This window comes from Harpia harpyja, chromosome 8 (assembly GCF_026419915.1).
Source record: "Harpia harpyja isolate bHarHar1 chromosome 8, bHarHar1 primary haplotype, whole genome shotgun sequence".
NCBI lineage: Eukaryota > Metazoa > Chordata > Aves > Accipitriformes > Accipitridae > Harpia > Harpia harpyja.
The window spans coordinates 49,960,036-50,519,871 of record NC_068947.1 but is presented as its reverse complement, the minus strand read 5'-3'; the positions used below and the strand labels follow the sequence as shown (position 1 = coordinate 50,519,871).

Sequence of the window (559,836 nt, the reverse complement as noted above, 5' to 3'; positions counted from 1 at the left end):
TGAAGTTCAACAAGGCCGAGTAGGAGGTCCTGCACATGGGTCAGGGCAATCCCAAGCACAGATGCAGGCTGGGCTATGAGTGGATTGAGAGCAGCCCTGTGGAGAAGGACTTGGGGGTGTTGGTTGATGAGAAGCTCAACATGACCTAGCAATGTGCACTCACAGCCCTGAAAAATCTGGCAGTGTTCAAGGCCAGGTTGGATGGGGCTTTGAGCAGCCTGGTCTAGTGGAAGGTGTCCCTGCCCATGATGAGGGGGTGGAACTAGATGATCTTTAAGGTCCCTTCCAACCCAAACCATTCTATGATATAGACCAGAGTTATGCACCACTTTATCTGGATATGTAACACTACATAATCCACAAGAAACATAAACTGATAATGAAGTATCTAAATAATGCATGGCAGGTGCTGTCCCTACCCAGATGACAGTGATCACTGTGTTAAGATACAACATCAGCTTTATAAAATACTTCTCATCACGCACTGCCGTAGTGGTTGTAAAGTGCTCTACGATAGTTCTTTTGTCACAGTTTGAATCTAAAGGATGTGGTTTGAATGAGATGGGTGCAGAGAGGCTGCAAGGTAAGTAAAGGCTTTGTGGGAGGCTGCATAATACAGGAGGAGTTGACAGAATTGCTAGGAAACAATTGCTTTCAGGGGCTCCACAATGCCTTGCTTGTAAACCTCAAAATTCTGGTGGACAGGGAAGATGCCCTCATGGAATTTTCTTTTTTTTTAATTAAAATTTAGTATTAAGACAAATGAGCTGCTATTTTGTTACTTCAGTGACAGCCAGTATCTATAGTTTAATGAGGAGGCTGTGTTCAGAGATCACTGTAGTTCAGAACATCAAGACAACATGTGCAGGACTAAGGATGGTCTCTGAGCAGTCATAGTAACCTACTCTGAGCCCAGTTTCCCTGCCTTGAGAGGGCAGCTCAGGCCCGAGAGCTGGCAGGCAGGGCTAGTTAACTGCACCGAACACTACCCATGAGCAACAGCCCCAGCTTCAGTGTCAGAGTTGTGCCAGCACACTGCATAAAGGTGGAATTTCCTGCTGTAGAGACCTGCTATCATAGTAGAGAGGAGGAGAAACAGGACACAAGGCATCTGAATACCTTCCGATGCCCTCACCACTGGCTAACTAAACTACAACAGACTCGGGTGCGGTGCTTACCTGTGGGAGATGGAGCAGGGCTGCTGGCGCAGTTTCCGCCAAGGCCCCAGCAGCGCACTGGGGGAGCGAGGGTCCCGCTTGTCAGCCCTCCACGCTGAAAGCTGCTGGGGGCCCTCAGGTCTGCTGGGCTCATACAAACTCTTGGTGCGGCCACAGGCGTGTGTACGTGAGGGAAACCACATACAAAAAAACCACAAGTGAAACTGGCTTAAAGTGTTTTTCCCCCATCTTAAGCTAGAGGTGGAGCATACCCACAGGCAGCATACCTCAGTCTCAAATACAGCCTGTTCGTGTCATGGATAAACTCAGTATCTCCCTGTTGCTGTCATTGTTTGCTTCCCCCCACCAAAGACCCTTTTGCTCAGTGTAGATACTGCTGTTTTAATAGGCACGAAATCTACATTTAGCTGTGGACAAGTTAACATTTCTCCTAAAACCGTGCTGTCACATTTCAAAATACAACACACTCCCCCTGCCTTGGCTGCTTTTCTACCATCCCAGAGGTTCTCATGGTAGCTGTAACACTGTCAGCTCACAAGATCCTAATAGCTTCCCTAAACCGTGAGGGGGTTTTGTTATCGTTATACAAAAGCTTGATTTGTACTGGACAGAACAATTTTACCTATGTTTCCTGACACCTTCGGGTGCCCGGGCGCTGTGTGAAGAGAACAGCACCGCAGAGGCAAGAGGCAGGTCACGTTGCAACCAGGGAAGGTAGAGCAGAGCCTGCCTGGCAGCAGCTTTCTGGCCCTGCAGAATTGCTTGACCCAGCCACAGCCCTGCACCAGCTTTTACTTGGGAAAAATGTTAGAGGCCTAGGCTGGTGTGGGAATGGGGAGGGCATTGCAGGAGTTGTAACACAACAATTATACAAGGCCAAGTGTTGGTAGCTCTTTTGCTTATAAAAACAGCAAATATCTCATGACAGGGCAAATAAGCCTGAGTATTTAATGACCAACTGCGGAGAGCTTAGGGCAGATATTCCCGGGCAGGTACAGCTTCCACAACATACGGAGAGTTGCTCTGGCAGCTGCCACTTCCAGCCAGGCCAGTTCCTGCTTCCTTCAACCCCTCAACCCCTGCAGCGAGCCACTTAAACCCACTGAGGGGGTTCACCAGAAAACTGAACCGTTTGCTTCCCTTTCAAGAGTTGTTACAGCAGTTTGTGCTGAGCGTAGGAGGGATGAGCACATGATGGGGGAAGCAGGGACCCCGCTACTGGCCTATGGGCAGCAGAAGGGCCCCCACCTCCTAACACAACCCACACATCAGCTGCTTTGCTCTTCTCCCTCCACACCTCTGACTAACACTGTGACACCTGCAGATCAGGGAACATCGGTCCCCCACCTACCCAGGGAGCCCTTCTTCCTTCCCTGAGCGCAGTCACCCAGCGAAGGGCAGTGGGACTAAAGGCATAAGCCACATTTCAGGTGCGGAGGTGCTGCACAGCCAAGCTTGATGAGGACAGCTGGGCAATGCAGAGCTGCCCAGGTGCCCAGCCAGACATCTCACCAGCCAGAACCATCGAGACACCCCTGCAGCCATGGCATCAGGCTGAGCCACGCGGCCACTGGGTGGGAGAATTGAAGTACGAACAGAAACCAGCAGGCAGAGCAAAGCTAAAAGGAACTTTTAAAAATTGATGCATCAAGCTGGAGGCACAGAAGCAGCAGGGAAACGATTCCAACCCTTCCTCCCACCTCTTAGGCTTGAGGTGCCTTTCCTTGTATTTAATTTAATTCTCATGTTTTTCTGCTTGTTCTGTGCTGTTCTCCAGCCTCTCTCTCCCGCACTGCTACCACCTTGCCATTTGCATATTGTGCTTATCTCTGCTTAGCTCAGCAAGCGCATATGTTGCTCTCCTACCTCCAGTCTTCCAACTGCTGTTCAACATTAGTTTTTTTTCCTCACATTCCTATTTAGAGGAGATAACCCCCTTCCAGGCTAGAAACAAATACAAGCTTGGAACAAGGTCTGAAACTACAGACTATGGAAGACACAGGGAGAAGGAATATCTTTTATGAAAACGTGTGTCCAAAACTGGACAAATTTGAGGGCACACAAGCCCTTCTTCAGTCTGCCACAGAAGCGATATTCCTACTACCCCAACACCTCGTCCTATGTCCTTGACTTCTGTGCACCACAAAATACATCAAAAGCAGAACATACTTGTACAAGAGGAAAAGCTGCTCACCTTCCTCCACACCTAAACACAGGGTAAGGGCAGTCCTGCAAGGCGAAAGCCCATCCTGCACCTGACTAAGCAGGGGTGTGAAGGCAGCACAGTGAGCAAAGAGGACTTTGGGTTAGACTCACAAATGGCAGGATCCAACACTGGATCCTCCAAGTCTCACACACACACACACCCCAAATACCTGCTTGTACACCAGTTCTGATGATCTGCCAAGATCAACAGGTTTTTGAACTAGCGTCCGTCTTCTCCCTATCTCTCTGGCTCAAGGGGACTGAGGGAGGCAGTATTTGCTAATTCTAGTAAGAAACCACACTGGAGTCTCTGGCCAGACTTGCCCACTTCATATAAAAACATTCAGTGGGCTCTGGAATGCTTTACATGGTGCAATTGCAGCTGCAAGGTGTGATTGCAGCATGGACACCAGAGAAGCCGGGCAGTTGAAAGACTAAAGGCTAGTGAAGTTCCTACAGCATGCAGATGCTGCAACTGTTGAGCCTCGGGCAACAGCAGGGCAGTATCTCCACTTCAAGCACCTTTAATCACCCCAGCATAGCCTCCCACCTTAGACAAGATTTACACAGCTCCCTCCAGGTCCCAGAGGAGCAAGGCTCAAGTAGAGGTTTCTTTCAGTTTAGCACTGCATGGGAGTTCGTGCTCAACCTGCTGGTGCTGGCAGGCTGTGTTCAAACCCCACATGTCCCCAGCACCCAGGGATTTATCCTGCCCACTGCAGCACTGCTGTCCTGTGAGCATGTCCCCGCACAAAGCCTTGTAACCCACCCTGAAGGCACACGCAGGGCTCAACCTGAACTTTTCCAGGCACTTGCTAGAGCAAGATACTGTACATGCAAGGCCCATGATGAGGACTCCATCAGGAAATTTTCTCCCCTTCTTCTGCTGCTGCCTCCCCCAGTCCTGGCCCCAAAGCACTGCCCCACTTGCTCCCTAGCTCACCCAGCAGCAAATGATGTGACCATTACACAAGCACATCACCTCCCAACAGATCTACTGCTGCAGCTCTTCATACAGCTTCCAGGTGCCACCATGCAGCAGGGCTCTGTGCAGCCGTGCCCCAGACCTCAGCTCCTGCTGCCAGGGCCAGGACTAGAGAGGCAGAGAGAAGGGAGGGAATGGATGGTGCTGGCAGCAGGGCTGTCACTGCATGTTACCACCTGCCCTCCAAGTAGAGCTCTCTGGAAAGAGCACATCCCGCACGCCCTAGGTATTATTACAACAAATTTTGGTTTCACTGATCAGAGAAATGGAAGTGCAGCACCTGGGGACCTACAGTAGCCCTTGCATTTGCAGGGAGGGGGACAGGGCAGCACAGAGTACGTGTTGCAAAAAAAGCTCTCAGGTCAAACATTCATACACCTCTGGGTACAGAAACCCAGGCGACTCCATCTGCACAGCATGTTTATAACCATGCTGGGCAAGACAAAGCACCACAGCCCCACCAGGAGTCCCTGACAGGGGTGGTTCAGTCTTGCTGCACTCGGCAGTAAGGATTTGGGGAGGTTTTTTGCACCTCAGACTTCCTGGCAGTCTTTCCTTATGAGAAGAAAAAGGAAGCTGCAGGCAAGCCTATGTCACTAATATTGGAATCTGCCATTTTAGACACACCAAGAACATATGGCAAGGCTGCAGGGTGGCTGAATGGAAAACATGGACTATCCTCAGCTTGATACTCCTCTGCTGGTGCTACTCAGACAAAAGCAAGTGTCATCTCCTTCCCTGCAGCCCATGGTGACGCTGTTAAGGAAGAGAAGCTCATGCTTCGCAACAAGCCTGAGAAACCTACCCCTAATTCAAACACAAAACATTCACAACTCCATCTGCATGGCAAACCTGCAAGTCAAGCCCAAAGCGCTGTAATACAACACAGCACAGAGACCACCGCCACCTTCTGCGTGTTCTGGCACACCCTGCCTGAAACGCAGCTACATCTCCGGAGCAGTGCAGCTCTGCTCAGGAAGATAGCAGCTGGCAGCCTCTTGTGTCATTCCTCCTCCACTCTGCCAAAGGGGCTACAGTGACAAACAATAGCGTCTGTTCTTTACTCTATTTAGCCTCACAAAGGCAATTTGGTTAAGAGAACAAGGAAGTCATCTGCACCTATGCTCAGGAAACTGTTTGCAAGGGTCCTAAGGATGACAGCAGCTGACACCCCTCTGCCCAGAGTGCTCTCTGCTGCTGCTGAGAGCTGGAGCAAGAAGAATTCCAATCAACCTGCAGGAGCAGGGAACTAGGAACATTCATTTTATTGACCATCTTGACAAACTCCAACTTAGAAAAAAATAAAACCCAGCTAGTTTAAAACCTTAAAAGCTAGGAGATACAGGCTTCTTGGAGTAGAAAATTACCATAGTCATCTGCTTTGGTAAGCACAAGTGGAATGGAGCCTTTGCATCACTGAGTACATGCACATACATCAAAGGAAAAGTGCTCAGACAGTGACAAGAATAAGGACAGCAGGCCTCAAAGAATACTTTTTAATTCAAAATTAGCAAAACAGGTCACATTTTAGATGCAAGGCCTGAAATAATTCACACCTTATTCTTGTTTTTTAAATAACTAAGAATTCAGGAAGAATGCAGAAGCCATTTAAAAACTTGTTTCAGATGCAGAAAAGTTGGAGAGGAAAAAAGTTTGGTCCAGATCTTTAGCTAAAGAGCTCAACCCCAACCGCCCCAAAACCTCCTCCACACTCCCAGCCCATAAGGAAACCGTTTTGCCAAGTTTCCCCAAAGCAAGCTTATGGGAGGAGAAAGTCTGAGGCTGCTGGACAGCCTCCCCATTCCACCTTGCCCCTTTAGCAAGGCCACGCAGCAGGAGCCAAGGAGCTGCCAAGGAGCTGCCAAGGAGCTGCCAAGGAGCTGCCAAGGAGCTGCCAAGGAGCTGCCAAGGAGCTGCCAAGGAGCTGCCAAGGAGCTGCCAAGGAGCTGCCAAGGAGCTGCCAAGGAGCTGCCAAGGAGCTGCCCAGCATGCAAGACTGCGGCTTTGCCGCACCGTCTCTCTTACGGTCACTTGAGGACAGCACTTCTGGTGCTGTGAAAGAGACCATCACACTGACAAGTGCCTGTGTAGGAGTCACCAGAGTGAAGTGAGGCTGTTCAATATGAGTAAGTGAGAGAGGCTGCAAGAGCAAGGCGGGAGGTTCTGCCTCTGGTAGAGCACTCATGGGCAGCTCTAGTCCACCATTTCCCCTCCGACACCGAAGTCTCTTGTTACCATGGCTCCCCACCAGCTACAGGAAGAGGGAGCCTCTCCAACGAAAAAGAGAAAACAGTCCCCCACTGCCACCTCAGTTTGGAGTCCTTTGCTCCCTCGGCGGCTGCAGGACAGGAACCAAATTCTCTCCCCGTGCTGCCAAAGGGACTCTCTGAGGGCAGCAGCCTGCCAGGTACAGGTGCCAGTTGCAGATGCAGGAGGAGCTGCATTACACTTGTCAAGCCTGCTCACTGGAGAGGAAGCAGAGCACATCAGCAGGGAGGAGGGGAAGCAAAGGTCTCAAACACACCTCCTGCTTCCTCCCTCTTCACTGGCTCCAGCACCCACTGCACCTACAAGCTGGAGGGCTGGGCACTGTCCTCGGCCCCTGGGTTGTGCCTGCCCCAGAGGATGCGGTAGGAAAGCAGCAAGTGTTGTCTTCCCTCCCAGTCCCGCCTCAGTTACCGCAGCACCCCTTCGTGCTTGCTGTGGGATCTGGTTCCCCTGCTCCCACGGGGTTGTTGGCCATGGAAGCAGGCTCATTCCCCACAGACACCAGTTGGCCCGGTGCCTTTGGCTGAGCAGTTTGGGACGTCCCTGCGCCCCTGTCCCCTGAGGACTCAGAACACTGGGATCTTGTCCCTGCGCACCACGTCCAGGTCATCATCCAGGGTCAGCAGAACCTGAGGAGGAAAGTGCGAGGCAGCTTCAGGTCTTGCTGGCCAGCCCATGGCTGGGCAGAACGACCAGCTCCTGATGGCATCGCATCACAGGGGGGCTCCACCTGGGCCGCATCTCCAGCACGTACAGAAGTCACGACAGGAACCCATGTAGATGTGCCATATTAACTTTGTTTCTGTAATGCTCCCAGCAAGTCACTCTGGCAGCGCAGCTGACAGGCAGCTCTGCCTACAGTGCTGCAAGGACCTGAGCAGGTAATCCTGCCCCAACCATGATGGAGACGCTGCTTGTAAACTGGTCCCTCATCACTAGCCTCTGAAGAGCCATCCAGGAGGCAGCAGGGTGGGAGTTGCTTGACCACAGCTCAGGCATTGCAAGCGGCCAGGCAGCTCCTTCACAAACAGTTTGCACCTTGCACAGCTAGGGTTAAGGCCTGCCTTTCCACTTCCCCAAAATACTATGCTCTGACCCCATCACAGGGGATGCCTCCACCTTTTCCACCACACAGACCATCAGATCTGAAAAGCAGTACCAAGTAGAGAAGCACAGGAGTCAATTTATGGAAGTGACAGAAAGTCCAGGAGCAAGCTAAGCTCCACACCAGTGACCCTACTGCCTGGGTCAAAGGAAGTAGAGTCCCTTCCTCAGAGGTCCTCACAAACCCATGAGAGGGCTGGTCATACCAGCAGCCCCTCAGCTTCCCCACAACAGCTGTGTGACCCACAGCCCCAGAGGGAATTTGTGGCCAGGAGGCACAGGGAGCAACAAGCCAAAGGAGAAAGCCTGATTCCTGATCCCACTGACAAGGAGCATCCCACTGTGAAGGATGTCTGGAGGCAGAGCCAAGCAGAGGAGTTGGGGCACTTCTGTAGCATCCTGGGACAGCTGCAGCTCCATGCAGATAGAGAGGGACAAGGAGGGTGAGGCTCAGCAGGACTTACCAGAAAGGAGAAGAACAAGGCAGCTGCAGAGAGGAAGTGCCAGACATCATGGTCATCGAAGAAGCCCAGCAGGATGCATGGACGGTTCTTTTCCCGGGACTCTGCTGGAGTCTCCTAGGGGAGTGGGCAGGCGGTCAGGCCCTGATATCCACTCACACAGGGCCCTGGCTGGCCACATTGCACCCCCTGGAGATCACCCTGTCTTAACCCTCCATGCAGGAGCCAGGAAAAAGCACTGTGCTGGCTGGACATGTGGTGAGAGCAGGGCAGGAACACAATGTCATACTTAGACCTGGAGATGGATCTGGGGCCACAACCCACAGCTGGGGGGAACCCTCTGGTCTCCACATCCGAGGTCCTGCATAGCACAAGCTGCACAGCCTCCACCAGACCACCCTGCAGCAAGCCTGTCACTTCCATGGAGATGGACATGGTATCTTGTTAGAAGGCATTCAGTCAGGATTTAAAGAGCCTCCCAGGCCATGGAAAGCCCCCACAACCTCAGGCAGATTATTCCCCATTGGCCATCTGCTCCAGGAAGAAGTCTTCCAATCCAGCACTGGTCAGGATTTACTCAGTTTTGCTTTCAGATCCCCAGCTCCTCCTCTGTCCCCTGGTGAGGACCAGTCATCTCTGGATCACCTGGGTCATAGCCTCTCCATAGCTGCACGCATACAGTCATTTTTTACTCAGCACAGCTTCCCATGCTCCCTTCCAAGTCTTCTGAAGGAGTTAAACCCTTTCAGCTCTCCATGAGCAGCCCAAGACTCTTCCCCAGAGTATTTTTTGTGTAAAACGAACAACGGGAAGGAAAGATGAGAGATGGACAGGACAGTAAAAGGGGAACTTTACCTCCCAGCTGCTGAGGTTCTGGAAGAAGAAGTAGAGGGCAGCTGCCCACACCACCGCCGTGGCCACAATGCAGAACATGGGGATGGGCAGGAGCTTCTCAGAGCTGCGGAGCTGCAGACAGGGACATAGCCTCACAACACACCCCGAGTTCTTCCCAGGGGCCGAAGCCATGCATAGGGCTGAAACGCCAGCCTGGACCGTCTGCATCTGCAAAGGGCTGCCCACCCCAGGGAGACACAGCCCAGCCACCCCTGAGATGGCTACACAGCATCCCTCCCCAACACCAATACCTTGTCCCACCCTGAGCCCCACAAAGGCCCCTCCACATCCCTCTGCAGCACCACAGGAACCCAAACTGCAGCCAGAAAAGAGGCCCATCCCTTCCCCTTTGGAGACAGGCACCCCAGGGACAGCTACAGCTGCTTCCCTTTACCTTCATGATGATGTAGAAAGCCAGATACAGCAACAGGTTACAGATAAAGATCCCCAGTATGTAGGAGGCGAAGTCTCTGGGCCGATACAGCAGCCCAAAAATAGCACTGAGAGAGGGGGAAGAAGGGGCATTAGACAGCCTCTTTCACTGGGGACATGGTACATTCCCAAACCAACAGCCACCCACTGCCCCACCAGACCACAGGACACAGCAACATTGCCACAGCCTCCCAATTCCCTGGAGGAAACGCACCATTTGCCTCTGCTCTCTGCTGAGCAAACTCAGCCATAGTCAGCTGCTGAGCACAACTGGAGACCCCAGGAGACAGGCAAGGGCCCTGAGTTGCTTCCAACCCACAGCCAATGCATCTCACTTGGTAGGAGTTGGCCCCAGACCTGTACGTTTAGCAGAAGGCACATCCCTGAGAAGCAGCTTTAGTGAAAAGCAAGAGCTTGGGGCAATCATTTTAAGTCTCATCCAACAGCTGATCCCTCCCATCCATGCAGTTACTGCTGAGCCAGGCTCTGTGACTGTGACTAACAAGTGTCTGTCAAGTCTCCTCCACCTTGGCTGTGCCAGAGACCTCCCAGCTATGTGGGAAGCATGTGTACAGAACAACACAGCACCACAGTACCAGGCCAGCCCTATACAAGCTCGCTCAGACACAAGCCATGAGACGGCACCAGCTGAAGTGCTTAGGGATGCCTCACATAGCTCTGTAGTGCTGCACTGCATCCTATGGATCTGCCTACTATTAGCGCTCATCAGATCAAGCTCCTTGCCAAAACCTGTCAGAAGGGCCCCAGCACAGGATTATTGCACAGACTCTGCTGCATTTCCCCATCACTTCAGGCCACGCATGTGTCAATACTGAATCCTGCTGCCCACGAGCACAAGTATGCAAGACACAAACACTCCACTACTTACAAGGACCAGTTGACCAGGTTTCCAACAATGAGCAGCACCATCCTGTCCTGAAGAGAAGACACTGATGATCATACGAAAGCAGAAGGAAATGCAAAAAGAGGCCTTTGCCTTAGAAATTCAGGGTATCATTATGTGAGGATTTGGAGTCTGGTTCCTGCAAACACACACGCACCTGGCTCTGAAGTTTGCACTGCACGAGCTTTTGCCACATGGAAACTGCTCTGGCCCTTACAAATTTGAGGAAAGCGTTGCAAGAAGGAGACTAAACATCTAAAAAAGGATAAGCCCAGGACTTAAGAATCAGACTCAGGAGGTTCTGCAAATTCTTTGACCATTTCCACTGCTTTTCTAGTTAGATTCATTCTCTCCCACCATTTTACAGAAAAATTGTTGCACAGAGCAAGGATGTGCTTGAAAGAGGCAGCAGGGGAAGCTTCGGATAGCATCCCGCACATATCCACAGAGCCTTTTTTCACCCATCTCACCATTAGCTAGGGAAGCACTATAACTACAGCAGGCAGAAGGGTTACATCTGTGGGGCATGTGCATTTACGCTTACAGCTGCTTTCATGATGAAGCTATTTCAGGCCAGCCAGGCTTACTTTATGCGTGAGTGCACTGAGTTTGCTTGGAAAACTCAGTCTGACACTTATTCAGAGACGGGAGAGTGGAAAAAAAAAAAAAAAAAGGGATGCTCATGGATAATAACTTCATTTGACTTCAAGCCGTAATTGGCACTCTGTGCCAAGAAAAAAGTACCAGGGGGACACAAGGTAACAGCTACCATTTCTTACTTTTTTGCTCTCTGCCCTGAGGTGCTGTAGAAATAGCAATAGCTGTTGGTTAAGCCACAGAGCCAAAATAGTCACTGCCTTCCCCAGAGAGACTGTGCTGCACAGAGCCTCATACACACTCCTTTGGACGGATGCCCGCAGAGAGCAAGAGCAAAGGCAAATCCTACCATGCTTGTATCACCTTTGCTCTGATGTTTTATTCACTAAGCCTGATATCAGGGGAGGCCTGAAGGTGGGGGTAAACCACTCCACAGAGATCTACACTTACCCAAACATGTTGGGGGAGGGCATAGAAGGGAGGCAGGGAGCATCACTTTTTCAAATAGCCACACCTCTTCCCTCTGCACATTGCCTAGGAAGTGAGCAATTGCTGAGGGAGGTGCTGACATGAGAAGTCACCTACCATGTACATTGGTCGACTGCACTGCTGGATACAGTCCGTGTACAGCACCATTGCTGCCCGTCGAAATATCCCCAAGTCTGTCAAAGAAGAGGATAAAAAGCCAGAACAGCCAGCAGATTAAGCTCCAAAATGCCTACAGGGGAAAGATGTGGACAGCCACCAGCTAACAACAGAGGACCCAGCCTGCGGATGGTCAGGGTGTCAACAGATTCATTTCTTGCTCTTTGGGAGCAGTCTGAGCAGAAGGGCAGCCACCACAGGATGTGGATGGCATTTGGCCAGAACAACAGGTAAAAAAGAAAATAAGAAAAAACCCTCCACGCTAGCGCTACCCAGAAGTCAAATAGGCCCTCTCTGTACACATAAACAGACTGGCTTTGCAACCACATCTCTGGAAGAGATGTGTGTGCAGGAAGGGGGAAAAGCACCTTCCATGAAACAAGCTGCCAGAGCAGAGAAACACCAGAAACAGATCCCACAGCCCTTAGAAGGTCCTAGAGGGGCAGAGCACACTCAAGACAAGACACACCTGCTCTCAAAATCATTGCAGAAGCTTCACTGGAGAGCCTTCAGTGGCAGTGGGCATGGACAGACATGCACACACAAACATGCCCCTCTTCAACCACAAACACAGAGCTTGAAAAGGCTCCTGCGCCAAGGGCAGAGCTCTCCTGTGCTATATCACCCCCTTCCTGTCAAGAAACGGGACTGGCGGTGGTGCTGGCAAACTGACTTCACTTCTCAAGAGCCGACCCCAGGTGGCACGCAAGCCTGCCTCCCCACACACATCCATGCATCCCCACCTGCTATGCCACTGCTCAATCAGTTCAACAGAGAAAAATGAGAGCTGCTGACAGTTACCTGAGTCAGGGCCATCTGAGGCAGACAGAAGCAGAAGAGGAAGGAGAAATATGGTTGTAAGCAGAGAACAAGAGCCAGGTTCCCCACCAGACCCTCTCCCCCCTCACCCCATGACGGGGTTTTACCTAGCTCACCGCTCTGAGCACAGCATTAGGGAGAGCTGTAGCTGAAGGGCAGGCTCCCTCAGAGCCCAGCTCTTCTGCCACCACAGAGCAGACAGGTCCTGCTGATTCCCATAGGTCTGGGAAGCAGCAGCGCAAGGAATTCAGAGGCCAGGAAGAGCATCAGATGGATGAGAGGACAGGATAACCCAGAACACAAACACAGGCCACGGGACTGTGCTCACAGATGCACTGCATCGGTGACTCGCTCAGGCGAGGACAGGAGGCACCTGCACACCCTAGAGCAAGATAGTTCAGTCACAGCACTTACCGATCTTGAAGCGGCCCATGTAGTAGATCTGGGTGCTGAGAGCCAGAGAGGCCAAAACATGGATCATTGAGAAAATGACCCAAAACCACATGTCATTTTTCCCAAACACCTGAAAGCAGACATATTAAAAGCAAACTGAGCTCTGTTATCAGCAGGTTCATCTTTTTCTCTCCTGTGTCACCATGCGGCATTAGACAACCTCACTGAACATGGAAGAGAAACCCCCAAATCTTCTAACCCGAAACCAGATCTATAAATCCAGACAAAGTCCAGAGAAGCAAGAGGAGCTCAGTGCTTCTGGAGAGGAGACCATTCTTTCTGAACACCCCTTCAGACAAGGATGACAGCTTGGAAGGACTGCAGCTGGCCCAGGGAGCAGAAATGCAAGGAAACCCAGGCAGGCAAGCTCTCCCTGCTGAGGTGGGCAGCAGGTCTCTGGCCAGGAGCTGGATTTTTACAAAGGCAGTCAGGGAACCAACCATTACTTTAACGAGTGCATCATAGTAGACAAAAAAGGACAAAGCTGCTCTGCAGGCAATTGCACCTATTTTACACTTTCACTTTATTTAAGGCCTGGAAGTGACCTACAAAGGCAGGTTAACGCTATATTAAAACTTTAATTTTTCAGTTATACATTAAGAAGTCCAGAAACTCTAGTCTGCCATCAGGCTGTAACCACACACTCCCCTCCCCTGGGGCACAGCGCATGCCTGAACATTTCATTTTGTGTGGGGAAAAAAAAAAAAGCAAGCAGAAAAGCCACCTCTGCATGAATGCAGCAAAGGAGACATGCAGTTTATAAGCTCTACTCTACAGCTTCAAAACATCCCACAAGAAAAAAAATACAGCATCCCATAATAAAACTCCAGTGTTTTGAACCTGGGTGTGCAGATCTACCACAGCTATCAAGAGATTCTTGGAAAGTACCAAGTTCACCAGCTGCTACTGCATGTCTTAACCCATAGTCTCCTACACAGAGACATTTGCAGAATCAATTGTTATTCTGCATTATGTCAGGTAGTGAGGGGCTGACAGCCTGCTGGGACCCAGCTGCTAGTTCAGAGGAAGAATTCAATGGACTTTGCCTGGTTACTGCCAAATGAAACCGAGCCCTCTTAAAAAAGAGAAGCAGAGACCTCCAAGGTAAAGCACAGGCTAGGGATTCAGGCAAGCCCAGCTCAACACCTGCAATGCTATGAGCAAATGGGCAAAGCCTGACCTGTCAGTGACTGCTGCACAAGAGCGATCCTCTGCTCCAAATTCCTTCTGCTCCAATGCCCTTCTATAGGCAGGTGCTCCAGAAACTTGCCCAGGAGCCCCTCAGCCATTATTCTAGCCCTCCACCTCTCCAAAGATAGCAAAGCCAATTTGCAGGAGCTGTACCCAGCAACAGAGTTTTCCGAAGGGGAGAAAGAAGCAGAAGCAATTAGGTAGAGGACACCTGCCTTGGAAGATCACCCCTCTCCTCCAAGGTGAGCAACCCTACAAAAAACCAGCTGCATGCTTAGTCACAGACATCTGGATGCATGAATTTCTCCTCTTGAGGGCATGTGGTGGGCAAAGCCCAAAAAGGAGCCCACCTAGAGAAAACTGCTCTTCCCCTCCCTGCAAGGCCAGGGGAAGGGAGGAGGAAAACGCAAGAGTACTATGAATTCAAATGCTAGCAGCTGCTTAACACTCTTATCCTACCCTGCTGCTCTCCCCAGTCATTTGCCCACTTAAGCTATGTTCCCAGCCACACCATCTCCTTCCCAGAGAAGCAGGTATGTAAGAGGGAGCCATACCACTCCAAGGACAGCCAGACAGATCACCACAGCAAACGAGGCATATGCAGAGTAGGCGCTGGCATTGATGTCTGGGTGGCGGGTCTGGTAGAGCTTGAGCATGCACAGTCCTGCGATCATGTACATGAAGGAGGTGTCTATGGAGGGAGCACAACAGAAACAGTGAAAACAGGTACTGTCAGTAGGCTGAGAAAGCTGCTCCGAGTGCATAGGAAGAAGTGCAGCAGCAGGGCCAAACCCAAGGCTGGCAGGCACAAATCCCTGACACTGCACTACACTCTACAGCATTTTGTGCTTTGCCATCTTGCAGCACATCTATCATGCTCTAGGGCAACAAAAACTAAAGGGGCTCAGAAAATAAGTGCCCACAGTGCTGCACAGAAACAGGCAGGGAATCACAGAATGGTTGAGGTTAGAAGGGACCTCTGGAGGTTGTCTGGTCCAACACCCTCTGCTCAAGCAGGGTCAGCTATGAGAGGGTTGTCCAGGACCATGTCCAGTCAGGCTTTGAATACCTCCATAGAAGACTTCACAACCTCTCTGGATAATCTGTTCAGTCTTTGATCACCCTTAGAGAAAAAAAAAAAAAATTCCTGTGTTCAGATGGAGTTTCCTGTGTTTTAGTTTGTGCCCATTGCCTCTTGTTCTGTCACTGGGAACCACTGTAAAGAGCCCGGATCACTCATCTTCATTCCCTCTCATTAGGTATTTACACACATAGACAAGATCCTGCCTGAGTCTTCTCTTCCCTAGGAAGGCAAAGGAGCCCACAGAGGAAAGTTTCCACTGAGACGGCAGACAGAGACTTCCTATGCTTGAGCACTCTGCCACTCGGGCTGTGCACTTACTATCTTCAAACACTGAGCTGCACAAGCAAAGGGAGATCTTGCCAGCAGTGCAATTCCAGAGTCCCAAGGTCTGGAGAGGAGGCTGAAATGCATTAGTCCCCAGCATCCAAAGACCCACTGCCTCTTAACTGAGCCCTGGAACAGGCAGACTCCAGGGAGGTTTGCAAGGGTAGAGGGATGGGAAATGCCAGCAACTCAGTAGGAGATAGAGCATGGCAAATCCTACCTCCAGCTCAAAAGGAAGAAGGAAGCTCAGCTTACCAAACTGGAAATTGGAGTAATTAGGGCAGACGTGATAACAGGCACTGAGCACCCCTTCCATCATCAGAGCAATGCCCATAGCATAAAAGAGACCAAAATGCTTTGGGATCCCATAGTCCTGGAAGAGAGCAGAGCTGTATAGTAAGTACCCTCACTGTCCTGATGACAAGCAAGCTTCCACTCTCCATCACTTCATCCCTCCTAACCCCTACACGTGTCCTTCAGTCACCAGTGCAGCACAGCATACTGTGTGCAACCATAGGCTCTGCATTTAGCCACACTGCATAGCCAGGTGAATCCACAGGTAGCAAACCCAAGCTTATCACACAGAAGCTTCTGGTCTGAAGACCTCAGTGTCATGGTACTGACATCTTGAGATTAAAATCTGTCCTGTACCTTGTGCCATACTACATCCTGCCCAAAACTGAGAGCACTAGGGACCCAGAATAGCAGCCTTGCTCTTGTGGTCAGTAGGGGGTTAAAAGCACTTGAGGAGCAGAGCCCATCAGCCCAGGTGAGAAGGCATCTCCATCACAATCTGGCTGAGGTCTCATCTGAAAACCATAAGCAGCAGACCCTTAAAACTGCTAAGGTCTTTACTTGCTACCAAGCCAGTGAAAACAGAGCTGTTTGTCTCTGGAAAGCACCAGCACCACTGCCCACAGGGCTGCGGATTTCTCCATCATCTCCCAGAAGATACTGAAGAGACTGCAGAAGCTCTGACTACAAGCAGCTCTGCTTCAGAGCTAGAGGCAGCTGAATTCTTCTGGGTTGTTGTAGGCAGCTCTATTCCCTCTTGTTAACAAGAGTGCCAAGAAGGAACTTTTGATTGTTTAAGACAAATCAAACCTCACTGTAAACAAAAGCATCCTGGGACACTCCTACTGCCCCAGTTCCTCCACAGTGAGCGCTGGAGGAAAAGCCACAGCCACAGGAGTCATTCCTCTACTCATCTCCTTGTCTTCACAAGCCCAGGCTGGGTCACCACGGCTTACATACCATAAGCAGCAAAGTACTGGGGTGCACAAGAACATAAGCATCCCACCTAGACCCTTTTTCAGGGGAGGAAAAAAGAGGAAGATTCAATACTCCAGCAAGGAAGGCAAGTGGAAACCCACTGTGTATCACTCTGGTTTTCAAGTTTTCCCTGTCTTTCCTCCCTCCGCCCAGCCCCATGCAACCATACTTCCTACCTACCAGGGTATAGACATCTTTTATCTCCATGGCCCGACGGTGGAGAATGTCCCTGCGCAACACAATGAGGAGGAAAAGAAAGCCCAGCAGCATGTGGCCCACATTGCTGAGGATGTTGTTGAAGGCACTGCAGGGAAAAAGAAGGTTTAAGACAAAGGCAGCACAGCAGCAGGAGGATGAACCCCAGGCCATGATAAGCTGAATCCATTTTGCTCCCCCACCACCATCCTCCACCTCAGCAGCTGCCAAACACCTGCCAGTTTTACACCCTGGATGACAATTTTAGGTTGAATAGTGCACCTGCCCCAGTAGATTTAACACTTCCTGTGTGAGATTCTCAACTTTGGGCTTTCTTTGCACTCCCACATTAGTTCAGAGAAATGCTGCACTGAGAGGACTGAGCTGAACTTCTTTCCAGAGCTGCTGCTCCTTGGATACAAGTGAAAGTGTCCAAAAGAGCATGGGAGCACCTCATTGCTGTGCCATAGGCTTGCTAGGAGAACCCAGGTACCATACGTTCCTGGGTGCATGTGTCTCACTGCAACAGAAAGCCACTGCTGAGCAAAACAGAAAGCTCAGAGTCCTAAACTCTCAGTGATATTATCAACACAGTTACTATGAGCCCAGCAAGGATAAAATCCTGACCTGGGCACAGCACAAACACTCAGGAGGCACGAGACAATAACACAGTGACCACAGGGCTCACTCACCTCAGCACCCCAAGGGGATGGGCACACAGAAAGTTGTAGTAGCAGATGTCCTGATTGCCCGTCACATTCAGTACCTAGACAAGAGGGGAGGTGGGAGACCTGATATTAGCAAATCCTCCCTGTTCTGGAGGTTTGCTTCATGCAAACACTGCATGTACACAAGGTGTACCAGGACACAGCCTTGCTCTAGCACTGGCACAGGGGAGTACTGACATCTGCAGGTGAAGCTTTTAGCAGGGGACAAGATGTTGCCACAGGCCACAAACCTGAGAACAGTCTTCAGAGGAAACGTTGTATGCTCTCAACCCCACTGCTAATAGATCTGCTTGCAGATATCTGAATAACAGCAGGATAGCAAGGGTAGGGAGAAGGGAGGAGAAATCACTCATATCACAGCAAACTCTACTTGATTTCGTTGTCTTTTAGAGATAACAGCAGATTCCTACTCCCTCTAAAATGAAACAGGCCCCAAATGAGACATCAGATGAGCAGGAAACCAGCTGCACTCCCGCTTTGCAAGCAAAAATAGCAGAACTGCAAGCTCAAGGAGCCAAGCCAGCAGCAACACTCAACACAGTGCAGAGACCAGCTAAGGTAAACTGCCCCTCAGACAGAGCAGGATTCCTGGGTGATCCCAGTTTCACTGTGACTGTCATCCTTACACCATGCAACCACAGAGCAAGTTTAAAGGCAAGAGGACCCAAGCACATGGGACAGTCACAGAGCCCAACGCACCGTCTGGTAAGTGATGACGAGCTGGATGACTGGCAGGGCATAAAACACTGCAATGGTGATGATGTTCCTGCAGAGGAGACAGTAGCAGCAGTTACACACACCAAAACAATTGGTGCACACCCAGGACAGAGCCCCGCAGTGCTTGTGGAGGAATGTGTACACCTCAATGCCTAAGGGCCCAGACCCTGCTCTCCCAGCTGGAGCTTTTACTTCTGGTTATGATCTCCTGAAGCAGGAGAGCAAATGTGCTAATGCAAACAGGAGGCAAACGCTATGGGCACAAGAAAAGACAGCATGTGGACCACAAGTTCATGTGTTTGAGTGTCAATTTCTCCCCTTCCCCAGTATGTTCCAGCATGCTGGTTGTTACCACACTTTAAAGCAATTATGCAAACCAGAATCTGTTGCCAGGATCATGTGTGCACTGGCCCACAAATATCCTTATTTGAGGTAAATGGGATCTGCAGTTACTGGTTGGAACAGGCTCAGAATGTGTAACAGGATGGCTCAAAGAACATCCTCAGGTGTGAAGTGTGGTTCAGAAGAAGGGCATGTGGACCGACTCTACAACCAGAGACTGGGCCTAGAGTTTGAGCCTCACCAGTTTGTCTTCTCCTTACCAGAAATAGATTTTGTATTTTTTGCTGACAATCCTTCGGTCCTTCCTGGACAAGTCTGATAGATAAAGGAACACCTAAAACATTAGTGGGTGGGGAAAGAGGGAAGAAAACAGAAAAAAAAACTATTGAAGACTGCAGAATACAGTAGAAGATCTTGACGTATTTGGATTTTTGTTTGTTTGGGTTTTTTTGTTTGGTTGGTTTTGGGGGTTGGTGGTTTGGGGTTTTTTTGTTGTTTTTTTTGTTTGTTTGTTTGTTTTTTACACAGCAAGCTTCTTGTGTCCCTTGATTCTATGGCAAATGAGTTCTGCAAAACCCTCTGACATCCAGGAATGGCTCTGACCACAAGGAGCAGTGTGGGGCAACAAACGGAGGCAGTTTGAGAGCTGCTAGCTTAAAGCCCCTCTGTACATCCACTGTAGTCACACTAGTTGTACCACATAACTACCTACTACTGTACATTAATTTCTCCCTATGCTGTCGCACCTCCTAGGACTTTCTGGGACACTCCAGGCTTCTTCCTCCTTTCTCAATAGTCCCCAATACATTCTGATTTTCCATATTAAATCCCTCATTTCAGCAACACAGTTAGCGCAGCAGGAAAACTTTCTAGACTCTGAAAAAACACTAAGCAGCACATTTGGCTTTATTAGACTAAATCCACCTAAAAGGGAAGCGGAAGCTTAAAAATCCTGGCAAGTCACTACTGCTAGTCCTAGCCCAGATGTGTCCATGGCCCAGCATCATGGCCACAGCTGTAACACCAGCTGTACCTTAGTGCGGATGACGTTCTTATCACTTTCGATTTCTGGCATGGTGTCAAAGTCGCTCTCCTCCTCTACAGAACTGTCTGTGTCAGAACCAGCAGGCGGCCCACGCTCAGGGGAAGACAACTGATGTCCACCACTGGAGCTTGACTCATCTGGAACAGAGCAGGGAGAAGGAAACAGGCAGGGTAAAGGCTAAAGCCCTCCATGCACAGCAAGAAGAAAGCTGCCCCAGATACCAGACACAATCTGCTGGGACAAGTTGATATGGCCATTTCAGGGAACAAGTTTTTCCACGATCACAAGCCTTCCTGAAAGTCTCAAATTATCAGTTAAGAGCACTTTCAAGGACCATCTGCCCACCTCTGCAGCATTTTGGTTTTTCCTCTGCTTTTATTCTATTACTTTTCATCTCTAACATTTTCTATGCTTTACTAGCCTGGGCTCTGAAATCTGGAAGTCTGAGAAGTCAGAAAGCTCTAGTGAAAGCATCAGACTGTTCAGGGATCAGAAATAGGCTGACCTAGTTAATCTCCAGATTTTATATAAGCTTTATATCTAAGCTTTTCTAAAAATATTGTAGAACAAAAGACAAAGAGGAAGAAAGTTGATTTTTCAAGGCAGGAAGAACATCAGCTTTGCTCCCATTTCATCCACAGTATTGGTCACCTGCAGGTCAACACGACCTGCCTGCACTTTCCACCGGCTGGCCAAGCTCCCAGCCAGCACATTGCCCATACTGGCATGAGCAGAACACAAGTTTCTTCCTCATTTCCCAAATGCTTTTAAAGCGTTTCCTTGGGAATTGGGAAAGGGGGGTAGGGTGGTACTGAAACCCTCAACTCTATTCCAGGACTCAAATCCTCCTGAATTTTTCCCAAACCTCACAAAATCTCAGTTCTGTGTTTCTTTGTCAGGCGTTCAGAGATACCACACCTTCACAGTCCAACAACTGGGTGACATCTGGAGTGTCGGGGTTGTCTTTACACCACAGTGAGCAAATGTGTCCTAAGCAGGGACTAAAAATTAGACAAAGTTGCTCTGCTCTCTCATTTGAGCAACTGCCTGACACTGCCCTGCACCCGCACCACCTCACCCTGCAATCTGGGTCCCCAAACTGTCAAATTCAAGGATTATGCCCAGAAGTCCACAGCACTGAGCTATTCAGTACCAATCCCTCGACAGGAGGGAAAACTGTTGTAAGGAGACTGAGAAACTCTGGCAAAGGAAGGCATTTCCCATCACCTCAGATTAGCAGGATCCTTGGGAGTTTGGGTTTTTTCCTCCTCTGCTGCCAGGGCATGGTTCACCTGTTGACAGCATGACATTATTTCTCCCCTAATGAAACCTCTGGACTGCAAGAAGCTCTGATTCTCTCTTGCCTTACAGCACACAACCCTTCAGTCCTCCAGTGAAAGGCATGCTTTAGTGTAAAGGCAGGCTTGATAAGCTAATGACAGACCCCTAGAGGTTTGGTTGGAAGGGACTTTTGTTGGTCCCTAGTCAACCTCCTGCCTGAAGCAGCATTGTCACCAACACTTATCAGGTGACCATGGCTTTGTCTGGCCAAGACAAACATTTCCAATGACAGAGTCTCTCTGGGCACCTCTTCCAGAGATTCGCCATCTTTTTGACGTAGATGTTTTGCCCAAAAGTGCAACCTGAACCTCCCAAGCTGCAATTATTTTTTTCAAGTAGTTGCAAGCCACTCTTAAAGCAACTTGCAGCTTTATTCCCTTCTGGCTTTAAAGGACCTTAAAGTGCCTCTCCTTGCCCCAGGCAGAACCCTCCCTGTGCTCCCAGTTCTGGAAGACACTGTACCAATAGCACCATAGCTGCTTCCCTCAGGGGTGCTGGCTGTGATGGGGTGCGAAGATGCCATAATTCCAGATCCTGCAATAGAAACAGACCCAAAAAGGACAGTTAGTTTCACATCAGTGCTTTGAAACACATCTCTGAGGTGAATACAAACAGCTTGAAGAGCTGGAAGGACTTGGGAAAAGCAGCATTTCTCCAAACAGATGGCAGTCTCCCTCTAGAGCACACCGTGCAAAAGGAAACCCTTGCTTTGCAATGTGAAGCAAACCCATTCCCTTCAGCCTCCCCACACAGGCTGCCAGTTTGACTCACAAAAGCACAAGCCTCCCTCCAGCACCCTGTAGGGATCACATTATGGGACTGCAAGACTTAACAAATTCTAGAGCAAGTCTCACAACATTCAGAGCACCCTTCTGAACTTCTAATTCTTCTCCTTCCCCTCCTCACGCATTGATCTATTCAAATATTGCTACCTCCAATTACCCCTGGAAGAGTCATAGGCAGCCTTTGGCAAGATAGCTGGTACATAGTTTTAACCAAGCAAGGAGAAAGCAAAAAATGCTCCATGCAAAAAGTGGTCACGATCTTGTGCTGATGACAAGAAGAGCAAGCTTTTGAGGGCTAGGAAGTCCCTGCCTCCCACCCACACATCTGAAGCAAGGACAACTGCACCTCCCACTCAGGTTGCACTGGGACTTTCCCCTCCTGCCTCCACATTCCCTCTTTTTGCCTCCTGTGGTGGGGCTCAGTTGCTCAACTGGCAGCAGACAAACATGGCAGGAAACACAGCCAGCTGAATCCCCTTACTGAGGGGTCAAACACCCATCTCCCCAAAAGGGAGGGAAGCAAGAGCAGCAGGAGCAGGACCATGTCTTCCCATGGTGGCAAACAGCGAGACAGGTCCAGCTGCTTATAAAGCTTCACCCTTGCAACAACATTGTGTGGCCAGTCAGCAGCAAAGGGACACAGGACATGGGATAATATTTAAAGCCAAGCAACCTTACTGCAGCCTGGCAATGGCCTGGCTTCCCAAGCTGCACCTCTGGCTTCCCAGTACGTGATCGGTCCCAAACTGACAGGCACAAGCAGACTCCTCTTTCCAGCTGGCAATTCTGGACACTTCTGTAACACCTTGCACAGGTTTTTATACCATTTCCATTAGCCACATACCTAAAGAGCCTCCAAACTTTTCCCTGCCTGAGCCCAATTTCTAGGCAGGGGAGCACCCATACTGCAATGACATTTGATGTTTCAAGTACAAATTACTGCTTTCCTTTGACACGTTCACTGTGCTTGCTGGGCTGTGGACTAAGACTTGGTCTCCATTTCAGCTTCTCTACCCTTCTGCCCCATCCCTCTAACAGGGCAACAAACAGCTCAAAGGAGCATCAGAAGTGGACAACATGGCATGGACTGAGCACCAGAGGGAAGGCTCTGGCACACCACAGTCCCCCCACATGGCACCCCTTGAGCCCCGAGCTGTTATTAGCAGGATGTTGTTGTAGGTTTCTGCAGGAGCAAGATCCACCCTCTATCATCACCCGCTGTGCAACCCTCCCTCTCTCATGGCATTTTATTGTTGCTTTAAAGTCATTTGGAAATTCAGATCACTGGGAAGAGAGTGAAAGCAGCACTGCCCCATGTTCATGGCACCAAGGCACACACAGAATTCCTACTACCATCAGTCCTGTCCCACAGGGATGCTCCCTCCTTATTTTAGACCAGGCTTTATGCTCTCAAGTGACCTGTCAACCTTGTCTCCCAAGTAACCAAGGAAAGATTTAAATCTGGACAAAGCAGGGACGCCAGGGAGAAGAGGCACTCTGTCCTGTCTCTAACAGCTGCTTTGGACCCAGCCTACCCACTAATTTCAGTCGCACTTCCCAGTGTGCGAGTGAGTCAGCAAAGTAAATGTACCACACTAGGTGTGGTTCCTCCAGCTATCACCTCCACCAAATAGTGATCATGTGGAACGGGAGGTGTGCCACAGGATTAAAAAAAAAAGTTAACCACAGAAACCAGGCATAAGATGGATGACAGGAGCTTGGTGGGGAAGGGGAAAGAAAAGGGAAATGATGAAGAAGGCAAGACCCAGAGGTACTTTGGAGGAAGAGAAATTCCAGTAGGTAGGAAGAAGGGAAAAAAATTGAGAGAAAGCCAGCATGCCCTGGGTGATCTGGAGGACAGGGAAGATGCTAGTTTCCATTTTACAGGATCAGTCAGACACACACCCTGAAGAGACATAATAAAGAAACAACATGTGGGTAAGACATGGTTCTTCCCCAGAGGAAAGGATGTGGCTATGACATGCAGTGCCAGGCGTGTGGAGGTGGCATAGAGTGCAAGGGAGAGGACAGGTCACAGAAGGAGAAGGTACCTCTGGGAGGAAACCTGTAAACTGTGAAGGAACTCTGTTCCTCTGTCCTTTCACAGGGATGCTGTTCAGCAATCCCCCCTGACCAGGAACCCAGTTCTCTGCCCTCCAGGTCCATGTTAAGCACAGCATCTATGCCCTGCAGCCCCTTTGGGAACTTCCCAAGCACTAGAATTTAACTTCCACCTCTTGCCAGGGCAGCTTGGAAAGCAGCTTCTAAGCTGCCTTCAGCACATGAACCCTCAGCTACAGCACCAGCAGCACTCCCTGGAGCTTCTGGTCTCACCCAGCTGAGACTGTGGCTCCACGCCTTAAACAGTGATCCCTTGTCACCACCCTGGAGCTCTTCCAGGGCCTTGGCCAGGTTCCTTCAGCTTCCCCAAAGTCCCCATTGGGAGTTTGACCCTTCCCATTTCTCCAGTGCGCTAAGACCTGCTATTGTCTCACAGCAGGATCCATCCCAAATGACTTAAAATTAGAATATTTTTAAGCACATTTTTACAGTCCCCTGCTTATTTGGTTGTGAAGAAAACCTTTCACATACATTCCACATACAGAGATGCAGATGAGGATTTCAGTAGCTGAAGAAGCCACTCCTGAGAATCCAAATGCCCCCAAGTCCTTAGCAAAAATATTAACCCAAGTAATGCCAGGTCAGAGTGAAGTTCCACTGCTGATCCTGTAAGCACAGCTCAGTTATACTTGTATGTTTATCTGGTGGTATGTAGCAGACCAGAGGGACTGAAGAAGCTAAGGATTAAAAAAGGGAACACACCAAGAACCTTTCAGTGCTGCCAAAACATAACGTCCTCCCTTTCCCCAGGAGAGAGGTACAAATGACGATGCCTTTATCCTCAGACCAATGCTTTGAACTACTTTGCAGGCACTAAATATTTAAACAAATGAAATGGCCAGCTTCCCACACTTCTCCAGAAAGCAGAAAATCCCAGTGCCCTGCCCCCTGCCCCCCCCATCCACACAGCAAAAATTTCCATCTTTTACTGGTAGCATCTTACATGCACCTATGTTTTTACAACACAGAAATCTGCAGTATGTTGAAATGTGGGTGCAGCATAAAGTAAACTGAATCCAATACCAAAGTAAATAACACAAACACCACTACCTAACTGTATTAGTCATTCATTCATTTGGTTGTCTGCAACTCCCAGTTAAAAACAAATTAAAATTTAAATTAAATTAAAAAATTAGAGACCCCATGCTTAAACCAGTCAGAGGAAATCTTAAAGCATAGGAGCTGATAAACTCAAAGTGCCTTGCTTAAAAATGAACAGATGACATCAGGAACATTAGCCTGTAGCCAGGTCTAGGCAAGGCTTGCTCTTCCTCCACCCCTCTAAAAGCCAGCACCTCAGGGTAGGTTCAGGGGAGCCTGCTTCAAACACCCTCTCTTGTGAGGGCAGAGAGGAAGCTCTAACATCTTTCACCAGCACCAGAGACTATGTGGTACATGTACAGGGACAAAGGCTTGAAAGGACAGAAGGTACTTGACTGACAGCCTGTCCCTTGCCTGGCCTGGGACCTGTGCTGTTCACTTAAAGCTGTCACACAACAGAAAAGAGACCTTACCATCCTCAGGACTCAATCTCCCAGCTGAAGCCTTCCTCCGAACCCTGAAAAAGAACAGGCAGCACTCATGAGACAGACACAAACCCCAGCACCTGCCAGCCATGGCAGGATTATCTAGGACACCAATAGGTAAATATGGTGCAAGCTCTAAAAAACAAACAAAAAATTCCCAACAAAAATAAACCACAAAAGAAAAACAAAAACAACAACAAAAAAAGAAAAATAGTGTTTGGACTAGACATGGCTCAGCCATGACTGCTTGCTGTATACCTTTCTGATTTCCAAAGCAACAGAGGGGTTTTTTTAACCCCTCAACTATCCACCAGAGGCAGGACAACCAGTTACACGATCCTGGGGCAGCTAGGAAGTTTTCCCTTTTTTTTTTTTTGTGCCATAGAACAACCTGTTATGGTAGCTATGCTCAAGTTCACCTTGGATGCAGATATCCTCCTCAGCACAAGCCCAGGCACCAAGTTCTGGGGCAGAAGAGACAGGTCAGGAGGGAAACCAGCACACTTGAGGCTCCAAGGCCCTATCTGGGTCGCTGCCACTTACTGCAGTACTCGGTCCAGCACTCTGAGAAGCATCTTGGTTCCCCAGTACTCTGGCACCCCATATCCCAGACTGGTCCCATCACAATTCCCACCTACCACTCAGTGTCCTCATATAAGGAAACCCAGGGGTGGGGCACTACAAAAGCTAGAGGGCAGAGCCTTAGGTTTTCATCATTGCCATGATCTGCACAGCAGAGGAAGAAAAGTTTTCTGGCTGGTCATCAGTAGGAGCCCACTGAGTAGTCATAGACTTCTTCAGCTGCTCTGTTCAGATGCTTGCTGCCCCACTCGCCCCAAATGTACTCCAGGGTGAGGAATCTCTGAGGACAATGAGAAACAGAAAGGTTGTTCTTGTAAACCCCCTTGACTCACCTGATATAGTGCACAAAGGCAACAACCACCGAGCCCAGGTAAAAGGAGAGGAAACTCAGGAAGCTGAAGAACATGGCCTGGACATAAACAGACTCTGAGGAAAGAGAAGGCATCAGTCAGGGCAGGAACAGCCCCTCTCACAGCCAGCACTCCTGTCCTGCTCTTCCTGACACCACCTGGTGACAACACCCAGCCCCAAACAACCCTTCAAAACCCATCTCCTTTCTCTATGCCAGCCAAAATCAGGACAAAGAGGAATCGCCAGAACCCGTTGCAAGGTCTCCCCCCAATTTCTTCACCCCCAGTGCTAGCTGGTGTGCCCATGGGAATCTCCTGGAAGGTACCCAGGCTCCAATTGGTTTTGACTCCTTTGCTGGTGCTTTCTGCACCATTCCATCAGAGGGCTGCCAGCCCAGCCATACCCTTCTAGGCAGAAGTGCCAAGTCCCCCTGTAAAGTTGCATTGCTCTGCCCAGAGACACTGACTTTTTATAGAGGGCACAATCGTCACTTGAAGGTTCTTTGTCCGCTGCAGGTTCCAGGTACGGTTGACATTCCCTGTGAGATGCAAGGTGTACAGCAAATATAAAAACAATCAAACATTTATGATCTCTGGCCCTGATGTTAGTTCTCTGCACTTGCAAAAACACCAGGGTCTGGCTTTTCACTATAATCTGTGTGTGGTTTTGCTATAAACCTCTCTCAGACTTGTCAATATACAGCCTTTTCCATACACTTCCCCCCTCCTCCCTATCCACAACCTGTTTTTCAGACTAGAAATCCCTGCTTGAGCCTTCCATACATTGCTCAAGTCTGGATGCCTGAATCCCAAGGGCATCTCTAGTCCCCAAAGCGCAGTTTCTCTCACTACAGATACTGGGACACCATTTTTGCCTTTGGCCAAAGCTCTTCTGGCAAAACACTTCTGTGCAGGATGCTATGCTAGTGACTTGCTATGTTTCAGCAGGGCTTAGCACACCCTGTCAGTACAGCTCTGCTGACAGCTTTAGGATAAGAGAAAGACACCCAGAAGGCAACAATTCTTTTTTTAGGGGAGAAATGGGGGGGGGGGGGGGGCAGGGGGAGTGCAGGGCTGTTGGGGGAGCCCAGTATATCTGTTGGTTGCAGTCTTGCTTCTCCTATAGGGAGGAAGCCATCTGGCTTTGAGAATAGGAATGTCCCCACTCCGGTTACAGCCACTACATGACTGGTGGAGGCTTTGCTTTTACCACTGCCCAGGAAGTGGACACAGTGTTTTCTGCCCAGGAAAGGCACTAGAACAAGTCTCTTGTAAAATTATTCTCCCAAAATTACTAATTTTTCTGGTTACCCCAAGTCCAGGACTGTCATAGAACCGAAGATAGCAGTGGGAGAAGATGCTCTCTGCAGGAACTGCCATCTGGGCCTCCATGCAGGCAGGAGAATAATACAGCAGGGGCAGGGTACGGGAACAAAAAAACAACACACCAACCAAAAAGCTGTAAGCAGCATTGCCGGGTGTATCCAGTATCTCCCAAGACACCAGCAACTCCTCTGAAAAGCACATAAACCCAGCAAGCCAGGCGCTGTACTAGCCAGCCACCTCCTGAATTGATCAAGACTTTTAATCTACCTGACAATATCAAATTTATACTTCACTTTTCCTCACAGCTACCTGGTAAGACAGAGCTATATGACCATCCCGTGTCATCCCACGGGAAGGTCCCAAAGGACTCCTGCTGCTCTGTCACCCAGATGCACCAATCAAATCGACCTCCCAGCAAAACTTACCATGAATGGAAGAAGGCACAGAACCCCCACAGGCATAATCCTCTGGCTTGATGACAAACACAACGAAGAACTGCTCACCTGGGAAGTCCTTTCTCTGCATGGGAGGGTGGAAGACGACAGAATCCATGAGATGTGAAGGAGCCTCTCCCTCCAAAGCAAAACAGAAGTGGTGCTCCAAAAGGCCACAGATCAGGTTTTAGTTGCTACACAGGCACCAGCCTGTTCTGGACAGAGCTTGACTTCTGGGGATGCTCCCTTTATCCTTGCTGACAATAAGCTGACTGAGTTCACCAGTATGAAGTACAGCAGTGCCCCAGTACAAGCAAACTAATACTAATGCATGTATTTATTTACTTTAATTAGTGCAAACCACCTACCTAAGCTTTGCTTATTAAAAAGGCCCTACCACCACCACTCAGTGGTAGAAGAGCCAGGGTTCAAACAGAAGACACGTGGCTGCAGCCACTCTGATCTAGAGCCTCAGCACACGTAACACGCCTATCTAAGCAAACATAAGCAAGGTTTTGTAGTAAAAGGTAACATTGCTTCTTCCACTTATATGAGCCAATCTAATAAAAGCAAAGGCTCACAGCAGAATCAACAAAAGAAAACTAGGAATGCATAGGACAAACCACTGAAAAAAACCAACACTGGAACAAAAATCAGAATCTCACCTGCACAGTTATGGCTGCCTGCTTAGTCATAGACTGGTAAACACCGTTGAACTCCACATTATGGTCCAGGTCATACACTGGGCACTAAAACAGACACAACTAAGGGTTAAACCAGAGACAATATCCGAACGCAGGGAGCCAGCAGGAGAACAGACAGTGTAGAACAGCAGAAAAAGGCCCCCACTGGGGTGACAAAGGGAACAAAACAACCAGAATCCATTCAGAAGTTAGAAAAGCTGCTCTGAAGACACCAGCTGTGGCCTGCACTCACCGATCTCTGCATTCTAAGAGGGCTGCAGTTCAATCCCAGAAGAGGATTCAGCCAGACTGATCACTCCACCATTCCCACAGGGCAGTGCATACACTCAGCTGTACACTGGTTGTGTCACACACTTTGCAGTCTGTACTATATGCCAAGTGCTTGCCCTCATTTTACTCTTTCCCACTACTCTTAATACCCAGTAGGTTGAAAATCACCTGTCACAGTCTCCCCTCCTGCCCTTCCACCATTCAAACACAGAGATGTGGGCAGGAATTGGTGTTACCCATTTCTTTCCTCACCCCAGGTATTAAAGGCAACTACCAGGACTTCAGAACCAGCAGCCAAGGTATCTTGCACCTCTATCACCATCTTGCTGCTCCCACACTGCAGGTCCCTGCATCATTCAGGGACGTGGGGAAGGAGGATAAATATGGGGCTATTTCCCAGCTGCAAGCAACAGCCAACCTCCATGGCAGGGAACAGCTGTTCTCCTGTTCCCAGGAAAAGGGAACAGTAATTGCATACAGAGGAAATTGAATTGGAAAGGAGGAGACACCTCATGTCTGGAAATCAGAAGCTCCCCACGCTGCCTTGAGCCAGGGGAGACTCAAGGGAACAGCACTGCCACCAGCATCCCATTCAACACCACTCCATGGAGAGATAGACCCATGTCACAAGGCAGCAGGATATTAAACCTCACAAGGGGAACATAACAAATGCCCTATGGACAGGCTGGAGAGGAACAGCTTGTTCACCTATTTGCAGCAAAAATCTCTGTATAAGCTGCTTGAACTCAGCATCTCTGTCTTTGCCTCCTTCCCACAGGATTTTCATTCCTTTCAGGGGCTCCCTTTACCACCACCACCACCACATGAGGGTGAAGGCCTTCCTAGGGCTCTTCTCTCTATTGGGGCACAGACCCCCTTACAGCAGGACACAGAGCTCCAGCAGGCAGCTCCTTACCCTTCTCTGCTCAGACTTACCACAATATCCTGGACGGAGACAACCGAGCATGGGTAGACTGCATCAGACACCACTTTAATAATGACTGAATCGACATCCTGAGGAAATTTGTACAGAAAATACTGAGGAGAAAGCAGAGTGCTGAGAGTTACGGTCCAAAAATCACCACTGCCAGTAGCTTCAGAGCCTCCCTAAGGTACCTCCACAGCCCAAGCTGGGCTTTGGAGTTGGATGTGGAAAGCTTTCACAAAAATTAAGATTTCAAACATTAGAACCTTACCTAGAGAAGAGCAGATTAAATACGTACAAGACAACTCTCCCCCTTGCACAGCATGCTGTTAGACACAGCCATCATCAACATGCAAGATATGGCATAGCTTCTGCTCCCCTTAAGCTCTTTTCCACCTGATCAAGCTAAAGTGACTTCATTTTATACCCTACTCCATTTTATGTTGCTATGAGCAATTTCCAGATGTTTCCATACTGCTGGCTGTACTTTATATATGGAACTTATCATGGAGTTTATCTCGGATGGGTTGCCTCAAAGACAGACTGTGAAAAGTATTAGGTCAAATGGTTGTAACTCTGTCAAGAGTTTCATAAATAAATGCCTGATATTAGTTGTAGGATTTAGGGGGTTTGGGTTTTTTTGGTTTTGAGGGCAAAGGGTAAACGGTTTTTCTATTCTCACTTCAGCTTTGAAAATAATTCAGCTATAGCTCCAAAAAGATTTGGGAGAGACTAACATCTGCCGATATTCCTACTTTTCCTCTGGGGGCAAGGAATGGCATTTGTTATGCTTCCATACTTTGAGCAGGACCACAAGACAGTCTGTGGGGTCAGGAAATGCCCTGCCCTGTCCCAGCAAGGGCCTTTTCAGATTTGGGCAAAAGATGTCCCAGGCAACATCATTATTTGCATATTTTTCCAGTAAAAGTTTGATGTACTACACCAGTCAGCTGCTGGAGAAGCAGGGTTTCTGTGCCCACCCCAGCAGGCAGGCTTGTTGCAAGGGTTCCCATTGTCCTGCTTGGATCCCAGACCCTGAGAGCTCAGGCTCACAGTCACAGCTACCGCAAGGGGCTGGTGGGCACCTCACCCCACCTCAGAGTGGACACAAGGCTGAGGACTGCCACCAGCCACCTTCCTCCCTTCCTTATGGTCACCTGGCAGCCACTGCTGCCACCTCAGAAGCTACCACATCTCCTGCTCCAAAACCATAACCTGAGACATTCCCAACTGGCGAGCTCCCTTTACATCACATAAACCTTAGTGCTGAGCAAGGGCCAGCCGTTTCCTATTTCCCTTCCCCCATCCCCTTCTCAGGAAGTAGGGCCCCCAACTGGAAGGGCAGCAATAAGCAATAAATCACCCAGGCTTTTTCCAAGTTTCCCCATTTCTACTAAAGCATTTACTCCCATCACCCCTCTCCAAGCAGGGTCCCTTCACTGCTGAGGGAGCGCTGGCTCCAACCACAAGTCCTTAGAAACTGAAAACTCACCAAGCCGGTTTCTTCAGCGGACTGCGTTTTATCTCCACCAAGCAAGGAACTGGCGGTCTGAGCTCCTTGGTTTCCCAGGTGCACTACCCTTGGAAAGCTTTAGGTCCTTGAGGAAGTCACCCATGAGGACCCTTGTATAATTTTCTTTAAGCCACACTTATACCAGAGCATGGAATTAACATAAGGGGCATTGAGACCTACAGTTCTCTGCTGCACAGACTGCGAATGGTAGAAACATATCCAGACAACACTCCTGACCTATACAAGCATATCTAATTTCCCCTTCTGCCCTCAGGCATGAGCTAGGTTCCAGACAACTCCTTCAGTTGCTATGCTTGTCTTTTTCCAGTCTTAGGGCTATTCCAACACCCATTTAGATTTTGAATTGCCTTTTTTGCCTTTTTTTTCTCCCCATCCCCTGACTACTTAATACTTTGATTTACAAAAACCTCAGCATTATAGCAATTAAAAAGCACTCATCTTCTACTCTCTACTTCTGGTCTATAATTAAAAGTCACCAACCTCACGTTATTAATTGTGAAAAAGAACATACCAAAGTTACAAAGTTAATTCCAGGCCAGATCCTAAACACCCTACCTTCAAATTACAACATCCTAAGTAATGAGGGTTTATAAAGAGCCACCACCATTCCCTATGCTTCTATAGTATAAAATACTGCATGTATCTGCAAACCAGCTTAAGGCATTTGACAGCAAAACAGATTAGCTGGGATGCCTGGTAACAGGAAACCTAAAATTAAGTGGTGTTACTAACCGTGATAGCAACAACAAAAATGGAGTACCAGACAGCCTGGGTAAATTACATACTTCCCCAGCTCTATGAGCTCCTGTATCACTATAGTTACTGCCAACAGCATTTTCATTCAAGAAAGGACTTGTAGTGTCTGCAGGGCTCTAAACAAGGCCGCTCAGTTGGATGTGTTGTACATGTGTGCTCTCTTCTGAACTAATAACCAGACTTATCAGGCATTTCATTTATCACCTCGCAACTTGACTTGCTGCCCTGAGCAAGGAATAGTAATCTGTGTTCTGCTGTACCTTTACAGCTTATTTATTTATGTATTTATTTTTCTCCAGTAGAGACTGCATCTTGGCAAGTCACACTCAGGCAACTGAACCAGCGCTGGCTGGAACAAGACACTGGTGCACACCATCTCACTTCCCATAAAGTGTAGCAGTCCAATGGCCTCTGGACTTCAGTACATTTCTGGAATTTCCTGAACTGCAGATACCATTCATTTGCTCTGGTCATGGGTTTTGGTTCTATTAATTGCTTTGCAAGAGGACCCAGATGTACCCCTAGAGGGGGTACTGCTACCTCTCCATCATATCCACAGAAAATTCAACAGTAAGGAAGTTTCCCTGCATCCTAAGAGGGAAACGACCTAGTCATATAAGGCTTTTGCTATCTCTAACAAAGGATCACATCAACTATTTGGATGTGGTAAGACATACAAGCAATGCCACACAGGACCCCTCCTTACCTGGGGCTGGGAAGGGCTGGCAGTGAAGTTAAAGGCTTTGTCGGTCCTAGAAAAGAAATGCCAGCATGTTAAAATCTAAAACTTTCAGAGCTGGAATACATACAAAGTACCTTCAGATTAAGCAGAAGAAAAAATAATCTTTTTTTTTTTTTCTGGGAAGGAAAAAAGAAGGGAAAAGGAGGCAGATGGACCAAATCCCTGTATAACAGATACATGAAGAAATTACATTTGTATTCTCACATCCCAGCTTACTCAAGTTGGAAGTTCTCGAGCCTGGTGACTAGCAGCTCATATGCAATATTAAATGGTGCCATGGAAGCAACGTCCACAAATATAATCTGGTCAGAAGGTCCCGTCTCGGGTGTTGGCTCAGAAGGACAGAGGGTCCGACTCACTTCTTGGTAATTGTAGGTCCTCTGATAGCTACAATGGCCAGGGGAAGGAGGGAAGGGAAAGTTCAATGGAAAAGAGAGATAGCAGTTAAAAAGTTGTTTGGCAGTTCCAAGAATGACATAATATTTCCCCTGTCTGCATAACTGAAATACTAATCTGAAAGGCCAAGACCATTCAGCCTTTTATTCAGAGCTCAAACTCCACCTCTGTTGCCTCTTGCGGCCTGCACAAGGGACTGGCCATCCCCAACATTTCACTTCCCTCGAGGCTGCCTGTGCCATCTGCAGATCTAGCACATCTGCCATTTGCTGAAGGCAGAGAGAGCAATGACAGCCCAGAACAGCCGCTGCTGTAACCATCCCCTGCATCAGGCAAGACACTGCAGGGTATCTGCTGCCTGGCACGAAGATTTCAGTCACAGGATGAAGCTTCACATCTCAGATGGTCTAAGGTGCCTGCAAAGTCTCGGTACTTGCAGCCTAACTAGCTCCGAGGTTGCTGAAGATACATAGCAGCATCACTTTCACAAAGAAAACACCCCCTAAACAACCACCACCCCCCAGAAGAGACTCAATGTAGGTGTACCTGGGGTGAGAAAGAGAAGAGAGCCCTTATTTTGCAAATGCACTGTAACACAGCAGTTAAAGTGCTCTTTCGAGTGCTTGTTCAAACCCTGCTCCAAACTAGAGCCCAAGAACTACTTGCACACACCATTACTGTGGTTATGGCCACTGACTAGAGACACAGGCAGATCCCCAGCAGAGAAGCCTCCTGGCACTCCGTGTACATATTTGAGAAACTAAGAGACAAGAGCAGGCTACAAGTAAGAGGTTACCTACCAAATCCTGGTCTTCCTACATTCAGCTGACAGTGAGCCAGCATGATTTGCAACCAAGCCCTGCAGTCTACACAAGTAGCAAGATCTAGCACTTGAGGAAGGCCAATAATGGATATAGCTGGCAAACAAGTGTGTTACAAGGAAGAGACTCCAGTACTTACAGGCCTCGAAAAATTAGTGGGACCTGCCACGACAGCACTCCCTTCTGTTGGCGAACTACAAACAGGACAGGATATTGGAGGTTCTCAGAGCTGCTGTTCACATACACCCGCACTGCATCTACCTGTGAGAAGAGAAAGGAGAGTACAGATGTCGTTAGCCGAAGGCAAAGAACAAAACAGCTCCAAATCTAGGTGGGAGAAGGCTGTCCCCCTTCTTCAGTCTGACCTAGATGCTGACAATATCCACAGGGAGATCAACAGCATTTGTCACTGGACTGGTTATTCAGATCCAGAGGTCAGTTACAGAAGTGCCTGCTGCTCTAATCAGCCTCCTTGCTGCTACTCTAATCCAGAATCACAGCTCTGTCTCCAGGTCAGAGGTGACTGTCAGACAAGACACAGTGGACAAATGCAGCAGATGTAAGAGGAAGAGAGTTCAGTAGCTTCCACTTACCCAATTGGGAGCAACATGAATAACTTGTGTTATAAAATTAAGCAAACACACACAAAACATAGATCCAAGGCTACAACTGAGAATTTTCTTGCTTGGACTTTTATGTACCCAACTCAATCAACATTACTGGGAAAGATGACTGAAGACAACATTAATAGTTAGTGATGAAAAAAGCAGGTTATCAGCTAGCACCTGGCTCTGCTGTAAATGATACCAAGATGACCATAACCCATACATACCCCACCTAACAAAACAGGAATACACTGCTGACTGCCCTCAACTGGACAAGGAAGGCTGCTTTGGTTTGTGAGCAAGGGTTTTAATGCAGCCCACTGCATCAGCAACTGAAATTTCTCCTTACATTACCTGGCCACCACACAGTTGCAGAGGTAGGACAGCTGTGGAGTAGAATGCCCTCAGTTTACTATTTGCTTTGAGAAGCAAGCAAGCAGTTTGTCTGCACCAAATGGAAATGGCACCATTTCCATTTGAAAGGAACATCTCTTCAGCTCCCTCTTCAGAGCTGTACAAATTGCTCAAAAAAACAGGGTATGAGATGCATAACTCATCAGAAGAGACAGTACATATCAGTTAGAGACCTTTAATTGATGAAAGCATATTAGGTAGATAAGATGTACACATTTTAAGCCTACCACATCTTGAAAGATTAGAATGGACTCTCGCTAGATCAGTTAAAGACTTTTCATAGATATCTCAACTTTATACCCTCCAAGAAGAGTAAAGGTAGAAGGGGGGTGCCACCTTCTGAGAAAAACCATACAGAATTAGCAAGGTAGCAGAAGGGCAGCTACCTGAGATGGCAGCTTATACTTACACTGATGACACCAGGTTCAGAGAAAGGGCTTGCATCTGCAATCATAAGTCTAAAAGAAAATTCCCTGTTTATTCTTGTTTAGTGATTCTAGGCTCACATAGGGGTTTAGTTTACTGGAACAAAACACCTTCCTGCAAGCCAAAATCATTATCAATTTTCCTGCCATCATCACCATAATACAGAGGCTACAGCTACCAATTCCTAAAAAATGAAAGTCTTCAAGAAAAGACATCATAAATAATTTAATTAAAAACCCCTTGAGATAGAAGGGCAAACACTGGGATCTTTGTCCATTGCCTTCTGGTTTCTAAACCTTTGTAATACTCTTTCAGCATGTCTTCCAGCTTTTCCTTCTGACCACAAAAACTACATACGCAATTTTGTTTCCAAGTAAATTTCACCATAGGGTGCTAAAACCAAGTTAGGAAAAACACCATCACAAAGCAAGGCTCACAGGTAACACCTGAAGGGTATCAACACAGTAGGCCAGCACCATCAGACAACTGGAAGGTTACTCTGTGGCTTCCCAAGTCTCTGTGACTGCCCTGCTCGGCTGGGGAAGCCAAGCCAACACATTTGGCTATACACACGTTGGTATAACTGGGAAACGCAGGGACTGGGCTGAACAAGCCACTGCTTGTTGAAGGTGTTTGCTGTAGTCACTGTGACAAGAAACAGGGACCCAAATGAAGCAACACTGGAACTGAACAAGAAAACAAATCTAAGGAGCATGAAGACACGATGGCCAAGGCAGAGTCCCGCAAGTACACAGAGCCATTCTCCATCCATGGGGAAACCAACTATCATTGCAGAAAGGACACATTCCAGCTACCCGTCCCGCAGCTTTTTGCCCATGAAACAGTTAAAGCAAGCCCACCTCCACAGGTGAAGTGATTCACACTACCTCTGGTTGGACACCACTCTGTGAACCCTCCAGGGCTCAGCACATCAGCACAATGCAATGGGGAGCTCACATCAGACTCACAGCAAATAGCACTACTGGGTTATGCACCCTCAAGTACTCATAAATACAAGCTAGACTGGGAAATTCTCTTCTGCACTGACTTCACAAATACAGAACATTACCCACTACATGGGTTATATGTATGTTGCAGATAGTCAGGTTTACTTTAAATTAATACAATTATTTTGTATTCTTTGGAAGACTTAAAGTTGCATCCGTACTTCTTCTAAATTCTCAATTTACGAAATGTATTGGCTATTTGAAGTATATGCTAACGCTGAGCGGTATTAAAAAAAAAAAAAAGTACTACTTTTACAGTGTTCCCAGGTTTTGGACAGAGAAGTGAAAGTTGCATACATGTGAGAGTGCCTCTTCTTCCCACCTCGGATCTTCCCTTTCAGCAAACTAAGTATTTTCAATATTGATTCTAACAGGAAAGACACATAAACAGAAATTCACAGACTGTCTACAAGAAGTCAGCCAAAAGAAAAAACCTGCCCTGAGGTATCCTACAAAACACAGGAGAGAGCCGTATCTTTCTATCATAAAAAAAAAAAGTACGGATTTTGATATCTATTAAGATACAGTAAGATTAATTCCATGATTTAATCTTAAACCCTTTGGAAATCCCAGCTCTTCCCACCATCACATTACAGTGCATACACAGCAAGCCATTTATCTCCAGTGGCACAGTGTATTTTCCAGTTTTATTAGCTTCTTGTGCCGTTTGGCTTATGCAAGTAAGAATACACACCACCTGTGTTCTACAGTGTATTATTTGAGAAGCCACTGCCATGTAATCAAATATTGTTTCATAAGCAGACAAGCACAACACTGCCAACACAAGGCTGAAGGACTATTTTTAATACCAGTATTCCATAGTCTGAGACCTTCACTAGACATTTTCTGTGATCTTAAATGTCTGTTGGGCCAGTTTGTGAAGAGAGGGGAATACCACACCAAGACCATATTCCTGAACACTTCTACATATGATGATGCAAGGAAGTGTTCTCTTAATATTCACCAAACAAAGCAAAGCCCTCCGAGTCCTGTCCAAAAAGGAAGGATTTGCTACCCTAATGCAGTTTGCAAAGTATTGAGATCTGCCATTGCATCCTTCCTCCCAAAGGAGCTTCGCAAGACCCTTGGCTACCTCGTGGAGCTCTGCATCGGATGTGGAAAGTGCGCTCTGCTTCACAAATGAGCAAAGTATCACATGGGCAGACAAGAATGACTCCCGCCTACCTCTTTCGTATAGCTCGTACCCAAATGGAAAGATGAGAAAACAGCCCTCACCTACTTCAGGAGTCAGGAGTACATAGCAGTAGAGGCTGGAGCCTTTTGGAAATGTAATCCCAAGCATGCCTTTGGGTGAACAAGATCACCCAGCCGGCGAGGCTGCTCATGGGGACAGCAGCTGGGAGCTTGTGGCTGGAATTAGGCTGGCTTACAGATGTACCCATGCTGCAAATGCTGTGGCACTATTAACTCAACTTCCCTCCCCACTAAACCAGACTGGAGAAAGGGAGCAGGGCAACAGCTGAAAGATTTACACCCAGACACCACCTCAGGCACTGTAAATCCCAGCAGAGGACAAACCTTCATAACTGTGCTATGCCTCTATCTTGGCCTCAACTCCTACATTGTGTTCTGCCAACCCAGCCCGGAACTGGGGAGCACCAAGTACCTGCACAGCGTAGCTCACCACTGGACAAGGCAGGCCCTTAAATCCAAAGAGGACAGGCAAGTCTTGGAGCCTATTTCCTTTGGGAGCCTCTATTAAGAACGCAATTTGAAATGGCAATTCCTGCCCTTGCATGAGACAGTAACTCGCAGTGCCTAACAGGACATAAGAATCCCATCCTCACCCTTTGTAACCCTACCATATCCGGCTCAGGGCTCAGTCAGGTTCTGGATATCTCTGCAGATGTAAACTCCACAACCTCTAAAGCAACCTGTTCCAGTCTTTGACTGCCCTCACAATTAGAGGGGGAAAAAAAAGTTCAGATGGAATTTCCAGTGTTTCAGCTTGTGCCCATTGCCTCTTGTTCTGTCACTCTTGCCCAAGCACCCACTGAGAAGAACCCAGCTCCCCCTTCTTCATTCCCTCCCACCAGGTTTTTAAACACATTGATGAGATCCGCCTGAGCATCCTTCTCTGTTGCAGGCTGAAGAGTCCCAGCCCCCTCAGCTTCTCCTCATAGGAGAGATGCTCCAGTCCCTTCATCATCTTTGTGGCTCTGCGCTGGACTCGCTCCAGTAAGTTCATACCTTTCTTGTACTGGGGAGACCAGAACTGGACACAGTAGTCCAGGTGTGAAAGCTTTGCAGCTTTGTAACTGCCCAAGGCAAATCCGTAGAGCATTACTCCCCCATCCTTTACAAGACAAAGCCACCTCTGTAAGAGCTTCCTGGACAAGCCCAACAGTTAAACTTCTCATACAGTGACTCATTAGCGCTCCATTCACACACATTTTTACCCTGACACCCTCCTGCTAGCCTTAATGTCCATTGCTGAATCTAGCCAAAAGATTTAGCATTTTCATTTCCTGTGAAAGAAAAGCTAATTAAGACCATGGCTGCAGGTGCAATAACGCAGCTGAAGAATTTTGCAAGCTGGACCCAGTCAACAACCTACTCAGCACAGACCTGCTGCTGCTACTCCACATCCCAGTTTGAGCTCCTGCTGCTCCTCACCCAGGGTGGCTGGAATGTCCCTGAGCAAGAGCTACTGCCCTTACATGCACAGGGTTACAAATTGCCTCCTCTTTGCTGTCAACACTGATACTGGCTTTTCTCTCCTTAACCTATAGGTGAATACACTGAGCATATCTTTTTTGATATCTCAAGGCTTTTCCAGATTAGATGTTTTACTAGTCTGAGCAGTCAAGTTTCCTTTAAGGAGGGGGGGGCAGAGGGGGGAAGAAAAAAAAAAAAGAGAAAAAGAGACACCTGCTTATGAATACAAAGCTATTGGATGTTTACTTTACTAACAATAAGCAATGCCAAGATTAATTCATTCTGTTAAGGACTGATCATCTATTTGCAGGCAGCCCTGCTGTTGTGGCAACTGCCACTCCGGATGCCTGCAGGGCCTGCTCAGGTAACCAAAGACTTTTGCGAGTTCTAGCTTCCCCCATATAGTTAATATACAACTACTGAAAGGTCTTTTGATTTTGCAATTGCATCCTATGTGACCACAGCAGTAATCATCTCCATTTTACAGATGCTGAAACTCAAGTGTGCAAAAAGAGGCAGAGGGGTGCAAGCAACATGTTTGGAGCTTAACTGGGGACAAACAGCAACTTAGACATTCAAAGCCTGAGATCTCCCCCCCCGTACAGTTTCTAGTGCATGACCTTCAGAAACATCAGGTTAAGAGGGACGGTGTCATAAAGCCTACAGCACACAGCTGTCACTCTCCTGCTGCAGTACTGAATGGCCAAGAAGCTGCCTCATTTGCAGGTACTTGGGGTGCATACCTCTACTCTTCCTCCATTTGCACATAGCCCAGATCAACCAGGAGCATCACACCACCTAACCCCATCAAAATCTTTATAATAAAAGCCCAGGAAAAAAACAGAGTGATTAAGAAGTTGGACAGATGGCAATTGAGGTTCCAGTCCGTCTAGTTATTTACCCTGTCACCATCACCACAGTAACACAGGGCCTCTTGTGGGCAGATCCTGCACTTCAGTGGAGCGGCCAGATCCCAGCCCCAGGATACAGCTCCACTCTCCCCCTCACAGGTCTCAGGGATACAGCAGCAGCTCCCAGCAGCACAAAGCTTTGGTTGATGGGCCTCTGCCTGACATAACAGCTATTCCTCCAAAACACAGCAATAAAACAGGTGGGATTTGCCTGTGGGCCAAACCTGCCCAACTAACAGTCCCTCCAGATCCTCCCCACCACTTGCAAATGAACTTGGGGATATCAGAGCAACTATGTTCAGCAGAACCTAGGTACAATTATAAGGAAGCTTGGGAAAGTGGAGGAAGGATTAACATTTAACTGCAAGCAGGGCTTCTCTCATTTGCTGTCAATCACTCTCTGATTTTGTGCTACAGAGTGGAAGGAACCCTAATTAGTGTCTTGGAGAAAGACGTTTTGCCTGGCAGGGTGAACTGTCTAGGAGAAGCATCACAAGGGACAGTGATAACAATGTAGCACCTATGAATTGATGTTTGTGCTTTTTCAGGCCTTCTTCCAATTAACCTACCTTAAACTTTTCATCCATGTTTTGCTTCTAGATTCTGTTGTCTATATAAAAGACAATACACACATTTTCACGCAACAGATTTAACAAATCCACCACTGAGCCAGTGCTAGTAGTACCATCCTTCCCTTTGAAAGTCAGCATTTGGCATTTGCCTCAAGGGCATCATCTCCAGCAAAATATTTTTAGAAGAGTGGAAAAAAAAGCGGGAGGTAAAGGAGAAAAGGGTGATTTATTTAGTTCAAACTTCATTCTTCCTCCACACCTTTCCAAAGATTATTTAAGAACAAGCAGTTCTGACATGAGAACCCCTCCCTGCTACAGAACCACTGCTCCCATCACATGCACCCCTCCCTTCCAACACAGAAATAAGATCCTAACTATGTTGCATGCAGAGACAAGAGGAACTCCAGCTAAAAAGCACAGCTTTTATTTAAAATAATAATAATCACACACACTAGAACAAAAGACTGAGAGACTCCTCTGAGAGGGAGGTGAGATGAGGAGGGAGTTTTGCCTGGGCAGTAAGAGGGTCAAGCAGGCTGCCACCACTCCTGCACCACCACCACTTGCTGAGGGACTTCACTTGGGAAATCCATACCTCCTGCAGATACTCACAGTTAGGTTTGAGGTAGGACACTCCAGGCTGGATCTTGGAAAACAACCTCGTGTACCAAATGCTCCCTTTGACAGCCAGGCCCTGCACTAATGTTTGTCAGCAATAACCATACTGCTGCCTTTTGCATTGCAGGGCTGAGGCAGGGTCAGGACTGCTTTAGAGACTTCTGCTCCTCACATTCCTTCCCATTGCCAGGCCTCTGCCATGTGCATCTCTATTCACCAGCCAAGCTCATAACAGTTTTGTTTCTCAGATGACTGACCTTGAGCTTTTTTCCGTATTTTAAGGTGGACACAGCAGTTACACAGCTGAATAAAGAGAGAGCTCTCAGCACTATATAAAAACGTGTTAGACCAGGAAAGACAAATATTTGTCCTTCAGTTCACCACCCTGGAGAAAGGGGGAGAAAAAAAAAAAAAGACAGACAAAAAAGTGCATCTGAATTCCATTCTCTAGACAGAAACAGGCAGAAGGAGCCAGTCCCAAATTCAAGCTGAACAGGACCAACATGGCTGCAAACATTAAGCAAAATAAACCAGGCTCTTGTTGACACGAAAGAGTCCTTCGACTGATTATTAAGTCTGCATTTCCCACAGGGATTACATATCAGCTTAAGACTGCAGGGATGTGAATTTAAGGGCAGGCAGGAGGTTGCAACAACAGTTTCTGCTGCAAGCAAAGATTTTCAAGAGCTTTACTGTGGATTCCTTTCCACCACCTCACACTAAGCAAAACCTTCGAATCACACTGGGGCTTCACCACGTTCCCCACCACACCCACACACAAGCGGCTCCTTTCAAGACCGTTTGGGATTATCAGTCCACGCTGTGACAGCACTTGGTCGTGGGCCTGACAAGGCACCAAGCCAAGCCAGTGGGCAGGGAACACATCCGGCAAGCAAACACACAGGCTGCTAGTTACAATGGAAGGTATCAGCACAGGATGCATCTACAAAAGCCACTTAATTGCTGCTATCTGCTGTTGCACAAGAAAAAGGTGCTTCATTTTTATATGAACCCTGATATTAAGTGAAATAGGATTCAGCTGGATGGGCTAAAGCAATTGAGGCAGAGAATGAAGCACATAACCCACCAGCACCAAACTCAGCTGCTGTTCCCACTGACAACACAACAGGGGGAAGCTGAGACCCTGAAGGAAAATAGTTGAGACAGTGACAGGCGTTACAGAACCCCTTTCCTGCCCTCTTATGAGATATGAGCACCACTCCTGTCTGACAACAAAACAAGCAGAGCTCAGAGGAGCATTTCCTTTCAGCCTTTCTCTATCTGACTTTGTGCCCTAATGTCAATAAGTCTTAAATGCCAAAAGCAATCTGTCAAATAACCTTGGCCCACAGTTTTCTTCCAGCATTTCTGCCAGGAGTATTAAATATCCAAAGCAGCATAAACTAAGCAACAGACTCTGGGTATGTCAAGCACAGCCTCAGTCACATTAACGTAATTGTTCCAGGATTAATATTTTTCATTTAGAAGTTCCACTTTGCACAAATATGCTGTGTGGACTTACAGTCTGCCATGGACGTTCCCATGAGTCCACTTGCTTGCAACAGTATCTGTGCAGCATAAATGCAAGAAAGACAAATAGAAAGCATGTTAATATTTACCTTTTTAGAAATTTTGTCCTCTAACCAGCATCACTAGGGAGTCTCCAGGACAGCCAGAAAGAAAAACTAAGAGTTGCCATGCTGGATAAGTAGGTACCTGTTTCTGACCACCCTCAGACCTCAGGAAGACATTAAAATTAAACAAACAAATCCTTTTTTTAACAGCCAGTCAAGGAACAAACTACCCTCTAATAAACAGCATCTTCCTAACCTACAGCAGCTGGAACTCTGGGCTAGAGCAACCCTTGAAACAAAAGGGTTTATAACCTTTCCAAATTTGCCACCACTCCAAGCTCACAGCAATAACTCCAGGGTTTACTGTCACAACACAAATATCTGGTTCTTTCTTGGCTCCCAAGTTCTTCACCTCAGTGACACTTCAGATGTGGATTGAATTACATATCCTACATGCTGTCTTTTTTATAAAAACAAAACAAAACAAAACAAAACATTGTTTGTTTGTTTTAAACCACACTGAAGTAGCTATTTCTATGCCCAAAGAAAAACATCAGCATAAAGAAAGTAACGAAGGCTGTTTCTGAAATCATCTGGGTTTCTCTAAGTATACACAGCAGGAAATAACTGTACTAAACTGTATTCTCGAACCGAGCAGATGGCACACCCTTGCAATACAGCTTTTACAGCCTGCACTTTCATTCCCTAAATATCCCATGAAATAGCAGATGAGGTCTGTATAGGAAAAGCATACCTTCCTACCCAGCAACTTCTGCACAGGTTATTTAAGGACATTTCAGCCTCCACTTACAATGCAAATGTTTGTATTATAAATTGCTGCACTGTTCTTGGAAAGAGTTCAAACTGAGGAGAGACATTTTGATGAAGTTACTCTTCTTCAGAAAATTTTTCTTTTTTAATCTAAACATCTTGAGGGGTCAGGAGGGAGCGGCAGGGGGAACAAGAAAACCTGATCAGCTTTGATTTTAAACAACAGGACAGCCCAACAAGAAGAGAGCAATTTTAAGATTTAGAATGGCATCCAAATTCAAAAGATATGCTTTAGTTCAATGACAAGTTATTGGGCTTGACAGCATTAGCTTACACATTAGAAATAAAAATAAAAATTCTTGCCAGCACCAAAGTCACCATCCGAAGGTCTGCAGGCCACCCTGCAAGAAACCAGAGCAGGCCTCTCAGGCTTTTTTCCTAAAGCCTGCAAACTGATAGCCTCCTTCAAGTTGTACTCCCTTTTGCCCCTCTAGGTAGGGAAACCCACAAAGAACAACATCCTAGAAAGCCAAAGAATAATTTAAGTTTGAAGGAATCTCAGGTGGGCACATGATCCCATCCCCAGCTCAAAGCAAAGCCACCTCCCACACCATTCTTTCATTTAGGATATCCTATTTTTGCCAGAGCCAAATTTTTCAACACTATATTTTCTGCTGCAGAAAACAACAGTCATGCTCATGTTTTCAGCAGATCCCCACACCATTTCTCCCACAGTTGACTTTTGCTTTCTCCTGTAAGCAAGAGCTTTTCACGAGCTTTTCACGTGACTCTGGGCAGGGTAAGGATTGACCAAGAGACCCCACTGAGAAACAGCAAGAGCATTCCAAGTGCTGTGTGCTCTACAGTGCCTACATGTCACCTCCTAGGGTTGGTTGTTTTCTTTAAAAAAAGATAAATTATATATACAAAAGTTATTCCAAATGGATTCTGTTGAACCGCGCTTGGCTTCAGACATCATATACTATACCTTGCTTTGATTTTTCTGGATTTGACATTTTGCCTACCTTTCTGCCTCATAAGGAATTTAATATTAGGCTCCAGAAATGGTGTGCTGAGGCCCTTCCAGTGTCCTGTGGTGAGCACACTAGAGCCAGCAACCAAAAACTAACAGTGTTCAGGCCCCAGAGATCCTGCAATAACAGGACCTCTACTGACCTTAGGAGATCTTCTCGTTCACACATTTGTAGTCTTCCCAATTTATTTGTTTTTTACCTGCATTTTTGTGGCTAAAATGGTGGGCTTCCACTTAAGACAGAACCTAACCTGTTCCCCCCATCATAACTCAGGTTTGCCTGTCTCCAAACAGGAGACTAAAGTTTTATTGCATGCATGGTATAGCTGTGGGCTGAAACTTGGGCTGGAGCCAGGACTAACATTATGGGGAAGACGAGCAAGATAGCAAGGAAATACTTTGAGGTAGTTTAGTTCCAGCCTGAAGAGTCCTACACATGAAGGCCAAAACCAGCTCAGAAACAAGTGGTGAAAAAATTGCTCCTAGAGTTGTTAAAACAGACATGGGTGCTGCTGGAGTGGGACCTACATTCACATGTGAAACAGCAGAGAACAGTAAACACAGATTCGATCACTGCCACTTATTAAACCAGGCTGCCCTGTGTAGCAGGCCAAGGAGTTTCCCTGCAGCTACAACAGATGGCTTTGGTCTGAGCAACTGACTCATCACACTATCCCAGAGGAACGTATTGGTGAATTCCAGTTCTGGCTCCTTGCCTAGAGCAAAGCATGTGCAACTGCCATCCACACCTAGGATATGAGACCCATTCGGTAGAGGACTGAGGAACCCAAATGCATCATGCAATTTGGGTTGGAAAAGGCACTTGGTCTCTACTAGAGGGTCACAAAGTTTAAGGCATCCAACTGAAAGACTTCTGTTTTTCTTACTAGTATTGATTCCCCTCTTCCCTTAGGTCAATCAACTTTTTCCCTATCTGCAATGTTGTTAGCAACCCTCCACGGTGGCACACAGCCTCTCACTCATTCACTGAGGGTAATTTTTTTCTCATCACCCCTCAGATAGACTCCACATCGGAAACAGTCACTCCAGGGCTACACATCCTCACATGGCACAACTGCTCAGCAGAGAAGGCACAGCTTAATCTGCTGCCAATCACGGCTTACAGTAAGGCTGGGCCATATGGGATCTGAGACTGGGGCTCTGTTCCCAGTCCCGGCAAGGGAGGAGGAGGAAAATATCACCCACTCTTTCTCTTAAAATAGGTGCAGCCCACTGCTCAGCTTTTGAGCTCATCATATAGGTGCGGCCCACTGCTCAGCTTTTGGGTTCACTGCAACCAAGATGCACTGCATGAATGTCCAAGAGCTGTGTCTGGATTACAGCAGCTTTGCCTACAAATGGAAAGTTGGAAACTTGTTCTCCTGAGAGATACTTGGTTTTCTAAATATAGTCCAGGTATCTCCCAAATCATGCATTCAGGTGACCTGAACTCCGATTAGGAAGAAGAATTTTTGTTGTCTCCAACAGTCTTCTTCCTCATGATACTCTCCTGCACCACTTAGGACCTGATACAGGAAATACCCACAGGCACCATTAGTGGCATACGTATTTTCAGCAAATTAACCATTAGCAACTGCCAGAGCTTACAGTGGTGGAAAGAGTCATTCACTTTCTATTACCTCTGTACTCGCACACACCCCCCTTTTTTTTCTTTTTGGAAGCCCTCATATTATTGCAATCATGGAACCAAGCAGGTTCTCTCACTGATCACATAAAGCCTTCTCCAGTCAATGGTAAATCAAGCAGAAACATTTTACAACTCTTGTTCAGTCTTCTGGGCAGGAGCACATGGCACAGGCAGCTCCAGCAAGTCAGTTCTCCTTCCTTCCTCCCTCCCAAGTAGGGACATGTTGAATATGTGGAATTGGAGATGCTCATGAGTGTGCTCATTTTTTTCCCCCATCCTGGATGTCTCCAGATTAAAAAAATCCTAAAATAAGATAATCCTGTTTGCCCAACTAATTGTTCACCAGACTTCTAATGGTGCACATCTGTCTTTGCTGTTAGAACATGGGTGCATAGTGACAGGTGCAACAGCTGGTTTTATTATTGTATTTTTTACACTCACAGTTAAACATTAAACAAACATCTGTGCAGAGGGTAAAATTTCAAAGTGCAGCTAGGAGGAGGAAAAGGTAACTAGAAAAGCAGTAAGACTACCACATAACAAATGAAGACTTTCCACCATGAAGGAGTTTGTCATGTCCCTCTGTTCACAGGCCAACTCTAGAAGACCCTTGCAGCAGAGATGGCTGTGCTTCTCCTCAGCACAGCTTTACTTTTACAGCTCCACCTCAGGAATTAAGGCCTAAATCCTAGTTGCCAAGTACAAAAAAGCCTGACAGCTCTCCTGCCTCAAGACACAAAGTGAAGCGTTTCTGCACAGCACATAGGAGGGTTTTTCTCCCTCCACACACACAGAGAAGAGACATGGTAATGTATACATGCGTAAGAGTTTCAGCTAGGTGACTTGGTCAGCATATAAGCACCCTTATTTTCATTTTACACTCCCAGGAGCTGCACAGAAGGGAAGTCACTTGCCTGTCTCAAAGCAGCTCTGCTCCAGAGCCCCGAGTTGTGCTTTCTTCACCTTGTATACATCTGCTCATGAATAATGGCATAGGACTTGCTTTTCCCCTTCCCTTGTGCATGCATACTTATATCCCAAGGAGTAAGGAAGATTATGTGGATGAAGAATACCCTCTGAGATCAGGCAAGCACAACACTTTTCAGAAAGTGGTAAGTCTCTAAAGCACCAAACACAAGTAACGGTCTCATTCCCTCCTTTCTCTCATCCATCATTCAAGCATTGCTCTATTCAGCTGCATTTTCAGATGTGCCCTGGCACCCATGGCACGTGAGCAAACAGAACATTTACAGAGGACTGATGTGTCACAAGCCAGCCCTCATACCTTGTCTTTGGCTCCAATTTGTCCCTTGCTTTGTAGGCCTGTCCTCATGAGAGAGAGCAGCAGAGAGGGGAAAACAGCAGAATTCACAGCACCAGGAAAAAAAAATCCCTGTTTCAGAGCCAGACCGCTCCAGACCTGGCTTTGCTTCAGAGGGAAAGCCATTAAAGTCACCCACTGCAGCCCTTCCACATGGAAAATGCTCTTTTTATTCAATTAAATTTCCTATAACTAAGGTTAATGGTCCACATGGTATCTGCCTCAAGGTATCAGAGGCTCCTGGCTGACCTGCCATCAGCAGAGAGACAGGAGGAGACTGAAAAGACCAGAAAGAGCAGAGGAGCTTGCAAGTGGCAGGCAACTGGCAAACACTGGCTGACTCTCCACTCCCTAAGAGTTCAAGACTAAACATTACCATGAAAGGTAAGGACTAGTACACTGAATTTTTGCAGAACTTGCGTTCCTTCAGAAGATCCAACAACTACCCAGAGGACAGCATGCCCCTAAGTATCTTCACAACTCTTGCACAAGAAAAACCTGCCCACAAGAGCGCAGTCCCAGATTAAAGTCAATATTTCCACTACCAAGCTTCTAAACCTTGAGCAATCCTCATCAACAGGGAGATGCAGGACCACCAGAACACATCAACTTCTGCCTCTGACCAGGCTGGCAAGAGGAGACCCAGCCAGGTTTGCCTCTCATCAGTTCAGGGCTGCAGCTGGGGAGGGGGCTGCGCACACTCACAACCAATTATCCCAATTAGGCCAGACACCTTACAGGCTTCTGTTGGTTCAGCTCAGGAATGGCATCTGTAGGGCTTCTCAGTGAGGAATCATAGAATGGTTTGAGTTGGGAGGGACCTTTAAAGATCATCTAGTCCAAATCCCCTGCCATGGGCAGGGGGACATCTTCAACTAGATCAGGTTGCTCAAACCCCCATCCACCCTGACTTTGAATGCTCCCAGGGATGGGGGATCCACAACTTCTCTGGGCAACCTGTTCCAGTGTCTCACCACCCTCATCATAAAAAAATTTCTTCCTTTTATCCAACACAAATCTACCCTCTTTCAGTTTAAAACTGTTGCCCCTTCTCCTGTCACTATAGACCATTGCAAAAAAGCTTCTTTTTATCTTTCTTGTAAGTCCCCCTTTATATATTGAAAGGCCACCATAAGGTCTCCCTGGAGCTTTCTCTTCTCTAGTACCTTCTCTATTCTCAGAATCTGTTCTGGGCATCCCTCACCAGAAAGCTTCCTAGGACAGTCCATCTTTATGTGGTTTTTCTCTTCCAAATTAGTTTTCATAGCAGGAGCTGGTTGCATGGCCCTCTTTAAGCACATTCATGGCAGTGCTTGAAAAGTTCTGTGTTAAAAAAAGTATTAAGCCTCAAACCTGAAGTTTCCCTTCTTGGATATGCTCTTGACCAGCTCAGTATCTGCAGAGATTTCATGTTCCAGCATACAGGAACATGGAGATTAGTCCACTAAAGCTTTCACTTAAATGAAATGCAGCAGTAGTCTAGACCAGGTGGCTCTTCACAGCTGTGGGAATGGGCTAGTGTCTGAAAGTAGCCATTGAGCAGAAGATGCATTTAGATACCTGCAAACACCACTGAGCAACCCTGTACTCCCTCCCCACCTCCACCCACTCCACTATCACCCTAGTTATCCAGGAGAGAAAACTTCTTTGTGGAAGGTGCCCATCAAAACACACAGCTTCAAAGAGCACATTAAATTGAAGGAACTAGATCCATTTTAACTGAAGTCAGTATGCATGCTGTCTTCACTAACAAGCCCCAGACAACATCTGGTCTGTCAACAGGCCCTCATCATAATACCCGATATCTTTAACACCTGAAGAAGCCTAACTTACATCACCACCAGCTTCTACAAGGAGGCTCAGGCCCAAAGCATGCTTTTGACCTCCTGGGTTCAGTGGTGACACCCAACAGCTAAGTATTGCTGGGCTCAGTTGCATCATAGTTCCCACACAGAACTCCTGCCCCATAAATACAAGGTGCATTTTATTACATAGTAACACACATAATAGAACAAAGACAAGTCTTTAAAGGGTTGGATCTTTTTGGAATTTCAGAGTAAAGCAAAGGATGATTAACACCACCTCCCCCTGCTTCCCCCCCTTCATCATGCTCTTTAGCAACTCCCTTCATAGTGAAGCATTAGAAATATAGTGTGGAAAAAGCATTGTGTTCCATTTTCTCATCCCGTGCAACTGAGGACAGGAAGGAAGATTCCTTAGCCCAGTTCACCATCTTTTGGTACATCAGAACATCTTACCCAGCAATTAACGCTCAATCTAAACAACGGGGGGCAGAGTTTCCAAGGTACCACTTAGCTACTTGAGATAAACACGACGTTAAACAGGGGGGAGGGGGGAAACTAGCAATAGCTAGGCATACGCAAATGACAGGTTTCCTTCACACATCAAACAGCCACGGCTTTAGCAGTGCTGCCCCGCAGCCTCCTCACATCACACCTCACCCGCGCAGCCCTGTCTCACCTCCCGGGCTCCCAGGGGAGAGCACCCTGATCCTACAGAAGCGCTCAAGTGTGAAAAATGGTATTTAAAAAGGCTTATAAAGTGCATACATACCTCTTTTTTTTTTTTTTTTTAAGGTATTATCCTCGTAATTCCCTTCTAGACTTTTAAGCCCATTTTGCTGCTAGAAGCACTGGATACCAAGCCCCCGTCTGGGGGGGTGCACCAAACCTCCAGCCCACCCCGTGCCCTCCGGGACACCGCTACCCTCTCTCCCCGCAGCCCCGGGGTGCCCTGGCCGTACCGGGGAAGCCCGCAGGTGCACCGCGGTTCCCGGCCCCCGGATGCGGACAGGACCGCGGGCGCGGAGGGGGGAGCCCGGCCCGCTCCCGCACAGCAGCGGAGCCGCAGCGGCGCCGGCGCCCGCCCCCCCTCCTTCTCCTCCTCCTCCTCCCCGGCCACACCGGGCCGGGGAAGCCGGTGCTCCGGGGGACGCTCCTACCTGCCCGGGCTCGCTGCTGTAAGCGAAGGCGTAGACCCGCTCCGCGTTGATGTTCACGGTGCCCCGGTAGACGCGGCCGAAGGCGCCGGGCAAGGGGCTGCCCCCGGGGCCGTCCCCCGCCGCCGCCACAGCCCAGAGCAAGGCGCAGAGCAGAGCCCCGGGGGCCGGGGCCCCCCCCGAGGCCATGAGCTCGTCCCTGCCGCTGAACCGGCCCCGCGGGGCAGCCTTCACGCCCGCCGGCCGGCCGGTGCGGCACCCGGACTGTCTCTCCGCGGTAGGGCGGGCGCCCAGGCGCTTTATTTGCAATTTAAATAAATAGCTCGGCGACACGCACAGGAGGCGGGGAGGCAGCCCCGGACACCCCCGCCCCTCGACCGGGGGGCGTCGAGCAACTTTCCCGAGGGAAAGACCGGCCGGCGGGGAGGGGAAAGGGAGGCCGGCGGGCTGGCCGGCCGGCCCCGGGGAGGAGGGTCTCCTTACTGTGCCCGGCCCCAAATTCTGAGCCGGCCTTGGCAGAGCGTTGTCAGGGAGCTTTATCCCTTGGGGAGCTGTGCTGGGAACTTAGGGGCACGCCGGCATCGTCAGGGCCACGGCAGCGGCATCCGCAGGGCTTCAACAGCCCCGGCCCATCGAGTCAGGGGTGTCCTCGCCCGGTGCTCTGCCGGCTTGTGGGAGCGGCGGCTTGCACCTGCAATGCATCTTCCATAGCGCCATCCCCAACCTTTATTTTTGGCTGCTTGTAACTTTGGGATAAACGCCCTCGTCTTTTAGTTCAGTCCAAAGGTGTGGAAGGCAATGTCACATTTTGTTAATTCAAGCATGGCTCGGTGCATCTTATATTCTTTGAGTCGTTCATGAAACTGCTACAATCAATACTGTGATACTCTCAACCTTTTCAGCAAGATGAGGGTGATGCTGTTGGGCTGTGAAAGGGCCAGGGGTCTCTCTCAGATGGCTTAACCCTCCTACGTTCTTCTGTTGAAAACACGTCTGGGAAATGTGTCAGATCCTGTGGTGGAGGGATGCACTTTCAAGGCAGAGAACATAGAGCGTTACTAGAAAGCAACGGGAAAGGTTTTTCAGACTGAGGATGAACTTGTAGGAGCTGCGGTTTTACAAAGCCAGCCTGCAGCCTCCAGCTGCGGTGACTCTGGCCACAGAAGCTTTCCAGGTTGTGGGGTTTGTTTTCAAGACTGAGAGATTTCCTGGGGAGTCACTCATTATCTTTGGAGGAAAAATTGCAAAGCTCAGCAAAACGAGCCAGCGTGCATTATGCCGTCATTTTGATCTTCAGACCTTTGTGTGATCTCTGCCAAAAGAGAAAAACAAAACAATTGTCAGTGATTTCTGTGTTTGTCTTGATGCAGGCTGCCATTCAAGTCACCCTGCCTTTTGTCAGAGTCCCAAGAAGTGGCATTAAAGGCAAAAAAACCCCATTTGAGATCTGCTGGAAGATGGACACTCCAACACAAAGAGTTTGCCTTTCAGCCTGGAGTATCACGCTGTGGAGACCAGGAGACCTGTGCACTGTCACCTCTGAGCTCTTGTGCCTCTGTCTTGCCTCTTACCAGGACACCGTGTGACCTGTCCTGGGGGACTTCAAGCAGTGGTGGCACTGGGAGACTTGTGGCTTCCCCTCCCCAGCCTGTAGAGCCCACGGCTCCTGAACCCTACAGCTCCCTTTTCACCCACTACCCTCTGCAGACCCACAGATCCCTTTAGCATGTGCCAGAGGGAGGAGACTGGGGAGCACATCTTCTCCCAGAGAGGAGAGGCTTCAGGCAACAGCAGGAGTACGGCAAAGCAAAAGCATGTCAGGGCCTGTGACGGTCTAACAAATTATAGCCAATGTCTCAAACATTTGCTAAAGAACTTTGGTGGAGAAGATGGCCTCTGTAAAAGCACTGGAGTGGTATTAACAGGAAAATGTGGCTGGAGGAGAAGGCCCCACGGAGGGTGGGACCGCGCTTCTCCAAAGCCACAATTCCTTATCTTAAGCGACCATGAGAAGAAGCACAACGTATGCGCCTGAAGGGAAGGCCAGATAGCAGTCATGCCTGCAGGGAGGGAGAAGCAACTCCCCGATGACCACCCAAGCCCACCAACCCATTTCCAGAGAGTCCAGGGAATGTGAACTGCACATGTCAAGACCACCAACTCTTTTCTGGAACATTCCTGAGCTCACACTGCACTTGCTCAATGATGGCAAATCCCCACCTGCAGGGGCGGATGCTTTATGTATAAAAGAAGGGAGGACGAGTTCTCGGGGCACGCTCCGGAACTAGATCTCTAGACTGGCTGGACCAACGCTGGACCCAGGACTGGTGAAATCCCTTTCTTCTCTCTTTCTTCCTCCTTTCTCTCTGCCCCCCACCCAGTCCCTACACCTCGTCCCTTTAGACATAAACCATTGACCAAGTCTGGGACTAGGAGTGGATCTAGCCACCCCTGGGCTCCTCTTTGAGAAGGAGTCTAGAAAGCAAGGGGGTCCACTCTGAACCTTGTAACTCAATGGGAGGGCTCTCCTTATTGTCTTCCCTGAACTGATCCCCAAATAAGTAAGGCTTATATACGGTTAGCACACGTTGTACAGTTTACTGACATAGTTTCATGTTCCTTTTTCTGTTTCTTTTTCTATACCTCCCTTCTCCTTTCAAACAGCGGCTTAATGACATGATGCAAGGTTCACATTGATAAGTTCACTTGTACTTGGGCAAGGTTAGCTTGGTTGAATAAATGTTGGTTGTTGTTTAAACTCCCCCGGTGTTGTTTCACCTTAATTCTGACAAAGGAAATCCACGAACCTGAGTCGCTCCAGCCTTGGGATGCGACAGGGCCATGCCAGGTTGCTCAGAGCAATGTGACAGATGGCACAAGTCCAGTATTCTGCAAACCAAGGTAGCTCTGGCAGCTGCAAATAATTTTTGTGTCATTTGGTGCTGTACATATTTCAAATCGGGAGATCAGTGTGGTGTCAGTGCGTTGTCCCTCCCTAGTTGTGTTGTCTTCATGACGAAGAAGTGGCTCTTCATATAATCCACACTTTCCAATGCAGAATTATGGATTTCTTAAAGTACTTTCCCTGAGTGGACGTACGTTTTGGTGTCTTACCAAAGACTACATGTTTTTTCTTCGTTTTGAATTTGAGAATTCAAGTTTTCTTTTCAAAGTGTAATTCTTTGTTCTTGTCTTCATTGAATTTCACCTCACTGTTTTGAGGCTATTTCTGTGATTTAGCAAAGTTAAACCTCTGTTCAAATCTTTGCCTCCGAAGTGTGGTACTGCCCAACTTGGTGTTATTTGCAGAAGTTTGAAGACAAAGGTCAATTCCACCATTCAAGTCACTAATTAAAGTAATCAATCCTAGCAGACAGATCAGATCTCTTAATTTGGTATAACTTCCTATTGACAGGAAAATATCCACAGCTACAGTTTGGGAATTGCTTTCGATCCCCCCTCTCATGTTAATACAAGCTGAGACTTATTTGCCTTTATGAGAGTGTTCAAGGCAATGTCAAAAGCCCTACCAAAGTCAAAATATGTTTCGTCTATTCCTTTCAGCACCTACTAAGTCTGTTATCTCTGCAAGGAGATAAATTAGGTTACTTTGACATGATTTGTTCTGGACAAATGCACACTGCCTGTTTCTCATCACTTTATTGTTATTTAGTTGCTTGCACACTGCCAAACAACTTGTTTCATTATCTTTCCAGATAACAAATGGAGGTTGGCTGATTTATAACTCATCACTCAGCCCCTTTGATAAAGAAGGGTGGCCCCTTTTCACTTCCACCTGGATCTGGTTCTTGAATAGCAGCATGTGTTTTGGAAGAAAGAATTAGTCCCTGTAAGAGACAAGATGCTGATCCAGACAGACCATGGGTCTGGGTCAGTGGAAGTAGTCTGATATTCTTGTATGTGCCACAGTACTCTGGCATCAGGGGCCAGTGAGGGCCAGCTGCTCCCTAAGGTTTTGGGGCTTTTTTTGGTTTTGGTTTTAGGTTTGGTTTTTGGTTGTTTTTTTTTTTTTGCTATAGCACAGAAGTAGAAAATCTCATTGCTATTGGGAAAAAACCACAGTAAAGAAATGACATTTCTCCTGGTAACCAGGGCTGCAAAAACATCTAGGATAGAGGAAAGATCTTAATTACAAAGGAATTCCCCAAATCATACTAGCTTGGAAGGGGAAAGAGTATAAATGTATAACAAACCAAATTGTTTGGAAACCTGATGGTTTTAAATCACTGCTGTTTGAATATGTAGTCTCCATCTTATATAAGCTCCACTGCGAGTTAATAGATGCTGTAGATGCTCAGCTGGCTTCTGCAGAGATAACGCAACATTTTCAGACTCTGCTGTAAACGCAGTGTGAAGAACAACAAGAACTGCAAGGCAGACAGGTTTTTAAGGCGTCTGATAGAACCTGCCCGCCATTTTCTTGTAGGGGGGTGAAGTGTTTGAGAATAGGCTGGTTGAATGAGAAGTGTCTCTGGCTTGTATTATATTTGCTTGTATTAGGTATTTAACACTTATATTTGATTGTAATTAATAACAGTAGAGAGGTTTAGGAGGTTTCACAGTGGATGACGTATTGATCTAATTGTGCCTTTATCTCTTTATTCTTCAGTAGACTGTGTTCTTCAAGACAATTTAAAGCCATGTTAGGAGAGAATTCCAGATGCACCCTTGATTTATACTTTTGGATTCAAAACTTGCCCATGTGCCTAGGATCAAGGATTTGTTTTACCACAGGCTGAAATTTGATGTTCAGTTTCAGGTTGCGTATGGTATCTATGTTTAGCGCCTAGATGGAAACTCAAATTCAGATGCAACCTCCAGTATGAAAAAAAAGACTTAGCCACATTTGCAGCACTTCAGCAGAGGCAATTGCTGATAGTATTTCTCTGTCATTTTTTTCCTCCCCTCATAATTTCAATCTTCTTTTTCTTTTTGTATCACATGCAACACAATTCCTTCCCTCAGCACATTAACCATTACCATCTGTACCTTCACATGAATCTTTTTACAGTGATGTTGGTAAAGCCAGAATTAGATTTGTGAGGACCTTAAGCACCAGGAAATCTTGGTGAATGGGAATTTTTCTCTTTAAGGAAGGAAGGAGTTTTGAATGAAAGGCTGATAAACCCTATGTCTTCACTTTCCAGCTCCCACTGACAAAATATTAAGCTCACACTGTAATACAAAATATTAACTCTAACCCTTCAGAGTAATTTACATCTTGCCTCTGCGTGTGTGACAGGGAAGTGGCATATTCGTGGGGCAAGTCTATAAGAAATATATTGCACTCCTGTGTAAGCTAAATGACTTGAGAACAGCCTGTTGCTTTGTGGAAGCTAGAAATTCCTAGTGGGTAGGGAAGTATACCCTTCCTCAGTGGCACAGCTAATGAGATCTGTTTGTTAAAACACAGTCAAGGGCCACTCTTTGATTTGATGTCGCCTTAATGTAATAATTAGCGTGACATTCTGCTCTTAATCACCCATAATAGGATCTGAAATACATTATTGCATGGGGAAATTTGCAAAGCTTCCTCAGAGGGACATTGAGACATGGCTTGGGACGGTATTTGCAGCGAGGACGGATATTAGTGAAATGAGCGAGTAGGAAAATTAAGGTGAGAGGTGGAAGACATGGTAGAGTGACATTGCTAGGGGCAGCTCGTGTGGATTTTCCCTGTGAAGTATAAAGAGCCCCCTCCACACAAGGCTGGAGCTGCCAAGGCACTGCCCTTCTTGGGGGGGGGGGGGGGGGTGGCTGTTGTTCTCTGCACCCCTGAGGTGCCACCCGGGGGTGGGCAGGGGCAGAGGCTGCACCCTGACAGAAAACCCAAGAGAGAGAAGGAGCCGCAGGCACCGGCGGTAACCTACCCGCGTGAAGGGGGAAGGCGGCGTGAGGTGCGGGTGAACGAGGCGGGGATGTTTCACCGCGGAGGGCGGCGGTGGTAATTTGGGGTGCCCTGAGGGGAAGCCAGGGCGGGAAGAGCCGTTACCGCCTGACTCCCCTCAGGGCGGGAAGGCGGGGGGGGGGGGGAGAAACGGCTCCGTCCCCATGGCAACGGCGGGTGGGCGGGGAGGCGCGCGCGGCCCGCTCGAGCTTCCGCCTTCTTCCCGCCGCCCCGCGGGGCCGGCCATGTCGCTGCTGAGGGGACCGCGGCCCCGCGGCCCCGGTAAGAAGGGCTCCAGAAAGGCGGCGACGGTTAAGCGGGACTGGGATGTAAGTGCTTCCCCTTCCCGGGTGCTGAGCTGGGTCCCCGAGCCTGCTTCGGCCTTGGCGGTTTTTCCCGCTCCTCCTCCGGTTTGCGGGCAGCAAGGCGGGCCCGGCGGCGGGGTTGCTTTTGCTGGGTGATACACAGATCGCGGTGTGGCCTTTTACCGGCTGGGGAAAGGCCGGGGAGTCTCTGCTGGCTGAGGTGTGGGGGGGAAGGCTCTCGAGGTCACCGTCCTCTGTGGGGGCTCGCGTTTGGAGATACCCGGTTTGTGTGTGGATTTGGGCGGGGAGGGATACCGTGACGGGGAGTTGAGTGTGCGTGGCGTGGGCATGACCCCTCTCGCTTCCTTGGTGCTGCTTGAGGTGAGGCCTCCCAGCTGGCAGCCCGCTCCTCAGGCTGAAGAGCCCACCCAGCCTTGATAGGGGTATCATTTTTACTGACTGGCTGCCTCGCTGAGGGTGGGATGCTTTATAGTACCATAAAAATGCACCGTTCTATAGTTTTATGCTAATTATATTGTAATTTAGAGGTGGTTTTTTTTAAAGAAACTTGAAAAAAATCCAGTTCGTCCTCAGTTCTGGCTTTTGATGTGTTCTCTGGCTCCTGTTTGCAGAGTACCGTCCATGATTTGACAGTCCACCGTGCAACTCCTGAGGATATTGTAAGTTTAATAGCAATCACTGCTCCTTTGCTGTAGCAAGGAGATGTAGCTGGTGATCTAGCATAAGTGTTTACTATACTTACGGGGGATATTTTCTGCCAATGTTTAATCTCCCTTTTTAAGCTTCTGAAGATACTGGCTCTTTATTGTTGGTTCTTTGTTAATGATATCATGCATCCTCAGCTCTGGCAGTTGGTGTTTTTCAGTTTTCTGTTTCCTTTGGGAAGCAGTAGCCATAGTTTTTATTTCAATAAACTGTATACCAGCTTAAAAACATAAATACATAAAAACTCGGTGGATTAGTTGAAGTCAAGTCTCATCTCTTCTGGAAGGACTGAAAGACATGCTTTATTTTAGGAATCTCTCTAATTCTGATGATACTCAATTTTCATTTAAACAATTTAACATTTCTTTATACTGAACGACCTGTTCGTTACAAAATATGTGAACTCCATATCATTTTACTTGGTAGCACTGCTTATCAGGATGGAATAGGCATTGTGAACTATTGTTGCTTATAAATTTTGACAGGTTAGTCAAGACAGATGGGCACAATAGCAGAGAGACACTTCATTCTATAAATGGTTGGCTTGATAGCTTCCAGACACTTTAGCAAGCACCTCACATTTACTTTGTTTAATTTGTATTTAAACTGAATCTCTCTCTCTCTGAAGAGAGAGAATATCTCTGGTGACTGACTGTTAAATCAGGAAAATTCATTATGTCTTTTTATGCATATTATCGGTGGTAGTGTTTGGTTTTTTCCTCCCTTTACAGCTGAGAAAACTCTTGCTGAGTCAGTGGTGTAGGGCAGATGGAAACTGTGAGACTTGCCCCATTCACCTTTGGAGCCGCTTTAAATTTGGATGGTACTGATGGCATTTTACACTTCTGGATGTTTGTGACACTGTCACTGGTACTACCATGAAGTTAACATAAATAGTATTCAGCGCACATGAATGAGAAAACCAAGAAGAGCTTGTTAGCGTTACCCTGCAAATTTTGCTTTAGATTGTCCCTCAATTTTGAAATGGTTTCCTTCATGTTTACGTAGCTGCGTCGCCATGAAATGCACAAATCAAAAAACAAAGCACTGGCCCATCTGGAACTGCAAGAGAAAGCACTGAAAAGAAAATGGAAGAAACAAAAACAACTGGCTGGTGATTCCTTGGAGAAAAGGAAGTTGACTCTGATGCGTGAGGTGAGAGCTAAATCTGCACTTTCAGCCTGCTGCAGATGGTTTGCAGCAGTAGTGGAAAACTGCTCTTGCACATAGGTCAACATTTGCTCCTCTTGTTGGATAATTTGACTTCATATATGCATGCACTCTCCTCTATGTGTTGAGTGCGTGCAATGATTGGAATAGGCTGTCTAACATATTAACTGATCTATACAGTTGTGGATTTGATCCTTGTTGCCTAGCTATGCCCTCTGTAATTCTGCAGGCCTCTTTGTGTCTGAACAGGAACTGTTTGCAGAGTTAAACTGTTTGTTGTGAAAAGTATGTGCATTCTTTGTGTTCTTATTGCTATCTTGCCTTTTCCTTTTCCTGTCTAGTATTTTTCTTTGATGGAAACGTGAACATTTCTCTTTCTGGGAGGGACATCCTTATCTGCCGTTGCTTATTTAAACAGAGGAAAATGCAGAGTCATAGGGGCTGAAAGGGTGAGGCAAGAAGTTGGTAAGGAAAAACTTGACTGGAAGGAAAATTGACCCAACAAAGGTTGAGGAGCTATGGCTGCTAGCAGACAAGCTTGTCAGCTGGGGACTGAAAAGCTGTAAGCATTCTGAAGCACGCTGACTGAAAATATGTTGTTTAATTAGCTTTTGAATATTGAACTGTAGCAGCAAACCTAGGCTTAGCTAACAGAGACAGTAGCTGTCAGTGTCTGAAAGGGGATTTCAGTGGTAGACATCCTTTTGTTTCACATGGCAGGCAGCTCCTTGCCATATGTTATGAAAACTAATCTCAAACTGTAGTCGTTAGCTTTCAGACCTCATCAGCACTTGGACAAACTGAGACTTGTTGGTAAGGAATGATGATGAACAATGTTCACCTAGCAGTTAAAATAAACATGATTTAGTAGTCCTGTAAATGTGCAGTGGATTAACTATCACAGACGTCCTCTCTCTTTCATCTTTTGTAAATTTTCAGAAGTCTTTTTCTGATCTCTGAGAACGTTCAAGCGTAGACAGAAACAAATGAAAGTACTTAGAATTGAAGTTCACCTTCTAGTTTCCTATTTGACACCTGTTTCTCTGCAATCACAGTAGAATTTTTGTATTAAGGATATTGTGCTAATCAAGCCTCAAGCTTTAATTTTGACCTTTGTTACTTTCATACTTTTCTGTCAAGTGCATTTTAGTGGAGTGGTCAAAAAAGCTGTGGACTTTTATACAAATTTCCCTAATGTAATAGCAGGCTAGTTTCAGTAAGACTTCCATGCAGAAATAAATTATGTACCACAAAGGTAGATTAGACTACCTGCTCTAAAATTAGGCTGGACTACCTATTACGTGACTTTGTTGTTTTGCAGATGTGAAACTCATGGTTAGGAAATAGTCTCCCATATTTGTTGCCATTTCTAATGACAGTGCACAAATTTCAATTCCTCCTGAGTGGCTTTCCCCTTCATATTTAGAGAGATGACTTTATTCAACATGCCCTATGTCTACTCCTGAATCAGAGAAAAGATGCTACCAGATAGGAAGACAAAAGGAGATTATGCCAGGCAAGATGAAACCCATCTGACTGTTGCCGTTTGAAATGTTGGCATCTTCTTGTGTGTAGAGAAAAAAAAAAAATAGAGGGAGGAGAGTCACCATTTTCACCTGTCCCTAGCTTAAATCTTGTTAATTGCTAGGTCCTGTTGTTCAGAGTAACTGGGGAGACTCTTCAGTCTGTGTCTCCCAGTACAGCACAACCACTGTGGATTATCTCCTTGTCTCTGTTATCTTGGTGACCTTTTTTTCTTATTTACTGCTGTGAGACTGTAGCTTCCTAGGCCCCTTGAATCCTCCTCAACTGCAAAGACTCAGAGACTAAAACTAGGAAGATGCTGCTACTAGTGTGTTTTTTCTTGTAGTTGTATGTTGAAGAGAGCAAAAGTTATAAGATGGATGCGCAAAATTTAAATCTCTTGGGGATTTGTCTGCCTAAAAAATCTGAGTGAAAAAATAATATGAGTGTGTCTCTGTAACTGTGGATTGTGAATGTGTAGGTACCACACTGATTGGTCCTGTAACAACTTATTTTTAAAATAATGTTAGTGTATTGCACTGAAGCGTAGGTGGTGAGTGAATTATTCTAATGGGGAGGTTTTAGGATTAGTCCTGTTTAATTATCTGTAGTGACAATCTGAATCAGGAGGGAAGTTGAATTTTAATGAAATTCGTAGGTGATACTAAACTGGGACAAGGTATAGCACTCGGTGAATTTGTTGAGGGCATGTAAATGAGCCTAGAGGGGTTAGAAGCTGGTATCACTTTGTTTTCTGGTGATCACAAGCAAATGTGAGCTGACCTACCTTGGGAACAAAGCTCTAAAAATGTTCATAACATGTTCAGCAGGAGGGCGAAGCTTAGGAACCTGCTGGTGCTGAAAGGGGTCTAGTAGGGAGGGTGAAAACAAATTAATCAGGATAATTTTTTGTCTGATTAAACACGTCACCTTCATTTTAATTGCCTTAGGGAAAGGAATCATGTTTTGGGACAGGTAAACTTATTTTTCTTTTTTCTTTTTTTTTTTTTGTTCTTCTGCAGATCTGGCATAGCTTTGTCTGAAAACCATTGTTTTGATGTCAGATGGCTAAATGGGAAGACTAGATTTAGTATCAAGAGTGAAAGCTGAATAGTGATTTGGAAAAGTAGATATGTGAGGTGATTGAAAAATGAATATTCACTGATTTGCTAAGTTGGTTATGAGGAGAAGTGTAATATACTGCAGTGTAATTCAGGCCCAAAAGACTAGAAAGACATGAAAACTAGGTATATGGGGAAACCTCTTGACATAACAAAGCATAGTAAAATCGGGTGTGGGGGCGAAACAGGTGAAATGCCACTGCCTAGAATTTTTTGAATGAGGCTGAATATAAACCAGCAAACTTATCAATGGACACTGAAAGAAACTCTCTGGAGATAATGGCATATAATGCTCTGAAACTTCTGCAAACCAGTCCCTCTTATGATTCCTGGGGGAGCAAAAATTGTCACTCAGTTCTCAAATTTTGAGTAGGAGAGCATACGTGAGCCCATCTTTTCTGTGGGATCTTCTGAAGTACTTGCAGTCTCTCTGGCTAAATTTGATTAACTACGATGAAGTGGAGGTCGCTTACATATCTAGTTGCCTCTCAGATGTTTAAGAATAACTAACTTCCCAGTTTGTGGGATAATTTTACTAGTTTCCCATTTCCACCTTTGTGAATGAAACCACAAGTCAGTGAGGAGTTTTGGATTGCCTTCTGCCCACAAAGCCATGTCTGCAGTCAGCTCCATTCAGCTCACAGTAGCTGAATTCCTCTTGGTTTGCTCTCCAAGATCTCCCTCCTTAGGAGGCAGCCATCGTGGTGCCAGTGATGGACTTCAAATACTGGGGGAGAGAGACCTTGAATACAGAAGCAGTGCCTTGTGAGAAATGTGTGGAGATTCCCAAAACGTCTTCTGGTGCCAGATGTAGTCAGCTGTATTTATGTCTGTTGAAACTTTTATGGTGGTAGGTGGCTTAATTTTTAGGCAAAATTTTCCATAGTCAAGGCTGAATGAAACAAGTTTGCCTGAATTGGTTTGGTGCAGTTTTTGGGTGTCTTGTCAGATTTAGATAAGTGTTCTTTGACTTGACAACATTGAGATCAAATGATTTGGGGATGCCTACTGACTTTTTTTATTGCCAGATGTGTGTCTTTGTTTTGATGAGTATGTCATAAACGCCCAGCTTCTTGTTTGTGTCAGGCTGGGAGGAGAAGGCAGTGAGAGGATTGGCTCTAAAGAGAAAAAAGTCAGTGCTGATGGGACCCCCAGAAGTAATAACTGTTTAATTTTTCAGAAAAACAAGATGAATTCTAGTCACTCAGAATGAAGTAGGTTTTCTGATCTACCTTAATTAGGATCTAATTGCACAGTACCAACTTTGCAAACATTGTCTTGTTGGCTGTTCTCTTGCTAACTGTTTAGAAGAACAATATGAAAAAAACAAAGGAAAAATCGGTCTGCTCAGTATGAAATATTTCCTCATACACTATACTTTCAGATTCTGTCTGATCAATACCATTTGCAAGATGTATTGGAACGATCTGATCAGGTTATGGCTGTGGCAAAAGACTTGTTTGGGGATGCTCCTCGCACGCGAACAGGTAGACCGTCTCATTTATGTGTGGTAGTACATTTAAGATTATCTCCTTGCTTTTCATAAATAGCCTCGCTTTGCAAAGTATTCTTTTTAACTGTTTTCATCTCATTATCTAACGCAGTATGATTGATCCTGTTCATGTTGGATGAAACACAAATGAGGATAACACCTCCCATGGCAGGGGAGAGAGACCCATGGCCAGTTATTCTACTGTATCTGTCCATTGTGGAATTTTGGGTTACTTACTGTGAAATACCTCACGCTTACCATTTCCACAGCCAAGCTGCTGGCTTATAGAGAGCACCAGTTCAAACCACTTCAGTAGTTCTGATTCCCATTGCTGCATGGGTTGACTGCTTGCTCTTGGATATTGTTGAAGATTTATCAGCGATTTGTGAACAAGGCTTTTCCATCTCTTACCCTGGTTTGTGGGTCCTTAACACTACTGGAAGGGAGGACTGGCTGTTTGCATGTGAAATCTTAAACTTAGGTTCTTTTCTCTGTAGGCTGCCATTCTCTTTTGCTTACAATGACTGTTTCATCCTACTTGCTTCTTCTCACCTGTTTAAATACACTTGTGCAGAAGGACAAAAGCCTGGTACATGGCCGAATGTATTAAGATAACTCTGTGGTTGGCCTTTGGCAGTTGTTTAAAGCGACATACGTCCCCATGATCCTTTTTGTGCAAAGTACGGGAACTTGCTTTTTGGTACAAAGCCCTGTGAACGTACTATAGACCGAGTCCTCTGTGTTCTTCCCTGTTGTGTCTGATTCCTCTAGGTTTCCCTAATGTAACAATGGCTCCTAACTGTGACCTAGAATCATCTCAAGGACCCATTGTACAAAAATGTGATCCTTCCACTCAGCTTTCCATCCTTAGTGAATCTGTCATGGATTCCCAGGTAATGTATGTTCTGTTCCATGCATGTCCTGTAGCTTTTTTGTTTGCACAAAATAAAAATATTCAGAGGTAGAGTTTCCAAGCAGACCTAACCCTGTCTTTTGTGTATTGTATACCATGTTGATAACATGCATAGAAAATGGTGTTAAATAAAGGTGGGTTTGTTTTGTGAGACTCTGGGAATCATGATTTTTTTGATTTCTTAACCTTTGAATATGAGAAACAAACATATCTCATAGAAGCGCTCTCATATTAGCATGCTCTCCCTTTTGAATTCTGGAATTATCAGCAAGAGAACAAAGTAATTACAGACTACGAAGACAACTCTTGTGTCACTTAAAAAATTGCTACATATTGAAATATGCCTCTGATTTTCTAATTATGTCTGCATATATGGGGACATAGCCAGTTGGGCTCCAATTTATTTCTGATAACACACATGTAAATATACCCCACTTAATGCCACAGCCTTGATTAGTCCTACAAGTTTAACTTTCAATACTTCACATTCTTTTACAATTATTTAGATTTGTTTAAAAGGTTTAAAAATTGTTTAAATTTGTTTAAAATTCCATTTAGATTGCCTTCGTGTTCTGTTTTCTTTGCATAACGTGGGTGGTACCAGGAATGCTCACTGTGGTTTGAGAACAGGCATATGACACTCCCAGAAAGCAGCTCACTGATGAAGACCAAAAGGGCTGTGGGAGTGAAAGTGATGGTGTCATATTCTCATGGTTCTCTAATCCTGTCTCCTACTATCTTGCACAAATATCTGCAATTTGAGTTGCAGTACTGCTCTGTCATGTATTTCAATGTGGTATTTGGTTTGGGTTTTTTTTTTACTATGAAGAGTTAACTATAGCATCTTCGTAAGCTGTATCACTGAATGCATGCTGCAGGATAGGCTTAAATTTTTAAAAGAAAGGTGTACTGATAGTTGTCTGCTGAGCTTCTGTGAGATTTTCTTTTCCTTATGTGCCTACGAAAATCATAGTTAAAGGCTATCTGGTGAAGCCTACCCAGAAATGCAGAAACCTGACAGTTTGAGGAACCCTAATTCCAAATTTGATTGCTTAAGTTTTGCTATGAATGTGGTACGTAGGATTGTATTTTGTTCTGATTGCGTTTTACACATAGAATAAAAATGTAGTTTTGCAGATCTCATTACAAGGTGGTTTAGCTTGTGATGTCAAATGACTGAAACTTTAAAAATGCTATAATTTAGATTGCTTTTTCTATCTTCTGCCTGCTATGTCTCTGTATTTGTTTTGGTACAGTCTTTAAAGCTTTTTTTTTTTATCCTACAGTGTGTGTCGTTTTTCTCATTTAATATAAATCATCCAAATAAAACATTGGATATTGAATTAATCACTTGCTGTGTTATTTTCAGAGACAATTGTCAGTATCAGTATTTCTTAGGTACTAAAGTCCCCCAAAACTCTTCCCACAGAGGTTTGTGGTTTTCTTTCTTTTTTAAATTTTGTTTTGGAGGTGGAGACTGAAACAAATGTTTTTGTTTTTTTCTTGAAACAATTTCAGAAAATTTATCTCTAACTTCTTCCTGAAGACAAATTGAAATTGCTCTGAAGTCCCTTTTGTTTTCTTTGTCTCCTAAACAGGCTCTTAATGAAGTGGAAGAGGAAGCATTATCAATCTATCAATCAGAAGATGGACACCAGGACTTTCTGAATTTCAAATCCAGTATCAGTTCTGACAGGTCAATACAAACATATGTGTTCATGTTTCCACTTTCTCAACACTGGAAATAGACAGAGTTAAAATTGTGTGTTGCATGGGAATAGTTAAGTTACTTTTTCTGTTTCCGCGCCCCCCTCCTTTCCTGACCTCAGAATTCTAGGGAAAGCCCTTGTTGTAACATTCAGACTGGGATTGAATGTGAGCAAGGAACTCACCTGAGCAGTTATAGATATTTTAAAAAGCTCTTTTTAGACTGTACAGATAATCTAGAATCATGCTATTATCCTATTGCAATTCACTGTTATGCTTGTTTTGAATGTAGGCTACTTCGGTTATTGAGAGAAGAAAATTCCTTGGTGAATTCTCAGTTGTGGGCTGAAAAGGATATGAGAAGAACTACCTTATCACAGGAATCAAATATGCCTTTGACTCCAACAACTGTTTCTCCATCATTGGATCAGTCAGGTTGGATTTGCCTAATCACAGCCTCTCAAGGGTCATTAGGCTGTTCACAGGATCCTGTCTGGAATTCCTTTTCTGGGTGGGGGTGAGAGGTGGAGACATGCTAATGTGGCTCAGATGAATTTCCAGACTAAAAAGCCAGCTCTTCTAATAAAATTACTTTAGAACAAATTACTATTTAGAACATACCTGAAATATTTCATGTGTGGGTTTTTTGTTTTGTTTTGTGTTTAAATCAGCCCTCAATGCTACAAATGTAGTCAAGAGAATCCATTCAAGACTTCAGAATGAAGACGAAGAAGAGACTGTAGACTCCACTTACACTGTGAGACAAGTGCTGAACCCAAACTCAAGGAAACAAAAGCAAATTGCAGCAAAAAGTTTAGTACTTTTAAAAATAACATACGTCCCTTTGACTAGGGTCCTTAATATCATAAGAAAATGTAGGTTAAAAGGGATCTTTGGATGTCATCGCAGGGCTAACTGCGAAGTTTGATTGAGGGGGCCTTGTCCAGCCAAGTCTTGAGCATCTCTATGGATGGACATTCCACAGCCCCTTGTGTAGTGTATTGCCCTGTATTCTGCATGTTTGTTGGCGAAGCAAAGTCCATAGTGGTCTAGGAACCACAAATATGGCCCTTTGATGCTACACATTACCTGGCTAGCTGTGGAGTTCTCTCCTGTGCAGGGCTTTTCTATGTCTGATATAGCTTTCTAGTCTATGCTGCACAATTACGATGCGTTTCAGTCCCCATATTCTGCACACATTTGTGTGAGGGGACTGACATCAGATACAAACTCTAACAGGAAAGGATTGTTGTAAAAGAGTTGCTCACTAAATGTGAGACCTGAAAGCAGCTGATATTTTTCACTGGCTGTTCACTGGCAAACTGTTTCCATGCTTTTAACTGAGAAGGAGGAAAGCAGGAACAGGTATCTAAGATAAAAGCACCAAACAATCATACCTGAGAGGTACTAATGTTGTGGTATAAAATGTGGTTTTTGATGATCTGAAAATAACTGGAATGACTGGGGACATTCTTTGATGGTCCTTTTCAGCTCAGGACAAGAGAGGGCCTCTCCTTTGATTTACGTCAATAAACAATGTAATTTCATTGCTACTGCAAAGCTTTCTATGCACCTTGAAATTCCAATGATGCTTTCTTTCCCCCCACTTCCAGTGAAAAGAAAACAAACTGCACAGAACTCTGCAAGACAGAGCAGAGATGATTCTCCAGCTAATTCAATCCCCACTGACCTTCGGAGGGACAACAAATCCAGCCTAGATATTCTCAACCACATGATACATGAAGTGGAGCATGAATTGGAGGAATATGAGCGATATACAGGTCGTGAGGTTCAAAAAACTGAGAGAAGTGAAGGCCTCACTGGGTTTACGTTGTCACTGGTTAATGCTCTATGTCGTTTGATGCGCTACCTCAAAGAGGTGAGAAGATTTTGATTTGCTTCTGTAGAGCGAATGAAAAAGGGTATAAAGTTACTTTACAGATGTGAACTTTGGTCTTTCCTGGCTCCCAATCAGTTTACTTTGAAGTCTGATTATCATTGCTTATTATTTGCATTGCATGCAATTAGGAGTTAAAACTTTTAGTTTGTTAGAAACAGGTACCCCTAGTGAAAAGGGAGGCGTTGATTGCGGTGAAAGTCTCTTGGTGACTATTAGCAGAAAATACCATTTGAAATAATTTTAAATGTGTTATTTAAATATGTTCAGAGATGTGGCAGCCTTGTTTACAAATTCTTTTTCTTCCTTTGCCTCCCAAAGGCAATGCTATTGTCACTAAAGCAGTGGACCCAAATCCCCTAATTTTCTTTGAGGGATTCCTTAGCTTTCTTTTTCTATCCGTAGCAGCAACTTCACCTTAAGCAAGAATGACCTGAAGTGCTCACTATAGCAGTGCACAGCTGGAGATCAATGGAATTCCATAGAGAAGGCTACCTGTAAGCCATGTAGAACTTCTTTTTAAAAAAAGAAAAAAAAGAAGCGTGTTTTATTTCATCTCTAACCCAGAGCTATTCAAGATGCAGCAGTGACTCACAGTTTCATTGGACCTATGTGAAATTTTGAACCAGATTATGGCAGTTCCTGCACTCTTAACAGATGCAGCAGAATACGTTATTTAAATCCCAATGCTCCATTTCATAGCAAAGGCAATAGATCCCTAATGAATGTGGAACTGTCCCATTTTGGTTCCTTTTCAGACTGTATAATAATTGGGGGGAGAAAAATGACCTTATTTTAAAATTTGAATTTTTTTTCTTTTTTCTGTCTGGATATATAGCAACTTATTCCTTGTATTACCCTGCATGTAATCTATATGGAAGAATTTACTTTAAGTCCTGTCTCGGAAACAAATGTTAAATAATCAGTTCAAGAGTGAAAAGCCACTACCATCAGAAGATGGACTTTGGCTGAGGGGATCTTATGTTTTAAAAGAAGTTAAGAATGCTTGTTTTCTGTTAAAGTTGTAATATCAAAGCAGGGTATTAAATTTGTGTCTTTTGCAGTTATGGGGGAGGATCTTCTGGACTTCCAATAGAATTGGAAAATTCTAAAAATCCAAAAATCAATTTAATAGCATCAAATTAATATTATAAATATAATTGCAATTATAACCCTATTTAGATTGTCTTTAATTTGTGTTCCACAGAAATGAGTTATTCTTGACTCTCAAGCTTCCTCAAAAACTACTCCAGATTTTCTTTGTCTTTTTTTTTTCTTTCTTAGTTGCTACTTACATTGAATGTTACATTCATAAAGAGAATCTTAAGAGTTTTAATCCTATTCAGACAGAAGGCCAAGGAGTCTGAGTGTTTAAGGAGAGTACTTATCTTGAAAGATGTATGCTGACTCTTACTTGTATTCCCAATTTTTACTGAGCACCTCTGTGATGTTGTTTCTACTTTACTAGATGTGTTATCATTCCTTCCTTCCAGGAGTTGATTGTTGCTTGCAAAATTGTCTGCAGCTTTTTTAGATTTACTACCTAAATTCATAAGTAGACATATGCAGAACTTGCTCAAGCTACAAAGTGTGGTTAATTGTATTCAGAGTTGCTTGAGATAGACAGTGTGCATCCATAACCTTCAGTGACTTTTCTGCTTTTCATGGAGCTTTATTCACAATTAGGATTTGAGCATTTGCCATGAAGAAACACAGCTTGTCTGAGTATTTCCTAAAACCTGGTCCCTGTGATGCTAGGAATAAATCAAGTGTGCTCATGTGCACCATCTGTTTTGCTTAGCCAGGAGAGTTAGCAAATTTCCAATGCCTGAATTATAGCTGGCAATGCATTTCAGGAAAGTGACTTTGCAGCAGATATTTAAAAAGCCTCTGATTTCAGGTAAACAACCAGTCTTCAAGAGGTTTTGAAGCTTCTAGAAAGATTTCCTTCCTCTTCTGGGAAGAAAAAAAATATTTTCCAGCTTTGCTGCAGAAAAGCTGAATGCAGAAGAATTACGATAAAGGATGTTGCTTAATTTATTCTCAAAGTTATATATAAAAAGTAGGAAGAGAAACTTGAATTACTGAATCTTTCATGAAAGTTGCAATAATAAGTAATTAAAAAAAACCAAATCCTACAAGAAGCAGCTAGTGAATATAAAAGAGGCTAGAGAGAAGGGGAAAAAGAAACTTCTGAAATGTTTTCCAAGCTATACGAAATTCTTAAAGGGAAGTGGATCAACCTGACTTGGTTCCTAAATGAATTTCAGTATCATCTGCCAGATGTTAGAATTGATTTTTTTTCCCCCATTCTACTAAGAATGCTATTTCTTTGCCAGACTCATAGGGTGAAAAAGTTAGAATATATGCATACTACATTAGTCTGTGTTGCTATGTTCTCTATCTCTGCTTCTGCGTATTCTGATGCAGTGTTAAAACAAAGCTTATGATATTAGAGGTACACCTGGCAATGGGCTGGAATGAAGATACTTCTTCCAGGGTATACCAGACCCAAATCCTACGGGATGGTAGGAATGGATGTATACAGCTGTTAACCCTGATGTTCTCCCCATGCATAAATGTAAGACACACAGCTGCTTGGAAGCTTTTCCTCCAAGACTAGGTTAACACTGTGTAGGATGAGTAGATACAATAGCTCATCCAGATGATCTAAGGCATCAATAGGCTTCACCACTGATACCAGGGTTATAGTTCTTATTTTGCCCTGTTTTCTGTTTCTAAAAAGATAGAACTGTCTACGTTTTCTCCATTTTCTGTGCCAGCCTGCTTCACTTGGATCAATACAGAAAAGCTGTTCTGTCTAGGTGAAAGAGAACCAGAAAAAGGATGGTTTGTTTCTGATATGCTTAAAGGAGGTTTATCTGTCTGTCTTTGTGTCTAGTGACAGTATCTGTGGTTTATTCTCAAAATCATTTATTTATTCATTCATTTTATGTGGCTGCAGAGCTGTTTTGTCTCAACACTTCTTCCTTGGTAGTTTTTCACTTCTGGTCCCAATGCCAGCAGAAAATAATCTACAGTATGTTATGGGCAGCTCATGCTCTAATTTTGGCTGGCAGCGGAAAAAGAGTCCCCCAATTGCTTTTCAGGATCTCTTGTGTTTTGGAGCTGGGATGTATTTCTCTTATTCAGGGATTGCCTTGAGTAAATGCAGGCGACCATCTGGGGAAGGGTTCCATCTCCTAATTCTGATGTGTTTATGGGACTTGGTAGCCTCTGCTCTTTCATCTACGATGGTCCAAAAAGTGGCAGTCATGTATTCCATTTACCCATTAGAGGTGGAAGGGACTCTTTTGCATCTTGTACAGCACGCCTGGCTTACTGCAGTGGTCTATCTTAAGATAACAGATTGATAATATCTTTTAAGGGCAAGAGGTTCTACAGTAAGGCCTTTTGCCTCATGCTTAAGTGGATTACTTAACAAATAAACCTTTTTGTCTTCTTTAAAAAAATAAAATAAATGAAACCCTCTAGAACTTTTTCTCTCTCTGGGGGAAAACATTAGAAAGCAACTGCTTTCTCCTTCATTTAGTCAAATTTGTCTTCATTAATGAATTAAGGCAACTAAAGAATAGACACAAGTAGCACAGGATACTGACAAGCACCAGCACAGCTGGAGTTATTTGATTACTGCATGAAGATACAGTGACTTACAAAACAGTATCCATGCAGAGAGACAACGCTTGCAGTTACAGCCTGTAAAAGTTGTAAAGGCAGAAGAACAAGGATGTATAGGATTCCCTACAGTGTTCTGGAGTAACAAAGAAGGAACAGTAAGCTTTCTGACAGTTCTCAAGCCTTGAAAATTGGATTTTGTCATGAAAGTAATGAAGTCAATTTAGCAAAAGGGGGAAGAGCTGTTACAGTATGATGTGGTATGGACCCGTTCCTGTTTCCAAATATGAATCTGTATTGGTTATAGTAGGTTTTTAACTTTTTCTCCCTCTTTAGAGTGAAATGCAGCTGCGTGAGAAAGAGGTGATGAGACAGCAGCATGAGGAGATGTTGAATGAACACAGAGAACTGATTGATGCTCTGACTGCAGAAATACTTCTAGTGAGGGAAGAAAACACTACTATCCAGGTACTGAGCCTCCATCCCCCTCAGAATGACTTGTTAGAATGCTGAGTTGTGTTGCAAATGTGTGCTGAGATGCGTTGTTGTATGTTCGGGAGATTTTAATAATAAACAGGAAGAAAATGACAAAATTGAATGAGGAGTCTGACAGTGACAATAGCAGGCACGGTGGGGGGGAAGGAATGTTTGGAAAGTCAACATTTTATCTTCCTGTTTCATGTTTAACTTTAAAGCCTGAGAAAATGCTAGTTCCATTAAACTGAGCTTTGCTTTATCAATGTAAAGGTTTAAGCATCTGCCTCCACACTTCTATACTGTTAACAGTACTGGAGCAACAGCGTAGACTAGATATAATACATTTTTCTTTTTTTCAGTTTGCAGTGGAGGTAGATTGTTCAGTGGTTACGTTTGGGAATGAAGGAATAAAGCTGCATTAGAGAGGAAGTGGGGTGATGAGTTGGGAAAAGGGAAAACCAAAGAATTTCTTTGAGGCAGGAGAGAAAATAAATGAGAAACGTGGAGACATCAATATTTAATACCTCACTGGAATCCCACAGATTCATGCAGTGGTAATAAGAGACCAAACTTCTTCTCAGAGCTGGCTGTGGTATATAATCTAATTCCTGTTGCTAGAATACAAATTTCTGTATCTCTTTCTGTTTTTCCTTCATCCTTTAGAAGAAGCTTCAGCAATACATGATGGTAACAGATGAACAGCTGATTTCTCTCACACAAGCATTTAAAGGCCTCCCTTTGGTAGAACCTAGAAGAGAACAAAGTCCAAACAATTTTGGAATTGCAAGCAAAGGCCCAGTGAACGGGCAAGGTGTGTGCATGCATGTGTGAAGGGTGAAATGGGAGTTGTGGGTAGTTTATCCCTGTAGTGGAAAATTTGGTGTTTAATAGATGTCTACTTGAATAAATACCTCTTGCGTGAGCATGAATCTCACTTCTGGAAATTGATAGGCCGTGGGTTCTGCTGTGAGCACAAGCAGTTTGCTACACATTATTTTTTAACAATATTATAGGTTGTATTCCATCCCCACTGGCATCATTCTATGTGAATCAGGCCTTCAAGATTAACCTTTTAGCCAAGTCCTGGGCTTGAGCTTTAAGTGATACAGAATACGTTATATTAAAAAAAAAAAAAAAAAAAAGGAAGGGGGGGAGTAGCCGTCACCCGTTAAGATGGCCTACAAAGTCAAGTTTATTCTGAGGGTCCTAAAAAAAAAACCAAACCACCAACTGAATCAGGATCTCACCTTCCTGTTGCTGAGGCAGCCTGACAGTATGAGACTGGTTCTTCCATGAGGCACTGGAGGTCGCTGCTGACCAGAAACAGCAGCTGGTGAGTCCTGGTAACTAACCAGGCAGAAGTCTGACACTTACGACTTTGTATCAGAGGTGAATGACCAGTTGAGTGATATATAACATAGCCGCAGACTAAGTTAAGCCAGTAGCATTGATGGCCAAACTAACCAAACACAATTCACATTGTACTTTTTACATTCTTTCACCATGGAGTTTTCCTGACCTGTCATCCCTGATTGGTTGCTTAAATGCATTGGTTTTGTTCTCAAGATCAGTAACTCCTTGTGAATCCCAAGATTCCTTGGAGCTATTTGCATTCCTTAGTTAATGTTGGTTTTCTGGACTTTTTTTTGGTCAAAAACTTTCTTCCTGACTGCTTCTGTGGGGTTCTCAGGAAGAAGCCACACACCAGATCCCTTTTTTGTGATTTACCCAGGCTTTGTAAAAGCAAACAAAAAATCCTACCCCAAAATATAAAACCCAAACAATCAGAAAAGCACCCCTCAAAAAAAAAAACAAAAACAAAACCCCAACCAAACAAAAAAAACCCCAAACCCTAAACCTTCTTGTACAACAATTCTGCAAGACTAGAATTTCCAGATCTTTTTTCCTTATTGGTCTCTGCTCTCAGGAAAAGGCATCTTCCTGAGAGGAAAGTTTCCTGAAGTTACAAAACTATTTCTTCCTCCTCCTTCAGAGGGAGATCTCTTGTACCCTTAAGGCACCTGACTGGATGTGAAACATCTGAGATAGCTAGTTTTAGCGCATCTGACTGGATGTGAAACATTTGAGATAGCTAGTTTTAGCACAGAAACCATGTATAAGTTAACACAGGACTTCCCTGGAGAGACAAGAGTGGCTGAGAGAGGAGTGGAGGGCATATCATAGTGACAAATAGCATGTGAGGAGGATACTTTAGAAATGCAGTTCTGTACAGTGAAACAGGGCAGGAAGATCTTTCTCATTTCTTGCCGTGGTCATTGAATAGTGGGTGGCAGGTTTTAAGTTCAATCTCAGAACCTCAGTAGTGTGAACCATAAGCAGTATCTTATGCAAATAGCCTCTTCTGGCTCTTTGCCTTTGAAGGGTGCTTTTTGTCTCTTGTATTTTGGGATCAGGTATGTTCTGCTTAATTTTCCACTAACCTTGCTTTTGGGAACAAATGTCCTGAACAAAATTGTGAGGAGAAAATTCAAAGATAGCAATGATGGAGCAGTGGATGTAGGCTTATTAAAATTACTGTGGTCTCACAGCTAGCTACAACTTTGATTTCACACTTTTCATTTTGTGCCTCCCTGGTATGTTCAAAATAGATGGCCACATAGACATACACTAGTTGAAGTTAAATACAGAAGAATAACTTTTTTTTTTTACTGAAGATGTCTGATTTGAATTAAGTCATAAAAAGATCATCAGAGAGCTCAAAGTTTTGAATTGTTTTCCACTCCACCATTATTGCCATCAAATTTATAATATAGGTTCATTAGGACAAGTGCGTAGGTCTGCTTTTCTCAAGAGAATATACCAAATGCAGCTCACTGAAATACCTGTTCCTCACAAGTCACTTGTCTGTAAGTCTTGTGCATGAGTTACAAACAGATCTCTTACTAGTATTCTGAAATTGTGAGGCTATATACAATAGCTCTTGTTCTTAAGGTCAGTGAAGATTTGTGTTATGCTCCATTGGAAGAGTTCTGTATCTAGGGATTAGAAGGAAGTTAACAGTGTGTGGGGAAGATACTCTAGTCTGTCTTTTCAGATACTTGAATGTAAGTGTTGTTACTGAGAATTTTCCCTATTGCACTAAAACTAATTTTTTTTCTCCCCCTTTTTTTCTAATTCTGTCTCTGCTTTGTCTATTTCTTTAGAAGAGCCTGATTTGAGCTATTTTGAGCCTAGTGCTGATGCATGCAAAAGGGAAGGTATGCTGAAATTCCCACAGGAAGAACTTCCTCTCAAGTTTCCCCTGAGGCCAGGTGCCTCAGGTGGTGGCGGAGCTGGTAGAAGCTTGCCAGCCCACATCTTCCAGCCAGCTGTGCTGTTGTCACCTCCCCGGCAGAAGAGCAGTCAGGAATTGTCTCTCCTGCAGAATGGTGAGATCTCTCTGGCTGTAGTAGACTTGGGTGTCTGTTTAGTGTGTTACTATTTCAATCTCCCAGGCTCGTATTACCTTTAGAGATGTATTTTCTATGAAAACTTTTAATGTGTATGCCTAGACATCTTGGCCCTATAGCTGGAATATCCAGCTTCTGCCCCCAGCTATGCATTTCTTTTCTTCCTATGCCTGTTGTTAGACTTCCTTTAGACTTTCTGTCCCCTGCAGTTCTCCATCTACTGTCTGAGTCCTGTCAGTGGCAATCCAGATAAGCATTTCCATCTTGTACTGGTTTTGATTGTCACTTCTGTATGATTTGCTGTAGCAGTTTGTGTATGACCTACAGCACATCATCTCAGATCTCCATCTGCTGATGTTGTAATCCAGCCTCCATCACCTTTCATGATGGGACCACTGAAGGCTGGAAATTTGTACCTCCACAGCCCATGCTGCAGACAAACCAGGATGTCTGTAGGCTGCATACTCTTGCTTTGAGACAATCTTCCCAGCAGAGATTTTTCTAAAAGCTTTGGGAGCAGGTTTCGGTGTGGATTTCATTCAATACACAGGAAGCGGCTGAAGAAGTTTTCGTTGAAATTATGGGGTGCTGGATAACTAGATTAACTCAGTCTTGTGTCAATATCCATAGGCTTCAGGAGTTTTATAGGTCAGTAGCTCAGCTGTGGTTGTTGGAAGGAAGAAAGTTCATCGGGGTGATCAGGGAAGGTATTTCTCATTTAAACGTAATGAAGTGAGCAGAAGGGAGGATCCTTTGTGACTCTCAAAATTAGCTGTTTCCTCCTGCAACTGTCATTGTAACCACATGCATCTTACTGAATGCCCCTGTAACCCTCTGTTGTTGAGAGGCGGGTAATTACATCTATGGCTAGCTTGATGGTTGCTGACAGGAAGCAGGGCACAGTGGTGGGGTTTTGTGCCTCCCCTCCTTTTTTCCCCCCTTTCAGCTGTGTTGCTTTGTAATTCTTTTCCGAGTCAGAAAACCTGAAAGTCTTTTTAATTTTTAAGGAGTTGGCAGGGCAATTGGAAGTTTATATCTAGTTCAACCTTTTGGTAGGCTGCTGTGCTGTGAGGAGGCACATAATAAATCAGGAGGAAAAGAGCAACATCTGGTTTCAGTCCCACTGAGAACTGTCAGATGTCTGTCATTTGAAACAAGAATATAAAACTGTGTGTTCCTAGACTTCACTACAGTTTAGCTGTGTGAGAAATGTATTGTTATTCTTTTAAAACCATTAAAGATGCTAAATGGCTCAACAAATGTTAAACTTCTTGAATGTTTCTTTATGAAAAGTGATTCCTAAACCAGATTTGGGTGTAAATTTTTAAATGTCATGCTCTGCTCAAGAGGCAAAAGCTAAAGCTTGGGATGGAATGGGCTATTTGGTATATAAAGCATAGAAAATCTGGTTTTGATCACAAAATCCAACTAGGACTTAACATGTAGCAGCTGACAGTGCCGTAACATATTTGGTCATGTGTATGTGGTGTGTTATCTGTTTGCTAATGATGACCACAAAAAGTACCTGACTACTTTTGTTGGCCAGAGTGCTTCCCCTTTCTTTGAGGCTGAGTAAATAGCTAGTTTATTATTGTGCCAAAAGTCTTGTATTGTTTTGTTTTATTATTCTAAAAGTTTTGTTATCAACCCAGTATAAATATCAGAGCTGTAATGCAAACTTACAGTTTATTAGGTAAGGTGACTGGATTTTGGAAAATGGAAGACTAACTAAAAAGTAGTGTTTGATCTATCAGCTAAGAAATTCAAAGCAATTTATATTCTTCTCTCTGACTTCTCTTTCAATCTCTAAATAAATCATTTAAATGTAAGACTGTTTGCAATAGGAAATATTAAACCTGGTGAGTTCTTGCAGCAGGGTCTTGCATAGAATGATTTTGATCAGTAACATAACATCATTCAGGCTAGGTGTTACAATTCAAGTTCCTGCTTGATTATTACTAGCCTGATGCAATAAAGTTACTGTTAATTTCCTTGACAAGGATCACATGTCCCTTTCCTTACTGTTCCTTTATTTCTTGTTTGTAGTGTTTACAGCCGTTTCTCAGTCTCCTGAAAACACTGAAAGAGAACCATGCAAGGAAAGGAGCTCACCTTCTGACCTGCAAACACAGAGCACAACTGAGGAAAACTGTCTCATCTCTCGAAGGCAACCAGTTCCTCCTGCAGACAAAGACTTGGAGAGTTCCCATGGGAAAATCAGTCTGTCCTGCCCAGGTGACGCTAGAAAAAACAACACAGCTAAAGAGTTATTTCAAAACGGTGATCTACTGGGACAGATAGCTGAGCTTACACGGCAGAACTCTCTAATTAAAGCTCAACTGAGCAAATTCAGAGGCTTCTCTGAAGACACAAGTGACTGCCTACATCAGCCAGACCCAATACAAAATGCAAATCCTAGTCCAGACTCTTCACAAGGACAGGTGAGAATTTAAGAGAAAAGGAAGGCTGGATTCCCCTTTCTGCTCATCTGCTTTCCCATAGCTTACTGATGTTTTAAGACTGTTTCTTTCCTGGTGTCAGTTGTTTTAAGGAAAAGAGTAGCAACCCAAATATTCTTTTCATTCATTTGCTTGGAGACTTGTGATTTTTATCATTCCCCAAGGAGCTCAACAGTAGCTTATGAGAGTATGAGCTCCCCAAGGAGCTCAACAGTTCTCATATTGCACCTATGTTGTATATGAGTGCTGAAAAGTGTGCAGCACATTTATAAGTTTAAGATAAGGTTATGCTGCAAAATGATGTGTGATTGCAACATGATCAGGTATACCTCTTGTAGCCTGGGTAATATTAACAGTGAAAGCACTGCACCAATCCACAGGTTCTTATCAAGCTTGTAAAATGTATATTTAAATCCATGCCATACATCTCTTCTGCTACTGTGACCCAAAAGCCCATAAGATTAAAGTTAGTGCAGGTACATCTCTTGCAATACTTGATTATAGTGTATGTACTAGTTGGATCTGTCTTGTCAGTCCTGCTGTGTGGTGAAAATCCCAAAATCTTTGGGAAAGAGAGAGCTTGAAGGCTTTGGTTCACATAGAAAACCTTTAATCTGCAACTAAGCAGCTATTCAGTGGCACCCCAGTGAGTGGAGTTAACACAGAAACGCCTAATCCCTGCCCTTGCTACTGTCTTTACTTCTGTTCCGTCACAGTGGCTGAATTACTGTTCAATTAAGGATCCCAAAGGTTTTAAATTTCCTCACGTAACTGTAGGCTTAGAGTGTTGTCACTTTGCCCATTGTATTATGTTGTATAACATTTAGTTGTACAAGATGATGGAAACTTTTTAAAGTGTTGGTTTTGTGGAAGCAATTAATGGAGGGGGAGGGGAAGAGGTCAAAGTGGGTGAAAACCTGGTTTAAAGATGAGTTCCAGGATACTTCTGCTAGAAATCTGCTTTTGCTTCCCCACACCCTCCTGAATATGTGTGTCTCTGATTAAATATTTTCTTAATTATGGTTAATTGTTGGATGGTTGGGGGTTTTCTTCTTTTTTTTTTCTTTTTTTTTTTTTTTTCCTTTCTCCTTAAATGGTAGAGACAATAGCTGTTTTATTTCTACTTGTAGGAAGACCAGTTTAAAATATTGTTGTGTTTAGTCAATTAAGGACCTAGATACAGGACAGTGAAAGGGACAAAATGAGATTTTTCACAGGAGGTGCTATATGATTATGTTTACTTTCAGTTTGAAAATTAAATTCATAGAAGTACTTGAAATATATTGCATGCTCTCCTTGAAGGTGCAAATTTTAAGTTTTTAATTTGAAGTGATTATCCAAGTAGACTCATCTCATGGTATCAAAGAGCTTGGAGGAAAGAATAGCAGAGCTGAATCGTCAGAGTACAGAAGCACGTGATAAACTGTTGCAGCTAATAGACCAACAGAAATTAGCTGCTGCTGATGTGGTCCCTCCAACGATATCTCCTGTTCTGTCCCCATCCCTAAATTATACTGGTAAGTACCCAGCTTCAGGAGAAACAAAAACTAGTAAGACAACATTTTTCCCCTTTTGGGAGTTCTCTGTCCTTAGCTGATTGGATCAGCAGTTGTGGTCAGCAGTACACTTGCTGTTAATGACTGTGTGGTACAAACACTCCTTGCTTCAGAGAGCCAAAAATACATCAGCTAAACTTCTCCTAAGGTTAGTTTCTTAGTAGTTAGTCTGCTGCAAATATCATGCTTCATGGTAAATCTATTCTTTGCTATGCCCTTGTCTGCAGAACAGTTCTGCTACACAGTCACTGATTGGCAGAAGTAGGCTTTTTAATCAGTCCTGTCTGCTGGAGAATCTTCTATAAAAAGGCTAAGTATTTACATCAGGCTTCTAAAAATCACGGCAGAGTGGTTATCCAATTCTCAACCACATTTTAGTTTTTGGTCTTCTGGGTGCTCTTTCCATCAGACTGCCTTGCTGAGTTACTGCCGGTGCTAATAGAAAGAAATAACTGGAGCTTCCAGTCATCTGAAGAGGTAAATTAGCAAAGGGAATGTTCTTGCTGATTCAAGATTCATAGATTAGCTGCCATGTGTAACTATGAACAAAAATACTTTCCAACAGGTGAGGGCTACTTTATCTCTTCATGGAGTCATTGTAATTACAGGCAGAACTGCATGTGAGCATGTACACATGCTCTGTCTAGGACACCTGCCCTTTCCCCTTTCCTGAACCACAGAGAATCTATGAAGGGAAGGACTTGAGGGGCAGAGGAAGGAGGGGGAGGAGAGGCCACGTATGTGTGTGTGCGTATGCATGTAGGTCCATATGTAATGACTCATGCAGTGGGATTATAACACTTCTAACACTTCTACAGCTGTTGTAACATAAATTCAGCATGCTAAGTAAAAACTTAAAGGAACAAAGTAGAGAAATCGGAAGTCTCTAAGCCTCTGATTGCCAAAACCCAGAAGGTTTATCTATGGAAGAATCATCCTATATATGTGCACGTTGTCCATAGTTGCTCTGATTATCTGCTTTCAATATCTGTCGTTTTCAGAGAGTGGGTACGGGGTTGATGTTTAGCCTGACATTTTATGTCTGATCTGTATATTCTATGCAATTGTGAAGAGTTATGTGATGCCCCTCAAAAAGTGGGAAAATGAAATGAATGTTGTGCAACGTTGCTGTGTTCTCATCGGAATCAAGCTATTATTTATTGCCTAGAAAATGCAAGGAGGACAATCGATGTGTCTATTCCCATGGCAGTTGCTATGGACAGCTCCAAAGAAGATAGTGTTTCCCCTGCCAGTATGACCAGTATAAGAAGGTAAAAGTTAACCCTTTACTATTTCATTTTTGTAGTGTCTTGATTACCCGTGCAGCAGAACTTGAACACAATGGAAAAAATTGCCATGTTTTTCTTTGGCTTCACAGACCTTCCCTGACTTCATCACACGTGACTCTGTGGAAATTGGACAAAGGTCCAATAGCTTTTTAAATACAAACAACGGAAGTTGTGAAAATGACAGATGACATGCGTTGTTGAAGACTATTGATGAGGGGTCCTAATGCAGGATCTGAGACATGATTCTAGTAGTCACTCCCATTTTTCACTTTTTCAATCTCATTTTGACTGTCTACAGGTCTGTAGGAGACTCTGGCAAACCTTGTTCACCCTTAAGTGCCTCATCAGAAAGTGTGAAATTAATTCCTGTCAGCCAAAGGCCAAAGGTAAGACTGAAAAATCTTCAGCCAGAAAGTTCGATCGTGGTGTCATATAAGGAAAAAGCAAGACAGATAAAGAAGGGGAGAGAGCTCTGTCCTACCTTAAATCTACCAAGGCTAATAGTAATTGATTCATGGCAGTTTGGATTCTGGACAATTGGTCAGGGGAGACCTGAGTGCTAGTGACATTAGTTGTTTGCTGCCACAGAGTTGTTATTTAGAAGCGAATAATCCTGTGAAGTATATCTTCTGCTGTGGCATCTTTGTGCATAAGAACTTGGAAGCTTTGGCAGTCTTTCACTGGTGGCTCCAGAGAATTTCAAGTAATCATTATGATGTACTGGTAGAGCCATGTGTAAGAGGCAAGTGAGCTCCTACCTTGCTGTCGCACAAGTCAGTTGCTGAAGGATAAATAAATCCAAATGCAAAGAAAATCCCCAGTCTATATTTTTGATTCCTGATGTGCAAAGAAAACAGACTACAGCTTTCATGGGGAACTCCAGGCAGTAGTAGAGTCTGGTAAGCCTGTCATAGATCTGTTTATATGCTTGAAGGCAACCATGAGGAGATACTAATACCATCTTTCCTGATGTCCAAAATAACCTTAATTAGGAGTGATAAAGAGAAAAAACAAAGTTAGGGTCCAAGACTCCCTATCAGGACAGCAAAGTATATGTCCCCAGAGGGGAAATTTGGAATACTTAAGGTAGATGTGGCTTTAACTAGGTGTCTAAAGTAGGTGGTGTGACTCCCTCCACGGTGCCGATGGCAGACAATTGCTACGTATCAGTGAACTGATACGTAGCAATCCTACGCAAGCCAGCACTAACTAGCAAGTCTGTGGGAAATTTATGATGTATGAATTTCAATTTCTTCTTTTGCAGGTGGAAAAGCAAAAAGAAGAAGGCTGGTTTGCATTGTCAATGCACGTCATGTAAAGGAAGCTGCACTCAAGTCCTGTATTTTTTTAAATTTTTTTTTTATGAACCACAATTAGATCACAGTAGTCCCCCTCACCAGATGTACAGTTTAACTCGGAAGTGCTTTCATGTCAGTGCCATTAGTATAAAGAGGTCCATATGCTTATTGTACTTGTGCCATACCAAGCACTATAGGAAGTCCTGGGAATGAGTTTCTGAACTGGACATGCTGCTATGACATTATACCTTTTCACCAAATAAATCTTTCACAAGACTGTAAACTGGGGCTGCTGTAGCAATACAAATGAGCATCTGGTATCTGATTTAGATATGCTGAAGACAGGAGGTTTTAGAAATCGCATGTGAAATTTTCTGGAGCCTGTATTCACACAAGATATGGGAATGAAAAAAATCAAGAAAAACCGAGATGAGGGAATGTACCTATGTTCAAAAGCAACCTGGAGATTAGGAAGCCAGTCTATTCCTGCTGGATAAGAACTTGCATCAGAAATAATTTTTTCCTTCTGTGGTTTACAGTTGCTCCCAAAAGTTGTGTTTTCTGTGCAGTTAACATATTACAGTTACATCTGGACTTCAGGATTGCTTTTTAAAAATCTCATTTAATATTTTTATAATAAATATAAAGTGGCTATTTGAAGTTGAAATCAGAATCTCTATTTGCTATGTACTAAAGTATGCTCTCTTAGATACAATAGAAAACTGTGATATGAGTACAGTTGTATTAAGCTGTTTTGTTATGTGTGTATATAATACTCTAATGACCGTGGTTTTATATTGTTTTTATTTGAGTTTTTAAAGTAGCCATAATTTTATTATTAACAATTAATAATAAAACCTAGGACCGTGAGGAAACGCTTATATATCTGTTTCTTACATTGCAGTAAACCTGGGCAAAAATCATTATAATGGAGATAAAAAATGAAAAAAATCTTCAAGTCTGGGGAAGAAAATATCTGCAAGTCTCAAAACCAGATTTTGCGTAAAGTTGGTTTAATGTTTTTCCTTTTTTAACTGTTAAATTTGCCCCTAAATATATTGATGGGGTGGGGCATTAAAAGGCGCCAGCCCATATCTTTTCAATTAGTTCAGTTTTAGGAGAATGAAGAAAAGATACTTCTCTTTTTTTCTTTTCCTTTTTTTTCCTTTTTTTTTTTTTTTTTTTTTTAGGGGGGTGTGTGTCTTTTAAACAGATTTAGAAAATCTAAAAAATAAGGGATTCAGAAGAGGACCCGTTCAAATATTCATTGACATTTCTGCAATTTATTTTTCTAGCGTTAACTTTCGGAAGCGAGGAAGGCTCATAGTCCTGTATTTTGTGAAGCGGCAGTTAAAATTGCTTGGAAGAAGTCCCCCAAATCATGCAGAGGCAGGAATGCCAAGGCTGGGATGGACAACATAACCATAGTGCCCACACATTAATACTGTTGCTTCTGACTTCCTCCAAGCTAATGGTTGTTACAAATGCTCTGTAACATCTGAGATTTCCTTTTGGAATATGGGATTGGAATTAATCTTTTGAGTCATCGTCTGGTTTCCTTAACTTGGAAGCTGCTCTATCAAATAACTATTTCTTTGTAAGTGGAGTCATCGAGCTGTATTCCAGTCTAAAAACATTCAGTGAGGTGAGAAATACTGCTGGTTTTCCTTTGCATTATTAGTGAAATCCACGTCTCCTTGAGATCAGTAGAATGACCGCAGGTCTGGCTTCCGAGTCAGGACCAGTGACTCCGTAAAACTGTTGCCCAATAAAACAGCATCTGTGGTGCAGAGCACCCAGCTTGTGGCCATCTGAAGTGGTAGGACCATGCAGAGCTCCACCCTGGCTCCCAAAAGCCTCATCGCCATGTTAGCAGAGCAGTGTATCCAAACAAGTAACTCTTTTCTCTCTAGCTCAGGTGCCACCTTGCACTGCTGTGGCTAGTCTGGTGCCAGAGCTCGCTTTCAATGTGGGCGAAGTGCCCTGTGCTCATCTCGGAAGGCAGGAGCACATTACTGGATGCCTCTAGTCACTCTCCCCCCAACTCCTCCGCAGCTTTTGACTGGGGGTAGGCAGCCTTCTGCGGCTCAGGCCTGGGGTCACACAGTGTTTCATGGCTAAAAACGAGCTGCGGCTGAATGTAGTGGAAGTGCGTTTGCTGGAACTCTGTAGGCTGGTACAGAGCTGAAGGCAGTTGCTGAGAAACTCTTTTCTGTTCTAGACCAAGCAACAAACTGCAGCTGTCACTAGCAGTAACACATCTGATTTTTCATATCAGATGAAGGAGAAAGTTTTAGCGCTTCATTTGATCTTTATTTTTCAATTGTGTTAAATCATAGAAAGGCTGGTATCATCTAGTCCCAGTGCTTTACCAGTGCAGTATGTTTTATTGCCAATGACTTCTGATTTTGCAAGATAAGCATTTTACTGCTTTGCTTCCTTTTTTTCCAGGCCTTTCACGTTCTTCCTTTTTGTCTTAAATGTCAGCAGAAGGACATTTGGCTACAGACCAGGGTAAGCACAATAGTAAAGAACGTGTAAAGAGAAGAGCTGCAGCCTTTGTTTTCTCTTGTCCTCTTTTATCAGGTGTACCATGTAGGAATTGGTTTCCCTTTGAAAATGTTTCCCTTGGAAGGCATGGGAAAGTTTCCTATACATATTTTGATTACAAAATTCTGAACTGAAAACTTCATTGCACAGAATAATTTTATTTTTTGGAAATGGGAAAACTCTAGGGGTTTTTCTTGGGTTTTCGATTGTTTCCTCTTTCATAGTCATTAATTCTTCTGCAGTTACATGAAGGAGACTGTGCAATGTGTTGCCTTGTTGGGGTTTTATTTTGGTTTTGGAATATTAAAGAGTTGATAAATAGCTGAGGGTAAGGAGCAGAGAGGTGAAGTCCAGAAACAGATCTTGCTTTCTGTTTTGAAGCTTACACTCACTTGTTCCAGTTTCTAGAGACAAACTGAAAGTTCTGTAGGTCTGACACTTTGATTTTTGTTTTACATTAGGCTTTAGGAGGGCATACAAAGTCCATAAGGTCTTTTTAAACAGAAAAATCTCAATTGAGACTATTTCCCCCTGAAACCTTTAGCTATTCAGAATTGCCAACTCCATTAAGAAGGTAATCTGGCACTGCGGATTCATGTTGTCATAGGTGGGTGTTAAGATGACCACCCCTAATGATAGTGATGTAGCCCTACAGGTCTGACGTGACGGGGACTGGTGCTGAGATGCCTTAGCCTTTTTAACTGTGGAAAGAAGGAGGCCTCTCTTACAGTCTGAAGAACCTCTGTGTTGTCATCACAGAGGGGGAGGCTGCTATGACAAAATAAGGTCTAATTTAAGGATGCTTTTAGAGCCACGCTTATACCAAAAGGGAGAGGAACGTGCAGAGTTTTATAGGTCCTGAATATTGGAATTTTTTACTACTGAGAGATGCTTGATCAGCTTAGTGCATTAATAAAAATTTGCTGCTTTATTCATCTTAACTTTTTTTCAGTACTTTTTCTGAGGCCGAAATTTTTCGTATAGTGCAATGAACTTAAATGCCCAAGGCTAATTAAACCCCATGGTATCTGAGTGCCTTGCTTTTGCCAAAGTTTGGGATGTTTTTATCTGCAACTTTTTTCTTTAAGAAAGCAAGATGTAAGGAGTTTTATGTAATAAGGGAAACTTCAGGCACACAGTTTTAGAGATGTTCCTCTTGAGAGCTGAAATACAGTGTCTGGTTATTCAGGCCAGCTGTGACATAACATATGTTGCTATGCACTGCCTATAGTATAAGATACAACTATTCCTTTGTAATACCTACGTGTGATCATACTGAGGGCTAACATGCTTCTTTTTCATGAGTGTGGTGTTCCCAGCATCTGGACAGACATAAGATTATTCTGTCTTATTAAAACAGCTGTTTTATTAAGCCGTTTGTTGTCAGGCCTTTCTTGCTGAGATCCAGAAACAGCCCTGCACTGTTTCTCTCGCCACACACACTCTCACACATTTACTTCCTACCTTTGATTTGCTGGGGCTGTGCTCCACTTCCACCACAGCCAGCAGCATTGCTTCTGCTAGGCAGAGCTCAGGGAAGTGCCTCAAAGCTGGAAGATCTCTGCTGTTCTGTGCATGGCACCTAGCTCGCTTCCCTAAGGTACCCATTCTGCAGTGCCTTTCTGGGTCTGCAAAACGCTAAATGTGGAATGAGATAAATTTCTCATAAAATTCTCTAAAAATGAGATTTCTACTCTTTAGGTGAGCATACCCCATCCTGACAGCTGCCTCGTATGTGGTCCCATGCCATGGCAGGATTCACAAGCCTCCTGTTCTTTCGTCTTCCCTTCTGTGGCCTTTGAATGCAGGGGTACTAATGGGAGGGAGGGCTTTGCATAATGAGGAAGAGGAACCCAGAAGTCTCTGAAGAGAATCTCCTTTCCTGTGCTAATAATGGACAGATAGAAGTATTAATATATATATTCCTTATATTTCAGTTCTTGGACATCTAAGTAAGCGCATTGCCTTGGGAGTGTTTCTTCTGAGCACAGAAAACATGGGTGATTCTCTCCCTTTGCTTCAAACCCACCAGTTCTGCAGGTGAGGAGTAAGATGGCATGGGGCAGGCAGGAAAAGGCAGCACACAGAACGAGTGCCTGGCTCCAGATTACAGCGAAGGTGCTTCTAACTCGCAGTAGCCTCCATTTGCTGCAGAGAACTGGACCTCCAGTTCTGGGTAGGTTGGAGCTGAACTGAAGAGCTGCCAGGACCAGGGTTTCTCCCCTGCCCCAGGCTGTGGAGTACAGTTACTTCACCATTAATAACAATTAGTCACAATCTCTGGTCTAGCCCCATCTTCTTGAGAACTGCTGGGTGCAACTGAGACGGCACCAAAGAGGAAAAGGGTGAGTGCCTCTTTTCAGCCCGGTGAGCTTGCCAGGCACAGATTCAGCAGAAGCTTCAAAAAAGCAAAAAGACCCTTGTCTCTGTGAGTGTCCGTCTGTGCCTCCCCTGTACTCTTCCGCACAGCACCGGGGTGAGCTTCTGTGGTAGGAGTAGGGAGTGAGGTGCTTAGGAGGAGCCATCTTGGAGTAGAGAGGTGATCAAAGGCAGCCTAAATTCTTGCTGGGACACCTGAGTAAAAACCTTAATACTCATCTTCCTTCCCCTGTCTTTTTTTTTTTTTTTTTTTTTTTTTCCAATTCAGCAGAAGGTCTCAATAGCAACAGAGTGAAGAAAATAGAGTTTGGGTTGCCCCTGCCCTATGCAGTTCTGCTTTCTGGCCAACAAACTAAACAGGAGCGGGTGCAGTGTGTTAGGCACAGGAAAAGAGCTGGGTGTATGAGGGAAGAGGAGCCTGGGGCAAGTCAAGCAAATAAGGAAGCAGGAGAGCTGTGCTGAATGCAGATGGGTGCTCCTCAGCTCAAGCTTTCCTGCCTGGGAACAAATGTGATAAGCAGGCTGGCCTGCTATGCACAACTGTGGCTGGCCTGTACCTGTCTGAAACAAATGCTGACTCATTAAATTGACATCTGCTCCTGCAGGGAGCTAGTCCTCCTGCAAACCTGTTGCAGTTTCCTTCAGGCAGTCAGATTTTATGGGGTTTTATATATGTATATACACAGACACACATATATATATACACATATGCATAAAAATATTGCTTGTCAGGTCCCATACTGACCACAAACCTTGTCTAAGTGAATTGCCTGCTGTCTGCCCCGCAGCGAGGCCAGATTTTTGTTTCTAGTGCTGCAGGAAAAGTCCTGTTCTGACACCCTTCCCCCTGTGCACACACGGAGGCAGTGTTTAGCCTGTGGTGCCGTGGGGCAGGGGAAACAGTGCTGCAGGTGGGTATGCCATGCTGGTGCTGGGATGCTGTCTCAGTAACCCCACCAGAAGGCACGTTCTGATACTACGTACTCGCCCCACAGACACTCTCTGCTGAAATATGGTGCAAGAGGAGGTAAAAAAAGTTACTGGCCTGGCAGATCACATAAAACTTGCTTCTTTTGAAAACCTGGCTTGAAAAAAAATCTAGTTTCATCTTCCCTTCAAAAAATGTAGGCAAGATTAAAGAGAGATTAAAAAAAATATATATATATAGCAGCAGAAAGCTGAAAGTGGCAGCAGGTGGCTGGAAAGCTGCAGGGAGGAGGGGAAAGCAAGAATGTCTGGTCAGAAGCCACAGCAAGGGCAAGTCTGCACAAAGCCAGCGTTGCTGGGTGGTTTAGCTGCAGCTGCTTTTGTCTTCAAAGCGCTGCTGCCGACTGAAAGGGATGTTGCTTGACTGCCTCGAGCTCTGTGTTTCCTGTCGCAAATCTGGAGGACAAGAGAGATCCACCCATCTCTTTTGCTGCTTTCTTTCCGTGTTTCACATGTTACCAGATCTCTGTACCCTATCCGCTTCCAGTTTGCAATTTCAGGTTTGCGCCCCTTCCATTAGTTGGTGAGCGACACAGCTTTAGTCTGCCAGGTGTGCTGGTTTGCTACCTGCTTCCTTCACCTCTCCCAGGTCACACTGAATGGCTTAAGTCCTTCTGCTGGAGTGTGGGTTTGATGTGTGACAGCAGCTTATGGAAACATACTTCAGCATCTGGCATAAAAATGAAGAGACTTGGGCCTTATGTTAAATGAGGTGTCTTGAGTTTCAGTTTAGTTTAGTCCCTTAAACTCAACACCAGCCTGGAAAGGAAAAAGCTACTAGCAAATTGAAAAGAGAGAGAGTGGATGAGTGTATTTGTGAAGGGAGATGTTTGGTAGCGAAGGTGTTTCTCCAAAGAGTGAGGAGTCCCAGAAATGCCTTGTAGAAGGTCTGTGAGAGATCCCTGGGCAGAAGTCCTCCCCTCTCCATCCCGAGTGGTGTCCCCAAGCAGGGGATCAGTGTTGTCCTTCTGCAGCAGCTGTCACATTCCCCCATGCTGTCAGCTTGCAGAAATTTTGTCATGTGAGCCTTGGCCTGGGGCAATTCACTCGTGTGCCCTCCGCGCCCAGCACAGGCAAAGCTCAACTGGCATCTCCTTTTCCAAAGGCGGACTTGCTCATTGCAGCTGACAGGAGTGACCTTTGCCACCTGATAGAGAAGAAAGAAAAAGCGACAGTTGTGTGGCCCCACAAGTTATATGGCACTGTCTAGTAGCTAGACTGCTGCAGGAGTCAAAGGAGATACAAACTCAAACCACAGGTTTGGGCTGAGATAGGGACACATGAACCCAACCGAAGGTGTTTTCTGTATAACTAGGCGCACGCAAAAACTGTGTCTGAGGCACTATACGTGCAAAACCTGGAGCCACGGGAGAGTCTCTTTCACAGAGAGCGCATTAATGACATCTATGTGACACTTTATACCCAACCATGAGCCTATTACCAGATCTAAGGCTGCGGCACACCTTGTGCTGAGGGGCAGGCTTGGATGAGCACCGGCGTACAGAGAGAGAGGTGCCTTCACCCGTAGGCATGGCTATGCCTATTCTGTCTGAGCCTGCAACCCTCCTGTCCCACCTATCCTCACAACTGCACCACGCAGCTAATGCAGGCAGGTGGGCTGGGCACGGCATCCTTCTCAGAAGGACCCTAGCATTGTGGGCAGCCCAGGCCCCCGGGAGGTGGGAAATGCCCAAGCTCTGGCTGGTGTCAAGTGGAGTAAGTGCAGGTGCTCACCCTCTGAGAGCCCTGGGGCATCAGGCTGGATGCAGAAAGTGAGGGCTGGGGACAATACCAGCCTCTGTGCCTCAGTAAATAGACTGATAATAATAGAGTCTTGGACCAGAAGCCGAAAGAACCGTACAGAAATGCTCCTCCTGCCAGTCAAATGCCATGTAATTTTAAATGCATGTTTAGCTGAATGAGGAAAAGATTCTGCCTAGGTTGGGAGATGTTTGTAAATCCTTTGTTGGATTTTCCAGGTGAAGTTAATGTAAATGGGAAGAGCTGGTGGCTGGGGAATAGATAAGACAAAACAGTTTGCGTGGAAACAAGTAATGACGTGTCAAGTACTCCCAGGAGACCAGCCTGGCGGCTCTGCCGTGTTCAGAGGAGACTCTGAAACACAGTAGTTCCCAGGGCTGACGAATCCACCATAAAACTGGACTTGCTGGTCAACTGGAAAGCAGCCAACTGTCTGTTCCACTTCTCTTTTCTTTGTAAACTCCCCAAATAAGCCATTTTCCACTTTCCTCTGGCTGCTGTTGACCCAGGCCATGGCACTTGGAGAGATTCTCCATTTTCTGTCAACAAGTTTGCTAATAATTTATTTCTGAATAACTTTCAGAGCTTCTTTTTTATCATCAGAGATCTTGTACTTTTCTGCAAGCCCAGAGATTGCAGGCCTGCTCCTTGCTGTCCTGTTCACTGATGACTTGGGCTTTACCACCTTTTCAGTTTGTTTCTTATGGCAGGATATCCAGAAACAGCTCCCTAAAATTAACAGAGTAGGGAGGGACAGGGAAGCGTGAGGCATCCCATCCCAAATGTAATGAATGGTTTATACCCATGCTACTCACAAAGAGTCTAGGAAGGAAATTATGCTTTCAAGATTTTTTGGTACGTGATATAAAACGTTTTACCAATATTCCTTCAGAAAAATATAAACAGCAAAGCAGCATAAAGCTCTCCCCCAGAATGGGCTAATGAGCAAATACAATAGAAATATTAGTCAGGAGTCCTTGAAGGGAAGGGGGAAGGAAACGATCAAATCTTTCTGTGTGATAATCCAGTGCTTACTGGTAGGAAGTGAGAAGCGGATAAACAGGAAAAAGAGGAAGGAGCTGGCAGGGAAAGTGTGGTAGGGAAAGAACAGGTCACCCAGGGGAAGTACTCTGAGAGGCTCTAATAGACGACTTTAACAATAGGAGCAGGAAAACTAGTTTGAAGAGGACTCCATTTCAAGTAAATCTTGGGTCAAATGAGGATAATTAGCAATCCATCAACTCTCGTGAAATGCGGCAAAAGGAAAACATTATTGCTTAGTGTAATTTTAATGACACATTTTCATTGTTTCATTTTTGTAACTATGCTCCTTTATTGCCCATGAGTGTTTATAAGTTAACACGTTCTTTTTTTCATCCTTACCTTTTGCCCAGTTACAAAGCAAACTCTGAGTAATCCGAGACGGGAGAGGGCCTCCCAATCCCTGCAGTGCTTTGCAGCCCAACGTGTTTTTTGAAGATATTCACAGGGCGCCAGCATATGTGTCCATTGAGTTGCCTTCGACAGTTTAGGACTTGGTGGCATAGGGGCTTCCTCCACTGACTGGCAATAGCCAAGAAAGCAGTATTATGGGGAGAGCAATCAAAACCGAAGCAAGAGTTTGTACTAATGCAGCTCCCATTTCGCAGGCCACTGGGTTAGGTTTGGGTTTGTGGGGTTTTTTTTGCGCATTTCTGCTTCTCTCTTCTTTCTCTGAGTCTCACGGGGCTCTCGTGACCATTCTCTCCAGCCCATTTCACTTAGACTTCCTCTAGTCATCTGGAGGTTGCTACTGCTTTGTGGCTGATGACTCATGGATACATTACTCAGCAGCGATCTGTCCTGTGCTCCAACCTGATCAGCCTCAGGGCAGATGATCAGATCAGATTGGCTGGGGTGGAACCTCAGATTTCCTCTCCAATTGCCAGCCATGGCTTATTTCACCACCTCTGCAGCAATGGAAGACGCTGCCATTCTCTAGGTAGCTTGCCTTTTCTGTGCAAGGGCAACGTTATGATTTTTCTCCCATTTTCTTCCCACACCCACGCTTACAGTGTCATTTGATATTCCTTACACCAGCATGATTAAAAGAACCAGTCTTTCCTCTCTGCCACGATATCTAATATCGTTATCAAGTCATCTTGTCTCACAATTACCACAACTTTTATCCTCTCTAACCTCTGCAGCAACCACTTCACTTGTTAATAGTTAATCCGAAGAAGGCTGCTAGAACACCTTTTTTTGATTGGCTTCAAGGTTGTAAACACTTGTGATCTAAAACCTTGATCTCATGTTACAACATAAAAGACATAGAAATGTTGGAGTGTATTGCACAAAGAAGACAATGTCTTTGTCAGGCCATTACGCATCAGAGGGATGTTAACGTCCATTACAGATTAAGTATTTAAAGATCAGTAGGTTTAGATAATTTGCACTCAGCAATCCTAAAAACACTTGACTGGAGATTTCCCTTGCTTGTTGATTTTTAATACAACTTAGGGAACTTGAAATCCCGAAGTCTCAAATGGTGTTCATGTCACATTGGTATTCAAAAGCAGGATAGGACAGGTAAGATGGCCGTGGTGCTAGGCAAACTAATAGAGAAGCTGGTACAACGTTCAGTCATTAAGGGCTAAATGCGGCACATTATATGAGTATCATTAGTGCTAGTCAACGTGATTTTATAGAAAGGAGCTTGCTTTAAAAAAAAATAATCTGATTTCATTCTTTGAGCAGCTTACAAATCAGACTGGTAAAAGCAATTGTGAAGATACCATCAAAGTCCAAGGAGCTTCATGTAGGACTTCAGTGACATTCTGGTTTCAAAGCCTGCCTTCTACAATATTCGTAATTCCCAGGTGCAGTGAATCAATCCAGTCATCAGCCAGTCTCCCACAGGGAAGCCTGGCGGTGTTGCACTGCTTCTATTCAAGTTTCACCCGTATCGCTTGGCTGTACAGCAAGTTCACCAGTGATGAGAAGAAAAAACTACGAACGCCCGGCATTGCGGCAAGGGGCCTGCACGGACCGACTGCAAAGGCCGGTCTGGGGCCGCCCGCTCTCTCCTTCGAGGTGGTGAACCTCCAAATTTTGAGCTGGAAGAACTGGAAACGCAAAACCTCCCCACGTCGGGGTGGGGGGCTGTTTCTCAGAGAATGCGGGAGGTGTCAGAGGCGGCAAACAGCGGGACGGGCCCTTCCGCAGGAGGACGAGGACTAAAGCCGCCTCTCGCGTCCCCTCAGCCCGCCTTTGCCCGTCCCGTCCGGGATGGAGAAGCCCCGAGGGGAGGCGGCGGGGTCCCCCCGACCGCAGCGGTACCCGGCGTCTCTCACAGAACCCGGCGGCGCCGGTTCGGGTACGCCATTCCCGCCTCAACCGCCGTCGCCCCTGGCAACGGGGCAGCCCGCGCCCAACGGCGGGGAGGGGAGGGGGGGGGGAAGAGGCGGCGCGAGGGGGCGGCTGCGCGGCAGAGCGTCCCTGACGAGCCGGGGGCCCGCGGTGGCGGCCGAGCTACCGGTATGTCGTCCGGTCAGCGCTGCCCGGTGTGCGCCGAACCTTGGGTTTCTCCTCGGTTGTTGCCCTGCCTCCATTCGCTGTGCGTTCCCTGCTTGCGGCGGCTCGGGACGTTGGGGGAAACGGGCCGGGCCGCCGCCGCCACCGCCGCCGCCGCCCGTAGCGTCCTCTGCCCGGTGTGCGACTCTGAGGTAACGCTGCCGCCCGGCGGCATCGGTCAGCTCACCCCCGACTACCTGGCGCTGAACCGAAGCCGGGAAGCGGCGGGCTGCGACCTCTGCGCCGACGGGGCGGCTGCCAGGCGGTGCCTGACCTGCGGGGCCGACCTCTGCCTCTTCTGCTGCCAGGCCCACAGGTGAGGGGGAGGCGAGGCCCGGCCCGGGTCATCTCCTCACGGGTTGCGAGGGGCTGCCTTCCCCTCTTGGGCTTCTGGAGGGCAGCGTGTGGGTGGGTGGCAGTGGGCAGGGAGCCACGGAGAGCTAGCGGGAGCGGTAAACCCATGTGTCTTCCAGTTTGGTCGATCCCTAGCGGGTTTTTATCCTCCCCGGAGGATGCTCTGTACTCGGGCGGGGAGCGGCGAGCTGCTAGCGGTAGGTCGGTCAGCCCTGTTCAGTCCAAAATCAGGCCGCCCTTTGCCCGTGGGGGTGCCCGCTTGCTGTTTTGCATCTCGGTCTGGGCAGGGAGACTGACAGCGGTCCAACAGGTGTAGGTGTGGGCAGAGTACTTGCAGGACAAGAGCCTCACGTGTCGTGCTGTCCCGCTTTGGAGAAGGCACGTCTCCCAAGGGAAAATGGGGAAGTGAAGCTGCTGGTCTGCCTCTCTCCACCTTCAGAAATGTTTACTGTGTGTATGTGCAAAGGCACCCTTAGGTGAAGTGAAAGGAGGTAAGTGGAAGTCCTGACGCTAGCCTGCCTACTGTGGTTGCTACCTCCTGATGATGGACCCGTGTGCTTGCCTGTTAACTCTTGTGTCCATGTATCTTGTGTGCATTTTCAGCATTTCTGTGAGGCTGGGAGCCTACAGCAGTAACGCTATTGCTTCACAGTGTGCCTGATGTTGCAGGGTTTAGTTCTGTTGGAATATAGGAAAACTGAAGAAGTGACAGCGGAAGAGAGCTGTGTACCTCAGAGAGGGTCATGTCAGTAAGGCAGGAAGAAGAGGTGACTGCAACAGAGGTAGGAACTGAAGAGGAGGCGGCCGCAGTGGCCAGCGAGCAGAGCAGAGGACAGGCAGCACCATGAAATAAAAGTGATAGGGAGTCTGAATGGCCTTCTGAAGCAAGGAGGTGACAGGCAGGGTCAGAAAAACACCCAGTAACACTAGCCAGGGAAGCCTCTTAGCCTGGGTTAATCAGCTCAGACTATTCCCTCCACGTCTGCTGCTCCTTTCCACTTGATTAGCAAATTCTTTCCCCAGAAAGAACTGAGGCATATTCCTCGCTGCCCTGCCCCCCTGCAGATACTGGTGCCTGTGGTAAAACGGCTTAGACTCTTAGTTACCTTTCTACTCCTAGCTGTAATTTTCAGCATACCATTCTGATTAGCTAATGCCTCGTGCCCCATGCAAGCTGCTGAAGAGTGATAAACTGAGACCTTGAATAGCAGCCTGCTGCACTGATAGAAATAGCTGCAGAAGGTATAAAGCAGTAGAAAATTTGTCCCGATGACCTGCTTCCTACCGTATTTACTGATATTTTTTTCACCCCACTGGCATCTGCAGACTTGCACCTGAGTTAGTTGATGGCAGAGCAGAACGAGGGCGAAGGAAAACCATTTTGAAATTATTTCCTGGTGTGTAGGGAAGACTTCTAAGGATCTGAGTGCCACTGTTGTGCCTCTTGGACTAAGTGAGAGGGGTTTTAGGCTGAAGTCAGGGAAGTGTGAATTTGAAGGCTGTTATGCAAATAATGCTAGAAGGCTTTGAAAAGGTGCTGGACCCAAGGGAGATTAGTGGGAAGTGAAAGGAGTGCAAGGGCCATGTCCTGCCCTGTGATGAGGTTGCTTTGTGTTGCCAGAGCAACTCTATAGAGCTTGGTCCTCAGAGTATTTCTTTGCTTATGGCTTGGAGCTCCCAGCGCAACTGCTAGAAGTCGTTGGTGCGGGAGACAAGGAAGGAGAGAAGGCTTTTACATCCTGCTCAATAACTAGATCCCAGTGTCCAAAATAGCATAAAATGGAAATATTCTAGTGCTGCCTTGTGACATGGTGGATTTCTGGGTGATAACAGGTTCTTTGTGTCCCATCCTTGGTCTCCCCCGAGCAGGACCTAACCTGGTGGCTAGAAGGCAATGGAGTTTGACGTTTGGAATATTAAATGTTTTACTACAGACTGTCTTCTGGCAGTGGCCTGAACTAGATTTTCCCCTAAGGGATATTAGAGCTCATTTGCCTCAGCAAATTTAAAGCTGGTGAAAATCACTGGGCTGATGGCTGAGGAGCTTGGCACCTCCCGTTCTTCTCCAGAAGTGACTGTTGGTGAACGATGCTGTTTTGAGACACCTCCTGCCAGCTCTCACTTTGCAGGGCTCACCGCCCTCCTGCTGCCTTTGTCACAGGGTCTCTGGGGGTAATTGCAACTATCCCACTTCTCTCAGCCTCCATGAAGGGGCTGCTGGCAGTAGCAGCCTGACAGCCCGTTCCCCAGTCTGTGTGTGGCCATGGTGGGGCATACGACTCTTCTGTCTGAAAATAGTGCTGACTGCATGCAGGGAGCCTGAGAGCAGCCTCTAATGAGCTGCTTGCAGATGCTGTCCTCTTTTGTGTGGAGCCTTGTCCTCAGGAGACCACAAGTCCCTTCATGCAGAGTGGATTTCAGTGGAAACAGGAGGGAGCAGTGCACACTGCGACTTGCAGTCTGTACAGACTGGCATTTGCAAGGAGTCTCGATGTTTGCATTTCATATCCAACATGCATAAAGTGACGTGTGGTTGCTCCCTTCTAGGAGACAGAAGAAGACGGCCTCTCACGCTGTGACGGAGCTGGAGAACACCAAGGATTGCAACCAGGCCGGGCAGCCTCTCTTCTGCCCTTCCCATCCCACAGAGGAGCTAAGGCTGTTCTGCGAGCAGTGTGACCAGCCTGTGTGCCGGGATTGCGTTGTAGACAGGCACCGGCAGCACCCCTATGACTTCATCAGCAATGTCATCCACAGGCATGGGGATGCCCTACGGGAGCTGCTGAAAAGCACCCAGCAGCACATGGGCACCCTAGAAGATGTGCTGGGCCAGATTGATGACATGGGCGGTGCCGTCTGCAGTCGCACAGAGGCCGTGGCCACAGAGATCTGTCTGTTTGCCAGTGGGTATGTGAAAGCGATTGAAGAGCACCGGGACCGGCTGCTGAAGCAGCTGGAGGACTTGAAGGTGCAGAAGGAAAACTTGCTGCACTTGCAGAAGGCCCAGCTGCAGCAGCTGCTGCTGGACATGAGGACAGGGGTGGAGTTCACGGAGCACTTGCTCATGAGCGGCTCGGACCTGGAGATCCTTATCACCAAAGGGGTGGTGGCAAGCCGGCTGGCAAAGCTGAACAGTGTTGCTTACAACACCCACCCCAGTGTGGACGACAGGATCCAGTTCTCTCCCCGGAAGAGAGCAGGGCAGTGTTGTGGCTATGAAGTTTTTGGGGCCATTCTCAATAAAGTGGTTGATCCAGCCAGATGTACCCTGCACGGGGAAGGTAATGGGGTGCTGTACAGCAGCTGAATGGGAACGTGCTGCTCCCTGAAGTCACCTTTCCATTCTCTGTGCCCACATGGTGTGCAGCTTAAGGCACTGTTGGCTCCCTGCTGTCCCAGCATTGACTAGGGGCAGAGGTAGAGCCCTGCCAGAGGTTGCATTGCTTTCTGAGGGCCTATGGGAGCCGTGCTGGGCAGGGAGCCAGAGAGCTATCCCCATCCAGATGTACAGAGCATACTGGAGCTGCCCTCTGCAACATCACTGACCTCAGGATGGGCCTGAGGTGTGAGGAGAGCAACCCTTAAGCCAGAAGACCACAGCTTACTCAGGGGATGGGAAAGACACCTGCAATGGCAGGACGTGATGCTCTCCTGGTGGCCCCAGCTGCCCTGCAGCACGGGCCCAGGCAGATCCCCTCTGTGGCTGAGCGAGTAGGTTCATTTCCCCTTACAGTTCTGCTGAGATTGATGCCAGTTATTCCCATGGCAATGGTTTCATGGGTATTTGCTTACTAAGGACTTGGAGCGGGGCCAGCAAACAGAGAAGGTTTAGACCAGCCCACAGACCGCAGCCAGCTCTAGTCAGTAATGGCCTGCGCAGGACAGATGAGAGAGACCCAGGGCTCGTTCAATCCCTTCCCTGCCAAGCTGTAAGTGCTGAGGTCTCTGGGGCTCCACACTGCACAGTGGGGGTGTTCTTTCTCCCTCCCAGCTGCGTAGTGCACCTTGAGGCCTTCTGGGAAGATGCCGTCTGGGCTCAGAGGGACAGGCAGGAAGACCACTCTGGTCCATACAGACCTCCAGGCTAAGCCTGTCCAATATCTCTCAGCGCCTATGGCTGTCCACTCTCCTGATCCCAGTCATGTATTTACTTTTCCCTGTGAGTGGAAGGAGCTGTACACCCTGGCAGCAAAGTCCTGGCTGTGCTCTGATGGCACAGCAACGCTGCAAAATAGGTGGGAGGTGGCAGTCATGGCTGGTGTGAATCCTTTCTGGTCCTGTTTCTCTGCCTTGCAGATCTCCACAGTGCCCGTCAGAACCAGCTGACTGGCTTTACCCTGCTCTGCAATGACACCATGGGGGAGCGGATGGGGCGAGGAGGAGAGGCCGTGCAGGTCACCATCACCCACAAGGACAAGAGGGACTGGTGGGTATTTCGTCTGAGAACTCCCTGGTCACTGGGTTTGCTTTTCTGCCTCCCTTACCCTGGCTCCCTCCTTGCTTGGGTAGGTGGGAGGATGTGCTTCAGCATGTGGGTCAGAATCTGTAGGGGAAAAGGCACTATTCTTCTTCCCACTGGTATAGCAGTGCTTCCTACAGGTTGTATTTGGCTGCGTGGAGGTTGACAGTGTTGGCTCAGGTTTGTATTGAGTCTTTGAGGATTTGGGACTTCTTAAAAGATTCAGCGCTTGGTGGGTGTTAGACATTTTCAGTGAGCTGTTGTTCCTTCCCACCCCTACCAGCAGACACCCAGGGCTCCTGCTTTTCTCAACACCTAATGAGTGTAAAACATCGTAGCCCCAGAATGACCGTCCCGAGTCAGACAGTCCACCAAGCCCAGGAGCCTCTGACAGTTGATCAAAGTGCCTAGTTCATGTTCTGGAGAAAGAATCTGTGTTGGGACTTTATCGTGCTTTCTCTTGTACTCGCAAGCGTTGAGCACTTTAGCGTGTTTGGAGGCTTTCTAGCAAAAGCAGGAAAGACCACACTTGAGCTCTTAAGTGTTTCCGCAATGAAAATGACCAACCAGAAAAAAATACTTTGTAACTGTTTGCAGGCTGTGCTGGTTACTATAAAGCAGCCAGGCACAAATGTAGAACCAATAGGGGGTCAGTTCTCAAGAAGAATGTCTGTTTTATAGTATGTACAACATAGCTGGAGCAAGATGCCAGCGTAACTTGTTCCAGGATCCGCTGTTGGTGGGATGACCTGATGAAAAAAGGGACAGGATGCTAAAACTCCTTGCTATGGGGGAGCGTTGACAAGTCGTACAGAAGCAGTGCTGGCTGCGCAGATGCTTATCAATAGAGCATCATTGTTCAAGAATATTGTTCCAATGTACCTTCCTTCCTTCCCTAGGTGCACATACGATGTAGGAAGGTGTGCACATGAGGGTTATGTGGATTTTGCTTGGTGGGGTAGAGGTCGCTGTGGCCACATTAACTCAATATCTTGTTCTTGTGCATATGCAGTTACTACATCCGTTGCTGAAAGCCATCTGGCTTTGGGTTGAGGCACAGCAGCTACAGAAGAGCGTGAAGTATCACCACACAGTTCACGGCAGGAAATGATGTAGGCAGCTGTATTGATGTGAAATGGTGGGGTGTGGGGAATACAGCCTGCAAATCTGGAAGATTATGAACTGTCATGTCATGGGGCACAAGAGACTAACTAGTGGGGGTTAGGAAGAACACCTTCCCCTATGCAGAGCTGCCTGATAATTGTCTGCAGAAAGTTCTTTCTATCCTTCTGTGAAGCAGGCAGTCAGTCCCGGAGTAACTAGCTGATGCTTTCTCCCTGGTACTCTGTCCACAAGGGTTCCTTGTGAAACCCAGTGAGCTTCACTTTGGAAAGGGAGAGTTCACCAGCAGGGAGCTAGAACTCCTCAGAGCATTGAAGAGTTGGGGTCAATAGAGTTGGGACAGTGGTTGATGTGATCCAAACCTGCCCCATTTATGTCCTGTCTTCTTTGTGGGCTTTTCTGGAGGTAATTGCTCTCTGAAGTTGTGAATTTACCCCATTTCTGAGGGCTCTTATCTGATGGGATGATCTGACCTGCAAGTGCACTGTCTGTCATCTTCTGCTCTTTCAGAGCTCAGGGTTGCTACAAATCCTTGCAGTGCAGCTAGCTTTGTGTGACTTCCTTTGTAAGGTTATTGCAGCTCCCAGTAGCAGGTGTGTGTGAAAGCCACTCAGTGCTTGAGCATTGCTGGTGCATCCTGTTAAGCTTGCTTGAGACCCACAGCTGCTGAACAAGGCTGAGGATAAGGAGCTGACCACAAATCTAGGCCAAACAGTGGTTCACATGTAGATAATTTTCTGCCAGTCACTGACCTCTTGGACTTCTCTCTGTTCGTAGTGCAGTCAAACCAACAGTGTGTGATAATGGTGATGGGACCTACCATATTTCCTACAGCCCTGAGGAGCCAGGCTTGTATGCTGTCTGCGTCTGTGTGAAAGGGCAACATGTACAGGTAGCATTTCTTGTTTCTCTTGCACTGCTTCTTCTTTACCTGCTTTTCTTTTCTAAGGACTTGCTTTAAATCTTTCTAAGGATTATCTCTACCACTTAGCAGTTTAAGACTGGGCTTAGTGATCTGTGACTGACAGGATTACCCGGCTGGTTTTTGAAAACGCAGACACAACATCTGATAGCATCCACTGCAGCAGCCTCTCTGCTTGCTTGTCCTCTGCAGGGCTCTCCATTTTCTCTGATGGTGAAAAACAAGTTCCGTGAGCACCAAGGTGTGTTTCACTGCTGCACGTTCTGCTCAAGCGGAGGGCAGAAAGCTGCTCGCTGTGCCTGTGGAGGTACCATGCCAGGTGAGTGCTCAGCCTTCCCCTTCCTGCTGGCATCAGAAAGGTTTGTTGCATTTGGTCCTCCCTAGTGTAGATAAGTGTGAGTAGATACTCCAGCCCAACTCCTGCCTTGCACATCCACCAGGCCTGTGATAAACTGTGTGTACATACCTTCTGGTAGGATGGGACTGCAGCAGTGAGAAATGCAGCAGGACACGCTAAGGGTCTTTGCAGCACACCCCATAGAGAGAGACCTGAGCCAGCTCTGCAGGAGGTGGGGCAGGGCAGCTCTGTCTTTCAGTCCTCCTCAGCGAGGCTGAGCAGCCCTGTGTCTGTATGGTTCCTGTTCCAGTGCTGGCAGGTTGGGAGCTTCTGGGCTGTGTCGCACGGTGCCCAATGTTGTCCTATGGAGAAGCCTCACTCCTCATTTAGGATGAGTTCAACTCCCTTGTTTGTTTAATCCCAACCAGCTTCCCCGTCCTTGACCTGCATGTGTCATTGTGTGGTTTGCCTGTTTTAGTACAGAATCAGCCTCTTCCTTTTTCTGTGCTTGGTCTGTATCTAGCTCTGGCCATAGCCACCAGTGGCTGGCATGGGGTTCTGCAGGCCTGTGTCTTGCATTACTCAACAGGCAGGGGGAAGGAAATCTTCAGCTTTCCCCAGTGTTTGGAATGGGGAGGTCCCTCTTGGTTGTTCTCCTTTCTTTATGGAGCCCTGGCAATTTTTGCCTCGAATATGCTGTGCTCTCATCAGCACGTGCCTCCCCATCTTAGAGAAGTCCTGGGGCTGAAGCAGTCTCTGAAAGCCTCTGACACACTGGGATTTTTGGGCCTGCTTTGGGTTGATCTGATGGTGCCTCTTCTCTTGCAGGTGGGTACCAAGGCTGTGGTCATGGACACAAAGGTCACCCTGGCTGCCCCCACTGGTCGTGCTGTGGACAAGTGAAGGAGAGCTCAGAGTGTTTGGGTGGGCCACCCAGCGACACCTCGCAGAGGAGTTTGCTCAGGACAGTGGCACTCTGAGCAGCCAGGTGAGCCCCTGCGAGCCCAGGGCACTGCTCCTTGCTGCTGCATGAGCATAAACCACGAGGATCCCCACGATCACCGCATAGCCTTGCTGCCGGAAAACAACATCGTGAGGGGTGTGAGCTGAGAAAGGGGGATGAGGGAAAATAAAATTGTGCCTTATATTCTACCCAGGGGTGTGTATGCAAAGTTGTTTCGTACCTGAACAGGAGCAAACTCTGGGAATTGTACTGCTGCCTACATTTTTGAGGACTTGAGGCCCGTGGGGTGAGGCTCTAAGGGGAAACTCAGTCTGAACAGTTACCTCACAGGAGGGTCAAGATGTGTCTCATTCTGCAGGATCAATAGTCTGTGCTGTCCTTCTTGAAGAGGCCAAAGCTGCTTGTTGGGGCACATTCCAAAGGGTTTGCATTCGTGCCTTGGAAAGGCTTGGCAGTCTGAATATGGCTTCTGCCTCCCTCTTAGATAGGCGGCTGGATTCCAGCCTTCTACATATGCATATAGCACAGTCACACTCCTGGGAGCTGCTGTTGTGCTTGCAACTCTTACAGTTTTTCCAAGTAAACTGTAGTCTCATTACACCCTCTCTGCAAAGTAGGAGCAGGGCAGATTAGTAATATATCCGAAGGAAATCCAAAGAAAACCCATGGTGCTGATGGGAACAGGAATTAGAATGTCATTCACCCAGTCTGTATGTTCTCCATGGCGATGGTGTGGGACATAGTGCTGCTGGTGGTGATGGGAGAGTGTGCTGGGTTTGGCTGGGATAATTTTCTGCCTAGTAGCTAGTATGGGGCTATGCTTTGGATTTGTGCTGAAAACAGTGGTGATGATGCAGAGATGTTACTGCTGAAGCAGTGCTTACACGGAGTCAAGGCCTTTGCTCCTTCTCACCCCAACCCACCAGCGAGGAGGCTGGGAGGCCACAAGAAGTTGGGAGGGGACACAGCCAGGACAGCTGACCCCAACTGACCAAAGGGATATTCCAGACCATATGATGTCATGCTCAGTATATAAAGCTGGGGGAAGAAGAAGGAAGGCGGGGATGTTCGGAGTTACAACGTTTTCTCTTCCCAAGTAACCGTTACGTGTGATGGAGCCCTGCTTTCCTGGAGATGGCTGAACACCTGCCTGCGGATGGGAAATGTGAATGAATTCCTGGGTTTGCTTTGCTTGCGTGCGCAGCTTTTGCTTTACCTATTAAACTGTCTTTATCTCAACCACGAGTTTCCTCAGTTTTACACTTCCGATTCTCTCCCCCATCCCACTGGTGGGGAGTGAGTGAGTGGGTGCGTGGGGCTTAGTTGCTGGCTGGGGTTAAACCACAACAAGGAGCCAGCAGAGCACCCAGCTCACCAAGGGAAGATCTGGGGACAGTTTGAGCATCCGTAGGAGCCATAGGCACAAGTTTACAGGTGTCTGTCCTGAACTGGGGCAACTAGGCAAGCGCAGCAGGAGACGGAATATAGCAAAACTCCTGGATTTGGCTTGTGCAGTCTTGGCAAGGCTCTGTTTTTAGAAGAGAGCTTGCTCCATTTTCCATAGTGTGTGTGTGGGTGTATCTCCTGGGCTTGTATGCCTGCTGCCAACCCAGAGTTGGGGAAACGGCACCTGTGATGAGGAGGAAGAGGCACTTTCCTGGAAGGGCAACTGCTAACCTGCCAATTGCTGCCTGCTGCTTGCCTGGGTGAAGGAGACACCCTGGATACCTTCCTTTACAAAACACCTTCGTGTCATTGAGGCTGGGAACGCTACTGCCCTGGGGGTAATCTTGCTAGTAGGTGTGTGTTGCTAGGGGCTCCTAATACTGCCTGGGGAGCTGGGGACAAAGGTCTGACTGTTGGTCACTTCAGGGAGAGGAATGCTGCTCCAGTGTCAACAGTCAGGACTGGTTCTTGCTTTCTGGCTGATGAGAGCTGGCTTGTAAATAGTAGAGACCTGTGCTGTCTGTTTGCTTGCTCAGAGCTAGACTCCTATTTGTTGCTTGTTCCTCTTACAAAGCCAGTTTTGGAACCTCTTCTCCCCAGCAAAGGAGACAGATAGCCTTATGCAAATGCTGTTTATAGCTTTCCATTAATCATCCAGAAAGGGCTGTCAAGCAAATGGGGAAAGAAAGGTTAGGCAGTTTAAATCTCCTAAGTTAGGCAATTTAAGTCTCCAAGTTGCTGACTCTGAAATTTCAAAGTGAAAGTTTAGAGTTAACCTTTAATGGAACAAACAGTAACTCATTCTTGTCCTTGTTATGTGCAGAGTCAGTGCTCAGTACAGAATGTGATGTAAAACAAAATGCCTCATTTTCTGTGTCTTTCTATTTCTTGCCCCGCACCTGCCATGTGTATTGTTTGTTCTCAGAGCTTCCATGCTGTATTGCAGAGGGAACACATAAGGACGGCACTACCTTCTAGGCACATAATTTCTGTCTAAAAACATCTTAGTCCTCTCAGACAGAGGAATGTGTTTTCTCTTTGTGTTAGGCATCCCTTACACACCCTGTTGCTGACATTTTCCAAGAAGCTGTTTGTGAGAATTACACCAGCGAACATGTAAACCCTTCAGGGAACTGCAGTCAGCTTGGGCTGAGCTCTACGTTTGACATGGGGAAAGCAGTTTTCAGACAGCATGGGGTACTAATCCTGCCAGGGTCAGGCCCTTGTGTTGATTTTTTCTTTTTGTTAGACTTGAGGGCTCAGTCAGTCCCAGGGATTATAAAGTATTGACCGGCTACCACTCTGTGTTTGGGCAGAGGGCTGTGCATGAGGATAGCTTGAAGAATCATGTGCAGAAAAGACATTTAATAACCTTAGTCACTTTGTGGGGGTTAGGTGTGAGTGTCCTCCCATTGTCTGCAAGCAGACTTTGTCCTCAGTGTCCATTATTCAGAATGCTTTGCCAAATGAATATATCCTACTGATCTGCTGGAGTCTCACCTTGGACGCCAACAGCCATTCCCCAGAATGGCTTCCAGTGCTCTGTTGGTAAACAGCCTTGGGCAGGTGGTGCATTAGAAGGTGTAGTTAATCTGCTATATATATATATATATAATGATGTTATTTCTGACCAGCTGGTCCTTGAGACAGTAAAGGCATTTTCAAGACAAGCACACATGCAGTGCTGACAGAACAGCACCGGTAAATATTGATATTTTTCCCAGGACAAAAGCTCTTGCTGATAAAACTGCCTGTCTCCAAGGTTTGGAAAAAAAAAAGGCGGGGGGGGAGCGGGATGAACATGTGGAGGGGCTTTGGGGGGCAAGAGAAGGAGGACTTACTCCCTAGATAGGGAAAACAGAGTGTAGCTGGAAGGAAAAACACAGCAAGAACAAGAGACTGTGGAAGACCTGGAAGGGACCCTGCAGCCTGGAAGATTCCACGTAGGATGCCTCTAGAGTCAGGTATCATGCCAGGGTATCTCTCCCTTCTCAGAGGAGGCAAACCACACAGGTGATGTGGCTGCGCTTGTAGCTCTGTGCATGACTGTCTAATTTGTCCCCAGAAGATCACGGGAGCAGTGCAGAAGCTGGCTCAGCAGGGCTTCTTGGCCTTCCCACGGCAGGAGGTGATTCAAAAGGGTGCACCAACCATCTGGAGTGCCATGTCAGGACAGATCCTGGCAGTGGCTCACAGGCAGCGTAGAGAAGTTTGTCTATTTCCAACTAAGGGTGGCTCACCACCTCCCTCTTTTGAGAGATGAGGGCTGGCTCTGAGTGCTGTTGCTTCCACCTTCCCTTCAAGGGCAGTCAAGGCTGAGGACAGGTAGAGCTGGTAAGGCAGTGCCAAGCTCTCCTCCTTCCAGACCACTCATGTTCCCATTTCTGGTGCTTCTCAAGCACCTCTTGACATCGTTGTTACCGATGTGGGATCACAAGGCTGGAAAGATGTCCAATGTTTTTGGCCAAATCCCAAGGATAGCTTTCATCTTTTCCAGCCTGCTGGCTGCCTTCCCCTCTCTGGAGTGCTCTGTCCAACTTGGCTGCTTGTCAGCTTGCCACGACTCCATCTTCTCCCGGTTCTCCTCTTTTACCGATAGCCCCTCCGGCATTCCAGTGACATTGAAATAAGGCATGAATTTCCCGTAAGTAAGGGGACTCTTTTGACAGAATTATTATTTGTGAAGAAAGAAACAAGTTGTATCATGAAGGGCAGAGCGACTGCAGTCTGGTTCTTGTGCCCGTGCCTCCCCCAGACCACAGAACATCTTCTTGGGCCCTGACCCACCTTCAGTTCTTCCTGCCCCCACTGTTCCCTCATGCAGGCAAAAGGCAGCACGTGCCATGGCCAGTTGTAGGGCACCAAATGGGGGGCCCAGAAAAACTGGTAATGCTTTGTGCCTGCTATCACCTTCTCCTCGCTGAAGACAGCTGATGTGTCTCTTCCCCAGGTGCTCACCAGCTTTCACAGACCGTGTGGGACCACATCCTGCTGTCACATTTGGTTGGATTTTGCTAATAGATTCAAAAGTGGTAAGAGCTGGGCCAACTGTGTGATCACAGATCCTTGATTTCTTTGGGAAATATCCTGAATACCTCTTGGTTTTTTTGCAGTGTAAACATACAGAGAGGAATAGGCTCCAGCATGAGAGCTGCTCAGAAATTCATGTGGTGTTGCTCTGGTGAATGGGACTTGCCCTGGTCCTGCTGGGGCTGCCTGTGCCTGAGAAACAGACCTGTTTTTCCAACATGGAAGTAACCCGACCGTTGGCTGTGTGGTGAGGTGTGCTGCGGCTACGACCCGGAGTTAACTGGTGCTGAAATGGGACACCTCGTCTGTGCACTGCACCAAAGGCAACTATAAATCAGGTGTCACCAAGTGCAACAGGATATTTCTTAATGTGCATTTCCCAGCAGGCCACTATGGCCTAGAGCTATTCTTAGCTTCTAGTAATGGTCTGCTAAATTACGAAAGGTTTAGTAATCAGTAGAATACTACAAAATAAATCAGAATTCTTTTTTTTCAGATTAAAAAGGGCTATTCTGTGCTAAAGCAGAGGGGAAGTGAAGACCATATAAAGTCTGCTTTACAAGTTTAAACCACTGCAACAACCAAAGAGCAACAGTGATTTTCAGGTGAAAGATTTTCACTCCTCAGTTTCATTCAGAGGCCAGAGGATGAAGGACATGCTTTCAGTAACAGCCAAGATTGGAGCGTTAGCAGTAGGTCCTGTTCACACCTCTGCCATAGACCTTGCACAGGGCATTCAGGTAGCTCCTTCACCTGGAGAGCGATTAGCTTTGTGGTTAAGCACTCACTGAAGTAGCACGTGAACGGCTGAGTAAACCCAATGCCTAGTCACTCTCGAAAGCAGAAGGTCCCACCCTGGCTCCTCTGTCCTTGCCACAGGCCATGCGGTCCTGTCCCACCAGAAGCGTCATTAGGTGCGACTCTCCTCTGAGCACGTGGGGAGCCAATTCAACTCCCAAACCTGGCTGGAAACCATTTACTTTCTAATTTTACTTTGTTTCCTAACAGGCGACTAGGCTTACTGGAGGCTCAGATCTGTGCTCTCATCAGTGGAAGGTGGTGGGACATGGGAGGAGGTTCAACACAAGTTGTGACATGTAACTTCATCCTAGCATGAGGAGGCTGGAGGTGGTGAGTCCTGAGTGCTAAGTGCATTGGAATACAGTTTGCTGACTTTGGTGCCTGTACAAGAGCCACAGCCCCTTCCAGCCCCCTCCCTGCCATCTAGAAAAGTCTGTTATGTGTCGTGCACCACATCTGGCTATGTTCATCCCTTGTGGAGGTGAACAGGCTCTTTTGGAGTAGAACTGTAGTCCAAAAGACTAAGCGTACACTTCTGAAATCTTGCACATGCACAGTTAGAAGGCTACTGTGCCCCTCAGGGCATCGTATGCCCTCCTGCAGCTAGTTTGGTCATCATGGACCAGTATTAATTGGTCTTGATTTTAACCTCTGGTTGTTGCAGAGAAAGTAATTTGGTTTTTCTTAGGTGCTGGACTGTTCCCAGTTCCTCTGGGCATCCTCAGTTCTGCAAGGGAAAGGGGTTCACTCCCACTAACCATCCAAACTTGCTGGAGATGGCTCTGGACTGTCAAAAATTCCTCTTTTCCCATCCTCCCTAGAACAGTCCAGACGTAGATGACAGGATGCACAGGTTCCCCTTCAGGAGACTGAACACGGTGGTGCAAGCTGCCTTCCCTTTTCTGCTCTTTTGCAAACTCTCTGCCCTTCTCGGCCTCTTATGCCCAAAAGCTACTCCTCCTGCCCCCAGCCTCGAGTGAGACCAAGCACAGAGGGAAAGGCTTGCAGGGTCTGTGCTGGTTTCTTCCCTTTATGTGCTCTGATGTCCACCATAATGGCAGACCTGTGAGCAGCAGGAGCTGGCCTCGGGGAGGAGAAGTAGTTTGGTCTGGAGGAGTTTAGTGAAAGAAAACAGCAGTCAGAAAAGAGGCCACTGCCGAATCTGTGTGGCTCTGACGGCACCGCTGAGCCTGGAGGAGCCTCTTAGCACAGCACAGAGAGGCAGGGGAAGATGCACATTGCGAATGGGGCCAGGAAGGGGACCCGCAGGTGGCACCACTCTGCCCAGTGCCAACAGCATGATTGGAGATTTTAACAAGGAGACCTGAGCTAGTCCTGGATATGATGAAACCCATCAGTGATGAGTAAGCTGTGGATCTACGTGGGAGACTGCTTCACTCTGACTGCGGCATTAGCTGGCTACCAAACCATGAGCTGTGTTATTTTTTGTTTTAAATCAGACATGTTTCTTTAATGGATGGTGTAGGAGGTCTCTCCTGTTGCCCCAGTGACTAACCAGGCCTCCCTGCTTTTGACTGCCCTGGTGAGGGGAGCAGAGATGCTTACTGCTTCCTCGTTCCTGAGAGTTCACTGCTTGGGCTCACCACTCCTTAGCCGAGTTCAGTTATTTAAGCAAGACAGCCTGGGAGGATATATCATGCAAAGGACAGGGGCTGTGCTGAACAGTGTGGGACCTTCAGGCACCTGGTGTTTGGCTTGTCTTCGTAGGTGCCGTGACCATGGCATCCCAAGGCCAGGTCATTTTCTGGAGGTACGGTATTATCTGCATCTGCTTTGAGAGAGGGGAGGGAGGGAACTGTGTTTTCTGGACTCCTTGGCTGTATCGCCCTGCTGCCAGGAGCTTTCAAGACAGCAGTTCTTTGCAGCTTAACTCTATACTGCACTCACCGAAGCTACTTAAATACCAGTACAGCTTCTTTTATACAATCAGTAAGGCCATGTAGCTGTCAGACACCCATGTGCAGGTCATTGACTGTAGCCAGGATGGAGATGCATGTCCTAGAAACTGTTCATGGCTAGAATACGCTACCTCAGGTTTGAATGCTGTGGTAGGTCAGGGTATCAATGGCTCAAGAAAGGCTCTGTGTTCCTGCTGTTATAGGTTGGGGTATCAATGGCTTGAGGAAGGCTCCCTGTTCCTTCTGTTGGCCCTCAGACAGTCGCTTATGTTTCCGTCACATCAGTGTGCTGTGGGGAGAAAGGCAGAAGCTGTCCTACAGCAAGTTTCCTTGCTGCATGGGTCAGGAGTAAGAGCTGGGAAGATGTGCAAGCTGGTTTGTACCTCTTGTTTCAATGATCCTGTTTCCTTTGGAGCTATTGATCAAGTCCTGGTGAACTACAGTCAGAAAAAAAAGTATTGTGGGAAAGGCCATAAAAATATCTACCTCGTATCCTTATCTTCTGATTACTTGAAAATAATGTCCACCTGATGGGTAAAGTGGCAAACTTGCTTCAGCCTCTGATGAATGTGGGCTGACTAAACCTGACTGCTTGAACAGAGCCACCAACAAGCTGTGTCTCTTCATCCCAGGTGTGGGCTTTTCCAGGTTGGATGGAGGCAGGGGCTGCAGCGAGGTGTCTGAGACATGCCTGCTTGCATTTATTCTGTCAAAAAGGTTTCAGCTGTTATGAGTATCCGTCCCACCGGAGCTGAACAGCAGTGGGGAGAAGGACAGTCTACATGTGAACAGAAGAGACCTCTCACACATGAGCTGTGCTCCAGCTTTCTCACATGGAGCATCAAGGAAGAACTAAATAGTAATATTATCGGCACAGAAGTGAGATCACTAGTAGACATAATGTAACATGGTGTAAATATTTGCCAGGCATCATATTCCTCATGTGTCTGGAATGCATGTAATAACTAGCTCTGTTATTCTCAAGAGGCAGCCCAGCTGGCTTTTGTCAGGGAAATGCAATATCTGATGGGTGTGAAAAAATGCACGCCTACCCCTTGCTGCTCCGAGAACTATCCTCCGGCTCCGCCAGCGCCTCTGCCTGCCCCGGGCAACTGCGCACAGTCAGATGGCAGCAGGTTACTGGAAGCAGCAAGCTTCTTCAAGGACACTGGCCTCTTCAGGCTGATCTTGAAATACAGAAATAGCCCAGAGAGAGGGGTGAATTTACCAGGAAGCTTCAGAGGAGCAGTGGGAGGCTTCTATTGATTTCAGGAAAAAACAAAACAAAACAAAAGCTCTAAAAAATAAAAAACTGAAGCACTGGGAAAAGTTGAGCCCTGCAATCATTAACTGCTCATTGGAATGGAAACCCCTTCCTTTTGGGTTACTCCTGCCATGCTATTTCTTTTCCACAGTAAGCTTTGATATAAGGAGGAAGGCAGGGGACCTTCAATCTCTTAATCTTCCGGGTTTTTTGATTCTCTCACCTCTAAGCCCATTCTCAAGGGAAAGCTTACTCTGAGCAGAGCTAGAGATCGGGAGGATTAAGCCCCTGCCGCCTGTCACAGCGGGGCTGCGAGCCTCTCTCTGTCCCTGGGCTGTGCTCGACAGCATTCAGGCTGGGAATGAATGAATTTCATGCCAAATTCCATTTGGCTGAGCAGGAACGGGACCATGGAAAAGAGGATGTGCTCGGAACGGCATCCCACAGGCTGCCAAAACGACGCCGGGAACCGAAAGTGGCATCAGGGCTCCGACTTGTGCAGCCCCAGACATCTGCATCAGTCTGTTTCCAAGCCTCTGAAATGCTGGGAGTACGAGGAGTGCTGATGCACAGAAAATTGCTGTTTGCTTGAACTGCTGGACTAGACTGTTGTGAAACACAGCTACCATCAGCATGTGGTCAGGTTGCCAGCTTCCTCTTGTTTGCCCTGTGCCCCAGATCTACTCAATACACACGGGGGGCTTGCAGGCAAATATTTTTAAGGTCTTTTGTGATTCTTGGATCTTGCAGTTTCTGCGGAGGAAACTCCAAAGAACCTGATTTCCCCTTGTCCCTGGCAAGGGGTGTTGAAGTGGGCAGTGGCATCCGTGTACCCAGAATTGCCATTCCCCTCCCCGTAACAAACGAGCGGCTTTTTCCGTCAGCCCTGCTGCTGCCTTGAACCAGGGGTGGGAAGCATCTCTCTGGATGCAAAGTTAGCAAGGCTTTGCAGCTTTGGGGGCACGTGGCACCAGTGGGGAACAAAAGCATTGGTGCTGGCCTGTTTGTGCTGGTTTGTGTTTGTCTGTGAGCGAGGTGAGGACGGTTTTGCCCGGTGGAGTGTTTGAGCAGAGGTGGTGTTCAGGCCAGAGGGTCCTTTCGAGGACCAGAGGCAAGTGTGGTGGCACCTGAAGCATTCAGGGTCTGCATAGGAGGGCATCCTGGCTGCTTGTCCCCTGCCATAGCACCTCCGGCATTTACTGATGAAATCCCCTGTAACCTGCAGGCAGCATCCCTCAGCTCCCAGCAATTTCTTCCCTGCCCACTCTTGGGAAGGAGGATTTTAAGCTAGAGGGGTGAAGGCGAGCCACAGCTGCTGTGCGACAGCATGGCTGCTGCTTGCTCCGTGCTTCCCAGGCGTGAGAGCTGAGGCTGGTCGTGGCAACCTTGGCTGAGTTTATAGCAACGATGTCATGCTGGGATCAGCTCCGTAGAAATTGGTGGAGCTCCTCAAAGAGATAGATGTTATTCAGCATACGCAAGAGGCTTGGTATCTACCCCAGAATAGGAAAACACAGGGTTGTCCCCCAGTGAGCCTGGCCGAGACCCTGCCCGAGCCCTGTGGAACATGACAAATCTTTGCTGGGAGCTGTCACTCTGCGGGATCCACATGAACCAACAAACAAAGTCCCCATCCCACAGGTCCCCAGGGGAAGCGGTGGCTGGTGATGGGTCCCCAGCTGCCCAGTGCCCGCGGCTGGAGGATATCCACCGCTTTCCTCCTCCATAGGGTCAGCTGTGACCGCAGCTGCAGGGCACTGGGAAGGGGGCAGGTGGAGAACTGCTGTTCACCCTGGTCATGAGTGAAAGCTGGTGAGAACAGGGGGGAAGCCAAATGTGACACCTCCCAGCTCTGAGGGCAGCTAGGCAGGGAGGGCTTGGTATGGATGTGAATGTATATATGGACTCATATGAACCTTTATATGGACTTACCGCATACTCGTGGTGAAACACACAGGTCTGATCCCTTCTCCTGAGCACACTGGCAAGTGCAGAAAGGGCTTCCTCAGACCACTTTCTACTGGCTTTAAGGATGATGATGGAAGGGAGGCGGCAGGAGGGCAAGCAAGCCTTCTGCAACATCTCCCCTCCTCTCCATCCCCTCTTTCAACTCATCTTCCCATTCTCCCTTCCCTGCTGCTCTCTGCAAGAGGGGCTTCTTCACGTGGTGCAACTCCCTAGAGCTCCGTACCAGCCCTGTGATCGTGGCATTTGCAGTGATTGAGGCACGATTGTGCAAACGACTGATGCAGCCACACATTAACGGGGGGAGGAGTTTGCAGTTGTACAGACACCGAAGGGCACTCGTGCAGGAGGCTCCCCGATGTTTTGGGAAAGAGTGTGCTGCAAGTCGGCAGACACTGCTGAAGCGGAACAGCTATTTTTGTGTGGGCAGAAGGGCCGTGACATCTCGGAGCCTGGTCCTGCCTGGGGATGAGATGGGAAGCAGCAGCTCAAGAGTTTCTGTTGTACAACGGAGCAAAACAAGCCTTGGGCTGGCAGCCCCGGTCGCTGGTGCGGAGTGGCCGCTGTTGGTGCCCATGCCTCCCGCAACACAGCTCCCTCCAGCGCCCTGCCGGGCTTGGGAATGGGGTAAAGTCCCCTGTGAGGACCTCCTGCAGCTCTCTGGGCTTCTCCTCTGACAATCCTGAGCAGAGCTGAGCCCAGCACTCCTGTGAGACTGTCAGGCATGAGCACAGGAGCTGCTTGCCCCGGGATGTACCTGTGGGTTTTTGTGGGGAGCTGCTTCAGGTCTTGCTCTGGTGGGGAGCCGAGGTCATTGCCACAATCCCCCAGTCCACATGAAAACGTGCCCAGAACCACGTGTGACAGCTCCGCCGGCTGCGGTGGGAGCCTCCACCCAGCCATACTTATGGGTTTGTCCAAGCCAGGCCTGTGCCGGAGATAGGTTGCGGTCAGCAAGGCTTGAGCTGTGCTGCTCCCTGTTTTCAGCCCCCTCCTTCCCGCTGTTTGGCTCATACTGGGTGTCTCCTGGGGTCAGGGGCCTGTCTCAGTGGTCTGCTCGCCTCCCTGGGCAACTGGTCCCTCCCAAGAGCCAGCAGGGACTGCCCCGCTCGCTTATGCCCCGGGGGATGCAGAGAGGAGCATCCTCCACTGGGACCTGCTGCCTCCTGCTAAAGGCAAAGCCCGGGTCTCCTTTCCTCCCGCCACACGGTCCCTCACCTTTGAAGACAAGTGTTGACCCGAATGTTCGTCACTGCTGTGGTCGTGTGTTTCACCGGTCCACCTTGCTCTAAGTCTGCGGCTTTTACCCGCCTCGACCTCTCCTTCCTGCCGGCAGCTCTGCAGACGTGCAGCGTAGGCGTAGGGTGTGAAGGAGGTGGGCTGTGCGGTAATGTTGTCCTTTCTTTTTTCCCCAAATAGCATGACTACGGTCATTATCATCCTGGCTGCGGTGATTGCCCTGATCATCGGGTTTGGTGTCTCAGGTATGTGGCTGCTCAGATTTCTTGCTGTTACCAGAGGGGCGACGAACTTCTGCCCTGCCTCTACCTCCGTGTCTCCATCCCATGCATGGGCTGACGTGTGATCTTGTGTGGAAGTGCCACCTACAACCCTTTAATGAAGGATCACTTTTTATAGATTTTATGTACCAGATGGCTGAATTAAGACTGCACAGGTGACTTCATTTCTGGCCTTTCTCAACAAGGTATGACTCCATGGCATTAAACCACAGGCTGTGCTCTCCTTGGAGACTGTAAGCTCTTGTTGGTTTTAAATAATGCAGGGGTTTACACACACACACACACTCACACACACATGTGCTCATAGTGGATTAGAAGACACCAGCACTTGGCATTCAGAGCTGAATGAGGATATCTGTGTTGGCTCTTAATTTCTGCGAAAACTTGTCAGCGGGCTGGCCCCAGGCTGCAGCGGTGGCTGTGCACTTGTGAGCCCTGCGGGGCGGCTCCATTTTGCCCTGGGAAGTGAGTTCCTGATCTGTGCTTTCACAGCAGAAATTAAGGCCTTTTTTTGTTTGGGTTTTTTTTTTTTAGTTATCTGCTATGTTAGCAACCGGAATGGGAAGCCAGCTGAGGCAAGGGGTCGATAAGTGTAGTGCAGCCTGTGCTGCTGGAGACGTAGTGTTGTGTTAGCTGAAATTTCCTTGGGCTTGGAGCTCTAAACCTCCACATACAGAAAGTCCTGCACATACCATGCTCCTTCTCCCAGATAGGAGGAGATGGTATTTATTGCGAACTCAGACAGCATCTGCCAGGATGGGGCACATTCCCCTGCTCCCTCAGGGACAACAAAAATGCGTTGCTTTGGTGTTGCCCAAAACGCAGCCTCCTCAGGGCATGCTGAGTGAGGACGTGTAGGGAAGGGCTGCACGGGAAAGCGGACCCGGTTCCAGGAAGGTGTTAATTCTCAAGCTCGCTGGTTAGGATTTGACTTGAGAAGCGATCTGTGTTCCCAGGGAAGGGAAATGCTGACTTTTCTTAAATGAAAGAAAACTGTTTGGATTCCAGTAAGAGTGAAAGACCAGCCTTTTATTTCTCTGCCAGCATTACGCCTTGCAATCATGTTTATATTGCATAAAGGGAGGTCCTGACTAAGAAAAGACACAAAAATCACGCTCTTCTGGCAGCAGAGAGAAAAAATCCCTGATACATATTAGCAAGCAAGAAAACACCACGTGAATTCTTCTCAAACAGATAAGAGGAGCTACTTTTTGAACCACGCTGCCTGCTAAAGAAAAGCTCCTATTCTTTGTTTTGGTATATAAGCCATGGGAGCTGACCTCTGCTAGCAGCACTCGTAGCTGGTACTGGTGTCCTTGCAATGTGCCGGTGCCCGTTCAGCCTCGGGGTTGGTGCACGGCAGCCGCAGGGTGGTCTGGCCTTTCTCTGTGCTCATTGTCTTGCCTTTCTCATGCCTCCTTGCTTTCCCCTTGCAGGAAAACGTTCCATCAGCGTGACGACGCTGACTTCTCCTGGGAACATCGGCCAGCGCGGCATCCTGGGCTGCACTTTCGAGCCCGACATCCGGATGGGCAGCATAGCGATCCGGTGGGCCAAGGCGGGAGTAGCCGGGCTGGTACATGAGTTTAAAGGTGGGAAGGACCACCTGCAAGAGCAAGACGCGTTGTTTCAGGGCCGCACGGCGGTGTTCGCGGACCAAGTGATCGGTGGCAACGCTTCCCTGGAGCTGAGGGACGTGCAGCTCTCCGATGCCGGCACTTACCGGTGCTCCGTCACCACGGCCAGAGGGAGCGGAGTGGCGGTGCTTCGGTACAGGACAGGAGGTGAGGGGTACGAGGAAGAAAATCCTGCTGCAAAACGCAGGCTAAGGTGACTTGGTCGGACCTACCCGCAGTTAAGCTGATGCTAGAGGCTGTGCGAGCGGCACCCGCTCCTCCAGCAGCCAATGTCAAGCCCTGCAGCCCTGAGTAGGACTGGGGTATTTTTGGCTTTTCCAGAGGTGTTTATGGCCTTACCCACTCTTTCCACATCCTTGTTCCAGAAAAGATGATTATTTTAATGCTCTCAGTTGTCTTTTTTCTTCTATTTACCACATGTAGTCTACCAGCTACTTAAGTGACTACAAAGACCCCCCTGAGAATGGGAGTAGCTAATTGATCTTATAAAGATCCAGATTTTACACCTGTTTGCAATAGGCTTTAAATGTCTCATTTAATCCAGGGATGTTGGCATAAATCCTACAGCTCAGGCGACACCTTAGTCTGCCCTCAGCTTCAGCAGGTACAGATGGAGCTTCCCTTGGCTGCAGCCCCATTTAGCATCAGAGTCACATCACGAAGCCATAGGTGTTGGTCAGGCGCCCTTCTCAGTCAGCGGAGAGGGTGAGTCATCTTCCCCTTCCCCCAGCCTCTGATAACAGCAATCATTTTTGGCATGCCTCTCCCTGCCCAGAATAGCAAGTGCCTCCTGTTCAGCCCCTAGCCTCCACCAGAGGCAAGCGGAGCTGTGCCAGCTGCAGTTCCTGCGTGGGGAAGCCGGGCCATTCGGGAGACACGGGCAGTCTCACGCCAGCCACAACCCGAGCCCGGTCTCCCCTGGGAGCCTGGATGTCCAGAAGCTCTTGGCAAAGGCTTAGTTTATGAGCCCAGGACCCAGCTCGTAACTGTGAAGCAGAATCACTTAAAGACACTAAAGCTGTGCCATGATCTCAGCAGATCTTGTCACACCGGACCGCCTTATCCTAGGAGTTTTAGCTCCCCTGTAGTCACCCTGCTGCAGCCCAAGCTGTACAGACCTCCCTCTGAGCCCCTGCGTTTGGTTTGACTACTTGTGGTGCTGCGATGCTAAGCAGCAAGTACCCTAGAAATACCTGGGACTGACCAGCAGCTGCGGTTGCGTGTTTCATGCCCAGTTCCTAGACATTTGCCTTTTCTTTTTGACTCTCTCCCCGTTTTTCCCTCCCAAAGCCTTCAGCACCCCCAGGGTGCACGTGGAGAACAGCAGCGGTGGGGACACGTTGCAGTGCGAAGCACCGCGCTGGTTCCCTCGACCCGCCGTGCACTGGACAGCCTACAGCGACGCCGGGGGGTACCTACCTCACGTTGCCAACACCAGCTACGAGCTGAACGCTGAAAACATCACTCTGAAAGTGGTTTCCTTTCTGCACAACATTACTGCTAATGCCACCTACACCTGCGTGATTGAAAACAACATTGCCAAGGCTACAGGCAACGTCAAAGTGACAGGTAGAGTTTACCACCACCCAGAGACCACAGGCGTGGGGGAAGAAGAGACCCTGTGTGGGTCAGGGGGTTCCTGCAGCATTGCCTCCCCTGTGTCAGTGAGTGGTTTCAGTCAAGGAAGGGACCGAAATCCATGGTTAATTCAAGCCTCTCCCTCTGTCCCTGGGATGAAGGAAAGGGTCTGTGTTTGGTCCTGCTATTTCAGATTGTTTTTATGGTAAGGATTGCTCCCTCAGCACGGGGACAGAACTGCCAGGGAATGGGAAGGAAGGAAGGAAGGACACGCTTCAGAAGAACGTATTCCTTTGAATGTTAACCCAAAGCAAACCAACCAACCAAAAATGCCAACTTTTGACACTTCTTTAGCCAGTTCAGCTTAGATCCCTTTTGTGTACCAAACCAGCAGGCTCCTTTAGCTGCTACTAATGACAAGCTCTCTGACTCCAGCCCACCTCCTTTATTTAAAAGGCCACCTTATTCACAGGAAAGCAAACTTTCCAAAAAGCCTGGATATCTTCTCCTGTTCTACGTGAGAAGAGTCATAGCCTTTCTACAGCGAGGGCTTTGTAGCGGTGGGTGTCCAGCACAAGCAGCAGGGTCTATCTTTATCAATATTCAGAAAAATGGGGAGGAATAAATATACACACTCATTTTGCCTTCCCTGCTGTGTTCCCCATTCTGGTAGCCTCTCACTATTCTTCTGCTACAGATTTCAGCATTACAAGAGGGACCAACTTGCAGCTGGTGAACCTGAACGCAGAGTCGGTGTCCTCCTCCCTTCCAGCCTGTCACTGGATGCTTCTGCTTCCCCTGTATCTGCTGTCGATCTAAAGCCTCTACAAAACGATCAGAAACACTGCTGGACCTGGAGGTAAGCTTGGAAAGGGAAACTCATACCCATATATGCTCGGTATATGTAGACCCTCTTGCTGAGTTTGGTTAGAGCAGCAGGTCTATCCCAAGCCTGCAAGAATGGGTGGATGTGTCTTTCCCCTGTGCCCATCTTCCTCCCCCCCAGGTTTAGGTGGGACGCATGGCTTGTCCCTCCCACAGGCTCCGTGGTGGCTTCTCCCATCGCTTTCTGCAACCTTAGAGATTCTTCTCTTACACCATCAACTGCCATCTCTTACTTGTCCCCTCGTTCTCTTTTCCTTCCCTCCTCAACCATCTCTCTGACCCAAAAGACAGACATCTTTCTTGCTTGCTGCTCCACGCACCCTCTGAACCTCGGCTACAGTTCAGAGCTGCAAGGCAGTGTGGGCTTTTTCCTCTCCCTTCCGATGAGGCTTGCTGCAGTACAAGCCTTGCTTGCACCCACTTTACTCCGACAACCCCACTACACAGTGCAGCATCTTCAGGAAATAGTATCTACTACAGACACCTTGAACGGGGCTAGAGGGAGCTGTCAGCCAGAGCAGTCCCACCTAGACCTGGAATAAGGAGGGCTGTGGACATTCAAAGCACAGGACAACCGCCTTTAGTATTCATCAGCTTTGGCTTTGGGTGGCAGGCTCTAGAGGTAAACCGGCGATGAAGTGGAGAGCTACAGAAGTTCAGCTAAAAGGAAAATCTCTGTCTTTCCACGCAGAACAGTTACTACAGCTACCCTGACGGCATTTCATGCTTTCCTCCCTCTTGGGCCGAGAACTTTAAGAGCTCCTCCCAGTTCCAGAGCACGTAGCAGCACAAACATGAAGCCAGCTGATTTCTCTCTTGTATTGTTATTTCTTACCCACACCAACAACAGGATACTTTGTTTGGCTTCAGAGAGTGAGGAATGCGATAAGGAGAGTTCCATAAATAAAGGAAAAACTCTGATCACAGGAACAAGATGTGTTCTCTTGTCTGAAGTAACCCAGTGACCAGAACTCTGATCATGGGCAGAAGCTCAGAGACAAACAGGAAAAGGGTTTCCTGCAGTACACCCAAGAACTGGTCCTTCAAACTCAGAGTACTAATAGCAAGCAAATCTTAATTCCCCCCAAACAGATTTGATTCGTCTGTCTCATGTCTTGTGATTCTCTGAATGTACTAATAAAACTGTAAATGAGAGAGCCAGTTAATCTATTCAGTCTTCTCAAAAGACTATAATCAAACTCCCCTTCTGAAAAAGATGTTGTGAATGGCAAAACACTGATGGATTAGAAAAAAGCCAACAGGCTTGGAATAAGCGTTGGGTCTTCAACCTGGCAAAGGTAAACAGCCTGTATGAGGATTGATGATTGCATTTGTAATGTGAAATAAAAAGAACAACAGGTGAGTAACAAGTGTGGCAGCAGAGAGAACAATAACATACATAATGAGGAGGAAAAGAGGGAGACTAGTAAGATACTACCCGAAAGTTCAAATTCAGAAGCAAAACCAGTTATTAAACTTAGTTACAACTACAAAGACAAATTTGCCTTTTTGGTTTTTAAGTAAGTCTCTGTTATCTGGCACTTCCTATCTATTTCTGTAGCACTGTCTGTTACTATGTTATTCATATTACAGGACTACTTTCAGTTGCACTTTTAAATCAGATTTGGATCTCTCAATTTACATCACTTACAGTCAACATCTTCTTCAGGCTGAGAGGGGGTTTTTTTGTTTGCTTTTTTTTGGTTTTGTTTTGTTTTGTTTTCTTTGGGGAGGGTGAGGGGTGAGCTTCAGCAAAATCGTTACCGTTTCACAGAAAGCACCTAGGGGAAAAAAAAACCTGTGACGGCAAAACATGTGTAGACCTTTGCTTTAGGCTGTTTTGGCAACCTTCTTCAGGAGGGAGTCTCAGAATTTTGTTGAATGGTGGCATCTGTCAGGTCATCTGCCACTCATGCTTTGGCCTTAGAAGTGGCCAGCAGGCCTTGAGAAGGAAAATACCTTTACACATGCTCAGTAAATCCACCACCTGAAGTTTAATATAAGGCTCAAACTAAGGGTGAAAGGGGAAGGCAGGGGGAAACACTGAACAAACAAAACCCAAAACAGTAGCGGTTCAAATACGCTGTCTGCACACAGAATAAGGCAAGGACGTAACCGCATGTGGAATGTACTAACCTATAGCACAAGATGAAGGATGTGGATATTATTTTGCCAAAAGCAAGTACAGAACACTTGGTCATCACTGCAAGCAGACAGGAGAGGAATCTCTTCAAAGGGTGATCTCCCACGTGTTGTATTGGTTAGTCTGCCGTGCCACCATGGATACTGGCACGTGGCATTGCAGTCATCCCCTTCCTAATCAGGAACAGATGGGCAAGCCTATAGCATGTTGTGAATTTGTATCACAGCTCACTGCCTTCCTCTTGCTACTAGCCCCACGTAATGTTTGGGCCACTGTTTAAGCTGCAAAACAATGCCCATATAGTCCTGTGATTTAGTACTATGATTTAGTTTCCAAACAGTAACTTATTCACTTCCCTTCTCTTCTTAGAGGAAGGAAATGCTTTAAAAACATGATCTTAATAATTTCAATTGGGTTAAGAAGACTATCCCTTGTGGCGACCGTACAGTTTCGCAAAATGATCTGCAAAATGCCCGGTTCTGGCTCATAAACCAAGGATCTACTTTCTGCCTCATTCCCCATATAGCAAGTAAACCCTAATACTAAATTAGATACGGTATTATTAAAACTGTATTTTAATAGCTTTATTTAGTAGATACTATCACATAAAATACACATCTGTGTATGTCGTAGGCCCAAAGCAACCGCTATCACGTCGGAAGTACTGAACATCTCTCTTCCAAAAAAACAGCCCAGTATCGCTGGTGGCAATGGTCCAGAACGACCATTCAGGAATTCCACAAGTCACAGCAGCTTCTTGATTGCACCTTTCACCCTGTGCTCACAGGCTCATGCTCCTACTGGAAAGGGGATTAAAAAAAGCTCCCAATCCCAGTAGGTACTTCCATAACTCCTCTCCAATTGGGACAGAGGTTAAGCAGTGGCTTCCACTTGGCAGTGACTAGACGTCCTCCTAATCCTCTCGCTGTTCAGATAGCTTAAGGCGTCTTGTTCCACTTCCTCCACATTCAGGCACAGCAGGTTCAGCCGAGGTCCCACTTGTGACACAAACTCCACTTCACCGCACCGAAAATTTCTCAGCTGCAGTGGAGCTGAAGGGGAAAGACACAACCTGTAACAGCTCAGTACAGGGCTCCCACTCTGTTCTAGCAGACAGCTGTAGAAGTTTCTGGGGGAGGGAAGGCCTTGCAGCAGCTGCTTGGCAACTGCTAAACCTCAAAGGACAGCATGATTAATGAATCCAGGATGTAAGCAGATGAATGCATTTGGCCAGCATCCCTCCAACTAGGAGGAAACAAACATTCTACACTGTGAAATGCTGTGAACTATGTGCTGCTCACATAGCTGATGAAGTGAGCTTTGTGTCTTCTATCACTACCAGCAGCCTGGCCTTACAGACAAGAGTTACATGAGAGCCAAAAGATAACGTCTCCACAGCAGAGCACCCTCTGGTGAGCTTAGCAAGTCAACCCGTGCAGCAGCAGGACTCATACTCAAGCGCTAGTGTTAGTGCAAGCAGCTAAGAATAACGTCCCCTTAACACAGCAGCTGCAGAGTTGTGGCAGCATGAGCACAGACATCAGCACCTATGAATTCAAAACTCTTCAGCACTTTAAATTCTGTGGCCATGGTGAGGATTTCCAGGCCTAGTCTTGACTCTACCTGCTGTCCTGTCTGAAGTCAAAACCCACTTGTTTTGAGAGGTCTGCACAGTAACTCTGGCTGGCCAGAATCCCATTCCCATCCAAGGACTGGGAACCTTGCTCTAAAACAGCTCTATGCTTCTGTGTAAGTAGAAAATATATAATATTGTAGGTAGTGAGTTTTATAATATTATTTCTGTATTTTTGTAACATCTTAGCTCTATACTACAGAATTCACAATTCCATGGAAATCCTCCAAAGAGCCTGCTTTGTGGGCAGCTCTCCTTCCCCAGCCTGGCGAGACGGCTCCTCCCTTCCTTCCCACGCTAAATATTACAAAAGCCAACAGTGCTGGCTTACCAGGCTGCAGAATCTTGGAGGGCTTCCTGTTTAGGCTGAAATCCAGCAGGATAGGGCGACAGATGAGAGGACTCCTGCACAGGCTCCTTAGGTAGCAAGCAATGAGATCCTCAGGTTCCTCTACACACTGACGAAGGAAAGGGTATGTTGCCAGTGAACGTGCACAGTAGGGAGGCAGGGAGCCACTGGAACACCCACACCAAAGGGAAACCCAGTCCGGCTGAGGCTCAAGCCCCGCACGCTGCAATCGCTACCGGAATAACCCACTCACCCCCGTGCCAGTAGCTTCCCCATGCTCAATGGACACTCTGCCCCTGCTCTGCACAGAGTTCTGCAGAGCTTCCCACTCGAGAAGGCTCAGGCCCAGCATTGCTGCCACATGCTGGTTCCTGCACAGCACCAAAGCTTCACCCGTTCCGTCCTCCACCAGCACCCTATGGAGAGAGCAGGCAGACTAAGATGCAGAGGGAGGTCAGGACAATGCTTGGCTCCCTCACAAGAGTCACGTCCCAGAAAACGGATCTCAGTAAAGAGAGAGAGGTTTGTTCGCATCTGGGAAGATATAACAACTCTAACTTCTGTCTTTGCTATTCTGTCCACATCCCACCCTTGATCTGATTTTCCCCTCCCCTCTGTGGTGTAATTTGTTCCCTCCTACACACCTCTTCCCATACCCCATCTCTACAGTGCTTACCATGCACTGGCTTGCCTCACTCCTGTGTGTGATGGACATGGTGGACTGTGTCGGGTGCACCTTCCCTGAAGAAAGAGTAAAGCTACAGCTATGTATGGGTGGGTATAAGAGAGAGAAGGGGAAGGGCCACTGCTTCTTTTAACCCTCCCCTAATTAAGTACACAAAGGATTAAAGAACTTCACTGCATTTCCAGTGAGTGTCCTGGGAAAAAGTTTGTGTGGAGAGAAAAATCACCTGCTGCAAGGTGCTGAACCCCAACAGCAGTGAACATGGGAAAAGCAGAGCATTAACAGAGTAGGATTCTCCCCATCAATATCCTCACTTCACCCCCAGTCCTAGCTGCCAGCCTGCCTGGTATTAGATACATACTTCTAATCAGTTGTCACTTTGGCCCCTTTCTAATATGCAAGTCCTTTTCAGACACTGGAAAAAGAGGTTTTGGAATTTCTTCTACACAGTAGCAAAGGATGTGTCAGAGTAGGAAATGTGCAAGGCTCCTCACAAATTATCTCTGTGGAAGCTTGAATACCTCTTTGAAGATGCTGCTGCAAAGCGAGCAAACCCATTGCAGGGACAGAGTCAGTACACAGGACAAGTGGCATAAAATCCGTGCCTGGGGCAGGTTTTGCAGGTGAGGTTGCAAGCTGGACAGAAACACTAGTGAGGGGGAGGAGGCTTCTCCTGCAGGACTAGAAGAAATGGGAATGTGAGAAGCTTGGTACATAGAAACCTTTCTTGGGACACTGTAAAGTGGGAGCAGACTCTGGACTCACTTGGAAGGAAAAGGTAGGTGAGAAGCTGGCAGAGATATGATGCTCACACAGCTGGAGGCAATGTATGTGCAGTAAACATTATGGAATCTGCAACATGAAAGAGTAGATGTCAGAAAGAGCTCGTAGAAACCAAACCGCTCAGTCTTTTTGGGATGTCTGGGCTGATCTTCATCTGTAACGCGGTAGGAAAATAACCTGCAGTAAGGGATTGGGAGACACAAGGGTATGGACAAGGGATAAAGAAAGTCCACACAAGAGGAGAGATTAAGAGCTGGTCAAAGACAGTAAGAGAGGTCAGAGCTGTGGCCTAGATCAGGGCTCTAAAGACAGGGGTACCTTGAGATTTTGCGTTCCAAGTTCTGGAAGAGGATCTTGGCTCCAGGTAGCAAACCCCAGAGATGCTGCAGATAGGTGGCAGCAATGTAAATGTCCACCATAACAGGGGAGCCTGGAGCAACTGAGACGCTGAGCTTCACGCTGTGACCACTGGCTAGCAGGCTCCCTGAGGAGGAACAGAACCCCACGCACCATGAGCTCACTCGCACGCAGGTAGCATAGTCTGTCACTGAGCTGACCTGCTAGAGGTGTTTTCCCTCCCATCACAATGAGGCTATCACTGTTCCACCTCACAGATTTTCCAGGTACGGTATTCCCATTCCCATCCCCAACACACATGCAGTGTACGGTTTCCCAGCCATCTGACATGCAATGGGATGCAACATCCTGGCCTACTTCCACTATTCTCAGATACAGGAGCACAGCTAGCCAAGTGCACTGTCTCTCTGAAACAGAAGGAAGCAAGAAACAACCTGTCGTTACCTTACAGGCTGTCACAATCTTACCTTTCTGCTTTTGAAGGCTGACAGTCACAGATGGCTTCTCATTCTTGGGAGAGGCACACAAGGTCCTCTCCATTATCTCACCAGAGAAAGAAACAAGGGAACCTGTGAAACTGAGAGCAGACCAGGATTTCTGTCCAGCCTGAAGACAAAGGGAGCAGAAGGCCTGACTTCAAGATTGCCACAAATGACAGGGTGAAGTGGAGCGCTGTTGCTTGAGCCTGGTTTCAGGGGAACCTGCCCTTGAGCACCTGAGCTACTGGATTGAGGGCAGCTTGCTGCAGCCTACCCCACCCAGGGACAAGAGGCCCCTTTAACTCACTTTCTGCTTCTTCAGGCTCAGCAGTGAAGAAGAAAAAGGGAGAGGCATTACAACCTTCCTATCTGCTTAACTCCTAATTGTTTTTCTTAATTAGGTGAGGAAGCCAAGCAAAAACCCAGTTTACCGTAAGGCACTGGTGAAGATTTCAGCGTGCATGCATATCACCCCAGATTAAACATGCTTTGAACAGAAAAGCTTCTAACCCTAGTATTTGTTTGAGCAAGTTACACTAAAACAATCAAAAAACAACAAAAACCATCACACATTCAGCCTCATTTCCCTGCTCCGCCTGTTTCCACTTCTGATAGGAATTTAGCAGAGACCTTTGGGACCTAGTCCACACCAGCAGCAGCTCAAACTTCTTCTGGACACCATTTTGCAGTCTTGTCACCTGCAATCCCTTTAGCTTTGAGAAACAGGATGAGGGCAGTCTGGACTACTTGAACACAGAAGATTTCCAAACCATATTCCTAGGGTGGATAATTCATTGCTGTTTAATGTAGTACTGTCTCCAATAAAGATGAACACGGACCCATTCCCTAAGACACGGTCATATGTCATTTGGGGCAGACCAACATACCTGCTGCTAAGTACTTCTGGAATGGAGGAAATTCTCTGGTCCATGCCTGTCTGCACCGACACGGCTGCCAGCTATAAGTGGGGGAGACACAGCCTCAGATGGATTGCAGTTTATAGCTATCCCCAGCCAGAGCAGTAAAGACAAGCTCTTAAAGACAAGTACGTTAGGCAACTGATGCTTCCTTCCCAGATTAATTCTGAGGCAGGAAAATGTGAAGCCCAGCAGCAGCCTCTGATGGTGCTTAGAGCAGAACGGTCTCATCAACAAGACATTCTGTATCAATAATTTTCTGAAGTAGTTCTGAAGAGATCTACAAGTTGCCTGTGAAAGCCCAGAGCAATAACGCACTGCGTACCTGGCGCTCAGTCAGACAGGAGATCCATGTCTCATGCTGTAAGTGCCAGGTATCTTGGACAGGCAGGCACAGGGGGCAGGATGACCTGCTCAGAAACTTTGCTGGCACAGGTGGAAAACAGAGCTTGTCAAACACTTCCAAGTCCTGAGAGAAGAGAGATAAGGCAAGAAAGAAGAGTATTAAAGGAAGGAGATGAAAGCTATATAGGAAAAAAAGGGCCACTGAAGAACAATGGTTTAAAGAAAAAAAAAAATCCACTGAACTCAGAGCACTGAGAATTTTAACTGAACACAGAACTGAAGCAGTTCCTTGGCAAGACAGATGGGAATTCCAAACCTCAAAAAGACCTTAGTCACCCTCTGACTCCTCAACTCCCACATGCAGTTCAGCAAAAGTCTCCAAGAGAAAACAGCAAGACAACCTCTCTCTTACCGAACAGCAGGGCACAATGAAGCGATACAGCCCATCCAGGTGCAGAAATGGAAACCATCGTAGAGACTTCCTCATAAAGAGCAGTAGTGCCTGGCGGGGGAAGGGAGGAGAGAGAGAGAAAAGGTGATGAGAAGAGTTAGGAAAAAGACAGGAAATGAAAAATACAGCAAGAAGAGAGCAAGCCCAGCAGAGAATGTCTTGATTGAGAAGTCAGGTTAGCACCATCAAGGGTAAGAGAAGGTGGATTCATTTACAGGAAGGTGAGACAGAGGAGATGGAACTCCCTTGGGTAGGCACAAAGAAGTTGCCTGCATAAACATACATCTGTACCCAACACAAAAATCACTTTCCCGCTGATTAGGAATCTAGATACTTAATTATCACACAGGCCCCCTGAGGAGCCAGCTCCCAGCCTTATCAAACCACACCCCAAAGCTGCCTCCTGCCTCACTTCTTGCCGTGTCACACTCTCTTCTCCATCACAGCCGCTCTCCTCCAGCTCCGGTAGATTCCCAGTTTCTCTGGGGTGGCTCCAGAGCTGAGGTCTGCCCAGCCACAGCACTGTGGCTTGGAAACTGCGCTGCAGCTCCCGTCCTTCTCCAACTTTTTCTCCGGGTAGTTGGTAATTGCGTAACATAAGACCCTCTTTCTGGGTAACCAAGAATAGGCGAGATACACAGCTGGTTCTTATAGTGCTGCTCTGGCCCCCCTGACAGTTCTCATCTCTGTGAGTATCTGGCTTGGGATCCTCCAGTTTCAGCATTTTTGCCTCTGGGGCTTCCAGCTCAGATGTCAAGCTGCCGTCATCCTTCTTCCTCAAAGAGGAGCTGTTCCCACTCCTAAGGCATTTCTGGATTTGTCCTTCAGCAGCATGGAGAACTTGAACATCCTCAAAGTAGAACTGCACATAGACACTGAAATGACAAATGGTAGCAGTGAAACTCCCTGTTCCTGACAGGTGGCTGTCCGAAACAAGCCGTTATCTGGGAAAAGCACTTCTGGTGAGCGCCCTGCAGGTATTCAGCAGGAGCAGCGGGAAAGGGTGAAGTAGAGGGCAGATACCAGGCTGGGTGTATTCTGAACAAAATGGAGATGGTGGGTTTGTTGCTGATAAAGATCTCCTTTTCTCCAAACAGCAAAAGACAGTTGCTTTGGCATTGAAATACTATGCTGATAAGCAGCTTCACCATAGTCCAAAATAATTGTGGAACTGGAGTGTAATGATTTTACTTGTGTACTGAATAAAGGGACTTACCTGTTTTTTTTCTCCCTCACATGCTCCAGATTTTCCAGGTGCTCCCAGGAGGGAAAATCAGTCTGAAGGAATCTCTCCACTATGAGCTGGTAGTTTTCCACCTGCAAGAGCGATCCTGGAAACACATCAGAGAAAGGAGCTGAGCTAGTGAAAAGAGAACATAAAAACAGCAAGCTCAATTTCCTCATTTTAAAGTCACAAGGCCAGGCAGTGACAGTTCAGCATCTCCATACCAAGTCTCCTCTTCCTTGTTTTGGAGCTGGATGGCAGAACAGCAAAAGCTCAGCACTCTCCAATTTAGCCTAGTGGGACATACCTAGGAGAGCTGTATGGGTGAAGGGGCTACCATCCTTACGGGCTATCACACAGGGAAGCGTGCTGCTCTTGTCCTGCAGCTGGAGGGAACTGCTCCTGGAGGAGACTCTCAGCACACCCAGTAGTATCTGCAACAGAAAGGAAGCTGCAAAGAGCATCAAACACTTCCCGTCTTTGAAGGCCATAAATCAAAGCGTGCATAGCAGCAGCCCGAATTCAGCCTGCGTTCAACATACCACAGCTGAGAAAAGCAGTGTCATTCTCTAAAAGGAGGAACAGGCATGCATCAGACAGAGTGCTGGAAAGCATGGGGAGAACCGGGAACTCTCAAGGCACAGACAGTAAAGGGAATAAGGCACTTACCAGTCGGGGCTGGAAACTTCCTGGTGAGACTGTGCAGTAGGACCAGGTCAGTCTGCGATTCAGCTCCTGGGTGCCCATGTGCTGTGCCTCCAAGGGGGAGAGCAGCTGTGATGGACTGAAGCCTTCCCAGCTCTTCTGTTCTGCCATGTGACAAACTGCAGACAGAGATGGGGCCTGGCATGGGGGGTGCAGGGTCATATACTAAGAAAAAAGAAAGAAAGAATGAACCAGCTGAGTTTCTTCCCATCAGACAAACAGGAAACAGCCCACAGAGCATCTACTCACCTTCTGCAGGGGACACTGGTGTACTTTTGCTAGAATTTCATTATAAATATCTCTTGCTTCCTCTCTATCTGGCACCACAGCTTGCAGAAGAGGGACAAGGAATTTCTCAGCAGCTCCAGCGTTTTGGTGTGTAGACCTAAGCAATGGTCGATGGCGCCCAAAGAAACAAGAAAACCTGAAAAAAGTTATGACAGAATCATTAGCAGTCCTTACTTTTTAGTGAGTTTTGCATGCAAGTCATGGATTCTTTCTGCTTGTTATGAGTGAATATGCTGTGTAGGACAAGAACTAAGGAGAGCACAAAAAGAACATGAAGTGATTAAAAAAGGGAACATTTAAGGGCAATGCAGATTTATGCCAGGCAAGCAGACAAGGAATAGGAAAATACACAGAAATGGACAGACTGGCAAAATCTTGAAACTCAAGTGGACAAAAAACCCAAACCACCTGAAAATAATCTCCCTCTGTCACACAAATGGATCTCCATGCATTTTGGCTAAGCTTGATATGATTACTCATGTTAGGTATACTTGGCTTTGTTTTACAGGATGCAAAAAATCACAAGACAGAAACAACCACAGACTGCTCTTGTTCCAGTATTTTCCTCACGTTGCATTCCTTTCAGAAGTTTAGCTCACTGCTTTTGAATGCCTGGAAGTGATCACACTGCCAGTCAAAATACAACTTAATAACAGAAAATGAACTCAAATCAAAAGAGATAGCAACTAACTCACTGGAACAATTTTCAAGCAGTAGCAGGACTTAGCAATCACATTTAAAGAAAGTGAAAAAGCTAATAAAAACTGAAACTTATAGCTAGCATCATTCCTGGGGCAAAACTGAAGCTGTTTTATTGGAAATCATGGTAAAAATTCCACAGTGCCAGTAAAGCACAGGAAAACTGAGCATTCTATAAACTGCTACTTGACTGCCCCAGATTAAATATATACATTTCAGTTTTTAGAGTCCAAGGCAGAAGTTACACTGATCAACCATAACTATTCCAGAACAAACACAAATATTTTCACTAACAGAACCCAGAAGTAAACCCAGAAACTGGCCCACGGCTGTCATGCAAACAGAGTGCAGCCATCAGGGATAGCAGGAAGCCATCTGGAAGACCCAGAGATAAGCATGTGTGGGAAAATCTGCTAAGACAGAGGTTCTCAAACAAATGCTCACGCTACTGGCAATACTCAGAATATCTCAAAGTGATATGTTGAGCAGCTGCTGCTACTTCTGTGAGCAGCCAGGACACCTGAGCCTTTTTATCGGTTGTGATCTGGTTGTAGCAGCCGTTTCCAGCTCCAGCCTCAGTGCCCACCTTGATTTGCCAAGCAAACCATGCTGGCAGGCAGACATCCCTACAGTGCTTCCATATTTCAGGAGAAAAACTTTGTAGGCAGGAGTATGTGAGCACATGCTCTGGAGTGCTGCAGCTTCCTAAGAGCAGTGGGCTTACTGCACATGCACTTGAAAAATGTAGAGAATTTTCTCATAAGAACAACAGCAAGGTACAAGCAACTGGACATGATGTGAAATCTAGATGAACAGCTTACTTAGGCCAGCAAATCAGAAGCATTTGCTGCTGCTCTTAGTATCGAAGCACAATAATTTTGTGAACCCTTGGTCTAGAACGCACCCAGGTAGCCTACAAAGCACATTTACGCATAGCCTGACTCCAGAAGAACTGTTCTCACCTCTCCTCAAACATCTCCAGGAGGCTCACCAGCCAGAGGTAGAGCGGCATACCAAGATTGTAGCGGAAGAGCAGCTGTAAGTAGAGATTTCCTGAAGAGGCCGGTGGCTGGTAGGGGGTGCTGAGCCTTGAAAAACTCTTCAGCACAACAGTGCTGCTCAGGCAAGCACCAAGTACAATGAAAGGGAAGGACACCAGAGGCTTCTGCAGGAGGTGGACATCGATGAGCTGAGATACACAGACATACAACTTAAGAGACAGCTAGTTTTCCACCAGTCCCCAAACCCATCACCCTACCCTAAATTCTTTGTCACTCTACTGGATTGTCTATAAACCCAATGGGCCTGAGAAACCAGCACTGCTTAGGGAGGAATCAGATAAAGGTAATTTTGACTCTCATGACCAAGCCTAGACAGTAAGATCCCCAATTTTCTTCCAGATACTTGCCAAAATAATTCCAGTCTTCCCATAGTCTTCTGTTGACCCACACACTTGTGAGCCGTCCGCAGGGCCTGAGTCTTTTCCACTGAATGCTTTAAGACTCATAAGTCTCAGCTTACCTCTACACATGCTCCTGGTCGGAGTCCACGGGCAGAGTTCAACAACTGCTGGTAAGCAAGGCACAAGCAGACTTTGTTATCCAGTAAAAAGAGACCAGCTTGGACATTGAGGATTTTGGTGACAGTTCCCTAAATAGAAAGCAAACAGAAAGTTACAGGAGTGTAGAGAGTCCCAGAACATAAAAGACTCATAGGCCTGAGCAATAAGGAAATAAATTCATGATGAAAATAAGACCTTGCAGGCCAGGAGCTGAAACCCTAGAGCACGAGTGGGTGAAGGTTAAGCCTACGAATCCTTACCACATACGAGATGATTTTGGACTCTTTGGTTGATCTTGGCCTCTCCTCTTCAACTCCCAGCTCCAAGGAGTCACTGAGCTGCTCAGCAGTCTCAAGGGAAGAAGATTCAGTGGATTCGCCTTGTAAAGCACTGTCCAGTGGCTGCTCCCTCACCTGCTCTGCACAGTAGGGCAGAAGGCAGGAAGAAACACCAGTGACAAACATCCTGTGTCCAGATTTCTTCAGGCTGGACATACTCAGGCCTGTTATTGTGTAACTGCGACCCAACTGGAGTATGTGATGCCATGCCAGCTGGTTGGGCTTCTAGACCAGAGAAACCAAAAGTGACATCAGCATCTCCTGCACTGGAAAAAGTTCTTCCCAACCCAGTAACCACATCCAAAAAACCTTTTCCTTTGAGATGACTGCCTCGCCCTCTTAGCAAAAGGGTGGTATCTCCAAGATGTTCAGGGACACTGCAACTGCATGAGGGAGGAGGGCTGTATTTCTGCAGGGCATAGGACTAGACTTCTTACATACAAGGACTATTGTAGGGTGCATGGAATAAAAAAAAAAAAAATAAAAAAAAAAAGAGAATTGCTAGTAAAAGAAAGAATAAATCAACCCGGAAAGTCAAGAGCAAGCTTCAAAGAATTAATCAACTAGCACATACACAGATACAGACGGTGACTTTGTGAGCAAAATTCCAAGGACTTACCTGCACCAGCACAGGGACCCAAACAGCAGAGGTGAAGCACTTCAGAAACAGAAAGAAGAATGTCTTGTGGCGAATACAAAGGAGAGGCCCGAGTCTGGCCAATTCACCTGCCACAGTGAGCTTTGATCTTTTCTTACATGGAATCCTAGAGGGCAATGGAGGAGGCAAAGGAAATCAGAGATGAAAGAAGAACTCAAAAGTATCTCAAAAGCAAAAGAAGCAAATATGCAGCTTGCACTTTCTGGAAATAAAGGATCCAACAAGGTTAATATGGTCCCTCTCAGAGAGGTTTTCAAGACAATATTTGGCTACAAGATTCTTACTTTAACTTTTATATACTAAATCCCTCTGACATTTTAAAAAAAGTTGATATTTGAAGACAGCAGGGTTGTGTTGAACAAATTCACATGTTTCATGACAACAGCCAGATTATAAAAAACTTTACCACAAACAAGAAGCTAATTATAGGTCAAAAGGGGGGGAAAAAAAAAAAGTCACAAGCAATTCTTCAGCAGAAAACAGAACTCAGCTTTGTAGATCCATGGAATGTGACACTGTGGAAGCTCCAAGCCTATAAACAAAAGAGGCCTTAAAGCAACAACGGAGTCTTCCTAACAAACTTAGCACAGGGTGAAAGAGCAGCAAAACTGAAAGCAGATGAGAGGAGAGAGGTGACATTTATTTAATCATTTCTGTTCATCATTTCAAACTTTCATTTCAAAAAATGAAAAAAAAAAATATTAATTTCAAACAAACAAATGTTTGTAATTTCATTTGTCATTTTCATTTCAACTCCTAAGGGACTTGAATATAACCATCCCACTTACTCTAAACAAACGCATTCTTGATTCTAAAACATTTAAACAATTATCTAACTTTATGACTTTTTTTAAAAAGAAATACCAGGACATCCACACACACTGGTACCAGCACTTTATTGGTAACATTTTTAAAGAAGGAACATGGAAAATTGGTCAGATACCATGGAATAGCAGAGGAACTTTATGTTAAAGCCTGAGAGTGTACACTGAAATATGGAAATAGTTTTCTTGTTTTAGAAAGGTCTGTTGAGCTAAATCAAACACTTAAGCTTAAAGTAAGTTTCTCACAAGCAGATAAACCCAACTAAAACAAAACTAAAAAGAAACTAAAGCAGCCTGACTAGTGACATTTTATTGTTATTATATTACACCAAGAATTCTCTACTCAAGAAGATAAAACATGATCAAGCGCAACCTGAAATTATCAGCTTCAGTAAGATTTGCAATTCCACTGGCTACATTTTCACATACTGTAAGTATTATTTCCACTAAAGAAAACGGGCACCTTTATGTCAGCAATCTGATAAGAACTTGACTGGTAGTGTACATTAATTTCATATTAGAATCTAGAATTACTTTCAATAATACTTTTGGTTCACTGTAGGTTCAAAAAAAAGAAAAAGTTGTGCTAATCCAAAGAGTGAATTTTAGCCTCAGTGAAAGTTGAATCATCACTTTGTTCTCATGTCCCTTCTGTAGTATCAAAATACATCTGGAAATAATTAAAATTTGTCTTACTTTGTCAAAATACAGAATAAAAACTTCCAGTAAAGTCCTGGAAAACAGCTGATTAATGAAAAGTGGCTTTATTGTATAACTTTTACTTCCACTGCTCACTGTTATGCTTCTACCTATGGCAGAAACAGAATTTGGCTCTTCCTAAAGCCAAGTGCTCTTCATAGTACCTGCCAAACCAGAGCAACAGTGCTATGATGGAGATAAGCACGCTGGGTGCTTACCTGGAGGTAAGCAGTAGCTCGGCTGATACCGGGTAGGTGACTGGAATGCTGTCAGGTACTTCCTTTGGGAGATTTACTGGCACTGGATCCACCAGGATTTCCACATACCCCGTTGCACTCTGGTCTGTTTGTGGTATATATGACCAGCTTGGGAAAAGGAACAGTGAATCCAGCCACTCAAGTTGAAAATACAGGAGCTAAGACAAAAGATAACGAGATAAAGGCTTGAGATGAGTTACAGTATGTTTTCTCAGCATTAATTACAATGTTCATTACTAATTTGCCCTTGCATGCACATCACAAACTCTTGCTCTACTGCTGGGCTTCATTACTAAATGAGAACAGTGTTTTCTGCCCACTCTCTTATCTTCCACGGAGAACTTCTGTCCTTCTAGATGCAAATCTGGATTTGCTGAGCTCTACAGCTAGCATTTCCTGGGCTATAGTCACACCTTCCTGGCAAGGTGATAATTAATTCGCTGCAAGGCTTAGTTATTTTCAGACTATTTTTCTAAAATACTCACCTGCTTTCTCTCCCCCTGTGTTTTCAGTTAGAAGTTCATACTAATATAACTTTTTCCTAGTCTGCACCTCCTTGGAAAGCACAACCTCCGTGCTCTTTCATCACCACTCTAGGGGCTACCTCTTATCTAGAGTCCCCTTGCAACGACCTTCAGAAAGCTTTTAATTCAATTGTCACACAAGTTATTATTTCCTGAAAGTATGTCATCAGTGCATCACTGAACACGCAGTACAACTCTCCAGAAAGTTATTTCTGCTCCACTAGTTGGAATTCAACAAATAGAGGGTTGTGCTATGACCTCCAGGTCTCCCAGGCTACCTCATACTGCTGAGAATTTAACAGAACTGTACATTAGGCTGTCTCTTTTTTCAAGACCACCGCATTCAATACTTGTTCTTCTGGTGTCCTGGCTGTGGCTGGGATAGAGTTAATTTTCTTCTTAGTAGCTGGTACAGTGTGTTTTGGACTTAGTGTGAAAATAATGTTGATAACACACTGATGTTTTAGTTGTTGCTAAGTAGCACTTATCCTAAGTTAAGGATTTTTCAGTTTCCCATGCTCTGCCAGCGAGGAGGTGCACAAGAATCTGGAAGGGAGCATAGCCAGGACAGCTGACCCAAACTAGCCAAAGGGATATTCCATACCATAGAACGTCACGCTCAGTATATAAACCGTGGGGAGTTGGCTGGGTGGGGCAGATCACTGCTCGGGCATCAGTCAGTGGGTGGTGAGCGACTGCATTGTGGATCACTTGTCTTTTCTTGGGTTTTCTTTCTTTTTTTTTAGTATATTTCTTTTCATTACTATTATTATTATATTTTATTATTGTTAATACTATATTTTATTTTACTTCAGTTATTAAACCGTTCTTATCTCAACCCATGAGTTTTACTTTCTTTTTTCAGTGCTCCTCCCCATCCCACTGAGAGGGGGGGAAGTGAGTGAGCGGCTGCGTGGTGCTTAGTTGCTGCCTGGGGTTAAACCACAACACCTAGCAATGACAAATTTGACATATTCTATCCTCTCCCCAGGATCTGAGCTTGCTGTTTTCCCACCTGTTACATAGATGTGTTATTCCCCTTGCTACAGACTTTGGCAGACTGTTTGAAGCCCCTGGTGGTCTGCAACACTGCCCCAGAAGTGGGAATAAACACAGAATCCCTCAGACTGAGGACATACCTCACACGGAATTATCCCAGTATTGTCTTTCACGTATAGGCAACCATCTACCAACTTCTCTTTGTCCTCTTGCCTTCCATCTGTTAAATAGCCAACCAATATCAGGTAAGTCCTTGGCAAAGCGCTCTGCATGGGTAAAGCACCTTGTCCTTGATGAGCCCATTCTTTAAATTCATTAGTACTCCAGGTCAGGTGGCTGCAGCATGGCATGCACTGCTGACGCTGTAGGTCAGAGATGGAGATGAAACTGGAAAGAAAAGAAAAGCAAGACTATAGAAAAACCTCAGTCTGCAAAGTTTGGGAATTACAGTGATTGCTGCAGTGGACAAAGCTTGGCTAAGTCAGAAAAGCCTTAGCTATTGGCACGGCCTGATGATACCACGTGGCAAGAATCAACCCATTCACTGGCATTTATCAAGGACCTCTCTCAGCTCAGTCAACCTGTTTTGCTTGAGCATCATCTCTGAAAACGGACATTCTTTGCTACTATGACCACCTGAGCAGGCATGTGGAAGACTTGGAAAAAAAAAAAAAAATTGAAAGTTGATAAAGTGGAACATGTTTTCAAGTACATGTGGGGGGAGGTGAGAGGGAGAACAGTTATTTTATCAGACATTTATCAGTTATATGATCAGACATTTTTAGCTTGAATGGGAGACTCTGTGAGGAAAACCCCAACAACTGCTCAACACAGTTTACATATCAGTAATGAACACAGCTAAATACAGACTAATTCCATCATCTGGTGCTAAAACGTGCTGAACTGTAGTGAAAGCAAGGCTGAACAACTTCTAGATGAAGATTGTGACAGTTCTGGAACAAATTCTCTCCTGTAGATAGCTTACACAATACAAAGCTGAGAGACAGCAAGCCAGTAATCTTAGACTGGGCCTTCATTTATAAGACCACAGCCAAGCTAGCCCTGAATCTTTCCACCTACCCTCCCGGCTTTGGGAAGAGGGGGGAGAAAGAGATGTAGCACCAAATCAACCCCATGTGAAGCCGTCTGCAGTTTAGCATCTATCATGCTTAGACTGACCACGGTACTGAATATGGGAGAACAAGGCAGCATCCTCACTAGATTCTAAGCCTTTTCAGTGTTTGTGTGGTCATGACAGCATTCATCATTGTTTACATCCTGGCTCTCTATGCTAGAGAATTAGCGAGAGTCCTCTGTCCATGCTAACATCAACAGTGAAAGAGCAAATACAAACTGGTCTCCAGCTAGTGATTTTGGTACTTGTTTCCAGTGAGGTTAGCTGACAATTTTAGGTTGTGAAACTGGAGCTCTATTCACAACACCCACTCGCTCAGTAGCGGGACATAATCAAATTCAGAGAGTACGAATTTGAAGAGTTTCACTTGATTAGTCAGATATCAAAGGTTCAAAGCCAGAAACCAGTCTAGACGAGTGATGGGTCTGAATCAGCTATAAATAGTATTTATATACAAAATTAATCAGAAGAGATAAACTTATGCAGGTAATGTTGTGCATTTGGCAGGAATCTGAAGAGCAGAAAGACTAGCTGAAAAGGACATAAGCAAACGTCTCCATCCTCAGAGACGGAGCAGCACCAGGAATAATTCTGGTATCTATGATCTACAAGGAGAACAGTGCTGCTCATGTTTTCATCACGTGCTGACTGCTTTTTGGGAGAAACCAAAACTACAGCAGTACCTGTAACAGATCCTGGTTATCCCAATACAGAGAACTAACTGGACCCTCTTCTGGTGCTCTAGAGCTTGATGGTTAGCCGTGGATGTACCATGCTGCTCACAAAGAGACCACTGGCCTCATACAAGCCAAATACCAACTACCTTCAACTCTTCTCTATGAATTCCCCTTAATATAAACCAAACTCTGGTCTAAACATTGTAAAATATAGTCTATAGAAAAAATATGGCTTAGATGAGAACAGTTTAGCTGATGTGAAAGACCTACCACCTACATTTATAAACTGTTAGTATAAAATTAAAGGCCACAAGTCCCTAATCAATTCCAGTTGACCTTTGTCCCAAAACCACCTGTGCCAGGGGTTTTAATCTCCCACCGTAAGTTGGAGCAAGAGAGGAATAGATCCAGACGAGCCAAACCTTCCAACCTGGCGCTCTCTCAGCAAGTTGCGTGTTTTTCATGACAGTAAGCACCCAAAAGCCTTTTACCAACTAAAATAGGGACAACACTACCCTAGATTCCCCCCCCTTTGTGAAGGTGCACACTCGAAGGCAGACCTCGGCTGGCCAACAGCCTTGGAGACCATGCCCAGGACCAGCCTCCCGAGCAGACTAGCAGGATCCAGCCGGGAAGCCGCCGTGCAAACGCTGTGCAGTACAGCAGCTTGTTCTCAGCGAGATGCCCTACTTTGGTTACACACTCTACCTACCGCAGACTAGCGGATACGGTGCTTAATCATACCGCAAGAGCGATCGGGGGCGCATCGAAGCCAAGAAAACGCATGCGGTTACCCCGTCTTCGACAACATCCCTCCCACACCCAGCATCCGGGGCAAGCATCGCACATGAACGAGCTGCGCTCGCCTGACGGCTGCTCCTGCTGCTGCTGCTCCAGCCGCCGTGCTGAGCTCCCGAGAAGACCCAGCCAGCTCCGCTCCACCGGCCCGGGGCTGCAGCCGGGCCCTGCAACGGGTGTGTGTGGGCCTTCCTCCGGCACCGGCCGCGTATGGACGATGGGAGAGCACCGGCACCGAGCCCAAAGGGATCCCCCCCCGGCTCCGTCCCCTCACCCCTCTCCGTCCTTCCCCTCCCCGCCCCGCCGTCACCTGTAGCCGAGCGGCAGGTCCCCGCCAACCGCGCTCCGCAGGCACCGCAGCACCGCGTCCAGCTGTGGCGGCTCCGGCCCGTCAGGCCCTTCGCAGGCAGGGAGCGCACGGCGGGCGAAGTCCCGAGCCGCCTGCAGCCAGCGCTGCTCCTAAGGAGAAGCAGAAAAAAGGGGCTTCAGCGCCGAGGCCGCGGGGAGACCCTGGAGCCTTCCCCCCGCCCCGGGTCACTCACCGCCGCGCTGGGCTCCGCCATGACAGCGCCAAGCCGGGCCGCGCGGCTCACGGCGTTACCATGGCGACGCGGAGGCGGGAAACGCGCAAGGCCCGCCGGGAGCGCCGTCGAGCCGCGAACCCGCCGGTCTCCGCCCCCTCCCTCCCCTCCGGCCAATCGCCGCCGCCCCCCGCTCGGCGCTCCCCCCCGCCCCCCCCCACCCGCGCGGCGGGAGGCGCGCGGGGGCGGTCGCAGCCCCTCGGCCCCCCGGTCGTTGCGCGGGCGGGCGGGCGAACTGCAGCGGCCCCTGAGGTAAAAAAGTCTCGCCACGGCGGCGAGAGCCTTTTCACTCACCGGGGCCGTCCCTCACGCAGAGGGCTGGCGAGAAACGGTAACCCGGGAGGGCTCCGCAGGCCGGGAGTAAAGGGGCCGCGCTGACAGACGAGCTGAAGTGCAGCGGCTGCGTGACAGAAGCGCGGCACATAGTCACGGAGCCTCGGGGAACGCTGAAGGGCTGGCAGGCCACAGGGAGACGGCGGGGTGGGAGGTTGGCGTGGGCTTGGGAGTTCTGGTGAAAGCTGGGAAGTGGATGTGCGCGGATGCGTTTGACGTTAACGTAAATGTCAAACGTGCGGCGGGCTGTGAGATCGCTCTTCCCCAACCCGAGCTGCGGGAAGAGTAAAACGTGAAGGTTTGTGGGGATTTCTCTTGTGTGACACTTGTGTGGTTCTGGAGAAATGCCTTTTCTTTTTTTGGAAGGCTGAAGCTCCGTGAAGTTTTAAGGGTGTGCCTCATCCCCTCATCTGACAGTATGGGATAAATCTGAAACAATCCATTAAAACCGTGATTTCCTCCTCCACAGAATATACTCATCATGGGTGCATGAGAATTTTTCCTTTAGGGGCTAATTTTGTATTGTCCTTGTTCAAGGCAAGGAAATGAACTAGGCAAAACTTGATAAACCTTTTCCATCTCGGGAGATGTCTGCAGCCTGGTAACAGGTTATTCTGCCATTTCCTTGCCTCCTGGAACCTGCAGCTGAAAAGTCAGAGCCGTTCCAAGCCTGAAGTGCGGAAGAGAGCTATGTAGCTGTGTGGCCCTCTATTTTGTTCTGTGCCCATGCCATTGCTGGCTTCCACACAGCAGATGAGGAACTCCGTGGTGGACATGGGAATTGCCGCAGCAATTCAGGCAGCGCATAGAGTGAATTGTACATGTGTTTTGGGCTTAACACACATGAAATGGGCATATTCTTCCAAAACAATGCTTAGGAGCTCAATTGAATGCCTTTGACAGTAGTACAGAGATGATTTCAGAAAATGGGGGGGAGCGCTCCCTGTCACAAACTGACAGCTGGAAGATGGGTGCTGCAGCCGTTTCCATTCACGGTCCCTTCCGTTGGTGATACCCGTCTCTTGCAGAAAAGAACGGCCAATTCCTGTCACCCCTAGCAGGCGAGGAGTCGAGACCGGCTAACTAACATGGGCAGCTCGTTATCTCAAGAATGGAAGTAGTTCTGAAACAGCACGAGGGCAAGGTCTTAACGGGCAACAAATAAAGGGGAGTTCTTTATCATTCAGCCACTTATTCCTTACTGTATTTTTTTTTCTAAACTCTATCGTTAAGAGCACACGTTAAATGAAGCAGAGCTCACGCAGAGTGTTACGTATGCTTTGCTGTTACGTTTGCACTGTCAATGCAGCTGGTTCATGGGAGCGTACAAGAAAATGGGTGTTTTAAGTTAAAAAAGTACAGGGCAGGCCCTAAATATGCTAGTTTTGGCTGATAAATACCTTTCTTCAAAATTATTTAGGTGCTGACAAGGCAGTTAAGATGCAGAGAGTCCTTTTTCTTACAACGACACGCTTAAGCTTCACACGAACTTAACGTGAAAAGCACGGCTGAGAGGTGAAACACTCCTACGTCAGGAAACTTTAAGGTTACGGTGACCCTCCTTTGACTCCCTTTTCCGGGTATTTTCTAGCAGTTTTAGCCACGCGATGCACCGCCGGCTCTTCCTTCTTCAGCTTGTCCATCTCGGGGTTGAAGGAGAACGGCCGCCGGCAGCCGGTTTGCGGAGGGCGGGGCGCGGCGGCGGGACGCCTCCCCGTTCGCCGCCCCTCTTTCCTGCCGCCGCTACCGCTGCCAGGAAGTTGGAGAACGGGGTAGTTTCGCTCCGAGCAGCTCCGGCCGGGGCTGGGCAGGGCTGGGGCGGCTTCCTCTGGACGCCGGGAGCCCTGCCATGGGGACGTAGCGGGCCGCGGAGCCATGCGCGGCCCGGCGCTGCCCTGCAGCTCGCTGGGGACGGTAAGTCACAGCGAGGGGGGGGAGGTTCGCCGCTCCCCGCGGGACGGGACCGTGCCCTAGCGGGGCACCGCCTCGGCCGGCGGCGGCTCCGGTTTGTTGGCTCTTCCCCCCCCTCCCCCCGGAGCTGCAGCCGGTTGCGGGGTTGCAGCGCGGTGTAGAGCCGCGGAGCTTTCGGGCCCGGGCTCCCTTCGTTTCTCCTCGCCGCTGTAGGGCTCCCCATCGCTCCGGGTGTGCGGACAGCCCGCTTTGTGCTCCCGCTCTGCGGGGGCTTTGCTTTCCCCGGCGGCAGCCCCGTGCCGGAGCGGGGGCGGGGGCAGCGCCGGCGGTGGGAGCCATTTTCTCCTGCGGAGGGGCGAGGTTGGGCTGTCCTGGTGGAGGGGGAGGCTGGAGCCTGTCGGGAAGCCGAGCCGCGCCAGGCTCGCCGTCACCTGGCCGCCGTGCGGTGTAACCGGGCTGCGGGGCCGGTGAGGCGAGGCCGGCGGTGCTTGCTCCTCCTTCCCTCCCTCCCTGCCCACCGCTGGGTTCGCCGACCCCGTTTCCGGGGTTGATCCCTGAGTTAGGGAAAAGGCGGCTGGATTTACGGGAACGGCGGAGGGTTTCCTGGAGTCCGCGGCGCGGCCGTTTAACTCGCGAGGCGCGGGGCTATCCCGGCACGGAGCCGTGCGGTGCTGGGCTCCCCGTCGCCGGTGTGCGGGGCTCGGCTGCCGGCGGGGGAGGACGAGCCGCCTCTGACTCAGCCGGCTCCGCTTTGCTGTACCGTCGGCCGCAGGTGCCTGCGGTCGTACCGCCGGGGACGAGGATGGGCGCGTTGCTGTTATTAAAGCAAGGGAAGCTTTATTGCCACTCTGCGGGCGTTTAAACAAAGATTAGTGGGCTGTACCTGCGCCCCAAACCATGGGATTTGTTTAAAAGCAAGTTTGCCTTCGCTGGTAAATCTTCTTTAGCCTTCTTGGGTATCTTAGGTCAAGATTTCTAAGCCGTCTGTTGTAATTTTGCAGGTGAAAAAGTTACTTGTAAAAGAAATCCGAGAGTTCTATGAATAACCTGACTGCTAGAGGTGAACGACCATTCAGTATCAGCAGATGTGTGATAAAGCAGTGACAGCTGGGGTGGTGTCACTTAGCATCATGACGTGGCTATGAATTCTGGTATAGAAGTTACAGGGTCAAACTGTTTATCCCTAAATACCTGAGCATCCTAGTAACAAACACTTGTGCTTGACTGCACTGGACTTGTAATGTTGGGTTAGTTGTTAATTTGCTGTCAAAAAGTTGTGACTACACTACTGAAAGTTACCTTCTTCCAAAAGCTTTATTCTTTTGCACTGGGAAGCTTTGGGAAACCAGGTAATGGAGTTACAACTAGCACTGGCAGGACAACAGGACTAAAACTATGGAGTAGGAGCGCTCTACGCCTTCACTCTAACTGTGGATCACTTACAGTCTTAGGGCCTAGGGTAGGATACATAAACCGTTGACTTAAATACAGATTTCAAAGCAGTTAGCAAACCTGGAAAAGTGTATTTCTCGCTTAAGTATAGTGGTGCACACATTTTGCTGTAATTCAGATACTATATGTGATATTATTCATACTGTTGGCAATAAAATGCACAAAAAAGTCATTGGATTCCCCAAATTAATTTTATTGTCTTCAGTTAAATAATATGCTGGAGGAAGAGTGTCCTTCAGTGGGATTTCTTTTTCTTTTTGAGGACATTTTCCCCCTCCTATTCTCATGTCATTTCAAGTTCTCAGTAACACCACACTCACTCATTACAGATAATGTTTATCTTTTCCATAAAATCATATTATTTTTTTCAGTGTTACAACTCTCACTCTCTTGCATGACCTTCCATCTTTCATTTACTTTCCATATCATCCCACGTTTGCCCTCATGGCCTTTCTTATTCCCCTGATGCCCCCCTTCTAGTTTCCTCATTCTTTTATGTTTCCTCTGATTCTTCAAAATTTCCTGTAGCTTGTTTCCATGCATTTTCTCTTTTTGTGTGTCCATAATCTCATTTCCAGGTCCTCTGTGTTTTCCCCATGCACTCCTAACTTTCACAGTGGAAAAAGTGGCAGCTGTCTTTGCTGAGGCCAGTGTGTTTTTGGTCTCATTTAAGAAAAAAAAAAATTATAATAGCAGTTTCATTTATTAAAGGCAGTTCAGTTTTATGAATAAAAAATAGCCACAAGGGTGCTTCTGGCATTGATTCCTTTTGAAGGTAAAGGGAGGAATTGCAATTTTGAAGTTAGAAGCTATGTTATATAAAAATTGAAAACCAAGCCACCAAGTGCATTGTAAGAAAGAACTGTTGGGCCTACCATTCTGTTTCCAGTAGTGGCCAACAGCAGGTATCTACCAAGGGGTTTGGAGCAGGGCAAGTGTACTACAATGAAAAATAAAAATACTTTCCCAGCTTCCAGTGATCTGTGACTGTAGGAATTCCCGAGTCAAAATGGTGTCTTCATATTTTGGACCCCTGAGTGTGTTTTTTCCTCTGCTGATGGGTGTGATGATTGCCAGGCAGGTTTCTGGCACCCCCAGCATTCTGGTAGGGAGTCCCACACCTCAGCTATGTGTTGGCTAAAAAAGTGGTGGGTTTTTTTTGTTGGTGTTTTTTTTTTTTTGAACCTGTCTCCTGCTTGTTTTATGTGATGCCTCTTCTTGCTTTGGAAGAGACAGAGAACAACTATCCCACTTCACCTTCTCCATGGCATTCATGACTTTAAGGCCTGCTATAGTACCCTCTGCTCAGTTTTCTCTTTTATAGACCAGTATTTTTAATCATTCCCTTTATGGCAGCCGGTCTGTACCACTGATTGTCCTTGTTACCTTTCTTTGTATAATATCTGGCTTAATTTATATTCTGAGGATTGGGGACCAGAACTACAGTCTGGATTTAATCCTTATGGATTTATATATTGGCATAACAATGCTTTCTGTTTTGTCCTCAAATCCTTTCCTAATAATTCATAGCATTTGATTGCATCTCTGATTGTTTTCTCCAGCCAGGTTCGTTCAACTTTTTATCTGCTTATTAATCTAATTTTAATTTCTATTTTTGATGACTGTCCACTTCCAGCCAAATGGAACGTGTTGATATCCAAGTCTGTGCTAATTTCAATTACGTGGTAATTTTAGTTCTCACAAGTAATTGGTATTGTCAGTTTGGATGCCTTTCCCTTACTTTTTATTAAGTAATCCGTTTTCTGCATTACCAGCGTTATTTGGGGTAAAACCAGTTTTGTCATTTTGTTCCTTCTTATCCATTTTCTTTAGTGATCACAAAGGGGCTTTGCTTTTATTTGGGGCACATGTCTTGTGTTCTCTTCCATAATCTTGTCCTCTTCCATGGATAACCGAGTGCTTCCTTTGAACCCTTGGTAACACAGATCTTTCTGTTGCGGTCTTGGGAACCTCACGGTAGAAAGCACATCTCAAAGCAATGTCGCTACGTTTCTCTATTCAAACAAACAGGAGTATGTCAGTTCCAATGAGTAGGACTCACCACGTGACAATTGCCCGACTCTTTAAAAAATTCACCTAGTGAGTCACTGACAAGAGGCAAGAGCATGGCTTCGGCACAGCGTGGGCAGGGGCCAAGGGCTTGTGCCTAGCTAAAAATCAGCTCGGGGTTGAAGGGGGAGGCCCTCGCTGAGCCTTTCCGCAGCTCTTGGCTCCAACCATGCTCTGATGCAAGGTTGTACAGCTGTGCTGTCAAACTCAGCCCTGAATACAGGCAGGCAAACTACTGGGGTGTCGCATGTCTGTGAACTCAGGGCTCTGACGTAGTGTTCACTGCTGGGTCCTCTAAGGAAAAATTAAAAAGTTATTGTCTTACGGTTGTGATCGCCTTCTGACTCTTCCACTCTTTAGCTCTGCTAATATGAAATAAAAACTTCTAACTTTATATACTGTATATATACACACACACATTTTATGATGTGAAGTCCATGATCTTTATAGATAAATCACAGGGTTTTTTTGTTTTTAAATTAAGATTTCTAAGGCTTTTCTTCATTGCGTGAAAGCTATTACCAGTCTCCTGATTTTAGACAAGGCTTGAAATACAGCATTCCTCCATCTGATCTTCATAAAATGGAGGATTATTTGTAATAATAGCTCTTGTATCCTTCTTTTGACATTTCCAGGTTTTAGTGAACAATGAGAAAAACTTCCTGTAAATGTTGCTTTAATCTACGTTTCTCAATGTGTAAAGCAGAAGTTCTGGTTTCCCATGTATCTTTGTAGAGCAAACTAAAAAAAAAAATGCAAACGTCGAAGAGCTTTTGGAAAAAGGCTGAAGCAGTCACAGAACATAAGGGTAATTTTGCACCTGATTTCTTTGGTAGCTCATTACTCTGAGCAGGATCTCTGTTTTCCTCCAAACTTCCAAGCTGGCTAATTTTTTATGGCTCATCAAAAAGGCTAACAGATAACTGATATGTAGAGTACTTGTGCATTGGTGTTTATCATGCTGAACTCTTGAGCAAAGGGAAGTTTCTATTAAGAAATATTTGAGAAATTCTAATGGCTTGTAATGCCTTTTATTTGCAGGTAGTTCTTTAGTTTAAAAATGGAATATGAAAAATGGAAGTCTTTTTTGAGAGAAGCAGTTGAATAAGTTGTCGGTGGAGAAACATTTTATTAAATGATGAATATGTTAGGTGTGTACAAAAAAGGGAGTAAGCCTCCTAATCTCTGGATTTTAACAGCACATCTGGATTTATAAAATTGTTTTATTCTGAAATTTTCAGCTTTGTGCTTTTGTATTAAGGAGATTGAAACTCTGGAAATTATTAATTTGGAACTATTTTAAACATTAACTTAGTGATGGGCAATATAATTTGAATTGTTTGGAATACTAGTACCTGAGCGTCTGCTCCAGCAAGTATTGCCTTCCTATTAGTTCCCGTGAACAGGCGTGGGGTCTTGAGGTGCTGCATGTGGGGCAGGAGTCACTTCCCACCTGTCTAATCTCTCCCTTCCCACTCAGTTTGCTTTCTGTGACTGGCCTTGGTCCACTCTGGACACCTCTAGGCATCCACTGGCTTTCTAGGAGAGGGGGGTCTCACTCCCACCACAACCCTCTCCATCCTCTCTTTCCTGTCCTACTGTCACGCCAGTGTGTCACTGTCCCTGCTTCCTCTGCTCTTCTCCCTGAGAGTGAGGAGCCTTGCAGGTAGCAGCAGGGCTACAGCTCTGCACAGGGAGGGCAGAGCGCATGATACAGAGCTACGGCATCCGTGCTGAGTAATTTGGTATTTCCTAGCCTCGTGGACATTGGCAGGTGATAATATGGTAGTCCTGATATGCTGCGCTTCCTTGCGCTGTCCCTCTGTTTCTGATACTGTGCCTTTTTTCTCCTTGGCCTGAGAACACTGGTCTCAAGTGTCCCTTCTTATTTCCATCGCCTCCACCCCCATCTTTCTTGACTCTTGCTGTGTTCTTCACTTTTATCTTTGCTGTTCCTTTCTTTCTTTGCTTTACTCTTTAGAGATGTCGCCGTACTTGCAGTTCTCTGTGCATGGTCTGTTGAGGCAGAAGCAGCAGCAAGGGTGTGAACTGTAGTCATGGCAGTAATTCAAGAGTATTTGAGGTTGAAGATGGTGCAGAGGCTCCTAACTCCTGTCTTAGCTGCTAAAACTTTGCATAGAAGAACTTTTGAGCTTGTGCAGTGGTTTTTTTTTTTTCACTGTAGCTGCCAGGCAGTAAGTGCTGGCATGAGACATGAGAAGGAACTAGGATTGCATCACATGTGAGGAGAATGTGCAGGGCACATAGCTGTTACCCAGAGGGGTGGAATGATTTAAGGAAGCAGCCTTCTAGTTTTCATCTGCCATATTTTGTTTCTTTCTGCAGCAGTTTCAGAAGTAAAACCTAGAGTTTCTGCTGACGCTTTTTTTTTTTTCCTGGGCAGTCCCCACTCACTAAAAACATGAATCACCGGTGTGCATGATGTGGTTTGGTGGTTTGAATTATCATTTGTCTTAGGTAATACATGCTGTCCACTTTTCTATGCAGCATTGGTTAGTAGGTACACATTCTTTCTCCTGGCGAGTAGAATCAGAGCATGTTGTAAATCTAACAATGAAAAATCACCTTATTTCAGTTGTAGAGGACCTCTAAACTTTGCCTTGGTGAGCTGTTATCAATGACTTGAGGCTTCAGTGCTTGGTAAATGGAGCTACATCTGGCTGGTGACCTGTCACCAGCAGTGTTGCTCAGGGTTCAATTCTAGGGCCAGTTCTGTTCAATGTATTTATCACCGATCTGGATGCAGGAGTTGAATGCACCATTAGCAAGTTTGCTGATGATACCAAACTGGGAGGTGCAGTTGACTCTCTGGAGGGATAAGAGGCCTCGCAGAGGGATTTAGATAGATTGGAGCATTGGGCTATCATTAACGGAATGAAATTCAACAAGTCCAAATGCCGGATTCTGCACCTGGGACGGTGTAACGCCGGGCACAAGTGTAAATTGGGAGAGGAGTGGCTGGAGAGCAGCTCTGCAGAAAGGGATCTGGGGGGGCTGGTCGACAGCAGGCTCAACGCGAGCCAGCAGCGTGTGCCCTGGGAGCCAAGAGGGCAACCTGCACCCTGGGGGGCATCAACCACAGCCTGACCAGCCGCTCAAGAGGGGATGATCCCGCTGTATGCGGCGTTGGTGCGGCCTCAGCTTGAGTGCTGTGCGCCGTTCTGGGCCGCGCAGTTTAAGAAGGACGTGAAGGTCCTTGAATGGGTCCAGAGGAAGGCAACAAAGCTGGTGACAGAGCTGGAAGGCATGTCCTCTAAGGAGCAGCTGAGGACTCTGGGCTTGTCTAGTTTGGAGAAGAGGAGGCTGAGGGGTGACCATGGCTCTCTACAGCTTCCCGGGGAGGGGAAGTGGAGAGGGAGGTGCCGAGCTCTTCTCCCTGGGATCCAGGGATAGGACTCGTGGGAATGGTTCAAAGCTGCGCCGGGGGAGGTTTGGACTGGACATCAGGAAGCATTTCTTTACCGAGAGGGTGGTCAGACACTGGAACAGGCTTCCTGGAGAGGTGGTCGATGCCCCGAGCCTGTCAGTGTTTAGGAGGCATTTGGACAATGTCCTTAACAACATGCTTTAACTTTTGGTGAGCCCTGAAGTGGTCAGGCAGTTGGATTAGATGATCGTTGTAGGTCTCTTCCAACTGAAAGAGTCTATTCTATTCTAATTTAATGTATTTCTTGAATTATATGAAGTCTGTCATTGGTATTCAGCAGTATACTGCTGAATTCCTTAGGGAGCTGCTTAAGATGGTGGTGGTGGTGGTTTTTTTTTTTCTGCCATGTGAATGATTTTTCTGGAAGGCCGAGTCATTGGTTTGTGAGTCACTTGTGGTCTGTGACTCCCTGTTCCTCAGATTTTGATTAATAATAATGTGTTAACTCTGGCTTGATTACACTTATAGACAACACTTTCACTTAATCTGAAAAATTGAAAACACTTTTCCTGTTTTCTTTTGGTTTTGAAGGTGTATCTGACCAATCTTCTATGTGTTTTTGGCTTGATCTTTGAAGTTTTCCTCTGTTGTTCCTGTTGCTGACTTGTCTGACTTACGGGCCGGCTGTATATATTCCCGTGTCAGGGGATTAATCATTAGGTAGAGAATCAGGATTTTTTATTGTTGCTGTCAGACCATCTGTGTGAATGATCTTTTACTTTTTTTCCTGCAAGCAATCAATCTTGGAAGATTGTCAGCTGCTGCAATGAGTTCTATTTCTTACTGAATTGTTGTTGGAGTGCTCGCGTTTATCCTGTGGTCAGCTAATTAAGTCTGAAAGGATAGCTATTTAAATATGTGGCTCTTTTTTTCCTGTTCACCATTTTAGCACCTGGTCTATTGAATATGTCTTTATATGACAGAGCTCTCTGAAAAATGGGTTTTTTGCTTTGTCAGAGTTGCAAAATCCTATCCTTCTTGAGGTTTTAAGTTGCTTTCATGTATGTACCTTTCTCCCCCAAGGCTTCAATTTTGAGAGAAACAGGACAGCATGGGGCTGTCAGAAGCCATCTCATTTTGCGTATCCGTTCTTAAGCTTTCAACCACAAAATTGGTATCAGCATTGTGGTTTACCCTTATTGGTTTACTTTGCTTTTGCTATAACTCTCCTAGGTGAAAAAGCAAAAAGAACTCTGAAGCTGTGCCTGTACAGCTAGGCATCTTCCCATTTTCAAAAAAGCAAGCTGGGAAAGAATTACAATGTAGGGAAGTTAGTGTAGTAAAACTCGGTGTGAGATTGTATGGATGGGGCAGGGTGGTATTTATTTGCAAAAAAATGAATTGATTTTCATACATTCACGCAATCATAGATGCAATCACAGATGCATAGGCTACATTGGCACACGCTCTCTGCGACATACTCGGAAGCACCAACACGCTTATGTCCACGTGGTGTGGCCAGGATCACTTGTTTGCAATGCAGATGACAAGGGACACTGGCTGTCAAGTCTTCATCGTGCCACTGGGGTTCTTCATAGCACTACAAACTAGTTTTTGGAGAAGTCCATCATACCCTTTGGGAGTCATCAACTTGTATGGGATGGGCCTTTGCAGTAGAAGCTTGCTGACTTCAAGCTCCATAAATTGTTGTTTCCTGGTTTTGTTTTTTATCTTTTTTTTTTTTTTAACTTTTTTGTTATTGTAAGTTTTTTCCTTGTCTGAATGCATGTTTGAAATACATGCCTAGGGTCTGTTTTTCTGTTGGGCCAACAGGCAAAAGAATCTTGTTTGTGATACGCTGCAACCGTCTTGTTACCATCCTCCTGGTGCAGGGTCTTTTGCTGATGAGTCATTTATGCTGTTTCTTACCACAGTGTAGACCTTTTGGCCATGACATAAACAGTACATTTCTCAATTTTGCTGCTGGGAATAGTGTCCTGAAAACAATGTCCAGGGAATGGTGTCCTTCATTATTGGTACAGGCTGTTCTCTTAACCCTTTGTTCTGCTGTTCCTTCCCGTGTGTGTACTTGTGTGTGTACACACGCTCACGTTCTCTTACAGTCATGCTGCAGTCATGCCAGTCTTAGTATTTCCATTAAAATTCTTGACAGCAGTGATCTTCAGAATGAAAATTAGCGACTAAATCTTACAGGAATTAAATAAGTGCACATTTTTGTGGCAGGCTGTTCAGACTGAGTGTTAACAGCTGCAGTTTAAAAGGAGGAATGTACATTTAACGGGGAGAAGTTGAAAACCAAACTTTCCCACGTTTCTAGGGCTGGCTTGCTCAGGAGGAGTTTTGGAAGCTTTTCTGTACTTTGCATCAGTGAGATCCTCCTCTGCCTTCTTATTCCAAACTTCCCATCTGGTTTATTTCTCATTGAGAACTGCAAGTACTGGATCCATTCTTCTCTCTGGAACTTTTTCTAGATGGGCAGTCTTACTGCCTTCCTTAATAGAAACATTCCTTTGCTCTTGAGTAACTTTCTTGCAAGCTGCAGCATTTTCAAGGCGTTCCATCTATAAATTGCACATCACAAAAAGTATTTGCTTTATATACAGCCAGTTTGTCATAGAGACCATTGTATGGCATATTAATAACACAGATGACAGGTGTGGGTATGTCGGGATTTTTTTTGGTAAATAATCTCCCCCCACACTTTTGTCAGTGGAAGGTCCTAATACCAGAATTGGTCAAGTCAACTGAACTCACTGTTATAATAAAATTTAATTGTAAGTGCTGAAGTCAGCTGTACAGTCTGCCAGGGGATATGATGTTTTCTCACCTTGTTTCTCTCCCTCTTTCTTTCCCTCTCTCTCCCTTTCCCTCTATTTGCAGGTTATCCTAACATTTGTCTGCGTGTTGACGAAGGAATCTGTAGAAATTGCTCCAGTGCCGTATACACTGCAAGTCCATCGGGTAGCTTTGGATGGAAGAGACCCCTCTAACTCCTTGAGGAGAGAAAAGAGGCTGGTGCAGTGTCAACTAGGACAATACCTACATCCCAGAGAGACCCACTGCTGCATGAGGTGCCATGCAGGTGTGTAAAATAAGTACAGTAATAGTGACCTTCACCTTAGAGGTATTTCCCTGTCCTGCACTCTGAAACTGTCTCTGTCCTCCAGCTACATCAGTGCTCCCTTTCCTTGGTAGCTATCACAGCCCAGATGAATTCTTATTCCTTGTCTCTTCTTTTGGGCTGTCACTGTCCTTCATGCTGGTGAGAGGAAGCATCCTCAGTCCTTACACAACCACCTCCAGAGTTTCTCTGAGGAATCAGTGACTCCCATCCTCCTTAAGACAACACGTTTGCTTTCCTGTCAGAGCTCTGTTAAGTGATTTTCTTGCAGGTACCTACAAGGCAAAAGACTGTGATCGGCCTGACCAGGCACCTGTCTGTCTTCCGTGTGCTAATGGCACATTCACAGCTGTTGATAACACCATGTCTAAATGCTTCCAGTGTACACGTTGCCGTACAGGTGAGTTATCTACAGGACTTGAGGAAAATGGGTGGTAGTTGTGGGTGGGGGGCTGGAAGGGATGGTAAGGTGAGTGAGGAAGCTTGGAAAAGTAAGCCATTGAATGGGCAGAAGGACAGTGTATGGGAAGGGATTGGGGACAGCAGGAATAAGAGTTACCAAATTACTACGGTCTGAGACACAGTTTGCAGGCCTTTTGGGCCTTTCTCTGGGAAGATTAGGGGGGTAACAGTATGTGTCATCATAACAGTGCCCTCAGCTGCAGGCGAGGGAAGAGGTTGGAATAATTGCTTCTCCTTTTTTTTTTTTTTTTTTCTCCTCAGAATTCCAGCAGATAGTAGAGACCCCTTGCAGCCCAAAGCAAGATACCGTATGTGGCTGTCGGAAGAATCAATATCAGATTGGCCTGTCCGATCTCTTCCAGTGTAGGAACTGCAGCTCGTGTGTCAATGGGATTATTGCCAACTGTGAGTAGGCATGGATATGGACATACTGTACTAGGGTAGACAATAACAGCCCTCTGCTCACTTTCTGACACACTGCAGCACCTTGCCCTGAAGTGATTGTAGTTTTGGAACAACTCTTGGTTTTGCCTGCCCCCTTTCCCCAGAAAGGCTGCCATTTTTTGCCTGCCTTGGCAACAATCCCTGTTTTCTATCACAGTTTCTACCTTCCTTTTGCCCTTGAATGGTTTCTCGGTTTTGGCTGTTGTGAGGAGGTATTTTCTACTTAACTTTGGTACCTCTGCCTTGCATGTACTGAAGCAAGTTCTTTATGCTCTAGAGCAGGTTTCCCCCTTACCTTCTTTTTTTGTCTTTGTGTGGATATTTCTCCTGATGCTCGTTGCATTTCCCTCACCAACTGCTGGAAGCACTTTGAGTACAATGGCTGAAAATACCGCTGGTTCCAGTGCCCAGCTGAACTGCTTGTCAGTCAGTTGCTGAACCACCACAGTGTACTGTGCAGTGTTTTAAAGTGAAGAGCTGCTCAGGTAATGCTGAACTGTACCCAGTGGCATTGGGTGGGACCTGGGGATGGTGCAGGTGTTTGGGAGAAGTACCCATCTTAGCTGTCCCAAGCTGCCTCATCTCTAGTCAGGAATCGGAGATTTTAACCAAATACTGCTTGCTGCCCTCCACTTTGTGCTGTAGGCTAATTCTGTTCATGTCCCTTAAATACTCCTTACCTTGTTGTCCTAAAGCTATCCCCTCTTCTTTGCAAATTCTGCTTCTCCTGATCCCTTTCCTTTCTCCTACCCTGCCTAGTGTGAGGTTTGCTGTCTTGCTGGTGAATGCTTTCCCTCTGGTGCTTGGTACTCTTTCTCTGTCACAGTTTCCATGCTTACACCTATCCTCAAGGGTCATCATCGTACACTGCCCTTGAGCAATTTCCTTCCCTCTTGGCCGACGTTGAACTGTTTTAGTCCTGTCCCTCATTTGCCACAGAATGCACGCTGCTTGTTCTAGTACCTATTTCCCTCCCCTCATGCAACTTTATGTCCTTCCATCACTATTCTTGTCTGCTCCTCCCCACACCTGTTTTACTCAGTCTCCATACTGTGACTTGCTTAGAAGCAATAGCTCTTTCATTTCTTACCCCTTCCACTCACAGCATAGCAGATCGTAAGAGTGGATGTGTGTCCCATGGCTTGAAGTGATTTCTCCCTGCCCTGAACTGACTTCCTCACCAGTCCCAGCTGCTCAGGGACCACTTCTCCCTCATCTTTGCCTGACTAATGTGATTTCCCCTTCCTCTCATGCTTGAACTTGAGTGACTTTCCCTGCTTTTGCACTGGAACTGTCATTATCCATTAGACCAATTTCAGCTGCACTGTAATTTTAGTCCCTTTCCAAGCCTCTACAGAGGTCCCTCACCTACCAGGACAGTGGTACCCTTATTTTTTATTATTTTTATCCTCCCTCAACCCTGTCCTCAAACGTAGACTGAATCCTTTTTCTCTTCTTCAGTAGCAGTTCTCCAGGCTCAAAGAGGGATAATCTCCCACCCATCTTGCAGTGGATTTTTCTCCTTTTGTTTTCTTCTCTGTCCAGTTTATGGCAACAGTTTCTTCTTTTCTTTACAGGCTCAAAGAACAGAGACACAATTTGCAGGTGTAAGCCTCGATTCTTCCTGACACTTAGTAATGTTTGCAAGCCGTGCAACAGGTGAGCTTTTTTTCTCTGTATGCCCCTCCACTGAGTAGGAGACACAGCAGACACAAGCCCCACAGGGGGAGGAAATTTTTTCTCAGGGCTCTGTCCATCTTGACATACCTTTACAACATTCTGCCTTTCTAGGGCAATTGAGTCTTCCCCTCTGCCACCCTCAGTCTTCTCCGTGTAGGCGTCAGCCCACTTAAGAACCCAAAGTCACTAGCCACACTGCATTGCTCTGCTTTGCAGGCTCATCTTGACTTGTCTGTTACTTAGGATTGTCACAAATGACTGGTGCTTCATTTCATGCGTGCTCTCCTCTCTGATTTGCTCTTTCAGCTGCATTGGAGAAGAATGCTTGCAGTGTCATAGCCCAGTGACTACCTCACCGACTCCATCTGGGCTGAGTGAGTACTGGGGGAACTGAGAGACAGTGGAATCTTTTCAGTGTGGGCTTTTGTTCTGTTAATGCCTTTTGTAAAGTGTTATTTTCTCCACTCTCTCAAACCATTATTCTTTTTCTCCCTACCATCTGCACGTCTTCACTTGCTGTTCTTCCTCTAGCACTTACCTCCTCCTTTCTCAGTCACTCACTCATTTGCCCTCTTCCTTTTGACTAGATGGGAGCCTTGTCCTTGGCATCTTCGTTGCAATATTTGGAGTTATTTCTGTCCTCTACATTGTAAATAAAGTAGTGAAGCTGGTTCAGGAAAATGGGATAGCGTCATCTTTCTACTCCTGTGGTGAGTACAGCAGCATATGCAGTGATATTAATGGGGATAGACATCATCCTCTGTGTGTTTGTGTATGCACACACATGTGAGGGGAAAAGTGGGATCCTGTTACTGGGCTTTGCTGCAAGGCCAGAGGAACATGAGAACTTGACAGCTAAGCTTATTGGTGCAGTTCTTAGAACTCTGCATCCACACCAGTAGCTGTGACTGGAAGTGCATGTGAGCTCATTGCTGGGAGATGTGCGTTTTGCTATAAAACCTTTTTGAGGGTAGGATTGTGAATAGCTGCTTTCCTGTTTTCTCTGGGATGTGAGGAAGTGAAAATAATTTCTGCTTTCTTTTTTCTTTTTTTTTCTTTAAAGTTTCTTTGCCACAGACAACCAAGGAGCCAGTACCTGAGGTAAGCAAGATAATGGGTGTAAGAGCTTTCTTTCCGCTTTCAACTGTGTTAGCCTGGGATCCAGAGTAACGTTTTTCCCCATGGGCTGTTTTTAGGCCTTGTATTTTCAAATGAGCTGAGTAATAGGGCTGTTTAATTCAGAAGTCTTTTCCTGTAGAGGGTGGAGCCATTAACATTTTACTTCCCCTCTTCTAGAGGATGCTTTTCAAACTCCTGGGTTTTTTCTTTTTTTCTTTCTGGATGCATTTTTTTCAGATAGCTGGTCCTTAATCCCTTTTTCTCCCTATATACCCCAAGCTTGGAGGATTTAACTAATTTTACTTCAGATCTTGACCGCACAAGCCTCTCGGTGCTGCTCCACAGTGTTGTCTAAGGTCCAATGTTGTTCTGCAGTTAAGAGGGCCCAAGCAGTAGCTGAGATGGGGTTTCCACAGCCTTACAGAGAAGGCTGATGAGAAAGGTGGCACGTGAAGCTTCTAGAATGGTGGTGATTTCGGGTCCCAGCCTTACTTGATTTTGTAAAGAAATATTTTTTCCAGACTACTGTTTTTTGATGCCAAAAGAGAGTTAAACTCCTTGGGTTCTGCTGGAAAGAAATGTTTGGTGCCTTCTGCTCAGACAAGGCATATAGGAAGAACTAAAACCTCAGCACCTGCTCCCCACCTATCTTGGATAAATTTTACTATTTAAAACTAGTGGTTCCTTGCAGGAGACAGGTGTATTGTGCTGCTGCGGGTGATTCAGGACTAAGAAAATGTGTCTTTCAGGTTGAGGTAAAAAGAAATGAAATTTCCATCCTTCTTCCTGAGTCCCAGAAGGAAACGGAATTGTCAGTGAATGCAACACCACCACCTGCACCTCTGCCGCAAAGTTCACATGAGCTACCAGACTGTGTCAGACCTGCCAGGAGGACACAGCTTCCAGACAGTAAGTGAAACTCCCCCATCCTTCCCTCCTTCCCCAGACAAATGAGAACCTGATTATGGAGATGCGGCTAGGAGGATGTTGGACAGACCTTACCCAGTGTGCATGACCTGTGTGTATACTTCATGCATGGCACAGTACAAAGGCAGAAGCATGCCCAAAGCCTGTGAGGCTGTACATGCTAACCATCTATGCAAGGCCTTTCTGTTGTCTCTTTTCCCTACCAGCAAAATGGATTGTCGTATGTGGTGACAGGCTGTCAGTCTTAATGCCTCTGGGATGACGACCCAGAGCATTCCTTTTGCAGGAATGTGTGGCAGCAAGGCCCTAAGCGTGCATGCTCAGCTCTGCTCATAACCTTACACAAGAGCATATGGAAGCATTCCCATTGCTTTTTGAGGGCTAAGAGCAAGTCTGGACATCACAGGAGTTTGTGTGACTACTCTGTAGAAGACCTGAACAGGAGGGGGCAATGCACGATCCCAGGGCACCATCAAGCCCTGCATTATTTGCATTCTCCTTGAGGCTGCAGAATCCTGGTTCTCACACTCTATTTCTTCTCTTTTCACAGACCCTGCTATTCTCTACACTGTGGTGGATCACGTACCACCATCTCGGTGGAAAGAGTTTGTGAGGCGTCTGGGTCTGAGTGACTATGATCTAGAGCGAATTGAGATGGAGCATCGGCGTTTACGAGATGCCCAGTATGAAATGCTTAGACTGTGGAAACTGCATATGGGCCATGCTGCAACTGTGGAGCATATCAGCTGTGTTCTCAACCAGATGGAGCTGAGTGGCTGCAGTGAAGCTATTCAAGAGGCTCTGCTACACCAGAACTCTCCTCAACCTTGCAGCCTCCACAGCCATCTTTAATCTATTTCTGCTTTAGTTGCCCTTACTATGACTCTCAAGAGAGGACCATAACTCCCTTCCTCTTCTGTCTTCCCTTTCCCCTACCTCCCTATCTTTCTAACACTCCTCAGCTGGGTTTGTTGGAGACAGCAGCAGATTTATGCTGGAGGAAGGCTGAGGTTTGCTTCTCAGCCACCATGTAGTTCAACACCTTTAAGCCGTGACAGACCTCTGCAACAACTCCTTTCCCAAGGAGGGAAAGCACCTTGTAAAGGAAGTGGTGTGTGGACTCTGACCAAGATGAAAACAGGAGCTCAGAGTGACTTGATAGATCAGCTGCTCTATGGACAAGTTGTTGCTGAAACAGGTGCTCCACCCACCATGCGGTGGGTAAACTTGTAGGGTGACTTGGTTAAGCAGGCTGTTGAGATGGTAAAGTACTCGCTTACTTTTTGCAGATCTGTTTTTCTGCAAGATCAGACAGTTGAACTGGCTCACATTGCAGCCCTTTGATTGCTTCATCTGATTTGAGGGAAGTGGTGGGAGGATGTGCCTGTTTCTGGGAGCAGGAGAGGATTGCCCCCTTTCGGTATCAACTAGTTATCGCTGTGGCAAAAGAGTCATGGAGATTCAGAAGCGGAAGCTCAGTGAGAAACGGGAGGACGTTATCCTTTCCACAGCCCCACTTCCCTCAGGTTCAAGAGGAATAAGGATTCTGAGCCAGTGAGTCAGATGAGAGGGTTGGTGCTTTTTTCTCAAGTTTTTATTTTCTGTGCCTAGAAACCATGTAAGATAGCATTAACAAAATACCTGCCTGTGTGTTTGTCCAAGTGCAGAGGGGAAAGGAATGCGTGCGTGTGTCTGGGTGAGAAGCGTGGTGCTCAGAGGGTGGTAGTGTGAGTGCCTCTGCAAATCTGTGCTCACACACAGGTCAGTAGGCTTGTGTCTACCTGCTTGTCTATCTGAACAATTTGCTGAACCTGATCTAACTGCAAATGGGACTGTGTATGTGTACATATATATATATATATGTATTTTAGCAACTGTTGAATAACTTCACACTACTTCCTGGACTGCATTCTGTGATTGCTACTTGGGTGTGAGAGCCATTTGGTACCGTCTCCAGGCTCCCACCATCACTTTCCCACAGGTAGTACCCTGGGTGAAGCAGAAGTAGCAAAAATCAATTAGCCTGCATCAGGTGCAGGTTGTCCACACATTTGTAACGTGGATTTTTTTTTTTTTTTTTAGTCTCTTGTCCCTTGACCGGAGAGAAACTTTCTATTGTAAATACACTAAATGCTCTGAATTAAAATTCATATTTTTACCTCTGCCTCTGATCTGGTTTTGTCCATATTGGCTTCTCTTCTGTGGGTGGGGGCAGAGAAAGGGGAATAACTTGCAGATGTGGCAAGAGTGGGCTGCAGGAATGAGTGGCTTGATGGTCTGATGAAATTTTTCTTAAAAATCAAGTTTTATGAACTTTTGTATGTAAAGCTTAGCTGCCCTCAAGTCACAGGAAGCTGGCTGAGGTCAGGAAGTAGGACTGAAATTAAATCCGGTTGCAGGTCTTCTCAGATATTCAAGAGTCAAAGGGCACGCTAGCATAGTTAAAGTGAATTTTTAAACAACATACCATGAGTCATTTTGATTTGTATGTGGCTTTTTAAAGAGGAAATTATCTTTAAATAAAAGAATAATAATAGGTTATACTTTAATGCTAATCTTACAGAAGCGTGTTTTTTGTCTGAGGAACCAAAGCACCGTGTTAAGGCAGTAAGGACGGTTCCTACTCCACCGCTGAGAAAACTCGAAACTTGGAAGTTCACGACAGTCAGTGGCAACGCCAGGAGCTGAAGTCAGTTTTAATTCCCAGCTTGAGGCTTTGTTTTGCTATCCCCACATACTATTTTAACTGAGGCTGATTTTTTTTTTTTTTTTTTATCAAGGGAGATGGTACAAAACTCATTGTAATACACTTTCATAATTTGTGTTCAAGAAGCACAGCAGTATGATTACTGTAGATGTGTAACTGCTTAAAGTGGGGAAATAATCAGAAATCCTTTCCAAGTGTGACACTTAAGAATTGGTTTTGGTGTTTGGTTTTTTTTACTGTGTAATTGCTCATTTAAAATCCAGGTGTTTTTAAAGTTCACCCTGCAAGGGAAGCCACAGGCAGGGGAGCAGGCGGCTACGGGCTGCTGCTCCATCACCGGTGACTTCATGCACCCCATTAATTACACAGAAATCCGCGACTACGAGGCGTTTCAGAGAATGTTGAAGATCTCGTCACGGTAACGAAGGTGACCTGGGCAGGTAATAAAAGCAGAGACTCCTCGTCCTGCGGAGCCTGAGCCTGGACTGAGCGGCCGCCAGAAAAACCGACCTTGGAGCTGTAGGTTTGGGGCTTTTTTTTATTATTATTTTTGGGGTCTTTATGACTCATTCAGTATCTAACTCGGAGGCGATGATGCCCGTATATAAAACATATTTTAAAATATAAATCTCTATTCGGCCGACTCCCACCGCAGCAGCCGCACCCCGCCGCTCCCCCGCCACCGCGCTGGGCGATGGTCTGAGCGGTCTGACACCCCCCCCCCGCTGTACTTTGGTACGCCCCAAGGCGCCGCGGTGCGCGCCGGGAGCTGGGCGGGCGGCGGGGACGGTGGTGAACGCGCCCCGCGCTCCCGGCGATTCCCCTCCGCCATGGCCCTCAACAAGTCCATGCACGCTCGCAACCGGTACAAGGACAAGCCTCCCGACTTCGCTTACCTGGCCGGCAAGTACCCCGAGTTCCAGCAGCACGTACAGACCACCCTCACCGGCAGGGTGAGGTAGGGCCCGTCGGCGGGAGGGCGGGCAGGGCCGGGCCGGGCCGCGTCCTGGGGCTGTGGAGCGGCTCCCGCCGGCTCCCGAGGGCCGTGCCCGTCCCGGGGGGGTGGCGAGGGAGAGGGCGCTGGCACCCGTAACCGCTGCTTGTACCTTTTCAGCCTGAATTTCAAGGACCCTGAGGCGGTGAGAGCTCTGACGTGTACCCTCCTGAAGGAGGATTTTGGGCTTACGATTGACATCCCTGTGGAAAGGCTTATTCCTACCGTTCCCTTGAGGCTGAACTACATCCACTGGGTAGAGGATCTCATTGGTCACCAGGATGCTGACAAGCAAGTCCTTAGGCGAGGCATCGACATAGGTACCTGGGAAGACAAAACATTGAATTCGCTATTTACCATCAATGAAACTAGCCGATAAAATGTGTTATGCGCCCATAGAGAAATGGGAAGTCTGAGAGGCAAAAATCTGAACCGTGCTCGCCATAGTGAAATGGGCAATCTGACTCCACTGGTATTTCGTTCGGCTTCTTGATGGGTAGGGTTTCTCTGCACAAACACAAGAATGGCCATAGCGGGCAATTATTTGGCTTTGTGTGGCCTTGAACTCTCTTGAGTGCAGCTCTGTGTGGTATACAAAAATTATGCTGCTAGTAATGCAGGCAAAAATGTCATTCTACAGGAATTAAAAAAAAAAAAGATGGCATTTCTTCTTAGTCTTCTAACTAGTGAATTATATTAGCAATCTGCTAATTTTGCACAAGAGAGTTTGTGAGTTGCATAACGATATTTTCTAGTGTTCCTTTTAATAAAATTTCTGTGCTTTCAGATGTATTTGACAGATGAATGATCTGTCTTTTTTAAACTTTGTTCTTTTTTTTGTTGGTTTTTTTTTTCAATGCAGCTATTTTCATGAGCTATATTGCAAAAAAAAAAAAAGCTTAATTAGAAACTGAGACAAATATTGCAAAGCTGTCTTTTGGTTGTAGATGGTCAAAGATTTCCTGTATGTTGTTGAAAACAAAATATTTTTTAAACTGGACTGAGCATCCACAGATGGATGATACTGATACGAGCCTTGGAGCATCGCAGCTTGCTCAGTTTCAGTATCCACGTTATTGGATGATATCTGGGCAATATCTGGATTAAGTAGTAGATTGAAGTAAATGGTTATTCAGTAAAGATGTGAATTTATAAGATGTACACTGATGCACATAACTTGGTGTTCATTAGAAATAAAAAAAAAGGCAAGCTCTGTAGGAGCAAGAAACTATATTTGACACACAGATAATAAAATTGGTTTGGATTCCAAATTTTTGGTGACTCTATATGAATTACTTAAAAGGCACCTGCATTGATACATTTTAATTTAGTTCACATCTTTTTAATTTTTTGTCAATAGAATCTTCCTTTACAATTTCAAAGGCTTGTTTTTGAAGATTGTTTTGTGTTGAAGTACTTGTAATGAAATAGACACTGGAATTTCCTTTCTAATTTGTGTTTTAATGCTTAAAACTTTAGTTTTTAAGATGTTACAACTTTAGTTATTGTCTTCAAAGCTTGAGTTCAGTAGTCTCAGTTACCATGCCAGTTTTTTCATTAGTGTTTTCTTGGTGTTCACTAGCATGATTTTTTTTTTTAATGGAATTTTTGTTCTCCTGATATTTACTGACTTGCATTTTTAGCTGGATTTGTGATGGATACAAGGGTTATATCATTACGTAGTGTGTGCACAGCTGCTTTCCTTTCATAACTTTTAACCTTGTTAGCCAGCTTCTATGTATTTGATATTAGGTTGCATTTTCAAAAACAGTTTCTGTGAACTTTGTCACAGTAGGTGGCTAGGTAGAAGAGACAGATCCTTTAAGTCCTCCAAATATTGAAAAAATCTTCAGTTTGAGTTGGCAGTGAACATTGATGTTCCAACTCTGGGAAAGCAGTAAGTCATCCAAGAGGAACGTTAACAGGAGTGCTGGAAATAACTGCATGCTTTTGTGTACTGACAGACATCGTTATTTATGTTTCAATAAGTCAGTATAACAGTAGACTCTCGATATATCTCTGAACTCAAGTTTTGTGGTGGTGAGATATCATTCCCTTTTCTTGTATCCATTCCCTTTAATCCTAAATTTGAATGTCATTGGTAATTCGATCATCTAGATATGCCATAATTATGAGAAGGAATTATTTTGTGCTAGCATATATTTCTCTTTGTTACCAAGTTGTCGTTTATATACTAGATGTGATGTCACACGGTATGGAATACCCCTTTGGCCAGTTTGGGTCAGCTGTGCTAGTTGTGTCCCCTCCCAGCTTCTTGTGCCCCTCCAGCCTTCTTGCTGGCTGGGCACGAGAAGCTGAAAAATCCATTACTTTAGACTAAACGCTACTTAGCAACAACTGAAAACATCAGTGTTATCAACATTCTTCTCATACCTAACTCAAAAACATAGCACTATACCAGCTACTATGAAGACAATTAACTTTATCCCAGCTGAAACCAGGACACAAGTTTTTATCTGTCTGGTGATCTTTTTAGATATCCTAACTGGCACCTCTGTTTCTCTCATTGTTTTGGGCATTAGGGCAAGACAGTGTGATGGAACAGATTTTTTTTTTTTTTGGTGGTTGCATCAAAGTAAGTTATTTGTGGTAGATAATAGAGAAACGTAGAAGAAAAACATGTTTGTGATAGGGTTTTTCATAGTAGAACCAGAATATATTTGGCTTTCACTGTATAAATTAATCACTGTCATATAGGAAAAAAAATAAAGTTCACTAAAGAACTGAGTAGTAAATGATCAGTAATCAATGTTTTCTTGAAGTTAGTTCTTTTTGTTGTAAAAAGCACATAGTTAACAGCCACACTGCGTATAATGCCAGAGACTCGTTTTGCCTTTCTCATGGCTTTTCACTTCTGCAGGGACAGGGGCATCTTGCATATACCCATTACTTGGGGCAACTTTGAATGGCTGGTATTTTCTTGCAACAGAAGTGGATGATATGTGCTTCAATTATGCCAAGAAGAATGTGGAACAAAATAACTTGTCTGATCTTATAAAAGGTATGATGTAATGAGGTATTTAGTAGCATACAAATGTTGTGGTGTATTTTTGCCATGTTCAGTGGCATATCAGAATCCGTATTCCTGCCAAATACATGCTCAATTGTTGTTATTGAAGCAGATTGTCTATTAAGGTCTGCTTATGCTTAAGCCAGGAAGTCACAGCTTCTCTAGAATGGGATGCGTGGATAGAGAACTACTCATCCTTACAAAAACCTGAAAGTTAAACTTCACCCTGGGGTGTTTTCCTCTCTCCATATTTTTTTGTCTGTTGCTGAAGTATTTCTTAGAGTTTGTGCTGTTTCTGCTGTTAGGAGACCTGGCGTGCTCCCCTCAGATAATTTGCATGACACTGCCATATATTCGCATCTTGTACAGAGACAGTCCTTCATCCTAATTTCTGAGTTAGGTCCTAACAGTGCCTGTGGTAGTAGCAGTATGTCAGACTTGGTCTGTGGATGACCTTGGAAAATTTTCTGTGGCAACTCAGTACACTAAAAAGCAGGTCTGTTATTCAGCTCTGAAATAAAATCTTCACTTCTGCTGGATTTTGGAAGTACCCTTTTTACCAAAACGTTGTCGTCTTGGTCTGTCCTCCTTGTCAGTCTTGAAGATCCAGAACTTGATGTGGAGAACAATGACAGTTTTCTGTTACTACTGCCATCATAGGAGTTTTAGTGCTATGGTGGTGTTTCACTACACTGGAAAAACGTCTGGCAAAGGAAAATGCCTCATGTGAGGCTGTAGTGCCAAAGGTGATAAGCTGGAGTAAATGACTGATTGCTGGTGGGTAGAGCCACGGGCAAGGGATTACCACTGGTGGTACCCGTACCCAGACGCTGCCTGGGAATGATCCGCCCTGCCACTTTTTAACTCCTGGGCCTGAATTGTTTAGCTAGAGCTGAGTATACTACTGTAGCTAGTAACTTGTTTAGCAAGGCATTTTGGAGTCAGATTAGACATCTTCCTGTAATTCTGTTTTTTTAAAAAAAAAAAACAAACAAAAAACAACGCAGAATTTTTGTCGTGTTCTAGAAGTCTGTCTTGAAATTTTTCCCAGATAGCTTCATTTGGAGATCGTGTTAGAATATAGCCTTTGTTCTTCTAACCTCAATGGAAAAAAAAATTCAGTGATAGTAAAAACAGCAGTAATGCAGGGATGATTATTAATTGCATCATAGCGTCTTTTTTCCCAGAGGAAAAAAAAGCAATGTGTTTTGGCTGAAAGTGAAATACTGCTTGCCGTAACTTTCTTCCAAAGGGAATCTCTCCTATATGTGCAAACCAGAAACTGATAAACCTGGGCATTGATGTAAATACTAAAAAAAAATTACATGGTGTTCTGAGTTGTGTATCTATTTTACTGGAATGGTATGATGGCCAGAATTTATCTGCTGGTATTTAAAAAAAAAAAAATTAAAAAAAAAAATATCAGTACCCTGTATGTAATGGTACATACCATTATAACAAGGTATTATTCTTGTTACATATAACCTGAACTTTGGTAATTGCCTGCTATCCTAACAATTTTGTATTCTTAAGGTGGTGATAAACTGTAGTAGTAAATGTTAGGAAGAGAGGCATGCCTTCTGCCTCCATTCTAAATATCTTTGTTCTATGTGCGTTATCCGTGAGTTGCAGGACTGGTAAAGTCTGCAAGAAGTCCTGCTTGTAATAATCTTTATACATACTTTAACTGGACTTCATCCATATTTAAATTCCTGCTCCTTGGGCTGGAGTTCCTGTGGTCTTCAGAAGATGTGTGGCAGGACTTCACCACAATTTCCAAGGGAATTATATAGCCTTTGGGGAAAGACAGTGGAGATCTATGTGGGATGTTTGCCTTCATCCTTGTGATGGGTAATAATAAGTTGGTGGACCCAGGTAAGCAGAAGATTTGTCCAGACAGGAAACTCTAATCTTTTTTTCTTTTGTTGTGATTCTTCTAAGTCGTGTAAGACTACAGTTCCTGTGCAGGATGCATAGTATTACTAACACAGTAATTCTGGTTTATTATAAGATTAGATTTAAAGCTGATCTTGGTACTGTGTAACTTCAGTGAAGACAGCTTTATCTTAGTCTCTCTCTTTCTTAGCTTTACACTCTAGAAAGACCAAACAGTACATTTCTTTGAGTACAATTCTAGAATTCTCTATCTTAAAAAAGCTGTTTAGACTGGGATTTATTTTATCTCTGAGGAGCCTATGGGGTGATTCACTGACACTTGTATTAATTTTTGGAAGGACTTAAAGGGAATTTGTAGTTGCGTCAGAGAACTCAGTATAACTCAAGCAGTTCCTATTGTTTTAAACAGACTCATGTAATTTTACTACTGTTGTATAAACACACAAGCTGTTTGTATGCTAATCCTTAACCTGAAGTCTTTATTTGCATGCTGATATTTGTTACATTTTTTTGTAGAAAATACTGTTTAGAAAGTATAGTTTTTATACAATATATTGTTTCAAGAAACACTGAAATATAAATGGCATGCTAGATAAAATACAAAGTTCCTTATTGACCAAATTCCTGTTTTCTGTTAGTGGTGAAGGTACCACAGAAGACTCTTCTAATGGATGCACTGAAAGAAGAATCTGAGATTGTTTATGATTTCTGCATGTGCAACCCCCCCTTTTTTGCCAACCAGTTGGAAGCGAAGGTAAGCTAACAAACTAAATGTATGTACTTCAGTGTTCAGTGAGTGGGAGGGGAGCAATAATTTAACCACTTCCCTTGGGAAAGGTGGAATGGAAAATCCCAAATCATTACGAAATAGCATTTAAGTCTTCTCTGTCCCCACCCACTGCCCCAAAGGAGTTTTGAAAAACTTAACTGTTACCCTTCCTAAAGTGGAGGATGACCTGTAGAATTTTTTCACAAGTTCTTACTGTCTTAGAGAATTAGTTTGGAAAGTAGACAGCTAGTAAATCTGAAATCAAGTTCCCGTTGCATAACAGTGGTACAGAGGAATTGGTTTCTGGCATTGTGCCTGTCTGTATTTTTTGTTTCCTTAGTGATTTAGGCAATATCATATAGCTCGGAACAGTTCTTGCAATACCCACTGAATATAGTCAGAAACTTAACTCTATAATATAGGGCAGTGGAAAAAAGATTTAAGTGTTGAAATTAAATTAAACACTATAGATTGTAATTGGGTAGATGTATGTAACCAGCACGTCTTACCTTGTATTTCATATTAGGAGGATACTGTTGTGTGACAAGTAACTTACCTAGGTTTGAGATTGTAGGGTATTCACTGTTATGCTTGTTTTGAATGTATCTTTGTCTATTATCCGTGGTTCTGATGAGGGGAGGATAACTACAGGTGGCGACACTTGCTACCCACTAAAGACTGAGGCAGGAAGCAGTGTACAAAGCAGCCTAACATATTAAATGTTCATCGCAAATGTTCTTTTTTTATCCAGGGAGTAAATTCTCGAAATCCGCGGCGTCCCCCTCCCAGCTCTGTAAATACAGGAGGGATCACAGAAATCATGGCTGAGGGCGGAGAACTAGAATTTGTCAAAAGAATTATTCATGACAGTCTACAACTTAAAAAGAGGTTAAGGTAAGTGCTTTGTTGCAGTTAAAAAACCCACACCTTTTGCGTGATGCTTTGGCAGAAATCACATGAAAGTGATATTTTAAGTAAGGAATGTAGCTGTGGTCCAGTGATACCGGTTTGGTTTGTTTAATGATACATACACATCAGTAATTAGTCTCAGTTTATGTGAAATTAGTTGTTCTTGAGCATCAATTACAACTCATCGTTTGAGGTATTTAAAGGCAGAAGGCAAAAAAAGCCAGTAACAGTGACACTTGTAGCTTGCAGCTAAATTAGCACGCGTACTTGCTAAAGACAGTCAAGGTCGAGTCTTTAGGGCTTCTGGGATGGGGAAGGATTTATGACATTGCCTAGTTATCTATTCATTACCTAAAAGTTTCTATCTTTTCCTGGCTGAATTTTGGTAACTTGCAGCTTTGCCTACTAAAGGGCACTGTTGTACTGAATGCTATCTTGGGTGAACATAAGCTGCAATAAAAAACATAGTGAGACCTTCTTTTGAACAGATGGCACATCTTCAGTTTTTTGACTATCAGACTTTCTCTCCCTCAGTGTTATATGTTATTCCTCTAGCTCTTCTGGAAGATTCCTTCAGGTTTTTTTTTTTTAATATCCCTCTAAAATACAGCTGCCAAAATTTTATGTGTTACCACAGCTTCATCAGTCTCCTAAGCAAAGGAAATACAGCCTGTGTTTTATACATTCAAGAAGTGTTTTGGTTTTGTTTTTTTAGACCCTTCTAGGCAGACCATTGCATTAGAATCTTTGTCTATGTAATACCAACATTTTTCTTTAGAATGTTTGTTTTCTAATAATGGGCCTGAAAAAATGAAGAATATATTCAGTTTTTGGAAAAACAAGGCAAAGTAAGACTGCATTTGGCTCTGTTAGAAGTGCTTTTTTCTGTCTTGTAGTGCTTTGAAGGAAAAAAAGGTTGAGAAGGTTTGCAGAGGTTGCAGTTTTGCAAACCTTGAAATGGGGGGGTGTTGGTTTTTTTTTTTTAATGTCCTTCCTTTCTCTGTCACCCACTAAATCTGACAAAATATAAAAAGGGGATAGATAGTATGTCAGAGTGATAAAATAGAGGTTTTGATGTTCAGAAGTGGTTACAAGCCAGAAGAATTAAACTCATGAGAATTTTTAGCAATCTTATTTGTGCCAGCAAGGACACTGGGAAATGACTGCTCATCCTGTCAAAGTTTGTAGGTAGAATGTTATTTTAGGCTAGTTGATGTAGACAAGCTTTTAGGTGTGTACGCTCTTACGTGTGTCTAAAATGTAGTGATTTTTTAAAACTAAATATAAACTGAAACAGTTCTGAGTTTAGTCAGTGATAACAATGGGTGAGGGGAGGCAGGTCAGAGAGGAAGTGATGGTGTAACATATATATATTTTAAATGTTCTTTCACGTATAGCTGGCTGTTTTTATGCTTTGTACGTGCTCTTTCTGATACGTAGTGGTTTTTTTCCACCAGTGTAGTTTCCACAGGAGCATGTGGTGTACTGTGTAAAATACTGTGATCTGGAAAGCACATGTATACAATTGAGGACTTAATTGGCCCTGTAAGGTGGGGGCAGGGGATGCATCTGTGATGACTTCTGGAAACACAATAGCAACATTGTTTCTAGTTCCATCTGGTGTGTGTACATCGTTGCTGTTTGACAACATTGAAAGGAGTGGCAAATGTGGTAGAGAACTGCCTGATGTTACTCTCAAGGCAAGCAGTCTTTGCCTTGAAAAGGTGATGTGGAATTATGAGAAAGGCATCGTTCCTGTATTGCCCCTCTTGGCAACACCACCCCTCTAGCAAAGAGGGTATCTCTTGATCTGATAAATTGATAGTGCAGGGCATAGAACATACTCACATGCTAACTGTGTATGCTGTTTAGGAAAAATAAGCACTGTGTGTTTGGATGGTAGGGATGGTTCAGTTCGTGGTTTTGAATAAATTACCTTGGAGAATCTGTTAAAGAAAGAACAGTTTACTTAAAATACTGTTTCCTATTTTGTTAGAGATAAGGTTTGGCAACTCTACCAAAGGGCATGAGCAATGAACTGTTAGTAGATAGAGATTCCCTTGGGCCAGGACATGATTTTGTTTATTTACCCCCATCCTCACTTCAGCTAGGAGTCGCAAGTTCAGTATTTTATAATTTTGGGAAAGATGTGTGTTTAAGTTTTGCTAGAAATTTTGGGGTTTAATTTAAGTATTGCTACATGAAATTCTGTGTATTGCATTATGCAGGAAGTAATTTTAAATAATTGTCCCTTAATACCACTGATCCTTTTTTTTTTTTTTTTTTTTTTTTTAGTTTACAGTGTATTTAATTTGTGTATGTGAGAAATTTAAACTGCTTGCCTTCAAGTTAGATGCATAGTCTTGAGGAAACTGTCCCCTGATAACCGGGAACTCCAATTTTCATTCTTTACTATGTTATATTTACGACAAACCTTTTTGGATCCAGTCACCAAAAAAAGTATGGAAGAGAGGGTTGTAGAGGTCCAATAGTAATTTAGATGAAGAACAAAGGTGTAGTGTTTGGAGATATTGAAGATGTGGAGCTGGGTGGAAGGATAAGCTCCACCAGAATTGGGAAAATAAATTTCTTTCCTTTTTTTTGCCCTGTTTGTTTCCTCATGAAACATGGGTTAGGTGATGGAAACCTGGATAATGAGTTAAGAGTGAGCAGAAGTAGTCAGTAGGCACACTTCTGCTTCTGAGGCTCAAATGCTTGTCAATAGTTGAATATTCCTTTTTATTCTGATTCATTCTCCAAAAAAAGTGGAGAAATTGAAACAAATTATTGTAAAGGATAACATCTCCCACATAACTAAAGTCACTCTCTGAAACAGGATTCTTGCTTGTTGAGGCACTGTTTCAATAATAGACTTACTGTATTTCCTAAAAACTCGAAAAGATTCCCCTGTCCACTCTGTCTTCTGTTCCCATTCATGTTGCACTATGTCCTAGTCTCTGTTTAAGAGTGTGATTATTTTGTTGTTGTTTTGTTTTTAAATCTCCTATTCTCCAGGTTTCTGATACAAGTAGTTCTTTCTGATAGTTGCCATTTTCAGTTGATCTGCATTTGTAAAACACTTTGTTAATGTACTGTTTCCAGATGGTACAGCTGCATGTTGGGGAAGAAATGCAGCTTAGCACCATTGAAAGAGGAACTTCGAATCCAGGGGGTGAGTTTCTGTATAGTTCATGTATGTGCTGTATATGTTCTATACAATATGCACTATGTTCCGATGCATGTGGGTAATTATTATTGAATTATTTTACTAAGTTTTTATTTACAAGAAGAAACTGCAATTCCTTGTTAGGGAAGCACTCAAAACAGTTGAGATTTAATTATTGTAGATTCAAAGCTGATAAATAAATAGCACATATAGTCTCTAGATTTTTGTCTTTATCACATGTAGAAGCATGTCTTCGTCCATTCTAGAACATACAGGGTTTCTACTTTAAAATAGCCTTAACAGGGCTGTTGGAAAAAAAAAAGTATTCTAGCTCTCTTTCCTCTTAGTTAACATGAAATCTAGCAATTTGGTTGATAAAAGAAATTGTAACATTATTTAAATGGCAGCATTGTTTTGTTTGCCTTCAGTTCTGGCACCAAGTAAAATTAAACCTTGTGCTACTATTCACATGCAAGAAGGCTGTGCAAAGGACTTTTTTATGGCTTTCTGGAGGAAGTAGTCTTCTCTAATTTCCATACAAAGTGATTGAGATCTGTCCTTGTATATGGTGGAGAGGTGAAGAAAAGAGAATGCATGGTGTGAAATCAATTCCCAGAAAGATGAACTACAGGCTATAGGGAATCTTTAAACTCAGTGCCAAAAGCAGATGCTGAGCTAGGCACCAAATTTCAAGTGTCTGACTTTATTCCCTATCCTTGAAGTGTTGCACCTCAGTAAAGTGAGAGAAATCCTTGCGAACTTTCAGTAGAAAAGCTGAGCTTTCCTTTTGTATTTGTCTTGAAATTACCAATTTAATTTTGTTCAGGTTTGTAATCTTTGTTGTAATAGACCTGGGAATATGTTCATCGTAACCATGAGCAGGCTGTGTTGTGGTTCGGGTTAGGATGGTGCATAAATGTTCCAAAAAGTCCACTCATTGTTCAAACTGTCTTGACATTTGCTGTCTTGATTTGAAATTTTGATAGAGTTAGGAATCCAAAGGCAGGAAAAGTTCTATGATAGAGATACCTTCTCTCTTTCTGAAGGCACTTCTCAAAAGTAACATTTTTTTTTTTTTTTTCTGTGCAGACCTGGGGCTTATGCTCTAGAGCTGATAATTCAGTGAGGTGGGATGGTTGATATTTATCCTTGGTAGTATTTAGCACATTCTCCATACCATACATAAATGGCTACAGCATCCATGTGTGGAAAGACTAGTTAACACTAGCATTGGATCCGAGTTTTATATTTAAAAGCAGTGTAAGTCCAGACTTGCTTTTTGGGGGCAAAGATAGAGAATTGTTTCTGGGCACATTTCTGCCATCTGCAGACAGGTGAGTGGCTTGGCTTCCCAGCCCTTCGTTGCCTTTCTTCTGTGTTCCTTTGCTACAGCAATGGGTTCGGTATTACAAAGCGCAACAGGAGCAGGTTCTGAACAAGGAGAATGTGCTTTTTGCAGAATCAGAATGCAGATGTGTGCTGTAGGTGTGCTGGATTGCTGCACAAAAAGGGTCATGTTGTGTGTTGCTGAACTTGAAGCTCTGAAAGGGCATAGATATGGCAGGGCAGAGATGGGAAATCCTGGGCACGGGTGCCAGGCTTGGCACTGACCAGTTTCAAGTGGCACTGACATCCATGAGCCATGTCAGAAAGAATCTCCGTTTCTGTTATGAGAAAATAACTCTATGCTAACTTTGTAATTTTTTAAAATTTGAAAATGTGTGCAGGAAACCAGTGTTTTTTATTAATATGAAATGAAGTTTTATATTGCTTCTTTGCATAGGTTCCTAAAGTTACTCATACTGAATTCTGTCAAGGACGCACCATGAGATGGGCACTGGCATGGAGTTTCTATGATGATGTACAAGTACCTGTAAGTAGCTCAATTCTGCTTTGTGATTGTCCATGCTTCTTATTTGAGGAAGGGCCTAATGAGCTATAACTGCTGTGGAACAAACTGTTCTCCTTCAGACTGGGACACTGGATGTGCTGGGCTGTATGGACAGTAGAATTTCTTAACTGGCTACCAGTCTGTTAGCAGTTGTTACATGTGATTCATGAATGACATATGTTTAGGGAAGAAAAAAGAAGCCTGTGTAGGAACTTCCTGTGGGTTTCAGTGTAAGTAAGGGTCATTTGTAATGAACTTCAAATAGCAATTTAGTAGTATTAAAAATACACTAAGTTTGGGGCTAGATTTGAACTTTCAGCTTCCCTCTGAGAACCTGGGTTTAATTTACTGTTACAGATTCTGTTACCAAGTAGATACGAACATGTCTAGCTTAGACTTGCCTACATGAATGTGAGTGGAGCTTGTTCACCATAACTAATGTACGCCAGCTGCTTTTTTGGATCCAGATGTGCATATACTGTAAGATAGGCATAGACAATAACCAACCTTATAGAAGATGCAAGTAAACCTTCAGTGAACTTGGATCAAAATGTGGATATTAGCACTTGACCTCTGTTCCCAAGAGCAGATGCACTTTCTCAGCTCACAGAGAACTAGTAGTTTGAAGGAAACAATGAAGCTTTTTGCCTAAGGTCTGAAAAACTCCCTCTGTCCATCAGGCTAGCATAAAGTACACGATCCTGTTAGCTGTTTTCAACCTAAAACTCTTTGGAGTGAAGTGAAGCTCAAGCCATGTCAATAACTGTTTAGTGGCTTACATTATACTCTTAATCCCCATGTCTACTGGGTACAAAAGTCATCCCACTAATACTGCATAGCTCTGTAATTTTTTTTTCTTTCTTTCTTCTAGTCACCTCCCTCTAAAAGAAGAAAATTAGAAAAACCCCGAAAACCAATTACATTTATGGTCTTGGCTTCTACAGTCAAAGAGTTATCCATCAAAGCTGCAGCTCTGGGCTGGGATGCTGTAGAAGCTATTGCTGTGGTTAGAGCCTGGGTAGAGAAGATTCTTACTGATCTGAAGGTACGGTATTAAGTCTTACACATTAAAACAACGTCCTACTTGAAAGCATAACTGTGAGAGGATAATATGAAGTTCCGCTGTTTTCTGCAATAGGTTCAGCATAAACGTGTTCCCTGTGGCAAGGATGAAGTTAGCCTGTTTGTGACTGCCATTGAAAACTCCTGGATTCATTTGAGGAGAAAGAAACGAGAGAGAATAAGGCAGTTACGAGAACTTCCTCGGGCTTCTGAAGATACTCTGCAAGCAATGGAAGAGGAAAAAACCAGCCAGAAGAGCGTGAGCAACAACTCAGACTGTGAAAACCCCAAGACTGAAGACTCTGAAACGGGGTTTGTGGCACCTGAGGAGGATGTTCACTTGACCACAAGTGACGAGCTAACGGAAGAATCTGCTGCCAAAGAAGAACACAGTGAACACATGAAGGAGGAGGAGACAGAAGCAAAGTGGGGAGAAATGTCACTTGGCAAAGGTTCCAGTAATGCAAAGAAGGAACCTTGCCCTTCAGAGGAAGCTAGCAATCTGACAGTTGAAAAAGAACAAAGTCCCAAAGAAACTAGTAGATGTTTTCTCTTTAAGTGTTTAATGAATGTGAAGAAAGAAGGAAATGATGTATTAGTAGAAATGCACTGGGTTGAAGGACAGAACAGAGACTTGATGAACCAGCTGTGCACATACTTACGGAACCAAATTCTTCGACTGGTTGCTAGTTAGCCCTTTTTCCTACTTTGGTAAAGTCAGTCAGTCCTCAGATTTTGTAAACTATTTTTAATGGTTTAAAGTTTTCAGTTAGCAAAACCTGTTTTTTCCCCTTGAAGAAATGAGTAAAGTGGAGATTAAAGTCCCCTTTAATATTTTAAATAGCTTTTTCAAAGCTGCAAGTAGTACATGAAGTGTACTTCATCAGACATGAAGTGATGGGGAAGTAATACATTTTGTGCTGCAGTTGTAAAACTACATGTTAAAGTGAAACATGTCTATGCTGTGAGCATTTCAAATATCAGCACTGTTTATTCTGGTCTTTTTTCTGGTGCAATAGAATTATATATTGTTACTAAGTAGAAATCTTTACTGAAATATTTTCTTCTATATTTTTTCAATACTAATGCAGGAAATGGTTAGTCTGCTGTGGGAATTGTTTTCTGCAGTGAGGAGTCTTCAACTAAGGATTCAAGTATGCCTCTCTTCCCTTTAATGCATTTAACCTTTGGTCTACAGAGTAGCAAGATGGATACATCCTTTTAAGTGTCAATTCATTAAAATAATGGCTTTAGAAAAACAGCCTGTTGTGCTTTTCTGGTGCTTGGGCTTTGAAACACAGAAGAGCCTACTATGAGCATCTGGTTTTGTAAACTTTAACAACAAAATAAGCTCTTGGAGCTGCTTGGTTTAAAGAGGATTTAATTATGTTGACTGTTCCATTAGACCATTCCTTACACTAATTCAGGTGTAATTGTCTGAAATAACAGCAGTATTCTTAAAGGATTTTGCTTCCATTTAATCCTAAGAGATTGCTTTAATGACAGGAATGAGAGCATGTGCTCATCTTCGTGGGCCAGAAATTCCTTAGGCAGGACAAAGATGGGTACAGAAGCTTTAGGCTGTTGTGAAGGAGGACAACTGGAAACAAGGCTCTTGCTTCCATGCCTGACTCTTGAATCCATTTTACCACCAGCTGTTTTCTGAGTGTTTCTGGGCCAATAACCTGTTCCTGTGAGAAGAGAGGCTGAGGGACATGGGTCTTGGGTGCCTCAGAGAGGGTGTGTGTATGTGTTTTGAGATTATGAGCACTGGCACTGCTTTGCATGAAGTCAGCCTCCCAAGCTGTGATCCATTTCTCTGTAGAGAGATCTGCAGAACACGGAGAGAAAGTTTTTCTGAGAGTGGAGTGTGCGTGTGTTACCCAAAATAAAAGATGCATTCCTGATGGACAGAAGGAGATACTACCTGCCTATGTTCGTGCTACTGGAACCACTTTGAATGTTCAGCCTTAGTTGTCAGTATTTCTGGAAAGATTAGTATGTTTTCTTAAGTTGAAATTAAAAGCAACTTAGAAAAGCCTTAATTTTCCCCTCTATTGTTAACTGTTGTGTATCGTGCTACTTAGCACTTCTGCAGGTGATGGACAGACACTTGCATTTTTTTGGGGTATTGCAGAATTTTCACAGTACTGCTTCTGATATTCATGTTGCTGGGGAGAGATGAAACTAGCCGTACTCTTTCAGAATCTGAAGAGGTTATTTTGGCTAGCTGAGCCGTTAAAAACAGCAAGGCTGTTTGTCCTTTGTGCTGTTCCCTCTTTATTGTTTCCATCTGTCTTTCTGCAAGGATGAAGAAGCTCTGCAAGGTAAGCCCGTGTACTTGTGGCATGTTTGTTTTGCTGAAGCAGACTGCATTATGTTGCTTCATTAATTACACCTGTCTTCCGCCTGGGCAACATGAGTAACGTGTGCTCCTGAGTGTTGCTGAAACAAAGCCAGATACGTTTACAAAGAAAACCAGTAGTCTGTGATTTGGATGACTGTTTTAGAAGTTCAAACGTTGCCTTGGCATTTTATTTAATACGATACGCTTTGACAAAGGTGAGTGTGGCACCTGGAAAGCTAAGAGTAGTGATTAAAACCTGTGTAATTAGTGCCCAAAGCAAATTAGCGTTATTGCGTGCAGCTGTAGCACCCCCACAAGACTTTCGGTCACAGGTGCGTGCCCGGGTGTCGTGGGTAGCCGTTTTGCTGTGGAATCATCCTCCCCAGCTGGAGCGCAGGCAGGCGGCACCGTTCCCGCCCTTTCCCTGCTGCGCCTCAGGCCGTTACCGCCCGGGAACCTGCCCCGAGCGCACCGAGCTCGCCGGCAGCCGCGGCGGGCGGGGAGAAGCGGAGAGCCGCCGCCGCCGCTCTGGGGCGGTGCTGGGGTTTGAATGGCTCGGCGGGAAGATGGCGGCGTCACCCCTAACGGTATCGCTAAGGCCTCGGGCGGCCCGGCCGCCTCCCGCGGGGCGGAGAAGGTTACCCCGCTCGGCCCCGCCGCTCCCTGCCGGCCTGTGCTGAGCCCCCCGCCCGGCCTCGACCTCTCCCTGCGCGGCAGCCCCGGCACCGGCTCGGCAGGTACCGGCCTTCCCTTCCCTTTCCTCGGTCCCTCAAGGCAGCGCCGGGGGCGGCGGGGGGGGTCGGAGCGGGGCTGCCGAGGGCGCGCTGGGCTGGCGGCCGCGGCCCCTGCCCGCCGCTGTCCCCTCAGGCAACAACATGGCGCCGAGGCGCGTCCCGCCAGGGCGGTGCGGGAAGGGGTCGGGGACCCTCTGAGGCTCTCCCGGCCCGGGGCCTCTGCCCCGGGGACGAGTGGCTTCGTGGGCAGCGGCCGTCGCTGAGGTAGGTGCTTATGTTAGTTAACAAGGGCGGTAGCGTACAAACGGGAATCGAAGGGTCTTCCAGCCCTGCTCGCTGTTTAGTTGAGGAAGGTAAGAGAGCGTGTGTTCTGTGCGCGGTTCTGAAGTCGGGCTCGTTTCGTTTTGTGCCAGTTAACGGTGGGCCTTATTCTTGACTCGGCCTCTAGGTGCTACCATAATACAACAATCGGTATAGTCTGTATTCTTTGGTATGTGAGGTGAGGTTTACCGATGTTACCAAATTGATTCGGGAATACAGTAAGCTGATAAAATGTATTGTATCTAGAGACGTCACTTTAAGTGGTCCTGGCTGGTGCCCTGATACCTGCAAATGCAGAGAAGTGTAGCAGTTTTTTTAATATGACATCTTGCCTATATGTACAAGATGTTATATAAACATCTTGTGGCAAGATGCCATATAAAGCGGTCCTGCCGCCAGCCAGGACCACTTAAAAGCAACGCTTCTAGATGCAATACATTTTACCAGCTTATTGCGCGCTCGAATTGAGAGAAATCAAGAGGTATATATATCTAAAATGGAGATGTTTATAGAACATATTGTCACTTCATCTCTTTTGCAATTTTTCTGTAACTCTTTGAAACATTTACATCTCTCAGCCTCTTCTCCAGTCATGTCGCATCTTCTCCCCATGTGATTATGTTCTGCAAGATACAATTTTGTCAATTTCTGCAAATGGAGCTGAGCAAGGCAATGTGCCTGTTTCCACAGGACAGCTCCTCAAAGACGATTCAGTAAGCAGCACTATTGTGTCCAACTGGCCTTGCTTTCTGGAAGAGTTTTCTTTCAGAGAAATCTAATGCCCAATGCTTTTAACCAGCAGTATGTATCTTCATCATTTTGACTATTTCTTAGCATTTTTCTAGTAGGTAAAAAAGAGGTTAGTGTCAGGGGTGTACTTTTGTACATAGATCTTTAAGAACACCTAAGGCACAAGTTTTCAAACTCACATTCAGTGCTAATCTACAGATACTCTTCAAACAGCAGAATCACATCATCCTTTACTGATTCCGTCTTTCACATGTAGTTCATTGGCTTTAATATTAGGAAAGAAGCTTGAGATCCCATCATGTAGGTTTTTTTTCTTTCTGTGTTTCCAAATCCTAATTCTGCCATATTAGTCACATTTTAGGATAGACAAATCTGGTCTCCTCTAAATTCCCCTTGGGAAGCCTGTTCTGCTTTATGGCATACTGCTATTCTCACCTGATGGTACTCATCTTCTTGTGTAGTATTTGTATGGTACTTTGATTACACAAAGTGAAACAAAGCTTTCAGAGCTAAGCAATATCAGCTTTTTTATATATTTGTGTAGCGGAGAATGATTATGCACTAGTGACAGCTAGGATGGGGTAAACCTCATGAAGGCAGTTGAAATTTTTAGTATGTAGAGAGCAAAAATACTGGCTGCTTATGCACGCTAGTGTTTCTGATCTAGCCTGCCCTTAATGCTGTCAACAATGGTGGGATATTTCTTTGAGAATTTTTTGAACGTGCCAGTAGAAGAATTGGTACAGTAGAGTCAATACACACAATTACTTGTTTTTGATCTCGATTTGACAAGGTCTTATAAAATGCCGTTATGGGAACTATACAGTCATGGGTGATAGGAGAGGCATTACTGTGGATCAGAAACCTGTTTTCTGTCTCAGATGAAGGAAGGGACAAAAAGTTTGAGTTTTCTTAATGATTTGGAAAAAGGGAGGAGGAAGGAGGCAGTATCTGTAGCCAGCACAAAATTATTTAGGGTTATAAAGACAAGAAGTAAGCAGCAAGGAACTTAATTAAGCTGGAGGAACTGGCAATGTGGTGAAGATACTAATCAGTGTTGATATACTGAATTAACACACATTGTAGAGAGTAGCTTGAGCTGCTTGTTTGGTTGATGTGGTTTTTTAATTCATCTGTAAAGCAAGAAAAAAGACTATGCAGTTCTGTAATCTGTGAGGATTACTGAAGTCTCTGTAGCAGTAATTTATAAAGGAAACAGTATGGATAAGGATGAGATGGCAAATACATTGTAATGCTGTTATATTAATCAGTGCTGAGACTCTCTGTTTGAGTATGTATTTGGTAATAGCTGCTCTGTCTCAAAAGCAAATACCAGAGTTTGGTGAAGAAATGATTTGAATGTAGAAAATCTTATAGGAGGAAAAATTGAAAAAAATTATGTCAGGAGATAAGAAGAATGGTGAAACGTCCATAGGAAATATTGGAAAATATAGGGAAGATAGTTTCTTGTTACCTTTTCTCTTAATACAGGAGCTTGTAGAGAAGTTTGACCTTTAAGTATATAACCTGAGTGACCTCAGATTCAAGGATGATACTTGACTTTTTAATTTTTTTATTTTCTCCTCCCAAAGGGCAATATCAGCGCGTAAATGTTCCTGAAGACCAAGCAGACAAGTTGCTCCTTGCAAGCTGGGGTCTTCCCAAAGCAGTTCTGGAGAAATACCACAGTCTGGGAGTGGTACAGATGTTTGAATGGCAAGCAGAATGCCTAATGCTCGGACAAGTTCTGGAAGGCAAGAACCTAGTTTACTCAGGTATGAAAACATCTGACAAAACTAGTCACCCCCGAACTTTCCCAGTGCCATTTACAAGAACATATTGGTGCTGAAGGGTTATGATCTGGCAGATAAAAAGGTCAAGATCCAATTTTTTCTGGAGAGACCCCATTAAGATCTGTCCCATTGCTGTACCTCAGACCTTGCTTGACGGACTCCTTTCCGGATGCGAGGAGAGACTTTTTTCCCCATTTTCTCTATTAATGTTCCTTTAGAAACTGATAATTAGGAGTCAGTTAATGATTACTCTCTCTCTCTCTTTTTTTTTTTTTTTTTTTTTTTATTACAGACTATGTCAGCTGGGAACTGAAGGATAACAGCAATGTTAGATATAAATACTTTTGAAAATGTTATTTGCTATCTATTTTTTTCAGTTCCTTTATCATTTCTCTTCACCTAGTGTATGGGGGGAGATGGGCACAGAAGTTGGACTGGTGGACTAGAAATCTGGGAAATGACAACTTGGGTGGTGTCTACTCTCCATGGGAAGAAGGTCCTAGAGCAGCACTAGGAGGATGAAACACTTAGAAGAGGGGTGGATGATTTTCTTTAGGATTGGATTTGAGTTTTATTTACTTGGTTCCAGAAGACTTTGGGCCTCATTGCCGTGTAATGGCTGTCCCCCAGTATGTGGCATCTCTTCCACAGTTTTCTGTGGATGATAGATGGCAAACAGCAATGCTTGCCAAGCAGGAGGGGTTAATATTAATTAAAAAACTCAACTTTTTTTTTTTTTTTTTTTTCCCCCCTAAGCTCCTACCAGTGCTGGAAAGACTCTTGTTGCAGAATTGCTTATTTTGAAGCGAGTCCTGGAGACTCGTAAGAAAGCTCTTCTCATCCTTCCCTTTGTCTCTGTGGCCAAGGAGAAAAAATGTTATCTGCAGGTAAGTAGCATTCAAGGAGGGTAAATTGATGGGTTGTAGTTGTTGGCTCACTTTTTTTAAACAGTTAGAAGTTTTTGCATGGATTTAAGGAAAAAAAAAATTTGCAGGTTGTTTCAGAATGGATTTATAGATAATTTAAAATTTGCTCTTGTTATAAGTTGAAGATAAAAAACCCGAAAGTTTTAGCCAAAGAGGGAAACTTGGAAAAATTTTAAGGAGTTGATTAAAACATTTTTATTTCAGCTTTGACTTTTAAAGCATTGTTACTTGCATTTATTCACAGATTTTATAATATACAAACTTTAAAGGAATTTTCTAATTAGACATTGTGTCTGCAAAACTACAAAGGGAAGGTGTCAATGTTATCTGAAAAGATAAAGGGATATTTTAGCTTTCCTTGGGGTGTTCGACCAGAATTTTATGCCTTTGGTTTCACTTTGACTCTGCTAAAAATTTGTTCTGCAGAATGTGGTTATGTTTTGGCTTCCTCACCCCAGCTATTTAAACATTGTTCCATTAGCTAATATGTCAAAGTAACAACAATTACTAAAACCAAATACAAAACCAGCAGGCATTTTTGTTATAGTTTCTGACATTTGAGACATTTTGGGTCTTAGTAAACTGAGACAGTATCTTAACCTTGCAAATTGCTACAAACTGAGTGCAAAAGCTACTTGTAGGGATTGCTAATGGAGACATGTTTTGCTTTAATCTTTTAAAGCTGGAGGTTTATCGATGCTGTGTTCTGCTTCTCCTGGCCTGGTTTGGCCGTAGCTGTACATACTTGAAATCATATGGTATCCTACCCATCTGGTTCAAACATTTGTACCTTTTGTTAATGCAGTGTGTAATGTGCCAAAGCTTTGGCACTGCAATAATAAGCTGTGGAAGAAAATAAGTTGTTGTTTCTTGACTTTCAGTGGGAGATGCGACATCTTTGTGTTTGGGGTCCCATGTTTGGCTTTTGTCCAGAATTTCTCAGGAGCAAGGCTTTTTTGTACATAACCCACTGGTATTATAAACTGTTGCGCTGTGTGTTGTCTAACCTTTTTAATAGTAAATGTTTTTATACAAAACAGTGGTCCCCATCTCGTACTCAGTTACGTATGCTTTATCTTGCAACGTGTACTGTGTGGCTTCTGCTCTGGAAATAAAAAATGTCAGTGGAAAAAGGTAGCAGTAACTGACTGAGCTATGGATTTAATGTGATTAGTTGGCATTATGAGTACTAGAGATTGTGGTTCTAGGATGCGGGCTTTTATGTGACTCCAGCAGGCATTGGTCAAAATTCAGAGTTGTAACCTTGGCATGACATTCTCTATCCTTGGAAAACAGGCCCTGTTTCAGGAGGTGGATGTGAGAGTTGAAGGCTACATGGGAAGCATGTCTCCTGCTGGACGTTTCTCTGCCCTGGATGTTGCTGTCTGCACCATCGAGAAAGCCAATGGTCTAATCAATAGACTAATAGAAGAAAACAAAATGGACTCACTGGGTAAAATACTAAGGCTTGACCATTGCGGGGATGAGGTTTATTACATACTCTGAGTACATGTGAAATCATGGGATACTTTGAATTTGCTCAGTTCTGTATGTGACAGACATGCCATATAGGAAAATTGAGCAATTTTTCTTCCTCCAGAGCAACTCTGATTTGGATTTAGGAAGGCAGTCAGGACTATTCTATGTAGCTCAGCGGCTGGGGTCAGTAGGTAGAAGCTGCAGGTTTTAGTTTGTCTCACATGGATGAAAATCCATGGACAGTGATTAGCTGCAGGAAGCAGTGATTCCCATAGCTAGAAAATGTCTTCTAATTAATGAAGTTGAATTAAAGGTCTGGGATATGTTTGAGTTCAAGAATGTATGTATGTTCATTTGTTTTGGACAGGGATTGTGGCATCCATGGTTTATCTTCACTTAGCTCAAGAAAGAGGAGGAATTGTGTTTGGTGCTCATCTGGGTCCAAATAAGTGGAATGAATACATGGAGCTCCTCTGGGTAGGCATGGTGACTAGGAGGGCTGTGACATTCATTTCTCTCTTGTAGTTTACTCAAAAGCCCTCTGTCCTTGTAATGTAGACTTCTGGGTCACCATGGCCCTGATGGCCACTAGATAATGGTAGTATTCAGTTAGTGTTTGGGAGGAGATATAAAACCTGAAGAAGCCCTGTGTTTCCAGTGCACACTTGGAGAGAGATGTTTTTTCCTAGTCCAGTCAGAAGTTTGTTCTCTTTGTTTCCCTGCTCAGTAAAGCTATACCAATTATATTTTATACAGTAATCCTTCCTATATTCACTCTGGCCTGTAACATAGCTGGTTGCTATTTTAAGAATATAAAAATTGGAAAACAAGATGAGTATCAAACTGCTCCAAGACCTCCACCTATGAAGGTGCTGTTCCATGTGCATCTGGTGTCATAATATTCTGCAGCATTGTAGACCAGAAGAGTTTTTTAAACGCAAGAGAGAATAAGGGAAATAAAGCCTTGCAGGTTTTTTCAGAGTGTGAGATCACGGGATAACACATTCATACCTGGGTCTATAGGGGCTGGATCACCATGAACGCTTTAGACTGCCAGTGGGCTGGAAGATGAGTGGATGAACGTGGTTGTGCAGCATTTTAAGCTCATTCATATTGAGTCTTCTGCAGACCAGCCCAATTCTTGAATGTACCTCTTCACCCCTTCCCTTGCAAGAGAACTGGTGATCATGCCGTTAGTTATTTCAATATATGGCTACTTCAGGGGTTTTTTTGTTTGTTTTAAATAGGGGTGGTTTGATCCTAGGTCAGCACACTGTACAAGCTGTACTGCCAACATAAGGCAGAGAGCAGGGTCATGTGTCCATATTTATGTTGGCTTGGGTGCCTTGGAAGCATACTTGGTATACTAAAATGTATTGTTTAATGATATCATCTTTCAGAAGCTAGAGATACGCCAAATCCCTTTGGTTGGTACCTCAATTCCATCCCTATATTTTGTTGTGCTATCCAAGATGAATGTACCTGAGAAGAGTCATATAAGTATAACCAGGCAAGCGATTACAAGATTTGAGTTTGAATATGTATCCTCAATTCCAATACCTCCTTAAAGCATCATGTTTTTCTCTCGCCATTTGAAAACACCTCTGCTGAAACCTTCCATTTCCCTTGTGCCCCAATATGACCATATAACTGAAAGAAGGGTAAAAATATCTTTTTTTCTTTATATGCTTATTTGAAATTAATTTTAAAATTAAATTAAATTTGAGTTTAAAAATCATCTTTAAAGTGAGAAATTGACAAAATTTCTATTTGGAGATGAATTTTCATAAAAGCTGCAAAACACGGGCATGAGCTGAAAATGCCAGTTTAACTGTCACCTAAAGCAAGCTTGTCTGAAACTGCAAGATTGTACCTCGTCTTCTAATTAATTCTAAATTTAGAGCAGTTCATAATGAGGGTGTTTTATCTTTTGAGATGAGTTATTGGGAGATGACTGCAATTCTGGCTGGATTCCATCTCAAGCTTGAGCTGTTCCTTTTGTTGATGTCAACCTCCTGCTGATAGCTCACATTGCTTTTGGAAATTGTTGAGAGAAACTCAAATCCTCTGCCTGGCAGAGCTCTCTTTGCTGTATGAAGCAGTTAAAAGCAATTTTGTGTTGCTAATTATTATATAATGTGTGTCAGTTTTGAACATCCAGGTACACAGAAGATGATGTTCCTCTTGTTCAGCCCCTTGTCACTGATGCTAAAGAAATTTTTGGGAAAGCAGATTAGAGAAGAATCTGACGCCTTCTCAATGTGTCAACTGGGAATGGATTTGTAATGTGCTGTTGTGATACTTGTTTCTTTTCTTAATTTAAACTTGAAATTAAAAAATTACTGGTTTAATTGTCTTTAAAAAAAAAAAATCAAATCCTCCTTGCCTGCCATTCAGAACTTTTTAGTTTTAAACAGGATGTGGACTGAAAGCAGCCTAATTATTCCAGAGTAAACATGTATGACAGCTCTCGGGTACTTTTTAGTAGGTTTTTTTCAGCAGTCTTCTATGGACATACCTAATTTGCAGACAGAAATAGGAGAATAAGGCTAGCCTCATTTTCAGTAGCAGTGCAGTATAACAAAATTCTGGCCCCACTTACACTGCCAAGCTTGTTGTTCAGTAGAAAATACGATTGCATGCTGGGACCTGTAGTCCTCCTTGGCTGCAATTCCATTTTAAGATGAGGATCGCATTGGGAAAGATACTGGTTGCCCGATTGCTCCTGCTGTGTTATCCCAGTGGGTGTGTTCTAAGTACTGCCTGAATAGAGGAGAGCACTGTGCATGTGTGACAGTCAGGTCTCACCAGCTTGCAGACTGCCAGGGCGATACAGTACACAGGTTTAGCGTGGGTTTGAATATGTATTATAGCTGAGTAGCAGCAGAAGGTATAGAACAGGTGGCCCGTACGACATACAGTGGCATTCCCTGTGCTTTGGCCTGTAGGTACCACTAGTGTTCTATTCTTCATTTCAGGAAGCAAAATGTGCTGCTGCTTGGCACAAAGACTGGAAAGGTAACTTGTATGAATTTTACTTTGGTAGATATCTGATTATACTGTCCTGTCTCAGCTGCTGGAAGAATTCAGACAGACTGTTGTATGGGAAAGTAGGAAGAAGCTTCTTCTGGTATATGTCTGAATAAATATGTATTTGGTGACCAACGAAATACCATTTTTTACAAGCCAGCACAGAATAGAGGAAGTACAGGAAGACAGAGGAGCTGGATGGGTGGGAGTTTGTAAAAGAGGCTTATGAAGCAGTGTAGCACTCTTTTCAAACTTAAGTGGCTTGAAAGAGAAGGGGGGAGAAAACAGACGGAGAAAGAAGGAACATACGTAGGAAGGAGAGAAAAAAAAAAAGAGAAGGAAAAATAGCATTGAAACAGATAATATAAGGTCACATTTGCCCTTAAGCTCCTGCTATTTTAGCTGTACCAGGAAGATATTACATAGCTGCACCAAAGAGGAAAAAAAATTCCACAGCAGCAGAACTAATGAAAGCTTGTGTCCCCTGTGCCCTGCTTTTTTTGTTTAACCTTCCTTCAGCCTCTTCCATGTCCCTGTGACACTGTCAGCTGGCCAGAAAGGGTACATACTGCTGCTAGTTGGGATGTGTGCAGGAGGTGCGCTGGGTGGCCAAGTTGTAGTGGCTCTGTTTTCTCCTCAGCAGAGACCCTAATCTGGTCTGTTGTCTCCAGCTGCTGATATTCAGAAAGCTGTTTAGACATTATTCTTTTCAGTATTTCTACACATCTTACAAATTTGATGGAGGTGGCTAATAGATTAAGAAATCATTTGCAGGAGGTAGGATGACAACAGAGCAGTCATGTAAGTTGGTTTTGTTTTTTTCATTAGGAAGCCAAAGTTAAATAGTAGAGGTCATTCCAGGTTTGGTTAGTGAGAAAAGATACAATAGGAAGCAGGGTATGCCAGTGAAATTGCATCTGCTCTAGGGTTTTTTTCTGACATTACTACATTAGTAAGGAGTGATGTTTTTAACTAAGACAGTGATGTCAACAGAGCTTTTGTCTAGCTCATCTGGGTGCTGGAATGTTCTTTTGCAGACACTCTGAAGCCTGGGTTTTTTTACTTGCAGAGAGGTTACAGTATAGATGCTGCAATGCTGTTTTGTGTGGTGGCCAGACTAACAAGTCAATCTATTTATTTTTTTTAAAAGCTGATTGTGTGTGTGTGTGTGTGATGTTGTGGGGGGTTTGAAATGTCATGACATTGGTCATGATTTGTGTCTCTCAGAAGCATCAGTGACAGAAGGAAGCCATAGTGGTGTTGGTAAGCGCAGCTGGATTTGCAAGTATAGATTTCCATTCATCATGTGGAATATGAAAGGATCAAGGCCATCTGTTCTCAGTTTGGAGTTTTGTCAGATATAACCTGAGTGCTTCTCTTTATCAGGAGTGGTGGTTGTGGATGAGTTGCACATGCTGGGAGACTCTCATCGAGGATATCTGCTGGAACTCCTTCTGACCAAAGTTAGATACATTACAAAGAAGGCTCCAAAACGGTGGGTAGACCAGGATGTTGATCTTTTAATGCTAATTATGGATGGCTCCAAATGTTTTGTTCTCTGCGTGATTGGAAATTTGGGTTAGCTCCAGGGTTTTTATGAGACTGATGACCTAGACTATTTTAGTTATTAAGGTCTCATCATACCACCTCTCAGGGGCCTGCTGTTGTAGTCAAAACCTCTTTTCCTCATGGTTTTCAATTTGTGTGCTACCATGAGATTCATTCTCTCAGGAAAAGAAATAAGGCTGAAGCTTTCATTTACTTTTTTAGCCTATTTAAATTTTTTTAAAACCTTTGGATTTCTTTTAATGTTTTTGCTAGCGGACTGGCCTTGCTTAATTTTTCAGTGTTTCATGGAATGGGCTGTTTATCCTACTGAAATGTTCAGGTATTGTGGAAGAGTGGGCATGCTGTTAACTTGTCAATGGTGAATTGATCAGAAGACGTAAGAGGATGTGCCAGTAGCCTGCTTAGTTAGCGCTGCTTAGGGTGATCTGTGGTTTTGCTTATAACATGTGACAGCCTAGTGGTTGCATGGTTTCTTGCCTTTAGCACAACTGATTGGACACTGGGGAACAGATTAGATGTTTCAGAAGAGCTTTAGAGGCTTCTAAGAATTCAGTATCTAGATCCACAGCACTAAGCTGTCCAGCAGCTCCATAGTGCCTGAACACAAAGGCAAATGGAGGAGATTGTGTATTGATATTCTTAATCTTTATTGGTGGTGCTGAGAGAAGAGTCAAAATCAACTGTTCCCTTAGCACCAAAGGCCAGATTTTGCCAGTTTTCTCTGCTGCTTCCCGTCTTGTGAGTCGTACCAGTGCTGGGCTAAGCACAGAATCTACCTATTTAGTTCTGGGGGAACTGCCATTTCTACATTGGCTCTCCGCCAGATGTTTTAGCCAGTATTTCCCATCCTGATTTCCAGGATCCAGCAGTGTTCTGCGTCTAATCACCTCTGACTTTTTCTCATATTCTCCCCATAAGTCCTGGAAGCCAGTACATTTCAGAGCAGTGTGAGTGGCTTTGCCACTCCTTTTACCTTGGCTGATTGTGTAGCTGCAGCACAGGTGCAGGTCTACTCTCTGCTTTCCTCCCTTGCATTGAAGAAGCAGGAAGGAGAAAACATTTGTCAGGGGGAAGAGGGGACAGATGCATCAAGGAATGTTCCTGGGAAGATGCAATACTTAAGCCTTCACCATATAGGCACTAGGGCCCAGATCCTCCATCTCTCCATCATGGTCAGGTTGACAGTGGCTCCCCGTACCACTTTCTGACAGGAAGGAAGTGGCTGCTATTTTTGTTTTGGAATCCGCTTGAGATGCCCGAAGACCACATTTTCTCTCAAATGTCCTTCCAAGTCTGTGGTGCTTTTTTTTCTGTTATTTAATGGGACCCCCTTTATCCAAATTCTTTAAACACTGTCCAGTTGGACTGCTTATCAGAATGACCAGTGCTTTTAAGAGCTTTTTAAGTGGTTAGCTGGACGTCCCACTGAAGTATAAGGCTGTGTCTTCACACCAAGAGAATGTTCTCTGATGGCTGTTGCCAGCATGGGTGCCCTTGCTTCTCTGCGACGCTTTTGCAGACGCAGACAAAATTCTGCAGCAGATTTTTCTCTTCCCCGGACAAAGAGTGTGCTGTGGAGCTGGAATGTTTTTAATCCTTGAAGGTCAAAAGCTGCTTTAGGGGGAGAAATCTGCAACCTAGATGGCGGAGCTGTACTAGCAAATGCTTGAAGAGCTTGGATAAGAGAAAATCTGCCTCTCCACATCTTCCTTATTTCTGTCTCGTCAGTGACTGGCCTTTTTTACTTTAGCTTCTGGGCAGTCTTGTTTCCTCTGTCTTGTCTTTGCCAGGATTACCAGGATTTTCTAAGAAGGTTCTGGCTGTTTCTGAGCTCACATTGATTTGTCAGACCTTTTTATTTTTTAAAGTCTCAATTTGTGGCTCAGTGCAATGCAAATGAGTAGTTTTTAAACATAGGCTTAGAAGCATAAAAATTCCCCTATTGTGTGGATGTAAAAGCCTGAATTAAAATATACATTTGGATATCTAAATTAATGGTTTGTGTTTTCAGGTCTGTTAAGAGTCCATTACTTCTCACTGCCTTTAGTGGAAGCTGCTGTTCAGCACTTTGAGAACTGAAGCTGCTTTCTTTGCTGAACTAAGGGCTTTGGTTCCCAGCTCTAGGAAGACCTTAGTCTAGTATTATTTGTCCTGAAATTGAGACGAATGGAAGTGTTTCAGTTAAGGCATTTAAGCTTTGAAAGACTGCAGTGGAGACTGGACCATTTCTTTATTTCCATGTTTTTGTTAATGGCAAGGAAATAGTTGATTTATTTATTTGTTTTCAGTTTCTCCAAATATGCAGTCAGTTTATGGCTGTTGTTACCTAAAGAAGCTTAAAGTTTATGTTCAAAATGATAAAAAGTTGAATTATCTTGTTATCAGTGCATAACCTGACATTGTGTTTGCTAAAAGTAGAGTATGGCTTGTTTCTTTTTCAAGAAGTTGAAAAAAAATACTTTTGCACTTTAGACTCCAGAAGGAAGTAGACTGAGTTAGTTTTTCTGAATCCTGTTTTCCAGAACAGTAGCCTGTCTTGTCACTAACCTTCATTTTCTTTTAACCGCTTCCAGACAGGTGAAGGTAACCAGTCCTGGTTTTGGTGGGATACAGATAGTAGGCATGAGTGCTACTCTCCCTAACTTGGGACTCCTAGCCTCATGGTTAGATGCAGAGCTATACTGTACGGATTTTCGTCCTGTGCCCCTCAAGGAATGGGTGAAAATTGGCAGCAACATTTATGACTCATCCATGAATTTAGTGCGAGAATTCCAGCCCAAGCTTCAACTAAAGGTAACAAAACTCTGAGCAGTGGCTTTGGGTTAAACCCTTTTGTACAGCTAAAGTTAAAAAGACAGCTACTGGTATGTTTTTAATAGATGACATTCCCGACTTCATTGTTTACTTCATAGATTATATGCTTAAAGTAAGGACAAACTTTTTTTTGTCTTCTACTGATTTAAACAAAAACCAAACCAAAACACACTCACGAAGTTCTTAAAGTTTCTTGAATCAGACTTGAAGACAAAGTTGACTTTGCAGCTGTCTTGTCTCTGAGCACTTGACAGGTATAAAGAGCTTGATTCTCTCCTTAGCCACTACTCTCTATCTTGTGTCCTGGAATCTAGTTGACTTTTCATAAATGAAGGTAAATATTTCCTAGTTATGCTAAGGAATTTGCATTAATCATTGGGAGAATATATTTGCATTAAAATGTGGTATTGAACCCGCTTATGTTAAACTGCTAAATGATCTAATTTTGTCACTGATTAGAAGGCAGATGTCCATCCTGATTCTTCTGAATCTGTTATCAGTATTTAGTACTTTCGTGCACTTGAAAAGGGTATGAAAAGTTAAGGGTAACGTACTATTATGATTTGGAAGAACCAAATGGGTAGCAGTGGGAAATTTGTACTTCCTACTTGTAGGTTCCTTTTTTGTGGAGTCTTTGAAGGGTCCAGTCCTTTCAACTGCTCTGTGTAATACTAGTGTAGTAGTTGGACAATATGGGCTGAATACCGTCAATATTTTGGAATACTTTGCAGCTAGTTCTCCTTGTGTGCAAACGTTCTGTTATCAGTAGCATGGTGGCACAGCAAAGAAAAAGGATTCTAGAAACAAAAGGAAATGTCTGTGACAAGAATATCTAGAAGCTTGCTTTTATGTGGTCATATTGAGAGGCTGATGTTGCATCTCCTTTTCTGGGTATTTTTTGAAGTAGTTGCTTTGGATAGGTAATAAATTAAGTGAGAGAAAGAACTAAAGTAGGCTTATGACTCAACAGTTTATGGGAGTTGGTTTATTTTGTAAGACCAGGTGATCCTCTTGGGCTTGAAATCTATCACTGGACTTTCAGACTTCTGTTCTGTACCTCAAACAGCACTAGGAAAGGGAACTTGATGACCTCACCACTTCTGCTGAATTTGGCTGAATCCTTACTGAGCTTTGGATGTGTATATGCAGTTCCTGACATTGCTCCCCTGTTTTCATTTGCATTTTAGTGCTTTTTATTTCTTACTGTATGCCTACCTTTTTTTCTCTTCCTCCTTTGGCCTGCTTGCTGGAAGAGAATCTGACTTAACCAAGCAAAACAGATCAGTTGCAGGAACTCTCTTGGGATCTTAAAACCAAAAAGGCAAGCTGTAAACAGTAGGGTTTTGCGTGCACACCTATATAAGCATCCATAAAAGCCTTCCACTGTGCTCTGAACACTTGCAGTCTTTGGTCAGCAGTGCTCGCTGGGTGCATCTTATTGGGGATGCTGATTACTACATCTCATGCTTTTAGTTCAGACATCCCAGCTGATAAGTCTTCGTTAGTTACTGTAGAGGCATGTTTTCCCTTGGGGCTCTTCCTAGTTCTTCCCCACTGCTGTTAGCCATGACGTGGAGGTTGCAGTGATTTTTTTTGTGCACTGTGTGGCCTTCATTCAGAAACAGATTTATGAAAACAAGATGTAAGGCCTTAGATTTATTCATGGTTAGGTCTAGGGCTGTCCTCAACAATGTGGTCATACTAGTGTTTGGACTTTCTAAAGCAAGACAGAAACGAAGATAACAGTGCTGCATCTTTGTTTGCTCCTCTTTCTGACTTGAAGTAGAAGATTCCTACTGTCACACAGAAGAATGACAGCATTTGCAAACCCCATTCAGTGTTGAGAGTGCATTGAAAATATTTTGTCTTAATTCAGGGAGATGAAGACCATGTTGTGAGCCTGTGTTATGAGACTGTTTGTGATGGCCACTCAGTCCTGCTTTTCTGTCCATCCAAGAACTGGTGTGAGAAGCTAGCAGACATCATTGCCAGGGAATTCTACAGTTTGCAACAGGCTGAGAGTAAGAGAAAAGTAGTTAATAGAAGACTGTAGTATGCACAGTGCCTTTAATGAAAATTAATTTTAGTAGAAGCTATAAAAATATTGTCTCTCTCAAGGTTCTGCAAAAAACTCAGCCCTTGCCCCTGTTGTTGTGGACAGAGAAGGGATCGATGAGGTTCTGGATCAGCTAAAGCGTTCTATCTCAGGCTTGGACTCTGTGCTCCAGCGTACTCTGCCATGGGGAGTGGCATTTCATCATGCAGGTATTCCTGAATATCTTGGTCTTGAATTCTGTAATGGTCAAGTCATATGGGTTCTTTTTGCTGTAGTTACCAGCAATTTACCAGTTACTTTTTGAAGGCTTCTGTAGCTTATGACTGAATTAAAATGCTTTGAGAATCTCACAGTTAGAGGTAAACTTGAAATTCTTTTATTGTGGCAGAAGATTTTAATTCACAAATTGTTATGATAAATCTTCTTTCTGTTCTGTTGGATAACACCAATTTTTTAAGTAAAACTTAAATTTTTTTTTTTGTGAAATGGCTGAAAAATCAGCTGATTTGCAGCCCAAGCATTTTCAAGTTGTCTCTAAAGCTGCCAGAGTATTTCAGAGCAATTTTCCTCAACTTAGTACTGAAATAGATGAGTAAATAGGAGAAGTATAATAATGAAAATAAAAATAAAAGGAGCATGTGCCACAAACGCTTCTGGCTAGATCTTTTATTTCTTCAAGCAGGTAATAGTGTATGTCACCTGTTGATCCACTGAGAGAAAGCATTGCCTCTGGAAGAGAGAACAGTAGCTATGGCATTGAATATGTAGGGGAAACAATTCCAAATGCTTATAGAGTGTGAATTTCTTTCTCAAGAATAAAATTGGCCCGAAGCCCTCAAGGAAACATAGAAAGATATGTATTAGACCTGTAACCTAGACTGGAAATAATGAAGAAGGATTCCAGGGTCAGGAATGTAAATGACTAAATCCCAGTTCCTTACTGTGTGTGTTACATCCAGTTTTCTTCTTTTTATTTTATTTCTTTCTTTACTTATTTACTTGCAGTACTTGTAGATATGTAGTACATAGTTGTTCATCTTGCTACAATGTGTACAAGCACCTTAGAAAAGGTAGTTTATAACTATTACTGTCAGTTGAATGATGAAAAATTAATGATGAAAGTTTGCTTCGCTTACGGTTTGAAAGAATTTAACTGAGGTAGAGTTGTGAGTCTAGTTCCTAACACTGAATACCGAATGTTCATTAAATTTGTTCTTCCTCTTGCTTGACAGTAACATTATTAGCTCTTAAATGCAGTCTCAGCATTACTAGGTTCGCTAAAAGTCATCTCTCCTCAGGTCTTACTTTTGAAGAACGGGACATCATTGAAGGAGCCTTTCGCCAGGGCTTGATTAGAGTCCTAGCAGCAACCTCCACGCTCTCATCTGGAGTGAATTTGCCTGCACGCCGGGTAATTATACGAACTCCCATGTTTGGTGGCAAACTGCTGGACATTCTTGCTTACAAGCAGATGGCTGGAAGGGCTGGCAGGAAAGGAGTAGACACAGAGGGTAAGCAGAGGCTTTATTAATATTCTCCAAGAACAGTGTTAACCTGATTAAATCCAGGGCAGTGCTTCGCAATTAGTGACTAATCATGATGAATTCCTTTGGTATTCAGTATGATTAAGTTAATCAAGATGAATTTGTTTGGTATTAATGGCGTAAAAATTGTAATTCCCAGGGGATTCTTTTCACTGCATGAGACTGACTTTGATATTTACATGTCAGTTACTTCAGGAAGGGGTTATTTACTCCTTTCAGTTATTGTTAGCTTCTAAGGCTGTGTTGTTCATTTGCCTTAATTCTGTGATCCATGGTCAGGTTACGAAAGTGTTTACACTTTCAGTGAGAAAATTTACAGTAAATTCTCACTGGACAGACCTAAAATGTAAGAAATGCATTTAAAGTCTACAACCATAATTTGATAAACTACTTCTGTTGTCTGAAGTTCTGATTTGGATTTATTAAACTTCCACTAAACTTAACCATAACTTTTATGGATCTTGAAAATAGGAATGTGACAGATATATGGGAAATATGAACAGTAGTTCTTAGATAATATGATGTCTTCATGCATACAGTGGCATTGATTTGATGTTCAACAAAATAATCCTGCCTGTTATTTTAATTTGCAATGGAAATTTATCTTCATGGATGATATTTGGAAAAATTGTATTATACAAGTATAAACACAGTAGAAAATAAGTTCAAGAGAAGTAGGAAGTGGGATTTGCCCTACTGATGGTTTGCTTGCTGCTTGCTGGAACCTGATGTAAGCAGACTGTTCTTACATTTAACTTTCTATTTTTGCCAGAGTAGCATAGCAACAGAGCGTTTTGCGACCTATATCTCTGTGAGCTATCCCTATGTGTTAAAGAAAAGGGCAGCTGCATGATGTATTTTGAAATTTTCCAGACTTTGTCATTTGAGTGTAGCTGGCAGGTGTAAAATTACATTATTCCTTGAAGTTTCTTTTTTTTTTCCCCTTCAAGTTACAATAATTAGTACCCTTTTTTTGACAGTTCTAATGTGACTGTGTTTTGCACAGTAAGCAGTTGATTTTATGCTGATGAGCTTCATGAATGTACCATTTTTTTTCCACTCCACAGAGTCTTTTGGATGAGAACATAAAGCTACATTACCAGCTGCTACTCTTTCACAGAGTAGGGAGACTGGAGGACAGCAACTTCAGCTGGAAAAAATGCCTTATGTGGGTATGAAATTCAGCTGACAGACAGAAGATAAATGCTGTTGGGTTGATTTTCTCCTTCCTTCCCAACATTGTAGTGTTTGATTGTCTCAGGTTTTGATTTTTTACATTTTTTTTTTCCTGATTTGATGGAAATTTAAAACCACCATTTTAGAAAATTAAATTGGATTATTTTTGCATTCATCAAAACTGTCATGTTCCCAGGGTGAAATAGGTAAAGCTGTTCAATATAGCTGAACAAAACCTAGAAATATAATAGGGCCTTTTTTGCTTTTAATGGAGTTTTATGCTTAGATAGCCAGAGTCTTCTGGTGTTTGTCTAGTCTGATGCTAACCTAGACTTCCTCTTTCATCTGAAATGTTCAATAAGGGATCTTGGAACAGCTTAGTTCCTTTTTTTTTTTTTTTTTTTTTTAATGTTTACTAGGTTGCAATTATTGGCTTTAGGTTCTCAGTGGCATCTTGGGAAAGGGTTTCCCCCAAGTCTTGAATGACTGTCAGACAATGTAGAGTCAAGTGGATGGATACCTATCTTCTGTTAGATTTATCACACTGAAAAGTCAAAGTTTTCAGAGGGAATTGTAGGTCACATCAGAACCCAAATACTAAATGAGTGAATGTTCTTGATTGCTAAAATCAAAATAAGCTTTGATTTCACAAAACAATGCTTATGGGCAGTTTATCTTCTGTACTCCCAGCTCTGGCAAAAGTACACAGTCAACAGATGTCAAAAGTTTCACCTGGCAGGATAAAAAAATCCCAGAGACACATCCTCTGAGCATGTCTTTCATCCTGTAATTCATTTATGTAATCATGTTTAATCTGTATTTCGTTACTTAAGTACACTGAATTTATGGTATTTATTCTGTTCATTAAATTTAAGTGGAGTTGTGTTTTCATTACCTCTGGATTTGCTAATTACCGTAGCATTACCACAGCTACGGTTTTATCATAACTTAACATTCCTAGGATCTTACTAAGATACCCACTACCAAAATTACCGTGGTGTCCAGATGATGTGCACTTAAATCTTAACAAGTTATCGTAAACCTATTATGATATTTACTGTATGGCTAATCCAAATCTAATGCTCTCTTCTTAGTCAAAGGCACGCTTGTCCTACCTATAATTCATTTATCCTGTGCCAATTGGCAAAGCTTCTAACTAGCGAGGTCTCCCAGGGACCTAGTTTCTCTGTAATGGCTTTGTTGAAAAAAATCTCCTTTATGTGACCACTGCATTTTCCGTGGCTAGTCTGTACTATTATCTCATTAAAGGAATTGGGCCATTATTTTTATTTTTGTTTCATTGCTCTAGGAACTTTTTTGTCACCCACAGAATTTCAGTAGTTAGGGATTAACTTAACAATGTCTGATAGAGAATTTTAGGGTAAGGTATGTTTAGATGTACTTTCAGTGTACCATTCAGGATACTTCAGATTTTATGTGTGTATATATATCTATGCATATAGGAAACTTCAGAGAATGCATAATTACTTAGATTAATAACTTTGGATTTCTGAATTAAGTTGGTATCTGTGTTATTTAATGTCGGCCGTGGAAGCTGGTTGACTTAAACGGTCAAAGTGCTGTGCAGCTTTTATGTTTTCTTCTTGCTTTTGAGAATCTTTTCAGTTTAATAATGTAGTGCAGAAGAAAAATTGACGCCACTGTATATTATAGTTCCAGTCAATTCCAGAAGAAGAAGCAGCGAGAGTGGTTCAGCAGCAAAGCAGATGCAAAGTGAGGCTATGGAAGCTCCTTAGCCGATTTGGCAAGACCCTGACCAGCCTAATGTAACTTTGAAGTTTGCTCTGCTTTTAGTTCTTGAGTATTATGCATCTGTGGGGTTCTTACATAGCAATGGATATACACTGTTCAAGGTTGCAAAGGTTTTTCTCTTTTTTTTTAATTCAGCTTTTTCAAAAATATCTACAGTTTTCCATTCCAATAATATGTCCTTGATGATCTGTATGTAAGGTTTTTTGTTTGTTTGTTTTCTTTTCCTATAGGTGAGAGCATTTTAGTTTGCAAGCCCTCAGAAAGATCAAAAGGAACTGCTCTACTTCAGGGATCTCTGAAGCCTGTTTGCAGTTGTTTGCTTAGAAGAGAAGGGGAAGGTGTTGCTTCTAGCATGAAGAGAGCAATACTTGAGGTACAGGACACCTGTTCATGGAGAGGGTTTAGAATGGTGCTTGTACTCTCGTAATTATAGGATGGTTTCTTTTGTGACACCATCAAATACTTTCTGTGCACTTTCTTTTTCTACTGTTTCCTCCCTTGTCAACCCAAGCATCTTCAGAAGACAATTACTTGGGTCTGCCAGCTTGCTTCAGTATTCAGCATTTTGCTTGGTATGTTTCAGTCTCTGCTTGCTGCAGATTAGGCCGTGAGCACACTCAAGCAAGGGTTACTAAGCTTTTTGATTAGATATAATCTAATCATTATAACTTTTGCATTTAGATATACTCAAACTGCAGGCAGAAATAAGTGTATTTCTTAAACTTCGTGTGTGACCTGACAGTCTTAACTGGGAGATACTTGTAAATTACTGATCCCAGAGGATTTGTAGACTGAATTGGGCCATAATGACATTTGTAGAACCTTGTAGGTTCCCTTACTTCCCTCCTCAACTTATCTACCTCTTTTGCACTGAAATGATAGAAATTTTTAAAATACTTTTTTGGTGAACAAATGGGTGTGGTACCCAATTCACTCCCTCTAGCCTGCCCTCCTTTGTAGGGTTCCTACAGGAGTAAAAAGGACCAAAAGGGTGTTATTCCACATAGGTGAGCTTATCTCCTTTTCCAAAGTTGCTTTTGGGCTTGAACTGAGCTTAGACTCTTTAAATACAGTTTGTTTGCTGTACTACTCTTACTGTCCTGTGAAAGCTGCTGTGGTACTTAGAACTTGGTTGTGATTCCATAGATTTTTTTAATTTTTAGCAGACCAATGGAATTTCTAAATGCATTTTTCTACATAAGGGCTATCTGAAAGATGGGGGTTCCTTGCTGGTGATGTTGCTTTATAACATGAAAAAAATCCATTGAAACCATGAAAGAAAGTTTTTAGCTAAACACCTTGCTATCTCAAGGACGACACAGGAATGGAAATGACTTGAAAAAGCAGTTATGTGAAAAACAAAATGAGAACAAAATCTAAGGGTAAAAAGAATCACTCTCAGGAAAAAAAAAGATGGGGTATAGCATTCACACTTACTAAGAGAAAGCTTTGTTATGCTGAAGAGCCTTAGGAGAGCTCCTCCTTCCTGGTTTGCTTTTTGTCTTCGGAAAATTGCAGTTTGTGTTCTAATATTTTAAAAGTATTTCACAATGTTGGCTAAGCAAAATGCCTAGGGTTAGTCTCAAATCTAAATTGCTACTATGTGTATGTCCAGTATCAGAATAAGATTTTATAATTCATTCTTTCCTGTAGCTTAGTCTTCTTACTTCTACCTAAGGTGTCTAACTTGTTGCCAAGAAAAATCCTTAAAGGTTGGCAGTTGCTTTGCCTCATGTTCCCCTCTTGTTCTGGTTCTTTAAAACTTAGATATCCGATGGATCAGTCTCTTTGATTCTCCAATCTGATGTTCCATCCTATTGCTTCTCTGGCAATATGAACAAGTAGTTTTCTTCAACAGATCATAGTAGGGGGACTGGCCGACACTCCAGATGATGTGCAGACCTACGCTTCTTGCACTCTTCTTGCATCCAGCTTGAAAGAAAGCAAGTGGGGAAATGAGAAAGCACAAGGCAAAGCACAGACTGGACCTATCGAGGCTTGTGTGGCATGGTTGCTGGAAAATGAATTCATTCAGGTTCTGGACTCTTGCAATGACGTGAAAGGTAATGTTGGTGTTCTTCCCAGTGACTGCAGTTAGCAGTTTTGAATCAGTAAATCTTCTGCAGCTGGGTACATGCTCAATGTAACTTTTTAATGAGGACTTCTGTGCATGTTTGTTTTTATTTTAAAGAATCATGTGTATCATGAATTTTTTTAGCTTTCTGGAGGGTGTCTTCATACCTGTTTTAACTTTTTTTTTTTTGCATGCATGTGTTCTTGGAAGGCCTCTCTCTGCATATCACCTCTAAGACTGATGCATCCTAGTCTACAAATTCCCAAAATATCTTTAAACAAGGCATACTTTTACTACAGGATTTGTGCACGTTAACTGTAGACTATGATTTTTGTCTTTCTGAAGAACCACCAGCACATTCTAAGTGACTGCAAGTCTCTTCTAGAACTGCTTGGTGTACATGGTTGCATTTTTTCCTGATTTTGGCTATTTTCTTAAAATGGCTAAGGATGAGACTCTTACAGTAATAGTAAGAATCCCCATTACAGGTTAATTTGTATCTCTCATTTAAGAAAAGATGATAGGAAATATTTGGTGTTCCTGAGAAAGAAATACTCAAAATGATAACTCCTAGGCAGGATGGCAGATGGGATTCCGGTGGTTTTTGTTCAAATAGCTATCACAACTGTTAGTCTGAATAGTTAGAGGGATCCAAGCTTGTGATCTGGCCTCTGAAAAAGGCTAGTTTAGGCTTAGGCAAGTCTAAACCTTTTATTGTTTCCATTTTCCTGTCTTCATAATGGAGAAGTATGCTATTTCTTCTTGAAAAAGCAGTTGGGAATAGTTAGTAGAATTGATATCTATAAAATACATTGCAACCTGGAAATGAGATAAAAATTTGCTCTTAAATGTTTCTCTGTGTGGTTTTTTTTTGTGTGTGTGTGTGTGTTTTGGTTTTTTTTTTTGTTCGTTTGTTTGTTTTTAAACAGCAAAGGTTTATCATCCAACACATCTTGGGTCAGCTACTCTTTCCTCTTCTCTTTCACCAACTGAAGCCATGGAAATCTTTGCTGACCTGCAGCGAGCTATGAAAAGCTTTGTTCTGGAGAATGATCTGCATATTGTCTATTTGGTAGGTTCCTCATTCTGTGTTTTGTATTTTGTACGGCCAAAACTAAGGAAAGGAGAGAAAGCACAATGCAGAGTTTTTGAGGGATCTATGTACGTAGGGGTTTTTTTTTGTGCTTTGCTTAGCTCATCGTTTATGAAGACAAGTTTCTAAATTGAATGTTTGTCAGAACTAGTCTGTTCCCATAGCGTCTATTGTGTCGGCAGGTGCTGTGTGTCCATCTAAGCCCATTGTTGTCACTCCTGACTTTGAAAGACTTCAGAACTTTGTAAGTTTGTGTTGTAGGATAATGGTAATTTTTCTGAGACACTTGATGAAACAAATTAGTTTTGTTGTGTGTTTGGGTTCAGCAGGTTGCATCTCAGATTTCTGACCCTCCAAAAGCAAACTTTTGGGGTTTTAGTATCGATTTTGCCTACAAAAAGCCTCAGAGAACTACACTGCTTTCTTCCTATGTGTGGGCCTTTCTTCAGTTCAGTAACAGCGAAATTCATCTCTGATTTAGTTTACTTGCCTGGTGATGCTGCCAGGGCTAAAGGAAAGAGTGTGATAAATCTTTTGAGGGGAAAGTGTCCCAAAGTTTGTCAAGATTTACGTGCGTGGACATTTAAAAAGCTAACCAATGCTATTTAAGACCGTTGGAGAGGAAGCCATGAACCTGTGAAGATTAGTGAGGAAACAAGATAGAGTTGTAGTGAACATCTTAGGATTCATGCCTGCCAGAGGCCTATCATGCAATTATCATCTGAAATTTGACAGTTGTCTTTAGCCTCCTTAAGTATAAAGTGTATTCTCTTTACCAGGCTGATAAATCAAAGGCAAAATTTGGGCATCTTGCTTGGAAAAAGAAGTTCACTCCAAGGAGAATATGCTTGTGGTTACGGAGGTGTTGAGCTAGGGGACAGGGAGAGGCAAGAGATTGAGGGTGCCTATCTCTGCTTGCTGTGTTCATTAACCTGGTTATTGGCTCGTACTGATAGGTATTTTTTTGGGGGTGGGGGTGGGGTGGGGGGTGTCTACTAGTGTCCCATATGTACCCACATCTCTGCTTTAGAGGACCACATTAAATTTTGTTTGATTTCTATTAGGCAAAGTGGACTGTTTTGTGTCATGCACCAGTGAATTTTTTCCCTGTTTGCATATCCAAAACAGAAAAACAAAGGATGAATTTTGTTCATGTTCTGGGTTAGAGACAGTGATGGCAATATATTTTTTTTACTCTGTACTTTTTAATTGTGGCAGCTTGTCTAATGTTATTTTAAATCAAAGACACTGTTGAACACAATGTTCTCAAGATTCTCTTCATTAAGCTAGACTTTCTTGCAAGTCTGTTCATTTTGAAGGCCGGAGGTTTGTTTAGTTTTGGTGGCTGGTTTGGTTTTGTTTGTTTGTTTTTAAGAATTGTTCTCCACGTGTTCCTTATGGGCTACAGGGAAATTATCTGCTATAATGCTTTTTAATTCTCTTAGGCTTGAATCTTTTACTTGTACAAATATGAGACTGAATTCCAAGACCTTGTATTTTAGGAAAGTTGATTAAAACAAATAAGTATTTGCTAGGCTAGGAAAAGAGTTTTCTTTAAAGAAAAAAACCCAACAAAAACCCAACAAACAACAAAAGACAATCTCCCACCTTAATAACTCTTGTTCTTCCTAGCAGATGAACAGGCATGGATGATTTTACAGCTATGTAGGCATCTGGTATTCTGTATATATATATATATATATAACTAACAACTGTTAGTTATTTCAAAATAATTTATCTTGCAGTATATCGATACAGATATGAAGACATTTTGTCTCCTCATACTGAAACTGACTGTGCTGATTGAACTATAACAGAATTGGTATTCTGTCTAAAAGTCTGTGAATGCTTCAGATGGCTTTTTTGTTAGTGTTGTTAAAAGCTGAGATTTCTTGTACTCCGGGTAAATGAAAGCTTCAGTGAGTTCTGCCAAAATCTATGTTCTGTCCTGCTTTATCAGATGATGTGGCAGTGGTTAGTGTGGTTGCTAGTGGTTTTAAGAGGTTGATAGATATCTGTCAGTTTTTTTTTTTAAAAAGAATAAAGTTTTGTTTTATTAAAGGAGAATAAAGATGCAGCTTATAAATCTTCTAGTGGCTCAGATTTAGGGAGCAATCTGACAAAGATTCCAAATTGTTTAATCATAAGAGTACCCGTATGAGTCAGATCACATCAGTACAAATATTAAAAAAACTAGGTTAGAAGAGCTTTTACTTTCTTCAGGGTACATGGTCATGACTCAGTGCCTCTCAGTAGTGCGTAGGATGCTCTAACTGCATTCCCTAGACTGTATTTTTGTTTACCCAGAGCTCTGTTCGGTTTGTTTCTTTGAAATAGTTTTTTGTATTGCCTTATTTTCTTTAGGTCACCCCAGTGTATGAGGAGTGGACCACAATTGATTGGTACCAGTTTTTCTGCTTATGGGAGAAGCTGCCTGCCTCAATGAAACGTGTGGCTGAGCTGGTGGGGATTGAAGAAGGCTTTCTGGCTCGCTCTGTAAAGGGCAAAATCATAGCTAAAACAGAGAAACAGCATAGACAAATGGCCATCCACAAAAGGTAGCCACAAATGGGTGTGAATGTGCAAAGACTAGAGGCTGTAACATGTGGACAGGCTCTGTGTCTGTTTTCAGGAACTGACTCTCTGGCTGAGTGAGCTGATAGCTCAGAGAACCTGGATCTGGTGTGCTCTGGACTGAGAACACTGCTGGCACAAGATGTTTGTGCTGATGTTTTTGATAGCCATCTTCTCTCTTTTTTTTGTGTGCTATGCTGTAGTACCATTCTGTCCTATGCTGTCACAGTGCATTTTGCCATGTACACTAATGTGCCCTGGGTGATGATTTTATTTCCATGTGTACTACTTCTACAGGTTTTTCACCAGTCTTGCCCTTTCGGATTTAATCAGTGAGGTTCCCTTAAAGGATATGACCAAGAAATACGGCTGTAGTCGTGGCCAGCTTCAATCCTTGCAGCAATCTGCTGCCACCTATGCAGGTGAGTTGTATGGGCAAAATACCCAAGGAGTCTTAGGCTAGTCTGTTTTTTTTCCTTCCAGATATGGCGATAAGATAGCCGCAGTGTGGTACTAACAACAATCAGTCTTGTATAACCACTTCCAGCTTTATAGCTAAATCTGTGGTTGTCCCTGCTTTGAGATGGAACCACAGAGTGTGCTGTGGGAAGGGGGCCAGATGAGTGGAATCAAGCAGTGCTGTAGCATGCTGAGGTTTGTGGAAATCAGCCGTGTACTGTGCAGGAATGTATTTTGTTCAATACTAAGTATGGAAATTAAGTACAAGTCTGTTCTGAAGTTTTGCTCTATCAGGAAAGAGTACCTTTCAGCATGGGTGAAGTTTGGGGTCTCTGAAACTTAGCATGGCTTTCTCCTGGTTGCAAAGTTAATTGGCCAGAAAGTATAAGTTTATAGTTTTCAAAACAGTTTGAGTAGTTTCCGGGCCATTTATCACCAGATAACAAGAGGTCGGATAGCTGTCACTTTTAACTTAACTTCCTTAAGAGGGCTGTGTAGGAGTAGAAGTAACAGCCCACCATGTGACTGAGATTTTTTTTTTTTTTTTTTTTTCCATTGCCTGTCCTCCATTATTCCATAAGCGGGTCTTCAATTTTTAAGATAGTTTTAGCTCAACTTGCGAAACCCTATGTGTGGGTTGCAGCATGAGTCAAAGCCCCAAAATGAAAAGGTCACGCCAACTGATGCAGAGTAGTTTAAATTAATTCTGGTAGTATAAATAACTTTTTGTTGTAGCAGTTTCATAATTCTCCATTCCAGTGTTAATAATTTTAACAAAAGTAATTTGGGAAGTAAAATGAACTGTTGACATGACATATAGTTAAGAGATATGATAAAAATCATATTCTCTAATCGCTGTAAAAATAGCGAGGGATGCTGTGTCTTTCAGTTATTTTCATAACTTGTAGATGCAATCTGTGAGTAAGAAACTGTCTTTTCCCTGCTCTTTTCCTCCTCCCATGTTCTGGGGACTGCAATTGTAAACTTTATCGCAGGCTTTGCTACCTCCTATGATGCTCTCAGTAACTGAAGTTTTGCGGGCCAAATTCTGCTCTTACAGACATCAGTGCTGGCTTTCCTCAAAAGATCTGTGGCTTCTCTTATTGCCACTCATCACTGCTTTTTCTGTTGTCTTTTTTCAGTGTGTTTGGTTCACAGGAATCCTGTTACAGGATATGCATGTGCTTCACACTTTCAAGATTAGCGTCTTTGAAAAAGCAGTGTCATTCAGAATTTCTACCTCACTGATAAACTAGTTAATTCTAGATTGAGTTCTGTGAGACCAGCTTCTAGTCATATTTGTAATAAATGGTTAGTTTCTGTAAGTAATGGGAAGGTGAGAGATGTAAAGTGAATGCCGATTCAGATGAGGGGGGAAAAATGGATCCAGCCTAGTAGAACTGGAGCTGGAGTGAAGACATTGATGTAACTTCTGTGTTCCAGGAATGGTAACAGTTTTCTGTAATCGACTGGGCTGGTACAACATGGAGCTGTTGCTCTCTCAGTTCCAGAGCCGCCTCACTTTTGGGGTTCATAGGGAGCTTTGTGACCTGGTACGAGTGTCTCTGCTGAATGCACAGCGTGCTAGGACGCTTTACAACGCTGGCTTTGTCACAGTGGCTGATCTTGCTAAAGCTCGTCCTGATGATGTGGCAATTGCTCTGAAGAATTCAGTACCATTCAAAAGGTGAGAAATCAGTAAGTCCAGAAGTCAAGTAAAGGAGTTTGTAAGGTGAAGGATTACAGGATGAAACCTGTAATAAAGTATGACAACCTTTTGGGACTTGGTGCCAAACATTAGTTAGAAATAACTTGTGGGTCTCTATGACTGATCACAGTCATTCCGTGATTATTTTGAAATTAATAGAAGCATCTTTTATTTGCAGTATAAGTTTGAGAGACCTAAATTTTCTTCTTGTTCCTCTTTTCAATGCACTGTTTAGTCCTAGGTGAATTGTTAATGCTTTCTGGAGACCTTTTGCTGCCTCTAAAAGGAAGCTCCACCTTGATTTATTACTGTATATCATTGGAGATCCTCTTGTGATTTTCGTGTTAGTGCAATGACAAGCTTCCTTGATCAAGTACCTGTTGGACTGTGCCATGACACCTGTCTGGTTCATGCTCCTGAAGTTTCCTTTCTTTGGAAACCAGTGCATGGGGGGGAGGATTGATTCAGACCTGGATCTTGCCCTACTAGGGGGTTGTGACTCATCTGGGGTACATGTTTGGATACAGAAACCTTGGAATGCTTCTGGGGTATGCAGCCAGTAATATCTTTCATCAACATCAATTCACATATAGACAACTGAAATAGTTATTTCCTATTAAGTGGATTATATCCTGGATATAGTGCTTCTGTGAAGCAAGGAAGCTGTGAAGCTAATTGAAATGGGAGCAGAGCTGAATAGTGCCATCTTCTTGTGTTGTTTGTCATTTTCTGCATGAATGTTTACATCTGTCTGTTACCTTTCCCATAGTGTTCGTAGGGCTGTGGATGAAGATGAGGAATCAGCAGAGGAGCGTCGGACTGTGCGCAGCATCTGGATGGCTGGAATGAAAGGCTTAACCGAAAGAGAAGCAGCTTCCCTCATTGTGGAGGAAGCCAGGGCACTTCTCCAGCAGGATTTGGCACTGATGGGAGTGCAGTGGAACCCAGAGTCTTTTCTTGAGACTGATACATCCTCTACAGTCATCAGTGAGTCAGCACTGGAAGACAGACTACATAGATCAAATGGACAGCAGTCTTCTGAATCTTTGAGGGTGTTAAACAACAAAGGGTGCAGAGTTCAAGATTGTAATGGCCTTGGTTCTCAGACTGGAAACTTATCAAATATTAAAAAGGGATATAAAAGGCGACTAAGCAGTAGTACAGAAAACTCCAGATTTGAGTGTGAAGTCCCATGCAGGAGACAGGCTCGAGCAGAGGAAGTCAATGATGCTATTGTGTACAGTGCTAGAAAATGGCCAGATATGTGCAGAGATAATGAAAACGTAGAAGGAATTTCTCTGGTCAAACCCAAGATGTATTCCAGGAGAGCAGTTCCAGAAGTCCCTACTGAACAAAGAAAAACACCAACATTGAGAACAAAGTCTTCAGCGTCTAGATTGATAAAAAGTACGGACATGCATTTAAACCGGACTAGGAACAAAAATACTGTTTCAAAACTGCACAGGTCATTTCATGAAGATTCAAATATGCTTAGCATAGACATACAAAAGCCACCTGCTTTCCATCCCACCATCTCTACAGATAATTTTTTTTCAGACCAAAATAATAAGGAATTTATGGGAACGGGGTCTGTAACTCATAAAGTCTCAAATTCTGTACAGATGGGGGAAATTAATCTTGAGAGGAAAGATAAAATGGAAGGATTATTTACAGAGCCTACCATCACGAAGGAAGGCATGCCTAAGGGGAGAGCATATTTTCAGGCACCTGTTACATTGCAGGGTACTCCACACAACACTGTGGAGACACATAATATTGTAGGAAGTCTAGTAATACCTGGTAGTGCTAGGATACAGAGAAATGAAAATACTGATGATAAGCAGAATAAAATGCAAACAGATGCGAGCTGTGCTGAGGCAGTGATTGGTAAGCAGCAGATGGCTTTAGACACAGATCATGGTAATGTAACTGCTAGCTGCTCTGGAAGTGGACGTGTCCATTATGGCAGCAGGATATGGAAGCCTGTGCATTTTTGTCCTGATGAGGATAAATCCTGCCATATTCAGATTCAGAATTGTGGCAAAAATGGGAGTGAAAAGCCCAATGGCATATTGTTACAAGCTGGAGCACTGCAGAAAGCTAACAGTCATCCTAAGGATTTTCTGAAAGACTCTCTAGTAAAATCCAGAGGTGTTTGCAATGCACATGATGTTCAGAATGGTTCATCCTCTGATCTGTTTTCTGACTCTAGAGACTTTGAAGACAGCTTCCCATTGGATTCTCAAACTGAGATGATAATAAAACAGGAGGGAGCAGCTGGAATCACAGGACAGCAGGGAATACAAGGTTCAGAGCTGGCAGCAATACCATGGCAGGAAATCTCCAAGAAACTAAGCACTTCACGGACTGAGAATGCTACTGATGAAAGGCTGGCTGCAACAGTTAGGAAACTGGGCTTATCAAGTCTTATCACAACAAATAACGTTGCAAAAAGCACAGCTCAGCACTGCAGTAATAAAGTTTTGGAGTCTAGAGGCCTTAGTTTACAACCTGTAGCAAAGGAAATAGAATCTGCACCTTGCCTTAAAGAAAGCAATTTGTCAGTGACTGACTCCCAGCTACACAGTTTTCTACAAGGTTACCAGACCCAAAATTCAGTGAAAGGGGAGAGTATGTCTAAAGACCTTAATAAAGCAAACTCCCCTTTTGGTAGTGAGCATATTGTACAAGTAGAATGCCACCCTGTCCCTGAAACAAGCCTGAATATGAGTGATATCTTGCTGTTTGATGATAGCTTCAGTAATGTCAGTGACCTTTCAGCTGTTCACATCATGGAAGCTGACAAAAAGGACCCTGTGGAGAAGCAAGAGGCTTTGCTTCCTCCAGATGATCTTTTGCAGAACCTAAGGACTGTTCAGAATAAATTTGATGTCAGAGGCAATCCGAAAGAGCATGAGGATCCTGTGCAGTGTAACAATGTGTCTCTAGCATCGTCTGATCTAATAGCTGAAGTTTTAGATCATGCAAACTCCCCGTCTTTTCTGGAGGATCTTCCTTCTACATTTCATGGTCAGTCAGGATTAAGAAACCCAGTGATTTGTAACAATGACCCCAGACCAAAGGTTTTAGTAGGAGATCACGGTGAAAAGCTCCAGAGAAACCAGCAAGCTTTAGACAAGAAAATCCATCCAATGGTGTGGACTGACCGCTCATTTGAACTAAGCCCAGGATTGCAGGATGTATTAGACAAATGGCCTAGTCCCTCAGGCATTGAACCAGTTTCAGTAAGCTCCTGTTTGAAAGGAAAGTTACTTGCTCCTGTTGTTAACCAAGAGCCAGATCCAGTTTTTGAATCTGACTGTTGTCAGCCAGAGCCTTTGCCCACATGCCAGGGTTTAAAAAGCTCTTTCAAGGTTAAAGAAAATGAAACGGAAAACTCAGATCTTCAGAAAACAGACTGCATAACACTTCGACTCAAGGAAAGCAACAGAACATCCTGTCTTCCACTAGATAGTAATAACGGGTTTATTCCTCCAACACCCCCCAAAGAGCTTTTTTCAAAGAGTTCTGTTTCTTTCTCTGTGAAATCTGTGAGAAAGAGACAAGTCACCTGCATGAATGAAGGGCAGCTGATTCAGCCACAGCAGAACAGCGAGGGCAATGCAGAGCAGCAGGTAAAAACACTCCAGATCAGTCTTGGGACTGTAGACCCAGTTGAGGCTGGTGAGATAAAAGATGATTCCACTATAGACCAAGGCTTTTCACTGCAGCTGTCTCAGGATGTTTCTCCACTTGTTCCCTTAAGTGCTGAAAGTTTCACTATTATTGACGTAGCAAGTGACAAAGAACTTTTCCAGACTTTTGTCACAGAATGGAAGGAGAAGAGCAGATTCTCCATCTCAGTGGCATGCGAAAGAACAAAATGTCTTTTGTCTCCCAAATCAACGATTGGCGGCAAATTCAAAAAAGGTCAGTTCTATGTTCCAATGCATTATTTTGTGAACAGCAGGATGGCATCTTCAGCTTAAGGCAGGAGTGGAGAAGGAAAGGGTTTGCAAAAAAGGAGAAAAATTACTGGTAATAATTAAGTATTGTCAGACTCAGTAAAGCAAAGGAGCTGAGTGTTAGTAGAAGATGGAGAATTGGTGTCAAGCATTTCATTGGTAGGTCTTTGGTGATAGTAATGAAGTGTTAGCAGCTTGTTTGTATGTGAGAGCATCTAAATATTCTTAATGTTTCATTGTGTGTCTAATTTTGAAATGGATCTGTGTTGTGCAGCCCCTTTATCGTGTGTATCTTTCCATGTCAAAAACAAGTTTTAGTATATTTTAAAATGAATAATATATTTAACAGTAAACTGTACAGATTGTTCAGGGTCTCCACTGAGCAGTGTTACTTGCAGGATTGCCTTTGAACCAAGGTTAAATATTTTTGAGTTTGCAAAAAGTAAACTTGGTTCGATATATGCACGTGTAAAATTCAGATCAGTCTCTGGGTTGTTGCAATATTGCTTCATTTTTTTTCCACAGAAGTATTCATATGCTGCAGTTCGCTGCTGCTGCTGTATAAACATACTCTTCCTTTAAAACAAGATTAAGCAGAGTTAGATTCTTCGCTGTCGTATTGCCATAACAACAGCAACAAAAATTCTTAACTATCGAAATATATTTTTGATAGACAAATGTGAAATGTTTTTCAGAGTGGAAGGAGGGAATACATTTCTGTCTCAAGTCTTGAAGAGATTGCTAGAAAGGCCAGAGTTTTGCAGGGATGCTATATAGGTGGTTGCTTCTGTTAAGAGAAAGTTTTGCTATTATAAACATGTGGGTTTGGGGGTGTTTTACCTATAGATAAAAATGAAGGTATATATTCACTTTTAAGAAGTTTAGGCTCAACTGTATGTATTTACGTTTTCAGGATCCAAACTCTTCTGTATTTATGGATGCCATTTTATAATTGTAACTTAAAAATTATTCCTTTAGGAACTTCTCCTCAGTGGATGCAAGTTAAAGATGATGGATTTCCTGTCAAAGGCTGTGAAGACATCTTGGTAGTTGGACTGGCAGTATGTTGGGGTGGAAAAGATGCATACTATATCTCTTTGCAGCAGATACAAGACCAGACTGGTAAGTGAGTGGACAGGCTGTGCTGTGTTGCATGACACTGCATTTCAGGAAAGTGTTTCACTTCAGCAGATAGGTTCTTGGAAGTGTTTTGAGTGTTCCAAACCCAGCTCAGCTGGTGATGGAGTGATTTAGCCATGTTATTCTGCAGTCTTAAGTGCTGAACACCCTTGAACATGTTGCTGTGGATACTTCTATGCTGCTATATAATAAGGCCAGGTAATTTGTTCAAGCACTGGACTGCTGAGCATGCATATGGCTAAAATGTTAGCTTACTCCCATGTTTTCTTTAGCTTACTTGCTTTTCTCTTTTAGCGTCTTCCAATTTTTGCTCTACAGAACAAATCTGACACTTGAATGTTGAACGTAACCTAATCTGTCTTACATGGGCTAATGGCTAGGGTTTGATTCCTGGCTCTCCTTTGTTTAGTGGTACAGACACAGCATGTTGCTTTTGGGAACCTTGTCTGGTTTAATAAAATATATAACATCAGTATAGATTTATTGTTATTTGTTTACAGTCCAACTGTAGTTTTTGTGCGATAGGTGACTGCATTCAAGATTTTTCTCTTGCCTTTCTTATCACACAGTGGGTAAAAAAATATTATTTTTGCTTGTATTTCCTGCCTTAGAAATCAGTATGAGTTTGGCACCGCCACCTTTGGACAAAAACCTACCTGTAACAGAGAGATTGTATCATCTGCAGCTGTACCTGCAGAAGAAGCCCAAGCAGGAGCGCTCACTTGTCATGTATGACTTCATTCAGCACTACAAGACTCTGGTGATGGCTTGTGGCATCTCCTTGGAAGGAAGTTTTGAGGACCCAAAGGTTTGCAGGATTAAAAAATTTAGCTTGGGTAAAACTACTAGTTTAAACACACCAGTGCAAAGACAGGAGTACCTTCTGGTACTTTCCTTCTGTTATTTAGATTTGAATACGGAGGGGATTTAGTGAAATTTTCGTCCAGTGGGAAATCTAGAACAGTATTTAGAGGAGACTTCTTTTGCTATGTGTGTTGATGGTGCCTGCAAGAGAAATAGAGCAGGTTCAGTGATAGGTTAACACATTCATCATTCATGCCTGATTGCTTGGGTGGGGAGGATGAGTTTAAATCTTGCCCTTGTCCCAGTGGACAGGGCTGAACTCTTGTTTTGTTGCTATAAGAAGCTTGGCACTAAAATGGCAGAAGTGCTTCTGGTCAGATTATTGATTCTGAGAGCAGAAAACTTTGTAAGCAAAAGATTTACCCACTATGTGTATGGACCACCTTGCTACCACTATTTTCTCAAAACAAAGTTTATATGTAATTTCAAAAGGTTCGGGTACCATCTGTAACTCACGTGAAATACTGGGAAGAGGTAAGAGCACCTTCTTGTCCTTGTTAGGAAAAGCTCTAGATACATAGAAATTTCTGGTGTTGATTTTTAAAGCTTGCATCACACATGGGCTGAATAGCATCATGGCAATATTAAAGTCTGCAGGTAAGTAGCTAAGGTGTTCAACACGAGGACAAATTTAGCTTTTCATACCAATACATAGTTTTAGGATAAAATTAAAACCCAATAAAAGTAGCACCTTTCCCTGCACTCTTCCATGTATTAAATGGAGTCATACTCATCTTTGTTTATTTTAGTCATGCAATGAATATATACATACACCCCCTACCCCCCTGTATATATACATGTGGTTTTTACCTTCTGCTTGCATGGCAGAGACAATGCAGAAACCTGTGTTTCATCCTATTTTGACATAAGAAATTGAAATATAGCTATAAGCGAAATTGCTTTGAAGGCAGTGGGAGGTATGAGGCTTACTGAGAATAAAATTTGCCTTGCAGAATTCTTGGTACTAGTGCTGATGTGCAAAAAAATAGGAGAGCTCAGCTTGACTAATATTCTAGATCAATAGCAAGTTCTGATTTTTACAAAGTCAGTTTTCAGATTAAACAAGTTTTGATCCTGATTTTCATATTTAACCCCCTTTGTGTTAGGTTTTAATAGATGAAAAACCCTGAGGACAATACTTTGAGATGTGTTTAGTTGACAAAGGGTAGGGTTTTCAAATATGCAGAATTAACTTGGAGTGAGAACGAAACTTCTCAGTGACTTATGCCCTCTTGAAGGTTTTATCTGAAATCATGTAACTTTTCCACAAATTATTCTACTCTGCCTGCCAAATCAAGAAAAATAATCTGCACTATAACCTTGCATTAACCTCCAGTTAAATATTCATGTTGTATTGTCACTAAAATGGAAAAACGTCTCACGGAGGTCTCCCTTTTTAAGGTTGCATGTTGGCTGCTTGATTCTGGCTCTAAGGAACGTACACTTCACAACATGGTGACTAACTTTCTGCCCACCGAGCTACCTCTACTGGAAGGGGTAGGCACCGGCCAAGGGGTGCAGAGCCTGGGGCTTAGTGCCAGCGGAGATCATTCTGGGCGGTACAGAGCAGCAATAGAGTCTGTGCTTATCTTCAATGTCATGAACCAACTCCGTAATGAATTACAGAGGGAAAATCTGACAGGTAAAGAGAGCTCCTCCACTTGGGGGCAAAGAGGGAGGGTAAAGGTAGCTGTGCTACCACAGGCTGAATGATCACTGGAGAAGAGAGGAGATTTGGAAGTTCTTATCTAAGTATATTCTGTAGCAAAATGTTTATTGGTTAAAAGAAAAGAGGGAACTTCCCTTGGAAGTACATCTGTTTTGTCAAAAAAATTATATTTAAAATTAAAATATAATTTTTATAACCCAAATATCCACCAGTTTCACTGGTTAAGGCAACAGCAGATTCTATTTTAAGTCTCTGAATCAAGCAGATCTCTACCTCCCAGGTGAGTCCCCTGGCTGTTCTGAGGGGACTTGTGGGTCTGTCTATGGTTTCTCATGAACATTTTCAAATGCTTTTGCATTTCCTTGTCAGAAGCAATTCCTAAAACCCTCAAATGTTTTCTGAAGGAGATTTCTTGCTCTTTGGCCTGCCCATATAGCATTGTTTGCCATGTATGTGTTGTGTCCATGAAACTTTTGTGATCCCATAGTGAATGATCCAGTATGTTTGCACTAATATTTGCTGAATGCTTGCCTCTGTTTAAAAACAAGCAAACAAAAAAACCCTCAAAAGCACCTACCTGTTGGTGGGCTTTATGATTGTTTTCTCTAAATTGTATCCAAAGCTTAAGATTAGGGTCCAGTCTCACTGAAGTCTTTTATTGCAAGTTTACCACATCATTTATGATTGTAACAACCAAACCTTAGCATGTTTTTAAAAGATGTGGGTGGTGGAATGAAAGTGTATCAAGTTAGAAAGCTTTACATTAAGCATGTCTGTGGTTTGTAAAATGTTGATATACAAAGAGATGTGTATTTCTCAGAGAAAAAAAAACTTTGACAGAAGGTGTTATTCTCTTGAATACCTTTGTGATAAAAAGTTCTGGAATATTTCTTATTATGAAATATTTACTATGAAATATTCCAGAAACAAAAGTATTTAAACTAAATCTATATTAAAAGATTTCAGTGTGTCGGGACATTCAGGATTTTAAAAACTGAGGATTCCCCAGGGTTTTTTTTTAATCAATCTGTTGATCTGCAGTTGATCTGTTTTTGATGTTATAAAAGTTTTTCTTGGGGTTTGTACTTACTACAGATGTATTTTCTAAAGTGGAGATGCCCACCCATTATTGCTTGGCTCTGCTGGAGCTAAATGGCATTGGTTTTAGCACAACAGCATATGAAACCCAGAAACAGGTCATGCAAGCTAAACTAAGTGAGATCGAGACCAAGGCGTATCAGCTGGCAGGCCACAGCTTCTCCTTGACGAGCCCTGATGATATTGCAGAGGTATGTGGGGGTTAGGGTGGGAGGGGGAAAACTTTCTCAGAAGATACCCTCAAGAGGCTTTTGCTTAGACTTAAGAAAAAACCTTCTTGGGCAGACTGCATATGAAGAAAAGACAAAATGCAAACCGAAGTCTCCTCAGAGTTGATTTGTCTTTGCACTCATTATGAGCTTGCTGCCTGCAAGGTGCTGTGCGTCTCCTGCTTGTTATTGATCATTCTGATTTCTGCTAACTTTGGCAGAAATAAGGAAGGTAGAAGTGGAAATAAGCGTGTTGGAAATAAAAACCAACTGGAAATAAGCATGTTGTTTGTATAGACCTTGGCTTCTCATGGCACACAAGATGATCTGCCAATTAAATGGCTTTTGGAGTATTTTGGATGAATGGTGTGGGACTAGAGAAGCTTTTTTTGCAATACCAGTATTCTGCACACGAGATGTGATGTGGTACCATGTAGTCTGAGTCTAAGAATAGTTGTACTGAGCAAGTTGCATTGTTACCCTTGTCCCTGTACAGGCATGAAAGAGGAGGAAAGACTGCTTTAAAAGTTTTGAATCAACTATGGTCTGTTTTTAAGAACCTGTATAGAACTGATTTTTTTTTTTAAAGCCTAAGAAACAGATTTCTATGTAAATTAGCAATACTTTTATTCCTGAAGAACTTTGCTATGTATTTTTTAATGTATGTTACATGGAATCATAGGAATAGATTATAATTGCTGTGCATGCTTTTTTTCCCCATGTATTTCCTTTCTATATACTAATTTCTTGCTGAGGGGCTATACTTTATGTGGAAATAGTAAAAATTTGCAAGCAGCCATCACTAAAAGAAGTTTCACAGAAATATTCCTCCTTTGTTGCAAATGCAGAAGCTTTGCTCTGTAACAGTAGTCTGAGTTAGAACTCCTGAAATAATGCTTGGCTCGAATTTCACTCTGCTTCATGGAAAAGGGGAAGGAAAGTTTTTTCTGAAATGCTGTTCTCTGAACTACAGAAGCTTGTTTCTTGTGTGGAAATTTTGTTAGGAATCATGTAAAGTATCTTGTATAGGTTAGTAAAGCTTTACCCTTCTAATTTTGTGTCAGTAAAACTTTTGTGCTACAAAAACATGCGAGAGAAAAACTTCTATTTCCTTCCGCCAGCTGTGAAGTGAAACACAATAGCTGCTAAATAGTGTATAATGCTACATAGAAACATAGAATGAAAAATGAAGAACTGAGTTCTGTCTGTCAACAAGTAAGCATGTATTTAATTTTCCAGTTCTTGGCAATTTTTTAGAAAAACTAATATTCTGGCTATTCTATAAAAGGTATTTGTGACCACCTCCTCCTATGCCATTCACGTTTCTCTGAAGCCTGCTCCCTGCTAACACTTCTTTTTTTTTCACCAATGTTCTTCCCACCTTTAGTCATCTTAATTCCACGTTTTATTACAGTTGGCTGTCAGCAGTAACTTCACTTACTGGATGGACTTAATTACCTTTTCTAAAAACATATCTCTGAATTTAAACAGTGTTCAGAAAATGAGATTTTAGATTGCATTTTGTAGTTAATTAAAATAAGGAGGAATGACTTTGATAGCAGAGATCTTTAATCAGCTTTTTAATTACCTGAAACAGTTGTACTATCCTTTGGTTGGAACAAGCTGTTTAAGTGCTGAGTTGCTTTTTGTTTTCTTCTGGGAGTAGCATGCAGAAACTGATTTGAAATGCTGGCCTCTTTCAGGTTTTGTTCCTGGAGCTGAAGTTGCCACAAAATGGAGATGTGAAAGTTCAAGGGAGCAAGAAAACTCTGGGTTACACCAGAAGAGCAACTGCTAAACAAAACGGGGTTAGGCTGAGCAAGCAGTTCAGTACAACCAAGGTACAGTAAAGTCTGGTTCTAATCTGAAAGTGACTGTAAAAATAACTCTCTCTTCACACATCTGCTGCTTGGTTACATTGGAGTTAGGTATGCTGCCTTAAATGAAAGTAAATTTTAATTGCCTTTTTGCTCTTCCAGTTACCACTGGAAATTCAAACGGGATTCTGCCTTCTCTGTTAGCAGAGTTATTAACTCCTCCTACTCTCCTAAAGCCCGAGTGTAGTGAGGACATGACTATAAATTGCAGACTTCAATAAGAATAAATCAGGCAGAATTTGATTTCCCAAACCACCTGTAAGACCAAAATAACACCATAATTTTGTAAAGCCAATAGTAGAAGAGTTTTTCAACATCAGCTTGAAAGATACTTAAATACCATGATGATTAAATACAGTATCTTCCCTGCCTGATACTACCATATCTGTATGTTGTGCTTCGGAGAATTTGTCTTCAGAATAGCTGATCTGATGGCTTGTCAAATTTAGTATATCAAAAAATTCTATATGTGTGAAGGCTATTGACATGCTTGCCAGCTGATAAGTATTGTGGAGCTGCATTAATACCAACTGCTGCAGGCTAATGGGTGCCTTTGCCAGACAAGTGATATTAGCAGATATACATGTTCCTTGTTTTCAGGACTCATTAATCTGTGTTGTTTTCTTAGTTTCTCCTTGTAGTCAGTGCTTGGAAGACAAGTATTGATTTCCAAAACTCAAGTGGCAGTGAAAAAGTGAGTGCGGTTGTGGTTGGCAGAGCAGGGAGCAAGAAGCAAAGCGAGGATTTCCTCCTTTTGTGATGTGGAGGGATGAGGCTGCAGCTGCCTGCTGCATATAAAAAAATGTTATTTTGAGAAATGTTTGCATGCTACTGTCTCTTGAAATTCTTGTTAGTCCCTTCTAATTTCTGATTTAAATGAAAGGATTTGATTGCTAGTGATCAGCTTTGTCTTTCAAGGAGCATGGTCAAGGGCTTCATTTTATGTGTTCCTAGTGTACGGATAGGAGAGAGCAGGGAGAAAAATATGCAAGAAGACGGAGGAGGAGCATTAACGCTGGGCCAGAGGAGACAACATAGGGGACCTATGGCAAGTGATGCTTTATTTGATCATTTCAGGTGATTTATTGGTTGGTGCAGACTAAGACTGGTGATGAGGTTGCAAAAGTCCAAAGGGAATTGATTGCCTTCTTGTGTGTAATAAAACTGCAGTTATGTCTCATGGTGCTTTGATTGCCCAGGTGTAGGCGGTGTAAATGGAGGTGATATCCATTTAATTTTAAGGCAGTGAGACTGGAAGCTCACTGTGGGTGAAGGAGTTGCTTTTTCCTGCAGAACTGCAAAAACTTTAATTATAAAGCTTTAAAGGCAGTTGATTATAGTTGTGCCTTTTTCTCCCCACAAGGATGTTTTGGAGAAATTAAAGACGCTTCACCCATTGCCAGGGATGATATTGGAATGGAGGAGGATCAACAATGCCATTACTAAAGTGGTGTTTCCACTACAAAGGGAAAAGCGATTGAATTCTGCACTGGGAATGGAAAGGATATATCCAGTCTCACAGACTCACACAGCTACAGGTAAAGAAATGCGTGCAAAATCCTCACTTCTTACTGATTTTTTTTTTTTTTCCTTTTTCTTTTTGTGTGTATGTGTGGGCAGCTTTTCTATGGGGAAAAGTAAGGAAATCAAGCCTGTGCTCTACTTCAACCAAATGAAAATACTGAAATACTTATTTCACAAGCATCTGCCCTAAAAGTCTAGATGTGTTAAAATAGCTTTTGTGTTCACCAAGCAGTATTATTAATTTCTTGCACATATTAGCATGTAAATCTCTGACCCCAGAACAGGTTCTGGATTTGGGAGTTTCTTATCAGCGAAACAGAAATGCTGCAGGGGAACCATCTCGAGCCCATTATACCCAAATTATTTTTTTTCTTCAATTTTCTCAGTGGTTGTGTCCTGTCCCGCCCTCCTGCCCCTTGTTTTTTGGAGGTGCAGATGTGTGTTCAGCTGTGTGAAGTTAGAGAGACTCCTTTTGGACCCTGACTTTGTTCTGCTTTGTCTTCCTTCTCAGGTCGAATAACCTTCATAGAACCAAATATCCAGAACGTGCCAAGAGATTTTGAGATTGAAATGCCAACTGTGGTTGAAGAAAGCCCACCCTCCAGAGCCCATGGAAATGTTAATTCTCATGCTGTTTCTGGGGGCAGGTAGGAGGATCTTGGCAAAGCTTCTGCCTACTCTTCTAATCTTAATGTGGTCGAGTTGTCAAATTTCTCTTTTTCTGACTTCACCTGTGGCTGCTGTCATGTCAGTGTGACTTGTTAGTCAGTGTTTCTCTTACAGTTTCAGGGGAATAAATACCTAAAGATCAGTGACACATGAAAGACCTAATAATACTAGCAGCATGTGACTCCATGTAGCCACTTGCTTTTTGAAATTCTGTATGAAACCCTACAGTGAGATTAGCATTATGCTCCCAACTGTTGGATGGAAAGCCTGAGTGTTAAAAGTAACTAAACTGAAGTTAGGATCTGGTTTGACTTTCTAAGAGCTACTCTGAAAGAGGCTAGGTTATTATGGAAGAAGCATAAGAAAGTTCAACTGTTTTATGCTGTGCAGCTCCCTGTGTAAGGGAACATGGGTGAATATATTTTTCATTCTTTGTTAATAGTTTCATTTGTGATAATGATCCTGCAAAAGCTACCAGGTAACAGAAAAAGATTTCTAAATCTGGTTTCTGTTAACCAAACAGCCTATTTTGACAGTATTACATGCCAGTGCCTAAACAGTTGTGTGCAAGTCTAGTGAAATATCAAGGTGGATCTTTTAGCAGATAGCTCGTGAGCTTTGGGCCTTCATACTCAGTGGTGGTTTTCTATCCTTTCAGTTTCTCTTTCCATTCAGGTTCTTGTCCTACATGGGTCACCTGAGTGACTTTTATCATCTTTGTTCCCATAGCAAGATGTGAGAAATTTGGAAGTTTTTGGCTCTTCTGTCTGTCTTCTCTTACCACCATGTGTCTAACATCCTTGTGCCTTGAGTAGCATGGTAAGAGAGCCCAGGAGCAGCAGGATCTTGTCCACCTCTCTTCAGAAGAACCAGGCCTAGCCATGGAGGCAGAAATGTTCTGAGAATAGCTCTGGCAGTGCTCAGGCTTGCAGCAGCTTTGCAGGATGGTTGGAGAGTGGGCTGCATTCTTAGAGTCTTCCCTGTAGCGAAGCAGCCCATCAAAGGAATGGAGTGCTTGCTGAACTTGAGAGGTCTGCTTCTCAGGCTGACTTTTGGGACTACATTCCTTAGTTAAGCAGCCAGTGTGTTAGGAAGATGGGCAATCCCAAAGGCACAGAAATGACTGCTGGCACAAAAGAATGTCATGCAGCCTAAGTCTGACATGCCTTCCAAACTTTGGTCCAAACTCTCTTTTAACTTAGTAATTACTGTTACTACTCCTTCCTCTTGTTGCAAGAAGCTTCTGACCAGAGGAGTGTAGCTAAATTAGATCATTGTATAAAGCCCTTACTCATTCAACTAAATTGGGAACCTGTGCTGGACAGTGTGATTCTCTACAGTTCCCATATGTTGTCCCTGACCTTTATTTCTTTTGAAAACTTATTTCTGTGATTTTTGTGCTATCTTTCATCTCCTTGATCCCTACCATCCCTGAAATGACAAGGTGTAAGAAGAAAAGGGAGTGCACAAGGGAAGAGCGCATGATGTCTTTTCTGTGCTTTGCTGAAACTAGTCTTGATCTCAGAGATACCTTTTCATTCTGATAAAGAAATTGCTCAGATCCCTGACCCAAACATCAAGGACTTATAAAGGCCTTTTGACTTCTAGTGAAGAACCCAACAGGCTGGCAGGTAGACTGGTGCTGATGGGAGTAGGTGGTATGAATGGTGTCACAGCTGTGCACTGTTCAGTGGGGGCACTGATGGCTACAATTCCATCTGCAGCTACAAGTGTCTTGGTGGGACAGGAGAGCTAAGCAAGCCCTGAGATGTTGCAGAGCACCTGGGTGTCACTGTAAACTTCTGGCCACCTGGAAAAGAAAATCAAGTTGCTTTGGGGCCTTTTTTGCTCAGTCTTTAGAGAGGAAACGTGCAGTGTTTTACGAGCATGTCTTCTGCAACTTCTGCTCTGCTTTTACAGGCTTACTTGTGTGCGTGTGCATGCACAGTCATGAGGCTGATGTGGGGGAAATCTTTTCTGTCTCTGCTAGGTATGGGCTGGTGTAGGCATTCTGCATATGAGAATGATGTTGAGAGAAGACTTGGCACTCAAGGTGGGGTGTTGAATTTTTAGGATTCCTGTAGGACTCCTGTGCTATCTTTCTGGAATGCACCCATCACAGATCTGGGGCCTTTCATCTTACCTGTTTTGGAGTGGACTTACCCAATTTCTGGATCAAACCCTGGATGTACTAGGAAGATTTATCCCTAAATCTGTTCAGAGTCAGTAAATCCCTTCAGGTGTACATATGGCCTCTGTCCAGTTCCCCCATGGTCAAATTTAGGTATGGCTTGTCCAGAGGAGTGGAATAGAGGCTACTGTCTCACTTGTTTTCACTGATTCTTTGTGGCAAAAATGATTATGCATCTTTTAAGTGTTTTAGAAATTGGTGAAGAACAGTCATTCTTTGTCTCCACAGGTGTAGAAAGCGTTCCGGTATTTTGCCTAATGGCCTACAAGTTCAGGCTGAAGACAGATCCGAAGAAAGAGGAATACCATTTTCTGTCAGCATGAGGCACGCTTTTGTTCCCTTCCCAGGTAATGCCCAGATCCTGCTCTGCAATTGTTAAGAATATAGTTAACAAAAAATCCTAGATCTAATGAAGAGTTAAGAATTGATGACAGTATATATCTGACTGAGCAACCTGCTTGGAAAACTAATGCAGCAGTTAGCATGCCCTCAAAATTATTCACAAGACTGTAAAGGAGAGAGTTTCAGTTGGGGAAAGTATTCAAATGTTACAATTCAAATGTTCACACTTTCCTTTCCTCTTTAAGAATACCTGTTTTTGAAAGAGGTAGCTTAGGCAGCTCTTAATACACAAATTGCACTCTATCTAGTGTTCTTTCTATCCAAATGTCCATTCTCATATTGCCTGCCCTGGCTCAGTACAAGTCTGCTGGTCTGATCTCTGTGACGATCATTCCTATCAGGTGCTAGACTTTTACACAGACACCTGGAGAGATACTTTGTGTGATTTTGATGGATTCCAGATGTAGGGGCTAGATGGAAAGCAGGCAGGCCTGGGCATTGGGGAAAAAGGCAAGAATTTTTCTGATAGAAATGGCTGTGGAAAACTTTCAGAGCAGAAGATGCAAGGACAGATTCAGTCCTTCTTGCTGGAATGTTGGTTGGAATGTTGTTGGAGTAATTTATGAAATAATGATGTCTGCTAACTTCTTGACTTCAGGTGGCTTAATCTTGGCTGCTGATTACTCTCAGCTTGAACTGAGGATCCTTGCTCATCTGTCTTGCGACTGCCGACTCATTCAAGCCTTGAACAGAGGTACTGATGTCTTTAAGAGCATAGCAGCGGAATGGAAAATGATTGATCCTGAAGCTGTTGGAGATGGGACCAGGCAACAAGCTAAACAGGTAATTTTTAGGAAAAATATTCAGCAGCAGCTTTCTGGGCAGGAAGGTTCAGTGTTCAAAACATCAGGGAGTCAATAGTATGGTCTCCTGTTAGGGTTCGGCTGTGGCTGTTCAGTAGTTGCTTTGTATGTCCTCCCACTCTCAATACGTTTCAGTTGGAGCTGTCTGGGTTTTGGGGGATGAGGGTGGAGAAAAGCGGCATGAATGGCTCGGACTCAGAGGTAGTCTATCTTTTTGCATGCTCGCCCTTGTTCCCATACACTTGTCTTCCAGTGAATCACACTTTGTTTTGGCTCTGCTTTCTCTGCATGGTTCACCATATGGTTGCGGTTCTTCACACTGTCCTCTGGCAGATTTGCTATGGAATCATCTATGGAATAGGAGCAAAATCTTTAGGCGAGCAGATGGGGATTGATGAAAATGAAGCTGCCAATTACATTGAATCCTTCAAATCAAGATACACAGGTTCGGATATGGCTGTTTGGGAGCTGGGTGGTGGTTGTTTTTAATCCCTTCTCTCCGTGTCTCTTCAAATCCTAAATTTGTCTCAGCCCTCTACTACTCCTATCTCTTGAAAAAGCTTTTCATTTTGAAGAAGTCCAGTGCATGAACACAGCAGTTTGATACTCCATAATGTTTTACTCTACACTCTGGTTTTATTCATCTTTAGGATCTTGTTGTTTGCTTATTACATTATTTTGTTGGTTTTTTAATTAATTAATAAGCCCTGGGGATTAATGTTAAAGCTCTTAGCTTTCTGAAAAAGAAACACTTTCTTCCTTATAAAACACACAGCTTCAAAGGATATGCAATACAACTTTAGACCACACTTCTTATACATTTTAAATATAACTACTTCTCTCTTCTGTTCTTGTCTTCTGCCTTCATTGAATTTTAAACTGTTTTGCATATAACCCTTACATTTTTATCCAGCTGCTCAGAGCAGCAATCCCATCCATGTTTTGTAAAAAGACATTGTTGCGTTTCTAAGCAGCATGTTAATTTTTAGGAAAGCTATAAAGGGAGTAGAGCTGCAATCAGAAAATGAATGGAGGGCAAATGGCATGAGAGACAGCTAGCTCTAACCGTAAAACTTGGAAATGAGCTGGAAAATTATGTTCTGAAGATTCAGGGTTTGTTTCTTTAGGAGGCAGATGCTGAGAAATGGTGTCCTATTAAGAGTCTGTTTAGTCTTCAGTAATTTCTGGATAGTCTCTCCTTCATGACCCTTAGAAATGACTTCCTGGTTCCTCCCTCTCGGTACATGTGCATACATACAAACTCCGCAATGTACCTTATATTGTAACTTCACTTCTTATGAATTTTCATTTATGTGTATTGCCAGGCTCACATGCTAAATTACATACCTAATGAATTGACTAATACTGTCAGTCTTGATCTTGAATAGCTCCTTTTACCTTTTATGTTCTGTAAATCTTGGAAAGAGACTGCCTGAAGTTAACTTTTTCCACTTTGGTCCAGTTGTTACCTGAACTTGCAGTGAAAGGGACTCTTCCCTCTCTCACCTTTCTTTGACCTAAATTTCTTTTTAACACTCTCGGTGGATTCACTGCTTCCCTTGCAAAGTGCAGGTGGGTGAGTTTCTTTCATCCTAGAATCTGAAGTGACACAGTCTGAAGTCAGGCAGCCTGAGGCATCAAGGACTCTGACTTCTGCTTTCAACTTACTCCTTTCCTACTATTTGTCTTTCCAGTGCTGGTCCAGGTCCTGACCTCTCCATTATCAATAATACATGTATGATCCTCTGTGCCTGGGCGCTGTGCAGAATGGACTTCCTACCTCCTTGTGCACAGCCAGATATTCTGACACTATGCGCTCTCTTCCACCTCAAAAGTCTTAATAGGTTTCCCAGCAGAGCTGCGAATAGGCTGAATGAGCGATCGTGTGCCCTTGGCCACTGACAGGGTCTAGGAAATTTCAAGAATTACCTTTGTGCTGCTTGGGTGTCCCAGACCGCTTTCAGTGACCCCAGTGAGAAGTCAACATGGAACATCAGCTGTATTAGGGAAAACTTTTTCTTTCCTTTCACAGGGATTCAGAAATTCTTGAGGGAGACGGTGAGGAGCTGCAGAAGAGATGGGTTTGTGCAGACCATCCTGGGAAGACGGAGATACCTGCCAGCTATCAAAGATCCAAATCCCTACAGTAAAGCTCATGTATGTTGAGTGCAGTACCTCTTTTCCTTTTTTCTTTTTGTTTGTTGTTGTTGTTTTTAAAGTATTAGATTTCTTTGCATATCTGAATCTGCAGTTTTACAGGGTCTATGAGCCATCTTGGTCATGACCTTCCGCTTCTCACTTAGTTCATTCTTCCCTCAGTTGTTCTGTGAATAGCAGAGCTTTTGTCATGGTCTGTTTGACGTAAGTCTTCTGTGACTGGGTGTACAGCTGTCATCACTGTGCTAACCTCACTTCAGAACTCCCACATTGGAATCGGAGTGAGTAATTTATTGAAATAAGTGGACATGATTTGTAAAACCTCCACAGAGTGATGTGCTTTAACTCTTCAGACTGAGTCGCTCCCACTCAGCAGTCTTTGTATGTTACATGCTGTCAGCGCTTGAACAGGAAAGGGCATTTAAGTCTTATATGTTTGAGTATTTGTTCCTTTTCTTATTGCCCCTCAAAGGAAAATTGCTCTAACTTGTTGAATAAATATTTAGTGAATATATGCCTTTGCACTGGCATTATTTTTTTTCAAGGTCATTTTGGACACATCTATCATAGACTCTACTTCAGTAAGAGTGAATTGACTCCCTGGGGAGATGTTGGTACGTTTCTGTGGGGAGGAAGCATTATACTTCTCAGTAGGAAGCTGGATCGGGTTGTGTGGGATTAAAGACTAGAGTGGAAGAAGGAGGAAGTGGGAGAGTTTGTACTATCAAGTAGTTGAAAGGGAAACAAGGAGACTTTCAAAAAACTTTAGAGATGATTTGACTGTTTAGTCTGAAGGATACTTCAGGATGAAGCTTTGTAGATGCACCTTCTGATCAACTTTGATTTATTCTTTAAAATCATATTAAAGACCAGTTAATGAATTATCTTCACTTTCATTTCAGCTTCCTCATAACTTTTTGCACACATTTCAGCTCTAATCAAAGAGAGAAGAACCTTTGAATACAGTTTTCTTGCCCAAGGAGGGGATTAGTAGAGAGGTTGCTTGTGTGGGGGCAAAAAGTCGTCATTGTGTCACTGTGTGGTCTGGTGGGTTTTTGCAGTCAGGGTTCAGTGCAGCAGACCAGATTATTAGTCCATGAAGTCCAGCTTCTTGCCTTTGGTTATCCATTCCTGATGGTTTTGAAGATAGGCAGAAGGTATTTGGATTAACTGTGAGATTTTTCTGCTCCTCATGCAACTGTTACCAGGTGTATATGCTTCTCCCTCTTGTAGCTTGTGACTCTTGAGGTTATTACCCTTGATATTAATTAATTTTAAATTTGTGGAAATCCTGCTTTTCTTAGTCATCTGGAGAAATTTTGTGTTTGAAGCTAGTCTTTAATGTCTCTTTCTTTCAGGCAGATATGACAAACTCTTTATCTGGAGGTTTTACTATGCCTGTATTTGGCCATGTATTTGTTATTTTTAATGAAGTACATGTGGCATGCTGGAATTGATTTATTTTTTGGGGGTGAGTTTTGAGAACAACTATCTCTGTTTAGGCAGAGCGACAGGCTGTGAATACAACTGTTCAGGGATCTGCTGCAGACATTGTCAAAACAGCCACTGTGAACATTCAGAGGCGCCTGGAAGCTTTCTCCTCTGTGATCAAGTCCCATGGACATCTGGAGAGCTGCTTCCAGAGAAATAAGACTGGTATGCTCGCCTCTTCCTTGCACACTAGAGCAAAATTTTCAGTGTTACGAATGTAGAAGAAAAAAAAAAATTGCCTGCAAAAAAGAGTTAGGGCCTTTGGTGGGAGACATTTTGTTTCCTGACAGTGGTAACTCTGTGTTTAATGGGCAGCAAAGTCATAAGGAAGGAGGGAGAATGTCTGCTCAACACACAAACTAAAGCAAATGCTGTGATCAGGTCAGAAACCCCAACTGCCTCAAAGCAGATCTTGCAAAGGTTGACAGTGGGAGTTCATATATGATATTGTCTGTGATGCCACCACAGAATTGTTCAAAAGTAGGAAGGAGAAACTGAGCAGATACTCTGGCTTCAAAGGCAGTGAAAAGATAGAGTGGAACAACGTCTAGTTCCAAAAATACATTTCTTTTGGTTAGAATTAAGTCTGGAATTTGTTGACTGGAATTTGTTGTACAGAGACTCCACAAGAATATTATATGAAATACTTATCAGCATAAATTTCTTCTGGCTGCAGATAGCAAAGCTGTGCTGGGTGCTCATTCCCAGAAGAATGCTACAAAGATGACTTTTTTTAGCATAATGTAGACACTGTTTTGTTCATCAGTCATATATTTTTAGAAAGACAACTTAAGGGATGGAGTGCCATCTTTCTTTGGCAGTTCATATGCTTCAGCCTGAAACATGAAGCTGTCTTAATATGAAGAGTCTGATTTGTAGGACTGAGAAGGAAAACTAAATAATTAATTGCCAAACCTCTAAAAATATGCCAGGGAGTTTTATTTTAGAGAGACAAGATTCAGAAGTCTGCTATAAGTGGAAGGCATGTGCCTGGCAGAGCTTCCCACCCCTTCCAGGAGCAGCAGCTACTGACCTTCGGCCAACGTAACTGTAGGAAGGCGAGTAGATGCATTTGTGACAATTTTTCCTCCTCTGATATAAGCTGTTTCAAGAACTGGAAAGAATTCTCTTTCAGCAAGTTACAAATGCCCGTAGCACAGCGATGCGTCCTGCATCGTGTAGCTTCTTCAATACTGCTGCTTCAGTGTGAGACTTGTGTGAGGAACTGATGATGCTGTGAAACCCTTCCTGTAGTTGTGAACTGGAGTCCTCCTGTTAGCTGACCTGAGAAATAAATAACTTTTGAGTTTGTGTGTGTGAGGTTGTGTTTGTTTATTTTTTTTAAAAAAGCTTTTACCATGGAACTATTTGTTCTGTTTTATTTTTGTCAGGCAAGGCCTACCAGGATCCTGTTTTTGTCAGCTGCTTACTTGTTTATTCAAAAACTGCTCTTTTTTTCTTTCCTGTTTTTAATCAGGAGTAGTAGCTACAATTTCAGATAACTGCATTTGGGAGGAGGCTTACTGCTTTTTTAGACTAGCCATTAAAATAATTTTGGAAGAAAAGCAGAATTCTAATTCATTGCCAGAGAGAATGTTGCAAACCAACTTCTGATTAAACTTGACATGATTTTATTTAAAATTTACTTTTAAAACAGATGGTTCAGGAGATGCAACTGTCTCTTGTTTCTGTTCTGATTCATATCTTTATAATGTAAGGCTGAAATGTTTATATCTAAAATGCTTTTCATTAATGTTTTTCCCTCAGTAGCTGTACAAATATTGATAGAATAGTAATGTTTTGTGGTTTTATCTGTAGCCATGGGCTTTTTCATTTTAAAGTTCCTCATGTTCTTTTTCTCAGCATGAGGAACGTGCAAGGGTTTTTTGATACAAGAAACATGCCTTTGCATAATGGTATCTAACGAACTGTGCTCTTCCCCTGTGTAGGAAGGCTAGTGAGGAAGAGAAATGGAGGCATGTTACGTCCATCAATCAGCGGAGGTTTCTTCATCCTCCAACTCCATGATGAGCTCCTCTATGAAGTTGCAGAGGACGATGTCATCCAGGTACGGCCGTGCAGTTGCTTTTTCAGCTACCTACTGCATTACGATGTTTCAAACAAGCCTTCCTTCTAGGGGCTCAGGTTCTCTTCCCTGGATCCTCTCTTGCTTGTGCTAAAAGGTCTGTGAAGATGATGTTAAGTTGGCTGAAAAATTATGTTTATATTCTTGATCCCTTTATTTTCATGCTCAAGTTCATTTTGCCAACATACACTTTGCTGCTTTGTTCATACAACTTCTCTGCAAGACTTGATGAGTGAAGTAACTTAATACTGTTGACAGGTGTAGGGGGAAGTTTTTCCCCGGTTGGAGGTGTTTTTGTCTCCCTGTTTACACTCGTGTCTTCTGGTGCTTAACTCGGAACATGTATTGTTACAGCTGTGGTTTGTACTCTGTGTAGGGAAAGGAGGATTTCTCGCTTTTGGTACTTGTTTCCTCATTCCCTACCTACCTGTCTTTCTGGTAGGAGTGTTATGGTGCTGGTTAGCAGCACAGTAGATACAAGAAATGTGCTGTGTGGACTTCAGGTACCTTTCATGTGCGTGTGTGTCTCTGGGTGTGCTCTTCCACCGTGTAGATGCTCCTGTGCCTGGGCAGAGTGGTGTCTGTGTGACAGCTTTCAGTAGTAAGCGTTTTAGCTGTATGTTGGCAGCTCAGTGTTTTCCCAAGTCCTGAGCACAAATGCAGGAAGGCTCCCAGGGTGTGCTTCCAGAGCTTGGGGATGTCTTTCTCCCACTTCTGTTCTGTGCATACATGTCTTTAATGACAAAAGGCCATTTCCTGATGGCAAGCAGTAACTCCCTGTCTGAGAGACCTTTCAGTAGTACTGACTGGCCTGAGCATGTTTTTTTTTTTTTAATTTCATTAAGAACAAAAGGTTTAATATTTTTCTCTTGAATCTCAGCTCAAGCTTCTGTTCCTTTTGCTAGCTCTGTTCAGATATCTGCTGCTTCAATCCAGGCAGGCTGTTTTAGAGATGAAAAGGCTCCTAATTTTCTTTCTGTAGAAAACTGAAATCCCCTGAGTATAGGCGTTTACGTCTTTAGGTACTGACTCCAAGTTATCACAGTGTCCCCAGAAGAACTGGGGCCAAGTGAGTGGATTTCCTTATTATTTATTGTATTATATTTTTTCATTAACAACCTCAACTTCAAGGGCAATTATTACCAGCTTTTCCAGCTTCCTTCAGATATATTTCTGTCCACAGATTTTCTGGGCAGTCACTTAAAACAGCATATGTACACAAGGCATATTTCCTAGACTCAGACTTTCCTTGTGTGTATGCCAGATTTGCTTGTTTTTCAAGGATTTCTGTCGAGCTGAGACAACAGAGTACTTCTTACCCCTTTGATTAATTGTTTTTAGGGCCAGAAAGAATCTTTTTTTGTGATAATATTGTTTGCTGTGCTTTTAGATGCACCATTAGAATTATCCTATAGTGGAAAGAGCTAGGTTAGAAAGGATCTCTTGAAGTCTTTCCCTCTTAAGCCCCCACTTAAAATAGGGCCTGAATTAATTAGTCCTTTTGAATTACAATATACCTTTTAGTAAAAAAGAAGTGAGCATTTCTTGGTTTCTGTATTTGTGAGGTTTTTTTATCTTGCTGGCACTAAAGCTTTATTATACTGTAAATCATGTATTTCTCAGCTGCAACAGCAATTTTTATGCAGCGAAGTTAGTTTGGTCACAGGCCCGATGCTGGCTCTAGCTTATTTTCAGCTGCCGAAGTGCATAAAAGAAAACTAAAAATATTTTTCCATATATCTAGGAATTTGTGTTCCAGTCAGAGTATCATGACAAATGGTTTGTAAGAGAAACAACTCTAGTGATCATTCTGTTTTCATTTGCAGTCTATCAGTGAGCTAGCTTGCCTCTTTTTAAAAGACTACATTGGGGTAATACCTGTTTTTTCTTGTGCTGAAGGTGTGAAATGCCTGGGGCATCAGGGCTTTCCTAGCCTGTGCAGAATGTCAAAGTGAAGGTAGTGAGCTTTCAGAGCTTATCACAATAGCAAGACTATGATAATATTGCCAAAGATGGTAGAAGGAGGCTTGACCTTCTATCTGTTGAGCTGACGCTGGCAACGAGGAATCAGGTAGGAACATAAAGGTATGGACTAGATTCAGAATCAAGGGCTAGATGCTTTTAAACTGCTTGCTTGTTCCCAGCATCATTGCATTTATGTTTTCAAGATTGCCAGAATTCCTCCAAGCGTGCTTTAGCTGACCATTGAGAACTCTGGAAGCCATGCTGTTTGCTTAATGTACAGAGCCCAAATTCAGAGCCCAAAGCCACCAAGGTCAGGGCATTGGTACATGTCCTGTCTCATCCCATCAGCTTCCCCAGGAACCTCATGCAGGTTTTCATGTCTCTCCTGCAGCCACCATCCTTTGTTCTAGGTGCAGCAGCCCTAATCTTATGTTCCTTGCTGGTGGTGTGTCCTGGACCTGTGACCATTCTCAGAGAATGTCCCTCTGTATGGTTCGTGTTTCTTTTGAAATACTGGGCCCCAAACTTCATCAAGGCTGGAGTGGTTTGAATAGAATGGAAAATTGATCTGTGTATCACATAAGCAACATTTTCTGTGTTCCAGAATTACATTTGCTTTCTTTCTCACAACAGTATGCCTTGCTTAAAGCCCTGTTTGGTTTTTAATCTCTGATAACCCCATTTTTTTCCTTCCCAGGCAGTTTTTTTTCATCCTATTTTTGAACAGTAGATTATTTCTATCCTAGTTCTCTACCCTGCTTCTTTCTACTCTGTATTTGTCTGTGGTGAATTACATCCTATTTCAAAGCATTTTTCTAGGTTATCAAGGTCATTTTGAAATGTGGTATGTAAGGGCGTAGGGGTTTGGAAGACAAATCTCCCCCTAGTTCTTAATGCTGTTGTAAACTCTTGTGCTCTGATCTCCTCAAATCTCCTCCTTCATTCCCCAGTAAAAACTGGGGGTATTTCTCTTGTGGGTACCTGTGAGGAAATTATGAGAACTCATGGAAGGGTCAGAAAGCTTGAATAGTTCCTGTGCTCACACAGTGGCCTCTAGCTGAGATGAGGAATCACAATAATTTCAAAGCCTCTTTTCACTCTGCTGTGGAAAGGTTTGTGGGATGAGTGTGGACTGAAAGATTCATTCAAACAAGCAATGCAGGACAGGCTGGACTCTGCGTGGGTCTTGGGGTAGGAAGGAGAGTCCTTTTATGCAGGGCAGGTATTTGCAGTCAGGAAAAAAAAAAAATCCGGTCTCTCACAATCCAAAAAGTCACAGGCAAAAGTATCTTCTGGTGCCCTAACTGCATACTGAAATGAGTGTTTTCTTAGCAATACTTTTGGAGGGCAGCAAATGTTGGGAGTTGCCTCAACAAAATAGTGAGGGGGAACCTGAGTGGTATTTCTAGCACCTGTGTTGAACGTGATCTGCTTTCCCAGAGGTTTGTCGTTTGTGTTTCACAGAGTGCCTCTTGTGCCAAGACAACGAGGAGGAACACCATTCTTTGCCTTAGGTGTATTTGTTTTGTGTTTTGCTTTCAGTACATTGATGTTTTCAGAACAGACTCCATGAAACACAATTATGTTGCTGGGTGAAAGGGGAGACTCGGCAGGACTCTCAAGTGTTTAATGGAAACTTAATCTTGCCTCTTTTCTAAGTAGTCTTAAACAGTGTGGAACCAGTCACAACTCTCTGCTGCATAAAGTGTTACTGGCTTTATACAGTTTCTCCATTCATAAACCCTAATTAGGATTAAACTGGTTGCATTTCCGTCAGTGGTAAGTCAGTGCAAATAAACACAGGAGAGGAATCCGGCTGTCTGGCCACCCCAGCTATTGACAGAAAAACAGAGCACTGAAGTTAGGTGTACATCTGATGTTTAGCGTTTCGTTGTAGGTCGCTCAGATTGTTAAGCACGAGATGGAAAACGCCGTCAAACTGTCGGTAAAACTGAATGTTAAAGTGAAAATTGGACCTAGCTGGGGAGACCTGCAGGACCTGGAGCTCTGACATGAAATGCAGCTTTCCCGTGTGTGTGGTGAGGCGGAAGGCACCATGGACTGGGCAAGGCACGGGCCTGCGACAGACCTGCGTGCGGTGCGATCCTCCTGTATTGTGTTTCTACTGCCTTCTGAAATGTGTGGTGGAAGCTGGTATGAATTCACCAAGCCAAACCTTTCAAAGGTCAGACGGCACAGTGAAGCGTGTTTACAGAACTGTGAAATTATTGATTGCTAAAAGCACAGTATTTAAGTGAATTGTTAAAATATGCTTGATCTTGTAATTTAAAACAAAACCCCAAAGCCTAATGAATTTATTACATATGAAATAAGCTGGAATATTGTATTAAAACAAGGCACAAAGGTAATTTGGCAGTTCTTGTGTATAATTGTGTCTAGGACAAAAAAAAAAGTCATTGTGTTTGCACTTAATGTTGAATTTTACAAGCCTCTGCTAGGATTGTTTTGTACTGAATTCTGCTGCTGATATTCAGGTGCCTTTCATGGAAAGCCAGGAAATGGCTTTACAGCTGGCTGGATTTCTCACTGAGCAGCTGTGCAGTGTTCACAGTGAGTGGAACTGGTGCTTGGTTGGCCTCTGACTTTTAGGAAAGCATTTTGGTGACTGACTGCTGTAATTCATCCTACTGCTAGCTTGCAAACTGGTCTTGAGAGGGATATTGTTTGGACTCTCTTACAGTTAACAAAATCACCAGCAAAAACATCCTTTCTAAAGACTGAAACTCACTTGGTTAAAACTTAATGGCAATTTGTATTTTCGTGAAGGAAAAGTAAGTATGTCAGTCGGCCAGCTGAAGTGACAGCCTTGCTGGTGTTTGAGCTCTCTGGTGCGTTAGAGAGGTGTCGCTGAACGCTGGTGGGTGACCTGTGGTTCTTCGTTCAGAGACCTGTCTCCTAGGGAAGCCTCATACCCTGCCTGTTGGTAGCCTCGCTAAAAACTGCTCAGATTTCCCTCACGCTTTGCCTCAGTGTCTTTGACTCCATCCCTGCGATCAGGCAGAAAGTTTTTCTGGGAGTTTGGGTTTGTCAAGCTGAGCTGGTCCCAAGGCTGACTCGGGTCAGCTGCTGGGATCAGATGTTTGAAAAGGGGGAGCAAGGAAGGAGCTTGCAAGGAATTAACCTGCCACTGTTTGGCGTTACTCTCCTCACTAATACCTTCTGGTCTGGCTAAACCTCACCTCACGTGGTTTTGTTTCCCTTCCAGATGGTTGCAATGGTTGTACAAGTTTTTGTTAACTTCATACAATGCCTGACCTTGAATTCTGTTATTTTCATTGTGTAGCCCTTGTGTGGTACAAGAAAGGGATGACAGGTGCCTCCCGTCACCTTCTTTATGCCTCTATTTTATCAGGTCTTTCTTCTGCAGTTCCTCCCTTATGTAAGCAATCTCCATCTTTCCATTCTTGCATCCTGTGAGAAATTTTCAAGCCCCTAATTATTCTTTCATTTCTGAACTTCTGCCAGATCCTTTTGAAGAAATGTACTTTTGAAGTTGCCTTTATAGCCTGATCTGAGAGGATGCATACTTGGCTTTCAACAGCCCGATAGCGTGCTTGAGCTTGTTAACTTCAGATGCCGCGCTTTTGGCGTGGCCATTATCCTGACATCAGAAGTACCTGGCACCGAGGTTTCAAGAACATGGTGAGTTTTAAAAGATGTTAATGGGGCCTGTGTACAAAAGGCTGCATCCTGGACCCTGATCCACCACCTGCCTGTTGGGCAGCAAAACGGACATGTGGTATCGAGTCAAAGCCCCGGGCGAGGATGCCTTGACTGCCCTTGACAGCACCGATGGGGCCTGCTTTCCTGTTTTGTATTTCATTTTACATTGAGATTTTTTTGTTTCCTTCCTGCCTGCTCTATGCTATGGTTTTCTACCACATCTGTCACCTGATGGCCGAGCTCTTTATCCACAGCATTTGGTTGGTAAGACAGTTGTTTCTTTTATTAGCTTATTAAAGCTTTTATTATTAACAGATCCGAGCCTTGGCACCCTGGTGTCTGACCATTTGTGTGCCCTGCCTGTGAAGATGCTGGGTTGAACTCATTACCAATTCACAGGGCCTAATGATTTCCTGTCCTGGGGTGTCCTGCGGTGACACACCTGTGCTGTATTTCAGGCCTCACCGGAGCTGTGCTAATTTGAGTTGCTTGTTCTTTGGCACATTACAATATTTTCCCCCCACGTACTGTCTTTAGAATTTCGGAAGGATGGATCTCACGCGTAGTTCCCAACAAGCTCTCTAGACAGGGGTGATGCTAATCAATAAGGGGATTGACACACAACTAAACTTATTTTGCTAAACAAACTCAGTGAGTTCATTTTAATTAAGCAGTAATTTGGAGCTGATGAGATGATAAAAGGTGGCCACTGCTCTGTGAGCAAGGTGGCTGTGGTGTTTGTTTGAGTCATGATAGCAGAACTGGCTCTGAGCTGTTGCCTGATTGCTGCTATTTATGTTCCTTAATTCTGATGAGACTTGAACTATTAGTGAGACTAAGCAAGGGAAGCAGAAGAGGGCTTAGGTCAGGTAAGCTTACAACAGCGCAGGAGAGGATACCTGTTATTTTCTCAGGTTGGTAGAAGGAGGTTGGCTGCTTGTGTTACTTATTTTTTCGTGTGGGCCCCTCTCCCCCTGCCCCTGATGGGCTGAGGCCTGTGTTTAGTTGGAAACCGGGCTTTTTTCTAGTTCAGGATCTGATAACCAGAGTGCAGGTTACTCTCTTGTTGTAGACAGGATGGGATGCATCTGATTGCGTTCGCTCCCTGTTCCTCAACTGGTTTGTGTCTCTCTTTACAGTCCACTCCCGCCTCCTGTTAGCTGGTGCTGCCCAGCGCGTGCAGTAACGCATGGGATCTGGCAAGCCTGAGAAGATGACGGATGAAGGCTACGGAAGGGGTAGGAGTTCCGTTTTTTACAGCAGCCTTGTCCCTCCGTCTGCACGGAATTGCTACTGCAGCCTAGTCCTGCCTTGTGCCCTGCGCTGCCCTTGCCTGGCTGCTGCACCAGCAGGTGGGTGTCTGTCTGCCAAAAGACATTGGGTTGGGACCCAGTCGTGACCTGTGGTCACCAGGAACGCCTTGTCTTCACCTCACGTGAACCTGCGTGACCCGGCGCTTTGCGGGGAGAGCCCGGCCCCTTGGGCTGTCGACCAGCCTTGTTCTGTTCGGTTCATATCCACTTGTCAAAATGACTCAAATTTCGATTTGGCCTATTTATTACTGGTATAGGGTAGAACTTCTGCGGACATGGTAGCAGGAACTGCCATTGATGTTTGATACGGCTACTTCGTCCTTTTCCTTGCACGCAGACTGCAAGCTTGTTTTGCCTTAGTCTTTCCCCTGCAGCTTTCCTTTCGGTCCCTGCCTACTGCAAGTGCTCCTTGGGCGTTCTTGCAGCTGGGCAGTGGTGGGAGGGAGGCAGGTGACAAAAGATGACACCCATGTAATCTGATCTGGTTTGGTCATTTTGCCTTTTTCCTGTGCTATCTGCATTTCATCAAGAAGAGAGTTGCGGTGTTTTTTCCTCTAAATCCATAGCTGAAAAGAGGGAGCTGGATGCTCAGCAGCTTTGGCTGACATTTTTGAGCTTCTCCTGGCAGAACAACTCCATCGCGTTGTTGTTGGTAAGTGCCTTTCAACAAGCTTGCTTCTGCCCTTTTGAGAGTTCAGCTTGTAGGTGACTGCTTTTAGCCTGATGTGGAAGTGAGTGAGTGACGTGCAGGGTGCGCTCAGCTGGCTGAGAAGCCCAGCTAACGCGGCTAATGTTCCTGGGGGTTATGAGCGCCATGCCATGTGAGCTCCCTGCAGTAAAGCATAGGAAAACAGTAGCTGGCTGTCCCCACCCAGCAACAACTGTGGCTGCATTTTCCGTATCCCTGGGGGTAGCGTAAACTCCACCCAAAGTCTTTACGTAAACCATGCACCTTTGAAATACTACAAAATCTAGGAGTAGAGGTTGAAAAAAAGAGATCTACACCAACTAATATCAATTCTTTATTTTCTTTCCCTCTTTTTTTTTTGGTTGTTACTGGGGATTCAAAACAGCCTCAGTTAAAGATGCCTTAGTTTTCCTTTTGTGATGCCGATTTAGGATACCTGTGGAAACGACATGATTAGCGCAGGCGTGTGTGGTTCACCCCAGATTAGCCTTCATTCTGAGATACAGGTAATGACTCATTAACAAACCCCACACATATTCTGTCCACATTTCCTTGACATTGAATCTGAATATTGGTTGCTATTTAAAAAAGTACAATGTCTGATTTGTTGATTTAATCACAAAACAAAACACATGAATGGAAACACTCATTTACGTGACTATTGCTTATACACCTAAGATGACGAGTTGACTACAGATGGCCACACGTAGTTCCTTAATGAGAGAGAGTGTGTTCTTACTAAGACCAAACCAAGGCAAAAAAACATTCAAGACCAAAATACACTGTGCTTGAATTCACCTTTAGGTTACGGAAAAAGATGCAGGGAAGGGTATCTCTAAGGGGTGTAATTAACTGAAATCCACCTTTTTGCCTGTGTTACACTACAGGCAGTTTGTAAATGGAGGAGTCCTGAGGTTGAACACAGCTCTCATTTAAGCTGCAACGTTTTCCTCACTTCTTAAATTGTAGACTGAAAAAAGTATTTTTGTATGCATACCTTCATTACAGTGCAGATGTTGTGGTGTCAAAGGGCTTCTGTAAAAGGAATGTGTAAACTGTTTCAGAGAATTTCTGTATGATAATTTTATACAGTATGTGTAGTAAATGGAGTATTTCTGTTAAATATTTGTGTAACAAGCTATATTCTGGTAATATAGGGAATGTCTAATTGATGTAAGTAGTTGAACTCTAAAAAAAAATTTAGAAAACAGGTAATTATACAAACCAAAAACTGATTCTCAAAGTTTCCTTTATCGTGTCTTTTAATTCAACATTTGAAGCTTAAGTTAAAACTCTAGGAATGGATTTTTGATTTTTTTTAAAAATAAAATAGCTTGTACTTCATTGAAGACTTGCAAACTCTGAAAACATATAGATAATCTAATTTAATGTATCTTCTCTGCATACTCTCTCTACAGCTCTAGGCATAAGATTAAACACACCTGGTCAAACCCAGAGGCGTGTGCGCGCTTGTTGGAAGTTTTGTGTGTCCGGTTTTGGATGTGACTGTGACAGAGAGCTCCTGTGAAGAAGAATGTGAGGGCACAGGGTATCCAAAAGAACAAAAAGCATTTTAAATTGAGGTAATATTTCCAGCCAATCTGGTCTACTGTAATGGAGGATTATGATGTTAAAGATATGTCTAAGTTTAGGATTTAGCTTGAGGTGGCGCTGCCTTAGTGGGAAAGGTGAAAGCACATGATTTCAACATCCAGCGACAGCTCGTGTCCTCAATTTTCTTACAGCAAGTCAGGTCAGTGTCTTTATGCCTTTCACTAACAGCCTTTAGTAGCATGTTCAGGTCAGGCCTTTCAAGAATCCCACACTCCCCCTCATTTCACAATAAATCAACCAGGCAAGAGTTCTTCCTCCCTCACTGAAGTTTTTAAGTGAAGTTTTTTTTCCCACATACATGGTAAATCTTGATAGAAAGCATTTAACAGTGTGCACTAACAAACTTATACAACATATACATTACATATATATATTTATATATATAGAATGTTCTATATACAAACATATACAACTTTTTAGATCTCTACAGACTACAAGAAAATTGATAATTATAGTCACAAGTGGTGAACTGAACAGAAATAGTAATTTGTAACTGTCTGGAAATATGTAAAATAAGTAATAGTGGAAAGCAAGATACAGCTGTGACCTGATGGGGAGTACTAGAGAAAAGTTGCTTAAAAGTTTAGTATTAAAAATGGTAAGTTTGAGGGATGCTAAATTTTCATTTCTCTGTTGCATAAAAATGCAAATGGAAATCTACTGGCAGGTGTTGGTGTGTGGTGTTTTGGTTTTTTTTTTTTTTTCCCCTGGTGTTAAGCTAGAGACTGTTGGCAGCCAAAGTCAGTCAGGCATTGTGTAAAAGACTTGTTGAAGACGCTTTTCTCTCTGGGCATGCTGGAGTGATTAGCAATTAAAAGTTGCTCTTAAATTTTAGATGTGATTCTCAAACGAGTGAGCAGGCTCTAGCTCCAGCCTGAAGACATTTCCACTGAAATCAAGGTAACGGGGCTCTCTGCAATGTTAGCCACCCACGTGGGGTACAGCCAAAAACTTAGGCAGAACAGGTAGCTGCCTTGTCATCGAAGCGAACCAACCGCTGCCTGAGCACCAGGGCTGCGTTCGTAAAGGCTGACTGCGTTGTTACACCAGTTCGTAGTGGAAACATTACACCCACAGGCTATGGGGCCTCAGTGCCATGCTGGAACTGGTAACGGCCTCTCCAGCTGCACCACCTCAGCGCAGAAGCAAGCGCAGAGCTGGGTACAGGACAAAGGCTGGTGGGGCAGCCTTGGCTTGGTATTAATGAAGTATTAACTGCTCAGCTTCTCTGAAAAAGCAGAGAAGGCAGGAAGAATAAGGGCTAGAAAGTTGTTTGGAGAGTTTGAGTGCTCTGCTGCCTGAAATGATTTTGTTGCCCAGAGACTAGTGGTTTTGGAGTACAGGCCAGAGCACAGGTAGAGTGAATGTACAATTTAAACAGAAGATAGAATTGCTATAATGTTGTTCTCATTTATTTCTCATCCTAGATGGCTGGTTACAGTGATGTTTCCTCACACCTGCAAGCGGCTAGTTCTGTGACCAGGCCACTGGAAGGAGTTCCCCAACCCAGTTCCTACTGGCATCAGCGTGGTGAGTTTGCTGTTTCCTCACACACACACATGCACAGACACATCCTCTTGGCTCATGGACAACTCACTCCGGTTCCTTAACTCTCAGCAGAAACCTAGGCATTGCTTGGGCTTTGACCTTCTTCCCAACAAGTTCCTACGATTATAGAGCAGTTTCTCCTGTGACAGAGTCTCACTCCCAGTTGAGCTAGACCTGTCAGGGCCATCACTTTGATGTTGCCCACAGACAAGTGTAGAAATCCTGTAAAGCATGAAATTCCTGTTGTGCTACAATGTGAATTTAAAACTTAACACCTCAAACCTGTTCCAACCCTTTAACTTGTGCAGCTGGGCTGATAGTGAAGCCAGACTTCTGGACTGTACAATTTCCTGGGCTCTGTTTTATTGTAAGAAAAGGAAGGGTATGGGAAAGGCATCTTTGAGAGAGATCATCTGAACACTGGGATGACTTAAACACCAGTGAAGTTAAGGCCCAGTTAGGAGAGGGATGGTGCCTGTCTGCATCACTGTCTGTCAGGACTCCTTGAAGGGACAGAGGATGTCAGTCTTCTCATATAGAAAATTTTTAAATGCTGCTTTTCCACCTTTTCCTCACTTCCCTTTTCTAATTTGAAACGATGTCCAGGCACATGAAGACAAGCCTTCAGTGCCTTGTTTCCAAGCCAATCTTGGAAAAAAATTCTAACTTAACAGTTGACCTGTGTGGCAGTCAGGCTCTGGTAGGCTACCGCAGCACACTCATGGACTAGGAATCTCTTTGTGTAGACAGGTAACAGGTTCTACTTGCTGTTCTCTTCTGTAGCTGCAGGTTAGAGAGTTTTCTGCAGAGTTCACTGTAGAAACCAAACAAGCTGCTTTGAAGCAGAAGGAAATGACTTTTAGCAGTGTGAGCAGGAAGCCAATTGCCATGCACCCGGGGTGTCACTTTATATATGTGCCAATTCAGGGCTGTATGTTGACAGTTGTTTTTCATGCTCCTCCCCATGCCCATTGTTTAGTTGTGCTGCTGTGATCTCTCTCTCCCCCACAGCTTTGCAGGGGCTTACTGTGCAGTTTCCTTAGCATAATCTCAACTGACCACTTACTTAAAAAACAAAAAGAAATCACTGCTCTGCAAGCTCCTAAGCAGCTTCTGTGAGCAGAACTTGACAGACTCTCCAACTTGTAATCCTGCGGTTTCCCATCTTGCCTTTCCTAACTTGAAGAAGCGGTTTCCTAAGCTGGTTTTCTATTCCTGCTGCTGAGAAATAAGGCAACCAAGTGATACAGACACCACAGGGATGAAAAATGCCACAGCCCCCTTCAAGGACAACCGAGATGAATCTAGAGCACATTTTAAAAAGTACAGATAAGGATGAGATGTCATGTGCTCTGAATTGCAAATAAACCATCTATGCTCGTGTTTTCATTTCAGATAGTGCCTGTCTAGCTGCTTGAAAAAATCTGTAAATTTTGGGCATAGAATTTTGAAGTTACTTATTCTTTTGGTAGGAGTTAAACAGCACTGATTTCAAGCAAGGTTTTTCAAGGGAAATAAATAACAGATAAGAAAATGCAGCTCAACTCATTTTTCTGTTGAGAAAGGTAGCAAACATGCTTGAAATGTACTGGCTTTTTGTAATGTCACTTTTAAAAAATAAAGATTTTTGCCATTTAAGTTTTTTTTTTTTTTGCTCAGAATAGCAATAAATCCCATTTTTCTTCGGTCACAACATGCTTTCAATTTCTTTTTTTTTTTTTTAAGATGTCAATTAGTCATGCAAAGTTTTATAAGTGCATTAACATTCGAGTTTGTACAGAATAGTTTTTAACCAGATGCACTCCCCACAGTTCATACCTACAGCTTCTGCAAAACTACATGCCACAGTGATGACTGAGTTCCTTTTGGAAAAAAATTGGCTATCGCATGAGCCAGCTGTTGGAGTAAGACCCACATAATTCCTAGCTTCTGTGTCATGGTCTGTAAAATTTCTCCTTGACTCCCACTGTGATGAATCCAATAATAGTAACAGGAAAATATCTTCTAGGAGAAAAAACTGTCTCTGGCCAGTGACTGGTAGATTTAGGAATGAATGTTGCTTCCCTGAACAGTCGTCTTAAAGCCACAAGCAGCTGCTTTGAAAATCTAAAACTGGTACCACTTTTTGTCCTTGTATTTCAGCATCACCTACAGAAACGGGAAACAAAGAAAGAGATATAAAACACTGCTCTGCATACAAGGTATCGCACATGACCTAGGCCCATTAACTGTCACAACTTCACAAGTAAAAAAGGAAGAGCAATGCAGTACAGTACTAACAGTGTCACCGGGTCTTGAGTCCACTGAGACCTTGTATTTAATTTCATAATTGTTAAGGTTTTTCCTGAGGACCTTTAACTACTTTTCTTCTGCAAAAAGTACAGAGGTATGAGTATAACCAGGAACTTGATTTTTACTGCTATGGAGATGAGCTTATCTATGGAGCATAATAGATATGCCCTGAATATATAAACTTCTTGCATTTCAGGGCACGTTCTTTCTGCATATTTTTGCCTCACACTTACAAAAGCCAATAAAAATGTAAAGGTCTCGTCCGGAGATGTGCTGCGTGTTAAATGAAAAATCTTGGGAAGTATTCTTTAATGTTGTTTTATCATCAAGGAAAATCACTTCAGTTGATTCCCAGCCTTAACAGCATGGGATAGAAGAGCTTTCCATTTCCAGCTCTAAGCATAGAAGCTGTCTATTCCAGGCAAGCCCTATTCTATATAACTGTACCACAGTGTTGTACTAGAAATGTTCTCCTCTTCTTCCCAATAAGATCTGTAAAGGTTCCTACGTACACATCCACCTACCTGTTTTCTGCCCTACTGCATAAATGTGCTGCACTAAGTGGCTTAAAAAAAAAAATCATAACAAATTAGTGAGAAAGGCGAGAGATGAGAAGTGCCACATTCTAAATTCAGAGGCTAACAATGGATGCTCATTTATGAAAATGTGAAATGAAGGGGTGTGCAATGGAAGTTTCTTTTTGGCACTCTCATTGTTTGGGAGCAGGAAAAATGGCCTAAAACACCACGACTGGGGAGAACCGTACTTTACTTTCCCAAAGAGAAGTAAAGGCTCAGTTGCAGGGTTGACAGTTCCTAGTTTGGGGTGTGTGGTGCCGGGGCCCCTACCTCGTGTGCATGTTTGGAAAATGCCTCTGCACTGGCCATCATGCTCGCAGTCCTTTCATCCAGCTCTCCCAGTTTCTGTCCTCTCTCATCAAGAGCAATGCGTGCACGAGTCAAGTCCCCAATGACTCCTCCTGCGGCTCCTCTCACACCTTCAATTCCGCCTGATCCAGGGATGTGCTGGGCAAGACTGCGAGAGGCTTTTCCTGCCGTGGCCTCGCCAACTGCAAAGGAGAAACGGACAGACAGACAGGAATGAGTTCCTGGCCATGGCTCTGTCAGTGCTTCTCATCCTAGGGCTGCAGCCTCGCCATGGTGGTGCCATTTGAAGTGCAGATGGCACATGTGGAAGACTTTGCTCTGTGCACTGGCACATCTACGGTGCAGTCCTGGGCTCCCCCCCTTACTCGTTCAAAAGAAGCTGCTGAGGTGAAGGAATCATGGGAAGGCAACTGAGGATCCTCCCCTTTCTTCACGAGGTCATCTTTATTTTTTCATCAATGATCTAAATCTTGTGTACCCCTCCATTCCTAAATGACAAGGGCAGGGGACCCTGTGAATTCATTTCTGCAAAAAAAACCCCAAAACCCAATAAATTACTTACAGAGCTCCTCTCTGTCAAAAGCCTGTCCACTTCCTCCAAAAAGTCCTTTGAGGAAGCCTCTGTTTTGGGCTTCTGGTGTTTCCACAGGAGTAAACAAATCCCCAAGCATGTCCTAGCAAAGTCAGACAAAAATCCATATGAAAAATTAGTGAGGTGAAAGCAGTTCTAGGTGATTTCTTTATTTGCATTAACGAGCCACATGCATTGGATCTAAACCAGTTTTAAAAGAGTCTGTTATGTTAACAGTACTGAGTACTTAATATTTGTGTTTCATGACAGGCAAATACTTGGGCTAACTAGATTCACTCAAGCTTTCAAAGGGACTTGGTTTATCATGGCCCAGTCTTATGTTCATTACCACAGAGAAAAAAATTTACAAGCAATACAGAGTGAAAATATCAGTGATAAGATCACATTTCACTTAGAAACAGCAGAGGCAACACTATAATTGAATAAACAATTTGTTGTGAATTATGTGTTTTGCTTTAGCGATTATCCAGGCAAGCAGGGCAGTCACTCTGTTCTCTCTTTATAGCGTACCTGAGTTCAGCGCTTGCTAGCAGTTCAGAGAGTTTGGTGGGTTTTTGTTGGGTTTTTTTTTGACAAAATCCCATCACCTTCCATACAACCTCTCCCCACCACTGTTACTGTGCACATTGGCAGTGCCATCAGCAATGCTAAATGAGCACATCTGCTGAAGGCACTGCCATGGTGCCAGATCTTGGAGCAGTCGACCCAAACAAATCTCAGGCTCAGATTTACCTGCAGCAGTACTAGGAAAAGTGGGCTCTCCAGAATAAAACTGATAAAGAAAGCGTGCAGCCCCATTAGTGTTTGAAACCAGTGAGGCTGTGTGCACTGAGAACAGTTGCTGCCCTGTTGCTCAGCTCTGTGTTTGCTCATCAAAGCCTCAACAGGCAGATACAGCTGTAGTGCTGCACAAAGCACTCGGCTCCTGGGAGGCTCAGTGCTAGGACCGCGCTGTGACTCACACTTACTGCTCCTCTGCACTGTCACCTGCTCTGGGGAGAAAAATTACTGCAGCCCTTCGAGCCTAAGTGGAGGCTCTCATGCAGCCTGGCTTTGTTTTGCTAGGTAGCAGGTGATACGGGGTCATCTGCTTTTTGTACACATATAATGACTGTACAAGCCTTTTACTGTCCTCTCTGCATAAAAGCCAAGACACAAGCAGCCACAGTCTGACCGTACAGAGAAGCAAGGGCTGTGTTTCACTTTGGTTGGTTGTTGTATGATGCTATTAAGGTTAATTAAAAAAAATCTAGCTTGTAACAGCCTCTCACTATAGGTCCATATTCTAAGATACATTAATCAAACCTTTTGATCACTTAAAAATCGGTTCCCTGCAAAATAATCTCTTCTGGGATGCGCAGAAGCTTGTGTGCAATGCTCACTCCTCACAGTGCCTTGTCAGACTTGAGACAGACAGTGCTGTGATGTGAGTTGAGCAGCTCAGCACACGTTATTCCCTAGGGCATAATGAGTGCTGGCAGGACCATTTCTTTTATATTTCTATCCTAGTTCAGTGCTAATTATATAACCTAGGACTTATTCCCCCTCTTTTTTTCCCTTTTATTACTCATGTTTCTCCCTGTAACCTCTCACAATTCCTCCTCTTCAGTACATGACTTTTTAATTTGCATTTTCACTGTTAAAAAACCCCAACCAACCCAAATCTAACATTGTAAAGACCTTTTGCTCAAAATAAATTATTTTAATTGGACCATTTCTATAGCTACTGTGTTTTAATGTACAACGGTAGATGCTATCCTCATGTGGAAGAAGGGGAGTACCAATTATTGGAGTAAAAACAATGGTAAATAATTTAAAAATATATTAAAACAGAGCATATTTTTTGATATTAACCACACTGGTTTGTCTCACGCTCCCACCTATCTACTGAAAGCTGCAGGTATTAACGTATTTTTAGAGTTAGAATAAAAAATGATAAAAACATGGGAAGGAATTTATATTTTCACTGAGGCAGCTGCTGTGTGGTTGGACACATGCTGGTACCAACTGCTGTAGCTGCTGTCCATTTGTAGCTTCCCCTGCTTTCCCTTCAGTCATTTTTAACAGTTGGTCTTTCGTACGGTAGGACTTAGAGAGAAGCAGGCTGTGAAGAGTCCCATTTGGGCACAAATCTGCCTCTGTACAGAGCCGGCAGCGACTGCAGTTACGCGCAGGCAGGCTCTAGGCTCGGGCCAGCCCTTAGGGCACAGGAGCAAAGTGACAGTGTCATGAAAAAGTCCAAACGGCGACAGAGCTGCTGACCTCTCTCTGCTGCTTTGGCATCATTCAGCCAGGGCAAGTGGAAAGGAACACGTCTCTCCTGCTCCGGCAGCACAGCCTTCACTTCAAATACTAAAACCCAGCAGTGAACCCGCGGCAATTTACATCTGATGAGTCAGGGCACCAGCCCTCCCACGCAAGCACAAAAGTAAGGGTTTGAGCCTTACCTGCAGATTGTCACACATCTCCTGGCTGTACGTCAGGCGCTGGATCTCTGTGGGAGAGCTGAGATACAAAGCTTGCCCTTCGTTAGTGAAACAAAAGGTCCGCGCTATCCTCATGTCTGTTACAGGCAAATAGTTGATGTCCAGCAGCGGGCGAAGGCTGGGCAAGCTGAAGAGAAGCAGATACCCACGTTAGTTGCCCCACGCGGTACACCTGCTCTGTGGCTGCATTTTAAACCAACACTTAAGTTTATGCTTTTCATAACTGGCATAGTTAAAGTGCAGCTCTAAGCTGAAAAATTCCACCATGAACAGGCTGCCTTCCTGTCGTACAGGAAACAGAGAAGTTTCAGCTGCCTTGCCTCAATGACCCTTAGGATTCTGCTACTGTCTGGATTTGGGACGCGCATGTGACACAGTACGGCTTGTGCCACGTTGTCTGGGCAGTATGCAGGGTAAGGCCTGCCCCCAGCTATCGCATGGGCAGCTGCGGGAAATGGCACGGCAGGCCCTTGCTTGCACCCTGCGGACAAAGGCTCCAGCACTGCCTTTGCTGTCCCTCCAGCTTCTCCTTGTTTGCCATTTTGGACAGCACTTCCCAAAATTTAAATGGCCTGGCTGGGGGAAGGGGGTGCGGCAAGCCAAGGCCGCTTCTACAGGGGTACTGCACAGCCAGCTCACTGGTGGAGATGACAAGGAAGGGAAACCAGGTGCTCTGAGCAGAAAATCTTCTGTAAGGGCAAGCAGGGGACTTGCTACTTCACACTGGATAAACAGTACCCTTTCTATACCCGAGTTTCTCTATACTTCTCTATACCTGACTTACCATAACTGAGCAAGATTATCAGGGTTTTCTTTGATGACAGTTAAAAGTCATCAGCCATCAAATTGTCATGGGTGGGGGATTACTATGAAATAAAGGAGTTTGCTTTGCTGTGCAGCTGCCTTAACTCCCTGGGTAGAGACAGGCCAAGGAAGAGGTATGGCAGCGGGCAAGGCAGGGCATTAAATGCACCCACCAGGGAGTGAACGCAGAGCATCAGAGACTCTGGAGCAAACACAAGCGGAACGTGACTGCACTGTGCCACCTCTTTGCTTAATTTTGCCACAAGATTAGTTAGATAAGTACCTCAGTGTCATGATGTGCCCATTGGCACAAAAGCACGCCAGACAGACGCTGTTACAGAGGGTGACCACATCTGCTCGCAATAAAAAGGACGTTTCGGTGATGTTGTGGACATAAAGACATGTTTGGGAAGGCAATGAGAAGACTTTGGCTTGTTTTTCTGAACAAATGACTGCAAATTGATGATCACCCATATCCTGGGAGGAGGAAGGGGAATGCATGACAAGTTTCCTTTTTCTTGTTTTTTCACCGTCATCAGCACCGTGTGGGTCCCTCCATACTTCATACGGTGGATGTGTCAACGTCCCCATGCAGTCCAAGCACGCGAAGGTCAGCACGGCTCCTTTCAGTGTCAGAACTGTGCCTGCAAAATGTAATTCCTCTCACTGACACTGGCACCACAATTAAACTGGTTGTCAGTACTGTGAATGCGTGCAGCACAGCTGACGTTCAGCTTTTGTAAACAGAGCAAACACGTTAATCTAGCTAAGGTGACAAGTCTTGCTTGCTCAGTTCTTCCTGACCACACAAGAAGGTGAACAAACAGGCTGCCAGTACTGAAAAAGTCTCGGGCAGCCAGTATCAAATAATGTATATAATACAGGCTATTGAATACCACAAAGATAGGCCGTTGTTTATCTCTACATTATACTAGTAGGATATTTATGCCCCAGTAGTAAAATTGCTCCTCTTAGTCTAGTGACCTTCCAGCATAGTTTTTCTAAACAAACCAGGGGTGGGAAACCTCTATTCCTGTGCATTCTCTGATTTTTGTCATTATTTTACTTTAAACATACTAAGCACATGCTGCCTCTCCTCAGACCTGACCTCTCTCAGCCCTCTGTTCTCTCTGCTACACCATCTGTCACTCACTCAGCCAAGGATCTCTCCTGGCACATCAACCTGCCAACATTTTTGTTTCCTTTCCTGAACTCCCTTCTGCTTCTCTCCAGCTTTCTGATATATTGTAAGACAGCCAAACTGTTCACAGCATCCCAGATAGGATTGCAGAGCTGTACACAGGACTGTAATTTCACAATATGAGGGAACTCTGCTAATTTCCCTATCCTCCCAAGAAACATGTAATTTTGCCCACGACATAAGGTAATCTTTGGAACTAACACAACCAGTGTCTCTGTTCACAAAGCTGCGTGTCTCTCACGAGCATCTATCTTTACCTGTGTGCCTTCTATGTAGTGAGTGACCGTTGCTTGATACATATATTGAGAAATTTCTGCCCAAAAGGCCATACAAAATCATGCAGTTATTCCCCTTTTTGTACCAAGACAGATAATAAACAGGAAAAGAGCTGCACTCTTACCACTTGGCGACACCATGACTGGCTCTGACTGCCGTAAATCGTCACTAGCAGGCAGATTAAGGGAGAGGATTAAGACCATACCGAGGCCTGTTCCAACCCAGAGACAGGGGGAGACAGCAGAGTCATTCTTTCGGGCAAAAGACTCCATGAAGTACAAAGCAGTAATTGCTTCCTTTGAGTCCCTGTCGATACTGGACACGCTGGAGCTTCGGGAACGGCTGAAGGAGTTTTCCCTATTTTCTGCATAAATAAATACAAGCAAACAGGCATAAATTGGCAATCCTAGAACAGGCACAAGCCTGCAGCAAATACAAACTCCCTGTAGAGTACAGAAAATACAGAGTTTTCGTAACCTGAGCAAACATTCTGATACTAGCACAATACCAGTTTGCTGCCAGTGTATAAATAAGTGTGGAAAATGCTGTCAGACCTCATCAGTTAGATCTGCATTAGAAATAGCTGCTTATTATGGAGATTAGCATAGACTAATTAGAATTTACAACAGCCTTAGCTCAAAGGACTTGTTCTAAATAGCATGAAATAATTTTAGACCCATATGTTACCAATGCATTTAAAATTAATCCATGTATCTCATTGCTGCAGGACATGAAGGGAGATGCCATTACCAACTTCAGAGCATGTGTCCTTTGCTCTGCCCTTGTTTCCATCACTAGGACATTCGAGCACTGCATTCACAGCCATCGTTTATTATCAAGCTATTAATAACTGATCTCTGGGGAAAAGACACCCATTGCTAAACTGATCCCAGGATCCAAAACGTCTCGGGGTGCAAATCGACTCTGGCTTCCCAGGGAGTGAAGTGAGAAACCTGCTCTGCAGGTTACTGGAGTAAAGGAGCCAGAGGGAAGAAGAGAGTAGGGCTGGCTGCTAGCACGGTCTTTGCAAAACAGTTTGCGCCACTGCTGCTGTGTACTGACCTGTAGTCAAAAATAGGGCTAGATCACTGGAAACCTCACATGCTCTTCTGCAACAATAACAACTAGAGGACCAGGAAGTTCTGGAGATGGAGAAATAGCTGAAGTTATTGGACCTGAGATAAAAGGCTTGCTTCTGAACCTATCATTATGAAGTAGATCTGTGTCTGGTATGAAATTATGCTTCTTACAGCTCAGAAGAGAAAGCTGTCTCTTCAGAGCCAGTAGAAACGTCAAAAAAGAGGAATACTTTCTGCCATGGTTGAAGAATAAAATTAGAAAAGGACTTTCTTCCATACTCAACTTAAAACTGGGCTAAGCTTCATACTGTATATATGGTTCCTGCTCTCCACCAGAAGCAGCAGTTTTGCTGCTGACTCACTTCCTCAAAGTCTTGCAGCATTGTATTCCCCTACCTAGACGACTCTGTGTAAACTGCTGAAATTATCCTCTTTGCAGCAACTACCTGGGAAAGATTGGACAGAACCACAGCAAAGCACTACTGGAACCACACCAAGCGTTACTACATATGCTACCTTAAAAGTTGGCACAGAGGGATGGGGGCAGATTCTCCTGCTACTCTTTGACACTTGGGCCAGCTTCTGTTCTTTGAGGGCATCCGTAACTTGTCAAACAGGAGCTTCGCACGGTAGCAGTCTCTGGCACTTCAGTCACACTCTCATGGAACAGAAATTTAGGTCTACGTGAACTTCCAAGCACTGCCCTCACCCCATTTCACCTTCATGTAGGCACTGCTGTAGCTCTCTAGTTCTGGCTCAGTACCCCTAACTATATCTGCATAAAACTGGGATTGTTTATTCATGTGCAAACACAGCTTCTAATACCTTGAGAATTAGTGTCTCCCATAACCCCAAGCACTTTGTACTTCTGCAGCAGACTGGTTGGCCCAGCTCCTTCCTAAGCACAGTGACAGCTGCCAGGTAAAGAAGGGGAAGACAGTAATTTCAAGGCAGAGATCATCAGGGCTCCACACATATATATATATATATTTGTTTTTTCCCCAAAGGGTACCTAATTTTTAAAAAATGTTATTATGTAATTCATTTTCTCTTTACAGGTGTATTAATATCACAGTCACATAAAATTCAAATATGGTGGTGCTCAAACTGAGAAAGATGTTGAAAGGACAAATGCAGTTAGTGTAGGCGACATACACGGAACTTAAAATATATGATGTGCCATTTGCATGTGTCATCAAGATTTCTCCCTCCCTAAATTAACAAGAAATGTTCCTCACTCCTGTGCAGTACAGTTAACTAATACGTCTTCGCAGAACTGACACGAACAGATATAATCTTTGGGACACTTTTGGGAACATACTGTGCCGTTTTCTATTAAATGCACTACTCAAACTGAAATTCTAAAGACCAGCATGACACATGTCAAAATTTGATGTCATTAAACATATCTGAACAGCAACCCAAAACCTATGAAAGGCTGCAATCACTATGTGACTTTATTGGCTAGCTCTAAAGCAAGGTAAAAATCTCTCCTCTTCCTAGATTTCGGGATAAAATTTAGTTTAGGCCTATTCCCTGGGACTCCTTTCTCAAAGAGATTATACCCCAAATTCTTATTTAGAAACCACTCCATTGTAGCCTAGAGAAACATAAAAGCACCTTCTTTGGGAAATTTTAAAAACTTGCCATATTCTTTCCCAGCATAATTGCCATGTTTTAAAATTATGTCCCATCTTCTAGAAGTTGACCTGTATGAACACTGCCAATCTGTTGTAATCCTTAACCCAACCGCCATATTCTGGGTTTTCTGTTGTATTTTCCTTTTCTTGCATGGCATGATGGGCATAGCAGGAACGTCAGCTACAACCTTTTTCTGCATGAGTCTGAACCAGGACCACTTCCAAGTACTCCCTGTAACCTTGGTCAAACAAAGTTTATTTGGACTCCCTGCTTCAGTAAGGGGACAGGACGTTCGTATGTGAAAGGCAGATGCTTTTCTGCTCCTCAGTTCTCTTTCCCTCTTCTCCTCCTCTGCAGGACGTCCTGTTACATGACACTTTCTCATAAATGTGCTCCTGCCTCTGAATTGCCTCCTGCTTTGAGGGAGCCCAGTATTCCCCTTTCTCCGAGAGGCACATACCCAACTCCCAGTATCCCTCTGCTCCCACCCAGTCATCTCTCTCAGACGACCATGTCCTTTTTTCCTCCTCTTCCTCTTGCAGACCTGGATTTCTTGGCTCTTCTTTTTTTCCCAAATAGGTCTCCATGCTGTTCCTGCAGCTAGCAGCAGAGGAGCCGAGAGCACCATCAGAGGGGTCCAGTGGCCCCTGAGACCTAACGAATGCCTATCGTTTGGGAGATGCTGCTATTCAGGCTGTTAAGACTATGAGCAGCTCTGAGCAAAAGCATTATTATCTGCAGTCAGTGCATTTCAAAAAGCTGCATTCCATAGGTTAAGACCACACACTATAAACACTGCTACTCCCCTAACAGTAGTCCTGCTTTCTTCAAAGTTTTCATTCAGCCCTGTCCTATGCATGGTTTGGGTTAGTGAGGTGCAGATGGAAACTCAGCAACCGACTTCGTAACACTGGAATGATTGTTAAATTCCAGCTATGAGCAGCAGCAGCATACAAACAGAAGGCTTCTGATGTAAAAGCAACTACAAAACCCCTAACTTGCTACCCACCTCACTGACAGAAACACACAGGACACTTGAACTCACATGCTAGGATAAAAATGAAGCCAGTGTTTTTGAATCTTACCTTTGTTCATCCATGTGTGAGCAGTATAGTGACGCTCGTCGTGTGAGAATGTACTGATTCCGTGTAATTGCTGAAGCATTGCCCGTCTGGAAATGTAACCTACTGCCACAAAATCGCATGCATTGCAAAAGGACAAGAACAATTGAGCCAACCGTCATCATGACATTTATACGAAAGCAGCCCTGAGCAGTTATTGTCCTAGCTCTTTCCTTGCATGACAGAGCTGTCCTGCTGCAGTGCACTGGTATCTAGGAGAAGATTTAATTTAGGGTTTGGGGGTTTTCTGAGAATTTAAAAGGTAATTTGAGTAAATGATTCCATGTGTTTCAACTGTCACCTTTACAGAGCAGAGATTGCAGGGTTGTTTTTTTTTAACTTCCTTTTGTTTAGTGGAAATAAAACTGGAATTTCCTTACTTTCTCATGGAATTAAAAAAATAAAAAAGGAGGGAGAGTATTAATGAAAATATGTATGCCATCTTCAGGAAAATGTTCCGACTTCTCTATTCTCAGCTGCAGCAAAGGCTTTGTAAAGGGAACACATCCTCACCTATCATCCCTTCCAAGAAATTGTCACTGTGATTATTCTAGAATAGTGGAGTTAGCACTAACACAGAAGCATAAAGCAATTTTCTTCTTGAAGTTAGGAATCATGAAAGTAATAGTATCACCTGTTATGAGGAATGGAAAAAAACTACCAGTGACAAAGATCAACATTTTCACTGCAGATGTTCACATTCATCACTGAAGAGTTTTGCAACTGACTGTTAGTGTCTTGGATGCTATTTATAGGTCCTTTCCTGGTTTTAACATACTAAGTAATTGATCTGCTTATAGAACATATACAAAAATCAACCTTTTTTGATATGGAAACCGATATATTCTGGAAACAAAGTTAAATGGGTTATATTCTCCTCACTTGGAGATTTCTACAAGTTTTAATCCCAAATATCAGACCTAACAGAAGCTAATGAAACTATTAAAACATTTGCCAGTTTAAAGATCATCATCTTAAAATTTTAAGAGAAATCTCTCACTTTTAAAATTATGTAGTCAGGAAAGCATGCAAAGCTCTGAATGCAGTGTAAACATACAGTAAAGGAATTATACTTCAAACATGAATTTGCACAAAGTAACATCATAGAGACACAGAGACTGAACCATATTACTGACGGCAATGCTTCAGCAACACAGAGGAGAAAGGGGCAGGAAGTAACGCTGCAGGGTTTTGCAGGGTCACACATTTAAGAACACTGCACATTTACTCGGCTAAAAACATCTTCAAACGCATTTTAATAGCACCACTCTAAAGCTGCATTCCACATAAAGCAATTCACTAGAAAGCAGCAGAAGTTGTCTTAAGCACAAACAATGCAATAATAACCTGGAATTTTACTGTGAATTATTTCCTCTAGATGAACTCAAATAAGTTTCCCTAAAACTATGTTGGAAAGCCTGTGAATACACAGCTTGCAGAGCATTCAAACCAGGACAGCTATGGCTGCGCTTACACAGAACTCAAAGCTGTAGGATGCCTGGCCCTCCCTGGAAAAAGTTCCGAAATGTATTGCCCTGAAGCTGCTACAGTTATAGCAGTGTAACCCAAATGGCTTCATGGAATCGTACTGATACAAGCCTGATGTAAATGATGGCAAATAAAGGCCTGAAAGAGAAAATAGATTCAAGTCACCAGACTTGGATCTTTATTTTGATATTTCCAGAATATGGTAAAGTGCAGGCTTAGGTTTTAGTTCAGCATGTTTTAAAAACAGAAGGGAACTGTTAGGGCAGAACTATTCTTCATGTTGAAGTAGAAATAAGCATTTTTATAAAAAGATAAAAATGCGAGAGATCTTCACAGTAAGTAATCTATCAAACTTCCATATTCAATTGTATGAATCACTTCCCTTGACTTACACAAGCAAACTGTCTTCACATTCCGATCACTAAGAGCTCAATCTGGACATAGGTTGTAAGTTTGGACATACGTTTTTTAATCAAAGACATCACAATTCTCTAGAACTTAAATCCCAACCTAAAATATCCATTCTGCTGAAGCATCTTTCGTAACATTGATGTTTGGGAAAGAACAGTATGTTGTATAACTTTCATATGTGGAAGTACCCAAGAATAAGGTGGAGACAAAAGGCATTATAGAAGAACAAACTTGGGTTCATTCAATAACAAAGTCAAAACAGTTAATGTTTTAATGAAGCAAGTGAAAGCACTTAAAAGTACTCTTTCTTTTTTCCCCCCTCTGATAGACCCTCTGCTTGTGTAACTGAAGTATAGTTAGAAAAGCTTTGCTTTAAAAAAACCCAATCTTTTGGAAGAGCTATTACCACGTAACTTGAACAATCTCAGAATATTCCTATACTCTTCCCTAGTTCTCTATACACAACAGATCACCGCCTATTCCATTCTGCCACAGAAGTACCAGGAACCACCCAATGGTGTGTTCCACTTCCAAAAATGTTTCAAAAATTATTTCAGATGTAGAAAACCAGTTTACATTGATCTGAAGCGATTGCTAGGAAGCAAGAAAGTGCTGAAGTTGAGCATGCAGTGCAAAACACACCCTCCAAATTCAACATGCCTAGAGTACAGTGTGAAATTAGCTTAACTTGGAGTCAAACCATCGTTTAAATTAAAACTGACTAGACATTCAGTAAATGTAAGAAGAACAAAATTTTCATTTAGTTGGTTGTTTTAAAAACAAGGAAAATTTGCAGATTCCTGTAAGAAAACAAGCGGATCCTAACATCCTCTTAGAACCTGACAGAAAACGTACTCCAAGATAAAACCAAACATAAACTCTATCTAGCCCAACAGAGTTGGACTTTAGGCACCAGCAGCTCACATGCATCCATGCAAGGCTCTTCTCCATTTCTTCCCAGGCCTTTCCTGGCCATTAGACATGCTCTTTCACAAGGCACCTCAGTCTTTAGACAACCTCCCCCCACTGCTTTTTCCGGGGACACAGGGCATTGCAAGCTCTGTTGTGACCAGATTTAGGCAGACACACACCTAAACTCCACTTAAACCTCTGAGGGAAACCAGTGGTTAGATCAGATAAAGATGATGATTCAGTCTAAATGACGACAGCTCCACTGGCTTTTTGCAGTCTAGTGACTGTAGCACTCAGCAGAAAACTGAAGGTCATAAGCTGTAGGCACAAATCGGTCTAAGACGACCGACTTCGTCCATCCATGCCTTCTGTGGCCACAAGGTATAATGAGGAACAGCATTCTTCGTGTCTCCCCTGGAAGCTGAGCCCCCGATGGCTATGATGCTCAGCTGAGAGGCTGAACCTAAGGTTTCTGGCCCTTCTGGTCCTATTTTTTATTTACTGTGGACTTAATATAAAATACGAACTTGTTCTGGGGAACTTGAACACTATCGATAGGGTCTAGAAACTGGGCTCCCTCTTGCCCTAACAACTTACTTTTTATGCACGTCCTTTAGCAAATTTCCTGGGCAAGCTATCAATCTATCCCATCTATTTGGTTAGGACATCCACTCTCAGAAGCACTCTATCTCAGACTGCATCCTAAACAGATGGATTGAAGTACATGGGCTGAATTGTCCTCTTAGTCCCAGGACCAGTTGCCATTATTTTTGATGTGTCTGTATCACAGGCAGACTGGGCTTTCCCCCTTGCTCACCTTTAAAATCTCTCTACATCTCCCTTCTAAGAGGAAGCAGAAAAAGAGAAGGTTTTTAATATTACCTACAGTAGAAAACAAGCACACACACTCTCATCTCCACCATGACTGAAAAAGAACTTAACACTATGGACAAGCCACTTCTGGAAACAATTGTATTCACCCAAGAACAATCTATGGATCTTATAGTTCAGTGTTCAAACTGAATACTTTGAAACAGATATGAAAACCTTACAGAAGATGCTGGAATATCCTTCCTTGGAACACTTGACTTTAGGTGCCAAGTTTTTTATTACAGCCATGCAGAATTTGCTGTTCACAAATCTTTTGAGTTTACAGTGCCCATTAGACTAGAAGTGCTGGGATTTTGCTAAATACAGGAAAAATAATTTCAACTTCCTAATAACTTCTTTTTTATTTGAATAAAGCTTTCTGCAGAAAGGAACAAACTTTCTAGATATAGAACAGGTCCTCTATGCAACATTTTTATCTGCTTCTCTGCACAGACAAGAAATGTGGTGACAAACTGCAGTTAGTGGAGACAGTGGTTTACCATAGTGTCTCTAAGTCATTTCTTATTATACTATTCTTACTGATACTAGTTACAGTGATGTAAAGTAAATTCAAATGCTAACAAAATGGAAATGATTTAGAAGCAGAACCAACACCATAATCCCCTCACTGAGAAATAAATAAAAAAATTTCAAGCCAAGGGCTTTTCCATCTGTTATGAAAGGTTAGCTGTGAAAAGCCATGGCTCTTAAGGGCCTCGTGAAGTGTGGTCCCATGACTGCTGTAACTTGCCCAGTGGATCAGGTTAAGCATCTGTTTGGCTGGCTGCTTGGGCAAGGAATTTTACCAGAAATCATCCGCTCTGCAATATGGAGAGGCATGGCAAAGGGAATGCGGTGGAGAGTGTAAGCTGTTCTGAAAACCTGCCAGAGACGCAGTAACCTCCTCAGAGAATCCATTTCTGTGGTTAACTACCCTTGTGATCGAAATGAATCCCCTACTGTCTCCCTGAAGTCGTGCCTCTGCCTTAGTAATTTATGTCCATTACATCCTGTCCTTTTCTCAGCAGACATGGACAGCAGATTATTCCCTTCCTCGCTGCAGTACCCTGCCGTCCATTTGAGTCATTTTGTGCTCGCTCTTCAATATTTTTGTAGATCAAGCAACCAGGTTGTTCCTCTCTTTCCTTGGAGGCCTAGGAACCCCTACCTTTGAAAACCGCGGTGATCACCGTCTAGGCCATCGTCACTTAGTTCACATCCACATGTGGACTTCAGACCCAACAGACCCAGGAAAAAAGGAGCCGATGATAAAAACAGAAACCACCCTCTTCTCCCCCCACCTTGCTACATGAGAAGGAAACCTAATGGTCACATTCACTCATCCAGCCCCCAAAAATCCAATGTGCTAGGCATAGAGCACTGCTGCAGACAGCATAGCAGTGTAGCCATAACGACAAGAGAAAAACTGATACAAATTGTACAAAGTTACATAGGAAATACTGCAATACACAGCACGACATCAGCTGAGCCTGGTTCCTCAGGCTGCAGGCTTTTTATAAGACAATCACTCAGTATCATATTTCCAAGACCCTGACTACAGCATACTGGACTTAGAAGAGCAAATGTCAGCCCTTCTCTATGGCTTCACACACATATTTACAGGCTGATTAAGGTACAGATCAATCCTAAGACTTTGGAAACCTTGTTATAGAAACAATAGACCAAAGTAACAGGCTGACATACATACACCGAAAATTATTGTAAAATTTGCTGAATCTAAAAACAAACCAAAAACCTCAAAAAAACTCAGCACCAAAACCTAAACCAAAATCCATCAGGAAAAAAATCTGGAAGCCTCTGCCAGGCTGCCTACAAGGCTTCTTATGGTGATCCTCACAAATACTTTTGAATAATAAAAGAAGTTTAAAGTATATAGTATATACCAAATACTACCCATTTCCAAAACTAGTTGGACAAAATCATGCAAGAAACAAAACAACTTATCCCCAAAACAGTTTTAGTCATTCTATATACAGATGCAAGAGAAAAACTTCAAGTATAAAAGTCTACTGGATCTATTAAAATGGAAATTGTATTGTACTTGCCACAGAATTTTTGATAAGGTTATTAAAGATAATGACTAAATATTCTTGAGTGGTTCATTTTGCCAACTTACAGTGACATTTCAATTCAAGTGCTCTGTATCAAATTTTAACTACTTATAATCAAAAGAGTTAATCCAAAAGCTGAGGTAAATGCTGAAACTGAATTATTTTGAAGAAAAGCTAAAGCAAATTTAAAGACTCTGCTCTTAGCATTCCTAGAAAATTACAATGCACAGTAAATGCTTGTTAGGATTCCTTGTTCAGAGGCAAGTTTGTAGCACTAAGACCTAAATGGCCTTTCTAGTCAAGGGTGATTAAGCTGGACTAGTTAAAAACTACATAATGGGAAATAAAAATAATAAAAAAAAGACAGACAGTTTTCTATCACTGCTGGTGGAAGAAAACAGACTTCCAAACACAACATTTGAAAGGAAAAACTCCACTCTGTTTTTACTTTCTTCCTAAGACGTATGATATAACCACATATGGACATATGTATACAGAATGCCCCGATTTCTGTAAGAATGCAGGCAAGGAGGAAAAAAAGGCAGAGTCTGCCAGCAGAAGCTCTTGATGGCAACTAGCAAGTCATGGCAGAGAGAACCTTTTGGAGAATGCAAACTGGCTTAAGAAAGCAGAATGTCTGAAAAAGCAATAACCAAGAAAAAACTTCTCGGAGTTAGTTATAACTCATTAAAGCAAAGAGGATGGCGTGCCAGCATATGTATCTGTGCACACATCCATATACCCACCAGCTACACAAGTATAACCACACTGAGTTCCCTCCCACAACAATTTTATTTTTATTCTTTAACATCACTGTTTTCTTTAATTCAGTGTTTTCTTTAATCTAAAATTACAATTAAAAATTTGACCAAAATACAGATTTTGTTTTCCTACGCAGAAAAAGAGCAGATGTTTTGGGCCTATTCATCTACAGTGAAATTCTTGATCAGGTTGGGATCTCTGCTCTTCTAGATGGAAGGGGAGTTTTAAGGGGTTTAACAACTATGCAGTATTAGTTTTTAGAGTGAGATGGACTGTTTTGGATCTGTGCAGCAGGACAGAAGGCAAGCCAGGTAGGGGTACACGTTTTCCCCAGAGAAGCTAAAAAGGTTAATATCCCTATTTCACTGTTTCTGTGAGGACACCTGCAGACAAAATAGGGTGCTAGTTGGAGCCCAGAGCTGAACAGACCAAGGCAGGATCAGTGCAAATAGCTACAGCCTGCAAAGAAATCCACTAAGATTGGAGACAAAACACATTCCCTTTCTACAAAATGTTATCATGGGACAGAATCTCTGTAAAGATTTTCTTGACTAAGAATAATTTGCATTCATGTGTATTTTTTATTCTCTTGATATTTAAATGCACAATGTTAAATTGATGATAAAAAATGTAGTTTATACCCTGTGCAAGAAAGTCTTATCAAAGAAATACAATCACTAACTCCTAAAATCTCAAAAACTTCTGGTCAAAAAGGGCTAGAAGAAGTTTAGAATTTAGAAGTTGAACAATGGAATTTCCTATATTTGTGGTTTTGTTTACAATGCAAATAAATTCTTACATTGTTGCAAGGAAGAAACAGCTTAATCAAAAGTATGTGAAAACAAGATTGTTTAGAATCAATAATATGCTATTAAGAACTTGTAAAGTTCTAATTCCTTGCTAAAATTAGATATAGAATATTGAGCAACTACAGAACTTATTAGTATAGCTGTGAAAATACTGCATTTATGAAACCAGAAGATACTACAGGACAACATGTAACATTTTAAATAGCATAAGTGGTATTTGAGAAGTGCTGTATTAAATGTCTGGCTAATTAATGACAAAAATATAACCATAACAAGCTATTTGATCTAGATACTAGATCAAGTTTTTTGGGGACCCCCCCCCCCCCCCCAGCTTTGGAACTGAAATGACATTAATCTTTAGCTTGGAATAAAATCTACCTGAGCTTAAAAAGATTTAGAGCTTTCCAAGTTTTTCCATGTTAGATTGGGATACTAGGAAAGACAGGTTTAAGCAGTAACAGTAACCATGCAGGCATAGACACCACTCCTCTGCTACTGTTACTTGGCTTTCGAATTATTCTTCTGGCAGTGTGGAAAAAATATTAGCACTTTATGAAACTGAACAGTTTGCAATATTTTGACCAGGAGAAAACAAGCCCCCCCCTCGCCCTTCCCTGTTCTTCCTATGATTCATCATTGCAAAGACATTCTTCAAAAGTGCTTTTCTCTATCAGAAATCCTTCTGCACATGTAAAGAGGTAAGAGTCAGCAAAATCTTGACAATGAACTAACAGGAATGAAGTCAGAAGAATTTATTGTGGGAAAGTTGCTTGAAAATACACTTGATGAAAATGCTAGAAATACAGTTCCTATTGTACCAAAAGATCAGTTTTAAGTAAGTAGATTTTGAAATCCAATGCGAGAAGACTGATTTAGTATTCTAGTAGATATCTTATGATTAGTCACCAAAATGTATTGGTTTTTTAATCAAATCAATTAGAAGAGATTGTAAAGAGCAGGAAAAAAAATCAAGTGTCATCAGTGCCTCAGAGACAGCGTTAAGAAAAGGTAAGAACCACCTACCCCCACACAAAGGCTTTTTTTTAAATGTATAAAAAGTGCTTAAGACTACTGAGATAACAATCTCTAATCAAAATTCTACTCAGGTAGAATAATAAAATCCTACCAAATACTAACCTGAAATGCTATTTCTCTAGTGAGGACATAAAATATGTCTCTTGATTCACCACATGAGAATATTAAAAAAAAAAAAATTCTTGTGAATAATCTATTGTTTATTGCAGCATATACTCCTAAGTAGCCAATAAAATTCTTAGCACAGAGAGGATTTTTTCGTTTTATTTTGGAACAGCCCAACCAGAAGGTTTTGATCAAAGCCAGTTCCACAGTTTAGAGAGAATGCTTATTCTCAGTATATTCTCTCTCAAACCTTTAACTTCTCATCTTCCTTCTCCCTCACCCTCTTTCTTACCCCCAGCCTAAGAATCTTTCAAGGATCATACCATCTTCCACCATATTACTTAGTACAAAAACCTTTAGAAGTAAATCAAACCACTTGCCAAAACTGTATGTCTAGAAATGCAAGATGCATGAAGTATGGTGGAATGTCAGTCATTCCAGACAGATCAGTTAGAAGAGCTAGAAGTCGAAAGACTAATACCACAGGCACCTAAAAAAAGTTTAGACAAGTTGGACAGGTGGCTTTGTTTTAAAGAGAGAATATAAATGATCAGAAAATTATTTTAGTCTATAAACCTGCTGAAAGGTGACTTGTACACAAACCCACACACTCAAGGACAAACCCAAACCATGCTCCATCATGTTACATGTTAATATAAATTACTCTAAAGACTGTCTGGCTCTTTTGTGCAACAGACATTTCACTGACCTTACTGAGAGTTGTAATACCATTTAGATGACACCACTGATACTTTTAAATAGGGATTTTTTATGTCACTTACTTTAACTTACTGCACGTCCCTGAAAGAAAGTTAGAGGACTATCTCTAGAAAGAGATATACTTTAATATTAAACTTGATAGGTATTATAACTAGTGATGAACAATAGAAAGTGAATTTTTCATGATACAGGTATCCAGAAAGCATCATCATGCCATCAAAAGTATAATGATATTACTAAACGTTTTGTACACAAGGGTCAGTGGGACCTTAGGGGGTTGTAGGTTCTGCCTGCCAGTGACCCTACTTACTCTGGGAGGATGGGAGGGAAAAAGAAAAGCAGCAGCATAAAAGAATTGGGTAGTACCGTGGCCCATTTATGTACAAGTAGCGCTGATACTGCAGCAGTATCTGCATACAAGAATTCCAGAAGAGTTTGGTACTACGTAGGATGGAGAAAACCACAGAGCAATAGAAACTACTGCGGCAGTGCTGTATTTTCCACCACAAACTACTATCTGACAATGGTACTTACCATATTTGTATGGTGCATAGAGGTAGATGAAAGGGTTATGTTGTGATCATCATCAATAATTAATACAGAGTTAAAAGTGGTGATTATGTAGATGAAAACTGCCCTTATGCACAGGAATTTATAGACACCTCAGAGCTCTGTAAATCTGCTTTAGTACAACGTTCACACAGGAGCCATTAAATTAATCCAAGTTAAAACCAAAATTTATAGTAGGTTTAGTATTTAAACAGGATTACTTCTTTATAACCGATTGCTGAGGATTACACTTTGTCATATGTTATACAAAGCCTACAATGCAATTTAACATTTCTGCTCTTTGGCCTATGACTTAACCTTTGAAGAGTCCATGATATTGTAACATTCTCCTAAAGGAGAGAGGGTTGGACGGTCACTGAAGAAACAGCAGTGTCAGTTGAAATGTCACTACTCCCCAAGTTTTTGACCCTGCTCTTCTGCAGAAGGTTAATACTCATCTAGTGAAGTCAGAAATATAGATCACGTGGGCACTTCTCATTTGCTTTAGTGCAAAGGGAATTGGATAATGTAACCCAATATAGAAAGCTGTTTAGGCTAAATGTTTCTGTACTTCAGCAGAAATGAACAACCCAAAGGATCTCTCTACCACCAGTATCTGTTCTGGTGTGATAGCCTCTGGCGATGGGAGCTGATTTCTACCAGAGGCCTAATGACATAGCTGGAAGATGGTAACACCTTCAGTGAGCACAGCCATTTTGCAAAAAGCCTCTGACCATGCTTTACTCTGTGTCCCACGAATGAATGTAGGTAAATGCTGTTCTTAAATCAAATAGAAGGAGCTGCTAGAGGACACCGCAACAGACTTTGGGATATCAGCTCCATTCCAGTCAAGAACATCATCTTGGAACCCTCTGTGCCAAATTAGGATGTTTTCTTATAGGGTCTCACACACATAGACACTATTTTTCTGTTGTGTGATCCCCACAGTAGTCAGAATACAGGCTGCAAAAGAATTTGCTATTTTATGTTATCATGAAGAAAAAAAAGAATCAAAAGATTCTAGCAATTTGCCACTAGCAACAAAGGTATTTGCAATAATTTGCATTTAAAAATACAAAATTAGACACTCTGAATGATATAATTCTCCTTGCTCTGCCTCCGTTAACAATCTGCAAAATTAGGGAGTACTGGTTCCAGCTGTAAAGAACTTCTGTGGTACAGACACTTTTGCAGGTGGGCAGGTTAGGATACAAATGCTCCTTACAAGACAGAGGGCTAGGTCACAGTGGTGTCCATTGCCTATCACTTATAGCATCACGGGGGGTCAGGCCACGCTACAGCCCAGACAACAGCTATAGGGGATTATTATCTCTTAGGCACTTAGGAAATTAGTCTGCAACTTGGTTAGAATTAAAACTTGGATTTTGAAAGGACTTAATTGTTAAAATTAATTATTTTATTATAAAAATATTACACTCTGTCATTTCTGTTGTTTAAATATTATAAAGTTTTTACCTATTACTAAAATTGAATACAACCAACACTACAGTCCTACACCATTTATTTTGATGCTATGCTTTTTCAGTTTTTGATAGACTGAAGCTTTTCTGCGCAGACAATGCATTGCTCAATTGCAAGGATGTGGGAGAGCCGAAAGCATGGGAGACAAGGGTCAAGGCCACCAACAGCAGGGTGGGAACACTATCAAGATTGAAGAAAAACAGGTCAGCTGAATGCTTCTGCTTAAACGATCTGCAGTGAAACAGCTGGCACTGCTGAAACTAAAATGGGCTTATTCTAAGTTTTAAGCACAATGCATTGCCATGACTGGTCCACTTTGTATCTCAGCTTCATCGAGACTCTGCACTCCGGTAGATTACAATTTGAAGACTGTTTTTTCAAGCATTAAAGCAAGAAACTTATTATAAATAAAAAAAAAATTGATTAGATTATGGGCTATAATTTTACTGTAAATGGTGGCCAGGGATTGTAGAATTTTAGAAAGTCTTCAGTACCAATAAATAAATAAATATATATGTGCAAAGCCTGAACTCACGTTGTAAAAATATCTTACTCATTTTCTGACTTGATAAGTAGAGACAACGAGAGTTTAAAATGTTAGTACTACTAGCTGTCACAATAACCGTACATAAGCGGCTATGAACAATTGCTTTTCCAGAACAAAGCACCCCATCCATACAGGCGAGGGGACGGCTGTGAGAGTTCGGCGAGGTTCAGCATACCGCATCCCTAGGCAGCACAGAGCTCAGGAGCAGGCTTGTTAGTAACAACACTAACACACAGGGGTTGTTCTAATTCTAAACAGTCAGATGAAGACAGCAGCTCAGGGCAATGACTAGGACAAGGATCATGCTAAACTTATTTGCTTTCACACCCAGTGAGAAATTCACAAATACTTAGCAAAATATTCAGTGCCACCCACCTTCTGTGGTGACTGGGAGAGAAATCTCCATGCAGGCTGCAGACTGCGCTTTTCTGAAGGGGGGCCTCCCAGGCCCTCGGCGGTTTGCTTTTGAGACGTCTGCGCTGGAAAGTCGTTTTCCTGAACTGCAGCTCTGGGATGTTGGACTTGTACAGTGACCATTCACATGATCTGCAAAGTGAATGCAACAAGTGCTAGGTAAAGTGCCAGCTCCCAAAATTCAGAATGGAGGAGAGATGGACGTTCTGATATTTAAGAATGGGTTAAATCAAATCTTCTGAGAATAACTACTTATTTGTTTTACCAACCCACATGTGTATATATAAGAATAGCTCACCATATCTTTAAGGTATACTTTGAAAAAACCAAGGGACATAGAACTGCTACGTGTTCTTACAGCTGCAGATCCCACAGCATTTTGTTGACCTATGTTCACAGGCAATTATCAAGATACTGCTGGTAACACTGTCATCCCTGATGTTGTGTCTCCTAACAGATACCAAATAAATTTGAACACGATCTTTCCTTTTTGCTCTCATAAAGAACTGCAAGCGCAATTTACTGCAGGATAGAATTTAGAGCCAGACATCCTCCCTACCTGACTCAAAGCTCCATGAAAGAGGCATCTAACTGCCACTATTTGGGATAATTATAATACTGCTAAGTATTTAATTCTTTATATACCACATAGATTTATTTTACTGCTAAGGAAACTGACTGCTGACCAATTGATTCGTCTGCTACAGATCTAAAGATATGAGGCAAAGTCCTTGGACCCCTGCTAGAGGCCATGGTCAATCAGCACAGCACATGCGGTTATCTAATGGGGTGAGAAACGGAACACGGCTGCTTTAAACTCTGCCTACATTCGTCTGTTCTTCACCCCTGGCAACAGGTCTTTAAACCACAACAATCCACTGATCAAGACTTAGATCAGGGTTCAGAGTGGGTTGGGTTGGACTGGACTACAAAACATTCAGGAGATATATTTCTTCCTCTCACGTTGAGAAAGGCCACATGAGAAGAATTAGCGAACACAGTTTTCCCTTCAACATGTGAAAGGATACACACCCAGATATAACTGAATTATTTTTGGTCAGCAGGTAATTCATACTTACTAATTTAAGTAAACAGCAGGTAATAAGCATAACAAAAATTCAGACTTATGCAAGCACACTGAGTATTTCTATTCAAAACTATGGAAGCTCAGTACTATAGGTAAGGACAAGCTTGGAGTTTGTGCCTTCATTTTAAATGTCAGGTTATTTATATCTGAGAATTAGATTAGTCTTTAAGATTCGGTATATAAGTATCACATTTTGTTAACCCTCTTTGATTTGTATTATATCCAAGGAAAAGATGAATGTTAATATACCAAGATAAATTTATTTCTTGGTTACCATGCCATGATAGCTCCACTGCACATGAAAAGCTATTTCTATATTCAGATGATAAAACAGATTCTATACTGAATACAGCATATAGTGTGCTATTATATGTAGTCTTCCAATGTCTAAGTCATGTCCTTTCCATGTGAAGCAGTTCAGTCTTAATGAACAAAATTGGAAAGAATTGTTCAGAATTACAGTTTAGAAAGCAATTTACTATCTGTACTGCATAATGAGACGGCTCTGTAGGAGACGCAACTTTCATGATTCTTATCATGTTTCTTAATATATGGCTGTTAACCAAACTAACAGCAGATATAAAACTGATGTGGATGATTCATTCAACTTATAGTTAGGGAATTTTCCAAAATCTGCTGGAACTATTCATATATTTCAGTAGAAAGTCCTTTGAGATCAGGGGCTTTGTTCAAGGGCACAGGCTGACTGTTCAACCTCAGCAACAGACACATCCTCATCCAGCTGCTTCCTTTCTTCAAAATTCAGTTTGTCTGAAGGAGTTTCAGCATGATATCTAATTATCTCCAGGGGGATCCTAGGAAGTGGTGAGGAACATAACAGAGTAAGAAAGAATCATGTTCTATAGAAACATCAACAACATTTGTGAGTCCCTTTCCCTGAACATTGTACAGAATGGGCACAATTCATCTAAAGCCCTATTCACTATGCCAAATTTTAAGAGAAATGCTGCTATGTTTCTCTTAGTACGTTTGCTTGTCTCAGTTGCCTTCCAAGGCCCAAATTAAACAAAAACAATCAGTAGGATCTGGGCACCTAAACCCCCTGAGTTGTTTTGACAATGCCTTTCCAAATAAGCAAAGCCAGTTTCTGTGTAGAAAAAAAAAAAAAAAAAAAAATCAGGCCTCACCCTAGAAGCTGCAGGGATATCCCTTCAAGTACTGAAGTTGATGAAATGTTAGTGAGTGCTACAACGAGTAGGAGAGATTTTAATGATCAGCTACACGCTTTTCTATATTTTAACACTGTTCCGTACTTCTGATTAGATAGAATTAATTTTTAAGTGTCTATAACAAGGAGCAATGCAGCTCTTCAAACCTTAATAAAAACAAGAAGGCATTGTACAAAGAGTAATATAATTATGGGGAGTATGACTGCGACATTTTTTGCTGAGAAGCTGACAAGAATCAAGCAGATAAAGACCACCCAAATCTATGAGAAAATCCAATGCGTGTATTTAAAAATTTCTCACATTGTTTATGGTATAAGGTCAGTGATACAAAACATTTCTTAAGAAAGGTTATGTACTATTCGAGGAAGGGTTCCTTACTGCATTGTCTGGGAAGAAAAAAAAAAGCAGCATGCAAGAAAAGTGGTAAGAAAAAAAAACAAGACTAGTTTTGTATAGTGTAGTTTCTACAGGAGACTGTGAGAATGCTCAGGCTATCACCCTTTGCCAAAATGACTGCAACGATTTACTAGCCTTCTGAGACCCAAGTTACCTGATCCTCCTTTGCCATGACAGATATCTTCCAATCACCCCAAAGAAGAGACAGAGCAGGCTTGTAAAAACCTGGCTTTTTCCCAGCTTTGTTCAATTTGCAAGGAAAACAACATTTAAACTTTTTTCCTTGCTGGCTTACCGCTTTTGTCACATGGTCTCTGGGGCTTTTCTCATATCAGAAATATTAGTTGATACTGAGCACTAGTTAATATTGGAGACATTAACATTGGTACTTAAGAAGCAGTGCAGATTGCTCCATGCTGTTGATGCAATAGTGCAACAGCTCCTAACTCTCTCTTCTTCTGGAGAAGTCAGAGAATAGTTGCCTGGGGAGAAAGCACTGCACAAAAAGCCCCCTTCTCTTTTCTACCCTTTTCCACCACTGCATTTGCCATCACCTCCTAGCCCTTCCCACGGGTGCTGCTGCCCATGAGGTCAAGGGAATTTGCATTATACTCTCTAGTGCTCCTAGGTTCCAGCAGCAAGTACCAGAGATACTAATGCGTTACGGTTGGGCATCCTGGCTCAGCAGAGCTTAACCCTGAAGCAGTCTCCAGACTGTGTAACAGACATCCCAGCCTGCCAGGGCAGCAGCCTTTTCTCCTGTTTGTGGGTAGTGAACTAAATAGCCAGGGCTCAGTGTGTAGCTATTTTGTTCATTCATTTAAAAATGTAAGGCTCACGCAGGCCATTGGAAGTAATCACAGGAGATTACTCCATGCTACAATACATTAGTCCATTTTATACTGATTTAACTCCACTGATTTAACGTTGTATCTATCTAAGATGTATTAAAATATATAAAAGAGAAGTTCATGGCATAAAATTCTCTTATGTTCTCCACCTGCTGCTTCTACAGTGCAGGTCCTGGTTGTTTGCCTTTGTCTGGGCTCATGGTGTTACCCATATAAATTAAAAATGCTTTAGTTATCCCCGTTACCAAACAGTAGCACTATTCAGTGCAGTCTGCGTAAAAAAAGAAACAGAACAGTGCTGGATGGAAGGCCAGTGTGTCACACAAAATACCAGTGAGATGATGAGATTGAGAGGAACTGAAGAAGTAACATCAGTTACTGTGAACCTGAAACTACTGAGAGATGCAACGTGCAACAGGACAGCAGCAAGCCTGCTGGAGAGCCTCAAATTAATCTAATTTTTTTGAGGAGTATTACACAGACAGGGAGTGTATTATACATACACATGCTCATTTTAGTTTACACACAGTGCCATGTATATGTTACACAACCTGCCTTGTCATACGACAGTTTGAAACTTGGTGACCTCTGCAAAAAGCAAAAGGAACCAATGATTTACCAGTGAGAAGTTGAACTCTTGTTAAAACCAAATGTATTAAAAATGTCAGTAAGAAAGGAGAAACATGCATTTGCAGTTGCTGCCTACCAAGTTGTGTTACGCTAGACATAACAAATCAAAAAAAAATAAGACCAACCATTTTTTCCAGTTCTTACAAAGGGATAAATTAACACAGAAAAAACTAGCTGAAAACCACTTCTTTCTAATGATCTGAGAGGATGAGAACAAAGGAATTTACATATGACTAAGTAGAAGCATTATAATATCATCCTAAGTTGTAAGTAATCAATACAAGAGCAGGCAAGAGGACCCGAGAGAGATGCCTTAACATGGAGCAGAAAGAACCTGAAAAATGAGGCCCAGAGAATCTCCTCAGCAAATGTTGAGGAATACAATTTCTGCTGTTAAAGGGAGGAAAAGCCCCTCTGTTTCCACTGGGGGTTTTTGTGTATTACCAATAAATTAGATTCTGTGTAATAATTATGGGTGTGACTAACCTTTTTTCTTTACAAAGCAGAGAGATACACATTTAAATCAAGGGAAAAGAGATCTCCTAACTGTACAAAGGACCAGAAGAAGTGTCTCAGGTTTGCATGTAAAATAACCAAAACTTGTGTAAAAGTAGTGTGATCATTCATTAGCGAGAACATAGACTGACACCTGAAATTTTTAACAAATTATTCTTAAAAGAAAATCCCTTACAAAGTCAGGATCACAATTTTCTCTTGGCACAGTTCTGTCAGCCAGGCAGGAGAGGAGGTGTGAGCCCTAGCAGAAGAGGTTAGTACAGATGCGCTGCCAGTAAAGCGTGTATTTACCATCATGTCTTCAGCAGTTTGAAGAGGAAGGATGAATTGCCCTGCTGACATACTGTCAGTATATTTAGGTCCACACTAAGAACACAACATGCTGTCATTGTAATATACTGCCTGTGTTATATAATGGTATTCTTATTATGGTAATGAACTCCTATCATGTGCTTGATCCCAGATTTCATCATTTTTTTGAAAGCAGGGTGAACAGATTTACTTTTCAGACAAATAAAATACTGTGAAGTGGTTGAAAACGTTAAGTGTGTTGTCACTGACAGAGCCCCTTTTGAAACTAGTATTTTTGCCTGCAATTATAAACAATGAAACCAAAATACAAAATAAACACTATCCAAATGAAGAACACTAAGAATATATTACTGTATGTCATAACATCACCTCTATATGATCATATCTGAAAAACCAACCCTGGCAGTGCAAATCTAAAAGTAAATCTAGCTTTGTTCCCAGAGAACAGTGGGAAAATTTTGGACTACTCGGATATAACACCACACTACTGGACTGACTGTCTCAAAAAGTACACAGCACTCAGTGTGCCTCACCAGAATAATGTAACATAAATTGTTGCTATGCTTTGTGCAATAAACAGGAAAACAGACAGAAAACTTGATTTACTTCTGAAACAAGCATGAAACATATCCTGAGCTGCACAGAGGACAACACTGAAACATGCAAGTAGAGTGCATGAATCACAAGACCACCTTGGATATCACCAACTAGTCCTGAGCACCCCATCTGCATTTTCAAGATGGAAAAATCTGGATTTAATTCTCCGTTTTTGAAAATGAAAAATTCTTCAAAGAGGTTGGACTGGAGACATTTTTTCAACTTGAACGTGACAAAAATAAAGCATGACACATGAGCTGGAGACTTTCTAAACAAAATTCCACCTTTCCATCTGAAATGAATGAACAAAATGTAAGATAATTACAACAAAAGTGTTTGTAGACTATTCTAACCAGATTCTTCCAGAAATTCTTCCCCTGATTTTTCAACAAAATTGTTGTTTTTACCTGGAGATAAGAATGTCTGAAATAATTGAGCTAGCACCGCTCCATAGATGCTAACATAGAAGTAATTTGCTTGCCAACACTCAAGAGAAAGAGGTACAGACATGGGCAAATAAGGCATTCCAAATATAATTAAGTTTACACATAATTTTTATGCAGCAATCAAAGAATTCTAAAAAAATCCAAGTTTTTCTAAACTTCTTAACATTATGCATTGTAGATTTTTAACATATTTCATGCCATCATAATAAATAAGAATGAACAATTGTTACTATTTTATTTTAATGTTGCAAAACCAGATTTTATAGTTGATAACTTCCAATTTAGAGTTCTTATTTATCCTTCTTTTGTTATCACTTTGTTGTCAAAATAATTATACATGGAAATTATTACTTTCTAAATATTCTTCTGCTTGTACAGACAGGTCAGTTACTAAGACTTTGGATGTTGCTTTAAGTCCAAACAAGGTGATAGGACCATCTGTCTCATGCCCGAGTCTCTGCCTACAGATGACATTCTGTGCAAGAGCTCAATCCCAATCCAAGTTACTTACTAGACAGGAAAACCCCTGGATCCAGGCAGGTCTGGTAAATCTATGTGTAGCCCCCGATTTTGACTGCTGGAGAGTATTACAACCCAAGAAATGTACAGAGACCACAGAATAGAAGAATACTACATATGTGTTTGCATTGCTTGAAAGGAGTGAAAAATGACTTACCTTTGAGAGTCCTCAGTAAGGAACTCTTCTTTAAGTAAAAACAAAGAACTTAGTAACAGTGAATATCTATTACATTGTGAGCCTAACAGTTGCCTATCATTTTGTTGTTATCAACTCTTAAATGTATGATGATCTTTACTGTTGTTTCAGCTAACAAATTTTACTGCCTTTCCTTCGTGACTACATTTAACTGTATCAGCCACAAATTTTTAGTTAGGGTATCATTTTGGTAATTTTCAGCACTTACCTTTCCTTTAAACTACTTGGTTGTTAAATTGCCCATATAGATCAGGTGTTTTGTTTTTTTAAAATCTGGAAGCATTGACAGTCAGAACACAGCCCCTTTCTGCATTTGAAATATAACCACACAGCACATGCCTGTTCTGCTGTAATAGTTGACAGAGTTAACCTGCTGGTTGGCTCTTGTTGCTTTTTTCATTCCGGTTATTTGGACTGGCAGAGTGCTAATGTATCTGTTAATATAGGTTCTCTTTTAAAATTGTTTGACCATAAACCACCTCTTATTTAATTAAGGAAGAAACTGATGCTGTCATACACCTGACCTTCAGCAGATGAAAGAGACTTTTATCTAATAGGGTCCTAGCTACAGAATATCAAAATCCAGACCTGAAAATGTGAAATTGAAGAGAGGCCAAATGTTTAAAACCATTTCTGTAAAAGTGAAAGACTTCAGTCCAACCCAGAGTGTTTTTCATCTTAATAGGGATCAAACTTGCAGCAAAAAAGGCAAACTGCATCCTCTATTGAATCAGCGAGAGCACAGCCAGCAGCGTGAGGGATGTAATCCTTCCCCTCTACTTGGCACTTGTTAGACTGCATCACAAGTCCTGTGCCCAGTTTTGGGCTCCCCATTACAAGTAAGATATTGGCATACAGGCATGAGTTCAGCAGCGGTCCACCAAGCTGGTAAGGGAGTCGGCACACACAATGTAAGAGGAGAGCCCGAGAACTGGGGGGGGTTCAGCCCTAAGAAGAGAAGACTGAGGGGAGACCTTATTGCTGTCTACAACTACCTGATCCCAGTCTATGGAGAAGATAGAGCCAGACTCTTCTCAGAGGTGCACAGCGATCAGATGAAAGGCAAAGGACACATCTTAGAACAGAGGGAATTCTGGTTAAATATTAGGAAAAACCTTTTTTCCTGTGTGGATGATCAAGTACTGGAAGAGGTCACCCAGAGAGGTTGTGGACCCCTGTCCTTGGAGGCATTCGAGACTCAACTGGACACTGCCCTGACCTACCTGGTCTAGCTAGACCTGCTTTGAGCAGGGTGATGGCCTAAACAACCTCTAAAGGTCCCTTCCAATCTTATTTATGCTATGATTTTAACTACAAGCAGAGTTCAGATGATGCCTCAATTCAGCTTGTATTTTCAGACTGAAAAATGATCAGAAATTATTCTACCCTTCTGGAAGGAGACACACACTGGACAGACCATAAAATCCTTTGCATGTAAAAATATGTATCATTTTCAATGTATATTGCCAAGTAATTAAAGAAAAGCATTGTTACAACTGGATGTCTGAATTACCTTTTCTAAAAATGTCACACCAAGGAGGAAAGCAACTCACATAATTTCAAAATTTCTGAAATGTTCTTTAGCACTGTAAACAGAGTTACAGATCCAGAAAAACTAGTACAGAACGCTCCAGTTAAAATCTACCAGTTTGCCCAATGCAGCAGTAAACAAAAACAGATTAAAAGCTTCAAACTTCTGCCAGTGCCTAATGTCTGCTGTAAAATACTATGAAAGGGTAAGGCAAGAATATTGCTGTAACCCCACTGCTCATGCTTAAAATAAACATGAGGTGGTCTTTATGATATCCGGGTACTGTTTCATAGGCTTGGGAGCATCCAGGAAGCAACACTTCCCTTGCAATGAAATACAAAGGCAGTTTTTCACTGCTGTATAAAATGGGAGACATTAACTCTGACCTAGTAAAGAATTAATTCACTGCTTATAAATATCTGCATAAAGCATAGGAAATTATATTAATGTTTTGAAGACCACAGCTTAGCAAGAAGAAACAAAAGATGTCTGGCTCTATATGTGTTTTCTTTTGTTCTTTGGCTAATAAAGTCTAGGTGATAGCATAAATTCTTACAGTGAAACCATCTGTTCATAGGAATGAAATAAAAAAATCAGCCGTTACCAAGTATCTCCACCTTTAGTTAGGACTTCTGCCTAGCTCCCTGGGATCACCTGGAAACTTTGAAAGCTTTTAATGAAATGAGCAGAAATACTTCCTAAAAGAAAAATACAAGCAGATGCTTAAAGTGGCTGGTGAAGCAAAGTTAGAAAACTCTCATATAAAAGCAGTCGCCTATGTCTGGATACATCCCAGATTCTCCACTTGATTAAATTAGATTAGGATTATCCCCATAATTTATTTCACTGCAAGTGCATGGAGATGTAGATGATCTTTGCAGAAAACTTTGGGAAACAGCATTAGGTTAAAAAATAAAGATACTATCGTTTCAAGCTGCCTCTGAAGGATAACAGGGAAACTGTACAGTATATGCAACAGTAATACCACATCTTCCTCCTGGCTAACTCAAACATTGGGTTACTATGATCTGCAGTAGCTAAAACTATCAAGAAGTTTCAGCGTATCCCCACATATGGCATATTCTCACATTTCTGTGTGGAGATACGGCATCCACAGGTGACAAGTTCTTCAGCAAGGATAGATAATAATCACTACAGCAAAATAGAAAGATGCTGAGGTCAACTTTATCAGTCATACAAGTGTCAGAATGGAGTCCCAAAGTACCTTTCAGTCATGAAAATCCTGACAAGGTTTAACTAGAACTCCCTGAGTCATCAGATCACACATTATTCCCTTAAATGCTAGCAAAGTACTCCCCAAGCAATTCTCAGTACTGGCAGCACCTCCACGTGAAATAGATTTAACTTCCACTTAACCTCTACTATTACAATTCAAAGCAAAGTGAAAGCAAGGACACTACATGAGCCAGATCCTAAGAAGGGAGCAGAACTGTAAGCTGCCAAATGCTAATGTATTTCCCAATTAGCTGCAGTTGGTGCTGAGAGTAGGCAATGTATCAGCACTCTGTAAAAAGCTATGAGCCAGAGCCAACGGGATGGATGTGCAATATCTTATCATTTCAAAGTGGTGACCTGAATATTTTTACAAGAAGTGTGGGCCAGAGAGTACTGTTATCCCCCGAATATTCAGACCATGGATTCAATCTCAAGCACCAGCCAGACAGTGGATAAACAATCCCTAAGGGCTCTGCCAGTATAGCCAGGACATTTTGGAGCAGAAGTAAATGAAATGCAGACATTACTCATCACCTTTTCCAGGAACTCTCATTTAAATTTAGCTCCTTACATTGAGAAAGAGAGGCTTTTTCCAGCCTGTTATAAACTAAGCAATCTATAATTCAGCACAGTTTTAATGGCTAGAATAATTAACAGGAATCTTCTGCCCTTCTAAGACAGTCATGAAGGAGAACTGAAACAAGTATTTTTGTTTCAGTGGTTTGTTTTGGTTTGGTTTTGTTTTTTTTTTTAAACCTTCCTCTGCAGTTGATTAGCCATGAGTACCTGCCAGCTTATACATTGAATTCTGCTTCCACATGCTTTATCCTTAGCAATCCACCAGGCTTCTTGGTAATATGAGTACGGAGTACCCAATAGCTGTGGCAGTAACAGCAAGCAAAATGCCTCAGTGACAATTTGATATTACCTTTTGGTGCATATGAAGCTTTTGAAATTAATGGAGTTCCACTCATTTCTGCAAGATGTTGAAATAGACCTTCTTAGACTTATTTTTAGTTTATATGTAACTTGCTCTACATTATTAAAAAACAATGAGCACAGGTAAACAGAGGAATGGTAGAAACATGACTGTTCTGAAATCAAAATCACAGACAGGATTATGCATTCCATTAATCTTCAAACTTCCCTACATATGTCACACATTTAAGATGGATCATCATGCCTCCTACGCTCTTGGGTTGAATTTGTTGAACTTTTACAGCTTTCCTTTTGTACATAGTTGTCCTGCTCCCCAGTCCTTGGGGTTTTATGGTTTTCTTTTTTGTGTTTTTTTTTTGTTGTTGTTGTTTTTTTGGTGGTTCTGTTGTTTAGGTTTTTTTTTTTTTAACATAAATCTGCCTTCAATTTGTCAATATATTCTAGGCAATGCTTACAATATTGTCCAGCTCCCAGCATGATTACAGGAAAGCTGATGGTAAGGCAGCTTTTTTCTCTGACATGCAACTTTTTTGTATTATACAATAATGCCCTCACCACTTCTAGTTGCTTTGATTTGTTTCTTTCTTTTCTAAAAGCTGTAAATCCAGTCTTTTACACATCAAATTTATCTTTTTCTTGTGTTATGATTCAGGATCTAAATCTATGTCATACTATGTGTCCTTCAAGATTATATATTTTTAATAATACTAACAAAAAGAAGTCTGATCTGTAGAATACGCCTTAGGTCCTATCCTATGGCTATTTTGATACTCTAAGTATTCACCTTCCCTCTTAACAGCTGCCCATTTATTTAGCAATAAATCCTAATTTTTCAGGCCTATAGCTGCCTACATCGCTTTTTTTACCTTTTTGGAGTATTATGAGTATTACTATTTTCCTCTCCAATTTTTTTTTTTTGGTGTATTCCTACATTCTTAGTTTCTCAAACATCACTGTTAATGATGGAATAAGTTATTTCAACCAAATCACTCTGTACACTGAAATCCGCACAATCTGGATTGAATTTCCCAATGATTTTTCAACATTTATTTACTTAATCTTTATCAGGAGCTATGAGCAGTTTTCCAAGTTCGTCAGTCATTTGTAACATGGAAGACATATTTATTCCCCTGACTTTTGCCCTGGGGAACAGCGTTACATTGGTTAATACATGCACATGATTCCTAGTGACAGAAATTAAGTTCAGCTGCATTATGCAAGGATGTGATCCAACTTTAATTTCTATCTCTAAAAAGACACTCACAAGTAATGAGGCATAGCTACATGGCTTTTTCAGTCATCTTACATGAGAAACTTCCCATGAGAGCAAAATTAGAAAGGACTCCTTAAGACTGAGAATATTTAAAGACAATTACTTAAAAAAAAAAAAAAAATCTTTCTGTGAATCACACATTCCAACCCAAATGCCAGGAGCAATCCCCTTTACGTGGATATTTAAGAGGGCATTATCTGCCCCAAACATTTTTAGGGTACACAAGACGTTGAATTTTAGGTTTTTTGAGGTGAAATTTCTGCTCTCACTATTCATTTCCACTGAAATATTAAAGAAGAATTGAGAAAAAGGTTACAGCAAACTATATGCTTAACAGTTAGCTGAAGGAAGTGTCAAGGTGAGGACTGAGACACAAATGGCTGATTTCTGATCTGACTTCTCAGAAGTTCAAAGACACCATAAAATATACATGTATCAACCGTCTTATCACTGTTGTGGCACAGAGTCTGTACATCAAATAAAGAAAATAGACTAGTGCATGCATTGGGTGTTATAGGCAGAGATAAACATCACTGACAACCAGTTATAATGGCTCAAGTGTGTAAAAATTTCTGGAGCTTTTTCTTAATAAAATATTACACACACAGTGTGTAATGACTGGCAAAATATGTCTACATGAAGTAAATGAATATTAAACAAGCAAAATGCTGAGAGCTGCCAACAGAACTGTATGGGTTAATAGGTGGTTTTTAGAAAGCCTTTTCAGACAAAGCTTCCAAGGTTATTGTGTTATCTCATGAATCAGTTGGTAAAATGTTTTGCCAATGAATGTAAGGAAGTTCAAAGCTGTTGGCTTTCGCCTACCGTACCAAGATCAGTCTTAAGATCTGTTGGCAGACTTAACTTTCTTGATCCTTTAACTGAAACAACAGAAAAAGGAGAAAGGCAGTTGTTAATAAGTAAGAAAGAAAAAGGAGCGAGGGAAAACAACATGCCATCTTCTGGTTAATACCATGTTGCAAATTTGTAGCACTTTTTTTTAATCAGCATATAAAGGCAGAATTATGGTTTAAATATTTTCATGTACACCATTCAGCAAAATAAACATAACTGAACAAAGAAGCACTGGAAAAAACATTACTCCAGCTCTCAAGATGTGAATGGTGCTTGACACAGCTTTGGCTGTGTGCTGTAATATCTTACCTTGTGATGACAGGAATGATAAAAAAACAAACAAACAAATGAGATTAAGGCAAATATTGCAAATGCTGGTTATGCAGCATATCACAAATATTTAAACATCTGGAAACCAATTTAATAAAAGGGTGCAATGAAATTATGAGTTCTGATGACATAATACCTCAAGATACCCTTTGAAAAAGAGAGGGCATATTGTACAGGTAATGGAGACAGAACATACTATTGTAATATTATGGAAAAGAAGACAGATTGCACAGAAACAAAACACAGCAGCTTCAGGATATAATGTAGTGTTATCTAGACATCAAAATATTGCACTCAATTTACTTAAGATTTAATTATCTGTTGTGTTCCAATTACATAACAAAACTATGATTTTCTTCTGTTCAAAAATGTTTTCATTTCCTTACACATGAGCACATTTTTAAACAATGAACACCAGAGAACTGAAATGAAGCATGTCTTGTAACAGTCAAAATGGCATTAAATTCATTAAAAGAATGCCTTAAGAAATCTTTTATTAATTATTCAGAAGACTTAATTTCCAATATGGTTCTTTCATTTTGCATTTTTTCACATTGTTTTCTGGCTTTCACCCCTTACCCATACTGTCTGTTACTAGAAGTGAACAATGCCGTATTTGTCAGCTAACTATTATACTTCTAAAGAAAGCCCCACATGGTAAGTATCACAGTGACAGGAACACTGGGACATATGAATATAAGGAACAAGTCCTTTGTAATTTCTATTTAGTAAGCTTTTAGGTCAGAAGGATGCCCAGAACAGCCACTTACCATTTCAAGTCACATAGCCCCTTAAAAAAAAAAAAAAAATTCTGTTGCATTCTTTTGCAGTGTCATAAACTACAAACCCTGCAATGTGGAACGTATCAGCTGGCACCTATGTTAGATGCTTTTCTTTCTTTCTTTCTTTCTTCAGGGAAGAGTAGGGGACCCCTTCAGGCTCTTGAGCAACATTTTGGTATCAGTAGAACCAGCATAGCCCTCCCAGTAACCCATTCCTAGCTGTCACTTTAACTGGATGCTTTGGGACAAGGAGAAGAGACCTCTTCAGATCAGCCCAACATCAAAATACACATCACTAACACTACTGCATGAGAGTTCTCTAATTTGGATACCAAGTGTTAGGCTCCCACATCCATTTTAGGCACTCACACAAAGGGCAGCTTGATTTTCAGAACAGCCTTTTAAAAACATTCCATTTATCTGAGCAGCTGTCATACACTCTTTCAGACTGTGAATGGAGGATACTGCTCCAGAAAATCAGTGCTTTGCTATAGAGAAAGAAGAAGCATCACCACCTGTGACATAATCTCCTTTAAAGGAAAGTACAACATCTGGCCCAGCCAGCCCTCTGAAAAAGGATTAACCAATTCCTAAGGAACACTGTAGGACACTTCACTAACAGACTAGGATCTAGATTAGGATATTTCAGAGCTACAAAACCTAGCTGCATTTAACACCAAGGAGCTTCATTAGTGCTGTCATCATGGAGGCTTTCAGCTTTGCAAATTGGTGGTTTAACCTCTTCTATTTCTATGTTACAGGTGTTTCTGTATAATAGGAATTACATGTCTTGTGTTATATGCCACAGCTGTTCCCAGCTACTACAATTTGTAGTATGTATGTCTGAACTGCAAGACTGCAGAAACAGCTCCCAACTATTTGTGTGCAGGCTCATACAGCACGTGCAAAGTATGCACTTTCCGATTCCTCTGAAGGACTCTAAACAGGCTTGATTTGGGAGCTGCCACAGCTGCGCACAGACAAAATAGTCATACCATACTGAAGGCTGCAATCTAACAAGAGTCTTGGGATGCTGAAGGGACTGAGGATCGGAAAGAAGAGTATACAGTTGATTAGTTGGTTTGTGGGTACAGGGATAGAGGACGTGGTGAGCAGGGGGCTAAAGGACAAAGGAGACACACAGCATGAGGAAATGAAGGAAGTGCAGCTGAGGAAGCCAGGAGTTACTCCTACCACCATCTCCACCACCAAATTTGGAAATTTTTGGTGTAGGACATGATTGTGCTAGGACACAGCGTGGACCCGTCAATAGACCACATCTTCGAGGGTAAAAACAAAAGAAGGAGCCTGTTGCTTTCATGCTTTACTGTGATTAAAGCTGTGCATATTACTTTTTTGGGGGTGAAACTAACTGTTTACTATTCAACTGATCAGAATATGGATATTATTATGTAACCTATTTTTAGTACCTAAATCATGTCTATTTTACCATCCCTACGTTTATTATAAAGGAGGATCATGCACATAAACCTATGTTGCTGAGAAAGAGCTTTTGAAAAATCAGCTTAATTTAAGAACAAAGTAGAGTATAAAGGTTCAAGAGGCTAGCAGAGCTGTTTGTTACCATTATTTGTTTGCATTCATATTGGAGGCAGCCAGCAGAAATTGCAATGCCACAGCGCAAGGCAAGACAGCCCCTGCCCAAAAGAGCTTAATGTGTAAACGGTCAAGTTATCCAACTGTGGGACGAGAAAGAGGCACAGACAGAATTAATAGGTGACCCGACAACGTCCTATCTCATAGCCATATGGTTCCTATCAGTCTTTCAATAAAAACACCAAGGCACAACCAACAAACAAATGTGTGCTCGCAGCTACGACACTTGGTGGTGTGTTTCCCTTGGCTACCACAGGAGGACCGTAGTCAGAAAATTTAATATTACTCAAAATGCAGGTGACTTCATACAGCTCTTTTTCTATTAGGGAGCTTCTGCCTGCATAACAGTCCCAGTTCCCCACTGCTAAAACATGGATTTAAGAGCCTAATATTTAGCTACCCAATTGGACAAGGTATACAATAAGGTCCTGGAGGTTTGGCTGCTGGGGCTCAGAGCCAACGCAGAGACAGCCCTTTTCCTTTGGTGGCCTCAGGCACAGCGTCCCTGGCAGCACTTTCCCATGGGAGCTACTTTCAAGCCGAATCTAACTCTCGCTCTGCCCTGAGCTACAGCTCCTGCCGCATTGCTGCCACTCCTGTGCCTGGCCACAGCCCTGCTGATCCAGACTCACGGACCAACATCCCTCCCTGTCCCCTGGACCCCCCCGCAGCGATCACCACGCTGTGCTCGGCCCTAGTCACCCTCCCCAGAGCTGCCCTGCTCCCTCGCTTAGCTCCTGTCTCCCCAGTCCGTAGGAGCTACTGGTGAGGTCAGGTCCCCTTGAACCCTGAGCCGTGCACCATGGGCTGCATGGGGGCTACCCCTGCTGCTCCCCCCAGAGCCAAACAGCATGGCCCAAACCCAGGTCCCCATTTCCTCCCCTCTGCCAGCTCACACTGCTCCCTGTTCCTTGCTAATCCCTACATACACATCCCTTCTCAAGATCTTAAGCAAGCATGAATTCACCTGATCAGAAATCCCCTCACATATTGGAAAAAGTGGTAAGATGCACCTTGTATTCACAGTGCAGGAGCTAACCTCTCTAACAATTAATGTGCCTTCCAACTAGTAGACATTCTATTTAATATAAATAAGTAGAAATAGTTATGCTGCCAGCGTTATCAATAGTCAAGTTTCAAAATAAATTACATTCTGTTTTCCACACACACAGAATGTTTTGAAACATTTACTTTCTTGCTTGCTTTCCATGAGAATGTAATTTTCAAACTGAGTCAAATCTCTTCAGCTACTTTGCAGTTACCCACGAGTTAAAAAACAGCGACTATTACAAACTTAATAATATTCTTCTTGAAACAAAGCTATTTAAAAACATATCATGTAGTTAAGTAGGAGCTTGGCATGGCACGGGCCTAATCCCAGCTGATTTAAACAGTGGAATCAATCAGGATAGCAGCACTTGGAAGTCACAGTACATATGAAAACTCGTAATCTTGCCATTAGGGACCTGTTCCAAAGCTCATGGGAATCAACTGTGGAAGTCTTTACATAGCCTTCTCTAAGCTCTATAGTCTTAAAAGCATTTTGGATGCAAGCCCCCAATATGAAGGTGGTTTCTTAAGAAAAAACACAAATGCCCTTTCATTTTAGAACACACATTTGAGAAGTCACTCTCCTATACACGGACCGATGAAATTTTTCCCTTCTGGTCTTTGAAAGAAGTCTAAACTGTCCATTGCATCTTACACAACAAAGTTAAATGACCTCTCAAAGATGCATTTTTTTGTGCTCACAGTGTATTCTCAACTGCATGCTTCCGTACAAAGCTGCATATAAATGGCTGAAGCAGTAAGAGGCTATATATTATATAATTATGTATACTATATATATATTACATTCCTAAGAGCCCCTGAATAAATTTTCCTAATGAGGCGATAAAAATAAAGGTAAACTTTACTGGAATGGGTACTGTTCTGTAGTACATTATATAATAATTAGCTCCAGCATTGGATGTAGCACCATTTACATCATGAGTGCTTACAAGGCCTCAGAGTTTTTTATTTTGTTTTAGAGCTACTGAGCTCTCACATGCCATTATAGAGTGAATGTAGTACGAGGCCCTAACTTTTGACCTCCAAATCACAAACAACAATCAAAATGCAGTTTGACTTTTTCCATTGAAAGAACATGGCATGCATGAGTAAGACTAAGATTTTCTGATGGTATTGAAGAATCCTGATCTCTACTGTTCCTTTATATTGTCTGAGGGGTTTTTTTAAGCCAAATAGCATTATATGGCATGCCAGGCTGCATCACTGCTCTCATGAAATATGCTCTATATAGATAAGTGTTTTGGTTTTTTCTTTTTAAAGTTTTTTGTTCCACGATTTTTACCAATGTTATTCCATATATATTGCTATATCTGGAACACGTTTTATTTACAGTGGAAACTGCCACCAGTCAGTTGCTCACAAATAAGCAGAATCTTTTAAATGACTTTATTAACTTTTTATCTTCCTGTACAGTATTGAAAATGCATCACTATAGTATTTAAATACTAATTTAATTAAAATAAGATACCAGTGGTTAAGGAAGATTATTCCTCTCCTCTGCCTACCATTCTTAAAATGCAAGGTTGGTATTTCTTCACTTGCTGCTACCCCGTGTGCCATTGTGACTTTCAGAAAAATTTTCATCAAATGGTTTCATTTCATGTTCTAGTCTGAAAGGCATTCAGAACAGGAACCTGATTTTTCAATTACACTGTCTGCAAAGCCATGCTTTAGTGAATAGTACAGGAGGAAGACCTGAAAAGATAGTCTTGTGAAACAAGTTTAAATATTGCTTAATGGAAGAAGTTGGATTTGTACTGAATTAGAAACCATCCCTGCTTGTAAAATAAGGAGTATTCTTCAGCACTGAGTCTCTTGCTCAGTGCTCTGATAGAACACGAATGCCCAATTCTGATTTGGGGCAGGGGAAAAGAGAAACAACAAAGCTGAATTACTGAGTTGACCTAGGCTGGCTCCGCAGCAGCTTAGTCAGAGGTTACAACACTGACAAGCAGTAGGATGTTACAGGCAAAATACTTTTTTCAGGGAAACTGAGAAGGTTCAGGCAGGCTAAGCAATGTTCAGGATCAGACCAAGAGATGAAGAGGCAGGAGATTTTTCAAGTTCTCAAAGAAGCCTTTATCAACACTGTTCTTGTGGGCCTGGTTGGAACTGAAATCTAAGTTAAGTTACTCAGGGCTCTCTTAAACGTAAAACTGTTTGCGTCTACATTGGCAATTAGTGTGCTGGAGGGATTCTTCCTAGGCATTGTCTTGGAGTCTCAAAGTATGCACGTGAGCACATCATCAGTGTTGTCCCTCAAATCATTCCCCTTCTGATGGAAGTGAGGATGAAGTTGCTCACCAGCACGCGTTGTGTGTAGTGTTTGTCATGTACGCTGGTGTCCTCCAGCAGTTTGCACTTTGTGTATGCATTGTGCATACGCAGGGCCAGTAACTGGCAGGAACTTCACTGCCAGGTGAACAACTGATTTTGACGTGGTCTGGCAACCATAATGAATTGCAACAAATCAAACTCTTATTTCTGTCTTTGCAACCTCATCAATTGGTGATGTAGTCACACCCAGTAGGACCTTCATTGGGCAGCAGCTTGAATCACTTGACTCAGCAGCCAAGTTTTTTTTCCGTTTCTACTAAATTTCTGAAAGATAAAGTCTTGGTCTCTCTTCAGCAGAGGAACGTGGCCACTGGTTTTACAAACACAGATATCACGGGACTCTACACAGAGCACACCACACTTCCATTACAGAGCTTCTGTGCCATGAGCTTTAAATAGATCAAAGGCAAGACTGGAAGTAGAAGGATCCTGCCTGATAAATCTGTAACTGTGCAGATCAATAAGTTGTGTTCTACAAGAAAGAAATGTTAGCCAGTGCAAAGGCTGATGTAGCTGTGAGGCTGTGCTGATAAGCACAAGGTAGTTCCGCTCCCAAGATCTTGGAGATTGCAATTCTGAGGTCAGTTACTCCACATGATTAGACTGGATTTTTTCCAGTTTTAGAGCAGGTATGCCGAAACAAAATTATTTTAATTTTGCATTAATTAAAAAAAATATATATTAGTCACAGTAAAAGTAACTTCTGTTTTAAAAAGCAGTTAATTCTAATCATAGTTACCGCCTACAAAAGTGCACCCGATTTCACATTTTAAAGATTCAAATATAGCCTGGAAAACAACATGGAAGGGCTAAAATAGGAAACATTCATAAATATGTCATGTTTTCCTTGCTGAATGATCGCCAAAACAGAAAAGCAGAATAAATTTTGGAGCAAACGGTCTTAAATTTATCTAAAATAGGTATTTTTGATCAATAGCAGAATGAAAAAAATCAAAGTTAACTGCAGAAAAAGTAAGTTGCTATAGGAGTCACTCATCATTATAAAACTAAGCATATGCACATATATTTACCAAGTCAGTGATCTCTTAGTTTTCAATAAAAAGAAAAATAGAGTTCGTAGCTCGTTTCTGGAGACAAGAGATGAAAAGATGAATCCCAGTGAGCCACACAATAAATAGTCTAATTATACTGAGTTATCAAATGTTTTATTTTAAAGCCCATATTATGCGTTTCTGAGGCCCAGCTCAAGAGTTTGAGCTCCTAGTGTTATACCAATATTATTATAGCCTATTTCACTTTGATATTCCAATGTCTACAGAATTTGGGTTGCAAATCGTACAAGGAAATACATATTTCAAAACAGCTATTTTGTTGTAGTTCTTGATGTGTCAGGGAAACACTTTTATTAGTTTCAGCTTTTTGCAGATTACTAATTAGTGGCCTCCATTCAAGATTATGTGTCCTGTTATAATAAAGTAAAATATGTGAAATAATAACAGGATTTGAATAGCATATTTGTGGGAATTTATTACCATAGCTGAGGAAAAAAAAATTATCTATCAATACTTACCAAACTACAAGGAGAAGAAGTGTGATATGCATTCCACAAGCAAAATGAATGTATCACAGCTACACCTCCTTATTTTCCATCACATTTAAAAGTCAGCTACTAGAAAATAGCTCTGAGCAACAATCTTTAAGACAGTGAACTCACATTAAAGAGATCAATGCAGACTAGGCACTTGCAGAAAAAGTCTCTAGGAATGAGATGAACTCCACCTTCTGAAGGACTATGAGTAAAATGGGAAACATTTACAAATTTTTAAATGGCCAAGATTTCACTGCTGGGTCAAAGTGGTTGATAAGTGAGTATTTTTATTTGAGATTATGCTTCCATTGTAGATTATATAACTTAAGCACTGGTGGGTTCTAATGGTTAAAATTTACCATCTCCATATTGCTATTTTTCAAATAATTTCTCTACATGCACATATGCATATGCATAATAGATATAAAAAATTTTAAGGACTCCCTACTAAAAAAAAAAAGTCAGGAAGCCTTTTAAGGAAACAGAGAAACAAGCCTCTAATAGGAGGATATAGGAATATACCTGCACAATGTTGTTAATTCAAATGTTTTCATACTCTTGAAGATGCACCACGTACATTTAATTTTTCTTTAAGTAAACAGACTTAGGATTTTATTGTGCTACGTAATAAGCACTTCTCCAGTAATTTCTTCTGTTTGGAACTGTAACTATGCACTTCACGTCTTAGGGATTAATGAAACACAGTGATGCATGACATGAATGGCTTATACAGACTGCAGGAAGAGAAGCCAATCACCTTTACCTGAAGTGGGAGACTTGCAACGCTCTAGCTCCAGGGAAACTGGACTGTCACTGAGTTCAGTCAGGCCTGAAAAAATGGAGTTAAAAAGTTAAGTTACAATCTAACAGGGCATGCTTCAACTTTCTTGGTTGATGATATTCTGCACTTTAAAGTCAATTTGGAGAAAGGAATGGTGTGAAATGCAAGGGAAATAGCTATTTCAGATAACTGCAGTTATCAGGCTGTCACTGCAGAAATTTAGGTCTAGTTTAAGAATCACACCTCTTGTTAACTCAGATTAGTTTTCTGAGTGCCTCAGGGTAGACAAAGAGTGACTGTACCTAACGAGAGAAAACAAGTAAATATAGTTTAAAATTTTAATGTCTGTGATATGAATCAAACTCATTTATCCCTGTCAAACTGATGTGGAAACAACTCTATGCTTTCAACTGCTGCAGAATGCAGGGAGGAAACTTTAAAACTGGGGGAGAAGAGGGGGGAAAAAAGGCAAAAAAGACAGTACTGGTGAAAGAAGAAAGTGAATACAAAAATATCACCACTACTATGCAATATTAGGAGTTTTTATATGAATTCACACAAGATAGCTCATTTTAAAGGACACAGAGGCAATGATAATGCTGTCTGAATATAACACTGAATTTTTTGACTAGATACTTTATATATTGTTTATAAATATTTGTGAGGAACTCATTTGTAGCACTCTACCATGGAAGACAGCAACAAGAAAAGTAATCTTAGTTCATACTGCTTAAGCTTGGGCTTGTTTCTGTGATCAAACTAAGATCCATCTTTGGCACAGGTTGCACGTACAAGTTTGAACATGCCTTTTGGCACGCTAAGAAGAGAAAGTCTGAGCTCATGCTGTCCTTTACCATGGGCTAACTGTTGAGTGCGTGAACTGGGCATGGCCATACCTATTCAAACGTACCCTTCGTATGTATCCCGTGGTGTCCTACGGCCTACATCGAGTGGTTCACGCTTGTTATATGGAGCTCTGACACTTCACGCCATAGGCTACTTGGGACTGGCAGACAGCCCAGCACCAGACATCCATCTGCTAGCAATGCAGACTCGCAGCACTCTGGTCATAGAGCCTAGTGAACGTTAGCCCACATTCAGATGTGCATTACTGTCGTACTGATACTGTGTTTACACACACTCTGCATATGTTGTATCTTGGAAGTCAAACATCCTATCACAACCTTTCAATATGCTTTAATCTGGCACAGCGCCTCCTGCAATGTGACATGTTTTAATTTTTATGGCTTCTGGACCCTTAGACTCTTGTTTTAAAAAGAAATCTGCTACCATTTGGTCATCAGTGCTGTTCTCTTTGTATTAAAAACAGTGGGATCTTAACCTAGGTACTGGTATTTTTATTATAATGTAATTTTGAACTGCTCTGAGAAATGGGGAGAATCCAGAGCCCCAACAAGCAGAATAAAAAGCTCTTACCACTAATGAAGCTGCACGAGTGCTAGAACAACTTTGAGCGTGCTTTGGAAAAACAGCAGTATTGATTTGGCCTGTTAAGTCAGCAGGAATGACATAACTGCTCCTGACTTTTAAACAACAAAAGATCACAGTCTAGATGCTGATGTTGAAAACCAAAGATTTTTTTGAGAAACGTACTTGAATCTTTCTTTGTTTAAGCTTAGAATCTGTGAGAGAATTTTATATTCCAATCAATTGTGAGTCCAGTTACTTTCGACATTACAGTAGATTTCAGGAACTGCAACCATTTAGGCAGCCTCTCCGTGTACAGCTTTCTTACAGCTAATCTTACTTCTACCTGACTCTGGGGTTGCTATATATACATAGAGATTTGGGACATAATTGATTTTTGCTGCAGAACTGTCTGCAAGCTACAGTGGGAGCAAGTTTGGCACATTCACATAGCATCAGAGGCCTTGGATAAATAAAATGAAATATTAAACTGTTTCTTTTGCAAATGCAGTATTGCAGATATTAAAACTTTAACAGCATGGTTATGATGTGATTAATGAAATTCTTCTAAACCTTGTATAGTTACTATTGGTGATAGTTACAATGTCAAATGTCAGGTCAGATTTTGCTTCTAAATAGAGTTTCTTTTTTTGCGAGTTCACAGAAACAGTATTACAGCTCAATATAAATTATGGTGCCACTGACTTAAGTAGGAAATGCACCAAATCGCACCACTGTTCTGAAAACCCAAGAGCAACCACCCTGAGAATACCACAAGCTTTTTATGTTTGGCAACAGTTTTACAACCTACAACAGTAAAGATACATGTCATGTTAACGGTATTTAAAAAACGGTGAACATGTGAACTTCTCTACAAATCTAGACTTGCTGTCAAGCCACTGTCACCTCTAACAACAACCACCAACAGATGCTTTTAAAAAAAGAAGTGCAGTAAGTCCCCATGTTAAGCATAAGTGGTACTACATGCCCTGCACAAGGGCATTGTCTTAATCTCAGATGCTTAGATTTGCTTAAGCACTGCCACTTGCAGATTTTCTCCTGCCATACATCTTTCTTGGTTAGAAACGCCACAGTGAGTTCCTCTCATTATCGATCTATGTATCCAAAGTCTCTTTTAATCACACTAAATTCTAAATCCCAAACATGTTATATGGCAATGAATTGCGCAATCATCATTCACTGAAAGGAATAAACATACATTTATCAGTTTTTACGTGTTACCTTTGATTCCATTAAATGTTGGTTTTGTTTCCCTTTGAGGTAAGAAAGGGAGGTCTCAAGCTTTTCTTTGTACTACTGCTTATTTTCTACTGTCATTCCCTTTTTAACGAAACCAAGCTAAATATTTTCAATAATTTATCATGTATAAGTTATTTCCATGCAACTCAGCTTCCCTTGAATGTTTGAGAGACTACAACAGCTACTGAAGTTAGATTACAAAAATATTTTCAATTTTCATTTTGAAGCTCTGTAGGCCCAATCTGTGTCCTGAGATATTTTAGCTATTTTTAGCCAAAAAACCACAAGCCAGCAAATTTTGAGTCCAGGTAGAGCAAGAAGAACATAGCAGCAAAACTAAAGGCAAATAACTGAGATTGGCAATATAAACAACCACCTGTGAGAAGATATACCCATTGACATTATAAAGAAATTGGCTTTGATTCAAACAAATTATAATTGTGTGAAAATAGTGCAAGATATAAATACATCACATAAGGCATTAAAGCACTTTTAAAGACACATCCCATAGATACTTTTCAAAGTTTACTGTGATTCCCATTCCCTCTTTACTGAAGCATCAAAAAAATGTATTGCCAAGTATGGAGTAACAACTTCTATAAACTCATAATTTAATTTATAATTCATTTTTAAATTTTAAATTTCTATCTCTGTGATTAAATGATTCAGACTGATCATTTACTTAAAAGCACCCAAAGCCATCACATCTTTGCTTATAAATAAATGAATTATAAATAAATTATCATAAATACTCACAAGCCAATAAGTAAGCCCAGTGTTATCTTAATCCATCATTTTCACACTAAATTACCATACTATGTTTTCTTTATGTTTAAATATGACGCAATCTTTGGAAATGACAGTTAGTTCAGAATATAGCTGTTGACTTAAAACTCAACCTATATTATCTTCTACTGTGTTGTCAGGTGTGATTTAAAGTGTCAATTACTGATATGTAATGACTCATAACACACAGTTTTCTGTGTCCTCCTGTCAGACCAAGGTTACTTTTGCCGACATCCTCTCAGGGGACTGGCCTGAAGGAGGAACAAGGAGTTCTCACTGAAAAGTCTTCATTCTGAAAATTATTTTCCAATGGATCAACATCCTTTGAACTTGCCGACTTTTTGGATGCTTCATAAAGACTATTTATTTTCTTGTTTTACCAACAGATGGCATGAATTTCTAGTAGGAGATGCAAGTTGGTTTTGCAAGGTGGTATTTTTATATTCTGCTGCAAACACTGTCTGTCTATATGCAGTAAACGTACTTGTTTTAATACTTGAATATATGTTATCTACCAATAGGTAACATACAACAACGTATGACTTCATTTCAGTTGAAGAAAAACAAAAGAAAACCAACCAAGCAACAACACAGTTCTGCACTACTGCAGAGAGTTTATTTGGCTTGGCACATATTCTTGCTACAAAGGAAGGTGGCTGCCAGCAGATGTTACAGCAAATGGAACAGGTCATCAACACCAGACAGCTACCCCCAGCTCTGCACTTACCCTCATCTTAGCCTCTTAGTTTCCTCAAATTACTTCCCCAATAGGACAATTATGTCTCAGTCTCTCCCACTATGTATGCCTAGACCCGATGACATTTCTCCTTCTAATTTCTTCCCTTCTTGATTCTCCCTTCCCACTCTCACCTCCCAAACCAGAGAATGTGCTGTCTTAATGCTCCAAGTCCGCTCCAGACGCTTCTGAGTCTAGCTTACACATGTATACGTAACTCTTACCAAGCTCTCTACAGATTTATTGCCTAAAATTCAAAACAATTATTCCACCACTGTGCTCTGCATATCAGATGTCCTTGACATTTTTTATTATGTCTTTCCTTTGGAAAGACCTCTCTTCTCCAACATATTGCTGCTCTTCCCTGTTTGATGGTTTTTTTTTTCCCTTTCCCTCTTCAGTTGCAACGCACCCCAGACTGAAACTTCAACACTTCCTTTATTCCTCTGTCCCAGTATTTGGAGAGGTTCTCTCCTATAAACAGGGCAATACATATCTTTTTTTACCCTAACGATTCATAAATACACATCTCTTAACTTGGATTCCATCCATCCAAGTTAGAGTAGTAATCCTGTCTTTCTAAAATTTACTCACAAGTGTCCAGACATGAACTTAATGTTGCCAAGACGAACTCTATTTTTTGTGCTGAAGTCTTCTCTTTGCTACTTCAACACAGCTAAGAGCACCACTGCCTTCCCTGATACTCCAATCCATAATGTTGGTTTCACCCTTGGAACTTCACACTTTAACTCTCAGGTTCAGGCTGGATACTAAACTAGACCATTTCTTCCTGCAAATCACCTCCGAAATTACCGACAAAAGTCTAAGTATCTTGCTCCTTGATAATCTCTTCTTTGGTTTCAATGCCTGCGAGTCTTACTCTCTCAAACTGATCCTAATGAAATTATCTTCCTGGTTCATTACTTAATTGAATCAACTCCTGATATGTCTTCCCATTAACTTCCACTTTCATTTATATAACCCTCAAAACTTTAGACCTAATGCTTATGTTATCACATGGCTGCTCCTGCTTTTGCCTTAATATGAGCTTCAACTACATGATTTCCAAAAATAATTTATTTTTCTTTTCCCATCATCATCCCTTACGAGAAGAGATAAACTTGTAAGCAAAATCTTAAATCCATTCTCAATACCCCTCTTAAAACTCCTATCTCAGATAAGACATATAGCAAAGCATAAATTGAGAATGACTTAGCAAGGTATTTTACAGTCTATGACACATTCTCGCCCTGTTCTTTATCTTATTGCCTGGTGCATCTTTCTGATCACACAGTACATACTCCTGTGTAAGTATCAAATGGCAAAAGCAACAACCAAATAATTTCTGAGGAAAGAAATGAAGCAGTTAATGATCTGGCAGGAGAGTCAGACTCATACTCTTCAGTTACAATGTATACAGAAAGATTTTGTGGACTTTTCCAATTTTGAGGTTGAGGATGGAAACAAGATAACACATTTTCAGCTATGAAAAACTCTATGGTCTGTGTTTGTCATTTTGAATGAAAATGTTGGCCATTTTTGGTCTTAGACTTTATTAATTTTTTAGCAGAGGGAAACCCCCCAAACCTTTGACTGCTGTCTGTCCCTCAGGTTCCCTGTTACAGACTTGAAATTAGCAAGACCAGACAAAAACTTTAAGACATTATACACTAAACCTTTTTATGGACTGCTGGATTTGTAACTGGACTAGTCTTAACTAAACAGGCCACCTTTTATGAAGTATTACAAAATAAAATCATAGAAATCAGTTGTTGAGTCATCAGTCTAGAGAAACGGAATAGAATTTCTTGTGCGACTGTACAAATCTATTTCAATAGCTACACAATTCTACTTATGTGAGATGATAAAACAACTGCCACCCCTTTATCTTGCCTATACTGAGTATTTAATGTAAAACTGCCTATCCAGTTGTTCTGTGAAAACTACTTTAAAAAGAGAGATGAAGAAGAGGCATCCTGGAGACCTAATTACATATAAGCACTGCAGTTAATTAAGATACATACAGCTCAACTGTTGAACAGTCATTTTTGCAAAATTAATTATTGCTTTGTTCATCGCATTCTGCAGTGATGAATACTAATATTTAAATTACATTATCACTATAATTCAAAATTTAAAGATATTAAAAACATTAATTTTCATGGCTCTCTTTGATGTATGTATTTTTATACCCACTTTACATTCCCCATTAAAGATCAGAGGCGTGGGATGGTTCCCCAAAGTCAAATATTCAAGTACCAAACCGAGATTAAAATTTTAAATTTCACAGCACCCAATCCAATCAGTACTCTTTTAATCCACATTGCTCTTCTGAAAATAGGGAAGAATTAATTAATAACTACAACCAGGCAGTGCCATTGCAAAACAAGAAATGCTTCATATAAGTAGATGTACACTGAAATAAATATAAAACCAAAGAACGATACTGTCATCAAGAACGTAACATTGTTGAAAAAATAATTTCTAAGGCCCAATCTGCCTCATAGAAGTCACTGAGGTTTTCTCATTGACTCTTTTGGAAGAGGAAAACAGATTTGAAATATCTGTATAATAAAGATAATTGTCAAAATTAAGCATGGTTGACATCACAAAATGTAGTAAGTTTGCATGCATGCTGAATGTGTTTAAAAAAAACACATTACAAAGCACAAACACATGGATTTAAGTCAGGCATAGTCCAATCATGATAAAGCTATTTGCCTAACCTTTATAGAACTTACTCTGATAGGAAGTACGGATCCGTTTCGTTAAATCTGGATAAAAGTTAGACAGGCCACGCATGCAAAAGTTGTCTTTGGAACATGCCAGTACACCAGCATCAGCAGCAGGCAGAGGAAAGAGAGAAAAAACAGTCTAAAGTGAAAGGAAGTGATATCATAACCAGCATCTAGAACAGCCAAGGTGAAGAAATTTCAGCAGATGCTTACCTTCCAGTTGGGAGATATAACAAGAAAAATAATCAGAAAAGTAAAGGATGTGGGATGGATGGTGAGAAAGCAGCTGAGGCTTTTTTTAGATGCATAGTTTCTATGAGCAATCTAGGAGTGTGTATTCTTTCTTAGCGGTCACTTATCCCCAGTGGGCTTCATTCTAGCAGCGCTGCATAGCTGGAACGTTGCCTTAAAGGACTGGCCGAGACTGTCACTGACACAGAGAAATCCTATGTGGTACAGTGCTGATAACAGCTATTTCTACATCAGCCACCCTCCACCTTTTGTACAGAGCTCTGCAGCATACTGCTTGTGGCTAGCTGCTCAAATTACTTTGGGAGCTGCTGGGAGGCTGGCTGAACCAGACAGAGAAGCTGAAGGTAGCTTAAAGCTGCTTCTCCCTTCTCTCCTCAGCTGTGCCAAATTTACATCTTTAACACTTGGCACAGATGAGAACTAAGCTTGCCATGATTAAATGCCTAGAAAGGGAGATAGATGGCCTTTCAGGAACAGAAGTAAGCCTGAAGACTTACATTTTAGTCTCTAAACTTTACTTTCTGTTTGGAGTACAAGCATATTCCCAATTAAAAAAAGTTTCCATTGACTCTATAGAGAAATAGGATTTGATGATTTAGTGCAGGGTCTATTGATGAAAATGCTGATGTCATAAACCCACTATAATCTGCTGCCTCGATAATTTTATGGTTAGATTTAAAATTCAACGTTTTCAAACAGATTTTTAAATCTAATTCTAAAACTTCACAGCTATGTAAAACATTTAATAGTGTGCGACTCCAGTATGTTACTATGGAATATATAAATAGACTTGAAACACAGAAGATCTTCTGACTTTTTTCTCATACAAGTAAATTTTTTAGATAACGAAAAATGTATGGTAAAATTTAGCTGTGTTGATGGACTACTATTACTAATACACAACGCATAATAATAGCTATGACTTACAAATGTGATCCTCTTGGCATGAAATTTTCAAATGGGGTACAGCTGGATTTACTAAGTTTATAGTAAGAGCTTCAATTCACTAATAAAGTGGCTAATTTGAGCTACTTATCCTACCTGCATAACATGTCTCTCAGGTGTTACGCTTCTCCAGACACAACTGCCTATTCAAATACCAATGAACAGCTCTTGGCACAAGATGCAATTAAGTTAAATTGAAGTCTCGCCTATTGGTATGAACTTACTGAAACCAGAAAGAAAATAGCATACAGACTACACTTCAAGTGATGGCCAGAGAAACAATTAACTGCTCTGCTCATTATGATTTTTTACAGACTCAGCTAAGGAAATTACTTGCTGACCTCCATCCCAAAAGAATAAACTTCATAAAACATTTTGTTTCTGAGAAAGTGTCAGTACCTAAAGCATGTCAGGTTTCTTTTGTCAAGTTATAGAAACTCCACTGGCCGGCAAATAGTCATGCATTTCAAAAGCACTATAAAAAGCCACAGGCAAAAAAACCAAAGAACATATCAGGCTCATAACCACAATAATTGATTTCCTACCTGCAGCAAACTGCTTGCTTTTGCGAGGTGAACGGGGTTGACGCTGGTATGGATCACTTGATCCGTATAGGTCAAGGGTTCCCATGCTCAGCAGTACGGTCTTCTGCATAAAATCCACAACGGCCAAACCATTGCAATTTCCAAATGCCACTCTGAGAAAAGAAATGTTCCTTAAAGGTATTAGTAATATGTAATTAAGTGGTGCAAACACTAATTATTATTATGAATTTTGCACAAACATTTTCTTCAGAAACTACTCGAAGCTTACATTTTGTAATTCTTACAGATCTGTAATCCTGAATTTATAAAATTGTGTTCTGAAACACAGTAACTGACTTCCCAGAAAGAAGACTTCCCACTTTAATTAACTTTTTGTGCCAAACACATTGTAATAGTGTCTAAATGTTGCTTTACTGAACAATATAATTCCAGTAATAAAGATGTAAAAATTAAGCCTACAAATCTGGACATAGATCTTAAAAATTGATTATACATATATAAAAATATGAATATAAATTAAAATATAAATACAAATTCAGGTGTAAATAATTATTTTAATCTAAATATAAATGATAAATTAAATACATTAAGCTGTATTGTGGAGATACCCAAATCCAAAAGGTATTTATAAAATTTCCTTCCAGCTCTGTCAGCTTGGCTACAGTACAGATTCCTCCCAAAACAGTCTCTACCCCTCTGAAATGCTTCTACAAGTGGCATTTTGGTGGTGGTTTGAGTCATGGGCAAGATCTCTCAACTTGCGTGAGACTGCCTAAGATCTGGACTGCAGTCTTGTTATAAGGAAAAAGAGAGGGAACAATTTATTTCTTCTGCTGCCTAGAAAGTCCCTTTGCAAGCATTCTACCCCGATTCTTCTCTATTGCTTCTACTGATTTCCTTCTGACACCAGTTGCAGAAAGAGGGAAGAAGTTGTATTAGACCAGCAGCACTTTCTCCTCCTCTCCCATAAAAATGTTTTCTGGTCTTGCTTCTTCCCCGGATTGGAAGGGGTGGAGGTTGAGGGGGGGGAAGGAAGAAGACAATACATCTATCTAAGGAAAAGGGAAAAAAAGAGGAAGAGGAAGAAAAAAGGGAAAAGGAAGAAAACAAAAAGACGCTACACGTGTCTATACATAAGATCTGGGAGAAAGTCTGAAGTTAACCATATCATATGGACACCGATATATCTCAGCAGATAGTATCTTCGCTTCATATTGTCTCTAAAGCATTAAATGTATTTAAGATTTAATATTAAAATAGACAAGCAAAATTGACTCATTTCTTTCCGATTTAAATAATGGCAAATAAATTCACAGAGCATATGACTATTGAAAGGATCTATATGCCAAACTCTTGACAGAGCATTGTTGGAGACTTGATTTAAGCAGGAATATTATATACTGACAATTATTCTACAAAAGTCTCTACTTTTCTATCAGACTGCAATTTTAACTTCCAGATAGAAAAGACTGCAGGTACAGCCACAAGGCAATTCAAAATCCCAAACCATGCTCAGTCAGATTAGGAATAATTTGTGATCAAGTTCTGTCATTTTATGTAAAAAGTAATTAAGGTGGTCAGTTCAAAGCCCTGCAAAATATTTAAGCACTCAGTTCACACTAAAAGTGAGCTGTGCACTCACCTCCACCTGACTCTTCTTCATATAGGTCCAAAATATCTTAAAGGAGATATATTAATTTGTGTGTGGAAAAACAATAAGGAACGAGAAAAGTAACGAGATGGAGGAAAGGAAAGCAGGGTAGATAGAACATTTTCCTCTGTAGTATCTTTTCTTCCTCTGCTTCCATTACAAAAAAGAGGGTTCCATATAGCAAACAGAAAAGGTAAAGGGTGAAAATGAGGTGAGTTTTTATTATCAAACTGGCAAATTAAGGCACCATCTACAACAGTGGCTGAAATTCTACTGATTGTTACTACACCATGTTTTCTACCCTTGACCTAACACTGACTTTAGTACAGCATCTATGGAAATACTACAAACATACTCTTCTTTCCCCTCATTGACTCTTCACTGATCTATAGCTTAAGCATCTACTACTATACACCAGCTTAAAGTGTGTACCAATACACTTTTATTTGGCAATATGTTGTGCTTACGTGGAAAGATCATAAGGTGCACAGAGGAATAAACTCAGTGTTTGATGAATGTAGAGGAATATCAGTTTCAGAAAATACTAAAGCCTGTTTTGCTTAATAGAAGAACAAAATAATTTTTAGAGAGTTTCCCTGGGACAAAAAGGAACTCTATCCATCAAATTTGCCAGAAGACCATTCTGCACAAGGTTTTATATGTCTTCATGTTTCCTGACACAAACTGACTCATAAAGAATAGTAAAAAATTATTTTGCTATTTGTTTTTGGCATTCTTGTATTTTGCTTTAAAGCGTATGTTAATACGCATTGTCAGAAAAAGGATATTGAAGTAAAAAAGATTACTAGTGTAAAGTGTGACAGCAATTCCTGTGTTTATAAGTCTCTGTGCTCTAGGTGGAGAAGAAAAATAAAGGAATAAAAATGATGAGTGTCAATCTCACCTGTTAATACTTTAGGTAACAAAAATTATAGCCATCTGCACTTTGAAAATGATTAACCTGAGATTTATTAATATTGGAAAACATAAGTCACAAGAGGAGCTAGCAATCATTCAGTCTGTGGTCAGCAAATTAACAAAATGGATCATCACTTCCTGGTCTGCATTTTTCTAAACTTCTTTAAGTTCGCACACAAGCATGGATATAGTATTTCTTATACCTAAAAAAAAAATCAGTTTACCAAGAGAACTCTGAAATTGCTCATTAATATTATAACATTTCTGAGGAATGATAATAAAAGCTAGACAGACATTACTATTAACAAGGCTTAAGATAAATTGCTAACATCCAAGTCTTTATGAAATCAAATACAAAATAAGCATAATTGATTTCTCAATTTTGAGTGATGAATAGAATTAGTTGCTAGGAGATGTTCTATTCTGTGGGTATCTTTCACAGAAATGTCATAAAATCTTCATCAGACATTTCTTGACAATTAATATGTAGATTGGCTGAAAATTTTTATCACATGAGCTTGTAATAAATTTTCAGAGACTGCTTTCAGTCCAACAGAACACACTTTAAAACAAATTTATTATTTGTATTTAACCTTGTAGATCTTCAGTTGTAACTGAAACATTTTGTAAATTTTTCTTTTCTACTTTCATAACAAAGAAGTTTTTGATGATTCATTTCAACAGAAATAAAACAGGTGTTAGTACTTCTAATTTGTAGCTTGGTACTGTTAAAAGTAAACAAAGTACACTAAATAAAATTTCACGATGTCTGAAGTCTTTTACCTTTGCTGGGGATAAAGGTTTTTTTATATCTTGCTTTAGTCCCGTTTCATGGCTGCAGTAACACCAGGCACACTAAGTTCCTATTATTTTTAATATACAGTTACAGAAATCAAAGTAATTAGAAGAATACTGGAAGTAGACACTCCAGAACACACTATCCTATGCCTTCCTCCTAGTTAAACTTATAGGAAAAAAATTTAGGCAAAAGATAACCCAAATAACCCTACAACTAGCATGGAAAAAACGACATATCCTCAAGCTTCATGCTGAAGTGGCACAGTTTTTCCACATTGTGAGGATAGATAACAGGAGAAAACTAGAGCATTAAACAAAAATTCTGATGCAAGATAGCATTGTATCTTGTCATAGGCCCAAGGAAAAAGTTGAGAGAGAAAAGAGCGAGGGAGAGAAAAAAGACTCTGCAGAAGAAAAGACTCTGCAGAAGAAATTTAAAGAAATAGGCCTTTCTTGGGTAGCTTTTGTAGGGAAGTTAAATTTAGATTATTGGGCTATTTTATTGATACATGCATTTATTTCTGAAACACACATGTACTTAGTATATGGTGTTTTAAAGGAGGCTGTCCTGTAAGCTATTACTGCTCCTAGCAAAGGAAGCAGTTTAAAGCATTTCATTGAATCAGGGATGTTTAGGAAACCCCTGTGAGTACTAAGAGAACTGCAAGCTGTCAGAGTAGTTTACAAGTGAGAGAATAGTGTGATTATTTCCTGAAGTCAGATGCTGCCTTGAGGTCTGAGACCTGCAAGGGAGCAAATTAGGCAAAACCCAACAATAAGCACAAGTGACAAATGCATGTAGGTATGGTAAAACAAAAGAAACTTCTGAAGTTCACGAATAGGAAACTGTCTGGAAATTCAGGCCAAAGACTTGACAAAACAGCCCCCAAACGACAATATTTTTGCAGATGTGTAAAGGCTCTGCATAGAATTTCCAAAGTCTCTGAAGAGAGTCAAGTGACTTACTGAAAATCAGTAGGAGTCAGACACCTAACACCCATTACAGCCTATAGTTTTTATTGGAGTAACACCTTCTAGAGGGAAAACCATTTTAATGTATCTGGGTGACTCTCAGTAAGAGGAAACATTAAAAATTGGCAAATAAATTGAACCTGAGGAAAAAAAATACACACAGATAGGCTCACATGTATTTCCATACAGAAGTTAGCATTTGAATGTTCCTTATTCAATTTTCAATTTCAGGTTACTGGTTCTCTTGAAAACAGAGATTAGCACAGACATAAAAATGCTGTCCTCAGAAGACAACTTCCAACTAAGATATGATGTCATGATAAATGACATTTGACACTTCATCACATCACCATTTTCTATGAAATGTATTTCACCTTGGTGATCCTTTCAAAATAACTTAAAAATTATAGATTCGAGAGGTAATTAGATTTTATTTGAAAGGATGGACAGAATAACATGAAAAGATTCAGTCTTTTAAATAGGAATAGTAAAAATATGGGCAAAAATGGCAGTTTAACATCTCATATTACAATCTTTATGTGAGTTCAAATAATTTTTCCCCAAAAATCTGGGTTATAGCACCTTTTGATTATTTTTACTCTGACTTTAATTGTCTGCGGGAAACATCAAAGCATAATTGGAAAATACATGATTTAGTGCAATAGACAAGAAATCAATGCAACCTTAATTTTGAGTTACTTACAGTCCATAAGCAGAGTTTACAGCAAGACTGGTAATCTGTTGTGGAGGCTCACCATCCACCCACACCAACTGAATAACAAGATCTGCTTGGTATCCAGGAGGCATTCGCAGGGGCCGAGTCTTAACACTAAGAAGAAGAGGTACAAAATAACAAACAAACAAACAGACCGGGCCATGAATAACAACTGCTTCTCTTGAGAAAATACTAGTGAAGCACAATCCCTTAATAAGTCCAGACCAGTACCAGCACTTGCAGCATACTGTGCATATACCCGTACATTGAGACTAGGCATTCCAATCAGAACAGGGATATTTTGCAGGAATTCCAGGTTTTGACTTTCATTTCTGTTGGAGAAACAAATCTGAAAACTTCAACATTCCTTAGATGAGAAACTCTGGAGAAGCTGTAGGGGGGGGGTCGATAAAAATAATTTTTGCTTAATCATTTTGCTTTGATTTTCCTTTTTCAGAATGTTTTCTTATGCTATATAATGCATAAGAAATGGGACAGGAATCAGTTGGCCAGCTTAATGTGAGATTATACGGAGTTAAGCAAGCTTCTAAAAACTAACCAGCACAACCTCTACTGGTTCATTACAGCTTTTCTGCCTCCAAGATCAGCAATTCCTCTCCTCACCAGACCAAATCAAATAAGAATCCCTTAAGGGAAAATCTTAGCCACTGAAATAAATCGATTCCATTCTTGCTGATTTCAATGTCATAAATAGATTTCACATTGGGATTTTTTTTAATAACTTCTCTCTGCCTCTTCTATTGATTTTTATGGTTTACATTAATGATTAAGCTGAGGTCTGAGGTTCAACTGCCTGACTGAGGTGGATGAATGAACAGGATGCCAAAAAATACTGTTAATTTTACAAGAACAATGTCACGATATTGCTTTTAAATGCTAATGCTATTTTCAGGAGCTCAACAGCCCAAAGTATCTGCAAAGTCAGGCAACGTTCATTTAAATTGCCTTTGAAATAATTGAGGCATTTAAAATATTTAATAATAATTAGACTGAAATAATAATTAATTTACTAAAACAAGAGCAATTGTTATCAGCAGTGCACTATAATTGCTGGAAAATTACAGTTTGTGTAGTTTTGTACAGAATTCTGTTTTGAAACCATTCAAACCCATAATTTATCTGACTTATTAGTAAGAACATATTAATCTACTCCTAACAGTGGCAATGCATACTCTAGCAGACAACAAATTGCTTCTTTCTAAAGATTAAATATATATACACTTCCACACAGTACAACTGTTTCATAATTGTGTATTTTAAAGATTGTTTCATGAGTATGAACATAGTTTCCATCCCTTACACACCACAAAATGTATATACTTCTTTCACAAAGAAAGGTTTTAGTGTTATACTAGTTAATCAAGGAAGGAAAGGTTTGCACATGTCTGCTTGATGGAAGTCTCTTTATGAACTCAAAAAAAAAAAGTTCCTCAGAAATTCCTTGATTTATTCTGTAGTGCTTGTACTCCATTCAAAATTGTGGGTATGAGATGAAGACCTAATCCTAGATCATACTGGAAAGTTACAGTCAGGCCTTTACTGTAATAGTTTATCTTCTCATAATTACTTCTAGCCTTTTAAATCCCTTGTTAATTATTTTGCCTTAATTCTTTTGTTTGTCCCATATTCTGGTGTCTTCTCATTTTGTGTTGCATACATACGATTAACCTCTTTTTCTTCATAGTTGACAGATTGCTAATACAACAGATAGGAATGCTTTTTAGAAAGATAAATCTTTGAACAATGGCATAGGCTTACCTAAGACATGGGATACTATCCTTCATCGTTCCTTCACATGCTACAGTGTTGGTACTGCCTGAAAGGCTCTTTAAAGAAGGAAGCTGGGAGGAGGCATCTGGAAATGGAGGAATTATTTCCGGTTCAGGAGTAATGATATCTTCTACTTCATACTGAAGTCGTACCTCTAATGACTTGAATAAATAAAAAGCTAAGTTATAATTTAATGAAGCAAGCTGCTGAAAGTTCTGTTACTTTCAAATAAATATCAGTAAGCCTTTTAAAAAACCCTAAACCCCCACATTTATCATTATAATTTGCAGGCAATGAATACTGTCATTTGTTATTTATACAGTCTAACAGCAACATTAGATAGGAACTAGTCATCTATTCTACACTGAGGGAGAAATACATAGGTATATTTTTCCAGTGCTGACTTTGACTCAAGCCTTTTATTGTAAGTGAAAGGCAAGAATACAACTTTCCAGAAGTTATTATGAAAAGAGAAGTTAATCATTCACCCCCAATGATTCACACCCAAATAATATTTCGACATAAGAAGTCACCATTGAGGATAAACGTCATGAAAATTTTCTGCCTATTTTCTGTTATCTTTTTCCTAAGCAAATTCATTAAAAGAATGGTCATCAGCTCTGCCTCCTTATTGCTAGTACAACAGAGTCTCTACAAGACAGGTTTTAGCCAGTATGCAGAAGCCTGACAGTGTGGGTAGTACTGATAAACAATCTCCATTTATCTATAGGTGGGGGTCAGGAAATCACAGATAACAGCACAGAGAGTTCTGTATTCCTTAGGCTGAACATGAATTTGGCAAATTCTGAAAAGCAAAGTTCAAACCAGTTAGCCTTTGCCTTCCTTCTAGGCTCTCTAGATAGGAAAAAAGAGACCAACCATGCCCAACCACCCTTTGATTCTTTCCACTAATTCAGGAAACCTTAACTGAAGGACTCCAAAACACACAGGAAACTGGACAGGGAGCTCAATAAGTAATCATCTCAAAGAATCACAGTAAATATTGGGCAATTCTTTCTACCTCACGAATTGTCCAAGGAGATCCCCATTTTGAAAAGAATAAAAACCAAGCTACAGCCCTCAGAGATAAGGTCTTGGGATTACTAGCTGAATAGTAATTTCAGTGCTGGTACCTTGAAGTGATCAGAAGCAATTGCAGATGTAGACACTGCAAACTCCATCTTAGTGATCTCTCACTGAGATATCATCTGTACCAGAATGGAGATTAAGAAAATACCTAAGTTTTATGAGAATTGGGAGATAATCATCAGTACTGAAGGCTCTCCCATTTGGCAACCATTGTGCTAAAACACATAAGATTTCAGAAAGAAGTGATTCTGCTCAACGAGAAGAGAAAGGGTCCTTTCTCAAAATTTCACTTTTGTTTTCTCCTTGCAAAATCCATGGATATTTTTTGCCTGAATCGGCTAAAAAAAACTATGGACAACATTTGCCTTCAAAGGCTAATGAATGAAATATTGAGTTCAGGAAAATCTAATCTCCTGGAAGTAATTGCTGCTCACCCAAACAATTTATAATGCTGTTTAATCTTCAGGCAGGACTGAAGTAACTGCTGAAGAGTATGTTCTTCTGCTTGCCATGTTAGAAGTGCATCATTCTTCTTTGGATGTTTTTCTTTGTGTCTTCCTTCTCTTTTTCTACTAAAATTCATTTTGTTAAGTTCTAGCTATTGTCCAATTTGTAGAGAGAAGGAAAAACTTAGGCTAATAACATGACTGTGAATTTTTTTTATGTTTTGGTCCCTGCTTTAACTGGACCTTGGAAGGGGTACAGCCTATTGTACCAATTTATTCTGACACACGGTAAAGATCTTTTTGGCAGATCCCATCACTAGGCTCGTTGATTCTGCTTTCTACGTTCAAACCAGAGTAAACTTTTTTCCTACAGATCTTCTCAAGACCTTTGAAGAGGAGCTTCACTGAGGAAAAACTGATCACTGAGAAAGTGATCATGTTTAATATATACCTAGATATCCTTTTTAGACAGGATGGAGTAGCTTCAGATGAGAAAGCAACAACAGCAAATGCTTTTTACATAACTCTATGGCAGTGACTCCAAGGTTGGATACGAAGCAGAATTTGTCTCATGCATACTACTTGCCTCCAGAATCTGATATGGAATGATGCAAATAATACTTCCCTTGAGGAAATCTCAGGCACAGCCTATGCCTCTAAGGCATGTTCAGCAGCAGACTTCCCTGCTACATGGAGAAACCTTTGAGTAGCCTCCATGCTTCCCATTTACCACAGCAATAACATTGCAAGACTGACGTCAGGCAGTTAAACCAACATGGGGTCCTTAAAATGCTGGGATTTGTAGATTGAACTCAAGGTGAGTTCAGGCTGGCTGCTAGAGAAGGGAGGACGCTAAGTGCTGGAGCTTGGGCTCACCCCAGGCTGCAAAGAAATCCTGAGACTGACCAGCTCAGTCTCAGTATAGACAAAGCCAGACAGCCTAAAGTCAGGTACATATTCTAACAAAGACTCCCCATACTTTCTATTAAGAAAACCCCAACCATTTAAGAGTGAAGTCTTGAATGCCTGCATCAAAAATGCAGCAACCAAGAGATGAGGCCCATCTCAGGGATGCACAAAACCCGGGGGAACTCAGTGACTGTACCATCAAGATTAGATAATATTAAAGCAACTCTTCAGAGAACAATTTCTCATATAAATGCTTCTTAATTACAGATGAAACATGAGAAACTGTTAAATTGCACATATTATAACACTTTAGAAAATACTAGTTCTGATGCAATTCAGCCACAGAAGACAGGAAAATAAAGAAATTAAATGATAGGTAATAAAAGATAAGGCACATTTGCTATGGAACAATGTAAGAATACTGAAATGTAGTAATTTTAGCAGCATTATACATGAGCTGGTCAGTAACGTGAAATTACTGTTCCTTAGTTTTAAAACTTTCCTGAAAGGATATGTTCAGCTAGCTTAATAATTGCCTCTGGGGGAAAAAAACAAGAGGAAAACAATAGAACAGCTACAGGTAATCAATTTCCTTACCAGCTGGCACATGGCTACAGGCCAAAAATGACACATGTTTTTTACCAGGCTATAACTATAGACTTTCTAAAGTACATTAAAATAGTGTGAAAAGGAAAAGAACTGTAATCGAGGAAGGTGGAAAATGAAAGGGAAATTTTGGGTCAGTCCCTGGGGTTTCTTGAGAGCTGACAGACACAAAGAAATACTTTCTGGAAAGAATGTCCAAAGTTGCAAACTATTCTCCAGCACCAGAGAATGGCAAGCCTGAAGGAGAGGCAGCCATGTTTAGGTTGGCTTTGTCTTAAGAGTAGTCTCCCGTTACGCTTCTTAGACTTAAGAATGTTTTACATTATAAATGCTGTTCATCCACATTGTTAGCAGTGGTTGTGGCTCCTGTGCAAAAATGCAAGGTTTAAACCGAAGTCAGACTTGCTGTACAACAATGATAAGTACAAGGTGACTACAGTGCAGTAAAAGAACATGAACTGTATGATTCTACCTGAAATAAGGTGACTGCTTAAGACATGAAGACAGAAAAAGGAGTATTTCAACAGGATAAAGCAACAGAAAGCTTAGAAAAATATCAAGTGCTTAGCCATAAATAATCTGGCATTTCATATAGTGTCTATTTTTAGGGAAACAAAGTCAGCATAAGCCAGAAAAAAAAAAAAAATCTTTTTATTTTGTTAAAAGCAGTGATAATTTTCAGTGCCCTTGTGGTACAAACACTATGGACATAAATTAAAGAGATTAAATACTTGAGTTAAAAAGAGCACTATTATGTATGTACACCATGTATATTACCTGATAAAACCATACAGCAGCCAGTATTTTTAGAGCAGGTAAGTACAACACAGATTTACTGTATCATAAAGTCTTAAAAACAAACTATAAGATCAGTACTGTATGTTACTATTAAATGAAAAAAGTGGAGAAGTTGGGTCCCAAAAACTCAGTTAGATTTTTGTCACTAACTTAAGTAGGATCAAGATTTCCCTCAAAAAGTTTAGAATGGAATGTCCCGAAACCTGTATTTATACAGCTTGTTATTTTGTATTTTATTCAAGTATATGAGTACAGACACAGCAAGGCAACTTGATTTAGAAATTATGTTCTTTTATAAGAAAGTAAAATTCTGAAGGACTTACTGCAATTTCAGTATTTACTTCATGTTTGCTGAACCTGTAAACCACCACATATGCAGAAACTCCCGCCACACAGAAAATTCGGCTTTCAGGACACCAGTATATCATCTGAACAGCAAAAGGATCTTCTTCCACAATCTCAGCTGTTGCTTTTCCTTCTCCCACTTTCTGTTTTTCAAAGACCTTTGATGTTTTTAATTTGTACAACATCTGTAGAGTAACTGGAATATATTAAAACATACAAAAAATACTGACTAACATGAAGCAAATCAGTTATAAAATTCCTCAGTTCCCATTTTCTTTCCCGTTGTGGCATAACAAAGAATCTTACGAAGGCCTAAAAGGAAAAGAAGATGGGTATTATACAATACAAATATTATTCTGGTACACAGTACTGGTAACATATGTATTTAATACTTCCAAAATGGATATTTGTCAGTGAAACACTTCTTAGTACTTTCTGGAATAGGATGTCAAAGGTGTGTGTTAACCATTATGTCCATAATTAGGCTTATACTCAGTGTTATAGAGAGGCTCTGATAATGCTGCTATTTTCCTAATGAAACGTGAAACTAAGATTTCATTTGTCTGAAGTTACTGTCTTGCTAGAATGTAAAGACTGTATGGCACTTCAAGAGAAAACATTAGGAAAGTATTCCGGTGGCCTGGGCAACACAAAGACTTTCTGAACAAACAGGAGTTCTAAAATGTTTTGAATTTCTTGACTAATAAGTATATCTGTATTTATACCTGTATATAAAACCTTAATATCCAGAAGCCTTTGTCAAGACTAGAACTCCACTGCAGTGAATTCTGGAGGTAAAGGAGGGATTCCAATTAACCCCATTTTGTTTTATTGACATTCCTCCCTCTTTTTTACTACTTTGACATTAATTTATCAGTGCCATTAATTAATAACTGCATAATGTCAGAAAAAGTCAGTCAAGCCCAGCACCTATAAAGGTGTGTACATACATAAAGGCAAAGCTGTTACATATGTTAGTGTAATTGTGGTAGATCAGTCTAGCTAGCTTGTGTAACAAGAGCAACAAAAAGATGAAGGAATGGTGTTTTAGTTACGTAACTGGATGACAAACACAGCAAAATTACATTTTCATTTTGTAGTGCAGATATGGTTCAGGAGTTTCAGCATATCTTTTTTTTATATTTTTGGAAGTTTTAGCATATAAAACACTACCGAATTTTCACAAACTACAGCAAGTGCTTCTGTAATGAATACGCAATTCTTCCTGCCTTCTGTGGCGGTGGAAGAGGCCTCAGGATGCCCTTAGTCCCAGTGGCAAATCTAGAGTGGCACTTCAAATCAGACATCACGGGTCCATGCATACTAGGATTGGAAGAATTACAGAATCATAGGGCCTAAGTACAAGGTGAGGCTTTCTATGCTCCTGTGAATTACTGGGTACCATCTGCACAAGGGCAAATAAGAAACAGCAATGGCTTTTGAGCAAAGATACATTTGGAAAACTCCTTCAGTGGCTTAGTAATTCCCTGTCTCCCACAAATCTGTGGTTTCAGACACAAAATTACACAATTAAAGTATGTCTAAAAGTGAAGTATTTTGTGCCTTGAGGTACCAGTAGGATATTGTGTTTGCTATGAAATCTCAAATGAAATTTGAACTCTATTAAAAAAGTTAAGACCTTGTAAATAATAAAACTCTGTAATAATTAAAACCTTGTAAATAAAAAGTACCAAGTATGGTACTGGTAATGCAGTACATGCCCTGAAAAGCAGGACTAAGACCAGGACACCAGAAATGCACTGGAAGTGCCATTACTGTTGAAGGGATTGTGAATATTCATGATCATCTAGGCTTTTATCATTAAGAAAAATTCCTACTGCAGCATGTACATACTGATTAGTGGGTTATGTTTATGTTTCCTATGAGAAGTTTCTTCCTTTCCCCATTCCTGCCAGAATTAAAGAAGAAATTACTAGGACACTGGTTCTGTGCAGTGTATACACTAAATGCTTTGGGGTCTTGCAACAGGTTGTATTGTTTCACCCTAACTTTAATGCCTGCATTTGCATATTCTTGTCAAGAGCATATGTAATGAAATATGCACAAGAGAAGGTCTAATGCCTCACACTGCTTCTCTAAATAAAAGTAATTATCCTATTTTTGTTCACATTAAAGCTCTCTCAAACTTCTGTCTTTGCCGATAAACTCCTGTTGACCTCGTGAATTTTTCTCTTTTTGGTGTTCACCATAACTTGAAAATACTGGAAGATGTAAACTCTAAGCAGCATGTATCTGTTTTTCCTTCATTTCCAAATAGACAAATTACATAATAAAAAACCAACTCTTACGTCATGTTCAGTTTACATGCCTACGTAAAATTCCTTTGTGAAATGAGGCTTTGGATATCCTCGTTTTCTCCTTGTCCATTGCTTAATTTTACCTTATTATTCCTAATTATATCATCCCAGGTATTACTACTCATTCTGTTAAATATCATGTTACATATATATGCCTGTATGATTTTTCAGCATTATATAAAAGTGAACTTTAGAAACTTACTGGCAGAAGCATCCCAAAACTTTACTGATCCATCTGCATGGCTTAAAAAAAATATAAAAATTAAATGTGTTAAAACAAGATGCAATTCTAAAACATCTTCCTCTTTCAGTGAGTGATAAATACAAGCAGAAGAACTGTATTTTGCTCACGTGGTAACTCTCCATACCTTACTGACAATATATAATGATATATATACTCACTATAATAAAATATTTTGTTGTTAGTTTGATTAGATTAATAAAACACTTCTTCATGCATTTCCTCCAGACAACCAAGCCCCCAATGAATTTTAAGATCGCAACAGCAAGAAATTAATTCCCATGCTAATGACAAGTTAAAATTACAGCACTTTTGGCTTTGCAGTGGGCCAGCGTCAAACCTATGCACTCAAAAAATGCCATGTATAATGAACTTTGAAAGGACAGAGAATAACTTTGTTTTGCTTAATACCTTACAGCTGTGTTTTATTAACATAAAATCATCCCTGAAGTAAAGCTAGAGAAAGCAGACATTTCTGTTTAAAATGAGAATAATCCCTTCATCAGCTTATTGGTACTATTGTACACATAATCGTCTTATTTTTAAAAACAGGTGTTAAGTATCATTGATAATAACAATTTATCAACTATATTGCTATCATCAGCATGGATGAGACCAGAGGGAAACAGAGTGCATCATAGCTGAACAGCTTCTGTTTTACAGCATGGCCCCTTGAAAATCCATCAGGCATTGCTCATGGGGCTTCTACTGCAATCTGAGCCCTTCTATGCCTTTTTGCTAAGGGGCTGGCTCTCCACTCACAAGGTGAAATTCATCCCAGCGCACCACACCCTTGCTAATGCTGGGGTATTAAAATGAATTCCCAAACTGTCCCTAGATACCAAGTCCCCAGAAGGCCAAAGGACAACAGCTATAGCAGAATAGCTGCTCCCCTTTTTAAAGCTATTCTCTATGCCCTTCAAGACCAAAATATTCTCTTGCAATGGATTTTCCTTTCCAAAGACCCCATCTTCACAAGTATATAGACTTGCTGTCTAACACTGGGGCCTCAAATGGCAATTCTTAATGGTAGCTCATCCCTGAGTACAAAATTCTGTTTTCTACAGCAAATGGGAATTTCTCTGGTGACTTTGCACAAGGGCAAAAACCACATACCTCAAATGAGGAGGCCAGGATACGCACACTCTGTGAAGGGTCAACTCTTACCCATAGCTAACCCACAATCAAAAGCTGTAGACATTAACATTTTGAAAGTACCAATCCTCAATTTCATTCTCACCCTGTAATAATGATTTCAGGATAAGTCTGAGCTCCAAGGTTCCATGCTCCACCACTGATAGGCCACTCCTAAACAAACAACAAGAGTATAGAGATCAGAACTAATTCTGATGAATCTTGCTTGGTTAATTTTTAAACTCAGGAGTAGACAACATCTTCCTCCAAAAAGCAATACAACTCAAAAGAAACAAAAATGTGTAGCATTCAAGGCTTTTAAAGCTTATTAACATTTTTATCTTATCAATTAAGGCTTTTAAAACTTAATAACATTTTTATGTTATCAATTAAAGTTCTATGTTTTTAAAATAGTTCTGCGTAGCTAACACTCAACAATCCAAAATAAGAACTAGAGGAAGGAGTAACAAACATTTCTGCTACTTTTTTCAGATTGCTTGACTCTTGGATTTTCTATAGAGCACTGAATAGACTGAGAGTCTGTTTTGAAGATGAAGACTACTGAAGAAGCTGGCCCAGAAACAAGTATCTGAGCATGATGCCATGACACATGAGATAAGGGAATGCAACTTTTACAGAACGTATGAAATCATCATCTCTTTCTCTGCTTTTTGCTTACTAGTGGCAAGATTCCCATTCTCCTCCTTGGTCTAGGCTGGTAGAGCGAAATGCTGGTCTGTGCCTAAAGCCTGACATGTATGGATACAGGATGCGAAGAATGACGTGTGTGCAGAGTCAGGGAGAATGTGTGCGGAGTACAAGTGGGTGGAAAAAACCTGGGAGCACAAACTGGTTATCTGGATACTTGGAGTGGATGCTTGTGGGTACAGAATTGGGTGGGTGGCAAATGAGTGGCTATCTACATTCAGAATGTATATTTGTATGTACACAAATAAAGCAAGGGATCAAGAGAGTGTGCAATGAATACAGGTAGGTGGTGAAAAGTTTGGGAAACTATGTATATGATGTAAGGACAGATAAGCAGACAAATTCAAATAAGAGAAAAAAAAAATATTTTCTTAAGTAGGTTGCTGAATCAAAATCCAAAAGAAGTAGATAGGGCCCAGTTTCTCAGTTCATGGAAAACAAGCCAGCTCCAAGGAGAATACTGTTAATATGAATAGAAAACTGATGATACCTGATTTGTTTACCCAATATTTTTTTCTAATTAGTTTATTATGATGGATTAGTTCTAGTCAAAACATAAACCAGATTAATGCTTGAAATTTATAAAATAATTTTATTTCCTCTTTTTATTTCTGCAGCTTGTCCTATTTCTAAAAGCATTATGTTAAGATTTTGGTAGCTCAGTAAAATAATTATTACTGTCCCTATTTAATAAAAATCTCACAGACATGCTGTCAACCCTCAACTTTCACTGAAGCTCTTCTGCTAACTTCTTTCAGTTACAATGTTTTCACTTTTTTCTTTGACAGAGATAACTTACCCAGACAAATTCAAACTGTACACTGCTGGCTCTCCTTTAACTCAATCTGATCTGGCATAACTCCAGCAGCCTAATGATTAAGTCCTATATAATCATCACTAATGGTTGTGCTTAAGTGATGGTGTTTCTGAGGACAAATATCAGGACATAAGCATGCTGCTAAGCTGCTGATTGGACCAACTTGAAAGTGATTATTAATGAAGTAAAATGAATACAATTTGGTAAGATGTTACAAAAACATAGGTTGTACATCTACCTTCTTTGTTCAAAAAAAAAAATATTTGTTTACCTTATTGCTGTATCCTTGCTTTTTATGTTTTGCTCCCACAGAATAGAGTACAGGAATCAAATCTGGAGGACAGTCCGCAAAATATTCTGTGCAGGTAACAGGTGACTCATGAATGTCAATAGGATATGGATTTTCAAAGATTGGAAAACTAGTTAAGGAAGACAATTTATTAGAAGCACTGTGACACACTGAGCCATAGAAGAAAATATATTGTTATATCAAAGTGTATAACAATCTAAGTAAAATCATTACTAATGAAGTACATCTTCCCGTATTTATTCAAACATATGTATTGTTTTTAATGTCAATAATAATAACGTCTAGTTACTCAAAGATATAAAAATTCCACTGTTGTGACAAGAATCCTCTTGTAGCATAAATATCCATTCATGTGAATAGTTCCTAAGGCTAACAGGACTACTTGTGTGAATGAGGATTAGGAACTATTTTCCCAACATCTCAAAATCTTATTTATACAGAAGTGACACATTTTCTAGAAGCTTCAGATTCATGGATATGATATATACTATGACCTAAGAACTACTTATCCGCAATTGCGGATTTTATACTGAGCAGCTTAGCTTATTGGGCTGGTGGACTACTGATTCTACAGTGAACAATTGCAATAACAGATTAAACAGATCTCATTTTACTTCCAATTCCATCAGTTTGGACGTTCTGATAAGAAGGAAGGCCTTGCTTCTGGCATATTACACAACGTTATTCACAATTCAAAATATAGGAAAATTGGTTCTGATTTCAGTTACATCCATTTTCTAATGCTGAGATGATTTGAATTATTCTTGAAAGTAAGCGAGATCAGAATATGATTCACTTAAAAGTGCTTCAAGACATTAAGGGCAAAATCTGTTCCTCGTTATGCCAGTGTGAATGTGGATGTGTATTACTGGTAGTGTTGCAGGCAGAACTAAATAAATAAGAACTGGATTATGCATTACATGATGTATAGTTCCTCTTTGATATGAACATCGATTCTGATGTGAAAGAACTATTTGTCATTTAAAGCAGCAACTGAATCATTAAATAATCCCACAGATACACTACAAATCAATGCCATTATTTATTAAGATACTTAAGTAAATACTTAAGTGGTAGTCCCTGTGGAGTCTAGTGAAGTTAGGCATGCATATAAGTAGTAGTTGAACCCGGTTTCCAAAACACACATTCAGGTCATAATTCAGCATGTGACCAAGTACTACTTAACTTCGATGCTGAGTGAATGTTCGAGGGCTATGTTGAAGGGACTGCAGATTTAGATGTATTTCCAAACTTAAGAACAAATATCTTAAGTTCCTGTTGAATAGCTGATCTTAGCTCTTAAGGTGGAGTAAACATATAGAGTGAATTATTACCAAGAGTGTACGATTTTGGATAGTAAAATGACATTGCATTATAACATTTGGATTTTTATCATCATTTGCTGGACAGTTAAGATACACAAATAGCTTCGTATAAGACTTCATACTTACTTGCTTTGTGTCAGGTCAACAACAATGAGATCTTTTTCCAAAAGCACAACTACAGCATAGGGTTCTTGAAATTCTGTGAGGAATCAAGTATAAAAGACATGGAATTCTCCTATTAGTCATTTTAAACAAGTCATATTTATGTTCTCTGAACTTTCACAGTATATTAAACAAAAGTTTTAGGGTACAAATCCTAGACATATCCACACACTAGACATATCTGCAAAGTAGGGCCAGAGAGGAACTGAGAAATTACTTTGTGGCACTACTGCGGATCGACATACATAGCAGAAATAGAAATGGCATATTATGGCATGCCAGCATGATGGCATATTGGAAGTAAAGAAAAACAATATGAATAAGTTGTGTGTATCACTGCATTGCTGAATCCAATTATTATACAGAAAATGTATTTTTGCTGTCCAGTACTTCTACTGTATATAACTGTTCTTCAAAAACAGATTGTGAACAGCTGGTCCAGTCCACTCGATGATACACAATGCCCTCCTTTCCAAAGCGATTCCAAAGGAATCCTGGAAGTCTGCTGTGTTCAGTTCGGACACTGACACGCTCCTTCCTCCCATACACTCTTTAGGAGATTATATTGTTTGGGTTTTTATTCAATGCTTTTTTCATTTATCAAAAATAAACAATTAAAATGACAAATAAATGCTTCCCTTGATGCACAGAGTGCATTAGTTTACATAGGATAAAAGTTATTTTAAAAAATATAAATGTGAAACTATGACTCTCTTTTCAACAGCAGCAAAACATTCCAGCGTGTGCAAGCTCAGAGTACAGTCTTCAGATGGCTGATGCCAAAAGGCTGAGTAAGTTGACAGCGAGTGATTTACCTTCCTGTCAGGCCAGCTACGAATACCTGTTATCTGTGGCCTGTTTTTATACAAGGCTATGAATAACACAGGTTAAACCAAAATTTGTTATTATTAGCGTGCGAGCTGGGGAAGGGGCTACAAAATCTTAGTACTGGGAAGTGTCACTGTATTTGACACAGTTAAATGAAGGCCCAAACTAACTTTGATAACTGAAAATTAAATTTTTGCATGACATTGAAACAAATATACACTTTATCTTTACTAAATGTTTTTAATATGTATTTGATTTAGCTATGTATATAGGATTTATTTTATTTTTCTGCTTGAGGGCTTAAAATGCTAAACTCAATTTCTTTTTGACTTAAAACTTTTCTTAATTTACTTTCTGGAATTTTCTGTGAATGTACTTCAGAATTTGGCAGCCCCACAATATGCAGCAAAACACTTCTAACAGTTCAATTCAGGCTGAAGTATAAGAAGTTTTTTGCAGATAAGTGATAGTTTAATCTTCAATAATTTAGCAATCTCTACATTTCCAGCCTCATGAAAAATGTCAGAAATATAAGCACATATGTTTGATTAATAGCAATATTTCCTCACACTAGCCCATGTGTTTCAAGCTTATATCTAGAGATTTATGCATGCTTTATTGTACACTCATTGCTTGCTTCCTACATTGAGAACGCAAACAAGTTCCAGTTACTTTCAGTGATGTGGTTTTCTTGAGATGGAGACAACTGTGGAATGGAAGTCCCTGGAATGGAATTAAAGTATGAGAGAAGATCACTTCATTTATATTTTCCATAACTGTGTTTTACTTAATAAACTCACCATTTGGATATGGGGTTTCACAGAGAGTTAAAAAATCAACTATAGGGTGATCCATTTCAAGAACTGTAATTGCTTTCCCATGCATGATGGTTAAACTTGGTCTTCGACAAGCCTTGTCATATGACAATCCACCAGAAAATATCACAAATGGTTCACTGTATTAAAAAACCCAACATAATAATAAGTTTACATAGTACATACAAGTTTACATTACAGGTTTAGTACCTTTAAAAAATAAATAGCTTTGCAAGAAGAAAGCTGGAAAGATTTTAAAAGGACTTTAATTCAGGAATGTAACATTGAGTTAATTACAGAATTAAAAACATACCTGTTTTTACAGGTCTTGTACTCTACTTTAAGAATTGGTTTACAAGATTCAGGTTTTTTTCCATCTCTCTGAATTTTTCCTAAGGAAAGAAAGAAAGATGAAAACTGTATTAAAACATCATAATAGAACTACCAAAATAAACATACACATTGAAGCAACTCTATAAGCAGTAAGAGAATGGAACTTTAAAGCTACAGAACATGATGAGCATTAGCTCCTATTTTTGTAAAATATACATTTGTCTGAATTAATTGCACTTATTATGGCTTTATGTTTTTACTGCCACAGGCATCTAAAGGACCAAAGACCACACTTCAAAGACATCTAAAACCCATGTAGGTTACTGAGAAGGATGAAACTTAACTAATAATTAATAAACTTGACCAAATGTATACCTTTTTTTCTGAACACATTATGACCATAAACAACTTAATTTTTTCCTAAGTCATTCTTAGATTGACTCAATTCCTTTTGTTGACAAAATGTTACACGCTCTGGAGTATAACTAGTTGAGTGATAAAATTAAATGAAGCATACAACTGAAATTCATGGGTTCTTGGTTAATTATGGCTCAGTACTTTCTTCCAGTCAGAGAAAACTCACTTGTAAATCAAAAAAAAAATTTTGCTTTTGTTACTTTGGAAAGCCTATGCTGGCTTTCAACAACAACCTGATTGGAGGATACAGTGTAGATGGAGCCAGAGGTTCCAGTGATGTTCTCAGAAGTGCACAGTGACATGACTGGAGGCAAAGGACTCAAGTTGTGACATGGCGAATTCTGGTTAGGTATTAGAAAAAAAATTTGTACCATGAGGATCATTAAATACTGAAAGACATTGTCCAGAGAAGTTGTGCAATTTGTTGTTGGAAGAGTTCAAGTGTCCAGTGTCAGCTGGATACTGCCCTGACCTAACTGATCTAATCAGGCCTGTTTTGAGCTGGGGATTAGACTAGATGACCTCTGAGAGGTCCCTTCTGACAAAGTACAATTCCATGACTAAAAATGATAAAATAAATTAGGAGATTTAAGAAAATGCTAGAACTTTTCTGGGCTACATAGATCTTGCCTTCCCCTTCTCCCTCCCTCTCCACCCAGTCAGGCTTCTTAGTAATGTATTGATTTGCAGTAGAGTCAATACCTTTTTACCTCATTTATAGGAAAAAAGGGCATATAAAGTCCCAGCCATAAAAGATACAGCCATTTCTTAATATGACACTCTTAAATTCTTCACTGTAGTGACTTGGGAAGCCTTGTACCATCTCTATAACAAGCAACACAGTGCCTTGTAGAAAATGTATTATTTCTTGTGAAAATTGCACATACAAGCACATAAGGACAAAATATAAAAGAAAGAAATGTTAAAATCCCATAGCCTCAGGGTGTCAAACACCAGCAGTAGACTATTAAGATGAATTGGATAAAAGAAGACATTAAAGCAATATTAAACAGTAAGACATATTTATGACACCAATGAAAAAAAAAGTTTGATCAAAATTGCTCTCTGATTTTTATAATACTTTGCAGATACTTTGCAGATTAAAATATTTATGCAAGAAGCAACTCTGGATCTGGGCTACAATAAAAAATGAAATAAACATAGATACTAGCAAACAACACGGAGAATATCGTGTTGCTTCTTAGTTATACATATTAACTATCAAAATTACCATGTGGAATTGTGGTCTGGAATGGTCTGTTAGGACTCTTCAGATTCCATAGGGTCAAGCTGCCATCAGAGTGACTGCACATGAACTGTTTTCCTTCATGATGCCAAGCAACAGAATGAATAGCCTACAGAAATGAAAGAAGAACTTGAGACTGAAATGGAATACAGTGTTTACGCTAATGATATTGCAATGTATGACTTTGGATTATATTAATCTAATCGTATATCAACAGTTGGATGGTTCTTGTTTGTCTAAAGTCCATTACCGGCACTTTTTTTAGTAACCAATGGCTGTAATCTGCTAGTCAAGCAAAAGAATTCATTACAAATGCTAACATAACACAAGAATGTAAGAAAGCCTGTACTGAACCAGACCAAAGTTGAAGGAACAGGGTATTAAGGTAAAAGTATAAGAACAAGGGACATACAGTGCAATTGTAATATGTCTGATAGCTCTCCTTAGAAGTATTTCATCTGAGAAACATACAGGGAATTCTATGTAACAAGTCTTACAGGTAACATACAACATATGTAGTCTTCCCCAGAGGGCTATTTAGGAAAAGTAGAAATAGCACTCCAATCTTGAGTAATTTCCACCCCCCCCCCCCCACCCCCCCCCATACTTAAGCTTCAGAGCGAGTACACAGAAATCTGGGATGTTTAATATAAAACCAAAACCACTAAAGAGAGCAGGATTGTTTCATTGACATAGGAAATTACTAAAACAATGATGTAAGATACTTTTGGAACAGATAGTGCTTCAGAGGAATATCACACTCCTACGTACATAATGCAAGTACCACATGATGAATGTTACGCATGCCAGAAAGCAACACTTCAAAAATTAATAGTCCATTCTTAGTATTTTGTGCACAATTAGTGGAACTGCCTGAAAATATCCACAATTACATCAAACTAGCTGAAAGGATAATGGTGTAAGTCCTTCATTTTCACTGGTATGTGCTGGAAACCAACAAAAGCCATTTTCTGACAAAACAAAGTATTGATTCATTGTATACCACAGTTTCTCACACACTCCCCTCAGAAGCACAAACTCACAGAATTTTCCCTTGAATCCATTTCCCTTCCAGAAATGTTAGCTGCCAAATAGCAAAACACACAATATGTTTTTACGTAAATGTAAATAAAAGAGACCCATTTTTGAATGCAGTTTAATAAATTTCCATTTTTTGCAACCCAGAAGATGCTAAGGCTTACATGCACTTAGGATTGCATATGGCCATTTACCTGATTTATTCAAATCACTTTACAATCATGCCTGGGTATTCATAAGTCAGCATTGGAGTTGTTCATATCAATTTTGCTTAAGCTGACAAGAAATAAACCTAAGCGCTACTGGTCACTATTCAAAACTCCCTGTTGGTCTTCCTCTTTTAATAAGTATACTGATTGTTATGGTTGATAACGGCTCATGGTCTGGAGGGAATATCAGAAGAAACCAACGAAAAGGCTGTGACCCTTTACCAAAACTTTACGCAGCTCATGAGGCTGGACAGCATAGCCATAAACGAGCCTTTGCATTAAGATGAGCCAGATGTTTTAACAGCGATCTGACGTGCCTTGTATATGAATGCTTTGCCAACACACTAGTAAGCTCGTCATGCCAGTAAATACTTAACTGAGCTGAACAAAGTGAACTCTAGATATTTATCTTCGAGTGACATAATGGGTGTCACTCAAACTTCTACCTACCAGAGGGGGGTTGGCACACCATTCCTCTTAAAGACCCAGAAGATACGAAACTATAACTGAAGCAACAGAAGACAACACAGAAAGATGGTTCATGCAGAGTCCAATGCCACTGCCCTTGGGTAGTAAGAACCTTAGATCTGCGGGGAGCGCTGCTTCACTTGTCTATCCTCGTGCAAATTAATTCTGACATGAGCTCATTCATCCTTGCTATCATGCCAAATTTGAATCTGCTTTTGATGTGTTATCACACATTTCACATGGTTACAGTCACTAACCGTGTCTGAGCAGGAGCAGCTGAAAATTGTACCAAGCTGCTTGTTAAACTGCCTCTCAGCTACCAGGTGCCACCTGCCAGCATAAACCTCCTGTTGAGTGGAGCTGAGGTGGAATGATCCTGTCACAGACAGTTGGCATACCAGCAGCTCAAACTCACCTGTTAGCCTGTGCCCCGAAATGGGCAAGAAATACTTAGAATAATTTTTTAAGGTCTCAGCTGGGAGTCACGACTAATACTGAAAAGTGGTACTGAACAAGTTCCTAATTTTCTCTCTGCTAGAATACGTCTACCATTCTCATCCGCTTCTTTAGCATCCACACAAAAAAGGAGCAGTTATTTACTTAGAACAGGAGTTCATCACAGTGGGTGACTCATGTGAATGTTCACACAGTGTATGCACATAAAGCATATCACTCCAGATTGGGTATGTTTCTCCTTCTGCAATACCCACAGTGGTTGCATATATATTCTATCTTCTCTCATACTCAGCATGTACTAAAATTAAGCATGCCCAACACCATTTCAGTTCCTTCCCAACCACAAAACTCCTCCACTGAGAAGAACTCATGGGGACTGCAGGACCACTTTTAACCATATTTTGAACAAGCACCGTACTCATCTCATCCTATTGCTTGAATCTTAAGAAACATTTGTGTTAGTAGTACTGCAGGACCATTACAGCAAGGGCCACATCCGATTTGATACTTCCATAGTGGCACAGTGCTTGATAAAAGTAGGGAGATGTCATTTAGCAAATGTTTCTGTAAACTCTGCAGCTTCATTTTGGAGATGTGTTCTAATAAAAAATGATGACTATGCTTCAGGAAGCTCTGAATGTGCATTGACACAACCCATCGAACTCTTAAACAGTCTGTGTATGAAGACGGCTGTTTTTCTGGGTCTGCCAACTATCCATAATAACTTGAGAATCCTTTGAAGGATCTGTCTTGTTTATATGCTCTCTTTTCATACCAATTGATGGAAATAAACTTTTGAGGGAATTTATAAAAGTGCTTGCAAGGAAAGCTTTTTATAAAGGGCATCATATATGAGTATTGATTGAAAGGGCCTGAGTATCTCATATCCATCACCACTGAGGAGATGACAATCATCATCCACACAAAGAATTAAATTTGCAGCTGACATCTTGAAGATCAGCCACAAGATTGTTTAGCAGCAGGTTCAAGCTCCACTCTGGGACCAGGCACTTCACAAGTGAGAACATTTTAGTCTCTTGAGAAGCTTTGACACAGTAGAGAAGAAAACAGAAACTCCTTGTATCAGGAGTTGGTGAACTGATGCAGCCTCTAACTGGTCATCAGCGGGGCTAAAAGAGAGACAGGATTACCTTTAGCTCCAGTGAGTAAACCATAACTGTCAGGGAGAAGCTTTAAAGGGAAGATATAGGCTTACAAGGCCATCAAGCAGGGAATTTCCAGATCATGCAACTTGTACAGCCTTGTCTATCCTTGGTGAGAAGCTCTCTCATTTGAAATGTGCATACATGTTTTATCTATGAAAGGTTCCCAGCCTTCAAGACATGAAGTACAGCATGACGAAGATGGAGTAAGGAATGCAGCTGTAAAAGCTGCAATTGCAGGTCTGTGAACAGGGGGCAGAGTCTTCAGCTCCACCACTTACAAGCTATTAGATTGTCTCAGCGAGATGTTTATTCTAGGAGCAATGTTTCCATGTCATTAATCTGGACAGCAAGGAAAATGAAAGGGCATACTTCTGCAAGTATTGGACAGATCCTGCTAATATTGTAGGAAAGAACTCATCTCCCTGTCAGAAGATTACCCATATTCTGAGGAGATGTCTGCAACATATGTCTCGTATCCATGTCTGCAAGTCTCATGTGATGAGAAGCATCACACTGGTATGACAATGCCATGCAGCCCAGAAAGGACAGGCAAGATTTCACAGTAGTGATGTTCTAGTGGACTGAGAACTGTTATCTCTTGATGATCCTTTTGTTAGCCAGCTGTTCAAGTGTGCAAATAAAGAGGACCTATTCCATCTGAGCTGAGTGTCCACTACTTCTAAGACCTCAATGAAAAAACCAGCACTCGACATAGTAAAAAAATTGAATGGAAGATGCCTTTTAATAATAGTTCTCGCTGACAATGAAATGAAAGCATTTCCTGTGGCTGTATGAAAAGAAATATCTTTAAATACATGAGAGATGAAACTATTCCTCTCTATAACAATTGAATGTCAGCAGATATAGTCCCCATCTTGAACTTAAAAAGGAAGAATATTTAAACTTGTAGATAGGCAATCAGTTACCAGCCTCCCTTCCTCTTCTGTATCAAAAAATATATGCTGTTAACTTCTCACTCCTGTGCTACACAGTGACAAGTTCTACAGATGTGAATAACAACAGAGAGCCTCCTTCTCAACAGCTGGTCTGGGGAGACTGAAATCCAATGCTATCAAGGGTAACACAGGAGAAGTTCAGTTGAGGCTCTATCCTGTGAAAGGGTGAGTATTTGGATGGAGTCTTGAGGGTGCTGACATTTATTCTGAATGACATTACCAAGCTGGACAGCTATCTGAAGAAGATTACAGAGAATAAAGAACTTGCCTTGGTGAGAACACTCACAGTCCATCAAAGACAAGAATATAAGCTGTTTCTCACAGTACACACCAAGCGCTAATGGAGAAGCCTGGTGCCAGGGGAATTTTTGTTCCAAACCAGAAGTATCTGCTCCACTGAAAAGGCAGAAAAGATCATTCCATCTGATGATCCTTAAAGATGCCAGAACAGGAAGTGGTGAGTTAGATGAGATTTCCAGTTCTTTCACTATCAAATAGGGTGACTAAGTTAGTTTCAAAACTGGTGCTAAAGAAAGCACAATGATAGCAAGAAAAACGAGGCTGGATTAATTTCATTCAGACCCCATTCAAAGAGGCACTTCGGTATTCAACGAAGATACAGAACACTACAGTAATTTATCTGAGACCTCAGAGATACCCTGCAATTGCAACTGGCTGGCTCAGTGCCAGAACAACGATAATGAAAGATTGGTCAGGCGTCATGGGGCACAGAGGCCTTGCGTGAGTCCAGATAGAATGGTGAAGGGGAGCAGGAACAATGTTTTCTGGACTGTGATCTTAGGTGACCAATCTGTAAGAAGAGGCCTGGGTTTGAAAACTTGGGTTGGTGCCAAATACCAAGTGGCACATGCCAAACAAATAATTAGTGACTCACAATAGCTATATAACACAGGATTTAAAAAGGAACCCTTTTTAGGAGCTCCCTAGGGGAATCCTAGCAGATCTGGAACATTATCAATCTGGAGCCTGAAAGTCTGGAATAAAGTACAATGGCTAGTCACACAACCCTTTTAGAGACAAAGTAAGAATTTTGCAACTATTTCAGTAGACGATAGCAAGCCATCACAAGTTGCACAAAGTGCAGTAATGACACAGCAAGTAACCACTGAGGAGGAAACCACATGACTAATAAAAAGGCCAAAAAACCATTCCTGAGGACAGTACTGAAAAATGTGGAACAACTAAATTGTATGAGAAATTTTCAACACCCTACCACTCTGTCTCAACAAGAAGGGGGAAAAAAAAAAAAAAAGGAAACAGTATTATGAAGATCCTGTTTTATGTCATCTCATTCTGAGCACAAGAGAGGACAGTGAGTGAACAGACCCCGCCCAGGAGACCTGTAAAAGGAAAAAGTTGTCCAGCCCTAAGTAATAGAACAGGTGCAATTTCACAGGTGTATGCACAGGTGGACTGTCACTTAGAGACAATTTAGTGGGCATGTCTTGAGGCTTAAGTACCAGCCTGTTTAAACTCCAAATTACCCTGTCCTTTAGAACAGCTGCTACGTGGATGCTCAGAATCTTAACCTTGAAGCTCAGTGTAGTGTTAATGTGTCTGTGAAAACAGGCCTGAAAGAGTGCAGGATTCAGATATATTCAGAATTACTTTTTAGAGTGTGTATAAATGTGCCTACTCCTTACATGTAGTAAGGTGGCAAGATGAAGAAGGACAGAGAACTACAGGAAACCAATTAGTGCCTGGCCCACTTTAAAGAAAATGTCCTTTCCTACCTTCAGCTGTAGCTGCATTCACATTCACCCATGGTGAACTTTACAGAAGGGCTGGCAGAACAAAGCAGATTTTTCCCTAGGGCTAGTACTAAAATCCTAATAACTAGGAATATATCTGATTTTGAAACAGCCTGTTTATTGATACAAGAACTGCGTCTGTGGTTGATACAATCAGCTTACAAATGGCAAGAGACAATTGTCTGATAAAACTGTGAGAATACAATTTCGAAAACCTTTTAATCAGATCTTGGGTACTAGGTAATAGCTCTACAATAGACCAATAGCCCTACAAACTAATCTGTCTTTCATTCTAATTAATGTTCTAGTAATACACAGTAAAGATAATTATATAATTCCTAATATAGCTATATCTCAGGTCAGCTCACTACTATACTCTGTCCAACTAAGGATCCCCACACAGAAGCTGATGAACTTGTCAGAATCAAGGGGAAGAGACTCCATGTCATAGTACACTCACAAAAGCCTGATGCACTAGAACTAGAGATTTCAGGTTTTGATTAATTTTGTCAGTAACTTGTTCAAAAGCATAGCACAAACAGCACTTCCAGAACAAGCAATGCCTTAAGATAAGTATCCACCTGCTTGACAAGACATATGACAAACTGCTGAACAACAGTTTCTCTGAATTAATGTAAATTGCTTACCTCATCATAATAAGCTCTCAGATCAGCTCTTTTAGATCGTAAGTCCCAGAATACGACAGTCCCATTTTCATAGCCTATCAATAGCTAGAGGAGGGAAACAAACACAATTACAGTTTTGGATTAAAAGGGTATATACAAGTATTGAAGAACTTCATGGTTTTAAGAGATTTTTAAAAATAAATAAGCACTATAAAGGGAAATGCCGAACTGACGTGGAAGATTGTAGTTTGCACTACACATAATACCCTGCTTTCAAATTATCTTTCACCATGAATTACTTCTCATTACTGACAATTTAAGATCTGTTATGGAAGAAAAAATGTGCTTTATACATCTTTTTTTCTTTGCTTGTTTCTTCTGCAAGATTATATGCCTGGACAGTCTCCACAATTGTATATCTGCTGAGAAAATAAGACCGTAGCGTGTTCCTGTCAGCTCTTACCTTCCTTGCCCCTGGTTGGAGGGAAAACTGACACCTAAGAGATCACTTAAATAACTTCAAACCAAAAAGTCACCAGATTAAACTCTCATTCAACTACTTACATTCCTTTAAGTTCTGCTTTCTATTGCTTTAAAACATTCTGAAGAGCTCCCCCTGCAGAGAATAAATTGCTTGCTTTCCTAGGAATTGAAAATAAAGTAACTGGTATGCCAATTTTTACTTCTTCTAGAACTGGTATGTCATATCATCACACACACCTGAGAAATACCAGCAAGGAAGATTTGTGAAAAGATGGAAGAGAAGAAAAACCATGCCTAGGAGAAAAATAAGAATGAACAGAATCCTTTCTCCTTGTCGCTATTGAAAAGAACCGAATTATTGATCTGGCACAGTATTGAGTACTTTTCATTTGAACACAATTAATTTCAGATCTCATGGAAGATGTGAAGTCTAGCCTACTTAGGTGTCCTGGAAATGGCTTCCCATGGGGCATGTCTTCCTAAGAATCTATCCTGGACATGAAGACTGGGAACAACCAAACTGGCAGACTCACTCTTTTCTGCTATAGAATATTTTATACAACTGGTAGCGATAACTGCAGTTGTTCTTTGTCCATAAACACATGGATCACAGAATGCAGGCAAGAATTTACAGTTTCTATATTAAGAAATTGAACAGAATGGTAAGACTATCTCTTAGTCTGTGAAACCTTACCAGCATCTTTGCTATCACTCACTTGAGCTTGCATAAGTCATAAAAATGAAACTTGGCTGGACTGCTAAACAAAACATCACTTTATTTCCAAGTTAAATATAATTGATACATCAATACTGCTATAAAAGAGTCTGGGAATACTCTCAGTCCTACTAGATATGATTCTTTATATTGCCAGGAGAATATTCATTATGTGGAGATGTATTACCTGAACTGGGAATGATTTATAATTAATATAGTTACTTCCTGAATATGAAAAATACCTCATTACTTAAGAATTCTGCTCCTGAAAAAAATTCAAACTGCCCTGGAGAAATTCCAGAATATTTATCATTTTTGCTCTGGACAGGTCAATATGGGATTCTGTGGCAGAGTAAATGTGAAAAGACATCCTGTTCAGAAAGCATGCAGTTAACTGGATAGCACTTGTGTCAGGATGCCATAGGGTATTCTTGGATAACGGACTGCCATTGAGAGAGTGAACAAAGAAGCATCTTACTGTGACTGCTTTCACTGTTAGTGTACTGATCCTAAATGGAAGACAATTGTATATCCAGGAGTTAGTGATCCACAGAGCAGTTAACCTGAGTAGGTGCAGACCTATGCTGTGCTATGTTGTGCTGCACATAGCACTTGGCTTTCAGGCCTGTGTTGTGCTGCACATATTCCTTGGCCACAAGATAAACTTAGCTGGCTAATTCTAAAGATGCCTGTAGGCATCTCCCACTTGGTAAAGGCAATTACAGCACCTTTATGTCTTTGTCTTTATCTTAATGTAAGGTAGTATGTCTCATGTGAACATCCTATTGCTTGGCAGTAGAAGTGGATAGTTTTTTTTTTAAAAATCTTTTGAGACCTCTAAAGATCAAAATGCTGGCAAAGCTCTTCACAGAGGGGACCAGCACAGTGTGCTGTGCCCTTATTGGAGGTTCATCCAGTGCTACACGGCTTGGGGTTCTCACCATCCTTTTCATATTAATTCCAATAAAAGGTATTTTAATCAATATGTTATGGAGTTTGAGTGCCTTCCTTACTGTCATCATAACAAGCACTTGCACCAGTGCATTACAGCTGGCTAACAAACCAGTTGAGTCCAGTTTGTATCTCCCAGTATTCTTTTCACCTCAGCTTTTTTACCAATATATTCAGGAAACTGAAGGAACAGAAAAGCATTTAGTATGTGACCCTGTTTCTTAATAAGCCTTTCTCCCTGGTGAAGCAGGCTTGTCTTTTGATTTTTATCGCTCTCTTTTGCAAAGATACCACGCTCCAGGTTATTACCAAAAAGTTAAATACCTCCTATCAGAGACAGCATTTCACCTGATCCATTGCTGAAATGGTTAATGCACAACAGCACTACAGAATTGCAAGATACAAAGTGCTGTGATTTCAGGGAAGAAGTTGAAAGATAAACAGATTTGCTGCATAGCCGGGAATCTCTCTCTCTTTGCTCAGATGGTAGCCGTGCTGTTTAACTGCTAATATTGTGGTATGACACTAAAGTCAAAATTCCAACTGGGTGAATGTGATTAGTCTCATTGCCAGTGTATTTATGACGCTCTGAACTCTGACCTGTCTGAACCATAGGAAACTCAAACATTCACACTCCTCTTGGCCATGGTGAGCACTTGAGAGATCTAAGACAAATTCTACGTCTGTAATAGAGATAAAAAATAAAACATCCATAAATGCAGTTGGAGGGGAAACAGATGAAAAATATGTGTAAATATGTGTAAAAAGAGTCCAGGAAGGAAAAAAAACAGATTTCTCTTCAGCTTGTGTTTCCTGGCACCTTGTTTAATTACTTGTGCTTAATTAGGTTAAGAAACATGCAGAAGGCTGGACAGAATTTGAACGAGGGAGGAGTCCTGGCAAGATCTTCCTTGTCTAGTGGAATTGCTCCACTTTTTGACTTAAATCCTTCTTCATGAAATGCTTTTGATGGTGTTTTAGGGAGATTTCTCCTTTACAATCAACTAATTGCATCCTGGTATGTGCCAGCCAGCCCCTTCCTTGTCCCAGTAGCACAAAACAGCTGGGAGAAAAAAAACCAAGCCTGCCAAATGCACACTGTATTTAAGTGTTACTAGACCTCAGAACACAGACTCAGAGATAGGAAGTTTAGGCCACCAGCTAATAGTTAATAACATGAAACCTTTTCCTATTAAGCTTTCTCCATTTGCTGGGAAACTGCAAATCATTGCAGTTAATGTCTCCTCCTGTGTCAGCAAGAAAAGTCATGTTTGCTACAGATCTGCCACTTACAAAAGTCTGTGCACTTCAGTCTGTTCCTAATGTACACTTATTCATTGATTTGGCAGACACAGTTATATTTCATGAACTTAATCACTAGGTCCTCAAATTGTTCTTCAGTGACACATTAAATGCCCAAATTCTCTTTGTTGTCTGTCTGCCAGCCGCAGCTTGCTACATTAATAAAAGAGACTGTCTCCAAAGTCTGCCTTGATAGTTTGCCTGGAGGGCACTCTGGGAAAATCTTGAATGGCAGAAGTCTTCTGGAATTACATTCACTCTTTTGGCACATTAAAACTCGTCATCGGTTGCTGATATAAACTGGAACTTTTAGGAATTTAAAGAATTTTTAAAGATGAATATACAGTCAGCACACAAATCCCCCTGGCTTTCAAAAAAGAGATCTTATGATTGTCCTAGATTTGGAAAGGTTTGTCTGTGTTTTAGGACTCTCAACCACTCAGTGCCCATAGGAGAATGCTACTTATTTACTTCAGCAAAACATGCCCAGATCTGTGAACAAATACCACTGGACCCTTGCAGAGTACAATACCCTTGTACTTGTAGAGTACAAGAATATCTGTATTTTGAGCAACGATTATGACTGATTTGTAGCCACTGTTTAATTCCTGAAGCATATGTAAAGAACACTTTTATCTGCTGCTCCCCATGAAGTGATGTGGGCAGTCCGATTTCTCCCCCCAACACCTCTTGTTGGTCTTTGATCAACTTGAAGCTGAGGAGCTAAGCAGAGTATGTAGTACTACCTTGAAACAGCTCTATTACCTAAGAACAACTCTGCTATATTACACAAAAGGTCTACCTATCACAGTATCTTGTACTTAAATGGCCAAGAGCAAATACCAAAGAACAATATGGGAGGAGGGCAAGTATTTACCATACTCTCACATATTCTCTCAGCGCAAGTTATTTTCTCATTCAAAGATAGCCAACTCTTCAACTAGACGTGACTTGGTTTAACCTCATCTTTAATAACCTTTCAGGAAAATTCAGCAAACTTCTTCAGTAACCTTCAAATCGGTTTTTCTTGTGTTAACTTTTCTAGTCTCCCTTGTGACCAATATACATTTTCAGCACCATCTTTTGGAAAGAGTTTTATCGCTTCTTCCCATTGCACGTTTGAAGAAGTACTTAATTGGCTTGTTTGGAATCTGACATTTGTCAGCTTTGTTTGATAGTTTTTGTATTGAAAGAGACTATGAACTGTTTCTACCCTCTTCATAACAATTGTGATTTTCAAACTCAGAATCACAATCAGCTCTTTTCCACAATGAATTGTCCTGTTGCACTTAGTTGTGTCTCACATAGAAAACCTTGCCCCTTCTCTAAATTTCTTTTAGCACAATTATGTTCTTTTTGACATAGAAGGACAAATATTATGCTCAGTATTCAGCAGGCAATCAATCATGCATTTATGCAATAGCCCTGTTTTGTTCTCTCTTCTTCTCCAGACAATGCCTAATTTTGATTTTCTTTATTGGTCACTACTGAGCATTGAGCTGACATTTCATTGAACTATCAATCACCACTCGAAGCTCTTGATACCAAACAGTAACAATCAGCTCAGACCCACTGTTTTGTATGCAAAGTCAGAAACATTTTCCCCCACACATATCACTTCCCATCATCTACACTGAATACTGACAAAAGACAGTATTTAACCTGTCATTTTACAGCTGAGTTTCTCAGCCTCCTGAAGTCCAACAAACCCGATCACATCACTGCTTACTTTCTTTTCTAGGTTGTTGATGACAATGCTGAACAGCAGAAGTCCCAGAAGTTGGTTGTTTTTCATTTTTTCCCCATTCTGAAGAAAGATTGTTTTATCCTTAATTCTTTCAACCAAAGTTTAATGAGACTTAATTGAAAAATATAATTTTTTTCTCTACTGTTGTTTTTTTTGATCTAGAGCTACATCTTTTGATTTAGTGCTTGGATCTTCTCTTACATCTGTGCATACCTTTTACTGATATCTTTCTGTGAATATCAAACACTATCAATTCCACATGCTGCAAATCTGCAAATATTTTGTTAGCACCAATTTGTTCTTTACATGACGATCAATCTATCAATGACAAACAGCTGCACTGGGATGGTTTCTGTATAGCTTACATTTTCTACTCTTTCTCCCCATGAATTTCCAATGTTTGTTTTTCATAGGGATCCGTCTGATTTTGTTGTTGCTGTTGTTGTTAGTATGCTAGTACTTCATCAGTGGCCAGATGTCTCCAATGTGCCCTCTGAGCAACAAGCAATAGTATTTCCTAGCAAGTTCTCCTCTAACTCCCTTTCCTGGGACCTTTTTATCTTCTCTCTTTCTGCTGAAGTCAAAATATTTTAGGTTTCTCTTTGGACATGGTGCGTGACATTCCTGTAAGAGATGTTCACTCACAAGACCACTTTTTCTTTTAGTATCATATCCTTTTTCCCTACACCGTGTGATTTATTAGGTCATCAGCAACTTCTGTTGTGGCCAGTGAACAGGAGTTATGCCTCATCAATAAACCTTTATTTTTATTAGGTATTTTGCCATAGATAGTCAAATAGCATTTCTTGATGGCTTCTGGTTTGAGGCTAAAACACTACGCTTCATAGCATTTAATTACTCTATCTGCTGTATTCTAAATTACTCGATCTACTGTTACCTTCTTCCAAAAAGGCTTAGAGATCCAATCTAACTTGTTGGAGGGCTAGCTGGCAAGTGCATCATTTTCACATAGTTCACCTTGCAATATCGTAAATCCAAGGACAGATAATGCAAATGAAATGCAGATGTAGTCATCAGTGTTTTTCTAGGTACCCATATTCATTTCAGCATAATGTCCCCCGTAACAGTATCAGAAATTCAAACTGCTGCTAGTTTCCAATAACCATCAGCTGTTACGTGAGGCACACTGTCAAACAGATACACCATTTGTAAGACGCAGTCCTTTATAAATACACACTAAAATGCAATTAGTAGAAGTGATAAAAAATTATGAGATAGTTAAATGCCCCTTCCACACAGGCAAAATGCTCAAAAATTCAGTAGCAACACATAAATAAAAAAGCTCTAATAAAACTGGTTTTGTGGCAACCAAATTTCGTTTTGGAAAAGCTACCATACAAATAAAACCAACTCCGATTTTGCTTTCTGACAGTATCAATCACAACCCTTACACTCTATGTTTTGCTCCCACTTGTTGACAGGTCTTTACTATTCTCAACTCTGTTCACAAACAGCAGCAAGTTCTAAATGTGGATTACTATCATTATTATTCTTGTATAAGAAAAGATTTATCTTATGAAAACCTACTATAATACCTTCATAATAGTATGTTTATCCAAGTACTGAAGTCATGATACAGTTTTTAGTCAATTCTTACTTAAGCAAAGTCAAGTTTATTTAATCAGGAACAATTTTGATTGGCTATAGGTTTCAAAGTACAGTATGTTGTCTGCATCACAGATTTTTACTCATTAAAATTGTACCAAGAGAATTTTTTCTTAAAAACTGTAAAAGTGACACTGCAAATATAGAAAGCAAGCATATGATAAAATTAGTGTATAAGCAAAAAGAAAGCGCTATCAAGGCAGATAAAGGGTATGAAACGCTGTAATGTTTTATACCATTAGTTGTACTCACTTTTCCCTCATCTCTTGGGCTGTCACTTAAATGTACAACTGGCCCAGGGTGAGTCTTTGTGGATCTGCAAGACAAAAATCAAATCAAAGCTATGAATGTTTTTTGTATGAAGAGCTAGATGCTTACCTTAATTTCTAGGTGTGTTAACGTGTACCTCCAATGGTTTAAAAGTCATTCTAAAAAGCCCAACAGGGGAAGATAACTGTCTGAAAGTTATCCATATCTCTTCATGTTCTCCTCTATTTCCTTTTTGCTGTTATAGGCAAAGATTCTCCTTTGTTGATGAATCCTTTCTTCTATTTTTAAAAAAACCTCACTATTCCTCTTATTACATTAATTTTTTTCCCCTCTGATTTCTAAGGCTTTTTTGCCTTTTCTATTCTCAACTCCCCCTCCTTCTGCCCTCCCTCCTCAATTGCTTGATTTCAAGGCTAATCTGCCAAGGATTTGCAAAGTCTTCACTGGATTCATTTCAATACTGGTAACAAGACTCATCCAGTTCCCATCTCATTAATGACAGGGCTTCAGTGGCCTCACCTACACTACTCTATCAGGTAGCTTCTTAGCATTACTGCAGTGGGGTTTCAGAAATGGAGCATCTTGCCATTGTCTGTTCTGTAAAGCCTTATGACATCTTCAGACCAACTAATACAGTTGCACCCATAACGCATGTACAGTGAGGCTCCTCAGCCGTAAGACCCATCCCATGAGTCTTTGTAAGCCTCTATAAAGATTACTTACTGTTCTTGCTGCCCCCTCTCTTTTTGTAACATGTACCAACAAAGTAGTATGCAACTTAGTACAGGGACTGCTGCTTAAGTCATTGATATCCAGCACCTGACAGCAAATGCAAATCATAGGAAACTGAATAGACAGATGAAGATTTTTCAACTGTCATCTTTTCTGACCAGATCTTTAGGCCCTGGCAGTCATACAGAGCAAGAAGACAAGCAGAGCAAGAAAACAAGCATCAGCCCACAAAGCTTCAGGCTATTTGAATGCCCGCACAGAACAGGACCTTTCTTTCATCTAGGTTCTGGGTCAGAGCACATGTCCCTTGGAGTTCAGCTTAGGATCTAGACTTACATGGCTGGTCTTGGTTTACCAAAGGTCACCAGAAAAAAAAATATGGCAGAGGCGGGAAGGGCCCATAAAGCTAAGAATTTATCTGGAAGCCGGACCTAACACTACTTAGGCTCCAAGTTTTAAAACAATCTGCAAGAGAATTAAACAAACCAAAACAAGGTTCCAGCCAAACCGCTCAAAGGATTTTCCTAACCTACCAGTGTTCCTCTTCCTTTAGCGCAAATACTGCACTACAGCAAAACTGGCCTCTGTTCTACCAAGTCAGACTCCAAATCAAGTCTGAATGGTATGCAAAAATTCCCAGGCAACGCAAACGTTAAAATACTGTGGAGTATTCTACATCCTCATAGACAACTCTTTCCCAAAACAGTACGCTCCAACACTGTTGAAAGCATGCACACCTTCCTCTGGCCTCTATTTTTTGCCAGTAGAATGTCTTAAGTATTTCAGCTATTTGGTCATGCACCAAAGCTGGGCCAAAGCAGAGTGGCAAAGACCTTGTCTGGTATTTACCTCCGAGCTAAAGACAATGAAAAATTACTCCAGACATCCTTAGACCTTCCAAACTAAATTTATTCCAGGCCAGAGAGAAAACTTCAAGTCACCTGAAGGCCAGACAACCTTCCAAGACTATACCCCATGCCTTCACATATATTTTAACATTACTGCTAGTTGCATACACAAAGCTAGTAGCAATGTGGCAAGCCCCTTCTTCGGTGAACCTTCTCCATGAGATGATCCCATGCCAGCATCTTCAGCTTTGGCAGATCATGTTTCTGCAGATACCTGCAGCATGTTACTTTGCTACATGAGGTCTTGGTGAAGAAGGCTTCTGCAAGAGCATTTTACAACATATCCCAGCACAGAAGTGAGATCAGCAGGAAAGCAGTGGACAGCCAGTCTATACAGTAATATTCTACACAGACTGTCTTTAATGGTGCCAGCAGCAAGAACCCATTTGGCTTGAGACATGGCACGCAACAATTTTTGCAGAGATGCAGTTAGCGGGAAATCTGGCTGTCATTCCTATCCAAGCCAAATCCCCAGAGGGGACCCCTCTGGCTGAGCTTCTGTTTCTGAGTAACCTGTACTGGAATAAAAAAAATCATTTCTACCAGACCAGACCTTGGAGCAGGCAGGGTAGGTAGGTAGTGATGGGGAACTGAGGGGTGAGCTGAGGATATTTGCAGGCAGTGCTTAGACCCACACACATCTTGTACATCTGTCCTCAGCAAGTGAATATGACATCTTGGGACATTCTAGGCTGCTTTGAACTTTGTTTCTGATGTAAGTTCACCTATCTGAACTGGTCAGAGTACGCTGATGGAAAGAACTAGATCTGTTTGGGGTACATGCTGCCCTATGCCATGATGGGCAAAGGAGGAAGAATAAGAATAAGAGGAAAAACCATGAAGAGAAGAGGCAGCATAAGAAATTTTAGTTTTTAGCCAGGTAAGAACAACTCACAGATGACAGAAGAGGGAGCAGAGCCAAGCAAACATCAGGCATGACTAAGCTGGCAACATACAAAATGGTGGAAGGAACACATGCAGGCTGACAAGGCATACTGGTTTGGGCAGTTGTCCCAGCCCATTGAACCAACCAGTATGCAGGCTGGGTTGCTTAGCCGTACCAGTATTGGTACTTGACCAGGAATATTGGCAAAATTGGGGAAAATGGAGGGAGAAGGGGAAAGAGCATACTGTCTTCCTAAGCTAAAGGTTAATCCCATCTAGGCTGCGATTTGTACCTACCAATTTTAAAAGTCAAGAACAATTTAGATAAATCTGTGCAACCACAATTTTCTTTTTAAGATACATACATCATTGCTTACCAAAGAATGTATCCACTTATCTTTGGGTAGAAGCAAACTCTTACATGAACTGTAGTCACTCTAGCTTACATCTAACTTTAGTCTATAATTTTACTTTCATTGTCACACAAACTAGTTGTTCCTCTGTAAATGATATAAAACTGTCTTTTACTACCAGTCTTATTTTTATCTTTTATTCTTGCAGGGGCATAGCCTCAGATTTCCATGCTAAGACCTCAGCTAAAAGGGGTAACCTTCACTAATACAATACATTTTTCTACCTCCTCCATCTCCCTCTTGAATCTATTGTAAATGACAGTTGGAGAATCCTGGGATTTATTACACTGTAACAAAATTTATTTTTGCTTTTCAGGATATTAGGCTTTTTTGTTTCTCTCAGGAGTATTATCCTTTTATTATTAGGTTCCTAGCTATGTCTTTAGTTTTATTAAGAACTTCATATACGTTACCAGCAAGGTTGACACCAAACACAGCAGTCTTTGCACTAAATGTATGAGATTTTATTTTTCCTCATTCTCTTTCCTCTATATTTGATGTAAGTATTATCTTAATATTATCTTACTCCTCAGTATTTTAATAGTTTAGTTGTTTTGTATTATAACTGACTTGGTCAGGCTTCTTCCACTTTCTTCCAATTTTATTATTTTAGTCTGTCAGGTATGTCACTTTATCAAAAGACTCAATGAACCATTGTTTTGCTTTCACATGTACAACACTAGCCTTTGGTTCCATTCTTGTCAGCTCTTTTGTGTCAAATATTGGATGCAGGTGTCAAGGTGTTGGCAGTGGGGGGGTCTCTGTGAGGAGCAGCCAGGGCTGCCCTGTTCTGGACACAGCTGGCTCCCATCAGCTCCAACAGACCCATCGCAGGGCAGAGCTGAGCCCCACAGCCAGGATGGTGGCACCTGAGGGAAAACAAATTAAGAAAGGACAAAAAAAACCTGCTGTACAAGCAGTGAGGAAAAAAGTGTGAGAAACAGCCCTATGAGCAGCAATGTCAGCAAAGGAGGATGGGAGGAGGTGCTCCAAGCACCGGAGCAGACATTCCCCTGCTGCCTGTGGAGAGGACCATGCCAGAGCAGATATTTCCCCTGAAGCCTGTGGAAGACTCCACACTGGAGCAGGTGGATATTTCCTGAAGGAACTGCAGCCTGTGGAGAGCCCACGCTGGAGCAGGTTTATCCTGAAGGACCGTAGCCTGTGGAAGGACCCATGCTGGAGCAGGGGAAGAGTGTGAGGAGGAAGGAGCAGCAGAGAGGAGCTGGAATGGACCGAGCACAACCTGCATTCCCCATTCCCCTGCACTGCTCAGGGGGGAGGAGAGGGAGGAGGTAGAGGAGCTGGGAATGAAGGAGTGAAGTTGAGCCTAGGAAAAACAGGGGCTGGGGGGAAGGTGTTTTAGTTTTTGTCTTCGTCACCATTCTACTCTATTTTACCTGGCAACAAATTAAATTTTCTCCAAGTTAAGTCTGTTTAGCCCATTAACAATAATTGGTAAGTGATCTCCCCTGTCTTTATCTTAACCCATGAACTTTTCCATCTTATTTTCTTTCCCTGTCCTGTTGAGGAAGGGGAGTGAGAGAGCAGCTGGCTGGGGGTCTCACAACCAGCCAGGGTCCCCTCACCACAAATACCTTGATCACTGAACAGCTGCCAGCTTTGATTACACATAGGTAAGAGAAAACAGAGAGTCTATTAAGTTTGGCGGTCATAACACTAACTGTCAGGAAATGAGAAAGGATTTTTTTCAAATAGTTGTATATCCTAAAACTCATTTCAGACATGCCATCGCAGATAAGATCACCCACAGAATTTCTGGGGTGATGACAACGGATGTTCCCGAATCTTTTTGGAATTGTAGAGCCTACTCCCTGGCAGTCCTCCTGGACTGCCTTTCTGGGGCTCCAAGAAACATTATTTTTTTATACATATCAAATAAAGTATTTGCATCAAAACTGATTCTTCTTTGGACTAAACAAGGAATATTCACAAGGTGCAGCACAAAGCTTTTGGTTTGGGATGGGACATGCAAAGTCCCATCTTAGGGGAGGATATACTGATACAAAATAACACCAATTCAGAGGGCACAGGGAAGAAAACTGTGCGTGAAAAAGGCTTGTAACTTTCTCCATTCTACATGGTCTTTCGCTTGTTGCTCTGAACCTGCCCTATGGCTGGATACAGAAGTAGAGACATGATAAATCTTCTCTGGCAATACATCTTGCTTGCTTCTCCTGAAGTGATGTTATCTCTTTCCTAGTGTAGGGCTGTGGATAGGAACCCAAAGCTAGTCCTTTGCGCCACACTAAGACAAGCAATAGTCTGGCAAAGGCAGATCAGTGCCTTACTTCTTGCATCTTCTTGTCTCCTCAAGGAAATTATGTCTAAATAGAAATAACAGCAACGTTTTTTGGAGCCCTAGAGAAGTGTTGCTTGTAAAAGGAGAGCTAGGCATTAGGCTCTACAGTCAATTTCTCCTAAGGGTAGACATCGTGACTGCACTACAAGTAGGATTAAATAGAGCAATTAGTGTTTCATGAGTTCTGTAAACTAATATTATTGATATAATATAGTTAGCTATCAGAGCTACAGATACAGTAATTACTACTTTCATACAGTAAATTATACTGCATGTGGAAATGTCTACACACAAAAACATTTTGCCTCACGTAGCTTGAGTATACATAAAATGTTTTGTTTCCCCTCATTGCTATTACAGTAGAGCTGTCAAGGAGACTGGAGAGTTGTATGCTGTCATTGTGGAACAGTCAATAAAGAAAGAAAAACACTGTTGAATTACATTAAAATCAAAAGCAGAGATCCAACAGCTCCTGGAAAGGATGAAGAGGTTCTAGGAAACCAACCATACTTGAAGCTATTGTCAATAAAACACACTACTGTTGATGCCAGATACTCGTGTATAAGCATTCCTTCAAGCTGGCTTTAGGAGACTGTGTAAAAACTAACTAGATGCTACCCTTGAGAGAGGGGAAAATAAGGAAGACTCAGTAGGCAAAAATAAGACATAAGTAAATAGTTGAGCAGAGAATTCTTCATTCCCAAATACTAGCTGGGGTACAGCCGAGAATGACTGAGAAAATAAAAGCTCTGAAAAGACATGAAAAGGATAAAACACAAAGCCAAGTCCATACGCAGCAGAAAGAAAAAACCATGAAGGTCAAGTCCAAAAAATATGAGCAATGATTTGTGGTAAAAAATTCCTACAGCAAAAGCTACCTTCAACTGAGCAAGAAGAACGCATGAGCTAATGATACAAGACTGCAACATTTCATAGCCTTTGTTGACCTGTAAGCCCACAAAAACAGACTGCAGAAGAATTGAAAATTGGAACAAAAGGTTCCCATGACAGCTGTAAAGAGCTAGAAGTTTGTTAAGAAACTAGTGATACTTTGAGCTGGTTTGCACTTAATCAGAAGTTATTCCTGACAGCAGCAGGTATTAATTTATTTGGTGCATGTTCATTTTGAGAGATGAGAGCGCTGATATGCCCCAAGACTTGACTCTTACTCAGAACAACAGGACTGAAATGAAGAAGCCATTCACTGTTAAACAGGAGTCTTCAAAAAAACGTGTAAGGATGGAAGCATTTATTTAACTTATTCTAAAATTCGAAAGCTCAGAAAGAAGTCTTCTGTAATGTTATAATTTGGACCCAGGAAAATGTGAAAAAACACATAGATGATGTATTCCTCCATCATTCTGGGAAGTTTTATGCACTCTAAGAAACGGAGTGACTTACTGTTGTAAGAACTTCAAATACCAAGACAATCTCTAAAGCAGGTAAAAGTAATGTATGACAAAACAGAATAAAATAAAGAGAAAACAAATTTCCTTTTGAAAAAAATACCCTGCACAATTACAGCAGCACTGTAATGATTTCTGAAAAGAATGAAAATCTGGTGGTAGAAGGAGTTAGGAGAGGAAAAAAAAAAGGAAAACATCTATATTAGTCATTGTTACAGAGTTGGAGTTGACTGAATGTGACAGTGCTGAGAAAAGCACATGCATAAGCAGAAACTTCTGTAGTGCCAGTAGTCAGACACCTTCTACAGTTCTGCTTTCCACAAAAGTGCAGCGCACCAGAGATTTTAAGACTTTCTTTTCACTGGTAGAGTCACAGAGATATTAAAAAGAATGAGCAGAGTTAGATACATCATTCACATACTGTGGATCAAAGCTGGGTATTGGAGTAAGAATCAGTTCAACCTCAAGATGCAACTCTGAGTCTTAGACACAATTTCTAAAATGTCTAGAAGAAGGATGCCTTGCAACTTGGACTTTCTTTATACTAGGAATATTTCCATTTGGGTCCGTGCACAGAGGGTGAAGCAGTTGCTCCTAGACTGCTACTTCTCCTGCGTGCTTCCTTCCTTCACCGTGGTGGAACTGCTGGCTCTGAGATACATCTAAGAAATAGGGATGGGCAAGGAAAGGGCTAAGAAAGGAAAGACCAAGTTATGGCACTGTCATAACTGAGTTCCAATTTGCCCAATTCTTTGATATTCCAAATCCCATTAATTTTGACAAGTTTCAGTTATTCATTCATTAGTTAGTGGAGTGTTCAAACACTGGAATCTGCATGCTTGAGAAGGAGGCTTACAATGCAGATTTCTCATTTTTGGAGTTTAGTGGACTCATATCAAGATCTTCCTTTCCTTCCCAACACCAGATGACCTTCCAAAATGTATGATCCTGCAGGCTAAGAAAATTAATCTCACTGTAGTTAGAATAAATGGAGACATGCTGGGGTCATTGACTATTTTTCTCTTCCAGACCTGTTTCCAAACATTTTGAAGGAAAAGAGAGAAACTGTTTGCTTATTAGAGAGTAGAAAACCAAACAATATTATGAGCCCCAAACATCTCCAGCAAAGGACTAGCTCAGCTACATGACAGAGAAATAACAAGTAATAAAGTTTAGAGTTACTCTTCATTCTTAGCTGAAAAGATACTTCAGTCTGGTCTGAGGTAGTGACAATGCATGAGATGACAGAAATGGCTGAGACAATTACTAGAGAAAATGTTTCTAAAACTCTCCATATTCTAATGTTCTTTCTCAGCTCTAGACAAGGCCAGGTCCACTGCAACTTTGACAGTACACATGATTTATAAAGGAATTTTTCCTGTAACTTCTAGAATCAGTTATGCCTCAGTACGGAAAATAATCTCAAACAAAAAATTCTGTGTTTCCTTTGCATTATTAGTCTATTCAGGCCTTAATTTCTCACTAATTTTACATACTGTTTAAGCAAGCCGGATGATCTCTCCTATATGAAAAGGCAATAGTCCCTATGATAAAATAGGTACTGCAACCATCTTTTTGATATATATCTCTACTAGATGCTTCTGAACAGATCATAACGAGAAAACCACTATCACTCCAAAATACAGTGCTCTACATATCTTTCAGTGTATTTTGATACAAAAGTAGGCAACAAAATCACAAATGGTGACCAAAAAACCCACCAAAAAACCAAACCAAAAGCCAACTTTGTAAGTCAAAGTAGCCATGCAGGTCAAAGTGACAGAATTTTTTGCATCATATGCAAAGTCTAAAAATTTTACATCCAAACCTGTTTCTCCTTCAACTCCTTAAACTACTAAGCCTCTTCACCTCAGTTTCCAACTGCAACAGAATCACTGTCAGAAAAAAAATTCTTGCAGTCATTTGATAGGCCTCACTGACTGACAATGGTTTTTCTTCTGAGGATGACAGTTATGTTCTCTGGAATGAATTAATCTCAAGAAGTGTGACAAAACTTTGTGGGGTTGAAACCTTGGTAAGCCCATGAACAGACTAAAATGAATTGTTGGAGTATCTTTTCTATGCTCCATATTTTTTTCACCTATACAATACCCTTTATTACATTATTTACTGAGCAATGTCATCACAACCTTAGAGGGACAAACTTAGTCCATGATGAAAGTCTAGAATGCAATTTGTAGGTGTTTTCCAAAGGGGGAAATGACAACACAGGTATTCTGACCTTTTCAGGTTACCTTGGCCATAGTGTTAGCACTGTATAAGGAGGCCCCCTTCAAACATGTTCTGAAAAACTAAGAGAACTGGAATTTCAGCTTTTTTAGGTTTTTTTGTACTCTCACAAAGTAAGATGTTGTCCCGGTTTCAGCTGGGATAGAGTTAACTGTCTTCCTAGTAGCTGGTACAGTGCTATGTTTTGAGTTCAGTATGAGAAGAATGTTGATAACACTGATGTTTTCAGTTGTTGCTCAGTAGTGTTTAGACTAAAGTCAAGGATTTTTCAGCTACTCATGCCCAGCCAGCGAGAAAGCTGGAGGGGCACAAGAAGTTGGCACAGGACACAGCCAGGGCACCTGACCCAAACTGGCCAGCGGTGTATTCCATACCATGGGACATCCTATCTAGTATAGGAACTGGGGGCGGGGAATCGCCGCTCGGGGACTGGCTGGGTGTCGGTCAGCGGGTGGTGAGCAATTGCACTGCGCATCATTTGTACATTCCAATCCTTTCATTATTACTGTTGTCATTTTATTAGTGTTATCATTATCATTATTAGTTTCTTCTTTTCTGTTCTATTAAACCGTTCTTATCTCAACCCATGGGTTTTGCTTCTTTTCCCCATTTTCTCCCCCATCCCACTGGGTGGGGGGGAGTGAGTGAGCGGCTGTGTGGTGTTTAGTCGCTGGCTGGGGTTAAACCACGACAGATGTAGTCTGGTTTTACAGTGACTTAGGTACAGTAATATATAGTTTAACATTCCAAAGTTGAAGCATTTCAGGTTTTTAAAAAATTAACCATTTCAATCTCCTATCGGTTTTCACTGTAAAGCCTTGAAATCTTAAGAACAACTGAGTTAAAACTGCATTATGAAAATTCATGGATATTTCATTAGAAGTAGGTACAAGTCAGTGAAAAAAGTAAGGAGGGATTTTGAAAGAAAGACAAGTTATGTTGGTAGACTTAGTCTGCAATTTTAGAAACTGGATGAGAATTGCACGAACAGGGAAGAACTCTCCTTCAGGCTTGTTTGTGCAGATGACACACAAATCTGACACACTCAAAATTCTATATATAAACCCTCTGTCTAAACTGACAACTTGAATATAGCAGCAGAGCAATCACTTTTACTGGTCCTTCCTTGCCAGCAAGTTTGACACAAATATGCTTGCACAGAAGGTAAACCCTCTCCTTCCAAGCTTTATAGAGAATAGTAACATCTTCACACTAATCCCACACTCTGAAATGATAAAATCCATCGCAGAATGAAAAACAATGTTATAAGCACTATTACCTCTTACATAGTTTGTGGTAAGGCTGAAGCTGTTCCTGAAGTTTTACATACATATATTTTCCTATTTTCTTTCATCTTTGAAAGTACTTAACATCATCAACAGGCCTCATGAACTTATAAAGCCCTGAACAACCTGGTCTCATAGCTGATCTTACTGCAAGCCAGAAGTTGGTCTAGAAAATTCCAGCGGGGCCTTCCAATGTGAATTATTGTATGATTCTATAATATTAAAATGTGAAAATCATGTGAAGATTGTACAAAAATAACATGAAGATTAAAAAATATAATCAAATAAGAACATATCCATGGACCAAAATAAAATTGTTCTCTCAAAAATACACCTCAGTACAATTCTAAAGAAAGTCTACTATCATGAGCCCATTCTCATGAAGTACACTTAGAGTTAATAACATTCCCTTTAAAAGCTAATCTAAATTACATTTTTCCTGCAAGAAAACAATAGTACTGGAAGAGACATCATAGTTTCTTACCAGAGAGAGTTCAAATTACTGAAAAAAGTCACCTAGTTTCAACTTCAGCGGTGCTATAGCATCTGTTAAAGGCAGCTCCTGTGGCAAACATCACCATTATCCCAACCAGCCTCTTACTCTGATACAGAGAAATTAATCTGGAGACACACAGGACCCCTGTCTACCTGCGTAATACAGGCAAGGACAACTTCCTCCAGTCCATATCAAGAAGTGCACAGTGAGATTGAGTGGAGCGGACACAGCCTAGACTAGCACACTGCCTACAGGGATCAAGTTATACTTGTAAGATGTAACACTGATAGAACTAGAAGCAGTAATGGATGAATACCTGTGCTCAACTGTCACTAAACCAGTACATGGCAAACTAGCTTTTTAGAAGAAGAAACTATTATGGTAACCACACAGCATCTCCAAGTACTTGAGGTGACAAGGCCTATCTGTATTATGTTGTCATTATCTTTCATAACATAGGGAAGAAAAATTTTGCAAAATCTAGGTATATTCCTGCATAGGTAATACAAAGAAAATAGTTAGGGGAGGCTGCTTGTTTACTAAAAGGTTCTAGCGAGTTAGATTCTTGCACAGCATCCAGCCTATCTCAACAACTCAGTACTGAAGCTTGTTAAGTAAGCAGGCCTTATTTCCCACATGCTTTTCATTGAAGAGAGGCATCATTCTACTCTGTTCTCATGAAAAAGGTATGTTGTAGCCATTTAAAAAAAAAAAAGTTATTGAAAAAAATTTTGAAAGAATTAGGAAGTCAAACTTGGTGGAAGGCTTCCATTTCATAAAAAACTTTCAGATTTATTTTCATACAGAATAGAAACATACTAATGTCCAGAGGGAAGAAAATTCCAAAATGCACACAAAACAGAAATGTGTTGTTCTCAAAACCTCAAAGGTGTTATCTACTCAATATACCATACACATACATTTTAAAATACAGGAATCAAAAAACTCTCTAATATGTCAACATCGCCAAAACAAAGTGAGAAAGAGAAAATAATTAAGATACTTCCCACCTGAAGAACTCATCAAAATGAACACATTAATTCTGAGTTTGATTAAGTCACATTTTCCAGCAGTAATTTTTCAGCCAAAACTACTGAGCAGAGCTGAGCAAAGTCTTACAAAGGCAGGACAAACAAACATTCCAAAACTTAGAACTGGACAAAAGATTTACCAGCAGACTGTCTGAATCCTGATTACCATTTGAATCCTTGTTTTTATCTCCTTTGAAGATAAAATTAGATTTTTATGACTGTGCCTATGAAATCTGGCAGGGGCAGAAGGGAGGAAAGACAACAAGGCATCAGTTTTGTCAACCTGGGGGACACAGCAATTAGTGAAAGTCAGTAATAGTAGTGGGGGAAAAAAAAGGGAAAGGGGAGAATTTTGGAGGAAAACAGTTGCTATCAATGGGATCTCTTCTTGGGATAGAGAATTAGATCCACCACTGTAGGCCTGTAGCCCTATTCATAGATACTGTCCTCTTGGTTCACTGAGCTTACTGAATTTCAGTTTACTACCAGAGGTTACAGGTTCCTCACAACAGGAAGCAGACGTCTCAGACACTGCATGAAACACTGAGTTTTCCCGCAGCAGTTCCTCTTACTGGAACTTCACAGAGGAAGTATCAGAGAAAGATTTTTTTTGTTTCCGTTGAGCCTTTTACTTGCAGGAAGCATAGATTTATCCCAGTCAGATTTTTAGAGAAGTCTCTCTTGATTTCATACCAGTGACACAGGCACCGATGTTAGCCTGTCAGAGAACTGTCTGACTCAGATACTCATTACCTTTCCTGTCATGTCATCAGGTTCTGATGAGCCTGATTTAACTCTGAAAATTAGCCCTGTGTTGAGCACGAGGCTTAGTCTAGAGACCTCCAATCTCTTCTCATCTAAATGATTCTACAGTTCAATGAAGAAAAGTTCTCCATAGAGTTTTAGGGCCAATATACTCCATTATTGTGTTCACAGGATGTTTGGAGGAGATGGTGATCAAGCTACCCTCATAAAAATAGCAAAATCTGAATTTGTGAGATTAACGATTATCTGTATTTCATGGAACTTCATAGTTAAGCAGACTGCTAAATAACTTCAGTCTCTATCATAAATCTGAATTCCTAATGTCCTGTAACAAAACAGCTAATACTGCACATGCATTCGTTAAAATAAAAGGTTTTCAAAAGGTTTGTTTATATTTGTAAAAACAAATGATTCTTAAAAATTAATCTTAAGACAGCTACAAAAATGACCACAGACACAAACATAAAGAAGTTTGCACTTACAGTTCTATTGCCTTGTTCCACATGATAACATATCCAGAAAGAATGAAGGACTCAATATTTACAATGTGTGTATTTCCCCTCTCCGTTCCAACATAAAGCCATTTACTCTGGAAAGGTAGATGGCAGTAAGTAATCCTGGAAAGGAAAAACAAAAAGTGACTGAATATCGTATCAACAATATTTGTTAACACTGCTGCAAATAAAATAATCGTTCTTTACATTTTATAACTTGAGAAAAGCCTGCCCAGCAGGCGCAGCATTCTGAAGAATGTGCAGGTTTTGGGGGTCATCTCCAGAACAATCATAAAAGAGACCATGAAACAAAATGGGGCTATCCTGCCTGCCTATATTAAGGGCAGGAAAAAAAAGCTGTATCACTTGAACACTGAACTAAGCTATGTTATCTCCATGAGTATGTAAATTGTACTATGACAGTATCCAAGACTCTCAAGTTAGGCTTTCTTATTTCCTTTCTTAGAATAAGCAGTTTTTCCAGTTCAACACACAGAAGTTAATGGACATCAGCAGGATTAAAGTTTTGTACAACAAAAGTGTAACACCATCATTCACACAAGAAAACATTCCTTTTTTTGGCTATCTGGGAGAGTAGGGCACTAGATCAGAGCATTACCAAGTGCAGTTAAGTATTATATCATAGACACACTGAATCCTACACTCATATTATTGTTACAGGGTGCTAAACCAGTGCTTCATTAGCTTGGGAAGATGTCATGACAGTTTGTCATGATAATTCATAAAAGTTTTCACAGACGATGAGTGAGTAGATTCAGGTTTCTCTGATATTATAGTTATTATATAGATATTACATACATTCAAGCAAAACTAAATCTATATGAGATAAAAAAAACATTTGCTACTGAAATATAATTGAATGCATGCTACCTACAGAGACTGAAACTTAATCTGATCTTATGGTACAGACTCATTAATTTTGAGAAAAAGCAGGTATTTGGCTTGGTATGCCATATGTTATTATATTTATCACTCAGTTCCATAAGCGCGCTATTTCTAGCTTTTACATACAAACTTAACAGCTATACAATAATTTTTATCCTTAACACCTTTTTCCCCCCCAAATGTATAAACAGTACTTAATAATATACACATTTCATTTTTTTGTTCTTATGGTACAGCAATCTGTCTTAATTAATTATAAAGAAGTGAGAGGGGTGCTGGCTGTCTTCCAGCAATTTGGCCCTCGGTCATGTAAAGTCCTCCAAGTAGAACATTTGCCACCCTTTGAATTAAAGGAATTGTTCAATATTTATACATATTTGACATACTTTCTGTAATTGTTCCCTGTGAGGTACTTTCAACAAAGAAAAAGATTCCAAACAGATTCTACACAGTATTTGGATAGTTCTGCAGTTTCTGATAGTTCTGTATCATGTGTCAGAATATTTAATACTGAATTCATTCAAGTGAGCAAAATTTTTTTTTTTGGCATTATGTATCACACTGGATTGAACGCAGTTGGAATACGCAGTCTTCACAGCCTAATTTATGGGGAAAATTATTACTGAAGCACGAATCCACAACAAGGCTTACCCTTCACAGAAATCTTTGTCTGTTGATTCAAGGGAGACTTAAATGTGACACAGGCTTTGTTCTATCCACCTGCACCAGGCTTAATTTTACCATTAGTTGTCTAATTTTGGCAGTAATTCCAGTGCCTTTACTGGAAAGAGAACCAAGTTTTTCAAGAGAATTGCTTTACGAATGGGAATTACAGTTTAGTATGCATAAATGAAAATGCCTTCAAGCAGGAACTTAATACTTATATTGTGGGTGTAGTCAGATCAACAAATATCTGACAGAAAAAATTGCAGAAGGTGTATGCCACCTACGTACTCCTTGCTGGAGTTAAAGCTGTTAGCTTTATTGTTATGTTCATAACGGATGCAAAGAATAATCTGCCCTTTTAACTTTGCAGTTTTACAAATGTGAAGCTGGTTTTCACATCTTTCCCGATACTTCTTCTTAAACTAAACAACTCCACTTCTTTTGCTTTCTCTTCAGACACACCATTTACTACACTTCTGGTTAAATTCATATTTAGTCCAAATTTTTTTTTTTATTTCTTGCATTTCTGTAATAGCTCTACTTTTCCTTCTTGCACTCCAAAGCATATGCATGCTCTGTTAGGTCCCAGCTCATGCAAAAACCTCCTTGGTCCCTGGGTTGATAAATCCTCTTAACCACTTCACACTGATGTTCATTCAGCACTTGTTTGTAGTAAACTCTTAAATTACAGGAAGAGAAAATATTTGTGACTTTGAAAGTGTTGAAAATGTATCTGTCTAGTGACTGACAAATAACTCATGAGTTAAAAAGGGAACCCTAGTTGACTTGAATGCTGCTACTCTAAATTCTTGCAGTTGTGCCATCAGACTAAGCAGGTTTAAGTCCACCTAGGACCATATTAATTTTCAGTCCTCTGATAAATCCATTCACAAGCCAGTACGGTGTACTGTGGCAAACTTGGTCTCCAAAGTGCAAGACTGAATCCAATACCCTGATTATGAATAAAGTCTCAATATCACCTCAGACACCATCTGAAGCTGCTTTGGTCTGCTTTTTTCCCTTTTTAAAATTTGCTTCTAGGTTATAATCTCTAGCATGTACTGCTACAACAACCATCAGACCAAATGGGTGTCTAATTTCCCAGCTACTACATGTCCTCCATTTGCCTGCCTTAGGTTTAAAATTTCAAGAACATAATGTTTCAAGAGCAAGGACCTACAGTAAAGAGAAAAATCAGACTGATGTACTAATTACTGGCCATCAGTTACTAGACTTACTTTCCTGCTGGCCTATCTGAAATCCTAGGCACCAGTAATTACTAAGTCTGGATACATAGTATGAAGGACCTGAAGAGAATTAGGTGTTGCTAAAGAATGAAGAAAATAACCACAATTTTTCCTGTTTTTTAAGCTCAGCTATTTCCTCTTAAATAATTTCATTTTGTTCTGATAGATTTATGGGACAGCCAGATAAGAAAGTATTCTGTATATTCTTCCACAATGAAAACTATCGTATGAGTCTTCATTGTTTACCCAAACTGTTATTACACATTATCAAATACCACCTTTTACAATATGTGAGCTTATAAGAAAATGCTATGCCCTTAGAGACAATCCAGATATGTAACAAAGCTATTAGAGCCTAAGGATTACTAGGCATTTTAATATGATACATTGTTAGGCTTCACCAAACAAAGCCATATGATTTTCATATTCTCAGAAAACTATGCACTGCTCTGAAGTAGTCGTCTTTTACATTCTGTAAATTAAATGCAAACTGCTTTATGTATTATTGACTTTTCACTTTTACAGAAAATATTAACTTGACTTTGAGGCTTTAAAGCTTTGAAGCAAGACTCAGATTTTTAATGAACATCTTCCATTTCAGTAAGTACCAAAATTACATAATGATTTCTTCAAGAGAAAACAATGAAGTTTTATACTGTAGTTTTCATTGTGGATGAAAGGTATCCCTCTATTAGTCATATATCCCACAAACAAATTAAGATGTCCTTTGATGCCTTTACAAAAACCAGTCGATTAGCCAGAAAGAAAGAAAGGCTATTTTTCTTCTTACAACAGTAGGGATCGTAGTGATTTATGCCCGTATGAAGCGCTTCTGCCAAAATTTAATCAGATTGTCAATCTGATTAACATGGAACCCAATTAACAGAGACCTGAGAATTTGCTCAGTGCTGACCACATAACAGAAAGTCAGCCAGAAATGTGGATATTCTACATTCTGAGCAGCAAACCACAATATAAATCTCATTGATCACTGTAAGAAATAGGAAAAAACATGGACTGATACCAAATAAGGTGTTCCTATGCTGCCAAAATGGTCTGGAACATTGTATCAGTTTTCCAATGTATTCAAACTGCAAAACAGGATATAAAATGTAATTTTAAAAAAATCAATAGGTGCCAAATAGAACACCTAAATCAAAACTTAATAAGCAAAAACGCTTTAGCAAAACTCCTAAAAACATTTCTAAAATTAGGTAAGCAATATAAGAGAGATAACGGAATAACTTAAAGAGGCATTCTCAAAAAATTGAACCTCGTTTTAGAAAGGAATATATTCTGACTAGCAAATCTTGAAAAGGTATATTTTTCAGAAAATCACAGTACTCTACAGTCTAACAACTCTGACCAAAAAACCTCATTGCATATTAGTAGAATACTACAATGTTAAAATAGACTGCTACATTCTCTGAAATACTAGTAAAAACTCTCAGATAGCTTAAAATCATTTTTATTACACTAATCATTGCTCTAAGAAAAATAAAAGATAATTCTGAAAACACTTCCTTCTGCCTCTGCTTTGTTATCTTTGTTTTTCTATTTTTAGTATCAAAAATTTTCCTGGAACTCTCTTCCTGGTGGAGAGTGAGGAGAGCTGCAGAAGGGGGAAGAATAAATTGCATTTTTGTCAAAATGATGAACAGTTTTTCCAATTTAATTATTTAATTGCTCATTCCTTGACATCAAAAGTGCAACTAAATTTATACTATGCCTTTACCCCTTATACAGACAACCTTAAATATGGACAAGCATAGAACATGTACAGCCCTTATGCCCAGCACTGACTGGCAGAAGGGTTCAGTTTCTCTAAGTTCCCACAAAAAACAAGCATCAGCTTGAACTCCTTCTCAGAATCCTACCAAAACAAACTACACTGTCCAGGCTCTCAGCAAAGATGGAAATCTCACCGACTTACAGGAGAAGAGGAAGACGAAACATGAAGGAGCATTAACTCGGGAACACGAGTAGCTGACAGCAAGCAAGCCCAGTAGCTGTGTCGTCCCGGCGCACCGTCTTCTCTCAGCACTCTGTTACTACTAAGTTACAGCCACTGTCTTACACGCAATTTACAGTGCACTGTCCCACCATGGATGAGTTCAGCTGCTGAGAAAGTTGATCACTTTCTTAAGAAGGTTACGCATGTCAGAAGTCTACCTTTTCGTCAGAGCGGTTAAGGCTCTCCTCCCAACTCAAGGAATCTTCTCCAGCATCCTCTGGTGCTTTCAGTACTCTCCACCAATTTATGTTACTTACCTCAGCTGGTCATCACCACAAGCTGTTCTCTTGGCACTGCCACCTGATAGACTGGCCATCCTTCCTGGTACCAGCCAGTGACTGGCTGATGTTCTGTCAGGTCCTCTTTCAAAGCAGCTCTTTTTAGAGAGGAATCTGTGGCCTGTGTAGCCCTCAATGAATATTCACAACTGAGGAAAACCACTAGATAAGCCCTTCCCCTCCTTCTTGCCTTCTGCAGGACTACTTCTCCCCAGCAATGAAAACCACAGCTGCCAAGGGTGCCTCATGACTTTGTATACAGTCCTCTTCTCTCTCCATCAGCAAGCACAAATTATTTCCACCCAACCCTTTTTTTCCCCTCGCTACTCCCTTAATCTTTTGGTATTTTTGAACGGAAGTAATATGAAAAGTCCTCACTGACATACAAAGACGACCAGACTCATCTAGTGCCCCTCCTTCTCCAGTGATCGAAAGCAGACTGGCCTTTCTGAGGGAGCTTCCGGCTAGTCAGTATTCTCAGAAAGCGTAGGGTTGCTTTTCTGTCAGTTCACAAGGGAATCTTACAGCTCAGATTATTGCTTTAAGTCATGAAATGCACACAAGAAGATTTAGACAGATATTCAAGCAAATTAATTTGCAGCTGACCTGAATTGCCTAAACAGAAGCACAGGCTAAAGCTAGAGACAACGAAGAAAAGGAGTTGTCTCCAGCAGATCAAGCAAAAGACATAAATTATGAGCTATTTGGCCTCTGGAGGTATTTACTCTTCTCCCTGGTCTATATATAAATTTAGAGCTCATCAGCTCTGTAAGACATGTAAAAGACACGTACAATAGCAGCAATCCATGCAGTCTGCCATCCATATCGTGCGATGTGCTTGCAGCAAGTGGTTGGTGGTTGTGCAGTTCCCCAGATAGATGTGAGCTGGGTCTGTGCATAGTAATGGTAACAGTGCTACCCCTGCAACATGGACTGTTTGAGTGCTTATATACCAGGAAGTCCTAGGAAGGCAGAAATCCAAGATTAACTCCATTATTAGGATTTCCAATGTTTAACTTAAACTTTTAGTTTAATTTACTTCAAAGTGTATGCAGTCTCTAGGGCTGATATAGGAGTACAGGAAATACTTTAAATTACTAACTAGCATGACAAAGAGTCAAATGAAAAATATAGCAGTTCAATACATCTGGACAGTTTTTCCTTTCAGGGTCTTGGTGGTACTCTATCACAACATGAAACTTTCTCCTATTCAAACTAGATTCTCCACATACCATGTAAGATCACTTCAAAAATTTATAGTAGCCCCACACGTGCAGATCCTAGCAGACAGTGAATGAACCAAACATGCCTTTGAGACAGATTCTTGTGGTCCACCTGTTTTTTAGAAGTGTGATTTAGTGTTAATTTAAATGAAGAAGAATCTTCTGTTTCACATATATTTTCTATCATCATCAGTCAACATTTATTTTGAATTAAAATCAATTAGTCCTTATTTTATGTTTTAATTACTTACATAGAGGAAAGTGAAGTGGAGCTGAAAACACATCGTACATAAATTGCACTGGATCCTGGTGACAGCATAACAAAGGCATTGGAGTATTAAACCCCATTGTTATTTAGGGATATCTGAACACAAGAGGAATATTAAGGTAAATTATACTCTCAAAATACTGCATGAGCATTTCCATCTCTGGATTTTTTCCAGTTGTTACACTGACTGCTCAAATATTCTTTGTTGTTTTAAGACTCTAATGCATACACTATAATTAAAGTTTATGACAGGACTGGGTAGGTGAAGAATATCTAATGAAGGGTTTTATAATTAGAACTTAGTTCCATTTTTCCATCAAATTAGTCAGGAGCTGAATGTGACTATTCTGTTTATAACTACTCAGTGAATCATCTCTAGCAATAAATTCTAGGTTATTAATGAAAGTCACAAACTATTTACAATTAAACACTGAAACAAATCATCATTTAGCTCACATGCTACTGTGCCTATTTCCTGACTGAACTATCAATACTTGTAAACACTAGGACCACTTGGAGTCATTACTTAAGCTTAGTCCTCTTCAAGTAGTCTATAGAGATCAATGTTTTAAAGAAAGAGACAGTAAAATTAATTGCTTCACATGAGGCAATTCAATACACGTTCCTTACAAAGGAACATGAATGGAATATGGAGTCAAAGCAGTGGTAACAGTTACTTTCTAGTGCTATACATCTGTTTGCCAACATCCCTTTCAAGTTCAGTGTCTCAGATTATTCAGCTTACCCAATCAGTTCACAGAACAGTTTTATTTGTCTTTATCTTATACTGCTTTAGCTACAAGTATTCATTTACGGTCATTATTTGCACAACACTGGTAATTTAATCTGTGGATTGCAATATAAGAAATAAACATTTAGGGCTCCTCTCTTCTGCTTAACACAGGCCATAGGATTCCTTCAAATTAATTACTGCTTGAGCTAAAACAATTTACTGAAAGATACCTCTTGATTTAAAGAATTTCAGTGATGGCAAATTCCCTACAAATGCTGAGGTACAGCAAATCAGGATTCCAACTCTAAACTACAATTTCAATATAAACATATCCTAGGCAAAGTATTCTTCTAGCTATTTATGAACGCACTGTATATAATTAGCAGACACCCCCCTCCCCATTTCTATAAATTCTACTTGGAAAAAATGTTGAGAAAACATTTTGACTTTATAGTTTCATTTTAGGCAAACAGGATTAAATAGTGCTGACAGACACCTTACATAGTTATTTGTTTTGACAAAGCAAAAAAGCAAATTATTTAGATGTGTCAACTGGCTGGTGGTCCACTGCTGCTTTCAAAGTATTGAAGATAATGAAAAATGCATGTATGTCCTTTACCTGAAATATTATACTTAAACAAGCTACAAGAATAAGAAAGAGAAATACAAGAACCAGAAAAAAAAAATCTGTAAAATTTTATGAAATGCAGTTGAAAAACTATTTCTCAAGATATTTTGGTTTTGTCCCTAGCTGGGTTTCTTTTTCCTTTGGATCTATTGGCACATCCTGAAGCATCCTGATTTTTAGAAATTGGGACTAATTATTAATCCTTTGAAGTTTTAAAAACTGAAATATATAGTACAAAGCAAAGCACTGTCAATAGTATATTTGGTTTCTCATTTTCCTTTTTTCCTATTAAAGCAATAGAGAGTAAAAGCAGGCTGTTCCTCCGGTTCTTCAAAAGCTAGAAGTTCCTAAGCAAAGCTCCTGGACAGGCGAAATAATCCTACAAGCCTAAAGTTAGGCCCATTCTTAAATTGTGAGCTTCCTATTTCAAATGAATGTGCAATCACAACTGTAATTAATAGTTTACAGCATTCCATAAATACTTGTTGTAAGTCACAAATACTTATGTTAACTACACAAAATGTTAGTGTAGCAACTATATCAGCATTTATAATGGGTGTTAACACAAATTATTTACAAGCCGTTAACTCAAACTTAAAAGAACCTGGAATAAATCAGAAAAGGCATGTTCAAGAACATCAAGATGCATTACCTTTTATTAGATTAGTAAACCTGGAGATCTTCCTTGAATAAAGACTGAATTTATGTATTTAGATAAAAGCTTATGAGGTTATCGTGAGCACTTTACAAGGTCAGTCAAAGTATACAGCATGCAATTGGTCTTTTGGTTTTTACCAGTTTTATTTCTTATAACTAACCTTCTTACAAATCTGTAAAACATCATCCTGGCCTGTTCAACATGCCATAACACGTATGAAAAGACAGCTACACGATAACTTCCTATAATACAAGATACAGGCATTTCAATTCACACCCTCATAACCCAATGGCTATCCGCCTTAGCAGCAGCACTGCATCATGTTAACTGGCACTATTGGAGCTCCAGAACAACTTAGAAGTCACTCTTGAAATCCCAGTGTGGAAGAGGATGGCAATTTTTGTAGCCTATGTTACTAACAATTTGTTTAATCTTCAGGATGACAGAAAATTAATTTCCTTCCTCCTGGACAAATGCACAGCAAAAAGACACACTCTTTTGTCAACTCCCTTTTACTGTTTTGATGGTAAATTCATTGGGATGTCTTGCATTGTGGGAACAGGATCACTGACAATGACAGTGGCATACCCTCCCTGGCTAGATCTTTAGTATTACATACAGTAATGCAGTAGATTGAACAGGTGTAACATGTAGGCTTGGACCCAAGAAAAAAGACAAGGAAATTATATGGAAACTCGCTTCTTTAAAAAGGAAAAGATGCTGGAAGAAACCAGCATGCTTTTCATTGGCTTCCAGTTTGCTTCTGATGCCAACTCAAGGTCATTAGACAACAAAAATGAGAACAAAAGTTCCACAAAATCAACAGAGTGAGCAAATTAATGAAACAGCGTTGGCAAACAGACTCTTGCTTTCATCTTTAGGGGAAAGACAAGGTACATGATATTTCTCTTGTCTACTGGCTTGTGAAATCACTATTTCTTATTTGCAGTACTTCACTTGTTCTCCGTTACTTTCTTTGAAGGTTAAGTAAAAACGGAGTTGTAATACCAAGCATAGTGACAGTGATAGGCAATACAGACCACAGTAAGAGCCACTGAGTTTCTTAGCAATAAAAGAAAGCCAAAACACAAAGGATGGAAGAGGGAGATGATGTTCTTAAAAGAAAAAGTTTTTGATTTATTTCTTTCATTGATTTTGTAGCAGCTGCATTAAAAATACCAAAATACCTAAGGGTAGAGTTTCTCTCATCCTTTCACCCAACACTGAAGCTATAAATCAAAAATACAGTTTTTGCTTCCCAACCTCATAGTTTCAAAGAAGTAAACTGGGACTTAGCTCAAAGATGAAAGGTTGAAACTTGTCTTTTGCTAAACAGCTTGACTTTACATAGCTGTTAGAAAAGTATACTGAAGATATGCTAGTATTTCATCCCCTGCTTGCCGCAACATACACAAATCTGTGTTTATCCTACATTCTTACTGTAATGAGTTTAAAACCTATTTTATATCAATATCGATCAAGTTACTTTGAATGATTCTCTACAATCAGGGTAAGATTGAAATACTGAAAGTTACTTCAAAGTAAAAAAAATTGCATTTTTACATGTGTATACTTTTTCAATGTATACACACTTTTTTTTCTTAAGAGCTTCCATCAATTAAAATCTTGTAGACTTATTGGAGACCAGCTGTTCTCATTTGTTATGCTTCAGTAGACAGGGACTCTGTGATTAACGGTCCTTGTTTTTCTGCAATCTGTAGTCTCTCTTCTCTTCCTGCTCATGTACTGTTTAATGAGATAATCTCAACACTGACATTACTAGCTCTATTTCTGATTTACTGGAATAGCGCCCAGAGTTTATTGTGACAGAAGGAAAAGTATCCTAAATTACTGCATTGGATTCTGCTTGAAGCTGACATGTGCCTGGGCAGGAAAGGGGTGGAGTGATTTCCAAGAACCAAATGACTTACTGCAACAGAATGGGTGTATGTTCTTCACTGCTTTAACATATGACTGGAAATCTAATGTAACAAAGATCAAAGGATATATCTGAACAGGACCATGAAAGACGTCTCAAAACTCTAATCTGAAAACTTCAAAAAACAAAACCACAGAATGCCTGTAACTATACTATAAGTGTAGCAAGCTGAAAATTGCCACTGATAATGTAGACTGTTTATGCTGTCTAAACTTGTTTAAATTTTAAAAGACATTTTTTTTTTGCTCTTGTCTAATATGACTATGTATGATATGAAATAGATGATGCATTTCTGTATTGCAATATTGGACTTCTCATTTGTTATGACTAAGGCCATGAAACACAGTTGTTCAGTGCATGGCTGTGTATATATATTTTAAATTTTGCTATCCAAACCTGGCCTTAGAGCAATTTGGCAACACAGCTGCTATGTGAAAACATCATAACATGTTACCCTGTGTTTTCTCAAAAAAGCAGAAATCTTACTGAGAAACATGCTTTATTTTCTACAAAGCATTAGAAACAAGCAGCACACTTCTAAGCGCATGATCTAAAGTTTTACAGCATATAACAACACGTCTACTGCTAAAAGCTAAAGGATTTTTCTCTGAGGAAAGAAACCAACACATAAGTTACTCAGGCAGACAATCAGGGATGGCCAGATGACATAAAAATTAAATAATACAGAACATGTTTTTCTTCCCTACTGAAGTAAAAACAAAACATCACAAAGTTGCTTTGCAAAATGGAATTCTGAAGACATACCTGTTTTCTCATAGAAATAACAGAAGGAACTAGAGTGTGACACAGAGCAGAGCTGAATTGGAAAAGAGGTTTTGTCAGGCCAGAGGGCCCTCTAGTCCCTGTACTGTTTAAGTCCTCAAATAATTATGCTAGCTATGCATTTTTCTCCTATCAGTTCTAGCAGTCATGATGATTTCATATGTGCGTGTGTATATGCACATGTACACACACCTATATATGTGCATTCAGACACATGCATATACATACAGCAAATTTATAAAGTTATTTCATTAGCTGTCATAACTAAATTTCACCTTTCAAATATTTTAACTATGCTATATTTATAGCCACAACATTTGACCAACTACCAGCTAGAAACAGTGATTTTGGTGTTTCAGAGTTGAGAAAATTCTTGTTTAGAAACCTTCACTTGATATGCTTTCCACAGTCTCAGATCAAATCCCAAGACTCTTTTATGTATTTACCAAAATATTTTCTGTAAAAAGCTTTAAATAAAGTAATAAATCAAATGAACAGATCGGGGTGGACTGGGGGAAGTAGAGGCTATCTGGTACGGTTTTAGCAATAGGGGGAAAGTAGAAGCAATTTGTTCTAAGTCATGTTTCAGTTTTTTTGGTCCTTGCGCTATTAAATACAGCTGTTATCTCTAAGAGTAATTCTTATATAGCATATCAGCCATTTTCTGTTAACCTGCTTTTAATGCACCACTGTGAGGAAAATGTGAATTGATTTGCAAGTGATTGATAACCATGAATTAGAAAAACATTTGCCTTATTATTCATCATACTTTGTCATGTGTTTTCTTAAGTCCTGGATACATGCTTTTAAAATGAAGAGATATGTGTAACCAACGTAACAGGGTTCCTGTTTTGAGACTCTTCTGAGTACTTACCAAAAATCAAATTACTATATACTATGCTAATGTTATTATTGAACATTTTAAAGTCTCATTATGGAAATAGAACCTTTATGTACAGAGCTGTGTAAAACTAGATCTTAAATATCTTAAACAGCTCTATTTGCCTTCAGAGAAGTTGTTTAGCAAACAGGTATAAAAGCAGATACTGTGGCATAACGCACTTAAGGACATTTTTAATTGAAACGAAACTGAAAATAGTAGTATCGGCAGAATCCTGGTGGACTAAAAATTACTTTGGGGAAAGACTCTGAAAGTCACCATTAAGAGAAGAACAGAGATTCTTAAATTCAAGGTTGGATCTGGATATAAACAGAGGTCTTTTTAATATTCTAAAATGAAAAATATGACCAGGACTTCTGTAATTAGAAGAGAGTTTATTGCATCATGCACAGATAAGAAAAGAAGTCTTGCTAATAACTGTATGGTCTAGTTATTCCTGGAAATGGCAACCAACAGATTTCTTTAGTAAACAGTCAATAAATCAAATAAAAGGTGATGTTATTTTAGAGTAACATCTACCCTGGTGTAATTTAAGCATAGGGAAACCAAACTAGTTTTAAACTAGCCAGCTTAAGTTCTTGCAGCACCTTCTCTGCAGTGGCACCAACTCAGACTGCATTACAAATCCCACCATAGAAGGTAAGCATAAAAAAAAAATGAAACCCCATAGAAATAAAAGTTAAACCATGTTGCCATCTATGATGTTGTGACCACAATATTATTACTATTTGCTCAAATATACTTAAAAATACACACTTACCAAGGTTTTGAGTTTCAAAAGGACAAGTTTTGAAAAGTTATAGTAAAATAGGGAAGGTTGGTTTACCAAAGGTAGGCTATTCCAAAATATTCCAATTTTAGGAAATCTAGCATATGTCAAAATTAAATATAGCACTTATAAAAACCATTGCTATAAAATTCTGGTTTTAAGGTCTATTTTCCACTTGATTTTACTGAAAAAGGAAATATTTTACTAGCTATTTGAGGGATTCTCAAGTATTAGTTTTACAGCTGATCTTGTAATTTCATAAGTGACCTTGATACTAATACTAATGAAACCTTTTAGGGCCACAATATTAGAGAGGAAGGACGATCTGCAGAAGTAGAGTACAAGAAATGGAATGAAATTTAAAATGCAAAGGGCAAGGCTCCAAACTTCAAAGAATAAGAACTTCCACTTCAGGGTTGGAACTCATGATACAGAAGTGATGGAAAAAGATAATTTCAATTTTGCTTGTCTCGCTTTGCTTCCACTCTTAAGGGCTTGCACTGAAAAGCAGCACATTCCCTGCCAGCTAGATACACATCAGTGAAGAAGTGTAATGTGTGTATTAGTCAATCACAGCAAGACCACAAGCACTGATAAGACAAAGCCGTGTAAAAGGAAGATCTTATTACGGTATGTATCAGTAAACATATTCCTGCAGAGATTACAAAAAAAAAAATGGTAATGTCAATGTCCACAGCGCAGATGGGACCCTATCTAGAATGTTTCCTTGTCTATAATCATCAGCTCAGAGAAAACTGATATGAGAAGAAAGGCCAAAGAAAAGGGAACGAAGACACAAATTTATGAAGGAAAACACAGAACCTTGATTTTCATAGTGAAAAAAAGAATAAAGCAGGTTGTGAATAGATATGAATGAGCTGTTTAACTGCAAAGGAGAGACAAAATATTTAAAATGCATGACTGTGGATACCCGAATATCATAATAAATGGGAATAAAGGAGCCATAAAGATACATTTAGTATTGAGGCTGGAAGGTTTCTTGCCATTAGAAGGATGAAATTAGCATTGAGCAATTTTCCCTAATGGGAGGAGTAGCAGACTTAAGCTTGAATAGTTATATATAACAGTATCACGCTCCTGACTGGGAGACCATTGCATGCGGAGGAGTTAGTGATCCACACAGCAGTTAACCTGAGCGGGCACAAGCCTGTGCTGCACTGGGCTGCAGGTACAATGTGGCCTTCAGGCCGTGCTGTGCGGCACGTACCCCTTGGCCTCAGGATAAACGCAGCCACCTCGTTGTAAGAGAGGAACCTGCGGGAAGCTCCTACTTCGGGATTGCACCACCCGCGTGGCCTTGCCTTCATCTAACAGTACAGCAGGAAGTTTTAGTGTGAACGTCCATCCTGTTTGATAGTAGAAATAATGAATACAGTTGTTTTCGTATAAGAAAATCCTGTAACAACTTGAATGACCAAAATGGGATAACCGCACCTATGGATGGGGTCCGCACAGCCTGCCGATTAGAGGCCTGTTTGATGATGCACAACTTGGGGTTCCCAGCATCTACAGGGATGTAAGATTATCTATTTTATTCTCTCATTCTTTATAGTGCTAGCTCTAATAAATAGCATTTTGAATGATAACTTACAGAGTCTGAGTGCCTTTCTTACTGGGACCATAAGGGACCAGCATCTCTTGATGCAAAACATAGTCAGCTTGCTCATTATATAAAAGGAGGTATATGAGTTGTCTGGTCTGCAACTGCAGGGAACTAGACTGAGGAGGTCCCTTCAGCTCCACTCCACTAGAAAGCCCACATATTTAAGATCTATTAAAAAGAAAATCCTGGGGATCATGTGAATCTTCATTCCGCTTTAGTGGAATTGCATAATCTCATAAATCTATCAGATCAAAACTGCTGATTCTTGGTATCAACAAGCCAATCTATGTTTTGTATTTTTGCTCTTTGTTGATGTTTATCTAAGGCATGTTGAAGAAAAAAACCCAAAATGCTTGTGCTAGACTTCTTTTTATGACCAAGCCATTCATCATTTCAACTAGGTTGCATGCCACCTTTCCAGGATGAGCTTATGGCTCTCATTGATCCTACAGGTCAAGCGTACTATGAAATATTCCATAACATGATGTAAGACCTGAAAAAAGAACGTAATGTTGTAGTTTGTTTTTTTTTTAATTTTTTCTTTTTTTTTTTAAACAGATAAGGCAGAAGCATGTGGTAACTACAGGAACATGATTTGGGTCAGTCTCACTGGAGAAACTTTGTATCCAGTCTTTTGTCTTTCTGAAGTGACATTGACAAAGTTCACTTTCCTGCCCTGCAGTACTAAGGCACAGCCCTATAGACCGGGGGTGTTCTTTATGGGCCTCAGGAATCTTTCCAAGCTCAATAAAGCTCAGTAATTGCACGCAAACAACATTAATTGTTTATTGAAATCCCTGAGCATCTTCTTTCAAAAGTGACAAATGCTGATGCAAGACCACACCACTCATGTTTAATATTTATCTTACATGTCTAAGGTCTGTGCTGTCTTCACACTTGGGAAGACACACATCATAAGACAAAAAAAACCAAAACAAAAACACTTGTTAGAAATCTTTTGTAAAAACTTCTTTGAAATGTGGAAGTGAATGCCAATCAACTGCATGGCTTCTTTTGCACGCCTCAGTTTTTTTCCATCGTCAACCTGAGAAACCTTAAATCCTTTCCACAAACTGTGGCAGGACAGTATGGTGAAATATTGCTTTATATTTGAATTCTGTAGTTCTCTGGAATAGCTGAATGCTGCACCACACCATGTAATCAGAATCTGGTTTGTGGTATAGTATGGCTGTGCAACGGCACTGAACCTATTAACTACTCTCCTGCTTAATGACAAACTTCTGACTAATTTGAAAGTACATAAACAATACAAAGTTTGCAGTAATACAATATTAACCAGGAGGCTCATTCATGAGCAGGCAAGCTATCACAGGAATTCAGTTCCTTGAACAGCCAATGAGACAGATAATCTAAGTTTAGTAACTCACAAGTCCCTAACACACAAGCAGACAGACACAGGTACTGCTGAGACTGCACAGCCAGCCACCCGCATTCATTCAGTAGCCTCTCGCTGTCATTTTGATGAGGTAAACTCTTAACAACACAGGACACAAAATCCTGCAAAGATACAGCTACTGCAGGAAATAATATAGACCAACACACAAAAGAAAAGTCACCAGATCCAAAAATACCTATTTTTTTCTCTTTGCTGCCAAGCATTGCAGTAATACGCGCAATCATCTTGTTCAAATACTGCAAAATCTCAGATATAGGAGTCAAGTTTCTAATTAACAGTAAGTTACAGCTAACTGAGAATTGCTCTAAAAGTCACCACTTAAAAGGCTCCTCATCCTCTGTGTCAGCATTCCCTTAACAACTGAAGAAGTGTTACAGATCAGAGCCCCAAAGCCAGTTACACGGATTTTGCCACCCTGCAATTCCTCTGCAGACGGGCACTTATGGTATTGTCATGGCATCAGTGTCCAGTGCATGCAGATGCATTTAAAGACCCAACAGAACTCATACACTGTGTTCATGTATGCTGAGTGTAAGTCAGTGGATAAACTGTTGTAGCGCTGTCAGCTCATTTGTAACACACCAGTCAGCACTGGCTAAAAGAAGAAAAAGAGGAAAGCTATCCCCCACGTCAGTCAACACAACTGAACTAGCTCAGCTTCAGAGTAACAGATGAACTGTGTTTGCAAGTGAGACTAGTGCACGCAGGTCTAAAGGACCCAGATTTCACACTGTAATCCTTGCTGGTTTTTCCTATCCCAGTTGCACTAATCTTAAATGGGAAAACCATGTAAACTGTTGTGTATCTAAAGCTGTGCTTGCTGAAGTCTACTCTATATTAAAAATAATTAAGGCCTATAATCATTTTCGGTGGTTTAGCTTAATCCTAATGTTCCTCGCAGCAGATAGAGACAGTGCCTAGTTCCAGTAACCGAGTTATTTATTTTGCCTAAAATGTCTACTGAATATGAATCTGGCATCTCCTATGACATCAAAGAAGGAAAAGCAGGGACTAACATAAGGAACATCACCATAATGTTATGCTTCAGAAGTACTGAAGAGATTCTTAAGGACTGTTTCCAGAGATTAAAAAGTTTTACCTATCCATCCTATTTGTGAATGGAACAAAGTCATATATTATCAACCACATGCTACTGTCAAGTATGGCTTTGAGTAACCATGTTATCATTACAGCTCTTGGTATGCGGTCGAGCACTGAAACACATTGCTTACATTTATATTTTCTTGAAGGTTCTTAATGCATTGTATTACATTCCAATTATAGCAATAGAAATTTAAGATGATAACCTTTTGATACAAAGCAAAAACATATAATTTGCTAAGAAATCCAGAGCATTACACTGCAGAACAAAAATCAGTTTGCCATTATGTCTCATTCTCCAGTGTTCCTTCTGCACTTGCTCCGAAGAGATACTTAGTAAAGGAGCAGTGAATTATCAGAGACGAGTTAATATTGCTCATATTGCATCAGCCTTAGTTTAACAATAGGTCAAAAAGAGAAAAAAATAGATCTGTAGAGGTTGCAAACTATGACTTAATGGCTACAAAAGTACATTCTTTTAGCGAATTATTATTCATAAACCATTCAGCCTCTTAATACTGAATGCTACATGGTAAGTGAAAGATAACCAGCATGCTGCACATAATAGTTCTTCACTCTTTACATCTATGTTGTTACCAACATCTGAAGAAAAGAACAAACACATTTTTTTACCTTTGTGGGAAGGAAAGGGGAATATATATATATATGTATACGCTTGGGGGAATTTGACTCAAGTAGTTGCATAAACATACACAGAAACACTGCTAGGAGTGGATTTTAGTCCATTATGCTGCAATCTTAAATGTCAAAAAACAGAAGCAAATTGCAAACTCAACAGTTCAACAATATGAAGACTTGTGCACTGAATGCCAAAGACTTAAGTAGCTTGCATCCATCTAACAGAATCTAACAGCTGTATGTTTCGTGCATCAAATATTTTAAAAACTCAGAATAAACTGATTCTACATGAAAGCTAATTAATTGAAGTCAAATTAATCAAGAATTTGGACTAATAAAATTATCTTCCTCATCACAAGCAGATAATATTGGAATTCTAAGTGCATTATATTGCATCACTTTATGAAGTAAATCTGCCAATTGTTCAGGGAAAAAAAATCTAAACCAAAGAGCGTATCAAGGAGACAAATATACTATAAGAATAAAATTACAGTTTTTATAAATCCTCAAGAGACACATGCAAATAGGAAAATTTGAAGCAGCCACATGCTCCATTTTCATAGGTAAAATGCATCTGAAAAATTATGTGTTTGGCTCTGTAAAAGCTGTCTTAACCTAAAATTAAATTAAATTGTAAATTGTGTTATTGTAAGAACTACCCCTTGACTGTCGAAACACTTCCCTGTATGGCCTTTTTCAATACCCTACTGTTTTCTGAACATTTTTTTAAAAAGCTTTCTTTATAAAAGTATTATTTTAAAATAAAGTATTTTAAAACCTATTCTCTGTCAACAAACATTTCTCTCCATTTAAGAAACATCAAAACCAGCTCATTCATTGAGTCATAAAGTTAAAACAAGACAAAAGAAAGAATCTTTCTTCAGTATTAATCTTGCCTCCCCTTAACCTCTCCCTGCAAGAGGAGAGAAAAAGACGAAAATAGTAATTTTTTTAACTGTTCTAACAGTGAAGACGACTAATTTTCGGAAGACAGACCTTTGAATTTCTTAAGAAAATCGATTTTGATCTTATTGCTTTATCAGCCTCCCAAATTCCCCTTACATCCATTTTGCCATAAATTTCTTGTAGCTAAGGCAACCATTATTTGCTGTTTCTCTGAGCATCCTGTAATTCGTAATTTCTGTGCTCTAACACAAAAAATATACTCAGAAGAAAAATGGAAACTCTCTTTTAGACTTAACTCTATTAGGCATATATACATAAAAACATTCCAAATTGACGAGAGGGTTAATTAGCATTTTAGCTTTACTTTTTTGCTACTTGCCCAGAGGCTTATGTTGAATTTTACATACTAAACGCGTAATCAAGCTTAGAAAATTGGAAGTTAGATTATTTGAAATTAGTTGATATGTATGTTAAAAGAAAATATAATAGAAATGAAGAGATTTCATTCTGGAGCCAAGTGCTTGAATACAAAAAGCCAAAAACTTAGTGCAGTGCTAGAGAACCCTGAGAAGAAAAGAACTGCCTACAGAGTTATTTCTTCATACTTACTGAAAACTCTTTTTTTAATTTAAAACTGCATTTACTTCTTTGACAATATTATATAGCAGTGTGTCAGGATATTTACCTCATAGCCTTTGATGTGCTAATAAATATTATTTAAATGGCAGTGATTGTACCAGTTACTTAAAATATGCGTAAAAGAACTAATAGTACTTTTTTCTCACAACTTACTAGAATTTGATAAAAGGCAGTATAGCTAGCTATGCATTTGTTATGAAGAACTACATCCTCAGATGCTTTTTAAACCTCAGTTCGAAAATGTCATTACACAAAATTTGTTTTTATGCAAAAGTTTCCAGTATTCCAAATAACTTGCTTCAAAATATTTTGCCCAATGTTTTAGGCTGTCAGAAGCAAAAGAAAATTAGGTAAATGTGATGACAAATGTTCTGCTCTCAGCAAAGCCCAAATGCATGTGATTTTATTTTACCAAGAAATTATGATAAAATTCTGAGCAAGATACCAGCTAGTGTCTCTGAAGAGAAATGACAGGCAAACAGGTGAACAGACAATGCATTCAGTATTGATTCCTTAGATTGTATGCAAGGTTGCTGGCTGGGACAGCTAGACCAAGATGTACTAGAATAACTTCTACAATATTTGGATTTATCAATGACAAATTGTGGATAATGTACCTACCTGATGAGAATGCCAAGATTCAAATATTTCAATGTATGTAAAATGATGACTTACTGTCCAGAAGCAGCTAGCAAATGTACATATAATTTTTCTTTTTCATCTTCCCTCACGCAGTCCCAAACCACTTGGTATACTTTTGCTAGAGGTTATAAACTCTTTGGAGTCAGGATGTGTATTTTCTAAATTATCATGTGGTACTTCCCACAACAAAACTTGCAAATTGGTGACATTTAAGGGCAAACATGATATGTATCTGAATAATAAACAACAAAGAAAAAGTCTATTTCCATAATAATTTTCAGATTTGCTGCAGCTAAAGCTTTGATGAGCCTGTTTATTTCACAGCTCTGGTAAAGTACTGATATCTTTCACCACTGCACAAGCAAATACATAAATATCTAAAAGAAGTTGCTGCACCTTAATAAACACTGAATGTATATACTAAGAGAATTACAGTATCACTTAAACTCCCAGTCAAAACCATAGTATGTATTATATCTATGTTTTCAAATTTCAAAAAAATCCATCCCAAAGATGAAGCACGGAACAGCTGTATTGCTCAAGGACTCACAAAAAACCAACTGCTGCATTTATGAACTGAATCTTGGTCTTCTGACTACTGACCTAATTCCTTAATAGAAACATGGAACTTTTTCTTAATATTAATAAAAGTGTAGCATTCAAGCTCCATAACACCGTAGCAGGTTTTACCTGGGTGACTAAATACAGATTAAAGTGCTCGGCTTCTGTTCAAGTTTGAAAATTACCACCACCCCATTTAATCTATTTTCAGTAGGGCTTTCTACAATTAGGTACTGATAAAGTAAAATTTAGAAAATCAGTCTCCGATTCATTTGTCATTTGCCATAGTTTCCCAAATTCACAATTTATTTCTCCTAAACTTCCAGTATTTTACAAAAATAAAACCCTTGCAAGGTAGAGAAAATAATTATTTCCCTGACACAGCCAGCTGAGGTACTCTGGCTAGTACTGAACAACAGATCATCTGAAAGGATCACAGTTCTTGTGTCTGGTCTTAAGAAAAACGAACAGACTACTGTTCACAGCAGTTCATGCAAATAGAAGGTAAATTGAAAAACATTTTGACAAAAAGCAGACAACATTTTTCTAGTTGTGAGAAGGCTGCAGAAAGAGAAAGTGAAGTTTTTGTTCTGTGGAAACAAGACTCAAACAAGGGAAGAAAAAATTTCAAGACAAAACTATATCCACCTTTAGAAAGGCAAACTAATAAGTATATATTATTAGAAATCCAGAAAGTAAGTTTGGGGTTTTTTTAAACGAGGTATTTATTTTGTGTCATATAGTCTTACCTTTCTCTGTTAAATTTCAGAGAATGTAGGATAGCTGGTCGTTTCTGACGGAGATTCCACAAATGAAGTGCATCATCTGCACTTGCACTGACCAAAGCACCCTAGAGTAGACACAAAATACGGCAGAGTATTACTTTTCTGCAGATTCTGTCTTATTCTTAAGTGATCCTCACTGTTAATGATCTACACATAGGAAATGATACGGTTTATGAAAAATGGTTGCTTTCATCTAGAAAAAACATATTCTACCGTAAATAATAGTCAATTTGAATTGATCTGGTAAACGTAAATATTTTAAATTAGTACAAGATCAGGCAAAGTTAAATTAAAACTCCATCAGTTTAAAAGGCAAACTGAAGCTTTGTACCAAGGTTATGCATGTGAACTCTCACGTATTTCCACATAAGCAGAGAGATGAACGAAATGGAGAACAGACAACACTTACTTAAAAAGGTGAGTGTGAAGGATGTAACTAAAGGATAAAGGGATTAGTGCACACACATACACACAAGTGACGGTGCCAAGCACAGTTTAGTAGTCATATCAAGACAACATGAAATTCAAAACTGGAACTGTGAAAAGAAGATGCAGGTAAGAAAGTAGGGACAGGTAGCAGGGTGAGAGGACCTAGGAAGAACTAAGAGATGTAGACAAAAGGACAGAGTCTTTATCACAAATCAGAAATACTCTGAAGACAGGTTCTGCTTCTGGTGCCCCAAAAATGGACATCTTCCAATGTCCAGACCTCTATCTGCCTGGGCAGCTTGTGGTGAATTTACTCTACATTCTTCCTACTATCTTTCTCCTCACCGTGGAACAGTGACGCCATGTGAAAATGGACTGCAGAGGAAGCTCTCTACTGCTACTGTGGTGATTTACTACGTTTACAACTCAGATCAGGTCTAGTAGAAAGGATCTATCTATCCTTGTGTATTACTATGGCAGAGAGGAACTAGATATTGCCCAAACAGAAGGCAGTGCTTTATTCTGAGAAAGGGCAAGGATATAACTGAAGTATCAGTTCATACCAACTATGACTAACTGATAAAATTCTCTTTTTGCATCTTGGATTTCCTTCTTAATCCTAGCAACTGTTCTTTTCAACACTGACATATGCAAGTGAAATTTATGAAGGTGAGACTTCTCTAATACAGTGTAATCCATGCTTTAATGCTCATCTCCCAAAGAATTTGGACCAATGTCAGAGAGAATCTCCATCACAGAAATCAAATTAAACCTATGTATTAGGGGATCTGCTGGTCACCTAAAGAAATCAAAGAACACTGATTCAAATCTTGGCCTCCCTGTTTTCATCCCTGCCTTCCTTTAAAGAATTCCACTGGACTGATTGTTTCTAAAGTTTCAGTCCTCCCTCAGTTTCTGTGGTTCAGGTACTTTCTCTCCAAACAGGTGGAGAAAAAGATAAATATTTCTCAGGTTTAAAAACCCACAAAACTAAAACTCTTTCCTAGTGAAACTCTAAGATCGCCAGGCTCAGAAAGAGGACTTGAAACCGTCAAAAGTGTTTCCTTATATCATGGGAGAAAATTAAGCAAAGCTGAATTACGACTAGCTTGTAATTTGGCCAAGTTACGATGTTCTAGAAATAAAACCAGATTTATATGCTCCAGAAAGTCTTCTTGCCTATTACCAGCTCCAGAGATCTTCTGCACAGAGCAAGCTATAACCTATCACTGTTTCTTCATGTTGTCTAAACTGGATTTCGACAAACCATTTACAAAGACTAAGCATGCTGGTTTGATTGATGACCCCTGCAATTGCTTTTCCTTGCTTTAAGTAGTAGCATATGCCCAACTATTGAGTTTTCAGCCAATAACCATCCATATATTTCCATAGAAAGATTTAGCTCATCTATTAATTTCTATTTGAAGCAGGACTGTGTAGCATATTTACTAATTTCATGGATTTTACATCTACCTGCACACATTCATATATTGACTGTTCTTCGTTCAGTACTTTATACTGATGTATATGAAGGTAATACTTTTCCCTGTGTGCAGTCCCATAAATAGTCTTCTAAAAGGCTGTATGGTGAACATCCTCTGGATGTACACCACTTACTTGTTGGCACAATTTGTCAATGTGAAAAGTTACATCACTCAATTACAATACACAAATTGATTTATTCAACTACATTTATACAGAAGAATCTGAGTAAATATGGCCTTACCTCATTGATTAAGAACTGGAGCTGCAGAACTGCAGCACCACTTTCATGTTGGCAGTAGCAATCAACACCAGGCCTGCCCAATCTGTTGCCATCAAAGTCAAGGATTCTAAGATTTCTGTTATCACACAAAGTAAAGAGGAAAAAAAAAATAACTACCAATTAAACTCTAATTAACCTTTAATTAACCTCAATTTTTCTTGCTTTCTGTAAAACAAAAGAAATCATGCTGACTTTCCACTGTTCTAATTAAAGTACCAACATCATCAGGTTGAAACATGTGCAATTTTGAGTGATCTGTTCTCGCCTGGTCTTTTTGCCTGTGAAATAAAGTACATGAATTAACACAAAAATTCAGCAGGATGCATCTTAAATTTCTTTTTACACAGTATTGGTTCATTTAACACACGAACGTATCAGATTTTTGCACTTATCAAGACATCATAAAATTAATAATTTAGGACTAAGGTCAGTAACATGGTTCTGTAGCAGGCTTTCCTTTTTAAATCTGAGAAAATACTTTTTAGAGTGAGTCATTTCACGCTTACGTAAAAGCTCACATGTAACTATTGCTCTCTGTCTCATCAACAGAAGTACAATGCAGTGCCATGCAGAGTTACCCAAGTCTAGCTCCCTAGTCCAATATTGTAGCAATACCTTGTTGTCCGGATATATCATGAATGTAGTTTTCTATTTGTTCTCTTTGGGTCTTTCTCTCTGCATGCTAAATTGCCATCTCTCTAACTTAGATGATGGCCTTTCCGATCTGAGTCAGAGACTTCAACAAGAAACTGCTGTTCCAGAAAATTACCAAAGATAAAAAGTAAAACAAAAGAAGAGAGGAATATGAAATATACTAGTAACAACCATGTTGTTTGAAACAGGCAAAACGCCTTCATATATATTCAAAACATCCAAGATTATGATCAGAAACACAAAGCCCTATCTACTGGTTATATATGATCATAAAAGCATATTGTAAAATCCTGAACAAAAATGCCAACTGTCCACCTATACTGCAGGCAACTGTCAGAATCTTTACTTCCCCTTTCACAGTTGAAGAGAGTTGCAGTAAACTATTCTAAAATTGGCCTCAGGGAAGTAAAGTCCACAGATTAGTAAATTGGAGGGTTAAAACTTTATAGTATTAAGTAATTACTTTTCCAATTGTTAAACAATCAGTTTAATGGAGATGATTGACCTTGACAGACCAGAGGTCTACTCCTGATTTTGCCAAACGGTCTACTGGATAACCACAGGGGAAAAAAAGTTATCTTTTCTTCCCTGTGCCTTCATTTCCCTATTTGTAAGCTGGAGACAGTGTTTCACAAAAGAATACAGTATCTCCTTTGACAGTGATCTCAGTGTACTGGTATCTACAAAGGAAAAGCCGTGGTTAAAATATCATAACTACATTATAGGACAGCAAGGTAGAGAAAAAAACCTGAGTAACTCTATTTGCCACTTGTTCCCAAACTGTAGTCCTGAATGCATTCATAACTGATAAAATAATAAGAACCTGTGCATCATTTAAACAACCCATTTAAAATGGACAATAAAGCTATATGGTAGCCTAGTATAATTTTTAAGGGTTGATGGTAATCCTCTGGTCCATTTTGAATGACAGCTCTGTGGCACTCTTTTTTTAAATACTGTTCCCCCCTACTTGTTGTAAGGTGAGAGGAAGCAAGACTAGCACCAAAACCAACCAACCCACCCACCCCCTGGGGATTCCAAACTGAATAGCAGTTTTCACAGATGAATGCTCTCCCTTTCACTTGAGCTTTATATTCAGTATAAATACATGGCATTAGCTAATGATTGTCCTTAATGAAAATTACACTAGCATTGCCCTGATTAAGCAGCTGTCACCCTTCCACATCAGTATCATGCTAAGTTAGTTTTCTAGGAAACATCCTAACAAAGTACATGATTTAATTCAGCATATGCCAAACAAACAAAGCACTCTCCAATAATTCACATTTATTTGCATAAGTGTTCACCCTGAAATACTTCACAAATTACTAAAATAAGAGAGAAATTGTGCCGTCTGCTTCAGTCTGGCCAATTGCCCTGATGTAAGGGCTGATGCTTAAATAGCAGCATTATCACTAACTGATGGTGGTTTTCAAACATCGTGAGAGCTGCAGTGAGGTCCTTCCAGCAGAAGGAGCTGAAGAGATATGACTTGGCACATGTTCTTGGCACTTCAGCCCATCTTTTGCAAATTCTGTGCTTTGCTGCCAAGCATAGAGGAGTATGACCTTACCTCATCAAAACTTTTCATACCAGTGTACTCTACCAGGACATACAGCAGAAGCAGCTATAGTACAGGCGCTGGACTGAACTTATTCTTTTACTTTTGCCTTTTTATTAAATAATGACTCTACTATCAGGGAGAGTGGAATATCTCTGAAGATATTAAAAGGGCGGACTAATACAGATACATCTGAATACCTCAAAGTAGACATCATGGGTTTCAAGGATAAAAGCCAGTCAACTATCTTCTCTCTCTTATCAGTATGTTGGATCTCCCAGGGGCCTTCACAGACATGCCAGATTATCCTAATTTATACATAAAAGGGAAAAAGATGAAAACTAAGTCTGGATGTCTGTTGGGATCTAGAGTGAAACAAGTAGAATCAGAATTATGTGCATCAAGCAGTGAAACTGTGACAGTAAGAACATTCTAACAGAAAAATGTTCTTTCTGAAAACAACATTTAATCCTGATTTTAAGATCTGTATGTGTGAAATGGGATATTTTGCTCTGTATTCACTTGTATGCAACAGTTTTTCATAGAGTATTTTGACATCCTGTTATTCCAAAGCTTATCACTATTTAAAAAAAAAAAATTAAAAAAAGATAAAATCAGTTGTTAGGGTGCCTAATTTTAAGTACTTGAATTTGGCTTCCAAGATACAGACTGCCATGACAGCGTAATACAATATTAGCAAAGAACTTACACTCTCATGTCTTGGGCCATTCCATCACAAGTTGAAGAAAATTTCCATTTCCCAATATTGCAACCTGATTCAGATTTTTCCTCCAAATCCTTTTGGTCACTTGTATAATGACCACTTAGCATATATCTGATATTCTCATGCCATATCCATACTCACTGTATCTTGAATGCCCAATACCAGAGCATGTGCATATGTGGATACATTTTACTGGAAACCAAAGTTGCCAGTGAATGATTACATACATTGGAGAGGTATCAATGGGCAAAGCTTCTCATAAGCATGATCTATGACCAAACTCTCCACAGCATCCCACAACTTTCTTATTCCATGACTCATTTTTACTGTATGATACATACAAATCTGATGTCTCTCTTCTCAAAGGTTAGTACTAATGGAATCCAGACTTGAAAGTCTTCTGTGTTCACTGAGAACCAAAAGTTCAAATACTTTAGAACTGACTCCTGGAGTTGAAACCAGTGTTACCTGCAGCAGGTATCTAACTTCTTAGGACCAGAAGGTCCAGCGGTAAGACATGTTCTTCATTCAAGATGGGTGATTCTTTAGTAGTGTCAGATTAAATCTTTTTGCAATAACAAGGACTGCAGTCTGATTCGTTCCTCCTGGCAAGGCAGAGGAACTGAAGACATGGTATCATAGAGGACCTCCTGCCAAGGCATGCCAAGCAGCTAACAGATATCCCGTCAAGTAAAAACTGTTAAAATTACAGATGGCCCCTTTTTCAAAACCAAAACTCTTCCACAGAAGAAAATGACACCAAGCTATGTAAATAAGCAACTCTAACATTTTTTCGACTACTTAACTAACTTCTTCCATGACTAAAAGAAATCTATGTAAAGAAACAAACACTAAAGTAAGGGGTTATAATCATTAAGCAGAAACCACGGTCTCGCATCCACCGTTTTATTAAGAGACACACATAGAAATGGGCAACCCCCATTTATAGCCTCTCCTTTAAAATATTTGGGAATTGTGGGGTGCTGCAGAAGTAGCACTGCTGCTTGAAGGAGTCCTGTCATCTGATCTGCACTGACTGATAGATGTTTGAGTAGGAATATGCAGCACCCTAAGAGCAGATGCTTGTGGGCTGGTGTTACTCCATTATATAAACCAACTGTAAAACTGATTTAGTGTGTAACTGGAATATAGGACAGCCTTTTCTTGCAGAAGACCTATTCCACTGAGTTGAGTGATTTATCAGTTAAAAAAGCACCAATGTATTTAACTAAATAACTAGCAGAATGGTAGAAGAATTCAACCACACCACTAACTAAACCAACCAGAAGGTTAGTCAGTTGTATCTGGTCACAGGATGGATTTTGTCAAAAGATAACAATTATGAAAACATCATCTTTATCACCTAAATTCTGAACTTAGCTACTTTCACTTCCTGGAATACATAGTTTTACAGTTCCTTCATGGAAATTCTGTGAGTCTCACATACATTAATTTTCTGTCTACTAAGGGGAGTGCATATTCTGGTACAAATAAATGCCACAGTCCTAGATTTTGTACTTCAAATAGGCTTCAAACTGAGTTTTTCTCTCTCTCCATGACATATTCTATCTTTGTGATTTCTGAAGTATATTGCTCCAGTGTTTAGTTATCCTGATTATTAAGAATGCCATGCTGTATGTAGAATCAATACATTTAGCTTCAGTTTCAAGCCTTTGGATCTCATTATTCCTTTCTGTGCTAAATTAAATAACTTTCTATTAGCAGAAATTTCCTTCTTTGTGATCAAGCTGTATCTTATCTATCTTCTGCATAAACAAAACCAAAATACCCTGAGCTCCTTTATTTTCACGTCACACAGCAATTTTGTTAGCTCTTGAATCATTCTTATGATTTTTTATACATATTCTAGAACGTGTGCTCAACTTCTTTCAAGTATCAAAATCAGAGCTACACATCACTTTGGTAATGGCTTCTTTAGTACAATGTGAAAACATATATGGCATTTTATTATTCCTTAAATTCACTATAGTGTTTTAATACATGTGTACATGACACCTCTTAATTACCTTAACAAATGGGGAAATCATATTGTTTATGGTTTTTGAGACTTCTCCATTGCTTTTCAAAAAGTAAGCACACCCCTACCATGCTTCATGCTGTTAACTACATGTAGTTGAGCACACCGAATTCCTTAGAAAGGACATGCAACCTAATCCTAGCTTTATGGCCTTCTATTTGCTGTGGATTCACTGGACACTGCCTCATTAAACAGTAACTCTTAGTGGTTTTTGTTTTAAACATAGAAGGATTCAGTTTTACAATGAGGTTCATTATGTCTCGAGTTCATTCAGCTGTTTAAATAAAGAGCTCTTATTTTTTTCCCCTCCGCTATGAAAAGGTGAAATACTGCTGCACTTGGCTGCTCTTAGGATGCTAAACATGATGTATTTTATAAATACAGACAAACTTTTTTGGCACCAATAAGCATGAGCTTTTGGTCTACAATGACCTTTGCCTTGTTTATTTTTCTTGACATAGATCTCTCTGTTCATGCATACAAATTATGCAAGAGTTAATCTCAGGAACAGTTACATATTATTATGATAGATACAGGCTGAAAAATTTGCTTTTGGCAACTTTAATTTCTTCCAGGTTAAAGCACCTATAGATAGCTTGTATTTAATGGCAAGCCTCCATTATATAGACTACAGTTGGATAGCTGAATGAATGCTAAGAAAAATATGACCATTTATTCAAGTAAAATGGAAATTCACATCAACACTATTCACAATTTTTTGATTCCTATGAATTTAGAAACTATTTTACTTTCCGAAATATCTGCAGATACCACAAGGATTACCAACACTCATACGGCTATATATTTTCATCTCTTTGTGAGACTGCCTTCCAAGATCTTTGTCATTTTGGGAATCATCTGTTCCAGAAACCTAATACAAATACAATCACCACGTGACTGAACTCAATCAACCCTAAACCTGAAATAGTAAATTGTGAAAAGCAGATACTCAGAGGTAATGACTCTAGCAATGTTTTGCAAATAACATGTAGGCGAATAATTTCATATTCCATTTGTGGAATATCAATAATTTTCAATTTCCTTTTGCGTATGCATGTATATATACACACACATATATAATAAATAACAGAAACCACTGAGCTCTAAAGTCACCTCCAAAAAAGGAGCCATTTAGTTACTAGTCTGTAAAAGCTCCACATTGCCAGGCAGCCACCCTGAAAGATCTGTATTTTGAGGTGGTTGTACTTGCAACAGTAACAAACAACATGAAGAGTTTGCATTTACAGTAGGCTTCCTCTTTTTTTTTGGGTAGTCATAAGCCTCAGCAAGCTCACTGACACATACAGATAAAAACAAGAAAGGCAACAATGAGTGAAAACTGAAATCTGTAGAAGTGAGTGAAGAGTGTATTGGTTGTATTCACAGGGGCTGTTGTTTCACAGAAATTTACAAATGCGGACACAAATTTAGTCGAAGGCATAACAAATATGGAAATTGAAGAAAAAGTTTGTAACGTTTGTTTACAAACTTATGTTTGTTTACAAACACATCTAGTAAAAAGCTACAGAGAGAATAAGCTGTGACAGAGTAATACTCTTGTCCTAATGTACACTGGAGGTTATAGAAAACTAAACTGAGCCACAAATGAGAGTGGCTGTGTATTTTGGAACATCCTAAAGCCAGAAAGTCACTTTAATATAGCCAAGAGCCTGCACAACAACATATAGAGATAAAAAAAAAAAAGGTAAAAACTGCATTTTATTCAATTTACTGCCTTTTAAGAGGACTATGCAAATACCATTTGCTGGCCATCTGTATGCATTGGGCACAGATGGTAGTCTAACATACTCTCTCTTACAAAAGAGACCAAGCAGGTAGCTTTAACTCAGCCATTTTTAATTTCTTTTTTCTCAGCCTGCAGATACTAATATTTAACACAGTATTTGCTCCATGTATATCTGTACACCCAGTACACATGCAGGTTACTGCATATACAGTCACTGATGACAAATGCAACCATCTACAATGATTTTATACTAAAACTCACTGCATTTAAAAGTTAAGTGTGAGCGTTGTGTTAGTATTTGTGTCATCCCTGCTCGTGCACTCTACCACTGAATTTGTTGATAATAGGTTTAGAGAAGGTTTTAGGAAGTTTTGTTTGTGCTCTTCAAGCAAAAAATGGAAGACTATGTATATAAACTCTACATAAGATCAAATGTAAGATTTCTTGTATTTTCCTACAGCAGAGATTTCTTTAAGCGGTCGTTGAATTTTTAGCAATTTCTAACAGTGATCACAAGGTGCTGATTTTCTTCATAGCTGCCAGTGACAACAGAAGACAGCATGAAAAGTGATCATGTAATAAGTCTTTTTAAAAAAGGTCAAAAGACCTGTCAAACTATATGTATCTAAAAATAAAAAGACAATTTTCCCAAATATTAATTCCACCTGTAGTTGCTATGGAAAAGTTATACAACTAAAATAATATGTAACACCTTCATCCACATCATGACAGAGCTTGAGAATACACACTGCACTTTCTCTTTTAAACAGAGACTGCAATTAGCCATTACTGGTAATCTTTAAAACAAGACTGCATGTTTTCCCAAATGCTACTTCCAGCCCCAACCACTGGAGCAGGAGTAAGGTAAGGAAGGTCCTATGGCAAATGCTGTAGTCTGTAGGAGATGAGAACAGATGATTAAATAATGTTCCCTCTTACCTGAAAATGTTTCACGATCTATTTTGGCTAATACAGATAGCAGGAACACAAAAACTTCTTTGTCCAGGGGTGCTAGAATAATTATCAGTTGCCCTGATTACTTCTGGCTAATTCTTCATGCCAGGTACTTCACAGCAATGAGTCACACACAACTATAGTCTGTGCTTCATGAGCAATTATGGAGTTTTAAGACGAGCTGTGCTGTGCACACTGTTGTCTTACTCCATTTGGTCAAAGCAGAAGCAATCAGGAGCACATATATGGCCACTTAACATGGGCCATTTTGTGCTCAGTCCTGCAATAAGAATGTCCTGGATTTTACTCTTATCAGGTGCTAAGATCCCCCCAAACCTACTTTGCTTAGGCTTATCAACAAATCAACATAGAACTGAAACAAAGAATGAAAAACTTCTACTGAAACAGCGAGATAATTCCATACTTCTCCGAAAAATTAAGAGCATCTTAACAACAAGGCATTCAAAAGGAAGTCCTTTAAGCACAAAATATATGCTTTCTATAATCAACCTCTTTTCTTTTGAAGTTAAATTCACAATTACATGCAGAGCCTAATAAATCAACCTGCTAAACCAAAAAAAATTCCCAGAATTAATTTGAAGAAATTTAGTCCCTGAAAATCTCCAGACCGCTAGCTATCAAGACAGACAATTGGTTATGAAACTGAGGTGATTGTCCAGTAACAGATCATTCGTAGAGCTTGTATTCTGATTCACATATTTACTATAAGAACTCAACTTTGTGAATCAAATTAAATAATCATTCTGTTACGTTTTAGAGTTTGACAAAATTTCAATGAACTATCTGGTGGTTGTTTTTTCTTAGGTTTAGTTCAATATCAGTGATACTATAAATGCGCCTATGTTAAAAGGCATTCCAAACATCAGACAGTCAACCTTAAATAGTTTTACCTTCTGTTATTGTAAAACTCACGTTTTTTAAGGGAAGTTTTCAGTAACAAATTACTTGGAAGAGGCATTACTTTTTTTTCTAGTGCAAGATAGAGGTTAAACGTTACCTACATTTCATCACGCTTATAATCCTCCTGAGCCACATAATTATTCTATCAGATTTTGAAATAAAGTACACTATATACCACAGTTAATCAGCCCTTCCATTCAAGTTACATGAAATAGGTAACGAGCAGCTGGTAAAATGTATTTCAGGAAGCCCTTTTGGCATAAAGGAGTATGAACTATGATTTTGCCACTTTAAACAGACACTTGTAAGCTTGGCTCATGTTTGATGCCAGCTGTATTAAGCCTTTATGTTTTATTTGAATTAAAATTTATAATCACATTAGTTAACATGGCTTAAAACATGAGTAAAGGTTTGAAAGCATAGTTGGTGAATACTGAATAACATCCAAAGAGCATTTACATTTTAAGAAAAGACTGACTACTTCTGGGAATAAAACAGCATGTAGCAGAAATCTCTCAGGATCCCAGTTTTTCCATGCCAATTACTGAAAGTCTGCACGTCTCAGTGAAGCAGGACACTGTTTCAGAACTTACCATTACTAATACAGTATTATTTCAGAATAACCCAATTCTAGATCTTGTTGGACAAGAATCAAAAGGGATCAAAACTACTTTTACACTTCCTTGGCAATCCAAATTAAAAAGACTGAGAGCTCTGCCTCCCTCCAAGGGATTATTCTTTGCAGAACTGGAGAGAACCGAAACACTGCCATAGCTGAAGCATAGCTCTCATGCTGAGGCTCTGCCAGGTAACTGACAGCAAGATGGTGCTAGTGGGGGTGGTGGCTTCCAATCATCCAAATCCCTCGCTGCAGAATGAAGAGAGCCAGCAGAGACTGTTGAGGCTGGATGACTATCAATCCAGCCCTGTAGTACCACTGCTATCATCTTGGCAAGATCTACAGGTTTCGTTATCTACTTCAGGAAGCAGATCTGCAGTAACAGCTGCAGATCCAGCACAGCACAATATGAAACACCACCAGGGCCCTGGTCTCTACTCAAGTCAACGAGAAAAATGCCTTAAGCCCATCTAAGTTGTGTTTCTGCAGTGTGATGTGAGGGAGGAAGCCTGCAGGGAAACAAACTGCGCAGAGGAAGCAAGACACGGTGTAGGCCATCCATACTGCCAACTGGAGAAGTCTCCGTGTTAATTATTACACTAGGTTTCATCTAGGAAGAGACAGTTTTTACAGCCTAAAACAGAATCCTAAGAGCAATCTACCATACATGTAGCATGAGCAAAAGAGAAGAGAAACCTGGAGCAAAACGGGGAGAAATTCAGCTTGACAGTATACACGCACATCAATTGTGTGAGCTTCTCCCCACATTGATTTTCAGAAGTTGGAGATATTACTTGCATAGCCATATTGAAGGTTTAGTATATAAGCTGTAAGTAGGATGAGGAAGGGAGACCACTGACTAGTTAAAGCCTTTGACTCTCACTAATGTGGAAGTCAAAACAGAAATCTTCTTTGGGAGGTTAAACATGGAGATGTACTTTGAGCTGTCATTTTGTTAAACCCTGAAAACATTACTGAACATTCAGTACCATAAAGGCTGTATCTATTCTATTTCATCCCACAAACAATAATCACAAAAATCACATCTCTTTAATCCTATACTGTCTGCAAGACTTGAAAAGCAGATTAAAATATAAAAAGCACCTCTGCACAGACACTGTTTCTGATTTGCTTTTTTCTAATGCAAATTTACTAAACTAAATGGGAAAAATATGTTTTATTTTTCCTAGCACTGTTGTTTCAAATTCAGCATAAAAACTAGCATCTAGATTAATTTTAAGGTAGAGGAAAGAATATAAATACGAAGGCTGATACAAAGCAAAGTCTAGGGGAAGAGAGAGATTTATCTCCATTTCACTTCAATGCTCATAAGCATCACATTACTTAGAATTTCTGTCTAGGAAAACATTGGGGTGATTCTGGATTTTGAAATTGGACTGCTCTCTTTCAACTGTCACCCTCTGCCCTGTGGCTTAACTTACCAAAAAGAGCAGGAGATTTCCAATACTTGAAGCTCAAGAGTCTAACAGCTTTCCAAAGGAATATGTCTTTATTAGAGAAGCCTTTGTGGGACAGGACCACAATATATTTGCTAAATCAGCTCAAAAAACTTAATCAGACTGGAAAAGATGAGCGCACACAAACACACACACTGGGACAGAAAGAAATGTTTAAAAGAGGGGGGGAAATATGAAGATGGCAAGGAAAGAAGGCTATAGCTGATCAGTGCTTGCAAGACGCAGAAAAATGAGATAATTCCTACCAGGAAGTCACTGACTCAGCATAGGACAATCAAAACTTTGTAATGCAAAAAATATTTAAAAATTAAGGAATGGCAGTGGAACAAAAAGTTTACTTTCCGATACACTTCAGACAAATAAGGAAAAAAAAACCCCAAACCCCTAAACAAAAATAACCCCCCCAGTTCTCTTCAATACTGACTTCTCATATTGTGATTTTCATACCCTGGAAGCACTCGGAATCTTCAAAGACTAGGTAAACAGATTAAGAGTTTAGGTTTGCACAAGGAAATGCCAGTATCTGTATACATAAAGCAGGAGCTGTACAAGAAGGCCATTTGAGAATACTGATATATTAGAACAAGCATTGACAAGATGTACTCACAGCTACTGACAATGCTTGGAGGCTTTCTTGTCCAAATTTGCTGATGGATCTGTCTTAAAGATGAGATATACTCACATCCTAATACGTGATAAAAATGTAAGGCCATGGCTTGGATGAAGTTATATAGTTTACATATTTTACATCATAACACTAATTTGTCACATGAAGAACTGAACTGATTAGTAAGTAAATGGAAAAAGAAGAAATGCCTCTGAAAGGAATGATGTCAAAGTGACCATGTTTAAAGCAAATGTTTATTCTCACCGTGTGTCCCCACTCCTCTCTCCCAAACACAGGCATCAGAACTTGAAACTGATAGGTGTCTACAACAGCTACTTTCCTGCAAGTTAAGCTATGATTATGTAGAATATGTACATTCAATATCTATACTCCACAATATCTATTTCTCCACAAGAACATGAAAACCTCACAAAAAGTCCTCTGCTGTTGTACCCCACAGTGAAACATTCTTTTCTAGATTCCGATTTGCCAATCAGTTCAGCTCAATATGCATAAAAGAGGTTAATCCCTAAACCAGACCTTTGCTATCCAACTCAGTGCCCCATTTTTCTTGTGGCTTGATTTCAATTTTGTTTGTTTTAAAACAATCAGCTGTTGGAAGAAGCCCTAGCTCTAGCCTATAAACAAACATTTCCCATGCCAATGCTGTCAAGAGTAAGAGAACTGTAAATTCACCACACCAAAGCTTTTCCTGGTACCAAGATCTGCATTTCCCCGACTACAAAGAGTTAGACAACACTGGTTGCTCAACATGATTTCTATGATCCCATAACAAAATTACGATTTTGGGGGTTTTTCAATTAAGGCCTGCACACCAAAGCAGATTTTAAATCCAGTTCACAAAGACATTTATATTTCCCACAGCCTATTCTAATCTTCAGCATGCATATTCATTGCATGTTAATAATCTGACAGACTTATTAATAGTACTGTAAAATGACAGTAGCAAAATTAAGTGGTCCCTCTGACATAAAAAAAGAATATATTCAACAATATTTATCAAATAGCAGTTAAAGTCTCCGAATGGTTTATCTACCTAATAACTCAAATATACACTATAGATTTCATACATTTTTATTTTGCAAATCAGTAAAATGTTAAAGTCTCAAAATTTAAAGTTGAGCTTACTGTAGACAATAGAAGAAGTTGTCTACCAGCTTTAGGAGGATTAATTTTTGCACCAGGAATCCACAGCACATTAGAATCAAGGGTTACAAGCAAGCTATTCTTTTCCTTTACTACCTCATGACAATAAATACTTGTAAATTTCTTTCATTTCTTCCGAATTATAACGCTGCAATGAGGGTACATACAATCTACCTGCTAACTCCAACTACTACAGTGGTTTTGTTTCATCTGGAAAGCACGAGCACTTCTTCTGTTCATTGAATATACATATTGCACATTATGTCTCTGCTATATTTGTTTGTTAATGAACAGGATCCAAAAATAAAAGTGTGGTAAGAAATTAATTACAATGCTATATTTCGTATTTCCTCTATTCTGGCTATTCTGCCCCATTACTACTATAGCCTATGGTGACTGAAAGAGGAAAATAGCTTTTGATACTTAGAGATTCATGGGGAAAGGCTTTTGTTGTTGTTGTTCCTTGTGGTTTTGGGAAGGGATTGGTTTTAAGTAATACAGGTAATATCCTACATTTCTGTCAACTTCAAGATATTCATGCTTGTGGATGACCAATGCATTATGCATCCTGCTTTACCTAACAGAGTCCAGGACAATGACACCAGCTTTAATGCACTCTACTGCAATGTTTTTAAAATGCTGTTTCCTGTAACAGACATTATCTCTGGATACAAAATACTCAGATGCTGGCCATATTTTTCCCACAATGGTATCCCCAGCAATACTGTTTCTCTAACACAACGCAGATGCCACAGATCCTGGTTTCATGGCTCTGCAGCCTGCTGACGACAAGAAATTATTCAAACAAAGGAAACGGTGAAGAGCAAAGGTATACTGTAATTGTTTACTAGCAATGGCCTGGTAGAAATACAGGTGGCAAAGAATAAATCAGGGCAGCTTGTCCTTTGTTTTAAGCCTTGTCTGGGTCAAATATGACAAATTCCAAGCTCTGCATCAAGGCGCTTTGCATGTCAGTGTCCTGCATTAATTTAGGTATGTTTTGACTTTTTTTTTTGCAAGACAGATTATGAAACCTGAACCAGATTCGTACTTACTTTGCCAAGATTCTCTTACTTTTCCTAGCACTGAATTTATTTCAGATCACTGTATAACATATCATGTTATTGTAATAAAAGGTACAAGTAGTCAATTATTAATTGTCTAACCAAAGCTCTTACTATAACATCCTTTCATCATTAGCTGTCTTCTGTTTCCAGCTCCAATTTTACAAATCATACTAGAATTGCTGGATTAGCATTAAAACAAACTGTAAGAAGAAAAAAAAACACTGGACAAAGTACTAAAAAAAAAAAGATTACTCTGGCTGATATTAAATTTTTAGAACTAAAATTCTGACAGTTAATGGAGAAAAAGCAAATTTTCTTGATTGTTGCATGAAAATATCTAGTCTGATCTATTGTATTACCCCAACGAATGCAGTAGTGTTTGTTTAACAGAAGCCTATTTTCCAGAAAGCCAATAAAGTTTAAGATTTCAAGAAATGAAGACCCTATGACTTTCCTTGGTGATTCATTTCAAAGACTAACTACACATATTGCTAAAAATATTAAGGCAATTTGTCAGACTTTAATTTCAAGCCACTAATACATTTTTCTGTTAGCTTAGAAAACCTTTTAAGTAGCCATTTTATTCCCGTGAAAGGACATGTACAAAGCAGTAAAACTATCATTCAGTCTTCTTTTTAATAAACTACTTCAGATTGAAATCCTCAAGTCTCTCATTATAACATACTTCTTCCAGCCAAATCATTTCTGTATCTCTCCTGTAAATCTATCAAGATTTCTACAGTTGTCTTTCACATTCACAAAAACAAAAAGACAAGGCAAGCAAGAGAGACAGAAATCAGTGAAAGCTTCCCTAATAAGCACTGCCTTCTGGTTACATAGCCATTACCTAGATATCACACTGGTAACTTGTATCTCCACTATAAGAAATACCTCAACCACCAGTGCAGAATTAAACTAGTAATGTAGCAGTCAACTGTTAAACTTCAGTACCACTAACACACACTCCTGTTGGTAAGGCAATTAACCAATTATCTAAATAATAGAATAATTAGAATATAATAAACAGAATATAATAAATAATTACATTAAGGTACAGAATCAGAAATGGAGAGGTATATCATGTATTCACTTCAAGAAAACAAGCTTCTTCATGGGAAATAAACTTATTAACTTTATCTAAATTAGCAACTGCTTCACGAGAAGACAGCCTTGCCTCTGAAGATGAAGTAATCTGCTGGCCTTTTTCTGCAGCCACTCAAAAGAGATCTCCCAATAGTGCCATCATTAAGTCCAGGGGCAGGGAGTATGCCCCAGATCAGAAAAAGTAAATACAAACTCTTTCTCTTTGCACTTTCTTTTTAGGTGAAGACTGGACTGAGTTATGATGTGGTGTGGCAGGTATGAAGTCTTCAGTATGTAAACCACAGCTGCTGCTACTCACAAAGTACTGCGGCTTCTGGGATGGTTTGGGCTGCCACCTATAATCAGACTTGTGTGCTTCCTAACCAGGAAGGCTGCCAGAAAAGTAATGGTCTGTAGCTAGTTGGTATAACCAAAGTCTCTGCTATCATGCAGCAGGGAGAGAGAGACTGCCAGATAATTTTTAGGACAATTTGGGAATATTTCTGTCCAAGTAACAGATTTCTCAGTGTTAATTATTTTGCTGTCTCTTCCTCTTCTCCCCTGCCCTGGCTTCCAAAACAACATGTGATTTAAAAGACAGGTAGAGCTTTCTCAACCACAGACTACTCTTGTGCACTCTGTGGCACAAAATAGCAATTATCTCAGCTATTGGACCTCTATCATATTCAAAACTGGTCTTCTAACTAGAGAAGAATCCCAGTATCATCTCCAGACTGAAGGTAACAAAAACCATTTACCCAGTCCTAAGGCAGGTTCTCAGAGTATGTTCATTAGCTATAGAATTACTCGATTAGCTACAGATTTCTACTAAATTGTTTGATGGCATCATTCACGGTATTGCATTCAACCTATAAAGCTTGGCTAATCTGAAAACTCATCAATGAAAATACTTTTAGCCTTATAGCGTAGTCTAGCACCAAGAAGTAGTTGAGGAATGTTTTCCTCAACTCTAGTAGTACCTCTCATTTTGAGGGTTAATCTTTATGTAGTTCATGAATGCGACTGTGGTTTAGAAGTTCCCTTTTTTTCTCCTTATTACTGAGAAAGAAACAGAGAAAACCCACAATCATTATTGTATCATTAGAGAACTAAGTAAAATTCCTTTTGTTTCAAAGAAAGCACCTAAACCTTTAAAAATGAACATTTTGCTATACACTAAAAAATAAATATCTCCCAAGCACAACAGCATGATTTTTCAAGAAGTGAGACATTAGTAATCATTAACAACTGTGATTGATTTTTCATTAGACAGAGTTCTCGCCTAGTGCTGCTAATTCCCTGGCTTTCACTAACAAATCAAGATAACAAAAAATAACAGAGAAATGATTTCTTGGGCTTCAGACAAAATGCTTTTGATTCTCTAACTATACAAGCTGCATTATTAAAAAAAAAAATCTGAGGAAAATTTCAGGTGAACAAAAAATAACACAGATCGTGTCAGATAAGCAACAGCATACAAGATCTGCCTGATATTTTGAAATTAGAGTATTTTCTGTAGTCCTAATTATCATCACCCCTCATATAGCATGAAAGCACGTTATGTATTCTGCAAATTAATGTCATTTGATTGTTGACCAGCACAAACACAGCATTCAGAAGAGACTGAAAAACATTTTTCATAGTATACATTTCAACTGGCTGCTTTTTGCGGGGGGGGGGGGGGGGGGGGTGGGGGGGTGGAGCATGGCAATCAAGAAAGATCACTTTTAGAGTAAAACACTCTTAAACCAATAACTAGTCCTTGTAATAACTTATGGAAAAGTACATTTGAAATGACACGGGTAGGAAAGCTTGTCACCTCACACTTAAATGAGTTCTCCAAGCTCTGATGTCTGATGCAGAATCTGTTCCAGGTGTTCATACTAAAGAGATCACTGAAGCAGAAATGGACACGATCTGTGAAGACTCTGCTTGGTGACAAATACTGCTAGATTAAGAGATTAATTTGTTTAAAAGTCTGAAACTGTAGGGAACTCAAGACAAGCCTGAAGACAATTTTGAAAACATGAAAGGTAAGGAAGAGCAGGAGTTCTTCTGATCCTTCAGGCCACATTTACCTTAAGCAAGAAGATAAGGGAACAGAAAGAGATAGCCACTGAGCAGGAAGAGAAGACCTATTAATTCATGCAAAGCTACCCCAAGACTGCAGAAAAGAAAGGCTTACATTTGTGGAAAGCACAAAGCACCGCTTCAGATGTTTCCCCAGTGGAGGGAGAGAACGCAACACAGCCTTGTCTCTGTTCTTCCTGCAAATTTCCCATCCTGCACACAGGAGCAGCACTGCCCCTTGGCGCCACCATGATCAAAGATGACAGAACGGCCTACTCCTTTCCTCCCAAGCGGATGATCCCCAGAGCTCCCCGAGGGCTCAGAATTGCTGCCATTAGCTCTTCTCAGGGCACAAAGCAAAACAAGGGAAAGGAAGAAAACTCAGACCTGTTGGGAGTGACATAGCTCCAAACACAAGTTAACGAGAAGCAGCCTCCACACTGTATACCTGCAAAGTGCCACATCAATACTACACAGTCCCTCTTTGGCACCACAAAAGATCTCTTCTTTGACACCCACCAGAGCCACCTGTGCACCAAGCTCCTGGGAATGCTGTCTCCCAATCCCTACTCTTCCCCCCTCAAGCTGGAAACTCCCCCTAGCTGAGAGGACTCAGCGGCATACCAGGGACACAACCTTCCCCCCAGGTATCCAGCCAGCCAGCGAAGAAGGTAGATGGAACCACCCCAAAGTAAATGGAAGACCTCTCTTTCAGCTGTCCAATACAACCATTTACCAGAACACAACCAAGCAAGCAAAAGCGATGCCACCTGTTATATTTACATCTGCTGGCTTAGGAATAAAAAAGATGTCTCTTAGACATCACTGGTGCAACAGAATCAAAAGAGCAAGCAAACTAGAGCATTCTGCTGAGGAAGATAAGCTGACCAACCAAAGGGCTGTGGCATTGTTGCTTTACTTCAAGAGACCTCTGTTGAACTGTGCTCCCACAATGCTCTAAAATTTGAGCTGCATAGTTTGGGGACAGTACAGTTCCAAGTACTGCAAGTCTGTGTGCACTTCGCCTCCTAGTGCAGCTAGATAACCTGCCTATCACTACAACCTATTGCTGTGTTGCTCAGTCAGTACTTTCCCCCTGAAACTATAGAAGAGAAGCAAAAGATATCTTTGTGACAAGAAACCTGCTCCGAATTCTGACCTGCAGATGCAGGCAAAGTCCTCGTGAGTCTATTTCTCTTGAACCTGTACAAGGTCTCAGCACATCTGGCACACTGAATAGAAGCCGTCATTAACAGAAGTGATGTGGGGAACAGAACTTGCCTACGCTGTTCTCGGCAAATTTGTCAATGATTAACGTGCTGCCACGAGGAGGAAGACCATGCTATGCCTGTTGGCTGGATATACTTATCTCACACATTACGTGCGTCTATACCTATGAGGGACTCCACACCTACTGTTATCCAAAACACATATGGGACTTCTTAAAAATTCGTAATTTCTGTGATTTGGGATCTGGAAAAAACTTGGGGGAAGCATATGGGATATTTTTTATATTTTCAGTTATGTTATACAATAAGTCTTTTCAACAGTTATTTTTGTTGTCACATGATATTTGTATGGTATTGCACTATTCCCATGATTAATAAGCTATTTTTAAAAATGTAGCAGCTATATAGCAATTTATTATTTTTGGTTGGCTTTAATAAAAAGTGATGCAGTAAAGCTCTGCAGACAGCTGTACATAATTCCATCACTACAATATTTGGGATATATAAACATGCATAAAAGCATGCTATACATTGTTAACATACTATTTTGATATCTTTGGGTTTTTTCATAGACTCAGAAAGAATCAGATTGACTAAATATACTTCTCCGCAAAGAACACCTCAGACAGAAATACTAGTTTTTAATAACATTAAAAAAAAACCCCCAAACTATCTGACCTCCATAGTTTGAGGTTTTGTTTTCAACTGGCTGAGTTTTTTCCAGAAAGCTATCTTCTACCCTTCACAAATTATGTATCTGGAGGTAAAACAAGAGATTTCATCAAATTCTACAGATAACTATTTAACTCGAATTGTCCTTATATACATATAGCTTTCAATCTATCAAACCATCTTATTCTATATGCAGAACACTATCGGTCATTGGAACTTATGTATGTACATATACATACACATATAAATACAATACATACATATAAATAAAATACATACATACATAAGTGTATGTATAATGTGTATATGTTAGAACCTCCAATTTTCAGTGACAAATGATTTGTGGCCAGATTCCTATGAAAGGCTAAACTCTCATTCCCTTTGAGGCATCTGTGAGGTACCCAAAACCAGTAGAACAAGGTCTGACACATGAAAACTGTACATAGTATATTACATAAACAAGGTAGTAAAACCAGCAATATTTTGAAAATTCAAGACTATTTTACTAAAAGATATGTAAATCTATAAGAGGAAAATACAGTGGTTTATTGCTACGTATCAGTTGTGATCTTTTATAGTTCAGTCTACAGTAATAATTTATAAGTTAATTAGTTATAAATTTTACATGGTTGCTACTATTGCTATTTGTACTTTAAAATGTGGGTTATGTTATAATTTATATAATCACAAAATATTCATGTGGTTCTATAACTGAATAAATACTACTTATTAAAATAGCAAAGGCTGTAATTTATCTTTCACTATCAACTTATAATTCCTTTTTACTTCAGAGTTTCAGTAAAATAGTTCACTATGTTTATTTCTTCAGAATGAAAAAGTGATAATTAAACAGAAGTTATTCTTACACTGTGTGAAAACTCCCATGGATCCCTAAATGGGAAGTGGAAAGACTACAGTAGAGAGAGGAGGAAAACAGAGTATTCAGACATTTGCAGCCCACAGAACAAAGTAAGGTAACATAATGAGAGAAGCAACAGAAAATAGTCTAGTTTCACTTCAGGCCTAGCCTCCATAAAGACACTAGCCCTACTAACTACAAAATAGTCAATCTGTACTATCTTTCCACAGCTCTAGGCTAAAGTCTGAGAGAATTCTGCTGATCATGACCCATTCTTAACCCAGCTACAAAAATCATGTACTAATGTATAGGAAAGGGTTACCTTTTCAGAAGTGTTAAAACAGTGATATATGTAAACATAAACTGATTTTTGAAAATATTTAAAATCCATAAGCTACACAGGTATCTTTGAGTGTTAATGGAAAATATCTTTCACTTCATCCTATTCAAGGACATTAGTGTCCAGTCTGGTCATCAGTCTCCAATCTGAAGAATGCAGCATTGATAAAATAACTATACAATACTTCCTTTCTTTAGGAGGCACATATCAAAAATTTCCATTTAACTGTGAAAGGTACCACACCCAGACCACCCTTCATTTCTCCTAGCCATTGCTTGTACCACAGCACCTGCATGCTCCATTCTTCAGCCATGAGCCCATACACTTCTGCCAAAATTAGAGCCCTCGCTGCGCGCTCCCCACTTTCTGGCCTGCTCTGCCTACATAAGAGGCTCATCCTGTTTTGTCAGACATGCTGTCATGCACCTTGACTCCCCATATAAGCCACATGTAAACAGAGCTGACAAGCTGAGACCTCATATGCTAACTTGCTCCTCCAAAACAGGTAGTGAACCCTAGACCCTACACCTCCCCATTTCATTTTGTCATGGATTGCCATTCAGAAGATGTTTCTTCCACAGTTCTAGAAAACAAAACTAAAAGCCACCCACCCTCGAAAAAAAATCTCCAGGTAAGCAAACCAAGCTCAACTTGTTCACTGCTGCATTTGGCACATAGACAACGTCTGTTCAACAAGTGAAGACACTGCCTCAGTCACAGTGAAATATTCTTTTGTAGAGGACAAATGAAGACCATGGAACATTTAAAGCTTTCAAAGAGCTTAAGTGAGGCTGCATGATGCATAGTACTTGTATAGGCAATCTCCAGAGACACAAAGTTTACTTCGAAAAATGTCAATGTCACTCCCAACGATTGCAGAAACTGTAGAAATCCCTAAAATGTTCTTTCATTGTGTTTCACCTGACCCACCCTGCAGTAAGTTTTCAGCACTGCTTCTCCACTCTTCAGATGCAGTAGTCACTGGATTTTTCAGAGACCACTTCTAAAGCTCTGGAGACTCTGTATTTAACAAGCAGAATCCATATTACAAAACTGACTCTACAGTGCTGATATGGTCACCTACCATTATGAACTACAAACTCCATAATGGGTGGGGAAACCAATAATGTAAATCCTGGTAAAACTGGACTGCACAAAATACTGAAAAAATGCAAGAAGCTTCCTTAAAAAAGCAAGCCAATAATCAGAAAGAGTAGGGATAACACGAAAGTAGACTGCTGCACTCTATGTAGTCAGTGTGTGTGCATTTGCCTGAACCAGTTAAAAGCAGTGTGACCAGAACGCTGACCAAAAAAAACCTAGAAAAGAAGAAAGAAATACGTTTCAACCTGGAGAACCATCAGGGAAAAACAATACCCGGTTTATGAAATTCTATTTCTGAACTACTGAACCTCCATATCAAACTGATATGTACATGTATGTTGCTAGCATACAGATTAATTTTACAGTGAAAGTCCTTCCATTTATATCCTTCAGACTTTGGAAACAAGATGGAAGTACAAAGAAAAGACACTAGAAAATCCTAAAGGAGGACAAAGGAAGTCAAAAGACTTCTAAGGAATCCACAGATGCACAATAGTTCATTTATCAGAATCTAGCAAACATTGTCTATTCATCTTTTTTTTTTTTTCCTCTTGCAACATGTGCAGATAGAAACTAACCTGAAGCAATAATCATGAAAAACTAAACTGTGCAGATAGCCTGGAGAAAACAGACAAAATAAATATTGTCTTGGTTCTGGTTTTCAGATCCCACCCCATAAACTAACACAAGCTTTGAAGGAAGGTGATATCACTTTATATCTCCTTAATCCCTTTTCAATTGCTGCCAAATCCTTGGAACAAAAAAACCCCAAACCCTGGGATTACATATATATATCTGTATCTATACATACAAAAATATACATATACACACTTAGATAAATATATAAACATATATACATGTAAATTCAGCTGACAGAATATGACTGCTATACTGGAAATCTGTACTTTTCCTAAACCTTATGTTATTCATATTATTTGGTTCAGCACTCAGAATTGGCCTCTTGAACTCAGCAAAATAAAACAGAAGCAACAATTTCTGCAGAAATCCCAGCTCAGCTTGCAGCTCAAAGGACAATATTTACTGAGCCACCTCTAACAACAACCTCGCTCTAAGTCAGTGGCCTTTTGCTCAACCACTTTCTCTTTTTAGCAGTCAGCATGACCTTTGGTCACAAGAGGAACCAGATCAGTAGTATCAACATGAACTAATCCTTCCCAAAGCATTTTTTCTTTTCTGTCCTTTGCTAAGCCAAGAAAGCAAGAACTGCCCCAACTCTCAAATTATGAGCCTAAGATGATACACCTGAAGTTATGTGCCTAGACAATTTAAAAAGTAATTTGATTTTTTAGAGCTGAGCAAGCTCAGTTTCCTTTGTCTACTGATCTAAGAATTTCTGTTGTCAGAAACTGTGTATACTCAGTTTTTGCAGCAATAATCATTTATAGAACAAATCTCTAAGTGACACACTGTTACAACTTTCACAGTTTGTAAAATTAAAAACCTGAGCGGATGTATGGTAACAGGAATCCAAATTTCCTGAATTTAATCCTAATCCACATTTATTATTTGGTCATCCTATTGATGCACACAGCAAAAACATGTCAAATTTTTTACAAGTAAAATGTCTAAAAGTTAGCAAAATAGAATGAGGTTTTTTTTTAACTTGGAAAGCAAAGATATTATGAACAATGCTGACTATACTGATGCTAGACCTAAGTTTCTAATGTCTAACTGCATACACCATTCATGTTCGAGAGGAAATGCATTAAAAGTACATATCAGTTAATGTATTAAGGTAGTAAAACCATGCACATAAAGTAAGATTTTTATTATAAATGGCTACACAGAATAGAAAAGTAGTACATTTATATGCAAGGTTGTAGGGGAATATATTTTATGTAGTTTTTCAAATTGTATGCAGCCAAGATTTATACAAAAAAAAGGTACAACTCAGAAAAATGGATTAAGAGACTTGAAAGAGTCATCTAGTCCATCCTCTTATCCTGCACTGGTATAACTGATGTCCAAAAATCATTAATTGGAATTTTTTTTTTTTTACTTCCTTAAAAAACATAAGTTCCTGCTACTTATTTTCTTTGGAGATCTGCCCACTTTCCATTTTTTCTCCATTTGAAGCAGTAAAGTAATAAAGGAACTATTCAACAGCAGCAGTTTCATTTTCTAGACTTTCAAGGTTCTGGAAACTTACAAAGGATCTTCCTTTTCCATGTTACTACCTTTTTTTCTCCAACAGTAACAGTTACCCATTTTGTCCCACTAATACTGCAGCATCCCACTTGTCTGGTGTACAATGTTAGCATTGGTGAGAGTATCTGCTGTGTACTCACCACAGTGATGTGAATATCTGAATGTAAGTGGAAACGTTGTCTATAGACCCATTTCTGTTGCTGGTGTGCCAAAGAATTCAACATTACAACGCTACTGTAGGCAGACATTTTAAGCCCCAACAATCCTACCTTTGAGACAGGGTAATTAAGCTTTATCAACAAAGATTAGGACTGTGAAGCATAAGGAAACGATAAGAACAAGTCAAAGGAAGAAAGAAGATAAGAATTCGGGCCTTCTTGATTTCTAGTTTATTAAGGAAAGCAGCAGAGGGCAGACTGTTCTACAGAGTTTGGGATTCCTGAAATGTTGTGTTTTGAGAGCTCATTCTAATAATATCAGAGTTAACCTAAATAGATGAAACAAACTAATAAAATCTATGCATTTTTCCCCTAGAAAGAGCAGCAATTAAGGAAAAGACAAACTCTGCATGAGCTTTTTAAGAAGCCTGCCAAAATTCTGCTCATTTTCATTCCTCAGCTATTTAATAATTCACGCAGTACATTGCAGTCAAAACGCCCATTTGCCATTTCTGCATTTGTATAAAGCATTAGTCAGTGTTTTTTAATCATGTTACCTACCTTTGGAACTGTCATTGCCCTTTCTCATTTTGCTACTTTGAGGAGAAAGACCAGTGATAACAATTTCATGCCTTGAAAAGAAATATGCAATGCTACCTATGTATTTTGTGAAACTGTGAGAATATCCTTTTTAAATTTCATCCACATACCTTTCCAAAACAATGATTTATCCTCACACTCCAGTGAGGTGAAACTACGTCTAAATAGCTCTGCTAGTTCTATCCCGCTATTGTTTCCATTTGAATGGTTTTTTTTTTTCTCCTTTTTCCCTCTCATTCTTTCAGGGTATGACTTTCAATAAATGGGTATCTCAATGTTAAGGACATCGTAATAGAATATTATAACAGGTTGCCTTTTGCACGTCTATCTGTACATTTTGAAATGAAAAATGCAGAAGTTTGAATTTATGATGGTTTTGCATGGAATAGATTGGAGGATACACAGGCACATGATGCCATATGTCATTTCCTTACAAAATTAATATTCAAGGATGCTTGAGTCAAGGATGTTCATTTATATACAAGCCTTGATAGTGCTTTCCCCTTAGCTCCTGGACAAGGTGGTCCATGCAGGAGGTGTGCTACCGGGGCTTCTTGGAGTATGCCTCAAAGTATACAAAAACTTAGTGGATCAGCCATTTTTTCTTCTTTTTTCTTTCCTCCAAGGAGTTAAAAAAAAAAAAGAAGAGATCCAGTGACTAGATTATACAGAGTCAGCATACTTATTTAACTGGCGATATCAGGAATTTGAAGATCTCGTACAAGTTCTTACTAAAACCACTGAAATTACACTAGTGCAACGTCCTGGCCAGAAATTTCAGAAACTGTGAGGGGGAGTAATACTTCCCTCTCAGTGGGGGTGGCGAGGTGGGGAAGTGGAAATCAAAGAGTTTTAAGCAAACAAATGACTATTGAATTAAGAAGACAAACAGAACAGGACAAGAACTCAGGGATACCTGAATAATTAAGGTTACCACTCTCCCAAAATAATGCTGCCACAAGTCTGGGTCAGAGTTTCTTTTACAGCTGTGGGTGACTACTGATGTAAGTTACTGCTGTTCTGCTTCTCTGCATAAACCCTCACCTCATTCCCTCTGCTGGCTTCATAGGGTGTAACTGCTGGGGAGATCACACTGGGTCATGACAGGTATACAAGTGAAACTTAGCAGCTTCCCTTGCTCCCTAGTGGGTAAGAGGCTACTATCCAGACGCTGGTGTGAATGCGAGCCGATTGCTTCACTCTTTAACAGATGTCACCAATGCCCTTCTTCTCTCCTCTTTTAACATGTCCAAATGTCAGCCAGAAGATACTGCTAGTTAAGTCTACCCAGATAGAAAACTATAGTAACTCTCCAAGGTTTTTTTGGACTGCAAGTAGACCAAACGCATGCCACATCCATGCCTTGGAAGCCATGTAGTAGCATTACAATAACAGCAAGCTTATGCTAACAGCAAGCAGTACTCTGAAAAGAAATGCAAAAAAACCCCAAACCCCACCAGTGTATTCTTTGCAACATTTGAACACAGGAGAATAACTATGATAGAGGCAAGCAACCAAATAATATTCATAAAACATATAGCTTATCCCAAATATAATCCATCCGCTAACTTTAATGGTGTTAAGGATCCTGTGGAAAAAATACTGTGATTTCAGATAATTAAAGATCACCTCTAGAGTATTTCAAAGAGAAGGAATTAAAATTATAATGGCAGATAGACGCATGGCAACCTTTTATTTTAAACACATGGCTTCCTGAGTTACATTCTATTCTTATTACCATAATAAAAATTATTTTTCCAGTCTCTCTAACTTAAAATAAATACTTTACTGGATACAATATCGCCATTAGGTAACAGATATACAAACAACGGTCAATTCATTGTACATAAACTCACTGAGAGAGCCTGAAAGCGTTCCCTTGAGTCAGGATAACTCTGAGTGATGCACTGATTTATTGCAGCTTGCCTACAAGTTTGCATTCAGCAACTGTGCGACAGATTTCACACTTAAAATCTAGCAACCTCAAGGAATGGTACTAGTTTTAAACTCTGAATTCTGGGCTACAGAAAAACAAAAAGTCTAAACAGAATCTCAAAAAGCCATTCTGGAACTAGGAGTAAAAATAATCCAGCTTCATTTTGGACTGTGGCAATTTATAAATATCAAGTTATGGAGTATATTTTTGGTGCTATTAAATTTGATAATATCTTGCTCGGAAACAGCAAAGGAAATAGTTTCACCCAATTAAATTATTTGCTAGCAGGATCTTTGGAATATCTTCAAAAGGCATATGAACAAATTATTGGAAAATGGAATAGCCTTCCTGATTTTGTGTATGATAATTTGTTAATGATTACATTAAAAAGAAAGTGATTTGTAATGAGCTTTTAAGGCAAAAGGGGATTATTACAATGAGATAATTTTATTTTTCACATAATACAGATCATAGGTCTTTGTTACGTGGTTCTTGCGTTATTGTGATTCTGTTTCAACAGGCATATGTAAATTAGAAAGAGATCAAATACTGCTTTAAAGATGTCAACACTAAGCACTGTTCAACAGGGGAGATTGTACATTCTCCTTTCTTACACTGAGCCGCAGAACTGTCTTACAAGGCCACATTCAGACAAGAGCCTTGCATGAAGATGGTATCGTTCTCTTACTTGATACAGAGAAATACACGCTTCCTATTGTCTCTTTCCCTTTCCCAATCTACAGATCCTGCGGTCATACAAAACTTTGACATGGAAGGTGGATAGTTATGTAAACATGAAGTCACTTCCCCAAACAGAAAACACCCACAATCAAATTATTTGTTTCCTTCTAGAGTTTTCTCTGCATTTTTGCGTACAGAAAACTAGCCAACAGCATTTAATCAGACAAATAGTTCTTGGGGCGATAGATTATAGTTAAAAATGAATGAGATGACTACTGGATGAGCCTTCCAAACCAAGAAGTGGAACACACTGCAAAATTTATACAGTCCTTTACAGTGGATGTATTGCATATCACCAGCATGTATTGAGAAACATACCTAAACCTAATACAGATCACTAACACAGCAAATCACTTAACCAGTGAGGATGACCTTCCTAAACAGATCAAAGGCAAGGCTGCCAAAGTCCATTCCTCAGAGATCATTGGGTGGTCTCAAAATGCCTTTATTAATATGCATTGCTAACCTGCCAGAAACAAAGGTATCAGATAATTTCATGAGGTCCTTTCTGTCATCAGAGAGATGATGCTTCTAGTGAGGCTCCACAGAGTTGCTGAGTAGGTCAAGGTTATTCATGCATTTAACTAGTCACTTGAAAGTTAAACCAGTGCTGGTAAAATCTGCAAGTAACACAAAAGGTATTCTTTGAGGAAAAATAAAAGAGAGGAAAGTCAGCCCTGCTGAATTCCCACACCTGTGGCCCAGGCAAACAAAATGGAGGACCAAATCCTGAAAAGTAGTGACTAAGTAGGATTCAGGAATCATAACACACAAGCAACTCATTACAAATTACTTCTAAAAACAAAGGCTACCATGGCCTTTGGATATGTGACAATAAAATTAGAGACAATGTTAAAAGAGCTATTGGAATATTATGATATTCACAGACAAAAAGGGAACAAGGACAGAAAAGAATCAAGGAAGAAGAAAGCATATGAGTACAATTTATCAAAAAGACAACTGAGATGATTTGCTTATTGTCTATAAATTTAATTCAAGAAGAAAAAATTACTACTAAAGAGCTCTTTAATCTGAGAAGGCCATAACAAGAAGCAATTCCTGGAAGCTGAATTTGAAAAAGCAGCAAATCGGAAATATGGAACAAAGTTATTTAAGTAATGAGAGTAATATAGGAAACCAGTAAAAAGGGCGAATTGTGTATTTTATGTATTCACATTAAGTCTTAGGTCTTACTGATAAGGTAACAATAAATAAATAATAAAGTATCATACATTCATTTATTAATATGATACTTCACTGACAACAGGGGAAGATAGGAAGGGTACCAAACATCATGAAATGTATGCATAACAGATATCTTGTGTACTATTTAAAATTAATGTATTGGTGGCTTTAGGAATCCAATGACTGTAAAATAAAAAATCCATGCTGGACAACAGCATGACAAGCCAGAGGAACACACACTTTAACTAAGGTGCCTGGTGCCAGGAAAAGACCTCAGTGATTTTGCCACAGTTGACATAACTCCTGGTTAATTAGGTAGGTGCCTTTAAGTAGTCAGACTGCCTGATTCTGACAACTGTCATCAAATGCAGTTGCGTCTACTGTTTAAATCCAAGGGAATATAAATGCAATAGATGAATGTGGAAGTAGTCCAAAATGTAAGGAACACTTGGAAGGCAGATTACTGCATCTTCTCTGCTAAGTAAAATAATACCCAGGAGTAGAGCTAGGAGCAGATTCCCTGATTGTCCATGTAACATAATTGTTACTTAGCTCCCAGGCCCTGTTTTGAAGAGATGCATTTAGCTCACTCTGAGACCTAACCAGGGAGTGGTTCAGAGGGAGGAATATTCCAAGGAGCGCTCTCCACAGACAATGTGAAAAGGCTGTGTCCGGTTTGGCTTCTTCTGCCCTATACAGTCTTTCAGCTCTATCCCCAAAGGTTTTTCATCCTCAAATACCACTGCATGCATTCCTACCATATTCTGGAGCTTGTAAGACACATCCTTTGTCTTGTGTTATAAAAACACCGTGCTGTAGGGCCAAAACAGAGCCCTCACATTATTTCAGAGGCTTTGAAGTGAAAAGAGAAAACAAAAGAAAAATATCTTGGGCCCACAGTGGACCCTGCTCAAGTGTTATGCTGGGTGACATCTCAGGAAACAGAAAGACCTGAGCAGTTCTGAGGCAAGATACTCCATTTCTTGGAGTTCAACAAGCATTCCCTCAGATGGACACATTTTTGCATTGCCCATACATCCTCTCAGTCACCAGTACTCGCAACTAAAAGAAAAAAAGTGAAAAAAATTTAGGTGGGGAAAACCTGAAACAGGTGAAGAGATTCTGTCATAAATAGTGATTGGGAAAAAAGACAACAAATAATCAGGTGTAAAATACAATCTTGTTCATACAATCCTGAACTCAAGCCCAGCTAACTAAAATCTTTGCTTTACTCTTAAGGCCTGTAGAGTGATGAAAAGCAAGATGAACTATGGTAAAAAAAAATGGCAGAGTTAAGAATGCTCTGCCTCTAGAGGTTAACAAAAAAATTAATCCTGAAGGATTTGCTTCTATGCATGTTAAAAGAATTAAGAACCTAAGGGCTGTGGAATCCTTTTCCAAGACTGCAAAAGGTCAGTGGGGGAACTGTGTAGCTTGCTCAAGCTTTTAGAAAATAAGTATAGATGGCAAAAACTTGCCCTGGCTCCAGGAAAATCCTGAAGTATGACAGATGACTATCCTGACCGTGTTCTGATCCACTCCCATCTATCTCTTTTATCTTTACAGTCTAGAGGGCAACATCCAGCATACAAATCTGCTGAGGTCTTTTCTGCTTGTGCAACAGGAAACTGCTGCCTTAGCTACACACAACCTACATTCTGACGATGCAAGGACATGTAACCAGCAAGCTCCCTGGCACCGTTAACTTGAAGCATAAAAATATAAGCATAACACAGGTAATTTAATACTTTTCAACTATTTGAGTTCAGCAACCTTCTAGGGCTTAAGAAAAGACACTTGAAAATTGCTTCAATATACAGCATTTTTGAATTTAAGCCAACCTGGAGGTTAAGGTCTCAAGAGTATTTGCTCCGTTCCATGTGTATTTTTCCATGTATATTGTTTTGTATAATGTATATTGTACAAGTTAGCACATATTGTCTGATTTCTAATATTTGTTAAACTGTAAAATTATGCATGACTGATGAAACACACCTGCTTTTATATCAATTAAAAAAATATTTTGATTAAGAACTCACTCTGTCTCTCTAAAAGATTTCCATCAGCAATAATGAAACTGCAACATGGAAATAAAAGGAACAGAAGCTCAAAGAGTGGTATCTGGATGTTATAAAAACTTTAAACTGAGTTTTAAAACTCAGCCACTCACTGAAGAACAGATTCTTATGTATAAAAGCATGCTCACAAGAGGAAGCGTTCACTTAGAGAACAGCGAAAGAAAGGAAAAGGGACAGAGCAAAGACAGACTTATAACACTCTTCACTATTCCATGACAAGCTATCAGTAATACAAAAAGATGTGACAAAATTAGCTAAATAGAGTAAGATAAGGAATGGGTTGACATGTGAAAAAAACCATTTTGACTACTTGAATGCCACATATCATTAAATTTCATTCTAAAGAGCATCTGTCTCAGCCACTGATGGTGATTTTTTAAAAAGAACTGGACTTTGTATTTCTAGCCTTCATAAGGATCATGCAGCAGTCATTATACTGTCAAAATTAAAGAGCAAATCTCTGCATGGCTTACTTCCCAGGACTTTTTTTTTTTTTTTCTACTTTTACTATCAACACTGACCACACAGAAGCTGTTAACAATTTGTACACATGCAATATTTGCCCTGTGGGAACCTGCTTTTAACTGACTGTCAACAGTAGTTCACTTCTGGTAGTAGACTGAAAAATGTTGATGACTCAATATCCACAACAATTCCTCAAAGTACTAGGAAATGATAGGGTAAAGGGAAAGCAGGATGGAAATTAGAGACTCAGGCAAATATTTTAATTATGGATTAAGAGTTACATCAGAGTTCTTGGATCACCTCTATTATCTGGTGGGATTAAAACAATATAAAGCAAAAACGTGAGTAAAAATATTTATATAAATAACTGGCAAAGTTAGGAAGGGCACAGTCACATTGTCCCATAACATCTGAACAGGAAAGTTAAAGCTTACAACTATGGTATCATTTAAAACTAATTAACTAGGTAGCTCATGCAGACATCACTCTTTTGAAGATGATGGCAAAAAGCTATTTGGAATGTTGTACTACTCATATAGATATCCTTCTGAAATTAACAAAAAAAAAATTGTTGAGACAAGGCCTTGTATGTGGAAATTCTGATTAAAGAATAGCCATCCTACATCCCAAGAGAAGCTGCTGAAGACAGAGGTCTTCCTCATTGAATTTTACAGTTTTCAGTGACCAACAGGCATGTTAGTTATATAATTGCACTCAATCTTTTGAAACATCTTATTGTATTTGGAACTCTGTGACCTGACTCCACCCTGCTTGTTTGATCTTTCTGCTTTACCTTGTCTTTTTGGTGGTAAGCCACATTTGCGAGATGCCTGACAAATTGAAAATCAATCTGGTTAATACATTCAGTTCATCCATAACATCAAATGTTAAATAGTAAAGGGGGAAATCCTATTGTGTGGTTTCATGATTGGTCTAAACAAATTTAAGTCCACACTATCAACAAAAGTGATGCTCCTGACTTTCTCATTGCTGCCCTTGGCTGAACAGTCCAATCATCCTTGTGCTGACACTATGGCTCATTCTGCTGCTACACAAGCACAAGAGGGAACCATTTGTGGTGGAAAGCAGCTCCACAACAAAAGACAAAACAAATCCTTCCCCCCCAGACTGTACTTCCCAGTTCCCAGATTCGGCTCACCAGGCAGCGAGAGGGAGGGATGGGAATGCCGGTTGGTGGTGAAGGGTACTGAATGGAACCAGTCCTCAGAGTAGGAACAGACACAGATTAGTTCAAATCAATTGTGTGGCTGCACCCCTTAAGACAATGTTAAATATTATATTACAACTTTTAGTCCTGAACTCCTCAAATCCAAAAACAGATTAAAAAAAAAAAAAGAGAAAATGCTTGATTTTTCTGAGTGTTCATTACAAAAAAAAGTCTTACTAAATGAAATTACATTGGATTTGTTGGCTTGTTACTTCAGAAAAAAAAAATCAACCCATTCTCATCTGCCCACATAGACTAGAAACCTAAAACAAGGCATCCAGGTTCTAAAATATTGTTACAGCCTGCAGTACTTTGGTGGGTTCTCCCACTACTTTCTTTGGTATATTTAACTTCTTTCTGGCATTTTTGTTTCTAATTTAAATTTGTTTCTGTATATTTTGGAACTACAGTAGTATTAAATTACTATGTGACAATCAAAAGTGAAACTGTCATACTTAATATCAGTGTACATTAAAAAGCAAAAAGTCAGCAAGTCAAAGCAACCAGCAAGTGATTCTATATTACTCTTATTTCCTATTTCTAATGGTATTTTACAAAGGAAAAGACTGCAAATTAATACCTTGTCTAAAGGGACAGTATGCAAACAGAAAAACAACCTCTTATTTTTTTCTTATTCCTTGCACTACGTGCATCAGCACAGAAAAAAAGTTTTTTTGGTGAACAGTTTCAACAAAGAGGTTTCCAGTCATTCACCCTACCAATAGAATGAAACTAATAATATGATTAGAACTTCAAGCAAAGCTTTCACTGAGCTCATGGATGACAGAGAGAGATCTGAAGCTTTAGGCAAATATATAAGCAGTCATACAGATTTTAATGGCTGAAGAACCTTAAAAAAGAAAAAATATCTGGAAGTGTTTACATCAAAAGCGACTTTAATGTGTGAGTTGGCTCTGAACTCATTAAAGCAGCAAAGAGGGAAACACATTTTTTGCTGCAAGGTTTTCTTTTCTTCTGCAGCTTTCAGTTTAAGTTAATCCAAACAATTGGAATTCCAAATTTGTATCAGGTGTATCAAGTAGAAATCTAGGAGAACGTTTTTAAACTTGAATATTCACTGTGGCATAGTATGCTCTGGATTACATTTCAAAATTGCCTATCCTGCGTTATTTTGGTCCTGAATTCTAAACAGGGGTTGTAAGGGAAATCCAATTACAGGACAAAAGAACTGGATCTGCATATTCTTTAGGAACTTAAAGTGAAACGATTTCATGATTTCAGTGCTTTTTTCTGACCTTCCCTGTGGAGGTGCTAGAAAGACACCCTCTCAAGCTTCCCCCCAACATGCAGGGGAAAGAAAAAAGGGGGGGGGGAGGGGGTAAAAAGAGGCAAATGGAGAAGATCTAATGAGAGAAAGCAGTGGTGGAAAGGACAGTCCTATGAATTGCGGCACCACTCTTCCTTAGTACTTCCTTACCCAGTTCATACATGCAGCACAGCTCACCATTTTCAGTTACCCAGGTGGCTGCTAGCCTTGGCAGGTGACCTTCTTTAGGAAGGTCAAATAACCAACCTTAGCTGCAACCCAAGAACTCACTAAGGCATGAATCCTCAAGATTTCCAGGAAGGGTATCAAGTACATATAATCACATTCCAAGGGAAGAATGATTACAGATAAACAAGAAGATGTATTTTCCAACCTGTTCTGAAAAAAAGTTTGCCCGTTGTCACCAGTCAAGAAATCACTGCCTTAAATGGCTTTTTGATGTGGATTTTAAAAAATAAATCTGCATCGGAATTCTTCTAGTGGTGCTCCTAGAAATTTATCTTGGGACTGCTTTTCCTCTCCACAAGCCACTTCAGTCTGATAGGTCATGTACAGGAGATGAATAAGAAATACATGATGGCTACATCTTTGAAGGAAAACAACCCACACTTGTAGAAAAAGAGATTTCTAGCTGAACAGATTTTTTTCATGTTTTAATAGCTGTAAAGGGTTATTTGCCTTTACGCATTAATGAAGCAAATTGCATTGAAGTGTGAAGTCACTTCATAAATAGGAAGCACAAGTGTGGGGACCCAGTGAGCCGCTAACCAAGGTAACTCACATGTAAAGTACTTCTTATGATGCATTACATGTGTCAGCATATTTTCAGGCTAAGAATAGAGTGGAATAAGCCATTTGTTATTTTTTTCCATGAAAATAGATTGGAATTCGCATTGCACATTATTCATGCAACTAGAAAACTGCAGTCTTACATGTTTTCAGTTTTACTGCCTTTCTTTGCCAAACTGACTGAAATCAATTAAGGTGACACATTATGAAAATCATTGCACATAACAAATTCATAACTTCTAGAGCAGAAGCAGCACTAATTGCTCAAAAGCTGTCTTAAACATTTATGAGTTACTGTAAAGTATGAAAGGAGTACAGCCTCTAGTTACAAAAAGACAATCATATAGCTGGCAAAGATGTGACTACAGTTCAGGCAGGTAATTCACAATGAGCTCACAAAGCTCAGGTGTTGTAATAACATTAGCTGCAGCAGCACAACAATCAGCATGGGCTGACCTCCCAACACGTACTCACATTCCCAGGTAGAATGTGAATTCATTCACTGAGTTCTTTCCTACCACAACTGTACTCCAGGCACCCAGCTTAGGTATGCCCACAGCTGGTGGAGCCTGCAGTGGTGCTATACCCCAAGAAGTTTCAAAGTTCTTATAAAGACTGGAAAAAAACATACTTGAAAATGCAAGAGTATTCAAACAATCTCTGGAGACTTGCTGATGAATTCAGAGAACTAAGATGATATTTATTCTCCTCCTCCGTTCAACTTATCCAATTGCATTAAAAGGAGTTTAAAACAGTACTATTTTTTTTTTTTATTGTTTCATTGTTAGCAATTGCTATAGCTGTGACTGGAATATTTTTCAATTGCAAGTAGAAGAAGAAATTGTCCCCTTACTTTATGACTGCCAAATCTTCAAGTTCTGTATTTAACACAAATTATTTATTGAATTATTTTGTATACTTGCAAATACTTTGTGTTCAGCTACAAATATCAGTGTATACAGTCAATGTATCCTGCTGTAAACAGCAGCAAAAGGTCACAGCTCTGCAAAACCTAGCAGCTCTTCCAGATAAACAAACAAGGTAAGTCTCACTGGGTACATTGAGAAGTTCTGAGACACTGTAGAATGAAAGGCAATTATCAGACCTGAGAAACTTGCAGTGGCATAGTAACATGCAGAGGAGTGCTAGCCAGATAGGAGTAAAGGACTCCTCGGTTTGCTAAGACAGCTTTACTGTGGGTATCTGCCGATACTGAGAGGACACAGGAAAGTGGCTGCAGATTTGTGAAATAGCAGAAATACCACATTATATAGAGAGTAAGTAGTCTGAAGATACTGGAACTGAGAATTAGGTTTTTCTGCAATAGCAGGACAGACTGTGTCCTTACCCTGAGATGATGTTGTTTCAGCTTCCCTCTCTCCTGGTTATCTTCTCCTGTTAGATCTCAACAGAATAGCCAGACAGACAATACCAGGCATCCAGTCCAGGAGGTATGACAAACATTACACATGCAGAGCTACAGAAAAACAGCTAGTGGTTTCCTAAAGTTTTGCAGAACGTGAGAGCAGCAGAATAGAAGCAGCACTTCAGGACTGTAAGATGTGGAGTACCTAGTAGCTTTATGTGACTTAGTGGCAGGGGAGGTTGCAAGAGTAATTGAAATTAGTAACAAAACACAGCTGGAGACAAAAAAGAGGAAGAAGACTTGCCTGTGAAAGTTTTTCCTGTAAGATGTGATTCATACCGAGTAGCTTGAGGACTCTAGATTGGCTACGGTAGTAGTAGCAATGTGCTACTGAAGGCTGAGGTCTTCCTATATGCATTCATAATTTCAGTGAATGTTCAATTGTTAACCCTGCCTCATCCTTCAGACAGAAAAGACAGGGAAGAAGTGACAAAGAAGAACCTGGAAGGTTCCCGTTCCCTGTTTGGGAGAAAGGTGGTAAGAGAAATGAACAACGGGATTCTACAGTACGGATGGTAAGGTTGGTGGTTGCTTGAACCCATAAGCAACTGTGATTAAAATTTGCCACTGTGACTGAAACAAGAGGAGCGTTAGTGAGATGAAAGAGAAACTCAGAGGTTTTTGATATGCAGGCTTACAGAACCTAAAAACTAGCATGCAGATAGATATCAAGAGCCAGTTCTGTCTGCCTGAGACTTTGATATTCTGATACACAGTACAAACAATTTATTCAGCCTTTTATTACCTGGGTAATAAATAGTTTGTAACCCTATTAAAAAACATCAACGCATCAACTGTTTTCACTTACAGGGATACCACTGTTTTCCTGTTCTGTTAATGTTCTGAACAACTAAGATGAAGACTGGAGACAGGTGGTAATTTTCCTGCCAGGTGGCCACATTACACAGCATTTTCCCCACATCCCCCCCCCAAATGCAAATGCAATCTGGAAGTATACAACTGCCAAGAATATCTTCTTTTATGTGTATACTGTTTCCTTTTTCCTCACTTCAGATAGGAACTAAAATAACACACAGTGACGCGCATTTGGGCAATGAAAATTTTTACTACCTCTTCTTAGATCTGAGGAATGTGCACACCGAATCTATTTATCCCAGGATTTCACACAGCATTTCTGTATGTAGCGGAGCATTAAACAAATGCCTGCGTATGCCATCAGCGTGCTCAAGACCTGACTCTGAGAACAATTTCCACGCGTGCTACTGTCGTGGTTTAAACCCAGCCGGTAACAAAGCACCAGGCAGCCGCTCACTCCTCCCCCCCCTCCCCCGGCCACGGTGGGATGAGGAGAAAACAGAAAGAAAGGCTCCTGGGTCGAGACAGGGACAGGGAGGGATCACTCCCCACTTATGGTCACGGGCAAAAAACAGGCTCAGCTTGGGGAGGAAACAAAATCGATTTGAGTGACTACAAATCAAATCAAAACAAGGATAACGAGGAGTAAAACCAGACCTGAGAACACCTACCCCCCAGCCCTCCCTCCTTCCCGCCTCGCCTCCCCACCTCCCCCTCCTTCCTCACTGACCTCGGTGCCCGCAGAGAGTTCCTCTCACACTCCCACCCCCCCACTCACTGCACCTTCCCCCCCTTCAATCCGCTCTCCCGTCACTGATTGGGTCGGCCTGGGCCAGAGGCGGGTCCGGCTTGGAGCCGGGGGAGCTTCCAGCAGCTTCCAGCAGCTTCTCACAGGAGCCACCTGCCCCGCTACCAAACCCCTACCGGGAAAACCCAAACCAGCTACATACGCATTCAGTTACTGTAATATGTCATCTAAAACCTACGGCTCAAGCCTCAGCAACAGTAAAGTATATGGAGAAAATAAGATATAGGATGTACTTGACTTATCCTTACCACATTACGCTGTTAGGTTGCTATTACAGCAGCACAATGCCAAAGAGTAAGGGAATCAGTTCTGAATTCCTTATGATCGGGAAGACAACGCATAAGAGTACCATCAGAAACATGCACACAAGCTTTCAGGCTAGATGGCATTGAATTAAAACAGCTTGTGCCTGAAGTGCCAGCCTGGAAATCAAAGAATCTGTGCTCTTTAACCATCTCTCATTAAAGACTGGGTCAAATCACCTTACCACTCAGTGCCTCAGTTTCCCCATCAGTAAAACTGGGATAGCTCTACCGATATCCATTTTAATAATTTTGATACTTGGTGATTAAAGGTGTCCCTAAGAGGTACTGCTTTCCCCCCATTCTATAGTGTTGCTATTTGTAGTTTTAATTCGTATCAGTATAGATTATGAAATATTGATTTAGAACTGTTCTATCTGAAAGTCAGTGCAAACCTGCAAATGCAAAATGGAAGCATTAAAAACTAATTAATTCTGTCTTCCTTTACATGCAATGCTTCTCAGGAGCGTTTTAAACTTCCTGTTAAAAAAAAAAAATGACTGAGATTCAACAGAACTATATGATTCCCTGCACTTTGCTTGGTGTTACACCCATAGGCATTGGTTAATAAGGGAGATTTTCTTAGTTTTAAAAGTCCCTGGAAGCCCAAATTCACTTCAGCTAAACGCTATGCTACCTCTTAAACATAATGGAAGCAGTATGGATGCCATTTTTCCTGCAAAAGGTAGAAGAAAATATTTACAATGGAGATTTTATGATTGTAAGAACAGTAGCTGGGCTAACAGTCCAAACTTCTTCACGCAAAACCAATTCTTAATACAACTCCTTGCCCATTAACATAAAAAGCAAATATATGTTCTTCTTCAAACATTTTATTTTATTTTAATGAGGAGAATAAAACCCGGGGGAAAATGCAGTCAAGATATGTGGAGGTGGAAACTACAATATCCATCTGGAATAACCACATTCAACTCAGAAGAGTTGCTTTAGATTTACACTACTGTCCAGAGTATCAAGAAGAGGTAAAGGAAAAAAACAAATGTGAAATGTTTTGATCACATCGGAAATGGCAAGCTTACAAAACAATAATAACTACAACAAAACCTGATGAATCTCCTCGGTTACCCAGGGCTAAAGGAAACAATCAAACGAGAATATTAAAAAGCATAGTATTTCTTTGATTCAGCTTTTAACAGAGTGTATTGGCAAAGGATCCTTTAGGTACACTCTTTTTTTTTTGTGCTAGGTAATACTATTAAAGATGAGGATATCAGAAACATAGGTTCAGAAACCAGCAGCTAATATCCTAAGTCAATTACTAGTAGGTTTAGATGATATTTACATCATATTTTGGAAGGAGCATAGGAATGAAGCAGAATAGATGCTAGCACCCCCCCCCCCCAAAAAACCCCAACCCTGCATGGACAATAATACATACTTTTAAAAGCTACTTGAGGTGATCTGAGAAATTACAAACCAGTAAAACTTACACTGGCACCTTGCAAACTTCTTTAAATTAAAATAAGAAATATAACAATAAAGAATTTAGTCTAATCATTATTCCCTAAAAAATAACAATAATTCCTCCCCAAAAGGTCATGTGATATTGATCTCTTGGTACTGCTTAGCCTTCTAAAAGGTCATGAAACTGGACAACAATTTCCACAGTTGTCAAAAGGCTGCAGATAGTGTCCTTAACCAGAAAACAATGCAGAAACTGAAGAGACACAGAATAAGAGAAAATACCTCCACTGATTAAAAGTTATGGTAGGAAAAAAAGGGTATGATTAACTGTCAACAAACTGAAAAACTGAATTCTAACAGACTTCAAAAATTCCCAGTAGGATCTTCAAGAAACTGAAAAGCATTTAAAAAAACGGATGGGAGATAGGGGAGCACAGTCCACTTTCAATAGTGATTTTGACATCCTGAAGACAGTGTCACCAAAAGCAATGGCACTTAGGCTGAAGTCACAATATTCCAGTGTACATCTGATAAAGTTTGCTATATTTCTTAAAGACCTAAAGAGTTAAACATGGGACAAAGTCATTTGGTTTAGCAAGTTTAGCAAGGATCTTTAAACAGACCTAAACAAACTTGGTGAAAGAGCAAGATGATGGCCATGTGCGAAGTTGACAAATTCAATGTAATTTCCACTAGGAAAAAAAGAAGTATAGTTGCTTATGCACATCAGGAGAATCTAAATTTACAGCAGGAATTCTAGGAAGAGAACTGTGGATCCCTATAACTAACTGTATATGAATTGTTGATTAATACAATTGTTACAATAAAAAAGCCCCATGAGAGATCCTATATGCTTATGAGCTTGTAATCTGACATGAAGATTCACAGCTCAATTTCTCTTTAAAAGATAACTTTACAAGACTCTGTTGATAAAAATATCCTGCCTAAATTTCCAGAATCATGTCTGAATAATAACTGCAATGAGCAGTGACAACAAGGCTCTAGGGCATACGTACCATGATTATATAACCATAGATTGACTAGAACTTAAAAAAAAAGACAGCATCATTTCCATGGACGGTATAAAAATACTCACTTAAATAACACTTGATAGTGTTGTAGGTAGTCTTGTAGTTGGTTGATGAATAAGAAATTTTCTAAATATGCATTTAATAAAGTTTGTAAGTGAGAACCAAAAGGTTTTCAGATTTTTTTTAAATGAAAGATGCTTGCACGAGTCTGCTCCTCCCAAAAGGTTCTGTTGATTCTTCAAGCAGCTTGAAAATACTTTGTATCAAATTCTCAAACTCTCTAGTTTAGGTAAGCTTTTTTTTGGTATCATCCAAGATGCTTAATTATTTCACAAGCAGCAATATTGGCAGATTAAACTTGATCTTCTATGTCTTTGATACCAGGCTTAATTTCATTTATAATAGCCATTCATACCTTCATGGCATACTGACAGACTTTCCTTTATAATCATTGCTGGAACTATAGACAATATTACTTCTTTCTACTCCCTGCTAAGGAAGAAGAAGAGAAAGCAAAAATGAGAAATATTGAATTGAAACTTGGACTCTAAAGGTGTCTCTAGCAAGCAGGATGACAACCAATTATAGTTTTAATTAGGAATGTAAAGCTGCTAATTAAAAGGCAAACTGATGGTTTTAATAGGTTTGGCTATTTCTAATTCTGATTTTACTTGAGACAGACTTTATGTAATCTTTTTTCTGAAATTCAGCTAATTTTACGTAGCAATTAATTCAATATTTGAACTCATGTTTGAAAATACATTTGAATACATTTAAATCAAGAAAATAAGTTATGATTCCTACACTAGTGCAAAACTAACTCTAGTTCTTAGATAATTATTTACTGTATGATCACACTGAATTGTTAAAGGAATGATAAAGACTGTATATTAAAGCCAAGAATTCAAAAATATTATCAACTGCAAGAGTTAAATTTGTATGTACAACCTTGATTTGCTATTCCATTGTGTATTAATTATGATCATGATGCCAACATCATATCAAAGAATCCAGAAATGCAATATAATTACCCAGGGTTGGAGCTCTAAAACACAAGGTAATAGTCTTTCATTGCCCGTCCTCTGTCAAAGCGCAGACCTTGCAAAACTAAGAGCTGATGATCACACCAGTGAAGTTTTAAATATGGGAAATATCAGAAGCGAGGACAGATAACATGCTCTTGCTTAACTACTGATTCCTTATCTTTGCAAACTCGGAGATCTGTTTATACAGGTCTATAGCATGAACCTCATATAGCTGTGCTTAAAGACAAAACAGTAGCCAGCCAACCCTTAGGCACCAGTGGAAGTCTTGTTTCTGGATAGCAAAGATGACACCAAGCACACAGACTGTGAACATTCCTTCTGACAGTCTCCATCATTCACAAGTTTCACCTGTCCTGTTAGAAACTGCACCACATTATCAGAACTGCTGGAAGAGAGCTTTTATGATTTCTCAGTTGCCAACTTTCAGGATCCTAAACTAAGGAAGTAGAAGAGACCTTTAAATTATTCAGTATCAATGGAATCAGTGGCAGCAGTTTTGGTAACTTTTCCCCTCACAAATTAATTTAGCTGTACCTGATACCCCTCTAGAAAAAACAGAACAACTTCTAGTCCCTCTTGTAAGTTTCAAACATGCTAGGGGAACCAGGGCAGACACTTTGATTCCTCTACTTTGGGAGAAGGCAACCAACTAGACTGTTTCAGGAAACCACCGAAATTTCCTCTTTTTCTCCTAATGCTATAACATCAATCTCACAGGATAGAAGATGGAAAAACAAATACAAAGAATGCAGTAGTTCAAAGAGGCTGCATTTCATTCTTTCATCCTCATTTCCTCTTAAGTGGAATGTCTGTGCTTCTTCCTTTCTATACAGCACACAGCATGGCAAAGTAGACAAGGACCCTGATACAGCTCTTCCTCACCAGGACCAGAAGCATAAGGTTGGTGAAGAATCCTGACAGTAGCAGAAGCAAAGTTGGAGAGGTGTGGGGCCAGAACTGATGCAGGACTAACGCAAAATGAATTAACTGAACGTGCAGACCTAGTTGTACCGTACTTCTATTGACTCTTGTTTCAGAGTTTCACTGGCTAGGATAGGAACTTAGAAAGAAAATACTCACTCTTAATATAATGCCTCTTAGTATCTTTCTTTGAAGCCCTAGCTAAAATAGGCAAGCCCTGGCACTGGCTAGCTAAAATAGACAAGTAAGGTACAACATTTCACCTGCCTGCTCAGAATTAAATTAACTAATGGATTTGAAGTCAGGAGAGAATTATTCCTCTAAACAGAACTGGTAAGGACTCTTAGTGTTTTTCTGTCCTCTCTTGCAGCATAAGTTGTAGCCTACTTCCAGGAATATGTAGCATATAGCATTATTTATATTCCTTTAAAAATAATTTAAACATTTTTTTTAAACAACTGGAAAATGTCTCAAGTCCTTAAGTTGTTCAGCAGCCCTGAAAATTACGCTGTTTTCTTATTGCAGATATTGATTTCTCTGTGATTTAATTTACTCTTAAAAGAAATTGAGAAAGCTTCTTTGCTGTAGTAAAAACTGCCAGCCTAATGAAGTGATTCTTCCACTTCTACTTTCAAGTACAAAAGAATGATCTCTCAATTGAAACTGAAGGAACCTATAAAATGAAATAGTTTTTCATTGATTATTTCCCTTCATTTGAGAGTTGCAATGCTAGCAACCCTAAGCTACAAACTTTAGGAGCATAGGAGAAGACATTGTTAGGGATGATCCTCACAAGAGAATTTGCTTCTCCTGTTGTTTCAGAAAAAAATTGAGTTTCTAGCTTTGTTTTCTTTTTAGCTGGGACATCCTACTTGAGGAAGTTGGCAGCTTGAAAAGCTTATGGTCCAGATGATGGTTTTCGTTTAGATGAGTTATCTTTAAAGTAATTTTATGTCCATTTTTATATGAAATTTTATTTTAATTGACAAATATGTGTTCAAGAATGGCTATTTCTTCACTTTATACAAACCACACACTGTGGAGGCGTGATCAAAATGCATAGGATAATTCACAGATGTTTGTTAACAGTGCTCAACACTCAGTTGTGAGTGTATTTAAGGACCTCCTTTTTCTATAGCTCTGGAAAATATAATTCTGGTATTCTTAATCTTAAAGGAATTTTACAACCATGCATTACATTTTATAAGACTTCTTGACACTGGTAGATGCTTTTCCATTTTACAGATATGAACAGCAGGAACCAAGTTAAAGGCTTTATTTATTAAAGGCCAAAGGACTTGAAAAGACAAGTCTCAGGCCTTGCTAAAGATGAAAACTTTTATCTCCAAAAGTTCTGATTAGCCAATTCTAAGTCTGCAGGTGCCTCTCTCCGTCAGACACCTTCTTGTATGAATGAAAAGGTGTACTTACAAAGCATGCAAAACCTGCCCCATTAACAGTTCAGCATTTCTTACACCTAAAAATAATGAGGAAACAAAAACGAACAGTTAACTCTGCTTAAAATAAAAGTGCTATGAGCACAATGTCCTGACTAGACCCTTCTTGGAATTACAGTAACTCTTGATCCTTTCAGTTCAGAAGGGCAGGACGTGGAGGTTTGGGGGAGAAGGCAAGACTCATTAATTAAGACATGGAACAAGCAATCATGGCTAGCAGGTTTTCACCTGGGATGGAGAGGTCTTAGGTTCCAGCCCCTACTGTAATCTATCCAATGTATGCTATCCAATGATCTGTTAATATAACGTAAATACATTCACTAAAGACAAGAGCTATGAGCCAAGACAGACAGCTCTGAATTTAAGAGCTACTTTGAAATTACCAAATCTATCAGGTACCATTTGATCTTCCAGTGTAAACTATTATTTTATTAAAAACTTGTGTGAAACAAACACATGAAGCTATTATGAATTAGATATTCAATCTGTCTGGCTAAGATAATATGATCTACAAAAATGAGAATAACTTCAGATGTTATAATTATTGCATCTAATCACTGTTCAAAATAGAATTTATAAACAGTCCTTGAGCACAGACTGGAGTGCAAGATTCCTACTTTAAATTATGTGAGTAAATCATTAAACTATAAAGACACAGTTGTGCTTGCTTTTCCTGCAAAGTGGAACACTTTAAGGTGAAAAATACCTTACAGGTGTATATGGTCTGGTAGTAAAAATGTTGTTGTGTGTAATGGGATGTGTAGGTTTAAACTTGTAGCTGAGAAAATTGAACTGACAGTCCCATATCTCAAGTCAGTACATCCACAGTACAAGTCAGTGGATACAGGATGAGCACAAACTCTTAGAAGTAGCATCCACCACTGCACTTTGTGTTCAGTCTGACCTTGTACACTTGCTCTGAGAAGGTCTGCCAGATCTTAATCCTGTAACAGAGGTTGCTGGAGAAGTGCCTAGTTGATTAATCATATTAGTGCTCTATCATGAGACAGATGCTGAGCTACCTGACCCTTTTAAAACAAAGGCACTGGTGGGTGTCTACACAAAAAACACTTAAAGCACCTGAAGAGGCTGGGCATTTCCCAGGTTAGAAAACTGAGCAGAGATGTTCAGAAGTTCAGCTTCAGTTTCAGATGACTGACTTCCACTTAAATCTTGCTTATGCACTCCAGTGTAGTTTTTGGTATTACGGATTTCAATAGGGCTGTTCCTGTGAGTAAAGCAATGTACTGGGTCAGGTCTTAAGGCTTCATGTGCTGTTATCTCCAGATAGTGGTTTTATAAGTCCCTCCCTTAACTTTTTGAGTTCTTCATGTAAGCAGATGTATCGCTAAGAGTGTATACTCGTATCTCTCAAGTGCTCACATGATTTCTTAACAAAACTATCTCACACACAAATTGGATGACTTCCTTCAGGGAGTAAATAAACAAAATCTCTCACACCTTGAATGAGAAGAAGATAAACAACACTCACTAAACTGAAATCAGAGAACAAACAAGTAGTCTATAACACTAGCATAATGCAAAGAAAATATTCTGCAGTCTTACTGAATAAGTAACATGAGAAATTCCTCAAACTTTGCAGAGGACAAGGAAGAAAAGGACAAAATGAAAATGTGAAAGAATCATGAATTTGTCAAATCGTTTTGGCTTGAAAATGCTGGGGAAAAAATGTCGACATGTACAACTTATAATTTATTAGAAGTTTAGTGGCTCGATTCATACCAGTTGGATAACTCTCAAAAACTAGGAAAGACAGACAGTGCTACTTATGCCCTATTTATGTACTAGTGCTTAGGTTACTCTCCACAGTGGAATAAGACATAGGTAAAGAATCTCTTCTCTGCATCACCCTGAAGTCATTCTTATCTTCCAGTAGCCTCTTATCAATATACTACATGGAAATAAACATTATTTTGCTTGCTTGGTTTCATGAACGGCACCTAAACACTTTTCATTCTAGCACTTACTTCATTTTCTGTTTAAAAATGGTCAAATTCAAAGTTAAGTTTTAATCTAATTCTTATCTAAGAGACTGTATTCTTGGGTTTCAAAATGATGCCCCTCTCATGAATTTAGCTAGTAAGATAAAATTAATTGCCATTAAAACTATGCAAATAATCTACTGATTAGAGTGTATGACATCTGTAGAAGGAATATAGGACACTTCCCCTAACCAAATCACGTATTTTAAATCAAGTTCCTCAAGAGATAAAGTGTTGATATATTGTGTTAGCCACTCATTAGCTCTAAGCATTTAACTTAAAGTGAAATCTCTCAAACTCTACAAATTAAGATTAATAAAACTGCTGTGAAAAAGAAAGCACTACTGTTATCATCTAATGGGAATTGGGACAAACATCTATCCACATCTGAAATCAAGAAATCATTTGAACCTGTGAACTTACATGGTGCAAATAATAAGGAAAAAAACCCAATTAAAGATAATTATTTTAAAAGACTAGGCTGTTAAGTTCTAATTATAGGCTTCCAAGAGACTATATAGTTGAGTAAAGTTATTCATGTGCATGGCTACTACATGAATTTACTTAAATGCTAGTATGCTTCTATCACACATCACCTTGATTCATCTCATAATAAAACCACAGTGCATTTGAAATTGGTGTGTCTCAGATCAGACTGCATAATTCAGCCAATCCTTATTTATTTACTGAAGCAATTGAAATATGTAAATATGTCACAGAGGTATCAATTTTGCATTGTAGAAAATGCAACTAAATAACAAAACAGAAACTCAAACTCCTCTAAAAGCCTTAGCATTTAAAATGCACCTGCTGTAGGTGCTTAAAATCTAGCAGTGTAATGGGTGATTAGGGCTTTAGCTTTCTTGGAGCAATCACAAGAAAAAAAACAACAACAAAACAGAAATCAACCACAGTATAAATGAATCAAATTCCAATATTTCCTTCTTATGTTATCTGTGAGCATTTTTAGAGCTAATGTTGAATAGCAACACATAAATATAACCAGAGACTTGCTAGTATTTATTTAGTAAAATGAAAAAAACCCCCAGATACTGTTACTGAAAAGCACAGTTACTATCAATAATTAGAAGACTGCAAAATCCTGTTTCTGCTCAAGACAGAAGTTTTACAATGAAAGCACATTAAGATCACTATATTTCCAGTCCTCATTGTTTGAAAACCACAACTGCTCAAACAAACAGTACTGCAGAATTTTTGAGAGGTGTACTGAGTCTGACTGGGATGGAGCTGATTTTCTTCATGGCAGCCTGTATGGTGGTGTGTTTTGGATATGTGACTAGAAGAGTGTTGATAACACCCCAGAGTTTTTACTACTGTAGAGCAGTGCGTGCACAGCGATGAGTTTTTTCTATTTTGCCCACTCTGCCCCTGCTGTGAGTAGTACACAAGAGTTTCAGAGGGGACACAGCCAGGACGGCTGACCCAAAGTGACCAAAGGGATATGCCATACCATATGACATCGTGGAAAAAGGGAAGCATTTTTAAAAAGGGTAGAAAGGAGGACCCTGGGAACTACCAACCTGTCAGCTTCACCTCTGTGCCTGGGAAGATCATGGTACAGATCCTCCTAAAAGCTATGCTAAGGTACATGGAGCACTGGGAGGTGATTCGTGACAGCCAGCATGGCTTCACCAAGGGCAAGTTCTGGCTGACCACTACTGCCCAGGTAAGGTCTTTCTTATTTCTAATTTTCTTTTTCCTGCTTGTTCCATTTCAGAGCAGCACAATGGTACCTGCTTCCCAGCCTACCTCCCCAGTATCAGTCTGGACAATATACTCTGCGAGGTGCTTCAGAAGAGGAATGCAATTTAATCTTGCATCTGCAGAAGCTATGTTGGAAGTATATTTTAATGAGCCCATCCTCCTGGACCTGTTTTTCTGTGGAAAAAGATAGGCAGAATGATTTTTTGGGAGTCCTTGCCACCATGATTGCTTCATGTGTGATTGACTGGAGGTTCTGGTCCCAGAAAACAAGCCTGGATTTGTGGGACAGCATTATCCTCTGGATATGAAATTATCAGCAGTTGATGCAAAACTTTCAGATGTGGAGCAGAGCCCCTCTGCTGTAAGCTAGTTCCATGACTTCATCGTCCTTTCATGTAGTTTCGGAAGTCCATGCCTGTTTTCAAGAGTGTCAATCACCCTATGGAGCCTTGCAACTCCAACTCTTAACTGTTTAGTTAGTAACCAGTTTGCAAAGAGTAAGTCCACCAGTGGTGATTGATTGCCTCAGACACCATCCTTCAAACGATCTTCCTTCAAATAGTAATAGCAGGAGACACCAACAAAATCTTCCAAGTCTTTGATCTCTGTGGGTTCCTGAACTATGAAGGGGAAAGCCAGTTCATGGAATCCCCATTTCCATCTAATGCACAACTCCAGGTTGCTGTAACCACCTAAACCTCATGAACTACCACCTCATGCTATGCAAGCCTTGGAGGCCCACCAGTGTAGACTTAAAAGCATCTTAACAGGCTTCACCAGAAGGCATGATGTCTGTGCCTTACCTAACTCTGGCCTAAGAGCTGACAAAGACTAATGCCTTATTTACCATCAGGTACAGGATCTTTAACACCCTTTGGGTGCTCTTCTACACCAGAACAGATGTTGCATAATCTCCATGCTGCTGGATCATGAGAACATGCCTTGACAATGATGGAGCCTATTTCTGGTTTGACTGGCCCTTTGACTGGTAAGAAGTCAAAAGTGCTTGTCTGAGTGCAAGGGGTTATGTAAGAGACTGGGGTTAATGTTCCCAGTTCTCTCCAAATCATAGGTGCCTGCCGTCCCTTGTAAAACCTCTGCAAGGACTCAGGGCAGCCTTTCCATTCAGACAGGAATAGTAAGGATCAGTTCTTTTTGAAGCACTACCTCCCACAATCTCCAAATGATCCAGGCACTGAGGATGGTACTCATGTACATGATTGAGGAGGTCTATGAATTTACTGTGTGTCCAGAAGGGGATTGAGTGGGTTGGCAGAAATGAGTTTAAGTGGTGATGACTTCTACATAAAAATTTCTAAACTACCTTTGATCTTCTTCACAACAGCCCTAAAAAGGAACAGGCTCCCAAAATTTCTGGGTCATTTCCCCTCCCTGTGCTCCCTCTGGTCAGGGAGATTGATGCTATGCTTACATTCTTTGATGCCTCCTAAGACTTGGCTGCTTCAGCTATTCACTGTCTGATAGCTCTTGATCCACAATTTCTTTTGGACAAGCTTGGTTTCTCCCATGATGCTCTTTTTTGATTCTTCCTTCTGTACTCATGTGTGGCTTTGAATGCTATATCTGAAGCACTCGGGAAATGTCTTGGTTCTTGACTTGAATAGTTTCCTTAGAAAAATATGTCATTCAGAGGATGCTTTGCACAGGTCAGGAGAAAGGTGGAGATTGAAAGAATATTGGTTGTTTGCTGCCACTAAGAAAAGACGGGTCAGGGCTGAGGAATAGAAACATAAGAGCTATGAGAATCGGAGTGGAACTAGGTCACAGTTAGGGAAAGAAGGACTGAGCTGGCCATGGATGAGGGAAAAGAACCTCTTCAAGGAAACCCTTCCCTCCCCTTCTCCTGAATGAGATCATAGCTTCGTAGTTTTGTCCATCTCCCCATTCTTCAGACCTCAGAAGAAATTATGCATTTGTCCTATACCTAAGCTTTTAGCTGAAATAGTGTGCAACTATGTCTGTCCCATCTCATACTGAACCACCAACATGTGGTTCATGTTCCTTGCTGCAGAAGATCCTCACAGCTGGAAACTTCCACAGGAAACTTCCAAAGATCTTCTACATTAGTATTCCCAACGCAGAGACAATTATTTAGAGTCGTTGTACCCTTTCTACTTCATGATGGGCGTTCAACCCTCCACAGCTCCCTTTTGTCCATGGCCTCCTTCCATAAACAATCTATGAGCAAGACAGGCACCTAACTTAAAGAAGTCGTCAAGAATTTAAATGGAATGGGTGCCTGTAGCTAGACAGAAATAGGTCTCTCTTCACAATGCTAAAAGAATCCCAGTGTGTGTATGTACTTATGTACTTTGGGTTTGCCTTTTTGCTAGGTATTAGTTTTCCTAAGTTATTTGGAGAAATACCAATTCTCTCTCCCACCAAGAGTATTTGCCAGATAAAAGCAAAAGAAGAAAAGAATCAAAATAAATAACTAAGTGCATAGTATGACTACAAATTTCTTTGTTTTAAGGATGTTTGCCAAATTTTGGTCATGGATATTTGTCTAAAAAAGATAATTAGCTGACTGGAAAGGAGGGCAAATTGATGTGCATTACCTCCTATGCATGATAACACTTCTGTTGATGACATATTTTTGAACAAAAAAGGTAGGGAAAGCTCTAAAGCTCACACAAAGTCTAATTAAGACACATCACTTTTTTGGAATGGTTGACTATCACCACTAGTCATCATTTCAATATCACAGTAAGTTGGTTTTTTTATTAAACTTGACAAAATTCTTGCAACAAACATACAGAAGGCATTTTTTTCAGATGCTGATCATAAATGCAGTCATCAGCTCCAATTAAAATGCTGCCAGATCCATCCACCTGTATGCCATTTTTATGTGCATCTCCAAATATATGAAAATCTATTTTTTTCTTAGTAATTTGTTTGCAGAGATCTGATTCCTTTTTTACCTCCTGGATAAACACCAATTTAAAGTGAAGGAAGCCTAGTACATTTAACTGTAACATATTTAACCTGCTTACTTAAAAAGCATGAAAGAGGCTTGAGAGACCAATGGACCCAAATCTATGCATATATGCAGAGACCTAATATGTGTGTATATATATATATGAATGCACACATAACGAGATGCATAATAATCTCAGTATAGATTTAAAATTCCCCAAACTCTGGTTCTGTCAGAGTTAATCATACAGGTAAATTTGATTATTTTTATATCTTTTATAATTTTTTTATTCTTGTAGATTGACAATAAATTAATTTTGGTAATAACCTATTTAGATATCTACGCATATAAAATACATATATGTATGTGTTGATTCCCAGAGGGATTTTTAAAAGAACTTATGTTAGGAGTACTGACTCTCAGTGAGGTTTGTGTTCCTGAATCACTCAAGTGCTCTGGAAAAATCCCAAATATATTCCACAATGAGATAAAGATGAAATGCATCAATGATTCTTCCAAGTCAAACAACAGAACTTTGGTTTTATGATCTTGTCTGTGCTTCCCCCATTCCATCTGCCCAATAAATCACACAGAGTAAACAGCATGGAACACAGTTGGCTTATTTTAAGGATAAAGATCTACTGAAACCGTGTTTAGATTAAGAGACAGCAGTTCCAGGGAGAGTAAATCTGTCACACTTTATATTTAGATGTTATGCCATCCTTCTCACAGACAAAAACCTCAAGTTATATGCTCATCTTTTCTTTTAAAGTACATCCAACCTGATGTCAAACATTCTTTACCACACTTCCTTTAACTACTGTAAAATTCCATACCTCCTCAGAACTCTGCAGGCGACCATTTAGTTAGTGCTATTTGTTTTCTTTGCCTGATTTTTTTCTAGAGCACACAAACAGACTCAATTCGATTTCCCGGTAATGTAGTCTCTCTGTGTACCTCAGCTGCTGAGGATCCATGCTGTTCAATAGAGCGATCTTAGGTTTAGATTTCATCTTCCCCTTTACTTGGGATAGTAACTCTGGAATCAAATATATGATTATTGGCTGTTTCATAGAAAGAACTGATAGAATCTTATAGAATCATTTAGGTTGGAAAAGCCCCTTAAGATCATCAAGTCCAACCATTAACCTATCACTACCAAGTCTACCACTAAACCATGTCCCTAAGTGCCACATCTACACATCTTTTAAATACCCCCAGGGATGGCGACTCAACCACTTCCCTGGGCAGCCTGTTCCAGTGCTTGACAACCTTTTGGTGAAGAATTTTTTCGTAATATCCAATCTAACCCCCTCCCTGGTGCAACTTGAGGCTGTTTCCTCTCATCCTATCACTTGTTACTTGGGAAAAGAGACTGACACCAACCTCGCTACAACCTCGTTTCATGTAGTTGTAGAGAGCGATAAGGTCTCCCCTCAGCCTCCTTTTCTCCAGGCTAAACAACCCCAGTTCCCTCAGCTGCTCCTCATAAGACTTGTTCTCTAGACCCTTCACCAGCTTTGTTGCTCTTCGGACACGCTCCAGCACCTCAATGTCTTTCTTCTAGTGAGGGGCCCAAAACTGAACACAGTATTTGAGGTGCGGTCTCACCAGTGCTGAGTACAGGGGGAAAATCACTTCCCTAGTCCTGCTGGCCACACTGTTTCTGATACAAGCCAGGATGCCATTAGCCTTCTTGAAGCCACGTTTTGTTTTTCACAAAATGTACCTATTAAAATAAGTATTGCTGTACTGTATTTGACATTCAAAAATCACCCTTGCTATCAAAGCATTGGAAAAAACCACATAAAACAGGCCAGAAAAATGATTCCAAACATGAACCTAAAACAGACTCTCTTGATCAGAGCTTGTAGAATTTTTGTGATTAGAAAATGGCTTTACTTGAAGAAGATTTTTTAAATGTAAGCAAAAGATAGGCTATCTTCTATACCACTCAAAATTGAAAGACTATTTTTACATTTTGTAGCAAATTTCATAGACAACTTCATTCTGCCACAGCTGGATTTCTGGGATGCAATTTCACGTAGTAAGACAAATCAATCTAATAACCTGCTCCTTACTGCCAAAATTTCTGTTTGTCCTCTATCTCCCACTTTGTCCAGTCCCAGATACGCACCTCCTCCAGTTTCCTTATGCATCACTCTGACTAGCACCAGAGGTAAGCACCAGATAATTCAGTTCACTAATGTGGCAAGAAAGTAACACAACAAAAAAGAACTAGTATTTTGCCACGTTAGTGAATTGGATTGCTTACAGAAATATCTGATGAGCACTAGAGTCAGAGCAAGGAAAGTGTCAGGACTGTGCAGCTAAGCAAAAGGTGGGGACAGAGCAACGCTTCCACATGCTAGTGAATCAGAATAATTTTGTTTGCTTAGGTATAAAATGGCTACTATATTATCTGATAACATTGGAATACAGCAAGCTGTTATGTCTATTAGAAAGGCCTTGCGTGTGTTGTGGGCGGCTTACTTTTTTGCTCAAGCAAGAAACTGAAAGTGAAGATTTGCGTGCCCCTTAACCTGCATCCATGACAAATGAAGCCTGTAAGTCTAAAGAATATATATTAATGACAACAATAGACAACACTAAAACATGTCCAAAGACACGTTACTAATTTAAGCCTGTTTGATGATGGATAAACTTTCAGTGGTGTGGAGGCCATTCTGGACCCAGTAAGTTGTTTTCTTTACACTGGATTTAAGACAAACTTTCTCTCATTTTTAATAAGCAAAGATTATAATAGATACAGAAGAGTCTCTTTCAGAATTTCTTACTGCAGCTGACCACCAAATAATCAGCAGTTCAATACAAAAATACGTAGGTGCTCTATTCTATATGTCTGAAGTAGGTGGCAGTACTGGCAAAGCACATTTTGATGTGATGAAAGAAGTCCAAAGGAAAGGACTCAGTGACTCCAGAAAGTACCTCTAATGAATTTTGACAAGCATTTGTGAGCTGAATAAATGACAATACAGAAATATGCATCCTGAAATCTGACAGAAACATGCCACTTCTTCAGATCTGATACTGGAATAATCATTGCTAACAACACTGATTTTAATCTATTTATTCAGTTCGAGAATGTGACAAACCCCCAGACTTCTCTTTTTCCTCTGAAATGAGGAAGAGACTTAAGTCTGACCAAGTCTTTTAATTTCTTGCACCCTTGTATGGTAATACAGAACCTTCTCTGATAGTAACCAGAGACTGCACACTTCGTTTTATTGTGTGTAATGTCAGAAGGTTCTCCAGACTGGGACTAGAGAAGAAGGATATGGAGACGATAAGAAAAGGAATTCAACTTCATAGCCCCTCTTCATCTGAATGTGTTTGCCTGAAGCAAGGATAGTCCAGGTAGAGTGGCATCAAGCAATGATCTGAGCAATGATCAAAGGTATGGAGCTGAGAACAGGCTTCAAATAGGAAAAAAGTCCTCAGAGGAGAAATAAAGTTTGCTGTGTTTACGACAAAGGAAAAGAATGACCAGATGCCATGGCAATTGTTTCAAGAGTAGGTTTTTCACCCTTTAATTGCAGATTTTCTTAGCTTGTGTTGGTAATGGGAAGATACTCTTTCATCGATGACTTGCAGCACTCTCATTCTGCGGGCTGGAGCATAGCTGTCCCTATGAGGATCCAGTACCCAGCAGTCATCAGTGTAGGTAAAACCTACATTGTTGTTTGAAGTTCCTTGAGAATCCCACAGAGACTGCTAGGATCAGTAGAGCATAGCAACAGCAATTCCCATTGCTATAGAAGCTATAGCAGTTGCATCTAAAGCAGCCTGAAAAGAAATCTAGGAGAAGACAAATTGACTGTCATACCAAAATGAACTTTCATTTATCTCTCTACTTTAATGGCAGCTCATGAATAATATACCCTATTTCAGGCCAATTTAGCATAGTCAATTTTAGTACTGCTGCTGGATCATTTGAAATGATCACCTGAAGGCGTGATGTTAAACATTAATTCGTAACACAGGGGTACATGCTTCATTTTCTTTGAAAACAGCTTGTCTTTTGAGACCTGTTAACTTGTGACCAATAGAAGTATCAATACTTTGTGGATCTCTTAGAAAGACAGGGAAGCAACAATACCGTTACGCGACTTACACTGGTCACAGGAAAACTTGTTCTACATCATTACATGAATACTAAACATAAATTCTGTCTTGCTATGCCTTTGTGTTGCCCAGCACAACAGAGTCTGATCCAGACCAGGCCCTTTCGCTGCTACCAATAAATAAACAAATAAATAATTGGGTGCATTTCTCTGACAATAGCCAAATAGTCTGTCCTTTCACTCCATCCACAGTACTGCTTAGCAGCACCAGCCAAACACAATGTATGTGTGGAACAAATTCTCTCTTTCTCTTACCTAACACATTCACGGCAGAATGAAATTGTGCGGCTCTGTTAAAAAGTATTTTTACAGGATACTGTGGAAGACTCAGAGCCATTAAAATCTATACTTTTTTCAGTTTGCTTAAAAAAATTCCTTTATGAATTGTATTTTCAGATATAATACTAAATCTGGCTTGCACTTTATTTCCCGATTTCAACAATTACAAATAGTTGAGGCAAGACTGGCTTAAATGAGTGGTGTTCCATGCATGGTCCCCGGCCCCGTTTCACTGATTACTGTTCAGCCTTGTGTACAAATGCAAAGTTATTAGTCCACAACTAGGCTTTTTACGTAATATGTTCTGTGAACCTTTGAGAGCTGTCGTGGTTTAACCCCAGCCAGCAACTAAACACCACGCAGCCGCTCACTCACTCCCCCCCCCCACCCAGTGGGATGGGGGAGAAAATCGGGAAAAGAAGCAAAACCCGTGGGTTGAGATAAGAACAGTTTAATAGAACAGAAAAAGAAGAAACTAATAATGATAATGATAACACTAATAAAATGACAACAGTAATAATGAAAGGATTGGAATGTACAAATGATGCGCAGTGCAATTGCTCACCACCCGCCGATCGACACCCAACCAGTCCCCGAGCGGCGATTCCCTGCCCCCCCCTTCCCAGTTCCTATACTAGATGGGACGTCCCATGGTATGGAATACACCGTTGGCCAGTTTGGGTCAGGTGCCCTGGCTGTGTCCTGTGCCAACTTCTTGTGCCCCTCCAGCTTTCTCGCTGGCTGGGCATGAGAAGCTGAAAAATCCTTGACTTTAGTCTAAACGCTACTGAGCAACAACTGAAAACATCAGTGTTATCAACATTCTTCGCATACTGAACTCAAAACATAGCACTGTACCAGCTACTAGGAAGACAGTTAACTCTATCCCAGCTGAAACCAGGACAAAAGCCAAGTGGAGAAGCCTTAGTTAAAATGAATAAATAAGTAATTCCTTTTATGGCACCCTCTGTCTTCAAAGGACAACTTCCATTAACTCAGTGCTCAATTAAGCAAACCAGGCTCTGTGTGCCTAAGCTGAGAAGCACTTATGTTATGAGATGACATGTCTTTAAAAACCCCACAAATTCCATGGTAATCTTGATGCTCTTGTTTGATTCAGATACTAGAACTCATAGAAAACTTTCTGTGAATGAGGTAAGGGTTTGTTACCAAAACTGGAGAAGAGAGATTACAGGGAAGGGTGCTTTGAAAAACATTCTTCTCCCTTCTTCCTCTCACCCTTTATAATCGATTTCCACAGAAGTTATAGAGAGAGTTTTATATAAGGTTAGGGATACAGCTAGTTTTGCACTGCATGTTCCATTCCTGTGGCAGGGGACATTCAGGTTTAACTTAACTTCTACATGAACCTGTATTAATTCAGGCTCCATACCTGCATATTTCTCAAAGGAGGGATTTATAAAGGTATACAATGCCTAGTCAGTAACAGCACTGCTCCTACAAAAGCAAGGTTGCTAAGATGGAAAGAAGAGGTGGGCTCAGGAGTCAATCTTCTGCAAGGTCTTTTTCCTACATTACCCATGAAATTCCCAATACCCCCATTCATAGAAGATATCAGTGAAGTTTCCAGAGACAAAGCTCCAGCTCTCTAACCTTGCATACCTCCCAAAAGAAGAAAGCATGACTACTAGACTTGCACTTCCCCAGAAGCACACAAATTCAAGGGGATTTTCCAATTTGTAATTGAACAGAATATATTCAATCTACTTCATATAGGTAAATATTAAGAGTAGAACTATCAAAGCAAAGCTTGTTGCATAACTAGAGGTTTGGTTGAGTCTTGTGCGAAGTTCTGGATCAGATAGAAAATGAGACTTATGAAAATGCAACTGTTCAGAACAAGAGCACCCAAAACCAGAGGAAACAAAGTTTTAGTCATGTTACATGAAGCACAGACTGGTTATCCAGGAGGAGATTTTTTCTTTACTTTGTAACCTGCCTTTCAGTTCATCAGGTTTATAGTTACCTCGGGAACAATGGTAGCAAAAGAACCAGAAAAGATTAGATTGGTATTTTATACAGCATTGTCCCCTACTTTAAACCCAGAATTTATTTAGCTACAAAAAGGTTGTAAAAAATATTGGTTTATTACTTCCATATCCTGTAACTTTTAAGCCTTCCTGAAATATTCTTTCTTCTTTTTTTCCTTACTGTATATGTATTTTCACCAAATTGGAATACATTTGAACCACGACAAACTAAGAAAATTATGCAGAGAAACATTTTGAAATATATCACATTTAAATATTCTCAGATTTTTTTTTTAAATCAAAGTTTTCAAATTTTCATTACATTTCTATTAAATTTATTCTGTGTAGACTCCTAACTTAAAATTCCTACTGTATAAAAAAGTACATAAAGTGCTGGCACTGATGTACCTTTATAATTAAGGAAGAGAAATGGGCACTTTTAGAGTGTTTCACCCTCTCTTCCAGGAAAAGATGAATTCTGCCCTAAAATCACTTATTTCCTACCATTCACTTGGAAGAGTCTAAACAATATCTCATACATAGGTATCTCAGTGAAGTCGTCTACAGTTGGCCAGCTGCATTGCAGCAATGAATTTATTTATTGCTAGCACAACAGTCACAACTTGCTCATTACCACTGTGTAGTCTACCTTTACATATTGATAAGTGTCTAATTTTCATGCTGAAAACCAAAAATTAATTCTGCTTTAAGTTAACCAATATATGCCAAAACCATATGTCAAAAACTCAGTCAAAAATTTTTCTTTGGACATCTTAAGGACCTAATGGCAATTCCTCAAGAGCACATCCTTTTCCAGTCCATCTAGTAAAACAAAAAAGAAGTAGAACGTAACAACATAAACTGTAACCTTACCTGAGTGCTTGTAGAAGATGATTCACATCACTGTATTACAAATACATAGAAATGGTGTAAATTCTGAATGAGAAAGGATACATTCGTATGGCTCCTGTTCTTGTTCCAATTGCCAGAATTTTCTGAACTGGGTCAAAAGCTAAGGCAGTGGGTAGATAAGGAAAGCCATGGCGAACCGTCTGAAACAGAACAAATGAGCAAAGTGATTGACCTGTAACCACAGATAACAGCATATATGCTTTATGTTATACATATAGGAAGACAATCTGTATTTTGCTATATGTTGTAGTACTGCAATACATTTCACGAAAAGTATTTAAAAAGATAGAGTATTTTGAATACAGAGGTGAATTTCACTCATGTCAATTTCTAGATATGCTCTTTACTCAGTAATATTTTAAATGATTTTGTTGTAACAAAGTAGATTGCGAAGTATATGCCAATATACAACTGGTAGGTATTGCTTATATGGTATACTGAAAGATAACCTTAATATGCAAGGCAGCTGAACTGTAAATTGAAAAAAAGACACATAATATGCTTTTAAAACACTGTCACAAATAACCTCAGCCTCAACAGATCAGCTTCAAGCAGAAAGAAATGGAACATGTCCAGGGGAAGAGATCCAATAAACCAATAAACTGAATTGAGTCTACGAGGTAAAAAACCTTAATATCAATTTAAAAAACAAAGATGCCAGAGAAGTTGTTCTCAAAACGAGCAACTGAACCACTCACCTTTTCTTAATCTTTATTTATAATACTATGTTTTTAATTCTAATTTTTGCAGAGATACCTTGGGGAATAAATGAACTGAGCATGACGCAATGCATCCTTGAATTTGAAGACTGCCTCAAATAATATTTTAAGTTATCTTAAACTGGATGTTATGACCAATATGACCTGCCTGATTCTTATGAGGAAGAATCTGATGAGGGAGAACACTAACATAAGAAAGAAATTGAAAATAACTAGACTAGACTATACAAATACACATAAAAATGAACTGTAATTAATTTTGTATGTATGACTGCTTACCAAAAATTGGGTAGAAAATAATATCTTTTTTTAGTATAATAACAATAATGTTTTATAATATATAATATTGAACTCTAGGATTGACTCTCTTTTTAGTATATGGTTGGGATTGGAGAGGAATTACTTTGAACTGAATGAAATTTAACTTTTTAAGGTATTTTTGTCTTCCTTGAAATTACCTTGTTCATGAACCATGTCTGCTGAAGCATTCAGCAGTCCCTATGGAACAACTTCAACAAAAGGGATTCCTTAATTGCAGACCTGTTGAGTAAAAGGCAGCTGATGATTTGTACAGCTGTATCACTCCAACTCTTCCATTACAGCTGGAAACACTTGAACTGATATTCACAAGTAGTTTGGGAACAACCAAATGTATCTTTTTCAGCAAATAACCACTTCCTTGAAAGAAGTCTTACTCATCTCGTATCTTAATTATTGCTGATAAGGGATGTCTTTTAAAAGAATATCTAATTTTTAGTTTCTAGACTGCAAAAATCCAGAAACATATGCTACTTCAGTAAGCTGCAGAAAAGTAACTCCTTTTTTATGTTAATGTAGACATTTATCAAAGATCTCCACAACTCTGTTTCTGGTTTGGATTGCTTTGTGGTTTGTTGGGGTTTTTTTTTTTAACTTTCTCATCTTCTCAAGTGGTAGGATTACTCAAATACAAAATTTTTTATTCTGACATCTAAGCTGGAACTAGACTTACATACCATAAAAATGGTTTTACCTCTCATGTCACAAAAACATCAGGAATTATGAATTGTAGTATTGAATGTAGTGTGTTGAACGTTTGGCCTAACTGCATTACTAATTTTCTATTTTATTTGAGATTTCTGTATTCTTGTGAATAATGTTCTTCCTTATCTGAAAAAACATATATTTCACAAATAATCTTTTTTTATTATTAATTTTTAGAAATCCTCTCTATAATAATGTCTGAATTTCTAGCAATTCCAGTCACAGTAAGTTTTTCTGATGTTTAGCTATGACTGGAGTTTTCAGTACTATTTTTTAGATCTAAGAATGCAAAGATCAATATCTTTAAAGACTTATTTGCATTCTTGCCTACGTATTTAGCACCTGCTCTGTATTTTCAGTATTTCTGCAATCTATAGCCAGACTTTTCATTTGGAAATTTTAATGGGGTCCTGTTATTGAGACAGAACTATGTTTTAGAAGCACAGTGATGTACATCTTTTCAGGATCATAGACAGTAAAAATTCTTGAACTCTAGGATTGACTCAGAAGTGTTATTTCTATTTTGCAGCCATTTTCCAAATTTGAGTTTTTACACAAACTCCAATCGGGAAGTTCTTGTGAATGCAAAATTCTGCCGTTTGTAGAATAAAACCCCCAAATTGTTGAAGTCTACTGAACATCCAAGTAAATTACAAGTTTCAAGTAAAATGTTTATATTTATTAGGGCTCTAAATAAAGGACAAAACCAGTTTGGAAGGAGAGCCAAGCTATACTGCATACAGTTAACGCAGAAAAAGATGTCTTTATGACTGAGATTTTGGCACAAATTAGAGTAGCCTCAGAAGTGATTCTGAAGATCAAGCCTGTTCAACAGAAGAACAGTGACAAGCTGTTAACACTTCAGGCCCCCAGACTCTTCTCCTCAGCCTTGGTCCAACAACCCTTCTATTTCCAAGGGCTGTGAGAAAAATTGACATGAAAAGCTAGCACTTGAAGTACATTTTTCAATTATGCATTGATAAAGCTAGTGTGAGCATACATGTAAGAATGAGTAATGACTCTATAACTGTGCCTGGGCTTCCTTGGAGCATTTACTAATACAGATGAAGAAGAGGGGAAGGCCACAAAATTAACTTGATCCTAGGGTGACAAAAAAAAAAAAGGACTTTCCTATTTAATGAGTTGCATCTAGTAGGAACAATATGGGCCAAAACTATCAATGGTGAACAGAAAACGTAAAACAAAGTAGATCTTTTTTCTAAAATTAAACTGTCTCAATAGCAGGCAAAAGCAGAAGAAAAATATCCTAAAACATCAGTTTGTGTTCAAATAAATATGGGACCTACCTACCCCAAATGCCGTAAGAAAGAAGGTGCCAAAAAAAAAAGGGGGGGGGGGGAGGGGAGGCAGACAGCAGATGGGGCCAGGACTGCTTTTCTCCATGTTATCCAGCTTTCTTTTACATCTCCTTTTTTTGGCATGCTGTCTCTAGAGCCAGTCTGTGCTCCCTAGGACATACAGTTTATGTGCAATATGTGAAATAATTTATTAGAAACAGAACAATTACAAATGCAGCTACAATATCAGCATAAATCTTTGTTCAGCTTTGTTATTCTCTTTTAAATTATCTTTTAAATCATTTTAAGCAAATATTCTTATGGTGAATTGCATGTATATATCATTAATCTAAATAATTTATCTAAATGAATATAGGAAACTGATTTTTTGGGCTTGCTAGTATTCTACCAATGAACATTTTAATATGCTGTACAGAACGTAACAACAATCTCTTTCTAAGATACCACGATATATTTCATTAGCTGAAAAAAGAAAATCGCACTAGTAATAATATGCAATATCTAGTATAATTGTTCACATGGTGTATAATGCAATTTTTCAATATAAGAGTTTTTGTTAACTTTTGGTCTATGGTAGTTTATATTAGACTGCAAAGACACCATTTTTTCAAAGTGATGTTTATATTCTCTAAATAGCCCCAGAAAATAGAGGACTAAACTAAATTTTAAACTGTATCAATCAAGTAATAGGGTTTATACTCAAAACTGTTCCTGCTAATTTTCATAAACTTAAAATTTGTAACTTTTCTACTAGTATTTTAGAGATACCCTGTTTTTTGTAATATCTGACAGCAAAACTGATTTACTTCGGTAAATAATTTTTGAGATGTCTATTTGTTAAAATTGAACTATGTAGTCTAAGCCTGTGACTCAGGATGTAGAATCTACCTCCAAACTGCGACCAACATGCCACATGCAAAAATCTCATTGAAGCAAGTAATTGATTGGTTTATGGAAGAGAGGATAAAGTGTTGACTGAAACCTACATAGCCTCTTAGCTATGTAGGAAATTTAAAAATGTCAGTGATTACAGCTTTCACCAAGGTTGTAGTGGTGAAAATGGGTGCTTATAAATATGAGCTGCCGTGCATTATATCACTATAAGACCATGACATCCCTCATTTATAGGCTTCTGTGCCTGGAATCTCTGATTGGTAAGACTGCTCCCTGCTCAGGAAAGATGGAAAGAGGACAAGATATCAGTAGGCTTCCAACCTAAGAAAACAATACAGGAAAGATACATTTTTTTATTAGTTAAATTTTCATTTTTCAAAGGAATATATTTCGTAAAAATCCCAGCTTAGCTAAAACTTTCCAAAATTTCAAATCCAAGCAATGGATTCCATTTAGCTCTTAAACTACTTTAGGAAACAGGGCTTCTGAGCATGTTCACAGGTTATTCTAAAAACTACCTTTTTTTTTTTTCTTAGATAAAGATACCCACAGATAGTTCTTTTACTCTGTGTAAAGCTAGAAACAGTCATAGGGAAAAAGCCATCTACAAAAGGCACTCTGGAGCTATAGACTGGGAAGGCTGATTGCTGTCCCCAGAAAGACAGTAAAATAAAGACTAACTGACCACAAGGATAAAGATCGTTGCAGAAGCCAGCAGAGTTTCTACAATGGGAAATCCTGTCTGACTGGTTTTCTCTAATTCTATGAAGCTGTCAGCATGCATGTAAATAAAGGGGATATGAATATATGTATGCTTTCCAAAAGCCTTCCAATAACATTCTACAGCAATCTTATTAAAGAAACAAAGCTGTCATGGGGCTGAAGAAAAGTTTTTTTGTGGACCGAAAGCTGGTTAGATAACCAAAAACAAAGGATAGGGTTTAATGGATTTTTACCATGAAGAAAACTCAAAAGTAGGGTACTCCATGGATGAGTGCTTGGACCAATTTTATTCATCATCTTTAATGACCTATAAAAGGTAGCAAACATGGAAATCTCCAAGTTCATAGCTGATAGTAAGCTCCTTTGGATAGTGAAATTCAGTACCGATGGTGACCAACTCCTGAAAGGCCTCATTAGCCTGAATAAGTGGGCAAGAAGGTCATAAATGAGCTTCAGTGTGGACAGACGTAAGATAAGGCATCTAGAGGGGGAAAAAATATCTTAACTAGGCTTACACAATGTTGAATTTGGAACTAGCATTTACAACTCAGGAAAGTGATTTTGTGGGCATGGTTGGCATTCCTCTGAAGTCTTTGGTTTAATGTGCAGCAGCAACCCAAAAAGCCAAGTAATGTTCACCATCGTCAGGAAGAGTATAAAGAATAACACAGAGGACATCATTTTGCTGCTATATAAAACCGCTGTGAGCCCATTACTTGAGTACTGTATGCAGCTCTAGTCTCCACATCTGAAGAAGTAGTCAAGTCAGAGCTGATACAGGGAAGGCAACTAATGCTCAAGGTGATGGACACAAGTCTCATCAGAAAAGACTAGAAGTGCTGCCACGAACTTCAGTTTGGCGAGGAGAAGGCTGTGTGGGGATATGACTGAGATTTACATCATCAACAGAGTGGGTAAGCTGAATGCAGAACTGTTATTCGGCAAAACCACAGAGCCATTCAAAACAAATGAAAGATTAGTTTAAAACAAAAAACCAAAATACTTCTTTACACAACAGGTAATGAACTTCTGAAACTTGCCACCATAGAAGGTTGTGAAGGCTGACAGTATCAGCAGGTTCAAAAAGGCATTAGACAAACCCATGGACATTACTGATAAATGGATTCTAAAAGGACTGGCTAAGGATACACATCTCTAATCCAGTGATGGTGGATGATGGGAGATTAGAAAGGGAATGGACTGCAGAATGTGATCTAACTTATTGCTCTCCCTAAATGGCATATTCTATTGCCACTGTCAGAGACTGACTGCTGGGCGACATGGACCATTGGTTTGTCTCAGCAGGGTATTTCTTATGAGCTTATTATCTTCACCAGCAGCAGTGCATCTGAGAGAGGGAGAAAAAGGAGATCAGTATTGGTGGAGAAAAACACAGTAGAGAAAAAACATGGAAAACGTGGGTACACAAGGGAAAAAAGTGTTACTGAAATACGAAATATAGGGGCAGGAAAAAAAAGATATGCACAGGGAACAATCAGATTAGTAAAGTTTCATAATATTTACATACACAACTTTTGGCATAGAAGAATAATACTTTCAGCAATAAGCATATTTGTTTTGTCTTTTGATTTTTAAATTACAAAATTTACTTTGTTATAAAAGGTCATTTAATAAGCTATGGCAGACTTTTGAGAAAATTTCTGTCCTGGACATAAAGTAGACTTCAAACACAACCTGAATTTTAACAGTTTAGTTTCAGAAATATTATACACTGATAATTATATTTATATGAAAAAAAAAAGAGAGATACGTTAGAGTATTTGAAATGAACTGACTTGTATATTATACATTTTTGTACTATGAACACATGAAACCTTTTTTTTCCTTTGGAAGCAGCTTAATGTACTTTAAAAAACTAAAACATAAGGTTGCAAAAATTAGTATCGAGTCTATTTTTAATATGTATTGTTTTTACTCTACTATATTTAAAAAGTCTGTATGCGGACCATATGACTATTTTTTGAAACACACCAGTTCTACCACACATTACATAATTTTTCAATTTCCTCATATTGTTTGGCCCTGAAAAATTAAGTACATCCAAAGACATCTCCCAGACAATTAGTTTAAAAAATAACTAACTAAAATGAAATCTTGCAGTCCTCACTAATGTTCCTCTTTTCATGACTAAAATCTCTGCAGAAACCTGAGATGTGTTTTTCCACTGTCATTTTCCATTCTGCAAACTGGATGTTAAAAACTATCAAATGAGGATGGTCCTATTCACATATGATTCATATTGATACAAACAGCGAAGTTAAGTGAACCACAGGGGAAAAACAAGGCCTTCTGAATTTCAAAAAGCATTCTCCTCATGCTTGTTCTTTGAAATATACTGTAGTGTATCAAAAATACAAAATTAATGTAATTTAGACAGAAAAAGCCACAAATAAATAAAATTACATTGATCCACGAACTGCATTATTCCCAGTTCACAGCATAGGTGAGGTTGGAAGGGAAGTCTGCAGACTGCCTAGTCCAGCCCCTCCTGCTCAAAGCAGAGTGGTTGGATTTTAATCTTACTTGTTTGATCTGTTTAAATCAGTGTTGCTGTGGCCAAGCTACCACTTGACAACTACACTGTCTTGCCACATCTACCACAGCACTGAGTTACAGCATAGTAAGTTAAAACAAGTTACAGGGTAATACATGAATATAATCATCCCAAGGTAGGTATCCCTCTGGAGAAATCGTAAATTCAACAGAAGACATTGTATGCAAAATGATTTCATCTCTTCCCTTCCCATTCTTTCTAAAAGAACTCTACCAAGTTTAAAAAAAAAAAAAAAAAAAAGGCAAATATACAAAAAGGGAGGAAAATGGAGAACACAAAGGAATTGCATCCATTGTTCAGTAAATGTGCTATAATGGACTTCCCACTCTTGCCTTTAAACTGGCAAGAAGAAATAGGGCATCAACCTATAGAAAAATGCCACAGACTTCAATGAAACTATATTTGGCCTTAGCTTTAATGTAAAAATAATAACCCCCCCCCACAACCCTAAACCACTGGATTCAAAGCTCAATTCAGCTTACCTACTTAAGCAAGACTTCTGTCCAAATGGGGAATCATTATAGTCAAAGTAATTCAAATAGTAGTTCATATTGATTTTGTTGTTGTTGTTGCATCATTTAACTATACTATTCTAGAACTTGAAATAGTTTGATTCAGAACATCATCTGTCTGATGGAGATCCGTTTTATGAGTATTTACAAGAACTGCAAAATCATATCATATCATATCATATCTGCAAGACATATCTGATAGCCCTGAAAGGAACATATTTTTGACTTCACTATAACTGTGGGTGCAGAGAATAACATAATTTCATAACTTTAATGAGAAATAAAAAATAAATAAATCTGTTTTTATTAAAGTTACACCAGACCAACGTAACAATAACGCTAATTAATTTTGCTTGTCTTCCCATTTCGGGGTTTTCTGGAACTTTGCTACTTTAGGCTGATTATGTCCTGTTCTGTTATGGCTGTTTGTGGTTACTGTTCTGAAGTAGATGCTTTGTTTGCTGCTTTCAGAATATTTTAATTACAAAAAAATCAGCCATATTGGGGAATTCAAAAAATTTTGCAAGAAAACTCCATGCTACTACGATAGACGAAAATTTTGCTACTATGATAAAGCTTTTGAAGGTTGGGTTGGTTTTTTTGTCTTTTGGAAAAGCTATAGAAACACAGTGTTAAAACCCTAGTTTGATATAGGGATAATCTGTATTATTGGTGTATTCCAGTGGAAAACTTTTACTTTGCAACATCCTTTGGCATTCCTGTATACAAATGCCATTACCAGATTTCATTACTAGCATTTACAACATTGTTTACTATTTATTACTAATTCATAATTAATCTTCTCCTACCTTCTTTCTGTATGCATATTGTATGCAGTTGGAGGACTTTTTTTCTGATGTTGAATCGAGAATTTAATCTGGAGACATTGGCCAGCATCTCATCTCACATATGGTGAAGATATATTCCAAATGAAATGGAGATATTTAGCGGCTGCTTTTTGCCCTCTAACAGCAGTGAAATCCAGCAGATCTTGCACATTACTGTCCCCTCCTCCATTGCCCATAAAGCTACCAAGGGCATAGCTCACAGACACAAACGAAGACACTATATCCAAAGATCATAAGAATTGGATCTCTGTTTACATAACGACATGCCAATTTTCCTGCCTTTGCCTCATTCAGTGAGCATTTAAAAATATACGTAGGGACAAATGATGAACAAACTAGGGTTCTTTGGACGCACTACAATTAACTTTTATCCACAGCTACAGTGGAATGCATCTGTAATACAACTGATGTTGGACAGGTGTAACTGAAAGCACATATCCATCCTTAAGGGATACAATAGACAGAATGGGATGAACAAAGCCGAGATGAGCATTCGTAATTTATTTAGTATGACTTTTTGTGATGTCCAGTTGATAACACAGAGATTTTCTCACAGGAACCATTGCAAAGAACACACAGAGAATAGCATCTATCCTTCTCATATGTTGTGCATTGTTCAAACCAAATGTGATGGAAGACAGGAACAAAATATAAGCAGACACTTCAAGAAAATAAAAAGATGCGATAAAGACTAGATTGCCACACATACGGATGTAACCGAATACTAGCTGAATAAGGGATCTGACTTCAGAGTGTTTGACCTCACAGCATTCTTATATAGCAGATTTTTTAAATGAAATATAAGCAATTATTTTTGATTGATTGGATTCAAATTCTGCAAAAAGATATGCTACCATATACACCTGTATCTGCACATAGACCACTGAATTCAGTAAGGCTACTTTTGAGTACATGCATTCATGAACTCAAAGCCTTAAATATTAAGGGTCATTTTTTTTTCAGTACTGCATACAGTTTAACTTCAAAGGAACCATAAAAAGTGCACCTCATCAGACTTTGACCCTAGCTACAGGTGACAGATTGTCTCTAGTATTTTCTACTGTCCATAGTCTTTGCTGGTGATCTCTTAGGAATGGACACAGCACTGCACAAAGATAACATCTTACTACATTTGAACATATTTACCAGCCATCTGTACCTAACAATATATTGCTTTCTCTCCTTTCCACAGATGCACATTACTTACACTTCTAATCACACAGTCCTCTGACTTTCCCCTGTAATGATTCTAACATACATTGTGACAAATTAATATATCCCTATAAGCTGCTTTTATAAACACTTTTTCTTACAATAGCCAATAGACCAGTACGTTCATGTACCTTAGGGTATATTAGTTCACTTCTCCACTGCTTCCTTTTCTCTGTTTATAAAGTGAATGCACTAGTACTAACTTTTCACAGTATTTTCACACAGATCTCAAAAAGGGATTTGGGCATATACCATACACCAGGGAGTATCAGATGTCTCAGAATAAGAGTCAGATATGAATGGAGATTCATCTAAACTAACCGAGTGAGAATGAAGTCTGTCAGATTTAGCCCACCTCAGCTAAGAACAGCTGCATGTTTTACATAGTATATGTACTTCTACTTGGAAAAAAAAAAAAAAATCTCCCATTACTGCATATTTTTTATCCATGAACCTCTAAGTAATTTCTCAGTCATTTCTTTAAAAAGTGAAGTAGAAGTCTTTTTCTTTCAGAAATAAGTAGAAAAAAACCAGTTGCTTAAACAACTGATGTTTTACATGACAGCTCTATGATCAGAATGCTCCCTAAGATATGGGCCAGCCAGGCTGAATTTCCTCCATCCTCCCAGAAGCGATTAAAAATCGCTTTTCCCACTACAATAGTGAGAAAATTTCTCATTAATTAACTGGTGGCCCACGGGTGAGGTACAGTATATCCAGTGTGTCCAGTTCCCACAGGGAATAACTGTTAAAGAGGATAAAAATGATGGAACACAAAATAAAGGAGAGACAAGAGAAAACTTGGGGATGGGAATTAACATTGTGAGAAAAGCCCCGTGTCCCAGGTATAAACTCAGTACAGTTCTCACACGTAAGAGATGGCATCACCACACCGGATTGTTTGGGTCAGGCCTGGGCTATGTAAATGTGAAGACATACTGTGTTCCTCAGTATGTTCCATGTTTTTTTTCACCATTTTTTTCCATCTTTTTCACCAGGATATCCAGGGATTTCCCAGTCCCATCATGACCTCAGGGAAGGAAGGCTGGCATTCCGTTATGATGGTCTGATCTCTGAACAAGTGCCTATGATAAAGTGACCTCTGAACAGAGAGAATATTAAGCTATCCTTAATATATACTTGCAGTGAGGAGGGACATTCTCTCTTTCTCGTGAGGAAAAAGTATATCCTGAATTTCAGTTCTTTACCCAAGGACTCCGCATGATTGAACTTAATGAATCCTTGGATTAAAAAACAAAAGAAAACAAACCAAAAAATCCCACTTGAAATGGCACACAAAATTACAGCAAATAGTTTAACTTTTAGGTTGCCCTGTGTGGAGTCAGGAGTTGAACTAAGTGATCCTTGTGGGTCCCTTCCAACTCAGGATATGCTATGGTTCTTATATTGCTAAAAATGCAAGGTCAACCATAAAAAGTAGAAAAGTTAGAACATACACGAACTAAGATAATCTATGCAACATGAATTTGTTCCCCTCTTGTGGGAACTAATTAAATTATTTTTTTCTGCCATAGAACTTTTGCCTCACTCCATGCATAGTACAGTCTGGTCTGTCCTATGGACAAACCAAAAGTAAACAATTAGAGAGCTGTTGTCTGCCAAACTTGTCTATTATTTGGTACAAAATAGGAAGGTGCAAGGTACAATTCAGATAGAAAATTGTAGAAAGGATATTCTATCAATGCTCTTATCACTTAGTTTTATAAATGATCAAGCCATGGGCCATGAATTAGGCTTTTCACATGTGGCTGCTAATCACATTTCCATTTTGTGATTGACCAATTTGAGATAATGGAGGTTGATGATATTCACACATCTTAGGTACAATTCACAGGTCCAATGTGGAGCCAGAATTCCATCTGTAGTCATCTGACACAAGAAGGAAATTCAGAGCTGATCTGACTATCTAAGGTGGACATACAATTGACAGTATGAATAACTAGCCTGAAGACTACTCTGTAGGTGTGCACAGTACTTGCAACAGAATGTGAAAACAATGGGAGGCCTAACTGGAAGACATAAGTGGTATAAAAATGTTAAATATGCTAAAAAAATCAGATTCAAAGCAGGTCAAGCTGGAAACTCAAACCAGGGGACACTAAACAATCTGGCATTTGGGATTTTCTGTGCCTCAGTTGTTCATCTACACGGCAGGAATAATAATATCTCTATCTCACAGAAATATTATGAAGGTCAATTCATTAATGTTTATAAAGCTTTCAAAACTACGCTGGTGAGCACTTCTGTTGCAAAAGTCCATGGGGAACTTAATATTCAGGTATGCTCTGAGTCCTAAGTATGCAAAGAAAGATTGAAGTGCTCTCCATTGAGCAAACACTATTCATTTTACTAAATTAGACCTGTAGAAGAAATATGGGATCATGAAATTAAAGGCTGTATGCGCAAGCAAACTTAATTTAAGAAATCTGGAACTTTCGAGTGCTTTGTTTTGCAACCTTAAAAGTCTTAAAATGGTTTTGAAGCTGTAATCGCATGTGTTGGCCATGAAGGGTCTGCATAAATGCATTTAGGATCAATATTAGATTAACAATCATACATAGTGATGCAAAAAGATAGGTATTTGCAAAAAACAAAACCAGAGAGTCCAGTTACACTACTACAGGTAGTTTAAAATATTCAAAGTTCCTAAAAAAGAAGCTTTCAACGTGCTATGCTCTTTACCACTGATGAGTCCTATTTCTAATTAACACAAACATTTAAAAAAGAAAAATGCATTAAGCTCATCACACATTTCATAAAATTACCATAATCTAATTACAGAAGTGTCATTTATGACTCTGTAGTTTTTAACAGAATAGAGTTTTGCACCTAATATTAGATCCAAACTCTGGTATATAGGAAAAATCCTTCCCAACATTATCTTATTTACCATTTGAGTATCCAATGAACTCTGAGCACTTACAAGTAAGGGTTAATACTTATTTTAAAATGGGTTTTCTCTGAAATGTAGGACTTCAAACACATTTTTTTTTTTTCTTCCCTGAATGATCTTACTAAGGAAATAACACAGGTTAACCAAACAGCTCAAGCTTACTAAACACTATGGATAGCTCATAACAAAGATTTACTTTTTATTCTTCATTCCCAAAAAGAGAACTATGTGCTACTGCAGAACTGTTCTTAAACTGCCATCCCAAAATTCATCTTCTGTTATCATTGAACTGTAGCGTCACGTTGCATTTGCAGTTACAGTACCTACTTGACTGCTGTCACAGGGACTAAATGTTCATCTTCACAGGTTGACAAAATAAAGTATTACCATCTATAAACACTGACATTAAAATTTAAGACCAGCCTATAGGAAATCCAGATAATTAAGGTATTTAAATTGTCTACTGATTGGATGCATCTTGAGGGTCTGTTTTTGTCAAAGATAAGTAGGGTTAGGAAGGCACAATTGTAATCGGCCATGGGCTTCCATACCAGTTTCAACAAAAAACTAAAACTATTCTGGCCTCCATGGGTTTTGTATAAAGATTGGGTAATGAGCGTACTGAAACTATGACTCTACCAGTATGAACAATACAGCAAGATTAAAAGGGATGTTTATTAGATAGCAAGACTACCCAGTAATAACACTGAAGACGAGTTTTGGAGAGAATACAAACCTCATGCTTCAGGGTTTAAAGGCAGTCCTAACCGTCAGCATTTGGGGAATAATTCTGTGAGCAGATTAATTCAGCAGTTCTTGAACCTTTTCTAGGGTATCCAGTTGCTGCCTACAGCTAAAGAAAACATACTGGACTAAATTGATTGTACGTCTAGTAAAGTGCAACTGTTACTATGCTCTTAAATGAGGTCTTGATTTCAGACATTTTCTGTAAAAAGTTATTAATATCATGCTCTACAAATACAACCCTATGATTGTTCTTCAAGAAAAGCTCAAGTAGTTCTCTATGGGAGACTTACTCTCATGAAGAATATGTGGTCTATGTTCAAAAAATGTACATCTTCATTCTTACTCAGTTTTTCCCAACTGCGTCATCCCCTAACAATCAACCTTCTGCAAAAGTAATAAAATCACCGTTTTCTCCTTTTAAGTTCTTTCTGCTCAAAGTTCTACTCAAATGATTTACGACATCCTAACTAACTGGGATCTTCTCAGTTCCTATATTAATAGGAGATCTATCCCCAGCGCCGTATTTTAGTTTCTATATGCTATGAACAGACATAGGCAAGCCTAAAAAATCCTTACCAGAAAAAAACCATATATACAGAGGGAAAATATAAAGGAGCAAACCCGAGGAAGCTAGGTCTATCCCCATTAAAATTAATATGGACTTTACTAACATATTCTACTGGATAGTACCTAGGTTTTGGCATGATGCTGCTATCTCACACGTTCAATTCAATTAATGTGAACTATAATCAATATTTTCATGATTTCCACTTGGATACCCAAATCCCAAGAGCAGCCCTAGATATAACCTAAACTATACCTCAGCTTCCTGTTGTCACAAAATACATTTCTGACAAAATTTCACATTACTTGAATACTTTGAAAAGCGTGCCACTGATTCATTAGTACAGCTACCAACATATAAATTCATCATGCTTAAAAAAGGCCGTAGCTATTTCATACGTATTAGTTTCAAGAATATTTCATTTTTAGTCTTTCAATACAGAAGATTACATTACTGATTTAAATATAAATGCCAAAATTAACTCATTGTGAACGTCTCAGTGTAAAATGAAATATTCAATTTACTTCTATTAAGTTCTAATCTGTATCTTAAAAAGACACTGTGGTAAGAAGCATCCTAAAAATGTCACAAAACTGAGAGACATCTTTCAGGTGTGTTACTAATGAAGTCAGGTGCATTACCAATAAAAAGAGTGGTGTTCTGCTAGAGGGTTGGATCTGTGTTTTTAGTCAAGCAGACCTCCCACAAACTTCAGAAAGGCAATTTATTTAAATAAAAACTGCAGGGTAAGGCCCTTTAATTCTTAAGTATGAGTCAGCTTTTATGCTTCATATCTAAATGAAGACTTTTTAATTGGCAAAGAAAGGAAAACCAATTTGGGGTGCTACTTAGACTGTGAGCCCATCTGCCTTGATCCTGCAGATCATAACAAACCAAAACTGCCTTTAGCTTTACTCAGTTCTGTGTGCAGCAGGATCACAGATCATGGATCCTTAAATATGCAGCCTACATAACTTATGTAACTTACCACAAAAATACACAACTGAAATACCAGAAGTTCTACACAACAAAAGCTCAGGGAAGACAAAGCTTGGATTATATGTGTCTTGCTGTATTTTTTAATTTAATGCAAATTGATTAAGGCACAAATTATGGCTCGGATCCTGCACCCTGAAGCATGCAGGATGAAAGCTGTGCCTGCGTCGAGTCCCACTGCCTTCGGTACACTTGCATAGTACATAACGCAGGATTGGGGCCTGTGGGGTTTTGGTGGTTCACTCAAACATGCTTGTCATGTTACTAAACTGTAGTATAGCTGATTAAGTAGAGCCTGTTGAATAAACATTGCAGTATCTTATGAGCACATAATCACCGAGTATTTTGGAAGTTTGCTTTTGTCATACTTTTGTATCTTCAACAAAGGAAGCTGGTATTTTGTATACTATAGAGTAGACTTCTGCAGTACCACGCATTCATAAGCAAGTGCTGCTGCAAGCAACCAAAAGCCTTCCTATACAAATATTTACTTTGCTGAGAACGTATTAACCTGAGAGCTAAGACAGGCAAATATTGCCTACTGAAATCTTCTCAAAACGCCATATTCCTATACACCAAGTAGATCTATTTCCAAGTAGATCTATCAGAACATAACACCAATTGTCTTCAAGTAACATCAAGCCAAAGAAGGGAAATAACAGGAGATTAGGCAAAAAATTAATTTCTTTTCATCTTTTGTTGCCTATTTTCGCAAATATACCATAAAAATATATCATACTAAATACAGATCTTTGGCCCTGTCAAATGACTTAAACATGTTGAGTTTTAGCCTTACTTAGAAGTCTCAGAATGTCAGACCTTCTAATGATATTTTAATATATCTTGATTATTTGCATTATCTTTTTACTGAAGTGACAAAAACAGGAAATTGCTGTACTGAATACCTGGAGTTTCACAAAATGCTAAATTACTGTGTACATAAGCAAAAGGAGTCAAATTCAACCCTGGGAAACAGGTATGATTCTAATGCATTGATCACTGACACTCTGTTAAACTACAGAATAATTTGACTCAAAGGGCCTGAACCTGTTATGGTTCAGGATGGCAAAGAATTATAAAACCTCCAGAAATTAGAATTATGTAGAACCTATTCCAAAGGTCCCTGACTCTTTTAAGTCTTCTTCCCCTGAACACTGTAAGAGTTTTCACACTAGCTGTAGCTGAAACCAAATAGAGTTAGAATCATGATATCCGAGATCAGGAAAGCTGTGTGTTTCTCAAGGACCAGATCTGCACACAAACTAACTTATAGGCTTGTCTTGTTTGTTTATATTTCTTCCTTCTTCCCAAAACACAAAAAGAAATGAGAATGTGCTGGAGCTGGCCATAACCCAAATTTCCCATCAACCGGTATCTGGTTAATAAAAGCAAAGTATACTTAATAGGTGAAGTTCACTTACTCTTAATAATGTAAATTGCACTGATTAAAAATTCTGGTTTTGAAGCTTCTAAGCAAAACAAATAAGCAAACAAAACTTCTAGTAAAGCCAACAGAATTAATGTCAAACTTAGAGATAACAGAAGAGGATCATAATATAATCTCTCCTTTCATTTTTGGTCTTCATTACAAAAGCATGATTTTTATATTCCAGGGTTGGTTGGTCAGAAGTACCAAATAGTTTGTACTGATTTTACTTGTGGATTTAAGAACACCACTGAAAGCTTTGTTGCAGAAAACAGATACAAAACATAAACCACACAGGGATATCTTACGCTTTCTACTCAAAGAAAATTCCCACTTAAGGACATAACCAACACACAAAAATCAATGCCAAACAAATTTGGCAACTTTGGCTATTTATGCTGTCCCACTAAGTTTATCATCATATAATCATAATCTTCATTACTAATGCTAAAAAAACCACCCTGAATCTACAACCAATCCCTCACAAATAATTGAAGTGCTAGGTTCAGTAATCGCTGCACTGTCTTTTATTTCTAGCTTGTGCCTTTTTCTTAAAAAAGGGAAGGGAAGGAAGAGAGGATGAGAAGAGTGAGGAGGGGAAGTAGATATATACAATTTTGAATTGCTAATGACTTGTAAATGTTATCTGTACTAGTACCAATTGATTTGCTTTCCTGCCCACAATCTTGTTACTAGTGTGGAGTCCAAGTGTGAACTTAGGATTTGGCCCTGAATGCTGAAATCAAGATTTTTATGAATTTACTGACCACCCCAACTCTGCAGCAGGAAGAAAAAAGCATCAACGAGATCTCTGTCTTTCCATTCCAAAGTCCTTATACAACCACTGCAGTTCTCAAGTAAAAGGGTTATTGGTATCATATTACTGCCCCCACAGACAACGTAGCTTTTATTATTTCCATAATAAAAAAAAAAAAAATTACAGCCCTTACCTTACAAATCTGAAAATAATCTGAAGTGAGCGTCTCCTGGATCTCATCTCTGGGTGTCCCTGCAGCTCCTGCAGTCCCTCCTGGGTGCACGGAGCCACCACCAGCCCCACTTCCACCACCACTGCCACCACCACTGCTTCCACCAGGGGATGAGGCAGTTAAACCATCCAAAACTTTGCGAAAATTAAATTTCTTCATTTTGGAAAAATCTTTAGGAAGATTTGGGGGGGGAGAAAGGATGTGTCGTAACACATTCAGCTACATGTAGCGAAAGAGAAAGTCTTTAATGGTCCTCTGAGTGAGGCAGCACTTTAAGTCTCTTGTACCAAACCGAAGGTCTATATTAGGTATAATTGATCGAAAAATACAAAGGCTTCATTTTGTCAGATGTAAAAGCTACCTGGGAAGGTCCTTTTAAAAAATAAATAAATAAATAAAAAATAATTCCACAAGCAGCAGAACTAAGGTTTACGTTCAAACAAGGAACAATGGAACAACCGCCATCGGGTTCTCTCACAAAATCCACATTTAGCAGTGGTTAAAACGGAAAAGTAAATAAAAAATTCAAGCCGGCATCCAACACAGTAGGCTCCATCTCTCTATCCTTTCTGCCTAAGATTTGCCTTCGGTACTTGATTATTTTAACAAAACTACAAAAAACTGGGCTACGTTCAGTTTCCTCTTCCCCTCAAAACCCTTTCAGTCAGGGGTATCTTTGCCTCCGGGGTTTCGGGGGAGCGGATTCCCTCTCCCCCCCCTTCGCCTCAGCCGCGACTCCCGCTGTCTAGTTACCTGCCCACCCCAGCAAGTGCCGGCAGCCGCCGCTGCCCTTGATCCTCCTCTCTCTCCCCCTCGGGCTCTCCCGGCCGGGTGGGTGCGCGGCCCGGCAGCCCCACGGCGAGGTGGAAGCCCCTCACTTTCCTCACCACCCACCCGCCCCGCGCCGACCCTCCGTCAGGACCGAGCGACGGTTAACGAGCCACCCCCCCCCCCCCACCGCCACCTCAGCCAGCCCGGCCGTCCCGGGATGACCACCTGTCCCGTCCCTGAGGCGACGGACCCCCGTCAGTCCTCCCCACCCGAGGCGGTCACCGAGCCTGTGCCGTCGCAGTGCCCCCCGGTGGACCGCTCCGAAGGGGACCGGACTCCCTCGGCGCCGGGAGTAAACGGGACGAGGCGCCCGGTGGGGCCGCTCGCTCTGAGGCGACGGTTCCTAACGGTCCCCGCGGGGCGCCGCTGCCTGGCGCGGCGCGAGCGCGGAGGAGGGGCGGGGCAGGTGAGGAGAGGAGCGGAGCGGGGCAGGGGAGCGGAGGGCGGCAGCGGCGGCGGCGGTCCCAGCCGGCTGCGGCGGCTCCCGCCCGCCCGGCTCGCTCGCAGCCGTTCTCCGAGGTACTGAAACCTCCGCCGGCGGCGGCAGCCGCAGCTCCTCCTCCTCCCTCCTCCCTCCTCCCTCCTCCTCCTCCTCCTCCTCTTCCACACCCCTCCCCTCCCTCGGTGCGCCCGCCCAGCTCCGCTGAGGCGACGGGAGGGGGGGTGTGGGAGGAGCGGGGGAAGGCGGGGCAAAGGTTGGTGATCGACAGCAGCGGCAGATTCCGATTGGTTGCTGAGGTCGAGTCGGGTGGATGTGAATGGCGGAGAGGGGAGGAAGGCGGGGACTGCTCTCAACGGCTCGGCGGTCGGTGGGCTGCAGGCGGAGCCTCAAGGCCGGCGCTCGGTACGGTGCGGGCAGTAGGGCTGTGATCCGCGGCGTCTGATTGGGGCGCTGCAATGATGGGCACGCGCTCCCACCAATGGGAATGGCCGCGCCGCAAACTTCCCTCTCCCCAGAGGCTGTGAGGCGCCTTCCCTCCGCGACGCCCCGCCCCACTGCGGCGGCCGCTGTGAGGGAGAAGAGCTCCCCGCGGCGGAGGCCTGAGGGCCGGGGGTGAGGGGAGGGACGGAGCCCGCTTTAGTTCGTGTCAGCGGAGGGAGCCGAAGTCGTTGTCTCAGCCTCGGCGGCGTGCGGAAGGGCAAAGAAACCCCAAAATGTCCCGGGAGGTAACGGTCCCGGCGGTGACAGAGCGAGGCCCTGAGGGACGGGGAGCCTCCATTTCCCGCCGGGGTGCGGAGCCGTCGGGTGTCCGGCCCATCTGCTGATACCGCCCGGCACCTCAAATACAAATCCCCTTTTCCTTCCCGAGAGGAATAAAATAACCCGCGGTTGACCTCCCAGGCGCGCGATGGGTTCGGTGATTTCTCCAAGGCTTGCTCCAAAGTCATGGAAGTTGCGTGGGACGGCTCTCCGGCCTCTGAAGTGCGATGCAGCGCAAGAAGCGTTATACTGTACACAAGACACTATAAAAAAGGTTATTCGGTCTGGAACGGGCTAAACCCAAACTTGTTCTGTATGGTACTAAATACACAGCACGTCGTCCTGTATAATAAAACCATAGAAGCGATGCACTTTGGTCATCTCATTTTTCAGATTGTTCAGGAGCCCTTAATATTGAGTTCTGATACCCACTGTAATACCTAATCTGTTTTTTTGTAAATCTTACAGTTCTGTGAAGCAAGGTAATAGTGTGTATTTCAGCTGCTTACACTGAACTCCATATATTATTTTGTTCACTTCAGCTCATCCCTGTGCGTTCACAGGTACTCCCCATCTGAACGATAAAAAGATTCCAGTGGAGTTCAAAGAATAACTGTAGCTTCACTTACCTCCTCATGAAAAATAAAGGATACATTGCTGATGAAACCGGAAAGGTTGATAGGTTTCTGTAGCCATAAAAAAAAGAAACAGAACATTGTATGGGAAACAAAATATATGAGAACTATGGCTAGGAGACAGAAATGAAAAAAAGGATGGAACTGAGTAATCAAATCTGTAAAGATGTAAGTGCAGGGTTTTGGAGAATAAGGAAAAGTCAAAACCCAATTGAAGCTATTTGAAGAATGTCATGTCCCACTGATACCATGTTCATCACAGGCAATGCAAGTGGGGGAAAAAAAAAAGCAAGCTAACAAAACCCAAAAGAAAGATAACATGAATTGTAAATAGGAAAGGGAAAGATAAGGTTAAAAATGAAATAATTAGGATGAAGAAAATGTCAGGGACAGACTTGCAAAAAAGAGACTAGGCTGGGTGTCAGCATGCTAGAGGAAGAAAATCTGATAACGTAATGGTCCCACAGTTCTAGGGAGGGCAAAGATAAGATGGTTAGTTTTAAGTGAAGAAAAGGAAGGACCAAAATGAAAAGAATGATAAACCTTTGGAAGTGGAATAAAATGCATACATTTTTGGAATATCAACAACATTTGTCTTTCAGAGAATCAGTATGAAGAGCTCAGTATTGATGATTAAATATTACCTCAGAGTATCCAAAAGGCAAAGAATCCTCACACTGCCAATGTGCTGTTAGGAAAATAGACTTGTAGAAAAAAAACCCCACAAAACCAGATACTGTGCAATGAAACATTGAGCAGTCCTGCTTAAAAATGCCAACTAAGAAGAATACTTTGGTTCACTACTTGTGTATGTAAGGCATGCAGGTCCCTTTTGAAAATTTTGCTCTAAGCTGGACACAAATCCTGAAGCAGAGACAGAGCGATGGAAATGAGTTGTGGGGTGGTGCAGAGGGAGACAGAACAGTACAGGACGTAGGAAAACTGAGTGATGACAGGCACAGAAAGGAGTCCCATTGAATGACCTAGCTGGTGAGGAGTTTTGTTGTTAAAAAAAAAAAAAAAAGAAATAGGAACAATTTGGGTTTGACACAGAAAAAGACCTTTGCTTTTTGTTTAGTGGAGAAAAAAACAGTAGAGAGGTGAGGCATTCAGTTGCTGGTTTGCACTGTGTTTAGATGGTATTGATGCTTAGTAGGACACTTCTGAGGTTGCATAGTTTTGACACCAAGACTTTTAATACTAGATTTGTAAAATGATGAAAATGTGGAAAGATTTTTGATGTTAAATTGATATATAACAAATGAAATAATGCATCCCAATACATGGTGGGATATATGTATCTGAATCTGTATTTTAGATAGTAAGGGGAGAGAGTATATTCAGTGTTTTTTTCTGGATAGTATCTTTTACATTTATCAGTCATCTTGTTCTGCAAGGTCAAGCAGAAACCAAATGTTACAAGGGTAACAGTTTGCTAGCAAGATTTTGCTGAGAAAGAGAGCATCTTTATCAGTCTACACCATCAAAATTAGTATGAACTCTCATTTTGATTTTTGCTTAGGTAAGCTTGTGAATACATGTAATAATATAAAAAGATTGGTCAGAACCAAACCTAGCAAAGGAGACTAATACTAATTCAGCATTATCTAATCTCAGTCTGATTCAAGAGCTGACCAAGAAAATGGAGAATCGTGAAAGATATGCCTTGATCAGCTGACCAGAAAGCAATAGTAGTAGAAATTGTATATGCTTTGCATATGACTGATCATTAATGTTCTGGTCGGTTCTCTTTTGGATATTTTTCCTTACCTCATCCAGCTTTCTTGTTTTATTTTTTGATAGCAAATTCTGCTTCAGCCAATGGGCTAGAATTTCCTGACTTTGTAAAGCCGCGAACATATTTTAATCTCAGGCTTATATTGTTGGTTGTTTAAATAAAGACATGTAGAAGTGTGCAATAAGTGGTGGTTTCACAGTTTACTCTTTTTAAATGATTCATGCTACTCCTTTTGATAATACATGAATTAGTAGTTAAAAATCAATGACCCTGGAGAGAAATCATTGTATTACCACCAGCCACTGACTAGACCACAGCCTTGCAACTATACCCTGCAAGAGAACCTCTGTGCTTGTGCAGAACTGAAGAGAAAGGACGTAATCAAATACCAGAAACACATTTATGTCAACGCAGGCAAAACTGTGACTTTCCATAGCTGCCCATTCCTCATTAGATTTTGGGACATTTGCCAGTATTATCCATGTTTCTGTGTAATTCCAGAACATCAAATGGCAGCAAGCATAGTGCTCCTGCCTGCAGAGCTCCACTAAAAATATCCCCAGTCAGTGCTGAGTATCTGGTTAGAACAGCTTGCTGAACTCTATCAATTAGCCAGATCTTAATCTACTTAATGTGTTTTATTAAGGCTATATAATGCTAATGTTTTAATCAAAATGTCAAGCAGTACTAAATCAAATTCATTAGGAAGGTCCAAGTCTATCACATCCATGTGGTTACCTCGATCAAACAAACCTGTAATCTCATCAAAAAGTGAAGTCAGGCCTGCTTGTCAAGACTTGTTTCCATAAAGCCATGCGGACTTTCTTTCATTATATTCCTACCCTTTAACTCCTTATTGATTGAATCACACATAGCATGACTGCTTTAATTCACATAACATTACTGTTTGGTCTAGGATTACTTAGGATGCCAGGTCTATTATTACCTTGGTCATTCTGCTTGATTCTTGGAATAACATGAGGTTTCCTTTGGCCCTTTGAATTTGTAGCTGTGCAGAGAGCTGTTAAAAATTAACATTAGAAGGCTGGAAGCCTCCTACTATTTTAGGATCTTTGGATACTCAGGTGCCACAGAGACTGCTGATTGAAAAAACAGCAGTGCCGTTTTCATTCTCCATAAGTGTCAATGGATAGAAAAACACTTCTTCATCCTCACACAATATTAACACATTATCCTTTTTTTTCCTTTACAAATACAGGATAGATATATTTACCATAAAAATTAGATCTTTTATGTATGCTCAGAGACCAGATTTCTTGATGAAGAACCTGTGACAAGGTGGGCTGTGTCTGTACAAAACTGAGAATGTAATTTTGTAATAAGAACCCCATTTTGCACAGTGGGCCAAGTACAGGTGTTAATTAGCTCATGGGTAGAGTTAATCTGTTACAGCTTGAGATGATCCGTTCTCGTTGCTGTTGAAACAGAAGGTCCTGCATCCACTTGCGCCCTTGGATTTTTTGCCCCTTCGGCAATAAATTAATTTGCTAGGAAAGTCAATAGTTTTCTTTTGGTTTAATGAGATGCATTAGCTCTGCACAGGGTCAGACAAGCACCAGAGCCAGTGCAAAGAAAGGCAGAGCTATAGGCCTGGACAGAAAGAGGAGGGTAGTCTCCCTTTTGTTAAGCTTAGTTCGGCTCAGGCATACAACAGAACTTCATCTCGATGGTGGCCTATTGAGTTATATTCTAAATATCTGTCCTACCCAGGCAGGGCTGCGTATCTCAGTGAAGAACTATCACAAGCCACCTCAACAGCAGCCGGGGGCATAAAATTTTGACTGGTTTTTACAGACTGTCCTGTTGCAGTAGAGCAATGTATTTCTTGCAGAGGGTTCTCCCAAGGCTAAGGTGGGACTCAACCTAGATTTGGTTGCTCTGGAAGCAGGGGTCTTTTTCGAACAGATTGTGGGGTATAGGCTGTAATAGAAGCCACAGAAGAGTTAAAGCCTCAGTGATTATTATCTGCACAGCAGTGATTTGCTGTATCTTTACTATAGCAAATACGCAAAACTCTGGGATGTCTAATGGAGATAACTTGAGTTCGAGTCATGACAATGTGGGGCTTTGCCCAGGGCACAAAACTGCTCTAAGAGGCTGGGTAAATACTAGGGTAGTTAATATATGCCATATACCATGTAGCCACAGATTTCTTATAGGCCTTTATTGTAGTTCTCACGCTGACTCTTTGGTCTTCTCTCTGCAGCCAGCTTGCATTGTATTCCACGCACAGTTTTCTAGTTCTTCCTCTTAAGCCCTTTTCTTAACAATTCATTTTATAGATCACTGTCTGTCACATAGCTTAGCTACCTCTTTCCCCTCTTATGCATTAGACAAAACTGTCTTGGCTTTCCCAGGTCCTGCTGTGAGCCAGGCTATTTGAACTTCTAATGACCCAGGTTTGCAATCCAGCCTGCGCACATCTGATGTATCTAAAGGTGTAATGGTTCATTAAAATATTTTTAGTACCTGGCACAGATTGTCAGAAGGCAGAGTTGTTATTTGCTTACCCTGAAGTTTTAATTTCCACCAAGCATATGTCTGACTTTTGATCAATATACACCTTTTCTGAATTTTTTACAAAATACTTTCATTGATGCTTTTTCCATTCTGAACATTTTCATCTTCTCTAGTAGCTGCAAAACAGCAGGAACTGATGCCTTTTCAAAGTCAGTTGTTATTAGTCCTCAGAACAGTTTTCCAAAAACAGACAGCTAGGAAAATGGGATAGCCACTAGCCGTTCAATAGAAAGAAAGACTAGTGGTCCTTGACCAGATGTGTACCTATGCAGGTAATATATAGCCAGATCACCAAACTGACCAATCACCCTCCCAAACACGTTAGCAAGAGATCACAGATTTCCAAGTCATCAAGGATAAGCTTTCAGATAAGGAACTTAAAGCATTAGTTGAGCATGTTAGATAATCTACTGTATTTAAATCCCTTGAGAGAAGAAGATCCTTTCTTAAAACAGAATCAGTAAGAGCTTTAGCAAATCAGGAAGACTGTAATTCACAGTGAATATTCTTTTTATTGTCAGCTTTGCTACAAATTTGATGTTTTATACCTCTTCCCGTTATTGCTCTGAGTGTTTTGCAAATTATTACTGGCATTTGAAGTGACAGCTAATGTATTCCAAATTGTTAGTTCATTTTAGTAGATTTTGCACTAACAAAGCTCTCAATTAGGACTGGACTACTTGTCTTGGTTGCTTTCAAACCCACACAGTCTTGCAAGTTTGAAACATAATCTTTGAATACATATTCTGCTTACAGGAGACTATAAAATAAGAGCATAAGGAGTTAGAAATAAAAAAAAAATACATTTAATGAGTCCACACTTGCTCTATAGAAAAGCCATCAGCACAGCTTGCATTTTTGGGGGGTTTCTTCCAATACTCACAAAAAACAGACTTCTTTTTAGCTGGGGAAAATATCAGCTGCCCTTCAATATCCTTCAGTTTAAATTATAGGGTAAAAAGGTCCACTCACTCAAACTAGTTTGATGAATCATAGGAACCAAAAATATAATGTGTCAGCTCACAAAACATCAGATATCACATCCTTGGTCTCTGTGCAAAAAAATCTTCATAGAAAAATCGAGACCTGCTATAACCTTGGTCCAAAAGCAGGTGACTGGCATCTCATATAGATGGCCTTAAATTTAGTGTAGACATTTGCATAAAAGAAGAGTTGAAAAGATGAAGGTAGAGAAACGCAGAAGAGCGAAGCGAAAATCGAGCCCACATTCCAGTATTTCAATCCTTCTGTCATTAAGACCATTCAGTTTTATGTCTGCATCTTTCATTTTTAACAATTGAGAGGTTCTGTAAATACATTACTATTGACCTGCAAGACCAGTACACTTGTCTCTTCTAGACTAAGCAATACTTCATAATAAACAGCCTCATCAGAAGACTCCAGGGAAGAAACGCTACCTGCAATCTGACTTTCAACCCTTTTATGAAGTCTGTGAAGAAAAGCTAGCTAATACTCTGTAGCATCACCCCTCCATCCCCCAAACCAGGGCCACATCCTGAGCACAGCCATGCCTTGGTCCTTCATCTAATCAGCTGTCTAAGGATTACAGCAGGCTGAACTAGTCCGTGGGTGAATTTGATCACTGCAATGGCTCTTATGCCTTCCTTTCCCCTTCCCTCCATCATACCTTTTTCCCCCCTTTAATCTCAATTTAAGAACAAACTGAAGGCAGATTGGACCGTTCGGTCTCCTCTGCAAGTATCCTATGAAATATTCCATCCCAGTCTCGATGCTTCATTGAAAGGAAGTCTGGCAGAAATGTTAGCAGTGAAAATCCAATCAGTCCTAGAAGTTAAAAAAATGTTTCTTCATGCCAGGAATGACAGCTGTATTATTCCTCAGCCCTTGTTCTGTCTCTCAGTCAGGGATTTTCTTGATGCCAGCGTGATAGATCAAATAGGAATTTGGTAAGTAGTGCCTGTATTGGATTGGATTGAGTTGTCTCAGGGGCTTTGAATCCTTGCTGTCCATCCGCATCCTTCAGGTGGTGGATATTTGCAGAGCGCTTTTCAAGCTAAGAAGTTAGTGCAGTGCTGCTCTGCAACACAACGCTGAACAAAAAGCCTGTTCCTTTGCAATCTGTGTGCTGTGTGTAATCCTATAAATGGTCATTTCTTCAAGCACTGAAGGAAATGAGAATGCCCACTATCCACCTCGGGCCAGATTTGAGCTTAACTCTTCAGTGTATAAACAGTGTCTTTTATTTAGGGTGACAGGAATAATTTGTTTTCCAGTTCAGAAGCTCAAAACAGCATTAAAATATTTGTAAATACATTGTAGTACATGTCTAAATGTAAATTAAAATAGGAAATGTTTGCTTTGAAAATGTCAAAATCATTCTTTCAAAATGTTGCTTGCATTTTATTTGTAGTAGAACCACCTTCTAAACCTGATGTACTCATTCAGTCTTCCCCTTGACTCAAACTAGTCCAAAATATCTATCACTGACGTCCACTGCTGTCCTTTATAAAGGATTTGCCAGTGATTCAGGTCTGTTCAACTCCAGCTTCACTTCCTTCATTAAAAATAACCCCAGAGAATTCAGGTTTATTACATTTAGAGGGACAGTCTGCAGCTCAGTTGTGCCAGGCTCCCTGTTCCACTGTATTCCACAATATGGCATCTCAAGCAAAAGATGACCAGAGAATATTCTCTCCCAAGGAAAAACGAAGTAAGAGCCAGGATGCCCCAATTCCTTGCCTCATCACACCGGTGGCTGTTTCCTTTTTTTCCTCACTGAGCAAGGCTTTTCACTTCTGCTATAGGAAAGGGAATCTGCTCTCCTCGCCTCACCTGCTTAGGGTGGTCATGTCGTTTCTGTTCCCCTCATGTCTGACCAGCCTATCATACATACCTTGTACCTCTCGACCACACAACTGAGGGAGGGAAACGGGGTCAGTTGGTTCTGCTGCAGGACGGAATCTGAACATGAGGAGGGCTCTGTCGGAACTGACGTTTAGGGATGAGCACGAGGGCCTCTCCGTCCGAGGGACGGAAGGGAGAAGCCGAGGCCAGAGGGCAGAAGCAGGGGGCTGTGGCACGGGTCCTGGGAGATGCCGCCAAGGTCCACCTCTGAACCTCACGTGAACCGGGTTCTCAAGCTTGGGCAGGAGCTACGGCCACTTGGTTGGGCTGGGAGATCAGAGTTAAGGGGTTAGCAACTCTGTGTGTGAGGGAGAGCTTAATATTGGGCAGACTGTCAGTGAAAGTCTATCCTAACCTTGGCCAGTTTGATGCCTTTGTCAGTGGAGAATTAAATGCGGCTGTCCTACGTCTCGAGCTTTGTGTGATGACCATTGAAGCAACTGAGTTTCCCAAGAAGGTGCAGGAGGAATTTTCTGAAATATCTGGTAGAGACCATGCTCCTACATTGCAAATTCATGTCTCTCTCATGCAGACCCAGTGCCTTCTAGGTGGGATACACCAGACTGATGTGCTTGCTTATCTCATCTGTGTCATAAAGCCATGCTTTATTGCCCAAATCCAGCAAAAGAATTCAATAATCTTTCTCTCTATTGTTCTACTGACTAGCAAATAATTGCATAGCCCACTCATGTACGTCACATCATGCTCATCTCTATCCAGAAGGAAAATCACATTTAATCTTTGGCTCCAGCGTTCGGAAAGTGTCCAAACTGATAAATCATATGGAGCATTTTGATAGTTTCATCCTAATAGAATTTTCTGTATTTTTGAGAGGGTTTTTTTTTTTCTCATTTCTGTAAAGTAAATCAAACTATAAATCCTGGTCTAAAGGATAACACTAAGAATCTGGCAGTTATTAAATAACATGCACCCAAACTTAAGTACAATACCTTTCACTCACTAGTCACATATTTTAGTCATTTGTTTCACCTGCTGGCAGGTTTGAAGGTAAATAGGTATAACAGATACAAATACTCATTTATTTGGTGTTTAAGTTTGCATACTGGTGCTTGGACTGTAGCAGTTCAGGGGATTCATCAAAGGCTCCTTACTCTTGTCCCCCACAGCACAGATTCTGACCCTTTCCTTATGAGCCCAGCATTTTTTGAAAAATCAGGGGGAGGGGGGTGTGCCTCAACTTTCCATTCTTGGTTAACATGAACACAGCATCCCAGCCCTGGTTTGCATCTGCTGTGTGCTTACAGAAAAGTTGTAAACCCAAAGTTCTCCCTCATTTCGAACATTAAGATACCCAGACATTTACTGGTTGTGTGCCTTCTGAAATGTTCAGTTTTGATCAGGTGCACATACACTGCCTATTCATTGCTCAGCAATATAACCTATGGAGGATGATTGGCATTCATGCTAGAAATGCATTATGCTTACCTACCTGTATGAATTATTGCTTTCATCTCTGAATTTACATACAGTGATGCTTGTGCAGATTCTAGACACATTTGGAAGGAAATGCATTTCAAGTGACTGATAGAACAAAGAAGGTTTCTAGTTCTCATCAATATATTATTTAAAATATATCATATAACTGACTGACTTAATATTTCGATCACTGCATTTAGTGTAGGCTCACCAAAACCAATTCTGTCTAGGTGGGTTTGTCTTTTCTTTCTAGGGACTTGTGCTTAAATTCAATCTGCATTGCACCCTTAGGACAAAAACCTCAACGTTTTAAGGTTTTTCTGTTCTGATGCTACTGATGCCACTGTGTTTATTTAGAAGAAAAAAAAAAAAGAGACAAGTTCCTTATTATTCCCTCTCTTCTCACATAGTTGGCATTTGACTCCTTCACTCAAGAAGGGGTTTTGTTTCAGTGTTAGGTTGCACATTTTTCTGTCTCCATAGTTTGTTCTGACTCTGTTACACTAAAGGACACCGCAGATGCAGACAGTTGCTGGGATGTACACCCATGACAGGACTCAACACGTCAGCATTTACCTATTCACGAGTACAGGACTAGTGGAAGCTGAAGGAAGTATTCTACCTCTTCACCAACTAATATACTTCATCTGCCCTGTATGATTCAAGTAGGTCTTCCCCCTCCCTTTATTTTACAGTTTCTGGTGTGAATACATAAAAGCTTGAACTCTGGATACATGTTGTATTTGACAGGCTAATTGACCTATTTTAATTAATTGTCTTTGGCTTACACATAAGAGATCACCTCTCCCATAAGTAGCTTTTAAGGAACCCAGTCATTAATCTTGTTAAGCAGCTATTCTGTTCTAGCTTCCTCTGAGGCATTTGCTCACTGAGCCTCCACACCAGACTCATCAAGCAAGGAAATCCCCTAAGACTGTTTGCTGAGCTCTGGGAGAATCCTACCTCACAAAATCATTCTTGGAAGAGAGGGGTCATTATATTTTATTCAGATGCTCTTTTACCTCAGGAAAGGTAGCTAAATTAAGCTGACCTCAACGTGCTTTTGAAGTTTTTCCAACCTCTAGGAACAATTACACATAAAATACCGGGAGATGGGTAAGGCCCTCTATCACAATCTTTCTGAGCTGCCGGCTGGGGTTAAACCACAACAGACACTAGTATGGTAATAATGTAATAGCCAGAAGTAGTAAAATCTCTGTTCTCACTGCCTTATTAGAAGCACGAGCTGATAAACCAACAGCATATGAGAGATGTAGTTGAGTCAATGAACAGAACAGGCTGGATTTTAGAATAATGGATTTTAGAACAATGGGAGCCAGCAAGACTTAAACAGAACCTGGGTAGGAGACTTGGGATAAAGGTGATTCAGAAGAGATACTGATGTTAGGAGGAGGGCATAGGTTTTCATGTTGATTTGGGAAGAGAAAGTAATAGAGAAGGAGGGGGAAAAAAAACAGAAAGGGAAAAAATAAAAATCAGCTTTCTGTTTTGGGCATACTGAATTTGACAGCTTGCTAGCCCCAGAATTATGTCAGAAAAAACCTGAAATGTTAGTTTGGACAGGAGACTGACACGAATCAGTACTGTGTTTCTCAGTATAGCAACAGTGGTTGAATCTGAGCCTGCAGAGGGAAAAAGAGTTTTAGGGCCAAGGCTATGGAATCACCACAAAACATTTCAGACACAAGAGCCACATCGGAGGGGTTGGAAACTTTATGTCACCCTAACCAAATGTGGCTGATGCAGAAGCACAGAAACCAGGATGCCGTGCCATCCTTGGAGACGGTGTATGCCGAGCTGTATTTGAAGACAGGCAGCGGACAGTCGGTGGGATGAGTGGCTCTCCGTCCTTCCCGAATGGTGAGCGCAGGGGAGCCCTTAGCACAGCTGTGGGCCAGCAAACTTAGCACAGGGCCATTTTAACATTATTTATGGGAGTGGCACCAGGCCAGCCACCTGAGTTTTCAATCAATCCTCCCCTTACTTTATAAACGGGGAAAAAAAAAACCAAACCAAAACCAACCAAGACTACTGCTCTGAGTGTCTTTAAGTCACGTATGACCATTCAGTTGGGCTTTGTGTTGATGATGATAGGTCAGTCCTGGCCTGACTTAATCTGACATTACACCAGCCATCTCTCCCTTGCCTTGTGCTCCATCCCTTGTATCGCTTCTTGCGAGGTCACAAGTCTAAGTCAGATCAACGTGCTGAAATTATTTGCTTTTTGGCTGTGTCAGTCTGCTGACAGATCAGCTTGTTCCCTCAGCTCACGCCACAGTTGCACGGCTGGGACAGGGGAGATAGATAGCCCCTTTCAGCAGCCACTGGGCAAAGCGCAACAAAAAGCAGCACTGGAACCAGTCTCCCTGTCGTTACGGTAAGGTAAAAACATTCTTGTGAAGTTGAAGCAGGCTGTGCTTTAAACCCAAGTTACTAGAGCGCAAAGCTCCAGTTTTCTATTGCATTTACATGTATTAACAGTAAAACTGCTAGTTGCCTTGTCTTTGATGGGTTTTGCTTTTTTGCACGTTCCTCTTCATCTTGTACAAAGCAAACACTGTTTAGATTCCCTTCCATAGGCACAGTTTACACAGAGGTCTGCATGTTGACATTTTTTGGATACAAAGTGTGAGCAATCACTTTTAACCTCTGAGATTAACAGATACACTCAGCGGTGGTACTTCTCCCTCTTTAGCTCAGTTTTTACAATAAATAAATCAAAAAAGCCAAGTGCTCAGAGCAGGGTACAGTTCTTGACTTTAAGACCAGTCAGTAGGTGGGAGGTGGGAAGGATCTGCCAGTGTGACCTGGGGGATAATAGATGAGAGTATTTTGACACTGCATGTTTCTCTCATGTACTGTGCCTGCCTCCTCTCACTTTGATTATAAAGTTTAAAAAAAGTCCAATTCTTCACCACCTACACACATGCTATTAAAATCATGATGTGTATTAACAAAAAAAATCTCTCAGCTGCATGGGAATTTGCTGATAGTATTGCTAACAACAGAAGCCAGCTCTTCATTGTGCAGCCATCCACCATGATGCCATAAAACCAAAGCCTGCCAGGTTTTACAGTTTTAGAAATTGTTACTTTCTCATCCACTCCTCCATCTTTCCTTCTGTTTTTTATTTTGTTTTGCCTCCTCCTCCTCTCCCTGGATAAATATAAACCGCCAAGATCATGGGTAGCGGTGACAAAGCACGATGGCGAGGTGACCAAATACTCTGTCGTGCGTTCCGTTATCTTTGGGGACGAGGAGGGAAGGAGCAAGGAGGACAGCGCAGGCAGACCTGCGTTCTGGGCCCTAGCTCGAGAGTGGCTGTAATAACTGATGCTCCCTCCATGGCAAACAGGTATGGACGTGGATTATTCTTAGGGCTAAGCTATTTTTAAGAGAGTAACAAACTCCATTTAACAAGGACCAGTTCTGAAACAAGTCCTTAGGCCCATAGTAGCTTTCAAATTTCAGGAAGCTCAGACCTAAGTTCAAACTTCAATGCTGTCCCGCTCTCCCAAGGCACCACCTGACAGCTCTGGTCATGCATTTTGACTGGCTTTAGGAGATGATATCACAGGTTAGGGCCCCTTACCAGTCTGAAGTAGCTATACTTTATCTGTGGAAAAGATACTGGTTTAATTTACTACTTCTTATTAACTTAGCCCCTCACTAATTTCTATTATTTTTCTCTGAGATTTCAAGATTTGCAATAGAAAATATTGGACAAGTGAAACAGAATGACAAAGCTGGTCTCTAGGAGGAGAGATTTTCTCTGGGATTCAGCCAGTGACAGCTAATGCTACTTCAGCGTACTTTTTTGGGTAGAATTCAAATGCTGAGTATCACATACCTGCTTGTGCCGGCATTTAACAGCTGTAGTCCTGAATGGCTCAGTCAATGCTGGAAGGATTGCTCTGTTCTTAGTAGTCCTTATTTCTCCTGCTGTCTTTGAGACGCTATGAAACAAGAATGACACATGGATTGAAGTACAGGCTCTAGGTACATTGTAGGCAATTAATTCCCACACCAAAAAGAAATGCGTCAAAAAAACCATTAAGGTATAAATAGAAACAGAACTCACAGCTGCAAACAAAAGTAATTCTATTGCCACTGTCTTCTGAGCCCAAAGGGGACTAGAGAAAATAATTAATGAACTATCTCCTTGTGTCTGGGTGTTGTAGGTCCTTTTCAGCAGCTACTGAATATTTCCTCTGCTTTCATTTATCTTCTCCCAGCACTTTAACACCAAATAACAATTTGCACTTAGTAATTAAGACCTGTCTTGCAAGCATAACAGACTCCCATCTTCTGCCCAGCTGTGGGACCTGTATCACACCTCCTCTCCTCAAACGAAGCTGATCTGAGACATGTGAGGTGAGTCACTATCTAGGCCAACACAGCTGGGACTGGAGAATTAAATACCTCCACCAGCCTTTATGGCATGCACCCACTTAAAAACAGGTGGGGCTGCAGCACAGGTCTTTTGTTTTAATGCCCATTGAACTGAGAAAGAAAGAAAAACAGCAGAAAGAGTTGTGTCTCAGAGCTACAGGAACTCTGTGGGGAATTCGGAGGGTGCCCAGAGCACGTGGCCATTCTCTAGAGGGAACTAGCCCTGGCCATGGGGACTGCTCCACTTCATGGCTTGGCTTGGCAATCAGGGCAAGCATCTCTTAGGGTGGATTGCCTTTAGCAGTGTAGGTGTAGCTATGGTAATGGGGTATTTCTCCAGTAACTACCATCAGTGAAAGAGTTAGCAAGTTCCCAAGAGCCAAAGTTAACCAGAGCAGACTTAGAATTTGTTTCTGGAGTCAACTTTGCTTTAGGCTGTTGCTGTTAGGTCTGTTTCAGAATGAGAAGCCAGTGGTTTGTGTTTAGCTTGCGTTCAGAAGGTTCTTCTGCAATGACCAATGTAACAACCTAATTTTAAAATAATTAAAGATGAAAACTTCACCATTATGTTTACAGTGTCTATCCTTACCTGTAAGCTATCCTATAAGTTAAAACTTAACTTATTTGTCCCTTGGGATTTTTTCTTTCCTCTGCCATCCCATTCTGTTTCTTGGCAAGGTGGTAGCCCATGCTCACCTCCACCCTAATCTAAAACTGTAGTGGATATCTTGACACCGTATAGCACCTACTGCTATATAAATGGAAGAACAGAGGCAGTTTTTGCTGCTTACTCACAGTTACAGCTATCAGGGGCCCATAGACTTTTCTCTGTCTTCTCCAATTCAGATAAATCTGCGCCTTCTGGGGTGGCTCATCACTTTTGCTTTGGTCTGCCCTCCTTCTGAGTTTAGCAACTCCTGTCTAAAAAGTTGAACGCGCATCACTGGTGCTGGTTCAGTCAGGTATCACGTATGTCACCTGTGCATCTTTGCAAATGGTCTGATTTGGTCTTTGCTGTGAAGTCACCTTACCGTCACCAGGCCAGCCTTGGGAGGTGCACAGATCATCCCAGAGCCTGGTCTGAGTCTGGAGAGCGTGGGCTTCCCAACAGTGAATTGGAGGCTTGTAGGCAGAGCTCTCTTCCCTTTCTCAATACTTCTGCATCCTTGTCACCAGTCCAGAAAGTTATTGCATGGCTGTGGTTCACCCTCTCTAAAGCCTGTGTGTACATTCCCTGTGCCTTTCAAAGGGCACAGTGACAGCAATAACATCTTATTAGTCAGGGGTTGTTCCGTTCATAAATAAAGCAGAAGAACACGGTGTGTGAAGCCACAAGTAAACAAAACTGTAATTCCTGCAAATGTAGAAATGGCTGATTCCATTTTCCCTCATGGAGGGAACCAAGGTCCTATTCCTCTAAGCTCTAGATTTAGGAGACTTACTCATATCAGCATTAAGAAAACCTTACACTGAGTGTTGGGTGGTTGTTTTTTACAAACAAAATGGGCCCAGATTCGCTGATTGTTGCATTCTTTCATCTCATTTCTATCCATTTGGCTTAGGTATTTTTTGAATTGTGCTGACCAAAACGTGCTTCGATATTCTCCAGCTACGTTACTTGCTTAAAGTCCTGACACCTATTAATCCCAATATGCATTTGATATAGCATTTTGTGCATTTGTGCCAGCCACATCTAGCAATTCCCCCTTGACTATGTTCTCATTAACCCTATGACTCTTTTCTGTGATCTCTCCATTTCTCTGTACTCATGTTTATTCATCCCCTTCTTTATATTTATTGGGGTTGAACTTCAATTTATTGATTTCAGCTCATTCCTCTAGCTCGCACTTTATGTATTCTCACCCTCCGGGGTTATGTACGTGCTTCCATCTTTCTACCCTGCAGGTATGGTTGGGCTCTGCACAGTGTGTTCTCCAGTTGAGAGGGGTTGCTTGGGCATGACAGGAGACCTCCTCGCTTAGTCCTCCACCACGAACGCTTATCCTGGTTGGTTGGCTGGTTTTTACCAGGCTTTGTACAAGGCAGGCGTATCACCAGTTTGGCACCCCACTTGACGTTCCTATAGCGGACGCTCTGTTGTCATCTCACAAAGAAATAGCTTTTCTTGTTTCCTTGTCATTCAACCTAAAGATAAGAGGGGACTCGTAGAGTACAAAGTCATGTAGGGTGCAACTGAGAGCAGAGACCAGTAGGAGATCGGGAGCTCAAACACTTGCTCCACACCTTCTCAGGAGGAATGGACCAAACTGTGTTCTTGTGTGACGCCTCCTGAGAAGATGGCTTTTTGTCCTCCTCCAGTAGCAAGACCACAGTGAGGTTCATGAATTTTCTAGTACCTCTGTGTTAGCAGATCTGATCCATGTCATCCATGCCACACCTGGCTCATGTTTTTAGCTCCTAGCAGCGATACTAACAAAGTCCTTGTGCTAGCTGTGCAATTTTTAACCACTGGATTCCATGGTGTTTATAGACCCAAAACTGTGGGAGAATTGTGGGAGAACTTGTGGGAGAACGAGGGAAACTGCGTAAGGCACAACTGTTATTCTCTGTTTGCTAGCACAAGACACTACTGTTCTTTGTTATAAGTTTGTTGAAGTAAGCACAAAAAGTAGAACAAGGTCGGGCGTACGTGACTGATAACAGGAGGGCAATGTGACCGAAGACAGGGTGCAAGACAGCATGCAGGTGGAGGAAACTTCATGTGATCAGAAGACTTTATCCAATTAGACTATTGTTTAAGCGCGTAAATGGCACATGTTAACCAATCAACAAATGGCTTATGTGTGAGTAGATACTAGAAACATATATAACCGAGTGTTGCGCAGTTAATAAATGGAGAAACCGTTTGATCCACAGTATCTGCGTTGGTCCGTTTTCTCCCCAGGGCGAGTCCCTGGCGATGCGTCATTTTCCCTAGATTGTCGCAGCGGAGAAAGTGCGGCACAAAACCAGGACACAGGGAACAAATACCTTTTACTGTAGTAATGCCAATGTACTGACCATGGCTTGTGTTTCAAACGGAGCTCCGTAATCTCTTCAGAGAGCGTCTGACATGGCATGGCATTACTTAGATTAACACCATTCTACACCTCTCCTAGTCCCTTTACTAGTTGCCTGAAAGAGTATTATAGAGAAGGCCAGGGAAAGATCTTCTCCCACGCTGGCTGAAACAAGTAAGGGTGCCTGAACAGTGTCACCTCCCAGCTTGAGAGATCAGGCAGGCAAGCGGCCTCATGGACAGCAGGGAGGAGGGAAGTACGCACCTTTGGGCAATAGCCGTCTTGGTGAATTTGAAAGAGGGTGTCTGTTCACAGCTCCAACAATTTTTCCACCATCTGATGGCAAAATAAACCAAGGCTATGTGTATCACCTCTACTGGCTGCTCTAATATTAAAACATCTGCATAGCTGTGGTTTTGAGCCCCTCTGGAATATTGCAGTTTAAGATTCAAATCCTTCTTATGAAAAAGGATACGGTGTAATCCACTTTTCATTTGGTAGCTTTCATAGATTTGTAGGTTGAGAAAACATCCTTAAAACAGTCGTGTAGTTCAAAATGACTGTGTGTTGGCTGCAAAACACTGCATGGCATGACACACTTCCCTGCCTTTGGCACACACTGGAAGAGCTGGAGTTTGAGAAGTACCATTCAGATTTCAGTAATCCACATATAAGTACATCTCAGGGAACTATACAAAAAGCTTCCATGGAGTATTTTTTGCCCACTAGGCTTGTTATCCTGTCAAAGAATATAATTAAGTTGGTTTGCCAGATGCATTATAAGCCCCAGTTGCCTGCGATTTATCACCTTATTTTGCCGTAGCTGCTTACACAACAAGTACTTTATTAATTACTCTACCTATTTGTTAGCTATTGATGTGGTGTTCTTCTTGTTTGTCCTGGTTTTGGCTGGGATAAAGTTAATTTTCTTCCTAGTAGCTGGTACAGTGCTGTATTTTGGATTTAGTATGAGAGTAACGTTGATAACGCACTGATGTTTTAGTTGTTGCTAAGTAGCACTTATCCTAAATCAAGGATTTTTCAGTTTCCCATGCTCTGCCAGCAAGGAGGTGCACAAGAAGCTGGGAGGGAGCATGGCCAGGACAGGTGACCCGAACTAGCCAAAAGGATATTCCATACCATTGAACGTCACATTCACTACATAAAATGCAGCGAGTTGGCTGGGAGGGGTGGATCGCTGCTCGGGCATCAGTCAGCAGGTGGTGAGCGATTGCATCGTGCATCACTTGGTTTTTTCCTTGTTTGTTTTTTTTTTAATTATTTTTTTAAATTTTATTTTATTAGATTAATTTTCATTACTATTATTATTATTATATTTTAGTATTATTATTGTTAATATTACATTTTATTTTACTTTGGTTATTAAATCGCTCTTTTCTCAAAAAAAACCCCCAAGTAGCCAGACACACACTTTGGGTGAAATGCTCCCCAAATTTCTCCTAGTTGTTTTTGCCACTCACAGGAAAAAAGGTGGGTCTGGCGGTCTCCCCCACCTTACGGGTGCACTCTGTAGCCTGATCTCCTTAAAATCCTTTTCCAGAGAGACTTCTGCCAGGAGATAAGAAGGAGGGGGCTCTAGAGGTAGAGAAGAGATTGTCACCTAGTTCAATAGAACTCTCAATCATCATATTTTTTCAGCCTGCTTTGCCTAAGCCGGGGAAAGCCAAGTTACATGGTGCTGCTGAAAGAAGAGCGGGAGTCTTTGGAACTGGTGGGGGACAGCAAGTCTTGGAGGTAGAAGTAGCCATCCCTCTCTTCTCAGCAGCAAGAAACTCGTCTCTCCAGGGTTTTCTCCTACTTCTTCCATCCAGGCCTATCCTTTTTTCTCTCTCCTTTTCCCGAGACCCTAAAACCCAGAATAGTAAAATTCAGTTTTGCCAAAGGCACTGAAGCATTGAGCCATTCCTGAGCTATAACCTCACTGGGCAGTTCATGTTTTCCATGCTCTGAGGAAAAAGCTTCCTTTCTTAAAGAAAAAGGAAGGGTCTATTAAATACATTTCCAGGCCCAGAATGTGGAGGGTGAATAAACATTCAAAATTTATATTCTTAAAGGTCATGAATTTTAAAGACAATCTTGTGTTTTGAGACTTGATGCATGCTTTTTTATCACTGGGAGTTGGCAAAAGTATAAGCATCTGGGGAAGCCTTAAATCCTGTTTACATTCTAAACAGAGTACATTGCTCCCGTCCCGCCCCGATCACCTATAGTGGGTTTTTAAGAAGTGCCCATCAGAAACATCCCTCCTTCTGCTGAGGGGGTAGCAGGAACTCCTCTAAAATTACCACGTGTGCCCTCTAGAAAATTCAGCTTCACAGGTGTAATCAGGCCCTGACAGCAGGGGATACTGACGTGGAGACACTGCGAGAGGGATAAACAGCTCAGAGCTGCCCTTCATCACGCAGCGATACGGGTGTTCAAGCGCGAGACATTTTGGCAACGCGACGGGAGAGGAAGCCGGCTCCCTGCCTGCACGTAGCAGCAGCCGAGGTATTAATCCCATGCTGCTGCCAGCGCCGAGTTCTCTCGAAATGAAAATAAGGCGGTCGTAAAGGGCAGTGGAGAGGCAGGGTTAACTGTGATATCCTGCAGGAGAAGATAATATTGAAGTGTCGGCAAGCGCTTTCGCACACCCCGGTCATTTCATCTTTGTGTTCGACACAATGGCCGGCAAGGGAGCACGGCACTTAAGGCTCAGAAGGGAGAGAAGGTAGGGGCAGAGGTGGCTAAAAGGCTTGGAAGTCAGAGAAGAGAAGGGAAAATATTTCCATGTTTCTCACAGAAACTTGAGCAATAATCCTGGAACACGGACACAGCTGCAGCCGGCAAAAAAGATGCAAAACCAACAACAAAATCCCCCTGGGTTTAGGAAATAGTGAGGAGCTAGACTAAAAACCAGACGCATTTCAGAATAAATTCAGTGTTTCGAAAGCAATGATGTGAAAGGCACATGAGCCACAATAATAAAATGTGATATGAGCCATTACCGTAAACAAGGAGGAATAATTGACAGGGAACTAAAACAGATCCGGAGAGCACGCATAGCCCAAGGCTCTGCAAACCTATGGCTGAACAAGAGGAGGAGGAGTGGCATGGGGAGAAGTCAGAGGAAGGCTAACAATAAATAAATAAATAAATAAATAAATAAATAAGGCAAAAGGCAAAAAATAGATAAATCACACAACAGCCCTTGGTCCCTGAGACCGAAAATTCAGCTGGAGTCACTAAATAGTCCCGTGATGGATCAGCAGAAAGAACAGTCAGCATGTAGAAATAACAGAGATGGTATCCCCCCCAAAATAAAGAAAAATAAATGTCTTTTGGGCTGAAGGAGAGAGTCAGGGGTCATGAAATGGTTAGCCAGTTTGTTTCATCCTTTGGACACACGTGCTATCACAAATGCGTAGCTTAATCCGCAGGGGAAACCGGCCGGTTTGGGTGTGGAGGGGAGAAAAGCCATGGCTGGGATCTGAGACACAGCACTACAGACAAAAGCTCTTTGGGAAATAGTCTGGTGTGCCGGTGGAGCAGCCAAGGATGCGTGATAAACAGCACAGGGTGCAGAAAGCTGCAGCTGAGCAAAGGCTCTCCAGATTATTGGGCAGGTTATTGCATCCTCCTGACACATACCATAGACACATGGTAGCATACACTCAGACACATATGTATGCAGGTACGTATATGTTTATAGACTTCAAAAACACCTGAGAATAACTAGAGCTGGTGTTTCTAAATCTGTGAACAGTTTAGCAGTAGAAAGCTGTTCCAACAGAGAAGGGAGGCACCCTCAGTGTTGGTATTTCAGAGTTCAGCACAGTGATGCTGCACAGCCTCTTTCATGGAAACCATATCCCCAAAATGCTCAGTGAGTTAAATAATACAGGCACTGCTTTAAATAATAAATAGTAGTGTACCAAATAAGGATGTTGAGACTGCAGGAAAGGAAAACCAGTGATGTTTTCAGTGGAGATTAGAAAAAGATGGAGGGGCAGATGGGCACTTGTGACTGACCCACTAGAAGAGAAGGCCCATGAAGCTGCTAGCTGATGTTAGGTAAGGAAAAAAATCTTCTAGTGGGAAGAGGGATCAAATTTTTGCTCGGTACCCCACAGCACGCAGGGAGCCAGTTACAGCAAGGGGACATAGTCACGGTCCCTGGTGTGCACACAGATGGTTAGCAGCAATCCATGCTCACAGGCGTTAGAAAATCGAGGAAGTTTTTACAGCTGCCGTCTCTACAGCCACAGACAAGCTCACACAGCTGGATGATGGTGGTATCACTTATTCCCATCCCATTCGTATCTGTGATGTTTTCTCCCTCTGCTACTGTTACAGCACCCGCTGCTGCCATTTCTCAAGCAGACTCTGCAGAGGGGACTTGCAACCATTTCCCTGCAACTTGCAAGCCACACAGTGTACACCTTAATTGGGACGCAGAATTTTCAGTGCTGCTTCTGAATAACTAAAATGTCTTTTCATACATGCGAAGTGTGTCATCCTTTGATCATCACTACTTTGCCAGTAACCGTCCCCTACCTAATATATCAATGGCTATTGCAATGTCATTTCCTTGTATCCAGTGAATATTAGAAGAGACAGGCAGATAAAGAACAAGAATTGAAATGAAATTCTGAAGATAAAAACAAACTCCTGCCATTACAGCGTATTCATGCCGTGTCATAAGCCAAGAGAAAATGTCTGGGCTTGCGTATGTCAGTCATTCTCCTTTCCTGCCTGCAACACACTGCTTAGAGAACCAGACTAAAGGAAAGCAAATCAAAGCCATTGATGTCCAGAGGAAAAAGAGTAGAAAAAAAGACTTCCCGCCTCACTAAACCTTGGGATTTGACACTTATGGTGCTTGATTCTCCGAAGAGGTCAATGAAAGGTAAGAGCTTTCATCACCTCAAAGAGTGCTTAGAGGTTTGTAGACTCAACCCTGTATAGCTTGACAGATGTTTTGATTTGTTTTGCTGAAATATGTAGGACAGGCAGGTAGATCTCTCCTGCATGCTGTCTGTCTCTCGCTCTGTGTGCCTTAATTTTGTGGACATTTTAGAAAAATCTACTGCCGTGGTACATCTAAGCCAGTCCACTTCACATTGTGGGAAACAGCTCTGTCAGTCTGTTCAGAGCCCCATCAAAGGTAAAAGAAGTTTCCATAGACTTCAACAGGCTTTGGGTCAGATTCTGCAGAATATGCCCAACACTGATTTTCCATTAAAAGCAGGCACTTCTATATGCTAAGATTCAGCATTTTCAGAGAGGGTCAGCTACGCAAGAAAGAATGTACTCGTGGCATTTATATTTCCTTCCAATGACATACAAAGAAGCCAGGTAGTACATACATGTATTTTGTTCAAGCTACCCATTTAAGTGAGGGAAAAAAGAGAATGAGCAAAATTGTCCTTCCCGTGTCATTATAAGCCGTGGTGTGATTAGGAACAGAAGTTCCATCGCTTTAACAGCAGATGTGAGAGTCTGGCACCCTTACAAAGTCAGATGACCGTCTGTGATGACTTGAAGGAAAAAAAAAAGATTTCCCTGTTAAGCAACTTCCCTGTAAGAAAAAGATGTGCCAAAGGTAGCAATTTTTATCACAGTTTGATAACCCTAAATATTCAGCTCCATTAGTGTCTTGCATACTGCAGTGTGAGCATATGTAGGTGTCTCAACATCAGCATTTTAGTTTGGGTTAGGCGAGCGCTTCTGATGAGACATTTCTGGTTGTCCCCTATCTCCTGCTTTTTCTTGCAACATGGAGCAGCCGTGGCACACATGAGCAGATTCCTTTCACGTGAAATGGAAGCCAAAGCCATGCTCCAGAAACACTCCTAGCACGATCCAGCTGCTAACGGTGATTCAGTCCATGGCTAATGGTGATTTAGTCCATGGGTCCAAACCAGAGCTAGTCTGAACGAGCCCCCACCCCAAACACCAACTCTTTCACTCCACAGGTCTGCTCTGATGCTATTTTACTACTGGCTTATGAAAAAGTGCCATTACCTTGACTACCCCAAGTTTGCCCTTTGTGCATCTTTTTGTTTTAAAAGTGGAGAGCTGCTTATCTGCTAAGCACCAACCATTGGCATTGGCATCTTTGGCAGGGCCAAGATGATCTTCCTACCAGGACAGCGTTTATTCTCATTTGGGAGTCCTGTGGGCATTGCTGGTCAGCCAAGTCTGTCCGTTAGTTTAAACCCCTTAACCCATCATTTCATGCTTTTCAGATTGTTCCAGAAGTGGTCTTTTACTGAGATTAGATGCTTAGGGAGCTGGTTATGCAGGTTCTGCCCTTCCCAAGGTAACTTCACAAAAATTGCAGTGCCAGAAGTAATGTGATATGACCTCGACTATCTAGCCGAGCAATTCCCATGCAACAGATCAGATAATGAAATTCAAGTGTCTATCTACAATGTTTGCAAGCAGCTGCTTGAAAATAGCCCAGGCGGCTGTTTGAAAACAGTGCACGCAGGCAACAACCCGACGATTGCTATCGCAAGAGGTATCACAAACGTATGTAGCTACATATGCCCCGGTTCAGTGGCTGCCCCGCACACCACCGAGAAGAAGAGAGAGAGACAAAGCTTAGAGGCAGTGATGGGCGCTCTGAATTACTGACCTGTGGTGCGATGCTCTTGCTGGTACTCTGCGGTCCTCTGGGAATTGAAGGGCTCATCCACTGGGGAGCTCGTAAGGATGCACGTGCTGTGGGGTGAGCCGACACCGCTACTGCGCACTGTGGAATTAAACTGTAGTAATTAAGATGGAAAGTCACCCATGCCCCTTTCTGAAAGGCTAAGGCACACGGAGTTTCCCTGAGTCGGACTTACTGCCTAGCGCTGGCCACCAGCTTTCGCAGGGGCTGCCTGCACAGAGTTTGTCTGGGCAAACAGCGGTCCAAGTTTTCAAAGAGTGGTGAATCCACTGCTCGCCTAATGAGCTGGTCTAATGGCCAGCTGCTCCCTGTTCAAAATCTTTTGTTCTTCCTACCTGGAACTTGTGTAGCATTGGTCTTAGCTAAGCTATTTTACAAATCTAGCTTGGCTAGATGATAGAGGTATCTACTGCCAGAAATTGTTGCCCTTGCATGTATTTATAGATCACAACCAAAGTCAGTTCTTGATCTTCTCTGGACTGAACTTGAAGCTCATGAAAACTACTTACTGAGCTCTTTCTCTTTGACAATTACTTGGACATCTATGAATCAGTCTTTAATCTCAACAGTGTAATACAGGCTACACTGATTTTTTTATTGCCTTTTTTTTTTTAAATCAGAGGGACACATGAAACTGTCAAATAGACATCTCTGATTTCCAGCGATCTATAAAGATAACTTTAATCAGATAAATATGACATCTCATTTTTATAAGAGGTTTCATTGATTGCTTTTAAGAAAATAGGTTTTGGCATTGGCTGGCATTGACTGTGCTACCATTCGTTAATGCTTTATTCGCCTCCTATATCTGCTTAGCCATAATTTTGCCTGCGACTAGCGTCAGACTAATTGGCCTTGGGAAATCCGTGTCATCGCAATACCATTTTTAAGTATGGACTCACAGTTTGAAGAGGCTGGCATGCTGCTGGCTAGCTTGTGATCAGCATGGCACCAGACATGCTGTACCAGCTGCATAGGTGCTCCGTCTGTCTGCGGGAGAGACCAGACAGACATACAACCAAGTCTTCTGTACATGCAGAGAAGCGGTGCCCAGGACATAATAATTTCTGAGGACAACTCTGGTTCATGCTGTTTAATCAACAGCGTAACTTCAGCACTTTTCTGATCTTCCCTTGTCTTTCAAGATTTTTTACAAATCACTGTCAGTGATTCAGGAAGCTCCTCAGACAATTCTTTCAGTATTCTTGGTTGCAAATATTCTGTACTGCTACTGTATCTTGATATAATCGTTGCTATTTGACATCCTCCGTTGCTACCAATGAGAGAGAAAGTATTCCTTCTTTCCTGTGAAATAAGCACATCCCATTTCTTTCCAAATACAGAACATAAATATTCAACGAATATTTCTTCTTTTTGTGTATCACAATTGGCAACTCTGCCTTCTTTAACACTGGACCTACAGGGGCTAACAAAGGGAAGAGACATTACTGAACTTGCTGACTGATGTTTTTGCCAGAGAAAATGGGTGTGAAATGCCAAAAAACAAATTTAAGTATGAAATCACAAGGTGGTTATAACCAACCAAATCACCAGGTTCTAAAATGGTTTCTACACTCCCCTCCACCCCTTGGGATCTGGGGACAAAAAGAACTACTTTAAAATTAATATTGCTATTTCCATGAAGAGGATTATTTGGTATGGCACTACAGATAGCAGGAGGATTTAATGATCCAAGAGGTCCCTTTGAATCCTGTTCTCCTGTATGATAGCAAGGATTTCATTAGGTCTCAGTATACTTAAATAATGCCTTCTTGCCCTTAATCCTTAAACCCAGGATTTTTTCATTAATGTTTTATCTTCCTCCATCAGCTGTCGCTTTCCTAGCTGGTGACTTGTTTGCACAGCTATCAGACTTTCTGTTATTGACATTTGTTATATATAATAAGGTTTGTAATGATCGTTATTGGTTGCCACTTTCACTTCTTGTCTTTACTAAGAAGGATTTGCGACCAAAAAGCCTCTCAAGGAATGACAGGTTGTGGGTTTGGGGGAATCTAATTAGTTTTTTTTCCAAAACAATATTCTTACTTTTATGCTAACATTTTTCCTTGTAACATTTCCAGACTGTAGCTGACCTCTGGAAATTGTCTTTGGAAAGTACCAAATGGACTATTCCAGGCTTGGAAGTGGTCTGCCTGCACACAGCGGAGTTTGTCAGCATTTCCACAGAGGGAACCACCAGTTTCCAGCTCTCCGAGTGACTCGTTTTGACCCTTTCTAAAAGAAAAATCTATTTATCATCCCCAGCAAGTACAAGATTGTTTCACGAGCACTGTCTCCAAACCTGTAGCATCCAGCTCCTCTTCTTGGGACGTTGTCATCCACCCAAGCCCCAGCTATAGGGGTGGGCTGCCAGGTCCAACAGCCCCCAGTAGCCTGGGACCCAACAGCCGCCTCCCAGCCTGGAAGTGCCGGTGGAAGGCTGGGAGGTGCGGCGAGCTACGCAGACGGGTCATTTCTCACCAGGGAACATCTCCCAGGGATCTCCTCAGCAGTTTTAGGTAGAGCAGCACAGGGCTTCTCGCTGTGCAGGGGGGTTGATACGTGGCTTGCAGGGCAAGGAAGCCTGGGCACCCCTGGTGAAGAATAGACAGGCTCTAATTGAATGCCTTTTGGTTTATAACCTCCTGGCAGCTTAGCTTCAGGAGTTTCAGAAAAATCCCCTGTGCGCTGAAGAAATACAACAGCTCTGGACAGGCAAAGGCATTTTTCATAGGTGACCTACACTTAATCACTACTTTATGCTCGAACTTCAATTCTTCATTAGCAGCAGGGTCGTTGGCTATTCCTCCCTATGAAAACCACACAGGCAGCACTAGGCGCTTGAGTTAAACAAACAGGAGTAAGTACTTTTCAATTAGCACCGAACTTTATGAAACGTGAGACTGCGACATCAGTGCGAAAGCTCCCGTGAAGCACAGGCCTGCGGCAAGTATAGCCCGGGTCTGCCCGTGCTTGGCTGCAACGCCCAAGGGCAGCGGCAGGCACGGGGTTACACAGGATGAGACTCAGCATCTTCATTTGTTCGTCAAGCTTGCTGCTCATTTACAGTCATAAATGAAACATTCGGCTGCGGCGGCATAAATAACAGGTGACGTTTTAACAACGCTGGCAGCACGGTGCGGAAAGTCTTTTAACACGAATGAGTTATGTGAGGTCTGTGTGAGTTTTGTGAGGTTTATTCATTCTCCTCTTCTGAGGCAATCGCCTATTTGCTTCTGAAAACAAAAGTTAAAGTAAAAACCACTCGCATTGCAAATAGCTTCTCAGGAGGATTTCTGATGTAGCAAAATGGCAGACCTATAACTCTGAGTGAGCGAATACCGGAGGACAAGAGATGGCTATGAAGAGAAGCATCCTACATGCGTGTGTTGTGAGCAATGGGATGGGAATTGCTCCCGATAATTCAGCCTCCTGGACATGGGGACTTGGCTTTAACAACAGGCTTTGTTGTTAAAACACATTTTCTATGTTGGCATCTGCCTCTAGGTGACCTGGGCTTCTCACATGCCTGGAACAGTCTATTAGAATAAAATGGAATATATATATACACACACACACACACACACGCACATATATACATATACATGCATAATGTAGCAAAACCTTTTCTCACTGCCAACCCCTTGCTTTTTTCTAAATGGCACAATAATTAGGTTGAGTGATTTGTCACAGAAATACAAGGGAAGTCTCAGCCTGATAACAGAGGGGAAAAAACCCATTGGTCGCAAATATAAATAGTAAAAGTAGTGAAAGTCTCTACTTTAATCCGAATCACCTTGAGAGTTTTAAGCCGTTTAACAATATTTAACAAGCTGTTCCAAGCCACGTGAAGACATTACCCCGCTGCCTGCCAGTAGCAGCGGCACGGCAGCATGGCGGGTGGGAGGGAGGGCTCCGCAGTCCCTCGCTTTTCCTTCGGCGCTGCTTTCTACTTCCAAGCCAGCATGCTCAGCAGATGCTTCTTAAAACCCACCGCGTTAGCTCCGTTACTCCCTCCCCGCCACCCACCCACCTGGCAGAAGAGAAAGGATCTGCTGAACTTCCATAATTGCCGATGAAATGATCAGCCCGGAGAAAAAAACGGATCCCCTGTGGCTCCCGGCTCCCTGGGTGCATCCATCCTCATGCCTTCCTCCTCCACCTGCAAGAGCTGCAGAGCATCAAAGGTTGTGCACGTATAGTCTTTAAGCTCTTATTTGATGTCATTTCTCCAGGTAGCTCTACCTCGACAACCCCCTCCTGCCTCGAGTGCTGTTGCAGAGCCCCGTACCTGCTTCTCCTCCCACCCCATAATCTGCTGCCACTGTGGTCATCCCACAGAAAGGGAACGGGCTGTACTCCTACGCTGGCAGCACTCCTTGTAACCAGGGTGCATCCGAACTTTGCGCTCAACTGCTGCCTTTGCTATGGTGTGCAGAAACACTCGCGTTTCAAAGGATATTCAGTGCGTGGACCTGTGGCAGTTTGGACTCATGGCTGATCTGATGCCTACACCTATTTTTATTTTTAATTATTTTTAATTTAATGCCCAAACTCTCTTTTCTTACAGGATTCCTGCGCAAAATCCCCAGTCTGGTTATGGACATGTGTTGCCAGCAAGGAAGATGGAAACTTCTTATCCTGAGACCGGGGGCCATGATGCTGACGCTAAATTTGGGATTTCCAATTGCAGAATCAGTTTGTTTCACCCATCCTAACAATGCATCTGGAGTATCGTGTCCATTTTGGGGCTCCCCAGTAAAGAAAGATATTAACACAGTGTTCAGCGGCAGGTTGCCAAGATGGTTGGGGAATGGCACCATATGACATATGGGGAGAGGCTGCAAGAACGGGTTTGTTCAGCCTTAAGATGAGAAGGTATGGGGAGATCTGACTGCAGTCTGCGATGGGAAGGCACAGAGAAGATGGAACCAGACTCTTCTTGGAGATGCGCTGTAGCAGGGGAAGAGGCAACGGGTACAAGGTGGAACGTGAGAAATTCAGACATGGGATGGGAAAAGCTTCTTTATCCTAAGGGTCATCAAAGACTGAAATGGTGCCCAGAGAAGTTAGGAAAACTCCCTTCTTGGAGATATTCAGAACTTAGCTAGACAAAGTCATAAATAACCTGTTTTAATTGGGCCAGCTTTGAGCGGGGGTTTGGACTAGATGGCCAAACTAGCACCTTCCTGACTTCAATCAAGTTTGTGATTCTGTGAACTTCATTTGTTGAGCTATCCTTTTTCTTCCCCTGTGTGGCTTCTGTTAGCCAAGCCCAGCCCCATTTCTCTTCTCTGTGATTTGGGAAGATGTGGCTTTACCAGCACAGAGCAGGGGTTGGAAATTGTTTTCTTCTCATTGTAGTGAGCAGATCTGTGCATCTCACCAAGCCTTTGTTCTGGGATGGTATAGAGCATAGTATAGAGCACGATATAGAGCATGCCTCTGCTGAATAGTCACACAATTAAACTTCATTTTCACCTGGCTCGGAACAATCAGTTGTAAAAGAGATCCAGTGAGTCTTCCTAAAGCACTGAAAAACGAGAAGTTTTATCTCAGAATATCCTGAGCCTTGAAGCCTGGAGGTGACTGACAAAACATAACTGAAGTACAGTGAGATTCTGCTTCTAATTATTTTTGATCAGGGAAAATACTCCCATTCGCTCAGTATTCCCTCCAGGAGTCTTTGACACCCAGACAAGAATTTGGGATTAATCTCAGCAAGTGCAACTCCCCAAAATCTTTTCCTAAACATCCAGGGAAATAAACATCTGTCCATTTCCAAAGGTTTGTTTTGCCCAGTAGTCATCCTTGCTGTTAATTATGGCTCGTGCAGAGCTTGACTTTTCTGTGACCGTGAACTCTCTCTAAAATGAAACACCCCCCCCACTTTGATATGGAGATAATATACTTGTTATAAACCGTATCCCCTAGCATCTCTCAGAACTGGACAACTAAGGTACTAAATATATGCACTACCACTCAGAGCTGGTATTATATCGCCAGGCCTTCAGAGTAAATTATTTTTGCTTTCAAAGGAAGAGAAGTAATTTTAAAATTGGTTTAATATCAGTCTCACACCAAAGGTGTTTCTTACTGCATTTCTTCCATAAACCATCAGTAGCATTAATTAAAATGTCCTTTTTTTTCCAGCTCCTTCTTTCACTGTGAAGACTGGATCTTTAAGTGAAATGAGTAAATAGCTGTCACCTCAGTAGTGGGTCCTTCCAGAATCAGGGTTGGAATTTGTAGGATGAGACCCACATCTTGGCTCTTGAGGAGAGGGTCATGGTGGTGTCAGAATTACAAATGCTCAGTAACCGAGGAAAAATACTTCCCTTTACGCTGGGAAAAACCAGACCTTGTTTTAAGTCATGGTCCACAATCCCAGGAGCAGTCCAGCGCTCAAAGCTACCTCACCAAGGATCTTACTAGCTCCCAAGAAGACAAGACTGGAGAGGACAGAGCCTTGTATCTCCTCATTTTAAACTTAAAATATTAAACTTAAAAAATGAAAAAATATTGTGTGAGCGCGAGAGACCACTGGGACCAGGTGCTGGTCTAATCACTGGAAGAAGCTTAGGAGGGAGTGAAAAACCAGGGCCAGAGGGAAGGAGACATTCCTAAATAGCCAGTTGCTTTATCAGAAATTACATCTTGTCCAACACCAAACTTCATCTGATGATTTTTTTAAGTTTCTTTGAACATGTGTATGGTTTCTGCCCTCACAACATCCCACGGTGATTAGTTCCACAGCGCATGGGGTGTGTTGTGGAGAAAGCCCTTCCTGCTGGTCGCAGAGATGCTCCCCAATAACCCAAGAACTAGAGGCACCCAGTGAAATCACATAATCAAGTGAATAATGCTTCCTCTGGGGTCTTTTAAAATTTTTTTTTCTGGGCAACAGTCTTTTAATCTATTTAGTCTCTCCTCCTAGAGGGACCGTTCCCTATCTTCCCCCTGTCTAACTCTAGGACCTGGCAGTGCTGCTGATCTCCCAGGTCTGGGTCCTCCCAACTCCATCCCTGTTCCTCAGCAAGGAAGGAGGGTGACCGCAGCACACACCACTCCCCTAAAACATCCTGGTTTTAGAGGCTGAAACACGCTGGGTAGGTCCATGCATGAGAATCAGGGAAACAAGACACTGAAGTGACAGTAGTCTTGTGGGTTTTGTCACCCTATAGTGCTTATATATCCCTCAAGGATGATATAACGTGGAAGACGGCAGCCCATATTCCAAGATATGCGCATATCCAGCTATTACAGGGTCCTGCTCTACACCTTGCTCCTCTCCAGGTAATTGCCAGACTTCTGCCTCCCTTCATGATCACTTCTGGATTTTGTTCAGCCTTCCTGAGGCAGCACCAGGGTCAGCAGTGATTTTTCCAGAGCGTCCTCTCTCCAGTGGGAGAGCTGAACTTCCCACCTTTGCCTCCCACCTCATCCTTTGTTCATTTGTGAGCATTTGGTGTAGGAGACAGTTGGAAAAAGTGTGGGATATCACCAGGATTTCCCTTCTTTGCACACTTGGTGACTCTTTTAAGAGCACTTAGAGTGGGAAAGCGCAGCTTCTGCCCAAAAACTTCTACTGACTCTGTCTGCACTGATCCCAAGAGCTCATTAATTCTATTTATTCCAGTTTCCACTATCTGATGAGCATGGAAATCACATCCTATAAAGAAATTGGACACACTTGCCTCCTGCTGCTGCTCTAGTACTCAGGCTGTGAGTCTGTCCTACGTGGCCAAGAACATGATCGCTGGCTCACTTCTGCTCCCCACCTCCACCTTCAGACTTTGCAGGCAGAGAGCTGCACCAAACAGAAGTGCTCTGACCACCTTCTGAGGTTGCCTATTAATCAAGCAATGAGGACAAGAAATTAAAATGTGCGTATTTCAATGCAGAAGAGCTGAACCCCTTCCCCCAGCAAGTACTAGCAACACCATACATTTTAGTATCAAATCCCAGTAAAATTACTTAGACTCAAGATGGCACATAGATTCCAGTGCTATCAAGTCACAGTTACAAAGCTGTAGTATTATGCCTGACAGCTTTGTACAAGATTTAAAATCAGGTAAGCCTTGAGTTAACTTAGCTGTACATTAATATGGGAGCCAAGACAACCTCACATAAGGGCACTGTATTCCACACCTCGCCTCTCATGCAGAGGAGAACATCTTAGCGGCAAGCCATGCATTTCTTTCTGGTACAAGTAATTTAATAGTCTATATATATAAATGTGTGTACACACAAACACAGGCAGACATACTCACAGCCTCACCTTCAGCTTGAGAGTGTTTTTCCTGGGATTTGTCATTCACCCAGCACTAGAGAATAAACAAAACGAGACATGGTATTTTCAATTTGATCTACTCAAAGATATCCTCTATGTGGAGGATATACAGAAAGAATTACTCCTTAAGCTTTCAAGGTTGTGGTGATTGCTGTCAATATCTAGCTTTTCCCAGCAGGGACTTCCGTGTGGCAAGTTCTCTACAAAGCTTACTTAGAAGAAAAACCCGTCAGAAGCAGTGACAGCCTAGGACATCCTGCAGGTCAGGTGGAGGTGAGGCAATCGGATTTAGTCTTATGTGCACCAGAAAACAGATCAGATTGCATTTTTTAGGTTGTCCGATACTGGAGTTCCTTACGACATGGGAAGTGAAGGGACTGGGTTTGTCAGACCTGTGTCATCCTTTCTAAGCCATCCTTCAAGTGACTGGGCTCGGAGGCGTCTCACGCATGTTTTTAGCTGCCGTTATTTCTCCTGCTTGTTTAGTTGCAAGACTACTTGTTCATCTTCAAATGATGTTTGACATCTCACTGTAAATAGTCTAGGTTATAAACATCTCAAGTGTCAAAGTCTGAGCGTATCTGCCTGCCATTCTGGTTTGCATCTCTTTCTTATTCTGCCTGTTCAGCAGCTGTGTCCTTGGTGACGACTGTGCTTGAACTTGGAGTCTGATTTAGACACAGGTTGGGTATTAACCAATTAGTAGAGCTGGCTGAAAGATGAATATTCAGGAAAAGAAGGAGCAGGAGACCTGGAGGCCACGAGCACATGGCTGCTGAGGAGACACAGGGCTGGGAACCGGGGCTCAGTCCCACAGCAGATGAGGTCACTTGACGAACCAGGTACATCCTCGCTCCTATCTACTTCTGGCAGGATTTCAGAACAGCCACGTTCCTGCAAAGCATTTTCTACGACTTTTGGTCAGAAGTACAGCCTAATCCAGGCAGGTGAGGGCCACTTTTCACGTGGGAGATGTTTACCTGTCATCTCAGTCTTATGTCGCAGAGCCAGGCAACCTGCAGCGGGCTGAACGCTGGCCAGCAGTAAGTATCTGATCCAGCAATAATTCAGGGACCAAAATTCTCAAAAGCACATCAATTTAAATCACTATTTTATAGGATTTAAATGAAAACAGTAGTTCAACAGAAATATATAAGGAAGTGACTCTCCATCTGATAGACATTCTTCCCATATTAAAAGAGACACAGAAGCAATTATCTTCACATGCCTTTTCCTGTGCAAGTGGATTAGTATCATGCCTCCGTCTCAGAAGATACTCACATGTGACTAGGGATTAATTAAATCACAAGACACCTGGAGAGGAAGTCAGAAGCATGTAGACTTTCTACTCCAGACATTTTAAAGTGAGGAAAGAGAAATATTTTACCAGCAAGACCTTTCGGTCTTGATGGGGAAGAAGAACTGAAGACCAGCTTGGGAATTTCAGGGCAGAGAGCACAGAACAACCCGAACCCTGAAAATGAACCTGCTTGTAATTATAGCTACCACCTCATGCAGCTAATGGGCTCTAGTGTCCAGCAGCAGTTGAAGGGCTAGTGAGAGGTTCCCACGGGTGCTGCCCGTTGTGCATGTGTCCTGGTTTCAGCTGGGATAGAGTTAACTGTCTTCCTAGTAGCTGGTACAGTGCTATGTTTTGAGTTCAGTATGCGAAGAATGTTGATAACACTGATGTTTTCAGTTGTTGCTCAGTAGTGTTTAGACTAATGTCAAGGATTTTTCAGCTTCTCATGCCCAGCCAGCGAGAAAGCTGGAGGGGCACAAGAAGTTGGCACAGGACACAGCCAGGGCACCTGACCCAAACTGGCCAACGGTGTATTCCATACCATGGGACGTCCCATCTAGGATAGGAACGGGGAAGTGGGGGCAGGGATTCGCCGCTCGGGGACTGGCGGGGTGTCGGTCGGCGGGTGGTGAGCAATTGCACTGCGCATCATTTGTACATTCCAATCCTTTCATTATTGCTGTTGTCATTTTATTAGTGTTATCATTATCATTATTAGTTTCTTCTTTTTCTGTTCTATTAAACCGTTCTTATCTCAACCCACGGGTTTTGCTTCTTTTCCCGATTTTCTCCCCCATCCCACTGGGTGGGGGGGAGTGAGTGAGCGGCTGCGTGGTGTTTAGTTGCTGGCTGGGGTTAAACCACGACAGCATGTGACCATTTAAATTCGGGCTACCTATAAATCAACAGCAGAGCCCTTTTAGTGACAAGTCTGGTGATGGCAGCAATTAGAGTGACCCTGCTTTCAGTTCCTTCCAAGTCCTCACAAGTATCCAGGCTGCAGCTTTCCACCCCCTGCCACCGCAGCAAGAGGTGAGGCATTGCTGGAGGGAGGAAGGCTAGGACTGAAAAAGCACAGGCACACTGAGCAAGATGATGGGATGAACTCAAGAAGACATAAGGACATAGATGCTGGGCAACCAGCAAGAGGAGAATAAATACCTGGTTATGCAAGGGGGTTGGGAGCAGGTGAAAGGTGGGGAATGGAGCTCAGGATTGCAGTAGCAAGTCTGCGGATGAAAACTCCAGGAGCTGTTAGGCACAGATGTTGCTTGGGGGTGTTACAGCCAGGCCCCGGGCTCCTTCTAGCTCCAGCCCTTTTCTTCAGGAGACTGTACAGGAGGCATCCAGGCATAGTAATGCATCCTTCCCTGCAGAGCCACCACAGCTTTTTCTCAGTGCTGGTGTGTATTCAAGCCTCCCTCCTGTGCCAGGTAAGCTGCTTCTCTTATAAGCAGCCACCACCCTTCCTCCGGCATCTCCCAGAGACCTGAGGATGGACCGGTAGCCCCAGCTTTCTCCTTGAACCCTCTCTCTGGCTGGACTGTGTCTGGCAGCTGTGGCTGTAGCATGTGGAGCTACCCAAACCACAGCATCACTTTAACTCTCTTTCTCACCTGGTTGCAGGAGGACTGTGTGACCCCCTTGCACCAGCCAGCTGGGGACCCCCCCAACACCACGTCCAGAGAAGAGAGAATGTTGCAGAGGCACTGGAGAAGAAAGAGCAGAGAGCACTTCTCCCTGCAAGGCAAGATGGGAAATCCAGCACCGACAGCCATGGCACAAGGTGCTGGATGACGGTCAGGCCAACGCAGAGTGGAAGGAGGCTTTGGTATCTCGGTGACAGGCTGACAGCATTACAGCAGACCGCCACTACTTATCCTCCCTTCCTTCATGGCTTGTAGCAGAGTGGGTTGGTCCCATCTATCCATGCAGGTTTTCCAGTATATTGACCGGGAATCCCTCTGCCAACCCTGTTCCCCAGCTGTGTCACCTGGTGCCTTTGCTTCATTTCCAGTGGATCATTGCTGAACAGAGAGCTGACCCCCCCATCTCCCCTCCTGCAGAGAGGCTCAAGGTTGCCCCACTCTCCTCCCCCACCTCGTTCCAGCCATTTGGGCAAGGAGAGCTGTGCGGTGTCCTCCAGCTCCATGCAGGAAGCCCCTGCCGCTGATCTCTCCATTGTATATGAGCTCACGTGTGTCAGAGTCTCAGCGAATAAATTCACCTGGGATCAAAGCGGAAACGAAGTCCCAGTGTCCCTTATCACCTTTCTTGACCTTCCCCACCGTACCAGCTAGTAGCTCCCCAGTAAAACATTGCTTTAATGTAATTTCCCAATTGTTAGCGACAATTTCCCGAAGGATTAGAAACTGGAGAAAGCTTTAGTGGAATGCAAAGAAGTTAAGAGGAGGAAAAGAGCCAACACCGTCTTCAAGGAAAAGCTCAAGGAAAAATGAGAGAGCAAACATGTTACCGTGCATCAGCCGGAGCAGAGTAGCTGTCCATCTGCCTGCCACTACCCTCCGTAAGAAAGCAGGTATCTCAGCAAAGCTGCAAGCCCCGACGGAAAAATTGTACCAGAATCTGCGTTACTGTGAGTTTGTCTGGGGGGAAAAAGCACAGTTACAGAGAGGTGTTGGTGCCCAGTTCATGCGAGGTGCCTTCCTACCCAAGGCGGGTTGTTTGTGTGCCTGAGCCTCTAGTGCTTTTAAACTGAGCTCCAGAGCCATTTCACAACCCGCATCAGCTGCGGCAACTCTGGCTGCTGCCCCTGTTCTCTTTGTTAACGAGCTTGTCTCTCTGCGGGAAATACTCCTTAACACAGATCTCTCTGCACCCCATCCCTCCTCCCGGCCCTGACTCCCACTCGCTGGAGACAGGACAGGATCCAACGGTGCTCTGCCAAGTTACAGGGGCTGCCTGACAGCCACAATGAGGGAGCACTTTATATTTCAGAGCTGTGCGCAACGATTGCCTAATTAATCCCCATCCCCCACCCCTACATCCAGTACAGAGTGAGGATGTCTTGATTTTCTCGTTCTCCCAACACGGGATCCTGCAGCACGGCAAACTTCGGCGATTTGCTCCCAGTCAGCGTGAGAAGGGACCTGGGGAGAGGAAGCTGATGCTGAGGCCCCCACCAAAGTAAAATACAAGGGAATAAAGAAGCCATCTCATGGGCAGGACTCCTTCTTGCCAGCATCCCTTTCCACCTGGCTGTGCTCAGAGGACAATTAAATTACACTGCCGCTTCCCTTTCATTGTGATCCGATTTACGGAGGAATTAATGGGGGCAGAGGAAGAGGCCACCTTTTCTTTTCCCGGCCTGTGTGAAGCCAAAGCCAGGGCAACTGACAACTATAAGCCTTCTTGAAAAACGCAATGCTTGCCAGGATATCTTTATTAGAGAGGAGAAGGGGGGAGAGGGGAAAGGGCTGCTGTAAGAATGAAAGGCAGATACAGGTGTCAGCCTTGCTTACAGCAGGGATTTTGCACCGGTGCAGCTAAACCCTTCAGTTCAAATTCCCCCGTGGAGCAGCCTGCAGCAGCCCTCTCCCCCGCTGACAGTGCCAGCCCGATGGGTGACCGAGTGTGCCACGGTGCCTGTCACCCACGCGGGACAGCAGGTTGCTGGACACTCTCATGGGGACACCCGTACTTGAAAATATAGTAAAATCCCAGCTTCTCACGGGTCATTTGTCCAGGCTGTGGGTTTGCTGTGCTGCAGATGGGGATATGGGACCATTTCAAGTCCAGGGTTGTGTTATGGCTTGGATGCCCTACTCTGCAAGCCCAGCCATCGCTGCTATTACCAGCTGCGGTCCAGAAGCATTTTGGCAAATTTTGCACACCATGGAACCACAGCAATTAAACCATGGGGGCAGCGAGCTCTGCACAGGATGCACATGAAGATGCTTTGTGAAACAATTCTCTGTGTAAAGCCAGATGGATTCCAAAGGCATCTGGTCTAATGGCACCCCTGCTACTCCAGAGCAACCCGTGTCTCTCTGTGCCACGCTGCCTCATGCCCTGGGAGCAGTGCGTGGTGGCACTGGGACAGGTCTGTGCTAACAGGGAACTGGGGAATGCAGGAGCTGGTGGGAACAAGAGGAACAGGGAAGAAATGTTCCCAGGTCCACGCTCCCCCTCCACAGAGCCCCCACGGCACCTTTGCTCTTTGCTTTCTGTTATATTCCATGTTACTGAGGTTTTTCTGCTCACCTGAGTCTTCAATGATCTCCAGGATCTTGGAGAGCAGAAAGTTGATTGCACATATCCATCTTCCAGTGTCCACACTGAGGAAAGAGAGAGGAGACGTGATGTCCCCGGGAAGCCATCGCTCAGGTAGTTGCATTGGCTACATCCTTTAATTTACATGTCCAGTGCCTGCGGTGCTGGAATGGCATGGTAATACTTTTTGTACCTAATCCTCTTTGAAAGTTCACATATATTCAAACTGTTGAGATGTGCTTGAATCCCTCGGCTCACGTTAACTCCTTTCTGTGTGTGGGGTAGTCTCTCCAGATGGCAGATCGTGTAACAGATGAGCAACTTCATTGTCATTTCTCTCCAGAGCTGGGGAAGAGCAACCCAGGTCAATGGAGAGTTTCTGAAGAAAATTCCTGCACGTGGACTTCTCCCTGACACCCGGGCAGTGGAGGTGGTGGCACAGCCAAGGACCAAAGAAAAGGGCTAATTTCCCTGCTGGGACTCTGGGGATAAAAACAGTACAGAGCAAAAGTAGTGGGTCAAAACCATTTTTGGAGTCTGGAGACTCCTGGGCAGGAAGAAGATGGTTCCAGAAGTCAAAGCAGGTAGATCACCCACCTACAAAATTGAGAGATGGTTAGAAAAGCCCAAACAGTAGCCTGGGTGAGGAGGAAGATGACACTAAGCAGCTGCCTGTATTATGTACCTTTGCACATGCCGACTGTCATAGCTGTACAAAGGCGTACCTGCTTCTCAGGAGCACAAACAGAAGGAAATGGCAATTATTCATTTCAGAAATAAAATGACGAAAGGAGGCAAGCTAGTAATGAGTTAAGAGTTACCTGCATTCAAAAGAAGCCAAGGACCTAAAATTGCATAGTGAGTGCAATGGTGGGACTGTGTGTGTTACAACCTAATGAGGAGATGGCAAAGCCTGCATGTATCTGATGAATGAATTAGCTGTTAATTCTTAATTTCCATGCCTATCTCCTTCCATCCTGTTTTCACCTGGGGCTGCCTCTTGAGCAGGCACGGTACTGCTACAGCCTTGTCAGTGGGACCAGTGGGCCGAGTTAGCTCAGGGGTCTGAGAACAGACGCTCTTTTAAGGCAGGTTTATTTTCCAAATAATACCCTGTTGCTTTGTTTTAATTACTGTTGCTTGAATTATGACATTAGGTCCCACTGGCAGGGTCAGCTTTGCTGTGCTGTCGCTGTCTCCCATGGTCCCACATCAGCTACCCATTGCGGCTCCTTGCAGACCTGATCTTGACCTTAATCTTGGCTACACCGCATCGACCTGGCCTTTCCCCACTGCCAATACAGCGGCAGCAGCGAGCGCAGCATGGTTCTGTCTAAAAGGTAAGGGGGGATCGGTACTCCTAGTAATACTAAAGCAATCTCTAATGACAATTCGGCACCTAATGCTTGTGTAACGCAACCAGAAGGTGTTAATGGTGTTTATTAATGAAGCATGACTTCTGCTGAGGTTTTATTTAGGTGGTGATGGCATGAGGATGGTGGGAGACAGACGTCCTAGCCAGTGACCCTCCGAAAGCAAGGAGAAGTGTGCTAGGAAGGGGAGAAGGAGCTGAAGAAACTAACGTCACTGACTTCAAAGATGAAAGATTCTCTTTATACTCTGAAAGTGACTGAATAAAATGACTGGCATCATTACTTAGCTAAATAGGATTTTCTACTTGTGTCAGATTATTTTAAACGTCAATTTGATTAGCCCGATTGCTGCTGATTTGTCCCAAAGAAGTGCATTACATTAATTTAGCCTTATATTGAGAAAATACTTTGAATTATGATACCATTTATTAACATGATTTGCTTTCTCCCAACAGATGTGTTAGCTTTGCCCACAGCGCTTGAAGCTTAGTTTTTGGAGTTGAGTTCACAGTGTTAGTTTCAGCTGTGGGAAGAGCTGCCCTCTCCATGAACATTTGCCAGCCACCCGGTCGTGAAGGAACTCCAACCATCCCGTCCACTTAGTAAAAGAGAAAGCAGATAACCCCTCGTACCCAGCTGTACTACAGTCACCTGAGGGGCAGGGCTAGTTCATGCATTCTGGATAAACCCCTGAAATAATGAAAAGCACTGCTTTTCCTAATGTTTTTAAAGAGAAGGAGTTCCCAGGAGGGGAAGGAGGAGGAAAGCTTACTGCATCCTTGCTGAAAGCACCACCAAAGGTGAGATCCTATGGCCCACAAACGTAGCCAGCATTAAAACCCATTGCACTAAAGTATATGATTAATAATGCTTAATAATCCACTTCCCAGTTGCGAACAGTGTTTTTACTCACCGAAACCTTCCTGGTGAGCTCCCATCCACGCTTAGCCACCCACGGCACCAGGACAGAGATCACCCATCATCTTCAGCCACACATTTTGGAGCCTTCCTTCTGACAGAAGGGCACCTAGAGACCCAAATAAGCATTTTAAGGACAGCCTTGCAAGATTTTGCGCAGGTCATATCACCATCTGATCAAAACATCTCTTAGGATGCTGCTGTAGCTGCAGCTCTTTGCTCATGTGCCTCGTGCGTGGGGCCCAGCCCCGGAGATAGTCAAGCACTGCAGCAAGTACACATAATGAAATGAAAAACAGACTGACCTCCTCAGGCTAGAAGCAACTAGAGAAGGAGCACCCTGTTGCGTCCATCTGGAATCGCTGAAGGGCATACTGGGAAAATTTCAGGACTGGCGTTGGCACCAACAGGGCAAACCCAGATTATTAAATCCCACAGCTGGCTACAAGCGACCGCAGCCCTCGGTCCTTTGGCTGCCTCTGACAGCCCAGACGCACTGGGAGCACTCCCTCGTATCGTTAGCTTCTTGGTCCTGCCAGGTGAGGGAAATGTTTCCAAGATTTCATTTAATACCTGTATTTAATCCATTAGCTCTCCCTGCAGACCTCCTGAAGGCTGGGCTGTGATTAAGGAGGAGATAAGTGCTCTGTTTATTGCTCTCCTGATACTTCTCCACTTTCCTCTCCACTTCCACGGGCAGTTTTCACCCCGCAGTCGCCCAGTGCCTCAGAAATACGTATGGGACCCCTCTGCCCTGTCCCCTCGGGATGGGCTGAAGAGGAGAGACCCCCTCCCAGCTCCAGCAATACAGCTCTCACTCTCCTGTGCCTGCACCAGAGTAAGATGCTCCACTTGTCGAAGAGAGGGAAGCTTCGCAGGCAGTGCTGCTGGGCAGTAAAGGGAGTAGAGCCGGGAGCAAAACCCTTGCTCCAAGCATCCATATCTCCGAGCGGACATCCATATCATCAGGAGTAGCCAGCAGGGATTCACCGAAGAGAAGTCATGCTGGACCAACTTGATAACCTTCTGTGAAGAAGGGACTGGCCTGGTAGATGAGAGGAGAACAGTGGATATTGTCTACCTGGACTTCAGGAAGGGCTTTGACACTGTCTCCCACAAGATCCTCATATTGAAGCTGATGAAGTACAGGCTGGATGAGCAGACAGTGAGGTGGACTGAAAACTGGCTGAAGGGCCAGGCCCAGAGGGTGGTTTTCAGTAGCACAAAGTCTAGTAGGAGACCAGTAACTAGCAGTGTACCCCAGGGGTCAATTCTGGGTCCAGTCTTAACATCTTCATTAGTGATCTGGATGATGGGTCAGAGTGTGCCCTCAGGACGTTTGCTGATGACACCAAACTGGGAGGAGCGGCTGGTACACCACAGGGTTGTGCTGCCATCCAGAGAGACCTTGACAGCCTGGAGAAATGGGCTGATAGGAACCTCGTGCGGTTCAGCAAGGATAAGTGAAGTCCTGCACCTGGGGAGGAACAACCCCATACACCAATATATGCTGGGGGCCACCCAGCTGGAAAGCAGCTTGGCAAGAAAGGATCTGAGGTGTCCTGGTGGACACCAAGTTGAACATGAGCCAGCAACGTGCCCTTGCCGCAAGGAAGGCTAGTGGTATCCTGGGCTGCGTTAGGTAAAGTATTGCCAGCAGGTTAAGGGAGGTGATCCTTCCCCTTTATTCAGCACTGGTGAAGCCACACCTGGAGTCCTGCATCCAGTTCTGGGCTCCCCAGTACAAGAGAGAGAGATGGACATACTGGAGAGAGTCCCACAAAGGGCTACAAAGATGATGAAGGGACTGGAGCATCTCTCCTATGAGGAAAGGCTGAAAGAGCTGGGGCTGTTCAGCCTGGAGCAGAGAAGGCTCAGGGTGGGATCTTATTAATGTATATAAATACCTGAAGGGAGGGTGTGAAAAGCATGGAGCCAGGCTATTCTCCAGTGACAGGAATAGAGGCAACGGGCACAAACTGGAACACAGAAGGCTCCACCTGACCCTCATCTCCTCTTCATTGGTTTTGACCACCCAAACAAATGTGCTTCCACACACAGTATTCATTTGGCTCGTTTTTGGTATTTCTAATGGCTTGACTCACACCTTTCCCGGGGTAGACTCCATTAACATGTGAATTAGCAATCCCACAAGGAGCTCATTAGTACAGTGCCAAATCAGAGGTCTTTAGTTCATGCTAGCACCTGGTCCATCGGTGCACCAAAGATGCTAGTGCTCGCTGCATGAGGAGCAAAAAATGCAAAGAGTTAAAAAAACCCCACACCAACATTGAAAGGACTGAACATGTGGTGTTTTGACACCTGTCCGCCTGGAAGAATCCACGTCTGCTGTCTATGGAGATAAGCTCTTTTATTCCAGACTTCAGACAGGCTGCAATGACGTCACTCTCTAGATAACAAAAACGTCAACTATTATTTGCTGCTCTTGGCAGCAGCTCCTACCTAAACCATACAAAATTCCTTATTTGTTAACATTCCCAAAGGGAGACATGTCTCAGGAGGGCTGGGCAGCCCCCTACATGACTTTAGGTGCTTGTTTCTCATACATAAGACATAACGGCACACTCAGATGAAACATTCAAAGAAAAGAGGTACTTTTTAATGTAACACCGAACTCATTTTTGCAACTCGTTGCTGCAAGGTACTCTTGCACCAACCTTCCAGCATGGTGAAAGTAGGAGTCAGATCATTCAAATGGACCTGCAGGCTCCTGCTGAAGTTGACTGCTAATTTGGGACCTTCATGATGCCGTTGTATAACTTCCAAGATGTTGGCACACTCAGAGAATATTACCCTTCCAAATGGGCTCTGAGGCAAGGGAATACACTAGGGTAAATGCGCCATGAGCCAAGTCCCTCTTCAGCATATTGTACTTTTTTTTCTCTTGGATATGGCACCCATGTGGCCTGGGAGAGTATGCAAAAGTGAAATTTCTCTCAAGATGCGTCATTTTCTGAAGGCCATGTTTCCCTCCAACCCCATTTCCCTCTACTCTTCCCTGTTGTAATAGGGATAGTTTTAATCTCCTGACATCACCATAAAGGCTGAGAGATGTTGAAAGCACTTCTTGGAAGAAAGCGTTGTATGGCAAAGGAAGAATAATTGTGACAGCGCAGGGAGAGCAGATAAGTCTCCCTAAAAAGATTTTACAGCCTCATTTGCATTCCAAAAAAAAAAGAAGAGGGTGTTTTTTTTTTTTTTTGCTAGAAGCAGCAGGGAAACATGAAAAATTCAGCAACTCAAAATATTCCCAAGGGAAAAAAAGAACAAGGGTTAAAAAAAGATCAAATCCAGTCCTACCAAATCATATCTAGTTCAAGCAACAAAGATTGCACGTAAGGCAGTGACCAGCCTGGGGCTGATGCTGGCTCCCTCCCCACTGTAGGAAATTAGGCGTTGCCCCCAAGCCCAGCCAAAGCCTCACTTTTGGAGAAGGCATAGACCTACCATTCATTAAACCTCTCTGCCAGGATGTGGTACAGCCCGAGGCAGTCTGGCCAAGACCTGCATGGTGGACCTCAGCATGACAGTGCCACATGCCCCAAGAGTGGATGTGGCACAAGCCAGAGCTGCTTGGTGGTGGTGGTGGTGGAGAAGCGACTGAAACTTGATTTTAAATTGACACGTGTGTGATCCCAGAGGGGTTGAGTTTATGAGAGCCCATCAGCACCGAGTGGAAGAAGAACAGCCAGCACCTTTGCAAGGAGCAGGTATGGATAATCTGACCAAAATGACCCAACATATCATTCCCCTATCATATGGCACAGGGCTGGTTCAGACACTGCAACCTAGGCGTGCCCCAGTCAGCTGGTAGCAACCATTAAATGGTGACTGGTATACCTGTCCCCCCACAATGTATGTTAAGAGGACATAGGAAATGCATGGACTCTGCTAATAGTGCCTGGCAAAATGGGCACTGGATCAGGCAGATTTCCATTGTCAGAAGTGCAGAAAAAAGATGTTTAAGACTAGGAGGATCCCTTTACCAGGTGGAACTGAGCCAGGCTTCTCAGCTCTACGCACAATTTTAGCTCACTGCAAAATTACCACTGCTCACCCTCCTTCTTCCAGCAAGTAATGGGATGGCAGAGGCTGGCGATATGGATGCCAGGTGAAAAATAAGCAGAAGCAGAATGTCAGGACTTTAATCACATCTATACGAGATGTGATTTTTCCTCCTAGCCAGACGTACCTGTTTTTGTACACAGACATTAATACTCGTGCAACAATATTTGATCAGCCTTAATTTTCAGCCTGGATCCCTGCCTGTTTCTCCAGCTGAGCAGCCCAAGGTTTCCTCCTGCTGCTGTGGCCAGCTCTCGGCAGGATTTGCGCATTTGTCGCTGTGTGCAGCCGGGATAAAGCACATGCAGGGTCTCTAACGCACTGCAGTGGAGCCGAGTCGCTTCCGATGCGGCTGGCTCAGCCTCCTCTCTGCCATCCCTGGCTGGTTCATTAGCATCAAACTGTTCAAAGGGATGGAAATTAAATTATATTTAGGTCAGAAACATATTTTAAGCAAAAATACCTATTATATTTAAAGCATCTTGTTCAGAGACTCTCTGTCTGCTGCTTCCAGGACAGCTGCACAAATACTCACTATCCTTAATACATTTTTTAATGATACAGCAGGCGCTTCCAAAATCTGATTTTTGTTTAAACATAAATTAGGTTCATTCTCTCTCTCAATCTAATTGATGCTGGTGAATAAGAAACCACCTTCTGGCTGCTCATTTAGGTATCCCAAACAGAAAAAAGCCCAGATTTCCCTGGATAACTTTGAAAGAGAGAGAAAATAGCTCTGCCATAGTGACGGGGTTGTAGTCCCGGACAGCCCGGCACTGCCAGTGCTCTGCTCTCTGCTAGGAGGGAGCACGCAGGCAGGCAGGCAGGCAGCTTTCCAGGAGCACCAGCAGTCAGACATCGCTTCCCACACTTTAGGCTGCCATTCCTTTTAGGCAATGGCCTCTCCATGACTCTCTACAATCAAATCTTAAACAGCTTCAAGCATCTGGCTATGCCTCCTATCAAGACTGTATGACTGATGATCTCCTTGGACTTTATAAATATTGATCATTATTCTGGAAGCAGCTCAGCAGAAGCTACTCTTCAGCCCCAGCTCCCGTCCTCCTGGAGGAGAAGCTGTGTTGACTCACAGTCAATACACTTTAAACTGGAGTGTATCGTGATGCTTAGGGATCCTTGGCTATCCATGCTTAGATCAGTATTCCAAAGTCTCCTGTGAACAAGCCAGGGACACGGTTACCTTGCCCAGGGCTTCCAGTGGGATAAGGCAATACCAGTCCTAGAACAGCCCAGAGAAATTTCTTGCAGCATTGCATGACACCTCCCTCCTCCAAGGGACCGAGCCCACAGCCTCACTTGTTTATGCCGACACATACCAGAGCAGAGGAACGGAGCTGCTGCTGCTTCTCCTCCACAACCCACCCAGGAAAACATACTGGACAGCCTGCCGGCTTGCCCTGCTGCTGACATGTCCTTCCACCTGCTCATAAACTTTCCATTTCCATGAAGGCTTTGTCTTGCATTTGATTCCTGAGACAATTTTCTCTCTCCTGCCATGGGGGCACAGCAGGAGACAGAGACCCAAGCACAGCTGGCTGCTTCTCCCCCCCAGGCCCTGTCAAACTTCTCTGCAGCATGCCCCGGCACTGCAGGCATCACCGAGGCAGGGCTCCTTAGATGTCTCAGGGAGGAGGTGATGCTATTTTTCTGCCCTTCCTCCAGGGGATCTTCAAATCCCTCGATTCTCACAGAGCAAGTCTCTTCAATCTGAGTCTGTTTGAAGGAGGCAGCAACACAGGAAAAGAAGAGTTGGATGGAGGAAGCCCATTTTGGGGAGCTTAGTAGAAAAGATTAAAACATTCCTATTTTCCAGCATTGATAGTTATCCTCCCCTCCATCAGCAGCTTCACTGATCTGCTCTGGCCTGCTCTGTGCTGGGCCAGGGAGGACATCACTCTCCTGCGGTTTCCCTGACCCGCAATGGGAGCAGGGACAGAGGCGGCTCTCGCCCAGCTGGAATAGGCACCCGGCACCTCTGACTTTTGGGAAGAGGAGTATGAGCAGCTTGAGAAATGCATTTTTCTTTCCAGCCTGAGCTGCAGCACCCTGCCCTCAAGCGCACTCATCAGATAAAGCGCACTTCAGGCTGAAAGCAGACACAGAAACTGGTTTGAATGGGGTTAGACAGAACATTCACCCAGGAAGGCTTCAGTGCTCGACCACGCTCATGGTGTTATTGAGTTAGCGTTAATGCAGCACATGTGGTCCAGCAGCCAGAGGAAATGGCTGGGGCCTTCCTCAGAATTGACAGCTTTATCCCTTACATTAGCACCAACCTGCTGGCAGTGGCTGGCTTTGCTCACAGCAGTGGCCGTTCTTCCTCTTCTGGCATGCGTGCAGAGCCCTGCTTCAATTGCAGAAAAAAAAAAAAAAAAGGCATTACCGATTGTACGCGCTCCTGTTCATTCAAGCCGTGCTTGTCACGACAGGGCAGTAGCAGCATATCGTTGCCCTTCGACAACAGCCCTAACCGGCTGGAACAGAGCAGAGCAGCCATCCTTTCCGAGAGCCAGAAGCTGTTAGAGAGGGCAGGAAACAATGACGGCATCTGCTCGTGTATCTTGACCTCACCAGTCCTCCCAAGGGCTGCATGTGGTGGATGAGAGATGGAAGGCATGCCCTACCAACCACCACACCGATTCCCTCATTTGCAGGACATGCCTTACTGAATGACAAAAATTACAACCGCCGTACAAACCACAATTAAATGTGTTTATTAAGTAAAACCACTACTTTATAGATGATCATGCTGGATATAGGTGCAGTATCAGTGCTCTTATAGTAAAACCCAGTATTTCTTCACTTAAGCTTTAATAAACCTACAGTTTGCTTTTGCAGACTAAAAACTCAGGATAAACTACTGGTGAGTTACGAGCATGAGTAGTTGTACTGTATTCAGGATTAGATCTCAGTTTCTGTCTTTGGCTACTTGTAAATCTACCTGCTCTTCTCCAGTGTTAACCTTGAATTCGACCAGATTAAATCTAGACAGAGTTGGCACAGCACTTTTTTTCTGTTAGCTGATCACTGAGTCTGACTTACCGGCTTTGTGGCTTGATATCTAGAAGCTTGATACCAGATCTTGGAAGTCTGTCAACACAATAGTACCATTTTAACTAGCAATACAGTATCTGTGAGACCTCCACCATCTGCCTACACTTCCCTTGAGGAAGGAGGAAAGGAATGGAAGTACTGATCAAAAAGGGCCTCCCACAGCACCAGTGTAATGAAACGCCTCCTGGAAGTGCAGGAGATTCCAGGAGGCATTCAGGGAAGCTCTGGTGAGAAGAAACAATGTGCAGTGGGATTTCAAATAGTCCTTCCCTCAAAGGAAAGCCTCAAATTGTTTTTTTTCTTGAATCGAGTAAATCAAAATGATAAGCAAACAACACTCCCAACTATGCACATGACAAATTGGAAGATGACAAAGGGGAGAAGTTTCTGTTTATTTATTCTTCTTTAAAATGACTTAAAAGCAAATTTAAAACACTATTTAAAAAAAGAGGGGATTCAAAATATCAAGAGGCTGAAAATAAAACCACAAAGGAGGCATTACAAGGTTATCTGAACATAGAAAGCATAGTTAGTATAAAACAGATTTACAGTGTCAGTGAACAGCAAATTCATGCTGCCCATGTAAATGGAACAGCACGTAATACTGCCCCTACCCTCTGGAACACAAAATTCTTTTATCATTTTGTTTTATTGTAGTACTGGATAGGAAAACACAACAACTTTAAAAAACAACATTTTCAATTGGAAGAGAAAAACATTAAAAATATGAAATTGCTCTGTAGGCACTGATAAATGTTTTTCTATGGTAGAAGAGTGTGCCAAAGCAGAATTCGAAATTGCATAATTCCTCTTAAAATGATACAGCCCTGGTGTGACTGCAAATAAAACCTACCTAAGCTATTTCTCTGGAACTGCCTGAATGCAGCCCTGCCCACTACGAACAGTCTGCAACACTGGTTTGGACAGGGCTAGGCAGAAGCAACAGGCAGCAATACTGGAAAATGGAGGTATCTCCTGGTAAGTCAGAGCGCTCTGACAGCTCAGATCCATGGAGGGCTTTCATTACACTGACAAAGAGTGACTGTGTATGCTTGCCAAGCCTTTCACTCTGTGTGTTTCAAGTTACACCTGACCTTGAGGTGCTGAGACCTAGTAAGGAGCGAATGGGAGCAAGAAAAGGTTGCTGCCTACAGGCCTGCTTAGAAATAGCCACTCCAGTGGTCAGTGGCTGCTGGCAGGAGGTCAGCTACAAGCCCTGCCCAAGTTTGCCATCAGCAGACGAGTGCTTCCCTCTCCTCTCCCCTCACTGAGCACTGGCAGCTGTAATGTTACTTACGCCCTCCTCTGCAGAGCACTCTGATCAGACTACGGAGCCCTTACGTCCTCTGAGGGCAGGGATGTGGACTTCACTAGGATCTGCAACAAAAACCAACTCAAAGCAATCGGGGGGAGGCAGCTGCTAGGGCCCTGGAGAAGGTTAAAGCAGTGCCTGTGCAGGGCACCCTGAAGCAGATTTTCACCTTGCAAGCTTACTCACTTCTGAGACATGTCCTCCCCTACCTGTCTTGGCACATGCAGCCTTCCTGCTCCCCTGCTCTGGTGAGCAAAATGCCCGAGATTAGCAGTCCCAAGGCCCAGCGTCCCTGCGCACAGGGGAGGAAAGATGCGCTTCAGTCTTCTGTTTTACTAGGGATTCTCTGGCTTAAAAAGTCACTTTTTAAAAAATGCCATGGCAGGAAGCAGTTAATCAAACATGTCCTCAAACATGCGTTGCCCCATGGCTATGTAAACCTCTTTTTCCTCCGGCGTCATCTGGGCCACCAGCTCAGGGCGCTGGCTCACTTGGCTGTACGAGTGTGGACGCCCAGCCACTGTGACAGTGGGGTCTTCTGCCACCACCTCAAACTCTTCATCCTCCTCCTCGTCCTCCAGCCCGTACGTCGAGGTGGCCGTGGCGGGAGGGCGGGGAGGGGATTCCTCCTCCGATTCGCTTGTCTCGCTCTCGGAGTCACTAGCGTTGGCACCGGAGAGAGGAGCGGCACCTCCGATGGTGACTGTTGAAGCAGAAGGTGTCTTCTTCTCGTGGATAAGCAGGGCACGCATCACCTCCTCATTATCATCCAGAGCTGCCCGGCCCTCCTCACGCTCCTGGAAGGCATCCAGATCCCGGCCCCCTGCAAAGAGATACAAGGGAATGATCGTTTCCTCACAAAGAGCTGGGTGACGGCCCTGAAGGCTTTCTGAACCTGTATTAATTACTGCTACTGAGCATGCTTGGCCAAGTCACACCCGTTCTCTATACCAGCTCCTCTTCTCCTTTGAAAGGCAGATAGTTATGTTTTTTTCTCGTAACAGCAGAGCAAGTATTGACATTTCCTAGGAGCTGGGAAGCCTGGAGTCACTGTGGCTCCCAGCTGGGAGCCTCGGCCAGGAGCACATCGCAAGAGAAGACAACAAACGCATGATGGGCAGGCACCTGGAAAAGACCTCCCCAGGGAGGTGTCCAACTCAGGCACCCCTTAGCTGGGCAGATGCGCTTTCCTTACTGTGGAGCAGAAAGCAGTCCTTGGGACCTAAATCTGGGCTTCCAGATACCCAGGCTATGCACCCAGTGATGACACTTGTCTGAGATACAGCGAGTAGCTCGGTATTGTTTCACAGGTGAACAAGCACCAGGCTGTTTCCTTTTTGTCCCTTTCTTTCAGGTTGGATGACCACAGCCTCGAGGACTTGCCGTGATGACCAAGAGCACGGGTGTTGCCAGCACAGACCATAAATACAGACCCAAAACCAGGCCCTGCCCTGCCAAGCTCCCCATATAAGGATTAAGATGGGGAAGCAGATGAATCCTGGCACACAGTGAGTATTCGGAAACCATAAAACAACATTCAAAGTAGCCGTATCTGGTAAACTCCCTGGACCTCTTATTTGAAGGAGACTGCAGTTTCGCAGCTGACAGACACACAGCCTGTGCTCCTCTTTCAGTAAGCTTGGCTGTACAATAACTGGGAGGGTTTGACATGACTTGGGTAGGCAGGGCGTCTGCAGTTCAAGGATTCAAAAGGTAAAATTCTGTTGAAATAGTGGCATTCTGCAGAAAACTTCTCCTAATCCTACATTTGGTGAGAGGACTGTCGCTCCACCCAGCACCAATAAACCTACAGGCAGTAGGGGAAAAAAAAAACCACCCAGAACAAAAAATGAAATACAGAGAACCTTACGTAAAAACAAGGCCTAAAAAGTAGGACAGACTCCCTGTGGCAAACTTTCTTGCACCTAAAGACGCTGCCTACGAACAACTGCTGGAGCTTAGGTGACGGCATTCTGCCTTCATACATTAAAGCCACTTGCCTGCTTCTCCCAGACCTGGAACCTCATGGTTTCAGCAGCACATCCAGGCAGTTGGGGCCCAAGCCTTTCCCCCAGGGTCAAAAATACACTGGTTACTTTTTTCAACTTGAGATGAAAAAAATGCTGAGAAACAGGTGAACTAAGGAAGTAAGTTCTGCATTTAGCACTAAAAGCCAGGGGAGTTTGTGGTCACTCCTTTCCTATGGTAAAATAAAGGCCAAAAGACCGACCCCTAACTTTATTAGACTCATGTTTTTATTGTAAATGAAGTTGTAATGGGTGATGGCTGCAACTACTATTATTAATGCACTGGCAAAATTCTTGAAAGAAAGGAAGAATGAAGGCGTTGTGTTGGCAGCCTCATGTTCATCTTGTTGCTTGTGACTGTAGAGCATAAGAGGCTACTGGAGAGCATTTCTGTGAGATAATATCGTAGCTCATCACACTGAGAACTGTGAAGCGACCACAGCCTGGGGTAGCTCCACAAAGTCTGACTTTGTGGCTCAGGAACGGGGCTGTCTCTTGCTTGTGAGAACTGCTCCTGCCAGATCCAAGCAGTGAACCTTTCCTGTCAACAGTCCCAAGTTTCCTTCCTCCCTGTTTATATCATCCAAAAGCTATAGAAATGTGTTGCAGCAGCAATTTCAGGCTATTTCCACAAGTCCCCTCTTTCATCTCCACTAGTGGTGGAGGTTAAGCTGTGATGCCATTGTGCTGTAAGCAGATATACTCCCCTCAGCAGCATCTGAGAAACATTTATACTGTGTACACCAAAAGTCATCTCAAGGAGCCAATTTAAAACTACAGGTGAATGGAATGTCTAGCAGAAAAACAGGGTGAGAACTCACCATGGCTGGTGAGTAACACAACATCTGCTACAGACTTGTCGTGGTTTCAGCCCAGCTGGTAACAAAGCACCATGAAGCCGCTCGCTCACTCCTCCCCCCCCGGCCCCGGTGGGATGAGGAGGAGAAAATATAAAGAAATGCTCATGGGTCGAGACAAGGACAGGGAGGGATCACTTACCGCTTATGGTCACGGGCAAAAGACTCAACTTGGGGAAGAAACAAAATCGATTTGATTTACTACCAATCAAATCAAAACAAGGATACCGAGAAGTAAAACCAAATCTTAAAACACCTTCCCCGCACCCCTCCCTTCTTTCCGGGCACAACTTCACTCCTGAATTCTCTGCCTCCTCCTCCACAGCAGCTCAGGGGGGCAGGGAATGGGCGTTGGGGTCAGTTCGTCACGCATTGTCTCTGCCGCTCCTTCCTCCTCAGGGGGAGGACTCCTCACTCGTCCCCTGCGCCAGCGTGGGGTCCTCCATGGGCTGCAGGTGGGCATCTGCTCCACCGCTCACCTCCACAGGTTGCAGGGGCATCCCCTCCTCTGGCGCATCTCCTCCCCCTCCTTCTTCACTGGCCTTGCTGTCTGCATAGGTGTTTCTCTCACCTCCCACTTCCCAAAGTCCACTGCAGGTTTCCCTTCTTAAATACATTATCCCAGAGGTGCTACCACCATCGCTGATGGGCTCGGCGTTGGCCAGAGGCAGGTCCGACTTGGAGCTGGAGAAGCTTCTAGCAGCTTCTCACAGGAGCCACCCCTGCAGCCTCTCCCCTGCTACCAAAACCCCACCACACAAACCCAAAACAAGACTGCAGGAAGAGGTTGTTTCAGTCACCTCACTTTGTTTAATGTATTTGGAAAAAGTTTTGGGATCCGTATGCTCAAAAGGTGTTACACACAAACGAGATCATTAGATATCTTCTGACCACTACTTCACGCCCATTTTCTTCACTTCTGCTATACCTCCATACTCCACTCCTCTCCTGAGCATTGCACTGGTTCCAGGGTCTCATGCTTACACATGCAGTTCCCTTTTGCCATCTATTCCTAGGGCACCAACAATTTCCTTCTATAATCCTCAAATGACTTGGAAGATTGCATCTATTGATTCACTCTTGTAAAAATCATAGAAGGTCTCTATTTCCTATTTTTAGTGTGTAGGCTTAAATAGCACACTTACCAAAGCAGAGTGTTTCTACTAGTGGTTACAAGATCTTGACTATTGTCTATAGACAACCCGACCCCAACATGAATGAAAATAAAAGCAAAGATAATGAGAAACAAACAGAAAGCAATAAAGACTCACCTGCCATTGTGACAGGCCTTCCTACTGTACTTCCAGAAACTTTATTTCTGACATATTCTTCATATAAAACACATTTTGAAAAACAATTGGCAAGAAGGCAGCTGGGAGCACAAAACCACTGCTGGTGGATTTGGTAGGCTTCAGAGTGACTGAATGTTAACAAATGTTATTTTTCAGCAGTGACCTATTAGGTGGGCAGCTTTCTAGATGAGACTGAAAGACCTTTGTCCAAAACCAATAAACTCTCAAGGTGGAAGATGTAACAGATAATTAACATTTTAGAAGCACAAACTATTTTGTGGGTAACTCAGCTTCACTGACCTGGACTTCAATCCTGGATCTAATAAACTAGGATTTTTTACATCTACCTACACAGAGGTGCTTTGCACAGCAGAGGGGAGCAGAAAAAATCTGGAGTGTAGGGAGCAGCAGCTGTACACACACAGGGGAACATATTTTTGACAGCACTCTAAGAGCATCACATAAGCAGAGCAGTACTTCTGCTCTGTCAATTTTCTTACCATCTTTGATTTCATCAGGGTCATAAGCCCCCTGCACCGTGCTCTCTCGTAGCCAGATTGGTCTCTCTCTGGCTGGCTTTCCTTCACTTGCAGACCGATTAAGATCCTCCTGGTCCTCCATGCTGATGACAACGTTCTGGGTATACAAGTCCTCATATGATGGTCCTTTTGTAGTCCATGCTTCCCGATGGTGTCCACCTGCAAGGCCAGCTGCTGTCCCTGAACCAGTACCAGCTGCACGCTCCTTGCTACATAAAAGTCAAAGAGATAAAAACACAAGCAGTCAGAACAAGCCCTTCCTCAGCCAGCATTGCAACACTTAAAACTATGATTAGTTATCTCCCACGATCTGCACTGAGAACTTGCATTCTGATCTCTAACATGTGGTGCCAGGAATTTCTACACCAGCTTGGTGGTTTGGGGAGCTTGCGGGTCTCTAATGGGAAACCCTACCTGAGGCCATGGCAACTTCCACAACAGATGCTGAAAAGAGAAGACAGCACTAAAGCTTCTGATGCACTCATGTAAGAACAAACATAAAATCTGAGAATACTCTGAAATAAAAGTCACAGCAGAAAAACATAGTTGAACAGTAATCTGGTATTTGGAAAAGTCTCTTTTTGGCCTTTTCACAGCAACACTACGCCGCATTAAAAAAAGCACTAAAGTTTAAACAAGTCAAGATGATAGGCCCAGAGACCCAGCATGCTCAGATCTGTGAACCATTGTTAATCACAGGACTTGTGAAGGAGTTAACTCACCATGAAAAACAGAGTTCAAACTTTGCTTGAATTGTGACTGACAACGCCTGTGGTAAGTCACATCTCCTGTGTTACACAGGAGATGTGTACTATCCACAGATACAGCCTTGGGAGGACTGGGGAGTCCAGGCAGAAGAGAAGAAAAAATGAGAGGGCACCTTCAAACCAGAGAACCAGGGCTGGGCAAAGGCCTTTGTGTGGTGATGATGCACGGGAGGAGGCAAGACAGAACTGTCTTCATCATGGAAAAGCTGGATAAAGAAAGGCGATGACTGATGCAAAGCGTACGACAGTCAAAGCCTAGCCCTCCTTTTGTTTTCCAAGAGAAGCTGCAGCCAGCACATTTTTCTCCAGGCTCCTTTCTAACTCAGGAGACTGATGGAGAAAAGAAACATTCCTACTTGGATCTGGTGGAAAGAGGACATCAGGTGGAGTATTTTCTGCATAGAGATAGCAATAAGCCTAAAATACCGTCTCTGGCCTGTGCTGGTACATATGCATTGATCAGGGAAAGCAGCTGAATGGAAACTCACTGCTTTCCAGGCAGGGAAAACCAAACGTGACTGTTCCTCTACTTCAAAATCATATTTCATCTTCTCAGGGAAACAGATCCTCTGCAGACTGCACCCACCCTCAGCCATAAAATTTCAGTCATCTGACTGCCAGTGGTACCTAAGGCTTTTCAGAGGTAACAGACCTGCCTGGACTCCTCCTCTCATCCAGAGCAAATCCATCATGGATACTCAGTGTCCCTGCTTTGGTGCCAGCTGAGCTGACAGAAGTTTGCAGTGAGCACAGTTCAGTCGCTGCTATCTACCCAACAACCTTTCCTCTATCTGAGATGCTTAAAATAAGGTTGCAGTTGGAGAAGACCTGAGTAATATGCAATTTTTTTAATTCAGCAAGGACTTAACCACTGCTTGACGAACTAATTCTGCTGGATTTTTAGGGGTAAACAGTGAGTGGAAACTATGCAGGCAGGTGATCATCCCTCTTCCCCAAATAAAAAATATTGGCGTGTTCAGCTGCAGTTTAGATTGAGGGCTACTCACAGCCTCCCAAATGTGAATTTGTTGGGGTCTGTTAGTAAAATACTTCACAGCATCTGTTTTAACATGTGTCCACACACTAACCAGTTCTCTCCTGCAGCCAGCCCTGCTAGGAGAACTTCACAGCAGCCTTGAATTTTGGGAAAGAAGACTCACGCACATGTATTGCTTATATAACCTAAGGAACCACACAGAGACCTTCTTTCCAGTACGTTATTTCAAGTGTTGGTACCTTTCAGCTCTCCAAGACAGGCGTGTGTTCTGTGAAAAGCACCACTCTGCTTCCCACACAATAGAAATCTCTAACTAGCGTTTCCCTGACGATTTTATGTAATCCACTTTCCTCACAAGATACACAATGCAGCTCTCCCCCAAGCTCTCCCTCCACACGACTGCAGCGTGACAGCTAAATACTCAGTAGTGCCAGGAACTGCCTAATAATACTTTTGCACAGAGGTCCCCAGAAATGTGCCTAAAATGGACTTTTCCCCCTATGCAGTATCATTCAGCAGCAAAACACTTATTCCATGTCAGGAACATTTCAAAAATGAAAATAACAACTGTAAGAGACACCTACAGTACTAATTACCTTAAGCCACCTACTGCAATGTCCCACACTTAGGTGGAACCATCTAGACACTTTCTGTCTACTTTCGGACCTCAGTGAGCTTTGCAAACGTGCCTCGATTTACTTCTTTGTGGAACTGCATCTTCAGCGACACTGTTGGTAGGAGTGAGCAGCCCTTCAAGACTACATGACCAGGGGAATACTCCTTACTGCAAGAAGAGATCTTACTGTTCAGCAACCCTGTTCCAAAGTACAGGATTAAACACCATGGATCCAGCACCAGCAAAAGCCCAGGTGCGCGAGCTGCTTTACAGGCAGCACAGAGCAGATGAAGGGAGTGCACTCTTAAATCTTTCTCTCTCTCTCTCAGATCCAAGTTCTGCTTTTTCCTCGCCTAGGTCTAGACTTTGCATGGCCACCCTGCAATCAGGAACTGTGGCAGCTCAGTGGCCCAGATGTGGCTACATTTGCTCAGTTACCCAACGGTTGTTTTACCCTGATGGAAATCCCTTAATGAGTGGTTAGCTGCCTTTAAAGGCGACATAAATAATCCTTGACATAGCTGAGGTATGGCCCACAGAAACCACACCGTGCAATGGGAAACAACTTGAAATTTTCATCTCAATCCTGCCCAGACTATTAAGAAAAGGTCTTGCATAATGGGGACCGTGCTGTGTTTGAAATAAAGCACTTTTTCACTTTGCTGCTCTTAAGAGCTTCATTCACAACAGACAACCCATGGTTCTTGATAGCATGACCACAGAACATTAATTCTGTGAAGATTTTTGTTATATTAAATCATGCTATTTTGACATAAGAAAATGGAAGGGTTATTAAAATCCATCCATTTTCAAAAACCACAGAGAAGGGCTTAGGTAAAGCAGGTTTATTTCAAAACCTGTGGGGCTAATTCATGTCCTCCCAAGATTAAGAAAATTAACAGCCCCATAGAAGGATACAAATGAAGATCTGCCTGGTTTTCCATGGCAGGTAAATGGCAGTTATGCAATATCAGTGTGGTCGCTTAGAGCTGTAACTCTCCTGAAAACATATGAAGTTGCCTGCATTGGTGCGAAGAGATGATACAGGCACTTTGTGACCTTTTCTGTTTGTTTCAGAATCACAAAATGTCAGTTTCCTCAATGATTTCAGACACTCAAGACTCCATAAAAATGGAAGGAATAAATAACCCAGGGTTTAGCACTTTAAAAAAAAAATAATCTCACAGCAGCGCTTTCATGCAATTAGCTGCTTTTAATTAATAAGAGTTAATAAATAATTAAATCATTGTATGTGGTGAAGCAAGTTGTGTTCAAGTAAGCATTTAAAAAGCCGCCTATTTGTTTTGTCATTCCTCGCACAAAGTAATTAATCATTTACAATGTTTTTTAAGTATTTAAGAGTCAAGTAAGTGGGTGCTGTTATTTAATCATGGGAATGCACCAGGCTTGTGCTGTGATAATTTCCTGTGCACAGAAGGGAAAGACTGAGAAATGACTCTCTTTTTGGTGCAGTTATCCCAGTTCTACTACTCAAACTACAAAAAAGGGATTTAAAGCAAAGGCTAGTGATTCAGCTTGGGCAGAAAGGCTTCAAAGACTCCCCATATCACCAAAGACATGTTGAGTGACCTTGGAAAAGTCTCTTTCCCTCTCTATATTGCTTCTGTTTTTCTATCAGAATGATGAGGAAAAGTAGCTACCTTCTTGGCTAGAAAAAGACTATGAATAGGCAAAGAATTTTTAATTATATTAATTAGAAACTGTCTAGCATGAATATATGAGGAACATTCTCTCTCAAGGTTAGCCTGAGAGAAAAAAATTAGTATCTTGCTTGCTTTCCCATTAACTAAAGCCAAGCACCCCAAGGCACTGTGGGAATGCTTCCCCGCATGGTACATTTCCCCCCCCATGTGTTTAATTAATTTTTTTTTTAAACACAGAGAAGAGCATCACATTTCACCACAGCTGACAAAACTGACAGCTCCCCACATCTTTCTGCATTATTTAAATATAATCTGTTTTTGTACAGCTAGGAATGTTCTGAAAGAAAGTGTTATTTCCCATGGGTAGGAATACTTTAAAGAGTTTTTGACTATAACATGGTCTTCTCCCAAAAAGGTGTGTAACAAGTAGGAGAAAATCAGAAGAAAAAAATACCCTTATTACAAGTAATGTCTTCGAACTAGAACACAAAGTGTGGAATGCAGATAGCTTAGTTTCAGAAGCTGGGTAGAAGCAAAAGGAATAGATGAAAGATAAGGGTTTGAGAGAAAGACGACAGTGTAGATGGCACCCTCAGTGCTTTGCCAAACAGCTGCAGTTTGCATTTCTTAAATACTGGGGCAAGGGCTTGGTATACACACCAGCTACAGCACAGCAAGCAGCAGGTAATTCGAGTACCCCACCCCACAGAAAACTACATACAGGAGGCTGACCAGAAGAATAGTCATCTGCCTTGTTTAGTAAAAAATGGCTACGGCCCTTTGTCTCCTTATAAACCACACATTCCTTGGGGAAACCAGTCAGCTGCTTGAATAGCTGGTGCTGAACAAGTAAGCCCTCAATGCAGCCAAAGGCTGCACAAGGTTTGGGAAAGCCTCACAGAGCAGACAAATGTACTACAAGGAAACAGCACAGTGGGAGAAGACCAGGCGCATTCCCACCTCTGCTTCAGGGCAGGAATCTCTGTGGGTTCTGGCTCGAGGATTTCATAGGCTAAGTTAACATCTTCCGTCTCACGTAGCAGTGCATAGATGGGCTCAATCTGCTCATTAAATCTTGCCACGAGTGTCCTTGCATCCTTTTTGGGCATCGCCGATTCATCTTCTTCCACTTCAGTCTCACAGAAAGTACAGCGGAAAGTTCCTAAAACGAGAAAAGTTGCTAAGCATTGGAAAGAAAGCAACAGACCCAGCTCTTTGTACAGCCTTTGAAACAGCAATGCTTTGCTGTTTTCTTAGCTTGATGCTAAATAGCTTTTCTCCCCGACAATCCCTTCCCACACACAGTGTACCTGGTTATTATTTAAGCAGACAACAAAGCAAGCATTTTGATGCCATCCAGTGATACCCAGTTGGGTACCGTTTCTCGCTCTGAAAAGCCCAGATGGGCTGCAGTACCTCTACTGAGACATCTCCTAAACTCACTCCCTCTTTCTTGCTGCACATTTTAAATGTCAGCTACAACTGGGCTGTGATAAAATGCTATACGATATACACTTAGGAGTTCAAATATCCTATCCTCTGTTTTAGGTGCTTGCACTGGTATCTCCCAGGCCACGCAAACGGGCTAATTTCAGAATGAAATAGGGTTTAGTTTCACACTGCACCAACCAGCCTGCAGTAACTGTTAGTATAACCATTTTCACTCTGCAACTAATGCAAAAAAGATGGCTTCTCCTTCTGTTTCAGGGCCAAAACATGCAAAATAGTCATTACTGCAGAGCAGCAAATGAACAAACGAATCCCACCTAACCCCCATATTAACTTCTTGAGATGAAGAATGGCAAGATAAGAATTGTATGAATGGCAATTAAGAATAAGCTCTTTTTACAGACCTCATCAGGATCTATAAAAACAGGTCAAACAAAGGCAACTGAAATGGTTGCATGGCAATGCAGTTACAAAAAAACCTTCTGAACTCCTGCACAGCAGGCTTTTCAGTTTCATCGCTCCATCTGTGAGTAGGACCCTTGGGGCAGTACATGCACAGTAGGACCTTACCATATGGTCCACTACGAGGGGAGCAGCACAGTGTAATGACTTATCCTTGCAAGTGCTGGACTGAGAACATATCACTGCCTCCTCATAACACTTACATCCAGAGCGACGCTCACAGGCTTCTCGATTTCTCTTGTGCCTGTGTGATTTTTTTTTTTTATTTATCCATTCTGTGACACCTATACACATCTAGCATCATCTCCAGTGAAGAAAGGAAAAGATCTTTTTACCAATAGGGAGCCTAAGGATAGGTCATATCAGGGAAATGACAAGCTTATGTCTAAAAATCAGAATTAGAACCAGTATTGAAGCCTGCTATATCACCGACGCTATGTACAAGCACAGCTGAAAAAATGGGGTTTGCCCAGGGCACACGGGCATGATGTAATGAGACAGGCTGGCAAGCCAGGGCTTCTGGCATCTTGCTTTGCTGCTTACACAGATTTGCTAGTCTTGTCACTTCATTTTTCAGTGTACCTCCTTCTCTGCCTGTAATACAGCAATAAAACCAGACCTAACTTCTTCACTGATGGCTGTGAGGGCTAGACAATGCTTGCACACTTCTTGGAAAACACACAGAAGCACTGTTTATGACAGGAGGTAGATCTCTTGCCTCTCTGTAGAGATGCAGTTTTCTACCTCAGCACCATCTGAAGTAGCTTTTGCTCATCATTACTTATAAACTAATGTGAATGTGTTGTTATATGTGGTCTGTAATATGTACACATTTCCTGCAATAAACTCTCTCTTTACAAAGTTTGTCTATCTACATGTTAAAGCTAGAGCACCCAACAACAGCAGTATGCAAAGTAAAGGATAAGTGGATAAAGTGCTCTTCTCTCCCATCCAAGCATGAAACACTCTGCCTATTTTTTCAGGCTGTAAAAATCGCCCCTACTGATTCAAAAACTGTACGTTATATAAGCTGTCAGCCCGGCAAAAACTGAAGCCAAAGTTTGGTCTCCTCATCCCACATCTGAGGCTACTGCCATGACACATCGGCAAACAAGTTGAATCAATTTAAAATAATTAGCACATCTCAGTTCCCATAATGGACTATGTGAAAAAAACACAGGTTAATGAGGAAAACTCCCCTCTTTTTACATCCCCCCCAGAAGTCCTGTTACATGTTCCTGAGACAGCTCAGACTTTTCACGCTTCCATCTGTGAACCCCATGAGTATTTGCAAAAGATTAAGATCGTAGGGAGAATGGTTCCAATTCAGAGTACCAAAAAATCAGAAAGTAAATACAGCTCTAATGAAACGGAACTCCTAAAGCTATCATGGATTTGCTGCAACTTCCACCCCTCAGGGTTCTTAATAAGCAAAAAAGAAGTTAATAGATGAATTATGTAAAGAATCTGGGAATGAGTGAAATGACAAGCTTCCTCCATTAATATGCTGATTTTTTTCGAGGTGATGCAGCATTTCACAAGAGGCATACGTGATTAGAGAACTGGGAAGTTGCTTTGCCATGGCAGATGGCATTTATATGTTGCAAACCTCTTTCATTAGACTTTTAAGAGGTCACAAAATGTCACCAGAGCTTTTATGACATGGCACATCACATCAGCAGTGACATGTGTTCCTTACAGATATGAATTGCATGCGACAATCATGAAGTGGAAGCCATCCAAAGGCTGAGAATGGCAACGTTCCCACTCCGACGATGTATTTCTTCCCTCAGCCCTTACACAGCTGATAGTTTTCCATTCAAATATACTGCACAAACCAGGACAAGTAGATATCCTGGAGCAAACAGACATGAGGCTTTCCTGCATCTTGGAAATGCTAATGAAGAGCACATACATCCCCTCTTTTCCACACATGCTCAGGCACCTCTCTGGCTGCACGTAAAAAACCAGCCATCTGAAAGAGATCTCCTCATCTGCTCCCAGACTCTGCAGGGCGGATACGCTGGTAATCTGGCTCCCCAAGGCGTACTAAGATTAAAGCAGCTCAAGCTCTGAAGTATAGGGCCAGAATATTTGAGATAATTCCTAATGACTTGATTTCACTTGAGAGAAGGAAAAGGTCAACCGCCCACACACACTGCACGCACGATGTCCAAACGTACATGCTGCATCTGCTATAATTAACACATTTAACTGGGTACAGCCTCCTAAGTCTGAGCCCAGGTCCTGCTCACACCCTTCTCAAAGGATTCAAGCCTCATCTCCAGCCCAACAAGGTGTCTTCCTTCCACTCTGTCCTTTGGGATACTGCCTCAGACTCTCACTACTCCAACATTTACAAACTACTTAATTTTCAACCTAAACATATTCCCATTCATTTCAAACCTACTTAGTGTTGTGCCAAAAAAATGCACCTCAGCTCAACTAGCTTCCATCTTGCTGTTAATCCTTCAGGTATATTTACAAACTGCTGTCTTACTCATCCCTCCATCTTCATTTTGCAAGGCTTAATAAGCCACACATTTTTCTTTGCCTTTTAAAACTGGCCACCCATTCCTTCGACCATGCTATCAGCCTCATTGGGCACTTTCTCCAGTTTGCTCTCATCTTTCTGCTGTAAAGGTGGAAGTATATACAAGTGTCCAGATGAGTTCTCCCAAAAGCCCAACGGCATTAGTCCTTCTCTGATAACCATTGAGACCTTTTAAGATCACAGTGTAACAGATCATGAAAGTGCTGCCTCAATTATCACAACATCTAGCAATGCTCCCAGATCTTTCTTCCTCCTTTGTAGTTTTCAGCTGATGAACTCCACATTTATAAGAAGCATTTGCATTAGATGCTAGGTGCACGACACTGTACTTTATACTATAATCTTTCAGCTCCTTTTGATTCCTCCAACCTTCATCCTCATCCAATTCTTTATTCTTGACTGCGTCACAAACCATTAAGCTAATTTATTTTCAAAATCTCCCACAACTTTCTTTTAGAAGTAGCATTATTACCATTACATGGAGAGTGAGCTAAGGCACAGATGGCACAATTTCAGAAGTATCTGCTGATTTGAGCAGTACTTGATTTGAGATGCCTAAGAAATACTTTTCTGCAACTTCTGTTTCAGAAAAGCATGTGCAGTATTTTTACTAATCTTCTTCCAGGCTCTAGAATTAAGCATCTTAAATGAGCTAGGTACAACAGCTAATGATAGTCTTTGAAAAGTTTAACTCAAAATGACTAGTCCAACACCACACAAAAACTCAGCTGGCCTGGAGGATCAGATCATGTTCCTGTGGCTACTACAGCCATCTTCTTCAAGTAATTCCCTGACTCTCACACTGCATGTTTTCCCTTCTTCTGCAGCAAGGCAGACAAAAAGTATATTACATGCGGACAGCTCCTCTCTCTCGCTGAGCAAAGCATGTGTTTTGTGAGGGAAAAAAAAGTTATGTCACAGAGAAAAGGATGCATAAGCAACTTTAATTTCAGCACTCCCTAACCCTGAGTGCTTCATTTGATGTTAAAAAGAAAGCATTAAGGCCCTGAGGAAAGGACAGGAGCTTCCTACCAACAGGAAGACGGACAAATGCCTCCCGCCACGTGATGTTGTGCCAACAGCCATATGGTTAATCTGCAGACCCAGAGCCCTCAGTTCCGCATGGCCTCTGCCATTTGATTCCACGAAGAGAAGGTGACAACCTGCTAGCGCTGCAGAGGGAGCAGGATGCCTTGCCAGCAGGACGCCTTGCCAGCTTGCTTCCTGGCAAAAAACAGGAGGATAAGGGAACACCTTGGGTCCTGCTCTAGCTTCTTGAAAGAGATGTGCTTTGTGGGAACTGCTATCCTACCTGCTAGACCCAAGCCTGAGGTTTCCTTCCCAGCTCTTCCCATCTGCTCCCATCCCAGTTCCTGGCTTTTCCCCACTCTGATGGTCCTATTCTCCTTGCTAGCAAGTCTTGGTCTATCTAGTCCTGCTTTCTCAGACTGGGCTTCTCAGACTGCTCTGTCCATCCTTCTTTTCCTGGGCTGCTTTTTCTAATCCCAGTCTCTCCCCACTCCTGCGCCTCTCTGTCCCATGCTCTTTGATCAGCTAATTCTGCTTCTTATTTGAGCCCTGGTCATCAGATGAATTTCCTGTTTCAAGCCAGAGAGATGGAATATCTTTTCTCAGCACAACCTGTCATTCAGAACAATGTAACACAGGCAAAAGAATATACATTTCTCTGGTCTCCTCTTACATTTTCTCATCAGCCCATTCTTCAATACAGCCAAACTGTTTGTTGATTAAATTTTCCTAAGCAATTTAAACTTAGTCGGATGCACAGAATGGGAAAAACTCAGCATAAAGTAAGTATTTGACAAAGTTTTGAACAGAACAAAAAACACTGAGCAATTCCTACGCCCGCCCTCCACAAACGATCAAAGCTCATGTAATGGAAATACTTAGCAACCTAAGTAATAGGCAGTGCTGTCAGTACAAATTATAATTAACTTCCTTTCATTTCTCATTGATTTTCAAGATTTAGAGCACTGTTTACGACACCACCTAAAGGCATTTCTCTCCTGAATCATTAAAGACACAAATAGTAGGCCGAGTGGCTACAACAGATCAGGATCATTAGTTACCATAACATACTCCACATTAGGATATAAGGACACTTACCTACTAGAAGTAGCTACTCAAGGGGTTAAATTGAAGCAAAGAGAGTTTTAGTGACCTTAATGGACTGAGCTAGTAACAGAGCTAATTGTTAAAACAGCTGACTGTTAACTGGATTAATGATAATGCAGATTAGATTGTAGGAGCTGTTGATCTTTAGTGACTCCCAGGCTTAAAGAGACTTCTCAGTCCTCATTAAACTGTCCTTAGCATCTCAATGAGAAAGCAACCCAGTGTGTCTGCGTGGGAAACGCACTCCTGCCCCACAGAAAGATGAGTCTCCTGTCAATTTTATTGGGTAGCCTTCCCTGGCCCCATCTCTCTTTTCTCCCCTTAGTGGAGACCTATAGTCCCAAGTACATTTGCATTCACATTTGACTTCCAAAACTCCAGTTGTTTTAGGCAAAAAACAGAGAAACCCATCAATAAAATCTGTCTCCTGAATACCACAGCAATACCATTCTCTCTTGCAAGTAATTTAGTGTTTCTACACATGCATTAAAAGAGTCAATTACAGAGCACAGTGTGTTACATAAAATGTAATGCCACATCTCATCTTTCTGAGACAGGTTTCATGGTCCACTGGATCTCAAGCTCTTGAGGACACCCCGCAGCCCAGGGCTCACTGCAGTACTATATCTTGAAATGTGACACAGAAAGTGTATGTTTTTATATTAGTACTGTTTGGGATAGTCCAGAGCAGACGCTGTTGTCAGGGCTTCTTAGGGTACAAGAACAAACACTGGACCACATGTAGGAAACATCAGCATTTTGGGAAGATTTGCTAACCCCACTTCTGGAATAAAACATCCAGCTTTGCCATTGAAACCCAAATCCGTCAGGCTTCATCCCAACAGTCTGAAAAGGCTCACTTTAAAATTTGTAACTGTAGAGAAGACAAGGTATATTGCAAGTGAGATGAGTAACATTGGTCAGAGACAGTGACAGAGCAAAGCCAGAACATGCGGGTGGTATCTGGAAGCAGGGAACTGAAAAGTACATGGGATGGTGCTGCCCAGAGGAGATGGTCAGTACAGCGGCTGTAGTTTGAAGCCGAGTACGCAGCACCCCTGTGAATGGCACTGCAACCAAATTGTGACACTCACCAGATGAGGCCTGAGCAGATGTGAATGTGGACTGCTAAATACAGCATCTTGCCCCCAAACCTGACAGCTCTCTTCGTAACAGGCTAAGAAAGTACAGCATCTCCTCTATTCCTCTCTGCCTTTCCTGAAGAGGTACTACTACCAGGTACATACAATTAGGATTATAGGCAGGAAAGATAGCAACGACCAATACTAAAGGCTGCCTGACACATCTTATTATCAGATCCTAGACTGAAATTTGCTAAAACATCTTTTATATCACAATTCTGCCTCAGATGAGTGAGGAAGCATGTGGAGTGTGCGTTTATAAATCGTCAAGCACAGCAGTTCAGCTAGAAATGGGGATAGGAACAAATAATGTAACTAATACTGTTATCTGAAGAGAGATTTTAATCTCTTTATGAATTTTTCTGCAGTATCTGAATTCTTAAGAAAGTTGAGTTATCTACTGTTTACAAATGGGATCACAACCCCAAAATGAAGGAAAAAAATTCCTTTTAACTTTATATGCCCCAAATCTAGATCCAGTTTCTCCCAGATCTGTACATATTCTAGCGTAAATCCTGCTGAGTCAATAGCTGTGAGATCGATACTTCTCAGTATCAGACCATAAGGTTTTAAGACAGGTTTCTGTGAATTAGAGAATGAGCAAGGATCGTTCACCTACAAACAGCTTGTTTTCACTGACCTGTTCAATATGAAATCAGTCTGTATGGTGCAGGCAGGAAGATAAAATCCAGGTCCTCGGGACAGCACTCAACTGCCTAGCCCACATGTGTAACAGGTTTGGGAAGGAGTCTCATATACTTCTACCCTCTGAATCAGCCTTCAAAAAAGGTTTATTCTATGAATTCAGTAAGTGCAAAACCCAATATTTGACCATTCAATTCAACACCATTTCATAACACATGCACACCAAGACTTAGCTCTGACTTTAAGTACCTGATTTTGAGCCTTAATAATGCTTCTTAAACATTTTTGTTGTTTAATATAGAGTCAGAGTACTGAATTGCCCACCAGGTATTAAACAGAGAGTAAACATTTCATTCGGGATTAATGTCAATCAGTTTCTTTTCAAAGCTTCTATTATTGTAATATAGATGTAGCAGACACAGCATTTAAGGGCGCTTATGCAGTAGCACTATTTCTGATTCAGATGAGGTAATTCTGCCAGAAATGTGTTCAAGAGGGTTCAAAACTGCAACTCACCAACATACGAAAAATGACCAAAACAATTTGTTTAAAAAATAAAAACAAGATGGCAACTTACAACAACAACAAAAGATGAAGGCATACTCTTAAATGCACAGCAGGATTAGCAAAAGATGGAAGAAATATATTTTATAATTGCCATTAACCAGTGTCTCACTATAATCAGAAGAAAATTTCACTTAGCCAGTGCATATGTTCATGTATTATTTATTCTCCCTGAGAGCAGTGTGTAAATGTATAAAAATTGAGGGACTGGCAGTCCTGGAAACAGAAGGTCTCTCTGTTAAGCTGCAGAGCGGATTTTACTCAGGCAATCACATTATCCTAGGCATAATTGGGAAAAATGGTGGTGCTGGAATGTTATTACAGATGGCCAAGAATAGTGTCCAGCACTTGTTCTGGACCCTCTCAGCACTAAATGAACCCTGCTGTTAACAATAAAAGTAGGAATTGTTGAAATAAGACACCCTTGGCAACACCTTCGAATACATAAGGACAGTGTTTTTCTTCCCTGAAAATCTCAAGCATTTGGGGACAGGGAAACAGAACGTTTCAGAGGCTCGTTCCAGACCCCCCTGTTTCAGGCAATGGCAAACATGAAATACTTCCCATGCCTGAGATCCGTTTGTTAAACCACACCAGCACTTCCTATTTTCTGGAAGAGATCTGTTCTTCCATGTTCACTGTCACTACCGAATCCATTTAGTAACATACAACAGATTCCCCGAGGAGAAAGATTTACAACTCTGGCACACCTACTATGCTACTTGTAGTCAAAAAGGGCTTCAAATTCAATAGATGGTGGCTCAGAAATGCCAATAACTGAAGCCCTTTACTTTCAAATTCTCTTCAGAGCTAATGTGTAGCAAGAAAAATTCCCTACTGCGTGAGCTTCCTCCACAAAGCTACTAGGGCTGCCAACAGAGAATAATAGAGATTAACAAAAAAATTAAAAAATATCATTTTCTACTCATTATAATAAACTCCAGTTAAAAAGAAGGGTACCCAAGGGAACATGCCATGGATGCTAAGACTTTGCATTTTGTGCAAATCTGCTCACGTACACACAAGAAATCTATTTAAGAACAAAGAGCAAGAATGAAATCCTTAAGCCATTGTCCCAAGGCAGTATTTGAAAGGCTAACGGGGCCAATGTCAGAAGCAGGCGTTCCCATACCAGTGCTTCAAGCAGCGGTGAGCCTTGGGATGGCAGCAGCTGGCAATGGCAGGAAAGAGGAAGCAAGGCAGCAAGCTCCAAGCCAGCGCATTGTTTCCAGCCTTATTTTCAATGGCATCACACGATGGGCCAACACCAAGAGGACAGGCTGCTCTTCAGTCTAACTTTTCCCTTTTTGTTTTCTGAGAGGCTTTGGAGGCCCTTCACAACAAACACAGCAGGTTTTTCAGATGCTGGTAACTTAAAACAAAGATGGTCTATTATCAGAACAAACATCATGTCACTCTCCTTCCTGATCAAGGTCTGGAATAGCTCATGGGCAACACTTGCCAGCTATTTACTGGTATAAGAGATCACGCTCCTAGCCTGCAGCTTTTGAAAGGTGCCCCAGCACTGCAAAAATATACAATAGTATGTGATAAGAATGGGTATTGCCCTCCAACTGACTTTTTGCGATTCACTTTTTGCTGCAAATACGAAGGATGATGCAGGCTAGCATCTTCTTCTCAACTAACTTGTATTCTCAGCTATACAAAAGGTAACAGATCCCCTTCTAAGACTTATGCACATGCCCTTTGCCTGGAAGTCCCACCTTTTAACTGCTGCCTTACACAGTATTTTTATAAATCTATTGAATCTTTTCATATTTCTCACATTTTATCACATGAAGCCTCACTTGTTACCAGCCATCAAGAAAACTGGAATATCCATGTATTCTTTTTTGTACCTTTAGATATTCTTCTGGATAGTCATACCACCCCCTGTTCTCTTTTCTTCTTAATGCTATGCCTTTTAAAAACTCCTTCATGCGTAAGTTCTTCCTTCTTCACTCTCAAAGGAAATATCTTTCCCCCCTTCCTTGTGAAAACTGGGCATGCCCAAATGAGACACCGCAAACCCATCCAAGTAACGCCGCATGAAGGGCTACCTCTCGTGGCTGGGAAAGGATTACAGCCGAGCCAGATCCCACCCGCGGGACCCCCTGCGCCTAACGTGGTGCTCAGCGCTGCGGTCAGAGCCGGCAAAAGGGAGCGAAGAGAAGTCAAGCGCGGTGGCAAAGCTTCCTCCAAAGACGGTGCGCTCAGTGCCTGACCACTCTCCTTCCCTCTCTGTCCGTACGGAGCCATTAGTGACGGGAGCGGCACTGAAAGCTTGGGCAGCACTTCGTGGCTGAGGCAGTGGCTGGCAGGAAGGGCCCCATTTTCTCATTAAGTAGAAAAGAGAGAGCAAATGGAAAGAGAGGCTCCCCGGGACTGAGCTGAGCTCCAAACTGTGGGAAGGTGCCAGAATTGCCGTGGAGAGAAAAAAGTTGGCAGTGTCTAAGTGGCAGAATCACACAGATGCCAGGAGGTAACCTGGAACAGAAAGGGAAGCTAACACACACCAGGCCTACAAAAACATTGGACAAAGAAATTGGGGGGGGGGGAATAACAGGGCACCAGGTGAAACGTGCAGGAGAAACTGCTGAGGCTGCTCAAATCTCTGCCCATGATACTGGGCAGGATCTCTTGTGAAGCTGGGACTGAGGTCTGGGTAGCTCTCTCCCACACTGCCTCAGAGAAAGAAGCAATGGGGGGGCGTATTTTTTACCTTCCCAGAGAACAACCTTATCTATCCCTTTTCTTTTGACTCGTGCAGTGGGAACCACATGGGCCTATGTAGGTGAGAGGGACTAAAATGACAGCATGACCTAATGAGACAGTCACAAGTGCCATGGGCACATGTTATAAACCAAGATATCTGCTAACAACCCTTCAAAGACCAAATTCCCAGCACTCTCACCTCTACTACCTGCTTAGAAAGGAGGTGTTGTTTTCAATTACTGCTGTTTTTAAAGGAAAAATATCTTCTACAGCTAAGGGCAATTTCTGCCTTCTTCACTGCAGTCTCTCATCACAGGTTTCATTGTAAAACTGAGTAACACTCACCGATGGAGCCAGGCACCTCCGCACTGCAGGGTTTGTATATAACCCCATCTTACCAGCATCCAACCACTTAAAAAGATTTAAAGAGCAACCCATCCCATGTGCACATAACTTTCCTTAAACTGTCCTCTCACTCCAGCAAGTTGCATACCAAAAGAAGCAGTTTGGAAGGGCAAGGACAAGGAAATAAACTGGTTCCCGAGATTATTTCACTTACTAAAAAAATAAGATGGGACATTTCAGGTGCTAGAGATGCAAAATACTAAGAGTCTGACCTTCCTGCAGTGGCACACAGGAGAACTGATCAGAAACAAAGCCAGCGAGACCAGTTTTCCAGTTCAGCCTGACCTATGCATAAGAAGAAATAAGCCAGTAAAGCAATTTATTTCTATTCTCATCATTTGCAATACCAGCAAGAGAAAAGGACTTGTTAGTATCAGGCATATTTTAACAGTGTTCCTGACCTAAAGATTACTGCTGTTGCAGATAACCCGCTAGTGATTTGCCATCTTGCTCATGGAACTGTTAAAGAGAGATATTGATGAAGCTTACAGTAATGCCAGATAAAGCTCTAAAAAGCCTCCCTGACATCTGCAAATTTTGCGAGTCCAGAGGGACCACCTCTCTTTATGTCATTCTATCTTATTTCTGCTTTAAGTTAATTTCTTCTTACTGCTAACATCTCAAATTAGATCACCTGAAAAATAAGAGCTGAAGGAGCGTGCCTTGTTTTCCACTCACTGTTACATAGGGACAGAGCCCTCAGATTATTTTTGCATAGGGAATACCTTGTTAACAACCTAAAACAGCACTACCATTTAAAAAGAAAGTATAAAAGAAAAGAAGAGCGGTTAAAAAAAGTGAAGAAATAGCAGCTTTCATCCCACCTTTTGTATTTGAGAATGCATGTTTGTGGAAAATGTGCTATTTAAGGTAGACTGTATGGACCTGACAGTCTTAGATAAAAAGTATTTAATGTATCACCTGAAATGTCTTCCGAAACAAAAACATAAGTTTTCCATAAAGTACACCCCAGCAAAACGTATCATTGGACATCAGACTGGATGTACACTGAAAGGAGATGTCATGACAGATAGCCTGGACAATAGAAGCTGAAGACACAAAATAAGAAATCTAGTTTAACAAATGTCACTAGGCTAACAAAATAGACTGACAAGTTATCTAAGTGGACTAAGCGATTAAATTCACTGTTGATTTCTATTACAACACATTAACCAAAAATGCACTTCCTATTTTATTTCTTAGATCAAACAAAACATGCTAATTCTTACATCGTTTCATTAACCTCTTTAGTCAAACAGAAAAAAAACCCAACAAACCAAAAGGTAGCATGGAAAAACTACCCTTCAGACTGCTCGTCCCGGTTTCAGCTGGGATAGAGTTAACTGTCTTCCTAGTAGCTGGTACAGTGCTATGTTTTGAGTTCAGTATGAGAAGAATGTTGATAACACTGATGTTTTCAGTTGTTGCTCAGTAGTGTTTAGACTAAAGTCAAGGATTTTTCAGCTTCTCATGCTCAGCCAGCGAGAAAGCTGGAGGGGCACAAGAAGTTGGCACAGGACACAGCCAGGGCACCTGACCCAAACTGGCCAACGGTGTATTCCATACCATGGGACGTCCCATCTAGGATAGGAACTGGGAAGGGGGGGCGGGGATTCGCCCCTCGGGGACTGGCTGGGTGTCGGTCAGCGGGTGGTGAGCAATTGCACTGCGCACCATTTGTACATTCCAATCCTTTCATTATTGCTGTTGTCATTTTATTAGTGTTATCATTATCATTATTAGTTTCTTCTTTTCTGTTCTATTAAACCGTTCTTATCTCAACCCACGGGTTTTGCTTCTTTTCCCAATTTTCTCCCCCATCCCACTGGGTGGGGGGGAGTGAGTGAGCGGCTGTGTGGTGTTTAGTTGCTGGCTGGGGTTAAACCACGACACTGCTAAAGCATCAAAACTCTGGAGCTGTACCTCTGACACTGCCTTTCAGCTCGATGGGTTGAGTCAGCTTTCGCCTAGTCTGTTTTATGAGTGTATAGAGAATTAATGTTTGTGAAGTGTTTTGAGCACAGCAAGTGTCAAGTCCTTTCCTCTGACACAGACCACAAATCCAAACCAGGCGAATCCATGGATAATGTTTCATACTATCCATCTAGATAGTGCTCATAAAGGTCCTATAAACCTCTTGTATGTTTTTATTTCTGATGACCTACAATTCCACTGAGACAAAAGCAAGAAGTGACCAAGTTTTCCCAGTTGCTTTTTAGGAGCTAGGCATACCTACAGATATATAAAAGAATGTGAATACATTAAAAAAAAATCCAAACCCCTAAAAAACATTCCTGATTTTCTTTTTATATAGTCTTTTCTCCACCAGAAACTTCTCATTTCTTCAAAACCAAGCGCTTCTCCGATAACTCATTTTACAGAGCTGCTTCTCTGCTCTTCCTTCCCTTTTCCCAGGGGGAGCAGTGGCTGCACTGATCATGTGCCACAACAGCTCCTGATTAATTCTGATAGACAACCAGCAGTTAGCTGGCACATCATCATCATCGCCCTAGGATGAACAATAATCTGCCTCGCCATCTGCTCCCAAATTTATTTTTAACCAGTCATCGCTCCCTCCACGGCGGCGACCATGGCAGGAACGGCACCCTTCCCCCTGAAGCGTTGTGCTGCAAGGCAGTGGCAGGGGGTGAGGGGGAAACGTCCAGTCGCATGCCCCCGAGCATCACGGTGGATACGAAACAGATGGATAAATGCAGGATCAAAGGAAAGAGAAATTGCTGCTTCTCCATAGGGGCAGGCAACTGCCTGTTCTGCTCCAGCAGTCAGGGAGTGCCCTGCTGTTTTTCAGTTCTTCGGGCAGGTTTGATAATGTTAAATGGTTCAAGGTGGTAGGAGAAGTAGGGGGAGGTGATGAATGTTGACCATTTACTGATGGGAATATGCGTCCCTGCACTTACTGAGGCCCGTGCAAAATTTCAACATAAAAGCTTTTTTGATCACTTCGGTTCACCTCTGAAAGTTAAAACTATACAACATTCACAGACAGACACTGCCCCAAGTGAGCTGTGCTGTTGTGCCAGTTAGTCTCAACCTATGACATCCCTTGTGTAGCATGGACTTGATTTATTAACTTCATTTGAAGAAGAGCACTGAGATATTACATCAGCACGGGAAGCTAGCTGGGAGCCATGGGAAGGACATGAGCACAGCCTTGACAAATGCGTAAGGCAGCGAGGAGATTCATTTTGTAACTGCAGGGCCCTGCTCGCTGCCTTGATGCTCACTTTCAGGTGCAGTAGTACCATCCAGAAGGTGACAATTACAGCGTCACTGTGGCTATGCCACTGCTGAGAACTGCCACTGTCACCAGCAAACTACTGCAGGTGGACAATGCTGTATTTGGAAACTGATGTCATGTTGTAACACAGACTTAGAAACAAATCAGGTGGAGCCCAAAGTTTTGTACAGCTGGTGAAATGAACTATACATCTTTGAAATACTGTCAGCAAGATCTAATGATTGCCCCACAGAAAAGAAGGAACTTTTAAAAGCAGCCTCTGGGATATGAACACGAATTGTCAAACTCTCAAAAGAACAAACACAGAGGACAAAAAGAGAAGCTCTGAGGGATGTGAAAAAGAGTAGAAACATAAGGGGACCTTAGCAGGTCTCCAGTCCAGCCTCCTGCTCAAACCAGGGCAATCAGACCTGGCTGCTCATGACTTTATTCAGTCATGTCTTAAAACCTTCTACGTGTGGAGACTGCACAACCTCTCTGGGCAACCCACTGCACTTGCTTGACCATCCTCATGGTGAAAAGCTCTTTTATCAGGTTGGAATCTCTCATTTTGATTTATACCCATCACCTCTTGTCCTCCTACCAGGCACCACTGTGAAGATCCTGGCTTTGTCTTCCTGGTGACCTCTTCTAAGTGCTAAAAGACAGCTACTAGATGCAACGCAGTCTGATGCTGGACTGTCCCGCAAAACATCCTCATAAGCAAACCAGGGAGAAAGGCTAAAGGTGAATTGACAATAAGGAAGATGCACAACTGAAAAATATTCTCAGTGAGTAGGTATCAATAATTTAGTATCAGCTGGGATAGTCCTATGAAGTGAGGCCCTGATCACAGTTAATATTTCCTAGTGACTAGCAGATAACTAAACTCTGTGAGTTTAGTTCACAGTTTAGAGGGCAGAAGGGGTTATAAATGCTTTGGGAGACAGGAGTACAATTCCAAATGGAGAAATGCTTGGAAAAAGTATTATGAAATTCAGTAGAGACAGGCAGAAAATACTGCATTTGAGGTTTTTTTTTTAAAAAAAAAAAGGGGGGGGGGGGTGGCCAGAAGGGGATAATTGTTTGTGCAGCACACTGCCAAAAACTCAGGTTTATAACAGAGGACAAAACCAGGAACTAACAGTGTTGTACTGCAAAAAAATTAAAAGAAAACACAGCTGCTACATATATTAATAACTATGTTGTGCAAAACATCAGACAATAGTATGTTATCCTGCTTTATTCTGGACTATGCATATCTCTGCTGATAAACCAGGTACAGCTTCAGATCCCATACTTGAAGATGGGGACCAACTGTAACGATTCCAAAGGACCAAAATGACACAGCTTAACACATGTTTCATTAGGGAAAATTTGGAAAGACTTGTTTAGTTTCAAGAAGGTAATGGTAAGGAACAGCAAATTTTGGATATTTAGTATGTTACAGTAATGAAAACAGTGACAAACTGTTCTTCAGTTTCACACATACACACTAAAGATTACTCACAGCTTTAATTTGGGGTAAAAAAACCTTTAGGTTAGGGTATTAAGAAAAACTGAGTATAAGCAGCACTGGAATATGCTAGCCACAGAGGTTAAATTTATCCTGCTTCAGAACAGGATGATGGGCTCTCTCTTCTAGCCCTGCACTGTATCTGAAAATAGCCTTCAGCATATTCTGAAATGCAGATATCTTTTATTGTATACTCATTCCCTACTTTGTACCTACTTTTCAAAGCAGAAACAAACGTAATGTTTTTAAAGCCGCAAACAAAATTGACAACCAAGTACGAAAAATTCAAACAGAACTTCCCTCCCACCACTGTGGGCCGTTTAATAAATAAGATTGCTAACAACAGCTTTCCTTAGAAAATTTGACTGTGCATCATCATTCTGGTTCACAAACAAATGCTTTATCTCTTGTTTTAGGCTTTCTTCGGTACACTTTAATCAACAGATTGCCAATTTTAGGCTATTTTTTCCCCACTATGCTTATGCTGAAAGCCATCAAGACACGGTCACAGTAATTGAAGGGTACCAAGCTGCACGCAACCTCTGGAGCCCTGTACTCCTTACTGAAACTAACCCATCAGTGGTATGAAAACAGTGTCCAGAAAGAACTGGTTCAATATACAAACTCTATACAACAGTGTGCATACAGACAGAAAATCTGGCCCTTTTAGAAGATACAGGAATCACTGCAAATGATCAGGTCAACTGCCTTTTTGCAAGCATAGCAGTCATTTGAGAGCTGCAAGATACACCTTTCCCTTGCTGCAGGAACAACGCAGGCTGCCCCATCTGAACAGTTGCGGACTGAAGTGATCCTAACCAGGAGACTACTGCACAGAGTCAGTAACCCACAGAACAGTTAGCCTGAGTAGCTGCAGGTCTGTGCTGTGCCTAGCACTTGGCCTTCAGGCCTGTGCTGCACATACACCCTGGCTACAGGATAAACTTGGCCAGTTAATCGTACCAGAGGACTCTGTAAGGCAGCTCTCACTCTGGCAATTACATCACCACGTCTGTATCTTGAAGTGAAGCAATATGCTCTCATGCAAACTTTCTTTTGCTAGACAGCAGAAATTATTAATAACATTTTCTTCTAAAACTTCTGTAAGAACGCTGAAGACCATCATGCCACGGATGGGGTTCTGCACATTGTGCCGTGCCCCAACCGGAGGTCTGTCTGATGCTGCACAACATGGGATTCCCAGCATCGGAAGGGATGTAAGATTATCCATTCTCCCTTTCCTTCTTTTTAGTTCCAATAAATGATATTTTGATCAATATCTCACAGAGTCTGAGTGCCTTTCTTACTGGGATCACAGCAAACACTTGTACCAGTACCTTACACATGACTTACACAGACCATCTGCTAACCTGTTTAAGTGAAAGTCACAGCAGTGTTTTTTACTTTAACACAATATTTCATGTCTGACTCAGCACTGAACATCTCATGATGCTCTTGTCCTGTTTTCTCAAACTCCAACACATGCAGGCTGAAAGAAGAGTATAAAATTGCAGGTTGATTCCTATGAGAAATTCTTGATCCTCACATTCTTTTCTACTGCTCCTAGCAGGCTCACTTACAAGGCATGCGGTAAGGCATACATTCACCTTTTGGGAGACTCAATAGAGTGAACTTGCTGACTTGAAAGTGGGCTGGAAAAGAGCTTAATCCAGCTTGAATTCATTTAAGGGATCACCACCAAAAAACCCAAACCACTAACATTCTTGATCTTTTGCACTTTTAAGCAGTTTCAGGGGTGAAAACAAAAATTTACAGATGAGGAATGTTACCAAAAGCTACCTTTACACTCAAAACACTGTCCAGAACCTGAGCCAAAGATTTGCTATAGGTGGTTTTAACAAATCAAAATAAAGCACAGTAGGATAATAATGACTAACATAAAAACTATTTTAAGATCAAGTGACAGAGTTTTATTTTATAAATAAAAAATTTTTAATTAATAGTTTTCTTAATGAAAACTAAAACCTATTATTTTTGTAGGACAGTCCAATGTCTCTCCTGGATGGGACTGTTCTATTAAAAAAAAAAAAAAAAAAAAGAGAAGATTAACATACACCAGACAATATGTGAGCTTAATTTTAACACATGCCAGCTAATAGATCTTCCAGAGTCACAGGATGAAACTGGCATTCATATGGTACACATAACAGCTAGAGAGAGCTCTTCCCACTGGACTTAAGACACTTAAAACCAGACATCAACATAGGGGCTAGTAGTCAGCAGGGCTCCCTTCACTGGCAGCAGAGAGAAAGAAGCTCTGTTACAGACCACTTCTGCCTCAGCTGTCCATGTCTGGTCTGTAAATGCTTGAAGTTAGGAAAGATTAATACCTTGTCTATTATAAATGCCCATGCTTGGTAGGAACCTCTCTCTCCCTCTCTCCCATTTATCGAGTTGTATTGGAACATTTTCTAAGGTTCTGCAAATACATTTTTAAACAAAACCAGTGCTGAGGCTATTTTTGGCGTCCTTCCAAAGCCTTCAAAAGAGTAGAGAAGTTAACTGCATCAGTTTCCTGAACTGCATTTTATTTTTATTTTAGCAGTATTAACGAATGAAGAGTGCCAGCCTACAGTTGATATTTTCCAGAACAGACAGATGAAAGATTTTACAGTTTCAAACTGTGACTTGAGAAAGAAAATAACAACATCCCAGCCTCTCAGGTTTTCTCTGAGGATAAGAGTTTGGAAGTCTGAACTCAGAGTCTCTTCCTAGGTTTGTCACCAAGTTATTTCCAATTAGGAACACATCATATAGATATCCATGCAGCTCATGTTTACATAGGATATAACTTTGCAAGACCTCACTGTAACACTGTCAGTTATTGCCATTAGAGAAGGACATTATTGACACAATTATTAGTTCTTTTTAAAAAATTAACTTTGCTGCCAATAACTGCCAGCATATTTCAGTATTACACATGAAAATACAATTTAGCGCAAGTGTACGCTGTTGGATACAGCATACAAGGCAGTAAACTCATTTGCAGAAAAACAATACATTGCATTTCTTTTGAGAAGGGTGCTTACATATCGCGTCAGATGCATATATGTACAGAAGAAAAAAAGTTGCAAATCTATCTTAACATCGCTAATTTACTGATGTTTGAGTATCACTTGTTCACTCTTTTTCCAATCAAAGCCATAAAGCCCCAGTACTGTTCTGATTAGATCCTTCATGTCCATCACTGCAGTAACTTCTAGAGTCCGATGTCAATAAATTTTCTTCTCTGCTCTGCCTTGCCTCCTGGAATGTATACATTTTTGAAAAATCTAACAGAAACAGTATTCTGAGTACTTCTCTATTCTTGTATTAAATATACTTTTTTACAGAGCAAGTTTCCATCAAAAATTTCTCTTCCCACTCAGATCAAGTGTCTTTCCTTATTTACACAATCTAAGATCCTCTCTATCACTTTTGCATCAGCTTTCCTTTTAACAAAAACCTCTGACTTTCCTAAATATTTTCAAATTAATTTTGCCTCATTCACAACAATCTAGGGAATGAAGCAGTTTGTTCTGGTTCCATTTGAACACATAGGGACCAAGGGTTGTTTTGCCTTAGAGCTATGACTAAATGAGGCGAAAAGAGAATAAAAACAAAAGCAAAACCCCAAACCACATAACCTCGCTCTGCTGGCACCTGCACTGATCACTCGCTGCACTAAGAAAAGCAGAGCTTTTAATGGGAAGTGGGCACAAAAGCAATCACTTGTTGTCACTGCAATCCCACACCAGAACACTCTCAATTCTCCTTGGGCCCAAGAAGAACTACAAAGTTAGTGGCATCCTCTTCTGTGTGCTGCAAGGACTACCTTTCAGCTAGTTCATCATGTAGAAGTCACAGCCATCCCCACTTAATCTGTTCATTGTCTGCCTCACGCACATCCAAAGAGATTCACAAAAACACTGCGATACATGTCAAAAGATGCAAGAGAAATCTCTTTCCATTTCACAACAAAGTATTCAGTACTTATAAAGGATTTACTTCAGGGTCAAGGAAAGCCAGACAAAAGATTTCAGTAGAAGCAAGAAACACTCAGATTATTTACAAAAGCGGTCAGCAAGAGATCAAGGTACTTCATTAAAATCCAAGCAAGTCTTCTAAAGAGCACAAAACACTGCTTTTTCAAATTTATAAACAAATCCAGACTCTGATTTAACCCTTAAACAATAAAATGATAATGCTCTGGATTTGGAAAAAAAAAAAAAAATAAAGAAAATTCCAAGACAAAGCTCCTGACATTGAGCAAGGGACTGGAAGTTATCTTTGGAAGGAAATTTGATGCTCCAGATCATTGGTCTCCAAACTTTTTTGATTGCACACCAAATCAGTAAAAAAATCTTTTGAGCATGCACCCTCAATATAAGGATATTTACTTATAAATTACCTACATGTACTACTGTAATAAAGTTATATACATTATAAAACATACACAAAAATAGATATAGGATGAAATAAAGATGAAAAACTACTTTACAAGTTTTTTATTTTATTAATGGTACAAAAAATATTTTCTTCATACACCCCAATGGATTGTTCTGCATGCACCCCACTGTGGAGACTGCCACAGATGGCCTTTTCTCCTCCTTCCTACTCCCAAGGATATTATCTACTCTCTTGCAGCCCAGTAAGGAACAGCAGCGTTGTGGTTTAACCAGTTGCCAAAACCAGGACAAGCAGTTACCTTGAGCTAATGCAGAGAAAAACAACTAAGATGGCAGCGAGCCCTGCAACTGGCATTCAGGATTTGGGAAAGGGTGGAGGATAGCTGAGACTCACAGCTCATTTTGTTAGGGATTACACTTCATAACCCGCTCACGGAAAACTGGATGTTGGTGGAGGCCAAAGCACAGAAGACAATTTACTCGTATGGAGGGAACTGAGCAGGAATATGAGTTATTACAGGAAAAAAAAAAAAAAGTGAGTCCAATCTTAAGTTTTGGAGAAGCTCAAGGATAATGGGAAAACCAGGAAGCCATCTATTTTGATTGGGGGAAGGGAGGATGTTCAACTTTGTTTTGTATGCTCATCAGACAACTAAAGAAACATAGTCCAGATAAATTCATCAGAAAATGATTGCATAACTGGTGGGGAACAACACTTTTAGTAAAAAATCATGGTTCACTGTCAGCCCTAGAGGGCATTCAAGAGTCTATCCTGGTTCACTTCTATTTCATACTTTCTACTAAAGATTTTGATTGTAGAATTGTATATGCATATGCAATGTACTAATGAGACAAAATCGGAAAAGGCAGCAAACCCGTGGTAGAAGACACAATTGGAATGAAAAACTGTCTTTATAAACTACGGAAATTGTCAGCAGTCAACAAGATGATGTTTACTACAGTCCAAAGCATCACACTTTTTGTATTTTTCACCCATACCAGCACTTTACCTTCTGCACTGCCTACAGAAGACCATTGTGAGCCTTATAAAGGCACCTTTGGTTTGGCAGAATAGGCATGAAAACAGTATGCCATATCACTGTCCAGACACTGCAATATTGGCACACTTACAAGGACCTACACAGACAAGATCGGAGCGTCTATGCTTGAGACTATACCTGTAGGGATATTCTCGAACAAGATAACTTCTGGGTAAGATACCAATTCCAAGCTTTAGCTGCTATAAACTGAAACGAAAAAGCATATCACAAAATATATTAAAGTATTTTGCATCACAGCTGACAGCAGTTCCTAAATGAAGAGTCATCACAAGTTGAAGAATCAATGTTTTGACACTGAGTAATTGTATAGCATACCTGTAAGCAAACACTGCCATTACATTAAAAAAGTGACTTTATATAGCCTTCAAGAAAAAAAAAAAAAAAAATCAGCAACTGCATGTTTGAATTTTTTTGTTGCACAAATTCTGATACAGGCAGCGATCTGAGAAGAAAAAAACCTACGTCAATGAATTCTCAGACGCAGATTTCCAAAACCGATTTCCTGTCTCTCAGCATTCAGAAGCTTACACGGTCTTAATGCTCCTTTCAAAACTGATTATAAACAAACATACGGACATTAATTGCAAATCTCTCAGCTCTCACAGGGAGTTTCAAATAGAAGGCCCGCCGTGCTGTTTACTTGCTTTTGCTTTCCCTCTCCTTAAGTATGCACTCATGCTTGGTACCACAAATGCTTCTATCAGAGCAAGCGGAATTGGCACAACTCCAAGGTAAATTGCCATCTTGCTGTTAGAAATGCATTGTGCACAGATTTAACTTGTATTTTACCAGATTTAAGTGAGCCAATAAATTAAAATTCAAATAAAAAGGGGTTAAGAGAAACAAGCTCTTATTCCTTTTCTTCCCAGGTAGAAGAGCAGCAGTGCACCAGTGAACTTGAATTTGTGATATAACTCATCACCTATACTCTGAAAAGGGAGGAGCAAGGTATAAAAGACTCATTTTTATCAAAGATAACAGTCTCTTTAAATCCAAGAGAAGAGAGAAAGACAGAAGAACCTCCGATATTTGTAAACACTTGTTTATAATTTGTCTTCTACTTAAATATAAAGATGAAATTTTGGAACAGTGCTGAAGACTACCAGAGACTCATTGGTATTTCTGAAGCATCAGACCTACTCATGTGGGATACAGAGGCTCAGAGTTGCACAGAATGGGAGACCTGCAAAAAATACCTGGTAAGCAGTATTCTGCTTCCAAAGCCGTCAGTCTAAGCAGACAAATGAAGCAATTGTGAAGAAAAGGTGTTACACATTTCCCATTTTTAAGATGGAGAACCTAAGTAGTAAGTCATAAAGCCATATGAGTATGTGGTAGAGGGGGGGATCTCTAGAGCTCAGGCCCAGTATGTCAACCTGCAAGTTTCTGCTGTGACATCTAAATGACAGAGTCACCCAAGGAACATTTAGGAGGATCCAAAAGTTGCATCCTGATGTGGGCATGGGTCAAGCTCAGGCTTAGCCACATCTTGTCTAGTTCCACAACTGAAGCTGTTTGTCCCTGCACTGGACTGTAACCACTGCAGTCTTGACAACACACAAGGCAGCAAATCCTTAACACTTGAATTCCTGAATGTGTACTACCCTACAGATTCAGATTATGATTAGGATTACATTTTGGAAGCAAATATTAAACTGCTGAGGAGCACAGCAGCCTTCATTGCTTGAAAGCAGCAAGTTCCTGTCTGCTTTACAAGTTACTGCTTTTCTGGGTCATTAACTTCCAGCTCCAGGCAGACGGAGATGAAACACCAAAGCATGTACCAGTGGCAAGACCCTTGGCAGAGAGGAAGGAATACAGGCAGGACTGAGGAACTCATTCCTCAGCAAAAACATTCCAGTCTGGACACCCAATGTTCGGTTATCACATAAAAATATTTGGGTGATAAGCAGCTCAACTGTATGTTGAGCATGTGCGGATCTCCTCGAGTTAAATACTTTAAAATCCCCCAAAGGATCAAGTCAAGCGCAGAACCAGCCCAAAGTGTTAGCTGATACCACATACAGCAGGTGAGGATTATTTCCTCTTCCTTCATCAGCTTCTCTGACATTTTTAAGATTTTACATCAATATTTTTATACACACATACATACCAGCCAATTTAATTATGACTGTTACTGACTTCTCATATGAAAAAAATGTGGGGGTGGGTTTGTTTGTTTTTCAAATTGATGTGGTCTCGTCCCAACAATCATTATATATTCCTGGGATCTTGTTTACAAAGCAGGGAGAACCACTGAGACTGCCATCCCTCCATTTCAGCTTGAGTGAAGCATCACAAATCACCTAATCCTTTGTCTTTTATGGTCATGTTACATCCTTGTCCTCCACTCACTGCAAGATCCTACATCTGCTTCTTTTTAGGCTTGAGGGTAGACAAGCAAACCCCTTTTTAATCAGTTTCACCAGCTCAGTGCAATTATTATGGAAATTAAAAAGCAGGTCTCTCCTCTCAACTCCAGTGAGTTACATTCAGAAGTTGCTAATCTTCTCTTTGCAACTTAAAACTACAGTATTCAAGTATTCCCATAATCACAGACGTTAAAGTTTACATACTCGGGTCATACAGTAAAACTGCTAAATGCATTTATTTACTTGTCACTAAGATTGTTTTCAGAAGCAGAGTAGTTTAACCCTTTTTCTCAGCCTGAACTCAGTAAACTGGATCATACTGTTTCAGACTAACAGCAAAGGTAATCCAGAAAAGACAGCCTGCCTCAGCTCCACCTGTAAGCACAACCAAACAACTTTTATGAGCCACAGTTAAGTCCCCATGAACAAGCAGGAGAGTAAGAATAAAACTATTAAACACCCCAGGAGGAAGAAAATTTTTTACTGCAAAGAGGGAAAATTCTTCCACGATGCAATTTTAGACTGGCATTATCAGAGCAATTTTGTATTATTGAGCTTTCTCCTGTTCTGCCAAAGCAGCTGCCTATTTCCTTCCTAAACCCAGATTTCCTTTAATCATTGAAGACAGGATGCTGTGTTCTGACGAAATGCCTTTCCTTGCCATCCCTGGTGGAGGGAATTAAAAGCCTTGCCAATCCTTTTGAAATGCAAATCTTCACCAAGTAGGTTTTATGCCTCTTGTTATTGTTGCCTCTCCCTGAAGAGCACGTTAGGTGGAACAGTGAACAGTGGACTCTTTATTTATTTTCTAAAATGACTATTGTCTTGCTCTGCAATCCCCTAATCTCTAAATTTTCATTGTCCTCTTTCCTCCTCCCCAAATCTCACATTTTTCAAGCAAAAAAGCTTGTCACCTCTAGATGGCAAAAAAGCTTGATCCTCCAGCAGCAAAATCATTAATTCTCTTATCTGCATAGCCAATATGGCTCGATAGAATTTCTTTCTTCAAATATTAACTATTTCTGTTACCTGTTGAGACCTTAACAGTATAAACATTCAGCCCAAATGCTTCTTTTTGTGTTATTAACAGAAAAATTCTTCCTCTGCCCCTTTTTGAAGAGCATGGGCAGGGGAATAGCATTTTAATTAAAAAGGAGGAGTACTATTAGAATGAGTAAGAAGCACACAGACCAACAATCTAATACATGACAGGAAAAAAGAAGATACTGAACATGAGCCTCCCAGGGAGCAAGGAAGTGTCAATATGAAGACTCTTAGCATAGTTTTGTTCTTTTGGTTCAATTTCAGCCCACAGTTGTGGGGGACGATGCAGAAAGATAATTACTTCCAAAAATGAAAGTTAAGTTTTGTGCAACAGGACAAAGTTCTTCAGAAAAAATCTTCTACACTGCAAAATATTCTCCCGAAGTCAGTGATAAGGGCTATACTGAATCACTAGAAGGGTTAAAGCAAGACTGAAAAATACAGTGAAAATACATATTTATGAGCAACTCTATACTGATGGAAGTGGAGTTCAGAGGGTTTTTTTTTTCCTCTATTTTAGGAGCAGAAATTAAGAATTTTACACTATTTGACAATGATACGTTAGTATCTGTAAGAACTTACAGACTCTAACATCAAGCTGTCAAGAAATTCAGACAGAAATTTTAACGTTCATAGCTGATAACTGATTAGCAGCATGCTTAACAATACAAACCTTACCTTATTTTTGGCTTTATTTTGTAATGGGACTCAAGAAAAAAAAAAAAGCAAGCAATGAATATATTACCTATGTGCATTCCCAGTTGCACTTATTCATCAGAAACCGTGGTTAGCAAGAAACAGAATGAGCACTATTGCTTGTGGAACATTTTTGTCCCTTCAAATATTTTAAATACAAATCTGTTCAACACTGGCATATTACTGTGGGTTCTCCATTTCAGTTGTGCAAGTTTTAGATATACACCAGGCTGTCTGCACTTCTGATTAAAGCAAGCAATGACAACCAACATACACTCTGTGGGCAAGGAAGGACTCTTTAGAAGAATCTGAACTTGTGTACCTCCTGCCGTCTTCTTTCAAGAGTTGCTTTGCCACAAGCATGTGTATCAGGCGATGTTTAAGTAGAACCACCAAAGTATAGATCCCTTGAGTTGGCTACCTCGTAGGCTGTGTGTCCAGGTTCAGAAAGAGTATTTCTGACACAATATCCCAATTCGCACACCTAACCTTTTTGAAATGTGCAATAGCTTCAGACATTGTGGAAGATCAAGCTCTCTTGTAGCTCAACAGAAGGCTAACGGAAACAAAGAACATTTGCTTTGCTTCCTAACTTTGTAATCCACTCAAATCTCTTGGCCCAAATCCACCCAAATGCTGTGCCTACATTTCTCCAACTACTATACTGACATAACCTTTGTCTACAACACTGATGTGCACACAGCTTCACAGCAGTCGGCCACTCTTTTGGAAAACCAGCTGACAAATTTCTTGCCCCAAAATGTCACACAAGATAGAAGGAACCAGCAACTTCCTATTAAAATGAACTTGAATATTGCTCTGGATTTGAGATTACTGTTGGTAACCTCAAACCCATCTACCATGTTTAAGAACCAGATTGAATCTAGCAGGGACACAAATAGTTCTTATTCTTGTAAATGAACGAAAGCAGATTTTGTGCGCTGGCTGGGCATGTGTGGATGGCAACTGCAAAAAGTGTATGTTTGGCATGTAGGGGGATGGCATTACTGCCAGCTCTCAAGCATTTCCATTAGGGCACCTGCTGCAGTTTCACTTGGCATGCTCCTGCAAGCCACTTCATCCTCACAATACTCAGCTATTGTGAAAACTGGCTAGCAGAAACCATCCTCATTGGACCCCCTGCAGCACAATTGATCAGCTCACTACAGAAACCCCATGTTTTTCACTCATTCATACAATTGATATTTCTTGGTAAGCTGGGAAACCAGTCTGAACTGACATGATAACAGAAAGAACAGCTTGAATGTTGCCAGAGGGGAAGTTGTTAATTTTTCAGACAATGTAACAGATTAGTGGAAAGGATATTTGTCCAAACTCACAGATCAAGGTTCAAATGTACACCTCTTGAGTACAGAATTAAGTGGCAACAGGGACCAACTTTGACCTTTTCAACACATGACAATGTATTCGCATCTTTAAAGTGTGAAAAGCTAAATGCAACCCCCCCCCCAAAATTAAAAAAAAAAAAAAACAACAAAAACAACCAAAACCCCATACAACCCAAAACCAACCCACCAAAAAATACCAAAACAAAAATGCACACCCCACCCCCAAAAACAACCACCCACACCAACCTAAAAGCACTTTACCAGACTGGGAAGAGAAAGAGTCTCTTCCCTCCTCTTCCCATCCCTCAAGAGTAAGAGATTTCACTCTTCTGCCACAACTGCTTTTCATCAGGCTAGTCTCAAATTCAGGCATTGAAAAAGAGATCAAAGAACAGAAGACTACTTCACTAGACATACTGAACGTTAGGCCCGCCTGAGAAGGCATATTCCTTTAACAAGAAGCAACTGAACTTGGAACACTTTACCTTGCAAGGTATGGTATAACATCTTACCTTGCAAGGTGTTACAATTTCTACTTCTGCCTGTAGAGGACTTACTTTTCATCCTCAAAAAAATACTATAAAGTTCCAAACACTCAAACCAAGCAAGTCAGAACTCCTCTAACCGGAACTGACTTCAGCAAACCATTCTGGGCAGCTTTCATTTGTGTTCTAGAGTTTGTGTACAGCTTAGTAGTGTTTTCAAGACTTCTACATCTACTTGTTTAAATGACCTTTTGGTCAGGGCTCCCAAAAGACTCCTTCAGATGGGCAAGAAGTTTCTGCTATGTGCCTCCACATAGCAAAAAGACAGACACATCTCTGGTGCATCTGAGAGCTACATGCAGAAAATGGGGAAAAAAAAAAATCCTTAAGTAAAATACTGCCTCTTGAAGAAATACCAGATGACCACAGATACTTTCCCTTTCCACTTCACCCTGCAGAACTTGTGAATAGTTGAAGAAAAGCTGATCGAATCTACCTAATGAAGCATTTCACAGTAAAGCCCCTGTTACCACCAATCTTACAAGACTTACTCATAGACTCATGAAGGATTCATACAGGTGCCTATGACATTCTACTGTTACTTCATCGGGACTTACCATTTTTGACCACCATAATTATAGTATTACTATGCCATCTCACCACCCGTCAGGCAACACTGACAATGCATCAGCACCACGCCTGACCTGCAGCATGCGCTGGAAGACATATTTCAGTAGGATGGACACACTTGGGCCTCTAACTTCTACCCTGATAGCACTTTGGGAAAAAACACACCATGTGTATTACTCTGATCTCAATGTGAAAACAAAAAGACACTAGTTTTTTCTGGCCAAGGACCCAGTGCAGCTATACAAAGACAGTCCAGGGGCCCAGTCAGCAGTTCAAAATATGTTTCTCCAGAGCACTGTATGGGATACAAGCTAATAAGCTCTGCCAGGGAGCCACAGCAGGTTACCAGTGAAGAATAAGGCATGCAAGGTGCTCTACAGGCATAGCAGTGCTGTAACTCAGTTGTGAAATAGCAACTTGATCACAGCCTGCAATGTATAGGCGGAATTGCCTACATGTATTTATTTCTTGGGCATAGTTTAGGTAGTAAACTCCAGAAAATTCAAAAGATATCAACTGAATTTGCTTCTGCATTTCACAACAACAATATTAGTCTACATTTCATGCTATGGTTTCCCCTTCCGGCTGACCTGGGTTTGCAATTACAGAAGGGAAGCAATGTAACATTTAATGTCTTAAATAGAAGGAAAAAAAAAAAAAAAAAAAGAAGCACCTTCAGAACCACTTTGTATTACCTAGAGGAACACTGAGTTGCTCATTCATCTCAGCGTGCAGACCATTTTTAGCCCAACTAAATTAAAAATACTGTAACAGAATTTTTGAACATTCAAAGACATTTCTCTTGAAAAGGTAAATTAAACATTCAAAAAATGGACTGCATGAGACACACATCAAATTATTGATCATTCAGAAGCGCCGGATGATTTAATACATATTCAATATAAAATTGTAAAAGAAGAGAGGAATCCTTTCCTCAGTAAGAGCTATTTCTGCTCCAGCTCATATGCATGACCTCAGCAACTCTGAGCTGACAAGAGTTCTTCCCTCTGTCCTACTGTGGATAAATTGATCCAGACAGTAAGCAGAGAAAGACGCAACTGGACACAGGGAATATCCAAAGGAAGCTTATTAGGAATTAAGGAACTTTTTTTTAAACTTCAACCAAGAAGACTACCCTAAAATACCTATTGAGCCAACATACTACACCCTCAAATTGTATCCAACAGCAGAGAGACTGCAACACAAGTAACAGGATTCTCCCTGAGCTCCTGATCCAACTTACAGATACCCATGCCTAAAAGGATGACATGCTTTGCAGATGGTATTACCAAGGATGCAGTTTCAAAAGAACAGCAAGTCACTAGAGTAAAAGATAGGAATGCTACAGTCCAGCTTTCATCACTGCAAATGGCTTAGCAATATTCACAGATTTTAGAGAGATCTTGCTGTTATCTATTTCAATTTGCAAAGCCAAGAGAAGAGTGAAAAGTGATAACCTTTACTTGAAGGGCAATTATTTCTTGCACTTCTAATAATAAAATGTCCTTTGCAGACAAAAAAAAAAGGTATCAATAGTGTAAGTCAGGGCATGTGTTTATCAGATACTGTCTTTAACCTAAGAGACACAGCACACCAGCCAGAGGTCAATGTGGAACACAGGGAAGTGACCAGCCAGCACTCTACGAGCAACAGCTTTTCTGAATCCTCCAGTCTGATGTTCTGCATAGCACAGGCTAACACTACCTTCACCTGCTTCTCCACCAAGCTGAGAGATCTGTGGTTAGACTAGATAGTTATCTTCCAGACAGGGTGTCCAACCCGCAGGGAAAGAGTTCAAGTAGAGATGAAACCTACACATCCCTTTCAAGTCATTCTAAAGAGTATTCTTACTTTTAGAAAAACATGCATTAATTCTGATATGTTTTTCTCAATTTTCCCTTCCCTGTGGCTCCAGGCCTTATCAAGCTGAAGCAGAGTAAAGCTGACAGATATACTCTTGGAGCTTTTGCCAGAAATTTGAATAGAAACAGAGAAACTAAGCAGAGCATGGGCAGTTTCCTTCTGTTGGTGTTTGCCAAAAGCTCTCAGTGGCAGCACAGACAAACAAAATGAACAAAATGCGCCTGTAAAGTCAAGAAAAATCACACTGATGGGTTTACATACACTTGGAAAGCTAACAACAATTAAAAAAAAAAAAACCAACTTCACAGAATTTGAAGTTGTTCAAAACAGAATTGCTCTGAATCCTTTCTTTTTCAAGGGAAGTTTCTGGTATGCCAATTTACAAAAAGACTTTTAAAGTCCTGATTTTGGCTGGTAAAAAGCCGCAAATTGTTGTAGTGGTAATATCATATAGCACATGCACGGCAGTACATGGTAGACAAAGCTATCCAGAATGCCTGTTCTGAAAATCATTGAACCCAAAGGACAAGAATCAACACCATAAAGATCAAACAGGATTGACTACATAGTGTGAATATGTAGAATAAATAGCTTTAAGTGATTTTTTTTTTTTTTTCCTAATGGCTGGAAGGGACAGAACACAAAAAGAGATGTACCAGAAATGGACACAAGAGCTCCACAAGAACAGGCAAAAAACAGGGAGAAGGGGAAGCATAAGAAAAAATTAACAAAATAGACAGGACAGGCTCAAAAGTAATTTGAATCAGATAAGGAAGATTTGAAGCTAGTGTAGAACTTGCCTGAGGAAGTGGAAATTCAAAACAAGAAGAGAAGACAGATGTGTTCCCAATAGCTCACTGAGGATGAAGTGAAAAGCTGAGCACTCAGAAGAAAAGGCAGTAGCTCTACAAGTCAACACATAAGACCAAAGCAAAAATCAAAGACTAGTCAAATTTCGAATCTCAGTAACAGGGCCCAAACCATACAAACGCTCAGCTGCATACAGGCTGCCTGAATGTGATATAAGGTGCCTTGTGACAGGTACAGAAAACCAGTCTCTGAACACGTTATGTGCAATTCTGCTATGAAGTACAAAAATGACATGAGAGGCTGACAGTTAAAACGAGTTAAAATGAAATTCAAGGTGTTGTCTTCCCTTCTATAAAACTGATATTGCCACCTTCAATCTGTTCTTCCCAAATTAAATTTCATATCAGCACACAAAATAAGAAAGGGATCCGGGTACACAGTATGTTACTATTACAGTGCATCTTCAGGAACAGTAAGATAGCTATATCCAAAATCATTCATCAAACCAAGAGCAAACTGTGGGAGGGCAAAGAGTAGACAAGTAATTAGCTGCTATGATTTCCAATAACAACAAAAGACTCCAGTGATTACAACAGCAATTAAGAACATCCCAACAGCATCATCTTCCTGATTCACGTTACCCACTTATCTTTCATCCTTTTCCTTCCACTGTTATTCATCTTATCTAACTGAATGTTATGGTGAGGACAATGTATAGATGTACGTAAGAGAGAGACCAACTATAATTACAATTTACTGTTAACATCAAGATTTTTCTTCACAGTAACAGAAGGGAAAGAAACACAAGACTGGATAAAAATTATATTGCAAAGGTAGAAGAGAACAGAGGAAAAACTACTTCATCTAGCCTTATATTTTCCTTCTAACATCAAATTCACCTGCTATGCTGGTGAGTATCCTGATACGGTTTGGCATTTAGAATACCTAAGGAAATCCAGGGCTGAATAATAGTGTGATGCACTGCGGGATCTCATTTCTGTCACTCCTTCACTTCAACTCCACTCTCCCTTTTGCAGTTTCTAGTCACATACTTCCTTTCAAATTGACCTTGAATTTGACAGTCAACTCCAACGCTACACTAGATTTACAAATATGATTAGGGTATAAGAACAGGATACATCAGAGAGACCTTCCCCAGCCAGATCCAATTAATCACGCTACAGAACACATATCCATGAACATAATTTCCAGTTTTGTGACATTCAATAAATTAATCAACCCAAACGCGTATGTATAGAGAAAAGACAGCTCCCTCTACTGGGTGAGACAATGCAGCTCCTCCTCTCCTTCCCCCCAAACTCCACAGAACAGACTTGTGCATATTTAATTCTCCAAGAATTTTTTTTTTTTTAAATCCAATCCACAAGATGGTATCGAGTTGTTTTGGTTGCTCTGCAATATCAGGAATTGGCCTACAGAAACCAAATTTCCATAGTTTCTACATTCAAAAGCACAGAGAAGAAAATTCTTCCCACAGGCCTGTGTAAGAGCCTGATGAAGTAATGTTCTATCTCTAGGTGAAACACTTGAAAACCCATATGTTGGTGTTCACTGTCAGCCCAGCTCTGGGAATAGATGGATTTCAGCAGTGTTATTCACTGTATGCATTTAACAGCTGGCTTTTCTTACTGCTATTCAGTTGAACTTTCTTGTACATCCCTGCCTCAAGACATAGCCCTTACCTTGTTTAAGGGAATAGCTGCAGCTTTCCACCTACATGAGGCTTCATCACAACGGCAGCTGCGTGCAATTGCTCACATGCAGAATAGAAAGTGATGAAAAATCAGAGCACAGGTAGACAGCAGACAATGGCACAAGTGAAAGGCAATGATCTATATTTCAAGTGCTTATATTAGGATCTTCTAGGAAAACTACAATCTTTTTCCTTTCTCAGCCATCCCATCTGAAACACAAGGCTAGAAGTAACACCTTTCATTCATATAGCATTACTATTTTTCTTCCTGTAGATCTCAAAACGCTCACAAAAGTGGGTAAGCACTGTCCGCTCAGCGTAACAACCCAGCCTTCACCAATTCCTGTCAAAGGCACTACCAGGTCAATAGGCAAACCGCAAATCTGCGACCTCTTGAATGAAAAAGATCTTCTTAGCTTTGCTAAAAATTTCCACAGCAAACTTTTGCAAAATAAAAGCACCCAGTGTCCAGGCTGTTTGCCTCTAAAAGCAGAAGTTACTGATACTGCTTCTTTGGAGGCAACAATAAAAACTGCCACTGAGGAGAAAACATAATATCTGAAGATCTGTTCAAGCTCTTCATTTAGAGCATAGGGGACTAAAACTCATGACCTGGGCACACCGTGGTTAGAGCTGGCAGGCACTCACTGGTCAACCAAGTGACTCCTCCAACACAACATGTTTCTTTTCTTCTCACTTTTCAAAAGATCACTTTCCAAGTTGAAGCAGCAGCAAAACTCTAGGTTTTTTTGTCACCTTGACTTTCACCATCTGACTGTTTAACATTGCAAAATTCCTGTCCTTGAACTTCCTACGAGTACCAGACAACCTTTGTTCAACCTTTGACAGCACAGTAAGTTTTTGGAGCTTTTTTGGTTTGAGATGTTTAATGGCAGAAAAAGGTATGGAGAAAAATCATACAATACTTTTAAAAACAGAGATATCACACTCTCAAAGTAACATTTATACCATTTTAAATCTACATTTAAAATTACCTTAGTGGCAAACTTGCTACTCTGTTCAAAAATATTTTTCCAAATAAATCTGATGAACAGCAACCAAAGCACATCTATAGCTATGTGCCCTGAAAACATATCCTTGTTACTATCGATTATTTTCTTTCAGCAGACACACTTCCACCTTCCAAAACCATGAATAATCACATCTTTGGATGAAAAATAACTACCTCAGTTTATTTCAAAATTATTCACAAATGGAGTAGAGCACAGAGCTGAAAAAGCCCTACTTTCATTCTACAATAATTGCTCAGAGTTTGCATTTGAGTTTTAACTAGGGAAGAGGAAAGTGAAGCAGAAGTAAACATAAGACATCTAAATCATACCCAGCTCTGACTGACAAGGACAAAAAGACAAGCAGCAGATAGTGAAACAGGTTGTCTTTTAATGACAGGTCGCAGCTTGCTCTAGTCTAGCGCAGAGAATGCCTTCCATGCTCTGCTTGCTCCATGGACTAACAAACTTTGGCCCCACAGGCCTTTTAACTCAGAAAATGTTATCAACATGGTTGCAGTCCAGGAGTAGCTCAGGTAAACCATGACTGAAATTCATGTGGCTTTCAGCTACTCTTCAGCAGTTGTACTGTCATGAGTTTCAATGCATGGGAGAGGTTTATGTACAGCCCTGAAATGGGCTTAAAGACATGGTTGGAAAAGGATGGCTATTCACTATCTAGTAAACCTTGTTCCTCTACATGCCTTGTCTTCATAAGCTCCCTTCTGTGAGAGACCCAAAGGTGTCTCAGTTCTTTTCTAATACGGAATTCCAAAGGAGCAGGAAACCTATGCAGACAACACAATCCACTGCAATATAAAGCAGCCATTCTCACTGAAAAAAACCAAACAAAATTGTTCACTTATTTTCCTGGAATGGAAACAAGCAGCTATCTCATGGTTTGGAGACAGCATGAGCCCTTCTTAAACAGTAACTGGAGAGCCCTATCCAAACTGGTTTTCATGTAAAAGCTCTTGAGAAACAACAGTATCATCACACACTACCTAGACGAAGCTATCATTGACTTAAAAGTTATATAAGGAAAAACAGAATATACATAAATTCTAAACACGTATGTTCTTATTGAAAGTAAGTGAAGGTAAACTGGCTGTCTTGTTATTTGCATTAACACTGACGGAAACCAACTGCTGGGGATTGCTGAGAAAACAGCACTCAACCTTTCTTTCCATCAGCAAAACTGCAAAACACTCTGTGTGCCAGTGAATGATTTTGCACTGTGAAGGCAGCCAGCGCCTGTACTGCAGAAAAACCCTCGGTTGACCTCATCAATTCCTGGAGCACAGGCCTTGCTGTCAAAGCTGAATCCCAGCATTATTGTCTTCTGCATCTCCTCGACAGCCAGTTCTTTGCTCTTGGAACTCGCTGCCCACACAGGCTGGGAGGATTCACCTGCAAAGTGTTACAGGTCCCCTTGGGATGACTGTCTCACACTCCCAACTATGTTTGTTCTCTGCACAGGTTCACTGCTCTCTCCTTAATGAAGCAAACTGCAAAAGTGCTATTGCCCTTCAGCCCAACACCCACAACTGTAGCTGCCACAGATGATCATTACTGTAGAGAGCATGTGCAGTTTCTGTACTCGGTGGTGAGCATAGAAAATCTGTGCTGGCACTGCTGGTTTTGGTGCTCCATGAGGGAACAACTTCTACTCGGAGAGCTGCGCTGAATTACAGCAACGGTCATTATTTGACTTAGCGGATTCTGCTTCTCTAGTACTAAATATCGTTTTCACATTTGTTCACGTAAAAGGAGCTTCACAGATCTTGATCTTTGGAGGCAGGAAAGAGGGAAAATGACAGGCTGAACGTTTGTTGGGTGTTTGCCCTTCTCCAAAGCAGATTAGACATCTGATGTAACCCTAGATTAAAAGCTTCAGGACCACTAAACAATGAGTTTTTACAGTTTCTCACTATGATAACTGACACAAAGCACCACACTCCAATGTTTCTGAGAGCTCTCCTGACTTTTGCTCTTTTATTTTTCTGGAAAAAGCAAGATCAGGACAAATATTTCAAAGAAAAGAATTAAAAAGTAGAGAAACTAATTCAGAAGGTGGAAGCCAAACACCCAAACCCTGCTCCCTGCCTTCCCCCTAAAATAATCCTAGTTTACACTAGCAAAATAGGATCTTATCAGGGGCAGGTGTTTTTCCCTTTCTTCCCTGGCACAGAAGACACAAAGTATTTGGACTGCCCCTGTAGACAATGACACCCAGAAAAGATTCTTATTTTATATGCATGAGAGATATGCACCTCCACTGAGACCGAGACACACACTTGAATAAGAATCTTGTTTACTCCCAACCACATAAAGTCTGTAATTAATTTTTTTTAACTTTCATGATACTGCTTTACACTGGGGAAGCAAGGTTGTGCAGTATAATGAACTGGCTAGGAGAAAATTAAACAGTAACAACTCACTCCTTGCATGATCATCTCTAAATTACAAATTTTTTGCATACCAAAGTCAACTATATATATGCCCTTTCTGCAAACTACCAGTAAGTCATAAAATTTACAGGCAAGACCAGGTTATACTGAAAAGCCACCAGCTTCCAAAAAGGACAGACTGTCTCATTCACCCTTTAATTTGATTGTGATAAGACCTCAATTTCTCTATTGCTTGGCACTCAAAACATTTGTACAAACATTTTACCAACATTGCTATTTGTTTGTACCGACTGCATAAGAACTACTGCATCCACTACCAAAACAACTACCAGTGGTGCAGCAAAATATGACTGTTAGGTCACAGCAAGGATTTACAGTACTTTTGTATTTTATTCAAGTATTTACCACCTGCAGAAACAGAGTACCCAATATCTCTGGCCAGGCTCAAAAGAATTAGCCCAAGATGTTTCCTTAAAGTCCAGCACTTACATGATGAAGGAGAGAGCAACAGCATTCTGTTACCTGTACTCTTACCTGTCCTGGGGTCAAACAGCTGGTTGGCCTCCAAGTCTGTGAAAGTGCTGAAGCAAATGGGGCACTTAAAAGAGGCGCGATTGGTGGAGTCTCTTTCATCTGTCTCAATCCTCCTCCTCATGTGGTCCAGCTTGTACTTCACCACATTAACCAGAAGACGGTAGTTGATGAAGTAGTAGTTGTGACGGGTGGTTTTGCCATCTGGAGCTGTCTCTACCCTCATCCTGCATTTGATAAACTTGTCACCCTTGAGGGTGTTGAGGACAGCCCGCAACTGCTTCCTATCAAACTTAAGGAGCTCTAACATGTCCTCTTCCTTCACACAGGGGTTCCTGATGAGAATGTCCAGAGCCAAAGCATGTTCAATGCCATAAAAGCCACGCACCACATATTTGGCAAGGCGTTTGAGAGCTGCTGGGACCTCAGTGAGGACGTCTGGGTCAGTCATAGCAGGTTCAGATCTCAAGCTTCATGTATACTGCAATGAAAAAAAAGGCAGAAGGATTCTTAGCTAGTCTTCTGACTTCTGAACTTTTATCTCACTTAGAGCTAAGAAAAGGATGGTGTATTTTCCATTTCTCTTTCCCAAGCTCTCTACTGTCTCCTTGAGGTGTTAATAATGCCAATGCTACAGAAGTAGAATTAGGAAATGGTACCTCTCATTCATAACAAAACAACAGAAAACTTAAAAAAAAATCACACAAGAAATTGGTACCATAACTTACATCAGATTTCATTTCTACTCACTCACAGCCAAGAGAGCTGGAATAAGCAAGCTGCCTTGAAGCTGAGCTCCAGTAGACAGCTTCATGATCAACTGAGACTTGTAGCTTGGGAGAAGCAGAAAAAGGCTACAGCAAGAAAGGTCCTAAGACAGCCCAAGAGAGTGAAGAAGTCTTATGGCCTCAGTTGATGTCACCTGATCACATTATAAGTAGTCCTGCCTGCTTTTACTCCCCAGACATCACTGGGCAGAGGTATTATGAGGACAGCTTGCTAGTACAGACTGGTATGCATTCAAGCAAAAGCTCCCAGCTGCACAATGAGAACAGATAGACTTTTTCCTTACTTTCTCATAAATAGACCCTAGTCAACCGTCTGCAGCATGAAAACTGTTAGCACTACCAACTACATCACAGACTACTTCAGTCTTGATCTTGGATGAGCAAATAGGTCCTTCCAAAGGACTGATCCTTCATTTAAAGTGTCTCACATTCAGGCCTTAGAAGCCCCTCGATAATACAGCACAATAAATAAAGTAAAAATCAAGACTAAGTGAACATGAAGAGATGATGTGTTTGAAAAGAAATAAGTATTCCATGAAGTATCTTTTGACTTACTTATCACGACTTACCGTGCTGTCTGTGACAAGACAATAATTTCTTAAGAAATACTGTACTTTCACTTCATTTTTCTTTATCTTAACTTCAAATGGCACAAATGGTCATTACAATTACATGCTTCTGTGACATACACAGGATGATATATAGGATCATACCATGCAAGGAATTCTTCGTATTGCCACCCCCACCACAGACATAGCCAAAAATCAAACCTCATCAGACAACTAACAACAGTGACCCTTCTGAAGCAGCCAGTTTTGTCCAGTGGAGAGAAAAAGGGAAGCAACTCCATAAAGCACAGAGTATAGGTTTACTATCATTTCACAGGGTGGTTTTGTGCATCTTCCCTCCACTCTTTCAAGTCTACACATCTGCAGGCTGTAACAAAATTCCCCTCCACTCCTAATGCACTTGGATTTCCATGTATGAAAGGTTCAAAATAAGCATGAAGCATTATTATAGGTGCTTTTGAAATACTCTTTCAGGGGGTTGTACTTCCAGTTAACTTCAAATACAACTTTGAATAGTCTTTTCCAACATGAGACTTTGATGCTGGTTTAGGATATGAATAACCATTTCTTAAAAAAATGGTTCCTTCAACTGAAGAAAAACCCCACACCTTAAGTTCTGTTTGTTCGTCATTGCTAAGCAATTTTTATCTGTGAACTAATACCATAAATAGTAAAACTCTGCCAATCTCAATTTTCATTTCCATTAGATGTTTCACACACTGTATACATACCTTCCCAGCATTCAAGTATCAAATAAAGGGAAGAGGAGAGTGACAGCAGAAGAAAGGATCTGGATGGGTATCCTATTTTCTTCATCGCTATCATAAAACCTGTAATATCCTTTTTGACAAACACCATTACAGAACTTTTCTATACTCCCCACACTAAGACATCCCCCTGATATCACCAAGCTCTACGTGTAATCAAGCAGCTGACGACTCGCTTCAATCAGCTAAGACTACTCAAAAATCTGTGATCATTTATCACAGTAGCCTGCTTGGATTTTTTTTTTTTTTTGTATTAGCAACACTACCCTCTCAAAGAACTTCAAGCAACATTACCCATTGAAGCTTTACCTCTCTCCAACCCCTACTCTTCTGCAACCGAGGAGGTACACTCCCCTTAAGGGTTATGGCCAGTGCAACTGCAAAGCAATTAGGCTGTAGATTCTGTAGCTTAACAGTAAGTAAATTAAGATTGTCCTGTCTTTTCTGCCTTTTAGGTAAGGAAAAAACCCCCCACTTTCTTTCTTTTCTTTTAAAACACTTCCCTGCCTGAGCTCTTCTTTTTCTCTAACTTAGGGCCAAATGGCATTCACAGTGCTGAAATTGAAATGAACTGAACAACATCTGTTGACTGCTGGTGTGCACGCTGAGAATAGCTCACAGAAAACAATGCTTGAATGTCCAGCTCCAGCTTCCCTTCAAGGAAATTAAATTAAAATATGTTTATCACAGCATGAATTAGCCGTGAAACAAGTACTTCTAGAGTCAGTTAGCCTTCTTTTGCATGCCAGATACATAATGATTTATTCTCACACAAAGGACAGTTTTATAGAGCTTTGCGTTAAAGGTAGAAGCATTAAAGGATGTCCCATCACGAGTTAGCCATACAGTATTTTTTAATCTCTAAGTCAAATCCAATCTGAATACCATCACGGGACATTGTCCCTGAAAATCAATTTTGTTCGTTGGTATTTTTACAGTCTTTCAGTCACTTAAGATAAATCTTGCTTTTGACTGAATCTGTCAGCAACATACTGATACTATAAAACAATGTCAGTGCAGAAGCTGGCCAGAAGCCTTTATATATTCAAATTGATTAACGCTTATTCAGAGTTTAAGCACAGTATAACATTAATGTAAAGGTCAATTTTAAATAAAACCTGGCACCCCAGAAGAGATTTAAAAAGTCAAATCTTTAAAGTTGAATGGTTTTTAGGTGCTGATCTCAAAAACAAATAAAGAAACAAAACTTCTCAACAATTCAATGTCCCCTAAAAATTCCTTGCAAAAAAACTTGGCAACGCAACTTGCAGTGGGCACAGTGACCTTCAGAACATCAGTTGCAACAAAAAAAGGAGAAAAGTGTTTTTAAATAAGTGCATCTCACTCTGGATACCTCATCTGAGAGCTGATGGAAAGCATTTTCTCTGCAAGAATCTCATTGAGAAGACAGCTGCAGACTTCCACAGCCACTTGCAAAACAGATTTAAGGTACCATTTCCTGAATAATGCACTTAAACAGCTTAAACTGAGACCTACAAGGGACCAATAAATAAAACTACCTCTAAGAGCATATACTTTTCCCTTGGTTTTCAGCAATAGTTAGAGATTTAGTAACATTTCTTCGTGTCAATCACTAGAAAATATTTTTTTTCATCTAGTGGAACCAGGAGTTTTTACACAATTATTTAGTCTCCTCTACTGGGGATTTTTAGTCATGTCCAAATTTTCTATATCCTCAGGTAATGGTGGGCATCTTGAGTGTTAACACTGGTTTTCTTCCAGACATGGATACATGGAAATACAAGCATTCTGAAAACACCACAAACCATTCTTTCCCATTAATATCCACTTCAAAAAATTGATTAACAAGGATTAAATTCTAAATCCTGCAGAAGACAGCCTTTGGGTGAGACAGCCAACTGACTAGTGTCAGAATAAAAAAAAAAAAAAAAAAAAAAAAAAAAAAGCCAGCCACCAAAGAACACCTTCGTCAAGTTTTGCTATGTGAAGGTCAACAATGCTGAGCACAACTAACTTAGCTCTTAAAATGAGCACGGGCACGTGTTCAGCAAAAAACAGGTTTTATACTACATCGAGGCCCAATGCCAACAAGGGCTCGAACAAGATCTGTATGGTCGGATGAAGGACCTATTTTGCAACATCATTCTCGATAATCACGTTCTCATGTAAGTGAGGTGATACGGAAAAAACCCATGAGAGAGAGCATGTATCACTGCCAGAACTGACCAGGCCAGGATCTAACAAGTTGTTTCTCTAGGAGAAACTGGCATCTGGCCACCCTGCCACGAAGAATCCCAGGCTACAGCATATGAGCTCCAAATCCTTACTACCTTTCACCAGGCAAGACAGACAGTGAACCAGCTCACAAATGGTAATCCAGCGCCATGAGAATATAATTTTAAAATTCAAAAGCATGGGACTTTACCATTGCATCCTTGAGCAGTGATTTCACCTTCCATTGAAGCAGTAAGTCAAACCTGAATTAATTACGTGTGCAAAGAAAAGAAATACGGTAACATCTCCTAACAAGGTTTTAATGCACATGCATCTGTTTCATAAAAATGTCTGTACTGACCTTAATAATGTATGAACATCAAGGGACATTGTCAGGGAATAACAAAAGAAAATCAATGGCCAAAATAAACCACTACACAGTAAGCACCTACAGCACCAATAATAAAGCACACTGGACAGGATGATATTCAGAAACACCCAAATGAAAAATTTCAAAATTTAAACATGGGCTTTATTAAGAGAGACAGCTGTTGGGGAATTGTTCTGGGTAATTACATGAACACAGTTCAGTATTATGGGTATAGCAGGAATATTTAGGGTTGACGTCCTATGTTATCACAGTAGGACAGCAACCCTAAATAGACAATTGGTTTTTAAAAAAAAAAAATCTCTCTAAACATAAGAATAAATATTGACATGGCTATAAAAGACAACACCGAGATGAAAGACCTAAAGTTACACTATACAACCAGTTTTGCTGGGTTAAGAAAAATCAGGGTACACTCTGCAAAATGGAAGTCATACCTCAGGTTGAGTAAAATGCCTGAGGCGTAGGTCTTGAGCGTAACTAGAGATGTCAGAAAGGAAATCAAGATGAGAGCAAGTGACTGCAAAAAAACATTCAGTATGATGGGATGAAAGACTATACAGAAGCCAGAAACTCAACTGAGCAAACATCTGCACTGGTCAGAACTTTCCTGATTCAACATCAAAAGTAACTGAACACTTCTTCTCTATGTACAAAGATTTCAAGAATTCTTTTGTGAACTTTAACAGGAATTGTGCTAAGGATGTTGGATCTGTTCTTCCTGCTTTTCCTGACTAAAGCTGAGACAAAAGATGACAAGTGCTAAAACCAGCGATACATAGAAGCCACAATGTAGAAGAAACTAGAGCTCCAAGTTATGAAAACATAAGTCAGCCAGTAAATTAACCTGAATTTTTATCCAATACTGCAAATGAACATCACCTTGTTTTAACCTGTAACTTTGAGGCTTATATTGATTCCACTAGTAACTTTACCTTAAAAAATTTAATTAAGTCTCACTGTTCATATATTTGACAAGGCAAACATTTTTAAAAGTGGGATATTGAAGAATGAAGCAGACGACTCTTCAGACTCATTTGTGTATGCAAACCCTTTGTAACACCCCAGATCTCTTTCAAAGGAAAACTTGGAGATGCAATGTTGGCTGGGAACCTAGGTCTATCAGACATACTGTTCACACTTGGAAAGGTGCTTCCTGTTTTTCCCCACATCTAATTTAAATTGTTAGTGCTCTTTTTCACTAAATCTTTGAGATCAGGTTTTGCTGGTTTGTTTGGAAAACGTTTCTGTAGGCTTCTGCCATAAGATTTTAAAAAAAGGCAAAAAACCCCCACTTGCTTGCTTACACCACTGATACAGTTTCTTCAGGAAAAATCTAAATCAGATAAGAAGAGTCCCTCACCTATGAATGTGGCAAAGTACAACAGGCTTCCTGGAGCCAGTGTATACCATATCCCGCTCCAGCAGTCCCTTGCAAACACCAGATCCTAGTTTTGTAGTCTCTCACTCTAACAAAATTTAAAATTCTGTCTTCTAGAAGAGGGTGAGGTTAAGCTGAGAGGAGCAATTCTGTATCTTCCCGAGTACGGGGAGGAAAGGCACAAATTTCAGAACTACAGTGGGAAAACATGCCATCAAGATTTTAAATGTCTGTACAATGTAACCTCAGCTGCTACTCGTCCTTTCCAGAAAATGGAAAATGGCACAGAAGCTTCCAGTTTCAAGTCTGCTTTTTTTCACCTTTTTTTTTTCCACCCACATCAGTTGCAAACCCAAAGTCTTCCGGCATTTTACCAAAAGCTTACTGAATTCTACTCCCTGGAGACTTCAGGAACACCGCTGCTCAGCCTTCCTCCTGTACTACATCTTGATAAGAAATCGTGTATTTTCATTGCAAGACTTTACCTGAAGTATAAAAGGAGAAAAGAACAATCTGCTTTCACTCAAATCCTACCTTCTTGTTGGCATTCCGTAAACTGAAACCAGAATGCCACAAGCATCAAGGGGTTTTCTTCTCTTAAGGTGAGAAGCTGTGCTGTGACTGCACACAGAAAGGCTGAAGGGTCTGGCTGAAATTAGGACATTTTCACAAGTAAAAATATATGAAACTACACATGATAAGGCCACAAGGCCTAACTGTGCAAGGCAGAAACTGAACGATGCAGGCTCGGGATGTAATTCTCAATCACACTTGTAAGCTAAACCTCACATAACAATAGCAAGATGTCAATAAGTTAAAGGACTACCTATGTGCACGTATACAAACAGATGTAATGCTCAGAAGTCCTTCAAATACACATTAGCATTAACTCACTGTTTACAGTTGTAGCTGTAGACAAAAATGGAGCGCGCTATTTACTGAAGGCCAATCTTGGTGGCTAAAATAGTGAAGGTACAAGTTTCCTGTTACAGCTTAAGTCAAATGAAACCCTCCCATAAAGAAGACTTTCTCTTCCTTCCCAGCCTTCAGCCACAACCCCCGCTGATTCTGCGCTAATTCTTCCAGTTGCCTGTTCATGCAGCAAGGTGAATCAAGCTGATTAAAAGTGAAAAACTAACATGTCAAAAACTTAAGGTATTTTAGAGGGAGGGTAAGGGGGAAAAGTTAAAGAACTAAATAATTTACACTACCAGACTAGAGCCTACGCAAAGCAGAGAGAAGAAAGCATGGCTAAGGATGTAGAACAGCGAGCTTTCCCCAAGTGGTGGCAAAGATGTTAAATTGACTCAACTGTAATGTGAAGCTGCTAGAACATTTTAACCACGGACATCAAAAACTCTTACAATTTGAACATATAGCAACAGAAGCACATCCATTATTTTGGAGACTTCTCAGCATTGGCCCTCATATAATAAAGTGGTAAGGTTTGGGAATTTTTTTTTTTTTTAAAAGGGAAAAAGTAAGACTGTTTCTCACAACTATCAAGCCAAAGAAGCCATGACTACACTCAAGTACAGTGGGCTTAACCCTGGCATTCCTTGTTAAGTTTCTGACAGGAAGAAAGCAGTAAATGTTTTTCACATTCTGGATTCAATGAGACCTGGAACACCACACTTCTCATCATGACAGATGACATGAGTGGTATTGTCTGACTTTCAGGAATTCCAGAAAGAATTAAGACAAATATTTACAAAAGTATTAGGTTCAAAAAAGTTTTAGTTCATCAGGGTGTACCAAAGAAGTGTATATACTGTGGATGTAAGCAACAAAGAAACAGAGAAACTAAATAACAAGATACTAGGTTAGCCTTAATTCACTTAGTTTCTTGTTTACAAGAATTCCCTACAGCATCCTGTGTGAAAGGGAGCTGTAAATAGTATCTTAAAGGAAGTGGAAGGTAGGAATGAAACTCCCATCATCTCTCATTGCTACCAGAAGGGTATTTGCTCCTCTCCCAAGCACGTAGCTCTGCCCTCTCCCATGCCAGCTCTGGCACTCACAAGACCTGCCTGTGCACCAATTTACATCACTAAAAGGCAGAAAAATACCTCCCCTCCCCCTTTTACTGGGTTTTTCAACAGTTTAATCAGTTGAACCAGCTAGTGGAAAACTCCAATGAGCAACTGAACCAGCAGACATGAGTGGATGCCAGTGCAGGAGATGAGAGAAGAAACTACCTTTCATGGCTGAAAAATACTAAACCACCTATATTTCATGAAAATGTGCCTTAACTGTGTACTGCTGAACACCCTTTTCAGAATGCTGATCTTCCTTATTCATTCTGAGTCACTTGTAATGATACAAGTTTGACAGTTGGACCCACTTAGCAGCTCAGTGCCATTATGAGATGTGACGTTCATCTGCTTCTCAGGGAACCAGCAAGCTCCTGAAGCCAGAAGAAAACTAACGCATGAGAAAAAAGTATGTTGCTGATCCAGCAAACTGAATGGTTTCACTGTATGGGCTCAATCAATGGTCAAACCTGCCAAAAAGAAATGAGCTAATTTGTTACAGTGTCAGTTACTCCTCAGACTCCCATAATCTTGCAGCTTCCTCCAAATTACAAATTGCACAGACTTCCTGGACTATAGCAGACTAAGCTTTAACACCACGTGAACCAGAGAACCCCTTCCTATTCCCTACCCACTTTTACATGTTGGGCTTTAAACATCTGACTGTGTAGGCTCCCGTAGGACGAGAAACTTGAGGGGCTCAGCGGTATCTCCTAAAAAAAAACCAAAACAAACAAGAAAACCCCCACAAACACCACCCAAGGAGAGGCAGGCGGTGGTTCGGAGCCAAAGGCAAAGCAGGGGCCCAGGGCAGCGGCCCAGCGGGACAACGTGAGGGGACCACGGGCCCCCGCGGCGTGCTCGGCCCGTCAGCGGCACCCAAAACACCTGAGGGAACGGAGAGACCGGGCCGGGGGACCTCGGGCCGCGGGTAACCCACCGCGGCGGGGCCCCCCGGGAAGCGGAGCGGGAGAGGGGACTCCCGGCCGTTTATCCCCGGCGGCACCGCAGGAGTCCCCGCCCGGGACGACGACGACGACGACGACAGCCGCCGTTCCCCGGGGCCGGCACTGACCTGCCGCCGCTTCCAGCTCTCCCCGGCTCCGGGCGGCTCTCCCGGCGGTTACCGTGAGGGCACGTCAGAGCCGCGCGCGCCTCTGTGGCGTCAGCAGGGCGCCGGGCGCCTCGCCCAACGGCCCTCCTGCCGCGCGTGCGCGGGGCGACCCCGCCGCCCGTGCCCGGCAAGCGTCCCCCTTCGTGACTGAACGGTGAGCGACAGGAAAACGAGCCAATCGCGTCCTGATAAAGCCCCCAGCGTTCCCGCCTTCACATGAGTTGAACCGATCAAGAGTGAAAGCGAAGCCGGTAGCGCCGGCCAGCAGCCAATAGGCTGAGGGAAGCGGAAGGAGCGTGCGCTGCGATTGGCGGCGCCGGGAGAAGGAGGTGGTCCCCGGGGTTGTTGCTAGGTAGAGTAAGATGGCGGCTTTGGACAGGGTCAAGGTGCTGGTGTTGGGCGACTCCGGTGAGTGTCCCTCCCCCCGCCCCTTACGCGCGCGCACAGTGAGGGCGGGGGGCGTCGCCCCCCCCCCGGAGGTGCCGGGCGGCGCATGCGCGCCGCGCCGCTCCGCTCCCTCCCCCGCCCACCCCGCCCGCCGCCTGACTGGAAACCGTCCGGCGGGAGCCCCGGTTCTCCGAGCTGGGCCGGCCGGGGCCCCTGCCCGCCTCCCGTCGCGTCCCCTGGGGCAGGGAGTGCGGGTGTCAGCCGGTGGTCCTCGGGGCTTTGCTCTTTGCCTCCCTCCCACCTTTGCCCCCCGGCCTTTGGGCGCTGACGGGTGGCCGTTCCCCGCTACTGCTGGGACCATCCGCGTTTAGTTAATGCTTCTGCCCGTCAGCTCTTGGGCCTTTTTTACCTGCCCTTGCGTGATCTCCCAGGAGTTGTCACTCTGTGTGCACTTGCAGGTGTCGGAAAGTCTTCGCTTGTTCATCTCCTGTGCCAAAACCAGGTGTTGGGAAACCCGTCCTGGACAGTGGGCTGCTCGGTGGATGTTCGAGTAGGTGACGTGCCCGACCTCTGGTAGCCCTTGCTTAAAGTGTAAGGGAAGAGAAGGGCCTTGGCTTTTTTTTTTTTTTTTTCATTTTCATTGCTTACAACCCCAGAAGGAAGTGTGTTTCGATGCTTTGTTTTGCTAAGGTCTTAAACTTTTGAAGCAAAGAGTATTAAATGTGAGCCAGGCGCTTGTGTGAGCAAGTTTTGACCTTCCAAGGTTGTCGAAAACAGACAAGGTATTTGTCAATTGTAGCGCCTCTCCTTACCGCAGTGGCCAGTGATGTGTTACAAGTCATGGAGTGGACAGTTTGAGTCAGAAGGCACGGAATTTAAACCACGGTTCCCCAAGAAACAGTTAATGCACAGCTAAATTGTCAGCCAAATTTATTGAGGAAAAACAAGTTGATTGTTTAATTTGAGCGTACTGACCATGTCCATACAGTTGCTTCTCCTGTCTGCTCACTGCAGGACCTACTATCAGAGGAATGAGGATATTCATCTAGCAGTTTTTTGGCCCATCCTACAATCCTCATGGGATAGCGATAAATGCTTTTTTCCTTCATCACTCTTTGCCGCATTCTGCTTGAAATGCACTGCTGTAGGTTAGGAATATATTTCCAAAATTTGGTGAAAGAAACGTGGCAGTCGTGTTTGACTGTGGAGCAAAACTACCTAGCAGATCCAGGGGCAAAAATTATTGATTGATTAATTCAGTTGAGATGTCAGTGAGAATTTGGAAAGAGATGTGGTCTGTTGGAATCCGATGTGGTAACCTGTGTTAATATTCTTGCAGTACTACCATGTGGGTTTTAACAACTGTAAGAAGTTGTGACCTTACTTTTTCATCTGCTTTAGCAATGTGCTATTTCTAAGCACATCATGAGGCATTAGGTTTGTTAATACTGAGGTGGAGAGGATACTCCCTGCTGACTCACCAAGCTCCATTTCATATAAGAGCTGTGGTATCGAGCGGCCACTTCTTGACTCATTCCATCTCTCTTCTACTTGAGAGATTTGAAATGGTGTCAACATGAGAATTCACAAATTTCTATCCAAGTACTGTAATTCTTTCAGCTGAATGTATAAGTGTTGTGTGGATTAACTCCTGTGAGCTGGTGCTGTGGTTATGTATGATGTGAATTTTTCATCAGATCCATGACTACAAAGAAGGGACTCCAGAAGAGAAGACCTACTACATTGAACTGTGGGATGTTGGAGGTTCAGTGGGTAGTGCCACTAGTGTGAAAAGCACACGAGCGGTATTTTATAACTTGCTGAATGGTAAGTTTGCTTGGTGTAAATCTGGTTTTGGTCTAAATCTGGTTTTATCACTGTTTCTGTTATAAGCTGTCTCTTGGTTCTGGGGCAGGATTCCTTTAAGTCTGGCTGAGGGCTATATTGTTCTCTTTTCTGATTCCAGTACATTTATACAGGAAAAAATCTGATACCATTTGTAGGCAGAATTTTATGGATTCAGTTTTGAACTGAAAAGCTATTTTAGGCAAACCTGTGCAAGATGGGCTTCATCAGCCTCTCACTTCAGTCTTGTGCAGCTGGCACAGCAGGGAGTCTTTGAAGTTGCAGTGGTGTCTCTTCCAGCTACACTTGCAGACATAAAGGTTGCCTTCACCTTTCCAGGCTTGATATACCTGCAAAAATATGATATATATTTTCTTGTCTGTTCGGTTCCAAAACCTACAGCAGGGAAATAAATATTTGAATTTACATGAGCTTTGATAGTTATGCCCTATCCTGGGAGACTTGAACTGTTCTCCCATAAAATTGCAATATGCTGATAACCATCTTGCCTCTACTCATTTAATTTGCCAGACTATTTTTAAGAATTGAATCTTGCAACTTGCTGTATATAGAAAGTGTGTTGTGCCTTCTGCTGAGATACTGACTTAAAGGCCTAGTAGTTTACCTGTACCAGTAATAAGAGCAAATAAGAGATTATAAGCTTAACAGTGCAGTATTTCAGTTGTTACTTTTTGGCATCCAAGGATAGTTCGCTAAAAATGCATGTATACCAGATTAACAACTGCTTCTGAAAATCTGTCTCAAATGTTCTGTTTGATTCTCTTTTCTTGTTCCCAGTCATTGAGGGCCTTTCAATAATGTGTTAAGCCATACAATAAACATTTTTGCTCTGTGATTATTTAACTAGTTATTTCTTCCTCCTTTCCCAGGAGGAAAACTGTGTGTAGGTACCTCTTGCTTATATTGTTAACCAGACCTCTGTAAATAAGGTTTGAGCTGAGTTGTGCCCTCAAAGCAAGCCTCTTTGATATATGAAAAAAATTGATTTCTTTTTGACACCAAATCCACAGTATGCCAGCAAGTGTGGGTCAGACTTGGAAATATCCTAGAACAGCCCATTAGGAGATGAAATCTTGAATTTATGTGTCTGAACTATAATTGATGGTGTTATTAAAATAGAGTTATTTATCTCCACTGCCTGAAAGGTATTATTAGGCAGCTTGCATATGAAAACTGTTGACTTTGGTAGTTAGCCTTGGCTCTGGTTTCTTTCATTAGATTAATTCCTTCATTAGAGCTTGTCTCACAAATTGCCTCTGTTTGACCTGATTTAAGAAGAGAAGATGAATGCGTTCCTTCTGCCTGCTTGTGCTTTCTGGGCTTGCAGTGGTCTGAAAACCTGAGATCAAAAGTCAGTTAACATTTGGTTGTGGCAGCATCTGTGCACGCTGTGAGGGAGACCTGGCTGTTGACAAGGTTAGGTATGGTTCGCTTTTGGTTTGACCGCAGATCTTCTGCTTTGGTCACCCTGCATCTGGCGCACAGACTGTGATAGTCTAGGATAGTGACTAGGCAGTAAGGCTGTGGCTTGCAGACCTTAATGGGGGAGGAACATTTCCTTGAGTAGTCATTGGTCCTGCCTGCTCTTTTTTGATGTTGACACAGTCTTTTTCTGCTGGTGCAACTAACTGTGTAGGTTTTTGGTGAAGCAGATAAGGGAACCGACCAATCAAAAATATAACTGAGAAAGAGTGTCTGGAGGTGGAGAGTGTTTCTTACAGATTATGCAGCAGTGCTTCTGAAATCTGTTGCCGTCGGCCAAGTTACGTTGTATCAGGCTTTTTCTCTCTACCCTGGGGGTGGACACGCAGCAAGTTGCCTTTTTATGCTGTTACTGAGATTAAATGCTTTGAAATAGGGCTATGGTTGCAATATGCTAGGAACTCTCATAGGAGAGTCTGTGCACAGTCCTGTAGGGTAGTGGAAAATGTTTGTGGGAATGTGGTTTGTTTGTAGTGTGTACAGTGGCTGGCACCTTTGGGAGTTAAGGTGAAAGATTAAATTAATAAGTTTTGTCCACCTGTAGGCTGTGAAGTGTGTTGAGAACAAATCCTGATGAAGATAAGGGATATAATTCCATTGTGTCCTTGAATTCATGATGGTTTGAAGTCTGGAGGAAGTGGGAACATTCCACAGGTTGCAGAAGGTGTGAATAAATAGAAGAAATTTGCTAGCAGGAGTTGGTAATTGAGTTGGGAACTGTGGTTATCAGAAGTGGGTGTCTTAATAGCACAACTAGGAAGTTTGGCTGGCTGTTTTTCTATCTCAGAATTTACATTTTGAAGGATCATGGTAATGAAAAATGCTAGAAGCTTAATCTTAAATACATGAAATCTTATTAATTCATGTTTCTACCAACCATTTGGTGGACTGTGAAATTTATCAGAGTCTCTTTCCCCTTTAGATACCTCCCCAAGTATGTAGCATTAGTTCTTGAAAATGTAGGAAAGCAATAGTGCTCTCTAAACTCTTTGAAACAAAGAAATAGCCTTTAGACTTCTTAGATGCTGTGACAAAAAGATAGTTATGTTTACCAATTAGGTAAAACAGAGAAAGGCTAAATTCTCTGCTGCAGTAATGCAAAGCTTCAGCATCATTAGGACTAGACAGAGCAGAATCAGCAAATGCCTGCAAGCCTCTTGCAGATTAAACCTTGAGGTGGCTGTTCGTTTCCTCCTTTCATCAGTTTTCTCTTAGCGCTTATCCAATTCTTGATAAGCAGCTTTAAAAAACCTGTTGCATCCTGATATTTTCAGCTTTACTCATTCACTGTAACTGAACCGCTTATACATCCCTTTCTTCATTCTCAGATATCTGGGAACCTGCAGATGTCATTTTGGTAAGATAAGGAAAAAAATATGTATCATTAAATAGCATCTTGCTGCCTTCTCTTTCACTTTAGGGATAATTTTAGTGCATGACTTAACCAACAAGAAATCATCCCAGAATTTGTATCGCTGGTCTTTGGAAGCACTCAACAGAGATGTCGCTCCAACAGGAGTTCTTGTGACAAATGGGTGAGTGAAAAACATACATGCAGGGTTAAGATGCAATAATTCCAAGCTGTTACGGAAGTCTTTGTCTCTAAGGCTACTTGAAGCCCACATGAAATTAGATGTGGCTAGACTTTTAAGAAAGAAAGAAAAAAATGGGGGATATCAAAGAAAATCACTGTTCTTTTTGTTTTACACTGCCAGTCAGGCCATTCTGCCAGTAGATTCCCAAGCTGTATGGCAGAGACATTGCTTTAAGGGAAAAGATGTTTACTGTGTCCTTCATTTGTCTGAGGCCTTTGTAAGAGTGGGTCCAGTCCCTGATACCTGAAGACTTGTGTGTCTGTACTGACATGTGCAAAGCCCTTGTACAGGAAGTGTCATGGGATGGCATGTCTCTGTTCCAAAAGGCTTTCCCTCCATGCACCAAGACTGAGGAAGTTCACTTAATTATTTGTTGTTTTGGGTGATGGGGGAATTATTTCAGGAATGTGGCTAAAAAAGAGCTTAGAAAACTCTGCTTAAACAGCATGTTCATAATTAGCTTTCCAACATCTTGTCAAGTATTTCCTCCTGTACCTCCATGCTCTGGTTATACACGTAGTCAAGGAGGTTTTAAGATCATTGATAAACCTCACACATGAGCAGGGAAGCAATAATAAGGGCTAGCTTTTTGTGAGAAGAATATCAATTGTTTATATGCCTGTGCTGATACACAGGTGTTTCTGTAGAAACATGGGAGAAGGAGAAGAGGGTTTGCATTGTATAAACTGCAAATTTCTCCAGTTTTTCCACATACAGGTTCTTCACGATAGTTTTTATTTTCAAAAGCTTAACTTCCATCAGGGCCGGATGCTCAGCCACTAGCAATTGCTTGGTCAAGTTGTTGCTGTTGGTTGTAAAATTACTTTCTAGAAAGCTTGGTTTAGGTAAAGATGAAAGACAAGTGATTATCCTAGCTGAGGAGAATGATTGGAGCTTGGATTTGTGATGACATTTAATTGCAATATTATTTATTTTATAAAGGCTCTCTTTGGTCGTTATTCATATCTGAATCAAAGCTTGTTGGAATTCAGCTTATGGTGGCTACCTTTCTTGAATGTACAAGAATTAGCAACTTGACACCACACAATTGTTATTGCAACTCTCTTTGATCTGACGTGGAAAGGGGTAGTGTTTCACAGTTGCAATTTATTTCATTATCCCTCCTTAAAAAGTGTATGTATGTAGGAACTTTAGATGTTCAGAGATGCCAGCTCCCTGATCTGTCTCTGGTGGCTGCATACGCTTGGTACAGTACTGGAATTCCTATTTCTTTCCTGCTTGTGTTAGCATTTCTTCTGCGGTTCATCTATGCTGAGAAGAAATCCAACTCAAGTGGTTTCTTTTCTCCTTCCTTTCAATTCCTGTAAGGTGACTTAGGTGCAGAAGCCCTTCCTTAATTTACAGATACAGCACATTCTCACTTAGATAAATAGTGACCCTTAATAAATAAATGTTTAAAAGGAACAGGGGAACTGATGGTGCCCCTGTGCCCACTTACATGACCATCGCTTCATTCAGAATTGTATTTGTTCTCCTCATCAGTGACTATGACCGTGAACAGTTTGCTGATAACCAGATTCCACTGCTGGTAATAGGAACTAAGCTGGATCAGATCCCAGAAGCTAAGCGGAATGAAGTTTTGACCAGAACAGCTTTCTTGGCTGAGGATTTCAATGCTGAAGAGATAAATTTGGTTGGTATTCTTGTCACCAGTGTTGTTTTATGTGGGAGCAAGTCCCGATTTTTAGTAAGTAAAGATGTTGTGACAAAAACTGGGCTTTTGGAGATTTTCTCAGTAATGCTGGAGTCATGCACGTTTTGATTGGCCACGCCCCCTTGCTTGATGAAACGATCATCTTTGTTTCACTATAGGGAGGTATAGGTGGTGTTAGATAAGGTCACCAAAGCTTAGAATTGATGGTTGGGGGTTAAGTTTTCTCTTCCCTGTTCTTATTTCTGACACAGACTATCTTTGAATGAAACATCAAGATCACTTTATTTTTAGAGAGAGAGAGAGAATGTGTATATGTATAAAAATATGTGTGCTGCGTGAATGCTTGTATATACACACATGCACGCACTATCTGATGTGTAGCCTGTACAAATTATTAGCTGACTGTATAGCTGGTGGCAGAAGGAAGACATGGAGTGCATAGGGATGTACTTAGAATTCTCCAATTGATTCACAGAACAGAAGTTGGCCTTTTCTCTCAAATGACTCTGGAGCAGAAATCAGCAGATACACTGTGTTTTCCCTAGCTGATTGCATGTGCGTGTGTCAGGGAAATGGGTATGCTGATTTCTGTGTGTATGGCTTCCTTGCATTGATTTCCTTGTGCTTGGTTTGTTGTTGTCTTGTGTGTGTTCTAGGATTGCACCAATCCTCGTTACCTGGCTGCAGGTTCATCCAATGCTGTCAAACTAAGCAGGTTTTTTGATAAGGTAAGTCAACTCAATTAAATGATGTTTTATTGTTCTATGTATTGAATGCTGTCTGTGATTTGAACATGGAACAACAGTTAGCTGCTCCTTTCACATTCTACTTTTTGAGTTGGTTCGAACCAGGTGTGGGGAGGCCAAAGGTTGGTCTGCTCTTGGAAACCTCCAGAAAATAGCTGATCTGCTGGAAGATTTGATTCTTGATCTGCACAGAGCAATGAAAAAGAACTCACAGATGTGCAAAGACATGCTGCATATGCTTTTGGAGTCCTTTGGCAGGCCAGAGGGTTTGCAGTGTACTAAGGTAGTAATGTGGGGTGTTACAAGACTATGGTTAGCTCTGTTGATCCTTGTTAAAGCAAACTTTGGGCATTAAGAAATTTGGCGTATTACTCTCCCTTCCTGCAAAAGACAGCATCAAGGCCTGTTGTGAAAATGACAGAAGAGATGCTCTGGTTTAAGTGTACCTTGGACAAAGATACCGTAGTGGAGCAGATCATCTCCTGTAACAGATCATGCTTTAGAGAAAATTTGGTCTGAATTTTCTTTGGTGGAGGCTGTAGATTTTACAGGGTGATACAAATCACTTTTTGATTCTAGATTGATGGTTCTGCCTCCATAGGTATCCTTCAGCACAGACAGTGTGTGCATCATTCTCAGACAGCAAGTCAGGCTACCTCTTCTCAAGCATCACCTATGCCCAGGGGGTACTCAGAACCACTGGAGTTGTTATGCACCTGCAGAATGAGCTTTTTCTAGTGCTCAGATCCGCTGCACCTGCAGAGAGGGGTGGGAATAACTGACTTCGATGCAGTAAGGAGACACCCAAACCATCACCTCCATTACTAAAGAGGGCTGACTAAATTAGGCATGTAGAAATTGAGGATAACACAGCTTTACTAAGGATGGCTGGAGGTGGTAACTCCTTCTATGTGTAATAGAGCATTGCACTTAAAGCAATAGGCCTGGGGCAGGGGACATGGGTTCAGACCTTGTCCCAGTTAGCCGTGAGTTTCAGTGCTCATATGTGAAATGTTGATTGGAATCTGAGGTTATGCATATGCTGTGCCAGCTAAGGTCATTCTCTGTTCTTCCCAGGTCATAGAGAAGAGATACTTCTCAAGAGATGGCAATCAGGTTTGTAATTTTTTCCTCCTTTTTTGTTTTGTTTCTCCCTGTGTAATGTGAACTGCTGACAGAGTCCTCTATAAAACATGGGCTTCACGTGACCTAGATGATAATCTGTGCTGGTAGTTGAGTTTTTAAATCTATGGGAGCACGGCTGTTTTGGATAGACAGAAAAATGGCTGACTTATGTCAGCTGAAGTATTTGTCTGTAATGTGATTGGCAGTGAAATAATTTAAGTATGCTAACATAGTAGAAGTTGCAAGAGTGAGGTAAGATGGGCAAATATGATCTCTTCCAGATCTGTCAGCTTCAGGCTGCTTGGTTGCAGATTTAGGCCAGAGATGCTGTCCTGAAGGTCAAAGAAAAGGCTTTTTTTCCAGCTTTTTTTGCTGGAACTAGCATTTTATGTTTTGTACAGGTATTTTTCATAGAACCAGTGGAGCCACAAGGAAAATGGCAGTATGATACCAGCTTGTAATTCATTCCAAAATGGCTGATAACTGTTTTCAGTACAGTTGGTGAAGAACTAGCAAAATGACTCTCGTGGTTTGGGCAGGCCACTTCAACTTTTTGTGCCCCCCACCTTCCCATGTCTAGTCTACCATGCAGGGAGTAGCGAGGTTCCATTTATCATATCTGTGAGGTGCTTGCAAATTACCATGAATAGCACCACTGAAATACAATCAAATGTATCGTTAGATGTAGCTATGCTGAAAGCCCCTTAGGGAGAGTGGGGAAAAAAATAGTCACAAATTACAAAATGCTTACTTTCTTTGACCATTTTTTTATGCCTTTTAAAAATAAATTTGCTTTTTCCTGTTTCAGTTCTGCATGATGCCTTTTTTTCCTCCCCTCTCCCCTCCTCCCCACATTGTAGTGAAAGGAAGTCTCCCTTTCATGGGGATAATAGCTCAATGCAGAAATCTGCATGTGTGCTGGTTGTCTTTGATGCATGATGTAAGATTTTTATTTTTCTTATTTGATCATTTTTAGTGGCTAGCCAGGGATTAACTTTATATTCCTTATGGCCACATGCCAAAGATTACAGCCTTCTGATGACTACTTTCATCTGCCTCACTGAAAACAGCTCAAAAGCTTAAAACAAATCTTAAGTAGTGGACAGTCATATTTAAAGAGACAAAATCCAAATTTGGAACTGGAGATTTCATTATAACCTTTTAACATTATTATTTGAAATAATCTACATAATGTAAATCTTACAAATGTGTTTGTGGGTTTTCTACAATAGGTCTCTTCGATCACTCGTGTTTTGAGGTATTTCCATTATAGACTTCTTCAGGATGAAAAGAATGATAAGTTTCAAATTGTTTGTAGCTATGACTTTGATCAGATCTCAGATAAATAAATAATTGTTACTCTTAATTCGTGACTTTGATATAAAAAATGCTAAAGCAGATAATTTTTTACCTGTGGTGTCCTGCTACTTTTTAGTTATAATGATTGCATTTTTCCTTTTTGAATTCCCAAAGCAGTTTTCATGAGATGAACCTTTGTGCAAAATCTGCCTGATTTTTCCCTTAGAGATGATTGCTTTTCAGAGATGAAAAAAACAATTCCTGAATGAGTACCTTGCATATCTGTTTGAGTTTTGGGCCTGAAAACCCTAACTAAATTTAAATTGTGGGGTTTTTAGTGGACTTTTATTTTGGGTAGTCGCTTTAACTTTCTCAGTTTACCAATGAAGTGTGTAACCTAAGCAATCCACTTTGTATTGTAAATTACATTTTCGTCCCATACCATCCATACATGCCCATGTTCTCCTGGTGTGGAGTGCTTGGTTGACACTGTCCATTTTAATACACTGTATTTCCTATGAGAGTGTGGAATTGTTTTGGGAGGATGTGTTTACTGGGTCTGCTGTTTCTGCTTGTGTGTAGTTAGATATCTAAAAGTTACTCTGGACTGTAATCAAATTGTTTTATGATGCCAATAGGGCAGACATCTTAAACAGTATTAGAAAGCAGTGCATCTGTTTCTTCTGGGGGATTCACAGGTGCATTGGACTGCAAATCTGTTTGAAATACCGTTAAGCCAGGGAAGCTTCTGATGGTTTCAAGTAGATTTTCTTTGTAAGCACTCATTGTCACAGTGTAAGCAGTATCTACAGATTGGCTGCAAAAGCAGGAGTGCTAATCCTTTGCATTGTTGCAGCCATTTCTATTCTGGTGGTTTTCTTAAAGCTTTCGGCAATTGATAAAACTGTACTTTCAACTACAGTGAAGTGCTGCCGTGTCAGGTTAGAAGGCATAAAGTCTCAACAGCTCTTTAATAGGACTTGGTAATACTATTTTATAGTATTATGTATGCATTTGAATCTGGGGGAAAATACGGACTTTGAAATCTGTAATTAACTAGTTTAGGATTTGCCCAAGAAATTAAGACTTTCATTGTAACCCTTGCCAAAAAGCCTTAAGGAGCTGCATCGAAAAAATGAGCCATACTCAAGTTTTGCAGCTTGTTTAACTAATGGTGCTCTTCTAGCAGTAAGCTGAAGCATTTTAGTCCTGATGCTGGAGATGGTGTGGAAGAGGAAGGCATTGTTGCAGTTGGCTTGGTAACAAGCACTCAAATGTGGGCTAGAGGGGGAGCTCATGCTGATTCTGACATGATGACTTATCTTTCCTGTCTCTAGATTCCTGGCTTCTCTGAAAGGAAAAGGTTTGGAGGAGGAACACTGAAGAGCCTTCATTATGATTGAACACTGACGAAGTGGAAGATGACTCCTCCGAGTTCCTAACGACATTCCCATTCTGAGTGGATGCTTAAAGACAACAATGCTTATGTCAAGCAGAGTAAAATGATATCACAGCCAGGTAGACTGCTGAAACTACTTTTGCTGAAAAAGACTTGAGGAAGAATTCCAAAAATCTTACCTGAAGCCTAGAGTGTTTCTTAGGATTGCAGGCCTTCTGGATATATGGGAACATTTGGGGAAAGCGTGCAATAAATTGAATGCCTCTCGCACTGCTGTGGGAAACTTTATCATACACAGCACGTATATGTGACATTTTTGTCTCCATTTTGGAAAACTTATGGACAGTCTTTGCAATGAATTACATTCATCTTACCTCTAAAGGAAAGATGACACTGAGTGGGCTTGTCATTTACAGTAAAATGAACAAAGCAAGTGAGCAAAATGTAAGGATGGGTAAGGAATGGTCTGGAAAATAATAGAATGCCTTCATTAAATGTATGGTGTTGTCTTAGCTGGAACACACTGTTCAGCCCTATTCAAAAGGATAAAAGAAATAGGCAAGAGATGAAAAAAGATTTGAAGCCTTAAAAAAGAAAATCATGAGTAGAAAACAAGTGGTATTAATTCTGCTGCTTAAATTAAAATTGTTTACTTTGGAGAGGACAAAGTGAATCAGGTACTCCTGTTTATTTTTTCATAATTGAGTGTGGTCTTGTTCTTAAACTAAAAGGCAGTGAATTGAAAGCTGATGGAAAAAGTGTTTTTATACAATGCTTATTTGGAACAAATGTGACATGGTCTTACTGAGCCTGAGGGCTTAGCGGATTCAGAAAACATGAAATGTAAGAACATCCTCTGAATTAGAATGGATAGAAATTTAAAAGGGATATAAAGCCCTGTAAAAAGTAGGAACTGAGCATGATTAGAAGGGAATTTCTATGATAGGGAAGTTTCCTTTTCATATTTAGTACTAAAGATAAAGGAGATTTGACCTGGTCCGATCTACTGTGCAAACTGTTGTCTTCCTAAATAGCCCAAGCTTTGCATGGTTTCTCACCTCCCCAGAATTATACGGAGTGGTAACAGCCAGATTTAAGCCAGCTTTTTCTTTCCTCTCCTTCCTCACAGTGACCTCTAATGGTTAAGCCTCTGGCAAAGGCTAACTAAGAGCTGGAGTTAGATATAAATACAGATTAATAGTAAATGGGGATAGAAGAAAGTAAAATGCTGGTGTGAAATTGACAGCGAGCAGAGTTCTGCAGTCTCTGTATTACATCTGCCTGCAGCTCTTCTCTAGCAGCTCCTTGGAAATAAACGGAAAACTGCCTATTGCCACTAATCAGGTTCTGTCTTAGGGTAACCAGATCTGGGCTCCCTCGGCTCCCTTAGGGACCAGCAAGACTTAAACAGAACCTGGGAGGGAGACAAGTGAGCTGGGACTATTTCTTCCTTCACCCTGTGGCTTCTTTAGGAGAACTGGAAGGATTGCAGAGTAAGGGAGGCCGTTTAGTTTAAGATGCTGCACGAAGCAACGGTTGCGCAGGTCTTTGATTTGGATGAAGCAATTTTCCAAAACAGCCCCCTTCAATTAATCAAAAAAGGAACATTACTCAGCATGCTGTAAGGTGGCCTAAGGCCTAATTGCAGCTTACCTGTATTTGTGTGTTTCGCTCCTCAGGCTCCACAAAAAAGAAACAAAGTCTTTGTATGAGAAATCTTGTGAAGGTCAGTTCTTGCTCCAGGAAGGAGGAGAGAATGCCTAAGTCCTGTGCATCGGTGGGACTGAAGGTTATGACAATCAGGATTCAGGAGCAAATTAGAAAGAGATACTGTTGTGGTAGGAGGATGAGAAGATAAAGGGAATAGTACTAAGGAAAAGTAGAGCCTGTGGGCAAGTGGTAGAAGGTTAGCAGATTGAGAGGGAAGTGTGGTTGAGGCTGTGGCTCCTGCTCCAGGCTCAGCTAAGTCTGCCTGGGCTCATTCATCCAGCTGTGAGCCACAAAACTCCTCCCAGGATATCTCCATCCACTCTTGAACTGACCTGTGTGGGTCTACAAGTGACTTCATGGTCAGTCTTGCTGTCCTATCTGCAAAATGAAGGAGGCTTCCCTGGAGGCATGGTTCTGATGTATCTGTTTATCAAATTGTAGTGTCTTCAGTGCATCGGGAATTAAAGAGTTCACCCTTTTTTATTTTAGTCTAGATGTTTAACTTGAAGAAAACGAGGACCTGAGTTGTTCCAAGCTGTTTCTGTTGTCACAATATTTATTCTGATATCACCACCCTTAACTTTGTCCTGTCATAAACAAATCATTTAACTTCAGTTGTTAGTTTTAATGCACTGAAATCCTTTAGATAGCTGTCATTTGGTTATTCTAAAAGGTAAAGGCTAAGTTTCTGTGCTGTCTCCATCAATAGTCCTGAAAAGTGACTGCAGACCCATCTCACCATGATTGCAGTGTTTTAGCATTTGTGATCGCAGATTAGAATAGATTGCTTTGTAAAACACCTGTGTGGGTTTTTTCCATGTATTTTTACCCACTTTTCTTCTCTCATTTCTTCAGGGCCAAGTTAAGGATATTAGCATACCCTAGTTATGTTTAAATATAATCCTGAAATTTCATGGGTTTCCCATGCTTGGGTTTTGGATAATTGCACTATCCCCGTTCTGTGGTTTTTACATTTACATGACTGACACACACGGCAGCTCCCTTGAAATAGCTCCATATGATTTTTGTTTGGAGTGGTAGCTTCTGTTTTCCTAAATGTAATGCAGAGGCAGAATGGACTGATAATTATACATTGGACAAACCATGGGAATTGGCAGAAGTTGTTGCAGGCACCGTTAGCCTGCTGTCTTGGTGTAGTGTGGGATTAGGTGCATCTTTCTCTTTATTTTAATTGGAGGTAATGGCTCCATACACAAGGGCCAGCAGTTTAGGACCGTACTTTGGTTATACCCATATTGTTGTGTGTAGAGCAAGAATATCTCGCACCTGCTGTGGTGTATATCAAATGTCAGGATCCAGCAGGCAATGTGGAATGACTATCCCAGTTATTATTTTTATTGACTTTACCCTTACTCACTGCCCCATCCCTTCCATGCTTCTGCTTTACTTCTATATTAAAATGCTTAAAGATCAGTTTTAAATTGTCACTAAAAAAAAGCTGTATTGATCTTTCCCCCAAATATTCATTGTCCAGCCAAACCCTTTTTGGTTTTTGTATCACAGGCTTGAGTGTAGTGGTTATCTTACACCTGTGTTGTTGGATTCTATGACACTACATTATCTTAGCTGTTTTAATACAAATAGGTCTCCAGTCCAGATTAGGTATCTTATTTGTTTAGATCTCAGCAGGTAACCACAATTAGGTATAGTTTTTCCTTTTTAGGACAAGGTGCTGTGTAATGGAGTTGTGTATGTTGATGACGTTACATTTATTTTTAAAGGAAGTGCTAGCTTCTTGTCAGAACCAGGAGTATGTGAGCAGCCGGAGTTAGTTGCATTGCTGTTTGCACCTCACCTGTTCTCAGCTGCCCAGAAAAGGTTCACCTCCAAGCTTGGGGCTGTGACATCAGACAACTTCTTTGTGTCACACGTTGCTCCTCCTTCTATGTGTTTCACCTTTCTTTTCTCTGTGACCCCCCATGCCCTCTATGACCCTTATGTCTTGCCTCTGTCCACCCATATCCCCATTCTCTGTTCCTCCAGCTCCCTTTCTCCCAGCTTCTATCCCTCTTTCTCTCCCCACTTCCCATGTCCCACCTGTCTGACCCCTCTGTGTCACCGGGGGTCACAAAGACCCCTCTCTTAGTGCCCCCTGCTCCGCCCTCTGGTTCCCCCTTTCTTCCCGTTTTCCTCTCTGTTTCTCTCTGCTGTGCTTTGTCTCTCTTGCTGTACCACTTGATTTCTCTCTTTGTCTCTCTGTTTGCCTCTCTGCCTGTCTCTGTCTCTCTGTTTTCCTACATCTCTCCTTCTCCTTCTGTCTGTTTCTCTTGTGTCTGTCACAGGCACACATGTTTCACATCAAAGCACTCACACTCCATTCCTTTAAACTGGAGCTACTCAATCTCTCTGTGTTACTTCCCAGGCAGAAATGTATGCCCAGATGCTGTGTACCAGAGGGGTCAGCGAAGATGGGTCAAGCAGGTACATGGGTTAGACTTGCCATGTGCACACAGGTGAAATGTATAGCTAATAAACAATGAGCCTCTCCTCTTCCCAAGGGGCTCAGCAGAGCTTTCTGGTTTATTTATGACCAGTCTGATGAGTGAGGGGATAGTCAGAAGCATGAGTATATCCTAAATATGGGAAAATGCCCCAAATCTGCCCCTCTTGATTTCCATGCAAAAAAGTAGGAAATTGTATGTACAGTAGCCTTAAATTCTTGAGTATACGTTTTTGTTCTTGTAGCAACAGGATTGCCTACTCTGTGCAGCAACCTTTAGCGAAGGTCCCACTGGCTTTAAGCATGTGAAACCTATCCAGTACTGGGGTTTTGGGTGCAACCTTAATACAAATTTTCATTATTGATAATATTTGCAGAGGCAGCTGCAATATGCTCCATTTATCACAAATGAGATATGAACTGCTGTGTCGTAGCCTGCAGTCAATAGATTTTTCAGTGAGGTATAGTGAAGTCGGGGCTTGAATCCTCATTTCTCAGTTGATAGGCGACAGACTTTACTGATCAAAAACCTACTTCTGCTTTTCAGGAAAGGGAGCTTAATCCTTCTATTTCTTTTGTTAGTCAGCTCTTCCCATTAGAAGTCATGTTCCTGTCTCACTTTCCTTGCAAGGATGCCGTTTACTTTGATTTCTTTTGTAGGGTTGAGCAAGTCTGTGGCTTAGTGCACTAGTTTTCTTTGACAAAAAGCCATTATCATTATTGATGAACCTGTCACTGGCTGGCAAGTTACCAGAAACTGCTTAGAGGTAAAGCTTTCCTTAGGGTGTGCTTCAATGCAGCACTGTGCGTTAGGTCCTCAGACAGACACAGCTTTTGGAAAAAATACCATGTAGGTGTCAGGTGGAAGAGGGGAAGGAGAATAAAATCACTCCCAGTTAATTTCAAGTGTCCAGTCAACGGCAAAGCTCTCCTACCTAGTGAGGGCCTGACATGTAGCCAAAAGTATTGTTCTTAGTATTATCCACTTGCGCTACTGTGGGTTTATTCTAACATCTGATCAGTAAATGGGGAAAATATGTTTCTTTATGGTACAGGAGAACCCAATGAAGAAGTTAAGAAGTTTTCATCACTAACCGTGGGTATATGAGCAGTGTAAGGGTTTTCCAATTGTGCAGGCAAAGCTGCAATAAACAATGATTCTCAGGACCTGAGTCTAAACGGATCTGGAAATTAGATGTAGTTCCCTAACAGTGAGAGTGATGATGCCCAAAACAGTTAATGGAAAAAAGCAGATTTGTCATTGTTTGGGGTTTTTCAGGGTAGAATTAGTAGCTACCTGAAAGATGTGCTTTAGCACAGCTTTGAGGAAAAGTCCCCCAGCATGTTTGTAAGGAAGTTGGTTTAGATGATCAGAGCTATCTGTGGCAGCGAAGAGACTGTGAAATCTAGCTTTGGCAGTTCAGCTGCTTAGCCAACCCCTGCTGCAAATACTGTTAAGTACAGAAATGTGTTTTCTTTTTCCTGCTTTGGCGTTGTATCACTGAGATACAGCTCATTGTGCCCCTTGGGCTTATTAATGCACAGAAACTCTGGTTCCATACCTATTGAAATTGCACCGGGAAGTTCCTTCTCAGCATGCCACCATGGGCTTCTGTCAAAAAAATGTCGAATACAAGGCAAGCTCGTAAATAAGACCACACACTCCTTCTTGACTAGATCAACTGAATGAAAGTCTGGGCTGTGTGGGCAATCCAACTTGAAGTTCAGTCATTTTTTTGACTGGGAGGAGCATGAAGTGAAACAGTGTGTGATTAACCCATGCACTTCTACGTTCCCTTTGACCTGAAAGTTAACGTTTACAAAGTGGAAATATACTGCTGGCTTTGGGTTAAAGATTTATTAAAGTACAAGGAGGCCCAGTAGCTTTGAAGGCTAGGACTACGTTCCGAGTTTTTATCTTGCTGTCTGATGCCATCCTCTCTTCCAGCTTGTTCTGCTGTGGCTTATGTGGGCTTGACAGGCTGTCCTAGCCTTGATGAATAAAAGGTCAGATCACAAAATTCAGTGATAGTCCAAAATTAGCACCCTCTTTAGCTGTTGTACCAGAGTGGGGAAGGACAGAACAGGGCAAGGTGACTAAATTTTGTCCTGACTCCTAGGAGTGGTTCTTCTAGCCTGAAGGCAGAAGCCTCACAGCAAGGTGAGCAGGTGGCTTCTCCAGCCTCTATTCATGCATCATCTGTTTTTTGGCGACAAGGAGTGTGCGCGCTCCGCGGAAGACAACTTTTTATGATCTTTCCTGCACAAATAAATGATAATAATTAACCTGTCTGGCATCTGCTGCTGAATGGTCCCAGAAAAGTGACAAGGACATATTTCATAAGAGCCACTCTACAAAAAAGTACATGTTATTAAAAAGAGCCTTTTTTGCCGCAAAGCTGTTGGCAGTGATAAAAAAGTATAAAAATCATTGCTTTATTTTCTCATATTATGATAAAAGCTTCAAAAAAGTGATTAAATCCCCTGGTACTAAGTACACTAGCAGATAAACAGACAGCTGCTCAAGAGAGCTCCTAGCCCATTTGGCAGCGCATAAAGGGTTAACAAACAGAAAAGGCATGCAAGTTGGGGAAGCTGAGATCACAGAGACAGGAGTGAATGAATACATTAATAAATATGTACATCAATGAATGCATTTTAGCTGGACAAAGATAGGCAGGAGGAGAGGTTGGTCCTTTTAGAAACGAGATACATCACTGTGAAAAGCAACAGGCCATTGCAACGGCATGTCCACAGCCGCATCAGAAAGGATCTGTCTCTCTTGATTGCCTCTTACATATGCTGTGTGCAGGACGGAAGAGCTTTGCTTTTGGGACTGGACAACCACTTGCTACAAGAAGCGATGGTGAGCCGTGTTCCAGCGATTGTACTCATCGCAGCAGCACTGACAAGCTATGGTCCATGCTGGGAAGCGCTGTGCTAAGCATTGAGTAGGAATTTATGAAGGTGTCAGCCCTGCTCTGGAAAGTGTATACCCTAATACACAAATATTAATGTAAAGGGATAGGGAAGAATATACAGCCTTGCCTCTGCCACATGCCATGAAATATACATTGCGTAGGAAAATGCTAACGGAGAGCATGGGGAAGCGAAGGGACTACTGTCCTGTGTCTCTCCCTTCCTTTTCTCCTAGGGACCCAGGTCATTCACCCACCTAGTGCCCCACTGCCTGAACTTGCAAGTGATTTTGGGAGGAAACAAAAGGCCTTTTAATGCACGTGCTGTGAATTTGAATTATTTGAGTCCTCTTTGTCTATTGGATCAAATATAAGCTGCCTCATCTTCTATTTGAAAGGCTTTTTCCATTCTCCTCCTCATCTTTCATTCACCACTCAGATGTTGAACACTTGCTGTTAAATTTTTAAGCAAGCCCCTTGGTACTTTCTCTCATTCTGCCTGTCTGACTTAGATGAGCTCCTTGCACATCTCCATCATGATGCCTGTGAGAACAGTTCACATCTCATAAGCTGCTGGTATGCAGGTACCATTGCATATACATTGTGTGGTAGCAAATACAGTTGCATTGATGTCTTATGCTTCTTTATGTATCTCTTGGGTCTTATTACGTATTTCAGCTGGAATCTCCTTGGAGTAAAGGCTGCGTAAAGCCATGCACCGTACAGTTGTCATAAACCCAGAAAGACAGCTGAGAAGACACTGAATGCTTTTAATGCTCATTCTTCCATGCTTAATTCATTGTGTTTATGAATGATGTTTATGTGATAACAAATCATTGTGTTTCTGAATCATATTTACGTGATAACGAAGACAGTTGCTAAAATATTAATGAAGTACATCTATACTTAATGTTTCATAAGATCTATATTTAAGAGCTGCTGCAACTAACTAAAGAGGTTGTTTAAGCTAAATGACTCAGAATCACTGAGGTTGGAAGTGACCTCTGGAGATCATCTAGTCCAACCCCCCTGCTCAAGCAAGGTCAGCTGGAGCCAGTTGCCCAGGACCGTATCCAGGTGGGTTTTGAATATCTTCACAGCTGGAGAATACACAACATCTCTGGGCAACCTGTTCCAGTGTTTGACCACCACTTAATATTCACATTTAAGGGCAAAAAGGAAAGCCCACAGAATTACAGGCCAGTCAACTGAGAAGAGATGCTCCATCCGTCCAAGGGATGCTCCATCACTTCAAGGCAAGTAATCCTGGAAACCATTTCCAGACACATAAAGGACATGAAAATGATTGGGAGTAGTTGGCATGGATTTATGATTTCCCTCTTAAATGGGATGGGCTAGGTCAGAAACACCACAAAAGTGTTAAGAAATCTTCTGTATTTCATGTAATTTGGAGGTCAATCGAGTGTCAGTTCAATAGTATCTCATTAAATAATGTTTTTCCCTGTATGGAATGGAAAAGCAAGGTTAGGCAGCCTAATAAGCTTTAAAACATTTACATGGCCATCAGATGAGTAAAGTGATAATACT

General features: G+C 41.7%; 11 protein-coding genes and 3 long non-coding RNA genes across 49 annotated transcripts; 8 read left to right on the top strand and 6 right to left on the bottom strand.

The window, feature by feature from the left end:
• Window positions 1-5,615: 5,615 nt before the first annotated feature.
• On the bottom strand, window positions 5,616-51,425 carry SIDT1 (SID1 transmembrane family member 1). Of its 4 annotated transcripts, XM_052795198.1 has the most exons (26): window positions 50,998-51,425; window positions 34,596-34,717; window positions 33,456-33,626; window positions 33,204-33,249; window positions 30,219-30,320; window positions 28,974-29,057; window positions 28,300-28,393; window positions 27,016-27,087; window positions 26,531-26,624; window positions 25,605-25,648; window positions 21,647-21,718; window positions 19,832-19,980; window positions 19,059-19,132; window positions 18,439-18,505; window positions 17,704-17,777; window positions 16,997-17,120; window positions 15,800-15,917; window positions 14,691-14,827; window positions 12,907-13,015; window positions 12,475-12,489; window positions 11,614-11,690; window positions 10,417-10,463; window positions 9,490-9,595; window positions 9,057-9,167; window positions 8,205-8,318; window positions 5,616-7,265 (listed from the first exon to the last, which is right to left on the bottom strand). In XM_052795198.1, the coding sequence occupies exons 1-26, from the start codon at window positions 51,181-51,183 to the stop codon at window positions 7,203-7,205; spliced, it is 2,472 nt and encodes an 823-aa protein (XP_052651158.1). In that variant the 5' UTR covers window positions 51,184-51,425; the 3' UTR covers window positions 5,616-7,202. The 4 variants fall into 4 exon arrangements, with proteins under 4 accessions (XP_052651158.1, XP_052651156.1, XP_052651159.1 ...); XM_052795196.1 differs by lacking the exon at window positions 12,475-12,489 and having other exon boundaries at window positions 50,998-51,420; XM_052795199.1 differs by lacking the exons at window positions 5,616-7,265; window positions 8,205-8,318; window positions 9,057-9,167; window positions 9,490-9,595; window positions 10,417-10,463 and adding an exon at window positions 10,474-10,570 and having other exon boundaries at window positions 50,998-51,421.
• A 1,570-nt stretch (window positions 51,426-52,995) lies between these two features.
• SPICE1 (spindle and centriole associated protein 1) lies at window positions 52,996-82,763 on the top strand. Of its 15 annotated transcripts, none has more exons than XM_052795181.1 (18): window positions 52,996-53,321; window positions 53,659-53,895; window positions 57,840-57,887; window positions 58,942-59,088; window positions 63,133-63,235; window positions 64,012-64,133; window positions 65,752-65,849; window positions 66,153-66,295; window positions 66,532-66,672; window positions 67,474-67,739; window positions 71,730-71,861; window positions 72,534-72,681; window positions 75,035-75,259; window positions 77,327-77,721; window positions 79,085-79,256; window positions 80,464-80,566; window positions 80,883-80,970; window positions 81,849-82,763. In XM_052795181.1, exons 2-18 carry the CDS (start codon window positions 53,836-53,838, stop codon window positions 81,900-81,902), a joined length of 2,445 nt encoding a protein of 814 aa, XP_052651141.1. In that variant the 5' UTR covers window positions 52,996-53,321; window positions 53,659-53,835; the 3' UTR covers window positions 81,903-82,763. The 15 variants fall into 15 exon arrangements, with proteins under 15 accessions (XP_052651141.1, XP_052651146.1, XP_052651145.1 ...); XM_052795190.1 differs by lacking the exons at window positions 52,996-53,321; window positions 53,659-53,895 and adding exons at window positions 57,133-57,231; window positions 61,650-61,717; XM_052795186.1 differs by lacking the exon at window positions 53,659-53,895 and having other exon boundaries at window positions 53,006-53,321.
• Window positions 82,764-92,997: 10,234 nt separating this feature from the next.
• On the top strand, window positions 92,998-102,508 carry TRIM45 (tripartite motif containing 45). Its single transcript, XM_052795201.1, has 6 exons — window positions 92,998-93,427; window positions 96,013-96,746; window positions 97,762-97,891; window positions 99,824-99,938; window positions 100,161-100,287; window positions 101,134-102,508. Exons 1-6 carry the CDS (start codon window positions 93,078-93,080, stop codon window positions 101,283-101,285), a joined length of 1,608 nt encoding a protein of 535 aa, XP_052651161.1. The 5' UTR covers window positions 92,998-93,077; the 3' UTR covers window positions 101,286-102,508.
• A 4,280-nt stretch (window positions 102,509-106,788) lies between these two features.
• On the top strand, window positions 106,789-124,232 carry VTCN1 (V-set domain containing T cell activation inhibitor 1). Of its 4 annotated transcripts, XM_052795205.1 has the most exons (6): window positions 106,789-106,876; window positions 113,114-113,178; window positions 114,651-114,998; window positions 116,142-116,420; window positions 117,127-117,288; window positions 118,006-118,637. In XM_052795205.1, exons 2-5 carry the CDS (start codon window positions 113,115-113,117, stop codon window positions 117,246-117,248), a joined length of 813 nt encoding a protein of 270 aa, XP_052651165.1. In that variant the 5' UTR covers window positions 106,789-106,876; window position 113,114; the 3' UTR covers window positions 117,249-117,288; window positions 118,006-118,637. The 4 variants fall into 4 exon arrangements, with proteins under 4 accessions (XP_052651165.1, XP_052651166.1, XP_052651164.1 ...); XM_052795206.1 differs by lacking the exons at window positions 106,789-106,876; window positions 113,114-113,178 and adding an exon at window positions 113,294-113,399; XM_052795204.1 differs by lacking the exons at window positions 106,789-106,876; window positions 113,114-113,178; window positions 118,006-118,637 and adding an exon at window positions 124,145-124,232 and having other exon boundaries at window positions 114,219-114,998.
• Window positions 120,027-137,491, bottom strand: CTC1 (CST telomere replication complex component 1). 3 transcript variants are annotated; one of them, XM_052795178.1, is made up of 24 exons: window positions 137,386-137,491; window positions 137,154-137,302; window positions 134,374-134,620; window positions 132,672-132,868; window positions 130,892-131,036; window positions 130,195-130,497; window positions 129,895-130,023; window positions 129,336-129,562; window positions 127,636-127,810; window positions 127,351-127,551; window positions 126,989-127,115; window positions 126,673-126,787; window positions 125,869-126,331; window positions 125,418-125,507; window positions 124,986-125,129; window positions 124,631-124,701; window positions 123,732-123,841; window positions 123,226-123,391; window positions 122,890-122,976; window positions 122,646-122,805; window positions 122,116-122,180; window positions 121,693-121,855; window positions 121,422-121,548; window positions 120,027-120,509 (listed from the first exon to the last, which is right to left on the bottom strand). In XM_052795178.1, the coding sequence occupies exons 1-24, from the start codon at window positions 137,404-137,406 to the stop codon at window positions 120,331-120,333; spliced, it is 3,861 nt and encodes a 1,286-aa protein (XP_052651138.1). In that variant the 5' UTR covers window positions 137,407-137,491; the 3' UTR covers window positions 120,027-120,330. The 3 variants fall into 3 exon arrangements, 2 of the variants coding, with proteins under 2 accessions (XP_052651138.1, XP_052651139.1); XR_008236419.1 differs by lacking the exons at window positions 120,027-120,509; window positions 122,116-122,180; XM_052795179.1 differs by lacking the exons at window positions 120,027-120,509; window positions 121,693-121,855.
• A 2,000-nt stretch (window positions 137,492-139,491) lies between these two features.
• Window positions 139,492-156,510, top strand: TNFRSF1A (TNF receptor superfamily member 1A). The gene is made up of 10 exons (XM_052795202.1): window positions 139,492-139,671; window positions 149,480-149,681; window positions 149,992-150,120; window positions 150,444-150,587; window positions 152,204-152,285; window positions 152,613-152,680; window positions 152,894-153,016; window positions 153,370-153,407; window positions 154,175-154,334; window positions 154,903-156,510. Exons 1-10 carry the CDS (start codon window positions 139,633-139,635, stop codon window positions 155,202-155,204), a joined length of 1,287 nt encoding a protein of 428 aa, XP_052651162.1. The 5' UTR covers window positions 139,492-139,632; the 3' UTR covers window positions 155,205-156,510.
• Window positions 156,511-157,836: 1,326 nt separating this feature from the next.
• METTL16 (methyltransferase 16, N6-methyladenosine) lies at window positions 157,837-172,822 on the top strand. Of its 2 annotated transcripts, none has more exons than XM_052794583.1 (9): window positions 157,837-158,017; window positions 158,174-158,373; window positions 160,935-161,075; window positions 163,619-163,734; window positions 164,501-164,643; window positions 167,761-167,830; window positions 169,608-169,697; window positions 170,587-170,760; window positions 170,854-172,822. In XM_052794583.1, the coding sequence occupies exons 1-9, from the start codon at window positions 157,890-157,892 to the stop codon at window positions 171,469-171,471; spliced, it is 1,680 nt and encodes a 559-aa protein (XP_052650543.1). In that variant the 5' UTR covers window positions 157,837-157,889; the 3' UTR covers window positions 171,472-172,822. The 2 variants fall into 2 exon arrangements, with proteins under 2 accessions (XP_052650543.1, XP_052650544.1); XM_052794584.1 differs by having other exon boundaries at window positions 157,901-158,012.
• An 852-nt stretch (window positions 172,823-173,674) lies between these two features.
• POLQ (DNA polymerase theta) lies at window positions 173,675-227,476 on the top strand. Its single transcript, XM_052794793.1, has 30 exons — window positions 173,675-173,861; window positions 176,522-176,704; window positions 177,479-177,609; window positions 178,945-179,101; window positions 183,544-183,652; window positions 186,300-186,519; window positions 188,417-188,561; window positions 188,659-188,805; window positions 189,895-190,107; window positions 193,320-193,462; window positions 194,948-195,152; window positions 196,093-196,235; window positions 198,621-198,814; window positions 199,128-199,252; window positions 200,733-200,976; window positions 201,767-204,927; window positions 205,941-206,084; window positions 206,714-206,910; window positions 208,368-208,608; window positions 209,731-209,924; window positions 211,646-211,783; window positions 213,183-213,357; window positions 213,855-213,990; window positions 216,432-216,550; window positions 217,204-217,388; window positions 217,742-217,853; window positions 219,441-219,565; window positions 221,068-221,221; window positions 223,006-223,124; window positions 227,005-227,476. Exons 1-30 carry the CDS (start codon window positions 173,675-173,677, stop codon window positions 227,116-227,118), a joined length of 7,860 nt encoding a protein of 2,619 aa, XP_052650753.1. The 3' UTR covers window positions 227,119-227,476.
• Window positions 227,477-233,845: 6,369 nt separating this feature from the next.
• On the top strand, window positions 233,846-239,436 carry LOC128144878 (uncharacterized). Its single transcript, XR_008236247.1, has 2 exons — window positions 233,846-233,936; window positions 236,097-239,436. It is a non-coding gene; the product is annotated as an uncharacterized LOC128144878 (long non-coding RNA).
• STXBP5L (syntaxin binding protein 5L) lies at window positions 235,659-435,834 on the bottom strand. 11 transcript variants are annotated; one of them, XM_052794245.1, is made up of 29 exons: window positions 435,496-435,834; window positions 434,404-434,814; window positions 417,023-417,120; window positions 360,186-360,267; window positions 357,995-358,095; window positions 336,692-336,826; window positions 323,697-323,760; window positions 316,642-316,725; window positions 309,915-310,038; window positions 308,247-308,325; window positions 307,919-308,073; window positions 306,255-306,327; window positions 304,765-304,912; window positions 303,075-303,142; window positions 301,796-301,836; window positions 299,254-299,471; window positions 295,071-295,243; window positions 293,280-293,405; window positions 288,238-288,389; window positions 286,502-286,573; window positions 279,533-279,598; window positions 258,471-258,641; window positions 246,298-246,399; window positions 242,617-242,856; window positions 241,299-241,659; window positions 240,173-240,338; window positions 237,696-237,807; window positions 237,095-237,315; window positions 235,659-236,102 (listed from the first exon to the last, which is right to left on the bottom strand). In XM_052794245.1, exons 2-29 carry the CDS (start codon window positions 434,599-434,601, stop codon window positions 236,061-236,063), a joined length of 3,672 nt encoding a protein of 1,223 aa, XP_052650205.1. In that variant the 5' UTR covers window positions 434,602-434,814; window positions 435,496-435,834; the 3' UTR covers window positions 235,659-236,060. The 11 variants fall into 11 exon arrangements, with proteins under 11 accessions (XP_052650205.1, XP_052650204.1, XP_052650206.1 ...); XM_052794244.1 differs by lacking the exon at window positions 435,496-435,834 and having other exon boundaries at window positions 434,404-435,346; XM_052794246.1 differs by lacking the exon at window positions 435,496-435,834 and having other exon boundaries at window positions 246,298-246,396; window positions 434,404-435,346.
• An 11,522-nt stretch (window positions 435,835-447,356) lies between these two features.
• LOC128145232 (uncharacterized) lies at window positions 447,357-463,984 on the bottom strand. Of its 2 annotated transcripts, XR_008236392.1 has the most exons (6): window positions 463,860-463,984; window positions 462,129-463,062; window positions 460,726-461,128; window positions 459,788-459,904; window positions 449,583-449,688; window positions 447,357-448,539 (listed from the first exon to the last, which is right to left on the bottom strand). It is a non-coding gene; the product is annotated as an uncharacterized LOC128145232 (long non-coding RNA). The 2 variants fall into 2 exon arrangements; XR_008236391.1 differs by having other exon boundaries at window positions 460,726-463,062.
• A 3,544-nt stretch (window positions 463,985-467,528) lies between these two features.
• Window positions 467,529-472,123, bottom strand: LOC128145035 (uncharacterized). The gene is made up of 3 exons (XR_008236310.1): window positions 471,899-472,123; window positions 468,108-468,153; window positions 467,529-467,677 (listed from the first exon to the last, which is right to left on the bottom strand). It is a non-coding gene; the product is annotated as an uncharacterized LOC128145035 (long non-coding RNA).
• A 10,621-nt stretch (window positions 472,124-482,744) lies between these two features.
• On the bottom strand, window positions 482,745-539,710 carry GTF2E1 (general transcription factor IIE subunit 1). Of its 2 annotated transcripts, none has more exons than XM_052795166.1 (5): window positions 539,587-539,710; window positions 530,393-530,870; window positions 494,139-494,340; window positions 489,096-489,343; window positions 482,745-485,242 (listed from the first exon to the last, which is right to left on the bottom strand). In XM_052795166.1, the coding sequence occupies exons 2-5, from the start codon at window positions 530,838-530,840 to the stop codon at window positions 484,812-484,814; spliced, it is 1,329 nt and encodes a 442-aa protein (XP_052651126.1). In that variant the 5' UTR covers window positions 530,841-530,870; window positions 539,587-539,710; the 3' UTR covers window positions 482,745-484,811. The 2 variants fall into 2 exon arrangements, with proteins under 2 accessions (XP_052651126.1, XP_052651127.1); XM_052795167.1 differs by lacking the exon at window positions 539,587-539,710 and adding an exon at window positions 539,147-539,572.
• A 177-nt stretch (window positions 539,711-539,887) lies between these two features.
• On the top strand, window positions 539,888-551,469 carry RABL3 (RAB, member of RAS oncogene family like 3). Its single transcript, XM_052795169.1, has 8 exons — window positions 539,888-540,033; window positions 540,471-540,562; window positions 541,710-541,839; window positions 544,781-544,895; window positions 546,459-546,609; window positions 547,287-547,358; window positions 548,454-548,492; window positions 551,138-551,469. The coding sequence occupies exons 1-8, from the start codon at window positions 539,988-539,990 to the stop codon at window positions 551,201-551,203; spliced, it is 711 nt and encodes a 236-aa protein (XP_052651129.1). The 5' UTR covers window positions 539,888-539,987; the 3' UTR covers window positions 551,204-551,469.
• The last annotated feature ends 8,367 nt before the right edge of the window (window positions 551,470-559,836 follow it).

What these genes read in the sequence shown, in the direction of transcription:
- SIDT1 (XM_052795198.1), bottom strand. Translation starts at nt 51,183, where the DNA reads ATGGCCTCGGGGGGGGCCCCGGCCCCCGGGGCTCTGCTCTGCGCCTTG. An exon ending in CCAGCCCTTCCCAGCCCCAG is followed by an intron (nt 30,321 to 33,203) that starts GTAAGGAGGGGT and finishes CTTTCTCCTCAG; the next exon opens with TATTTTCTGTACAAATTTCC. An exon ending in GATTGTGCCCTCTATAAAAA is followed by an intron (nt 26,625 to 27,015) that starts GTCAGTGTCTCT and finishes CTCTTTCCTCAG; the next exon opens with AGTCTGTTTATGTCCAGGCC.
- SPICE1 (XM_052795180.1), top strand. Translation starts at nt 57,148, where the DNA reads ATGTCGCTGCTGAGGGGACCGCGGCCCCGCGGCCCCGGTAAGAAGGGC. An exon ending in TGCTCCTCGCACGCGAACAG is followed by an intron (nt 63,236 to 64,011) that starts GTAGACCGTCTC and finishes TGATTCCTCTAG; the next exon opens with GTTTCCCTAATGTAACAATG. An exon ending in AGGCCCAGTGAACGGGCAAG is followed by an intron (nt 72,682 to 75,034) that starts GTGTGTGCATGC and finishes CTATTTCTTTAG; the next exon opens with AAGAGCCTGATTTGAGCTAT.
- TRIM45 (XM_052795201.1), top strand. Translation starts at nt 93,078, where the DNA reads ATGTCGTCCGGTCAGCGCTGCCCGGTGTGCGCCGAACCTTGGGTTTCT. An exon ending in TTCTGCTGCCAGGCCCACAG is followed by an intron (nt 93,428 to 96,012) that starts GTGAGGGGGAGG and finishes GCTCCCTTCTAG; the next exon opens with GAGACAGAAGAAGACGGCCT. An exon ending in CTGTGGAGGTACCATGCCAG is followed by an intron (nt 100,288 to 101,133) that starts GTGAGTGCTCAG and finishes CTTCTCTTGCAG; the next exon opens with GTGGGTACCAAGGCTGTGGT.
- VTCN1 (XM_052795204.1), top strand. Translation starts at nt 114,536, where the DNA reads ATGTGCCGGTGCCCGTTCAGCCTCGGGGTTGGTGCACGGCAGCCGCAG. An exon ending in GCTTCGGTACAGGACAGGAG is followed by an intron (nt 114,999 to 116,141) that starts GTGAGGGGTACG and finishes TCCCTCCCAAAG; the next exon opens with CCTTCAGCACCCCCAGGGTG. An exon ending in AGGCAACGTCAAAGTGACAG is followed by an intron (nt 116,421 to 117,126) that starts GTAGAGTTTACC and finishes CTTCTGCTACAG; the next exon opens with ATTTCAGCATTACAAGAGGG.
- CTC1 (XM_052795178.1), bottom strand. Translation starts at nt 137,406, where the DNA reads ATGGCGGAGCCCAGCGCGGCG. An exon ending in CTGGAGATGTTTGAGGAGAG is followed by an intron (nt 127,811 to 129,335) that starts GTGAGAACAGTT and finishes AACTTTTTTCAG; the next exon opens with GTTTTCTTGTTTCTTTGGGC. An exon ending in TCATTGTGCCCTGCTGTTCG is followed by an intron (nt 125,130 to 125,417) that starts GTAAGAGAGAGG and finishes CTCTTCTCTCAG; the next exon opens with GACTTGGAAGTGTTTGACAA.
- TNFRSF1A (XM_052795202.1), top strand. Translation starts at nt 139,633, where the DNA reads ATGCGCGGCCCGGCGCTGCCCTGCAGCTCGCTGGGGACG. An exon ending in GTGTACACGTTGCCGTACAG is followed by an intron (nt 150,121 to 150,443) that starts GTGAGTTATCTA and finishes TTTTCTCCTCAG; the next exon opens with AATTCCAGCAGATAGTAGAG. An exon ending in CAATGGGATTATTGCCAACT is followed by an intron (nt 150,588 to 152,203) that starts GTGAGTAGGCAT and finishes TTTTCTTTACAG; the next exon opens with GCTCAAAGAACAGAGACACA.
- METTL16 (XM_052794583.1), top strand. Translation starts at nt 157,890, where the DNA reads ATGGCCCTCAACAAGTCCATGCACGCTCGCAACCGGTACAAGGACAAG. An exon ending in ACCCTCACCGGCAGGGTGAG is followed by an intron (nt 158,018 to 158,173) that starts GTAGGGCCCGTC and finishes GTACCTTTTCAG; the next exon opens with CCTGAATTTCAAGGACCCTG. An exon ending in CCAACCAGTTGGAAGCGAAG is followed by an intron (nt 163,735 to 164,500) that starts GTAAGCTAACAA and finishes TTTTTTATCCAG; the next exon opens with GGAGTAAATTCTCGAAATCC.
- POLQ (XM_052794793.1), top strand. Translation starts at nt 173,675, where the DNA reads ATGGCTCGGCGGGAAGATGGCGGCGTCACCCCTAACGGTATCGCTAAG. An exon ending in TGAAGAGAGCAATACTTGAG is followed by an intron (nt 193,463 to 194,947) that starts GTACAGGACACC and finishes TTTCTTCAACAG; the next exon opens with ATCATAGTAGGGGGACTGGC. An exon ending in ATCCCTACAGTAAAGCTCAT is followed by an intron (nt 219,566 to 221,067) that starts GTATGTTGAGTG and finishes ATCTCTGTTTAG; the next exon opens with GCAGAGCGACAGGCTGTGAA.
- STXBP5L (XM_052794245.1), bottom strand. Translation starts at nt 434,601, where the DNA reads ATGAAGAAATTTAATTTTCGCAAAGTTTTGGATGGTTTAACTGCCTCA. An exon ending in TGAAACCCCATATCCAAATG is followed by an intron (nt 306,328 to 307,918) that starts GTGAGTTTATTA and finishes GATTCCTCACAG; the next exon opens with AATTTCAAGAACCCTATGCT. An exon ending in AGATGTGTGACAATCTGCAG is followed by an intron (nt 237,808 to 240,172) that starts GTAAGGCTCAAA and finishes TGACTTTGCTAG; the next exon opens with GACATGCTTGGGGATTTGTT.
- GTF2E1 (XM_052795166.1), bottom strand. Translation starts at nt 530,840, where the DNA reads ATGACTGACCCAGACGTCCTCACTGAGGTCCCAGCAGCTCTCAAACGC. An exon ending in ATTCCTGCCCTGAAGCAGAG is followed by an intron (nt 489,344 to 494,138) that starts GTGGGAATGCGC and finishes ACTTTTATGTAG; the next exon opens with CAAGGAGCGTGCAGCTGGTA. An exon ending in CCCTGATGAAATCAAAGATG is followed by an intron (nt 485,243 to 489,095) that starts GTAAGAAAATTG and finishes ATCTCTTTGCAG; the next exon opens with GGGGCCGGGATCTGGATGCC.
- RABL3 (XM_052795169.1), top strand. Translation starts at nt 539,988, where the DNA reads ATGGCGGCTTTGGACAGGGTCAAGGTGCTGGTGTTGGGCGACTCCG. An exon ending in GCTGGTGTTGGGCGACTCCG is followed by an intron (nt 540,034 to 540,470) that starts GTGAGTGTCCCT and finishes GTGCACTTGCAG; the next exon opens with GTGTCGGAAAGTCTTCGCTT. An exon ending in TAAGCAGGTTTTTTGATAAG is followed by an intron (nt 547,359 to 548,453) that starts GTAAGTCAACTC and finishes TGTTCTTCCCAG; the next exon opens with GTCATAGAGAAGAGATACTT.